This window comes from Rhinolophus hipposideros (assembly GCF_964194185.1).
Source record: "Rhinolophus hipposideros genome assembly, chromosome: 17".
Taxonomy (NCBI): domain Eukaryota; kingdom Metazoa; phylum Chordata; class Mammalia; order Chiroptera; family Rhinolophidae; genus Rhinolophus; species Rhinolophus hipposideros.
Window position 1 is genome coordinate 19948371 of NC_138063.1, and position 449766 is coordinate 20398136.

The 449766-nt window shown below is 42.1% G+C and overlaps 4 protein-coding genes across 11 annotated transcripts; all 4 read left to right on the plus strand.

The window, feature by feature from the left end:
• The first annotated feature begins 4467 nt into the window (after nucleotides 1-4467).
• Nucleotides 4468-8556, plus strand: RPL17 (ribosomal protein L17). 5 transcript variants are annotated; one of them, XM_081079093.1, is made up of 7 exons: nucleotides 4468-4536; nucleotides 5349-5401; nucleotides 5492-5532; nucleotides 6225-6359; nucleotides 6611-6709; nucleotides 7341-7532; nucleotides 8338-8556. In XM_081079093.1, the coding sequence occupies exons 2-7, from the start codon at nucleotides 5362-5364 to the stop codon at nucleotides 8383-8385; spliced, it is 555 nt and encodes a 184-aa protein (XP_080935219.1). In that variant the 5' UTR covers nucleotides 4468-4536; nucleotides 5349-5361; the 3' UTR covers nucleotides 8386-8556. The 5 variants fall into 5 exon arrangements, with proteins under 5 accessions (XP_080935219.1, XP_080935220.1, XP_080935217.1 ...); XM_081079094.1 differs by having other exon boundaries at nucleotides 4534-4837; XM_081079091.1 differs by lacking the exon at nucleotides 5492-5532 and having other exon boundaries at nucleotides 4534-4837; nucleotides 5349-5437.
• Nucleotides 8557-9413: 857 nt separating this feature from the next.
• Nucleotides 9414-14847, plus strand: LOC308510118 (UPF0729 protein C18orf32 homolog). Its single transcript, XM_081079096.1, has 3 exons — nucleotides 9414-9530; nucleotides 12915-13109; nucleotides 13917-14847. Exons 2-3 carry the CDS (start codon nucleotides 12948-12950, stop codon nucleotides 13980-13982), a joined length of 228 nt encoding a protein of 75 aa, XP_080935222.1. The 5' UTR covers nucleotides 9414-9530; nucleotides 12915-12947; the 3' UTR covers nucleotides 13983-14847.
• Nucleotides 14848-26978: 12131 nt separating this feature from the next.
• DYM (dymeclin) lies at nucleotides 26979-302874 on the plus strand. 3 transcript variants are annotated; one of them, XM_081078950.1, is made up of 18 exons: nucleotides 26994-27226; nucleotides 42377-42568; nucleotides 64709-64761; nucleotides 74925-75018; nucleotides 76008-76138; nucleotides 85969-86041; nucleotides 100704-100829; nucleotides 102189-102331; nucleotides 134922-135104; nucleotides 138338-138516; nucleotides 140339-140464; nucleotides 144013-144126; nucleotides 145214-145308; nucleotides 180603-180767; nucleotides 215070-215172; nucleotides 239555-239737; nucleotides 249937-250050; nucleotides 300413-302874. In XM_081078950.1, exons 2-18 carry the CDS (start codon nucleotides 42429-42431, stop codon nucleotides 300560-300562), a joined length of 2172 nt encoding a protein of 723 aa, XP_080935076.1. In that variant the 5' UTR covers nucleotides 26994-27226; nucleotides 42377-42428; the 3' UTR covers nucleotides 300563-302874. The 3 variants fall into 3 exon arrangements, with proteins under 3 accessions (XP_080935077.1, XP_080935076.1, XP_080935078.1); XM_081078951.1 differs by lacking the exon at nucleotides 180603-180767 and having other exon boundaries at nucleotides 26979-27226; XM_081078952.1 differs by lacking the exon at nucleotides 180603-180767 and having other exon boundaries at nucleotides 26994-27263.
• A 76939-nt stretch (nucleotides 302875-379813) lies between these two features.
• On the plus strand, nucleotides 379814-408835 carry SMAD7 (SMAD family member 7). Of its 2 annotated transcripts, none has more exons than XM_081078723.1 (4): nucleotides 379814-380565; nucleotides 381930-381983; nucleotides 387628-387699; nucleotides 406801-408835. In XM_081078723.1, the coding sequence occupies exons 1-4, from the start codon at nucleotides 379950-379952 to the stop codon at nucleotides 407337-407339; spliced, it is 1281 nt and encodes a 426-aa protein (XP_080934849.1). In that variant the 5' UTR covers nucleotides 379814-379949; the 3' UTR covers nucleotides 407340-408835. The 2 variants fall into 2 exon arrangements, with proteins under 2 accessions (XP_080934849.1, XP_080934850.1); XM_081078724.1 differs by having other exon boundaries at nucleotides 379939-380565; nucleotides 387625-387699.
• Nucleotides 408836-449766: the final 40931 nt, after the last annotated feature.

Genomic DNA, 449766 nt, shown 5'->3' on the forward strand with positions numbered 1-449766 from the left:
TTTGTATAAAACAATGTCCTGTGCTAAGAGGGGGTGCTACCACTACTGCTGGAAACGTACCAAAAATATCAATAACTTTGCAACAGAATTTAGATGTGATGAGATGCTATGAAAGTTTTTTTTTTTAAAAAAAAGGAATTCATGATATACTATGCCCTTAGGAAATCCTTCTCTGACACACAGATTTTTTTACTGAAGTGCTTCCATAACACTTTCTGAGTGCTTTATAAATCATTTAATCCTTATAACAACCTACATGGTAGGTTCTATTATCATCATCCTCATTTTACAAACAAGGAAAGATAGAGATAAGGAAACTGAGACACAGATACCTTAAATAACTTTCTCCAAGTCAGATGGCTAGTGAATGGCAGTCTTTGAAAAGGAGAGAAGAGATGGGATCTGAAACTAGGAAGTATGGCTCCAGTATCTATGCTCTTAAGCACTATGCTATGAAATACTAGATATAATGCTGAAAAAAATAAGTAGAAGGCTATGATGGTTGTGTATTTAGGTGTATTAGGAGCCCTCTTATTCTAGGTTCGTTGCTCTGAGAAATGAGTCTTGCATTATACAATGACTTCAGGAATTTACCTGTTGCAAAAAATTGTACTGCCTCCTATTGGCAGTTTCTCTTTCTAGAGGTTCGACTCATTTCCATTCCCACCACCAGTGCCACATTCTCTCCTGATTTTATTATTATCCACTCCCTAGTTTGACCCTACAACCTTCAGTCTCTGATTCTGGGTCCCACATGAGTAGGGTACATGCTCACTGAGAGGTTCAGTTAATTGCTTATCTCCAAAAGCCCTCTTCTGGTTTAAGAGAATGCGAACCGTAAGGACACCTACCTCACAGGGTCTTTAAGATCCTCAAAGTTTTCTCAATGAGAGAACCCATGTGAAATGTTTAAAACTGTGCCTGGCTCATAGTAAGTGCTACTTAACATCAAGTGTGTTTCTTCCTGTCACCTTCTTATCACCGTATCTACCAAACTACCTGCATCCCCTCCAATCTCCAGGTCCTCTCCTATTATCATGGATGACGTGCCCCAGCCTTGCTCTAAGGACAACCCCCTCACGTATGCCCTGGACCCATCTCCTCTTTCCTTTTCAAGGACTCACCTTTTATAATTATACCTTCTTTCTTGCAGAGTCAATTTCTCTCGCAACTGGAGGACTCACAGCTATGCAAATATTCTCTAGTATGTCCCATCTTTTAAAATCTTCCCTTACTCACATATGATAAAGATGGCATTTTAAATCTATAGGGAAAAAACAGATGATTGAACAAATTGTTGAGATATTTCGGTAGCCATGAGAAAAAATATAAAGTTGGATCCGTATCTCAGGCTTTAAAACAGATGGGTAGCATCTTGAAATGTGAAAAATAATACCATAAAGTACCCCCAAAAATGGGAGATTTAAAAAAAATTATTGTAGTGGAGAAACCGTTTCTAACACAAAATATAAAAGAAAAAAGAGTGAGAAATTTAAAAACATAGGAACAAAACATTTTTTGAGAAAGCAAAAAGTACCCTGCTGTGACTCAAAAGGCCTTGTTCTGTTCAGAACACTGGTGCCCTCTAAGGTTGACAGGAAATATCTTCTGGCCCAACTCCAAACTACTATTCCTCAAAAACACTTCCCCAACTGCTTATGAATGAAATTCTTCCTACAGCAATTCATGCTTCTCCTTTCAATCCAATACCGAATCCCTCTGGGAGGTGTCATCTATAAAGCTGGTTTTCCTTTGTTACATGAAGAGGCAGGAAAAGACTGTGCTACAAGACTCAATAAGGAGATGCTGGCAGCATAGTCAGGTAAGAGATGTCCAGAAAGGGTTCACCAGGTTACAAAGCTAACAACTTTTACAGCTTACAATCACGAAATCCTGTGACTTTTGTTAAAATCTCTTCAATGCATCCACCATTCTCAATTCTCTTTTCAAACAAAACAAACAAACAAACAAAGAAAAACGGAACTAAATCAGATCAGTTCAAGCCGCCACCATCTTTTGCCAGCCTCTGGTCTTGCCCCTGTGTCATCCCAAATGTCTCCCTGCAGAGTGATCCTTTTAAAAGTGAATCTGGTCAAGTCACCCTACCCATCCCGTAAGGGTTTAAATGCGTTCAAAAGTTCCTCATTGACTTTCATATCAACTTAACTAGTAATCAGCAGACAAATAGGATCCTTCAAGATCAGGTTCACCTCTCCCCTTTATCTCTCACCAATCACATCCCAAGGTAATCCAAACAACTTTCCCCCTAGAAACAACGATCATTTCCCCCTTATTGCTGTGGCCAGCTAACTCCTGGTCATTCATGGTGCAGGTGCTATGTCATCTACTCAGGGAAGGCTTTCCCACTCCAAGTGCTATTAGTAAGGTCCTCAATGCTCATCTTACTTTAGCAGTTTTACACTGTGTTCTAATTGTTCACTTCCTAGTTCCCTATTCTTCCATCCCTACCCTCAAGACTTGAGGTTAGGGATCTTCTCGTAGGGATCTTCTCATAGCTCAGCATCTAGTAGCACAATGGCAGGCGTATAGTAAGTGTTCAATAAATATTTGTTAAATGGATGAATGAATAAATAAATTGATTGTTAGGGATTATACCTATTTGTAGTTCTCCATTGTTTTAATAATTAAGATTTCTGCACAAGAAATGTAATACAATTTAAAATTTACGAACAACAGATTGAAGGAAATAGAAAGATATATAAATATATCTATACATATCTCAAATCCAAGTCGAAGAGTTTATTTAAATTTTATAGGAAAATCACTGAGGCTCTAAAAGATAAACCATTCCCCTCAAAAGGAAATGATCCTAAAAGACTTGAAGCCTTCTTGTGTAATCCAATACTAGCTGACACCAAATTAAATGTGAGATCATGTCTATCTTTTAAACATAGATTTGATATCACCCTAAAATCAGACAGAATATTCCTGGAGTGTATAGGGGAAGGAGAAAGAAAGGATAAGGAATGAGGAAGGAACAAGCCAGGTCACAGAGGGCTCTTAAGTCATCCCCAGGAATTTGAAACAGGAACCACAAAAAAAAAAAAAAGGAAAGAAAGGGAGCCTGAAAAATAACATGATCATTTTGGCAGCTGTTTTAGAAAAATGATTCTGTCAGGAATATGGAGAATATATTAGAGTGGGGAAAAAATAAAGGCAAAAAGACCACTTAGAAGGTTCTAGCAGTAATATAGATTTTGTTAAGCACTTGTGTGTACCAAGACAAGAAAAAGAAATTGTCTTCTAGCTTTCTGGTTTAAGAATTTGGGTGTACAGAGAAGCTACAGGGCAATGCACTGGGGCTTGCCTTTGCTTCAGGATGTCACTTCTGAGCTGTGGGACTTTGGTGAAAATTCTTTCATTTCTCTGTGCCTCAACTTCAACATTTATAGAAAGGAAATAATAGGAATATCTCTTTCTACAGTTGTCCTAAGGATTAATTAAGGAAATGCATGCAAAAGCACTGGAACAGTGCCTGGAACTTAGTAAGCTTTGTAAAGCATTGGCTGTTATTATTATTATTATTATTATTATTATTATTATTCAACAGAAAAGAAGAAACTGGGAGTATTCTGTTTAAGAACACTTCAGGTTTCAAATATTTGTGGGGTCCTCCAAGAAAGATGTCCCAGGAGCTGTTTGATACCTGGGGCTAGCTCAGGAGAGAGATGTGGAGTGGAGATATTAATTTTGGAGTTCTCAGCCTGTGGTGGAAGATGTGAAGGATGGCAATTACTGAGGAAAGACCGTGAAATCCATCATTTGGCAATGGGAGTCCAGAAGAGGACCTGGGACTGAAGTCTCCAGAATAGAGGTCAAGGAATCAAGTATGTAGAACGTTGTCCAGAGTCCATTCACTTGGAGTTTGAATCTGCCTAGAGTAAGAGCGCCATGAAATAGAAAACCTAAAGTTACACCACCAATGACTTAAACAATGAAAGGGAAGGAAATGCCCAAGGTTTTTTTTCCACCAGATGAAGATCAAAAAGTGGCCCTGGGAATAAGATTCCACTCCTGAACCAGACCCTAGAGTTAGCACATTCTTTACACAGGTTACAGTACGATTGATTGGGTGAAATTCTCATCCTGAAACTTTTTTGATTACCATAATTATGTCCCATCCTTTGTTTCTTCTTAATTGTCCATTTACAAATCACTTTCAGGGATACGTAATCACATAATCAAACCTAACGAAGGCTGACGAATGAATGTCTTCTCTATATCTAATAATACGTGATCCTGTCCTAGAACTACAGACCTGTTTTTGATTGATTGACGTTTAAAATTCCTAGTAACTGTATTTCTGGATACAAAAAAAAATGGAGAATTTTGAGACAGTCCCTAAGTCGGCAATTCGTTTTCAGTTCTTCTAAAACCTACTCCATACTCCCTTTCATCTCCGCCCAAGTCCCCTCTTCAAATCTCGTTTCTTCGGCTGAAAATCTCGCGAGAGGTCGAGCTCTCCTGAATTCTCCCAGAACCCCCCGCTCTTCCTCTTCCCGAAAGCGGCCTGAGGTGAGTGGTTTTTAGGTATTTCTCTCCGCATGTTGTATCGTTCTGTCATCGTCGCCATCCTGGCCTCGGGGGCGCAAATCTCGAGGCCCCCGAGAGGAGAATTATTGCGGTTACTGATTCCTCGCTGAAGGCAGTGTCCCCCTGTGCGGGGGGACGTGTCGGAGCGCCCCACTTAGCGCGCCGGGGCTGTGCGACCTTTGCGGCCCGAAGAGGGGCGCGATGGGCGGGAATGGGGCCTTCGGGGATGCGGGCAGCCCGTGGTCGGTGCCCTCTCGTCTGAAGATCCAGGGTCTCGCGCGCGGTGAGTGGTGGCGGAATACGCGGAGCGTGTGGCTGCAACGAGGAACAGGTCTGGGGGGACTAAAGTCGGGTCGAGGCTGAGCTTAGTTGAACATGAGTGTTTCCAGTGGGCCGGTGTGGAGGGTTGGTGAGAACCCCGAGGTGCGGGAAGACGGCGTGACGTGTGAAGCTGTGAGGAAGGCGGGTTTCTGAGGAGAGGGCTGTGGCTGAGCTCGGCCGCGCCGGTGAGGGTGGCGGTTTTCGCCTGAAGGAAGCCGGGTATTGACCCGCGCTGTGTGCCCAGGAGTGAGAGGGCTGCTGTCGGCCGTGCTGCGCTCGCGGGGAGCCGCACAGGGGAAGAGCGCTGGACGGAGAGAAGCGTGGCTGCGGCGATGGCGTTTCTCAGGACGCCTTTGGGTTAATCACGAGAACACTGACTCTCTGAGCAGCCGTTGCGACAGCGTTTAGTAGAAGTTTAGACGGCGTAACGTACCGTAAAGACGTATTGACGGGATTGCTCTGCTCCCCTCCAGGTGACCTCTCAAAATGGTTCGCTATTCGCTGGACCCGGAGAACCCCACAAAATGCAAGTGAACAAGAAACACGTATTTCCTGTTTGGGGGTAAGAAACAAGAAGATAACCCGAAATTAACGAAAACGTTCTCTTATTTTTTAGCCTGCAAATCGAGAGGTTCCAATCTACGGGTTCATTTTAAGGTACGTGAATCGTAGTTATGTGCTAACAGTCAATTTGCGTGTTAAACTTTTTTTTTTTTTAACCATTCTGAAAAGGTTGCTACAGCGATGTGCTTTTTTAGGACACCTTTGGATTTACCGTGAAAGTTAGTCGTTTCTGAGCGGCCACGTCCTAAATGTTGACCACTGGTGTATAATGAGTACTTTGATATAGGGTACGTGCAATTGGGTTAAAAGCTACCAGAGAACTACTTAAGAACCTGGTGCACAGTTTTCAGTCATAGGGCACGTAATTGTAATTACAAGATGATGGGATTAAAACGTTACAGGAATGAACATTGTTTCCCTAGTTTTGTTTATTTTTTTAATCGGGGAAACTATTTTTCCAGGACCCATCAGCTCCAAGCCAAGTCGTGGTTTTCAGTCTACAGTGCTAGTGGAGAGCGCAGCTCGTTGGCCCACGTGGGAATTCAGCCTGCGACCTCGGTGTTGGCACTGCGCCCTAACCAACTGAGCCAACCGGCTGCCCGGTTTCTGTAGTTTGAAAGCAGACCTCCTTGGCTCTTAATCATAGATCTTTTCTCACTATTAAACTCACCTTCCAAGAGTGGAAAGGTTTTAGCTATTGCTTGACATGTTGAGAATTTCTTGTTTACTTTAAAATTGTGATCCTTTATCATGGTTAACTCCTAGTTTATGTTATTTATACTTAGAACACTCGTGAAACTGCCCAGGCCATCAAGGGGATGCATATCCGAAAAGCCACCAAGTATTTAAAGGATGTCACGTTACAAAAACAATGTGTGCCATTCCGTCGTTACAATGGTGGAGTTGGGAGATGTGCCCAGGTAAGAATGAATGGTTGCTATTCGAAAAGGCAAATTGTAAGGGAAAGTAATGGGATGGGATAAGAAGAGCTAAGATCTGTCTTTTGTCAGGCTGTTTGGTTGCTGTGATGACAATCTTAGGACACCTTTGGATTAACCATGAAAAAAAACATGTTCTGAGCAACCTTGATGTTGAATAAAAGTCATATTGATTGTAACATTTGATTTGAATTGGGGGAAATGACTAATAACCTGTCTTTGTTTTCTTTCAGGCCAAACAGTGGGGTTGGACGCAGGGTCGTTGGCCCAAAAAGAGTGCAGAATTTTTGCTGCACATGCTTAAAAATGCAGAGAGTAATGCTGAACTTAAGGTACCCAAAACATTAACATCTTTATATATATCCAACTTTTGGATGGTGGTTCAATTAATGGTGCTGTTCAAATTTATCACACAAAGAGTAAAACACTTGCAGTGGAACAGATACTTTAACCAAAATGGTTGCCTTAGTGATGGATAATATTGCCTGCATTCTTGATAGAGAGACGTTAAATTTCACTTCAAAGTGAAAACAATGATTTAGTCAACAAAACACAGATTTGTCCATTTAGTTAGGGCATTATTTATTACCCTTTGGCATTTTGAAATCTGGGCCAGAACCAAAATCTGTAAGAGGTCACTCTTTGACTGTACCCCTTCTAGTTCCTCAGCCATGCTGACAAAGTCTTGTTTATCATCGAGTCTTGGAAATTGGCTCTGCCGCGTCCTGGAACTTCACTCTCTTAATGGTTTTTAACATTCACTTAGCACTGAGTTTTGGTAGTTCCCTTACATTTAAGGAAGGACACTTAGAATAAAGGTGAAAACAGCTGCTTGAATAAATGTGCTATTTAAACGCTTAAGGATTGCCTTTCAAAACTGATTTCATTAAGGCAGGGACTTAGTTCTCCAGTGACAGTGTTAAGGTGGAGATGGCACCTGATTGTGTCCCCCTCCCTTCCCAGGGCTTAGATGTGGATTCGCTGGTCATTGAGCACATCCAGGTGAACAAAGCTCCCAAGATGCGGCGCAGAACTTACCGAGCTCACGGGCGCATTAACCCGTACATGAGCTCCCCCTGCCACATCGAGATGATCCTCACTGAAAAAGAGCAGATTGTTCCGAAACCGGAAGAGGAGGTTGCTCAGAAGAAGAAGGTAAATCATTTCGTCTTTGCTCAGTTTTATTTTTGTATATTAGTTTTGTGGTTGCTGTGATGACTAACTTAGGACACCTTTGGAGTAACCGTGAAAGGAAACTATTCTGAGCAACCTCATTCGCTGACTGATGGTAACTTTGTACTATTCAGTACAGCAGAACTATGATTATCTGCTGATGGCTCCACCTAGATATCCATAGCCACTTCAAATGCAACATGTCCAAAAACCCCTCGATCTAATAAGCCTGTTATCAGGAAATAATTACATTTGGTTCTTTTTAAATTTTTTGAGAAGTAATTGTCATACGCGTATCACTGTATGGCATGATGGTGATTTACATACATTGTGAAATGATTACCACAATGGGTTCTCATAGATAAAATAAGAAAAGGAAAAAAATTTTCTTTATTATTTACTCTGTTAACTTTGTATCATACAGCAGTGTTAGCTATAGTCTTCATGTTTGAATTCAGTTTTTTAAGCCATAAAACGGAGTGATTCTGGACTCCTTCCTTTAAACCGAATGGATTGTCACTTACATTGATACTGTCATTTAAATGTCCTCCATCCTTGCTGCCACTTAATCCTTATCAGCTGGTCTTCCTGCTTTGAGTCTTCAGCTCCTCCCCTGCTTACTGTTTTCCTCCTGTCTGTCCCTCCTCTCCATACCACATCTCTGACAAAAAGACACTTTCCCTTTATGTTGCAGTTTCCAATTCTTTCACTGAGCTATGACCTACTCCTTTAACGTGTAGTGTGGGTTTCTTCAGAAAACTTAACAGTCCTTTTTGTCTTCCCCCAGATCTCCCAGAAGAAACTGAAGAAACAAAAACTTATGGCCCGGGAGTAAATTCAACATCAAATAAATGCTAATAAAAGGAAAAGCAAAATGTTAGTTGTCTTTATTAGTAAATATAATTCAAGTGTCCTCACAAGATGGATCAAACAAGTTTTCTTCTGATTAGAGACATTGTGTGTGTCCTGCGTCATTAATTTTGGTTCATAAACATGCTGTTTTGAATGTCTTGGTGATTTTTGTCTAAGATGGAATTAGAACGTGGGGGAAGTCCGAGATTCTCCAGCCACTTTGAGATTTAACCCATTGTTCACTTTACCAGTTAATGGCTCGTAGTGTTTTCAGTTGTGCGTCCATCACCACAATTTGAGAATCTTCATTATTCCAAAGAGGAACCTTGCCAGAAGTTAGCTGTTACTCCCATCCAGATGTCTAATTTCAGTCTATATATTGGCCTATTCTGCACATTTCATAAATGAAATCACAATATATGGCCTGTTGCTGGCTTTCACTTAGCGTGTTTTCAGGATTCATCCATGTAGTACGTATCTACTTTTTATTGAACAACTTATATGAACATTTGATCTGACGATTTGGGGCTTTTTGAAAGCTAACAGATAGTGCTTCTCTAAACTTTTGTGTATAGGTTTGTGGGGGCATGTCTCATGGATACGCCAAAAGTGGAACTGCTGGGTCATGGAACCGTCTCTAAAGCGGTGTGCCATTTATCCCACTGGCCCTGAGCATTCCAGTTTCTCCATGTCTTCACTGATTATAGGTGTTTTAGTGGGAGGGAAGTGGCACCGCTATTTCATTACTCAGTTGACTTAATTTACCCTGCCTTTGGATTTAAGACCCTTTTAACTGGGAGAGGAGCTTAGCCACACGTGCATTCTAAAGCGGTCTCGGGTTCACGTGCATGGAGTAGTTTTCCCTGTTGGGACGAGCCATTGGCACAGGCATTCTGTCCCGGATCCCTATTTCAAGTTCCCAGCTAAGGAAGCGCCCCACAACGCGTTGCCACCAGGCTTGGGAGGGCGCGGCAGTACCCGCTGAGGCGTCACCGTTACGTACTGTGCGTCGTCAGCGTGACGCAGGCACGTCTTTGTCGGCCCCCTTTGAGGTGTCCATTGGCTCCGCTGTAGCACGTCCCTCCCAGCGGAAGTGCGGACATTTCCATTTGGGCTTGGTGGCCGCGGGTGAGCTCGGGCGTTTGGGCTGGGGGTTCGGGGCGGGAGTGGGCAGTGGCCGCGGCGCTGTCGGCTGCGCGCAGGCCCCGGCCGGGCCTCGCTGACCGAGCCCGGCCCCGCCGTGTCTCCTGCTCTGGGCCCCGCGCGGCCCCGCCTCGCACGGTGTACCCCACTGGTCCTCCTGCCACCTGCCCTCCTGCCACCTGCCTCGCCCTTCCTCTCCTCGCCCTTCTGTCTGCGTCCTCCCACCCTCCTGGCCTCCGTTTCGACCCTCCCTTTGTACCCGTTGGTTGTCTTCTTTGGCCTGAATTGTTGGTGTCTTCGCTTTTCTGTTATCTTCACCGTTCGCCCTTATTCTCTCCTGTTTTTTCAGTCCTTGTCTTTGACCTGCTCTCTTTTGTCTCCAGTAAGATGACACGCCGAGCTGGGTTACTAAAGGGAGGTGGCGTCCGGCACAATTTGTGATAGAGCCTCAACCTTCTCCTCTCTTGTTATATTGGACTAAGTCGAATGAAAGAAAACTCTCCCCACAGTTTAAATCCAGTTTTCTCGCTTTGTTGTCATTTCTGAGCCTTGGCTTGGAAAGAGTTAAGATGACAATTTTATCAATTTATCATAGCCACCTTCTGGACCTTTCTAAGCCACAGTTTCCACGTGTATGAAGTAAAATAACTCACTGAAGAATTATTACGAAGATTAAGATAAAATACAGTAGGTTCATTCTGAAAAGAGCTAAAAAGCCATAATTAGGACAAAAGTGATTAGTAGTATTTGTTCTTGAGAGTTTCTTTAAAACAATGATTACGAACTTAAAACACAACAATTACAAGTAGGTAAAAATGAATCTTTATAATGGAAGGATTGCCAGTCATCAGCTTAGCCTAGTGCTCAGAGCACTGCCATTGTTTTGAAGGTTTAGTTGGTTTTGAAGGTTTAGTGGGAGGAGAATAACATGTGGGGTTTTTTGTTTGTTTTTTTAAATTAAAGTTTATTGTGGTTTCAATTGTTAGTAAAGTTACATAGATTTCAGGTGTACAATTCTGTATTACATCATCTATAAATCCCATTGTGTGTTCACCACCCAGGGTCAGTTCTCCTTCCATCACCATATATTTGATCCCCTTTACCCTCATCACCCACCCCCCACCCCCTTACCCTCTGGTAACCACTAAACTATTGTCTGTGTCTGAGTTTTTGTTTCTCATTTGTCTGTCTTGTTTTTGGTTTATATACCACATATCAGTGAAATCATAGGGTTCTCTGCTTTTTCTGTCTGACTTATTTCGCTTAGCATTATACTCTCAAGATCCATCCATGTTGTCACAAATGGTCCTATTTCAACTTTTCTTACCGCCGAATAGTATTCCATTGTGATCACTGTATTTTTGAAAGGGGCAAAGACCAGAGCCTGGAGCTAGGAAACCAGAACAGGGAATTCTGGTCTTAGTCAACTCCGGTTACTAGTTACCTTTGTGTGAACTTTGGATATGTCACAACTTTTGAATGTTTTTTTGTTGTTTTTACAGTAACAACACATAGCACTTAATCTATGTACTCTTCTGAGCTTTGTGTGCATATTAACTTATCTAATCCACACTACCTCCCTGTGAGACCGGTACTATTACTGTTTTCATTTTACACATGAGAGAATTAAGGCATAGGCTGGTTAAATAATTTGCCAAAGACACCATCTAGAAAATGGTGAAAGCAGGTCCCCAGTGCAGGCAGCTGTGAGTCAGTCTGCTTGCTCACTGTTCTGTGGTACCTGTAAGAGTATGCAAACTTAAGCCAGACCCCTCTTAAGTCTCTTCAGATTCTAAATGTTTATGGCCAAAAATAATGATTCCTTGAAAAATGGTAAAAAAGACTCACCACTCATTTGGTTTATTTTAATCAGAAAATCTGTTCACCAATTTTTTGGAACAAAGTATTTTGGTAAATTGTTATTTTAGTTTGAGTAGGGGACTTTTTTAAAGAACCCAGTTAAGAGTCTTATAAAATAGGTGGTCATTCATTGATGTACATGTAGATTTTTGTTTATAGCTCTTGTAATTCTTTTCAAAGCCATACTAAGATCGAATCGTCTATACCATTGTTCACTTCTATTGTGAATAATTTTAAATTGCCTAATGTAGTCATGATGTGGACTAATTCGCCAGCAAATAGTATTTAATTTACAATAGTTTGAAAATAAGAAATTTTAATACATATCCTGATTTATTAGCCTTATGCACTGTTCTGAAGCATCGTAGTTTTTAAGTTCTAGTCTAAAGGATTAAAAATTATTGTAAATATAAGAAGTCTTTGGTTTAATAGTATATTGTGGAAGTAATATTGGTTCCTTTTCAAGAAAGTGGTGATTTTGAGAAATTCCAAGATGATTTCTAATCAAGGAAATTAAAAGTGTTAATTTTTGGAGATGGACAATTTGCTTATAACAATAATAATACTAAATATTAGTATTATTATTACTCAGTATACCTTAATTGTCATTAAAAAGACAAAGGAGAATTGTTGCCGGGGAAAGACCATCCGGTTTGCATCCTAGAGGTCTTCCAATGTGCTATTTTAGAGAGTTCCATATTACAAGATTTGCCCTTAATATTGTAGGTTTTGCTAATTGATACTGTCAATCCCTGAAGGTAATTAGATTAGGCCCTTATGCTCACACTAAACTGGAGTATAAGTAATAATTACCAAATTCCTTAATGTTTTGTGCCTCCTTTTCTTTATCTGTACGTTGAGATAGCAAGGGTACCCAACCTCACTGGGTTGAGGATTAAATGAGTTACACAGTTGTCCCTCAGTATTCCCAAGGGATTAGTTCCAGGGCACCCCGCCACCACACCCCTCCCGTATCAAAATCCCTGGATGTTCGAGTCCCTTGTATAAAATGGTGCAGGATATGTATATAAGCTAGAGTATACCTGCATCACTTCATTTGCATGGTTCAGCGAAGTGCTTGCTGCGTGGCAAATTCAAGCTTTGCTTTTTGGAACTTTGTGGGACTTTTTCTTTCCCCAGATATTTTCAGTTTGAGGTTTGTTGACTCCATGGATGCAAAACCCAGGGATACAGAGGGCCAACTGTATGTGCAAAGCTTTTAATTGCCTAGCACCCAGCAAGTGTTGGTGTCTTTCCTTTATTATTAAATTTATAGTTGGCGAACAGTGGTTGGAGAGGTCTGGTGGCAGGAACCTTGCTATTATTTTCATGCCTACTACCTATTCCTTTATCTTACAGATAACGTTTTTAATATACTCTGGCTTTTAGCTAGTAGTGTGATGTAAAATTTTCCTTCATTTTGTAGAAATAGTCCATTCAGATATCTTAATTTAGGTAAATTCCTTAAGTCAATAATCTGTGATGAACTAACTTATTTTTTCTTCACAGATATCAACAGTTCAAAAGCTCAAGCCTGGGACAATGGTGTGCATTCCTTGTATCGTTATTCCAATTCTCCTCTGGGTCTACAAAAAGTTTCTGGAGCCATACATATACCCTCTGATTTCTCCCTTTGTTAGTCGTATGTGGCCTAGAAAAGTTACAGAATCCAATGATAAAAACAAAGGCAAACTAGATTTTAAGGTAAGTGCATTAAAACACCGTGAATGAGAGGGGGAGGTGAGAGGGGTGACAGTATAAAATACTTGGCTTTTGGAAAGACGAGTTCTTGGAACCAGAAGCTTCATTAATGTGTCTTAATTTCCTTCTTTTGTAAAACAGGGGGTTTGGGGTGGTTTTTTTTTAATAAGTAATTTAATGTTTGGTTTAAGCCAAGGTTTTAAACTAGGCCTCTAATTAATTGCACTTGCTCCTTGCCTTATGGCCATACCATGTTTCCCCGAAAATAAGTCCTAGCCGGACAATCAGCTCTAATGCGTCTTTTGGAGCAAAAATTAATATAAGACCCTGTCTTATAGTATTATTAAAGTATAGTATTATTAATTATTAACAAGACAGTCTTATTAATAATGCTTATTAATTAATTAAGCTTAATTAATTAATACTTATTAATTAATATTGGGTAACAACCAGTATTTTCTGTCTGATAAGAGTAATAGTAAAGAGCTAAAGGATTCTAGAAGAAATGATACTAAAACAAGCCAGTTTCACTGATTAATAACTTTGGTAGGAGATATAATTGGAAGGGTCATAGAGATTTTCTTTTAACAAAATTATTTTTTTTAATGAGTATTTAAAAGACAACCTCTTATCTTTAGCATTGATGTTTGTTATGTTTAACTTCAATTGTGTTCAACTGCACTGAGCCATCTTGCCCTTGTCTGGAAGCAGAGTTTTTTCATTCTGAAGTTTGTAGTCCGTTTTTAAAGAGAAGATCTCCTAGAATGAGTGTTTTTCAGTTGTAATATCTAAAATGGTTTTTCATTTTAGGATGCAGACATAAATGGATTACCATCAAAAGGACCAACAGAAATCTCTGATAAAAAGAAAGACTAAAAGTGGTTGTCCCAGAGGACCTCATTGTTTTCAAAATGGACCCGATAATCTGAAGCACCTTCTTTGTAATTGTCTCTGACCTTTTTCTCTTAGACCAGAATTCGGGATAGATAGTTGAGATATTTACCTGACACTAATCAGGAAATACATGGTATTTGTATTTAAAATGTATTTAGTTATATTTAATTATCTCATTTCTGAATTCCCTTTTTCATTAGACTAGCTTTCATTTCCATTATTATGGTTTTAATAATACGAATAAATGGAAGGTTTGTGCCAGTGGACACTGTTAGTAAATCAATACCTAAATATCCTCGGGCCTCTCGCTTTTGTTCAGGCTCTTCGAATTTGAGCAGAGAACGTTTTTACTGTGAAACAGTGCAGTGAGACTGTGCAGTGAAACGAAAGAGAGTGTTTGGAGGTGATAATGACTTGAAACGTAAAGTTATAATTACTGCCCAACGCAATGGAGCGGTTTATGTATAGAGTAGTAATTACTGTTTAATGCTCTGAGGAAGATAGCAAAGACAGGGAAACGGGGAATTTCTTTGAAAAATGTAACACCTTTTATATAAATATCTAATGTATATTATAAAATTCTAATCCTTGTTGCATTCCTTCTATTCCTATAAAATAGTAAATATTCAAGTTAGCTTGTGGTTCCTTTTTTGTTTTTTTTAAGTTTAAATATTTTTTAGAAGGGACATTTTTTACCACATCAGAAAACAGAATTATAATAATGTGATGGCATCTGGATAGTTGTGAGAAGATAATTATTTTTCTTTTTTTAAAGAATGGAGTATATCAGTTATTTATTGTTGCATAACAAGACACTCAAAAAATAAAATCTAGTGGTTTTCAACAACAGTGTCATGATTGACAGTTCTTTGCTGGCCTGGGCCTATACATCATCTTTCATCCCTGGGCTGCTTTCCTTCGGGGACCTGTAAATGTTCAGAGCTGATGAGCTATATCTTTATATAGCATTTATTTATTCCCTCTGGAGCAGGGGGAGGCTAAAAGAGACTCCTGCCTTTGAGCCTCCAATGAAGTCCTGGGTCCTGAGCTGTTCAGCTATGTGTCTGGTCAAGTCATTGATTCCCCCCTGGTCTGCATTTGATAGAAATCAGTAGGTTTCAACTTTTCTACCACCTGAGAGAGGTAAGATAAATTCCCTTTAGCAACTAAGTTCAGTCGATTAATTTAGTTTGTTCTTTAAGGTATAAAAACTATCTTATAAAAATAGCAGATGTTCATAGTAAAACAATGCAAAAGCAAGTTAAATCAAAAGTTAATGTTCTTTCACTACTCTTATTCTCTTATTTTAGCTGCAAATATATAACCACTATTAGTTTTTTGTGTAGCCTTCTAGAAACTTGAAAAACTTAAAATTAGTTTTTATTAAATACATCATTTTCTAAATCATAATACTGCAAGGTTTTTGTTATTTTTTAAAGATTTTATTGGGGAAGGGGAACAGGATTTTATTGGGGGACAGTGTGTACTTCCAGGACTTTTTTCCAAGTGAAGTTGTTGTCCTTTCAATCTTAGTTGTGGAGGGTGCCGTTCAGCTTCAAGTTGTTGTCCTTTCAGTCTTAGTTGTGAAGGGCACAGCTCAGTTCCAGGTCAGGTTGCCAGTTGCTAGTTGCAGGGGGCGCAGCCCACCATCCCTTGTGGGAGTCAAACTGACAACCTTGTGGTTGAGAGGATGTATTCCAACCAACTGAGCCATCCGGGAGCTCAGCAGCAGCTCAGCTCAAGGTGCCATGTACAATTTTAGTTGCAGGGGGCGTTGCCCACCATCCCTTGTGGGACTGGAGGAATGGAACTGGCAACCTTGTGGTTGAGAGCCCACTGGCCCATGTGGGAATCGAACCGGCAGCCTTCGGAGTTAGGAGCACGGAGCTCTGACCGCCTGAGCCACCAGGCGGCCCTTGCAAGGTTTTTAATATTCCTATTCTCTTAGTCCCCAACAGGTTTACTCATTTAGCTGTTGCTTTTGTCTTATGTTTTATCTCCATATTTCTAAATTATATATACTGCTATTGTTGGAACTATCAACTTTAGATACTATTTGCCACCACTATTTAGATACTATTTAGGTACTTCCTGCCACGATTGAGATAGAACGGTCTTACACTATATTCCTTCTACTTCTGCCACAAATCCTCCCTATATATTTTTGTAATTTTTGGTTAAGTCCTTAATAGTGTTTATATCATGAGTGCACTAGATGTCTTCCATTTGCCCCTCCAAATCTTTGCTCCCTTCACTCTACTTTGCTGCCCAAGAAAGTTGTGTGAACTATATCAGCAGACTTCCCATGGCCTCTGCGCTCTGTTGGGTTTGGCCACGGGTTATCTGTAGTAGGAGATGGGAAGAAGGAGTAAGTTCATGGTATTTATTCCCTTGGTTCCATCCCTTCAAGTCCTCTTCAGGCCAAGTGTGTTCCTCAGCCAAAAGTCGCTGCACCTCAAGGCGGCCAACTCCATGTGACTCCTTTCAGTTTCCACTAACCTATTCCTCTCCTTACCTTTTGGGCTTAGGGGTGATATAATATCTCTTACTACTGGCTCTGGGTCACTGCTGTATCTCAAGGGTACCATCTGCTTTCTGGGACACTGACAGAATGAGCATGTAAATACTGCCCGCTGCGTAGGTCGTAGTGTGATGTGTTTTCTTTCACACGGAATTATTAATTACCTTGTCCTCCCCATACATGTCCTCTCATGACTAGTTGTTGCTGAGGCCTGGTGCTCAGTGGCAGTTCTTGGGACTTTCCTTAGCCTCTCCTGCATTGGAGTTATTGTTTCCTGAATCCCACACCTTCCTCTTGGTTTGCTCCCTCATTTTTTCTGTAGCACACCGGTTTTCTAATTTAATACTCTTACGAGGTTGAGGATGGATAATTTTGAAAAGATCCCCCAGATCGTTCTGGTTCATTTAAACCCACCTTCCCTGAGAATTGCTGGTGCTCTAGGGCCTTTTCTAACAGTCTCCCAGTCGAGCACTGGTTCCCAATCTTGTATTTTACATGCCAGTGAAAAAATGTTTTTTGAAAGGTTGAGGGGATGATACACAGTTGACAACTTTTTATTTTGAAAAGGAGGAATATATTGAAAAGTTATCATTTATTTCATAAAAGAAGACACCAAAAAAGTGAGAAAACATTAGGATAAAGGATAACACTAGCCCACTTGTTTGAATCAGTTTATGGAAAATGTTTACGAAAAATTCACTGTTTTGTCCATATTTTTCTTTTTGAATTTGATAGTTGATTAGTGAAAACTTGTCATCTACCCCTGGACTGGATTTGGTAGCCACTGTTCTATACCACACAAGTGTTCTCTTGCACCAAATTGTCAATCCTACCATCCGTCACTATATATTTCAGGGTTGCCTTTCTAGGAAGAGTTACTATTTGTTAAACACATGTGCCTGGCATGTGCAACAGTATTTCACACACATGATCTTATCTAATCCTTATAAAACTTTGAAATATAGTCAAAGAAACAGGATCATATAGTTTAAATATGTTACCTGGAGAGTCTAAGACTTCAAAGACATTTAATTTACATTATCTCAAATATTGACTCCCTAGGGAGCAATCATAGCTGCTAGTAAGACAGTGGGAACAATTGGGCAGAAATAGACTAATCCATGTCTGTGGACTTGTTTTAAAGTTTTAATTTTGCTCATCTTGCAGCATGAGTTTCTAACTTACCTAGTTTTCAGTAACTTGGTTTTGCCTTAGTTTTTTTTAAACTCGAGATCTTATTTGTTTATTTATTTACTTATTTTTTTTTATTTTTGCTGTGAAAAGCTTTATTGTTTCAACTAGGTGAACGGCATGGGAGAGGGCTCCAGGGTGGTTAGAGGCTGCCTAGTTGTTTCAGGGAGAGGCTCAGGCAGAAGTCCAACGCCAGGGGCATGCAGAAGGGCCCCTCAAAGGCCTCTGGGCTCCAAAGGCTCCTATAGTTGTGCTTGAGGGCGAGCCTTTACAAGCCAAGCCTGGCCTGGGAGCTGGCCAGCCTGTGGAGGTTAGTCAGGTGGTTGCCCATCTTCTTGATGAGTTTCACCACTTCATTCAGGAAGTGGTTCTCCCGGAAGTCACAGAGATGGGAGTCTGTGCTGGCAGAACCCAGGACATGCAGTTGCAAAAGAGCCTGGTGCAGGTTCTTCTCCATGACCACGGTGGCTTCCATGGCATCCTGAGTTTTACTCCACTCATTTTGGGAAGGCTTCTGCAGGTCCTGGAAGAGGGTGCAGCCGCCACGGTTTTGCCTTAATTTTAACTGCATTTCTTGTCTCTGTGAGACAGGCTCATGTTCTCAGGTAATTATTCAAGGCTCACCTGAAATTTTTTTTTTTTCATTTCTAAGCTGCCTTCCTAAGAAACAGGTGAGTCAGCACTTCCTCAAAATGACCACCACTGATATTTCGATCTATTCAACAGACTGATAGGACTGAAAAGAATTTGTAACCATAATTTTAAGCTTCCAGAACTCTAAAGCTGAATTTCTTGGGTTCACGCATAATCACAAGGAGGAAAAGGAGGGAACTTTCTTGTGGTTTCCTCCCAGGGAGCTATTGGGGGTTCCATCCTCCAAGCCGTATTCATTAAGTGTTCATTAACATGGTTTTGGCTCCTTAAGGAAGAAGCACGGTTCACTTACTCACTGTATGGTCCTTGTCCAAATCCTCTCATGTCCCTAGACTCAATTCCTTATCTCTAAAACAAAGGGATTTAGTTGCCAGTGTCCCTTCCCAGTTGTAATTTTATTTGACTACCTGTTCAGCCAGCCTCTGTTTGAATGTGTGTGGGGACTGGAATCTCACTTTTCTTCCAGGTAAACGATTTCACTACTAGTAAGCTTACTTTTAGTTAACAACCTATTGTGAGGTGCTTTCCAAGTCATTAAATAACTTTCAATACCAACCCTTTCTCAGTGTTGTTTAGAGATTTAAAATAGGGCATAGCTCATAGCAACACATAATGTGAATTGTTAATTATTAGTACTGATATTGATGTCAGAAAGTTCCTTTGTGAAGCTGAACTCTGCCTCCAATAATGTATTATTTTTTTTATTCATTTATTTATTTAGCATCCTATAACTTTAAACCTCTAATCCTAATTTGTTTCCCTGGGACAACACAAAATAAGTCTAGTCAACCCCCCTGAGAACAATAATCAGATTTATCTCAAGTTAATCTAGTTTTTCATACTCAGTGCTGTCAGTCATTTCATATCCGACATGATTTCCGGACCCCTCACCACCCTGAGTGCTCTTCCCGAGTTAATCTAGTTCTGGTTAATCTATTAATCCCACTTCAGAGGAGTGCCCATGAACTGGTAACTGTAACTTGAGTTATTCCCATCTGGATTATGCAGGTGAGCCAACATTTATTGAAAAAGACATGCTATGTGCATTACTTAATTCTCACAGCACCTGTGAGGTATGAGTGAGGTATTACTGTCTCTGTGTTACAGAGAAGAAAACTAGACTCAGAGACGTTAAGTAGTTGTCACAGAATGAATGTTTGTGTTCCCCCAAAATTCATATGGGGTTGGTATTAGGAGGTGGGACCTTTTGGAGATAATTAGGTTTAGATGAGGTCAGAATGGTGGAGTCCCCATGATGGGATTAGTGTCTTTATGAGAGGAGAGAGCTCTCTTTCTTTGCCATGTGAAGATACAATGAAAAGACACCATCAGCAAACCAGGAAGAGTTTAACCAGCTGTAACCAGACAGTAGATATGCCAGCGCTTTGATCTTGGACTTCCCAGCATCCAGAACTGTGAAAAATAAACGTCTGTTGTTTAAGCCACCCAGTCCGTGGTATTCTGTTAGAGCAGATAACTAAGAACTAAGACAGTAGCTTCCCCAAAGTCATTCAGCTCACGATTACAGAGCCAGAATTTAAACACAGGTCTGACTCCAAAAGGCTTCTGTTCTTTCTCAGTGAAGTGGGAAATCTGAGCACTGTTGTTGCAACAAGCTCAAAACAGTAATCTGGGAGTAGTCTTGATACTGCTTGTGGGGTGGCTGGCCTTCTGTTAGGCATAGGTCTTTTTGATCCTTTAAGTTCTAAAAAAGAGTCAGCTTGACTCTAGGTGAAGACTATATTCACACATTAAATATGTATTGAACTTGCAACACAAAAGAGCTGCACTCCCGACCCTGTAAATCAGTAGTTATAAAAAGTGAAACCTGGTAGGTTTTGAAGGACGCCTGGTCTACCTAGTAGGCTCCCCTTCATGCCTATCTCTTCTTTTCCTTTTATTTTTAATGTTCCAATTTTTCATGTGTTTGCAAGTCACCATAAATACTTTTAGGAAGAAGAGTATAAACAAACTAACAAATGAATAATTAGCCCTTCTCTTTCCCTTTTACTACATCATCATGTCTGAACTGAACTTTCTGGAATACAAGCAAGCTCTTTTAGGAGCCTGCCCTACTTACCGAGTTTACAGTCATCGAATATCTTCTAGGATCCTTTTAATTTGAACTGCACCCTACTTTTTATTTTTTTCAGTATCCAGTCTGCAGTGTTTAAAATTTAATTGTACTAATTTTTTAATGTACTTTTTTTGGATATGTTCATTAGGTACAAAATTCATAAGGTACAAGAGTGCATACAGATAAAGAATTCTTCCTCCCACCCTGGTTTTCAGGCACCCAGTTTCCATTGTAGGAAGCAATCAAGGTTATCAGCTTCTTCTTTATAGTTCCAGAGATAGTCTCTGCATGCACAAGCTATCATATGCATAGTTATGTATTTCCTTTGTGAAGAGAAAAGTAATACACAGTATGTACTGTTTGGTTTTCATTTTTCAATTAAAAGTATATCTTTAAAAGAAAAAGTATATCTTGAAGATCAGTGGATATTACGTTGTTTTCTGTCTTCCAATATTACAGAAATACGATAGTTATACCTAATAACAGACCATCAAAATATATGAAGCAAAAATTGCCAGAATTGAAGGGAGAAACAGATATCTACAATAGTCAGAGACTTTAATACCCCACTCTCAGTAATGGTTAGAACAACCAGGCAGAAGATAAATAAGGAAATAGAAGGCTTAAACAATACAATAAACCGACTAACTAACACATACAGAACACTACCCAACAACAGAATACATATTCTTCTCAAGTGAACATGGGACATTCTCTAAGAGAGACCCTATGCTAAGCCATAAATTAACTCCCAATAGATTTGAAAGATATATATAGCATACAAAATTATGTTCTCTGACCACGATGAGAGGAAGTTAGAAATCAGTAACAGAAGAAAAATGAGAAAATTTACAAATTTCTGGAAATTAATACACTCTTAAATAACCATGGATCAAAGAAGAAATCAAAGGGAAATTAGAAAATATCTTGACACAAGTTAAACTAAAAACATAACATACCAAAACTTATGGGACAGTAAAAGCAGTGCTGAGGGGGAATTTATAGCTATAAATGCTTACGTTAAAAAAGAAGGATCTTAAATCAACAACTTTACAACTTAAGGAACTAGAAAAAGAAGAAAAAACCCAAAGCTAGCAGAGGAAGGAAATAGTAAAGATGAGAGATAAAACAGAGGATTAAAAAATCAAACCAAAAGATGGCTTTTAAAAAGATCAACAAAATTAACAATCTTTAGCTAGATTGACTAGGAAAGAAAGTGAAGGCTCAAATTCCTAAAATCAGGAATGAAAGTGGAGACATTACTACTGATGCTACAGAAATAAAAAGAATTATAAGAGTACTACTATGAACAATTGTTCACCAGCAAAATGGATAATCTAGATGAAATAGACACATTCCTAGAAACACAAAACCTACCAAGATCGAATTATGAAGAAATATAAATTCTGAATAGATGTATAATTATTAAAGGGACTGAATTAGTAATCAAAAATCTCCCAACAAAGAAAAGCTTTGGATCATATGGCTTCACTAGCCATATGTCTTTTTGTCACAAAAAGACAAATACTGTGTGATTCTACTTAGATAGCTAGAATAGTTAAATTCAGAAACAGAAAGTAGAATTGTATTGCTAGGAGTTAGGTGGAAGGGAAAATAGGGAGTTACTGTTTAATACGTATAGAATTTTGTCTTTGCAAGATGAAGAGTTCTGAAATTGGATGGTGGTGATGGTTGCACAATGAGATGAATGTACTTAATACCATTGAACTGTACATAGAAAAATGGTTAAGATCGTAAATTTTTTATGTTTGTGTATTTTACCACAATAAAAAAATGTGTTATTTTAAATTACCAAAAATACTGTAGTACATATCTTTGTATGTACATTATTTTACTTGTATGAAATCTCATTTGTAAAATAGATTTCTAGAAGTGTATGCTGCAGCCAAAAGGTATGTGTATTTATAGTTTTGAAAGTATTGTAGAGGGGTGAGGGGTGGACGAAATGGTTGAAGGGAGTAAAAAGGTACAAACTTACAGTTGTAAATAAGTATGGAGATGTAATATACAGCACATAACTATAGTTAATAATACTGTATTGCATATTTGAAAGTTGCTAAGAGAGTACATCTTAGAAGTTCTCATCACAAAGAAAAAATCTGTAATTATGCATGGTGACGATGTTAACTAGACTTACTCTAGTGATCATTTTGCAACGTGTACAAATATCGAATCATTATACTATATACCTGAAATGAATATAATGTTATATGTCAGTTATACCTCAATTAAAAAAAATTGCAAAACTGTTAGTGTGCCGATGTACATGTCCACCAGTAATGTGCCTATTTCCTATTTCCTCCGCACATTTGCCAACAGTGTGTTAATCAAATTTTTTAATGTTTGCCAATCTGATTTGAGAAGATGGTATTACAATGTACCTTTCGTTTAAATTTCTCTTATTATAAGTGAGTTTTGGTGAGGTTTGAGAGCCATTAGTATTTCCTTTTCGATGAACTGTTCTTTGGACAGTGATATTCTAAACCCAAATGCAGACATATTGATTTCTCTTTTCAATTTCATGCAGCTCTTTTTGGTTCACCTTGGTAGTTAATTGGAAGAATTTTGAATCTTGATTTTCCCATCCAGTAAATTGGCTCTCATTATATTTTTGCCAGTCTGTGGATCTGGTCTCTAGCCACAATGCTTGGCCTTCCAACTGGGATTTCCTGAATTCCAGAGACAGACACCAGTAGATTATTTTTGACCCAAGTGTCTTAAAGTTCAATTCTGATCTAGAATCTCTCTTCCCACCATCAACTCTCTTTTACCAAAAAAGCAACTTCATAATTAAATCAGCACAAAACAACCATAAAAGTCATTCTCCTTGAAATTTGCTATTATATGTTGTTTATATTAGAATGTAAATTCTTGAAGGTCTGAGTAACTACCTAGTTGTATAAACTTCAGTAACCTAAAAAATCCCCCAAACTGTTTTGTGTTATGTTTCCACATGGGTAAAATGGAGACAGTAATACTTAATTACAACATTAGGAGAATTAGGTCAAATTACATATATATTTTGATATAGTACATATATACATGTGTATATGTTTTGTTACTAAGACATTGGTGAAAATTCTGGTCCTGTTAGTCCCAGGTGATTAACTTTCACTATTTATTTATCGGAAAATGGGGCCACATATCAGGCTGTTCTTGTCCTTCATGGCAATTTAACCCGATTTTTAATTGTATTGTATAGTGCCTGTCTCCTCCACTAGACCTTAAGCTCCTTGAAGTCAGGCCCAGATCTGAAGCACAGAGCACTCAGAATTGCTAAGTAAATATTCATTGAACGAATGAATGAACGAGCCAAATGAATGTCCTCAATCAGAAGCACCAGTCCTCATTTTAAGTACCTCTCTGGAAAGTCACTGAATAATGAGGAAGATGAAGAAGGTCACATAGGACTGCAATTCGAGACACCGTAATGTTTCCAATGACTCGCTTGACATTTCACTGCCTGATTGACTTTCCTGTGTAATTCAACGTTATTGCTGGATATACTTGATTTTCACAATAGTCTCATCAAAATGAGCTGGGAAGGTTATAAATCAGCTGCTGCTGCAAAAAAAAAAAAAAAAATTGCATGCCTTCCAAAGTGAAGTATACTTTTTGGTGCATTTTCTGTTTCACAGTTACTTTCTACGTAAGTAACATGACTATTTGTACAGTCCCAGATTGGCAACTGTGTTGGGAAGACAGGAAGGCATCCGGAAGTTTTCTTTTGAATTAAATTTTTAATTTTTGAATGTATTTGTTTTCTATTGCTCTACAGCAAATTGCCATAAATTTAGTGGTTAAAACAGCACAAATGTATTATTCTATAGTTCTGTAGGTGAAAAGTCTGACAAAGTCTCATTGAGCTAAAATCAGGGTATCTGGCAAGACTGTGTTCCCTCTGGAGGCTCTAGGGCAGGGGTGTCCAAACTGCGGCCCGCGGGCCAACTGCAGCCCGCAATCCATTTTTAATTGGCCCGCAGCAAATTCCAAAAATATATTTAGTTTACTTAAATAAACCAGGTGAGGCAATACGTACTTCACCTCGAGTGAGTGGCCCGGCTGTTTGTGTATTTTACCGCATATGGCCCTTGGTGAAAAACATTGAAAAAAGTTTGAACACCCTGCTCTAGGATATAATCTGTTTCCTTGCCTTTTCCAGCTTCTAGAGGCCACCGTTCACATTCCCAGTCTCTTGCCATCTTCACAGCCAGCAATGTCTGATCCTCACATTGCATCCCTTCATCTTCCAGAGCCATATTTATGACTCTTTTCTTTCACCTCATTTTTCATTTTTGTGATTACATTGGTTCCCTCTGCTAATCCAGGATAATCTCCCTATTTTTAAGTCATCTAATTCCATCTGCAGCTTTAATTCCCCTTTGGCACCTGACCTAACATATTCATAGATTTTGGGGATTAGGATGTGGACATCTTCAGGGGAGCATTATTCTGCCTACCACATGGAATAATTTTAGATTTCCAGAAAAGTTGCAAGGTGCAGAGTTCCCATATATCCTTTGTCCAGTTTCCCTTAATGTTAATATCTTACATAACCATAGCACATTTATCAAAACTAGGAAATTAACATTGGTACAATAGCCATAAACTCCAGGCTTCACTTGAATTTCATCAGTTTTCCCACTATTGTCTTTTTTGTTCCAGGATCCAATCCAGGATATCTTGTTACATTTAGTGGGAGGGTTTTCATTGCTTTCTTGTTAGTGTTTTTGCTCTAAATAGACACTGAAGTAGCAAGTCAGTCAAAGTTATCATGATACTTATGCAGGCAGTATTGAAAGTTGGTGATGAAGGATAATACTTCACACATTACATATATGATAGTTTTTGAAGGACTGCTACTCCAGTGCATGCTTTATATATTGTGAAAACCATTCCTAATCTTACTCTCTGATTTAATGATGTTTGCCAAGCAACATTATGACATTTGTCTAGAAACACTGGTGAGACCTTTTTTATTTCAAGTTATCCAAAAAATACAATAGAGAGGGGATGTTAAATTTTATTAACAGGATTGCCTCAAAGTAGAATAAATGGCTTCTTGGTCTATAAAGCCAGTTCTGAAGAGATGCTCACAATTTTTGCTAGGACATTTGGGGTAGGTAGACTGTAGTTTTTGGTACAAGCAAAATTATAAACTATTAGTTTGGTTTTGGTATCTGCCTTTCTTTTTGCTATAATTTTAAAACAAAATTCTACATGTAATTCATATTCATTGCAGAATAATTAGAGAACTCATAGGAAAAAACTAAATTGAATCATACATTCCCCAAAGTTAATATAATAATTGTTAATGTTCTTTTAAACTTCGCGCCCCCCTTGGGCATATAAATATAGGTATTGTAACTATAATTCATTTACAAAAATTGGATAATACTATACATACTGTTTCCACTCAGTATATCATGAACTTGTATTCATAGCATTCTTTTTTTATTAGTTTCAGGCGTACAAAACAACATAGTAATTAGATATTTATATACCTCACAAAATAACCCCAATAAGTCTATTAGCCATCTGACATTGTACATAGTTATTACAATATTATTGATTATATACCCTATGCTTTACATCCCTGAGACTTTTTAAAATATTGTTGACTCTCAATCTTATTTCATATTAGTTTCAGGTGCATAGCATTCTTTACAACAGCTGTAGAGCAGGGACATACCGCTTTTTAGCTAGGCTATTATCTGGTGTTTTAGTATGTTTTCCTGTAATACTTCCGTAAACTCAGGGAACTTATTGGCAATATATGCTAGAAAAGTATATAAGATGTGTGTAGTACTTTTCAGAGTACATTGGAATATACTGACTGTATAATGGAAATAACAGTGATATCTCAATGTTATTTGGATAAATATATAAGATAGGGCGTAGCACATAGAAAACAGCCCATAATGTGAATTGTTAATCCTTATTACTGATACATTATTACTGTTAATAGTGCTGTATGGGAAGTATCATCATCGTCTTGTATATATTTTAGATGAGGAAACTAACTGGGAGAAGTGTTATAATAGCTCAAGGACATCAACCTGGTAACCTCAGCTCATTTGAGGTATTTTTGGCACTGCTCTTTCCTGCGGGACCTGTCCTTTCTGATAATATTGCAGACAGTGTTATATCTGTTAACCGCCTCCATCAAAAATTATTTTCTGAAAATTAACCCTTGATATAACGGATTGAACAAAGATTAAAAATTAAAAATAAAAATAAAATAAATTCCTATTCCCCAATTCTTCAGAGTCCTGCAAGGAATTGCTTGATTTCTGGGTGATTATTCGGTTGGAATGAACAGGGGCATTAATAAAGATAAGCGTCCAGAATAACTTGTAGGATAAGCAAAAATTCCAGCACAGGGTAGGAGAGGGCTTAACTGCTTCTGGATTTTGCAACGTGGCTTTGCAGTTGCTCTGGAGGCGCTCGGAGGATAGAGAAACGCCTAAAGCCTCAAGGACTACATTTCCCAGAAGCCCGCGCGGTGCGTGTCACGTGACCGCCGGCTGGCGCGCGCCGGGTCGTCTGGTTCCCAGCTGCGTTCTCTGCCTCTTCCCTCTCCTTTCCCCGCCTCCCGGCCTCCGCATCGACGCGGCCGGGGCGGGAGACGAGCCGGAGCCGCAGCCGAGCCGGAGCCGCAGAGACACGGAAACATGGAGGCCTGAGCCGGCGTGCGCCATCCCGGCTGCAGCAGCGATCACGGCTCGTCCTGTTCGCCCTCTGCCGCCCGCTCGTCTGTCGGTGAGTTGGACGCGGATCTCCCGGGCGGCTGAGACAGGTGGGCTGCGAGGTCCGCCGGACCCCCGCTCCTTGTCAGAGCCGGTTAGGGGACACCCTCCCTTCCCCTGCGCCGAGCAGCGCCGGCAGCTGGGGTAGCGCCACCGAGGAGGCGGAGAAGCGTCCCTTCCTGCCGTTGGGGGACGGAACCACCCTGGAGGGGCTGCGCCTGAGCCGCCAGAGCTGCCCCGACCGTCCCCCGCCCGCAGGGCTCAGTGGCCCTTGGGGCCGAGGGGCGAGGGGGTGTGTTGTCACCAGAGAGAGAGGGACCTCTGTCCGAGTCTGGTGTTGGGAGTTGGGACACCGAGCCGCAAGTCGGAGGCTTGGGGGGACCAGGCGATGTTGGTCTTGCAAATGGGTGTGTGATGGGCAGGGGGAGCAATAGTGGGTGTTTTTTTTTTTTTTCACATGTACATTTTTTATTGTGATGTAATTCACATACCATAAAATTCACCTTTACAAGTACAATTAAAGTACAACTCTGGTTGTTAGCATGTTCACAGTGTTGTGAAACTATCTAATGTCACATTTTTATCATTCCAAAAGAAACCCGTGTCCTATACGGTAGCAGTCACTACTCTTTCTCCCCTTCCCCTACCCCTGGCAGTTAGCAATTGCGTTTTACCTGGAGGGTGGCAATTTAGCCCAGGTGTTTTTGAACTGGGGGGGCAGTAGTCAGGATTGAGGGTAATGGGGTAATACAGCTGATAGGATGAACATACTGGAAAAGGGTAGAAAAGTGATGACGGTATGAATGTCATAGGGCCAGCAAAGGGCGACATAGGATAGACTGACGAGGGGGTCAGTTGGCCTGGGACCCTTGAAAGGGGAGAATGGAGGTGGGAGGGAGAGGTGTGTAAGAGGTGCTTTGCTGAAAGATAGGAAACCTGGGGGGTGGAGGTGGTCCAGAGTGTAACCTCACAGAGGCACCGGGCGGTTCTGCTGATGAGTTGAGGGCTCAAGAGAGTAACTGCAGGCGGTCGGGAAGAGGATTTTAGGAATAAGTGAATGTTTGCTGCTGAGCATGAAATTTATGACTATATAGATTTCTAGAATGATTATTCTCCTTTGTAGTTTTTATCTTACGTAATCCTCTCGGCAACTCAAAGATAGAAAGGGCAAGTATAAATATTTCTATTCTGCAGATGAAAAACCAGTCTTTTAGTGGTTAGGTGACGTGCTGAAACTCACGAGGTTAGTAAATAGGGCAGAATGAGGTGGGGATTAAAGAAGAAGAATTGGTGAAACTATCGGTTGATGGTGGATTAATTGGCAGGGAATTGAGGTGGGGCAATGTTACAGGAAGGAGATTCAACTATTAAATATATTAAGAGTCTGTATTGTTATAATAGACAGGTCAAACGCTTTGTTTTTGTACCCTTTAAGTATAGAAAAGTTCAAACAGTGGAATAACGTACCATTACTCAGCTCCAACAATTAGTAACTCAGGCTAATTGATAATTTAGCTGTATCTATGCCTCTATCCATTCGTATCCCTACTCCCAGTTATTTTAAAGCAGATCGTAGGCATAACATTTCATTTGTAAATATTTGAGTATACTGTATATCTGTAGAAGATTGAGTCACTCTCTTTTTTTTCTTGTTTTATAAACTGCTTACAGAAAGAAAAATTTGATTTTATTTCTTTTTTTTAAATTAAATTTATTGGGGTGACAACTGTTAGTAAATTTACATAGATTTCAGGTGTACAATTCTGTATTACATCGTCTATAAATACCATTGTGTGTTCACCACCCAGTCAGTTCTCCTTCCATCACCATATATTTGAGAGTCACTCTCTTTTTAATAGATCCACAATACCATTATCACACCTAAAAATTAATAGGAAGGTCTTAATATCATCAATATCTAGGACTTATTTTTAAAAATGTGGTATACATTTGATACAAGGGGAATAAGCAATACAAACACTTTGATGTTTGACTGAAAAATATAGTATAATTGTTTCCTGGTTTTTCCAGTCGATCCTGCTCTCCTGTTTTCTTGGTTAATACAGTTCATCCTTCTACAAAAGACTGAAGAATTAATACTTTGGCTAACTTCTTCCCCCCCTCCTCCACTGCGAGCCAGTTTCTCAGTCTAGTTGTGTAGGACACAGCTCCTTGGCCCATGCTGGTGTTATGAGCCTTGCTCCCTCTCCCTGCTGATGCAGCCGGTAACTTTGGGGTTTCCAAGAGCACAGTGCTCTAACCATCTGAGCCATCAGGCTGGCCCTGGCTGGTTTTCTTTCTTTCTTTTTTTTTAAGGTTTTATTGGGGAAGGGGAACAGGACTTTATTGGGGAACAGTGTGTACTTCTAGGACTTTTTTCCAAGTGAAGTTGTTGTCCTTTCAATCTTAGTTGTGGAGGGTGCCGTTCAGCTTCAAGTTGTTGTCCTTTCAGTCTTAGTTGTGGATGGCGCAGTTCAGCTCCAGGTCCAGTTGCCATTGCCAGTTGCAAGGGGCGCCGCCCACTTTCCCTTGCGGGAGTCAACCTGCAACCTTGTGGTTGAGAGTACACGCTCCTACCAACTGAGCCATCTGGGAGCTCAGCGGCAGCTCAGCTTAAGTTCAATCTTAGTTGCAGGGGGCGCTCCCCACCATCCCTTGTGGGACTCGAGTAATGGAACTGGCAACCTTGTGATTGAGAGCCTATTGGTCCATGTGGGAATCAAACCTGCAGCCTTCGGAGTTAGAAGCTTGGAGCTCTAACCACCTGAGCCACCGGGCCCCCCCTGGCTTCCTTTTTAATGGATCGAGTTTTGTGAGGGTAGAGAGTAATAGAAGTTAAAGATACCACCACATGCACAAATGACTATTATGTCTCATAATGCTCTAAATGTTTGGGCATTTTGATTATACTTCTCTCCTCTAGATAATTTCACATACGTGTATTGTTAGTTGTTCAATGTGTGTATGTTTTCTATGACTACTGTAACAGTTATTGCAAATTTAATGGTTTAAAACAACACAGATTTATTATTTTCAAATTCTGTATGTTAGAAGTCTGAAATGGGTCTCACTGGGCTAAAATCATTGTGTCAGCAAGGTTGTGTTCCTTTTTGGAGGTTTCTAGGGAAGAACCTGTTCTTTTGCCTCTTCTAGCTTCTAGAGACTGTCACATTTCTTGGCTTGTGTACCCCTTCCTCCATCTTCAAAGCCAGCAGCTTTGCATCTCTGACCATTCTTCTGTAGTTAGGCTCTGACCACAGCTGGGAAAGGTTCTCCACTTTTAAGGACCTGAGTGGTCTTCCTGATTAATTCAGGATAATTTCCCCCATCCTAAGGTCCTTAATTTAATTGCACCTGCAAAGTTTCTTTTACCATGTAAGGCAACAGAATCCCAGGTTCCATGGATTAGGATATAGACATCTTTAGGGGCTCTTATTCTGCCAACCATAGTGCGTTTTGGGATATTTTGCTGATACCATGTTTCCCCGAAAATAAGACCTAGCCGGACCATCAGCTCTAATGTGTCTTTTGGAACAAAAATTAATATACGACTCGGCATTACATTATATTGTATTATTGTATTGTATTATTGTAGTGTTGTGTTGTATTATTTTATATTATATTATATTTATTATATTTATTATATTATATTATACCAGGTCTTATAGTAAAACAAGACCAGGTCGTATATTAATTTTTGCTCCAAAAGACGTTCTAGAGCTGATGGTCCGGCTAGGTCTTATTTTCGGGGAAACACGTTATTCTCCTCCATCTTGCTGCTATATTACCTATTAAGAAAAGAGGTGATTTCCTTTGCTGCTACAAATGCAGTGTGTCATCTTTCACTTTGTACGTAAATGGAAATGGTTAGTACTAGAGATAATTGTTCCATTTTCCCTTTTAGTGACTATAAACATATGGGAAATACCAGTGACACTTGTAGTGTAGGCTTTGGTAAAATGAGACTTTTAAAAGTGATTAAGTATAAAAGCAATGTAACAGCATGTGATTTTTTGTGTGTTTTGGTCTCTTTTTCACGTTCATGTTTTTACAATATTGTATAGTTGTTATCAGAATGTATATAAGCTCAACTGCTACTTGAAGTACAGGACATTCTGAGGCCGTGATGGTTCCTGTGCTCAGAGTGAGAGAGCAGGGGCTTTCTGTCCCAGTGGGGAACAGAGGCGTCCCCAATTCAAGAGGAAGACTCTTAACTTTCAGGAAGATGAGCTATTGTAGTACTTGGGCTTGAAGCCCCTTCTAGAGTTTTCCTTCTATGATCCAGGTGGGCATGGTAGACTGCTATGAGCCTGAAAATCACAGGGGCAAGATGGCTTTTTCTGCTCTTCTTTTCCTAGGACCAGGAGAAGACTGAATCTTAGAGGTGGGAGGGATTTCCAGATGTCCTTTAGTTTGATAGTCTGCTTCCTTAGGGGACTCTACTTTCCAACTTAGCTCTCGAGGTGTTGATTGTCTCAGGGTGTGAAGGTCCTGACTCTCTGATGGTGGTGTGTTTTAGTATCACTTACCAGTACGTGTAGTGGGAATTGTTCAGCTTAAAGGCAGGAGCAGATATTTATTTTTTTCTCTAATAAGGTTTTTAGCTGAGCTTAATGTTCTAAACTGCTTCTTATAAACTGCTTGTAAACAGTTTGTAAGTTATCCTCATGTTACTTATTTTTAGACCAAAAATCCTGAACTAGAAGGGTTGAGAAGACCTTTACAAATAGGTTTTATTTACGAAAAGATTTTGTTTTATTTTTCATTTCTTTGAGGAAGTTTGTTTAGCAGTTTTTAATGTCTTCTCTAATTCTTATCACATTATTTAGAAATGTACACAGCAGGCGGGTGGGATGTGTGTGTGGGCAGAATGGGTGGAGGTGGTCAAAAGGTACAAACCCCCAGTTATAAAACAAACAAGTCCTGGGAATGTGATGTCCAGCATGGCTACCATAGTTAGCAATACTGTATTGCGTATTTGAAAGCTGCTAAGGGTAGATCTTAAAAGTTCTCATCACAAGAAAAAAATGTTAACTGTGTGTTGATGGATGTTAACTAGACTTACTTATTTTGGTGATCATTTCACACTGTACACATACAGTGAAATATGTTGTCCACCTGAAACTAATACATGTCAACTATATCTCAATTAAAAAATGCAGACACCAGAAGTGGCTGTAACTCTCCAATAAGGACATTGGAAGAATTAAAAATAATCTTTTGTGTGTCATACAACTGATGATAATTTTTTAGATTGAGTCAGTCAGTGAATCTTGACAATTCTTCCTTCAGAATATCTCTTGCAACCCTCTACCTTTCTCTCAGAATACTTTCAAAGCCTCCTGTGTCAGTTAGGATAAGGTTTGCCTGTGAGTAACAGAGACCTAAAAAATTATTGCGTAAACATGTTTGGTTCTCATGTGAAAGAAGACTAGAGTTAGACTGTTCGGGGTGGGCTGGTGGCTCCATTGTCATTAGGGACCCAGCCGCTTTCCAGGTCCTTGCTCTGTCATCCCAGCTTGTCGCCCTTGATTTCTGGGTCCAGGATGGCTGCTGGCATTCCAGCTAACATCCAAGCAGCAGGATGGAGGAGTGGACAAAGAAGTGCCTGTACCCTCTTCAGGAAGTTCAGTATTAACCAGAACTTAGTCATATGACCTTATTGGCTGCAGGAGAGATCGGGAGACGGATCTTTTAGCTGGACAGGAATGTGCTCAGTCCAAATTGGAGTTATTACTGTAAGAGCTGGAGAACTGGAGATTGGGGTAGGCAATTGATGTTTCTACCATACTTCATAATTAGTTTCTGTCTGTGGACTCCAGACTAACCTACGCACTTTCCCAAAACTCTAGGTTTGAACCCTAGTTTTGTCACTTAGGTGCTTTGGTATGTTACACAACCTTTTTGAGCTTTAGTTTTCTCATCTCTGAAGTAGAGCTAATATTTACTTTTATATGCTTGTTAGAATGAAATGAAAATACTTTTTATGTATCTGGCAACATATACTCTTTAAATACTAGGTGTTTTTCCTTCTCCCTCAGGTTTCTGGACTTGGTTATCTGAATGGGTGGTGCAAAAGGAGGAACTGGAGATGGGTTGCGGGAGGATATAAAGTTCGTACTGGGCCTGTTGACACCCAAGGGATGATGTATGGCGGGCCATCAGATAAAAGGTCTGGCACTCAAAACAGTTCTGGCATGAACATGGATATTTTGAAATCATCAGTGTTCACTATTTACAAGACTTGGGTATGTACGCGACCTTACAGTTACAATGGACAAAGGAGAAAACGTGCCTTTAATAAGTCTCCACATAACACATGAAGCAGGAGCTTGCTTTCCTTTCTAGCCTTCTTTGCTTCCAATGGGATTCCCTCCCAGCCCTGTTGAACTTCTTTCAGTTTCTTGGATGGGCTCTGCCTGTTTTTGTCTTAACCCTAAGTCTTCACCTATGCTATTCTCTCTGCTTTGAAAATATTCTGAGCCCCACACCCAACCAGGCCAATCCTTGTTGCCCTTTAGGTCTTAGTTTTTTTTTTCTTTTCTTTTTTTAAAGGAAATCTCTCTCTTTCTCTTTTTTATTTTTTATTTAAGTGTGTTTTTCCAGGACCCATCAGCTCCAAGTCGAGTAGTTGTTTCAGTGTAGTTGTGGAGGGCGCAGCTCACAGTGGCCCACGTGGGGATCGAACCGGCAACCTTATTGTTAAGAGCACCGCGCTCTAACCAACTGAGCTAACCGGCCACCGCAGGTCTTAGCTTTTATGCCATGACCTCTGGGAAGCTTTCACTGAGTCTTGAATGGTTGCCCTATTATAATTTCATGTTGACTTATCTGTATCTCTTACTTGACTATAAATAAATTCCATCCTTGTAGTTTTAACCTGGGCACATAATGGGCACTCAGGAAATACTGACAGACTCCTTGCACTTACATAACCATAATGTGATATGTCTTCAGTATTGTTAGTTTGTTTTTCATCCCTGCACTTCTTTAGTATTTGCACATCGAGTTGTTTATATGAATCAATGGCTATGAAATAGTAAAACACAGACTGTCTCTCGAATTTATTTAAAATTCGGAAATGCTTCTAGTAATACTTGCATATTGAGATAATGCTAGCAGACATATTGTAAAAAAAATCAGCAGTACCCATCCATTTTAGTCTGGTCCTCAGAGGCAACTGCTTTTAACGGTTTATAATTATGTCTAAATGGCTATTTTGTGATTTATTATTTTAGATAATGCCTGTTGACTCCTCGTTATGGTAGATGAGGTCCTCTTCCTCCTCCTTCCCCTCCCCCTCTCCCAGCCTTTCCAGTGCAGATGTAGATGAAATCTTGGTTAATTTAGTGTTCAGCCTTTCCACTATTATGACTACATACGAGTAAATATTGCTCATTGCTGGGCTGAGTAGTTTACCTTGTTTCCCTGCCCCCCACTCCTATTTCTTCTTATTTTTTCATGAACACATTACTAATTTTTACCAAATACTTTGAAAGACCTGTGGGGATTGGGGCCCAGGAAACTGATGCAAGATGTTACTGTGGCTACTGCCGTTGCTGTGAGCAGTGAATTGTCTTTGTCCCCAGAGGGTTCATGTTTTAGCGTGCACATAAGGTAAATCCTCATGGTTCCCGACTTGACAGGGTAACACCCCTCTGTGTTCTTTTTAAAGAATTAAATCTTTTTTTTTTTAGTTTTTATAAATTTTGTAGGGGAACATTGTGTTTCTCCAGGGCTCATCAGCTCCAAGTCATTGTCCTTCAATCCAGTTGTGGAGGGCGCAGCTCACTGGCCCATGTGGGAATCGAACTGGCAACCCTGTTGTTCAGAGCTCGTGTTCTAACCAACTGAGTCATCTGGCTGCCCTGACACCCCTCTGCTTTTTCGTTTGTGCTTTCTTTTTGGGACTCCTGTTTGGACTGTGTAAATGGGTCTTCAAATTTTCCGTTTCCTGTTTCCCATCTATTTGTCGTTTTGTTCTTTACTATGGGATTTCCTTGACCTTCTTTGTATTGAAAATTTTATCCTATTTTTAACTTCAAGTGCTCTTTCTTGTTCTTTGATTATTTCCTTTTTTATGACATCTTGTTCTTAGTTCGTGGAAGCAAGGTGGCATAGTGGTTGAAGAGCATGGTTTCTGTACCCAGCTCCTAGATCTGAAACCTGGTGTGGCACTTCCTAGCTCTATAACCTCGGGCAAGTTACTTAACCTTTCTTTGCCTCAGTTTATTCTTCTAGGCCAAGAGTCAGCAGACATTTTGTGTAAAGGGCCAGATTGTAAATATTTTAGGTTTGTGGGCCCACTGGCAAAATGAAAGTTGTTATGTTGGAACTTACATAATGAGAGAAAAAATTTGCACAAGATTTTTATTGATGAAATTCAAAATAAAATGCTAATTGTTGGTAATAAAGGTTTGCTGATGAGAAGAATGAAATCCTTTTTTTGACTGGGGGGATAACATTTTACTTAATTGGGATTTAAAGTTAGCGTTCCCTATTATCTAGATTGATTACACATGTTCATATTTAATGCTGATTTGTAGTGAGCTTTTGTGTATTTCATCTTTGAAAATATCTTCTTACACAGATAGGTACTAAATACTGATGTCAGTCCATGAACATGAGGTTTTAGTAGAACATATTTATTGCTTGGAAGGCATCTTTAGAATTGTGTTAGATTTTTTTCCTTGATATTTACTTTTTAACAAATCATTCCATTGCAGAATAATCACTTTCAATTGAAGGGTAGGTGGATGCTCCTTGTTGCACAGTTAAATGGTTGTGGTGTGTTTTTTTAAAAAAGATTTTTTTTTTTTAATTGGGGAAGGAGAATAGGACTTTATTGGGGAACTGTGTGTACTTCCAGGACCATTTCCAAGCCAAGTTGTTGTCCCTTCAATCCTGGTGGTAGAGGGCGCAGCTCAGCTCCAGGTCCAGTTGCCATTGCTAGTTGCAGGGGGCGCAGCCCACCATCCCTTGTGGGAGTCGAGGGATTGAACCAGCAACCTTGTGGTTGAGAGCCCACAGGCCCATGTGGGAATCAAACCGGCCCCCTTTGGCATTAGGAGCACGGAGCTCTAACCGCCTGAGCCACTGGGCCAGTGCAGTTAAATGGTTTTTGAAATGTGCAAAGTCCTTTTGTACTTGCATTGAGGTCTCAAAAATGTTGCTGGAACTGTATTTTGATTTTGGAAAACATACCTACTGCATGCTTGTGTGGGACTAGAGATCTTGCATGTTAGTTTTGACAACATAGGAAGTGTATAAAGCAGCTTGATGTTACTTGTGATTCAAACAATATCAGTTGTCCTCAGAATGACAAAGAAAACCTCAGTATAGTTTTGCATGTAAGTACCATTGCTTTCTAATTTTAGGTTGAATTCATTGAGAAATTCTACTATAAATATGCAGCAAAAGCAAATTTCCAAAGCCGTGCAGTGTTCAATAATGTTGTTGAGGGGGATTATTCTTGTTCAGAAAAACATGAGTCTCAACTCTGAGCTAAAAATTTCAATAAAACTATACCACTGTTAAGCCATTATATTGTTGTATAGTAGGACATATCAGGATATTCAGCTTCTATTTCTAAGAAAAGTTTCATGGAACTGATGACGATTAAGTTCATGAGAACAAATGAAGTTAACCATTGTAACTGGTTCAAGAACACAGCTTTAAATATTTTATGCAAAGCACCTGCTAATTAATAATACACTGAACAGTGAATAGGCTTTAAACACCTTGCATTTTTACGAGGTTTGTACATTTGCCCAGCTAAGATTTTTTTGCTCCTCACCATCAGTTGTTATATACATCCTAGCAGATTCCACTTCAGATTGTACTGAATTGGTAGTTTCTCAACTTTTTGGGGAAACACGTATGCCTGTAATTGTTCCATACAGACTGTTCTTCAAACAACTATTTTCACCAACAGATAAGTATTAAAGATGTTTATTTTCTCTGAACACATTTCTTTTGCTGCTGTAATGAAACACAATTTAACTAATGATGGCAAATGACTTCCCTTATTGGTTAACAAATGAGCCATTGGGGAACTTACTTTGATTACAGCTTCGTTTTCATTTTTTATTTTGGGAAGACATTCTGCTGTGATGAAATGCCTTGTTTTAAGTTTTCTGTTTTTCCTGATCGTTACACTCATGAATTGGGAGTGAGTGTAGTGAGGTAGGGCATGTCAGACTATTGTGATTAGTTGGCAATGCCTTCCTATATTGTATATTTCTGGCACAGCTGTGATGCTATTACATAATAAACATAATGCTTTGACATCTTATTAGATTAAAAATAATCTGCACTTCGTTGTGACTTAAAAGTGTGTTATTAGCATTTACTTTCTTGTTTTCTTGTTTTGACATGATTTATCTCTACCAGTAATAAAAATATTGTGTCACAGTGTGGCAATACACATAACACTTGAAATTCTTTCATTGTCACATATGTCTTTGAGATTTGTAGTGTGTTGAATAGCAGTATAAATGGATGAGAACACCACATATGGTCTCAGTTTCAACTACTCCACTCTGCTGTTGTATCATGAAAACAGTTATAGGCAATATGTAAACAAATGAGTGTGGCTTTGTCCTAATAAAACTTTACTTATAGACACTGAAATATTAATTTCATACGAGTATAATTTCCATGTGACACAAAATATTCTATGTTTTTTTCCAACCATTTAAAAAAATGAAAAATGAATCTTCAGGCAGCAGGCTGGATTTGGCCTTTGGACCATAATTTGTTAACCCATGATCTCGGCAGTGAGAATAATAAAAGTACTACCTCATAGGTTATGGTGAGGATTAAATGAGTCATTACTGTATGTGTAAAGCACTTAGAATAGTGCCTGAGGACATAGTAGGTGCTTCATAAATGTTTACACTTATTGTTTTTATTATCCCCCTGAGGATATTAATTTCAGTTTTTAATTTTTTTCTTCTCTAAGATGCATTTGTTTTCTGATTCCTTTCTTTGGTTTCTTTATTTCATGTTGGAGGTTATCCAAACACATCTAACTGTTTTTGGTTGTCTATTCTTACTTAAAATTGAGACTCTCAAAATTGATTAGAAGCTCTCTGTGTTGAGTGGATTTTGTTGAGTGGTGGGCATTGCTGTAGGTGGCTAGCCAGCTTTTAAAATGGGGGTAATCCCAAATATCTGTATTTTTCCCCTGGGTCCCCCTTCAGTTCCTCTTGAGATGACTCCTCCAGTCTTCTGCTTTGGAGACTGGGAAACCCACCTCCAATGTGTAACTGGAGGAAGCACATTTTAACTTCATTCTCCTGTTTTCATCTTCCGCCTTATTACGCTTCCCGGCCTTGGCTTCAGAGATCAGTCTGTCCAGTCAGATTTCTAGGGAGCACACACATGATTTCCCACTTGGGGGTGGGCGGAGGGAGACCCACAAATGTTAGGTCTACACCTTGCCCCGTCTTCCATGGTGTTTCCTCCAGCTTTATTGCCTTCCCAGGGTTCCATGGGGTGGATTGACTTGCTTCTTGTTAGTGTCCCCTTTGGCAGGAGGTCAATTTGGGGTGTCCTCAGCTCTGCCAGTTTAGTTAATACCCCTCTGTCACCTTTCTATCTTCCACCCCTTTGATTTTATATATGTGGGCCTATATCTTTTTATTTTCATTAGTCTCATTTCACTGGAGTGGAATACCCAACTGTACTTAATATAGCACTTGGAACATAGTAACCTTTTAGAGAATGTTCCATTACTTGGACTAATGGCACCTCTGGTGTTTAACATGGCCTTTGGCTAGTGACCATTGCCCAGTATTTCTCTGCTCTCCTGTTTCAGCTCTGAGGTTTCACATTAAAGTCTCTTGATTACAAATTGTGTGTGTGTGTGTGTGTGTGTGTGTGTGTGTGTGTTGTCAGGAAGCAGGCGATTTAGGAATATAGCTTATGATTTATGGGTTCTCACCGAAGTTGGGACAGAGTGCACTAGGGTATCGTTTGCATATTTTGAGGGTGTTAGGACAGAATTTGGTTATCATGGATTTTCAGATTCCCCTAATATTTACTTTCCATCTAAGGCACATTAAATCAGGAGACAGTGAATTAGTACACATAAAAGAGAAGATTTAATTTTGTTAAATCAACTGTTTCACAAAATACGAAATATTGGGCATATCATTTCATGTTCACAGTATTATTTTCATCCATGATGGTAAAATTGACTTGGGGAAATAACTAATCTGAAAAGTTAAATAGCAGTGTAAGAGTCAGAGAGCAAAAAAGGCATTATTGGAAGGGTAATGCGTGCTCTAAGACTACAGACAGAAAAGAGAGATCACTCTATGCTTAGTGAATCTGCTGTGGAGCAGATGTGGGAGAAGGCGGCCAGCCAGAATGGCAGGAGCAGAGGTGTGGATGAGCAGTCAGATGTTGAGAAGATAGCTTGCTTCTACTTCCTTAGGGTACTTATTTGAAAATTGAGGTTCACAGACTAATGAAAATCACTGACTACTTTTTAGAAAATGCAGATGTCTGGGCTCTATCCTCACAGTCTGAATTTTGGGGGCCCAGGCGTTTGCGTTTTTAACCACTTGCCGCTCAGGCGTTTTTTAATGTATACTTAAGTTTGAGAACTACTGGTTTGGAGGTTAGTTGGAAAGTGACCTTTCAGACTGTGGAGGGTCTTGAATGTCAGTATTCTGTTTTTTAGGTAATGAAGAATCATTGAATGTTTTTGAGCTGGTGAGTGAAATGATGGAAGTGGTAAATCTACTAAGATTAAAAATAAACTGTATTTGACCTTTCATTTAGCTAAGCATACGCTGCGCCGAGTCCTTTACAGAATGCTTTGCATGGATCTTCTTGCTTCATCCTCAGAAAACCTTGAGTTGTAAGTTTTCCCTGTTATGCAGTGGGGTTTTGCAAGTGGTAAAATAGAGATTCCGACTGACTCTATAGACTTAGCAGGGTCTGTCTGATTAGGCTAGAACCTTTGGTCTTAATTGCAATGATGGGCTGAATTTCCTGTTTTCTTTTTAAGGACTAATCCAGTAGCGGAGTGTGCAAAGTGAGTCAAAGTGGAGAGATTGGAAGCAAAGAAACCCATACTGTTGCACTAAGTCATATTAGATAGAAGCCTGGGCTAGCAGGGAGACAGCCGGAATATAAAGGAAAACTTAGATTTAAAAGATGTTATGTCGAATTGCGGATGTTGTAGAAGAACCCAAAGGACTTGTTGATGTCATTGGAGAGTCTCCCTAGCAGAATGGTAAAGACCAGCGACTCTGGAATTAAATTGCCTAGGTTCAGACTGGTGTTTGTCACTTACTATCTCTGGGATCTTAGAAAAAAAGTTCCTTCACCTGTCTGCCATAGTTTCCTCATCTGTAAAATGAGTATATTGTGACCGCCTCTTAGAGTTGTTAATGTGGATTAAATGAATCAGTTATTGTAAATCACTTAGACCAGTTTCTGGCATACAAATCATGTAAGTAAATTGACTAAGTAAAAGTACCATTGCATATACCATTCCCTCCGCCTCAGGTGCTCCTATATACGAGTATTTCCATAGCTTCCTGTATATAAATAGTTCCTTTGTGATAGGTACTTACCATATTAGTGTTAAATAGGCTTTGAGTTCATTAATGGCAGGGGCGTGGTCTTACTCGTGTTTTGCATTTTCAGTACCCAACATAACACCTAGCATTTATAGTGAGTGTGTAATAGGTATTTATGGAATGCATGGTTGATTATGTGATCGAGATAACTTGAGCCAAGTATGTTGATAACACTGATAGAAAATAGTGACTTTTGGAGGGGTTGCTTATTTGGGGGGACAAATGTAAAACCTCTTTTAAAATTTATGATGATAGCAAGACATCAAATTGAAAAGTCCATTAAGTAAAGATTGGTGCTTCGGTTTTTACTGAGAAGTCAGGACAAAATATTAGTTCTGGAGTCACTCAGAGCACAAAACCCTTCATGAAGGACAACAGGTAAAAAGAAAACATCCATTTAGTTAACAAAATTTTTTTACTTTAAATTGTTACTGAAGAATAATCTACCTCAGGAGAGATGTCATATATATTATAGAAAAATAACTGTATTGAGGTAGTTTTTCCATAATGGGAGCTTTAGGGGAGTAGTGGGAAGTTGAGAGGGAAAACTCGTTTTGGGAGGGAGGATGAAATCAGTTTTATACATGTTAAGATCGAGTTCTTGATTACGTTGCATTACAGATAGGTCTTTTGAAAGGTTTACTGCTGAAAGCATCAGCGATAGCATACGTCTCATTTCTAGTACAGGCTTATGGGAGGCGCATTGTTATCCACAAAATTACTGCTTAATTAATACAATCATCACACAATATATATGTATATATACATAATAAAATAGATATTATCCTTGAGTTAAAGTCTTAAATACTTTAGGGATATAGCTAGAACTGGCATTCTGGTCTGAGCTTGGGACTAGGAGAGATTTGAAAGTAATACCATGGAATTCACTAGTGAAACTAGGGGATAGGCTCAGATATTGACAAAAGAGAGAAAGAAGAGCTGAAAGCCAAGGAAGTCTTCTGAGGCACAGTGAGAGGGAAAAGTAATAGGACTCTTAGGAAGTGAGGTGATTAGATAGTGGGTTCTGCAAGTTCCATTTTATTCTAGTTTTCATTGGTAAGAGTCTTGGGAGTTCCCTATCAGTTGGGTCCAGATCGTGTGTGTTTGGAATGCTTGATATGACTCATTGCAGAAGAGATGCCTTGGGCCTCAGTTTTCTACTCGGCTTTCTCTGAGCATGGGGAGCAGGTAGAACTTTCTGGCCAGAGTACCTCAGTGGCTAGTTTTCACTTGGCTGAACTTGTTCCTCCTGGGCATGTGAGCTGCCTTGGGCACTGCATTCAGTCTCTTCTCAGCAGATAGTACCCTGTTGTTGCTGCCAGCGGAGTGAGAGATGCCCATTCTAAGATCTACAAGTATAGGTTCGGAGTTTTGTGTTTGTGTTGGCTAAGACAGAGGTTAGCCCCATTTTTCTCCTTGTAACTTTGTATCTGATGTCTAATATATTTAAAAATAGAAGTGTGATGTCCTTTAGTAAGTTTACAGTTTTTTACATTTAGGTCAAGGGTAGGAAAAGTATGATGGCTATTTTGAACAAGTTTGAAATTTCTTTTCATTCTTTATAGGTTGTCGTGTGGAAATGAAGGTTTAAGGACAAGTATTCTACCAGGTTAGAAGATGGGATCAAACAGCAGCAGAATCAGTGATCTCCCTAAAAATGAATACTTAAAAAAGTTATCAGGTACAGAATCTGTCTCCGAGAATGACCCATTCTGGAATCAGCTTCTCTCGTTTTCTTTTCCTGCACCAACCAGCAGGTAAGAGGTCACTTGGAAAATCATATATAGAAGATCATGTAAACTTGTGTGGTATGCTCATTTTAAAAAAAGGTATTTTTTAATGTTGCATCCATCCATCTTTCCACCCATCCGTCTACCTGTCTGTTTATCATACATGTACCAGTAGAATATCCAAAAGGTATGAAAAGTAGGAAATAAGTTTTTCTCTGCCCCCCCGCCCCCCAGCCACCTCCGTTCCCCAAAGGTGAGTCCTGGTAGCAGTTTCTTTTGATCCTTTTAGAGATAGTACAAGGTTACTGAAGCATATATATCTCATATAGTTCTGCAAAATTATTGAAACATAAGTGGTAACAAAATACTCATACCTTGCTTTTTCTTTTTTGCTTGCTAGCTTCTGCTTTTTTTCACAGTTAACAAAAATATATCTTGTATATATAAGCATATACACGGTTGCCTTATTTTAAATGGCTGCAGAGTACACATAGAATATATTTAATCAGTTTTCTATTGGTAGACATTTATATTGTTTCCAGTCTTTTGTTATAATAGATAATGTTGCATCCATCACTTCTCATGCATACAAGTATATCTCTAAGTTAGAAAGCTGAATTGCTGGGTCAAAGTGTATATGCATTTGTAATTTTGGTAGATATTGCCAAATTGTGCTCCACAAAAGTTGTATTTAATTTATGCTCCTACCGGCAATGTATGAGAAGGTATCCCACACCTTTGTCAATTTAATGCATTTTTAGACTCTGACTTTTACCTATTTGATAGGTAAAAACGAACATCTCACTTTTAATTCTTTATTATGAAAACTGACAGACATTTAATAAGGAAGAGTGACTAGAATATTGAGTTCCTGTATATACTCAATATCTAGATTGTACAAATTTTTATTTACTTATTTTTAGCAGCTTTACTGTGATAGGCAGAATAGTGCCCCCTTGAAGAAGATGTGTCCTAGTCCCTGGAATCTGAATATGTTACATTGTAGCATGTATCAATACTTCATGCCTTTTCATTTCTGGGTGATAGTCCATTGTATGACTATACCAACCTACCCCGTCACTGTTTTTTTCCCCATGTTGTTAATATTTTGAACAAACTGGATCAGTTTTTCTGTAGAATATTTCACCTTCCAGATTTACCTAATTTTTTCTTATAGCTTGTAATTTGTTTTTGTTTTTTTATTTCTTGTACTTTCTGTAAACTGGCAGTCAGACTTAAAGGCTTGATAAAATTTAGGTTAAACACTTTTGGCAAGGTTATTTCATAAGTGATGCTATGTACTTTGTATTAAATTAGGATACAGAAAATGTGTGGTTTTGTATCAGTTATCCTAAAATTGATCAGAGGTTTGAGTGTGTTTTAACATCCATTGATGATTTTAGTCTGAATCACCTGTTTCATAAGAGATTACAAAATGATGATATTTCTAATTTGGTCATTTCTGCATTTATTATCTAGAACTCTTATGTAAAGAAGAGCTTTTCTCCATCAAAACTATTATAAAATATAGTTTTTGCTATATGATATTATTAAGTTAGGGTAAACATGTAATTCTTTACCAATTTTCAGTAAAAAAATAATATAATGGTGACAAATAAGTCTGTACTTCCCGTCTTTCCCTGACCTCAGGGTTGAAAGGGCCGTCTCTCTGTCCTATGAGGATGAATTAAAAACAAAACCAAAAATCTCGCTCTCTTTACTTCTCTCTCTCTCTCTTTCTCTCTGTGTACACACACACACACACACACACACACACACACACACACACACACATTGTGGTCATTATGGTTTCAATTTGCCTTTCTGTAATGATGAAGATTATGATTATTTTTATTATGTGTTTAAGAATTAAAGATTATTGGCTTTTCCTTTTTGTGACTTGTCTGTTCATACATTTTGGCAATAAATTTTAATTTCTAACTTTTGGATACAGTTAGATTGGGCCTTAGAAGTTTAACTTAGTTTGCAATATATATAATAGGATGGATGAGTTGTATATTATGTGAAGTGGCAACTTATTACTGCTTCTGGTATTTTTAGAAAATTAAAGGTGTCTGTGGATTGGTAGGAGAGGTGAAACTGGAAATGAGGTATAACATCAACAAATTTTGGGACCTTTTCCCTAATCCATGAGGAATTGTCATTGAGTACCACTGCTCATGTTGTAGTAATAAGACTTAGAGAAAAAAAAACGCATATAAAAGGAACATCATTTATTAGCCAAATAAATTTTCTTTTCACTTATATAAACTGTCATACAATCTATAGTGCTCTTGTGGAAGACATTAACAAAAACTTAACTAAATGGAGAGATGTACCATGTTTAAGGATTAAGAAGACTATCATAAAAATGTCAATTCTTCCCAAATTTACCAAAGACTGAAGGCAATTCCAATTAAAATCCCAACAGCTATTTTGCAGTGTTGGGTAAGGGGATCATGATAAGCTAATTCTAAAATTTTAATGGAAAAGAAAAGAAAACTAATATATTAATAGCTAATGTACTTTTGAAGAAAGGGTGTGTGTGTGTGTGTGTACTTGATTTATGCAGATCTGCCACTTCAGAACATTAGAGGAAGGATGAACTACTTAGGAAATAATGATGGGAATAATTTGTTAGCCATTTTTGTCTATTCCCTTCTAAGGTTGTCATACTTGTGCTGGTACCTTGCAGTTTGAATTGTTATGGCTTTATAGTTTGTTTTGTTAATTACCTTTCTTTGTCAAGTATCTGTTGCTGTTCTCGTTTTTTGATGTTATTCTTTTTCTTAATTCACCCTAAATTATAGAGAAAAGCATAAAGGAATCTTAGTATAAAAAACTATAAAGTGAATAAACTGCACCTTGTAGGTCTGTGCGGAGAATATTCATAGAGGTTTCACTTGTGGCGTTGCATATGCTTTCGGCACCTTTGTCACTTTGTTTGAGACTACCCTGCCCCTCAGTGCTGGTATTTGATGTGTGACCTGTAGAACCTTGCCACTGAACAGGGTTTGAGGTAGCAGAGGTAAGGATTGGGAGAGGTAGGGATGACAGAGGTAGGGATGGGATTACCTAGTTCGTGAATTATTCTGGACTAAAATGAATCTCTGTAGGGAAGACCCTAATCCAAAGTTTTCTGAGATTGCTCACTCCTGGAATTCCTTGGATCCATATGTGTTGTCTTCAAGTATAGCCCGTTTTTGCAGCCAAAAATTGATGTCTGCCAATTTTTTTAGAAACACTAAGGCCTGTAGGACTAATCTAATCCTTTCTTACTGTAAACTATTTTTGGCACCAGAGTAATCAGATTTTATTAGAGCTTTTAGGCATGCTTGCAAAATCTTATTTAGATTCTTCAATAGTTTTTAACTTTTCACTCTATTAAAATTGTTTGTGAAGCAAAGGTCTGAAATAAAATCAAGATTAATTCAAGAGCGGAGTTTAAGTAATATGCTGTTTATTTTCCTTAATAAAATATTTTAAAACTACTTACATTTTTCTTTTACATGTTTCTAAATCATAGCAGCAAAAACAAAAAAACACAACTGTGCTTAGTATTTTTTGGTTCCCAGGAACCCGAGTATCCCCTTATGAGGACATGATACGTGTAGACACATTCATAACATGTGTCATGCTCGTCCCTGAGAATCGCTGGCCCAGACGACTTCTCCGTATTTATAAACTGTTGTTTATTCCTTTGTTCCTCAGAATACAATGATAATGATAGATAATGTCTCTTGCCCTCAAAGGGCTTATGATCTCTCTGGAAACCAGTAAGCCTGTAGTGAAGTGGGATAAAGGCTGTTGAAGAAGAAGTACAGGGAAGCATGAACACAGCAGGATCACCCATCTCATTGTCCAAGTTAGAATGGAACAGGTCTCCTGGAAGAAGTGGCACACATTTATGTCATTTATGTTTTGAAAGGTAATCCATTCCCATGGTTCATATCTCAGAAGGTACCAAACAGACATTTAATGAAAGGTCTCCTTCCCACCCCTATGCCCCAGTCACTGCAGTACTCCTTTCAGGAGGCAGCCAAAGAGAAGTGACCTCTAAACTGATTTCTGAGCCGGAGGAAAGAGGGCTTGGGAATAAGAGAGGACTGGTGCAGGTAGGGGAACACCGTAAGGAAAGCCCAGTGGTGAGGAAGAACATGTCAAGTGTGAGAAACTGAAGAAGGGTGAAGGTTTGGAGGATTGGAGGGTTCAAAGGAGTTTTCACTTTGTCCTAATGTCAAATCAGTGAAAGATTTTCATCAGAAAGGATGTAACCAGGTTTTAATATTCTTTTTTAGATTTTTATTGGGGAAGGGGAACAGGACTTTATTGGGGAACAGTGTGTACTTCCAGGACTTTTTCCAAGTCAAGTTGTCTTTTCAATTTTAGTTGTGGAGGGTGCAGCTCAGCTCCAGGTCTAGTTGCCATTGTTAGTTTCAGGAGGCGCAGCCCACCATCCCTTGCAGGAGTTGAACTGGCAACCTTGTGCTAGAAAGCCCGCGCTCCAACCAACCTAGCCATCTGGCCACCTGGGAGCTGAGCGGCAGCTCATTGACTTCATTCTAGTTGCAGAGGGCGCAGCTCACTGGCCCATATGGAAATCGAACTGGCAGCCCCATTGCCCAGAGCTCGCGCTCTAACCAACTGAGCCACCTGTCCGCCCAGGTTTTAATATTCTAATTGCATCATATTGTGGTAGTCATTGTTCTTTAGCAGAAATTATTACTTCTTGACTACACAGTTTTTTGTTTTGTTTTGTTTTTAAAAATAATTCAGTTACTAGCACTTCTATTTTTGTTTAATTTGTAGACAAAGACTTACAGACAGGTGCAAAAAAAAAAATCCTCTTTTGCAACCCAGAACTCATCGTTCAGTATGAGTTTTGATACATATAAGAAAGAGCATGATAAAAAAAATAATTCAGTCATAAGATCAGATATACATATTCCAGACCAGTAAAAAGTTAGAGGGTACAGGGATACCCTCTAAATGTGGGATGGTCAGGATTACAGGATTCTGGAAAGTATTTTGGAGGGCTTGGAATGTGAACAGAATCCTGAAGGAGGTGGGTGATTTAGAAGGGGAGCGAGCAAGAGAGAATTCAGACACCTTTGAAAAGAGCATGGACAAAGCATGAAGGCAGGACACAGGTCTGTGTGTGGGTGGGGGCCAGCGTGGCTACTGGGCTGCCTAACGCAAAGCGTTCATCTCGGGGCCTGTTCTGCAGGCTGGAGCCCTCCCTAGTGTTGGCAGGTGATAGGAAGAGATGGAGGAGCCATGGTGTCTGTGAAAGGAATTTAAAAAATGATAATTCTATTTACTTTTTGTCTGAAAAACAATATATCTCTATTCAAAATGCAAAGGATTCGAAGGTTATAAAAGTGGCAAGTTTCCTTCATCTTCCCCTATGCCCAGTTCTCTTCCCCAGAGACAACCGATGTTATCCGTTTTCTTAGATGTCCTTTTAAGGGATGTTTCATGCTGTTTTAGTCCATTTGGGCTGCTTGAACAAAACACCACCGACTGGGTAGCTTATAAACAACAGGAATTGATTGCTCACATTTCTGGAGGCGGGAGGCCTGAAATCATGGCACCAGCATGTTTGTGTGACGGCCCGCTTCTGGTACGTAGCCGGCAGTCTCTGTGTTCTCACAGGATGGACGGGTAAACAAGCTTTCTGGGGTCTTTCTAATAAAAGGTCCTGATCCCATTCATGAGGGTGCCACCCTCATGAACTAATCACCCCCAAAGGCCCACCTACTTATACAATATAGCATCACATTTGGGGGTTAGGATTTCACTATATGAATTTGGGGGGGGGGCAGTTACGAGCATTTGAACAATAGAACACGCATATACAAGAAAATATTCAGGGGGTTAGCTCAGTTGGTTAGAGCCTTGTGCTAATAACACCAAGGTTGCCAGTTTCATCCCCGCATGGGCCACTGTGAGATGTGCCCTCCTTAAAAAAAGACAATACCCAATTGGAACAACAAAAAGAAGAAAATAACCTTTAAAAAACAAACAAACAAATGTTCACATACATCCCCCAAATTTTAGAGAAATAATAACGTACATATTCTGCACTTTGTGCTTTTTTTTCATTGATTAAATCTTGGAGAGCCTTCTATATATTAGCTTCCTCATTCTTTTTGATGGGGTATTCCATATTATGGCTGAATATACCAAAATTAATATAGCAGTGGACTTTTAGCATTTGGAATGCTTTCAGTGTGTCACATGTTGTTATTACATATGTTGTTACATATGTTGTTATTACGTATGTTGCGGCAGTGAATAACCTTATACATATGGGTAGAAGTGATTCTTCTGCTGTGAATGAAGTATAATCAAATGGCTTCCGTTAATTCTTCCAGTTTATGTTGGAAGGACATGAGAAACAAATGTTATAGGTTGGGAGCAGTTTTTAGGGAGCACTGAAAGTGCTTACCAACAAAACTTCATGGCATGTCATAGTAAACTGGTAAGGCTGCTCAGGTTTAGTGGCCCGGAGTCTCTGTAGGGCGTAGGGGTTCTGACTGCAGAGGGCTGAAAGGGGAAATCAAAATCTGTCTACCTGTTGCCCATTTTTACCACACCTGTTAGAAAGCTGAGGGACTGTAGGTTCTTATTGAGTGGATTTGGTGAAAGTATTGTTTTAGAGAGGTTTCTATTTAGGTAGGGTGAATGATAGATTGGCAGGGACAGGAAAGAAGAGAAACTAGGCCAGGAAAAACCAGAAGGTGGGCAGCTGCAGTCATGTAACCACTGTGTAATGAAGGTCTGAAGTTCTACGCCTGTATAGGAAACGGGAAGTTCTATATCCTTATAAAACTCATGTGTCCAGCTAACAGCGCATCATTAGAATAATATATTTAAGAAGTTCTTTTAAGTTGATATTTGATTTGAGCATTAATACTTACTGAGCTTAGAGATGTGGATTTGAGAGCGGTGCTGAGCAATATAGTGACAGCTTATATACTTACTAAGTGAGAATCATTTTACTGAAAGGTGCAGTGATTGGGGTGAAAAGTTAAGAATGGAGGCAGTGAGGCATGGTAGGAGAAGCATAGATCGTGAGCCGGACCAACTTTGTCTTGCATCTCAGCTCCACCACTTCCTAGCTTTGTGAACTTAGGCAAGTGACTTGTCTCATGGAACCTGTAGGTGCTTCTCTAAAATGGAAAGCACAATGCCCACCATTGAGATTTGTGGGAAAGATAAAACACCAGAAGGCATGTAAAGTGCCTGACTTTCCTCTTCTTTCAAGCAGTAAATGCCATTCATTTAAAAAAGAGCAAGGGCTCTGTCTTGAGAGTTAGTCTAAAATATTTGAGGGATGAAAATAAGCAGCAGATATATAACCAATTTTCTGATGACTGCTATATCCTATTGACTAAAAATCCTATGACTCTTTTGAATTAATTGTTCAGCTGTTTTAAAAATTAGGCCCGACACTGAGTATAGTAATATTTGTGCTGACACAATGTCCTTTTTATGAAGGCTGCTTTTTAGAAACCTTACTGCCTTGTGAAAATTGTATTACGTATAGTGAGCACTAGATGGCGCTCAAATAAGGCAAGAAGGCAGCTTTTGGCACAGTCCCACGGTCGCTTCAATTCATCTTTCTGAGTACCAGAGTAATTAATGCATGTTCATTTTTAGTACCTTAAATAAGAAAAGCTCAAGGCAGAAAGAAAGATAAAAATAACAATCAGAAGTAACCACTTTCAACATTTTGGTATATATCCTTTCAGTCCTCATTTAAAAATGTTTGCATCGTATCCTACACATCGTTTAACTCACATTTCCCGTATTTTCCTACAGCCTAATTTTAAATGGTTGTAGAATAGTATCTTATGGCTGTCCATAATTTATTTAACTAACAGGACATTTTGGTTATTTCTTATTTTTCATGATTATATATAAAACTCTGACGAACTTCCTTGTAGCCAAATGTTTGTGCATATCCCTAATTATATAGGTGGAGTGAGTTCTTAGTAGTTGACTTACTGGTAAAATAATCTTTAAAAAAAAAAGTCACAAGTCTTTCATTGTAGAAAAGCTAGAAAATACAGAAACAAAAGGGAAAATAGTCACATATTCTCATCACATAGCGATAATTACTGTTGATATTTTGGTATATATTCTTCGATACGTTTTTTTTCTAATGCACATACCTATAGGTCAACATGTATTTATATCTGTCTCCCCCCCACAAGTATGGGATTGTACTGTATTACTGTTATCTAACTTTAAAAATTAATGATTTTATATGATGTATTTTCCTTTCAGTAAATGTGAATTTCAAAAGTTTATTTATCAAAAAATAGTATTGAATGCCTCCCATTTCCCAGACACTATTTTTAAGGGCTGGGAATCTTGCAGTGAACATGAGGGATGAGGTTCCAGCCCTCACAAAGCTTATATTTTGGTGGAGGAGTTGGGCAATAAACAAGTAAAAAAATAAACATTTAAAGTCATTTCAGGAAATGCCAAATGCAATGAAGAAAATAAAAGCAGAGCAAGGTCAAGCAGAGTGGCAGGATGGGAGCAAATATAAGCTGCAGATTTCTTTAGATAGAAGCTCTCTGGGGAAGAAGCATTTAAGCCGAAACGTTAGTGAAATCAAGGAGTGAGCCATGTAGGTTCTGGGGAAAGAGCATTCCAGGTAGAGGGAAGAGCAGGTATAAAGGGCCTGAAGCAGGAATAAGTCCTGCATGTTAGAGGAGTCTCAGAAGTCCAGTGTGGAAGAACAGTGAGCAAGGAAATACATTACATCGGACTTTTGGCCATTTTAAGATTTCTTATGCCTCACGGTATGCCAGAGATGAGCATGTTTTTTGTGTGTTTTTTTTAAAAATCGGAACACCTGTTTTGTTTTTTTACTTTTTTATTGGGGAATATTGGGGGACAGTGTGTTTTTCCAGGGCCCATCAGCTCCAAGTCATTGTCCTTCAATCTAGTTGTGGAGGGCACAGCTCACTGAGCCATGTGGGAATCTAACCGGCGACCTTGTTGTTTGTTCAGAGCTCGTGCTCTAACCAACTGAGCCATCCAGCCACCCGAGATGAGCATGTTTTAATGTTGGTATTTGGGAATTGAGTCTAGACTGCCATAATTTACTAACTTTTATAATATGTAGAGATTTTACTCACATAGTTTGCTTTACTGTGGTCGAATTTACGTAACAAATTTTACCATTTTAAGTGTTTGATTCAGTGGCATGAAGTACACTCTCAATGTTGTACAGTCATCACCACTGTACATCACCACCATTTCTAGAACTTTTCATCATTTCAAACAGAAACTTTGTACCCATTAAATAATAACTCCCATTTTCCCTTCCCCCAGCTCTCGGTAACAACCTCTAATCTACTTTCTGTCTCTATGAATTTGTCTATTGTAGGCACCTCATAGAAGTGGAATCATATAATATTTGTCATTTTGTGTTTGGCTAATTTCACTTAACATAATGTCCTCATGGCTCATCCATGTAGTAGTAGCATGTGAGAATTTCCGTCCTTTTTAGGCTGAATAATATCCATTATAGGTATGTACCACTTCACTGTTTTTTAAGCTTCAGTTTGTTGCACTATCTAAAAAATTCTTTTAAATGTCCTCCATTCCTCTTCAGGATTGTTAGGTTCCAGTTACCAGTGTGATTTTTCTTTTAGGGATCTGTCTTATATTATAAAAAATATATATGTGTACATTCAGCTAAGAGGCTTGGTTAATGTAAACATCATTGTTAATTTAGCAATTATTTATTGAGCACTTACTGTGTGCCCAGTGTTGGGCTCATTGCCTGAGGTGCATTCCCTCATTTAGTTCTCATCTGCAGTCTATGAGGTAGGTACCGTTATTATTTCTGTACGAGAGAAAACAGACCTAGGGAGGTTGTCCAAGGTCACACAGTTAGTAACTGGTGTGGACCAGATTTAAAACAGGTTTAGGTAGCTCCAGAGATGAATTCTGTTGGCCATCATGCTACACAATCTCCATTTGGGAGCAGAATCACAGATTGAGCTTCAAATAATGGTTGCAGCTGTAACATCAAATTATATGATAATCTCTGAGAAAAGAATCACCAGATTATATATTCACATTTTCAAGTACTTTCAAGGCAATAGGTCATAACGGGTACTTTATGTTTGAGTGCCATTATTTATAATGTAAATTAATAATTCTTTACAATGAATACATGCAAGCTGATGTATTTTACCCTTGCTTTGAGTGGTTTATGTCTGCTCTCTGTTTAAGGGGAGCTGCCTGAATGATCCTTTCTCAGAGTTTCTTGATCTGTTTCCTCAGCTGAGAAACAGGAAAAGAGACTTTTATTGAATTAGGTCACAAGTTTTGCACTGACAGAAACAATTAAGTGATTGTAAAATTATTTTTTTTCTTTGAATTTTTGATGCCTGACTCTACTTCTGTATTTTTATTCTCTTTGGCACACTGTATGTGCACTTTTATTAAAACTTTTCAAGTTGAAACCATCTGCTCTGTTATTGAGGTGGGCCTGGGATAACTACGAAACCATCTTCTAAAGCCTTTCATCATGGGTTTACTTGAACAGTGACCAAAATAGTGTATTAGGCCATTTTACTAAGGGAATAAGTGATTGAGACTTTTTTTTGGCTTCTTATTTTCTCAAATTGACGGACCAAAAGAAGTTCAGTTTTTACACCTTGAGTCAAAGCTTTTATTTCCTGTTCTTTCATTTATGCCTTTCTATGCAAAATCATTTTAGAAGACACTTGAGTTTGCCCAGGGTTGATCTCTCCCCTAAACCAGAAGTTTACGTGGGGGGAAATGTAACTAGCTTTGTTTAAAACATTAAAACAAAGGGGTAAGTTTTACTCCAAGTGCATCCTTCTTTTCTTTTCTCACCTTGTTGACTGGAATCTGAATTTGTAAGTCATTTTTTCTGTTACTTTCTTGAGAAAATAAATACAGTATATCTTGCATGGTAGTTGCTGAAATTTTGACACTTTAATAGTTACAGTTCCTTTCATTTTGGCAGTTGAATGACAGCATATGGGATTGTCTGTGAATCGCATGACTATAAATACCTTTATGGTTCGGCTTGGTGCATTAAAAATTGCTATAATAAATTTATATGCAGTTTTTATCCTTTGACTTTTTCCTATGAATAGGCCCTTTTAAAACATTAACATTCTCACAGTTTAACCACTGAATGGGCTGATTCTAGTTCGTTTTTTTGAATGATTTCTGTAATTCTCTCTTTGCTAAGGTAAGGAGAAAAAAGTCTTCAGAAATGCTTCCACACTTTTCTGAATGGTTACTTGTTGATTTACCGAGGTTGTGTTTTAAACTGACAAACATTATGTAATTTGTCAGAGTATGTATATTGTGGGCTGAAAATGACATTATTAATATAAAATGTCAATTTTTAAATCATTTTATGGCAGAATTTTCAGGGAAAGGGACTTAGCATTTTCAGTGTTTATTTTATGAACTTCATAATTATAGTTACTTTGATTGTTCAGCAAATGTATGGTAAAAAAAATCTATGTATAATTTTCCCAACAGCTTTCTGCCCATCTGCTTTTCATTAATAGATTAGAACTATGAGTTTATCATCTTTCATTATTGAGATTCACATGTTAGATTGGTTTGCTTACAAGTAGAATAAAACCAGTCTAAATTACTGAAAGCTGTGAATTAGGGAATATATAATTTAAAAATTTAGCTTCCTGATCAAACTATAGTTTATGATTTCATACCAGTTACAAAAAAGTCATCTATTGTCCTACCATCTTTGTTATTAGACTTAATATGTTTCTGTTTTCTTCCAGTTATCATTCACATGAATTTTACATGGTTCTTTTTGGTGGGGGCGGGGGACAAAATTGCAAATCTTTATTGAGAGCATTTTAACGGTCATATTTCCAACACAAGAACAGCCTGTGTGGTTTCATCTCGTCTTCGTTTAAACCTGTGGTTGCTCTTCCCCTGCTTCCAGCATTTTAATGGGCTCTAGATTTGATAGTCTCTTCCCCTTGACGTCAGGACCATTTTCACACTCACACCTGGTCTTCGGATAAGCCCATTCCTGTTGAGTAGCTTCCAGGGCAGGCCCTTGGACCAGGTGCTCCTTCTTCAGCTTCTCTCTTGATCAGGAGTAATACCCTGACTCTTAGTTGGTGGCTTCTCTTGTTGACTTTGCTCATCACTGGGCTACCACAGACCCAACCGGCTTGGAAGACTTTGATCATCCCATCTTTTTCTAGGTTTGAATGTTGACCTTGGTTGCTCACTCGTATTTCCCAACTTAAAGTCCTCGGATGTCTGATCAGAGCACCTACCAGTTAGTTGAGTCTCGGCCAACCAGAAGCAATTTTACATGATTTTAATCATAACATAGATGTAAGCTTTATAATGGATAATACATATATGACACAACTTCTTTTAGGTGTTTATAGATGTTCCAAGTATTAGGTTGGTGCAAAAGTAATTGAGGTTTAAAAGGTTAAAAATAATTGCAAAACTGGCGATTACTTCTGCACCAACCTAATAGTGGTAGTGTGATATTACGTGTGTTTGCTTTAATAAAAAGTAGCTAAATTAAAATTATTCATATTGAAAGAATATCAACTGAAAGTTAGATATTCTTAGCTTCTCTTTCTATCACCTATACAGTAAGGATACTCTTGTTTCCTCAATCTTTCAGGGATTTTAAAAGAAATCAAATGAAATAATCAAGGTGAGAGAACTTTTGAGTAGTATATACCTAGGTCTATACAAATTGCAAGTTATATCTAATCAGCAAGTTTATTTGCAGATCAGCAGTTAACATGCTAAAGTTTTTAAACACATTTCTTTTGTAGAAGGCTAAACAGTACTTTCCCAGATCTCCTCCCTTTTTGAAATACTTGCTTAAAATGTAACATGAAAGTCAGTTTCAACTTAATTTTAGCCACACAACCCCAAATTCTAATTTAGTAGAGTTCAAATTAATGACATTCTGCTAAAAGTATACTTAGTTGCAATTTTTAGTTTTTAAAAATAAACTATTTTTCTCTGTAGTGTAAACAATTTTTAAAAATTTGATCTTATGTGGAACCCAAATACTTCTGTATTTGAGAACATGATAAGACTTCTTAGGTTGCAGTGTTGTTCTACAACCAATTGGTAAGCTTCTTTTCTAAGATTATGTATTATTTGATATCTTCTTTCGTTTTTTAATCCCTGAGGGCCACAACATGACCTGGCAGTGTCCCTTGGCACCTTGTTAACAATCCGAAGTGTGGACAGATGCAGAATGACACAGATAGGTTGGTAGAAAAGAAAAGAGAGAGTCGAAAAAGAAAAAAAATGTTGGCCGGTAGAAACTGCTATCGGCCATACTCCTCCTTGTGCTGTATAGTATGGGCTCCGTCACATAGGAGCCAATAAAGGCATCAATTAAGTTATGAGCCTAAGGGTGCTGCTTCCACTCCCTCAAGTGGGGAATGTTTTACTTGTAGCCTATGTGACCTGTTATACCAGCAATATACAAAATATTGTCCATCACTCTTACATATTTTTATGTGTGACAGTTATCAGATAGGTATTTAGTTTCTGAGATGACCCATTTTATATATTTACTTTGGTTTTGGAAACTTGCATTCTTCAACTACAAGCTTCATATGAAATTCACTTTCTTTGCCTACCAACAAGTATTCTTTCTTGTTTATTTGTCAGTTTTGGAAAACCGCTTGCCACCTAACAGTGTTCCTGTGTTGGTGGATGAAGGGATACACACACAGTGTGACACGCAGCTCCAGTCTTTATTTTTTCCTTCACAAACTAATGGCAAGGTCTCCATGAGGCTGTGGTGGAGAGCAGATACACCATCAAGGCCAGGGTTGTTTCTCTTCTCTTCTGTCACCTCATGAATTGTGGCTGATGACATTTGGAGGCATTTGCTGCATAAGTAGCTGATACAGTCAATCATCTGTTTTTATAATGAAAAAATACCCACAATTTTTCACTTCATATTTGCTATATTTTTTTCTTTTTCTATCACAGCTGAACCTTGCTGTGTCTCGTTCACTATAACATTGTTGAAGTTAAGGCCAGAGTTGTTTGTCACAGCAGAGGATTGTAACAGACTTGAAATTCAAAGAAGTTGTAAACTCTCTGTACAATAGTTCTTGATATGCCCGCCTCCTCTATGTTATATAATGTAAAAATCTGACTGCTTGATACAGTGAAAGAATTTAGGTGGTGTTGAATAGAATTTGTTTTAAATTTGCAGTGGTATAATAATTTGCCAGTTGGATGTCATATCTTTTATGAATTTGTATAGGCCATTTTAGAGGAAAAAGAAAATTTGTATTTGTCCTAAAGGTTCTTATGTATGCTTAATGTCAACACATGCTTATCTGAGTATAAAGATCATTGGATTTGGTGGAAAAAGACGTGTGCTTATAATTTTGCAAAGTTAGGAATATGTGTGGTATCATAGGCCACAGTTATCTATTTTTGGTAGAAATGGTAGTTGATGAAATCTTTCTCGAATGTAATTTGCAATAGTCATCAGAACAGACGTGTTCGTTTACCTAGCAGTTCTCTTTCTAGAGGTTATGTTAGGGAGATTATTGGACAAGTTCGGAAATACATGTAGAAAGATAATGTGTGAAGACGTCCGTTGCAGTGTTTATGATAGCCAAAAATTGCTAACAGCCTAAATGTCCACCAGTAAGGAGACTGGATAAATAGACAACAATGGTGCCTCTGAACGCTAGAACAATGTACAGTCATTAAAAACAATCCTATGTTCATAGACACGGATAAAGGTCCATAGCATACTAAGTGGTTAAAGCCTGTTGCAAAACCATTCATAGAACATAATCTTGTTCAAGCAAAATTGTGTATACGTGTGTAATTTAAAACTGTGTATATTTGTATAACTCTTGCATAGCTTCATTTTTATGATTTCAATGTTTAAGCTTGTTATTTTGAAATAATTATAGTCGCAGGAGGTTGCAGAAACATGTTCAGGGAGGTCACTTGCATCTTCACTCAGTGTCCCCAGTGGTCACATCTTGCATAACTACAGTTTGGTATCAAAACCAGGAAGTTGACATTGGTGCAATCCACAAAGGTTATTGGTTTTCAGCAATTAGCTATGCACACACTCATTTGTGTGTGTATGTGTGCACTGTACCATTTTGTCACGTGTGTAGACACACGTAACCACCAGTCAAGATACTCAACTCTTTCATCCAGCAGGGCTCCCTGGTGCTTTCTCTTTATAGAGACACCCGCCCTTCCCCCTTCCCCATCTCTAACCCCTGGCAGCTGTAATCAGTTCTCCATCTCTATAATTTTGTTATTTCAAGAAAGTTGTTACGTAAGTGGAATAATACAGCACGGAACATTCTGAGATTGGCTCTTTTCTCTCAGCATAGTGTCCCTGAGATCCATTCAAGTTGTCATGTGTATCAGTTCATTCCTTTTTTTTTTTTTTTTTTGAGCCCACTGGCCCATGTGGGAATCGAACCGGCAGCCTTCGGAGTTAGGAGCATGGAGCTCTAACCGCCTGCGCCACCGGGCTGGCCCAGTTCATTCCTTTTTATTGCTGAGTAGTGTTCTGTGTTACATGTGCCTTAGTTTGTCTAAACAGTGACCCATTGAAAGACATTTGGATTGTTTCTAGTTTTAGGCGATAATGAATAAAGCTGCTATGAACATTGGTGTACAGGTTTTTGTAGGAACCTAAGTTTTCATTTCTTTGAGATAAATGCTCAAGAGTGCAGTTGCTGGGTTGTATGGTAAGTGCATGTGTAGTCGTATATGAAACTGCCGAACTCTTTTCCAGAGTGGCTATATCATTTTACATTCCCACCAGTAATGTATGTGGGATCCAATTTCTCTGCACCCTTGCCAGCATTTGATGTTGTCACTCTTTTTTTATTTTAGCAGTTATGATAGGTGTGTAGTGTTACCTCATGGTGCTTTTAGCATGTTTCATTTTTACAATAATATAATATACAAACCATTTCCTTTTAAAAAAGAAAAATTACCTCGATTTAAGTTTCTGTTCTGCCACTTATTAAAAGTTACTGAGAATTTTTGTTAGGTGAATAAGGAATTTTGATATCGTTTGTAATCCACTAGGGTTATACTTTACTGTAGTAAAACATTCATGTAAATAAAATCAAAGCAGATTACCTATAGTTGTTTGATACAGCTGTTTGAGACTATTTCAACGTGCAAAAGTACGCCAAAAATTACTAACTTTTGTTTTATATTTGCCCTCTGTTCCATGAGAGGGAAGATTGGTAAATTACTTGTAAGATATATCAAGGAATAAATATAAACAATTTTGACAGTTTAATACTTGTGGTTTTGCTTTATTGTTGTTGGGGGAGAGAACTCATATTTATTGAGCTATATGCTGGGCACTTTCCATACATTGCTGTGTAGTCCTTACAGCTATCCTAGGAGATGGTGGCATCCTTATCTCCATTTTACAGATGAGGAAACGGACTCTCAAGTAATTTGTCTAGGTCATGTCGATAGGAAATGAGAAAGCTGGAATTTAAATATGTGGCTTCAAAATCTGTACTCTTTCCTTTATACCAGGGGTGTGTGTTGTTTTCAGTGTAGGCCGGGCTACATGATTGGAAATCCACGCGGCCAGTGTGCGTGAGTTTGTTAATTGATGGTAGTGGTCAGGTTGAGAGAGAGGTGGTACGCTGGTGCGTAAGTATTGAAAGTGGTCTGACCAGCCTGTGTGACTCTGGTGGATGCAGAGATATTTTTTTTTTAATTTTTTTTTTAAAGGTTTTATTGGGGAATATTGAGGAACAGTGTGTTTCTCCAGGGCCCATCAGCTCAAAGTCGTTGTCCTTCAATCTAGTTGTGGAGGGCACAGCTCACTGGCCCATGTGGGAATCCAACCGGCAACCCAGTTCTTCAGAGCTCATGCTCTAACCAACTGAGCCATCCGGCGCCCCCACAGAGATAGTCTTTTTATTTGCATTCCTTCCAGGTGTTCCAATTTGGTATCTAACTTTAGTGGAAATAAACTAGAATTTTTAAGATTATGTACTTGTCTGTGTTCTGCTTTAGTTAGTGGTTTATCCAAGTTTGCTGGCCCAACACTTGGCAGCAGTGGTTAATTATAGTGGTTGTGATACTTGGCTAGGCGTTATCATATGCACCATAGAGGCATTCTTCTTATTATTAACATCTTTTTTTTGCCCTAACAATCTCAAGATGGTTGTAGCCAGGGTCAGACATTTAACCATTGTATCCCTGCGGCACCTTGCTGCTGCTGCAAGAGTATGTTAGTGTGTGTTTTTGATTCTGTGCTTATTGGCTTCCCATTGCATGTACGATAAAATTCAAACTCCGGTCTGTCAAGCTTTTGCTCTATTTTACCTGTTGCCCAGTTGCTTAACTTTGTCACGATGTATGTTGGTGCAGTCAGCAGAGGTGCCATGGATTACGTTGATTGTTTGAGATATAACTGAGAAATAATTCAGCTGTATTATTGGTATTTATTGGGGAATTTTGTCACTTAAGCTTTCATAGAAGCATGTGGAGAGAGTGAGGTTGAGGTTGATGACAGACAGATCTCTTCTGAGGGAGACTCTCTTCATGAAATCAGCGTAAGGAAGGGAACAGACTAAGAGATGACAGTGATAATGTTTAAAAACTTCCCTCTAGTTGTGAAAATTGTAATAATCACTTCCTCGCTGAATTATCTTTACGGAAGAAGCCTAGTGAAGGTTCTTCAAACTGTGGAAAATCCCCAGACTGGTTTCACATTTTCCTGTGATATATGTGTGTGTTTTTCTTGGGCATTGGGCAGAGCGCTCCAAGTCCCATCGGTCTCATTGTTCATTGGGCTGTCACCAGCAAAACTGAAGCTCCTGTTCTGTGACTCCATCTGTTTATGTTGCTGCTGGAATAATGCAGTGGCCAAGCCCTGAGCAGGAAGAGCCTGATAGGCTGGCACCATACGCGCATTTGCTTCAGACAGAGCCATTGGCCCAGTATGGTTGTTGGTGTAGATTTAGCTCATTTAGCAAAAGTTTGATTAAGAGATTACTAGTTTTAAGTATTTATCCTTATTGTTATTGACATTTTTCAAATTGTCCTGGACTAGTGGAGTTTATGTATGCATACAGTAAGTTTGAAGTACTCTGTGTGGTACTAATTTATTTAATCTGTATTGGTCTATCTGACTGCTGCCTTTTTGCCCCCTTTTTCCATGCTCCCAGTGCCCCAAATCTGTCTTCAGAAACACCATTGGGTTTCTAATTGTAATTATCTTGGAAACATTGGCAGATTCTGCAGCCCCATTTTAGTTTTATTTACTGCAAATGATGATTTGTTAGTTGCCTGCTGCCAGAACATCTGAGCTCATTTGTTTAAATAAAGCAGTGCTGTGCAGAGATGCCTATAACACGCAGCAACAGTTACCAACCATCCCAGTTGCTTGCCACCTCATTTTAGCTCTAAATCAAGCAAATGGGAAAGAAGATTATTCTTAAAATGTTCCAAGAAGTTTAGAAAATTGAAGGATGGAGGGATGGGAGGAAAGGAATTCTATTATAAGTGTGTTGCTTTTGGCAAGGGTGTGCCTGGCTGATTTTCTTTGTAGAAATAAGTAACGCTTCAGAGTGCAGAAATTGCAGGGACATTGAAACAAACAGAGATCTGTGAATCCTTTATTTGATAGGGAATTAACAAGCGTTTTTCTTCTGGCTGAAAAACTGGACCGGGCATGGTGGGGGATACATGAGTGGATGAGATGTTTACCCTGTTCTCACAGGGTTTATCATTTGGACACTCCAGATGATTCTGACTCGAAGTGGTGATTGTTGAGGAGGCAGTGGCCTTGGTGCTTGCTGTCTCAGATCATGGCCGTGTGTACAGGACATGGAGTGGTGGGCTGAATCACAGAATGGCGGGTGCTGGCTGGCTCACCACAAGAGGGAGCTTTCCAAGAGAGGTGGGATAATTCCCAAGGTTTTCTTTGTCATTAAATGACAAAGAAATCAGACTGCTTCAAAAAGATATATTATTTTTCATTTGGAAACAAATAAATGTCTTTAAAATATTTTAATAAAAATTTAAACTTGAGGGCAGATCTCACCTTACCCGCTGGAGAGAGTGAAGGATTTCTTGAGTGATGGGGAAATAATTAATTTTTCCTCTGGTAATGAAGTGTCTGACAAAGGCATTCATTCATTCAGTGCCTTTTTATTAAGTGCCTGCATTGTACCAGTCTGGGAATGCTGTGATGAACAAGGAACCCACAATCTGGGAGCGGGGCACAGACAAATTGGGCAGTCTTGCTACCATGTGCTCAGTTTTATGATTGGGTGCTTTTGAGGCAGAATAGGCTTCTCACCTAAAGTTAGGTGATCAAAGAAGGTTTCTTGAAAGAAGTGATGTCCAATCCAATTTCACTGATACATGTTAGGATTAATCCTTTTTTTAGACTAATATTGTATTACCAAATCAGAACCCTCCTTTGGTTTTTGTTTTGGGGACACTCAATATTTTTCTGTTGAGAACAAGTTGAGAAACTGAACTCTGCTTATCAGCCATCTAGTATATTTCTCTCGACTGGTAGTTAGCTCTTCTCCAGTGTTGATTAACCTCCACTTCCCAGAACGGGCCAGGCTTTCTGTGACTGCCATGCCTTTGCATATGCTACTTCTTGTGTCTGGAAAGCCCTCCTCTTTTGTCTGCCTGACTGATTTCTCTTACTCCTTCAGAACAGAAAGTTGCTTCCTCCAGGATGCCTTCCTTGACTTCCTAGGTTGGTTGTATCTCCTGTGAGCTCACGCACAGGTCTGGGCTTAATCTTCATACCTCCCCTGCGCTGAATAGTCCGTTTGCTGCTTCGTTCCTCCCTGTGGCTTGGAGACAGAGACAGCATCTTTCAAAGAGCCCAGCATGACCTGGGCACCCAGGAGATATTTGTTGAATGAACAAATTCAGAAGCTTTTGAAGGTTATAGCCACATGTCTATAATTGAAGCTCTTGGTTCCAGCCAGTTTTAAGAGAGTGTTATTGACTGAAGAAAGTAGAAGCACCAGTGAAACAGATTTTATGCATGTGGTCTAGTTATTAACCTCATAAAGCTCTTTACAGTCTTTTGCATTTTATACCTCTTTACTTTTTTTTGCCTGAGTAACCAATAAACTGAGTAATTCACAGTTCTCACTTCTTGCCAACTACTAATGTGTATTATTAAATCTGACCAGAGTGATTTATTAATTAGAACTCTTTTGGTTATTAACAAAAATCAATTTGATTTAACATATGCCAGAAAGGGGGGCTTATGTGATGAAGAGACAGGGGTGTCTCATAGAATCCAGGCTCAGAACACAGCTAGGCTTCAGGAAGAACTGGTCCCAAGGTTTGAAAGGCCAACAGGAATCCTGAGAGTGCCTTCTGCTCATCGCTGCTTTTCTCTGCAAAGCCCTTTTATTCATCTTTCTTACTAAGCAGCTTTCTCTGCTGCTCAGTGGGTGGAGGATGGCTTCCCATGACCCTCAGCTTTGTAGCCAAGTTCCAGCCATCGGAAAACGTGTCTTGCCACCTCAATTTCAAATTCCCCAAGACTCTGGTGTGGCTTACATTAGATGTCTCGCCCCAATCCAGTCAGCCATGGCCATGGAGAGAGAGGGGCTATGCTGAGCAAGCCTGTTTGCCTCTGCTCACCCCTGAGGTGGAGATAGGAAGATAGAAGAAAGGGATTGGAGGACGGAGAGAGCTGTTGCAACGCGGGCAGACACTCTAAAAATACAACATCTTGTACGGTGCTAATGTCTTATTTCTAGGTTATTTTGGCTAAAAATATTTTAATCTTAGACGAAGCTTAAAAATTTAACTTTGAAAAGATATTGATCTTTTTTAATACAAATATAATTTGAGATTCTTAAGGTAATGGTATATCCACTGAAGTAATTAGTGGGTCTTAGCTTCTTATACATGATACTGTCTTCAGTTGCTGGGAGACAGGTTCTAGAGCAGCTCTAATAGAAATACGGGTAGAAGGTGAGACATACATATAATTGAAAGTTTTATAGTGGCCACATTACAAATGTAAAATGAAACGGGAGAAATTAATTTTAATAATATATTTCATTTAACCCAGCATATCCCAAATATTATAACTTCATGAACATAAGGATTAATAATGCAGTATTTTCCATTCCTTTTAAGTCTTTGAAACCTGGTGTGTATTTTATATTCCAGCACACCTCAGTTTGGACTGGCCACGGTTCACACTACACGTGGCCAGTGGTTACGTGCTGGGCAGCGCAGTTCTAGAGATAGCTGAAGCAATCAGTGTGCTTCCACAGTTTCTCTACGATTGTCTTGTCAGAAGCCTTACTGCTTATGGATCTTCTGTTTTTAAAAGTGTGCTTCATCAATAACAGCTGTGAACTCTAGAAGGTAGGGATTTTTGAAGTAACCATGGAAGAGTTGCCATGTGGAGGATTTGCTGTGCCATATGTATTGGCAGAAAAGAACACGTAATTTTTAACCTAGTCACCAGACTCTGGAGCTGGTTCTTGTTCTTCCTATACCTATGATTCCTGGACTATTACATAAACTCCTTGGAAGTCTCAGTTTGCTTATCTATATTTCTTCCTTCCTTTCCTTCCTTTCACTCCCATTAGGATGGATGGGTGGTAGGGACAGAGGGAGGGGAGGAGAGGAAAGGAAGGGAAGGCAGGCAACTCTTCTATGGCCTTTAAAAATCCCTGTCTCCTAAAAATACTGGCACGTTTCTAAATAACTGTAACCCCGGTATCAGTACTGCCCTTACAAACAGGCGGGAGGGGCCCCTGCCTTTTATCTGTACTTTGGAGCGCCTTTATTGAATATTTCTAAGTTCCCCCAACCCAACCTTCCTCCCTGCCCCAATCAATGCCTGAAAGGCATGGTGCCCTGAGCTCTTTTGTTTTAGGAATCTCATACTGAGAATTATAGTGAATTTTTTAATTACATTGAAAATAGAAGCTTCATTTTATTTTCCTGATTTTATTGTTCACCACTGTATATCATATTTTCCTTCTGAATTATTTTAGCCTTCTTTATTTTTAATATTCCTTTAAATGGTGAGTACGTACATATTTAGTGTGGTAATTATTAATTATCTTTCTTCTATCTCTACAGTACTGAGTTGAAGCTCTTGGAGGAGGCAACTATTTCAGTTTGCAGGTCTTTAGGTAAGCGGGAAAAGTGGATGTGTGTGTGTGTATGTATGTACCATATGCATATGTATATGTGTGTCGGCATTTATTTGAAAATTTCTGTTATAAATTTTCATAGTGTAATATTAATTGCAGTAATGGAGTAATGTATTCTTGATGATGATGATGATGATGATGATGATATTATTATTATTTCTCTTCATGGTGTTCATTGATGCCACTAGAATGTACCATTCAGTCTTTAGCAATAAGACGCATGTGGTTAATTTGCAGTAGTGGTAATAGACTGCGAAACCATAGACCCTCTTGTAGCTTATTCTTTTTGTGAATCTTGAAATGTGGAGAAAAAAACAAACTAGACTAACTATTGAGTTAGTTTTGTAGTTGCATAGACAATTCATATAAAATATAGGCTAATTCGTCCTGTGATTTGCCAGCTGTACCAACTGTATTTCTGTTGTTGGCATGTTAACCAGAGTTATTATCCCTCGATAATAGGAAAATGTCCTAGGAAGCTTCTTGAATTAGTAATAACTTGATGTTTTGGTAAAGTGTACAGGCTGTGGAATCATTTTATAATCTTCATTTCAGCTCTGCTACTTATTAGCTGAGCCTTAATTTCCTCACCTAAATTTCAGTTTTCTCGTGAAGAAAAAAATCAGGTAACGTATGAAATATCCAGTATAATGCCTAGCATCTTATCATTATTCACCATTTATATCAATAAATGTCACTTTTTTGGGGTCTTATTTCTCACATGTTTTACTTTCAAGTAGGTAGCAATTGGAAAGGAATGTGTATGCTTTTAAAAATGTAGATAATTATACTTACATTGCATTGTTGCTTTGAAAGTTAGAGACAATGTGTCTGTAAAATGCCGAATGTATAGGAGCTTCATATATGATCATGACATTCTGTTTTGAAATCAAGCTATATGGATAAGCACCACATAAGCTCTATGGCTAACTCCCATATGAGTTACTTTGTCATAGACTTTGAAGAAATAGTTTTGCTTTTAAAAACAAATTAAGTTGGTAACGATCGAAGTGTTATTGTAGTAGTTGCCTTGAATTTTGGAGTTACAACCATAGATTGGAGGATTTTGTGCTGAATAGAACTGGCTTTCAAAAACTTACGGGGCAGTTTGATGCTGAAAATTAAAGAATTTTATGTAACAGTGTTATCAATGCAGTTATGATGATGGCTTTTAAGGTGATCTTGGATTTTTATAAAATAACATTTTAAATTGGAAGTAATATTTACTCTATATAATGTGGAAAGCATACTAAAATATGGAAAACACAGTAATTGCTCATAATTTCACAATCCTCACAGAGCCATTGTTAATATTTTTGTGTATTGACTTCTATTATTTATTTTTTGGATATACATTTTCATAGTGTCTACATACACATACACAATTATTTTAATTTGTGTTTTCTACTTGGCATATACTTGTGTCATTACATATTTAAAAATACTTTGGGGAACAGTAAGAAAAAAAGATGCCAAAAATTCCAACAGTACAGTGGTATAGTTAAAATAAAAATCTTCTATATTTAAAACAGGAAATCACTGCTAATCGTTTGTGATAAGATTTTTTTCAGAGTATTCTATGTGTATAGATTATATGCACAGTTTTATATAAATGATATTATTTTGTTGTTTTTATTCAGCTGTATTCAGGAACTTATTTTCATGTCAATAATATATAAACGTATATTAGCTTTTAAGGGCTATATGGATATACAATAATTTTCTTCATTTTATTGTCTGAAAATGTTTTTATTTTTTGTTTACTTTTGGAGGATACATTTGCTGGGTGTAGAATTCTAGGTTGGAATTAATTTCCTTCCCGTACTTTAAAGATATCATTCTGTCATTTTTTCTGGCTTCTCTCATTTTTGTTGAGATAAAAGCCATCAATCTTAAATTTTTTCCTTTAAAAATAATGGAATTTTTTTCTTTAGATGCTTTTAAGTTTTTCTTTTTGTCCTTTGGTTATTAGCATTGTAGAATGATATGCTGAGGAGTCATTTTCTTTGTGTCTTTTTGCTGTTTGAGGTTTGTAGAGCTTCTGAAATCTGTGGGTTGGTGTCTTTCATCAGTTTTGTAAAATTCTCAGCCATTATTGGTTTATACATTGTTTGTATCCTATTCAGTCTCTCCTCTCCTCTGGGACCTCTGTTATACGTCTGTTAACATTTTCATTGTGTCCCAAATGCCCGTGAGTCTGTGTGTGTGTGTGTGTGTGTGTGTGTATTTTACATTATTTTTTTCTCTCTGACCTTTATGAGTATGTTTTACTTAACCTGTCTTTAGTTTACTATTCTTTTTATTGTTGTATGTCATCTTCTATTAAACCCATCTATTGAGATTTTTAAAATAAAACTTTAATTTTAGAATAGCTTTAGATTTACAGGAAAGTGGAGAAGCTATATCAAGAGAGTTCCCATGTAACTCTCATAAGTTTCTCCTATTATTAATGTCTTACATTAATATGGTACCTTTGTCACAACTAAAAAATCAACGTGTATACATTACTATAACTAAACTTGACACTTTACTTAGATTTCACTAGTTTTGTCCTAATATTTTTTCTTTTTCCAGAATCTCATCCAGGATACCACATTACAGTTAGTCCCATGTCTCCTTAGCCTCCTCTGGTCTGCACCGGTTTCTCAGATTTTCCTTATTTTTCATGATTTTTAGAGTTTTGAGGAGTGCTGGTAGGGTATTTTTCAGAATGTTCTTTGATTTGAGTTTGTTTGATGTTTTTCTTATGGTTACACGGGGGTTGTGGGTCTGTAAGAAGACCACAGAGGTTCTTAATGCATCATATCAGGGGTACATGTTATTAACATGAGCTATCACTGATGATGTTGACCTTGATTACTTGGCTAGAGTTGTGTTTGTCAAGTTTCTCCACTGTAAAGTTGCCTACCACCCTTCCCTTTGCCTTCATATTTGAAGGAGAGTTTTTTCTGGATACAGAATTCTTGGTTGACATTTGTTTTTCTTTTATTCCTTTGTATCATTCCATTGCCCTCCTTTCTTTCAAATGGGAAGTCTGCTATTTAATTGTATTGTTTCTCCCCTGTAAATGATGAGTGGTTGTTTTTTCTTGCTGCTTACAAGATTTTCTCTTTACCTTAAAAATGTTTTTAAATTCATTTTTTATTCTACTTGGAGTTTGTTGATATTCTCAGATGCATACATTAAAGTTTTTCATCAATTTTGGGCAGTTTGTGGTCATTATTTTTGTTGGGCTTTGTATATTCATTTTTATTAATTTTTTCCCCTGAATGCACACACAAAGTTTTCTGTATCAGAGACAGATTTCTTATTAAATATCTCAAAATTAGTAAGTGCATTGGTCCCTCTTTGTCTTAGGTCTTACCTGCCAGGACAGCGCTGTGAGAGCCAGATTAGTTGTTTTACGTGAGTAGGTAGGGGTAGAATGTTTTTTCCTGTTTATAAAAGGGAAGGAGTTAGCAGTTCCCCTCTTCTATTTACTCCAGCCCTTTGGAATGTAAATAAAATCTCTTCAGGTGCCAGATACCCTCCCTCCCTCCTTGTGTTGGCTTTTAGACCTAACGGTGTCTCCAAGTTCTGGGTCCTCATTCCTCCTTGAAATATAGATACTTAGAAGATAAATAATGCTCTGATCTCTCCTGCATCTTTGGAGTCAGCTTAGGTGCTTATCTTGTGATGTAACTGTGAGACTTTCGGTGAGATAAGAGAAGTTTTATTAAACATGCGGCTACAGTTCTAATCCTTATGGTATGTGAAATGTTTCTAGAAGTGAAAGCAGACATTCTCTCACTTTATAGCATATATGTTTCCCTGACCCAGGAGGTGAGGCCTTTTTTACAAGAACACTGAGAAATATAGGGAGGATTTGTTTTCCACAACTTTTTCAGGTAGTTTTTCTTCCTCTTTCTCTCCGGTCCTTCTGGGTCTCCACTTACTACCCTGTTTCCCCAAAAATAAGACCTAGCCGGACCATCAGCTCTAATGCATCTTTTGGAGCAAAAATGAATATAAGACCCGGTTTTATTTTACTATAGTGTAAGACCGGGTCTTGTGGTGTGGGGTGGGGTGGGGTGCGGTGAGGTGAGGTGAGGTGAGGTGAGGTGAGGTGAGGTGATACCGGGTCTTATATTAATTTTTGCTCCAAAAGACACATTAGAGCTGATGGTCCGGCGAGGTCTTATTTTCTGGGAAACAATGGTATTACTGGATTTTCCTGAGTCCTGGGGTATAGTCATTATTTATGAGATATGATTCTTACTTCTCAGGTGTTGCTCTTCAGGGATGTCGATGGCCAGTCCTAGGCAGTAACCAAATCCCTCTAATTTGGTGGGAGTTAATTTCAACAGTAAATTCTGCCTCCCCAGCACCAGGTTGCTGCTGACATGTTTGTATTGTTTTAGCTCTCCACTGCTGTTTCCATTGGGTTCCTTGGATTCTTTTTCCATGTGCATGAGTCAGTCAAGAATGACAGATAACTTGTCTGTACCTAAACTTCATTACTCCTCATTTCTCTCAAAACTCTGTAGGAGTTGGTCTTTTCTGACATCTAGTATTAACCTGAGAAGTCTGAGACCTTAATTTCCGTTTCCTTCTTTGTTCACAAGACTCTTCCCTTTAGTGATTATGATTAAATGTTTCTCATTATACTTTTTTCTTTATGATTTTGCTGGTGATTTGATGAGGTCTTTTTATTGGTTTAGTAAGGTTGTTTTCAATTCGGAAGTTTTCTTTAGTTATGGCTTTGATTTAGTTGTAATTATGTCTTTGATTTACTTGTTTTAATTTCTTTTTCCCCAACTTAGCATCACCTGTACCACTGAGGTTGGATCTCTCTGTTCTTTGCCTTCTTTATCTTTTTCTTCTTTTCTTTCTTTGTAGCTCCTCCTTTATAGCTTTGATTCATTGTGTTATACATTACAGTTCTCTTTCAAGATTCTAGTGCACCTTTTAGTTGTTACTGCATTTTTAGTTTCTTTTTAATCATTACTAGTTTATCCAGCATGCCAGAGTGCTCTCTTTTCATTATGCTTGCTTTTCCCAGGGGCTTTCTTTTTTCTCTAAAAACTAAGTTGTTGATTTTCCTATTTTCCACTGATGATGCTTGTGTACTAAAATTCTTTTGACAGTTTTGATTCAGCTTTTCTACCGAGGTTTCAGCATAACCTTTTCCTTATTTTGTTGTTAAGCCAGCAAATATTGAGCCACTGCAGGCTGTATTCTGTAAGCTGGAGGTGTAACTACAAAAAAGACTGACCCAGGTCCCTGACCTCATGGATCTTTCTCAGTGGGGGAGCCATAAATAAATGCATGTATTTTATGTAACAATGACTCTTCAGAAAAATAAAGCAGGGAAAGGGCCTAGAGAGCACCCATGAAGGCAGGCACATTGTTTGTTACCAGAGAGGGTGTGTTTATTAGCCGTGTTCCTGTGTGGCTTCTGTAGGTGCTGGTTGAATCTGCTGTTATTTTACCTTGAAGGCATGCTGGTGCTATTTTTTAACCTCATTTCTAGAACCCAAGAAGGTTTTTATTTTGTGCAGGTATGCGTGGTTTAATGGGACCTTCTATTACTCCTACTCCTTGGTTTTAGAGTGTGAGGGAATTATAAAATCCTCAGATCAAGCATTTGAATCAACATTTTGTCCTACCTCTACCCTCCAGCCTACGTCATTCTGTGTTTGGCTTTGTTACTTCTTCTTGCCAAGCGTCTGAATCTGTATAGGAAGTTATCTATATAGTAGGAGGATTAACATAAGTTTTCTGGTTGGGTCGACCATAAGAGAGAGAGGCTTTTTCCTCAAAGACAGTTTCAGGCAGTTAGGTTTGCTAATGACCCACAGATTACCAAATAAATTTTTAGTTCAGTTCTATGAAATGTGTGGTTTGTGGAAGTGTTTCCTGTTTTTTGGGCTAACTGTGTCCTCATTCAGCATTTTTTGTGACTTTGTATGCTTTCATGGGTACTTTATTTTTAAATCTTTTTTAAAAAAATTCTTTATTTTTGAAAATGTTACACTCACCCAAAGGCAAATAGAATAATATAATGAACTCCTATATGCTCATCTCTCAGTTTCAATCATTTTTAACTCATGGCCAATCTTGTTTCATCTGTATCTCTCACCCATTTATTGCACTGTATGACATATATACAGAAAACTGCACAAATAAAAAGTATATTCCAAACAAACAAAAAGCATATCCTCATATAATTAAATTGACATACACTTCAGACATCATATCATTTCTTCCATAAATATTTTAGTATGTCTCTCATAAGGATTTTTTTAAAGGAAAATATTCCATTATTATATTAAAAAACAATTTTTAACATTAAAAAATATCTACCCAAGTGTTCAAATTTCTAATTGTGTCAGCTTGCTTGAATCTGGAACCAGATGAGGTGCTTGCATTATTATTGGCTGATAATAGCTTTACGATTCTTCTCATAGCTAGGTTCCTCCTGCATTTGTCTCTGTGTCCTTTGTCCCCCCTCTCAGTTTATTATTACAGTTAAAGAAAGTGGGTAGTAGCGTTTTCCGCAATGTAAATTTTGTTGATTGCATCCCCGTAGATCATTAACATGTCTCTGCCTTCTGTGTTTCCTCTATATATTGGTTATTGGATTGTTGGGCTCTTGGGTATTTTAGTGAGATGTTGGGAAAGGTTGTTTCAGGGACTGGGAGCAAGTCCAACCTCTCACCCCAGATGGAAATCCTCTTTATGATACCCTTGTGTGAGTGCTACGCAGACTTTGCTAGAACTCCTATGAAAATGGCAGAATTCCATTCTTTACACAAAAGCCACTTTAGTTAGCAGATTGCCACAAGTCCAAGCTCTCGAGTCAAATGAGTTATTTTTCCTTTACTTAAGTACTATTATCTTAATTTTACAGATGAGGAAAAGGAGGCGTGGAAATGCTAAGTAAATTGCCAGGTGTCACATAGCTAGTTAGTGGAGGAGCTGGGATTTGAACCTAGTCAGATTCTATAGTCTACGTATTTCCATGTGCTTTTCTGCCTCTTGTTAGCTATCCCCCATTCCTACCCTGGCTTCTGAAGCTCATTCAACTTCAGTACAGCGTTTGATTTTTACCATTTAAGTTTGATTCTGTTCAGTTCCATTGAGGGATGTTAAAATATTGAGCCTACCGTTGTGTATTATTGAAACATCTTTGAGCATATTTACTTTTATTAATTTATTGCTCCATCTGCATCTTGTCCATAAGAACATTGTGGAAACTTAACTGTCTTAGAATGTTAGCTCCATTAAGACAGTGAGTATCTCCTTGTACCCGAAACAGTGCTGGGTACACATAAGTAGCTCGGTAAATATGTGCTGAATGAATGGATGGATGAAAAAGGTACACAGAGCTTTAATAACATCAATCTAATAGTCTGGTTGTTCTTTTCAACAGCAGGTTTTTGTTTTGTTTTTTAAAAACAATTTTTAAGTTCAAACAATTACTTATAAAGTCATTCATTCATAAAGGGGACATTGAATGAACCAACATAAGATTGTGTAGTTGAGATTCTGAATTGTGGTTGTACTCTTATCCACCTCAGCGCTTTGTTTTAATATTTTGTTTGGTTTACAATAGCTAGATAACATTAATTCACTCAGAGATGTACTCGCAAATATTAACTGTTTTTTTTTTTAAAGTTTACCCTTTTTAATAAAAATCTTTTAAAAAGTAAAAAATATATATTTAAAGATTATACATGAAAAAAAAAAGTTTATCCTGAAATCTCAGGATATTCTTTCATTAAATTAAATCCAAAACTTGAAAGTAAGAAATGTTTTTCAAAGTGAAACTGTAACAATATCTATGTCTAACCACATATCTAGTCTTGATCATGGAAGCTGGACCAGACGTGCCCTAATGCACAGCACATGTTACACCTTGCTACTTAGAGTGGGAGTTCTCCCAGCAGCAGTGGCCATCACCTGGGACACTGTTAGTGCTGCTGAGTCTCAGGCCACATTTCCCACGTGTGGAAGCAGAATTTAAACTTCAATAAGAATTCCTTGGGATTTACACGCACATTACACTTTGAGAAGCATTGTCAGCTTCAGTAGGTGTAGGGTGGATGTGGGATTCTGCACTTCAAACAAGCTCCCAGGGAACACTGTTGCCCCTAGTCCATAATCCGAATTTGGAATAGCAAGGTGCTACAACTTTGTCCCAGTGAGAAACTTAATGCCGTTACTTGCATTGACCCTCAAACGGAGTTAACTTGGCAGTTATTGAACACAAAGCAGGAATGCTGTGATGGTTGTACTTATTCCTATGTACATTTTTTAAAAGAATATATGTGCAGGCCTCGATTAAAGAAAAACAAATTTTGGAAAACTCCATCTTTCCCTGTCTTGGACACATTTTCAAGAAGTTCAGTTATATGCACAGAGATGCAAAAGCAGAATTCTCAGATCTGCATATAAATGAATTCTGCTGGGCAGCACAAGCCAATGTGTTTTGAGTATTTGCATTTCCGGTTTTCAGAATAGTTTAAAATGTATTTCAAAAATGAAACAGATATCCAGAACTCTAGAATCTCACAGTTTGAAAACCACTGGTAAAGTGAAAAGACTGGGCACTAAGGTATGACTTAACCTTTCGGGGCTTCTTTTTCTCCAACAGTAAAATGAAAGGTTCTGACTAAATGGTCTCTCCCTTAAGATGAATTCTTGACTTCTGTGCTTCTATGATGTATTAGTCAGGGTTCTCTGGAGAAACAGAACCAATGGAATGGATGGATATATATATAAAAAATGAGATTTATTGGAAGAAATTGGCTCACATGCTTATAAAGACTGAGCAGCCCTACGATCTGTCTTCTGCACGCTGGAGGATGCAGGAAAGTTAATGGTGTAAAGTCCAGGCCAAGTCCAAAGGACTTGGGAAACCAGGAGAGCCAGTGTTGCAAGTCCCAGTCCACCGCAGGAGAAGATCTGTGTTTCAGCTCAATAGGCAGAGAGAAAGAATTCAACCCTCTTCTGACTTTTTGTTCTGTTGGGGCCTTCGGTGGGTTGGATGATGTCCACCCACTTTGGGCACTCCAGTCTGCTTTGCTCAGTCCACTATTTCAAATGCAGAAACACACTCACAGACACACGCAGAAATAATGTTTAACCAGATAGCTGGGCATCCTGAGGCCTAGTCAGGTTGACACACAAAATTAACTGTCACCCATGTCTTGCTGTGCAGCCTGATAGACCGTTATAGTTTCCTTAAGTCCAATTTCTTGATTATAGGGGTTGGGATAGCATAGGTTAGAGCCAAGGATTTGAGATAGTAGATAAGGATGTGTCCTTGAGCAAGTAACAGCCTATAGGTGAGGATCTGTAAAATGGTGCTGATGCCATACGTGGTTTTGAGGATGAAATCAGGTAATGCGTGTAAAGCACTTAGGGTATGGTGTTCAATATATGTTAGCTGTTGTTTCTTTTCCAGATGAGAAAACTGAGGTTGGAGAAGTAAGTAATTTGTCTACAGTTCAATATTCCGTTATTATAGACTTGGATCTAGAAACCAGATCTTCTGATTCCCATTACAGTCTTCTCTCAGTTCTTTAGGCTGGCTTCGCTGAATGAAATGCCAGTTGTTTAAACTTGAAAAAGGTTTTTAGCAAATTATTTATAATTTTGTCTGATCAAATGGCTCCCCACTGGCCACATTGCTTTCTTTATGTGTCTTTTGCTTTCTTTATGTCTTTTATTTTTCATCAGAATAATTTGTGATTGAACAGTTTTACTTTACAGTTTATTATATTCTATGTACTGGGGATATTGGTGATCAATTCTTGAAATTTTTTTAACATCTGCTTTTCTAAAGAGAAGGATATGTGTGTGTGTAAATTGTGTGTGTATGCTGACTGTTACATCTTTACAATTTTGGATGAGAGGGCTATTTTCCTCCCATTGTTTCTATCATTTGTTTTGTAAATCATTTTTTTGTTGTTCAGAAAGAATTATGACCAAGCCACAGTTTCTCTCCTTGCTTTTCCTCCTCAGATGTGAGATTGACAATAAGGTTGATCCATGAGCAACTTCAGTTTGACATTTGGTTTTATAAACATTATGATATGCTCACTTTGATTTCAATTCTTAATTTTAACTTTTTAAAACCCTTTTTTCTCTTGCAGTTGAAAACAATCCTCGAACAGGAAACCTTGGTGCATTAATTAAGGTCTTCCTTTCTAGAACCAAAGAACTAAAACTTTCAGCAGAATGTCAGAAGTAAGCCGGCTGATTAAATCATGTTTCTTTATATTTAATAATAAGAGTTTTTCCATCTATTGATAGAAATAGATTATGGTCTTTTGAAAGCTATAAAAGAATTATTCTCATTATTAAGGGAAAAAAATAAACAAAAAGTTTTAATTTGCTGTTCAAGTCATTGGGGTGAGGTTATAAATTCTGGAATCTTTGATTTCAGCATTTTAGACAATCTTTAGAAATGTATTATTTAAGAAGATTAATAGGGATGTAATTATTACTAAAAAGTTAATAATTTCCCCCATTATCACTGCTGGTCATCCCTAATTTGAATAATGACTTAGTTTGTGTATTATTTCATTTCACATCTGTTTCCTTTATTTCTTTCGTATTAGATTAAAGAAGGTCCAGATTAGATGTTATAGTTTTATATTAGTTGCAATGGAAAGTTAACCTTTTATGCATTCAAGCTTTTTTAAAAACCATTTTTGGATGGCGATCTCTTAAAAGATTGTTGCTTTGGTTTCAAAATTATACTGAATTCAATGAAAATTTTTCTTGTGACTTCATGGTTATTAATACAAATAACAAGTGTTGTTTGTACTGTGCTGCTGGTGAGGCTCCATTTAAAATTTTGGTTGTGTATTTGCATATGTTTATGTTACTATATATATATTTTTATTTTTTAGCTTTCTTTTCTTGGACATGCCTGTGTGTGGCCAACTATAAACTTAAGAGCAAAGAGCAGTCATGCCTAAAGGAAAATATTGTTATTTAGTCGACTCACTATGTCAAGTACACAGGATGAAATACGAAGTAAACTGTAATAGATAATACTGGCCCAGTGTTATAAATCATGAGCCATTAAAGGATATGGACATTGTTCTAATATTACAAACAGAATGGGTAAAGTAGTTGAGAAATCATGAAGAAATCATGGACTAGAAATAAACTGATTATGCTCACGATTATATATTGATTCTTGTGTGATTTTGGTCTTTCCTTTCTAGCCACATCTTCATTTGGCAGACTCACAATGCTTTGTTTATTATTTGCTGTTTGCTGAAAGTGTTCATTTGTGAGATGTCAGAGGAGGAATTACAACTTCATTTTACTTATGAAGAAAAATCTGGCAGTTACAGTAAGTATTGCCTTTAAAGATGTTTTGGGGATGGAATGTGTAACATAAGCATAAAATTTGAGGAATAAAAGTATAATTTTGAAAATTCCATTTTCCTCTCATAATAATTTTCATTTTTAAATGGCCTGACACTGTCACTCTTTCTTCTCCTGTTTAATTTAAATGAGCCAAGACTTATTTTTTTTCTCTTTTTTAAAGTAAAGGAGCCAGAAAGATTGAGGCTTTTATTTATTGACTTCCATACGTATGGAAAATACAAATAAAATCACAGGTATCCCTTTCAGGAAACAGATGTCAATTTAAATACCATTAATAGGGGCAATACATTATTAAGGGGGACAACCAGTAAGAATCACAGATTCTATAAGTGTTAAAGGTTACTTTTACAGGATATAACAGCCTCTGAGTCTAGGTGTCTTTGGGACTACTTGATCAGAAATAACATTTTCAAGGACAGTTTTATGATGCTGAAATGTGTCATCTTTTTCTGAAAATACAGGAAAAGGTTACCATTTTCTCTCCATACAGCTGAGACTTTTTTTTCCCAGTAGTTAGGAGGGCATGTAGTTTTCACTATCAACTGCCCATGCTTTATTTCTTAGCATTAAAACTTACAACCTGAAAAGTAAAAGGGGAAAATGGGACTATTAACAAACGAAATATGGGGAATGCAGTGCTTTGCATCTCCCCTTCGCACTACCCCTCTCCCTCTGAGGGCAAAGGCAGTGTTGCTCCAGAGTTTTTCCTGTGTTCATTTTTCAAAACTTACCTCTGCCCTCATTAGGCTTCCTTGCCTACCTAGAGCTTTATGCATTGATTTTGAGTTTTAAGACATGGATATGTTTAATTTCCTACTTTGATCATTATTTATTTATGTATTTATATATTTATATACAGTATATAAATAAAATTAAATAATATAAAATTCTGTGTTTATATACAGCTGTTTAAATAGTTGGAGCTTTTAATTGCATTGTGTGTTGCATGTGTTAGTTTTGTTAATGCTAGGCGTTGTTTCTGTGGGACCAACAGTGCCAAAAAAATAGTTCTGCTTAAGGAGTTGCAAATGTTTCCAGGAAGTTCTAGAAGTAAAAATGGAGTTCATGTTTATCTCCATAGGGCCTGAAAGGATAGTCCAACCTTCATCTGCAAACCCAGCACTTTGTTCTGCATTATGTCACAAAATTATGCATGTATTACACTTTATTTAATACAGTATTTATTTTAATATAAAAGTATTTTTCATTGCTTGCCGTTGAGTAAATTGATGCACTTGAGAGATACACTGTGTTTGTTTTGGGGCCGAAGGTCCTCCAGAGTACCCTCTCTACCCGGACTCCCCCTCATATCCGAGCTTGAGAAACATGGTTTTGTTGGACATCCTCGGTAGCCTATGTAGAGGCAGTGTCAAAATGAGACTTCCAACCACAGCCACACGATCAGGCTGGTTGTCTCACTGACAGTCATATGTGACATCTGATGATGGGTGATTCTGCCTGTGTACTGAGAAGACTATCTTTTTTTTTTTTTTTTTTTTTTGTACAGAGTTAGCAGGTTAGGATTTTATACACGTTCTTTTAATTTTGTTCTTTTCTTTTTATAATTGAGCCTTCTGTTGATCCACCAGCTCAAGTCAGTGAATATCTTTTTAAGATTAAAGTTAAAGACTTGCTGTTTTTGACATATGTAATCATTTTCATCTTAGGCTTATAAGTTGTTAGTTTGAGGTTTCTGCTTTTTATCACATAGTGTAAGTTATATTTTCTACCAATGTCTTTTTTACTGTTTATAAACGTAGTAAAGTTACGTGATTGTACAGATGCTGTTGGGTGGGAAAAAGTGGAACCTTACTATGCAGTAGCTGAAAACATCCATTTATCAGCTAGTATTAATATATGAATCTCTGAATTAGGTGTGTGAAGGACTGTTTAGGGCTAGATAATACACAGGAGTACAGGTTGCTTGAAGGCTGAATCTACAGAAGTAGAGAATCACCTGCAAACAATTGAGCAAAGTCAGCTGAGACATGTTAGGATTGTTGGATTCTTACAGCATACTGAAGTTTTCCAATTCATTGTAATATTACTGCAATGAAATGGGTACTGCTGACATATTCAGGGGAGCCCTTTTATGAGGGTAACACAACTCTCAGTAAGCTCTCAATTTGCAATCGAACTTTGTGAGGAATTCATATTTGAACATTTTCCCAAAGGCTATGTATATGATGTGGTAATAGATTGTTTGCGAGAGAGAATTTGTATCATCATGCAGATAACTCTTTCCACTGTTCATTCCATGCCTTTGAGAATAGTCAGTGGGGACAAAGCCAGCCCTAGGCAAAGCTGTGAAGTACTGCAAAATTGTTTCTGTTTTCCTTTTGCCCTCAATGGGAGTTTTCCTTTCCTGTCTTGGTATTTTGCCCCGGTCTTGCCCAGGTAATAACTGATATTTATTTTACATTTTGTATCTCATAAATCCAATATTTTAAGTCCTTAGGGGGTCTAAATCTGTTGTTAGTTTCTGCAAACACTTATGGTGGCTTGGCTTGTTTCCTCATGTATTTGATGAGGTTGATTTTCATCTTAATCTGAGGCCCCAAATAAGGGATACAGAGACTGCATCATTGAGGCCACTTCAGCCTCTTTCAGCGGTTCTTGACTTAATGTGGCATCTCAGATTCAGCTTCCTTTTCTTGCTAATGGCTGAAGGCGTAGTCTCCCAGTATTGCCTTTGTATTAGCATTCATCCTTAGGGTCCCCCTCCCCTTAGTTTGCTTATTGCTCAGTGTTTTACTCTGGAGGCAAACCACAGTTTGTTCGCTTGAGGTTGTTCTTTTTGGTTATGGTGCTGGGGTCCTTGGTGATTTCCTTTACTTTCTGGAAGCTCATCAGTGCACTAAAAAGTGTATTTTAGCCAAGCACTAGTTGTTTTGTACAGGAGGGCCCTTTAAAGTAACTACTCCACTATACTGGTAGTAGAAGGAAATTATAGTTTCTTTTATATATATATTTTTTAATTTTTTAATGAGGGGAGAAGCCTGTGGAGATTGAGACTGAAGATAGAAGCAAAAAAAGCAGGGGAGGTGGGGGGAAGCTGAAAGGAAGGTCCAGAGAGAAGGCGCTTGGATCGAGAACACAGTGAGAGAGTCTAGATTTGCTTTGCAAGAGCGCACCCCCTACATCCCCGAGCTGGTAGCTGTGTGGGTGTTGAGGGCCAGGAAGGCGCGGGCAGGGCACCTGCCAGGAGCTGGGGAGAGCAATGGATATGGGCCTGAGGAGCGTGGTAGCCAGTCAGCACAGCTTTGTGGAGAGGAGAAGAGAGACACGGGACTTGTCAAGTCCAGGTAAAAGGCTGGTTTAACTATTAATACATTTCTTTGGTATGAAATAGTTCAGTATAAATTTATTTCAGAAAATTGTTATTTTGTAAGACTTGCTCTCAGGCATAGTGGATTCAGCATACTTGTTTATCTTTGCTTTTTCCTAAAACCCAATAAAATATCAGTAAGGGACTTACAAAAAGTCATGAATTTATTATTAGGTTAAAGAGGGCCAAAAAGGGATGCAATCTTAACAACAGTTTGCAAGTACAATGTTAATAACATTTTGCAAGTTGGAAAACTGAGTAGTAATAAACCTAGCTGATCACTGAAAGCTGGAAGGTGCATGCTTTCAGGGTTGGAGAACTTCAGAAAAAAGTCAGTTTTTGTCACAGAATCCTGGAAAGGCTTAGGAGTTGGAAATGCCAGGTGTGTCAGAAGGCAAACAACCAAGAGGATTGGTGGAAAGAAGCAGTTAGACCCCAGATCTTCTTCTCTGCTGTGCAGTTAGGAGACCAGCCCCTCTCCAGTTTAATTCTAAAATCTGTTCTCTGTGAAGGGCTTCTGGGGAGCTCCCAGCACAGTGGAAGGGTGGCATACTGAGAAACGGCGTTAAGAGAAAAGCACCACAAGTGGAAGAGATAGCTTGGCTTCTAGAATCTTAGCACCAGGGTTTTACCCACCCCACTCCCTTTCCTGCCAGAAGATTAGTGGATACTCTTCTGTACAAAATGGATAAAAACAGGGAAGAGACTTAGAGATACTGACATTTGGGTGACCCTCAATGAAATAGCTTGGAACTCTCCCGCAGGAACCACCGTTTGACACGCTGTACCTATGTGTGCAGAGCTTCCGTCAGCGTTTGCCTCCCTCTGGCAGGGAGATGGAGAGCCAAGGATCCCAAACGGCTGAAAATACTTTTATTATGTGAAAGATGAAAACAGAAGAAAAAAATTACATGAGATAGGCAATTTGTGGAAATTAAACAAAATCCATAATCGCACCTCTCCAGCACAACCAATATTCTTTCCATTCCCCTCTGGCTTAAAACCTTTTTGAAACTCGCTGGAATTACCTTCAAGAACTGTGGTGTATTCATTTTCTAGAGGCAATGGAGGTAAATCTCTCTCCTTTGAAGCTAGCTTGGATTTTTCAGATTCGCTCCCATGACTGCAGGGCTTCACTGCTCTCTCTTCTCTGCTTGAGCTAGTTGCTAGGGCCAGGACAGGCTGTAGCTGAAAGAGGTAAACCTGAAATTGTGTGGTGGGGGTGGGGGTGGGGGTGGGGGTTTGTGTGTGAGTGGTTTCTGCTTTGTTTACTGTTGTCTTAATATAAAACTTATGAGATTAACTTCATTATATAGATAAGTAACGCAAAAAAGTAAACATAGCTGAAAAACGTGTCTCAGAGAAAAAAGAACGCATGGATTTATTCCTTTAAAATATTTAACGTGTAAGACTTGTAATCTGTCTTTGCAGAAAAATAAATGCTTCTAGGAGCTCCTAAATTGTTCTTTCAGCATATAATAATAGGTGATCTCTCTCTTCTCTCCTTTTATGTTATCTGTGGAACAAAATCAATTAAACTTTACTAATAGGCACATTTTATTAATGAAGGCTGGTAGAATGTATTATCCTTGAGGATAATTAGAAACATTTCCGTTCGACCACAGTTATAGCAGACAACCAGAATTATTGCAGATTTTATTGGAATGGTGTGGGACACAGGCTTATAAATATTGTAATGCATTAAAATGTAGATCAATATTATTTTTAGAAGAGAGGGGGTCCATTTGCTTTAATTTATGATGAATGTACAGAGGCAGATTTGATTTTGCAAATTAGAAGTTTAAATATGATTTTTAGTATTTTGGAATAGTAATTCCAATAGTAGCTTCACAATTAAAATGGACAATAACAGACTCTACCATGGTTTTCTGAATATGTTTATAGTAAACGTAAACTAGCTATATGTCTTCCATTTAAAGAAGTCAGGTTTGCTCTAAATTTTTCAGGCACACTATTGACCAGTTTTTGGAGTACAGCTCTGTTATTTCTTGATTGAGTTTTTAGTACTGTTATTGGGCAACATTGAGAAGCTAACAGCTTAACTTTGAATGCAAAGAAAACAACAAAGATTAGCTCTTTGTGTTTTAGCATTCCTTTCAATATTAATAACTACACGTAACCTCATTAAAATCAACCATGTTTTTCCCCTTCCTCGTGAGTGTTTTTTAAAATCTTTTTTCCCTTTTCCCCCTCCCACTGTGATGGAAGATATTTGATTATGACAGCATTTTACTATTCCCTGGTCCTCTCCTTAAGGCCAAAATAACAGCATGGTATCTTAGCATATGGTACTGAATGGGCGCTGAACAGAAAGAACTAACAGGAACCACAGCTTACTTTTAGGCATAGATTATTAGAGCTGGAAGGGACAGTAAATGTCATCTTGTCTTTCTTTGCTTCTTCCTCTGGTGATGCTCAAGGGGCCCAGAGAAGTGGGGTTAGGGTTTTAAAAAGTGGGCGAACCCCAGGGATAAGGGTGGGATTTCAGTGACCTTGTTCTGCATAATACCTATATTAATAGTTTATATTTATTCATTGTTTGAGATTACTTCTAAATTGAATATTTAAGTCAAGGACTTCCAGCATGTGTTAGTGAATGTATAATATATCACCTTGACGTGTGAACTAATATGTGGTATATCAGATTTCTTCCCTAATATGGCTCATAGAACTCACTTCTGAGGGGTTTGTATTTAGGATCTTGAGAAAAACATATGTTGGTCGACTGGATTTTTTCCATCTTTGTATAGAAACAGATCTTCAAAAATAATTTTTCAGGTCTTTTCCCCCCCTTACTTTGAGAGTCTGGCTTTGGGTTCCCATCTGGGCTCTGCCCCCTACTGTAAGTAAACTAACTTTTCTGAGCCATTTTTCATTTGTAAAATGATGATGCTAATCATCCCTATTTAAGAGTTATTGTCAAGATTAACATGAAGTAAACAATGAAATAAATAGTTAGTACAGTGCCTCTCCAAGGGTAGAGAGTTCTCAATAAATATTAGCTATTAATGTTATGTCCAGAAGCTGCGTTTAAAATACCAAAATAGTTGACTGGAGCTATAGAGGCAATTTAAAACTCTTCAGGAGATAAAATTCTGGATTGTAAACTCCCCAATACAGTAAACACACCAAATCTCCGCAAAGTCCTTTGCTCAAAGAACCTCAATTTACTTTGTCATTGACCTGAAAATTTCAAGGACTTTTAAGATCATCTTTCTTGTGAGAAATGCATGAGTGTTACTATAATTTTTGGCAGGTGAGTTTATATGTACTTATTTTTCTTGGAACTAAGGAAGATATTTGGCCACATCTGAAAGTTGAGTGATATAAATACTGCTTGGAAAATAATGCAATGTGAGTGACTTGCTTAATGTCAAACCTGGTAAGCAGTCAAATCCTGTCACTCTTCACTTGATATGCAATTATTTGCTTCTAGATTAGCCCAGAAACAAGAATATAATATTCTGTGGGAGTTTTTCTTTCTTTTTTTTTTTTTTTAGTAAGTGGAAGTTGTCAGTGATTTTAACTAGAAATTGTTTATTGTTATGTCTTTTGTGTTGCTAGAGCTTTGAACTTGATATGTTACATTTTACTTGCATGAAATATATTTATCATCATTTTCATTATTATGTTAGATTGATAACAAAGCTGTGAATATACTCCTTAATTGACCTAACTGTAAACTTGGCTGAGGTCATGATTTGGATGGCATTTAGGAGCGAATAGAGAATCCTTGTCGCCATTTTAAGATTTGAAAATTAGATGTGTTTACACCCCTGGAAGAAAAAAAAAAAAACAATCAGGCACCACCTGTGGGTCCTGAGTGCTTGTTCCTTCACCTTCTGTAATTAAAACACTGTGCTAGCTGCTTAGCTGAACAGGGGTGTGTTTTTAAATTGGCCAACTCATTTGGTCTGAAATGTTTTTTAGGGAATCAGTGAATGATTTTATTATTTTATTTTATTTTTTATTACTATTATTTTTATTTTTTCAGTGAGTGATTATAAATGTTCTTACCGGGGTCTGGGTCACTACATTCTGTAGGATGAGCCAAGGCTCTAGTGAATATATATTATGTGCCAACAAATCAGATTGTTGGAATGGGTGTTAACTCACGTAGGTTATGTTGGACAGCTTGGGCGATGAGAGGGGTTTTAGATCTACTTCTATGGTGCAACCTCAGAGACAAATGTGACTTATTTCCGTATTTTACTTTCTTTACTAGTTGAGCTAAGCCTCTCTCTTTTAGAGTGAGATTTAATGTGCTTGTTGAACTTGATTCTTGTTGTGTATTCTTTTAGCACTGATTGGTGTATTCATCAGGATTTAATATTCTCTTCAAGCTTGGCACTCACCTCTCAGAGAGTTACTATGCCGGTGCTATTTATGGCAAGGAAGGAAGGAATTGCTTCATAATTTCTGACTACCAGGTGCTAACGATGGTCTAAAACAAATTGCTAAACTTTTTCTGAGGCTCCAAGTGCTTTGATACTTTGAAAATAACCATTAGATTTGTACTGAGACACTTGGGTTCAGTTCAGCAGACATGTATTGGGAGTGCATCGGGTGTCAAGCGCTTTGTCAGTCATCATCCTGGGGAAATACAGAGTCCAATAGGGGCCTCCTTACATACAGAGAGAAATTATGATACACCGTAACCAATACATGCAGTAAAGGACATATGCCCAAGGCATACATGCGGTCTGCATGATTATTTTTAGTCATGGTGAGGCAAGAGAGTTGGGTTTTCCGGAGGAGGTGAAGACTGAGGACGGTTAAGATCGATAAAGATTGGCTTTTTAAGAAATTAGGTTTTTATCATCAGATGGTGTTCCAGCAGAGAGAATGTTTCTAGGAAGCATAAAATGGCACGTATCAGGTAGCTTGGTTCTGCTCGGATGTAAATTACGAAGGGAGTGATGGTGAGAGATGAAGGTAGAAAGGGATGCAGGGCCTGTATCTTGAAGGGTCTGGCATACTGTCCTTTGGAGCTTGGAGCTTTTTTCTGATACGTAGTAATTGAAAAGATCTAAGCCAGGAGAGTGAAAGGATGGAATTTAGTTTGGTCTCCCTGACAGCAATCTGGGGTTGGGATTGGAGAGGAGTAAAATTGGAGGTAGGAATACTAGTGGGAAGGTTTAAGGAAGTTCAGGAATAAGTTTTAATTTAGTAAACTCATTTAACTGAACTGAGGTGATAAAATATAATGAACAAAGGCATGACTAGGAATGCAGAAAAGAGGAAGTAAGAGAGAGATGACTGTGTAATTGAGAGAACGTTGGGATTGATTGGTTATAGAAAAGACGAATAACAGAGTAGTAGCCTGTGGTTAGGGTTTGGGTTAACTGGTGCAATCACCAAAAAGGAGACTAAAGAAAACGTAAGTGGATTTGAAGCGTTGGGAAAGATGAGTTCAGTTTTGAACATGTTGAGTTTGAGTACTGGTGATGTATGTAGGTGGAGATGGGCAGCAGGCAATCGGATCTACAGATAGGAAGTTCAGTGGAGAGGCCAGGGAAAACTGGAGATGTAGGAATCACTGGCATATAAGGGATGATTGATAAAGGAGAACATAAGGAGTGAGGAGAAGAGAAGAAAGCCGATGGTGGAACTCTGGGGAAGATGATAGTTTGAAAGGTATTCTGAGGAAGTGGGTACTGGGAATGAATAGAAAGAAAAGTAGGTTAGACGTAAAGTGTCATAGGAACTGAAGGAAGAAAGAATTTCATGAAGGAGTAGGTGTCAGTGTTCAAAGCCAGAAGTCACAGAAGATACTGATGGGCTTTGGAAATTCGAAGGGCGCTTAGAGCAGTTTGGGACAGAGGAGCATTTCCGTGGGGATGGTGATCTACAGCCTACCTTGGCCACTTACATCCTCTGTGACTTGGGAAATCCGTTTTACCTTTGGCTTTTTGTCTGTAAAAGAGGTGTTGGGCCTCTGACTCGGTTTCCGTCTGTGGTCTGTGGAGCCCTCACAGGTTCAGAAAGGGTTCTTGGAGGCCTATCAAGAAGGTCAATGACAAGGTCAGGTATTTATAGGGGGGGAGGGAAGATGGAACTCTACTTCTAATTCAGACAAAGTGGCTAGAACAGCTTGATTTTTTAATGTATTTTACATATTTGACTTTAGTATAAGATTTCATTTGAAAAAAACATAGTACAGTATAAAAAATTTGAAAACGACTGGCCTACAGGAGTTACAAGACACCTTTAAGCCGTAAAAGCTATATATTTAAGACTGGTGCCCAGAATTCCTCTACTAGGTGAAGGTCAGAATAGATGCTAACTTGCTCACGATTTGTATTTTATTCACAGGTCAACATTAATGTCTAAGTTTATGTAATAATTACTGTTTTTATTTTCATGAGGAATGAAAACTGAACTTCCAAACAGCTCCATTCTATTTTATTCTTTGTTAACAAACTTTTTATGTGTCTTACCAGGTTGTGACTCCGAAGATCTTTTGGAAGAATTAGTCTGCTGTTTGATGCAGTTAATCACCGATATTCCACTCTTGTAAGTTCTGGCTATACCAGGGTTTGTTTTATCTTTGTACATTGAAGATGGTCCTTGATCATGTTGAAGAGTTCGTGGTTCCTGGTGTAGCACTTTTATGTATGCCTTTGAAAGATTGTGCATTCATGGAGTTCTTTTATCTCTCTTGCCTAATAATATTTCAATTCTGACTGTTCATCATCAAAACAAGAACTTGAAGTTGTTGTTAGGGGGAAAATAACCAAACTCTTTAGCAATATTAAGCATGTGGTAGGCACAGAATTAGATTAATCTCTGTAATGAGAGATCTTATAGAGCTCTGTAAACAAGGATTTAAGAGAAAAGTAATTTGAATCTAATTCGTAGGTGGTAGACACTGCTAGTTGTAGACACTGCTAGTTGTTCACCCATTATTTTTACCCCCTTCTTCCTTACCTCCTGATTTTATCTCTGGCAATTTTTGGAGAGGTCAGATTTTCATTTCCACCTTTGAAGCTAGATGTGGTTGGTGAGATGGAGGGGGAAGTTCTCTAATGAAATTTCTGAGTAAAACTCTTTAAGGGGACCTCACTTGGCTAGGCGGCCTATCTTTTTGTTCCTGACAGCCCTCTTTCTGGCTGTCTAGAATGAGGACAAAGTCTTTTGAGCTGTGTGGCCATCTTGGCACCATGAGCCAAGAGACTCAGAAAATTCTGCTTTGATGCCATTGAGCTGCTCAACTCCCCTCTCTCCTCCCCACGTCGTCCCCTGGACTTCTCGTGTGAGAAAAAGAGACCCTTACTTGTTTATGCTACTGTAACTGGATTTCTGTCACTGCAACTAAATGCAATTCCGGCATGATGCAAAATGTCTGTAACTTTTAAAGCAGTTGCTCTCAACCTTTTTTTTTTCCTTTAAATTTTCTCTCTGAGGGCTCCCTTTAAGCATTTTTTTCTTAATTGCCTCTCCCCCCTAATGAAATCTGAATACCCCGATACACTGAATACGTTTATGTACTGTAGCCCTGGAGGGCCACAAATCAGTATAATATCTATGAAGTTTTTCACCTCAAAGAACCAGTTTTCACCCTCTTGGGAGTGATGTCATCCCTGTTAAGAATGCATATTTTAAAGGAATTATTTTTTTTAAGTAAAGAAGTAGATTTTTATCATCATAGAATCTCAGTCTACATAGGGGTATTGTTGGCAATGTACTATTTGCCTGTGGTTGAAAAGGAAAGACAGGAATTTGTGAGAAAATGGGCTCTTGGCCTCTGTTGTGTGTAAGTGCAGCATCCACAATTATAATACAGATTTAGAAATGAGAACCACAAAACCCTGTTGTGATTTGGACTAGTGACGTACAGCCTGGGAGGTACTGAGGCAACTGAGGAGTCACTAATAGAGAAGGACACAGGGGACAGTGTCCTGTGCAAGTGGGACTCCTCTGACAGGCACAGCTTTTAGCATGCCTGACATCCTTTCTCACCTTCCTTCTCAACAGATCTCCGATATAGTTTGGAGGGTGGGGGGCAGTATGTGCCCAGCTTAGTTTTCAGGGAACTTGAGAACTGAATGTGCCTGAAATGTGGCCCTGTGGCATAGCTTGGGCCAATTACATGTAAACAGAAGTACATGTGTACCTTCAGCTTTTTGCTCTTTGTCCTTCTCCTCTTCCTTCCTGGAATGTGGAGGCAACACGTAGGCCATCTTAAAACCATGATGATGAGTGCCGCATGCAGGTAGTGCCCCAGGAGCATGGGCTATTGATGGCATTGTGGGGCTGTGACAGCAACCCTAGATTGCTTATCTTTGGATTTCTTCTTACTTGAAAAAAATTTTAACCCTTATTTTGGTTAAGCCGCTGTGGCTAGATTTCTGTTACATAGGGTCAGATGCGGCAGGGGAACACATACGTTGTTTGCTAGTTATTTGTCGTAGTATGTACGATGCTTCATGTGTTTCTGATTTAACTTTAAAAATAGCATCACTTCCATTGCATTATGTCCTTACAAATACCAGCAATTCAGTATATTTCCTAAATGAGTACTTCCCCCCACTTTGTTGATAAAATGTCTTAGTGAATTTAAGGGAGATTGAAATTATAAATCCCTTTAGCTAGTATATAAGCCATGAGTACAATGACTAGACCAGCCACTAAACACTCTTGGGGAGCAAGCAGACAGTGTTGTAATATATCAGACATTTCAGTGTTTTAATGTGTTTATACTTTTTAAATGAACTGAAAATGCACAGACAACCAGATGTCTTGTATTATGTACACTCAGCTTTACCCAGCTGCTGAAACAATTTCTTATGATTTAATATACTTGGAAGCCCATCCTGCAAGAAGGTTTGTCTTGGTAACCGTTTCCATGTGAAACCAAACTACTCTTTCAATGTTTCATCTACTGTAACTGTAGTGCAGAGTTATGGATCAGCTTATAATGTAAGGAGGGATATTGACATATGGAAGCCGGGATGCCCTCACACCTGGGCTCCATCAGTCTCGCTGTAAACGTTCACGTGGACATTGGCATGCCAGTGCTGCATTAGCAGGAGAACAGCAAGAGGAATCTAATTTTAATGGCCACCGAAGGTAATTCCAAACTAGCTTAAACATTTCTTAAGAGACTGTGAAATCATTCTGTTAATATTGAAAGCAAGTGATTACCAAGAACACACAGATATTTAGAGATCTCTAAACAAAGTTTTAAATGATACTTTATGATTAAGAGAACAGGATCTCTGAAGTAGTTTAGATAAACTTCCAGAATTTTTAGGAATTATTTGTAATGAAAATTGACTGTTAAGTAGTTAGTGGATAGATACGGCTTCTCAGTTTGGATTTCTTGATAAAAATATTAGTTCTCTGAGGTGTTAATTTTCAGTCAGGTTAAAAATGCACATCTTCCAGGAATCCTTCCTTAACTGCATACCTCTCAGCATTCATATATTTAAAATAAAGATTAAGTCATGGGTGGGCTGATGACTTGACATTTTTCAGTGTAGATTGGGTTGATCCAACTAGAACTGAAATGTCATCCAAAAGTAAAGCCTTGTCTTTAATTAATATACCTTCTCCTTGATCTCAAGGAAATGAGAGGAAAAGGAATAATGTAAGATAAAGGTATGTTCCTTAAAGCACTAATACAGAGGGTAATGGAAAGAACATGGCTGGCAGGCCAGAGTTGAAAGTATAATACTGAGAATTGGTGAGTGTCTTGGTTCCTTCTTACAGTGTTACTGACCGGGTTGAGTTGAAACTCAACCCCGTGTTGGAGTTTAAGTGGGGTCCTAGCGTCAGAAGCCGTCATGTTGTATGGGCCCCAGATTTATGTTTTGAGGGCTGCTTGTGATGCTTTTTTATTAAGAAATTATTCTGAGGGCTTGAACTGGATTTCGTTCCTTTTTCAGTCTTTTTATCTGTTTTTGTTGCTGTAGTTTTGTCAAAGCTATCACTGTTAGCTGTACATGGTGACGCCACTGTCAAGAACAGGCCCTGCCTCCTTTCTCTAGAGCCCCCATTCTGGGAGGGTCCCTGTGAGGTCTGCTCGGGATTGGCCTTTCTGCTGGCCCCAGGCTGGACAGCCTCTTCCTCGGAGGTCCATTTATGTGTTCTTCTCCGTTATCAACCTGTGAGGTCACTGAAGACGGGCTGCTGAATTCTCAGCCCGGCCCTGATTTGCAGATTTTTACATTATAATTTCAGAAACCTTATCTCGTTTTTTCATAAGTTACGGTACATACTGGTAAAGATGAGCTATTCATAATTAGTTGTCTTCACTGCCTTTTTCAGGACGTGTGTGCTATCTGTATTGTGGGACTTTGCCTGCTTCTCAAGTAGGGGGGTATCTGATGTTGTCTGCTGACCTCGTCCACACCACTCATTCTGCTTCAGCCATGCTGGTGCCCATGCTCATTGGAAAGCTGCCAATCCACTCCTGCCTCCAAGGCCTTGCCCTTTCTTCTTCTTCTCCCTTGACTATCTGCCCCTCGGATATCTACATGGCTCATATCTTGACCTACTTTATGCTTCCTTTTGCTCAAGGGTCTGCTTCTTAGAAACAGCTGCTCTGACTACCCTAATGTAACACTCCTCTTATTCTCTGTTCTTTTATCGTGCTTTGTATTTTTTGTCTGAATACTTATCTCTGCTTTTCATATTATCTGTTATTTCTTTCACTTGTATTTCTCAAATAAAATTAGAATGAGAGCTCCATGAAAACAGAGATTCTTCTTCTTGTGCCAGCATTTGTTTTGCTCATTGCTGTATCCCTATTACTCAGATTAGCCTGGCACGAGGTAGCCTCTCAGAACAATTTTGATGAATCGATAACTCAGTAGGCTTAAAGCATTTTGTTTGTTTGTTTCCCAGCATCTAGTCTATGTGGAAACTAAGCATTGTGCTAAGGCATATTCCATTACAAGTGTAGTGGCCCACAGCCCTTTGCAGTTGGTGCGTTATATCATAAAACCTCAGTGTCGTAATACACATTGGTAGTAGAAAGGGGCTACTAGAAGCTGAAACACTTGAGAAATAACATCTGACAATATTTAAGGAAATGGTAGATTAATTAGTTGTAAATACTGACTAGTCTGGGATCATTTAGTTTGGGGACAATTGGCTTATATCTCAGTAGTTCCCTCCCCACCCCCCAGATTATCCCTTCACAGTATAATGATTTCTTTTTCATTGAGTTCATCCTCAAAAACATATATTGTGAATATACTATCTGTCTGTACTGCACTAGGCCCTGGGCAAAGAAAGGAGTGACTTTTCAGGAGCTTAGGGATGGACAGATACATAGAAAGGTAGCCTAGTAAGAGGAACAGGAGATGAATGCTACAGTCGTTTCGAGCTGTAGTGACTAGCAGTGTCTAGGTCACTGCAGAGGCAGAAAGGAGCTGGTTAGGCTTCTCTTGGGTGTGAATAATGTGTTTGGAGCAGAGGGTTTGTGGGAGATTAGGGGTAGAGCAGCTATTCTTATGTTTGATGGAGTAAAGACTTGAATGTTAGCAGGACTAAACATTTGGTTATGTTAGGGTTCTCTGTTTATTAGGATATAAAAGAACAATGTATTTTTTAGAGCGATTTCTCTAAAATCCATTTTAGAAGTATGTGGGGAGGGATGAAACTGATTATGACTCTTTATAAAATTCACTTTGTCCATAGGATTTTTGAAATGTAATAAAACGATATCAAATGCATATTGATTCAACCCTTAGATTAATGGTATTGGCTTAGATGTTATGATGTGGAAAATTTGAGTATTGAAAATTTTTGGTGCTAACAGCGAGTAGGTGGTTCAAGAACCTGAAGAACCATAAACAGTTTCCTTATGAAGTCTACAAGTTGTTGGAATAGAGTGAAGGAACTGGAGAGACCCATGGTTGGCATGAAGGGCCTAACTGGGGAAAATGCCAAATCCAGGCTCAGCAGGCTAGGTGGCTAAAGTAAGTCAGCATTTAAGTTTTAGGTGCTGTAAGGTAAACACCTAATATAGCTTTCTGGTGGAATTAGGTATTTATGACATTACAAGCACTGAATTAAAGATAATAGTGTTTTCATATACCAATACTATTGTATATTAAGTTCACAATAGCTTTTCAGCTTGAAAATGGGTTTCTGGTGGCTCAGGGGAAAAAATCCCAGTTAAAAAAATTTTAATGTGTAAACCCTAACCTGGTTTATTGAGGAAATCCAAGCAAAATATACCCAATACCACAAATAATGTTTATTTTACAAGACATGTGTTCAGATTGTTCATAAATGCTTAACTGGCTATTGCCAAGAAGTAGAGGATATATTCTGTAGTGCAAAGAAACACCACTGATTCTGACCCAGAGGAGAGAGTTTGAATCCTAGCTCTACCACTAACCAGCAATGGCCCTCCAGGCTTCCTTTCTGTCCTTGTAAAATGGGGGTTAATAGATCAGGGATCGTCACTTGAAAAATGCATTTGAAGACATTGAGAGTTCAGTTATTTAATATTTTAGATATGGAAATCAAAGTGTATGACTTTGGAGACCAACTCACATAGCTTTATTGAAGCAACAGCTAGACAAGTTGATAGTGTAATACTCCATGTCCTTAATTGCAGTAGAGGGGCCAGCCGCTGAGAGGGAGCAGCTCATCCTGGAATGAGGTCTGTCTAGTGCTCTCACTGCTGCTTTGTTGCTGGGGATTTTGTTGAGGACCAAAGTAGCGTACTTGAAAATACTTTGTGATTATAAAAGTATGTTGTCTTCCACATATTAAATGCTCAAGAATAACGTTGGATTTATTTGCCTCTGAGTTAATTTTGATCTTTTAAACTTCTCAAGAAAAAGTGGTAGCACTTGGTCATTAACAAGTATAGTGGTTGTAGGATACAGGATGTCTGAGATTCAAAAGCACAAGGCCGAATAATCTATGCGGGAACTGAAGCCAGTTTCTGTTGCATCAAGCTGCTTGGAGGAGTTTCTCTGGCTGTTTGGGAGGACCCGTCCTCGCCTGGCATTAGGTGTGAAAGATTAGCAGCAGCAAAAGCAGAGTCCCGAATCTTGGCTGTTATCTTGCATGCATACGCACATTTCCTGACAAGTTACGGGCTATTTATTTAGAGTCATATAATCATTGAATTTTTAGAACTAAAATAAAGCCTTTTAAAAACGTATTCTAGCCCTTTCATTTTATATATGATGTCACTGAAGTAGAGAGAAGGGAAATGACTTTCCTAAGGTCAGTTTTCAGGATTCTTAGGTAGCTCAGCTCCCCAAAACGATGACTCTCCTCCTTCAAATAATTTTTTACTTTTAAAAAATCAAGATTGGTACAGAATGCTTTTGTTAATTTATTTTGCTGTTATTAATACACATATAACAAAATATGAATGCGGTGGTTTGCTATTAATAACTGCACATTTTAATTCTAGGAACAAACACTTAGTTTTTTACTTTTTATTTTTTTGTGCCACCTATATAAATTAATTCTTTGCAAAGTAATTTCTTTTCAGGCATAATCCAGATTACATTACACTTAGATATTTAATACTAGTCATCGATGCTGATGCAATTATTTAAATTATTAATATATGTATGCACATGGTTTGAGAAAAAAATCTCTTTTATTCCCTTCCTCCCCAGAGACAATCATTTTTAACTCTTAGCTATTCTGGTGGCTTATATAAACCTTTACCTGTGTTCTACCTTTATATTTCTAAAAAATAAAACATTATATTTTTAAATTAGTAGGCTTTATTTTTCAGAGCAGTTTTGGGTTCACCGCAAAATTGAGCAGAAACGACAGAGATTTCCCATATACCTTTGCCCCCACACGTGCACTGCCTCCCGCAGTACAAACATCCTACACCAGAGTGTAGGATGTACCATTAATGAACCTCCACTGACATGTCATTATCCCCCAAAGTCATCGTGTACTTTAGGGCTCACTCTTGGTGGTGTACATTCTCTGGGTGTGACAAATGTACCATTATAGTATCGTAAGAGTGGTTTCACTGCACTAAAATCCCCTGCACGCTGCTTGTTTATCCCTCCCGTCGGCTCCTAACTGATCCTTTCACTGCCTCCATAGTTTTGCCTTTTCCAGTATGTCATTCAGTTGCAATCATATAGCATGTAGCCTTTTCAGATTGGCTTCCTTTATTTAGTAATAAATATACATTCATTTAAGATTCCTCCATGCTCATGGCTTAGTAGCTCATTTATTTATTTTTAATGTGGATTCACATATATATATATATATATATATATATGTACATATATATATATATATATATATATATATCCGGTCATGCGCCACATAATGATGTTTCTGTCAACCGGCCGACCACATATACAGGGGTGCTCCCATAAGATTATAATGGAACTGAAAACTTCCTATCTCTTAGTGACAGCTTAGCCATCCTATCACGGTTACTCACATTTGTGGTGATGCTGGTGTAAAAATCCTACTGCGCTGCCAGTCAGAAAGTGTAGCACATACAATTATAGTAGGCTATACCATCTGGGTTTGTGTAAGTATATTCTGTGGTGTTTGTACATCATAACAAGGCATTTCTCAGAGCCTGTCACCGTTGTTAAGTGTTGCATGACTGTATTTTTTTTAATTAAGCAGAGAGTCCAAAATGTAATAGTTCATTTCTTTTTAGCACCAAGTAATATTCCATTGTCTGGATGAACTGCATACACATAAATTCACTTTATGCACATATACAGTTATACCCTTCATATAAATCTTAGAGTTGAAATTAAGTGTGTACATTTTAAAATTTGATAAAAATGTGATAACTGGTTTAACAAGGTGCCTCCTACAGAGATTATACTAATTTTTGTCCCACCATAACCATTTTACAGAGCCTTGCCAATATCGTAGAAGATATTTTTGTAAGTTAAAAGTGGAAATTATATTGTGATTTTTACATGCATTTTCTCTTTACAAGTGAAGCTGAACATCTCCTGACATTTAAAAGCTGTTGTTAACTTTTGATGAAGGTTTAGCAATCATTTTTAATTCCTGAAAGCTTTTTTTCACTCATTGCTCCTTGTATGAACGCAACATTTTAAGTTGGTATAATTACATAACTGTTTTGATATATTTTCTTTTTTATTATGTATCCATCTTATCAATCCATGTTAACTTTTGATTTTTTAGGATATTTTTAAAAGCTCTTTTTGGTTGTTGAACTTTATTTCAAGAAGATATGTCGCTATTTTTTATACATTTGATGACTTGTTGCATATATAATATTAGTTCTTTGAGAAACCATGAAAACATGGAATGGATATTTGACTTTATTTCATCTACCCCCTTAATTTTTACAAATGATGAAAATGACAGGTAAGATACCTGATAAAGGTAACAAGTGACAATTCTGAAGCTAGAATCCATATTTTTTGACTCCTAACTCCAGGCACTTTCTGTTACACTGTTAAGGCATCATAAATGAGGGTATTAGTACCATGTCTTAACTTCTATTTTTTCAACTTTTAAAACTAGCCGTCACTACTAGTGAGAGTATCTGTAATACACTGTACTTTACCACTTTTTAGTCTCTCCTTGTATTTTACTTTAAGACTCTCCATGTTGGCATGACATTGATATTTTTAAATCTTGCTCTTAATCCTTTGAACTTGTCAGAGTTGTTTTTGTTAAACTTATGTTCCATTTACAGTACCGTTGAGTTTCTTATCCAATAGTAAGTCAGAGGAGGATGTTTTTTCCCTCTGTATTCAGTGACTTTACACTTAGCCAACACTAACACCCATTTCATGAAGGCTTTTGTCTTTATCCAAATGTTCCACTCTGCCTTAGCAGAGCAGTGCAAGGTCATGGCGCCTGTCTTTTTTTTCTTCAGATGAAATTAATAACTTGCTCCAACAGTAGTTTGTTCTAGGACATTTCCAGCCAGATGGTGGAAAGTTCTTTGGATAATATGGCAGCCAAAGCAACACTTTGGCTTTTTAAATTTGACTTTGTTTTGGTGATTGTGTAATGAAAATCTTCTGAAGATTATACAAGAACATTAAAACAAGAAAGATCTATTGGCTTAAAACATTTTTCATCTTTTAAAAACCACCACACTCAGCATGGTAGAATTTTGGTTTCTTTCAAGTATTGGTCTGCCTGGCTCTTTTCCCTGATTATTTGGCACTTAACATAGCCCAATTAATATATTTTAAATTTTGTTTTCATAGGAATCTAACATTGCCTTGAATTCATGTTTGTTTTTTTTTTAGCATCATAGAAAGTTCGAGGAAGAGTGACATTAGAGATCATCTAGCCCAATTTACTTATTTACAAATAAGAAAACCGGGACCCAGAGATAGTTATTTGTTGAAGATAACAGAGTGAGTTTAATAGGCAACTTAGAACAGGTCCTGGGTTTTCTAATTTTAGCTCGATGACACCTACAGCATGCCACAGTGTGACTCAGTTTTTTGTTTTTTGGTTTTTTTTCTTAAATGTTTTTATTGGGAAAGGGGAACAGTGTGTCGATCTTAGTTGTGGAGGGTGCCATTCAGCTTCAAGTTGTCCTTTCAGTCTTAGTTGTGGAGGGCGCAGCTCAGCTCCAGGGCCAGTTACCCGTTGCTAATTGCAGGGGGCACAGCCCACCACCCTTGAGGGAGTTGAATTGGCAACTTTGTGGTTGAGAGGATGCTCTCCAACCAGCTGAGCCATCCGGGAGCTCAGCAGCAGCTCAGCTCAAGGTGTTGTGTTCAATCTTTAGTTGCAGGGGGCGCTGCCCACCATCTCTTGCGGGACTCGAGGATTGAACTGGCAACCTTGTGGTTGAGAGAGTCAGTTTTTTGTTTGCTCTTATTTCAATGTCATTAGATTTTAGTTAATAAAAGTTTAATTTTAGGACAATCTTCTATTTTTAGTTCTTGATTAACTTAATTTTTAAATAGATGATGCATTTATATTGTTCAAAAATCCAAACACATAAAAGTGTACATGAAGTATATGTGGTCAAAATGAGATTAGATATTATCCTCACACCATCTCTCGTAATATTTTTTTCCCAAGGAATTTTGCAGTAGAGACAACCAGTTTGAAGCAAATAATTCTCCCACTTATTTTTTTAATGCCCTCCCCATTTACAAAATTTAAATTAAAAATAATAGTCACCTGGAATCTCATCTCCCAGTGTTGCGGTTTTTATTTTTTGCACATCAGCATCTGCATGTACATTCATTCATGTGGTACATACTACTCTGCTGTCTTTCCTCAATATTAAATCATAAAGTACATATTTCAATAGTGTTTCAAAAGCAGATGGGATAACTCATTTTATTAGGCCAGCAGAACTCTGATGCTAAAGGCTAACAATGGCATTACATAAAAACAAAATTACAGACTGGTATCTCATGAATAGAGGAGGAAAATCTTTTTTAAAAAATTAGCAAATTGCATCCAGCAATATATGAAAAGGATATTATATCATAACCAAGTGGGGCTTATCTCAGGAATGCAATATTGTTAACATTTGAAAATCAATATGATATGCACCTTATGTGGCAATATAATATGCCACATTATATTGCAATATAATATGCAATATAATATGTCCCCCCACCCCCCCCAAAAAAGAGGGAGAAACCATGTGATTGTCTCAATAAACGTCGAAAAAGCATTTGATCAAATTCAACATTCATTCATGAAAAAAAACTCGCAAACTAGGAATAGAAGGAAATTAGTAGATGTCGTTAAAGTTAAGGGCCTTTTGATGGGGAGATTGTCCTTTATTTTCCTAGTGGGCCCAATCTAATCATATGAGTCCTTAAAGGTAGAAAAGGAAACCAGAAGGGTGGATCAGAGAGATGCCACTGGAGGAGTCATTCAAAGCTGTTACGGGCTTTCAAGATGGAGGAAGGAATCCATGAGTCCCCACCTCTAGAATCTGGGAAAGTATCCTCAGCTTACAGCCAGCAAGAAAATGGGGGCCTGGGTTTTACAGTCAGGAGGAGCTAAATCCTGCCAACAACCCAAACCAGCAGGCAATGGATTCTCCCCTAGAGCCTCCAGAATGCGAAGCAGCTTGCTGACACCTTGATTTTAACCCCTTGAGACCTGTACTGCAACTGCAGAACTGTATGATAACAAATTTGTGCTGTTTGAAGCTGCTAAGTTTGTGGCGATTTGCTAATAGCAGCAATATAAAAACTAATGAAATGTATCCAGCTTCTCAAAGCAAATAACCTTAGCAAATTAAATTAGTTAAATATAGAATTTTAGATGATTTATTCCAATTAATGTTTGATAAATACCCTATACTGTATGTTGAGTACTACTAGGTACTTTCCCATAAACGGCCATTTTAATGTTTAATGCCTGGGTTTTTATATACGTGTGTTCAAATACAAAATGTTACGTGTACATGCATTTTTAATATATACTAATAGAATTGTGTTACAGAACTCTCAGTTTTTTTTACTTTTTCCTCTCATAACTGTCGTTAAGAGTTACCTGGGATGCTGACTGAGCATGTGGTGTGTTGCTGTCAAAGCGGTTCCACTGTCGGCCTCCACCACATTTTACTTCTCAGTTCCTCAGAGACGGACACCTGGACTGCCTCCAACTTTGTCACCACAAATAACGAATGGTCTTCATATTATTTAGTATCTATTACTGCATAATAAATTCCCCTAAGACTTGGCTGTTTAAAACAACCTTGTTTTTAGGATCAGGAATCCGGGGACAGTGTAGGTTGGTGCCTCTGACTCAGGTGTCTCACGAGGTTGTAGTTAAGCTTATGGCTGGGGCTCTGGTCTCAGATGAAGCCTCAACGAGAGAGGACCTGCTTCCCAGATTTCTCCTTGGGCTGTCGGTGGGATTCAGTGCCTGCAGGGCTGTGGGACTGAGGGCCTCAGTTACTCAGTGGCTGCTGACTGGAGGAGACTTCCCTTAGCCCTTTGCCTGGTGGACTTCTCCATGTGTCAGCCCGCAGTGAGGCAGCTGGCTTCCCTCAGTTAAAGCAAATAGAGGAGCGAGAGCATGCCTAACACAAGTCATAATCTTTTTGAAAGCTAATCTCCTCTCAGAAGTGGTATCTTATCACTTTTACTGTATTCTCTTGCTTTGTTAGAAGCAAGTCACTAGAGCCAGCCTACTACACTCACGGGGAGGCAATTACACAAGGGCATGAATATCAGGAAGCAAGGATTATTGGGGGTCATTTAGAGGGTGTCTTCCACAGTCCTCAGACATATTTCTGTGAATTTTTCTTTGGCATATGTACATATACTGGGTCAGAGGTTGTCCCCTGTAATGACTGCACTGGTTGATGTTCCCAACAGCAGTACATGAAGGTTTATATATCATCATATGCCTGCCACTGCTTTACATGTAGGGCATAAAGGGATATTACATTGTTTTAAACTGTTTGTATCTTTTGCTCTTTTGCTCTAGTGGAGTTCTTAGCTTTTTCTTGGCCATTTGCAGGAGTTGCTTGTAATATTCTAGATGTTAGTTTCTTGTTTTTCTTCCAGTCTATCATCTGCCTGTTAACTTTGTTAGGGTTTCATTTGTTGAGCAACAGTCCTTCATTCTGAGGTAATTAAGTGCTTTTTTTTTTGGCTTTAGAGTTTGTGCTGTTACGCTTTTAAGAAGTTCTTTCTTGTGCTTATGTTACAAATATCTCATTGTACATTTTCTTCTATTAACTTTAGTTTTACCATTCATATCTAAGTATTTAATTTGTCTGTAGTAGGTCTTTGATATGTTTTAAGATAGGGATCCATCATTTCTTTTTAATGAAATGAGCCGGTTTTTCTTAGAATCATCTTCTGTACAATCTGTGTTTTCTCCATTGATTTGTGGATCCAGCTTTACTATATGTTGTTTTCATATATACACAGGTCTGAGATACACATTCATTTCTCAACTGAGTTCCATTGGTCTGTTTATTTTTGTGTGTGTGCAAATATCATGCTGTTTTTATTACTATAGCTGTGTAGCATGGTACGATATCTGGTAAGGAAAGCCCCTACCTTCACTCTTCATTTTTCAGTTTCACTTAGCTATATATTTATTATTTCATAAAAATATTAGAGTCAGTCTATGAGGTTTCTGAAAAAAATTCAGTGAGAATTTTAGTTATGATTGCGTTGACTTTAGGATTAATTTGAGTAGAAGTTAGATCATCCATTTAGAATTTAGGTCGTTCCATTCGTGTTATCCTCTGCGTCCTTTGTTAGGTCAATTGCATGGGCATTTTGTGGTGTTTTGTATACTTTGTTTTTAAAATATGTTTCTATCAGCAATAACTCTTTAAAATATCTGGGAGAATTTAAGCTTGCCCAGTCCTAGAATCAAGTCATCTTCAATTTGTTTAATCGGCTTCATTTAAGTAGGTGGTAAGTATTTTTCTTTGGGTTTTTCATGAATATTTCAGTTCCGTAAAAATATTTTGATATTCTTTTGGAACTATTACTCTTTTTACTGTGTTGTTGAGTTGCCCACTTTTCCTGCTCTAACATGTTAACTATTCCCCGTGATAATTGTGTTTAAACTTTTGCAATAACTGAAGATTTCTTGTTGCATTTATTTCTGTTTGTGCCTCTTGCTCAGCTGAAGTTTTATTTCCTTTTTCTTTGATCTAAGATTTGTTTCTAAAAAGGGATAATGATGTTGGGAGAGTAAGAGTCATGCTTCATAATAGAAATATGCTTAATAAAACAGGAATAATTTGTTTACTATTCATACTGTGCCGAACATGCTGCATTGGCCTCGAGAATGTGGGCACTAGAGATGAAAGATCAAGGGTATGCCATTGTTCTCATTGTAAAGTGATTGTCAACTTGAAAAGGCATTGTTTTCTTACCTGCACTGTGATTTCTCTTCAGTTATACAATCTGAATATTTGTTTCTGTGTTATAACTAAATAAGAATGAACAGAAGGGCTTTAGAGTGGAACTTCAAAGCAGAGCACTGCTGGGAACTGTTTCCATTATACCCTAATAGGCTTGTAGGAGATGGGAACTGGAAAAGAGGAAAGTAGTGGGATACCTGACCCAAGTATAAGAGCCAACGATTGGGAAAGTTTTCTTAATTTTTATGTTAAACATATTAGTATTTTTTAAATAATCTCAAACATGTTGAATATTTAGATTTGAGTTTTTAAATGTATAGTTTGTTCAGAAAGGAACAATACCTTAATCTTCCAAACTGATCATTATTGTTTTCTTTCCTGTTTCTCCAGAGATATTACATATGAAATATCAGTAGAAGCTATATCAACAATGGTTGTCTTCCTTTCCTGCCAACTCTTCCACAAGGAAGTTTTGCGACAGAGCATTAGTCACAAGTATTTGATGCGAGGTCGATGGTATGTTTTCATTTTGAATTTGTCTAGTTTTTATTGTACAAATCTGCATTTCTGGTCTTGTCCTGTTACCTTAGTATTGTTCCATGTCACCAACCAGACATTCCTCTGGTTGTTCTATCAGCACTTAAAACCCAACATATGAAAAACCAAATTCTGTTTTTGCCCAAACTATTTATCCTTCCTGCCCTGTTCGTTCCCCAACTCCATTACCTTCTCTAGCGGTTTCTTTGTAGAACGGAAACTTTGAAGTCATCTTTTGTCTTCCTTCTTTCTTATTCTCTTTGTATAAGCAGTCATCCAATAATATTTGTTCGTTGAAATTATTTTTTTATACCTTCCCCTTCTCCCCAGTCCCACTTAAACTACTGTAATCTGTGCCCTGTTACCATGTGTTTGGATTACTTCAACAGTCTCTTTACTGACTGTTCCCACTCTCATTTAGTCAACAAATCTTTATTGTGTGCTAACCATGTGGCAGGCATGTGTTAGGATGCGTCTATGCTCCTGAGCAGAAGCTTACACTGTCCTGTGGGTGGGGATGGGAATAGGTAAATATTAAACACACACACACACACACACACACCCATAACTTCTAGTGACACAGTCTTCACAGAATTTTAGAATGTAAAACAAAGACAAAGTAGCTTTGATGAAAGTTTTCGAGGAGTTGGGAGCTTTGTCTTTGTCACATGCTTCTTACTACCTTGGTTATCTCCATGGCACCTTCACTTATAATAAGGAAAGGACCTGAGCTTTGGTTCAAGAGTCTATTAAAAAAGTTTTCTCTATGTTGCAGGACCTGATCTATCTATCATCAATTTGTAGACATATGTTTCTTTTCACCTATTTTCTCTCCCTTTTTTCATCCCGTTATTTAAAAGCAAAAAGTATTAACATTAAAAAAAAAAATCAATGTACATACAGATGTATTTTTTTGTATGCATGCATATGTTGAATAATGTCATACTTAAAAAGTATAATTTTTACATTATTGCTTTGTAGTTCTTGATTTTCTCTACTTATTCTGTGTTACTGCCTCCTTTCAAGTGCCAGGTACTGTATTATACACTGAATTGACAATATCTCACTTGTTACACAGATTACACATAAGATAACTGAAGTTCAAGAGGTGAAGTGATTGGACCAATACCTTATTTCATAGTAAGGAGGAAAATCAGAATTAAGCCTCAAGTCTGAGCTCAAACCCCATGGTCTTCACTACGACATAATGCTCCATTTCTTTTAATTGTGCTAATCCCTTTATATTAGTAGGTTATATAGATTATATGTGTCATTATACAAAATCAGGTGACTTCCATAAGCATGAGTTTGATTTTCTTCTTTTTCCTTTTTGTGTAGTCTTCCATACACCAGCAAACTGGTGAAAACCTTGTTATATAACTTTATCAGACAAGAAAAGCCACCTCCTCCAGGAACGCATGTTTTCTCTCAGCAGTCGGAAGGGGGAGGACTGCTGTATGGACTTGCATCAGGAGTAGCAAGTAAGCCTTACCGGACATAAGAAATTCTGTTCCCTTGGCTGTCAGTGCTAACATCGCGTCTGTACAGCTGGCTAACTGTGAAATACTCAAAGTAACTTAAAATATTAATTTTTGCATTTGGTGTAGCGATTTCTGCAGTGAAATAAATATATGCAGGTCATGAATAGATGGTTGACCTAAAATACACCATTTTCAAGAAGAATGATTATAAATAAATATGCATGAGTTCTAGCTGTACAATATGAATACAGTTAAGCTCTAGGAAACTTTTTACTGTTGTGTTTCATGAGGACATCATTCTGTTTTATTGGTTAGGATTTTATGTGACTAATTGGGTATAGTTTTTTTATTATACTCAGTGTTTCATTTGTTAATGACAAATTAGTATATTTTGAAGCGTTTTGTTATAAATTCAGAAGTGGCACAAAGGTGAGTTTTATTAGATGGGAAGCAAATTTTGTTAGGTGACCCAATCCTTTCCCACTGTACGGTAAATAAAGCCTCATTTCTGCTTCACAGTGTACAGACCTAAAGACAGGACCTGGTCCCGAGTGGTTGGAACTGAACTTGTGCTTTATTCCAAAGGAGAAGCACAAACTAGACTGACACTCGGATAGCTGTAAGGTCTGCACGGGTGCCCTTGCTAAACCAGCAGTGCAGTCTACGGTCTACTTAATTACCTGGGGCAGAGTTCAGCTGTTTGAAGGAGTTTGAAATGGAGTTGAGTGCGACAGCTGAGTTGTGGCTATAACATCCTCTCCACACTCAGGGAGGAACGTTAGCTGAATACGAAAATGTAGCACTGTGTGATAACTTATGAATGAGCCTTGGCAACCTCTCTGTTGACTTTAGGAATTGATCTGTGAACCAGGCTTTCTAAATTTGCCTTCATTTGATTTCTTCTAATATTCTGAGTTGAATTACGTTTGTGATCACTCATGGCTTGGTCTCTGGTGCTGAGCAGGCCACCCAATACCAGACCCGCAGAGGTCCGTTCTCCGAGTTACTTTGCTCATTACCCTCATGTTTCAGATGTGGAGGCTGTACTCAGCTTGCTCATTCATGGCCTCTGAAGGCAGCACAAGAATGACTTCTTGTGTCCCGTGGGAAGCTTCATTAATCCGGTAGTGTTTTCTTTTCTTGATCATTAAACTGACATCGGTATTTAAAAGCTGAGCATTTTGTAACACTTCAGTGTGGTTAGAGATTTCTGGGAGGAAACAAGTTCATTAACTGCTTTCTTCCACACAATGGCAAAACCCTGCAGTATTTTTCTTTTTTAAGAAAACATAGATTTGTGTTTGTTTTTTTGTGCAGTATGTGTCATCAGAATGAAGTCCAGAATGTCATGTGCTGTCATCACATAAGTACCCGGTGCTAAAAACTTAACATCTGAATTTTAGATCCTCTCCCACCTAGTTAGCAGTATGTTGGAAGGGAGTCCCTTCATTTTGCTACTGCCCAGGTTCCTTGTCTTCTGAATGAGAAGGTTGGGATAGATGATCTCTGAGGTTATTTCCATATAACTTTCAATGATTCTCTTTTGCCCCACCATTTAAAAATTTAATATTCTGTTAGAGGCATTAAAATAGACTTAATGATTTTTTTAGTGTGCCAGTCAAAAGACATTTTATACAGCTTTCTTCCTCAATCTTTACAAAATTATTCATGTAAAAGTATGTCACGATGGAATAATTAGTCATTATTTCACATTATGTGACTCAAAGGATTATAGAAACAACAAAAAGGACATTTTCCTGAAAAGTGCCGCTATGTATTGTGGGCTAAATAAAATGTAAAGTTGATCCCAGTATGTAATTTTGAATTAAGCCACATTCCAGGAAAATCAATTGACAAAGAAAATTTGACTTTAGTTGTGTAATCACCTTTGATGATCTTTTGGTTGGTAGTTAAGGAATTTTCTTACTTTAATATTGGGTTGAGAAAATGTGATTTGGAAGTTCCTCACTGAAAAGAAATCATGTTTCAAAGCTAGATACAAATTATAAACTCTTTTGCCTTATATTCATTTTCCTTGGGATTGAATTATTCCTGGACATAGAAAGTGTTTCCTTGCATAGTGTTATGTGTATTGTAATGTTTTGCTGAAATTATTTTCTTTGAAACAGCATGCCTTATTTTGGAAAGTTTTATAGTTTTGAATAGTGACGTTTAGTTGACACTGGCAGGGGAAGAGGAGAATCCTGTGCAAGAACTGGGTCCACATGGCTGGGCCCTCACAGAAGTTAGGCAAGGCCTTCTCCAGTTTATTCTCAATTTTTCAGGTTATTTCTAGTTGTTCCGTTAATTGTTTCCCAGACTCCAGCAAAAACTCTGTTTCATCTTGCATGCCTTACACTCTTTTTCATGCCTTTGCTTGGGTTATCTCTTTAAGCTAGAGTCCTACTTCCTCCCCTCCCTGACTTTGATTTCTGCACATCCATCCATTAAGGTCCATTTCAAATTCCACCTTCTCCGCAAAGACTTATTTCCTCTCTCCTAGCAAGATGTGGTCTTTTCCTTTGGTCCTTCCTCCGCCGTGTGTTATGGTTGCTGTGCAGAAGCATCAGGCCCCCTGTGTTGGCTCTACGTACAAGACAAGGAGAGCCAGCATGTCTGTACACTTCTGAGTTTACAGAGCAACTTTTTGTGTATCGCGCTGTATTCTCATAGCAGCCTTGTGAAATAGTTGCTTTTCCTGTTTTTTTTTTAAACTGCAATTACTTTTTTTTAAAAAAAAGATTTTATTGGGGAAGGGGAACAGGACTTTTTATTGGAGAACACTGTGTACTTCCAGGACTTTCTTCCAAGTCAAGTTGTCCTTTCAGTCTTAGTTGCGGAGGGCGCAGCTCAGCTCCAGGTCCAGTTGCCTTTGCTAGTTGTAGGGGGCGGAGCCCACCATCCCTTGCGGGAGTCGAGGAATCGAACTGGCAACCTTGTGGTTGAGAGCCCACTGGCCCATGTGGGAATCGAACTGGCAGCCTTCGGAGTTAGGAGCACAGAGCTCCAACCGCCTGAGCCACCGTGCTGGCCCAGATGCTTTTACTTTTTAATGGATAGATGCAGAGATGTTCCTAGTTACTAAATTACCTGTCTAAGATCAAGTAGGTGATGTCGGTTTGCACTTGAGCTTAGTTCCTTTGACTTGTGAACTTTGCTGTCATGTCTTGCACTATCGCCACCTGACTCCTAAGTGTGTAAACTGCTTCTTGACTTCTGTTAGGGTGTTCACTGCGGTATCAAGCCAGGTACCTTACATCTGTGGACTGTCAATAAATACTTGCTATATGTAATTAAATACCAAAAGCTAATACTTCTCTGCACTCAAGGTAGATGTGAACGCATTTCTAAAAACATGGCTATCATTTATTGAATGCCTTCTGTTTGCCAGACATTTTAGTAGCTACTTTATATACATGATTTTTATCTATTCTTTATTTTTCTTTTCTAACATTTTATTATGGAAAATTACAAAGATGTACAAAAGTAAAGAGGATGTAGAATGAACTCCTTTCTACCCTCAACCCATCTTCGGGAATGATCAACATTTTGCTAATTCTTTTCCCATTTGTCTCCCTCCTCCTCTTTTTAAAAAACTTTATTTGGAAATAAAGGTCACACATACAGAAAAGTTCCATAAATAAAAATACGTATTACAAAAATGTCTATATACCTCTATCTAGATGATTTGTAAATATTTTATCCCACTTGTTTTATATTTGTATTCCCTCCTTTCCTCTCTCTTTATCATTCTTCATGCACACACACAGTTTTTTTTAACCATTTGAGGGTAAGTTACATACATCATGGCCCTTCACCCCTAAATACTTGAATGTGTACTTCCTAAAAGAGATTATCTCGTACACAACCACAGTACACTTATCAACTTGAGTACAGTTAATATTCAGCTACCCTTACAAACAAATGAGGGGGGCATTCGTTTCTACCGCACTAAAAATAACGAAATGGAGATTTCCCTCTGTATTTTAGAACCTCCTTTATTAAGTATAGAACCATTTGTGATGCACATACATTGAGTTTTTCGTGAGGTTTTCTCTAACCTACTCTCATCAGCGTATCCGTCTTAGACTAAAAGCTCCGTGATGCAGCACGCAGTCTTCTTCCTTCTGTTTGTTATTGGTCCTCCAGGACACAGTGAGTGCGTGGACGAAATGTGATCAGAATGTAATAAATAGCTGGAGGAATTATTAATGCTGTTTCATTACTACAGATAAGTTTTTTGCGGTTAATGAGAGTAATGAAAATCAACTTGTATGAATTTTGTTCTTTTTTTAAAAAGCGTTTTATGTGTGTCAAATGTGATTTACTTCTTTCAGAGGAAGTGGTAAGAATGAATCATACATTTATATATTACTTTATCTGGTAATAGCTATAGTACATGCCAACAGGCCTCTATTCGTAATTTCATAGTATAAGAACAAAATGGTTTCCTTCCTCTCTCTAGTTTTTTAGTGTAGAAATTCCTGTAATATGCTGGCAAAATGGAAAAGAATCAATTGATATATCACTTTACTGTTTAGAAAAGAATGCCACCATTTTAATTATCTTTTTTTTTAATGAATCATAGAATTCCAGGATTAGGAGAGGTGATGGTAAAGGTCTTCCAGTGGCTCCCAAATTAGCAGAACCCCCTAGCGTACTTTTAAAAAATGCATGTGCATATGCTTACACCTTTAGACATGAGATGGGGCCTGGTCTTATACATTTTCAGTAAGCATTCTTGCTTGATTGGCATAAAGCTGGTCCATTTCAGCAAGGCTTATGTGGTGGTATGGGTCCCTTTCCTGGCTTGTGTCTGTTCTGTGAACCCTTCATGGCAGACAGTTGAGCCAATACTATTAACTGCTGAGGAATACATTGTTTGGAGGCAGCTCTAACGGGTTTAACTGACCACTTCCTCATGTATTATTTTAGTTTCTCTTCTTATTGCTTTCTGTGTTGTGCTCTGTTGTTGGTGAGGTCCAGTGTATCTGCCCATGACTACAATACACCAGCATGAAATAGAGTAGAACCTGAACCCCACTGATTCTGGACATTGTACTTTTTTATTAATCTAGTCTAAATGCCCATTAAGTCATTTGACAGATAATATTCAGTTATTAGTGAATTTATTGTTAATTTTGTCATCTAAATCTTTTCCATAGTTTTTGCGTCCTGTCTTTCCCCTAAGGTTTTATGTGTACAGGCACAGACCTTTCGTTGTACCTCCGGTATAGTTTTGTACAAGTGGTGTGGTCCCTAACGCCAGCCAGAGAAGGAGATTTGCTCCCCTTTTCAGCTCTAGACCATCATTAAAAACCACTTTTGGGCTTCCTGCTTTATCCAGGGGTATGTCCTTGGCACCACATTCAGAGAGGTTGGACACATTTCTAATTCCTGTGTGGAAAGCAGGCGTTTCTGTGGGTGGCATATATAAAATAACAATGAAAATTAATATAACTGGGGATTTTGTGACGATCCTATGTAGAATAAGATTTTATTTCCTGAAATCCCCATGAGAATTTGCTATGGGGGCAGTAGCCTGGTTTTCCCAGGCAGTAGACTTTAGAGTTAATGAGGATTCCTGTGGTTTCTCCTGATTTGTAGGACTCACCCGCAGGGATCTCTGTGAAACTGGCGCTAGTGGTCCCCCAGGGGCAGGAGATGCTGGCCAGGCCTCTGTGAGTTCATACCAGGCCCTGCCCTCCTCTTCTGGTATCTCCATTCTTTGGATTACACCACAGGAATTTCTCAGCTGTCTTTTCTCTTCCCGCATTCCTGGAAGTTCTTGGGGATAAGGATGGATTTCCAAAGCTCGGAGTGTATGGAGAATTTGGGATGGAGTCCCAACCCAGTGTGATCTTAGACAGGTTCTTCAACTCTGAATCTCGTTATCCTACTTCATAAAGCTGATAAACATAAGACTTTTTGTGCCAGGTTTTTGTGAAGAACAAATGAGATACTATGTATAAAATCACTTCTTAAACTATATAGCATCTATCCTCATGTAAATACCTGTACTGAAGCTCCACTACTTTTTGTTAATTAAAATCAAAATAGAAGAAAATAAAGTAAGTAGATGAAGTTAGTGATTAGAAAGACGCTTACAAATTTATTCCAGACAATTAAAAAAATTAAGACAATATTTTATCCTTTTGGTCTGCCCAGTCTTTAAAATTTATGTAAAAAATGTTTTTGAAACGCTGACTAAATTGACTGTAACAGCCATGTTTTTGCTCTTTCTTTAACTGGCTTTCCATTTTATGTGGTGCAAAATTTGGCCAATGGAAGTCAGGAAAATTTGATTGTTAAATAGATATTGCCCACAAGAGATTTCTCCTTGCCTCCTAAATGAACTTGCCTTGACAACAATCACTAAGGTACCATTTCTTATTCACTAATTTATCTGAAAGATTATATTTTCTATTTGATAGTTTGTTTATAAAATTAGCCAAAGATTTTAATTAAGTCTTGCTGCTGACCCAGTTATAATGTTTATAATTATATTTCAAAATGTTCCACTAATCCAAATATCAGCAGTCTTGGTAGTCTTAAATATCCATACTTAATTCTTCAAGATCTAAGCACATCACCCTTCCCTGTTAGAGATGTTCTATGAAGTAAATGACTGAAGACCCTTACCTCTGTGATTTGTTATGTGATGGAGCACGGAACATGGTGGTAAAAGATAGTCATCTCAGACTGCTATAATGTATTTGGTTGTAGACTGGGTGGCTTGAACAATAGACTTATTTCTCACAGTTTCGGAGGCTGGGAAGTTTAACGTCAAGTGCTCGCAGATTGGGTTCTTGGTAAGGGCTCTATTCCTGGCTTGTGAAGGGTCACACTGTGTCTTCACATGGCAGGGAGAGGAAGCTCTGGTGTCTCTCTTCTTATAAGTGCTCCTCCATGATGGCCTCATCTAAAGCTAATCACCTCCCGAAGACCCCATCTCCTAGTACCATCACGTTAGGTTTAGGGCTTCACTATATGAATTTGGTGGCGGACACAGTCAGTCCATAATAGGTATTAAGTAGATCTGGGGTTCCCCTCACTGAAGTTCTCAGTTTGGGAGGCCACTGGTCTCTTTTGTATGTTGATAGCTAAGGCACCTTTTAGCTCCAGTCTTTCTTGATTTTAAACTACAACCGTGCTTAGAGGTGGTGGCGAGGGTTGTGGCCAAAGTAGATCTCTCAGACCATTACAGCCTCACTAATAGGTTGGTTTGTTTGTTTTTTTAAGGTCGTTTCAGAATGTATAAGGAATCCCTCCAAAAACAATTCTGTGATTGAAACAGGTTATTTTCTTTTCTGATTTTGGAGTCTCCCACTTACATTGTCCTTTAGAGGGACTGGCTCTAGATTTTGGAAGTGGTACAAGTATCAGGTTCTGGCTGTTGGTAATACGTAGAACTAGAATTGAATGCCAGTCTTGCCATTTGCTAAGTAGGTGTTCTTGGGGCTATTTAGATTCTTCATGGTAAAATGAGGATAATACTTCCCTTTGTAGGAATTCTGAGGTGATCAAGTGAGCAAGAGTATAGGAAAGAGCCTGGTGCATAGTAGGTACACAATCAGAGGTCACTATGCGGAACAGGGGTTACATAGTAATATTTAAAAGATAGCCTTTGTTTAAAAAACTGGGAAAAAAGCCAGTGACCTTATAATGATTTATAAGTTTACTCGGGTTTTCAATATAAATAAATTACGAAAATATCCGCTATTTAGTAGACTTTTAATAAAAACTTCCGATAGTCACTAAAAGAATTACATTGAATTATGTGAGAAGGAAAGATAAGCTATAGCATTTATTCAGTGTTTCTTTTGATGCTATCCTTGCTTCTTTCACCTTGTCTTTTAATACATTTTCAAGTTTTTGAATTGCCTCTAATGCCTAAAGAAAGGGTAAAACAAGAAGGGTTGACCTTGACATTTCTTGCGTGTTTTTTCATTGTAAGACAAAACTGTAATGTGATTGTAACTGGGTACTTAATGTTTTAAAGAGCCAAGTCTAATTAAATGTGTTCTGCCAAACTGCTCTCCATCACAAGTGCTGAGGTTTTACACAATAACTTCTGATATATGGCTTTTCCATTTGAATGAGCCATCAAAAATGTTTTTTTTCCTTTGCTTGCAGTGATGGGTGTCCCAGCCAAATTATAAGGCCAAAGTAGTGATTGTTTGTTTAGGCAAATGCTGGAATAGAGAATTTAATAAAGTAGAATTTGAAGATTAAAACTCATATTTCTCCCTATTGCTGTTATTGAAAAAGTTATTGAATTCATTATGATAAGTATGATATGCAGTAGTTGTAATTTATACTACATGACTTTTTTTTCTTTTTTTTTTTTTTTGTCTTCAATTTTGGCTTTTTCTGGGCTGACTCACTGAGAGAAAGAAAAACCAGTAAGAGCAAAAGTATGTGGCCTTCAGAAACAGGCATAGTTGTGAAAACATTTCTTAATAAAGAATTTGAATTTTCAAAAAAATAAAGCGCGTTTATAAGCAATAATTGTATTGTTAAGTTTTACTTGGAATGATTCAGTGGAGTTTATACAGCAAGTGAAAGAGTGACGTTTTTTCCTTTATTTTCAGGACTGACGTCATTTTGTGGTTAATGAAACATAGTTAATTTCAGTTTACTGTTACCTCATAGTGGGTCCTTGCAGGGAAACATAGAATATTTAAATTCGTATCTACAGCACAAAATGACTGTATTTATTTGTAGAGTAGTAATGTGAAGCACTCTGAAAAAAGTATCATTTCAGATTTTAGACTTATAAAAAGGTGTTCATTAAATGATATTCATTAGAAATAACATAGTGTCAAAATACAATATTGACTTATCTTTTATCCTTGTAATTTGCTGACAGCCACTCCTAAACCGTTTTCCAGAAATGGCTTTGAAAGTCAGTATGTCTGCCCTGTGCTCTCATTTCATTCTTAACGAATTGGAAGGGAAGATTGAGGCCTCTTTCATGCCACAAATAGTTGGGGAACAAATTCATTCATATTCACCAGAAAGAATATAGAGTAAAGCGATCAGTATCAGATGCAATCCTAGGCATAAGTTTCTTTTTTTTTTTTTCATATTTTATTTATTTATTTATTTATTTATTTTTTATTTATTAGTTTCAGGTGTACAAGACAAGGTAATACTTAGACGTTCATCATTTATATCCCTCACACTGTGAACCCCCCTCCCCCCATCCACTATCCCTCCGACCTCACACTGAACCATCACATTATATATATAAAATTATAGTTGGCATTCATTAATGTTTAGCTTCTGGTGTACAATGCCATGATCAGGTGTCCACAGTATCCCTGAGGTGGTCTCCCAAATAGGACGCATGTCCATCGGATACCCAACAAAATCTTTACAACATTATTGAATACCTTCCCCAAATTAATTTTCAAAAAAACCCTGAGGCCAGCTTGTGGTTACCAGCTCCTTCCAAATCCCTTCACCTTTCCCCTTATCCCCAACCTCCCCCCCCCCACACCCATCTAACAACTCTCGGTTTTTTCTTTGTGTCCCCAAAACTGTTTTTGATTAGTTCATTCACATAGTCTTTTCTTTAGATTCCATATATAAGTGAGATCATATGGTACTTGTCTTTCTCTTTCTGACTTATTTCACTTAACATAATGTTCTCTAGATCCATCCATGTTGCTGCAAATGATAAGATTTCTTTCTTCTTTATGGCTGCGTAATACTCCATTGTATAAATGTACCACAGCTTCTTAATCCAGTCATCTACCGATGAGCATTTCGGTTGTTTCCATATCTTGGCTATTGTGTAAAGTGCTGCAATAAACATAGGAGTGCATACAGATTTTTGAATTGGAGTTTTGGATTTCTCTGGATAGATGCCTAGGCATAAGTTTCTAAGGCATGCTGTAAGTGGTGTGTATTTGGCACCAATGATTTAATCAGTTTGAGACTTCTGTAGCATAATTTAATGTGGAGTTTTAAAATAGTAAAGCTATTTTAAAAATAATGTTAAAATTATGGAATTCTAATTTTTTGAGAATGTAAATCTTATGTGAAAAATGAAGCAATTAAAATGGATTTGCTTTAAAACTATTAAATTCTATCATAATCAAGTGATGTAGCTTATTAAGCAGCTGTTTTAATTTACATTAATTTCAGCACGGATGTTTGGAGTACATTCAGAGGTTGAATTTATTCACGGTAACTTGCTGACAGAATTTGTGAATGGTAGTAAAAACCCTCATAACTTATTGTTGGTGTAATTTTGAGACCACCTTTTCCATGAATAAATAATATTTTGAAGTCTAGTGTTATGAGTTATTTGAAGACTGCTCTTTTAAAATGTTGCTGCAAATTACTTTGAAATGCATTATCAAATAAATTACATTGATGGGTGAATATAGTGATGAATAGATGGATGGGGGTGTTATCACAAATACAGCAAAACGTTAATGTAAAATCTAGGAGGTAAGCATATGGGTATTATATGATTCTTTTATTTTTTTCTGCATTTGACAGTTTTTATCATAAAATGTTGAAAAAAAATAGAACCACTATGAGGATGAGTTAGTGTTGTAAATTTCAGTTTATTCATTAAAAAGCTATATCATAGCTTCTAATCTGGGTAAGATTCTGAAGAATGTGGGGTCTGACCAGACCTGGATTCAAATCTTTAATTACAAGCTAGTTAACTCTATAACCTTGTGAAAATTTTGTAACCTCTCCAAGCCTTTCCCTGTTTGCAAAAATGCAATATGGTTCCTTGTAGGATTATGGTAAACGTCTCTTCATTTTTCTCCTCTTGTACTTGTTATAATCTGTGAGCCAGACCGTGGTCCTTGAAGGCCCATTGAATCCAATTGGATGAATGGTGGAGAGAGAGGGAGGTACCATTCATTGTGGTGTCTGGCAGCCTCCAGGATCACTTCTGCAAAGCCTTAGGGGTCCCTTACTTGACAGAGAATAGGCAATAGAAAGGGAGGGAGAGAAGCAGCTAGCCATTCTCACCAGCAGGCCAGTGGGTTGGAAAAGAATATAACTTTTGACATCAGATAGGCCTGAGCTGGAAACCGGGCCCTGCCTTCTACTAGCTGTTTCACTTTGATTAATTTTCTTAACTTTGCGGAACATACTAATCACTTGAAATGCCCACCCAAAGCACTTTCCACTTTTGTAAATCCAATGTAGTGGATCTCTTTCTTTTAAGTGTTTTGATATTATTTACAGATTTAGATTCTCTGATGGCTTGGTGTTGTATGCCACTCGAGCGGTTCTGTTAGCAGTGATGGTCATACTCAGACACTGAGCCGTTTCTGTTGTCCCTGTGATACCTGGAAACTCCAGTCCATGGCCTTCGGGTGGGGCTCGTTTTATCCCGTGGGTTCAGGTGACACCAATGATTTATTTTTCAGGGCGATTTCTGTTGCCTGTGTTCCTTAACTTTTCTCCATTATCACCATCCTAAGGAGCCTTTTTAGACCATTTCTTCCTAATTGCCACTGCCACTCCTAAAGAAAAAGTTAAAACCACAAATATACTTATATCTGTTTATGTGCTGTATATATCTGTGCTTTATACATAAAAAGAGTTAGTTTTATGTAATCCCTCCCAAATCAAGTTTCCAAATTTTGTCCCCATGAGGGGATAATGCCACCTTTGAGAATGTGTAATGCAAGCAAAAATCTGCAACCTTCCAGGTAGGTGGAGCCAACCTCCTCCAACTACGCTTTTTTACTGCTGGGGCGCACTTTCTACTCTTTCACATTGTATCTGTCTGCTGGGGCCACAACTGAGAGATACTTAAATGATAGCAAATTGATTCTGCATTTCCTTTATGCCCTTCTCTGGCTCTCCAGTCACAACACTGACTGATGCTAATGACAATATAGTTTTTCTTTTTCCTTCTTTCTTTCTTTCTTTCTTTCTTTCTTTCTTTCTTTCTTTCTTTCTTTCTTTCTTTCTTTCTTTCTTTCTTTCTTTCTTTCTTTCTTTCTTTCTTTCTTTCTTTTTCTCTCTCTCTCTCTCTCTCTCTCTCTCTCTCTCTCTCTCTCTCTCTCTCTCTCTCTCTCTTTCTTTCTTTCTAGAAGGGTGCAGTTCACAGTGGCCCATGTGGGGATTGAACCAGCAGCCTTGGTGTTATTAGTTATTAACACCACGCTCTAACTAACTGAGCTAACCGGTCACCCCAAGTTTTTCTTTTTAATCCTGTCTTAGTCATGTAACCTTAGGCTGTATTATCCATGCCATTAATATTGCTTCATAAGTACAGTTTTAATGGTGTACCTTATAGACTCACCCTAGTTAATCAATCAATTAAAATGATTAGTCATTTTGCTGGTTTTCAAAATTCTGCTATTCCAGATAACACTAGTGAATAGCTTTATATACATTTCATTTCAAGAGAGCCTGCTGCCTCTGCTACAGCGGGAGCCTTACTACCTTACTTACTATTGGAACCATGGTTGCATCTGTTAGAGACCCCACCAGAAGCAGAAAGGAAAATGGCTTCTCCATTCTTTTCCTCTTCCAGTCTCCTGCCAGTGCCTCCCATTGTCTGCCCCATCCCGAAGCCAGCAGGCAAAGAAGTTTGGAAAATAGAGTTTGCAGGCTTCTAGCCCTCTATGCTATAGATCATAGATGGGAAGGGGGTGGAAATGAGAGCAAACAGACATTAAATGGCTAGAACTGCGATCCTTGTTTTACAGAAGTTATATAATTCTCATACAGTCACACATCTAGTAGGTGGTAAGACTGAATTTTAAAATCATGTGTGACTTCAAAGCAATGATGTTTTCATGATACCATCTACCTTTTTGTATCCTTTAGTATGTAAGGTATATATGTATGTGAGTGTGTGTTTATAAAATCTTAAAACATGGGCCGGCCTGGTGGGCTCAGGTGGTTGGAGCGCTGCGCTCTTAACACCTAGATCGCTGGTTTCATTCCCACATGGGCCAGTGTGCTGCGCCCTCTACAGCTAAGACTGTGAACAGTGGCTCTCCCTGGAGCTGGGCTGCCGTGAGCAGCCGGAGACTGGTGTGGGCTGCCGTGGGCTGCCATGAGCGGTGGCTGACAGCCATCGTGAGGCAGCCGGTCTCTGGTGAGAGCTGCCATGAGCTGCTGTGAACGGCCGATTGACTGGTGACCGAGGGCCTCAGCTGGGGGAGCGCAAGGCTCCTAATCCCAGCATGGGCCAGGGAGCTGTGCCCTACACAACTAGACTGAGACACAATGGCATGAACCGGAGTGGGGGGAGGGAGGCGGAAAAAGGGGAGAAAAAAAATCTTAAAACGTTATTGTACAAAGAGTATTAGAAGTTATGAAAATTTAAAAAATATAATTAGCTATAATTCTACCACTGTAACAAATCAACTGTTTCCATTTTTTCTCATTTTTTATCAGTGTACATATATTAGGTTGATGCAAAAGTAATTGCAGTTTAAAAGGTTAAAAATAATTGGAAAAACCGCAATTACTATTGCACCAACCTAATACATATAGCAAATTAAATATTAAAATAGACATTAAAAATGTGCAAATGACATCAAGTTTTATCTTGTCATTAGGGTACATTACAAAAATAAAATAGCATATTATTATGTACGTGAAAAGTTTGAGTCCTAATAAAGAAAGGTACAGTTTAAATCCAAGCTGTTACTTTTATTAATTTCAGTTCCTGAATTGGTCAAATCAGGAGAGCAGGCAAATTCCTGCTGTAAAACAGCTAAAATTATGTATCTCCTTCTTTTTGCTGTATGATTAATAGCACATGTTTGAGGTATCCTGTTGCTAGTATTCAAAGGGAGGGTGTTATGGTAAGACTACCAGTACTTGTGCCAGTTTTCATGTTGTTCATAAAGCTCACGGGTTTATCTGGGCACAGTTATTTTTCCTGAGCTAAGCCCAAAAGACAGGGTATGTAAGGTAAACTAGCTGTCCCATCATCTCAAGTAGAAGGGACATATTTTGGGGGCATCGCTATAGGATTTATTCAAATGTGGTATGACAGTGACTACCAGTTTGTCACCTCCCCCATTTTAGCTGACTACATGGATGCTAAGAATAGATCACATTTCCTAGTCCCCTTTGCAACCAGGTATGGTCTGTATTTTGGCCAAGGGAATGTAAGCAGAGATGGTATGGGCAAACTTGAAAGTAGAGTTCTTGAAGGGAATGCTGACATGAATGAAAATATGACTGGAGCTGACTTAGCCACATTGGTCCATGAGTAAAGTTAGGAATGCAGACAGTCCACAGTGGCACAACAAGACAAAAGGGGCCTGGCTCTTGAATATCATGGAGCAACGTGCAAGCTCTGCTGCACCAACTTTTGGACTTATGTTGAAGCCATTATTACACAGGTCTATTAGTTGTCACTCCCCCTAATCCTAACTTACACTTGGGTGATAATGCATAGTGGATGCAGACACGGCAGTAATATAATAAAATAGCTTTCTAGGCTGGGCTATTTGTAGGGTGATCATAGAACCCCTTAGCAAACAGGAAATGGTGGGATGAGACAGAACCTCGCACTTCTCTGTGTAACAGTTTTGTCCTCAATCCCCCAGTATTTTTGTTATGCTCTTCACAAAATGAAACATTTAAGTTCAGAGTAAAAGACACCAAGAAACAGTGAATTACACAATCTTTTTCATTGTTGTTAAACAGACTGGAATTCTGCTTATTATAGTAATTCACACATTGTTGAGAAAGCTATTAGAGCCATTAATAGTGCTTTTTAAGCCTAGACATACTAACTAAGGCAAATGAATACATAATCTTAAGGATCCAGAAGTTTCTCAGAAGCCACTTGGCACATGCTCATGTTTCATATTTTGTCTTATAAATTAATGCACATTTTAAGTTCTTTGGTCATCGTATCCATGTTTGTTTTATTACTATGAAGATGGAATTATATGCCAGTTCAATGACTTAATTAACTTCCTTGAAATCCGTGTAAAATTAATGGTCCGAGAAAAGCTACCATGTTTGTTTTCTGACCTTGCTTATTCCCAGCACATGATGGACTATCTCCCAGAGTTCATGAATCCCAGTTGGAGAAGTAGCATATGTGTGACTTAAACCTAATGGAGTTCCCTACCCAACTGTATTTTTCTTTCTGTCCTCTCTGAGTGATGTGATATGTTGCAAAAAGCCTGAAACCTGGATTTAAGCCTTTTAGCTTTGTTACCTTGGGGGTGAGGGTTGGGGTGGAGGTGGAAGTGGGGTTGGTGATGGGGTGATGGGGTGGTGGTGGTGGTGGTGGTGGTGGTGGTGGTGGTGGTGGTGGTGGAGGAGGAGATCATTAAATCTCTACTTTTTGGTAGCTTTTGTGATCTAAAGTTTTATTTTGTTTTGTTGTGTCTCTTCTTTTTATTTCTGAAATCCCTCTCAAACATATATTGGACCTTTTCATTCTGTTCTTCATATCTCTTAATCTCTCTTAGAATTAATTCCATTTCTGTCTCTCTGCATTCTGGGTAATTTCTTCAGATTTATCTTTCAGTTCACTAATTCTCTTTCCAGCTGTATCTGATCTACTCTGAAATCTTTTCATTGAAGTTTAAGTTGTAATGTCTAATGTTTGTAATGTCTAATGAGCTCAATTTGTAATGTCTAATGTGCTCAAGTTTGTAATGTCTAATGTCTAAAGTTGTAATGTCTAATGTTTAAGTTGTAACATAGGTGCAATAAAGTACAAAATCTTAAATGTACAACTTCATGCAGATTTGAGTGGTGAAGTGAGGTGAGACCTTAGAATTGATTGTTGGATTTGTTAAGATGGAAGTTATTGGTTACTTTGTCAAGAATTATTTAGGTAGAGTGATGTTTAGGAAGCTAACTGGAATGGGTTGCGGGGAGAATGGGAATCGGAGTACAGGCAGAAAAATAAGGCGGTAACTGGAACGGGACATGGATTCTAGGGAGGTTTTATTTTTATTTTATTTTTTTGTTTTTGGCTAGGAAATGGCACAACATGTTTGTACACTGTGATAAGAGTGATTCAATTCTGCAAATATTATTAAATGCCTGCATTTCATAGAGCTTACATTCTATCACAGAGAGAGAGAATGACATTCCCAAAGACAAGAGAAAGAATATTTCACTCTTTTATAAAAGGAGGGAAGGTAGAGTATATGTACATGTTGATGCAGATGGGTTTATAGATTTGAAGGTGGAAAAACAATATAGTTCTCTGATCGACTCTATGAGAGTCACCTGAGCATGAAGATTGGGCATTGGTGTTCGAAGTTTAGAGAGAGAGCTGTAGGGGAGGTATTCCCTTGGAGATTAGAAAAATGTTGAGATGGTGGGCAGAGCTGAGGGCCCACTTGAAATCTATGGTGATGAACTTAGAGAGCAGTTGGAATGGCTACATGTTCTTCAGCTATGTATACGTATAGCTGCTTTGAGACATGGAGTAGGTGGAGAGTTGGATATGGTGAAGAATGGGATTTTGCTAGGCAAATACGACGGGGGGTGGGTGCAAAGAGGAGTGAGGGAGTCGGGAAGGAGTATGCAAGGGAGTAGAGTGGTCCTGATGCTCATGCACGGAATCCTACCTGGGTTAGGAGAAAAGTGAGGACACGGGGGTGGTGATGGACACTGAAAAAATCGTAGAAAGAACCTATCAGGTAAAATGTTTGAGGGGAACTAGAGGAAATGACCTGGAGAGCGGGGAGGTGGTAGCCAGAGAGTGGAATGTATGAATTCAAAATTGTAGTGGTAGTGCTATTATTAGTAAAGAGGGTGTGTTGGGGTAGGCTAGCAGAAGGGAACAAGCAGAACAAGCCTCAGAAGCCATATTGTGGGTGGCTTGACTGTATGTTAAAAAGTTTAAAATGAGGACTGGAGTAGTGTGGAGGGAAAGACAGTGAGTCAGGTGCTCAAATTACTTGAAAAAGAGCAGGAATGCCAGTGATGTCTGTAAATTACTGCAGCAAGAAAGGTAGTATAGTCTGATGGGGTGTTTTACGGTAACTAGGATGTCAGAGGAGAAATGGTTTAGAAGCTGTAATGGAGAGTTATGTCTGTAGTTCATAGATTGTAGAGAGAGAACAAGCAAGCCACCACGTGAAAAGCCTTCTGAGAAAGAACTGTCCTTAGGGGACTACCCAGGTGTCTGTTAGATCAGGAGCATGCAAAGAGGTTGAGTCTGAAAATATAGAGGATATTTTTCTGATGAACCATGTGAGTTCTGGAGGGTGTAGCAGAAGGGTTGGGATGGGGAGACCAGGCCAGGGTATGGGACGTACTGAACCTTGCGATGTTGAGCCCAGGTATGATGCAGCTTTAGGTCTCTTTGCTGATCCATGTAAACACTAGTATAAGGCATAATAACAATTAGTTCTGATGAGCTTTTAGGGGCAGGTAGGTAATCAGATCTAATTACAGCCTTTGATAGTTGTCTTGGTGAGGCCTCGGAAGGAGGTGTCTTATCGGAAGGATTCAGAGCTCTGCGAATCCTCCTTCTCCCTTATGCCCTGCTGGTTGGTTGTGTCCTGGCAGGAGAAGGGCATCTTACTGGTATTGTGGTCTCTTATCAGTTATGCATGAGTATTCCGGAAGGTTAACCAGAGAACCCACAACCGTCTTAACTGATCATTTGGAAGCTAATTTAACAGAAATGTATAACTTAAAAAGCTTGAAATATATCAGTTGAAAACCATGACCAACTCAAAATGGGTAATGCCTTAATAGTGGAACATTCTTCTCCCAAATACAGGAATTCCATACATCTGTGGGGCATGTGTCTGTGTGCACAGAGAACTTTACAGCACCAACAAGCATTGCATAGCAGCCAAACTGTATGTCAGGAGACTTGGTTAGTTTCTCCTGTAAAATCTAGTAATTGTTTTCACTAGATTTATGAAAACCAAATATAATATCCCATTACTGACTTAGTAAGTTAATAGATCAGTATTAATATACATAAAACCAAAAATGAAGGTTATATCATTGTATGTCATCATTTGTAAGAACATCAGAAAGGATTTGATTTCTTGGCCTTTTGTGGTCCTTCACAATTAGGCAGTGGGGCATACCTTCAAGAAGCACTGGCATCAGGCCTCTCTCAGCCTGCCCTCACACCTGACCAGCTTTGTCTGGTACCATTCCGTGCACTGAAGTGTCTTCCTCCTGTACCTGCAGACCTGTCACTCCCTTTACACCCCAGGTCACAGGCAGCCTTCTTGGGAAACTCTCCTGGAATGCTCTAGCAGAGCTAGTCCTCTTTTTCCTCACAGGACTCTCAGACTCACAGTACATAGTATGAGAATGACATTCCTGCCTCTCTCCTCTCAAGATTATGGGCACCTTAAATGTAGTGACAACAATTTATTCATTGAAGAATCCGTACATGCCTGCCAAAGACAATTTAGTAAATGTTTATTCACCTTAAGAGGGGCAGAAGGCCTAGGAGAGATAATTCCTTAGGGGGAAATCAAGAAATGCAGATACAGTACAAGATGAACAGAGGGTAGAAGAAAACAATCCAAGCGAAAACAAAAACATACATAGGGTTCTGTGGATGCAGATAAAGAGTGGGAGAGAAGTCTGGCAAGATAATTTGGGGCCAGACTCATTGTCGACCATAGAACGCTAGTCCTTGTAGCAAATAGAATTTAGGCCTGTTATATCCCGAATGCTGAAGATCTGATCTATGGTTAACTTTTACACTTGTAATTCAGACCAGGGGGTCCCCTTTATTGTTTTGGAGCCAGAAAGGCAGTGGGTGTGAGTATCTGCTTTAGACTTAGAACATCATGGATACAGAGCTGCTTAGCTCTGTTACGTGAGTAAGGAACTGCGTTAGCCTCTTTGAGTTGTAATTTATCTGAAAAATGGGGTGAATGATAATAATGCTTGGTAAGATGTAAATGTGGTAATTTGTGTAGATCATAATTAAATGGCAGGAGCTTCTTTTTCTTCCCTTTCACTTTCCTTCTCTTCTGTCACCCCTCCCCACAACATTCCCTTGAGTATGGTGGTCTTTAAACTTTATTGATCGTACATGCCATCAATATGAGCTTTTAAAGCAGACCCTCGATTTAAGTGAATTGACTTACAAATTATATAATGCATTGTTATACTAATATATTATGTACATTATGAGACCTCTACAATTTGACATTTTACAAAGGGTAAGATAAATAAAAACTTTAAAGTATTTAAAATTATATTTATTAACAATAAGAAATGGTTAAATCAAAGGAAATCTTTTTGAGAAGAAAAATTGTTAATAATCATCTGGATGAGTTTAAATGTCTTGCTAATCACCATGGCGTCATAGTGTCATTATTTAATGTCTCAAGGAACAGCACATATTTAGAGCCATGTTCATTGTCGATAATAGTGGACATATCTTGGTAATGGATGGAAGGCAGTTTTCTTCAGAGATCTGATTAATATTGGCTTTCCTTTTAGCTTATAAAGTGTCTAACAGAGAGCCCACACAGGTAGTAGAAGGGTGGCCTCTGCTGTTTTTTGTGTTGTTTGCTCGTACTTGAATCTTTAATATATGTTTTTTCTGTCTGATTTCCTTGCCAGGAAGTTTAAAAACAGTTTATGGTTCCATTATTTTTAAAATAGATTTTTATGAGTCAGTTTAGTTAAACCTAGATAACATAATTAAGCACAGTAAACCACAACATCATGTTGAAAGAGAAGGAGTTGCTCTCATTGTGGGCATGACCCCCACTCTTGTTAGGATACTTGGTTACTGGCATGACACATGACTTCCTGACAGATGGGCTGAGTGTGGGTACCAGTGCCAGTCTGGATAATACATGTGGCTAAAGCTTAGTGTCTTCATATTTTTTAGATGAAACAGAGTTCTAATGTTTTCTTTCCTTTCCCACTTTGGAAACTAGTGGTGTTAGTGTGTGTTTATTAACTGCTTATTGAATGCTTTGGGAATAATTTTTTCAATTTCATGAGTACTTTTAGACCATTCCAATGTAAAGTGTTCATTCTTATTTGCATATCCCACATTTACTACCTGTAACTTTTGTTTGCTGATGATTTATGTCTTGGGAACCTTATAGATTTGTTAATATGGAAGTTTTTAAAAAATATTTATGCGTGTCCTCTCCTTTCAGATTCTAGTTTCCTAGTGCCTCCCAAGCTTCCATCTTCTTCTTTGGTGACAGATGACACTGTAAAGTCTGGGACACCATCCTCCATCACTTAAGGTTTCTTCTTGGTATTATCAGTAACTCTGAAATGGTCAGACTTTGGGGAAGAAACTCTTTCCATCTTTCCTTGAATGTCACTTTCAACCAGTGAGTAGTAGTTAGTTATTCACCGATTCTTTTATCTGAGGCCATCTAGTATGGAACCAGTTTTAATTCCCAGAAAAGCAACAGTTGGAGACCTTTGTGGAAAAAATGACTTAGTGAAGGTAGTAATAAATCTATACTATACACTTTATTACATCTGCAGTCATTTCGTTTATATTTATTTCTTCACAAGTGGAACGTGAATGCTAATATAGGCAGTTAGTCTAAGATTTTGCTATGTAGAAACTTATTTGTAGATTCCAAATGGATTGCTTTTCATCCCTGGTATTGTTATAGGTAATAAGTTTATTCTTCAATAAGTTTGGGTGTAACAGTGAAAACTCTAGACATAGTAAAGCCCTGTAATTTCATGGGGGTGACATACTACATTGTTGGATTTCCTCAGCTGAAGAAGGAGTGAATGGTTATATCTGGTTAAAGCTTGTTGAAAGGTACTTATGTTTCTCTTCCATCATTAATACACATACCTAATCTTTGTTTTTTTACCTCAACCTAGTAGATGGAAGGATGGCATGGTGCTGAGGAATTAAAGACCATGTATGGGGAAATGTGGGGACAGGGCTTTTTTGGTTTGAGGACAGGGACTCCTGTGGGGGTATATACACTTAGAGCTGTGATGTGAGGATTTATCTTCAAGTGGGGCCGGATTTCTCCAACGTAACCACATCCATGCAACCACCATGATTTTGTCTTATGTGAGTGCAGCTTGAATTCCAATATACTTACTTCACTTTTCCAGTATTTTAAGTGTATTTGTTCAGTCATTAACACTAAGTGGTGAAGTCCTTGAAAATTGTGAGATTGAATTGCTAGTTATGTGTGTTTTTTAATACATGTAACTATTGAAGCTTTTAAAAAGTTCAGTGCATAACCATTCCTCACATCATCAGGGAGCAGTGCATCAGATTTTGGGGAAACACTAGAAGCTGACATTGGGGCAGATGGAATGAAGTTACCTGGAACCAGATACGGATGGGCCTGTTCAGAGGAAGGGCTGTCTGTCCTCTTAACTCCCAATGCCCCTTTCTTATTTTATGGATCACAGTTAATTTGCCTAATGTTTTTGCATGTGCTTATGAGATAGGATTATCTCTGAAGACGCTAGATTTCTTACTCATTTTGTTTTTTCCTTTCTGCTTTACAGTTTAATATAGTTCCTGGCTCATCTTAGGTTCTCATAAATGTTTATTTTAGGGACGTGTGAGTCTAGAGTTTTACTGAGACAGATGAATTTTATTGTTTTCTTTTTGAAAACAGGTATCATCTTCATAAATACCTAATTATTTCAGTAGATTTAAAAGAAATTTTCCCTAACAGTTGTTTTCTTTTCTTAAAGGAATAAAAATTTTAAAAAGTTCCATATGACTTATATTATGCCAGATTATAAATCAGAGATTCTGACAGATTTCAAACTACAAAGGTGGATAAAATGTCTTACTGTGCAATTAATTTTTAAAACATTTTTCTCTGTTCTTTTATGGAGTATTTTTCTTTTTTTTTTTTTTTGAGATGGTCAAAGCATTCCTTTTGGGACACAGGATGGGGGCAATAATATCATGTTGTTCTGTGTTAGTAAAATTGAATTTGACTAAAAACTTTCAGGAACTAGCAGTCACCAGAAGAGTGCTTTAAATGTAAACACATGTAAAACAGTGAAATTATTAGTGACTGTTTCCCCCTTTCCTAGCACTGTAGTGTGATTGGACATAATTCAAGATTGTGTATGTTGCTGTTTTACAGTTATTTTAAAATAACAAAAGTAATTACTAGAGATCATGTTTTCTTAACACGTAAGTTGATTACATAGAAAAAGAGGTACTTGAGGACTCTGCCCTTTAATAAAGATATAACATGAAATATGATTTTTCTTTCATCAAACGAACATTTTAATATATTTTTTTTAAGAAATATTGTCCTAAGGATATCCTGTGAACTTTTTTCAATTTATGTTTTCTTTTGTACTACATGCTCATTTTAGTAATCAAAGCGTTCTATAATGAGCAAAACAAATCACTTTTAGTTCCGGTAATCAAAGATAACTACTTTGAGCATTGTGGTATATACCTGTCATCATCATCTAAATTAAAGGGATGCATACTGTTTTTTCTATTTCTTAATGGTAAACATTTTTATTTAAGTGTAACATACAAAAGAGTGCACAATTAGTATATAGCTCAATTTATTGTCATCAAGTGAATGAACACATGTACTTACCAATCAGGTCAGGTAATTCCAGTACCCCCGAAACGTTTCTCACGCATTCTCCCATTCCCTCTTCTAATCACTGTCCCCTACCAATGGCAGAGGAAACCACTATCCCAACTTCTAGTACTACAGATTAGCTTTGAACTTTATATAAATGGAATCATATGCTATGTGTTCTTTTGTGTCTTCCTTCTCTTGCTTATTTGTGAAATTCAGCCAAGTTTTTACACGAAGCATAGTTCATTTTTATATATTATTTATATATATAATACATATTTATATATAATATATATTTATATATATTATATAATATATATTTATTATATATAATTATATATTAATTATAATATATTATATATTATATTATTATATATTTTTTATTTTATATATATTATAAATATATATATTTTATATATTATATATAATATATAATATTATATTATTATATATATTATATTATATATATAATATATAATATATATATATTATTTTATATATATTATATATTATTCCATTTTAAGACTACCCCACATTTTATTTATCCTTTATATTGTAATGTGTATTCGATTTATTTCCAACTTTCGGCTTTTAAAATAATGCTGCTATGTACATTCTTTTACATGTCTATACACATGTATAAGTTTTTTGTTGGGTATAAAAATGAGTGGATTTGCTCGATATTAGTTGTGCATTATTCAACTGTAGTAGTTATAATTAAACTATTTTCCAAAGTATTTGCCCCAATTTACACTCTCACTAGAGTATATGAGAGTTCCAGTTGCTCCACATCCATGCCAATACTATTTTGGAGAGGGAAAGGATAGAGTTGAGATTATTGAGATATAATTTGTATACAGTAAAATTTCCCTGTTGTATACACATTTCTATTAGTTTTAACAAGTACATACTGTCACATAATAACCACCATAATGAAGATATTGAACACTTCGATCACCCCAGAAGACCCCTTGTGTCTCTTTGTAATCAAACCCTGACAGCCAGCCCCTCCAATGTAGTTTATACAGTGCAGATATCTACCACTTAACATCGGTAATCCATTCATGAAAATTAGACATTCTGCTAAAAATGCTAATCTGGAACCTATTTACCATTGTTTTAAGTTTTAACAATTACAATATATACAATAACCCAAAATATTCAGCTAGTTTCCTAAAGTACACTAAAGGCCTATATTTAAGTAGCAAAACAGTGTGTTTTATATAAAATGCTTAAATGGTGGTTTCTTGATCAAATAATGATTGTGAACAAACAGTTGCTTTGTAAATAGTAGCATATTCTTTTCCATTCTAGTCAGTTTTTTCCTCACCTATTTTGCACCCTTTGCCAGAATTTTCTTTAACACCTTTTCAGCTTTTGCCTCCAGTGTATAACATTTAACAAAACAAAGGCTCAACGTGAAAGATCTGTGGAAACCTGTTTAGTCTGCGTGCCCATTGCCGGAGATGACTCACACTGGCGCTTATGCTGTGATGCTCTCTTAGTACCAAGAACATCTGAGACATGCGTCTCCTTTTTTTACACTCAGTTCAGTTCTCAAAATGTCAACAATTCTGCCATACCAATTATATTTGTAATGAAACTTGATCCCCCCACACATTGTTTTATTTAAAATGTTTTGAGTTTTAGAGATATACATATAAAAGATTATTTTATAAAAATCAGTTTAAAAGCATTAAACTGAGTGATATATTCTAGGAAGTTTGGATATTAAAAACTAGATGACATTCTGAGAAAATGTTAACCTTGTTGATATTCTGGGTGATATGCCTGGATTTTCTAACCATGGGCTTAGTTTTCAATTCTGTTGAATACATCACAATTAACCAATTCTTTCTTATTGGCATTTAACTGTATACATTTTTGCTGAGTCTTAAGATGAGCAGCCTTTTAATTTGTCTTCATATTCATTCCGTAGAATAAATTGTAAAACTGGACTTGCTGGGCCAAGAAATCTGCATATTTTTAATACTTGTGATACACATTGCCAGATTTTCCTTTATAAAGATTGTGCCCATTTACAATCCTACCACTAGTGTCTGAAAGTACACATCTCCTAGTAACCTCATCAGCAGTAAAGTATTATAATTTTAAATAATAGGATTACAGCCAATTTTTGACACCTATATTTAGAACTTTAAAAATAATATACATTTCCTTTAAATAGCAAATGTAAAACTATATTTATAGACTTTTAAAATATCAAATATGAAATCTGTGTTATTACATATTTTGGAAAGTGAAGTAAAAAAATAAAGTGAAATAAGTAAATAAAGGAACAAATTAATTTTGTAAGTTGGAGCCTTCCAAAGAATATAAAACATGAAAAAGATATATAGCTCTTTTCCATCAAGAAGTCCACAGGAACACTTGTGCGTATGTAGCATACTTTAGTCAAAGTCAGACAGTGGTAGGTGCAGTAATAGAGATGTAACCAAAGTTCTGTGAGAGCAGAGAAGAGAGAATAGTTATTTTTTGCTTCAGGTATTAGAATGAACGGATGTGATTTGGACCTTGAAGGATTTTCCAAGCAAACAGGAAAGTAAAGAGAAATGGAAGAAATTTTTAGAAAGGAAGGAAGTGCAATTGCATGTTTGGTTGACTTTGTAAACTTATAAAAAAGTCCATAAACCAATGGTCAGTTCTATTCATTGATTTCTAAACTTTTTTTTCTTCAAGGATCATCATGACATTTAGGTAACATTCTTTTCTCTCCCACAAACTTATTGCAATTTATTTATTTTTTCTCTCTGCTTCATGGCCTCTGTTTCGCCTTAAACTGTAAACTCCATTGATACAGCATCACTTTCTATGTGATGCTGTGACTAATCCAGTTTCTTGCATTTTGCCCAGTTTGTAGCAGGCCTTAATAAATGATGACTTGAATGAATAAAATGCACAGGTAGTCAGTATATATTTGGTTACAGTAATTTTTCTGTGCAGCTGGAATATAGGTTAGCTGAGACCCTTTGAAAGAAATCGACTTCAAAGAAGCTATAATCATTAGACCATTATTTTCTCCATGCAGATGTTCCTAACTGATGATGGAATCATTCTGTATTTTGACTGTATCAATGTCAGTATCCTGGTTGTGATATTGTACTGTGGTTTTGTAAGATATTACCTTTAAATAAAACTGGATAAAGGGTACATGGGATCTCTCTCTAATTTTTACAAGAGCATATTTATGCTAAAACGTTCTTAAAAATTATGATGGGCAACGAATTTTTTAAATTTCTGATTTGTTACAAAAAGTCTCTAACCAAGTGATGTTCTGAAACTTTAAGTACGCAATTGTATTATTTAGGATATTGGTTTGGCTTTAGAGATCTGGTACCAGTGGCTTAAACAAATGGCTTCAAGAAGGTTTGCATCTCTCTCAAGTGACTGTAAGTTGGTCCAGGCAGGTTTGCTTCATGAGGTCATCCAGGGGCCAGAGTTCCTCCTATCTTGTTTTGCCAGTCTCCTGGGTAGTGTCCTCATGCACAAAGTCAAATGCCTCTGTGCCACGTTGCTGGGATTCTGCAAGGGTGAGGATATGAAGAGAAAACAGCTTTCTTTTAAGGATATAACTGAAAACTTGCATATACTACTCTCAGTGATATCCCGTTTGCTAGATTTTAGTCACTTGGCCGTAGCTTGCTGTGAGGAAGATTGGGAAATGCTGCCCTGTCCAGCTTTAAATCCCTGGACATTTTATTTAAAAAGGAAGAAAAGGAACAAGGTGTTGGAGTCAGGTAGCTAGCGGACTCTGCCACAAAATTTACCCTGGAATGCATGTTCAGTACCTTTATTGGTGACCCTGTCTTCCCTTATTACTTCACTACACTTGTATAGGAAAAGCATGAGTATTTTAAATAATATGTGTGTTGGATCGTTATGGCAATTAAAATTGGTTTGTAGTTGTTTGAATGCTCATCTACCCTGTCTGCTATTAACTTCCTCAAAAGCAAGGTATGATTTTTTTCTACTTTGTATTTTTGGTACCTGGCATAGGGCCTAACCCTAATAGGCACTCATTACATGTTTATTGACTGATTCTCCTTTTATCTGTGTTGATTGAAATGTCTGTAGTAGAATTTTCATCCGTGCTTCTAATAGCTGACCTGCCTTCTCCTTACTTCTTTCATGATATCTGGTTTGTGACAATATTACAGGTTCAAGTATATGAATATGACCCTTTTCCAGATTATTATAACTATGGATGACTGTTGTATAGTATTTTTTTGTATAGTTCTGATTGAACAATTAGTGTTTTGTAACATATTTGTTAGACATAAGAATTCAATTATGGTTTGGCAAGTAGCACGTTTATTAATGTGAAAAAATAATTTTGTTGTCTTAATAAAATAATGTTTATTATTTTGTAATGTTGGAGTTCAACATTTTTTAAAATGAGAGTTCTTTTTTTCCACCATGATGATTATTTTTATTGATGTTTTAGTTTGTCACACTTTGTATCTTCCTCACATTTTTATTGTTAAGGATGAATACTGTTGAATCACTACTTTGAAAAAAATTGAATCATCAACACCACATTTGTTGTTTTAGTTAATTTCAGTACTTTTTAGTTAGCTGAATTTTATTTTAAGAGTTTATTTGGAGGACCTGAGGGATACAATTAAAAAACTTTGGAGACGATCCTTAATTTGGTTTTTAGAACAGAAGGAAATATACTGTAACTTTCCCTTATTTTTCTGGAAGAGAGAAGGTTTTTTTGCCCACAGGAAAATGCAATTCCACTAAGATTCTTGGGTCATAGATCATAGGCTTGGATCAGCAAAAAGAAATGAACTTTTGGAAGAATTCTGGTCCAGTATCATGGGCCAGTTTAAACTACAATGTAGGCAATGGCAGGCTGCCTCCTTTCTCCCTATAAGGAAAGGCATTATAGCAGTCATATTTACCAGAGAAAGGAAGGAGGGCTGTGTTTGTGGGTGGAGTAGGGTGATAGCTTCTCGATAAAATGTTGATTTATCTGACATTGTAAGCAGCTTCTCAGCCCTCTTGGAAAAACTTGAAGGGGAAAAAAAAGGAGAGTGAAGTGTGTGAAAAGAGAATCAGAATTTTGTTTGTGAAATTTGTCCAGTGGTAGTCAATTCTTATTTCTCCTAGGAGTGAACATGCACCGCTGTGAAGAGAAGCCAAAAAACCCTCAAACACTTATATTTTACCTTGGAGAGCATTTTGTGATTATTTTTGTTGCAGATTGAACTTTCTAATTGTATTTTTCTTTGCTTGCCATCCTGGAACATATAGTGGTGCATATAGGGGTAGACAGTTATGGAGCATATTCTGAGTGGAAGGAAGCGACTGAAAAATTTTTTTAAAGGTTAAGATAAACAAAATATCAAACCAAAGTAAAGAATACTTTGCTATTGAGTATACTTTCTTATACAATTTATTATTATTTTTTTAATTTAAGGAGGGCACAGCTCACAATGGCCTATGCGGGGATCGAACTGGTGTCATTAACACCATGCTCTAACCAACTGAGCTAACCGACCACCCTTCTTATATAATTTTTGATTTCCTTATTAAATGCCTCAAGTTTCTCAACTATATTTTGAACATTATTTTGAATAAATTTAAATTTGTGATGTGTAATGATCAGTTATTAGTTGATAGTGTTTATACAAATATCCAGATTTTTCTAATGAAAAGGATGGAGCACAGTACTTAACAGAAACTTTTCTGTCTTCCCTCAATCATCTTAAAATTCTTCCTACATTATTAATAATAGTTTAAAAAATACTTGCTGTTGATTTGTTTGGCTGGGCCCCAGTTTGCTTGTATCTACACTGAAGGTTTATACCAGGTAGGCCAGGCACTTTGAGGTTCCCTATGTTCTCTCAGGACCTCTGAAACTTGGGCGGGTAGGCTGTTTACCCCCTGCCCTTCCAAATAACAGCTTCTGAAGACTTAGTCGTGAAATCATTCTAGTGAGTCACAGAAAAAGTTTGAGATTTTCAGGACCACAATTATGTAAGAAAGGATATATTGATAGGATATCTATGAGGTAGTTTCACACCATGTGTTCTATAAAAAAATGCAAAATATTAGAAATGCACAAGTGTTCACACTGAGTTTGCAATATAAAGAAGAAATAAAAATTATCTGCCTGCGTTAGTTGGAAAACTCAAATCTATCAGTTTTTTATTATTATTTTTTATTGAGGAATATTGGAGAACAGTGTGTTTCTCCAGAGCCCATCAGCTCCAAGTAGTTGTCCTTCAATCTAATTGTGGAGGGTGCAGCTCACTGGCCCATGTGAGAATCAAACTGGCAACCATGTTGTTCAGAGCTCGCGCTCTAACCAACAGAGCCATCCGGCCGCCCCAAATCTATCAGTTTTGCTTAACTTGCTATCCATGTTAAATTCATTTACAAAAGCATTTCTTAACAAAGTTGCTCTTATAAAAATGGCATCTGCCCATTGTAATAAGTAATATTAAAATATCATGCCCATTGCCACCATACTAGATCTGATCAGCATTAATATGTTGGTGACTACCCCTCCAAAAATTGTCACGAGGTGCTTTTTAAAAATAAAAACCATAAGGGTGTATCTCTAGCTCCAGTGTGTTCATCACATTTTCTAGGGTTGGTGACCAGGAATTTTTCTTTTTTCCCTTACTTCTTTCCTTATTATTTCTGAATTGCTTAAATTATACTTGAATATATCTGTGTTATAAATGAATCAAACAAGTAAACACTAAACAAAATACGAAACACCTTCAAATCATCTTCACTCCTCCTCTCTTCTTTATGATCAGAGGTAACCACTGTCAACAGTACACCCCACCAGGCACCTGTAGGTGCATTTCCATTCATAGATACATTGATTTACAATTTTTTAAGAAAGGGGGCTTTTGTGTGTGTGCGTGTTGTATGATTTACCTTTCACTTAATGTTATGCTGATGAGTTTTTTCCATACTTTACATAACCTAGACTGATTGAATCTCTATTGTTTAGTTGTTTTAATTTTGTTATTTGGCATTTATTTTTAAAGAAATACATGAAACGAATATATTATTGCAGAAAAGTTAACTATACAAATAAGGCAAGTCCTTGAATTCCATGCCAGAGGTAATTTCTGTTACCAGTATGATGCACACTTTGTCCTTCCTGTTTATAAAACACACCCACGTACGCAAATATACATATATTTGGCGAGTGATTTTTAAATTATTAACCTCAATTTTTCAGCAACCTTTTTTTTTTCTTTTGTAAGATTTTATTGGGGAAGGGGAACAGGACTTTATTGGGGAACTGTGTGTACTTCCAGGATTTTTTCCAAGTCAAGTTGTTGTCCTTTCAACCATAGTTGTGGAGAGCGCAGTTAAGCTCCAGGTCCAGTTTCCCTTGTTAGTTGAAGGGGGCACAGCCCACCATCCCTTGCGGGAGTCGATCTGGCAACCTTGTGGTTGAGAGAACCCACTGGCCCATGTGGGAATTGAACCAGCAGCCTTTGGCGTTAGGAGCATGGAGCTCCAACCGCCTGAGCCACCGGGCCGGCCCTCAGCAATTTTATTTATTTTTTTTAACTTAACTGCATACCATAGAGATATTTCCTTGTGAATCCATAGATATCTACCTCTGTATATTGTATTCCATAGTATGAATTAACCAGTTCATTAACCATTCGCTCTTGGTGAACATCTACATTGTTTTTATTATCTGAAAATTACAAGCAAATTACGGAAGTATTCCTGTTCATGAATCTTTGTGTACCTGTTCAGATGGTCTCTAGCACAAGAAAAAAAAATTGGTGGATTGACAGAGATGTACACTTTTAATTTAATGAGAACTGGCAAACGTCTTCCAAAATTTCAGTACCATTTCGATCCCTCACTGTTGGTAATTTTCTGAACCTTTAACCACACTGGGTGTTGTAAATCTTTTAAAAACTTATATTCTCATGGATCATCTCATTGTATAAATTAATTAACTTTCTCTTTTCATTGCTTTGGAACTTTTATTGCCTATTTTTGTTTTGAACTGTTAGCTTTCTTTCTCCTGCTGATTTGCAGGAGGTCTTTTTAAAAAAATAAATATTCTTTTTTGTTTTATATGTTGCATATGTTTTCTCCATCTCTGTTATTTGTCTTGTTTGTGATCCAGTGAATTACATAAATATTTACTTTTTAAGTAGTCAAATTACTATTTTTTATATCTTCTTGAATTTTGAGACAGAGGCTTTCTCAAGTCAAGGTTTATACATGTACTTCGATAATTCAGTACTGGGGAAATGATTAAATTCTATTGTCCCAAAGACATTTATAGAATTTTATCTTTTTCTTAGTGATTTGGAAACTACCTGTATCAGAAGGTTAATTCTCAAACACGTTTCTGAATGCATATCTGTTCCATTGAGCTATTTTAAATGAATAGAGCTTTATAAAAGTTTTGCTATTTAACTAGGAGCATTCCTTTCCAGATTAGTCCTTCCCAAAAATTTTTCTTACGTATTTTCACATCCAGCAATGTTTTACTTACACTGTATTATGAAGTATTACATAAATTCCTCTATTTTGATAGTGATTATACTAAATTTTAGATTAATTTAGGGTCAGTTTTGTAGTAGTCAGTCTTTTTGTCCAGAAATATGTTGTACCTCTATATTAATTCAGATCTCATATGACCTTGTCTGCCTAAAAGTCTTACACATTTCTTTTGTATTTATTCTTAAATATTTTACTGTATTTGTTGCTATTGTGATTGGACTTTCTAATTATTTATTGCTCATATATAGGCAGGCTTTTGTTTTCATATGTTGATTTTTAATACACTTTAATGCAGCATATCTAAAATATTATAATTTCAACATGTAATCAATATTAACACTTAGTGACAGATTTGTACTTTTTTTTTGTATTCAATCTTTGGGATTCAGTGTGTTATTTTATACTTATGGCACAATACAATTTGGACTACATATCTCCATTTCGAGTGCCCAAAAACCGGAGTAGCTACTCGATTGGATAGTGCACAAACAGATTGCTTGCAAATATTGAAATGATTTTCTTATTTATTTTATTGGTTCTTTTTTTCTTGCCTTAATGCCTTTTGCTTGGAGCACCAGCAATACAATGCTGATGTGGGTAATCTTAATGGAAATTCTCCCAATGTTTGACTACTGTGGATTTCTGATTAGATAGACTTTAGAAACCAAGAGGTTTGTTTCCGGTTCTAGTTTGTAAGAATTCTTTTTCTTTAAATTAAGATAGGTTTTACATTTAATCGAAAACAATTGGCCTCTATTGAGATTGCCGTATTTTCTTTTCCTCCATCCTTTTTAAATGAAGAGAAATAAATTAATAAATTATTTAATGGTGAACCATTCTTGCATTTCAGAGGCAAACCCTTCTTGATCATGATGCATTTATTCTTTTAAAATTTTCTCTTGGATCTCATCTTCTTTTCCCTGATTTGACCATCTCTATTCATTTCTCTGTTTTGTTTTAAATGCAGTCTTTATGCAGTTTCTATATCAAGGAGGTTTTTCTGGCTTTGTCAATTGAGTTTTGTAGATATGATTCATGTCTGTACTTTGGAACTGCTTATATAATATGAGAATTATCCATACTTTGAAGGTTTGGTAGACATACTCGTAAAAAAAAATCTGGAGTTGGTTTGTTTTTAGAGTTAGCTCTTTTACTCTTTGTTGCACTCTTCTAAGATTATTTGTCCATTCATACTTTTTTGTCTTTCAGGCCAATTTGGTATTTTTTGTTTTCCTAGATATTTTAACATTTTGCTTTGGTTTTCAAATTCTTATGAATATGCATATGTTTGAGATATAAAGAAAATATAGAAAGATATATTAGAAGCTTAATAGTGGTTGTCTATAGAAAGTGGGAATGGAATTATGGGAATAGGGAATAATATCGTCTTTTAAAATTTTATATCCTTGGGTAATATGACAATTTCCAAATAATAGACTTGTTTTACTTTCCTAATCAAAAAAGAGAGTGTTATTTCAAACTTTTAAATATGAAAAAGTGTAGAATATTATATATCATCTTACTAGTCCCAACACAACTTAACTGTATGTTTTCTTCTCAAGCTGGCCTCTGGACTGTCTTCACACTGGGCGGTGTGGGCAGCAAAGCAGCTGCCGCTCCAGCACTTGCTTCCCCTCTGGCCAACCAAAGTCTCCTGCTTCTGCTGGTGCTTGCCAACCTGACAGATGCTGCAGACGCACCAAACCCCTACCGACAGGCCATTATGTCCTTTAAGAACACACAAGGTTTGTGGTGTTTTTTTCTCTGAATATTCTTTCTAATGAGGAAAGAGTGCATTGTTTACCCCATGCTGTTTATTGTCTTCTAGTTGTGAAGATGACTGTCGATTTGTATATTTTCATATTGGTTACAGATGAGAATAACGAAGGTTTTTCTGTCTATATTCTTAGGAAGGTCAAATAAATCTTAGATGACAGCTATGGTTCCTTATATCCATTTAAATTTACATTTATTTCAGAGATAACCAAGCCAGCATGTGTTTAATTTGATCCTCCTGTCCTACCTGTTAGGGATAAAAATTAACCTGGAAAACGCCAAATGATAGGTTGTTTGAAATTTTTCATTTAAAGTCTATATTCCAGTTGGAGTTTTATTAAACTAAAAATTAGAACAGAATTCAGCAAACATTTTCTTCAAAGGGGCAGGTGGCTTGGCGGGGCCATGTGGTCTCTGTCACCACCTTTTAACTCTGCTGTTGTAGCACAAAAGCAGGCATAGATAATACATAAGCGAGTGAGCCTGGATGGTTCCGGTAAAACTTTATTTCCAGAGCAGGCAAGGGGGCTGCCTCTGGGCCATAACTTGTCAAACCCTGAAGTAGAACATGAGCAGATAGTTCCATGTTGCAACAGTAATCTTTTATTTAAAAATTATACTCTAGGGGCGGCCAGATGGCTCAGTTGGTTAGAGCACAAGCTCTTAATAGCAAGGTTGCTGGTTCGATTCCCACATGGGCCAGTGAGAAGGAACAGCTTGAGCTTAGAGCTGGGCCACTGGTGGGCAGCCAGTTAGCTCCGTGGTTAGGTGCTCATAACACCAAGGTTCCCAGTTCAAGTCCCGTATGAGCCAGTGAGCTGCACCCTCCACAACTAGATTGAAAACGACTTGACATCCTGAAAAAACACACTGTTTCCCAATATTCCTCAATTTTTAAAAAAATTATACTCTAAAGCAAGAATAATATGGTAGCTAGATTGTCAAGACATATCCAATACTAATATAATTAAGATGAGTAAGAAGAGCTGTTCTAATATATGTTCCTTACAGACAGTAGATGAGTGTTCCAGTTAATTGTGGCTTTGTCAATTCTGGCATTATTATTTGCAAGGGAATAGGGAGTCTCTAATAATTTGATAGCTAAAAAATGAAAACTAATGTATCTAATAGTATATTTCTATTCCCATTACTATAGTCACTTTAGTGATAGTGTGGCTTAATGGTTAAGAAAGCATGTTTTGGAATCAAGCAGACCTGACTTCATGCCACACTTCTGTCACTTCAGTGCTGTGAGGCTTTTCATAACTTTCTTAATCTCAATAAGCCTCAATGACTTTGTTGGTAAAATGGAGATAATGTCTCTAAGAGTACTTGTATAAGTACCAAGCAAGGTAAGGTTTTTAGACGATTAGCTCAGCTTTTTGCAACGTAGCAGGTGTTCATTACATGGTATCTGCTATTGTTACGTTTGCTGTTCTAGCCAAATGTTACTATTTGGGGTTGAACCTCCCTGCAATTATCATCTTTTGGGAGACTGTGTGGTATAGCCATTCAGAACATTGGCTGTAGTTATGCTGAGCTAGGTTCGTGTCCCAGTTTTTATTCTGTAAATACTAGTTTATTTGTGAAGCAGGGATTATGATCTCTGCCTCACAAGGTCCTTACAAGAATTAAATGAGCATCCATCATGGTGTACCGACTCACTGAATTATTAGCTAGTAATGTATAGATGTTGTGAATCCACAAACACCCCACACATTCCATTTGCAGTCAGGTATAATACAGGTTGGCGAACGTGTTACTTTGCTTCCATTGTAAAGAGGTAGTGTGCCCCAATCTTCCTCCATCCAGTCTTCTGTAGTTTCTAATATTTGCATACTCAGCATATGCAGCACTTCTGTTTGCCATCCCTTGCAAAAATATGAAGTCAGCCACACAAAACAATTATTTTGTAAGTGTCAAAGATACAGAGTTAGGGTTGAAAAATAACCACTATTCGAAATGTGGCAGGAAAAGTTGAGGGCATTTTGTAGTAAAGTTGACGACATTTTTTTAGATGCACTCTTCTCACAGACGTAAAGGTTAGAAAGAAAAATCTGAGAGGCATAGGCCTGTGCCATTAAAGATTGTGTTAGCACACATTTCTTTTCCATTAAGAGCACAGCATTTGGCAATGTTAAAGCAGTGTTTTTAAAGTTTACTGTGTTTTGGGGGGATTTTTTTGCTAGTGGTTCTGTCTTTTAAAAAAATTCTTGGTGCTTACTTATCAAAACTCATTAAAATATCACCTGTTCATGCTATTATGTTCCACTGATGAGGTTATAATTTTCTCTAGAGTCAATTGACCCATTTTTACTTCAGTTTTGACTTTCCAACCTTGCTTGCTTCAGTTTCTAAGTAAATCCAGTAAACTGTAAGAAAGAGGCTATGTCAGTTTGGGCTAGCAAGAATTTTCTAGCCAAATTATATACTGTATCCTATCTATTTTCTTCGTAGATGGATTATTGACATTGGTGAATACTTCATCTAGGATTATTCATTCAAAAACATTAACTTCATGATAGATTGTTCTTTTTAACCCTCTCTTATAAGAGAATTTTCTGTTTTACGTAGAAACTTTTATATTCTTTGTCTGTCGATATTTTTATTTAGGACTTGGTGGTCATCTTATTTTGGTAACAAAACTCAAAGTCATGGTTAAATTGTTATATTAGAGGGCCTTTTGTCTAGCCCCATAGCTCTGTTTATTTAAGCTCATGTTTTTATAGCTAATTTTATTCAGCTATATTAATGTAAAAATCATAATGAAGTCAAATCACGTGACTTAGTTAATTTTTTAAAAAATATTTAACAATTTTTTAATAAAAATTTACTCTGGTAAGTGTTACTTGCACACATATTTATAATCATTGGAAAGCTGTGGTTTAGATAGTATCGAGAAATAAATTGTTCCAGTTTTTTCCTCTTTTTTTTGGTGAGAACATTTCAGTTCTACTCTCAGCAAACGTAAGTTGTATAATACAGTGTTACTAACTACAGTCACCATGTTTTATATTAACTCTTTTGTAAGTGAAACTTAACCTATAAATTGAAATTTTTGAATCTGAAATGTAGTGACTTATACAGAATTGATGGGAATTGAATTATATATGTTAGCAGGGCTTTTATTTTGTTTATATAAGGCACTGTCCAGAAAATACTGATGTAATATTTTAAAATTTTTGTGTTTTCTGTAATCCAGATAACAGTCCTTTCCCCTCGTCAATTCCACATGCTTTCCAGATTAATTTTAACAGTTTGTACACGGCTCTGTGTGAACAGCAGACATCTGATCAAGCAACTCTCCTCTTGTATACGTTGCTCCATCAAAACAGTAATATTAGAACATACATGCTGGCTCGCACAGATATGGAAAGTCTTGTAAGTATTGTACTAAACATTTCATGCCTTTTCTGTACTTTATAATATTTGAAAGAATAATTATTTTCCGCAGAGGGTATACTTAAAGGTGATGTTTGAGAGATTGATGGGGAGATGTCACCAGACGCAGGCAAAGGTAGGCATTTTACAGTGTAGGAACCAGAGTACATAGAGATGGCGTCACAGAATGAGAGAATACAGCAGCATGACAAGCTTCCCTGTCCTTTAAGTCTTTAACAGCCACCCACTGCCCATGATACAGCCTAATCAAGTTCTCTAAGGTGTACCCTCTGCCATTCTCAAGAAGATATTTATAACCTCTTGGTTCCTCTCAGCTGCTAACCGCCTGCCCACCAGGTCCATGCAACTAGTCACAATTACAGCATGTTCCTGATGAGAATGACTAAAAGAATAGGTGTTTTTTTCAGCTCAGTTTTTGAGGCGTCCCGTCCCTCTGACAGGCTTAGATTTTAGGGCTGCCTGAACTCAGTTCCTGGAGTGTTATAAGTAATTTTAAGGTACCATTGCCAGACATCACTTAAATGTACACGATTCTTCACTATGTGATTAAATGGGTTCCCAATTTTTGCTTATAGATTAAAAACTCCTATGGCAACTTCATTACAACTAATGTGTAAACATCAGTGCTTTTATTATATATTTGAAATACATAATATATAGATAACTATCGGCTATTAATAAAATTGTAAATATCCCTGAAGTAGCCAGGTGCTTGCTGTCTGCAAAAGAAATGTCCCCTTGGCACCATTTTTTTACAGGTTGATAGCAGGATTCACGAGGTATTTGGTAGCCATTTTTTCAGTGTTAAACATACTGTGTAAAATACTGAGTATTATAATACAGGATATGAGAATTCACTTGAAGAGCATATTCCATGTCAAATTGATAGAAAGGACCAAAAAATGTGATGAAAGAATTTTGCTTCCTTACCAGCTATATTTGGAAAACATTGGCTTAAATAGCAAAATTGAGTGTAACAATGTACAACTTATGTAAGTAAAAACTTGTAAAGAGAAGGCTTGTTTAATGATGGGTGAGTATAAGCACAGAGACAATTCTGAGAATGATGTGTCCTAAGGGAAATGATAGCAATAAGCAGGAAGCCTGTGACATCACCTGTTCTTCCATGGTAAAATGCTGGTATAGAGATGATGCAGGAAACAGTTGTCTATATATGATGATATACACCAGTGAAAAGTGAAAAGTTTTTGTTTTTATGTGGGAGGGTGGATGGGGGGGGGTTGTTTGTTTTAAAATTTTCTTGCATAGATTACTTTAATGTCTCATTTCTCTCTCTGACCTTTTGTCCTTCTTCTCTCTATAATAAATATTTGTTGAAGCTATGATTAGAAAATATGGGTAGGAAATTTGCTATGCTGATCTGATTTTGTTATTAACAGTTCTTTTATTCTATAATTTTTGCTATTAAGAAGGTAACATTTGACACATCACAGTGTTTCTAAGAATACTTGGTTGTGTGTAAGTACGCGTCAGGCTGGAGGCAGACCTGCCTCTCTATTCAGTGTCAAGTGTTGACCAGGAGCCGAAATGGTCCCTGCAAACCCAACCTTTAGGTAGCAGCAGACTTTGACAGAGGGTGATGATTTCCTCTACTGGTAGCCTAGCTATACATGTGGAAAACGCTTTCAGTCCGAGGCTGGTTTGTGTGTTGTTTTTCTCTAAAGAGGAAAAAGTAACTATGAAGTTAAAGCAAAAGGTAGATAATAAAAGTATAAAAGATTAAGACATTGGTCTTACAATAAAGTAATAGAAGTAGTAAATTAAAATTTATATTCCCTAGGTTTTACCAATTCTAGAGATTCTGTATCATGTTGAAGAAAGAAATTCACACCATGTGTATATGGCCCTTATAATTTTGTTGATCCTTACAGAAGATGATGGCTTCAATAGATCCATTCACGAAGTGGTAAGTTCCTATTACTTCGATTAAAGTTATACGGTTACAGAACAGACATGTCCCTCACTAAGATTTACTGTGGCCTTAGCATTTCTTCCTTCTTTTCCTTCTGGTAGTTGTTTGCACAAGAACCTAAATTCGAAATGGTGTCTTCAGATTTATGAAGTGGTGATTTTTTTCCTGAATGACTATTAACTACTATTAAGAACTCTCTCAGAATGGTTTCTTTAGTATTTGAGGCACATGTTTTTGCTGCCACTGGGTTCATTTTTCTTCTCCATTTCATTTCCACTTTTTAGTTGAGGCAGAAATTGTCCAACAGGTTTGCTCCTTGTATACAGAATGAGTGAAAGAATAGGGAACAAAGGGAAGAAGACAAATCAATTGTTTTATATTTTAAAAAAGAGTGTAACACTTTAAATTTTAGTTCTGTTGGTAAGTTCCATTACCAAACTGATTTTATCTTCCTGTTTGGTATTTTCTTTGTGTCCAAGTAATATATGTACATAGTTTAAAACTTATGTATAAGTACTAGGTTTTGGGTTTTTTTTTTACAATATTCTATTAGTTTCAGGTGAACAACATAATGATTAGACGTTTATATACCTTAACGAAGTGGTCACCACATTAAGTTTAGAACTCATCTGGCACCATACATAATTATAATATTATTGACTATATTCCCTATGCTTTACTTTACATCCCCATGACCATTTTTTATAACTGGCAGTTTGTACAGAAGCACTAGGTTTTAATGAAAAATAGCAGACCCTGTGTCTACTCTATTCCTAATTCCAGCTTTCAACTCTGTCAATGGTACAAATGCTTATATTGTTATTTCTTGATTTTTCAGATTTAGATATTCTAAATGGAAATGGAAGATGAATCATTAGCTCTCCTTCCTGCATATCTTGTGTTCTCCCTGAATTTCCAGCCCCCTTTCCAGCACATAGACTCTTTCCAACTTTCATCTTTTTTATCGCTTTTTGCTTAATTCAGCTTTTACATTATTATGATTATGTTAGCTGTTATTCTATGTTCAGATGGAGTGCATGATAATTGCATTTCCTTTCTTGTACACGTTGTCATCTTTCCATAGCACATCTTTGCTGTTTTTTATTCATGTACGAACCACTAATGCAACTCCTAATACTTCAGCAGAACCAAGAATCCCCTCTAAATCCATTAAAACAGATGGCAAATTTCTCCGTTCCGCTTTCTTCTTTGACTCCTGTTTTAGTCCACATTGGAGACTTTCCTCAAATATCTGGTGATCCTTGCTTATCTGTGTATATTTAGGAGGAAGGCACTAAAAAGTTGATTGGAAGTCTGTGTGTGGGTAGAACTTGTTTGCTATAACTTGCATTATATAGTCTTTCTCTGAGCGTCCTACTCTCTGTAGACCTTTTCTTTGGGCTGATGATTTTCTCAGAGTCCCCAGTCTCCTCGCTGTGAGGCCTAGTGGAAGATGGGGCTAGTGGTTTCACTCATAATTAGGTACAAACATTTTCTTTCCTCCATCAGTAGGGCTTTCGTGTCATCTTTTCTCTGATGTTCCATGACAACTTTTTTTTTGCTTCTTACATAGTGTGATCATCACTTCCACTAAAATTTAAGGAATCTTGACACTGTAGAAAGAGGACAAAACATACAGATTTCTTGATACTTATATTTAGTAAAGTACCACCAAAGAGAAAATATTTGTACTGCTTTAGTCAGTTTTTAAAATAGCCCCTATCTCTCTTTTGATAAGGAGTGAAAAATCAATATGATTTTTTAAAAGTGTAAAATAGAACTTTCACAAATTTTGAAGGTACAACTTATGATTTTTACATACGTATATACCTGTGTCATTCCCACCCAGGTCAGGTTATGGAGCATTTCTAGTCTAACAGAAGAGTCCTGATGCCCTTTCCTGGTCAGTACCCTACGTCAACCAGAGTTAACTACTACTCTTACTTTCCTTCCAATAGATTAGCTTTTGCCTCTCCTTGAATTACATTGTGTTCTCTTTTATATTGGCTTCTTTCAGTCAACATAGTATTGTTGAAATATACCCATGTTATTACATCATTAGTTCTTTATGTGTTATTCCATTGTTTATGTATATACAGGTAATACTATTTGTAAATCAGTATGTCACTAACAAGCATGAAATTTAAAATATCCATAACCATAATACCATTATTAATCCAACAAAATCAACAGAAATTTGATTTTGTTGATTACTAATACTCAATTCATTTTCTCCAGTTATCTTTAAAATGTCTTTTTTAACTTGGTTGGTTTGACTCAGTTTCCAAAGTTCACTTATTGCAGTTCGTTCTTAAGACTCCTTTTAATCTGTAACAGTTTCTCCCTTTCCCACTTTTGGCACCATTTATTTGTTGTAGAAACTGGGTTATTTGTTTAGTGGAATTTCCTACGTTTGTCTTTGGCTGATTATACCACCGTGTTATTTAACATGTACTTTCATCCTGTATTTCGTTTGTGTTAGTATTTAGAACAGAGGCTTGATTACATGTAGCACATAGATCTTTTAGATGAGTAAATTCCTCTACTTGCTTCCCAGCTTTTTTATAAATGAAAGTCTAGATTCGTTTGTTTTGAAAGGAGGTGGGACCTCCCTTTCAAGACACCCACCCCCTCAGCAGTTGAGAGTGATGGAGTTCTGTGCTCTGCATGGAGCCTGTCTTTGTGGAGAAGGCAGGCATCAGCCCAGAAGGCTTTTCATTTTCATGCATGGATATAGAAGAACGAGGCACCTTGACTCCCTGGGTAATGGAGAAAGGAAGTGGGAGTGACCTAAATGGCCTAAATGGTAGAGAACCTGAGGGGAGTTCTAGTCCGAGCCTTTTGGCTTTTCTGAACTTGACCCCCTTCATTGTGGCAGCCCGGAGCTGGCTGCGGCACTGCCCAATTTCTCTCTCTCTCTCTCATCCCTCTCATACCCGTCTCATACCCATGTTACAAATCTGTGGAACTGTGACAATTTAAGTTAGAAAATAGTTCTTGCTCCCCGAGCCCCACAGGTGAGCCCCAGAGCTGCCTGCTCGACTGAGTAGCCAGGCAGACAGGCAGACAGGCGGGCCTCTTCTTGAAGATCTTTACTTTGTGTTTTTTTCTGCTCCTGAACACAAGCGCGGAGGTTTTCTGTGTTTGTTGGGGCAGCTCTCCTTTTCAAGAGATTGCTTTGTTTTCTTATTGTTACTTTCAAACTGCTGAAGGCTGATTGTTTTTTCTGGTTTTTCTGTCAGTCTTGTCTTATCTGCCATACCTCTTTCAGATGTGTCTCCTTTTTGTCTACTAATGATATCCTCCTCTGTTGTCCAGACGCTTTTTTTTTTTTCAGTTTCTTTCTTTCATATTTAAGAAGGAAGGACAAGTAAACACATCAGTCACAGTTGGGCTATCTTGAACTGAAAGTCTCATAATTCACCTTTCTATGCTGTTTAACTTACCTTCGGAGCGGAGCCATGGCTAGACATTATAGACACGGACAGTCCTTTTTTCCCTAAATCATTCATATTTACTTAAACTTTTCTTCCCTGTTACAGATATTAAAAAATATTACTTGGTATTCAGAACGGGTTTTAACTGAAATTTCACTGGGGAGTCTCCTGATATTGGTCGTAATAAGAACCATTCAATATAACATGACACGGACAAGAGTAAGTATTCCATAGCTATTTTTCTATCTTTATGCATCTAGTACAGTTAAGACTATAGTTTAAAGCAATGTCATTATTTAGAGTGTAACTTCTCATGGAATATAGCAGAAAAGTACAGATCAGCATGTAGACGTTGCATTACATGATCCTGAGGTAGTTTACATAGTGTCTGTTTCTTAACATTTCATAGATTTGTGATTAAAGATATTTTACATGGGGGTGGTGAACACACAATGGGATTTATTGATGATGTAATACGGAATTGTACACCTGAAATTATGTAATTTCATTAACAATTGTCACCCCAATAAATAAATTAAAAAAAAAAAGATATTTTACATGGAATAGAAAACAAGCAGTGGAGCAGATTTAGATAAGATGTAAGTCTTTGCTAGACCAATAAAACTGATTTACCTTTTAAAAGCAGCAACCACAAACTAAGAAGATATGAACACAAGAAAATATGAATTTAGTTGTGAAAGAAAAGAAGAAAGAGAATATTTTAAAGAGTAAAAGGGAAATTTTGACTGGATTATATTTGTAGTACCAGGGAGCAAATTTCGGTATAGAGAACCAGTATAGAGAATTCATAGCTCAGAGAAATGGTCCAGTTTACTGAGCTGTTTTCAGTTATTCCCCTCTGTGGGGCAAACATACATACATGTCCACAGTCTTTTATCTGAAACTCTCAGAGCCAGATGTGTTTTAGAATGGAGAATGTTTTGATTTTAGAAAGACAATTACAGTGCAGATGCGTACACTGTACGTAACCGTTAGGTTCTGGAGCAGCACACTGTAATTAAACATTAATATTGCTGCAGTGAAATAGTTCAGTCCTCACCAGGGTAGAGCTAATGAAGACCATAAATAGCATCATCCTCTTTTGTGCCAGATGTTGCTTCCAAATGAGTGGTGAAAAAATCTTTGAACTTTCAGTGCTTTATCGATTTTGGAATTAGAGAAAAGGGATCACGGGCCCGAACTTTCAAAAATCAATGATAATTGAGTTTACATTTGCTTCTAATTAACCTTGCTTAACATGTAGAGAAAACTTGATGAATGTTTTCAACTTGCTCTTTTCTGGCAGGACAAGTACCTTCACACAAATTGTTTGGCAGCTTTGGCAAATATGTCGGCACAGTTTCGTTCTCTCCATCAGTATGCTGCCCAGAGGATCATCAGGTAAATATGAGCTTCCCACGGGAGCCTCAGTTTTGCCTTCTGGCTGACTATTGAAAAGGACACTGTGGTGGTCCCTTTTTAAATGTGATCTGCAAGGAACAGCCAATTTTCCTACTTAATTTTTATCACCTTCTTGTTGGGTTGAAAGCACCTTGTTCTCCTTTTTTTCTAACCTAACTTTTCTATCAAAGTTAATTGTATTTACTTTCAATCTTTTCATAAATCTAGTTTTAAGCTTTGCATGTTAGCTTTTTACAGAGGAGCAGGGATAATTTTCAGTAATGCAAACTAAATCCTAATACATTTGCTGAGTGTTTTATAGAGCATCACGCTACCCTTTTGAGGAGTTATCTGTTTTAGAGAATTCTTTCTATAGCAGTTTACCATATTAGTTTCCTATTGTTGCCACTAATTAATGACTTAAAACAACAGAAATTTATTATACAATTCTGTAGGTTAGCCATTCTACACGGGTCTCACTAGGCTAAAATCAAGATGTCAGCAGGGTTGCATTCCTTTCTGGAGTCTCTAGAGGAGAATCTATCTGTTTCCTTGACTTCCAGTTGCTAGGAGTTGCCTGCATTCCTTGGCTCCTGGCTTCTTCCTCCATTTTCAAAATCAGCAACAGTAGGTTGTTGAATCTCCCTCACGTCTCATCACTCTGACCTCCTCTTCTGGTTCTCTCTTCCATTTTGAGAATCCTTGTGATTGCCCTGGCCATACCCAAATGGTCCAGCATAATCTCTTGGTACTAAACTGAAGGATCGAGGTCCTTAAGTGAATCAAAACTGAAAGTCCCTTTGCCGTGTAAGGTAACATAGTCACAGGTTCAGAGGATTGGGACGTGGACATTTTAAGGGGAGAAGCCATTTTTCTGCCTGCCACAATATCACCAGAAACCCCTCTGTCTTCCTCACCCTTTGCCAAAGACATGATCTTTAAGGGTAAGAAAGCTAATTAACTAATGATGAATGAATATCTTTTGCCGGGATTTTTAACTTATGTAGGCACTTTGGGATATTCAGGTAGGATGCTCAGTTTTGTACCTGGTGGCTTTCAGTAGGACATTTGTTACGTAAGTTAGCGAAGTCAGTGTTTCCTTTAATTCTTGCTTTTTGGGCAATGTGGTTTTGACTTTTAGTTTTTGTGTTGTAGTCATTGGTGGTGATCACAACTCCATATTACTTTAAACTCTAATCTTACTTTCTGCTCATTAGTTAGAGATGTTTATTGACCAGGGCTTATTTTTTGCAATCACTCAGAAGTAACTTATCTTCGTTTATTCATGCTCAGAATGTAGCAGAGGATAGTTTGTGCTAAATTAAACTAAAATAATCCAATAAAATGTACTAGGACCAGACCTCTGGTCTTAATACATTATATTGGAGTATTTTGGCAGTTTGTATTTGAGAGATTATCCAGTTGACTGACTCTGGACTAACACTAACTTCATAATTTAAAGTAAACATAGTGTCTCCTCATATCCCAGATTCTTCCAGGTGTCCTGAAGAGCCTTTAGTTTCTAAAAATTAGAAACTTGGTCACCATGCATTTCTAGATGTAAGAGTTAGAAAAAAAATGCAAATAAAGTACTGTGCCAAGCTTTCTATTATGTGATGACTAAAATAGAAAATAATCATATTTGGAGAAAAAAGAAACATAATTTAGAGTTGCGATTAGGGGATATTTAGATCAGGCTTATCATCAGTAAAGAGTAGTGCTTTTCTTAATTTTAATGGAGTTTTATTTTGCATTATGTGAGGAACTCTGTTAAGCAGGGAATGTCAAAATTAGTTATAAAAATTCCTGCCCTCAGTAGCCAAGATATGACAAGGACCAACATATATCATATGCAGCAGAATGCAGTAAATGTTGGAAAAAAAGGAAAGCTCCAATGGTGAGGATGAGTTGTTGGTTCAGAGAATAGTGAGATCACATCTCATTGAGAAATTAGGCAAGGTGAGTAGAGAGAGAGCACTGGAGACTGGCCTGATAGCGGAAAGCATCAACCAAAACAAAACAAGGGGGGCTGTGGTGAGAGAACATGGTTTATATTTAGAAAACAACCAGCCTCACTCAGTTGGCATGTTGTGGACTTGCGTGTACAGAGATTACAGGAGACAAACCTTAAAGAATCTGGTGGGGCCTTCTTGTGGAGGGGCTTCATTATCAGAGCCACAGTTTAGGATAATGAAAACAATAGAGAGGAAAGATGATTTGATATTCAATAATAACAAAAAAAGAAAATGTGAATGAGTGAGTCGTAAATGGATTTTAAAGGAAACAATTTCATGTAAATCTCGAGAGTCATCAATTTCAGCAGATGATATTAGTGTGCTCTGTTTGTCATACTGAGGGGCGTGCAGTTCTAACAAGTTCCCAAATGAGGTGAGACTTTCTGGTCCAGGGCCCATAGTGGAACAGCCAGTATGTCATCCAGGAGGGAGCTTGTTAGAAATGCACACTGTCGGCCCCGCTTCAGACCCACTGGATCAGAATCTTCATTTTAACGAGATCCCCAAATGGTTTGTACACACATTAAAGTTTGGAAAGCGTTTTGAATTTGGGCCTAGAACACAAGATTTATTCCCTTAGAAAACACTTGTCTCGAATTAGAAATGGGGCCCAGCTTTTTTGTATTTTGAGGAAACTCATTTTCTGCTAAATGTTTGTGTTTAGGATATAGAATGGTAAAGTACGGTAAGGAATGTGTAACAAACACAGAAGATTTGTTATAGCAGTGCAACTCAGGAGTCACCAGATGCTCTAGTAACTCCTTCAAGTGAGAAGTAATCAGCTTTCACATACACATTTTCTAAATCCACTTTTCGGGAAGAGACTGCACAGTTTTGTATCCATCAGTTGCAAAACTTTGAAGAGCCAATATGTCATGTGATCTCCAGCAAAATGCAAAACAGAGTAACATGTTTCATTGCTGTGTAAGTAGGATGTGAATAAAGCTTTTGAAAACCTTCTTAGCTGGACATAAATGTAAGGAATGATTTCATAGGGTGTCTAAGCTACTTCATATCTAGTGACAATGTATCTTCCATGGGCTCTTGGTATTCTAGTATTTTAGAAAAGTCACAAACGTGATCTGGGTTTTGCTCAACTATAAAAACTTTGAATAGTCTAGAAGAATGGATATGTGAAATTATCGGGGATTATAGGGTCATTAATTGAATTAAAAATATTTATTAAAAGTACATTCCGTGCAAGAGACTGTGCAGGTTGCAGAGAGATCATTACTTCCTGCCCTTAAGACTCCCCCTCTTGCCTCTTGTGTCATCCCCCGCTCTAGCTCCTTCCTCTGGCTCCTCCTTCACCTTGGGCTTAATAGATACTTTCTGCAGTAGTTCATCCTAGAGTGTTTTCTTCTTCTCTGCTCATCTTCCCTAGGAGTTGACATGTATGCCTGTGACGTCCCCTACTACGCACTTGTATATGGGAAACCATCCAAATCTACACTGATGATCCTGATCTTTCTCTTTTGTCCAGAGACAGGCAGTACGGTGTAGTGGCTAAGATCACAGACGCCGAGTTTGCAATGCCAGCTCCCAGACTTACTCGCTGTGCATCCTCAGGGAAGTTACTTAACTTCTCTATGTACCCCATCCGTGAGGTAGGGCGACAGTAGTTGCTGTCTTATCTCCATGGGTAAGGTGAATATTAAGTGAGTTAATACTTGTAAAGAGCCTGGCACATACTGTGTACTGTACAAGCATTGACTAGCTGAACCCTAACTCCTAACCTCACTGCCTGGGTATCCTACGCTTACCTCAAACTTCTTTTTAAGACTGTACTCGTTTTTAAACCTATTCTTCCTTTTGTATTCCCCGTACTAGGTAATGCTTCTCCCGACAGCCACCTAAATTGCCAAGCCAGAAACCTACAAGTAATTCTTACCATTTCTCCCGTTCCCTCAAATGCTGTATCCAATTGAGCACAGGAATTCTGTCTAACGCACCATTGTGACTTGCATTCAGACCCTCTTTTCTGTCTCTGCTATGGCTGTGTTGGGGCCCATATTCACGATGGTCACCAAAACTGTATCACTGGTCTGCCTGGCCTTTCTGCCTCCCCGTTTGCCCCTCCGCTGCCAACCTGTACATTGCTGCATCCTTTTGAAAAGCACACGCATATCCGATCGTATTGCTCCCTATGCTTAAAATCATTAAACCGCTTCCCTTTGCTAGCAGGTTAAAATTCAACCTCCTTGGAGCAGTGGCTCTCCACTGTGGGTGATTCCCCAGGGGACATTTAGGAATGTCTAGAGGAAGGGATTTTGGTTTTTTGTTGTTGCTGCCGCAAGGGAGGAGGTTGCTACTGATACCTAGTGTTAGAGGCCAGGGATATTGCTAAGTGGCCTGTAATGCACAGGACGACAAAGAATTATCCAGCCCAACATGCCAGGCGTGCGAAGGCTGAGGGACTCTGCCCACAGGGACATGCTCTGGGTGGGCCCGGCCCTCCCTGTGCGCTTAGTCGTCCATTCCTCCTGGGCACATACCTGCTGCTCACAGCTCCACTCCCGTCTGGGTAAGTGGCCTAGAGCTAGAGGAAAGTCGAGACTTCCTGGTATCACCTCTTTCCATGGGGCTTTTCCCATAGCTTCCCACCATTCTATCCCGTTCTGTCTTGAATGTGCAGTGGTCGGGCCCCTGCTCCCCCCTGCCCCCCCCCCCACAGCTAGCTCCTAGGCCTTTTTACTTTAGGCCCAACTGCTCTAGCACAGTTGTATCGTATTTCCGTATTCACTTTAAAAAGAGAAACAACCCAACTGGCCCTGTTCATCTCTTTGTAGCAGCCCCTGGGTCTCTGTCAATTCTGGCCCAGGGCTGGTTCCTAGGGCAGGAGCAGGGAGGAAAGGCCAGGAAAGGAGAAAGTCACCTGCTAGACAATATGGCTGTGGCGGCCTGGTTTCTCTCAGGTGGGTGTGGGACAGAGAGAACTTCAGAGTCTTGACCTTGTGACACACTGGCCTGGCCTGAAGTTGCAAGTCTTGTTGTTTAAGCAAAGTAGTAATTACTGGAGATAAAAGACTTGTCTTATATTTCTTTGCATTCCTTTACAGAGAGTAGCTCCCAGTAGGCACACAGTAGACTTTTAATAAATACCCACTGACTTATTCTTAGAAGATTGACTGGCATCTGGGATTTTAAGCTTAGTTCTGGAACCCACCATTCTGAGACTTCACAGAAGTTGATTAGTCTCTGGCCACATTTTGCAGATACCTGCTGCTTCTCTGAGCTTGTGAAGTTGATAATAATGAAGACATTGTTGAAAACATTCTGGTTTTTCAAACTTCTTGAGAATAAAATTTTTTAGACTAATATCTTTTAGAAGGGCCCATGGAATCAAAGAAAGAAAGACAGTTTGTTTTTAATAATACTTTCCAGTAGTATTAGCCTACCACCTCAGGCTGCCTCACTTCTGTCCGCTGAAATAAGTTTCATGGATTTAGTTTTTTCCTGAACCAAATAATGTACTGAACTGAAAACGTACAAGAGAATAGTAAGAAGCAAAAATAGCCTGTTTGTTGTTGGGATAAGTTTATGTTACACAACCTGAAATATTCAAATATATAATATAGTAACATACCTGGTTATTTCTCTTGGCTATGATATTTGAGAAATACTTTCTTATGTTAAAAATATGGTTCATTTAATGATAAATTCATACCTATCACCTTTTTTGTTACATTTAAAACTGGTAAAAGTCTGGAGGTTTATACATTAGAGAGCTGGTGTTACACAGCTGTAATTGGCTATCCCAAGCTTGTCCATGTTAAGAGCCCATATTCATTCCACTGCACTGTCATAGCAAGACTGGCAGAACATTGTTTACGAGAGTAATTCATCTGCCATGGGTCCATGGATCCTAACTCCTGAGGATTTCTGAAACAGATGGTTCTCTGCAATCTAGGATAGCCAAATCCTTTTTGATTGTCCCCCACCCCTCATTTCAACTTCCTTCCAATACAGCCAAGTACCTAAAGTTATAGTAGCAAAGTCTAAAAGGTCTTTTTTCGCCTCTCATACTGGCTAGTTGACAAACGTATGGATGTGTTCAGGAATTGCAGTACATAGTGTATGGACAGTTTCCTGGAAAATGAACACAGAAAGGAGGACAAACTGTATCTTTTAGCCTGAAACTATTTGTCTTACATCTAATGCTGGACGTTAGTTTTATGAGGGTTTTTGTGTGTGTGTTTTTTTAATTCAATGAATACTTACTGAATACTTAATTCAATGAATACTTCCTATATGCCTACCACTGTGAAGTCCTCTTTGAGATTTTTTTACATTTGAATTTGGGACTGATGTAATTCATTGTATCTAGAAATTGTAGTCATGTTGCTTTTACTTTTTTAAACTTTAATTTAATTTGAACCTTATATTATTATCTAATATTGTAGTCAGGAAATTGTTTCTTTAGGAAAGGGATTATCTGATATTAAGAGTTATAATAAATAAATAGTTTAGTTCTGTTTCCAAAATCTTGGTAAGTTATTTAATTTCTGTTTTCCATCTCTAAAGTGATTTATGATACTTGCTTCATGTGAGTGTTGCAAGAGTAAATACTCATAATGGCTTATAAAGTCTTTTGTAGCTATATTTTCTCTATTATAGTGTTATAACATTTTTGAAATAATTGTAATCTGAAAATAAGTCTGGATAACATCCCTATCAAAAAAAAATTTTCTCTATTACTATTCCTACGTAGATTCTGATTCCTTGCCAAAGGATCATCAGTTTGCCTATATTTCCCAAACATTTCTCTAAATGAAGACAGGTCATTGAATATAAATCAAGTGTTTTTAATAATCACATGTTTTATTTTAGATTGGTAGGAGGTGTGAGCAATGGTTTTGCAGTGTCAGTACTTTTAAACTGGCTTTGCAGTGTAAGTACTTCTATTAAACTTGCATGATTTATTTTTTAAAAGAGAATTAACTTGTTCTTGTTGAATGCCTAGGCAGTAAAGAAGTTCCAGTCTCCCTTTGGTCTTTGCTGATCCTTGTTTGATCTAGGCATAGCAGGAGCCAAGAAAGGAAGGAGGAATGTTTTGCCTTAAAAATCTGGCTTCCTGCACTTCCTACAGCCAGTGGTACTTTGAAGGTAGCTAAAACTTTCAGAAAAAAAAAAAATCTGACATGGCTTGCTTTTTAGTTTAGACCTTTCTTAAGAAATTACATTGAGAAAATTTAGACAGCTCCCAGTCGAACATTTATGTTTCCAATAGACTATTTCTAACTCTACAGAGATAGCTGTGCATTATGAAGCCCCCATTGCTGTGGACTGCTGTGAAGGATCTGAGGTGTTGCTCTACTTCAAGCTAACTTAGTTTGCCACAGTTTTGTGGATCCTGGTAGAGACTCAAGATTTCTGGGTCGGAGACAAAGGACAGTTTATTCCTCACAGCAGTAGTAAGGGCCAGAGTATCATCGTTTTCTTGTGTGGTTCCCCATTCCCGTGCGGCAACGTGATGAGGGCCAATTGATCTGCATATGCAGTGGGTTGTATTATAGGAGAGGAACCCTGAGCTTAGGAAAGAAACCCCAATCATGTATCATGGGCTTTAAGCAAACCAGCCGAACCTTTGTTTTGCATTGCGACATCTTTAATCTATTTGATAGCAAACTGCTCTCTGCTCTAGAGGGACACACTACCTCTGCCTTCCCCATCTGTTCACTCTGCAAACATCCATGAAAATACAGTGTAGAGCACAAAACTGTAAATGCCTCTGCTTCCAAGCAACACGAGAGACCCCTGGGGAATTGTGTTTACCTAGTTATGCGTTTCTCTTGCCACTTGGAAAAACCTGTCACTGTGTCATTAAGGTAGCTAGTTGATACTGCTCTTGGCTTTATATCTCACTTGCTAATGCATTGGATTTATATATCTTGGAAGAAGTAGAGGATTGAATGGCCTCACTAGTCTCTGCTTTGTCCATGTGTCACAATGAATCTCCTGCTCAGGTGTCAGTGTCATTAACACAGCCCTGAAAGCCTTTCTTCTGAGTGGCTTTGACAGAACCAGAATATTTTTGTCTTAAACACAAATGAAAATTATAGGTTTGAAAGGACCTTTAAAGAACATCTAAGACAAGTCTGCACATTTTACATGTGGAAATACTGAAACCCAGAGTTGTTATGTGACCAGTCCAAGTGAATACTATTGCGGAAGCAGACATAGAAATTGAGTCTCCCAGCTCCTTGCATGGTGTTCTTTGCAGAACCAAAGAGAGAAAAGGGGTGCACTCATGCCTTGCCCCTTTCACATAATTGTGACGCCTGATATGTTATAAAATGGTAAGGCCAGAGAAGGGAAATGCTGTGACTTAGTAAAGGAGCTTCCTCCCTGATGAATTGTACATGCTTCCTGGTCTTTGTAAAAAGCACCTTTACCAAGACAAAGAAACAAGGCTTGTCACCGGAGAACTGGGAGTAAACAGAAAAGTAAAGAGATTTTAAATGATTACGTGTCCAATGTAAAGCCATGCAGAATCAGATGTACCAGGGATGGGGACAAACAAGGGAAGAGAGGACGCTTCCTGAGGAAAGAGAAAAGGGGAATGGGGAAGAGGTAGCTGCTGAAAAGCTAGGTAAATAATACTCCCCTATCATGAATATTAATGAATGTTCTGAACATTTAACATTTATTTTTATATGCCTCAGTTTCCTCCTTTACAAAATGAGAATAGCCTCTTAGGTTTGCTGTGAGGCATAAATGACTTATTGTTTCTAAAGCACTTAGATAGAATACAGTCTTTAGAGTAGCAATCACCTAGTAATGATCAAAGGACAGAAGTCTTTGTTAGAGGACAGACAACACCATGTTTTATTCATGGTGGCTTAGTAGGTATTTGAAGGAATGATGAAATTCTGAATCTCTAATGGGATTAAAATAGTTAAAATCTGGCTATAGGTGAGGAGGAAATAGCATGCCATGCAGACTGCATTTTTTTTTTTTTTTTTTGCACAGCTCGTATCTGTCATATGCAACCTATTGGACCCTATATAGTGTTATTCGTGTTATCTGATGATATGGGTATTATTTCCATTCTATAGCAAAGAAACTAAATCTCACAGAAGTAATTTATCTAAGGTCATCTTGCCGGACAGTGACAATGCTGGGATTTAAACCTTCATCTGTCCTTCATGCATAGCACTGCTCTACCTTCCATTGTCAAGTGCTTCTTGTAAGGTTTTAAACTAAAAGCATGCAAATAATTTGTGTACAAGACATTTTCATTCTGCACCGTGGCTTGGGTGAGTTGTTTCCAACGTTTCCAAGCATGTGAGAGAGTCAAGTCCTATGAAGAATGAGATGCGTAAAGATTTTCAGTTCTCCCAAGGACGGCACGTCATCCTTACCTTTCTGAACGCTGAGATTCACTGATGACAAAATGTACCCCTTCATAGGAGCCCCTGAGGGGCCTTCTGGGTTTGAGACCCACGGGATGAGAAAAACTATAGAAACCTGAGGTGACATTCCTGTTAGTGCTGTTTTTCCACCTAAAATGCACCTGTTTTCTGACCTTCCTTAGATATGATGATCATATTGAAGCATGAGAACACTGATATTATGAATAAACTTTCATGAACCCATTAGTCTTGGATTCAGAAATGTACACAACTCTGTCATTATTTCCTACCTGATGTGGATGTAAGAATGGTACCTTAGTACATAAGATAAAGACCTTTACATCATTCCAAATGTCCCATTTAGATTTACCCAGTCTTAAGTAAATCACTGGGATTCTAAATAGACCTGAGAAACGCCAGTAACTGGAGTTTCTTCACAGAGTATTTTATAACGTGATTGTGATTTAAAAACAAAAAACAAAAAAACAAGGGTAGGTATTTAGGGGTCATTTCGTCATTTATGAAGTATTTTCTGTGTTTGCCATGTGTCAAACATTGGCAGCCATTGGAGAGTCACATGATGTTCTCATGCCCTGCCTTCAGAGAGCTTTTAATCTGGCAGTCAGTGGACTGATACCCATTGAACACCGTTTGTAGTGCACTGAAAAGAGTATGACAAGGGAGAATGCAGACAGCTTACCTGAGTGTCACTGAAGCCTTCACCAGTGAGATGATACATGCGTTGTATCTTAAAATATGAGCAGTTGCCCTGCTCATTAGGGATGATAAGGAAAGCAGCTCTTTTCTCTATCGGTCTGGCTCTCAGTCCTTCCCTAAACTTTCTTAAGAAAGCTTAAGTAAGATTTCAGTTGTATAGAATTCCCTTTCAACTACTTGCAGAAAAACTCACAAAACTTACTTCATCTAACTTGATTCTCACAGGAAGGTGATAAAAAAAAAATTCATTAAAATAAAAACTAGTACAGAAGCTATGTGGCACGCTGACCTTAGTCCAATTTTAATTTGTTACTCAGAAAACTGTTCAGTTTATATTATAGTTGTCAGCTGATTGGAATACTCAAATTACTTTAAAATTCAGTTTGACTAAAGAGGCACTTTAGATTAGTAGTTTTCAATTGGAGAGGGATTGGAAGGGGTGAAGAAAGCGTGTGGTATGTGTTGTGGGAAAGCTACTACAGAAAGCGACTTCCTGAACCTATGAATTTGTACATTGTTAAATTAACGAGTCAGTTGATAAACTTTTACATATCATTTAGAAGCTTTTCGAATGAGTGATCATTTTTTTTCTTTTTAATTTGTAAAACTTAAAACATATTTAAAGAGAATACTATAATGCACCGCTAGGTTCCCATCATGTAACTTCAACAAATGTATCAATTCATGACCAACTTGACTTCATTTATATCTTCACCTTTTCCTCCCTACTGTGGATTATTTTAAAGCAATTTCTGAATTCATTTCATCTATCAAAATTGCATTATGTAAATGGATAAGTTTTTATGAGCATCTGTTATGACTTGGTCCCTCCACAAGTTGTAGAGAGATAATAAAATCGGTGTTACTACAATCATCCAGTGTGGGCATTAGCCATACTTTGGGTTCTTAGTCGTTCAGAATCCAGTTCAGTTTAGAACTTACTCTGTGTCACACACAATGTTAGTCTTTGTTATAAGGAGGCTGTCTTATTTAATTGTGATTATAGCCTTATATGAGATACATAGGTTTTCTTTTCTTACATGAGGAAACTGAGGCACAGAGAGACTACGAAACTTTTTCAGGGTCAGATTGCTCATAGTATCAAGGAGCTGAGATTGGAATCGAGTTGTGACATTAGCCTAGAAGTGTTCTTCTCTTTATGGCAGACCTGACATGGATACTAAATAGTGAAAAAGATAAACCATCTGTGGTTGACATCTTCAACCACTTTAACCTCGGAATTCTCGGTTATGAATGAGTGGAATGTCCACTGTATGGAGTTTCCCCAGCCCTCTCTCTTGGATCACACCAATGCAGAGTTTCTGTAAACGTGGTCCACAGACCACGGAGTTTCCATGGGGCTTAAGCTGTTTTTACAAGAAGACATCATATGCCATTTTCACTGTGCTGACGGTGTCATAAAAGCCAAGTTGGGGTAAAACTGCTGGTTGTATAAATCAAGGCAGTAGCACCAAACTGTACTAGCAGTCACTGTATTTTGACAACTGTACACGTGCAGTGAAAAAAAACTTTTATTTAGAAAGTTCTTGATGAAACAATAAAAATGACTTCATTTTAATAAATCTTGACCTTCAATAAGTGTCCTTAATATTTTGTGTGGTAAACCTGGAAGTTCACATAAAACACAATGTGTATTAAACTACAGTGATTGTCTTGAAAAAAAGCATGTGTACAATTGAGTTGTGAGCTGCACTTTTTTCGATGGGTACCATTTTTAGATGAAGGAATGAGTGACAACCTGTGGTAATTTAGACTTGGCAGACATTTTCCTGAAAATAAAGTGAGCCTGTCACCTCAAAGAAAACAACTGCTGGTGTTGGTTGTCAGTGATAAAATTGGAACTTAAAGCAAAAATTAGAATTTAAAAAAAAAACCTTGTATTGGCACCATGACTTCTATAGCTTCCCAATAATTACTGACTTTTGTGATGAGATAGATGAAGATTTTAATGTGTGGCATTTTTTGGAAAGTTTATGATGAAATGTGTCAGTATTTGGAAGCTCTGTATAACTCAGTAAACCAATTGCTTTCAAATGACCAAAGCATGAAGTTACAATATTCGGCATGAGTGAAAAGATTCATTGAAAGTACAAATTAGACTAATGGGTCTTAATGCAACAGACTCAGAAAGTTTTTTATTACGGTTTCTGATTCCACATTTTAACTTATCTTTAAGAAACTACCACTTGAGTTTTATCATAATATCAAGAATACCATACAGGGCATTCAAATGCTCTTACCTTTTCCAAGTACATATATTATGAGGCTGCATTTTCTTTAGATCCTTCTAAAACAAGATTGACTTAAGAAGCAGGAATGAGGATCTGTTTTCTGTAAGCCAGAGAGTAAAAAGATTTGTAGAAATAGAAAATAATGCTACTCTTCAGACATTCTTTTTGTTTTGTTTTGGAAAGGAGTTGTTTTTCATTAAATGTTATTTATGTAATGTTCACATGTAATGTGCTCATTATTACATTTAAGTGAATTAAGTATTTTAGATTTTTCTCAGTTTTATTTCTATTGTAGTTAATAGGTATCATACACATATTAAAAAGTTCTTTGGGGTCCCCAGTAATTTTTTTAAGATTCTAAAAGGGCTCTACGATAAGTTTAAGAACTACTGTTCTAAGAGAGAGTGAATGTGAGTATGTCTGTATTACAGAGTTCACTGTACATACTTTCAAATATCTACTATTTCTGAATTACTTATACCCTCACTTCCTTCCATCAATATAATCAATAGTTAGCTATGTTTGTATTATTCATGCTTCCATTTAATAAATATTTATTGAGAACATAGTAATCAGGCGTTGGAAGAGAAAGGGGATATACAGAATATGTAAATCATATTTATTCCCTGTAAGAGTTCGTGGTCCTTATCTTTAAAAGTTGTAAGATGAGAATGTTATGGACTAAATTATCTTACAAGTTTATTGCTCATCTTGCCTGGGTGTGACTATAAAACAAATTTGTTCTGGTTGTCTATTGCTGCGTAACAAACCACCCCAAAACTGAGTGGCTTAAAACAACAATTTACAATTATCTCTCACAGTGCTGTGGGTTGATAGCTTGGCTGAGCGATACTCACATGAGGTCTTTCACAAGCTTTCAGTCAGACAGCAGCTGGGTTGGATGTCCAGTCTGACCCAGTCTCATGGCTGGCAGTTGATACCAGCTGTCAGCTGGGAGGTCTGTTGACATGATGACTGGAACGCCTCATTTTTTTCCGGGTGACCTGCCCATGAGGCTTGATCTTGTCACAAGTCCCCAAGAGGGATGCTCCCAAGAGGGAACATCCAAGTGAGACAGAAACCGTAAGGCTTTTTATGACCTAGCTCAGCTCTCCTAGAAGATCGCTTTCACCACATTTCACTGGGTAAAAGCAGGTCACAGGACCAGCCCAGATTCAAGAGGAAAGGAACACAAAAAGACATCAATGCTGTGAGGCTTTGTTCATTTGTGACCATCTTTGGATGCTACCTGCCACAAGATGGTCAAAAGACTATTGAAATAAGTGTCATAAATTATTACCCATTGTAGTGGGAAGATGAACAACTGTTTTCATTCTAAAATTCTAGGCTTAAGATAAATATCTAGATTTCCACTCAAAATAGAAAATTCAGCTGAATTCATTCAAATGCTCTTTTTGCATTTTTCTTTCCTTTGTTTAATTTACATGTGACATCAAAGTTCACTCCCCTGACTTCTGCCTGTATTCAGTTTCTTTCGTTCAGAAGGAAATGCCCACTTTCCAGTAATGGTGTCTTTACTTACAGTAGATGGGCAGAGTCCTGTCCTGTGCATGCTCGTGTTGCTGGTCACTCACTGGTTGATGTTGGCCTTGTCTTTGGGCTGAGAAAATGTCTGTTATCCTGTAGCAGCGTGACTGGCCAACTGGTCACTGATAGTGACAGCCCCAGAAGTTCTGTACAAGAGCGGTTGAGGGGCAGCATTAAATGTGAAAGGTGGAGCTCGGAGATTGTTTGGAAGTGGCATTTACACAGCAGCCGCACTGTCTGGAACTTGATTATGTGTTTGCTGTGGCTTAGAGATCAGGCTGGAGGAAATTTGATGGGGGGGGGGGGGCTGCTTTAGCTTAAGCTCCCCTTGATGGTGCTGTTGCGCTGTAAACTTCCAAAGAAAACATCTTTTTTGTGCCTTTTTAAAGCATTTTATTGGACACCTAAGGTGGAACCGGCTCTGTGCTAGGCTGAGTGGAGCTAATAAGACACAGTTGTTATCCTTAGAGTCTAATCCTGGCGATTCACTTTCCTGACATTTTCTCAAAAGAGAAAAAATAATACCTAATTGCATTCAAGCCAGGCCCATAGCGGCTTGTGACACTTTGATGGTAGTAACCAATTTGGCCAAAGATGATGTATTCACAAACTTCAGAATTTTTAAAGTTACAGAAAAGGGTATCAAATAGCCCTTAAATATATTTTAAAATGCTTACTTCCACTCCAATAAAAATGAAATTTAAAACTTCACTGAGATGCCATTCTTCACCTATCAGATTAGAAAAATCTTTTTGTGGTTATATTTGGTTATGTGGAAACAGACACTCTCAAACTTTGCTTGTGGGAGTGTAAATTGGTACAACTGTGAAGAACAATGTGGTACTATCTACCCAAATTCCAAATACAATAGTCATGCCTGCATTTGTGCAAAATGACAATGTACAAGTTTATTTTGGCAGTATTTTTTTATAATAACAAATAGTTGTTAGAAACAACTCAAGTACCCATCAATAGAGACTTATTTAAGTAAAGATGGTACACTGAAACAATGGACAGTGTGCAGCTGTGGAAGAAGTAAGGGCACCAACAGAAGGCTCTGCAAGATATTTATGTGTAAAAGAAAGGCACGGAGTAATATGTGTAGTACGTGATTACGGTATGGGTTTAAATGATATATATTTGCATTTGTCCTTGTTTACCTGCAAAAACTCTGGGAAGATACACAAGAAAGTGATAAAAGTGGTTATTGGGTAAAAGGGAAGCAAGAACTTCTACTGTTATGTTTCTCTTCGCATGTTTCTCTTCGCATGTAAGCACCAAAGAGACAGGGATCTTTGTGTTGTTAATGGATGTATCCCAAGTATCTATAACAATGCCTAGCATATAAATATTTGTAGAATAAATGGTTATGCAAAAATAATTCAGTTAAAATGCAAAAGCAATACAGATTCATTAGAGAAAATATAGACAAACTTAAAGACAACTACAGTGCCCACTTTCAAGTAATCCTTAGACTAATGCCTTGGTATGTAACAGTCCCGATAATTTTCTATTCATATATATGTATATGTTTTCATAAAAACACGCTATAGCGTATAGAGAGTTTGTAAGTATTTTCTGTTTGTGGGTATGTGTGTATCACCTGTGTTCAGAGATACATTTCTGTAACATGATGACTCCAAAATATCATTGAATTTATCCAATAAAATTGATAATGCCTTGTATTTGGACATGTAAGTTGTTAGCACATATGCACATATATACATATATAGCTCTGGAAAGAAAATGCTGTGCATGTGTGAAAGACGGAGTATGATGGTGGTTAGCAGTGCACACTGGAGACCCCACCTCTGCCTCTCGTTAGCTGTGTCATCTTGGGCAAGTTACTAAACTTTCCATGTGTACAATTCCTCACCTATAAAATGTGGGTAATAATACAATAGTTTCTATTTTGTAGGGTTATTGTGAGTAATAAATTAGTAATACTATGAGAACCATTTAGATCAGTGTTTAGCACACTTAAATGTTAGCTAACCCCTTCTCTCCAAATATGGAGCATGGGGAAAATGTCAGACTTGATTCTGACTGACTATTACTATTATTTACAAGCCTCAGAACCCTTCACAAGCATTTGTTTGTAGTCGTCCTTTAGGTTCTGTCCCCTAAAGTGATCCCTGGGGTCACACAGTCAGGAGACCCTTATGGGTAATTTGCTGGGTAAAACTTGGCGTGAGGGTATCCAGAATGAGCAGCTGCAGGGGAATTCCTCTCCTCAAAGAGGCAATGAAGTGCCACTGATCCCAGCTCAGGTGTGTCTTGTGGCTCGTTAAGTAGCAGGGAAAGTTCTTCAGTTTTTCTGGGAAGAACTGCTTCTGAATGGGTCACTGACTCCTTGGTTCACCTCGCTAAATGATATTAACAAAGAGAAGACCAGTGTGAACGAAGCTGTCTCTACGCCGTGTCCCTGCCGTGTTCTTCCGCATCTCACAGGCACCCTGGTCCCTACTTAGTTGCCTTGTGGGGCAGTCAGTTCACCTTTTCCCGTTGACTTAGATTATTTTTTAAAGGCTTTATTTTCATTTCTTATTCATTGCTAATTAGCTCTTAGAATTCATTCTTGCCTATTTCTGAGTCTTCCTATTTATGAAACTATTCTCTCCACATACGGGTTTTCTTAAAGTGGGGTCTACGAGATCAAACTGAAGCAGTTCTAAAATACACATGACTGAGAATGGCTGTTTATATATATATTTTTACAACGGATATTTCATAGACGACCCTTCACATAAAGGGAGAACTGGAAGTACTTTCCGATAGGTTTTAAAAGGTTTTAATTATAAGGTTATCCAAAGATGATAGCTGAAATGTGAATAAAACTTTCCAGAACAACAAAAGAAAGTAACTAAGTTATCAAGTATTTTACACAAATTTGGTATTCCATGTATATCTAGAAATCAAATGTCTCGTGTTAAAATGAAGTTTGGGTTAGCTTAAGTTTTGTTTGTGGAAGTCTTCAATTCCTTATGAAGGAAAAAGGACAGTGTGAAGATTTTCTGGTATTTTCTATTGCAATTACAAAATGGAGTATTTTGTGATAATTGAAAGATTTTGAACATTTTCCCAAGCCATAAATATATTTTTTCTTTCACAGTGATATATAGTACTTACCTGAAATTGAGCTTTTCTTTTTTATGAAACTATTTGCACCTATTTTGCTGATAGATATTGACCTTATTGTATTCTGTAAGTAATCATTAACCCGGACCAGTCTGTACACTGGGAGCGATGTAATCTTACACCATTTGTTTTAGGCTTCTTAAAATCATTTCCTAAGTTATAAAGTTTGAGGCAATACATAATCTCTGTTGCAACTGAAAAATGAAAATAAACCTTATTAAAGGCTGTTAACTATTACCATTACACATCTATAAAAAGTATTTATAGCTTGAAATAGTATTTCACTTTACCCACTGTTACTCTTTAGTTGACCCTGAATTTTACTGATACACTTGAAGGATTTCATCAAGTGTATCAGTAAAATTCAGGGTCAACTGTGAATAATTGAAAAACTGAAAATCCTAATAGTTTACAGACGAAAGAATTTTATTTTTCTCCAGGTAAAAGTCCATAGCATGCCTTCAAGGACTGATGCGGAGCCTCTGCTCCAGGAAGTCTGTATTAGTTTCCTTTAGCTGCTGTAACAAATTACCACAGACTTAACTGCCTAAAACAACACAAATACATCATTTCACAGTTCTGTAGGTCAGAAATCCAGCGAGGCTCAGCTGGTTTCTTTGCTCCAGGTTTCACAAGGCCAAAATCAAGTTGTTGACCTGCTGGGCTCTTAGCAAGACTGGAAGGATCTGCTTTCAAGCTCCACGTTGGTGACAGAATCCAGCTCCTTGTGATGGTAGAACTGAGGTCCTTGTTGACTGGCACTCAGCTGGGGGCTGCGCTCCTAGAAGCCTCTCTTTGGTTCTTGCACAAACGGCTCCTACATCTCAAAGCCCAGTGGCACATCAAATGCTTCTCAAGCTTGGAATCTCTCTGATTTATCCTTCTGACACATCTCTCTGACTCTAGACAGCCAAAGTCCTCTGCTTTTAAGGGCTCATGATTAGACTGTGCGTATCTGGATAGTTCTTACTCTTTTAAGATCTGTGGTCTTAATTACATCTGCAAATCTCCTTTTGACTTTAACATATTCACAGGTTCCAGGGATTAGGGCCTGGGGCATCTTTGGATAAACTCCTTTTGGTTTATCCTCCACCATCCCTAGGGTCTAATATTCCTTAGTATGGACCCAGTCAGCCTCTGAGTTCAAGCGACAGGATTGAGGAGGAGACAAAGAATAAAAGGTGAGACGAGGCACCAGGTGACTCTTAAGGAGGGTTCCCAGAAGCTGCCACAAGATACTTAAATCTAGTGAACCAGGACTTAGTCACAGGACCACATTTAGCAGTAGTGGAAGCTGAGAAATGTCGTTTTTGGTGTGTTGTTGTTTTTTTTTTTTAATTAAGTAACATTCTTTTTTTTTTTTTTTTTTACAGGGTTTGATTGGGGAACAGTGTGTACTTCCAGGACTTTTTTTCCCCAAGTCAAGTTGTTGTCCTTTCAATCTTAGTTGTGGAGGGTGCCGTTCAGCTTCAAGTTGTTGTCCTTTCAGTCTTAGTTGTGGAGGGCACAGCTCAGCAACAGGTCCAGTTGCCGTTTCTAGTTGCAGGGGGCGCAGCCCACCATCCTTTGTGGGAGTCCGAACTGGCAAGAGAAATGTCGTTTTTATTCACTGCAGCCACGTGTCCCACTAAAACATGTGTTAGTATAGAAATAGATCACTGGGGGACAACCAACAGCCCCTGCCCCACCAAATGCATCTTTTAATCATTGGAAAGTAAGAAACTAGAGAGGGTTACATTAGCACAACTTCCAGTTATGCTATGTGGTGGTGGAACAACAGTGGTTTCCTGGGCAAGTTAAAGGCCCTTAGGGGCAAATTGAAGAGAAATCCTTAAATAAGCAGAGGAACTTGACACCAGAGCACAAAGTTTCTATATCTAGGAAAGCATCTAGCCTTGATTTATTTTCCTATTCTTGTGTGCCTGGCACAGTGCTTTTACTGACGAGGTTCTAGTAACTATTTTTGGACTAAATTAAAATGTTACTAATGTGGCTGGAGTGAGATAAGCTATTTCATGAAGCTGTAGTGGATTTAAAAAAAAATTCAACTGTTCTGTGAAAAGTGCACTCTTGGATATTGCATTGAGTCCCAACTGAAAACCCTCATGCTGTATAACCAGGAAATCCATTTTTGCATTATATGGGTCCTTAATTCCTACAACATCTAAGTATTTCATCTACTTTTTAAAAAATGTGAAAGTTGCTATTTATGAATAAGAAGTTCAGTTTCAATCCAGTAGAATTTCTATGTGGCCTACTGTAATAATAAGACAGAAAGTGATATGTTGTACAGAGTGCTATTGGAAGATAGAGGGAAGTGTGGGAGAAGGGGTGGGGGAGGAGAGTAATTCTAACCTAGGATAAAAATGGAAGCCTTTAGGGGCTGACCCGGTGGCTCAGGCGGTTGGAGCTCCATGCTCCTAACTCCGAAGGCTGCCGGTTCGATTCCCACATGGGCCAGTGGGCTTTCAACCACAAGGTTGCCGGATCAACTCCTGGAGTCCCGCAAGGGATGGTGGGCCGTGCCCCCTGCAACTAAGATTGAACACGGCACCTTGAGCTGAGCTGCCGCTGAGCTCCCAGATGGCTCAGTTGGTTGGAGTGCGTCCTCTCAACCACAAGGTTGCCGGTTCGATTCCTCAAGTCCCACAAGGGATGGTGGGCTGTGCTCCCTGCAACTAGCAATGGCAACTGGACCTGGAGCTGAACGGCACCCTCCACAACTAAGATTGAAAGGACAAAAACTTGACTTGGAAAAAAAGTCCTGGAAGGACACACTGTTCCCCAATAAAGTCCTGTTCCCCTTCCCCAATACAGTCTTTAAAAAAATATATATATATATATATATTGCCTGTTAGTATAGAAGCATTACGCTTTTATATCAATGAGTTTACTTCTGAAGTTTTCTGATCTGCGACCTCATTCCTTTTCCTGTTAGCAAAAGTAAAATCAGATACAGACACTATCAGATTTTAGGAATCAGGTTGATGTGGTCCTCTTCAAGACTATTTAGTACTACACTCTGTATTTAGACTTTGACTAAGGTTCTTTTGGTAATTTTTCACTCTGAATGAGCTCGTGCAGCGTGAGGCATTTTAATGGCTGTTGATGTCATTAGAGTTGGATGTACACTGCCAGTAACTCAGAGGAACCAGATACAAACAAATTCACCCCACCCAAAGTGGCATGCTGATGATAATAACAACAAAAAAAGAGGTATGGTAGCTATTCCATCCACGTATATTTTAGTGTTTCACATAGACCAGTGTAACTATGACCTGCATTTCACCTTGACCTGGGCGAGGACTAAGGTAACTTAAGCTGTTTAACAGTGGCCGTGGACCTTTGGAGGCATCATAAAAGAGATTGATGGAACTTGAAATCAAGGCCCTCCCAAATCGAAGCCTCTACGACTCCAATATTTTGTTTTGTTCTCCTGTGGATCTCTCATTTTTCTTGGTGGTGGCAGCTTTGCTCTACTGGTATCTGTTTTGCATGTTGTACTTTCACATCAGATTTCATATTAAATACATGCATACTCATACATACATACCTACACGAATAAATAACTCAGGTGAAAATTAGAGAACATTTCTATAAATGATGAAATAGCGAGGTTGATCTTAAGGTTTCTTGAACTTCTCAAAAGGCAGTATATTATTCTAAGTGTTATATCTAGAAGATGTCATACATCAGAATAATAACATTCTTTTAACATCAGTAGCAAAGTCAATTTTTAAAAATAAATGAATAACACGTTCATTTGGTTATTTAAACTGCATTTCCGTATATAGTAGTGCCTCCTTATATGCAGTCAACCACGGTCTGAAAATATTAAATGGAAAATTTCAGAAATAAACAATTCATAGGTTTTTAAATTGCTCACCGTTCTGAGTAGCATGATGAAATCTCGAACCATCCCGCTCCGTCCCACCTGGGACATGAGTCATCCCTTTGCCCATCGTACCCGTGCCATGTACACTACCTGCCTGTTAGTCACCTAATAGCTGTATTATCGGAAGGTCAATAGAAGCCTAACACTACCTCACAGTGCCCATGTCATTCATGTCACTTCCTCTCATCATGTACGTATTGTATCATTTCACATCATCACAAGAAGAACGGTGAGGACAGTACAATAAGATATTTTGAGAGAGAGACCACATTCATATAACTTTTGTTACAGTATATTGTTATAATTGTTCTCTTTTATTATTGTTTTTTTTTTAATTTATTTATTGGGGTGACAATTGTTAATGAAATTACATAATTTCAGGTGTACAGTTCTGTATTACATCAACTATAAATCCCATTGTGTGTTCACCACCCAGAGTCAGTTCTCCTTCCATCACCATATATTTGATCCCCTTTACCCTCATCTCCCACCCCCCCACCCCCCTTACCCTCTGGTAACCACTAAACTATTGTCTGTGTCTGAGTTTTTGTTTCTCATTTGTTTGTCTTGTTTTTGGTTTATATACCACATATCAGTGAAATCATAGGGTTCTCTGCTTTTTCTGTCTGACTTATTTCACTTAGCATTATACTCTCAAGATCCATCCGTATTGTCACAAATGTTCCTATATCATCTTTCCTTAACGCCGAATAGTATTCCATTGTGTATATGTACCACAACTTCTTTATCCATTCGTCTATCGAAGGACATTTTGGTTGTTTCCATGTCTTGGCCACTGTAAACAAAGCTGCAATGAACATTGGAGCACACGTGTCTCTATAGAGAAATGCTTTCAGATTTTTTGAGTAGATACCCAGGAGAGGGATTGCTGGGTCATATGGTAATTCTATTCGTAATTTTTTGAGGAACCTCCACACTGCCTTCCATAGCGGCTGCACCAGTCTGCATTCCCACCAACAGTGGATGAGGGTTCCTTTTTCTCCACAGCCTCTCCAACACTTGTTACTATTTGTCTTGTTGATGATAGCCATTCTGACTGGGGTGAGGTGATATCTCATTGTGGTTTTTATTTGCATTTCTCTGATGATTAGTGATGTTGAGCATTTTTTCATATGTCTATTTGCCATTTGTAAGTCCTCTATGGAGAAATGTCTCTTCAGGTCCTCTGTCCATTTTTCAATTGGGAGTTCTCTTTTATTATTGTTGATCTCTTATTGTGCCAAATTTATAAATTAAACTTGATCATAAATATGTACGTGTAGGAAAACACATAGTATATATAGGGTTTAGTACTATCTGCAATTTCAGGCATCCACTGGGGGTTTTGGAACGTATCCCCCACAGATGAGGGGGAACTACAGTATTTGTAACATAGAAACATTCTCTCTTGCTTTTTATTTCTACATATAGGTTATTGAGTTTTTCTAGTCGGTTCTGTTATTCTGTTCTCTGTCTTCTACAGAATTTTATCTGTTAACAGATAGGATGTAGATTCTTATAAGGCACATGTCTCAGGCTACCAAACCAAGTATAATGAGTGTTTTGAATTAAATATTTAGTGTTTCATTGACTATTTCCTCTGACTTCCATTAAGACCTCTAGAAATAATTCTTCACTAATAAGCCTTTGGTTTGTTTTGGGCCAATACACAGATTGATGTGGAATGAGCTATTGCTGTAGTACTTAGGGTGTGGTAAGCTTATCTTGGTAACTTGTCTAACTTCAGTGTAGTTCATTTTGGGTGAGATGTTAAGTTTTTGACATTGCAGGAAATACTTGGTTTTGTTTCCATATATCTGGTAGTAGTACTGTTTTGAGAATTGTAAGACATTTTTTGATGATGGCATGGAATAAGTAACTTTAAGAGCGTGCAGAGATTTTGAAGGGCTTACTATTACAGGTTTTTACGAAGATAGGTGGTTTGTGCTTGAACAGAATGTATGTGTAGAACTGAGATTGGAATCTATAATCTCATTTTCTTCTTCCTTTAATACAGTTGGTTTATTTGACTAGTATAAGTTAATGTGTCACCATTGCGTTAAAACATAGGTGATTGCCATTTAACATTTTTTAGGACTGTTAACATTTTTGTTTTATTATATACAGAAAATTTCCCCTTTTAGTGTGTAGTTCTTTGAAAAGTTTCATTGCCCTAACGATTCCCGTCATACCCTTACAACCCTCTGAGCCCCATTCTGTTTCTATAGTTTTTTTCTTTTCCAGATTGTCATGTAGCTGAAATCATACAATGGGGAGTCTTTTGAGTCTAGAGATTTATTTATGTTGTTGTGTGCATAGTTCCTTTTTATTTCAAAGTAGAATTATATTGTATATATAACCACAATTTATCCATTTACCAGTTGAAGGACATTGGAATTGTTTTCATTTGGGGGCAATTATGCATGAAACTGCTACAAATATTTGTATTGAAAAGTTTGTGGAGTATAAGTTTTCATTTCTCTTGGGTAAATGCTTAGGAATAGTGTTTTTGGGTCATATGGTAAGTGTATGTTTAACTTTATAAGAAAAGGTCAATCTCTTCCAAAGTAACTGGACCATTTTGTGTTCCTACTAGCAATGTATGAGCATTCCAGTTACTCCGCACCGTCACCAACAATTAGTATTATCTTTTTATAAAAGCCATTCTAATAAATATGTAATGGTATCTCATTATGCTTTTAATTTGCATTTCCCGAATGACTCATAGTGTTGAGCACCCTTTCATGTGTTTTTTTTGCCATCCATATAACCTCTTTGGTGAAATGTCTTTTACCTTCTGTCCTTTTTATATTGGGTTGTTTGGGTTTTTTATTTTTGAATTTTGAGAGTTCTTTATATTTTGGAGACAAGTCCTTTTACAGGTGTATATTTTGCAAAGCCAGTCAGTAGCTTGTATTTGAAAGAATAGCATCTTTCAAAGAGCAAAAATTTTTTTATTTTGATGAAGTCCAATTTACCAATTTTTTTCTTTTATGAATTATATTTTTGATAGCTACTTAAGAACTCTTTGCCTAAACCAAGGCCACAAAAATGTTCTCCTGTGTTTTCTCCTGTAACTTCCTGTAGTTTCAGGTTTTACCTGTAGGTGTATAATTCATTTTGAGTGAATTTTTGTGTGTAGTACAAAGTATGAATCAATGTTCATGTTTTGCACATGGGTATGTAATTATTCCAGCAACATTTGTCAAAAAGATGATCCTTTCTCCATTCAATTTGACAATTGCATCCACACTGGTGGTTGATTTTTTTTTTAAAGAATTTATGGAGATGAGGCTTTCATCACTAACGCCCTTATTTACCACCTGTTAGAATTAATAATGGGTAAAAGAGAAAATTAATCAAAAGAGAACAATAAAATTGGCAAACATTTGAACTCCTTACCCCCTTCTCTCAGTGACTGGCCTAATTGTCATATGTCGTTCGGACAGGGAGGGGCATTGTGAAACACTGTCCCCTCTGGTTGTACTCTGAGCTTCAGCCTTTTAACTTGAAGAAGATACGAGCATCTTTGTCTCTTCCCCATTCATTTCTCCTCCAGATTACTGCTCTGATGGTGGTCTGTCTTGAGATGATTACCATCTGAAACACAGAAGCCACAACTGCAAATTATTAAAGCCACATTTTTACCTTTATAAATCGATTTAATGTTGAAATGATAGATTATAAACATCAAAGCTTTTTCTAAGTGAAAAATTATGCTGCAAACAGCCAGAATCATTTGGATTTAAAATAAGTCAGCACCTATACACAGTTGAAGTGTGAAGGAAAAATTGCTCTCCTTTCTGGAGGATAAAAATTTGTGCAGCAGATTTTGATTATACCACATGTACAGTAAGTCCTCACTTAACATTGTGGGTAGGTTCTGTGACTTGAAGCAAAAACGATGTGTTACGAAACCAATGTTACCAGAGGCTAATTGTTATAAACAAGAGTTAAGTTTCTAGGGCATCTCATCAACATCATAACAAAATAACATTGAATGAAAGGAAGTTATTCAAGGACAGAAAAGATACTCATTATTCAAAGACCTGCTGTATAAGTCTTAAGTCTTGACGATTTAGAAGATTAGGGCCCTTTGTTCCTTCATTTAAGTTATATCACAAGTTCTTGGAAATTACTGAAGTACTCTAAGAAGTCATTAGGAATACTTAAATGCATGGTTTGAATGTGAAGGAACGTTTTTTATTCTGATTCTGCTTTGTGCAAATGAGAACCACCAAGTCAGAGATTCTATTTTTAATTATTCTCTCTGTTCATCTTTCAGGTCTCAGCCTGTCACTTCCTCTGAGACCTTTTTTTCCTGTCTCCTCATTTAAGTTTGGGTCTCCCCCTCTCCACCGCAGTTCACCCCACCCATTCCCATGTATTCATGACATTTTAATATTATGATGTACTGTAATTAATTGACCCATTTCTTCTCTTCCTCTTCTCTTTCCACTAGACCAGACAGTTTGGTGGGGGTTGCTGAGTAGGGACACAGATAATAGGCAAGTAAGTATACAGATGAACTAGGCGATTTGACGTAAATGGAGATAAACAAGTATGAGGTGATAGTGACACGGAAGCGTCTTTAAATTGGCTGGTCAGGGAAGTCTTTTTAGAAGAGGTTCTAGGTATCTTACAGGCAATTTGTTCCAAATGATAGAGTGATTGTTTCTTTTGTGATATAAATCAGAATGGATTTATTAACTGTAAGCATCCCTTTAATTCTCTTGCATGCCTGTGTGCTTTCTAGATTGGGAAGAAAAAGAGAGCAGGTAGAGCCAGCTGCTTGAAAGTTGTAGGCAGGAATGTGTTAAGAGAATAATGCATTTGTCAACATTTTGGTGGCAGGAAAATAGTTGAGAACAGATAGATGATAGGTTTTCTTCCTGCTTCGAGTCCTCCATTTTAAGTGATGATGAACTTGGAGTGAACAGAAACACCTCAACTGCCAACTAAGTGTGTCCCCATCATCTAGTCCATTTGCCTCAGCCCCAAGGAACGTCCACTGAGCCCACAGAGAAGAGGTCGTAATGATTGTACCATGTCATATTCACGTCATTTCCAGTTGAATGGACACATCTTTCCCACTTTATTAATATGTTAGGGCTGCTGTGATAAAGCACCACAAACTGGGAGCTTAAACCAACAGAAATCTATCGTCTGACAGTTCTGGAGGCTAGAAGTCCAAAATGAAGATGTCGGCAAGGCCATGCTTCCTCCGAAATTTGTTGAGGAGAATCCTTCCTTTCCTCTTTTAGCTTCTGGTGTTTGCTGGCAATCCTTGGCTTATAAGTGCATCACTCTCATCTCTGCTTCTCTCATCACATGACCATCTTCTTCCTGTGTGTTTCTGTCTCTGTGTCTCTTTTCTTCTTGTAAGGACACCAGTCGTGTTGGATTGAGTACCCACCCTACTCCAGTATAACCTCATCTTAACTAAATGTGTCCATACAACCCCATTTTCAAATAAGATGACATCCTAAAATACTGGATAACCCATAATTCCTACTTAATATTTTTCTCCTGATACTTAATTCTCTGTACTCCACAGAATTCTCTTCTGTTCTTATTCTTATACTTCTAATTGTCATAGATTTCTTATTTTGTCAATTAGTAAATATATGGAATTGTGATATGTCTTAGGTTGTTTTCTTATAATTAATTTTTACTGTTTATTTCTTAAATCTTCAACTAGATTATAAACTGCTTGATGGATAACCATTGGTTAATTTTTTTCACAGATTACATACCAAATAGAGATGGGAAGAGTCAAAGAATTAATAACTGTTTATTCAGATGCTAGGTAAATAAGCACCTATGTCCTTTCCATCATGATACAGGCCTTCCTTGTACCCTGTTTTCTTCTTTTGTGAATGGTCACAAGCAAAGCACTTTGTCTTTCTCTCCACAGTAAGCTCACCCCCTCCCCTTTCTTCCTTGATGTCTTTCATCCCACCTTGCTCATTTCCTATATCCAAGTTACATCGTTTGTCTTAAACAGTATATTTAGCCTTTCATAAGGCACCTAGTTCTAGAGGTTGGTCAACTGTTGCTAATTTTGATCTAAAATAATGTAAAGTAATTCATAAAATGAATAAAGTGATAGCTAGTAAGGTCTTCAGAACCGTTTCAGGAAGGCCATCTTTGAGGTTAATCATGTTCCAGTTCTCTATTCCATGGAAAGAAAAGAGCAAGTTTTTGTTTGGTGGGAAGATACAGCTGATTAGAAGCATAGAATCTTTTGTGCTTCTGCAAAATGGACAAATCATAGGATTCTTTTAAGATTTTTTTGAAAAAATAGCAGTTAAGACCTTAGAGAGAAATTATTGTGTATGTTCCTGTTGCCAGTGATTTATAGCCTTTTGCTCCTAAGGAAGGAAGTAATTTTATGTTTATGGTTATGACTCTGAATCCCAGCCCAGCCTAAAGTGTGATTGTCAGTGTAGTGTAAAATGCATAGAAACTCTCATAAACAAGATAACTTGTGAATCACTAAATATGGGACATTAATTTTTGTCAGTTTTCCTCTAGTGAATCAATAAATATTTTGCTTTTTTAATGTCAGGCATTGTGCTAGGTGCTAGAGAAACAGAAATAAAAATTCAGGATCTGCATTTTGAGGTTATGGTTGAGAGGGGAAATAGACATAAAGATAGTTACAAATACATTTTGTTCAGTTGTATGTTGGCAGTGATCACAAGGCACAATAGGAACCGAAAAGGGAAAGCACCAGATGAGCCTGAAGCGATGGGGAAAGCCTCAGAGAAGAATCACAGTTAAAGAATGGAGGAGAAGTTTGCCAGAAGGACAAGGAGGTGGAATGAGCATCTCCAGAGAGTTGGCAGCAGGTGCAAAGACCCAGAGGCAAAAGAATGCATGGCCTGTCTTTTCCCCCAGGAAACTGTGTGCTGGTATATCTCTCAGTTTAATACTTCAGTTAGGCTGATGAGAGCGTTGAGCTGGGAGCCCAAGATCAGGCTTTTCATCTCCACCCACCTACACCAATGAGCTTCAATTTCAGGATGACCACATTATTGTAACAGACAGCACCCGTAATCCTTGCCCGCCAGCTCACAGATGTGGGTTTAGTGTGTGTCACCACACCCATGTGGGTGAAAGAGTGAGGGAGTGCGGATGTTTCAGCGCATATCCATGACCACAACTGAGAAATAACTCCAAGATGGTCTTCTGATGATGAGTGATTAGCATAATTTCTATAAATGAACACTTGTTCTTATTGTTAATGACCTTGATAGATTTTCAACTCTTATGATTGTATATAGCATTTTATCATGTGTGTATTTTTCCAGCTCTGCTATAGAAAAGATATGAGAAATATTTCATCAGTCTCAGCAAAATTGGCCTTTTTTCCAGATAATCTTCACTTCACTGATGTAATACTTGTGGCATGTATGTTGACGAGGCAAGACTTAAAACTCAGATTTTTCAGTAGAATTTTACAATGGCTATAAATCTTTCTGTGCCTTTTTGTTAAGAGAGAGTTTATAATATATAATGACTTGAGAAGTGAGCAAGTTTTGGATGGTCATAAAATGTACCAGTCACGGGATTTTATACCTGTATATTTTGTGAACCCAGTTTTTCTGTTACATTCTTAGTGTTATGCCCCAGATTATTCAGTGCAGACAGATGTGTGTGAACTGAGGAACACTTTTGAATCTAGTATGTAGTCATCACTAACGTTTCCCCAAAGACTGAATTTTTAAAACAAGTCTTAATTTCTCCAGATAATGTGGAAAAGTAAAATTGAAAAATTTCGGGCTGAGTTCTGTGTCGGTGATAGTGATTTCTGTAACAAGCATGTGCTTTTGGTCCTTTTTTCCTTCCATCAACTGTACCTCTACTGGAACCAATTTGGCATCTATGGGAGTCATCATTTTAATGTCAGTCCACCACCTCCCTTGGCACAAGGAGGAACATAATGACATATTGAAAGGCTTCTTTTAAAGTATAAATTGTAAGCAAATCAATCAAGAAATTATTTTCAAGTAAATTGTCTTTCACTATGAAATTTCCATCAGTATTCTGTTCTTCCTGAGTTCATGAAAAGAAAGTGTTAGAAAGGAACTTGGAATAAATGTCTGTGGATTTTTAAACCTTGCTTATTAGACCCCAACTAGAGTAGACAGCATCATGCTATTAACATACTGAAATGCAGCTTCATGCCATATAGCATAACTGTGCATTGCTGGGAACTGAGCCAGGTCCACACGGCTGCCGGGCCTTATTGGGCGTTTGCAGAGCAAGTATCTGTAATGGAGAGGCACGACAACATTCCTTTTAAATAGTTGCTTTGTCCAAAGTCAAAAGGCATTTTTTTTATACATATGCTATGTAGAAAAGAATGCTGGTGATAAATTGATTTATTTATCCACACCTATAATATATAGATTATAACATCTTTAAAACAAGGGACATTGATATACTTAATGAGTATCATGTAAATTTCCATCTGCTTAGTCTAACATTTTAAGATATCTGGTACATATAACCCTTACTGTTTACAAAACTTAGAAAAAATACATTTTCAAGTGCCTTGTCTCCTTTGGCAGTATTTGAAAATCAGTGCCTTTAAATACTTTGTTTTCTATAAAGTAGAGAATGAGATTCAAAGTAAACTGATCAAGTCTTCAAGGACAAGTTGTTCTCAAAAACATTCTTGGAAATAAAGTTTGTCCCTAAAGGAAAATGTTATTAATCCTATAGATATTACCAAATTTATACCTGATTATAACAAATATTTCAAAATCAGGAAGCAAGTAATTTGACAAAAAGGTTGTGAAATTGCTATCTAAAATATTTGGCTTTTTGGTTTCTATTAATGTTTACATTTTAAGTCTTTATTGATGTACTTACATTTTAAAATAAATAGCTAACTTAGGATGAAAGTGCTTACTGGAAGATTTTTAAAGCAAGAGGATTTGATTAAATTTCAAATATCAATGATAGTATAAATTCTATTTGATTAAAATGTTTTATGTTATAAATCTAGCGAATTTTCTTATTTTTAATTGATTTAGCAACTGAGATAAAACAAATCACAGAAAATAAGTTTATAGTGTTATGTTATATGGATAAAGAGGTCCTTTATTATTGTTATTATTACAGTCTATTACTTTTTAGATCTGGCAGTGGTATATTATGTAATTTCATCCCTTCCGAACGAATACTAGATTGTTCCTTTCCATGTATTTTCCAGTGCTTGGGCCAGTCTGTTAATCCTTTAGACTAGAGATTCCCAGGATCTTCATTGCTGGCAATAGATTTAGCTCCAGGAAAAATGGCTTCTGCTGCCAAGGAGTTAAATGATTCAAGGGTTGTGCTTCCACCACTGTTGTGTAGTTTCCTGACATTCATCCCAGATTTTCTTGTGCTTATTTTCTTGGATAGCCTTAGATATCCACATTGTATTGGAAGTTTTATACTGTGTAAAATTGTGTGTGTGTGTGTGTGTGTGTGTGTGTGTGTAACTATTTTATGAATTTTTTGGTGTGCAAAAATCTCCCCTGGAAACTTTATGATGTTTAATGCATATAAATGAGCTAATCATTGGAATTAAAGATAAGAAGTCTCATATCTGGGTTGTGTTTTAATGAATGGTATTTTTTGATGTGTCTAACAGGACTGTTGGTCGCTATGACTTCTGTATTGCTAAATCCAATGGACATTTCTGTCTTACTTGCCCTCTTAATTGTTTTTGACACTGTTAGCTACTCTTTCCTCAAAACAATCTCTTCTTGGTTTCTTTCTTTGTTTTTTTGTGGATTTTTTTTTTTTTTTGCCACTTGTCAAAATTCTGTGAAGGTTTATCTTCCACTATCTAGATTTTATGAAACTACTAAATGTTGTCTTTGCTCAAGGTCACTCGTAGACCCCTTCTCACTCTGCTCCTTCTGCTGGTGATCTCAGTCACTCCCACCTATATAGAGATGACTCTCAAACATACATCTGTAGGCTAGACCTATCCTCGGACCTCGGAGACCTTTTTGTCCAATCGGGTACTTGAGTGAACAAACCTATCTTTTGGGTTTCTCAGAGCCATGTCAAACTCAACACGTCCACCATGGAAATCTTGCCCTTTCCCAGCCCTCCCCGATCCTCTTTCCTGTTCCTTGCCTCAGTGAATGATGTCACCTTTGATGCAAGACAGAAACCTGGGAATTGATTCATATGTCTATTCTTCTTCTAGTACCATTCACTTTTATTGTTATAACTTTATGTATTTTAATAACATAAGGTTACACTCCTGATTACTCTTCTTTTTCAAAGTCTTCTGGCTCTTTACCTATTTCTTCTTCCGCACAGGAGCTCAACACTTGTACTTCATGAATCTGGGCCATAGGAATAATAACATGAATGGGCTTCAGGGACCCTGTGAGGATCTTGACATTATATATAAAATTTGTGTGTATATGACTTGGTACGTTTTTCTATAAGGAGAGCCATATTTTTTATTTGGTGTTCAAAATGGACACTTAAATAAAGGTAATTTAGAACCACTATAAGAGAGTTACATTGTCAAAATCAAATATTCCTATTGGGATTTTGAAGCTATGGAGGTTAATGGCATCCTTTATTTACTTTGTCTTCATCCAGAAACATGCTGGTGTCTCTTCATTTATTCAAGACTTCTTTTATGCCCAATAGTAATTTTCTGCATATAGGTTCTAAACATTATTAATTTAATTTCTTGGTATTTTGTATTTGCTAGTGAATCTGGTAACAAGCTTTTTCAAGAAAAAGAAAAGAAAAATGGAGATTGGAAAGGGATACACAGAATATTCTAGATAATCCATAAAGTTTAACCTGCTCCTCGTAATCTCATGGGTTGTTTCTGTTTTTTTTGAAAGTTTGTTAAACACATAAATAATTAAGAAAATAAATTAGTAAAATGTTGCCTTGAAAATGTTGTGATTTTTATCATCACAGTACTGTAAGCTACATTATTAGGAAGCCTGACGGGTCTTTTTAAGCCTCACTCTTTGCTTGTGCCTTTGGGGGTCTTCTACAGACTTAAATTTTGTTCTAGGACAGGACATTTTCATACTTGACTGTGGTGAAGCATAACCATATCAAGTAACATTTCAGAACTAGACATTGCATGATCTTGGACATTTTCATCTAAGAAGGCACTAAAGAGGTTTTATTTTTTTTATGAAAGTGCAACTCTTAAATAACAGTGACTGTTTTTTATGGGATAGCTCCAGACCACATTTGCTTACTTCCCACGCTGTAGTTTTTCTGATGTCCTAAGCTTTAAGTATAGAGGTCAGAATGACATTTTAGGGCTGTGGATTTGAATCCCATAATCTTAAAATGGATGCCGTTCAGTATATCAAAAAGACTAGTTCTGTTTTCTTTATTTTTTAGATTAAAATTAAAGGAGTTTTATGGATGTTTTAATGTTGTATTTATTTTCTTAAAATGTTTTACCTTGAAATTATAGACTTGCAAAAATAATGTAAAGATTTCTCATTTTATCTTTAACTCAGATTCCTGAAGTGTTAAAATTTTACCATATTTGCTATATCATTATATCTGTTTTGGTTTTTTTTTAATATTTGAGAATAAGTTTATAGGCGTGATGTACCTTTACCACCAAGAACTTCAGTGTGTATTTCTTGAAAACAAGGACATTTATCACAATCAGAAAATTAATTTTCTTTCTAGAAAAAAAAAATGCCTTTTTAACCGCCTAGTCTGAGATCGAATCCCAGAATCATGCATTGCATTTAGTTGTCCTCTTTTGTCTCCTTTAATCCATAGTTCCTCAGTCTTTCTTTCAAAATTTGAATAACAATTTTTTTGTAAAATGCCCCTCAATTTGGATTGGTTTGATGATTCCTCAGGATCAGATGTAAGCTCTTCTGTGATCATATCAGCAGACACATGTTGTCTATTTTACTAAAGATGAAATCACCTATGGTCATTTGTTTAAGGTGGTGGTCATTCACATGCTTAAGAACAGTTCTTATGTTTTCTTTTCTTTTTTTGAATGATTTAATAAACTGGCGAATTAAAGATGCCACAAAGAATGTTAGCTGCTCACTTTTTTGTTGTAATTTTATTTTTTTTTTTGTAACTTTATTGGGGAACAGTGTGTTTCTCCAGGGCCCATCAGCTCCAAGTCATTGTCCTTCAATCTAGTTGTGGAGGGCGCAGCTCAGCTCCAAGTCCACTTGCTGTTTTCAATCTTTAGTTGCAGGGGTCGCAGCCCACAATCCCATGTGGGAATTGAACCTGCAACTTTGTTGTTAAGAGCTCATGCTCTAACCAACTGAGCCATCCAGCCACCCCTCCGGAAGCTCAGCAGCAACTTGTTATCTTCAGTCTAGTTGTGGAGGGCGCAGCTCACTGGCCCATGTGGAAATTGAGCTCACTGGCCCATGTGGAAATTGAACGGGCCACCCTGTTGTTCAGAGCTCGCACTCTAACCAACTAAGCCATCTGGTTGCCCAGTTTTTGTTTTCTTAAGTTTTTGCTTTCCTTTGGTGGATTGAATCCTAAAAAAGGACTCAAAAAAATGTTCCTTTATAGAGTTAGGAAGCCTCCGGACCTGAGCATGACGGAATTGTTAGTAGATTTCACTGGGTGGAATTCTTCCATTACTCATTGACAGGATAGTCAACATGTCACTTATTTATTCTGCAATTTGTATCATTTGTTATAAGGAGATTGTGATCCCTGTTTTTAATTACCGCCATGGAATATTGGGAAAGAAAAATAAATAGGTCATAAATGTAAAAGTGTTTTTAAAAATTCCTCCTTTCTATATTTATGGCTGAAAAACATATCAAAAAGTCAGTGGTTAGTGTTTCTATATGGGCTCATGACTGACACATGTTTCTAGGAGATCTGTCCCTAAACTGTTCCTATTCACTGCTTCTATTAATAACTTTCTTAGAAGAAATCATGAAAAGTATTCTCAGTTTTGTAGACGACAAAGTCAGAGAGTCCATATTCAAAATTATCTTGACATAGTAGAATGATGCCAAGTTCTACAAGATGACATTTCCTTATTTAAGTTCCAAAGAACTAGTGCAAAATACAGGATTGGGAAGTTCTGTAATGTATTGTACTTGGTCAACAGCTTGATATGAGCAACTGCTAAAAACCTAATGTGAGCCTATGCCTAATACCAGAAATCAGGGAGTTATTCTTGATACCTTCCTCCACTCACACCATCCCCCATTCCAGTCAATAAGCAGGTCCTATTGGTTTTACCTCCCAAATACACAGAGGGTACCCCCCAAAATGTATACACATATTAAGAAAGGGAAAAAAACTGTATTAAAATTGTAATACGCAATATATACTGGTAACAAAAGATGAATATAAGTCACTTATACACAGTTTTTTGGCACCCTTGGTATTTTGAATCTGCTGTCCCCCTGCTCTAAGCCATCAGCAATACTTCTCTAAACTATTACAGTAGCTTTTTACTGTCTTCCTTTTCCCCTCTTGTCCCGGTCTAGTTTTATCTTTCAGCTTTTGCCCATCTCCAGTTTTATCTTTGTATTCCATTGTGTGGATGGACCACAGTTTACTTATCCTTTTTATACACCTGCTGAAGGACATCTTGGTTGCTTGTAGGTATTGTGAGTTATGAAAAAAGCTGCCATAAACATTCGTGTGCAGGTTTTTCTGTCAACATAAATTTTCAACTCATTTGGGAAAATAGCAAGAAGCATGATTGCTGGGTTGTATGGTAAGAGTATGTTTAGTTTTGTGAGAAAACCAAAACTCTTCCAAAGTGGCCATGTCGTTTTGCGTTCCCACCAGCAATGAATGAGAGTTTCTATGGCTCCTGCATTGGTGTTCTAGAGTTCGGCCATTCGAACAGGTGTGTGGCGGTATCTCGTTGTTGTTTTAATTTGCATTTCCTTCATAACATATGATGGGGAGCAGCTTTTCATATGCTCCTTTGCCATCTGTATATCTTCTTTGATGACGTGTCTGTTTAGATCTTTTGCCCATTTTTAAATGAGGTGGTCCATTTTCTTTTTTTTCTTTTTTATATTCTTTTTTTAAAATTTATTTTAAGTGTGTTTTTCCAGGACCCATCAGCTCCAAGTCAGTAGTTGTCTCAATCTAGTTGTGGAGGGCGCAGCTCACAGTGGCCCATGTGGGGATCTAACCGGCAAACATGTTGTAAAGAGCACCGCGCTCTAACCCACTGAGCTAACCGGCCGCCCCTTTATTCTCTTTTTAGCAGTTGTGTGTTTTTTTTTCTTGGGCACCATCTAGCGAAAATACACAGAAAGCTTTGAGGACATTGAGAATGATTTATTTTTTCAAAGGAAAACTCCTCTCTTTCTCTTTTTCTCCTTTTACCTTTGTCTTTCAGTTATACCTGCCGCCACTTGCGGAGATATGTTAATGTGTTGGACAAACTGTATTTCCCCCACTCTCACTGTTCTACGCTTCAGCATTGCTTCTCGAGCCTCAGTGACAATGGAGAGGAACTCTTGTCTTTAACTTGCTCTCACATTCTCAGATCCTATGCTTCCAGGTTATTAACCTCTGCTGTCCATTTACTGCATGCTGCATGCTGTATAAGACTGATAACTGCATGTTTTAATGGGACACGTGTCAATTAAATTATTAAAGAGGAAATTTGTATTTGAAATGATAGTAAATAATTCTTTAAAATAATGGCTGGGATTTGTTTCCTTACAAATGTCTTCTTAAGTATTTTATGGTATGTTTCATGGGCGAGAGAAAAGCTTTCAACCACATAGTTGTCATGTAAACCTGAGAGAACTTTCCTGTACTTTGTTCTATTTGCAAATCTTTTGGTTTAACTTACAATAGTTGGGAGTGTTCGGATTTAAATATGAAATAGACTCTACAGTTACTGTTAATTACGTATAAATTTTGAGTTCTCTTTCTTGCCCTGCAAACACACTTGAGACCTGGCTGTGGGATTTGACCCATGTTTTAATAGAGGCACATTCAGCTGGGCAGGTTTGATTTTGTAAGAGGGTAGAAATTATCCCTTAGGGTTTTGTATTTCTCACTCATTTTATTTACATAAACAGTGGTTATAAAATCAGCAAGTTGCAGTGTGTCATGGATGAATGTAGATTAAACATAATGATGGTGGGAATAGTAAGAAAGGGAGAAGCCATCAATCTCAAGAATCAGAATAAATTAACACCTGCTGTTTCGTGTGCATCATTTCCCCAGATAGAGGGGGGCAGTATGACTTCACTGCTTTGGATGTTGCAGTTGACATTTTTGACACACATTTTCTGTAAGTCGGAGGTAACTTGTACCAGCACTATCCTGTTAGCTAGTAAGATATTTGAAGACAGTGTCTTCACTGCCGAAAGATTTAGAGGAAGAAGGAAAAAACTCCATGACCAACTTCTAGAAAAGAGCAAACATTCAGAATTAAAATAGGTCTTTTCATGTGAAGAAACATACAAAAGTTTCGCTACTACATAGTACATCTAAGTGAAAATACCTTATTAGAAATAGAAGAACGTGTGGCATCTATGGTGACAGAGCCTTTTCTTGGTAGCAGAAAAATTTTACAGACGCTCATAATGATGTTAGTCAGACTCTTATTGAGTCAGTACAGACACTTCTAAGAAATACAAAAATCAGGAAGAGAAAAGGAGCTGAACATAATAAACTCTTATGTATATAATATTGAAAATTTTATCAAACTAAAGCCAGTGACTTTCAACGGACTTATGTAAAGTGAGTGAATATCAGGTAAGTGAGTACGCCTAGAAATTGGAGACAGAACTTTTCTGGTTGCAAGGAATGGAGAGAGCTGCTGCTACTCACTGAACCTCTTAAATGGGCAGCATAATTGATCTTGCCCTTGATTAGTAGTGTTTGAGTCAGGGTTCTCCAGAGCAACAGAACCAATGGGGTGTGTGTGTGTGTGTGTGTGTGTGTGTGTGTGTGTGTGTGTGTGTGTGTGTAGGGAGGAAGGGAGAAAGGTTGAGATTTATTTTAGGAAATTGGCTTTGGTGATTATAGGAGCTGGCGAGTCTGAAATTTGTAGGGCAGGTAGGAAACTCAGGTAATCTTTGATGTTGTGGTCTTAAGTTGTAAATTCATAGGGCGGGCCAGCAGGCTGGAAACTCATGATTATTCTGTTATAGTCTTGAAACAGAATTCCTTCTTCCTCAAGAAATCTGTCTTTGCTCTTAAGGCCTTCACCCACATTACAGAGGATGATCTGTTGTCCTTAAAGTCAACTAGATTATAAATGTTCATCATATTCACAAATACCTTCATAGCAACATCTGGACAAACATATAGCTGGTCACAGTAGCCTACTGTGTTTCCCCGAAAATAAGAAACCAGACCATCAGCTCTAATGTGTCTTTTGGTGCAAAAATTAATATAAGACCCAGGCTTATTTTACTATAATATAAAACCCAGTCTTATATAATATAATATAATATCTAATCTAATGTAAGGTCTAATATAATATGAGACCGGGTCTTATATTAATTTTTGCTCCAAAAGATGCATTAGAGCTGATTGTCCGGTTAGGTCTTATTTTTGGGGAAACAGGGTAACCAGGTTGGTACATAAAGGTACCATCACACTAAGCTGCTTCTGTTCTTCCTTTGTATCTTCGTGTGTGTCGTATCTATGAGCGTCCTGCGGGGTAGACACTGTGTCTATTGCCCATTATACCTCTTCTGCCGCCTCATGCCTGGCGCCTTGCTACCCTTCATTAACATCCGTTGCAGCGAGTTTTACCATTCGGCCACTTGTGACAGAGGCCACTGTCTACTTTCATCTGGAGTCACACCACTCAGCTCACAGGAGCAGACAGAAGAGAGAAATACACAATCAACTAGGAAGATAAAAGGAAGTGGAGGGGGAAGATGAAGACACCATGTGGCAAAAGCAACATGTGATTCCTGAGCCGCCTTCACCTAATTACTAGCAGAGTTAAATCTACACCGGTGTAGCATTTCTCTTGTATTCTCCATTTCCTCTTTCAGTACCTTTCTGGACCCTCTCCACCCTTATCCATTTCAGTTCCTTTCTCACCCCCAGGAGATTGTTCAGTAATCTCTGCTAAGATTCAAGATATTAACCCTCTGAAGGGTATATTTCAATGCAAAGCCCTTCTCAGGACTGAAAAGCCTTTAGGACACATATGTAAGAAAATGTCAGTCCCAGGAAGGTGGGAAGGAGGCAATTCTGACGCCAGGTAAACTTTATAGTATTTCTCACGTGCTATCTGTCCCCTTGCAAGCCTCTTCCCTCTTTGCCAGTCTCCTGCCTTCTCTCAGCTCATTCCAGGGCTGTTGCACCAGATGTGCTGTCTCTTGGCCTTAACATTCTGCAGGCCCTGCCCTTTTTTCCTCAACAGCCAAGAAGAAATCCAGTGATTAGGAACATAGGCTCTGGAGTTAAGGCCTCTCCTCCACCCCTACTAGCTTTACATCCCAGCTCCCACCATTTGCAATCTGGGACAGTCTACAGAACTTTTCCATTTGGGACAGATCTCAGAATGTGGGCATAAAGGGCGATATCCCCTTTGTGCCATGTTCATCTGCAAGTGACTAACATCCTGCATATACGATGACACATGGTCAAGGTTAATCTAGTTCCTACAGTTGAAAGATTTTTCTTTCATCTTTCAACAGAGCTGTGTTACACAGAAGGGCAAACTAAGCCAAAGTCACAGACTCACTTCACAATCTCAGATAGCATTGGTTATGCAGAATATTTAAAATGTAATTCAGTTCCCAGAGAGAAGTATAAGAAAGAACTTTATCTTAGTCTCACATGAATTACTGCCATAGATAAAAATTTCAGTCATTCTACTTTAAACTGCTTCCCAATGTAAGAATTCTTTTTACAGTATCCCTGAGAGAGAGCTTCGGGGGTGCTTCCCACCTCAGGAGGCAGTAGACTTCCTGCTGTTTCATTGTTAGAAAGATTGTCATATATGAAGTCCTCCTGCCAATAACTTTCATATATTGGTCTGGCTCGAGAAACACACCAATGTATAAACTTTGCTGCCTATGAGAGCACTTCAGGTTTTTTAAAACATGTCATGTGACTCCCCCTGGTCTTTTTTCTTTAGCTGAAATAGCCTGGTTACTTGAACCATTCCTGAACCAGATGACTTTTAGATTATTCAGTCTTTTTTTTTTTTTTTTTTTTTTTTTTATTCCTAGATGGTCTATACTTGTCAGCACCCATCATAAAATTTGGTATCCAGAACTGGATATAATTGTATTTTATAATTTTGTCCTTTATAAATTAAAACTATAAATTATAAATTACAGTTGTAAATTATACTCTATTGATTGCACACTTTGGTTAATGTAAAATTTGCGGATCTTTTTCACATGAATACATATCTCCATACACTTGTACCTTTAATTATTTGAACCTAATTGCAGGGCTTTACATTTATTTGTACTCAAATGTCATACATTGATTTTGTTCCATATTTCTTTGCGTCACACTTGACGAAGCTATAAGCCTTGCAGACCTGGTAGCTTCTACTGTTTACCCTCATTGAGATCAACTCTCAGGTTACTAACCTGATAGCTGATGTCTGCAGAAATCAAATTTAGAATTTTGAGTGAGATTTAAGAATTTTAATTTATTGCTAGTAACTGCATGAAGTCACATGCTTTGACTGCCTACATCTTTACGTCCAATTCTAAGTGTTGCTTCCTTAGGTTTCAGGGTGGAGTAGTGTATAAATTTTATGAGAATCTATGGAAAGAAAATAACCTCTATTTTTAAGTGATTCTGTATTTAATTTACATATATACCGATGTCAGAAACATAGTTGCTAATACTGTTGGCTTAATATTGTCCTTACTGGGCCTAAGACAGAAGAAATCAAGGAAAAGCTTAGTGTTGAGATGATTCTCTTTTAGTGGTATCATTTATTTGGAGTTACTATTAACTCAGGGCTTTACTTTGTTGTTAATGATGCTAGAAAGCTGAGAAAGAACAGTGTTTTCTTTTCTGACACGTAGTGATTTGAATACACTGTGTTCTTATAAAATTAAGTGTGCTAGTTCTGAAGTCCTTGGCTAGTTAATATTTTGCCAAGGCAAGCGGCTCTTGACCTGTGTGGGGAGGTGGGCATCGTGGGACTCTTCTAGAATCTATTGAAAATTACATACCTTCTCTCCAAAAAAACGACAGTAGAAAATTTTGCCTCTAAATTCAGAGTTTACATTTATCTGATTTCGTATGTAATATCCTAATATTACACTGCTGCTGTACAAGAGACCCAGATCCTGAGCTGGTCTGACAGCTCTGCCCTGTAGAATTTTAGAATTTTTAAGACCAGAGCCATCTTTTGTGCTCCGCCACCCCCAGTGTCTTGCACTCACCCAAAAAGTCTGAAAGGCTCACCACAAGTTCTGCATTCCAGCCAGTGGGAAGGTGGTAAGGGACAGGGGTGGGAGGTACACCCCCGTTTCAATGGCATCACACATCCCTTTGGCCAAACCTTAGTCACAGGACTCTCCCATCTGCTTGGGAGGCTGGAAATAGTGTCCTCAGCTGAGTGGTCATGCAGTCCGCTAAAAATTCTCTTCCTGAGTAAGAAGGGAGACCGTCATGGGGACAACTAAGAGTCTCTGTCACACTCCTAGGGAGTTCCTTCCTAGGTAGTGAAATGAACAAATGATTACTCAGTGACTACTGTGGGATTAGTCTTATGCCAGGCAACAGGAGGGGTTCATAGTGAAGACAAACCACTCATTGCCTTATACTGTTAGTTAAATATAAAATCAATAATTTGTAAAAAGAGATCTCTTCTGACAGCGGTATCTGAAGTAGCCTCAGACAAGTAGGATTTACACAGGAACAGAAAAGTTAGGTAATGTTTTATTAGGAAAGCGGGTATGGAAACCTCAAGTGCAGAAGTTCACAGTAGGAGAGCGCATCATGTGTTCTGGGGACATTTAATAGGGAAGTTTGGCAGGAGCAGATTTGTATTTGGGATGAATCATTCTTGCCGCTAGTTACATTGTCTAGGGCCATACTCCTGAGAGCCTTGAATGCCACATGAAGACATTTTGTATGTTTGGTTTTGTCTTGTTTTGTTTGTTTGTTTGTTTGTGTATAGATTTCAGTAGGCATTGGGTTTTACTTAGTGTTTGTGGACATGAGTAATACAATCAAAGCTTGCGTCATCTGATGATTGTAGTGCGTTTAAAAGAATTTGACAGGGAAGATTCTGGATGTAGGTGATTGTAGCAGTGGAGATGAGAAAAGAAGGAATTGATGGAAGTGATTTTTGGAGAACTATATCGAGGGAACATAAACATTAAGACGGTTTAGGATGAACTGTTAGAAACTAATAATTACTTTCGTGCATGTAGTTCTAGTTAATTCAATGGGTTTTGCAAGTATTTAGTATGTGTCGTCTGGGTGGCTTATGTTTTATGCTGTAAGAGGGTTCTTATTAACTATGCTCAATATTAAGAGCCTAAGGAATCCATTTGGTAAAAGGTTGATTTTTCTTTTTTAAGAATAAAGACTTAAAACTGTCCAACCATTGTACAATTTATCTTAATATACTAAAAATATGGTGTAATACTCAATGCTCGATTATTTTCCAGTCTGAACTTGTATATGTAAGATAAAGAATGCTGAAAAAGAGTGGATTTCTAGAGATATGTCTACGAAAAGTCATTAAAATGTTAATATCTGGGAATTTATCCCAAGGAAAGAATTATATTTAGAAACAAAATAAGGGAATGTCAAGTAAACTATATCTTGTTAACTCAGTGGAATATCATGCAGTCATTTAAAATATTATAAGGAAAAATAAGTAAAAATATAGAAAACATTTGATATGTTACGTGAAAAAGAATATAAAATTATATAGTGTTATTAAAACAGCTGTATAAAATTATATCCATATGGAGAACTAAGTCATGTATAAAAATAGTTCTGGAACATTAGTAAAATATACATGGAGCTTAAAAAGTTTACTTTTTAGCCATTTAAAAAATTGTACAAATTAAAATTATGTTTCTCCTCTCCCTTTTTTCTGCCCTTCCTCCATTTCCCCAGTTAAATAGGTGTTTTTGGCTTTTCTTTTTTCCCCCCACTGACATCATGTAATGTCATTTTATTAATTGGCAAATAACTGAAATGGTTTATGGAAGTAAATAGGAGAACCTTGATCTGTGATCACAGATCTCTCCCATAACCTTAGAATTTTTATAAATTCTTTTTTCCTTTTTTTTTTTTTTTTTAACTGAATAGGCTTACAATTCTAAGTGAGCACAACAGTAAGTCATTTCTCTATCTAAACAGTAGCACTTTCAAATTTAGGAGTGTTTTTACCTATTTGGTATGTCTTTTATCCTGTGGTTTAACAAATCACACCGCGTCCTATTTTATTACTTTGAAAGAATTCCAACTTCAGTCTGAACTAAGACAATGTTCTAATGAGTTTCCTCAAAAGAGTTTTTAAAAATTGCTAGAATGGTCTTGGTATAGTATATGCCACTCACTAAATCTGTATTGAATAAGTATTTGAAGCCGTAGTAATAATTTTTCATATGATACTGTCTTAATGATTCTGTTGTGGCTGTATGCTTTATTGATTTCTGTGCCACTTCTGTGGCATGAAATGAAATGTATTATCCCACTTAAACCATTACGGTTTCCTTTTGAATTACGTATTCACTACTCGATCCTGTCATCAAGTTTATTCCATTTTCTATAATGTGTTCAGTCTTGAGATTGACTACTTTAGTATTCACTGCCCTTTAACTCAAAATAGGCCGGGTACATTCAGATCAGAAAAGTTGGGAAGAAGAAACAATAGGCAGTTACACTTTTTTAAAAAAGCACTCTTCTAACAGTATGTTTTCTGGTTTGGGGACTTGGGGTATTCTTTTTTCTTCTCAAGGATTAGAAGAATGAGTCGTTGCTGTGTGTTCTGTAAAAGAGAGGAAGGCAAAGCTTGACAAACATAGCCACCATCTTTGCTTGAGCTGAGGTAGACGACTTTGCTGCACCCCCTTCTCCTGGCGTCTGTGACAGCGTACTCCTGGCTTTTTTCATTCCCCCTGACCTCCACAGCACCCCACCGCCACTAGTTTTACTATTTCTTTTGTTTTAAATATTAGAATTACTTAAGGCTTAGTCCTCAGACCCTCTTCTCTTCACTTACGCTCTTCCCTTAGGTGTTTTCATCTCTTTCTATGACTTTATATATCACCCATGTGCTAATACTCCCCAAATTGATAACTCCAGCTGAAATTCTGAGCTCCATCCCCATACTGTCAGCTGCTGTCAGTTGCCTTCATGTTAACACCACTCACACCTTTCACGTGCCCCATCTCCCAGGTGAACTCTTAACCTTCCTCCATAAACCTTTTCTTTTAGTCTCCTCCATCCCAGTAAATGGTGTGTCCACCCATCAAGTTGCTTAGGCCCATCACATGAGAATCATCAGCATTTTCTTTCCTCTGCATCCATCCTTAGTCTATCCATTTGAGTTCTGTATCCAAAATGTAAATGGAATCTGTCCTCTTTTCTCTGTCCCCAGTGCCAGCCTCTCTTGCTCAAATCATCCTTACCTTACACGTAGACTGTGAAAACTTCCTATCTGGTTTCTGCTCCGGTCTCATCACTCCCACTCCCACTCCTAATTCCTCACCTAGCAAACATCTCCAATTTATGGTCATCAGCTTATGTTTCTTCCTGGCTCAGAATCCTTCTGAGGGACAGGATTCCTGGCTCCCCCTCTGCCCTCGGAATGCTACACGCTCTAGCACACCAGTTGTCTTTTCTTTTCCGGGATCTGCTCACCTCTTTTCCATCTGAGGGTTTTTTTCATGTTCTTTCCTGTATAGATTGTTCTTTTCCCTACTCTGTATTTCTTACACTTGTTACTTCTTCAGACAGGTTTTCCCTTATCCCCAAATCCATCGTTATACTTAATATTATGTTTTGTCTCTCACATACATTATTTCCTTTTCTGTGTCTCTTACAGTAGACTGGAAGCTCCACAAGGGCAGAAAATTTGTGCTTTTTAAATCCACTAATCCCTACTGCCTGATACAATATTTAGATACACAATAGGTGTTTCATAGTTGCTGAGAATGATTTTAGCTTATTATGGTTAACTCTTTGCAGGCTTGCTCAGTCTAATAATAATTACATCTTCAGAGTTACTTCACCAGATGCTGTAAGATAGCAATCCTATTAAAATGCTGCTATATCTTCAAAATAGCATTCAAGAGAGCATCATTAGATAGTGAGGTATTCTGGTTGTAGTTGTCTGGTTATAGTTTCCATAGATACGTAGTCAGATTACCTAGCAAAGGAAGGCTCTTAATTCTTCTTGATTATGTGGAATTGCATGGCTTTTATCCCTCAGTTAAATAGTTTAACAAATTTTCCACTTTTTGGATTTATATGGTAAACCATGCCGATCAAAGCAATATCAACATGCTTTGAAAGATGCCTCATATAATGCAAATATATATATATATATATATATATATATATATATATATATATTCCCTTTTGGTGGCTCTAGCTAAGCAGAAGAATCTCAAAGAGAAAAGTAAAATTATTTTACATTAAATTTTGCCTCTTAAAATTTAAACACAATATTGGAAAATAATTTCAAAATAGCTTATTTCTAACAAGCTTTACCAACCCTACCCCCGAAAAAGTTTTCCTTTGGCTTAAATAAATTATGGAGGCTAGTGGCTGAAATAGTAGTAACAGAATGAAGTTTCAAAAATATACATAAGAATTAAAGTATATCATTGTATGTATTAAAAAGTCTACTTAAGTTCCTTTTTAGTTCAGAATTACGTAGTGGAAAAGCATATACATTTACTACACATAATTGGAAATGTTTAGGAAAATATTTTTAGTGTGTTACTTATAAAAAATATTGATAAGATTTATTGAAGATGAACAGTAACATTAAAACTCCACTCAAAATAAATGTTGCATTAGCCTGCTGGTGATCTGCACTGAAATGTCACCAAGTTACATTGTGTGTTTTATTGTCTAAAGGGAGGAAATTTATATTAAATCAATGATTAAAATATGTACAACAAAGGATACTTATTAACTGTGTAAATTTTTAATCTCTAAGAAGAATATCATGAGAATTTTGGCACATGGAAACAAATGAGAAATGTTAGAATCTTAGGAAACTACAATATACAATTTATATGTGATCCAAAAAATGGTAATAGATCTTTTTTCCACCAAATGCTCAAGTATAGATTTCATTGGTAAAGGAGACACTCACGTCTTAGTTGATGTACCTGTGGGTGTATAGGTGTAACCAGAATTCCTGAAGATGACCACCTAAATAACAAAATTAAAATTCCTCATGCCATTTAGACTACGGATGGAGAATTTGGAATGGATACAAAATTCTCCAAATTGGATGCTGTTCCCCTGGGGCTGCCATTTGCAGGGAGTTTCATGTACATATTCAGACATGCAGACTTGCATAACTGCTTATTATATATAGAAATATTCTTGATTACTAAATGTCTAACAGACTTAAACTTACAGGATTTCCCATATATGGAAGAAAAGTGATTCCACCCACTCCCCATGTCTTGGCACGTCATAATGCCAGCCTTTACATTTATTTGATTTCCAGAATTCAAATCACAGTGATGTAAATCAGAAGTTAATGTTTCATCTACTGACACAAAGTAACTAAATCATCATGCTCAGGATGAGAAAGGTAAATCCTTTTCAGTTTGGCCAGAGTGGGAATGGCATTTACTCGAATCCTATCCCTCTAAGTTAAATGGACAACAAAATGATTTATTTCTGTCTTACAAAGGATGAAGAGGAGAATATAGAGAAGTTAAATGATTTGGCAAAGATCACGCAAGCGGGAAGTAAAATCCAAATTTCTGGAGTCCCTGCTCTGATCAAAGTTTCATCTTACTGAATGTCACAGCATTCTAAAGTGAGATAAATGCACCTCCCCACACATGTGCTAAAGGAATTACTCTCAACAGATAGCTGCTTCTTTTTTTAAAAAAAATAATTTCATGTTTGAGATTTTAAAATTTCAGTTCAGTCTTGTTAACATTTGAAATATCCATCCTATATAGATTTAAGCTGGAGTGGGGGTTAAAGAATTTACTAATTTTCTTAGGCATTTTTCCATGTGCATTCTTACATTGATCTTAAACTGGAGTCAGATGTGTTCCAAGAGGTCGCTTGTTTTACACAACAGTTCTATGAACTATCTGTCTACAACAGGCAGTTCATTAAAAATTAATTTTAAAATGAACTTTAGATGTACTGTATAGATTTTCTAAAGACTGTGTATTAGAGAGAGTGTATATACAAAATATTTTCTTTGTCCAGTAGTGGTGACAACAAATATTTATTGAGTTCCTACTCAGTAATGGACATTCTTCTAATTATTAACTACTTTTATTTTAATCCTCAAGCAGGTCTGTGCAGTAGTTAATATTGCCATCCCCATTTTATAGATTAGGGAACTGGCACAGAGTGATTTAATACCTTGCTAGAAGATAGTAAAGCCAGGATGGAAACCCAATATTCCAGGTATAAAAGCCACACTTCTAGCCTTATACTGCCTCCAAGAAGCCTTTTAATAATAGCATGATTTTATTGAGTAACTTTGCCCTTGAAATAATTTCAACCCATCTTAGAGCCCACTGCAAATCTGATATTATTTGATGATCATACATTTTAAACTATTTGTGTTTAAATTCTTGAACTTCTGCACTCTATTCACTTATAGTTACCCTTGGAGGTAGTTTATAAAACTGGCTAAAAAGAAGTGTACACTGTAGAAACAGAAGAAACTCAAAACTATTTCTTGGTCTTCTAAATTCTACATGTACCATTTAGTCTGGTTTCTACTGGAAACACACAGCATCTCCTGTTTTTCAAAGGCACTAATCCTTATAAAAGTTTCATAATGTTGTATCCCAAATGTCTAAGTTTGGTATTAATTTTTGATATAGGTTATATCAAAGTAGTGGATACAAACTGTTCTTAAAAGATGTTTAACCAGATTTCACAAAGTAAGCACTTATAGGCAGATTTTGAAAGTAACTGAAAGGATAAGTTTTATATTTACTTAATCACTGGGAAAAGAAAAATAAAAGCGATTAGCAACTGAATGTAATTTCGAGTAGTGACTAAGTCTTACAGCTTCCTTGTCTTTCCTCTGTGTAGTGAACAATTATATCATTCTTCTAACTTTAAATGAATAAGCAGAAGCTTTCCTGGGGATTTAGAAGTATGGTTACTATTAATACATGTACTTTTTTATACAGGTAACATTTGTATAGACTTAAAGATGTTTGTGATTTTTATTTTTGGTGTATCTCATAGTGGTACTAGTAATTCCTTTTTCTGGCTGCATTTATTTTCAAGTAGCACATACTGTAAGCCAAGTCCCTATTATTCAGGATGGTACAAGAATTTAATCTATGGTCTCTAAATCGTAGCGCGCAGTAGTTGTGGCAGTTTAGGAATCTGGGGAGAGAGAGCAACTGATGTCTTGTTAAAGTGGGTCCATCTTTTAGGATTCATGTGATATCTTTTAGTCTGAACCTTCCTAAATCACATTTAAAGATAGTGATAGAACTGTGTACAGTGATATTTCAGTATCTTTTCTGTAAAATATTAGAAAGTTAAAAACAAAGTTAACAAATGATCTAAACCCAATGAATAAATAGCTGCAGGTAAATTTATTTGTACGTTTCAGTAAAAAAAGTGCAGTTGGGTTCATAGTTTAGCTGATTGTGCAGTCGCCTCTGGATTCTTCTTCCCATCCTTACAAGGTCAGGTTAGAGAACGTCATTGTGGATTAAATACTGGTTTGTGAAACACAATTGGCAATTATCTGTTCTATGGGCTTTTTCATACTTGCTGTTTTCTGTAGCAGGCAAGATACTGAAGTGATGTGTTGTGATAATCTAGTTTAAAGGAAAGAAAAGAGCCTTGATTTTCATTAGATTTAAAATCTTCTCAAGAATCACTGTCCCTTGATTTTTGTGCCTAGCACTAAGCAGCAAATGCAAGAGGTATCCAGGTAACGAAATTTTGCATAACTCTTGGTGCAACTGTGGCAAGAGTTTGTGATATTTCCTGTTACCATGGTCTAGAGAAATTTTAGTTTACACTCACTGTCTGGTTCTCCAATCCCTCCTTTCCTCTCCTGAATATAATAATGAGAATAGTAACCTGTTTGTACATCTGTATACATTAGTAACCTATAGTCCCACTGAAAGATGATCCATGAGCTTGAGGAGAATCATCGTATAAATGAAGAGGCATTGATTACAGACTTGCAAATGTAACTCACTTATGCAGCCTTTCTTTAGGTGAGACCAAGTGAATTTGGCTTTAATTTGCAGTGCCTTTTACAGTCAAATGGTGGTTGTTTTGTTCTGCTGTAGTGGAATGCTACCTCAACCAGCACACTGACCTCGTAACTAACTATGCTCTGTTGTATCTGTGTTCTGAGATTTGAATTTGTTGGCACATGACTTAAATCACTGCTTTTTATCTATTGGGGGATGTACGTACTTATTTAAGTCAGTGTTCTTTAACTTCATGAATTAAAATTCGTTTACAACATGTGGAAATTTGACATGCCTCCCCATAACCAAAACCGTAGAGCTCGCTTTCCCAATATCTTCTTTTTAGCATAAAGAAGCTATGTGTATTACTATGTTATTCCTAATAACATGTGCATTGCCTGATTTTGTGCATTTAGAGAAGCTGATTTTCCCTTTTACATAATCAAATGACATTTCTTCTGATGACCTATACTTGTATAAATACAGCAGTTATTTCCTTGCCTATTAATATTTGTTATTCAAATACTTTTCTGAGTTTAGTTTTAATTTTATTATCCTGAGATGTTATCTCTTAAAAATTCTTTTTGATGTCCTATTTGAATTTTAAATCATTGTTTGCTTTAAACAAACCATGATGTTCAAAAACTGCAGTGTTTTCTAGAACTAATTTTCTTCCCTGTTGAATGTATAATTCCACTGGAAAACCTAAGATACTGATGAGATTTTATCATGCATTAGTTCATTGGACGAGTTCACTACATTACAAGTTGGCCTGAAAGAGGTGGCTCTTCATGTGCCATTTTGTTTTTCTAACGTGTCTCTGTAGCAGATGTCACTGTCCTTGTTGTCACTGTGGACAAACAGGCAGGTGTTCAGAACGGGCCAAGTTGTAGGTGCCAGAAGCAGAGTAAAATCAGTGTTCCAATTCACCCGGTTTTCCCATGAGACTTGGAGTAATTTGTTTTTTAGATTGTGTATTCCCAATGAACATAGTCTTCCTTTTGACAATCAGATATCTACATCTGACTGTTTGTTGTCCCTGTATCCTCTAAAAGCAGTGATTGGATTTATGAGTTGTAGATCCCTCTAGATTCTGCGTTCCCTTTGGTTATAGACGTATCGAAAAGCCCCGCTTTTTACATTGTAAGGTTTGTCGGGATTCACATTCTCTTTGACGTGATGAATATGATGAACCTCACAGTAGTGTAATAACAAAAACATTTCAAATTTGAGCCTCAAAGAGGTTAGTCTGACGGATTCAGTCCATAAATGGGACAGGTGGGCGGATGGGTGATCTCAGGTAGGCTTCACTGACTAAAGTGACTTTCCAAAAGTGATTTGAGGACAGATATTTGGTAGGATTAGTAGGCTGTTCCAAGCGTAGGGGGTGGCATGAAAGAAGATATAGGCAAGAGTAGGCGAGAAAGACAAAGGATTCATTTAGGAGAAAAGAATGGGGAATGGGACAGGGTGTGGGAGGAGATGAGCTCAGACATACGAATTGGAAAAGAGTTGTGGAGCCATTTGGAGACAGGAAAAAAGTTGTTCCTTAAATGCTGAGAGCCAGCATTCTGATGAGAAGAGGTGTGGTGAACTTACACTCCTAAAAGAAGAACGATAGCAGTTTAGTGTGTTTCATTGTTTCATAAGAAAGACAGTGAGTGGGCAGAGCAAAAATAAAGGGATTATTAAGTAGGTGACTGTATAATGTATTATTCAAACCAGGACCCTTTAAGAGAGTGTAAGGGAACCCTATTTAATAGCTCCACTGGGACAAAATGTATAAATTGGGACATATTCTGGGCATATGGTTATCCCATTATTATCAAATAACTATTAGGAGCTCGTTAGCAAATCACAGAGATAGGAAATATTAAAATCGAAAATGATACATCATAATATTTCTTAAAAAAGTAAACTGTAAATAGTTAAGTGTCAGATTCTGGCCAGGACTAATGGGATCCATCACTGCGATTGATTGACACACGTTGGTGTTTTCATGGCAGTGTGGCGTGGTGCTTAAGTGTTAAGTCAGGCTGCCTTGGCCTGAGTGCCTCTTTGCCACTGAGAAGCTGGTGATCTTTAGCAAGTAAGATGGAGATAATAGGGAAACCTACCTCTCCAGGTTGAGGTAGGTTTAAATGAGATAATGTAATGCAAAGCACTTAGCACGATACTAATATCACCAAGTACCCAGATTCTGCTACTATTATTTTTCCCACAATTAACTACAACTACTACTATTTATGTATTGGTGGTTAGCATGTTTTCAATTTAAGTTAATTTAAAATAATACTTTAATCTTCTGATGTTCCTGGTAGCTTTCTCCCTTTTATTTGTAGTGATAATTCTGTAATTAAGGAAGTAAGTTTGGCAAATTATTTTCCATTCCAGCTTTAATATAATCCAGTTCTATCTGTTTATGCCAGTTCTCACTTTTCAGAAGTAGACAGGTTTTCAGTCATATTGTTGAATTGTTGAATACAGTAATTCTCATTTTGCATTCAAGTAAGTCTTTAAAAATGTTTCCAGCAGCATCTTGTTTTTCAATTTCTGTCCTGCACAGTGGGATGGCTGAAGAGTAATCATTTAATTTTCTGTTTTAAGAAAGAAAAATGAAACTTGCTTTTGCTCTGGCAGTGGGCATCGGGGTGTTGACAAATAAAAATAATGACGGGATTTAGATATTTCAAGCTTTAAATAATTATTCAAAGAGATTCCTAAGATTGTTACTGATTATTCAACTTGAACATGACCTTTGGTCCACTTTTATTTATTATTCCTTTTTCCTAGAACAGCCTTCCATAGGTATCTGCACAGCTCACACCCTCACTTTCTTTAAGTGTCACCTCCTCAGTGAAGCCTTCTCTGAAACCTACCCCATCCAGAATCAGAGCCCGTCTCTCGTACTCTTCATTTTTTCTTTACCGTTATGTTTATGAATAACAGTAATTTTAGAAGCACTGTGATAGTTCTCCATACTTCTATGGTAATATACTGCTGGAGTAACTATAAACTTTAAACTTACGACGGAACACAAATTTGTGTTTCTCTAATACCTTGTAAGCCAGTCCTTAGGGAACCGAGCTTTCTTTTAGAATTGATTTACTTGTGAGAGGGGTTATGGAATGTCTAATGTCCTTGATATGGCGTAAGTAAGTGGTGGTGGCAGTGGCTGAGGACGAAAGAGCAGCACCGTTTCAAGTACAGTCCTCTGAAGAAAAGGCAGAAATCATTTTTTTTCAACAGAGAGTTTCTACTGCTGGTTTTGGAGACCCAAGCACTCTAACCTGCCCTCTAGCTGGGAAAGAAGAAATGCCCCGTCTTAACCACATGCCTATGTGTGTCAACGAAGGCTGCCGTAACAAAATGCCACAGACTGGGGTACTTAAACAACAGAAATGTATTTCTCACAGTTCTGAAGGCTGGAAGTTAAGGTAAAGATGCCAGCAGAGTTGATGTCTAGCGAGGGCTCTCACTTTGGGTTGCAGACAGCTGCCTTCTCTTTGTGCGCTATTGTGATCTTTTCTCCATGCGCATACAAAGAATAGAGCTTTTTGGTGTCTCTTCTTATAAGGACACTAATCCTATTGGATGAGAGCCTCTCCCATGTGACCTCATTTAGCCTTAACTCTTTATTCCATACGCAGCCACACTGGAGGGTAAGGGCTTCGGCATATGGATTTTGGAGGGATACATACATTCTGTCCATTACACACTGTGTCCCAAATTATTTCCATTTGTGAATTTAGTTAAGTTAAACAAACCTTTTTGAAGAACCTTTTAAACATACGGGCACAATACTAGGCACCAAGGAGGCCAAAGTGAACGAGTCCAGGCTCAAGAACTTAACGTTAATATTTTAGTGAGGGAGATACACATAGGTATAACTAACTAGGAAGTGTGGTCAGTGTTTTCTCTAATTTTGAAGGGTGAGTAGAAATTTGCGAGGCAGATTTATATAGGAAAGGGAAGGAGAGGCCAGGAGGTTAGCATGAACAAAGGCATGGTGTGTTCAGGAAATGATGAGCAGCTCAAGGTGGGTGACCTGTGGGATGAAGTGGGAGTGGTGGACTTGAACTACAGATTCAGACTGCTTTATGGTCTGTCTTCCCTGATGGTGCTTCAGCATTATCTCAAAAAGTAGGGAGTATCTAGTATTGTTGATTGCATAATGAAGAATAGTAAGTTTTAGAAGACTAGGAATGATTGGCATTTATAATCTACAAGAGACTGATTTTGCAAATAAAATACCATGGTACAAAGCACATAATTAGTGGGGTTATTTTAAGGGAATAAAATTCACACACACATTGAAGTAAATGCATGGTTAGTGTCGTATTTGAGAAATCAGGTTGAAATTTAAAACACTGTGATTATTAGAGGTGGGAAAAAAAATTGTACAAACACAACTTTAAGTAAGGAAATATTAAAAAATTTGGTTTTCTCCATTGTTCCTTAAGTTACTATACAAAATTACTAAAACTCTGGATTTTTTTCATGTAAATGTTTTAGAAAATTACTATTTGCTTTCAACCAAGATGAAATAATAGAGACTGGATTTATCCTTCCACTTGAAACAACAACAAAAACTCGCAAAAAAATAATAATCACACTCACACACACACATACACACAATGATTTTCAAGACACTGGACATCAGGCAACAAACGATACTAATCCCTGAGAGATGGGAAACAGGACAAAGGAGGTAAGCCCTCTGACTATCACAGCTTACTATTTTAAGAGAATTTTCAGACCACTGCTCAGAATTATAGCTAATAAGCCAACAAATGGGATCATAAAAATTCTCAATTGATGCAAAAGAAGGCAGGATAAAAAAAGGAAAGGGAGGAAAATAGATGGGACAAATAGAAAACTAACATCAAAATGATAGACATAAATTTAACTTTATCAATAACACTGGTCAAGGGAGAGATAGAGTAACTTTCAAACACAGACTATTACCAGGAATAAAGTTATTTCATAATGATAAAGGAATCAATTCGTCAATAAGACTATTAGAATCCTACAGGTATGTGCCAAATAAATAACAGAATTTCAAGATACATGAAGCAAAAAACTAAAAAAATTGCAAGAAGAAGTATACATCCCCAATTATAGTTGGAGATTTAGATACCTGTCTTCATAATTGATAGAACAAGTAGACAGGAAATGAGTGTGAATATTGACGACTGAGACAACACTATCAAGCAACTTGACCAAATTGATATTTATAGAACACTCCAATTAATAACAGCCAAATACAGTCTCTTGTCATTTGCACATGGGAACATTTATCAGGAAAGATTATATGCCATCAAACAAGTCTCAACAAGTTTAAAAGGATTCCAGTTATGGAAAGCATGTCTTCTAACCACAAAGGAATTATAATAGAAATCAATAATAGAAAACTCTCTGAAAAATCCCCAAATATTTGGAAATTAATTAACATTCTTCTGAATAAACCATGGATCAAAGAAGAAATCAAAGGGAATTTTAAAAGTAATTTTAGACTAAATGAAAAATACAACAGATCAAAAGATGTGAGATCCCACTAAAGCAGTATTAAGAGGGAAATTTATAGCCTGAAATGCCTATATTGGAAAAGAAGAAAGGTCTCAAATCAATGACCTCAGCGTCTACCTTAAAAGCTAGAAAAAGAAGAGCAAATTAAATCAAAATAAAGAGACTAAAGACAATAATACAGAGCAGAAGTGAATGATACAGAAAACAGAAAAGCAGTAGAGAATATCAATAAAACCAAGTTCATTCCTTGAGATAAATAAAATCAGTACACCCCTAGCCAATATTGTATGTTGAGTAATTTTTTACTGTATCCTGGACATATGAATGTTATATTGTGTAGGCTCTGGATTCTATTATAAACCAACTGGTCTGTCTCTGAAAGGATGGGGAATAACATTCTCTTCACTGGGGAATCAGGGATTAAATTGAAATACATTTACCTAAAAATCAAAGATTTGAAAATGGAATATAGATATAGTACCGAGCATCTCAAAACCATGGTGTGCCGGGGAAGCACAGTTTTTCCTTTGCGTTTCTCTCATAAAATCATCTTAACCACCACTTTTGACTTTTACAGCCAGAGCACATCTCTTTCTTTTAGAACATCCGTCAGACCCCAACACCTTGACTCCAGATGCTTTGCTCAGTTTCATGACATGTGGCATTTCCAGTGATTCCCCCAAATAGAAACTACATATTGGCAGCCGGTGGTCTGGACTCAGCTCAGACAGGCGCTGAGTATTGTTTGCACAGTGTTGTTAAAAAGTTGGAATTTGTTGCTAACATATAACACTTTAAGAGTTGGGATAGCTGGTAACCCAGAGCCCTCGTTCCTACATGCCAATAATCAATTGCAACTGACCGGGGACTTTTTCTTAGGCTTCCATTAAGGGTTTTTACGTTAATTCGCTCATGTAATCATCACAGCAGCTCCTATTCAGCCACTGTTAGCATCATCATCACCACATCTAAGAAAACAGTCACAGAGAAGAGAAGCGCCCCAGTTCACACAGGTAGTAAGTGGAGGACTGGTGTTTAAACACAAGTGTGTCTGAATTACCCGAAATTCCTTTCTTCATCACATCAAAAACAAAGTTATTTTTATCTGTCACTTCAATAAATATTATATGATGCTAGCTGTTGAGCCCAGGGTAACAAGTTCATTGTTTTTTTTAAATTACGCAAGATTAAAATTGACATTCATTTGTCAATTTTCCCCAAATTCCTTAAAGCTGGATTTAACCTAGGCTACTTTCTCATGTCTAAAATGTTGGCATTTGTTCTTTGTACTGTCCAGATAGATTACTGACAAGTAATTGAGAAATATGTTCATTTTAACACTATTTTCCTATTTAAATGCTTTAACATAATTTCCCTCCATGAAAAGAACTAATCACTACCGGAGAACAAGGCTAAGCACCACTGTCTTTAGTTTTTTGTTTTCAGAAGGAACACAGAATTTAGACTTCAGTTTGAATAAAAATTGTCCATGATTTAGATAACAATTTTTATCTTTCATCAAGAAACAAATGTCTCTTCCTCACAAAGGTAGACTTGTGTACTCTAGCTAATAAATATTTACTTTTTGTCTGACCAGATTAGATTCTTTAATCCCAGACTGTTTGTATCTACGTAAATAGTATTGTTATTAGACCAGAGCTAGTGTTTTCAGTTTTCCATACATGGACTACTTGACAAATAATTAAATACATCTATTATGCAAAAGCCAGTTGCAATTAAATACTAATGTATGCTATGGGTTCGTGAACATTTATGGTATCGGTCATCTTACTCCACTAAAAGCAGGGGACATATTAACCCTCCACACTTTAGCTTAACTTATAAAAGAAATTAAACAAGTTCATGTTTTTAATAAGGTATCTTTGGCCCAAAGCTTTCTTTTTTGAAGGAGGTGGGAGTGATGGCCCTGGTAGTAAGAGCATACTTTACTGTTACTGTCTCTGTTGACAGAAGAATGAACAAAGTAGCAAAGCAGTTAGATACAGAGTAAATAGTGGAAACTTTGCTGCCAAACTGAAAGGTACTGGCACATGATATATGGGATCTTAAAGATGTAATCTAGCTCCCCACTTTGAGTGTTAAGGGAAAAAAAAACAAGAGAAGAAAAATATATTTTGACCAAAGTCACATAGGGTGCTAAGAGCCAGAACAGTCCTGGTCTTTCTGGGCAAGTTCCTTTCCTTCAGCTTCCTTCTGTGTAAAATATGGGTGGTGATCCCTTCTTTATAGATTATCCTTGACAATAATTTCTGCAAAGGCCCAGCTCCATACTTGGGATGAAATAGGCACACAGTAGATGATTCTGTCACCCTCCTCTTCATCATCATCAACAAAATGACTATAGTTTTTACTGACATGAAGACATACTGTGTGGTAACCATATATTCCAAGGCAAATATTGTGGCATGTAATTTGTAAACATGGTAGAAGCATTTCAGGAGTAACTTAAGTATTCAGTGGGTCAAGAAACTTAATAGTAGGTTACTTTAATTGAGCACTGTCCAAGAAAATTAGAATCATTGATACTCTTTGAGCCCAATATGTCTGCACTGAGTATTGGTCAAATGCCCTCATCAGTTGTAACTGCAATTCAGTGAAAAATCTGTGTGTGGCCCAAAGAAGCCAAGCTTCTGATTTTAGGTAACTTTAGGTAGCAAAGTATAGTTCAATAATAGTCTCGTACATGAAAACATTGAGGTCTTTATGGATGGGAAGGCGCACTGGATCGGGAGTCAAAAGAGCAGGGTTGCTGTGGCTCTCAGCACCCTGTGTCACCTTGGTCAAGTTACATTTTTCTTGTCTTGTTTTTCCCCAGAACTCCAAGTGGGGAGCTGGATTACATCTTTAGGATCCCATATATATATATGTATGTATACATATATATGTATGTATGTATGTATGTATATATGTATGTATACATATATATGTATGTATATATATTACATAAGACCCAGTCTTATATTATACTAATATTAGTATATTAGTACTAATATATATATTATATATATGTATATAATATATATATAAAATGTACCAGTGCCTTCCAGTGTGTCTTCATGGGATTGCCTTATGCAAAACAATCTCCCAAGAATGGGGTTAACTATAGCCATAGAGCCAGCAGAGGGAGCACATAGCAAGAATTTATGCCTAGATCTTAGGAAATTTGGGGAGCTTTATGTGGTTAAAACAGTAACCACAGTTCTTAAAACAGGAGGTCGTTTCTTATCAAGTGATGCCCAACTTGATTTGAGCTATAATTTTGTCTTGAAATGACATTTTTATAACTACCGATAGAATTTCACCTCTGTAATTATATATTGGTAGTTATAATAAAGAACTGTGTTCTAAAAAGACATTTAATAGTGGTTATTCATAATGGTTATTCATCAGGATCACTATGTTTTACATTCTGTACTGTTAAAGATATTTCAATTAAAAACATTGTAATTTTATCATATCAGAAATATTCTGGTTGATAGTGTAATAATAATTGCTGGTGGAACTTAACTCAGAACTAAGAGGGACAGTGGCTTCAAATATTGTGGGCTTTTTAAGTCCCATTTAAGTGATACCTCATTTATCTAGCATCCTTGGGAATTATGGAGTCCCACATATTTTCCAGATAACAAAAATGTGTTTTATGAAAGCACTATCTTTAAAATGGTTTGAAAGCATTTTGGCTAAGAGATCTTCCTATTGCAGAATTTCTTGAGTTCATAAGTACAAGACCTTGCACACATTTGAGTCTTTTTCTGGATATTGTGAACATGGACCATTGTACTAGCGTAATGGAATGCTGAATTTGGTGTCAAAACTACTTTGATATCAAAACTACTATTCTTTTCCTTCTCCTTCTCCTCCTTCTCCTCCTCCTCCTTCTCCTTCTCTTTCTCCTTCTTCTTCGTTTTGATTAGACTACTCCTAAATGTTCCCCATCTCCACATATTCCCATCTTGGTTTCCCCTTCTTCATTGATTTTATCATTTAGAAGTTATAGCCGAGGATGGTAGTAACTTAGCTCTTTGAGAATTGTGTTAAATCAGATCACTAAGGCTGTGAGTTGAGTTCATAACTTTCCATTGGGCATTGATAACCATTTCATGCATAGAAATCTTTCTCTCTTTGCTTGTAATTAGGGTTTATGTTTTTAGAGTTGGGAAAGGGAGATGCACCTACATTTGAGGATGAATCACGGTAGTGGTAGATTTCCTATAAAGTTACTATAAATACATATTTAGTAGTTTCTTGGTTTTTCTAAAAGGTATTTCTAACTTTAATTCTAAGTAAAATTTATCTACCAATAACTAGTCACATATTTTAAGAATTTGATCAGGATGGTTTTTAAAAAAAAAAAAAAGAAAAAGAAAGTGGGGATGGGGAGTAACTAACTCATTGTCTATGCACAGGAGGCATTGCAGAGGATTTGAAAGGAGAAAAGGAATGAACTCTGTGCCCTTGAAATTGTGTTCAGAGAAGAAATAGGATAAATATGAAAGCAAAAGATAAAGGAAGATATATGTTAAAAATGTGTAGAGCAAGTACAAATTTGTAGCTAAGTACAAAAAGGTTGAAAGGATATTGAAATAAAAGGATAGAGTTTTTACAAATCTAAAGATTTTTTCATAGTAAGGAAGCTGGTAGAAGTTGACAAAAGGCATGTACTTGTAAAGACCTATAATTCCATTTAAGAGTTTCTGTTCCTGTAGCTCTCCCAAAGACTAATTATATTTGCCAAATTAAGATTAAGGGCCAAGCAAAAAGAAACCCCAAAACTCTAGTTGGGAATCCCCAAATTAAGGGACCAACACCTTGAAAATGTCTTCCTGATAAATTGTGTTATAAAAGTAGGTGTTCTGCAGCATTTCTAAATGCAGTTATTAGCGGTATGTTTCCTGTGATTATCTTTATAAAATTTGGCATATAGTAAACATACTTTATTTGGTAGGTTTCCCCTGACTTGTGACAGTAACTTCTAAACTGTCCGTCCTGGCCCCTCGTGTGTTTACTGTGAGATAATCTTCCTTTCCAAATGAATTTTCTCATTAAATGTTATTTGAATCCTAATTGTTGCCATGAATTAGTGAAACTGTGCTAAGAAATTTTTTTAAGTAGATAGGTTTGTTGTATGCTTAGGGTGACAGAGAAAAACGACCTAAATTCTTTCAAGTCATAAAATCTGTTCCTGTTCTTTACAGAATATATTTTCTAATAGAGAAGAGAAAATACCATAACACTTCTAAGTTTTTTATCTTTAGAATTGCATGCTAATTACAAAATACTGTAGATATTTCATTGTACTTAAGTTTATATAAAGATATACATTCTTTTTTTTTAAATTTTTTTTTATTAAAGATTTTATCGGGGGAAGGGGAACAGGACTTTATTGGGGAACAGTGTGTACTTCCAGGCCTTTTTTCCACGTCAAGTTGTTGTCCTTTCAGTCTTAGTTGTGGAGGGCGCAGCTCAGCTCCACAACTTCCAGGTCCAGTTGCTGTTTTCTAGTTGTGGGGGGCTCAGCCCACCATCCCTTGGGGGAATCGAACCGGCAACCTTGTGGTTGAGAGGACGCGCTCCAACCAACTGAGCCATCTGGGAGCTCAGCGGCAGCTCAGCTCAAGGTGCTGTGTTCAATCTTAGTTGCAGGGGGTGGAGCCCACCATCCCTTGCGGGACTGGAGTTGAACCAGCAACCTTGTCATTGAGAGCCCACTGGTCCATGTGGGAATCGAACCGGCAGCCTTCGGAGTTAGGAACATGGAGCTCTAACCGCCTGAGCCACTGGGCCGGACCTTTTTTCAAATTTTTTATTGGGGAACAGTGTGTTTCTCCAGGGCTTATCAGGTCCAAGTCATTGTCCTTCAATCTAGTTGTGGAGGGCGCAGCTCACTGGTCCATGTGGGAATCGAACCAACAAACCCTGTTGTTCAGAGCTTGCGCTCTAACCAAGCCATCTGGCTGCTCCAAGGATATACATTTTTAAGCATGTTATCCATGAAGGAGGTTTAAAAGCAAGTCAAAATTAGGGATAAAGCTTTTCTGTTGAAATAAATCAAATTATCAAGTTTTTAATTTACTTAAGTCATTCTTATTAAATAGCACTTTGGACCAAATTTAGTCAAAATTAGAAAAATATGCTTAAGAAAATGATCCTTTTATATTAGGATGTATATTACATCCTAATATATATCCTAATGTAAAAGGATTATTTTTAGTTCTTCACTGAATTACTTTAAAGTTAAAAACACACAAGAAATTTGCATGAATGCCTTTGTGAAAAATAAAAGTAATTGTCTTTAAGCTTAATAATAGATTCTCTCATCCCACTTACTTGTATTTTTGGTACTAGAACTACTAAATCATATATTGACAGATCATGTATTTTATCCATTGTTTAAAAAATATTTCCACTCATAATAATTCATGTGACATTTTTTAAGTTAGTCATCTTTTCATTTTCCTCCCATGTCTTCCTTATTTAGTTGCATTAACCAGGAGACATTCAATTCATAAGTTGCAACATTTTTTTTTTAAGAAACATTGTTTAGTTGAATACATTGCCATGTTGCATGACTAGTTTTTTTTTGGTTCTACATGTAACTTTGGTTATGCAGTCATACAGTGAAGCTCATACTGGGCATTGTAACCATAATTTCAAGTTCTTGCTAAGGTAACTTGTGTTATGGCAATAAGAGTGGATTCTCCAGTTACAATTCAAGGTGTGCGTTTTTGGTGGGAACCTTGCTTACTATAATAGATTTTATGAATGCATGTCTTTATATCTTTGCCTTTTACTTAAGAGTTTTTGAAGAAGATGAGTTACTGGGTTTTCTTTAGAGTGTTGAAAAGATGGAGCAGTGATTCCAATCCGTTGATTCCAGTGGATCATGTGGCATGCAGCGAGCGGGCTGATGGATGCATCTTTCTGTGCATGGTGCTCTGTATTGCTGGTCTACCAACTATTTGCATTTTAACAAGCCTTCCTCACGAGTGGTGATCAAGTTTCTTATGCTGCACTCTACCTTCAGTGGCACACAGTCAATGCAGTTTTAGCACCTGCCTGGGATGGAAGTGAATTTTAAGTTAGTTATTATATAACTAAAATAATGTTTATGGTTATTAAGTCAATTAAATGCAAATGAATGGGCAGTTTGCTCTGCTCTAACCTTGCTTCTTTTTATAAATGTCAGTGTTCTTAGCAAAGATAATTATGTAGTTAGCCATCACCTTCGTTTTAATTTTAGGTCCTTAAAAATAAGATTTTTTTTTTCTTTTTTAACTAAAAACAAACTAAGACCTCTTGTTTCCAGTTTTGTAAGGCAGGAATACTGATGTCTTCACAGTTTATTTTACTGGAGTAAGAAAGGTGGAAGAGAAAAAGAAGAAAGACAAATATTAGTAGCAAGCGTATTTTAGACCTGGTTGTAGGCAGAACACTTAAAAAAAAATCTACAATCAAGTCTTTAACTTAGCATATGAAAGAAAAAGTCTCATGTTTACAATACATAGATGTACTATATACATATATGTATATAACAAATAGGTATGTAGAAATTTAAGAACATAAAGCAGCATATTTAACACAAATGTTATGTAATTTGATAGTGAGGGAAAACCTGGGAAGTTACTGTTTCTATTATATTCTACGAGTATAAAGGGACCCATTTCGTAAGATGAAATAGTTCTGTTCTTCATAGACTTTGATGGGTATTGTATTAACAGGTTTTTATCCTCAGACCTTTCCCACATTTGATCGGGCCATCCAGTATTTGTCCCTTTTCCCCTCAGCTTTTCCCCTCACCTCTGATTGGCTCTGATGGCCTCGATAAAGGCTCCTTGAATCTCGTCCTAGGCAGCCAGTGGTCTGCCCACTTTCTCTGAATAGGTAGAAGGATTTTTTTCATGAGAAGAAGAAAAGTGGAATAAAGAATAAAAACATTCTATGTGAAAAGACCGATATTTCAAAAGAATTAGCCATCATCTTAAAGTCTGGCAGCTGTACACGTCCACATGCACACACTCCGAGGAGCCTCTTCCCGCATTCTCCCAACCAGTTACACAGTAATTTTAGGTTAGGTTAGGAGTGAATGTTTATGTTTTTATAACCAGATATTCACTGATGGTCCATATAGTGCTATATAAGAAATTGGAAAGACACCCTACCACCCCGGTCTGGGAGAAATTATAAAAATATACCTAATAAAGGACTTGTGTCTAGAGTATATAAAGAACTCTGACAATTCAAGAAGAGAAATAACCAATTTCTTTTAATGGGTAAACGATTTGAGTAGACACTTCACCAAAGAAAAACGTGAGCACAAGAAAATTCATTAGGAGAATGAAATTAAAACCACAGTGAAATCTGCTTCACACGCGCTTAGAATGGCTAAAGTTAAAAAGACTGAAACACCAAGTGCTAGCAAGAATGGAGAACAGACAGTTTGGCAGTTTCTTACAGAATCGGCCGTCCCACTCCTCGGTAGTTATTCAAGAGAAATGAAAACATATGTTCACATAAAAACTTGTCCGAGAATGTTTATAGCAGCTTTATTCATAATAGCTCAAAACTGGAAACAACCCAATTGTCCGTCAACTGATAGGTAAACAAATACAGGCACGTTCATACAAAGGAAAATTACTCGGCAATAAAAAAGAATGATACACAAAACAACATGGATGAATTTGAAAAACGTCATGCTAAGTGATAAAAGCCAGACACAAAAGAATACATATGGTAACATTCCATTTCCATGAAATTCAAGAAAAGGCAAAACCATAGTGACAGAAAACAGGTCAGTGGTTGCCTGGAGTAAGTTTGGGGGAATGGGTATATTGGAAGAGGGGATTGACTACAAAGAGCACGAGGGGACTTTTGGGGGTAATGGAACTGTTCTGAATCATGATTTTATGTTTATAAACTCATCAAAGGGTATACTTAAAATTGATAAATTTTATTATATATAGATTATTCCTCAATAAAGCTGATTTAAAATAAGGTAAATAGCCATGTAAGACTGTATTTAAAGGCCAGCTGAGTAGTGGAGAAGTTAGTGTAGTTCGAAGGCAGAGAGAGCACAGGTTAGAGAAATCTTTCCCAGAGGGGTTAGGGCGTCAGCAGCGTGGAGTCCTGCCTTGAAGGAGAGGCAGAATTTAGATGGATAGAGAGGGAAAAGGAAGGGGGTTCCTGCAAGTAGAAAGAATCAGTGTCCACAGAGGAGAGAGCTTGAAGTGTGAAGCTTGGACATTTGGTCTCTAGATGTAGCTCTGCCTTTATTACCTTTAATAATATTTTGTATTTCTTTGCATTTTAATAGTTCTTTGAGATTTATAAAGAAGCTGCTGCTGTTACTGTTTTCTTCAAGGCACAGGTCTTTATTTTCCGGGCCTTCTCCCTATTCTTCGGCTCTTATATTCCTGGCCTGTTCAATCACATTCTCGGCCAGCCACTAACTTTTCCAAGTTAGAAACCTTAGAGTCATTGGCAGTTGCCTTTTTCACTCTCTTTGTTGTCTCCTTTGCATTCTAAATCGCTCACATTTGCTCTTAGCAAGGCCGCCTCATCTCTCACTTTTAGCAATGTAATAGTTATCTACAGGGTCTTTCTGTTTCTACTCTTGTTCTCTTGCCAACTCCTGTCCATTCTTCCCTCTAGAGGCAGAGGAATCTTTCTAAAACAAATATAATTGTTATGAACTTGTACCTCACTGCTCAGGTCTGGTTTTCAAACTTTGCTTCTAGGAGCCCTGGGGTTCTGTGGCAACAGGGACCCCATGACCACCAGGAGAAGAGAGAGTACTGGGGAGAGATTGGGGACATAGATGAACAAGTAATAATCAGTCTCCCTTCGTGCCCCTCCCTTGCCCCACAGCCCCCACCTGAACACCAAACACAGCGGCTTGGCCTTTGTCTCTTTTTCTTACTATAGCCCTCCTCTCATAAAATACCTCTGATTTTCAGGATGAAGTCCAAGGTCTGGGTGAAACAGAACATGCACTTTACGAACTGTCCCCAGGACTACCCAGCCTTAGCATGGGAGCTCACTGTGTACTTAACACGTTATGAATGTGTGTGCTCTGCTGTTTCCTGGACCAGCAGTGCTCGGATTGTTGCGCCTTCCCTCATGTGCTTTCCTCTCCCAGCTCACCTTTACCGTTGCCTCGTTTGCTTGGCTGACTCCTGATTGTTCCTTCAGATTCAGCTCAGGCATCATCTCCAGGGATGATTTCCTCCCCTACCTTCAGGTGCAGTTGCGCAGTCCTCATCTGTGTCCCCGTAGCACTCCACGCTCACCTCCACCACCATGCTGATGCTGGAACCTTCTATGTAGATTTTTACCCTCCCTGACCTGGCCACACCCTCCAGGAGGACAGGACAAAGACTCTGTTGCTTTTGTTTGTCACTTTCCTAGGAAACTTGTACAGTGCCTGCACCTAGTAGATTCTTAGTAAATGTTTGACTTAACTATGTGACAAGATGAAATGCAAACCTCTTCACAAGGTTTTTTTTGTTTTGTTTCATTTAACGGGCCCCAGCCTATCATGCTAGCTTCATCTCTTGCCAGCTCTCACCCCTATGGACTTGCACTATTCTGGCCTTGTAAGCTATGGGTACCTCCCTGAAGTCCCTCTGTGCCTTTGTATACATTGTTTCTTTTCTGAATTGCTCTCCCTCCCCCTTTACTTTCCCCTAACCTTCAAGACCACAGTCAAGATAGATTTTCTTCGTGAAATATACCTAACCTTCCTCTGCGTTCCCACAGCGTGCTCTTCAGGCCCATGGCGTTCTCTGGTTTCAGTATTGTAGTTCTTCCTTATCCCGTTAGACTTGAGCTCCTTGCAGGCAAGGAACCATGTCTCTTTCATCATTTTGTAAGATGTTCCATTAGCTTCTCACCCTGTATAGAATAAAGGCCAGAATTTTTGATGTGCCATGAGCAGCCCTTCAGTCTGTCTTCAGACTGGCTTCATTCTGGTCTCATTCTGGTCTCTGCCACCAACTGTGCACCCTAAACTGTAGCCCTTTTCAGCAGCTTGTGGTTTTCCGAGCATATATTGCAGGTTGGACTGACCACACATATTCTATTTACACGCTGCTTTCTTTTCGGAAATGCTAGCTGTTGGCAGGCACTCTGTTTTCTTCAGGAGAGTGTATTCTTTATATCCAATTTTAAAATGTATATAATATTTCAGGTATACACCAAAAAAATAGAGAGTAGTATGGCAGTCCTCTGTCTGTGTACCCAGCATTAACAAAACAACATTTTATAGATACACATAGTATATATGAAATCCCATTGAATCCCTTATTCCTCCCTGATCCCATTTCTTTCCCTTCTTTCTCAGCGAATAATGGCTATCCTTAATGTAGTGTTTATCATTTCCATATTTTTTTTATTTCCTATGTTTTATCTGTAAAAGATACGTAAATTTTTTTGCATTTTTAAAACGCTATATAATACCACCTTGTTCACGTTCTTCTACAAGGGTTCTTGCTTATAGAACAATATTGTTTTTGAGATTTATCCATATTGTTACATGTGGTTTTTAGATGACTTTAAATTGCTCGTAGTATTTCATTGTATGAATACCCTACAATTTATTTACCCATTCAATTCTTGATCAGTGTTTTGGTTTGTTTTCAGTGTTTCATTACTAAGCCAATTTGTAATGAGCATTCTTGTATAAAAAGAAAAATCTACTTTTTTTCTAATTAAAAAAGTATTCCGGCAGCTATATGCTGAGTGATGAATATTAAGCACATTTGAAAGTCAGTTTCACTTATTTTTAAAATCAGAATTATCCCTCTAGTGCAAACATCATGTATTGCTTACGCTAGCATTAAGCTAGGGCTAACACTATGAATGCAAAGCTTTAAGCAAAAGTTACTTTTCCCAGCAATTTGCAAGTCATGTCTCATATAAATTTAGGTCATTTTGCCTTAAAAATGCTCAATGAAAGCCAAAATTAGAATGTTTTTTTAAAAAATTGAAAGCTCTAACTATAAGAGCTGAGGGGAAAGCCTATTAAATTGTAGAAGAATAACAACTTGAAGTGTGAGTTCTCTGTTTCTCATTCATGATAAAAAACTGGAAGTGACCTCAAATCATCTGTTCTTACACCAACTTTCCTAAAAACAGCTGGGAGCAGTATCCACAGCTACTTGAGGTGGACCATTTCAACATTTTATGCCCTTAATAGTCAGATTTTCCGTTATGCTCAACTGAAAGAGCTTATGTTTGAATTGAAGCTCACTTCCTTGTTTTGTGTCTCCTGCTAACAAGGAAAGTGGATTGTTAGTATTCTCTTCTAAAATAAATAGTCTTTCTTCTCCAAAGGAAACATTTCAAATCCTTTTTGCTTTGATGCTGTAGGACTCATTTAATAATTTTCTTCTATTGATGATGAAAGTTAGCATAGATTACCTCTTCTGCCCTTCTCTGAAAGCACACTCTTAGGACACTGACAAAGAGAGAATTCCAGGTGTGTTGAACCCATGAAATAGCCCCTGATCTCTGGTATTTTGTAAACCCAACAAAGTGTGCTGTGTTGCTTCACTTGCCCCCTTTCACTCTTACTAACATCAAGAACTCACTTCTTCCAGGTATATTTATTGCTCTCTCTTTCTGTTTGGGCATCTGATTTATGCCTTTGAGTCTTGTCATGCCCTATGCTACATTCAACGACCAAAGTTCTTTGTCTCAGAAAACTTCTGAAATTCCATTTATTCCAGAAAATGTACTGCAACCAATTAGAATAATCTTACTAATTGCCCTCTTTATGCATTTCCTTATGAATATGCATTATACACTATCCAAGTATATTTTTACCTTTTTATCAACTGCAAAATAATTTGTACATTTAAAAATATGTACCCCTAATACCGTTCAGTATTATGTTCAGCAATTTTTTACTCAACAGTTTTACTTCAAGGTGTTTATGCTATAGACAGTCTCATCTCAGGTAGGCTAAAAATTATGTATAAGAGTGTTCATTGCAGTGCTGCTTATAATATAAAATACTGGAAACATTACAATGATTGATTAATAATGGACTTGTTAAATAAATTATGGTATATCCATGTGCTTCAGTATCAAGTAACTGGTACACAATAAAATGTTTGCTCAACGAATCAAGGAATATATTGTTAAGTAGGAAAAGTGCAAAGTACAGAACAGTTCATATTTTGTGGAATGAAAAAAATGGATGTATATGGACAGTATTCATTTATGTCTGGATGCTTAAAGCATTTCTGGAAGTATATGCAGTAAACTGCTACTATTGGTCATGGGAATGGGCGTGAGTAAAAAGTACAGTGTTTACTTTTAACCTTAAAAAGGGAAAACAAAACTAAACTAACCTCAAATGGAGAAGACTCAGAAAAATAAAACGATTTAAAAACAATGTACATAACCTTAGAGACTGAATCTTATTTCCTACTTCTTTATATTGAATTTTTATTCCACTTTTCTCACTTTCTCTTATTTGCCTCTGTACTTTTGCCTTCTGTTTAGAAATGCCTTTTCTCTTCTCTTGTCCGAATCTTTTTTCTTCTTCAAGACTCTGTATAAGATCTAACCCCTGCATAAGATCTAACTTTGCAGGACCATTTCATTTCCAAGAAATCTCTCTCTTAGACATATGCTTATTACCTAAACAGTATTAATACTGTTTTACACTTACTCATTCGGTAATTATTTCACTTAATTATTATCTTCCTACTGTATTTCAATATAGGTTTAGAGAATTTTCTTGCCTCTGTTAATATTTGCTTTGTACAACATGCAGCATTACCAGTAAGTGTTTAAGGAATATTTATCTTTGACAATTTAAAACTTAATCTAGAAAGAATACTTAGTAGCCTTGTCTTCAGTGGATATCCCATTTAAATCATCTGAAATAATTAGGGATTTTCCTAAATAGATATTCAAATTAATATTCTATTTAGAAGGGTATCACTAAGAACTACTAGAGTAATAGGGGAATCGGGGGAGGGGGTCCACAGTGTGAGGGATATAAATGATGAACGTCTAAGTATTACCTTGTCTTGTGCACCTGAAACTAATAAAAAAAAAAAGAACTACTAGAGTAATGTCTTTGGCATTGAAATAGTACTTCAAATTATACCTCAGATTTATATGGAAATGCATATAGAATCAGAATTGTCTTTATTTTATTAGATACAATAGATTTAATATTAGAATCATATAATTATGTATATTTGAAGTTTTATTAGACACACATGCATTAGGGTTGTTATGTCTTATTGGTGAATTGGCCCTTTCATCATTACAAAATCTCTCTCTTTATCTCTAATAATAATATTCTTGTCCTGAAGCCTACTCTGTCTAATATTAATAGAACCATTCCAGCTTTCTTATGATTAGTGTTATATATCTTTTTTTGCAGCATTTTAGTGTTGACTTATCTGTGTCTTTAAATTTGCAAATGTGACTCTTGTAAACAGCATGTGATTGAGTTTTGCTTTTTTATCCAGTCTGACAATCTCTGCCATTGAAGCAGTTTTTAGCCCATTTACATTTAATGTAAATTAATTTTATCCTTTGAAAATTGCTCATTTAAGTCTGTTAGGATGCATCTTTACTCTGAATTAGAATAGACCTACTCCTACTAAAGTGTGGCCTTTCTGAGAATTCAGCTGAATGCCCTTGAGTTTTATCCATTCTTTCTGGTTGGAACTCCACCATACCTCAGCCTTTTGTGACCTTCAAAATCTCTGTTCAGTTTCCAGCTTCTGGGTAGCTGTTTAACTGCCACCTTATGGGGTCTTTCTTTGCACAATACAGCTTAGTATTTAGCCAAACACTCAAGAAGACCCTTGGGCAATTTTCTTGACCTCCCTCTTGCATTTCTCTCATGTCTAATAATCTGCCCTGCAAATTCCAGCTACCATAGGAGCCCCAAACTCATATCTTTGTCTTCTCAAATCAGCACAGTATTGCTGTGTACTGTTTGGGTCCCACCATTCTGAACCACAATCTGGAATGTTCCTCTAGGCAGAAACTCATCATATGGGGCCCATGTAGAACTCTCTTCTTTTAGGGATTAGAATCCTGAACTTTCAGTTGTTGTATAACATCTAAAAACAGTTGTTTCATATATTTTGTTCAGTTTCTTAGTTGTTTATAGTAGGAGAGTTATTCAGTATCAGTTAATTCATCATGGTCAGAGGCAGAAATCTTATGTAATTTAAAGTTATTCTTTTTGAGACAAGAATGTAAAGCTATAATATTAAATCAGAGACTGTATTACACTAGAGAAGTAATCTAATCCAACACACTTATTTGAAAGTTGTGAAAATTGAGCTACAAACTCATGTGACTCATAGATTACACTATGAGTTACTCAGAAAGTCAGTCTATAATCCAGGTTTTTTAAATCTCTAATTTTATATAAAACCTGGTTTTTATAATCCAGGTTTTCTAAATCTCTAATTTTTTCTACTATAGTAACCTGAAAATTTCTCCTATGTTTGAAATATAATTTTACCTTGTCAAACTTTTTTAGCTCTTTAGAACCTTTACAATTTAAACAGTCTCCTCACCTCATTTGTTGTTATATCAATAGTGTTGTTGATCCTGCTATTAACACAGACGTGATAAAAGAGTCACTACAAGTATATTCTAGAATCATGGACAAGTGTATTTTATTGGTATTTTGCCTCCTCCCCCCCCCACTCCACCCACTTCCAATTCAAGCCGTTGTTCTCAGTTTAGTTGTGTAGGACACAGCTCCCTGACTCATGTGGGAATCCGACCGGTGACCTCTACGTTAGGAGCACAGTGCTCTAACCATCTGAGCCACCCGGCCGCCCTACAAGTGTATTTTAGAATAATTGAACTGTATCATTCCACATAAAACCTAGAGGAGGAGACATTTAGTTTTTTAATATAATTAGGGTTTTTATTTGTTTGTTTGTTTTTTACAGTTTGTTTTCCTTGCTGTCTAAAAAACACAACAAAGTTCTGGAACAAGCCACACAGTCCTTGAGAGGTTCGCTGAGTTCCAATGATGTTCCTCTACCAGATTACGTAAGTAGTTACTTTACTTTGTTAATAAAAAATTTTTCCTTGAATTGCTAAATTAATAAATAACAATACCCCTCTCTTCTCAAGATCTGCTTTTGACCCTGGTGCCCTAGAAATAAAGGAATGATGGCTCAAGTCAAATACAGGACTGATGGCTTAAGTCAAGGGAAAAAATTTAATGATTATTAACAAATGGGTGAAGAAAGGCAACCCTAAACCACTGATTGTTCATAATTAGGACTCTTATTACCCTAGTCAAGAAACCTTCTAAAACTAATTACAAAAAAATAAGAGGAGGAATTTTATAGGAAGTCTGCAAAGGTTTCTCACAGAACTCCAGAGAAGGAAATAAACCTAGATTTCATAGAGAACAAGAACCTGATGTTGAAATCAGCCATTGGATTCAAGAATATCCTCTTTCTGATGCCATTTCGTTTCTGTTCTCTGCTGCTTTTTCCGTGTTACTGTTCTGCTTCCCATAGGTAGGCCCGGTTTCTCCATTTGTTGACTGAAATAGCGACACCAGCCCTTGCCCTTCCTACCTCCCAAGGTATAACATGTCCTTGTGAGTGTCACCCCTTTACCTGACTGATGAGAGTCTTGAAGCCCTAATTCTCACTTCCTGGGAAAAAGGCTAATTGGCTCTGCTCAAGTCGGTTTGCTGCTCTAGTCTTGTCAACCATGGTCAGCAGAGAACAGCAGTAACATGTTACCTTTGTTCCATCCACGTGAAAGATGAAGAACTTATTAACACCTGACCTCAGGATGACAATGGAATAGAATAGGAGCAGCACACGGATGAGTAATAGGAAGGAGAGCGCATTGCGAGTTCCTGTAGGGCAGTGCCACCGTCGGTGACTTTTCTTATATTTTGGAACATGGCTTAGATGAGGATGCTAAAAATTATCTTGTCGTAAGTCACAGAAGTAGTTCCTCAGGCTCTAATAAGGGCCTCCCTAAAACTCCAGACAACTACTTAGTGGGTTGATATGTAGGGACTTTGTGAGAGAATTTTCAGATTGAGTTTGAAGTGGTGATGCGTCCCAGAAGCTAAAGAGTTGTGCTTGTTTCCTGTGGTTCGTGTCATTTCTAAATGGTTGTGCTGATGTGAGTCTGTGGGAGCAGCACCCAGTCCAGATAGCAGTTGCTGATAAACAGAGATAGCTATGTGCAGCCACAACGTGACTGGTGCGATTTTTCTTCTCTTTTATTTATTTATTTGGGGTGTATATGTGTGACATGACCTGTCATCCCATTAAGGTATGAAGTTTATACTTCTCTCACCAGAAAAAAACAAAAACAAAAAAAAAGTTTCTTTTAAGATTTTCCTGCTAGTTGAATATTCTCAACTTTTTAAAAAAATTAGCATAATACCTCACTTCTCTCCTTGCCGTGACTTGTTATAAGAAAAATATTTTTTCCTATTGCTCCTTGGGAACCCCAGTGAGGGTCAGAGTGGCAGTGGGGATTGTGTTTATTAAGAATTTGAATTTGGTTCATCTGTAAATGTTTTGTTATTTTTATACAACTGTCATTTGATTTATGTAGTATTCCTGTGTTGTTATTCCACAAAAATGTGTTGAATGTATATAGTCTTGAGGTTACCCTAGCAGCATTCTTCTTTAATCAGAGACCAGAAAATTGATATTCCTTTGAGAAAATAGGTCATATTTAATAGTATTTGCAAATTATGGAGGTAACGATGAGGTAATGAAAGGATGGTTGGACTCATTAATGGACATATGAATTCTCCTATTGAACTTTACAGTGTTTAGAGTCACTGACTGTTTTCTTCTAGCATGAAATTTCCACTAAGTAAAAAGGAATTTCTTCAAGCAACTGCTTCCTAGAAATACTGAGAAAATTCCATTTGGAATCTGTCATTGACAGTCATTATTTTAACATTTGTGTGTATGAGACTTGAAAAATCACAACATTTTTGAAATGGGTTTATGAACTTGACTTTTGCTGCCTTTCCTCAGAGTTCATTGAAGAGGGCGGGTAGCACTGATTGTGTAGTAATGCTGGTAACCGAATCACTCCTCCTGCCACTGAGCTGCAGGTAGTTAAAGAAAACAGCAGCCTTCAAAGTAAGCGCTGCAGTGTGTTTTGTTTTTGTGATAACACAAGTGTTTTATTTACTATTCCCATTGCTCAAAACACGATGTATAAGTGATTTACACCTTTGAAACCATGTTCTCATTGTCATTCTCTTTTAAATCGGTCATTTACTGGGAGAATAAAATATGTTCCTCCCTTTGTCTTCCCCCCAAAATTTTACTTAAGTATCTTTGCCAACAAACACAGAAAATTCTGTGTCCTGGACTAAGGCTTCAAACCACTTGTTTGTAAAAGGTGGAAAGGGAAAATGAAAAGGTCTTAAGGCAGCAGTGGATTCCCTGAGGGATACTTTCTACAGCAGGACTGGATAAACTGTATTAGCAAAGATTTGGAATAAGTGCTTAAAAATAAGGATATGTTTTTCTTCTCACTGTAGTACATAGAGTTCTTTCAGTCTACCTAGAGGTTTCTGAGTTTATTAAGAAAATGTTTATTCTCATTATACTGTATAATTCACAAGTCCATTGAGTAACAGCATAGAAAGCAAATAGCAAGTTACAAAAACATTGGTATTATTACTTTAGTACAACCATGTTGGTCTGAACATCTCGGGGGAAACCTGAAGCCTTCAACCAAGTTTTAGATAATGAGGAAATGCCCGGACTGCTTAAGGGGAAATAAACAAAAATTGCACTCAAGTCCTCTGTGGGGAGGAAGAAGACCTTCTACAGAGAGTAATAGCTAGTTCTGCAGGCTCTATAGGGGCAGTAAAGGTATTTACGAAAGCAAGTGAAGTTCAATTGACTTGACTGAGCTTTAATGTCCTAATATCAGGTTTCATAAAATGTAATTCAGTGACTAAAGGGACAAGGGAGGATTGTTAAAGAAGAATCTTTCAACAATTTTTTTAACTTGAGATGACCTCTCAACTTTGGTCATCTATAACAGAACCTTAATATAGAAAATGAAAGGAAAATAATAAGTTGTTGCTTTTTAAACTATAACCATATTTTTTGTTTGTTTTGTGTACTATGCTAGGCACTTTTATATATATGTGTATATATATATTTTTCCTCCTCTTCTGTCTCCCCTCCCAAACCCCCACTCCGGTTCAAGCCATTGTTTCTCAGTCTAGTTGTGTAGGACACAGCTCCCTGGCCCATGCTGGGATTATGAGCCTTGCGCTCCCCCCAGCTGAGGCAGTCGGTCGCCAGTTGTCAGTCGGCCGCTCACAGCAGCTCTCACTGGCTTCTGGCCGCTCACAATGACTGCAGGCCGCTCACACAGGCTCCTGGCCATTCACGCTGGTTGCCAGCCACTCATGGTAGCACATGGCAGCCCACAGCAGCACATGGCAGCCCACGGCAGCACACAGCAGCCTGTGGCAGCTCACGCTGAGCTCACGGCAGCCCAGCTCCAGTGAGAGCTGTTGTTCACAATCTTAGCTGTATAGGGCGCAGCTCACTGTCCCATATGGGAATCGAACCAGCAACCTCGGCATTAGGAGCATTAGGAGTACGGCACTCCCACCACCTGAGCCACCGGGCCAGCCCTATAACCATGGTTTTTGATTCTGAATATTATCACAATGTCATATAAGCTTTGTTTTCCTAATTTATAAAATCAGCAACTATTTTGAGATGAAAAGAATCTAACTTTTATTCTGGGTGGAACCATACGGAACCCAATTATATTGCCCTTTGATCATCAAAGGACTTTTGAACCTTTTGGTAAGACACACTCTCCCATCTCAATTCAAACAGTCAATGCAATGGCACAAACCAAAAAAAGTAAGGAGCCAGAATCAGAAAAACCCATTTCCTTTCCTGATTACACAGCTAAGAAACATTTTCCAACATGCTTGCCTCCTGATAGGGGGCTTCTGACTAGCTCTCACTGGTGGAATGTAGGAGGAAGTGATGTCACCACTGCACCATTTTCCATACTTTTCTTCCCTCCTCATCTGCTAGGTAGGTGAAGGAAATCCAGTGGGAGATTCTGAGATCTCACAGAGGATGGCAGTGCCCAGACCCCCAAATCATCTCATGGGTGGCTAACTGAGTTACCCTGCTGGACACTGATGCAAGTCAGCAACAAAGCTTCAGTACATTAAAAAAATATGGGCAAACGGTCTGAATAGACGTTTCTCCAAAGAAGACATACAAGTGACCAACAAGCACATGAAAAGAGGCTCCACATCATTAGCCATAAGGGAAATACAAATCAAAACCACAGCGAAGTTCACATCCGCTGGGATGACTATAATAGAAAAGGCAGATAATCATGTGTGTAGTGAGGGTGTGGAGAAATCAGAATCCTCGTGTAACTGCTAGTGAGAACGTAAAATTATGCAGTTGCTCTGGAGAACAATTTGCAGTTTTTCAAAGGGCTCAACAAAGAATAACCATATGACCCAGCATATGGTTATAAATACCCCTAAAGAATTGAAAACATATATCCACACAAAAATGTAATGTTCATAGCACCACTACTCATAATAGCCAAAAAACAGCAACCACCCAAATGTCCATCAACTGGTCAGTGGATTTAAAGAAATGTGGTATATCCACACAATGGAATATTATTTAACAGTAAAAAGGCATGAAGTACTGACGCGTGCTTCTATATGGATAAACCTTGAGAACATGAAATGTCGTAGATGGATCAGGGTAGGAAGTGACTGCTAATGAGTACAGGGTTTCTATTGGGGATGATGAAAATGTTTTAAAATTAGATTGTGGAGATGGTTGTACAACTCTGTTAATGTACTAAAAACCATTGAAGTGTACATTTTAATTAGGTGAGGTCTATGATGTGTGAATTTTATCTCAACGAAGCCATTTTTTAAAAAAGTAGTACTTGAAGCACTAGGAAAAAAGCTATTTGTTGAGTGTAATAGCAGGTAGATATCATCAGCTTGGCTGGCATTATGGCATGAGGGTGAATGTAGGAAAATAAATCTTACACTTTGAAAAAGTTAATATTTTCAAGAATGGAAAATACGTTTCTTAAGCAATGACTTGACTTTTGAACCTGCTAAGTCAATTAGATAAGTAGTTACACAAAGGTATGCATATTTTTCAACCTGGTGTAAGAGCAAAAAACGGAGAACAAGCAAAATATCCATCAAGAGGGGACAGATTAAATGAAGTATAAAGTTCATCCATTGCAATATTCTGCAGCCATTTTTTTTTTAAAAAGTGAATTCGATCTATATGGGTTTATATGAAAAGATATTCATAACACTTAAGTCAGTTTAAGAACCCACACTTTCTATTAGACAGGTTATATGTACATTATGTTTGAAAATATGCATTCAATTTTTCTGGAATAATGCACAAGAAACTTAAGTAGTGGTTACCTGTGGGGAGTCAGACTGAAGGGAAAAGAAAGTAGAACTTTATACTTTTTACATTATATTCTTCTTCATAGGTATAGATCTTAAAATCTTTGTCAAGTATACACACAACTTACTTTCCCCTCCCTTTCTCTTTTCTTCCTTTGTTTATTATTTTCAGATAATTTTAGACTTGGAGTTTTAAATAATTTCCATATATCTTTCACCCACCTTTCACTTTTACAAATGTCTTACATAACCATAGAACATTTATCAAAACTAAGAAATTAACCTTGGTACAATACTCTTAACTAAAATACAAATCTCATTTAAATATTACTAGTTTTGACACTAGTGCCCTTATTCTTTTCTAGGACCCAATCCAGGATCTGACATTGCATTTTTTTTTTAATTAATTTATTTATTTATTAGTTTCAGGTGTACAAAACAAGGTAATACTTAGACGTTCATCATTTATATCCCTCATACTGTGAACCCCCCTCCCCCCATCCACTATCCCTCCGACCTCACACTGAACCATCACATTATATATATAAAATTATAGTTGGCATTCATTAATGTTTAGCTTCTGATGTACAATGCCATGATCAGGTATCCACAGTATCCCTGAGGTGGTCTCCCAAATAGGACGCATGACATTGCATTTTTGTTGTCACGTTTCCTTACTCTTTCCTTGACTTTCATGACCTTGAGACTTTAGAAGAGTACTGGTACTGGTCAGTTACTTTGTCAAGTGTCCCTCCACTTGGGCTCGTGTGGGATTTTCTCATGGTTAGATTGACATAATACATTGTTGGAAAGGATACTACAGAGGTGAAACGCCCTTCTCAGTGCATCGTGTCAGACAATACTTGATGTTGGTAGGTATTGCTGATGATGTTTACCTATATTTGCCTTGATCACTTCACTAGGATCATGTCTACCAAGACTCTACACTGTAAACTTGCCAACTTTCCTCTTGTAATTACTGTATATCGTGGGCAGATACTTTGAGATTATTTCAGTATCCTGTTTCTGCTGTAACTTTTCCCACAAATCTTAGCACCCATTGATCGATCTTGCCTGGAACATATTTTATGGGTTTATTAGTGATTTTCTATTTGTCTTATTTCTTCTGCACTTATTAATAGAATTTTTTGCGAGGAAGAACTGTCACCTCTCCCTAATGTATTTACTTATGCAGTTATTATTTATATCAGTATGGACTCCTGGATGCTAATTTTATTCCTTGTTTTATAATCCAGGACTGTTACTTTGTTGCTCAGGTTGTTCCATCTTTGGCCATTGGGACCTCTTTCAGGGTGTATCCTCTACCCTTTGAATATGCTCCTTCTTTTCCCTCCTCTTTCCATCTCTCCCCCACCTTTTTTTTTTTTTTTAAGACCCTGAAGATGCTCCAGTTTATCTTGTTATTTCCCCTGCTCCAGCCCTAGAGTCAACCAGTTCTCCAAGAAGGACCATGAAAGGTCAATCAAGATCTTTATAGTTACTTTCATAATATAGAAACTAGTGTTTAAAAACAGCTGAATCTGGTTTTATAAGGTTGATGAACATCCCTAAAGAACACAACTGCTTTGAGCTTAAATATATCCCAACCCCCCGCCCCCTCCATTGACTGGGTCCCAGGAAGCTTCTTCTTCAATACAATTGATTATAAAATTCAAATAAATGAACCCTCTAGCAAGTGAGCAAGCTCCCCACCCACGCTGCCACTTTTTTTTCCTCATTAAAAACCCGGACTGACTTAACATCAGACCAGTTTTCTTGGTTGTATTATAACTTGGCTTTAGATGCACTTCTGAATGAGGAGTTCCAGAAAGGTTCTAAGAATGCCTATAAGGACCATATTTATTTTGAGGGCTCCCCTCTTGTTAAAACAATAATAATAATTCCTTCATTCTTAAAAAGCATACCTCCGTTGAGGGAAAGGATATTGCCCTTTCTTCATTCCTGGAGAGGAAGTTTGTCTTGTCCTTTCTTATGGAGTATGGTAGAATATTCTTTTAAAGAATTTTTTTAAATTATCATTAAAATACTTAAATAACTTTTATGTTCCTTCCACTGGCTTATAAAAGGAAATAGGATGTGTTTGCATTGAAATCTGGCAATGATTAATTAACATTGTGAGTGAAGTTTAAAGAACACAGAAAAAATAACCCATGCATATTAAATTCAGTAGCAATGTGTGATAAATTTGTAAAAAACAGTGATCACAGTTTCCTTTTTCTCCCCTTCCCATTGTAGTGAAAAAATTCTTTACCTGCTGCTGTGCAGAGCTAATAAAACACCTTTTCCTGAGATTTTTTCAAATTTTCTTTGTTATTTAAGAAATGATTAATTTTCTGTTTGCTCAAATTTTGATTGTTTCTCCCTCTATCCCTTTCTGCCTCAGTTTGTAGTTCCTAATAGGAAGAAAAGAAGTCTACTATTTGGAATTTTCTTTGATATATCCTTGATTTGCATGGCAAATAGAAAGCAGCTGTCTATTTAAGCATCTAATTCTTGAAACCATAGTCCCCTCAAGCGTCATCTGGAAATAATGTAGCTTGTAAAACAAAGCTAAGAAGAAAAGGCAATGTTTGTTTTATGTGGGATGAATGATTTCTGTTGGGGTCCTTTAATTCAGCTATTATGAGGGTTATTAAAAAGCAGTATTACAAAAGAGGTTTAAATGAAAAGAATTTTTTTGAGCTGGTATCTTATTATTACAGTTGATTATACTCAAAGCTGCAAATGTTTTTAAAATCGCACTTTATTTTAGTTTCTCCAGATAAGACCCCCAAAAATGAGTAATCTTACTGATTGTATGAATGGAAATGCAACTCTTAAGTTGATTTAATTTCTAAAAACAAATTGTATTTGAGAACTCAGCTTTGCCTGTTTTTCAGGAAATTTCATGGATTTCTGGAATATTGTCAAGAATCTTTACAAGAATATTAGGGGATCACCTTATACATGCAAAAATGAACGTGAAAGCTTCAGAGTTTATCTAGTTAGGTATTATTAGAAGATTCAATTAACACTAGATAAGGTTAAACCCAGATTGTTATTTTATTTATAAATTATTTGAGTTTCTCAGATGCGAATTTTGGAGATCTTAGTCATGAGAAGTGGTATACTTTGGTAAGTAGAAAGGCAAGTTAATTTGTATTTTGACAGTTGTTAGAGGCAATTCTATGATTGGGTGTATTGGTTTTCTTGATTTGTTAATACAACAAAGCAGTTATTTTTGGATACTTAACATATAAGAACTAAATTTCATTCCTTTATGTACTAAGAAATGAAATTAATTAGTACGTTTGTTTAATATTCAATAGGGCAGGCATGTTTGATTATTTTCACGCATTTGAGATACTTGTAATCTCTCACTTGTTATTTTCTGTGACCTCAAATTTGTATTTTGACTGAGGTCATGAGGAGAGTATTGTGTTGCTCTGAAATATACCTTTTTCCTTTAGGGTACAGTGCTAGTTGATCAACTTAGTGATTGAATTAATGATATATCCATTTTGGGGTCATGTTCAAAGCCTAAAAAGTACTGAGCCTTTAATAACCAGGTATTAACTTTCTTACGAAGTTGTTTCCTACTGGTCAGTGAATTCAAATTAGAGTCAGAGTAACTTTTGTTTCATTATTAGTAGTGCTTTAACTCATTAACCAACTCCAGGTCCTAAGTTTCCCATACCCATTTTGAATGTTCCATATAATTACTAATGTTCTTCTGGTTAACAGTAATACCACTTACAAAAGAGTAACGCGTGGATAAACATGCTTCCATATGGTTCTTGAAATGCCTTATTCTTTCATCCAACAAGTATTGAGCAACTAATATTTTTTCAGGCACTTTCTGTGCCCTCAGACATCATTGAAGATAAAAATGTCTGCCCTCATGAAGCCCACATTCTAATGAAGAGAGATGTATAATGATTACATGCGTGGGTCAATGAATGAAATGGTAGATGGTCCCATGGGAAAATAAAGCAGGATAAAGAAAACGCACAACAATGTGAATATTCTTAACTATACTGAGCTGGTAGAAAAATGGTTAAGATGTAAATGTTGTGTGTCTTTTACAACTCTTTTTTTTAAAGAGTACGAGCACTGGAATCCGAAAGAACTAGATTTAACCTTCACATGACCTTGACCTTATTAACCCCTCTGATCTGTAGTTTTCTCATTTATTCAATAAAAACAATAATGCCTAGCTCATGGGATTGTTGTGAGAATTAAATGAAAGAATGCATAGAAAGTACTTAGTGCAATATTTGGCATTTAACAAGTACTATGTAAATATTATTGTTTCTACCACCTGAATGATGGGAAAATATGTCCTTTATTCTCCCATCACTAAAAACTAAAGCTTATTATTGAGGAAGGCTATTTAAAATTCTCTTTTCAGTGCACTGTAGCAGAATAGAATAAGTGTACACTGCAAGTTAGACTTAATTCAGTTTTAGCACTTAGTAGGTATGTTACCTAAATAGTTAGCAACCTTAGACAAGTTATTGTGGCTCTCTGAGTTTCAGTTATCTCATCTATAAAATGAGGATCCTATTATCTGCTCTGTAGAGTTGGATTGAATATTAGTGATTATACATATAACATTCTTGGCATAATGCCATGATCATAGGTTTTCAATAAATGATGGATATCATAAAATGGTTGTATTCATTGAAATATATTTATCATTGTTCAGGAATGGAAGGTAAAAGGAGCTTTTCCATATGTCCTTCCTAGGCAAAATTTATCCGAACATAAGAATACTCTATTTCTGACTGAATTACGACTTTAGAACATACTATTAAATTGTATCTTTTTCTCAACTTTTGAAATTTGAGCATGTATCTTTTCTTTGTTTCGCTGGATTTTGTTTATCAACAGAGACTTATCACCTTTCTATTTAAAGAATGATGGAGTGCTCTGTTGTTGGTGATTGTGGCAAATTAAAGGTAACTAGCATAGTGAGGCCCAGTGTTAACCTGCTCTTTTTCAAGTAACATGTAAATCCTATGCCAGAAAGGACTTGTGAGATACCAGATGCAAAGAAAGTACTCTTTTTTTTTTCCCACTAGAGATTTAAGTACAAAAAATGAGGTCTGCATCTAACACAAATGCTCTAGAACTGATTCCAAGAACATAATGGAAGTGACTACTTAATCTTTTTTAATTTCAATTTCCGTATCTGAATGTAAGCACAACAGCCCTATTTTTAATTAGCTATTAATAGTTTTTAAATAGGATTAACTACAGTAAATACAAAAGTGAAGTAGCATAAATTCAAGAAGGTCATCATCCATTCAAAATATATGATTTTATTCATGTAATGTTTTGCTCTAGAAATTGAACATACAGTGATGAATGAACAGACACGGACCCTGCCCCTCCTCAGGGAGCTAGTGGAGGAAAAGAACAATCATTTAGCAAGCAAATAAATACAAAATTATAAATAGGCCAGGGAAAATAACTGTGACATAATGCAAGAGAATTGTGAGAATCCTAATTTAGCTTTGGGTGTGTCAGGGTGATGGGGTATTTGCTCTGTGAGAAAGTGATATTTAGCTGAGACCTGATGAATGACTAAGAGTCAACCAGAGAAAGAGTCAGGGTAGAGTGTTTTAAATAGCATGTGCAAAGGCCCTGAGGCAGGACAGATCTCTGTTTATTCAGCAAACTGTAAGCAGGTTAAAATGTCTTGGAGAGTAGCATTAAATGAGATTGGAGGTTTAGGTCAATGTCAGGTTTAGGCTATGCCAGGCCTGATAGACTATTCTTTGTAAGGATTTGGGATGTTATCCATATAGTTCAACATAAAGTCAATGAAGGGTTTTGAACAATGGGTGTACCTTTGAAAAAGTATTATGGAGAAGTGATTTAAAGAGGTAAGAGTTGAGATTGAGAGGCCAGCTAAACGAAGGTGGTCAGAGATGACAGTGGCTCGAAACTGAGAGATGTCTAGACTGGAAATGGAAACGTAGGTGTCATTAACCTGAACAGGATTTGAGAGTCATGGCAATTGATGAGAAACAGTGAAAGAGAATGTGGCATGAGAAGGATAGAGGGATTGGTCCAGAGCTGAGAGGCCTCCAACTTTCAGAAATTGGATAGAAGGGGAAATGCTTTTGACAGGAGGAATGGGGGAAACCCCAAGTGCATGGTTTCAGATGGACATGTCTTACAGAAGAAGAAATGGTGAACCGACTACAGACTGAAGATTGAGGACGAAATGAGTATTAAAACATATCCACTAGATTTGGAAAAACAGAGGTGGTATCTGGGCATGCAGAAATGGGAATTAATTTGAATAGTATAAGCTGACAGGTAGCTAGATTAGTCATGAGAAGATTCTTTTAGGAATTAGATTTTTTAATTGAAGTCTAGGAAAGAAAGAGTATAAAATTAATTATTTTCAATATCCTAGTGAGCCATTCTTACCTTTCAATATGTCTTTACCCCTGTTCCTGTTTCTTAGCATACCCAAGTTTATGAAGTTCTTGTGTAGACTAATGAGTTAAGCTCGTTTAAAATGCAAGTTTTATATCAGTACCAGTAATAGTAAACCTCATAATATCTAAATATCCTGATTAATTTTCTTTTAATCTATGTCTATCATATTTGAAATTAAGTTATGCTTGTAAACCAAGTGAAAAGTATTAAAGTCAAAGTGTACTCGCACAACTCAGGTTGTAGGAAGCTCCAAATGGCCTCATCGTAGCACTGGGATTATTTCCATGAGATTGCAGGATATACTTAAGTATCTCTTATATTATCTAATAAGCTTTGCAGTTACCATCCCATCCATGGTTCAGAGGAAATACTTCTTGAAAGCATGTGTAATGTGTTTTTGCATATTTGCCATTTTTACTCTCAAAAAATATACAGGAAGAGATTTTGAGAACTGAGTGCAAATGGGTGAAATGAGTTCTGTGTAACAAAGGATGACAGTGCGTGTGTGTGAGTGTGTGTGTGTGTGTGTGTGTGTGTGTGTGTGTGTATTTGGCTTTTGTAAAAGCTTTAGATTGTTTTTTCTTTTCAATCTTTCATCCTACTGTCCTTACTATTATACTACTTATGTAAGCCTTCTGTCCATTGAGTTCAAAGCACTTACAATCATCAAGTCATTTATTTCTTGGATTTATTGAATGAGTACCCATTGTTCAAAAGCCTGTGGGCGTAAGTACAAAGTTATAAAAGCACACAAATTAAATGTAATAGCACAGGAGAAAGAGAAAGCCAGCAGGATCACTGCTGTGCCTATTGGGAACGCCAGACTCTTATAAAGAAAGAAAAGAAGAGAAAACAAAAGAGAAAAAGAAAAGGAATAAAACAACCACCTAGGATTCGTCAGATTCGGAAAGTTACAAAATAAATTTGTCAAAGGGAATGACCATGGGGTACTGTTAAGAGAGGCCTAATTGAATGTAGAAGGTGCTCTGGAAAATGCTCCAAGTCTCATGGTCTCAGATTTTCCTCTAGTAACAAAGCATGAGAAATTACTGCTCTTTTCTGAATTTTTGCAGATACAAGTGTGTTTGGTTAACTGCCATTGTTTCAGAGCAGTGTCATAAAATTTGAATCATGATCTTATTCTCAGGTTCCCAGTTAAATCTCGCTTTCATTTCTTTCAGCACTTTAGAAGTGTATCTATTTCTTTTTAGTTGTCTCCTTCATATGGAGATTTTAAAAAATGGGTGTTTTCACAATTTAGTAAATCAGAAAAACTTAAGTGATTCTAAAATTAATTTAGAAGAGGAAAAGCTTCAGTTTTCAAGGGTAAAGAAGTCAATAGGTGATTGAAAATTATAAAATTAAGAAATACCAGCACATGTACTATTTCAGAATAAGAAGACAGATGTAGGAGGAAATAGATAAAATGGTTCAAAATATTTGGCTCTGGGGAGTGGGAGTTGGGGAAAGGAAAGAATGGGTCCAGGAGACTGCTCTCTTTTTGTTGAATCCTGTAGTATTCTTGACTTTCAAAGGATACTCATTTGTTACTTTGATAAAATTACCATTGAAATAAAAGTTTAGGGAAAAGAAAAATAAGAACAGGAAGACAGACCGTCACATACAATTAATATTTAGGATCATTTTCAAAAGTGAATTTAATATATTATCCTCTAAGTCTTATCCTGTAAAGTAAGGGTCTCGTCAGCACCCTCACTCTATAAAGCGTAGTCTGATTTTTGAGAGATTGGCTAAAACTGCTAATAAATTATGCATTCCACAATTAGGCATTTTCTCCTACTTCTGATATTCTTCCATATTTAATTGGAAATCTAATGACACTGACTGAAACTCTTGAAAGCATCGTAATGTGAAGTCTTAAATGGGACACTTCCTGTGCTGCTTTTATTCAGGTCTCTGTCTAAATTTCATTTATTTATCATCCTTGTTCTCCCCCAACCCCACCCCCCTTTTTTTTTTTTTGCCCTCATAGCATTTCCCACAGTTTACAGTTCTCTCCCACTGGACTCTGAACTTAACATAGGCAGGGATTACATCCCTCCGTCACTGCTTTAATCCAGTGCCTTTTCATAACACTAGTCATTCCGTATTTGTTAAATGAATGACAAATTTCATCTGGGATATTGTGTTAGCTAATTGGTAGCTATTGGGAGGATTGATGAAATGGCATCAATTAGCCTGGTAACCTAAAGGAGTTAATAAAACTTCCCCAGCTGCTTGGAGTACATTGAACCAGACCTACCATGGCCAGTAAATTACAGGGGAGCGCAGAACACTGGGCAGGTGTTCAGTATTTTTGCTCTTACCAAAGCTCTTAGGAGGTGTAAGAAGTATTCACATAGCAACTGTTTTCGAGATCTTTTGTAAGAGGCGGTTTGGAACTGGATTTTTGTGTGCATAGTTAATGCAGTTTTAATTTCTCCCTCTGTGTCTTTGTCTTTCAGTTTTTGTATTCTTTTTGCTCAACATGTCTGATTCCTCATTCGATTTACTCAAATTTTAATTGACATAAAGTCGAAGTCATTAAGGTTATAATCATTCTTTCATTTGTCTTGTTGGCATACCAAAGAGTTAGAGTTAGCAGTGACTGTTGAATAATAACCAGTAAATTGGTTCAAATAATGTCACAACATATTTCCTAAATATAAATCAAACACAAGGGGAAAAACTGCTGTAAATTTTTTTTGGAGAGGCATTTTTATTCAGAAAGCAACTAGAGCTGGCCCTCCATATCCACAGAGTTCTGCATCCACAGATACAAAATTTGGAAAAAAAAAGTTACGTTGTTGTTGACGTGTGCTGTGTAGTTAGGCCTACGAGGTTGGTTGTGTCTGTTCTGAACGTGCACAGACTTTTTTTCTTGTCATTATTCCCTAAACAATACAGTATAACAACTATTTACATAGCGTATACGTTGTATTACGTATTGTAAGTAATCTAGAAATGATTTAAAGTATCTGGGAGTATGTGTGTAGGTTATATGCAAATACTACACCATTTTATAGAACGGACTTGAGGACCCACAGATTTCTGTATCCTGGGTGGTGAGGCGGTCCTGGAAACAATCCCTCGGATGACTGTAAATTGCTAAAATTGATTTTATTCTGCCATTCTGTTGTTGTTGTTCTTTGGGTGTTTGGGAGTTCTTGTTCACCTTACTCCCAGTGTGATTGTTTGGTAAAACCAAGAGATTTTCAGGAAAGTTTTAACTGGTCATTGGCTTTATTGACGAAATGAGGGAAATATTTATTTGTAATTACTGCTGTGCACATTTACTAGTGGGTCCTTGCCAATATCAAGTGAATAGCATCCATTACAAAAGACCTTCTGTTGCACCTCATGTCTGTGATTTACACGTGGTGCTGCATGTACCCTCTGCCCCACGTGAACTGGTAGGTCTAAGAACGTCTCTGACTTTAGACCTTACAGATACCATGGTTTTTCCTTAACTAAAGTAAAAACAAAACTGCCTGTCTCTTATTTGCAAACTTACTGGACAGCTGACCAAAGGCAATTATTGTTAAATTGCCACTTAATGGTCTACATATTGTAGAAAAAGCTGCATCTTCATTATAGTACTTCCTTGTACTGTCACTATGCTTTCATGAGAAGTGCCACCAACTCAATTTTAGCTTTGTTGGCATTGACTACTACTTGAAAGTTTTCTTGTTACACTGTACACATTACTCTAAAACCTCTTTGCATTCCATATCTTTCTTATAACAGAATCTTTTCTTAGTCCCAAATTGATGCAAGTAGACTAAAGAAGTGCAATGGAAGAAGGGAAAAGTGGGAATCATATTCCTTCTTGCCAACTAGATTTTGCCTCAAGAGATTCCCTTAACAGCCTTTTTCTATATTTCTATATTAATATCAACTTTTTCAGTGCCTTTAAAAGAAGGATTTTGTTCATGCTGCATTAGGGTTTTACCCACCCTATTTTTATTTTATCGTTTACATATTGATAGTTGTTTCTACCAACATTTGTCCAGGAAAAATATCCAGAAAGTAAAACTAAAAGTATCTCTCTCTTCCAAAGAAATCGGCACCATATAGCAAAATTGACAGGCAGCCCCAACTCATGACTTAATTGATTGCTAGTCTATGACCTAGAGGGAACCATTTTAAGTCGGACCCTTATAACTGTCACACTTTACGTTCCGTTTCTCAAAACTAATTTCATATTATAGAAACACAAAAATAGATTATAGTGAATGAAAAAGTATTTTATAACCTGTATCACAAACAACAACACAGTAAAAATTGGGTTACATACATGTTTTTGGGTGTGTTTGAGGCTTTTGAAAATATAAGTCCAATGACATTTGGACTGAAGACACCTTGTTTTAGTAACTCTCCCTGTAGTAAGCATTCTTCATTACTGTATGGACCTTAAAATGCTTTTAAAATTAATTTCAGCCACAAGAAATAAATTGCAAATTTAATATAGGATTGCCTCCCAAAGTTTTGGAATCGTAATTGCTGGGCTATAGTCAATTTCCATGGCAACTTCTTCAAGTGACCCATTCCTCTCATTGTAACAGCAGACTGAGTCACCCTCATTGCCAGTGACCTTGACTGGGTCAAGAGCATTGGCAGTGGTTTGGACAAAATGTAGGCATTGGTCCCAGTCATTAGGCAACCGTGAATATAACTTTTGGTCATGACTGGGAATATGGTTATAATGCAGTGGGCTTTGAATCAAGCTGTCTTCAGTTAGGGGTTACCTATATTTCAGCATTAGACTTGGAATATTTTTGAACATAATATTTCCTAAGGGGATTAGCTGTGTTAGTATAACAATAGTATTTAGGTTCTTTAAAAAAAAATCTCAGATTCACAGTTAGCTCAGTGCATTTCATTGTAATTCACACAAATGTTCTGAAATTCAAATTTCAACACCATGGAAGCACTTTTCTTTAAATAGACATGAAAGTTCAAATCGGAAAACATGACAGTTGTTTGACTCAGTGCCTGATAGAGTTAATATACCTCCCAAGTACATCTGTATCTAATAATGAATGAAACTTTCATTCATTATTACTATTGCCTTTACTAGTAAGAGCAGTGATTTCTTAAGCAGCTACTGCATGTTAGGCATCTGGGGTAGGTGTTTTACATACTCATTATTTCGTTTCCACTCTACTGTAACAGTTTTGCTGATAAAGAAATCAAGGTTTAGAATTTTGCCCCAGGTCACAAAGAAGGTAAATGGTAGAACAGGATTCAAAGGGCCGCACGGTTGACCAACAAGCCTGTGGCACAGAATTTCTATTCTGTCCTCGGGCCAATTTTCCATAACGCCAGAGCGTCTTTAATATATAGAGTAATTGCCCTGATTTGAATCCATGAAGAGTTTTTGGTATCTAGATTGAGGTTCAGCATCCCTCAGTGATATTTGCAATATTATTTCCAAGTAAAAATAACAAGTTTTTGTTCCCTTTTCTCAATGTTAAATTCCTTACATATCTTGAAAAAAGTGTTTTTGAGATATATCTGCCTTACGAATTTAGACAGGATTTTATAACGCCAAGGTGAAAGACGTGGCAAGAACTGCATCTTATTTTATATCTTCAGTATCTGTTCTCACTGCTTAAGACAATGAATGCTGCACGTCCTGAGTTACTGTTAGCGGGTGAAGACCGGTGGAAAAGAGCTTTTGAGTGAATGCAAACTGCATTGTGTCTGCGACTCCACCTTTCCAGACTGACACATTAGACCACACTTTGCCTTTAAGAATTCATTGAAATTTTAGCTGATGTTTTTTTCACCCACCTCTTCCTCCGGTGCTCTGCCAAAAGCAAGTGAGTGCTTCTGTTCCCTTTTTTACAGGGACTCGTCCCTCTGGGGACTTCATTTCACTTGATTGCCTTGCAAAATCATCATCATCATTCTCTGATGGCCTTAAGAAGACTTATGGCTTATTAAATTATCTGGCTTTTTCTCATTCTTAGGGCGGGAGATGCAGTCTTTGTAGCTTTCCACATCCTAAGCAGAAACCAGTGTCTCCCTGCATCGCCCCAGAGAGCGCTTTTATTTTACATTTGCTGGAACTGAGGCCCTGAGAGAGACTGGTCCAGTCCCTGGCAAAAATGAGACTAGAACCCAATCTAGGGCTTCTTTCTCCTGACTTTAAGCTACTTCTCTTTTTCCTCTTTTCTTTTGTTTTTTAAACTTCGTCTTCATATGTGCTCCCTTGTATGTGATTCTTCACTGCACTTCTTAGCACCACTGACACTTCTTCCCAAGAAAAGAATGAAAAAAGAGCACCAAATATTGTAGGTCTCTGAAGTTCACGTGAAATCCATGATATACAAGTGTAGAGATTATTTCCTTTCCGTGCAGTAACAATATGAAAGATAATTAACAAACGCTGATTCTTCCATCCTAATCACATTTTTGGTTACTCTAATTTATTTTCTAAATTCAGTATTTTCTATATTCTTTATGGAAGGTGAGACTTAAGAATAGGAAGAGATTTTTTTAAATCTCATAAGCACTTGTCTTTGCAAATAAAAAACTGCAACTTGGGTTAAGTGACTTACCAAAGGTCACACAGCTAGTTATTGGCAGAGCTGGGACTATAACTGGGACTCTTGTATTTCAAATTGTGGTGACAGGAGACAATCAGTAGCCCGTCAAAGCCATTAAAAGGAAAAAGGTACTTCTTTCTAGAGAATTGTTTTACTCAGATAATACTTTTATACGATATGGAAGGGTATTTCTTTTTTTTAACAAAACCAATGTATTTTAAAGAAGAATGGAAATGAATACTAATTCTTAAGGCAAAACATTAAATTTTAAAAAACAAAACAAAAACTCCAAGCTCACGTGTAGGCCTACTCTCTTCTGCCAATAGGAGGGCCTGAGGCAGCGGGGGAAGCACTCTTCTGCACCCCACTTTCTGCCCAGTGTGAGTAGCCTGCTAAGGTAATATGATTGTTGGAGGCTGCAACTTAGTTGGATTTCAATGAGAACATTCCTTTTTTGTGAGTTCCCTGGCTATTTTCCAGGTATGGAAAAACATGTAAAGTTATCCACTGACCCCTAGCAGCCACCATTATCTCGCCTTCCTGCAACCAGTAAGCATGTTTTAAATAACAGACTTCCCAGGGTTCTACTTTAGGCTTGTGGGCCACATTCAAACCCTGTCCAAGGAATGAAGAAAAAGACCACTTCGTTTTACATTCCCACATAAGACCCGTGGTGCCACAACGCTACCTCCTGCTCTCGCCCCCCCCCACCTCCCCTTGCATTATTAAGGTTACACATTGTCTCATCTGGTCACAGGATTTATTCTTCAGCTGTGATTTTGCATGTAATATAAAGCTAGTTCTTGCTATCAGAAGCTCGATATTTTGGGACAAATCCAGTTCTAGCTAGAAATAACATGGTCACAAAGCTTTTCAGTATGTGTGCCAGTGAATTAACAACATGAAGATAACAAGGGTCTATCACCAAGTGATTGGCTTTGAAGGCCATTTGCGCATTAACTTTAAAAAGAGGCTTGCCTGTTTATTTCCTCCCCCTTCTTCCCCACTTTGGCAAAGTCCCATTAATTTTGTTGAAGGTTTTATTTTCTGCTGAAAATGCAGGAAATTTAGACAACTCTCTTGGAATGCCCCCAAAACTAATACAAACAAGATACATATGCTTCTCTTAAGGAAACTAAAAATAAATGATTTGAAACTATTTAACTATAAATTCCCTCTTAAAAGGGAAAAGGAAGTTTATATAATGAGGCAACCATGAATGCTGTTGACAGGGTAAGATGCTCCCACAACTGCCAACTTGTCCCTTTGACGTGAAATCACTGCTTAGCACTGAACTTGCTCAGTGTTCACTACTAACATGTACGAAAACCATCAGAAACATCAGAAAACAGGACCGTTTTCTCAGGGTCCCTGTTTTTACATTTGAGATTTTCTGCAATAAAGTAAGTATGCTTTTTTTTTTCTTTTTTTTTTTTTTGAGAGACTCAAGTCTGTTTGATCTGGGGTCCATTCCTGGAATGGAAGTTGTATGTACTAAAAATAAAATACCATGAATGAAAAGGCACAATATTCGCCATGTATTTTGCTGTTTTACCAATGAGCCATCAGATTTTATTTCTGACAAAGCTAATTTTGACACGGTACAGAGGAAACATGGTTAGTTTTTAAAAGCATGTCTTTTTATAAAACCTTATAGTATTCCATGAATGTAAGTCAATTTTTCTATGCCCTGTTCTCTAAAAGACCAGTTTTGTAAATTAGCAGGAGAATTTGAGGCTTATATTTAAGACTAAGAAATGTGATTTCTAAGTTCTTTGTTTGTAGTTGTAGTAATTGCATTAATTTACTAACTTTGGAAGACATTTATGTTTTTGTTCTTTTTTTGTAATGTCTAAAATTAAAATGATTTATCTCCTTTAAGATATTTTAATGTATTCATTTTTGTTTTAAGAAACAGTCACATGGTACTAACCATGTGTTTATTACACATTGTTTTAAGGACTTTACAAATACTACTTCATTTAATCTTCGTGAAAAAAAGTCAAATAGCAAACTTATTTAAATACCATTTGAAATTCTGACACTCAAAAAGTGATTAAATAACCGTTTAGATCCATTGAAATACTGAGATTTGGACGACTTGGTAATTTTAAAGAAACTCGAATCAAATTCACGCTAGTTTTTCATCATTTTTACAAGTGGTGATTATTACCCAATAATGCTTTTTAAAATTGAAACCTAAAGGATTTCATTTGTGTATTGCTAGGCATAGTAGGTACCTGCACCAGAATCTAGTCACGGTAGCAACTCGAAGGCTCAGGTAATTTGTAAATTATAATTATTGGGATAGTTTGCCTTGGAAATTAGAATTAGCCAAAAATTTGATACTTTATATCTCATAAATCAGAATATCCTGGTACATAATTTACCCCTCTGGCCCATGATTATTTCATGGCCTGTGTGGTGCCTTGAATCTGCAATATATCTTCCAACACAAATGGAAGCATCCACAAGAGCATGGTTTCTAGGAAACAACTTCAGCAGTAGGAATGCTGGCTGTTCTTTAAAGGGATGATTAAAGTAGTGGTTAGCAGAAAACTGCTGCCACGAGAAAATGGAAATGAATTAGTTGCTGGGATTATAAGTACACATTTATGTACTTATGTACTTATTATGTATCTTAATGGCGGCAACTAAATATACAGAATTACATCTATGATGCAGACAGTCCAAATGGTGGGCATCTAAGAGAATCTGGATAGGGGAAAGCCTTAAACCAGATTATACTGAAGGACAGTTGACGTTGCTGTTGGGTTGAGGAGAAGGTGATAGCTGTGACAAGGGCACAGAACAAAGACCAGTGAGGAGGTGACCTAAGTTGACGGACTTCCCTGCTAAGCTGTAACCGCGTTCTGTCACTACACGGGAATGAACTAGAGACCTCTCCAAAGGATTCTGTGTTCAAGGATAAGGTGGTCGACCACTTGAAATGAGTGTTATAGAGGGATTCTAGCATTAAAGGGGGGTGTCAGGAGTGTCTTGCGTAACTTCTGAGTGTGTTTTATGGTTTTATAATTCTTTGATCAAATTCTAAGCTTTCTAACTGGATAGATAACTGAATTGCTCAGTATTAAGCTAAAGGATTGCTGAATTGGATAAAATAATGTATGTAGAAATTATTGGTATAGTTTTGGGGACATAAAAAAAACACGTAGATACCTGAATTCAAGGAAACCTCATTTTATTTCTCAAGAAATAAACCCTTTGAAAGTACTTGTGGGAATAACTGTGACTGACACCCAGCAGGTGTAAGCTGGTGGGGCTGCTCCGTTGTGTACAATCCACACCCAGTAGGACTAGCAGTAAATATTTTGACCTACTAGTTGTTAAATGTGTTGAATTTCACCCCTGGATGTAACCAGGAAGAAAACTGGCCTTGCCTCATAAACTGGGTAGTTGAGCTAGGGTTGGGAGGAGGTCTTTATATTGAAATTTTAATAACCTAAATTTTTTACATTGTTACATGTGAAATGGATATTGACAGAAAATTATAATCCACTACTTTTTAATTTAAGCTTATTTTTAATTTCTAAGTTATGTTTAGTTTCTCATTTTTGTTTTCTTAATAGTTTTACAACATTAAAGTACATGTTTTCTAGTATGACAGTCCAACAAAATATGATGTCGTATAAAAATGTCGTTGCCGTAACTTCTCACGTTATATTTTCAGTTGATTTGAGTAATGTGAGAAACTTGATGTTCTTGTCATTTAATTTACAAATCTGCAGTAAAAATAATCTGTAAAAGATAGCATTAGAACTAGAACTTAACTTGTCACAGAAGCAATATAAGAGAAATAAAATACCCAGTAACTCCTTGAAATATAAGAGGGTTCGTATAACTCCTAAAGAGCCTTCAGTCAAATTGATTGATGCAAAGTGAAAACTAATGTGGGATATGCTTATTGATGTAAAGATTCCAGTTTATACTTTACCTGACTTGGGAATAAAATAAATGGTCAATCGTTTAGTTTGGGTTTAAATGAACAGGCGCCTATTTGGGGATTGGATCTATTACCCTGTTTGTTTCAGCAAATTACTCATTAAAACATTGAAATAAATTATCGATGTGTTTGAAAGCAGAAATTATAAGTTTTCAACAGGTAATTCATTTTTGAAATTTAAGTTTAATATATTAGGACTTAACATAAAGGAGTATATGAAATATTTGTGAACATAAAATTCTGCAGAAAGCTAATTTTTCACTTGTAGTCATACTACCGGTATCTCACTGTGTTGCTCTTAAATGTCCTTAAGAAAGAATTCTGAAACTTGAAGTCTCTTCCTTTTCCTCTACTAATTCAAGTACCAAAATGAGATTGGAAATATAATTGAGAGAACTCTGGTCAAGATTATGTCGTCAGTTCCCAATTTGAAGGCTAATCTCTTCCCTTTGCTCTAAAAACATAAAAATACTAGATGAACTATATAATAAGAGAACATTTAAAGCACATAGCCACGCCCCAAAATGAGATAGATCTTTCTCAGAGCAGAAAAAGAAATGCAAGCAGAGAACATTGTCTATAGCAGTGAGCCTGCAGAGCTTCAGGTCTGGAAGGAGGCAGGAGTGGCTGTGAGCTCAGCTACTGCAGGGGATGGCAAAAGGTGCCCAGGTGAGAGGCAACACACTAGTACCAGGTTCCCTGCTAGAAAATGGGAGCTGGAATAGATCTTGTATTGAAAAGAACCTGACTTAAAGGCATTAGTAATGGCTGTTAAGTTCTATGTCTGAGGAGGTGGGAGTTCACAGAACCAACCTCACAGTGGGATTTTGAGCCAAATTGATAACTGTCTTGGTGACAGACCCTGCCCTTACTATTAATATCTGCAGTGTCATTGCAGGGCAGGTGCCCTCAGATACCAGTTTTGATACCTAGTTTCAGACTGGAAAATTTCAGGCTCTAGGAAGCCACTGCGTGACCCGTAGATTTGGGGCGATTCTTCCACATTAAATGAGCCTGCATAACCAAAATTCCAAAACACATGCTGAAATGTAACTTAATACTAAGAAAGACAGCCAAAATGGTCATGATTATAATTAAGGTAAATTTATCCGAACAGAATTGAAAATTAATGGAATAATTTTGAAAATTCTCTTAAGTATTTTTAGTATCCTCAAAGATAAATGAAGGAATAATTACAAAGAAGAATAAATAGTTATGAAATAAAAACGGAGAAATGAAACAAGAATATGACTGTGACAGAGAACTAGTTAATTAGAAAATTTAAAATGAAAAATAGTCATTAAAATTAAAAACTCAATAAAACAAAATAAATTCTTGGCACTATCAAAGAGGATTACATTGAGAACCCCATCAGATAATGTTATAATTTTTGCTTCAACCAGTGAACATAATTTAGAAAACTCAAGAGGAGAAGGAAGGTAGGTTGTATTTACATATATTTTTGCTCTTTCTTCCAAGAGATCTGTAAATGGCTTTCTTTGAATTTTGCTGTTTTATAACTATTTCATGTTCAGATTCCAAACACTGTTGTTGACTCTGAGGAAAGAGAAAGGAAACAGTAGGCTCTTGCTCTGTAAATGTAAAGATCGAAATGACAGTGCAGAAAAATGAGGACATATTCTGAATTAGGCACTTTTCTTGGAATTGGTAAGACCACTTTATATTATGAAAGTCTAATGATTTAGGGCGACACAGTGATGAGAGCACAAATAAGTATATATTAAATGAGAGGCGAGACAAGCTCCAAATTTCCTTCTGGATTGATGCGTCTATAATGTATTATGTGAAATTCCTGAAGTTCAAAAATGTTTCACTCAAATCCTTTAGTAACTGATGAACCTAATTCCAAAGGATCTTGATGAGTTCTTTTGCATGATCTTTCCAGGGCTGTTACAATTTTAAAGTAGTTTGCTCTCATTCTAATTAACTCTGTGTCAAGGAGAAAAACACTGACTCTGTGCGGGGATTTTCTTTCTCCATCAGGCACAAGACCTAAACGTCATCGAAGAAGTGATTCGGATGATGTTAGAGATCATCAATTCCTGCCTGACAAATTCTCTTCACCACAATCCAAACTTGGTGTATGCACTGCTTTACAAACGCGATCTCTTTGAACAATTTCAAACGCATCCTTCATTTCAGGATATAATGCAAAATATTGATCTGGTAAGTGTAAATGGAGATGTCTGTTATGGTTCTTTTTTAAACATTAAAGCAGAGAAAGTTTAACAAACCTTGATAAAAACTAGAATAGTTAAAGTGTCTTCAACATCTGCCATTATTATGCTATAACAATTGTCGCATTCTATATGTGTGTATGTGTTACATACGTAAACATAGTCGGATATAGACACACACACATATTTAATAGAATTGAGATCATACTTTATACAGTTCTATATTCTGTTAAATACTTAACATTTTGATCACTAGCATTTTTCTTTAATATCATCAATTCTTTGAAAATCTCACATTTTAATATCTATATTATGGATGTCCTAAAATAGATTTAACCATTATATCAGATAAGAAAACCAAGATGCTGAGAGAAGGTTTCCCAGGTGATTTTAATACAAATCCAAGTCTAAGAATCATTGTCTTAGAAAATGATTGCGTATTTGCATATGGCTTTATCATTGTGGGTTATTTGCATATACACAGTCTCATTTGATCCTTAAACCATCCCTTTGAGGGGAGGCAAAGCAGGACTTGAGAGGAAAAAACGGTCAGCTCAAGGTCACATAGCTAGTAAGTCATTCAGTCCTTGAATCCAAGTCTGCTCATTATTAACTCCATGCTTTCAATACTTACTTGAATGAACCTAAGTAAGATTTCAAATGAGCAGGTTTTCCAACAACTTTTTGTTGAATACTGCCATCCAAAATAATGCTGGGTACACTGGAACTTCATTCAAAAACATTTTAAACTTTTTTTACATAGTTTGAAAAAAGTGCCATGATAAAGATAATAAATAACATCTCTACTATTTCCCTCTTCAGCACTTTACCTTCACTCTCCTAAATTCCACTGAAATTTTGGCTTAAGCAAGCCTTTACTATTTCTTCTTTCATGAGGTTAACCTTGAAAAGTATTGGTAGAGGAGACTATGAATCTACTGTTATTTTTAGCTGACAGGAAGTTGAGAGTAGATATTTTTCATTAAGACATTCAGCAATGTTGAATATCTGAGACAGGAGTGGCTAACCTTGGAACACTTTTAACTTCTGCAGGAGTTAGACATGTTTTTTTTCAAGGGGCCAAATTTCTATTAGCCATTGGTACCTATCCCTCCCATCTAAATCACAAGATAACACAATCTGGCTGAATTAAGCAGCAGGACAAAATACCATACCAAACGAGAGAACATGTGAAAGAGACTTCATGGCACAGAGGCAATGAACAATAATAGTTGTGTAATGTGGTAATGGCAAGAACTCTTTTTATCTCTGGACAGTGTAAAATTCATGTTAGATTTCATATATTTCCAGACCCAACCATCATTACTGAACTCCAAACTAGTGCATTCAAGTTGCCAATATGACAGCTCCACAAATGTTGAACAAGGTTAAATCAGAATTCTTTCTTTTCTCCAAAAAAGTCAAGCACAAAATGAATCAACATTTTCTTCTACACTCTTCCTTATCTCAATAAAGGACATCAATATCTACCTACTTGCTTAAGCCAAAATAAAGAAGAAGAAAGAGGAATAGAGTGCTAGCTGAAAAAAGGGTGGGAAATTGCAAATCTAAAGAGCACAGTTACAGAAGGCCTTTCTGAGAATGTGCATTTGAGCTAAGACTTGAAGGAGGCAGAGAGTGAGCCAGGCAGATATCTGGGGTCAGTGTTCTAGGCAAAGAGAACATAGGGGCAGAATGGGAGCATGTCTGTATCTCCCTCTGAAGCAAAAGGTAGGAATGCTTCCTGACCATTAGAAAAGATTTGAGTCCGTAAGTTCAGAGTTCTGCTCCTATAATATAACCCATTACATGTGCAAAGGTCATCTTGTCCTCTTCAAATCAGCCTTGTGCAAATTGCGACTTGGGGAAACAGTGCAAAAATACTAATGCTCTGGTTTACTGCTGTTGCTGTGACTAACAAACCATCCTTCATCGCTGACCCAGAAATCCCCATCTTCTAGGATCCATGAACCTGTGACTGAACTAACTTGTCAACTTGGAAGTGGGGTGAAATTTCAGGCTTCACAATGCTTGACAGTGTGAAATGGTGTGATATTTGAAGTTAGTCTGATAAATTAAAGATATATATTATAAACTGTAGGCCGACGACACAAAAAAAGAAATAGAGATACTAGATAAAATAGACCCATAAATTATACTCAATCCAGAGGCAGGCAGGAAACACCAAATAAATAGTAATTAACAAATAGAAAACAACAAGCAATGTGGTAGATTTAAATCCAACCGTGAAAAACTACAGAAAAACCATCATTGAGAATCACCTGAAGTCTAGCGGGACAGAGTCCTACAACCAAGGACATACAGAAAAACCACCTTGAGAATGGTGGGACGGGCAGAGATGCAGAAACAGCTCTTCCCACACCCATGTGTGGCATTTCAAAATCGGGAGGGATAGCTCAGCTGTGAAAGCCCCCACCCTTAGCCCCACACCAGGCTCCCCAGCCAAGAGTTGCAGTGCCAAAAAGAAAAGTCCCCACAATTTCTGGCTGTGAAAGCCAACGGAGATAGTGGCTGAGTGGGACAGAGGACTGCTGGAGTCCCAGGCTTTCTTCTCAAAGGGCCCATACAGACTTACTTGCTGACCATCTCACTCGCTCTGAGCTCCAGGGCTGGGGTAGCAGCTTGAAAGGTGCCAGGGACATATAGGGAGGAATTAAGTTGTCTGTCTTCAGAGCGAGTGCTGGAGGGTAAGCTTTCTCCCAGATGGAACTGCTGACAGAATTCACTATTTCTCTACCAGCATGCAGACACAGGTGGGTGCCATATCTGAATCTCCATCAACCTGGCTACCATCGTTCACTTTGCCCTGGTGATTCCCTGAGACCTTCCCCCACCCAACTTGTGGACCTACCCAAGCTGCTTCCAGTGGCTTTTCCATACAAATGGACTGTCTTGGCTTATGCTGCAGACTTTTCTAAGTCCAGGGAGACTGCACCAGTGGGCCCCACAGGACATCTACTACATAAGGCCAGTTTACGAAGACCAGGTGGCAGAACAGCCCTACCTAATACATAGAAACAAACGCGGGAGACAGCCAAAATAAGGACAAAGAGACATGTCCCAAATAAAAGAACAAAACAAAGCTTCAGAAAAAGAACTAAACAAAATGGAGACAAGCAGTTTGCTAGACACAGAGTTCAAAACACTGGTTGTAAGAATGGTCAATGATCTCAGTGAAAACTTCAAGAAAGAGATTGCACATAAAAATGGAGATAGAAAACATAAAAAAAGAACCAGTCAGAAATGAAGAATACAATAATTGAACTAAAGAATATAGTAGAAGGAATCAGTAGTAGTTTAGATGAAGCAGAGAGTTTAATCAGAGATTTAGAAGTTAAGGTAGCGGAGAACACCCAGTCAGAACAACAACAACAACAAAAAGAATCCAAAATAATGAGAACAGTTTAAGGCACCTCTGTGACAACATCAAGCATCATTGGGGTACCAGAAGGAGAAGAGGAGAGCAAGGAATTGAAAACCTATTTGAAGAAATAATGATGGAAAACTTCCATGACCTGGTGAAGGAAATAGACACACAAGCCCAGGAAGCGCAGAGGATCCCAAACAAGGTGAACCCAAAGAGGCCCACACCAAGACACATCATAACTAAAATGCCAAAGGTTAAAAACAAAGAGAGAATCTTAAAAGCAGCAAGATATTTCATGAAAATGCAAATGAAAAAAGAAAAGCTGGGGTAGCAATACTTACACCAGACAAAATAGACTTTAAAACAAAGGCTATAACAAGAGGCAAAGAAGGACCAAGTAATCCCACTTCTACATGTTTATCTGAAGAAACTCAAAATACTACTTCAAAGGGATATGTGCATCCATATGTTCAATGCAGCATTATTTACATAAGCCAAGATATGGAGGCAACCTGGGTGTCCATCAAAGGATGAATGGATAAAAAAGAGGTGGTACATAGTTACGATGAAATATTATTCAGCCCTAAAAAATAGAATGAAATCTTGTCATCTGCAACAATATGGATGGACCAAAAAGATATTGTGCCAAGTAGAGGAAGTCAAATGCTATATGATTTCACTTATATATGGAATCTAAAAAATAAAATAAACACACAAACAAAACAGAAACAAACTCATAGCTACAGAGAACATTTTGAGGGTTGCCTGATGGAAGGGGCTTGGGGGAATAAAAATGGGGAAGGGATTAAGAAGTACAAATTGGTAATTACAAGATGGTCATGGGGATGTAGCATAAGAAATATAGTCAATAATATTGTAATAACTATGTATGGTGTCAGGTGGGTACAAGATTTATCAGGGTGATCAGTTCATAAGTTACCTAAATGTCTAATCATTATGTTGTACACCTGAAACTAATATAGTGCATGAAAAAAATTTCAATAAAATTTAAAAAATAAATATATTCAACCATGTCAATAATTACATTAAATGCCTCAATGAAAAGAGAGATTTTCAGATTGGATAAAAAGTAAGCTTTAACTATGAACTGTCTATAAGCAGCTCACTTTAAATATAAAGACATAGATAAATTAAAAGTAAAAGGATGAAAGAAGTTTTACCATGCAAGCAGTAATTAAAAGAAAGCTGGAGTGATTATATTAACAGTAAAGTAGACTTCAAAACAAGGAGTATTACTAGAGATAAAGAGGACCACCGTGTAGTGATAAAGGGGTCAGTTCACCAAGACTTAACAACCCCAAACGTGGATGAACTCAACAAAAGCTGGTGAAATCCATCAAGAATTAGGTGACCACGTAACCAACTTGCGCAAGATAAGGGCCTGCACATCTGTCCTTTAACAAGCACATCCAAGGAGACTGTAGTGATGAGAGCTAAGCCTTAGGCTAGCTACCCATAGCCACAGGGGTGACTGCCCTGCTCCCCAAAGTAGTGCATGCATGTTGGGGTTACCTTACCCTTGTCTATGAGTTGTACCAAAACATCTACTAAAGTTCTTTCTTTGTATCATTCCTTCAAATAAAGTAATCTGGTACCACCACTCTCCCCCCCAAAAAATAAAGTTAAACCCAAAGCAAAAGAAATTAGGAAATAATAAAGATAAGAGCAAAAATAATTAAAATTGAAAAAGTAATAGAGAAAATCAGTGATACCAAAAGCTGGTTGTTTGGGAGTGGGGGACTATAAAAGTGATAAATGTGTAGCCATACTAACCAAGAAGAAAAAAAAAGAAGACAAAAATTAGCAATATTATGAATGATGGAGCATTGAAAGAATAACAATAAGTGAATATAATGAATATGTCTCCGGCAATAAATTTGACGGTTTAAATGAAATAAACAAATTCCTTGAAAGGCAAAACTTTCAAAGCTTATTTATAAAGAAATAGATAATTTAAATAGTTCTATATCTTTAATAGATATTGAATTAGTACTTAAAATTTTTCCAACAAAGAAAACTCCAGGCTTACATGGCTTCACCCTTGAATTCTGCCAGACTTTTAAGAAAGAAATGATACTACTTTAATACATACTTCTCCAGATAATAGAAGAGGACATACTTTCCAATTCATTTTATGAAGACATTATTACCCTAAGGCGAGTACTAGACAAAGACATTACAAAAAAGGAAAATTACAAATCAGCGTAGCTTGTGGACAGAGGCATAAAAATCCTCAACAAAATATTAGCAAATCAAATTTAGTAATATTCGAATTATCAGTTAGCACATATTCCAGGAATTCAGTCGGGTTGAACGTTTTAAAACTAATTAATGTAATTCACCACATCGACAGACTAATGAGAAACCTCATTATCATCTCAGTGCATACAGAAAAAGCATTTGTCAAAATTCTTTTTTTTTCAGGATAAAAAAATCTATGCAAACTATGAAAATTTCTTCAATCTGATACTAAGCTTAATTTTTTTGAAAATAAAACTAATATAAATTTTTTGAAAGAGAGTTACATAGTAAATTCATCAAGTCAAAATAGGAGAGCTATTAGTTGAGCTTCAGTAATGTGTTAAACTAGCGGTGATCCTATTGGCTTTAACCTGCAGGCTTTCCTGGAATTTGCTTTCAGTGGATTTCACTCGCTAGTCCTGTCTGGTTTGGGTGAGATGACCTTTGCCACCAAACTCAGGACTTACACATTTTTCACCTACGAAAGGCATAAAATCAGGAAATAGAGGGGCCGGCCCCGGTGGCTCAGGCAGTTAGAGCTCCGTGCTCCTAACTCCAAAGGCTGCTGGTTCGATTCCCACATGGGCCAGTGGGCTCTCAACCACAAGGTTGCCAGTTCAATTCCTTGAGTCCCGCAAGGAATGGTGGGCTCTGGCCCCTGCAACTAAGATTGAACACGGCACCTTGAGCTGAGTTGCCTCCCGGATGGTTCAGTTGGTTGGAGCGCGTCCTCTCAACCACAAGGTTGCCGACTGAAAAGGACAACAACTTGAAGCTGAATGGCACCCTCCACAATTAAGATTGAAAGGACAACAACTTGACTTGGAAAAAAAGCCTGGAAGTACACACTGTTCCCCAATAAAGTCCTGTTCCCCTTTCCCAATAAAATCTTTAAAAAAAAGAAAGGAAGTAGAGACATATAAGTACAAAGAAATGTTATCGATTAGATACTGGTAATAGTAGCATTGCATGGGTTTCATCCTTAACCGCCTACTTTCACATGTATTATAATTGTTTCCCATGTTAGCTAGGGCAACTTTTTCATTTAAAGATACTAAGATACGCCTGATAGTAATGCTATAGTACCTGACATTTTGTGAGCATCTACTGTGTGCCAGGCATTGTTCTTTCCTCCGTGCACTTCGCAGGTATTCACTTACTCAGTTCTAAACACAACCCCTGAGGCAGGTGTTGTAGTTTTCCTCACTTAAAGATCAGGAAACTGAGGCATAGAGAAATTAAATAACCTGCCTAAGTTTATAAGGAGAGCTGGAATTTCAACCCAAGCATCTGGCACCTGGTAAGTGCTCTTAGACTACTGCATGATGCTATGTGTGGAAGAAGTTGAATGCCTTACAAGTCACATTGCCAGTAAGTATCAGAGGCAGGACCCAAACCAGGCCTTCTGACTTTGAGCAGTTTGTTCATGGTCTATGGTACCGTCATGTCCAGTCTATTTTATTATACATGTTTGATCTGTGTATTGTCCCCCAATTACATTGCATCTTTCTTGAAGACGAGAATATCTATTTCCTTTGTAAATCCTCTGGATGTTTCTTCCACTGAATAGTTTGTCCAGTACTTGTATTGATTAAAGCAAAAACTTGAGTAAAAACCAGAAATCGATATAAGGAAATACATAGATAGGTATTTTACCTTTTAAAACATGGATCCATTGTCTTTCAAAAAAACACAGCTTAGCTCTCTATTTTTATTTCTTGGGAGACTGGCAAGCAACATTTAGCAAGCAAAAATGTTTGCCTGTCTAATATACCTTTTTTTTTCACCGTCATGTACCCCAGAAAAGCTTCTCATTTTTTTAAATCTGTGGTGTAGTGATCCATTCACTGGTTTCTTCATAGGTGGTTAAATGTGATTTTATGTGATAATAATATGTGACAAAAAAGAAAATGGCAGAGCTGGCATCTGTCCTCCTAGAACAAAAGTGCTACATTAGAAGGTAAAAACAGAGATGAACCAGTGTCCCATGCCAGAGCAAAGTGGCCCTGAACCATTGCCTCGCCTCTGCCTGTAGGCTGCAGGCACTGAAATGGGTTGCACAGTGGAAAAAAAAAAAAAAAAAAACAGAGATGAACCAGTCTACTCTCACAAGAAATGAATCCATAAAAATTATCAAGAAGGCTGTTTGCATTATGGATTAATATGAACACAGTGCATCTCTCTATGAGCGATTCTGTGTTTGCTGACGATAATGTGAATGAAACCTTTGTGATTAGCAAGACGTGTGATAGCTAATTATCCAGATTTTTTTGTTTTCTATGTAAAAACGTTTATTTGTACTAATGTTTAGATGCAGGAATGGGGGTAGGGGTGGGGAGAGAGAGAGAAAGGGAGAAAGAAAGCTCTAAAGTGACAGCAGATTATTTATTTTTATTTTTATTAAATTTGTTGGGGTGACAATTGTTAGTAAATTTACATAGATTTCAGGTGTACAATTCTGTATTACATCATCTATAAATCCCATTGTGTGTTCACCACCCAGAGTCAGTTCTCCTTCCATCACCATATATTTGAGACAGCAGATTATTTTTAAGGATAATATTTAATCCTTAAAATCTAGTTTATTTTGTCTTTATCTTATTTTAAATTTTATGTACATTTTATAGCATGTAAGCCATTAATACTACAGTATACTGCATAATTTATAAATAAACAGGACATATATTGGAAGTACCTCCTCACTTTTTTGCTTGTAGGCGTGTACAGTCTAGTTCCTGGCTGAGGGTCAAAATCATCTGGAGAGACTGACGTAGAAGGTGTCTAGCCAGGCCTGGAGATCAGTATTTTCACAAAGCTTCCCAGCTACTTTTGATGATCAGCCACCTTTGAGAGCTATTCCTTGTCTATATTATTTACCAGAAATCATCCAGTCATGAATTGTCTGCATTTAGCAAATATTAGAAAGGGAAAAAGACATTCTATAAGGCTCAAGCATCTATAAGATTTATCTACTTTTCAATTGATATTTTTCACTTCTTGGGATGTTTTTAACAAACATGTTCCTACCCTTTAAATATTTTTTGATCAAAGAAGAGAGTTTTCTACATAACTATTAGGCTGAAGCATATGAAATTGCCACTAATTAACCATTTTTTACCTACAAAAATGGCACTTCATACGGTTAACCAAACTTTTTTCTCAGAAAACAATGTTTAGGACCTATAAAGATATTTATACAAGAGGAAGGCATTTAGTTTGCATCTTTTATGTTGTATTTTTTAAAATAAGATTTTAATATAACGATTACAATATGTTTTCTAATTTATGTTGTCTGTCTTCCAAGACTTAATCACTATATTATAAAAAGCAATTTGAATACATGCTGTGTCTAAACGCTGAATAAAATTTTATCCCAGAAGTCCCCAAAAGAGCTTTAAATCTGACTTGGGAAAAACAAGACCCATAGGCATATGCTGAGAAACCAACCTGCCTTGGACAAAAGAAGCAACTTGCAAAGGGGCTGGTTCCAGCAGATTGCCTGAGATAAAGAAATTATTTATCCAGACTCAACTGCCGTGTAACCAGTCATTGGCTGCCTTTGTTTTCACTCATTGCCACAAGCTCATTAGGGCCCTGGCTCCACCTGGGTCTTTACTTTCCAGAATAAATGGATTTTAGTGGCATTTATGTCATAATGTGCACTTTCCACTACAATGGTTAGGAAAGAAATTATAGTACTCTTGGACAACTGATATTGAGGAGAATAATCTTGAATGAATAATTATAAAAATGTTTGCAAACAATTTTAGTAACTTAATATAAAAACATGTAAATGGAAATATTCCACTTTTTTAAAAAGTATAAGTAAGATTTTATATTTTTGCATGTTTGATTATAAACACTTAAGTGTTATTCTCTTGAATAAAAAGGGATCTACAGTTGTCTTGATTTATTAACACTGTGATTTTAAAATGATTTGCTAAAATGTGATGACATTCTTTTAGTGTTTTGTGACAAATATTAAGGGACAATATTGTTTCCAGAATACTACCGTGTTAGCATCTTGCTGCATAGGTCAGACTGTGCAGTGACATTGGACAAAGTAATTATAGCTTGCTGTTGATGGTTCCTGGTGACCAGGGATAAGAGTGTTGTGGAAAAATTAAATTAATAAATAATGTCCAAAACATCATTTTAGCCATTAGATTCAAATTCTTATTAAGCTTTCTTTTTTTTGAGAGTTAGTATTAAGCTTTAGCTTTCTTTTCCCACCTTCTGATGGGTACTGTTCTCTAAGTGAAATATAGATGCCCGTTGAGGCAGCACAAAAGAGAGCAGAATTCAGGAGACTGTTTAGTTCACAGAATGGATAATCATCCCAGGCTATTCAGGGGGTGGCTCTGATTCAGGCTTCAAACGCTTTGTAGAGAGGGCCACATTGTAGAAGAGAATTAAAAGCCAGGTCAGTGAGTCTAAGAAGTGGAATTATGATAGTTTGACTACCATGTGAGAAAGGCGTCTACTGAAAATATGTCTCGTACATCGACTTGTTTAAAAAATGACGCTTTATATTCCAGGTGATCAACTTCTTTAACTCGCGGTTGCTGCAAGCTGGAGCTGAGCTGTCAGTGGAACGGGTCCTGGAAATCATCAAGCAGGGAGTTGTTGCGCTGCCCAAAGACAGGCTGAAGGTAAGACTGGAAAACGAAACATACTGTTGGATCACTTGGTATAAATATTAGTGTCTGAGCAGGCTCGATTCAGAATCATACTACTTACCTAGTACTTGTGCTAGAAAAGGCTCTTTAAATATTCCCTGTTCTACTGTATTCTGATACACAGAAATGTGATGAAGAGGGATTCTCACAGTGTTCTCAAAAGTAAACAGAAAAAAGAACTAATATCTTCATATCCCTGCATATCCTGTGAATAACCACTACCTATAACTATAAGTGATTTATGTAAAGAAGCAACTTATTTTGTTAACCCAGTGAAGTCAGTTCATCTTCGTAAGTGTCATCAAGGGTTGATGGGAAGGTGGAGGTGGTGCTGATGACAACTAGAACAGTGGCCTACTCTTATGCAGTGTTTACGCAGTGCTGTGTGGGGTTCTTTCACATACTAACTCATTTGGCCCCACAGCAGCCCTTTAAGGTAAGTAGTGTTATCATCCTAACTTTTCAGATGAGGAAACTGATGCACAGAGAAGGTAAGTAACTCACCCCACACCAGACAGTGATAGAACTGGGAGATACTATCCAGGCAGTCTGGCTCCAAAGGCATGCTCGTAACCAGCGCACTGTTTTTGGATGCTTGGGTTTATCTATGGAAGGAGAAGCGTTTTGTGAAAGAGGCAGGGGAAATATTGTACTTTAAGAAGGCAGTTACATTTGTGTCTTAGACGTGTTCCTAAAGTGATCTTATGATGCAAAAGTCCTACTCCAAGACTAGTTGTCCCCTAAGAAAAAATGTAAAGGTCATGGTTTGGGGGGGATGTGTGAAACAACATTGTCGCATATTTTTACTTTAATACTCCATTTTAATTTTTTCCTACTTTACCTTCTAAATGTTTTAAAGTGCTTGGTCCTAAACTAACAGCACAGAGCGTCATAGTGGATGTTTGGCCTTCTTCGTAATGTTTTATCACAATTAACTTCTGTTCCCAAGTTACTGTTGGGGGGGAGGGGCTGTGTTTTTCAGCACTATCACTAGAACCACAGCTTAATGAACGTTTGAGAGGTATTGTTGTAGGACATGAAAATATTTTCAGTTATAATAACAGAGTTTATAAAACAACAGCACATTAGTCATAACCACTTAGAGAAGTTCCACCATATGTAAACAGCAGGTGGTTCACGCAGTGCTTCTCTCTGTTGGCTGAAATGGCACCACCACGTGGCAATAGCATCGAAACTGATTACAGTTCACTGGACACTCCAGCTTTGACTTTATTCTTGACAATTGTTTAAATGTAAGGAATTGATATTATTTCCATTCTTACATTAAGCATGTTTTGGGGTGGTCTCTATTTTGCACTATTTCAAATTTGCTTGAACCTATGCCAGGTGAACCAGTACAAAAATCCATCAAGATTCAGGTGGCTGCTCACCAGAAGTGATGGATCTTGGCGTCTAAGCTACGCCAAGAAAGAAGTAGAACTATCAGCAGCTTAGCTATAAAAAAAGAATTGTGCAGAGGAATCAGGGGAAGGGGAATTTTAATGAGATCAGAAAACCAGCATAGTGGAAGGAATGGAGATTGTGGTGAGAGAGCGGTATGTTTAGACTGGAGAAGTCAGAAGTGGAGCAGACCTCGGTGATAACATGGTCTGGATTGGGCCGTGAGTGGGACACTGAAGTGCTGTGGCTGTGAATGCATGGCGGTGTGATTAAGCCAGGTGATCAACTGGAAGCCAAGGATGGGTCATGCACACAGACATCATAGTCACTCAGGTTGATAAGCCATGAGGTGCAGAGAAAGACTGAGCCAAATGCTGCAGTAAATGGGAGAGTGGCCTAGAAGGCAGCACAGCAGCTACACAGACAGGAAGCAACTGGTACCACCTTCCTATAAGCAGAGCTTTTGCTTAAGGGTAGAGGATAAGAGGAATAACAGCCAAGAAACAAAGAATAAAGCAATCTCTATTTCCAAAGGCTTCTGGGGAATTAGAGGCCTGAGGGGAGAGCCAGATCTCAATGAAAGAAATAAGGAGCGAAGATTCAGTGCAGGAACAGAGAACGTAGGGATATTTAATAGCTCTGAAATAAGGGTTCAAAAAGGCATTGTGGGATACGGCAGTGAGGGAAGAACAGGATGTTGGACCAGGGGAGAGAAAGCATGAAGCCATATGGGGACAAAAGTATGGAGAAGATGGCTGGTGGTGGGGCTTATGTTTGAGCAATGGCCAGTGATGAGGACATATGACATGTTAAGTTTAAGTTTGCCACAGGGTTCCATCAGCAGGAAATCTTTATCAACTATTCGCTCTGTGACAGCCATTGTTCCAGGTACTTGGGCTCATCAGTGGTCAAAGATCCCTCCCCTCACAGGACTCCCTGCCCTCACAGGAGCAACTGACATTGAACAATGAGCGTAATAGAAATAACAGTGATCGAGTACTAAAAAGTAGGAAGTGCTCTGGAAAATAAAAGAGTAGGTTGAGGGGTTTGGGAGTATCGGTGAGGGTGTGGTGGGAGAAAGTTGTAGAATTACAAAGAATGGTCTGTGCAACATTTAGCAAAGATGAAAAGGAGTTCAGCATAGTGATTCAGAGGAGAGTTCCTAGCAGTAAGAACAGTGACTGAAAAGGTCCAAAGCTAGGAGGATGCCGGGCATGTTAAATAACAAGGAGACCAAAGTAGCTAGAGCTGTGGGAACAACAGGGAGAGGAGTAGGAGGTGAACAAGGATGATTTGGGGGCGAAGGGTACAGTGAAATGGGGAACCTGTGCGTCTATTTTAATAGGACCATTCTGGCTGTGGTGTGGAGACTAGACTGACGGGGGGAGGCAATGAAAGCAGAGACCGATTAGAAGAGTATTGCTTTCCTTGGACCATGGTGGAGAGGTGGAAGTACCCATAGCATTCATCCAAGAAATTGTCTGGTGAGCAGAGGAGAGCATCTAGGCCTCTTCGGAGGCTGCAGAGGTCTGCATTGATTACAAAAGCTCGGGGATATGCTGGCCAGAACTTACCTTCTGACGGACTGGTGAGAGAACCGGTCTGCAAGTATTAGAAGAGTTGTTTATGGAAGTGGGCCTAGACTTGGTCTGTGTGGGCTCAAGGACAACTGTCAGCTGCTGGTTGTCGGCGTCTCAGGGTTGGAAGCCTGGCTCCACTGCACTGAATGCCATGTGGCTCAACAGTGCTTGTGGGTCAGTGTGTTAGGTACTACTGTAGAGAGGCTGTCTATACTAAACAATTCAGAATAAACTTCCAGATGCCGCACCGTACGACAATCTGGAAACCTTTCAGAGAATCAGCAAAGTCATGAAAGAACACAGGGAGTGATTAGAGAAACGCACACTCTTGTTATTAACCTTAAGAAGACAAGATCCGAGCAGCAGAGACTGGTCTTCAAGTACTGGACGAATTGTTTATGAAAGCATATTTGGACATGTTCTTTGTGGTCTGAGGAACAGGACCAATGGGGAGAAGCTACATACAGGGTCCTGCATTTCAGTCCCATGTAAGGAAGAACTTTCTAATAACAGAAGGAATTATTTAGAAATGGAATAGGCAACTTTTGGGAAGTGATGCATTCATTCTCACCGGATAGAGATGTTAGGGGGAACAGGCTAACGGTCACTTGGCAGGGATGCAGATACGTTCCATCTTGGATGCAGCTCTTATCTAGCAGTACTAGCTCAGTAGAGCAGTGAATGGAGGATTCCAAGGCCGAGTTCAGGTGCAGCAGGAATAGTGCTGAGATTATCAGTGCCTGCCATTGGCAACAAGAGCAAAAAGTAAGGAACACATGTGTGAGATTGTTTGCCATTCCAATTGTAAAGACTCAAACACTGGTTGGGAAATCCAACTATGTGACTTTTTAAGAACCTTCCCATTCCTAAGAGTCTAATGCTGTCTACGCATATACAAAATTATTGTGCTCCACGAAGTAGAAAACTTCATAAACTTTTGATAACAGTTTTTCTTCTCAGAAGATGTAAGAAACAATAAGGAAAACATATTAATCTGTGTTTTTTTAATGAAAAAGTTCACTTATGACAGAGAGCTCACCTTTCAGTTCATAATAGCAGATGGCCATAGTCAGATCTGTGTGCCAGAAGAGACAAATTGCTGAAAGTGGGATATGGCTCATAACAAGAAAAAAATATGGTTCAGGAGGGGTGAAAACTAAAAAACAAAAAAATAGTCTCGACCAATCATTGATTGTCCTGTGCAAACAAATCCGAGAACTGCCTTTGTCCTGGAATACCTGTTCTCAACTCTCCACCATCCTCACTCCCTTCTAGTCTCTTCTGCATCACAGAGAAGCCCAAATGCATTTCCCAGAATCCTCCTCCTTGTGTAGTTCTGAGTTAAAGCCTGCCAAAGAAAGGCACTTGCATGAATTTTGGAAGGTTGAAGAGAAGAAGCCATTTTTCTCCAGAGGCAGAGCCTGCCCTCCACCTAGCTTGGTGCTGCAGACGATGGCAGAGGTCATGGAGGGCTTCCCAGATATACTGAGGTTTGCAGCTACTTGCAGGGAGCTGTTGAGAACCATCCACTCCAGAGCTGAGACTGTTCTGTTGCACCTTCCCTGATATGCCAACCTTACCCTTTCCTATAGTTGCATAAGGCTTTATTTTCCATATGAAATCCTTTTTTCCCCCCTTCTTCCGCCTTCCCCATCACCCTCCCCCCCCCACGCCGGTTCAAGCCATTGTTTCTCCGTCTAATTGTGCACAGCAGCAGCCCAGGTCTAGGGAGAGCCGTTGCTCACAGTCTTAGCTGTAGAGGGCGCAGCTCACTGGCCCATGTGGGAATCGAACCAGCAACCTCAGCGTTAGGAGCACAGCTCTCCAACCACCTGAGCCACCGGGCCAGCCCCTCCTCCCCCCGCCCCCGTATGAAATCCTTTTCCATATGAAATCCTTCTGTTTTCGCTGCCAAACCTGTCAGGGAAATTAAACCCCTGGTTTCAAACAAAGGAATTTAATTCAGGGAATTACCATGGACAGCTAATGCTTTCTCACTCTGCTGTCATACCCAGATACTTTTTTTTTAATGTCTGTCCCTCCCCTGTAATAAACCTTAGCTCCTTTCTTTTGGCTTATCTCTCATTAATTATATCTTTAGTTCATTTTTTTCTGCTTATTTTAATCCCAGACTTTATTTTCTAATCCTTTGGTGAACGCTTTTGGCACTAGGGCCCATCCATGCGCCATAGCAGGTACTGAAAGTTAATTTTGTAGGTTCACTATAATACTTACCCTAAAGCAAAATGAAGGACAGTGTACAGGCTATATGTTTGAATGTTAATATGTTGTGCATTTATTATGCTGTGTTCAGGAAGAAAGTGTCCTCTGTATTTGAGATAGTAACATATAAATGAAAATATAACTCTTTGTTTTTTTTTCAGGATTATGGCTAAATAAAGAGAGAGATTAATTGATCTGTGGGAGCTCCCAGACCAGTTAACTCTTATTTAGAGCAAGATCCTATTGAGGCCAAGGTCATGCATGAATCCCTTAAGTGGGCCGGTTAATTTTGTTCCCAAACATAACAAGGAGTTGTACTCCTGACTCCTGCTTACCATGTCACTGTATGGTTGCAAGAGGGACAGATGATAGAGGAGGGATGATTCAGTTTAAAAAAAAAAAAGAAAGAAAGAAAGCCGCCCCCAGAACTAGAAAAGAAACTAAAATTATATTTATTCCCAGATGATGAGTCATCCTCAGTTGGTTTAAATGATAGCACGTTATTACCACTGATGTTACTAGGAAAAAAAGGCTGTTTATCTTTATAATCAAGGCTTATCTCAATTATTTTAATCATCTTTTTGGATTGAGTGTTTATAATAAAACGAATCACTTAAAACCTCTAGAGTTTAATTCACAGAATTCTGCGGTATTTAAAGTTGATTGAAAATTCAAGCTGTGTGTTGAATAATATTTGTACGCTAGCACATGACAGCACGTTATAGTCTTTTGGGTGGTTCACTAATATATACTGATAAAATAATTGTCGGGTGTGTAATAATAGCTTTGTATGCGACATTGATCTAAAAGGGGTGGTTTCAAATTGGAAATACTGTTTTAGTAAGCTCTTTATGAAAGTGTGGAATAGTGTATACTTACTGATTTGTTCTTTCTTAAAGTATAAATTACACGTTAAGAAAATTCAGAGGTTTTTCCAGGCACCTTTTGGGTTGTTAAAAGGGGCACAGTGTCCCTTACGCATGAGAAATGAACCAGCTAATGTCAACTGAAGAAGATAAGCCAAAAGTTTTTGAAGTTTCCCTGGCCTTATAGAACTAAAGCCAAATTTGTAGACTTATTCTTCCAATTTTGGGCAAGTCAACATTAAGATCTAGAAGCCCATAGCATTAGTAATTGACTTTCAACCAAATAAAATATTTTTCAATCAAATGTTATTTGACATAGCCTTCTAAAATATTTGTGTAATATCCTGTGTGGGAATATATGCTCTTTGGATAAATCTGTCTATATAGTTAAACAACTTGGCTGTTCAGAGTAAATAGTATTAATGTCATTCTAAACATCCTCCTCTTACTGGTATTCTGTAAAGTCTGGGAAAGGCAATACCAGGTAATTAGTTTTTTCAGACCATCCTGCATAAACAGAGACTTAACGAACAGGCCCTGAAATCCTAAGTTGCTTATTTCTCCTTTTGGGTTTGGAAGGAAATAAATAAAGTTAGTGTATCCTCCAGGAGCCGAGTTAGAAGACACAGCTCAAAGTTCTCCTGTCTGCATCCACAGGGCATGCTCCTAGCTCCCATTTCGCTTACTTGGAACTTGTAATCAGAATTCCAAGTAACTTGGATCAGAATTCATCAGGTCTGGGTCTCATACCACTACCACGCCACCTCACACTTGATTACATCAAATTTCCAGGTTCTCTCTTTTCTTCGGTTGAGTGAATTATTTATAATATAAGGATTAAGAATTTTGCCATATCTAGTATTTAAAAATTAGGTCATGCTTTCCAGAGGGGAATTAACCAGAAGATCACTTCTCTTTTAGTGTAAATTGGAAACTGCGGAATAATACAAGTTACTGACATTAACCGAACTTTTCATTTCATTCACTTAAGACACTTGATAAATCGTGGGAATTAAAAGGGGATAATGAGTTTAACCCTAAATGATTTTTAAAACCTTTATTTTATATGCACATTTTAGAATACTTTTGCTATTGTTAGTTACATAAAGAGAAAAATAGAAAGAAAGTTAACTGAAATTTCAAGAAATTTTTTCATAGCTTCTTAATAATGACTTGCTTTTAAAAAAGTTCCCCCTTTCTCCTCCTGGGAGCCTCTCCCTGTCCCTGCCCCAAATGTCTTTCATTTCTCTATCAGTTCTCTGTCTCCAGAGCAGATGCCTGAGTGCCACTGTGCTGTGCCCACCTGCTGTGGAATGGCCCCACCACAAAGTCCTCCTGGGAACCGTCACTCAATATGCCCACGGTCCTTACACATCTGCCCTCCTCTTGTATGTCTACCTGTGGAAACATGTTTAGCCAGCATCCTCTCTCTAACTCAAAAATACCGAAATTAGACCCCGAGTTCTATGAGTTCTAATGATTTCCCAAATGTCTCCTTTCCCTTCACATAACCACTGTCCCATTTTGCGCCTCCTCATCTATAACCATAGCTTCCTCACTGGAGTCCCTACTTCCATATTCTTTTTTCTCCCATAGCTTTCTTAGCCCACCAGCCAGAGGTATCTTTGCTGTACACCTTCTCTGATCCCACACACAAGGCGCTTCCTAGCCTGGTTCTTTTTCCTCTGTACGGAGCCTGGGCTCCACACTGCTGGACTATATTCTTTAGACACCTGTGCCTTACTACATGCTGCTCCTACCTTCCTCCCTTCCTTCCAGCTTCTCACAGCTTCATGTCTTGTCGGTCAGATGAACTGCTTGCACTTCAAGTCACATCACAGGCTTTTCCCTTTCTACGAAGCCCACCCTGATTCACATGGGCAGACTTGACTGGTTCTTTCTCCATATCCCCATGCTGCCTTGTATGTCTCCATTATAGCAAAAAGCGTCCCCCAGCCCCTTGCTCAGAGCCTGGAAACAAACTTACTCAGTTCATATTCATTGTGTGAATTAACTTCTCCACTCAGCCTCTTGATTCCTTATGTCTCTCCTTCCTCTCAGCACAGCACAATGTTGATTTCTCCTTTGTTCTTTCAACTGTCCTTCTCCATGGCACGCTGTACCAAGGACCCGAGTCCAGGCTCAGGTGGAGAATGGAAGGATTGGGGCTGTGCTCTCTCTCACCAATAAGCTCCTAGCCAATTGGTTTCCTTGTCTTTTGCCCTGTCTCTACCACCCATGTATATACCTCTGTCCCCAAATTTGCATCTCAGAATTTACTCATTCACCTGTTCCTTTACTTAATTTCCATCACCATCATAACCATCATCGTATATTATATATATATATATACATATATATGTCTTACATATAACATCCAAATAATACATTTTAATTTTGAAAAGTGGTCTGACTCTATTCCATCCACAGCTAGTCCACTTTGAACCCAACATTGCTAGGGCATCGTTGGGGAAACACAGGTGTCTAAGACTCGAACCCTGCCCTCAAAAGACGAATCACCTTTCAGGAGAGAAAAGGTGCACATTTGCAGAGATCGCTAACAAGCAGGGCAGTTTATACTGCACGTCAGCAGCGTAGAAGTTAAGTTTTGGAGGAGGTCAGAGGAAGGAAGGAGACATCATTAGGGAGATTTTAAGGAGAAACCTGAGCTTGATCTTCCCTATCTTGAAGGGGTGATAAGGTTTCCATAGTCTGGGATGAAAAGAGAAATCCAGGCAGAGGAAATTTATGAGTGAGTGGGAAAGGTGACCCAAGACAAGTTCAGCTTAGTGTCCAACGGAAACAATAGAACTCTTGTAATTCCCGCCACCAAATTAATGTGGTTTGGGTTCTTTAATAATACACTAAAGTCATTAGACTAGTGCTTTTCAAACTTTTTTGATCACCACCCACAGTAAAAACCATACATTTTACATACATTTATATATAACTGAAGCAAACATTTCATAAAACATAAAAGTTTCATTTACCCTTAGTAAATGTGATAGACTCTGATATTTCCTAGTCTATTTCTTTTCTTTTTCATTTGCCAGTCAGACCTATTAAATTGATGTAGTAGTCCTCTGTTTAATGTAGCAACTCAGTTTTTTAAAATAATGAAGTGGATCATTGATTTTAAAGTGTGGTCCTTGTACAAACAGCATGAGCATCCCATACGAACTTGTTAGAAATGCAAATTCTCAGGCCCCAGCCCAGACCTCCTGAATTAGAAACTGTGGGACGGGACCGGGGGTCTGTGCTTTAACACACCCCAGCACCTGGATGATTTCTGATGTCGGCCCAAGTTTAAGAAGCACGTCAATGGCTAATTCCCCCAGACATACCACTCTCTCACCCTTAGGGCCTTTGCACGGCTTCTCCTTTCATCCAGGGCTCTCCCCCAGTCCCTTCACACCTCACTCCTGCACTTCCTTCAAGTAAGTCTTCACTCACATGAGCAGATGAAGCCTATCTCTCAGCGACCTCCTGCTTTAAATTTCAGCGTTCCCGGTCCCCCTCGTTCGACTGTATTTTTCCCCCACGGCATTTATCACCTGGCATAGTGTGTAATTATTATTATTCCCCCAGGTAATGTAAGCTCCCGGAGGGCCGGGATCTTCACATTTTCGTCACTGATGTATCTGAAAGTCTATCTGGCATGTACTAGGCACGTTAATACCGTATTTGCTGAATGGAAGGGAGGCAGGCAGAAAAGGATGGTCTTTGGACCACTGAATGATGGTCCCCCATGCTGCTTCAAGTAAACCTTCTTTGGAGAACAGTTCTCTACAGACTCTTGCAAGGTCAACTTTTATGCCAAAATACTACAGAGGAACTAAGTTAAGAATGGAAGTCCTGGTTACTTTGTTGGAATAGTTAACATTTTTTTAGCCTACAGTATTATTCCATACTATGCATTCTTAGAGCTACAAACCCCCCCCCCATCTGAAGACCTCACCTTTAGTACTTCTTATCAGTAAGTTCATTAATATGTAAATTGGTCTCACTAAATTTTTAATAGTTTTTCAGGAGCTTTCTTCTTGGCTGTCACCTACAGTGATTTCATTGTAATTCAAGCAGAGTTAAATATTCTGATTTGTGGTATTTAAAATAAAGTTCCTCAAATGATCTCATTGTGATTCTATTTCTGAATCTTTCTCAGAAGGTGAAGAATGCGGTGGAACTACTGGGCTTTTATGAAGGTCCAGTGATGAGCCACTGTGTGCTTGTTTTCTGATTGATTTCTCTCTGTTTCCCTCAATATGTGTAGAGCATGCATCTACATCCAGACAAACACTGATAGGAGCCTGAGCCTGTCACGTTCTTGTTGGGAAAGTTGAGGCGCTCTCATGCCTGGCCTGGTCCCACCAGCCCAACACTTTAGCCTCTTCAGATTATCTGCTGCTATCTTGTAACTACTGTAATTATACAAATGGCCTTTTTTTTCTGTATTTTTTTTACTTTTTCTTTGTATTTTTAATTTATCATTTTAGACTTACACATTTTTTCCTAATGTCTTCTCTCTCCTTTTTAGAATATTGTTACCTTAGTCCCTTTTTCCTTTTAGGTAGCAACCTGGAAACACTAAGCATGAAAGGGACTGCTCTGTGCTGGGCTTCTATCCTAAAAAAGGGGAGACTAACAACATTTCTGCCATTTCTCCCAAACATAAAATGGTCTCTGTACACGTCTGAGAGTGGCTCTCCCTCCTCTTCTCACCCTCCTTGAGTTCCTTGTCCAGTAAAGACCAAGATCAAGTCTTACTCATAATGTAATATCATAATGTTGTTATTAAACTCCCTTCTGTGTTGACCTTATGTAAGAACAAATCGGGTCACACTGATTTTCCTTTCATCAAGGTGAGGATTCCAAGAAAATGAATGCAGTCGTCTGGAGCACTGCTTTCCGTTGCAGGTTTCTGGATCCCACCTCAGATTCTGAGTCAGTGGTTTAGGGTTGAACTCGGGAATTTGTCTTTTCAAACAGTTCTCTAAGTGACCCTGATGGTGTACCAAATTCAGGAACCACTGTTGCGTGGTCCAGTTTTCTCCCAGTTCCCTGCCCTTGTAAAAACTAAAGAGATGGGCTTCCGGTCAAGATGGCAGAGTAGTATTGTATGTCAACGATAATTGAAAAAAATGAAAAATTATTTAAAAAGAAAACTAAGGAGATGATAGGATTGAAGTGGTTTTAGCTTTTCTGCCAAAGACAGACAACTTTTCACTTCATGAACCTTAAAATAGAAGATTTCTTTAAAATAGATTTCTTTTCAATGTAACCCAAATATATCACAATTATTTTATACATTAGACAAACAGTAGCGAAAAGTTAAAGTCTCTGATCTTTTAGAATGTTACCTCTGCTCCTCAGTCTGGCTTAGGTATCCCTCTTTTAACTCATTATCATCCAGTTACATTTACTGAACACTTGCTCCGTGCCAGGTATTTTCATACAGGTATTCTCATTTAGTCTTCCCAACAACTGATGAGTTATTAGTATAATTTACTATTCATAAGTGAGGAAACAGGCTAAAGAAAATTTAAATGATTTGTCCGAGATTATTTATTTCAGTCCATCTTACCTTTCATAAATTTCAGCTATTCCTTCTTTCAAATCTTAAATTTTTGTCTCCTGTAAATTCACAAACCTATTTGCCTATTAGATCAATTTGTTTAACCTAAAGCATTCATAATAGACCTAATTAAGTTCTTGGTTTTTTCACAGTATCTGTATGCAGTGTTGGAAAGTAATCTTTGAAATGTTCGAACACTTATATCCATTGCTAGTTTATGGAGTGCTCAAATACTGTTAGGCTTTTCTCATGATAATGAAATTGCACCACAAAGGCAGTGCCTTCATGTCGTATTTATTTTTAGGATAGCCATTCTTAACAAATTGTCTAACCTATGGTATTTGTTATAATATCTTACATTATTTTTGTTTAATTAAACATATGGTAGATTTGTAAGCACCTTATAGGATTCTTTTTTTCTTCCTTGCAGTGGATAAGAAGTAAATTAAGCCTAGTTTTTACTTTGTGATCCTAGAGTATAAAAATTTAGTCTTTATCATTACATCTTGAATATAGTCATGAAAACTAAAACACTTAATTGAAAAGTTATAAAAACCTCATTTTTGTTGTTGTTGTTACAAAAGAATTTTTGCCCTGTTCTCCAAACCATGGTTTCCAATAACCAAGGGAATGGAGAGTTGCAAGGTCAGGTCTGGAAAATGTTGATACTTTTCCCTTGAAAAGAAAACATTAATCTGTGTGATTTTATCTTTAAATCTCTGCTATTAGTTTTGATAGAAGTATTTTCTTTGGCGTAGTCAGAAATGGTGATTCACTAACTAAAATTTCCTAAATAGAGAATCTACTGTGGTGGTTAAAAAATAGAACCAGTGGCCATTTTTCATCTGTCCCAATCTTGACTCTTCTATTAAGCTGACTCTGTGAAAGTTACTGAGATAGTTTCATTGCTTCTATAGTTACTGTTCAAGTCATTTACTACAATCCTTATAAAGTATTTTGTAATGAAATATGTGCCAAAAAATAATAGCTCCCAGATAGTTCCAGAATTATTTGTCTTTAATGGTGATAAGTAAAGAATGAGTTATTTCTGATAAAAAGAATGACTAAAAAATTAAAATAATTTGCTCTGTGAGTTCTGCTTATTTTATTAGTATTCTTAAGTCAGCTTTTCTACATAGAATTTTTTCTTAAGTGAAAGAATAAGAAAACTAAATTATCATGTTTGGTTCCTGTTTTTGAAAGGATATTCTTAATTGAGCATACATCCCAAAAGTTTCTGAAAATGTTTAAGGTGATATTAGATATTTTAAAGAAACCAAAGTCCCATGTCTTAAACATTAATAGGGTTTCCTACACATAGCAAAATTCGTCATTTCAGGGAACAAAACTGCTTTCTTTATGACGGCTTTCATTTCTGGGGCGAGTTGGAAGGGGCAGTGATTGGCACATAAATAATCACATCAAGGATGCTGGTAAGATCTGGCCATATCAGTTCAGGTTTCTTTTGTACTGCATTTGTTGGCTTTAGAGGACTGGAGGCCCTGAAAGCCCAGCATAGTTCTCTATGAAGAATGGGAATACTGTTTATGCTTAATACTGAGTCTGAGATAATTAATTAGCTAATGTAACAGCTTTTGTTTTGCTGGCAATACAGCACATCCAGGTTTTTTACAGGATTCTTGCCTGGGAGCTGGGGGCAGTAGAAAATACCTTGGACTCTGCACACTAGTTGGTAGGAGCCTAATTCATTTTGAAAATTTAGAAATAATGCTATGGTCTTTAATCCAAGCACAGCTTAAAATATGAATTTGGATCAATATTTCGGGGGCCTTCTTAATCTCTGACTAATATAGTGCCAGCTGCTAGATTGGGCAGATTATTACCAGTATGACCCTCTTAAGAAAACCTAATACACAAAAACCCCAACCTTAAGAAATGGTGGATTATAGGATAATTATTTGTATCCAGAAAGGATCTTTGCCATCAAAAATATTTTTCACATGCTCTTTCAAATAGAAATGACTCTGTTACATTTAAATTAGAAAAGCTTTTTTTTTAATGAGTTTTTTCTATTTTTGGTTTTGTTTTTTAGTTTTTTATTTGTTGTTTGTTTAACTTTATTGGGGAACAATGTGTTTCTCCAGGGACCCCCAGCTCCAAGTCATTGTCCTTCAATCTAGTTGTGGAGGGCGCAGCTCAGCTCCAAGTCCAGTCGCCGTTTTCAATCTTTAGTTGCAGCGCGCGCAGCCCACCACCCATGTGGGAATTGAACCAGCAACCTTGTTGAGAGCTTGCACTCTAACCAACTGAGCCATCCGGCCGCCCCTCCGGCAGCTCAGCGGCAGCTCGTTGTCTTCAATCTAGTTGTGGAGGGCGCAGCTCACTGGCCCATGTGGGAATCGAATCGCAACCCGGTTGGTCAGAGTTAACGCTCTAACAAATTGAGCCATCCGGCGCCCCAGGGAGGTTTTGTTAAAGCACTTTAAGTCAACTTTTCTTTGGCATCAGCTCAAGTGTTTGGTATCAAATTATATTGTTGCTCACTAGTCTTATAGTGAGATTGGAAAGAACATGCTTAATATCCATATTCTGGAGTATATTGATAGTAGCTTGCTCACAGTCATGCCTCATGTCTAGAATGTAGTCAAGTTTCCAACTACTAATAAAGACCCCGTTTGTTTTTACTTTTTAAATTGTAAGTGATGTATATATAGATGACTACGTAAACCCTGGATGTACGCTTTAGAGAATAATTACAAAGTGACTATCCATGTAATTGCCATCCAGACCAAGAAATGGAATATTGCCAATAGCCCAGAAGTCCCAGAATTCAACACGGCCCTGACTTTAGAGGTGACAGTCCTAGTCTCCATAGCTGTACCATCTGTGCATGTATTCCCAAACAATATGGTCTCCCATATTTCATTTTTATAAATGAAATCATGCAGTTTATTTTCCTTTTTACCTTTCTTCTTTTGCTCAACATTGGTAATAAGAGATGTTTATGTTGTTACATGAAGTTTGTTCCTTTCCACTGATGTATTGGTATTACAAGTCTATGGTTTATCCTTTCTGCCATTGGTAGACGTTCATGTTATTTCCGATTTTAAGCTACTGAAAAAAGAAAAGTTCCTGTGCTATCTTATATATAAATATGTACGTATAGATTTTAATCTAATTTTAAGTTCCTGGCTGTATTTTCTATTTATATCCCCCCATAGCATCTAGCATAATACACAACCTTGCACAGAATAGCCATTATATTAAATATTATCAAATGAGTTAGCACCACGTGGTTGAAAATTAGCTTGAGAACACCTGCTTCCGGGTATCATGGACTAAGACCCAACCAGATGATACCCCTTGCAGAAACAACTATAAAACCTGGACAAATAATTCCAGACTCAACTGTATCTAAGGTACTGGAGAGTGAGTAGAAGCAAACAGACTCTGGCAGGGAGTTCATGCTCATTTAGAGGAGGGAACTAGGAAGCTATATAAGTAAGTTTCCATAAGTAAATGTCCATGTCTTTTAGCCTGGAGGTAAGCACAGTCCCTGTAGTTTACTGCATGATGATGAGGGGCTCACATGGAAACTCTTAGTTTTTCTGGCCTGGGGGAATCCTAGAAGTGAAGCTGGGAAAGCATAAAAGCTGAACAGAGTGGAGGAATCCCAGAAGGGAAAGAGCCAGAGGGGGAATCCCAAAACTGTGTCTTTCTGCTTCTCTGAGTGATCCCTGAACCATATGTGGGAAACAAACTCAGAGCAGCTCAGGCAAAGACCAACAGTCTGAACTAAGACCAGATTTGCCACCCGGTAGATAAAGAGTGAACAGATGCTGGAAGGCTCTGATGGAGAGTGTACTTTCACTGGGAGGATAGGAAACAGTAACTACCTCCTTTCTCTGAGAATTTTAGCCTGGGTCTAATTGCAGTCCATGGCACACACAGCAGAAATGAGGCACATTGGAAAAGTTGTGGCTTGGAGAACCAGAAAAAAGAAGCTGAGAACCCATGAACTCTGAAAATAGTGGAGGAATCTCAAGAGAGAAAGAGAGAAGCGAATCCCTAAACTCTGTCTACACACACCTCTGACTAAACCTTGACCCACACATCTGTAGACCAGGCTTTCATCAGCCCAGCTAAAGACAAAAGATCTGAACAGAGACCAGAGCTGCTACACAAAATACAGAGTCTGCAGTTCAAGCCCAGACAAGAATCTCCACAACTTAATATTATTCAGGATGCAATCCAAAATTTCCCGACATCCAAAGCACCAAGAAAATGGAACACGTTCTCTACATAAAAGAAAATCAATTGAGTTCAACCCCAAGATGAACCAGATGTTGAAACTAACAGACAAGAATCTTAAAGCCATTGCTTTAACTTTCCTCAATGTTTTCATTGCATGAAACATGTTTTCAATGCATAGAAATCTTAGCACAGAAACGAGACGTCTCAGCCGAGAAATAGAAACAATAAAAAAAAAAAAAAGGAAAAAAGACAGATAGGAGATGCGAACACCAAGCACAATAAACACAGAATCCCGCATCACGTCAAGCACACGGTTGTCAAAAGTGTTGAAAGCCAGTGGTAAAGACCAAGAGAACAATGGCGTAGTACATGCAGGAGGACAACAATCCAATCAACGTATCACTTCTTATCAAAAACTGTAGAATCTCGAAGAGAGGGAAACAACATCTTTAAAGTGAAAAACAAAGCAGAACAACCAATCGGCAACTCAGAATGCTGTATCCAATGAAAAGATCATTCAAGAATGAAAATGAAATGAGACATTATCAAGTAAAAGAAAACTAAAAGAACTTGTTGCCAGCACACTTGCATTATAAAACATGCTAAGGAAGTTCTTTGGGCTGAATGCAAATGATACCAGATGTAAACTCCAGTTTTCAGAAAAGACTGAGCGTTGACCAGAAACGGTAAATATCGGGGTGAATGACATAAAGGATATGAGAGGATGGATAATATTGTCCTGTGTGATCATCTGCATTTTACATGAATTAGTAAAATATTATGTGTAAGTTGACTGAAAAGTTAAAGATGTATATAATAATCTCTATTATATGGCTACTTTAAAAATCATTCAAAAATGAATAGCTAAAAAGCCAACAGAAAAATTAAAATAGAAATCTAAAAAATATTCAACTAATCTCCCCGCTCTAGGCAGGAAAGGAGGAACAAAACAGAAGATTCGAATAGAAAACAAGACCCAAACTAACAATGTCAATAATTAAATTAAATGTTAATGCAGTAAACACTCATTAAAAGGCAGGGATTGTCAACATGGATAAAATAAGACCCAACTATATACTGTCTGCAAAGGATGTGCTTTACATATAAAAACATACATAAGTTGAAAGCAACCTGATGGAAGGAAACAGAGGTTCCATGCAAACAGTAAGCATAAGAGGGTTAAAGTGGCCAAATTGGTATCAGACAATACAGATCTCACAGCAAACCTAAGATGAAGGGGGACATACTTCATAATGATCAAAAGGACAACTCAGCAGGAAGACATAATAACCGTAAATGTGTACACACCAATAACAGAGCTTCAAAATCATGAAACAAAACATTGGCAGAACTAAAGGGAGAAATAGACAACTTCACTGGCATTGTTGGAGATTTTAACCTCCCTCTCTCAGCATTTGGTAGACTAACTAGACAAAAAAGAATCAGCAAAGACATAAGAGATCTGAAAAATACTTGATTGATATTCATAGAACATTTCACGTAAAAATGGCAGCATTCACATTCTTTTTGAATGCACATGGCACATTTATCAAAGTCAACCGTCTCCTGAGCCATTAGAACAAGTCTTAGTAATTTTAAAAACAGTAGAATCATTAAAGTTAAAATAGATTATTATAAATCAATAAAATGCTAGAAAAAGCAAAATTGTGCCTGAAATGAAAGCAGGTCAGTGACTGCCTTGGGCTGTGGGGACAGGGCAGGGAATCAAGGGCCGAGGGGAAAGGCTGGCTTCACAGGGTGAGGGCACTAGTCTATATCTTGATTGTATACAAATAGCAAAATTTATCAACTTGAACACTAAAATTTGCGAATTTTATTGTATGATAATCTCAAGAAGGAAAAAAAAGAAGGAAACAGTTAGTTTGGTCATTTTCATCTAACAAATGCCAGAGTTCAATTCAAAAATATAATCAGAGACCAGAAAAACATTGCCAAAAGGAAAAAGGAAAAAAAGAAATTTTGTGAAGCACCCCTGTTATGCAGGGTACTACTTGAGAAAGAGTTAATTTATGGTTAGATCACTGAAAGAGTTAATTTATGGTTAGATCACTGAAAGAGTTCAGATTTTGGAAAAAGGAGATCTAATAACTAAGCTCCTACAGGGGGACTCAAGCATGCTTTCTCCATGTCCCTTCTCACACAGCTCAGAACTAGTCCTTCTGACGGAGTAAAAACTATGATTTCCACCCTCAGAAACCGAGCTTCTTTAGATAGAATGAGGAGAAGATGTTGCATCTAAGCATATTATCTGTCCTATAACAAGTTATTAGGACTGGTAGCAATGGTGTGTTGTGTGTTCTGTGACGTCCATAGCCTGTAGGTGGCTCTTCCAGTAGAATTCTGGGAGTAACTGAAGTCATGCTTACGCAGTATCCCCAAAGGTTGTTTTACAGTAGAATGAGCAACCCACTCCTTCCGTGTCTTCAGCATGTGAACATTCTGCACTTTATATTATTACTACACTTTTATGATAATGCTTCATATAAAAAGTAAAATGGCTCCAGAAAAATCCTTTTGTGTGGCCGATGGTCTCAAAACCTAGACAGTACAGTGCTTGCTGTTACTTTGGAGTTGTGAATTACTTGAATAATTACAGCAGTATGCTTTACCAAAGCATATTTCATTAGTTTTCTTCTGGCATAATCTCTGTAGCGTGGCGAGTAAACCATAAATGGGAAATAATTTGTAGTGTCATCTAGAACTAGAAAGGCATGGCAGTTTTTTGGGTTTTTTTTTAATTAATGTGTCTTCCAGACTCAAAAACATTATAATACTTTTCATCTAATTACGACTATGTTCATATTTATATTTATACATACACGTGTGTGTATTCGCTCATCCACGTGTAGACACACACACATACACAGAGAAAGATTATTCCAAAATGAAAATATTTACTTACTTTGAGTAGTAAGATTAAGGGTGGGTTGGGTTTGTCTGTTTGCTTGTTTGCTTTGCTTTCATAAAATGCACTTTCATGTTGTTCTGCTTCTACAGTAACAGGGTGCTCCTGCTAACACAGTTCTGACATTGCTCTTTCAAAATGGAGGGTAAACAGGACCACAGCCTCAACGTTGGAAAACGTGTTAGCAAACTTTTAAGTGTATGGGTTTTAAAGTCTTCCCATGTTATATCAGATCCTTACTGTAAGCTAGCCAGAATGTTTCCCAGCAGAAAATAATAATTATGTCTTCCACTGGAAAGAGCACTTCATAAAACTCTTTTTTTTTTCTATAAAACAGAGTAAACATTCTTTTGATCCCTCTGCTTCCCCACCTCAAAACTTAAACTACCATTCCTTGTTTCCAAGACTCACAGTAGTAAATGTTTTGAATTCTCAATGTTGGAAAAATTCTGACATTTTATAGCATTACCCACCACCCCCGTCATCAAAATGGGGATGAAATTTCACATGTACAGTTTAGCTCATCGTACCCATTGCCAGTTTCCCAAGCAAGGATCCAGAAATGTGTGTTTTCCTCGTGACCCTTCTTGAGTCCCTGTTTATCCACCTTTCACTAAATCTCTCTGTACATACATTTCCTCATCTAGATAGTGGTCATATTTGCTCATTTTAATTAAACATTTCTGAGTGACTCTGATCCTTGGATGAAAGTCTGAAGAGAGGGGTAAGGAATGATGGGAGTGGGAGAGTACCCGGAATTCAGGCCTGGTCTGCCCCCGGCCAATGCAGCAGAACCGCCCTTTTCAGGAGACACACGCTCAGCTCTCGGCGGGGAAAGTATGGTGACTCATGTTGATTGAAAAGAAACTTGAAGGGAGGAAAAGCATTCTGAAAGGGGGAATTTCCCTGGTTCTCCTCATAATAAGTACCTCAGATCCCTAATTTGTCCAGACCCTCAGGTCATGGGTCTTCATTCTTTGTCTGACGAGAAAAATCGGGTTGTCCTTCACCAAGGAGGCAGAAGTTGAAGCTAGGTCCCTGACCTGGATTTTTAGCTGATGAGCATGTGAGAGAAATCCTGTCCTGTCTGCCTTCCCCCAAGCTCTTATCAGAGCTCATGAGCCCAGTCACGTCAGGCCTTTCGCACAGCAGTCTCCACATTATCACTCTCTAAATCTTCCACTCCCTCCCTGACTCCCACCCCCAGCTAGCTTCTGAATTTGAGACGGTCTGAAGCAGCCACATTCAGAAGAAAACAGAAAAGCTTTTCGGTTCCCTTGAAACTTACTGTATGAAAAACTCATGTGCTTTGCAGAATATTTACAAGAAACAGTTCTGGAGATTAATTAAAGGCCTCAGATGTGCTTTTGGCCATTAAACGCAATAGTCACTTGTAGCTCTGTTCTACAAAGCACTGAGGATTATCCTTTAAATAACTCTGTTTTCATGTTATGAACCACACTAATTGTCCTACCACAGGTAATGAGCCCCATTTTTAAATTAAATCTTTCCCTTTTCCAGTTTCGCTTATTTTCTGAATTTAAAAGTACCGTGCAGTTTTTATATATGTAGATAATTAAAATGTGAAGTGTTTCATAAACACAATATTTAGAAATTTCCATTTTTTTCCTCTTGATTTATAAGCTGCGAAGACCAGAGCCTTGGTGTTCAAGTGGCGATCTTTCTGAATTCACGTCAGAGTCACAACTCAGGGGGCTTCCAAACCTAGGAAACTCCCTTCCCCTTCAGTCTTTCCTTTCCGTTATCAAATTGTTCGACCTGAATAAAGCCAACTCAGTCCTGACTCCCAACGAGTGAATGCACAGGCTTCTCTCCCTGGCCTGGGCCTGGAGGCAGCCTAACTCGGTGTCACCAAGAATCTGAAATTGAAATCAGAGAAAGAATGTGTCTTGTGGTCCCAAAACCATGCAAGAAGAGAAAAAAATGGATTAATGGTTAAAGAAGAGGCTAAAAGGCTCATTGGCTTTCCCTCTCTTCTTATTTCATGCGTTCTTCTTGGTGGATGCAAGAAACACTCTTCCTGTCTAAACCTCCAGTATTTCCTCATCCCGGCTACGTCTGTGACGTGTGCCTGCAAGGGTGAGGCTAATGAGCTCCAGGTTTCCCACTGCCAGCCCGAACTGCAAGCCTCCGGAAAGCTCATGAGGCTCAGATTTTGTTTTCTTTATTTCTTATAATTAAGGGCCTGAAGCCATTATTTAGGACTTTTCCCCCTTCTCCCGCCTTGAAGTGTTCATTTGACTATTTTATGTAGGGTAATTGTGTGTGCTTTCTAAGCAAGCCCAAATTAGATATTTTAAATGTCAGGTTAGCCTTGGACAAAAAATTTACTTGAATTCAGCAAACATATTTTAAAGTATATGCTCTGACTAATTCTGAATTAATGTGAAAAATGTTCTTTAAGATTTTTTTAATTTTAAGCATAAATACAGTATATATGATCATATTTATATGAGGTTGCCTTTTAGTTTACTTAAACATGCAGATATTTGTTTCATCTCAAGCTTAAAATGTAAATGATCTTGTGATTAATTACACTATTTACATTCCAGGTAAACTTGTTTTAATAGTTTGAGGTACTTTCTATCCTTCATAACTCCCCATAGATTGATTTTCTACATCTTACTCTTTCTTATTCGAGTATTTGTTTGTTTTTAGAGTTTGCATTTCCCCAACTCTCAATCTAAACTGAATGCTGAGGATATTTTGGTTTTGGTTGGACGAGGAGGATTTAGTTTAAATGATGAAGACCATTAAATCTGCTGCTCTAAAATAATTTCAATAGGCATGTGTTTCCAGCCCTCCAGGTTAAAAAAGTGCACTAAATGGAAAGGATGCACAATAGCAGTGTCATTCCTTAAAGGGACGCCACATGTTTGTGAAGCCCTCTCACTCGTGCTTCAGTGAGCTGTAAGTGGAGTCTGGCAGCTGCCCTGTTTGCATGGGGCTGGCTGGCTCAGCAGTGATAAGCAGTAGACAGGCTGACTCCTTCAAGGAGTCTTTCAGTCAAGTCTGAGCTCTCACCAGTTCTGAAACTCTCTGGCTGACTTTCCCCTGCGGACCATTCATTTATCAGGAAGTGAAATTGGTTGCAGGGTTTCTCACGTTGCCAGGCCTCACTGATGAAATCTGGTTTCTTCCCCAAGTTCAGGAGGAGCATTAACTGTTCGTTGTTGTCCAGCACTCCATGTCTTGGTCGTGGGAACCCCCATCAGTACTAGGGTTTGGGGAACCCCATGAGGAAGGGAAGCAGGGGGGTGTGGGGAGCAGACCTTGGGGTGGGTCTGGGGGCTCCTTCCATAGATATAAAAAGATGACCCTTGGGATGGGATTTTTTCCCCCCCAGGTTGATATCTTCATCTTTCAAACTAAAGTGTCAGTTTCACAGGACTGATTTTTCCATCTTTAAAAATGAAAGCCTTTAAACATGACATGAATCACCTTATTGGCAGCATAACCTTGTAACTTAAACCAGAGATCATTGTTTAAATTTTGTGGAACTAGAAGGAACAACAATAAGGAGAAGCATGTAGGATGGCATAGAAAATGTTTGGGTAAGTGAAGGTTAAATTATTACAAAGTATGTAATCTAGTTCATATGTTTAAGGAGCGGAACTAGGCTAAATTATCTAAAATATTCTGACGTACCGAATCATTTCGTTTTGTAAAACAAAATCTGACTAGCAGGGCATTCGGCTGTAGGCCCGTCTGTTCACTGCAGTCTACAGCTACGACCTCCTATGTTTGGAATTAGCAGGCCCAGAGGTAATACACAACGTGCATGTGGCAGTTATTATGGCCATGGAAGTGGCTGCTGGCTAATTGATAGCAGTAGCAGCTAGAAACAGCCTTATTTAATTTTCAATAGTCCCTGTGACAAGATGCTATAAATGAGGCCCTTTGTAGTCTTACCATTATTGTCCTTTCTCTCTGTGTCGTTAAATGTGTGCTATTAAATGTATACACTTGATAATATTTAGGAGTGAATTCTTTACACTCTTATTTTCCCCCCTCTTTGGAGCTACTTTTCGTTCAGCTCTTAGCCCTGATTCTTTTCGGCCCCCAAGTTGGTAAAGCATTCCATCGGTGAGAAGTTTACTTTGACTGTCCTGGCTCCTGTTTGCTAAAAATATGCTTAAAGTCATGAAGCCAACCTTAGCCTGTGCTGGCTGGTGGCTTTGCTCATAATCTGAACCCCAGAGACACACACTGGCTCCATAAAGGGTAAATGAATGAATCATTCTCTCTATTCATCACTCAGATGAGCTTTTGTGAACTTGAATTGCATTTTGAGCATTGTGTCCATGGTTTCAATTGTATCCCAGAATGTTGCAGAGCCTGGAGTGGGTGGTTACTTTTAGTCAAGAGTGATCTTAGTTTTCTCCATTCAGGTCTAATGTGTTTGTAGCGAAAGACTACATTTTGGGGAATGAAAGCAGAGACTCTTTCTTTAAAAATGTGCATTAGAGGAATTTCACCAAGGAAAATATGCAAATCGCCTACCTGGTTATTTTCCTGGTTTCTAACAACTTCGGCCCTTAAATAAATAGCAGTCTTATCAAATTCATTCAGCATTCTTCCTGTTGATACAGAGATGAGAAATAATAGCAGGTAGGCACTATGAGAGGTTTGCTTTCCTATCTGGCCATCTGTATCCCAGCCCTAAGCTACAGGGTCTGAAAATGAAAAACCAGTGAGGATTTTAAGTCCTTTGTACGCATTCCCCATGTTCCCTCGTCTAGCCTCTCGTTGTTAACAGTCCCTATGGAAGAAAAACCACCAAATCCAGTATCGAGGGCTTTTCAGACCAGGATATAATGGTGGACAAGGAACCATGCGGGCTCGTGACCATTACATCTATTTATGGGACCCCACAGTCCGTAGACCTCTGAGCCCTTGAGTAAATCTCTCCACCGCCCAGTGGCTGACGTTCCTCTGTTTACGAAGCTCCGGTTCGCAGGAGGGATCTTCTTGCCTCTCAGTTCATTTGTTCAGCTAGTGAGGATGGCGCAGCTCCCACCTACACAGCACCCTGCTGCTGGTTGCCCCTTAGAGAGCCCACCTTCTAGGCGGGCACAGTTTCTGCCATAGCATTCAAAGAAACAGCTTCTCTGCTGTCTTCCTCTTCCGACCAGGAGTCTTAAGTAAATGAGGGAACACAAGTGGCAGAGGAAGGAGATGGCTCACATCCTGGAGGACCTTGAGATACCTTGGTTTCTCTGAGTGTGGAAATGAGACGTGGCCATGGACAGAATACAGATCCTGAAACCAGTGCCCCAAAGCACGTAAATGGAGAGGCAAGCAGGATACAGGGGGGCTAAGAGTGAACCGTCTCGGCGAGCCGTGTGGTCGTGGGCACATTACTTACCCTCACTGCGCATCAGTTTCTCACCGCAGGATAGGTCTACCTCATAACTTTCCTTATGTCCTGGGGTCGCTGGGGAAATTTAAGAGACAGTGATTGCAAAGGTCCCAGCACAAAGTAAGCTCTCAGTAATTGTTGGCCAATGTTATTTTTCCACTTACCTATCAACCTCACTTTTCTAGATCAAAACCAAGAACTAAGACTAAGAACTAAGCTCTAAACAGGCAAAATCAGTGACGCAAAGTCCTTTTCACACCCTTCGTTACTAGGCGAGAGCTGAGCCCCTGCTTATAGCCTGCTGCTCCTTGCTTGATACACGATCTTAACAGCTTTGCTGACTAGTTCCCAAGTCTGTAGCAGATCGGAAACCACAACTTGAAAGAACCTCTTACTACAAGTAAGTGCATTGACAGCAGTGAAAGTTAAAGGCCACTTGTCTTCATGTAACAAAGGAAGGAGCAGAGAACATGTGTGAATCTTACTTTCTGGTGTTTTCTAAGAACTTCTACATTCTATTCATGAAATGACATTAGAAGAAGTTGCAGGTGTGTAGAGGTCATGACCTTGACATTGAGCTGTTCTTCCTGTCCTTGAGAAGCGTAAGGCCTTGTCTTTCAGAACAGCTAGCGAATGACCTAAGCTTAAAAAAAGCTCGAGTCACTGGTCTGAACTCAAAACAGATAAATTTCTGAATTATTTTAGTTAACTGGATGGTTTAATGTTTTAGTTTGGAAGGAATCATAGCAACATTCTATTAAATAGTACCTTAAGATATGATTTGATTTATAATAATGTATAATTTATTCCCCATTTCTTGTGATCACATCAGTACCTCTGTCAGAAATAAGTTACTCATTTAATTCACACATCACACCATCTAGAAAGTCCCATGTTGTAAATTGAGACTGAGCCAGGTTATCTAACTCTGGAATTCAGTTGTTTCCATAACCAACTTATTGTATAATACTACTCTTTTGTTTTTGCCATGTTTCCTCAGCATACATGCTATTCTCAATATACAAAAGCTGAAAACTTGATATTACAGATTTTTCCCTGATTTCAGTATTCTTGAAAGAAACTTTATGTATTTTGAAAAAGACCTGTCAGTTCCATGCAGATACATTCACATTTACCATTAGAGTTGACCCTGACTCTATCTCACAAGTATACCACTTTCCAATTAAATAATAAAGATGGTTTGGAACGTAAATCACTTCTGGAGAGGAAATCCGAGAGGCCACTCCCTTGTTTTAAATTTCCACTCTTATCCTCGGCATATGAGAGCTGTGATATGTAAGTTCTAACAAAAGCAGCCGAGAGCCGGGGCTTCCAGCTCAGTCCTTGGGTTGTTTTGATTTGTCCTATACGTCTCACCTCCAGCAGCCCAGGCTAACAACTGTGTTAAAGTGATTTAAAACACAATATTCTGTAGAGTTCCCTTCATTTCTCAGGAACAGTATCAACGTGTGCCCTTTTCCTATTGTAAACCTTAGGGTTTGTGGGAAATTTGGTTGTTGTTTAAAGAAAGATGCAGAAGGAGCTGGGCATGAGCTTCTCTTACTCTTGAGGACCAAACACTCCCTTCTGTCAGCATCAGTTGTTGGAATGGAGAGAGAGGGATTTTAGAAACACTGTTTCATCCCTTTTATTTTATGAATAGAGAAAATGAAGGGAATTAACTTGTTGCCCAAGGTCACAAGGCTGGCAGGGGCAGATGCCTGCCCGATCCAGCTTGCCTGGCTCCATTTGTATTATGTGACACTTCTCTGTGTTCAAGGGGGTGCTGTAAATCCTAATATGGGGCTCGATCACCCATGCAAGCAGCCTCAGAAAAGTGAGAAGGTCCAGCTATGACTAGTGATTGACCCTTTGCTGTTCGTTGTACGGAAAGATAATGCTGTCGTTCCCTGCTTGCTGTTGATGAGGTGTCTGTGTTCATTCACGTGCTCTTTCCCTGACCTGCCCTCTTTTCGACCAGCAGAGTGTCTTTACTGCAGGGCCCCTTTTGGAGTCTTGTGTGGCCTGTGGCAGCAACATCACAGATCTGTACAGGCTTTGGAGGAGTCACACTGTCAGGCCAGGCGTCAGGGGCTCCGTGTCCTACTGCCATCAGTATTCTTAGAACTATTTTGAAGTTGCATTTAAATGCTCATCTGTGAATAAATATAATATTTTCAACTGATGACAGACTTTAATTTTTTTATTATGTTGAGATATATATATATATACATATATATATATATATATCTCATTTGGCTGCAAGTTTACTCTTATTTTTTAAATTTTATTCGGGAATATTAGGGAACAATGTGTTTCTCCAGGGCCCATCGGCTCCAAGTCATTGTCCTTCAGTCTAGTTGTGGAGGGCGCAGCTCAGCTCCAAGTCCGGTCGCCGTTTTCAATCTTAGTTGCAGGGGGCGCAGCCCGCCATCCCATGTGGGAATTGAATCAGCAATCTTGTTGTTGAGAGCTCGCGCTCTAACCATCTAAGCCATCCAGCTGCCCGTCCAGCAGCTCAGCAGCAGCTCGTTGTCTTCAATCTGGTTGCGGAGGGCGCAGCTCACTAGCCCATGTGGGAATCAAACCGGCAACCCTGTTGTTCAGAGCCACACTCTAACCAACTGAGCCACCCGGCTGCCCAAGTTTACTCTTTAACTGGCCATTTGAGAGAGACATTCTGCCCCTGTGCAACTGACTGTGGCATGGATCATTGTTTCAGGATAACCCTCATCCTTGTTCTCTAAATATGGCAGGCACCATTGCGTGACTTGCTCTGTGTTTCCCTCAAGGCCCAGCCAAGATCACAGCTCCTCCCCAAGATTTTCTCACATCACCTTACCCCTTCCTCAGCTTCCACAGCACTCATTATCTACACCAATTATTTGCTGCTTCGCACACACTGCCTCTGTTAAGACTTACCGTCTGATCTATATGCCCTTTTTCCAATTCACTTGTAACACCTTATGTAAAGGACCTGTCATCTGCCTTTTTCTATCTCCACCACTCATCCTGGGACCCAGAATGCAATAGGCACGCACAGCGTGTTTCTTCATTGTGATGTGGTGGGGAGAGATGAGCCTAACCATAATCCAGGGAGCCGTGTTGGCCAGGACGCAAGTATGATGGCCATCAAGTAGACTTCAGCAGTTTCCAGTGAGGCTCCGACAGAGGGGCAGGACCAGGGATAAGAAAAGCAATAGACAAGATGCTATGTGGTTACTGAAGACCTTTAAAAAAAAGAAAGAAATCTAAATTGTACAAACAGAAGAGAAGTTTGGCCTATCTACCAAAATTGAACAAATGCACACTCTGTCCCACTCCAAGGTGTAACCTAACGTGAGTACGTGCCCTTGCGTGCAAGGAAACACAGCCAAGAATGTTCACAGCAGTCAAACCCTGGCCACAACCCAGTGTCCACCAGCAGTAGATTAATAAATTGTAGTATATTCAGGTAATAGAGTACTGGATAGCAGCGGAAATGAGTGAACCACAGCACAATGCTAAATGAAAGACTCCAGATACAAAAGGGTGTATACTGCGTAATTCCACTGCTATGGGGTTCAAGGAAAGGCGGAACTCAGCTACAGTGTTCAGGAATGCAACGATAGGTGGTACGAGGATAAGAAAGAGCAAGGAAGTGATTCCCGTCAGATTCTGGGTAGTGGTAGCCAGTGGACGTGTTCTTTGGCAGACCCGAGCAGTGGTAAGGTGAGTACTTGCGTTATGCAACTGAATTGTCATATATTTCTATTTGGAAACTTTTCTGTATATGTGTTATATTTCACAATAGAAAAGCCTTTAAAAATGAGGGATTCCATGAAGACTACTTTATTTAAAAAATAAATAAAGTGTGTAAGTGATAGAAGCGTTAAGGGGATTTCATTGAGAGAAAAAATGCTTTTATCAATATGTAAGATTTTTCTCCCTGTTTCTATTTGCATATAAAAATCAAACCATTGTACCCATTTTTCCTCTCCTAAAATATCTATGGCCACCCACTCCCACAAAAAAGGGCTAGAAGAATACATGTAAAAATGTTTAACGGTTGTTATATTTGGATTGTGGAACTAATAATTTTTTTTAAATCTCTGTTTTAAATTTTTTCTTCAGTGAATAGTATATTTTATTTTACTATGAGGCATTTTTTAGAAATTTTTTATATTTTAATGAAAATTATGTAGTGTTCCACCAATTATGAGTGCTGCTATTTAAAAAACAATGTGTTGGTAAGGATGTGGAGAAATCAGAACCCTTGTGCACTGTTGGTAGAAATGTAAAGTGGTACCACCACTACGGAAAATAGAACTATAGTGTGATCCAGCAATTCCACTTCTGCTTTCAAAAGTAACTTTAAGTATATATCTTAAATAGTTGAGGACTTTCAGAAGTAAGAATGTAGCTAATTTAAATCCTACATGTAAGTAAAAAAGTTTGAGAAAATAATTTGTTTCCAGTTTAGAAACTCACAGGGATTGGGTGTCTGTGTTGTTAAGAGTCACTATTTAGTTATGACTACAGAGTAACACTAGGTATATAATAAGCAACCCAGGAGTTGAATTGCAAACAGCATTTGAAAGTAAAGAGAGAAACTACAATTTTGAACATTGGAAAAATTAAAACTAGATTTATTTCAATTGCAGATTTAGAAGTCTAAAAAGGAAAAACGTATATTTGGAACATGGTGTCCTGGGAGATTTATTAATAGAACTTGATACACTCTTGCTGGAGCTCTCAAATACATGTTAGCCTCTCTACATATAAGTACAAAGGCTAAAAATTCCCTTGCATCAGCCTAGTTGAGTTTTGCATTATTTTTAATTCAAGTAGGATTTAATTAGATAGATCATAGCTGAAAATTCAAAGTAGCCCTCAAAAAGTGAATGTGAAATTTCTGTTAACAGTTCCTTTAGGAAATAGGAAATCATAGAGCTTGCTCTTAGAGAGATTCACAAAAATTAGTCTATTTTCAGAATTATGTATTTGGTATAAATTTTTGCATGTTTATCTTCAAAGACATTCTCTTTATAAGTGATAGGTGACTTGGGGGAATAGAATTTAAAAGAGTAGTTTAAAATAATTGAAATCTCTCAAGTTAATTTTTATTGACCAGTGAATGAGTTCATGGAACATCCCATTTTGAAATCAGAGAATTTATGTTTCCAAGCTGTAATCTGCCTAAAAAGGCTGTTTTCTAGGCGTTGCAGTTGTGATTTTTTAAAATTTTATAATGTGTATGGTTTTATGATAAAGTTCTATATAGGCTTATAATTTATAAACTGTCAGTTTATGAGGAGTGAAAAAAAAAAAAACCTAATTCTTTGGGGAATGACCAGTTAAATATTTTCCTTCTAAAGATGAAGTTACTACTATGCTTTTTACATCCATCCACTCTTATTTTTCTTCAATGTCTAAAATGCTTCCTCCCTACCAAAACTCACCCCTTTCTCTTAGGATTTAGAAATTATCACCTCTTTCCCCACCACTTTGATAGTCCAGCTATCAGAACACTTCACACTTCGATTTATCTCGGTGTCGTACAAGCCCTGACTGTCTCCTGAGTCTGGACTGTCTGTCCTAAGCCGCCCTCAGCCTGGCTCTGTGATACAGTGTCTTTCATTTACATATGTCTTTAGTTCTCTCGGTGTATCCATTGACTCACAAGCTACAACTTCAATACAACGTATTCCCTAAGTTATTTATAGGACGAGGGAAGTTCTGTAGGTACATATGAAGAACACGTTGCTTCACTTGTGTGGATAATTCAGAATCTTGCATTTCCGTCATCCTTCTAATGTGAGTTTTCCTTGTAGAGGCCTGTGTAAGGTGTGGGAAATCGTGCAGAGTATATAGTAATCCAAGTGGGAAGGTTCCTTGGAAGTTTGTTGTGTGTTTTTCTTAACCTAGTGAATATATGTGCTTGTTCTCTTGTCCTAAAAATAAATGTGCTTTAGTGAAAGTTCCAGTTAGTAGGGTTCTAGTTAAATCTGGAGTTTGCCATACTGGTAAGGGGAGATAAAGACGAATAAAGCCTGATGATGGCAGACTATTCCAGATACAGAAAGCTCCTACTTGGGAAGTTTTTTGCCTTCTACCTTTAGGTAAAGTCAGGTTACCTAAATGGCTTTCCAAGTTTACTATAATCTCTTCCTTTCAATCACCCACTCCACCCCCATCCCTGATTTCCAGACAGGAAAAGAAAATCTGATAGAAGAATCCGGGAATGAAATTTGTATGCACATTTCTGAAGGGGAGTAAGTTTTCTAAACTCCCTATAGAGGATAACACACCTAGCCACCCACCCCACTCACCCACACAAACACACACCCCACACCCCCACATACACAGGAATCGGTTTTTCTAAGTTTGGAATCCTTAACCCTTGTGTGTCCCAAGCACCCCTGTTTCCTTTCCGTGTAATTCAAGGGTGGAGTGGCAAACAGCATGAGCAGCCACGTGTGCTCTGTACATGGAAGCAAGGTAGGTCCTGTGAAGCACCTTGAGTTCAGTTTATTTTCATTGTCATCCCTGGAATCTTAAGGGCTTACTGTTTTTCCCCAAATATATGGGAAGCAGTTTTCTGGCTTCACATTATGGCAGCAGGACTGCCCATCAGTCACGGTGCATTTGCAGGCCTTGGAGATCCCAGAGTCAAGGCCTGGGGACTGAGCGGGGCATTCGTCAACAAGTCCTGAACTTGAACTAGATAAGGGTGCACTTCCTAGACTCTGATCGCAAGTCAATCATTGACGGCCGGTCTGCTTTTGTTCCTAAGTCATTGTTATTGCTCTCGAATAGAGTTACAGGCTGATGGACAAAGATTGAAATGGACAAAAACTAAGTAAAACATCTCCCTTCAGAAATAGGTTAGGACTTTCTCCCAGGCTCTATTTCCCCCCTTTCCTAACTTTTGAAGATAGAGGCAGAAGAATCAGAATTTTGATAATTCTTCCAGACAGCTTGCTTAATCGGGGCTGTGAGGCTATCAGGACTGGGGGCTTGTGTCAGCAGTTACTGCTGAGCTGAACATAAAGACATTGTGAAGTCAGCTGCACAGAGACCCTTTCCCAGAGGCAAACGGGCTGGAAGAAACCATATCTCAAAGATAAAGACTCATTAGAATGGAGCCAGACTGAGGATGGGAACAGAATTTTATTTGTCTGCTCCTTTGTTTCTAGTGAAAAACAAACGTAGTAAAGGTCATTGGACTCAAAACATGTGACCATCAAACAGAAGAAACTCTTGGGTTTATTTCTGGACCTGTCACTTGGGAGCCCTGGTTTCCCTTTCTGGGGAGAGGCAGCTATGAAGAGCTGCCATGTCTCGTCCCTTCCTCTTCACCCAGTGGCACTGCCATCTCTCCTCTGTTTATCTTCTCCTCTGTTCCCACTGTCATCTCTTGATTCCAGCCCTTCTCCCCTGTCACCTGGACCCCTGCACTAGTCTCCCAACTCCTTCTCTCCTAGGGCCTGCTCGCCCTTCCCCCACTCCAATTGGATCGCATTGCTTCCCAAGTAATTCTCCAAAACCACATTCAGGTCCTGCTCACTGCTCTGCTCACATACACTTAGTGGCTCCCCTTTGCACCGACTGAAGTCCAGAGTCAGGCTCGGGAGGTCTCCATAAGCCTGCCTTTCAAGCTTTGTTTCACATCACTCCTCCTCTTACCCCCCATTTTCCAAACCACCTGAACACTGGCTGGTCCTTGGGCACCCTTGTGATTTTCTGCCTCCATGCCTTTTCTTCTGTTTTCCCTCTGCCCCAAATGCCCCTTGTCCCACCTTCACATGCCTGAATCCTACCCAGTGTTTACCGACCACCCAATTGCCACCTCCTCCTTGAAGCCTTTCTTGATGCCCCCATTTAAAGTAATTTCTCCCTTCCCTGGACTCCTATAAATTACACTTATTGTTATACCTTGCGTGACACTTATCACTTCTACCTTATTTTTTTTGTGAATTTTTTATCTCCATGCCTAAACCTAAACACCTTGGTACAGAGTCTCTGCCTGTCCTTTTTGGTTTCTCCTATGGCACTGGTTTTCACTGGGAAACCATCAAGGAATTTTGTAAGCCACGGAGTACCCTGATCAGATCCCCTCACTAGCCAGGAGGTCCTCAGAGAGGTTAGTACATGGAAGAGTTTGAACCTTTTTCTTGCTTGGCCAGGCTTCTGAGTAATTCCCTCTGCCTGGAGTGCTTGCCCACCTCTCCTGCCTCCTTCAGGACCACCCAGACCTACCATCTCGTCAGCCTCTCCTGGCTGCTCTCGTCCACAGAGTCTGTGTGTCTCCTAAGTCACCAGAACCCTTGGCAACATAATACTTTCCTCACTCAGCGAAGCCTTCCCTGGACCTGTAGATGGCACACTGAGAGACCCTGCCCTCAACACACTTATGTGCAGTAGCAAGTGAAAACCGTATACAAGCCCACATCCAGTGCAGGCACCTTATGGGAAATGTACAGACCAGTGCCAGTCGGGTGGGGGGGGGAGGGGGGACAGGAAGCAAGCACAAGAGAGGCCCATGAAAGACTTTCTGGAGGAAGAAAAGCATTTGAGCCAGCTCTGTAGGAAATCATAGCTGTAGAGAGTAGTCTCGGGAAAAGCACGGAGGTGGGAATTGCCTGGAGTGTGCTCGGGAGTCCGTTTTGGCAGAGTCTGATGGTTTGTGGAAAGGAGAGGAAGGCATGTGAAGCGAGGCGGCCACAGGGATCCGTTTGTGCTCGTCCTAGAATCCATCTAAATCAGAACCTGCAATTAGTACATGGCGTCTTCTAACAATAGGTTACATTGAAGAATTGCTATTTAGTGATGCTTTTTTTTTTTTTCCATCTCAGCTCTCCAAATAATTGTTAAGATTACTTAAGGGCAGGGACCATAGTTCATAATTTTTGTTAAATCATTTTATTATATAAAGGGTCACTCTGTAACTTAAATTTATTCTCATATTGGGTTATCTGAAAAGTAGAGCAAAAGGTTCTTACCTGTTTGATAATATTGTAGGTTAATATTTAGGGATAAAATTGTGGAATGTTCAGGACTGGCACCAAAATAATTCAGAGGGGGGAAGTTTGAGGTACGTAGATGAAAAGAGAATGACCATGAGTTGATGAGTCGTAGCTGATTGGTAGGCATACTGTTCTTTCCACTTTTGTGTATGTGGGCAGTTTTCCCTGATAAAGTGTTGATGGGGAAAATGTTGGGCCTTTGGTGGTACTGAGCTAGCCTTCAGCTGGGGCCCCGAGCCTGTTGCCCTCATGCTGCAGCCCACAGAGCAGCCAGCCTGTGCCTGATATGGCATCGCCTCAGCCCTGACCACCAGCACAGCCAGGACACAGCCTGAGTCAGCCATTTGGTTGGGGCCTTGGATATTCACAGCAAATGCTGCAGACCCATCAGCCAGAGGGCAAAGGAGACCATTGTTTGTCCCCACCATTGTGTGAAAGGACCATATTTGTTAAAGCATCAGTGATTATAATTAAAATGTAAATATTAATACAAAGGAAGGAAGCATGCATGGGTGAACAGGTCGCCTTGCAAGCGGGATTTAATCAGAAGTCTTATCGTAACACATCTTTCTTTCTTCGTCAGAAGGTATGTTGTATATTCACTAGGATCTCCGGAGACACCATGGAAGATGTATCAGCAGCGTAAATTACTCTTGGCATAAGCACAACACTCTCTTCCTCGATCTGCTTCTTTTGAAAGTAAAGCAGTATTTTGGGGCTCAGATGTTATCCCTTTCCTGCTGAGCTTACAGTGGTTCTCTTTAGGGGAAGTTTATAGTTTTCACCTTATTTTCTTATTTATCCCAAATTTTGACTTAAAAAAAAATAACACATATGTTCTACATTCTTTTTTCTAAATAAATCCCAAGTGTGAAAATGTTTTATTATTTGTTTTCTATATCCAAATCTTAAAATATAATACGTTGATTATTTAAATTTAGAATTTCCCTTAGAAATATCTTTTTAAGTGTTTTGTGCATATATATTTAAGGTAAATTCCATTTTATTTCATTTTCATGCTTGCAGTGTTTAACAAATTGAGTTATCCACAGTTGGTACCTGAAAGTAAATCAAAAGATAAGCAATGTATCTTTCTTTATTGAAATATGTAAATTTGGAATAATTAGAGCATGTGTTGTAAAACATAAGACTCTTTCCTCTTAACCCACTGTCATGTTTTGGAAATGACTATAGATCTTCAAATGTTTCGCCTGCAGATGTTTTACTTGCCTCCTAGGGCATTGATTTGAAAAGCAATAATAATAGTAGCAACCAGAATAGGGAAAAGAGGAGTCCCTCTATTTCCCCGCTTTCCTCTGGCTGTGACCTTTTCACAGGGCCCTCTGTGGCTCTGCTGTGACAGGCAGGGCGAGGGGCTCACTGGATTGGTCAACAGCCTGCCGGGCCCTCACTGTGCCCCCAGCCCCTCGTGAGTCACCGAAACCCCGCAGCCAGTCTTCAGCATCCATTCTCTGCCACAGAGCAGAGAATGCAGGCCTCGTCGACAGTAATGGTTTACAGGTGAGGTAACTCGGTGTCAGAGCGGTGACGTTACTGGGCGGAGTTTTTTTAGTGTCAGAGCCAGGTCGAAAATTCAGATGTCCTGAAATTTCCCTCCATTTTCCCTCCATTATACCATTCATGCCTCGATGGGAGAAATATGTGTTAGTCTTAAAAGTTTATGGTTCCTCGTCATAGTGTTTATTTCATGTTCACGTAATTGGTAAGTATGACCATTGCCCTGGGGAGCATTAAGTACCAACTGCTTGCCTTCGACAACTTCCAGTCTGTCTAAGCTGGGGCATGAAAAGGGGCAGAAGTCAGAACGCTCTGCCTGGCCCGGCCTTGGCGTTCAGACCGAATGACATAGAACGTGGTGGCTCCCCTCTCCCTCAGTTGCCATTTGCAGGTGTACCAGCTCTGCCCATATCTGCAGCAGACAGAGCTACTGCCACGGAGAAAACAAACAACTATGACTCCCAGCTTCCTTGCCTTGCTGTTTCCGACTATCCCTGAGCTGCCCAGTAATAAGCCATGTCAGGGAGCCCCGGGGCTCCAGGAGCAGCCCTCTGAATCCAGAGCGTGGAGATTCACTCCCCGTGGTGTCCTGGCTTGTGGGTTAGGAGCCCTGCTTTGCCAACTCTGAACATACATCCTTTCAACCTGCCTGCAATGTTGTTCCTTATTTATAAAGTTGTCAAATGGTCCCTTCGTAAGAAAATTACTTTCAAAAATGAAATCTCACGGATTTATACCAGTGTAGTTAAGTTTCTAACCTGCCCTCGAGCCGTACTATACTTTCATTTTAGACATGATGAGCTAATTTTTAAACTTCGGACACACTAAGGAGTAAAACATAAAAATCTATGGCTTTTTGTACAGGATTCATGAATGGCAAAGAATAGGCTTTTGTAAATAGAAGACTTGGTCTTTGTTTCAGCATAAAAACAATATCCTCACGTTCATCAGCTTTCTGTGCGCGCCTTGCTCAGTGACATGCGACCTGAGATCCAGGTCAGACTTGATTTGTGATCTCATCAATCGCCCCTTATTTGTCACCCCCTCTCTATGTTGGTTTTGGAAAGCAGAAAATTTGAAGTACATTTTCTTTTCTGCCATAATATTGTCAATAAAAATGCTCTAGTGGGATGTTTAGTTGCAATGCTGGAATAAAGAAGGACCCTGAGACTGTTTTGTGTCTCTCTGAATTATCTTAAAGGTTCTGCCTCTTTCAGGAAAGTGGGAACAGAGGATATAAGCAGAAGAAACGGAAATGTGACTGGAATGACTTGGAAAAAAATCTGAAGTCCCCGTCAGCCTTCTCCCTCCCTTCCCATTACTCACTTTCCTAAACCGGCTCACGTTGCTGCCCAGGCTGGGCTTCCATCTTCATTGCCCCCCACGGCAGGGACAACACTGGCACCATCCCTGGCTGGCACTGGGAGCCATTGTCACGTAGTACCCAGCCTCTGATTGCTGGCCCATTCATGCCGTGTCAGCCCTCCTAGGGTGTTTCTTGGAACCCTAAAGAGAAACATTTTTTCACCCAGCCTTTTCAGCCTTTTCAGTCTTCAGCTTGTCATGATCTTTACCTTCCCATTCTCACTGCAGGGAGACATTTTCTCCAAGAAAGGGAATTAAAATTATTTACCCAAAGTGCTTGAATAATTTGCCTGTTTAGCTACTCTGCACTTTGGGGAAGCCGTGAAGCTTGGCACTGAGCTGTTAGGAAGATGGGTCACGAGCAGGATCTTGCATAATCCTTTCAGAATTGAAAACCAAAGAGAATGTTACCTCTATGCATTGGAAAGAGCTCTTGACACTTTGTGCTCCGAATCTGTCTCTCATTAATGTTGCCATCTTTGAAGACAGACAGCAGTCACGTGATAGTCATTAGTTTTTTATCAAATTATTACACACTACTAGAACTGGGAAGCTCCTAGCAAAATTTGGACCTCCTGGATTGTCTTGAAGCACCATTTTTCACCATCCCTCCTTTCCCATATTTTTTCCTGCTGATCACCTTCACTTTCTTTTCAGGCTCCCTGCAGGTTGACCCCAGCCTCTGTCTGTGTCTTAGGGCCAGCTTAGCCAAAAGCCGCAAGTACTGATTTCTTGTTAGATCTCTGGTACCGTTTAGCCTTGAGGCCTTAACTAAGTCATTGTTTCTGTAGGCCTCAGTTTCTCCATGTGCCAAATGAGGGGACTGCCTTAGACAGGTGTCTACATGTTTCCAACTCCAGTGTGCTGGCGTGCCTTTGCAATTCTGCGATCTCCTGGGAACCTTTACTCCCACATATGGCTTCTCCAAAATTGAAATTTTATCATCTCTGGTCATTCTTTCCATTCTGCCTTCCTGAATCTTAGAATATTTGGTGCCCGAGAATTTGCATTCCTAACAAGCTCCTGCACAGGTGATAACAGACGCTTCTGGTGTGTGGGTCTCATTTGTCTGACATGACTTGTAGATGGGGAGAAGGGAGTGGGTAGATTGTTGGGGGGAAATGTCACATACACACACACCACCATCATCTCTACCACCCAGTCATTTTAGTCAACTTGATTTACTACCTCTCTTACCTCCTTCACCCCCTAAGGCCTGAAGAATGTAGAAAAAATAAAAGTTCAAACTCTGACCCCCTTTTGCCTTTAGAACCCCAGCCCCCCACACCTGCCGTGTCCTTTTGCCGGCTTTGTGGCCTCCTCCCACCCTTCACTCCTGCCTCACTTGCCCTCGTCCTTCTCTACCTGCTCACCGCCTCCGTGAACGCTGTCCCCAATGTGACGGAGTTCCTGACGTCTTCCTGCTGGAAACTCTCAGTAGTTCAGTCTCTTCTTGGTGTTTAACAATGGGACGCAATTTAAATGTTTAGTTGGTGCGTGTATATTTTGTCTCCTCACTAGATTTTCGGCTCCTTAAGAGCAGGAACTTGGCTTTCTACTTGCCATACTCCACAGTGTTTTCCACATAATGGACAGGTTAGTCGATTAAGATGGGGTGAGAACAGAGGAGGAAGAAGTCTGGTAAGTGTGCACTATATTGTATGAAGCCATGGTGTCCTTGAGACGATGCAGTACCTAAAGGAAATAACGGGCTTCCGTTCTCTCGTGTACTCGTGGGTGTTTTGAAATTTTTAAATCTGAAATTTTCAAAATGAAAACTTTTGAAAGTTTGAGCCTCAAGCACTTTTTTGAACTATAAAATAAAATGTATCCCATATTCCCTAGCTGAGATATTTTATACAGGTCTTCTGGTTAGTGCTCCTGTGATTATAACATAGCAGGTATAAATTCTAAATTATATACATCTGGGATGGTCCAAATTAGAGGGAGGGATATTCTACCATTCAATTATTTTAGCTTTATAGTTTAGTATGTAGTAGGGTAGGTTTCCCTTCATTATTTTTCTTTTTCGGTCCTGGTTTTCAGATCACATAACTCTGCTAATGCTGGTGTTTTTCTCTCCCCACCCCCCTTCAGTGACCTCCACAAGCACCGCTGTGTGCTGTCTTTGCTTCTTCCTGTTCATGTTTTCCCTGAGAAATATTAGACAAACTGCTTTGATTAGTTCTTTTTGATGCATTCATTGCTTATCTTCTGTCTCCTGTTTTTAACCAATTGAATGTTTCACAATTGATATTTATTTTACAAATCGAAAGAACACACACGCTAAGATAGTATCTTCCAATGTGATACATAACACCAAATCAAGTGTTTGAATTTTTTAATAATATATTTATTGACTTCAAGGAGATAGAAACACAACTAATTAATCAATAGCATTTTTTTTGTTTGTTTTGTTTTGTTGAAAAGTGTCAACTGCTTTCCCAAAGAAAACAGGCTTGTGTTTGAAGGAGTTTGGAGCTGAGGCAATGTGTATGTTCGCTATAGTAGAACAATTTCTTGAAAAAGCAATCTTATTCACTAGTCATTTAATATGAATCCAGGTAACTTGGTGTACTTTATGACTGGTAAGGATTTCTGTGGTTTTATATGTACATTTGTATCTTTTTAACAGGGTAGGAGCGAATGTGTGGGGGTGGGAGTGTTCATTCCCTTCTAGGGCTGACATTCTATGATTTCTTAGAATTAAGGCTCAGGAAAGTTTTGTGGGTTTTTCTAGCTGACCTAGCGCTGTGTTGTTGAAGTGGGGGGTACCATCCACTAGGATTCTCTACCTCACATTTCTGTGATTTTGGAGCTTCACTGCCATGACCATCCCTGAGTGGAATTCAAAGTAGACTCATGTCATGCTCTACTCCTCAGCACATAGTATTATTAGAAATCATCTAGAGCATTCTGCTTCTGTTCCCTTTCCTCTGTGTGTCCTGATTCCTTTTGTTAGTCCTAATGATTGTGAAGAAGTAAACAAGTCTCATTGTGTGCTTTTGATTCGTTGACAACACATGTTGGAATAAGCACGGGACCAGGACTGTTACATGTGACAGGAAGTCACAGGTCTGGCTCACCCACTCGTGGGTCGTGCTTGGGTCACTGGGAAATACAACCATAGGAAGAACTAAGACTGAACTTCAAGTTATAAAATGCTTGCTCTTAGGATCTTGGATTTAAGTAGGATTTTCTCCAAGGAGATTAAAAAAAAATGTCACTGGCTTAGCAAGCACAGGCTTTTCCATAACACTTGGAATAGGTTGTTCTTTCCATGAAGCAGAGGAAAAATCCTCCTATGTAAGAGCTGCGTGGCAATGTTGATTACAGAGCTAAGCGATAGCTTCTTGCTAAGGAACAATTAAGGCATGACTTTAAGAGTGGGTGATGCCCCTTGAAGGCTTGCAAAACTGTCACGTTTCCTTATAACTTAAACCTAAAACTGTTCAAAGAAGATAACTCTTAAGAAACTAAAGGCAACTTTTTATCTCCATATTTGCCCTAGTTGGAATTCTCTTTCTCTCTGTGGCAAAGGCTGTGTCCTCGCCTGATATAATCACCTGAACTCACCTTCAGTTAGTGGCATACCCGCCGGGGCCACGGCATTCCAGTGAAGCCTGCCCTCGTCCCCACATCCTATGCCTGTCATCATCCACACGTAACTCCCAGGATGGACATTTCAGACGCAGCAAAGATTCTTGTTTTTCCAGAATCTGTCTAAGACATGAGTCAGACTGTTTCTCCACATCTATGGCTTCTACTCTCCTAGTTCACATAATACTCTGAAAAAGATGTTAGTGTAAAGAAAGATTATCACAGATACAGTAACAGCTTAACTGTTACATTTTAAGACCATATACTCACCCCTTTTTAAACCATACTGCCATCTTGACAAGAGTAAAAACTAGTGGACTCGTTAAAAACGGAGCTTGTCTCAGTTTCCACATTGTGCAGCCATCTAGTCCGTGACTGCCTAGAACTTGTACCGTTAATGAGTTCACTTCATTTCCCATAATTAGGTACATATTGAGGTATAACACATGGCAGTGACCACCTCTATCAGTATTATCCATTCTGAGCCAGATTGTCCTGGGTAAGTGAGAATGTGACAGCTGTGGGATAGTGGCAAACATGGAAAGCAGGCTATTTGAGAAGTAAATTAATCTATTGATTTGGAAGTATTGTTCCCCAAATCCCAATTTGTCAGCTCATTTGCCTCTCACAGTGACATGGGCTTAATTTGGCTCATTTTGTCCCAAGTAAATTTGGGCAATCGTTCCACTAACTCCCCTGGTATGTAGGACTTGTTGCCCAAACCCTTTCTGTTTCCCCCCTAACTCTGGGTTTTGCAACAACAACAATTTTTACCCCTTTGTGCATTTATTCCTTCATTCATTCACAGCAAATATCTCTTAAGCCCCTAGCAATATTCTAAACATTGATACATCAGTAGGAAAAAACAAATTCCTGCCCTCATGCAGTTTATATTCTACTTAGAATTTTATTTCATAGTAATGCCTTTATTTTCTGGGATCTCACTCTCTTGTATATCTGGGTCCTGTCCAGAATGATGAGCCCCACTGCAGAAAGACAAGCAATTCCAATAATTTTTGGCTACCCCTCTGGGCCCACTTTCAGCAAAAGAAGTTCTGCCAATAAATTCTCTGCCAGTAAATCTAAGGTGGAATCCAGTGTTGTCCTCCAAACCTCCCAGTTGGAATTGATTTGCCTCTAAAAACAGGTGCTTTAACTCAATAATGCACTTCAGTCTTGAGGAGTTCACACATTTGGCAACTTCAGCTGCCACCTTGAAGCTAATGACTTTTAAATTATTAATGACCCACACTGTAGTCTCTCAACTCTAGATTCACCAAATGAACAGACTTTATCCTGGCCCTCGAGGCTCACCTCCCTGTCTGCACCCTCTGTCTTTCCAACATCATGCCCTGCTGCCAGCCTCCCAGCCTGTGTGCCGGCCCCACGCTGCTTGCCAGGCCCGGAAGTATTTTGAATTCGCTGTTTGCTCACAAGGGTCTCTCCACACGCAGTGCCAGCTCTCTCCCTGCCATCAGCCCTGTTGCTACGGGTCAGAACCCATCTGTCAAGGCCTTTCTCAAACTTTCCCCTGCAGAAGGACAGTCTGTCCTTAGTTCCTTCTCCTCCCTGCTGCCCCAGCAGCCCCCAGAAAAGAGAGCGAAATTTCAAACTGAAGACAGCCTCCTTCCCATGATTCCCCTTAAGCTGGATCTGTGAGAGAAGGGTCTAACCAGAACCTTAGCTCAGGCTTCAAACTCAAGTAGGCCTCAGATTCTGGCTCTTGACATGATGGTAACTCTGTGGACAGCTTATCCCAAGTGTGGGCTCAGCCTTATATTGTATCTGTCTATATTTCCTAAGAGCTTTTTGCCACCAGTCACAGAAGCTGTTAGTGTCACTGGTAGACACTCAGGTGGCAAAATAGTATCGTGAGTGAGAGGTGGCTGGTCCCCTGGCCTGAACTTTCAGGATAGGTGTCTGCTCACTTTGTAACTTTCTTCCTGGGTCATAACTTCCCAGGGAGCTCCCCACAGGCACCCCTGCCTGGCCAGCCTAGTGCTCTAAGATAGGCAATGTTTTGTGACTCATCTTAGCTGCCCTCATCGTGGGCTTTTTCATTTTAGCCTTGTGTTTCTTAATTTGTATCTTTTAATAAGTGGCCCTTTATAATTTTCTGTAGTTTGAATTTAGTTTTCCATTAATTTTGAAATTAATCCACATAAAATAGAACTATTCCACATTTGGTGTTACAATTATTCATAGACCAGTGGTTACCTTTTTTGTTATTGTTGGTGGTGGTGGTGGTGGTTAAATAATAATATTTGATGCATTTGTAACTCATTCCATTACACACAGAAGAGCCTGCAGTTCAGGCTTGTTCAGACCATAAATTAGCTGAATTGATACATGGATGTTTCTAGATTTGTCAGTTCATTAATTTCTCCTAGAGTTTGCTGTCCAAGCCCAGGTAGGAATCTTCTGACCTCTTCGTTAGCCAGATCTACCTGGGAGAGAGCCCTTCCATCTTGTGTCGTGCTGCCCACTGTAACTGTACCCCCATTGGAGGAACAGCAGTTTTTCCTCTCGCCTCTGCAGCTCGAGCACAATACCTCGTATATAGTTGGTGCTCACCAGTGTTTAGTTTGAGGATCCATCACTGAAGGACCCAGTGTTACACGGCATGTATATGAGGGAAGGAATGGCAGGGAAACTGGATAATCAGCCCTAGATAAAATTAAAAAACAAAAAAATGTGTGTAAATGCTTACCTTGCTATCTTATGGCAGGATCTTGAAACCAGTTTGCTTTTCATCTGCACAGAACCTAACCTGCACCATCTGCATGCGGTGACGGCTGCCTCGCTGCCGACCATCGCCCGTCACTGGTCTATTCTGAGGCTTAATGTGGTCTTTTAAAGAATTTTTTTTTAATGTGTTATGTAGATACTTGATTTTAAATTGCACTAAACTTTTTGGAGCCATGCCAGCTGCTTGCTAGGATTTCTGATGCTATCTATATATAATCTTTAGGTGGAAGGGGGAAAACGCCATTGACTTTTGTGGTAATAAAATTATTGCAGTTGAGCCCTACATCTGTTCACTGAACTTCCTGTGGGTTTTCACCAGATCACATGACTGACAGCAGAGACAGTCTTTAAAGCTTTTGGTCTGCTTGTTATACCCGAGTCGCAACCACCAAATCAGACCTTTGCTTTGTCTCTGGGCTGGGCGTCCGGATGTCCCACTGTGGTGGGTTGATTCACTGGAGCTGATAAAAACATTCCAGCCAAACTTGAGAGTCTAGCATTACCTCTGGCTCCAAAAATCAAAACAACAGGATTGTTGTAAGTAGCTTTGGATTCAGACCAAGCTCCAAGCCTGAGAGATGGGTTTTCTCTCCTTGTTGAGCCGTCACAGGACAACTGTCTTGGAAAGAGAGAGGCGAAAGCCTGGGCCTGAATTGACCAGTACCCTTCCCTCTGCTAGCCCATTTCAGATGAATTTTTGCCATACCTATCAAATCAAAGAAGCCCCCATTCCCTCCTGAGTCCCCTCTTCCTCTTTCCCAGAGCTTTAGGGGTCCTTAAACACATCCACTGGCTGGAGCCCAAAGCGAGGCTAAGAATTGGAGAGAAGATGGGCAAAGAGGAGGACAGAAGTCAGAGCTGGGAAGGCCTCAGAATGCCCAAGCGGCCTGAGCCCTGGACAGCCAAAGGGACTTTGTTGGCTGAGTCAGAAGTGAAGACACTCTCAAGTGAGGAAGTTGGACTTCCCTCAGCCATCACAGGATGGCATTATTGTTCTCCACAGGCTTGAAAAGGAACATAGAGGAAACAGCGGCTTTTTCTAGGTTGTTGCTCTGACATTCAGACTATGACATTTCTTGGACTGAATCCTGACAAAATGTGTCCTCAGTGTCATTAGTGCTAAATAAAACCTTTTGTCTTTCTTTTCCTTAGGTCTCAGACTTCTATGGCATATTAGAGGAGCACGTATTTTTAAGAACGGCTATTTAAATCTCAAGCTATGTTGGCTCCCTCTCTAGATTTGGTAGATTTGGGAGGGGGGTCAAATTAAATGCACTTGGGCACAGCTAGTTATGCAGAGGCTGCATTCACACTCAGTCAGCTTGACTGAATAGTGTTTTCAAAACTCTTTTATGATTTATGCCTTTTATTCATTTCACCCTTTTAAAATGTTCCCAGTACTCTTAAAAACAACTCACTGCAGGAAAAAGGAAGCTCTTTACCTTGTGCTTTCAAATTAACTTTGTATAGCCAAGTCCTAGACAATATGCTCTTGTTTTTGTTGCTGTTTATGCTTTCTCCCCCTTTCTGAACCTTTTTGAAAAAGGTTCCAGGCAAATAACCCAAGAAATACTATCTCGCAGCTCCCTTGCTCCTTGAAGAGAAAGGATCTGGTACCATACGGAGCTTCAGGGCGTGTGTGTGCGCTACCTGCAACGTTCAGGTTTTGTCAGTAGCGAGTCCCCCCTTACTCTTTGGTTCCCTGTGTCCAGGGGTGCACACTCTGGAGATAGCAACTTAGGCGCCCAGTCTGGGGAAAGGGGCAGGCCTTCAGTAGCCAGCACGGGCAGGGGCCACACCCAGAACCTCAGCCCACTTAGCTGCCAGCTCTCGGGCCAGTGGGTAGGTCAGCCCCAACCTCGTGTATGTCTGGGTTTTAAGCAATTGGGAGTCTTGGGCTTTAAAACCATCTGTTGTCAACCCACAGGACAGCTCAGGAACCTTCAGATATTTACCCTGTCCTCTGAGACTGTCACTAGGTGAAGCCTAGCTAAGTACAAACCAGCAAGTGCTTAACTTCAGGGTTGCAGCTGAACCCAGGCCCAGCCCATTCAATGCTTTCTCTCCAGGTCGACCCAGGAGAATCTGGGAGGCATGGCAGAGAATGCACATGCATAGACCTTACTGGGGTCTGCTCATAAAACCACACCCAGTCACAATCGGAAGGAGCTCAGAGTCCTTCATTGTATACAGGGTGAGAAAACCGAGTCCTGGAGAAATGCTGTGACCTGCCCCAGAACTGCCCAGCTTGCCAGTAGCTGAGCCAGGACAGAACCCAGGCCTCCTGCCTCCCAGCCTGGGGCCCCCTAAACTCCTGAGCTGGAACAGGGGTCACTTCTCAGTGAGGAAACTCAAGCTCTGACTTAGTGGTCGGGGGACACTTAGGAAATGTTTGAAGCTTGTTATCATTCCTGGAGAGACATGGAAACCATAGTGTCCATATTGGATACAGACATTTTAAGACATTAAAGACACACAGCCAGGTACCTATTGAGACGGGGGAGGCCACAGTGAGGTGTGAGATTGTTCCACCTCTGGCCCCACCACTCACCAGCTCTGCCCTCCTTGGCATGGTATTTACCCTTCTGAGCCTTGGGCTTCTTATCCATACAGGAGAGTTAAGAATGCCAAGGTCACAGGTTATTGTGATCCAAAGTCACGCACTCATTCATTGAACTCTTCATTCAAGAGACATCTCTTAAGTGTCAGTCGTCTGCCAGATGCTCGTAACATTCCTGCCTTCTCAGAGCCTATATTCTAGTGGGGGAAACATGGCACATAAGCAGACAAAAGAGATAAGCACTGATTATTATGAAGGGAACAAACCAATGAGCTGAGAGAGGCCACCTTTGTCTGTTTGTACGGTGGGTCATGGGTGAAGTGGGAAGTACCTGGCCCTTGGACGCTCAGGATATGTCACTGTCCCTGAGCTCCCCACTGGGTTGCCTCTGAGCTCCCCACACAAGGCTCAGTGTCCTCAGCCCTGGACGGCCCCGGTGAGCTCGGGGTAGAGGCCACCCCCCTGGCTCCGTCCTGGATATTGTTGAATGTGCCACATCCTCATACAGGAAGGCTGTGAACACCTAGGTCATGTTCCTAATGTCAGATATGTCTTAGAAGTGACCCTCCTGTCCTCGTCACCAGAGCCATAAACCCTCCTGAGGGCCACCCCCCTTCCAGTTGAGTCAAGAGCACCGACATCACAGAGTAACTGTGCAGAGCTGAGGTCATGCACTGACTTAACTCATCATCCAACAAATAATACTGTGAGACAGAGAAAGAAGGCAGCTCTTCAGAACCTACCTCTCTCGGCGACATAACTTTGTTCTTTCAAAATGTTTCTGAAGATGAGTCTCGCTTTAAGCCTTTGTCTGCATTTGGTCCTGGGTTTAGCGTGGGGAGGCCCAGGTCCTTTGTGTTTCTGTTATTACAAGCCAGAAAACAAGGTTGCCAAGTGAGAAGTGTCCATTTCGGTGGCATGAGAGAAATGGGCTCAGGACCAAGCCAGTCATGATATTTCTAGTCTTTAGAAATGATTGCTAAAAATTATAAAATAAGAGCATAACTTATGGCACGGCGTCCCTCCTCGGGGGAAAAAAAGCATAACTTACATTTGTTTATCATTTTAATGTCAATAATAATAGCCAACATTTATGGAGCTATGGAGCCCTCACTCTGTTCGGCGCTGTAGAAAGCACTTGTACACAGCTTATCTCATGTGTTTGTCACCACCCTATGAAATAGGACAGGTCAATTCAAAATCTCAGAGTAAACTTTAACTTCTAAGAGCCTGAATCTGAGTGTGGATACAACACTTGTCCCAAGTCGCCTGGGTGATAAGGACGGACTTTAGCTCTTAACTGCTGGGATTGTGTGTGTCTTAGTCACGGCTGTATTTTTGGTACAGTGCCTACTACACAGTAGGCCCTCAGTAAACATTTGCTGAATGAATGAGAAAAGAGGGGGCTAAAACTCAGGTTTATCTACCTGCCTTTCGGGTGCTTTTTCTAGCCACTTGAAAGATTAAATGAGTATCCGTAAAGCGTTTACAGGTGTCAGCCACACAATTGGTAATCGATCAGCCACATCAGCTATACTCTCAGAATGGATTAATACATTTTTATGGGAAATTTCTACAGAAATCATCATTGATCGGTGTGAAGAAAAACTTCCTGATAAAATGCACGTCTGCTTTTGACAGATAAAGTTTATACTGTTTTGTACTATTTTTATGTATGGCCACAGACTGTATACGTGATGTTCTTGCTGCTCTGAGTGTCACCCTACGTTGAGATTTTCTTTACTGTATTTATTCACTCCAGAGTGAGATGGATTATTGTTTTGACATAAACTTGAGCCAAAATGAAGACGAGGCATTTTCAGCTCTGTTTTTATCAGGTCGTGGGAAGGACAGTCAAAGGACGTGCCAGGTGCTTTTCTTGGTGGCTTTTTCCTAGATCTGCCTGCGCATGATCGAAGGGCTGTCTTTGACTCATTCTTCTTTCTAACTGAATAGTCATCAGAATTTCCCTCAAACCATGAGGGCAGATAAACTTAGTGCCAGCCCATTGAGCAGCTCTTGCCTAAGTTTCTTTAATTTGGTTGGAAGGGATTCTTACAGAAGCAGCTTGTCATTTCAGTTTAGTTCCCATCCGCCTTCCTTAGAGATACAGAAAGCAGCCTCATGTAAATCGCCTCACATCCTTTCCTAAAGCCTTCATAGGAAAACCCCAAAATATGTCCCGAGATTTCACATCTTTTAGTCATTTTTATTTCTAACTAGAGTACATCTTATTGGCTACATTACCACATAGAAATGTCGGATGTTACTATTCCAGCTGAAAGAGGCAGTGTGGGGGCTCCAACCTTTCAAACCTTCACCCTTACTGTCCTCTCCAGCCCCCACACTTTTCTCCAAGTCATTGTGAAAGGTTCTCTGAAGTTTGAGGCCATTCTAAGAACTGGGGCTTTTATCGTCGTGAGGGGATACATTTCTTCAAACACAGTCCCCATCCTTTCTTGGTTTGGTAATTTTTTTCAGGACCAGTAGTGTGGCGGGTTCTGTGCTATACGGTGAAAGGGCATAGAATTAACCCACGGAGCCGGTGGGGCCTGGGAGAATCGAATTCAAGGACAAAGCACTGGGGTGGCTGTGAGTGGGGTGTCGCTTTGCAAACTGACTTTCCCATCCAGTCAGACCTGGGCATTAATCTGGACTCCATCCTACAGGCTGTGTGGGCCTCATAGAGCATGAGGAAAGATGTAGGGAGAGGGGATCCTGGAGTTTGGGCCTCTTGTAAGACCCATTTGTGTATATTCTGTATTTACACAACACCCTGGGTAGGAGCCAAGGAACAGAGTTGGTTTTCATTAAAGCTATGCAGGTGGAGACGGTGGCGTGTGTGGGATGGTGAAGTGATATCTATGACCCGAGTGCACTCCTTTTCAGGAATTTCTGTACACATTTTCAAGATTTAACTCAAAACTCATCTTGCCACGAAGCACTTCCTGCTTAACTCTGCCCCTCATCCCTGTGGAACTCAGAGCGTCCAGCACTTGGATGTTTAGTCCTAATCACTGTAAATGTGATTGTAAAAGTCCTATCACTGTGTGTGTGTGTGTCTGTGTGGGTAGCTCCCCTACCCACCCTTTCCTTTTAATCCCTTTTCAATTCACCCAACTAGTCTAGTGTCACCCTAGTTCAAGCCTGTTTGCCTCTCACCGGGACCCGTCCCCGCCCCTGCCAGGTGCCCCCCAGTTCTCCACACTGATGAGAGTGGTCCCTGCACAGAGCACTGTGTCAGGCCCCCTTCTCAGACCCCTCAGGCATCCACGGCTGTAGCATGGGGGCCAGGCCCCTTCACGTGGCTCCCGTGTCTGGGCCCTCTCACCAGTGCTCCCCTGCCGCTGCCCCTCCTGTGCCCTCCAGCACCGTGCGCCTCCTGCCTCACACACAGGCCTTCCCCCCGCGCTGTTCCGTCAGGAGAAGCAGCCTCCCGCTCCATCTGGCCGCTTCCTTCATCACCCTCGGCCTCTGTTGCCTCTCGTCCTCCTGTTTCTCATTTCTCTGCTGTCCCTGTTGTGTTGCTGTCTCTCTCTCGCCACGAGAACGCACCTTCTGTGAGGGCAGGCCCTGTGTGGCTGCTGCACCCTGAATCCTGGGTCCTGGCACACACGGAGCCTGCCTGGCACAGAGGAGCAGAAGCTCAACCAATATAATGAAGGACTGGATGACTCACATAAGAAGGATTGAAGAAGATAATATCCGTAAAGCGTTTACTACTGTGCCTGGGGCATTGTTGGTCCTCAGTACATGGTTGATTATTTCATTGATATATTCATTTACTAAATTATTTATTAAGTGCCTGGCCAGTATCTGTGGACATACAGCAGCAAACAAAACGGGTAAAACTCTCTGCCCTCATGGACCATGCGTGCTATGTATGTTTGCCCTTTTTCTCTCTCTTAGTCTTCTCCCTTAACCTTCTGCTGTACCCCTTCTCTTAGGACACCTTTACCCTCTTCTCCCTGTCCCACTTGGGACAAGAGTCATCAAACTGCAGCCACTCCTGCCAGAGTCACCTTGGCAAGGGAAGAGGCCCGAGAGCATTTAGTAGATTCCAGCAGCCTCACAGGCTACTGACAGGAGAATCGCCTCCTCTGCTGGACTAAATAGATCAGGAGTAAAATCAGAAAAGCAAAAGCCCAGGGCCGGCCCGGTGGCTCAGGTGGTTGGAGCTCTGTGCTCCTAACGCCAAAGACTGCCAGTTCGATTCCCACATGGGCCAGTGCCAGATGGCTCAGTTAATTTAAGTTCGGGCTCTCAAGCACAAGACTGTCAGTTCGACTCCCGCAAGGGATGGTGGGCTCTGCCCCCTGCAACTAAGATTGAACATGGCACCTTGAGCTGAGCTGCCGCTGAGCTCCCAGATGGCTCAGTTGGTTAGAGCGCGTCCTCTCAACCACAGGGTTGCCTGTTCAACTCCCACAAGGGATGGTGGGCTGTGCCCCCTGCAACTAGCAATGGCAACTGGACCTGGAACTGAGCTGCGCCCTCCACAACTAAGATTGAAAGGACAACAACTTGACTTGGAAAAGTACTAAAAGTACACACTGTTCCCTAATAAAGTCCTGTTCCCCTTCCCAAGTAAAAATCTTAAAAGAAAAACAACCAACAATTGTCACCCCAATAAACTTAAAAAAAAAAAAAAAAAGCAAAAGCCCAATGTCTGGAGAAGCGCTCCACTGAAAGTGCCGCTCAGGACCTCAGAAATGCAGGTGTTCTCGCTTGCAGCGGGCAGGCCAGGTCAGCTGGCAGCCTTTGTAGAGCCGGACCTCAGCTTTTCCTGCACCTCAGTGAGGAATGGCCTCAGCCTCCCTGCAAAGCCGAAGCCACCACCACCGGCCTCCGAGGAGGAGGTGGCGAGGCTGAGCTGTGCAGAGCAGCTGCCACCCAGATGACCAGCGTTCCGCCATGGACACGAAACTGCCTCCGCAGGTCAAGGCTTAGGCACTGTGAGGGCAGGTCCTCCTCTCCCAGGTGACTCAACCCTGAAAGCAAAGTCTCAAGAAGCAGCAGCCCTCCTCATACAGTAGATGGTTTTGCTTGAACGCTGTCTGCTCCCCACTGCGGGCCCATCTCCCAATCTGATGTTCTCATCCCACTCTTGTCTGCTCGGGTCCCTGCTGCCCTCTGCAAACTGACATTCGCTGAGGTACTAAAGGGGCTATTTGCCCTTCCTGCAGGAAATTGACATGTTTTCAGGGGTCACATGAAAGCCGGATCGTGTAAAGCTCCGGAGCTCTCAGGCCTTGTGGACAACTGGGGAAGCTGGGCTTCCTGCATGCCAGACCACCACTTACAAAGTACTACTGCTTTTGCTTTTCCATAAAACTGTGAGATTATAAAATCATCTTATTTTCATTGCAGAAATTTCCAGAATTGAAATTCAAATACGTGGAAGAGGAGCAGCCCGAGGAGTTTTTTATCCCCTACGTCTGGTCTCTGGTCTACAACTCAGCCGTAGGCCTGTACTGGAACGCACAGGACATCCAGCTGTTCACGATGGATTCCGACTGAGGGCGGGCGCCGTCTCCCACCCTGACTCCCCTCCAGCCACAGCCCTCCTAGTTATTTTCTTCTGGAGAACAGAAGTAGACAGATTGCCTGGTGTGTTGTCTATTGAAGAGGATCACACAGGCGTGTTTCCTTTGCATTTGGAGAAGTGATGCCCCTCAGCAATAGATCACTCAGCTTAGATTGCAGTGCAAAAAGTAGGGGGGATACCCAATAATAAATATAAATCCTGCTATTCCACATGCAATTTTATTTATTTCTAAACCAAAATCTAGAGCTTTTCCAGGAACCTGATGCCTTAGGCATATAACACTTTACCAATATATACTTTTTTCTTTTGCATGTTTAGGAGTTTTGGTTTTTCGTGTGTGTGTGTGTGTGAGAGAGAGTGTGTATGTGTTCCTTTCAACATTAAGAAATATCAATCTGAAAAGATGACAGGATAGGAATTAATAAGGAAATGAAGTTGTGTGTCTGGCATGGCTGCCGTTCAGAGGGCCTGGGATTTAATACACACTGTGCACAGGCAGTTGGCTGTGAGCTGTTGGGTCTTCTGCAACTTTCCCTCCAAGAAAGAAATGGCTCCTTCTCATGAAGCCCAGATTAGTTTTTCTGTGGATTTGGCCTCTGAGCTGTAGCTGAATTAAATTGGAGTCTCGTACAAATTAGGTTAATCTACTCTGAATTAATTATTGAGAAAAGAAAAGCTTCATTTCAAAAGCAATCTTTTTTCTTCCACCAGACTAATAGGAGAAAAAGGAGACCAATTTGATTAATACAGTATTCCACATGAGATGAAAAACATGTTTTTTTCTTCATTTCTGACTTTGAACTCTTACGGGCCTAAACTATTCGTGTTTGGTCCCTGAGCTGGAGGAAGGGACTTCTGTGAGGGAAACATCAGAAAGCACTTGGCAGAGCAGTGGTACTGGGGGGTCTGAGCAGGACAGTCCTGTCAAGTCCTGCTCCGCATCCACACTCACCCCCTCACAGTCTAGAGAGGAGCTTCGTTTCAGTCGCAAACACACAAAAAGGGTTTGCTTTTCTGCATAGAAGCACACAACCCCCCATGAGACTAAGCACCCTGCTTCAGCCTGCTGCCATCTAATCTAGGACAAGGTTCAAGGACCAGCTTCTCTCCTGTCCCTGTGTCCCTTCCCCCCCACACCGCCGCTGGAGGCCTGAGTCATGTTGCCCCGCCTCTGTCTTCTGAGGGGCTGGGAGGAGCCATCTTCCGTCACACCAAGCTCTGGAAAAGGGTGAAAACACTGCCAGAGTCAGTCAATGCATAAATGTGTGGTTTCCACCTGTGAAAAGCCTGGGCTGCGCCATCCTTCAGCAGGTTTTTGAGGTCTGCCAGGCGGTTTCATTATCCTCTTCGGGACCAGTGCTGAAACCAGAACTCCCTGAGGCTGGCCAATGCAGGGCCATCGCTGGCGGTGGCCCCGGGAGGCCCGTGCAGCGTCCCTGCTGCCTCCTTGGGCCTCATTCTATTCAGGCCTCTTCACTGTCCCCACGTGCGTGTGTCTGGGACTCTTCTGTTTCACTTCACATCACCTGGACAGGGCCTCAGACCAGCACAGGAGGCATGTTAATGGCTTCTGCTTAGCCTAGCTCGAGGGGAGAGACCGTTTAAAGATGTAAGGACCAGTCCACGCAGTCAGGGGGACGTGATTGGATTATCATCTCGGGTAGCAATTATTTTTATTTCTTATGTGGGGAAATGCTATACAGCTTTAATTTGTTTCTGTAGCTTTTTTATTTGCTTCCTTTAAACCAAAATACAACATTTTCAAAGGGTCACATGGAGCTACTGAGCCTCTGGTAGGACCACAGAACTGTCCCTGGGCACTGCCATGGGACGGCAGGACCATCAGTTCTTGTGACAGGAGGAAATATGGTCTCCCAAAACTCAATCATAGAGGGCAGACAAGCAAGGAAGCATTGATTGAGGAAATCCCAGTCTTGCCCAGACCACCTGGCTCACCCAGGTGCCCCCAAAACCCCATTCTCCAGCAGTCCCCTCTCCCTCCCTACTCCCTGCTTTTAATTAACCACACTGCAGAAGTGCTCACTGGCCTGGGTGGCCGGATGGCTCAGTTGGTTAGAACTTGTGCCCTGAACAACAGTGTTGCCTGTTCAATCCCCACATGGGATGGTGGGCTGTGCCCCCTGCAACTAAATATTGAAAACAGAGGCTGGACTTGGAGCTGAGCTGCGCCCTCCATAACTAGATTGAAGGACAACGACTTGGAGCTGATGAGCCCTGGAGAAACACACTGCTCCCCAATGTTCCCCAATAAAAAATGTTTTAGAAAAAGTACTCACTGGCCTAAAAGCTCAGCTGTGTTTGTAGCCTCGGAAGCAGCGTGTGTATACATGCTCCCAGACACCACTGCGTCACCACCTCAGCTCAACAAATCCGCCAGGAGTTGCTTATTTTTGTGAAAGATTTATTACATGACAAATTTAAATGATATGCTTGAATTACGCTTGCATTAATTTGCTTAGAATTTTTTTTGTTTTCCACAAAGTAAAAATGTGTAGAATGAGGCAATACAGGACCATCATTTGTTGGAAAGGAAATTAACATCTGATTTTACCCAAGATACAAAGCTGTTATTGCAGTGTGTCAACTCATCAACAAAGGGTTCTGCCACAATATTTATTTTTAAAAGAATGTGCCCCTTTCAATAGCACCTTCCCTGTCAAGAGTTCAAGGCAGTGTGCAGAAAAGCTTCAAAATTCCCAGTCACCCATTGAAGCCGGTGTCATAGGAGCTGCCAACAACAGCCTTGCAATGCTGGCATCATAAGACGGCCACCATTCAACGCTGCAGACAGCAGCGAGGTTATGGAACAGCTCAAGGACAAAGAGAAAGGAAAGAAAAGAAGGTCCCGGAAGGTGAAGCATAGAAAGTACACTGCACACAAAGTCCTCTCCTTAGGAAAGAACTCACCAGAGCTGGAGAAGTGGAAGGTAGACAGGAAAGAACACAGGACCAGCATCAATCAGAACACTCAGCAACTTCCTCAAGCTTGCTTGGGTACGCCCAAACAAGATGTTTACTGAAGGAATGCTTTTAGGCCCTAAATTTCTTAATACACTCTTTAGGCAACATGGTGTCCTTCAGGTTCCGGGGAGCCAGGGGTTTGCCTTTGGCATTACAGCTCTCTGCATAACTGCGTCATTCCGTGTTCCTTTCTAGAGCCATAAATTAAAGTTGTGGTACTTGCTGATCCTTTATAGGGTTGAGTTTGCAAGGTCAACCCTTTGGGTCTCAATTTCCTCCTAGGCAGTACGCCTGCAGTTTCAGTAGCTGCCTTTTGATATTAGGGACCTATCCTTGGCCTTTCTGATGCCAAATTCAGGGCGTCATTGTCCTAAATCGCCTCCAGGAGTCAAGGAGGTCAGGGTTTCTATTTTCTGAAGAAGAGCCAAACTTCCCCTGAATATGAAAAGCTGGGGGATGGATTCTAGCTACAATCCACAGCAAATAATTCATTTTTATTTTTTAGGAACTCAAAGCATAAAATTTAATTTCAGGGTACATCCCTTTGGGGTCCCCCATCCAAAACAAGAGATTCATCAGGAACCCCCACTGCCTTGAGGTCAGGTCACATACGGTAACGCCTGCTCTCCTGACTTCTTCACAAGGCTATCAAAGTGCCAGCTCCTGAGCCCCCAGAGTTCCAAAAGTCCCCCAGAGAAAAAGCAGTCCCGTCCGAATGACCAGGTGATAGATACTTCATGCTGTTGGCTTCGGGATGACTTCAAAATTCTTTAATATTTTGCCGAGATTCCCAAGTTGTCCTTAGCTGCAGGGTTGCTTTGGATCACCGCGCCGTCCAGTGCTATCATAGACTATCCTTCATGGGTTCTGTGGCCCCGCTTCTAAAGCACCTCACCTCAGACCCTGAATGTGCATCGAGGTGAAACTAGAATACTAGAGCCCCAGGTGCCTACCACATTCACATTCTCTCTGGAGGCAGCAAACTGTTACAGACTGAATATTGGTCGCTCCCCAAAATTCATATATTGAGCCCTAATCCCCAGTATGATGGTATTAGAAGGTGGGGCCTTTGCAGGTGATTCGGTTTAGGTGAGGTCATGATAATGAAGCCCCCATTTGAGACTAGTGCCCTTATAAGGAAAGACATGGGAGACATTACTCTTTCTTTCCACCATGTGAAGACATAGCAAGAAGACCACCATTTATAAGCCAGAAAGAGGGCTCTCACCAGGAACCAAATCATCCAGCACTTTGATCTTGGACTTCCCAGCCTCCAGAGCTATGAGAAATAAATGTCTGTTGTTTAAGCCACCAGTCTGTGGTATTTTGTTAATAGCTGCACAGGGCTAAGACAGGAGCATAACCCAAGGCTTCAAATTATTTCTACAATGTTACGATCAAATATCCAGGTATATGAGAAGACCAGATAATATGAATTAAAACCATAAGAGGGAAAGAAAAACACAATAGAAACACGCACAGTGTCTCCAGATAGTCACAGAATTTGGACAGCTATGCTTTCTGTGTTCAAAGGAAAAAAAAAATGTGTGGCCAAGAATTTCAGAGAATCAGAAACTGTAAAAGGGGACCAAGTAGAAATTCTAGAACTAAAACATACTATAACAAGAATTAAGAATAATTCAGTGGATGGATTCAAGAGCAGGTTAGTCAACTGAGAATAAGTAAGATGAAAAGTCAGAGGGAAAATCACAAGTGGAAAAGATAGAGAACAGAGGGTAGGAGACATGAAGAATACAGTGAAGATGTCTGACCTAAAAGTAGTTGGAATCTCCAGAGTGAGAGAATGGGATGTTTACCTAATTAAATATTGGCTGAGGACTTTTCCAAAACTCATGAAAGCTATCACGCCATAAATTCAAGAAGCCCCAACAAATCTCTGGTGGGATAAATAAGAGACAATCCACACCTAGAAACATCATAGTCAAACTTTAAGGCCAAAGAAAAAGAAAGTTTTAAAGCTTCCAGAAGGAGTAGGAGAGGGATTACCATTCAAAGAGCAACAATTAAAGTGACCCGCTAACTTCTCAGCAGAAACAATAGAAGACTGAAGTGTCGTGCCTTTAAAGTGCTGAAAGAAAGTGTCAATCCAGACATTCCTAATTGGGGGAAATAGCCCACAAGAATGAAGAAAAAAATAAAGACATTTTTATGCTAATAACTGGAAGAATTCATCAGCCAGCACACACACCCCAAAGGAAAATCAACAGTGTTCTAAAGGCAGAAGGATAGTGATCCCACATGGAAGGATTGAAGAGCAATGAAAATGAGAAATGTACAAGTCGACATAAATACTGACTACACAAAACAATAACTGTGTCTTGGGGAGTTTTAAATATATATTGAAATGTGTGAAAGGAAAGCTATGGGGGAGGCTTAAATGGAGTTTGTGTTCGAAGATGCTTACATCAACCAAGAAAAGGTTTTTTAAAAATTCCATTTAGTATTAGTCAAGGATGCATGTTGTAATAAATATTAGTAAAACAGTGTATAATTTTCTAGCTAATGAGGGAGGATGGAATAATTCACTGGACAGATTTAAGAGCTGCAAAAGAGGATAAGGAAAGCAGAAAAACAGGTGGGCAAATAGACAGCAGGTTGTAAGATAATATGTGATAAATGCATTATTGCATTAAATGTAAATGGACCAATGCTCCAGTGTTGACAAAGATTGTCAGGCTTGCTTTAAAAACAACAACCATACGCTGTTTACAAGAGACACTTTTAAAACATATGAATTTAGAATTTTGAAAAACAAAGGATAGAGAAATATATAACCATCAAACAGTAATCATAGGAAGCTGGTGTAAATATATTAATAATAAAGTAAACTTTGAGACAAAAAAAGCATTATTATACATAAAAGGCATCTTTCAATTATCAGAAAGAAGTAATACTAAATTTTTATCCACTTGATATCTCAAATACATAAAATAAAAATTGATAGAACTAGGGAATTTAGGCAGCTATGCAATCATAGTATTAACACACTTGTTTCAGTAATTGATAGAAAAATAAGCATGAAAAAATCAAGTTATAGAAAATTTAAGCAATACAATTGGCAAACTTGGCCAAACTAAATACATGTAGAACACTACTCAACAGTGTAGTTTTGAAACACAAATGGCACTTGTGCCAAAATTTGTATGCTGAGCTATAAAACAAGTTTCAACAAACTTCAAAAGAATTAATTCAAATGAAATATGTTCTCTGACCACAATGCAATTAAGCTAGAAATCTATTACAAAAAGATAATTTGATGATCTTTATATATTTGGAAGTTAAACATATTTCTAAATAACCTATCTGTCAAAGAAGAACTCATGAAGGAAATTTGAAATATTTTGAACTGAAATATTTTGAAAATCCTACATATAGAAACTTGTGGGTTACAACTAAAGCTATGCTTATAAATTTATATCATTAAATGCATGTTAGAAAAGAAGAGAGGCTGAAAATTATCCAAGAAACCGCCTCAAGTTTTAAAAAAAAAAACAACAGCAAATGAAACCAAAAAATAAAAAATAAAAGTCAAAATATAGAACATAAATAATACGATCCAGGGAATCAAGAAAGTAAAATTTTGGTTCTTTAAAAGGACTAAGAGGATTGATAACCATGTAACAAGACTTGTCAGGATAGGGGGGACAGAGAAAGAGCCTGTATCGGAAAGAAAAATGGGTGAATTACTTCAGATCAGACAGGCATTAAAAGTATTTAAGAAAAAAAAAGTATGTAAGAAGGTATTATGAATACTAGTAAATTTTAAATCTACGTGGAATGATCTTGATTGTAGTGATGGGTATATATATATATACCCATATATATATATGTCAAAACTAACCCGAGTTGTACACTTTACAGATGTGCAGTTTTTGTATGTCAATTATGCCTCAATAAAGTTGTTTTTAAACTTTGGATAAAATGAACAAATTTTATTTTTTTAAAGATAGTTTTCTAAAACTGACATCAGAAGATCTTGAGAACTGGAATCATCTGATATTTATCGCCTAAATTGGATCCATAATGTAAAATCTCCCAAGGAAATCAATAGGCCCAGATCCAGTGAATTCAACCAGACATCTCAGAGGGAGATAATGTCGGTCTTACAGACTCTTCCAGAAAACAGAAAACCTTCAAATTCATTGTATGAGATCAGCATAACCTTAGATGTCAACAATCCAACAAGAAGAGTATAAGCAATTAAAATTGTAGGCCAAACTCATCATTGTAGGTGCAAAAAGTCTAAACAAAATATTAGCAAATAGAAGCCAGCAATGTGTGAAAAGCAATGTGCAAAACTACATCATGATTAAATTGGGTTTGTCATTCAAAACTCAGTCATTCACATTAACAGAATAAAGAAGGAAAAGTCAATTATCTCAATAGATGCAGAAAAATTTATAAAATTCAACAGTAATTGAGTGATATAAACATAAATATTTAGCAAACTAGAAAAATAAGGAAACTTTATTAATCTGATAAAACTTATGTACAAAAAAACACATCATACTTAAAATATCAAAAACTTTCCTCCTATGATTGGGAGCTAGAAAAGGATGTCCGCTATCACCTCTTCTATTCAAAATGGTACTAGCTCGTGGTATGCATGCCAGAGTATTGAGGGGGAAGTATGCTACTGTCTGCATCTACTTTGAAATGCCTGACAAAAAGACAAAAAAACGATGGCTTGATGGATGGGTACAAGGATGGATAGATGTGTCATAAAACAAATATGATAAACTTGGTAAAATCTAGATGGTGGGTATACAGGTGTCCACTGTAAAACTCTTTCAACTTCTCTGTATATTTGGAAAAAATAGTACCTGAGGCCTTAAGCCCAGGGCAATAATGTGTTTTTTTTAAAAAGATTGGATTGGATGGGAAGAAAATAAATTGTCATTTGCAGATGATAATGATTAAGTATGTAGATCATCTAAAAGAATCTACCAGTAAGCTAATAGAATTAGCAAGGTTTCTGGGTATCAAGTCATATACAAAAAGCACTTATATTTCTATATGCCAGCAACAATTAGAAAGTAAAATTTCAAAAGTGTACTATTTGCAATACATTAAAAAAGAAATCCATCAAGTACCCAGAGATCAATCTAAAAAAATAAAAAGAAATGTGAGTGAAATTAAAAACCTAAGTAAGTGGCGGGTTGTTAGATTCATGGATTGGAAGGCCAGACACAGCAGCTACAATAGTCGTGTGTGAAGGAGGTTTCCACCTCATGGCATCTCCCTTTTCCTATGCAACATCCTCCCACAGTCTTGTTCACCTGAAAAGAGCACCATGCACCCTCCTCATAGGAGATGAGCGCAAAGCACCATCTTCTTACCGTACACAGCCTCATGTCTGGTTTGGGCCTGCCTTCCTAAGCCCCAGAGCCAACATTTGATCTAATTATGTTTCCCCTGCCTGATGAGGGACACCTGCTTTTCACACACAGTGGATGGATTCTCACCGTCTGCCCCCCAAACAACCAACTGTCTCCTCTAGGTCAGTAGCACGTTCTAGTGATGTTATTTGCAATAATTCGTGTAGTCTACTCAAGGTAATTTAGACAGAAGAGTATTTATGTTTGCACAATAGGTAGCTACCAGAATTTGGGGTGGGCCAGGGAGCTAAGCTTGGATGCTACACAACCAGGAGAAATACCCCATTGCTCCCCAGGACTGAGAGGCAGCTTAGCTGCTGCACTGCCCAGCACTCAGCGTCCATCCACGCAGCTAGAAACCAGCCACTCAACTGCCCACAGCTGCCCCAGAGGACCCAAGTGCTATCATCTTGCCCTAATGTCCATGCACGTGCCACCCCCTCATGCACACTCCCACCTTCCAAGTCTCAGCTAGGGGGCTCTGCTTGGGGAAATCCAGGTGTATGCAGAACCCTAGCTGCAAGGGAGCCTGGAAGGTGAAGACTTTAGCTTTCTACCCTCTGCGTCAGGAAAGCCTGCTCCATAGAGGTAGGAGCGTGTGCTGCATGAGCCAAACTGGCATCTGCCGCCTTTCTTCATGCTATCATTTGAGTCTTAAGTGAGATAATACTTAAAACATGGAGAAGGTAAATTCTCTGAGGACAGGGATTTCTGTCTGATTTTCACATGTCTGCATCCCACGCCTACAACAGTGCCCGACCTCAAGAAATATTTGTTGAAAAATGCCAGCATTTAGCACAGTTTCTAGAACATGGCAAGCACTCAGTAAGTTATAACTAGTATTATTGCACATGATAGGAAGTCCCAGAGAGGCTAGTACAGCAAACTGACACCACTTTGAGGACTGAGGCTCTGCCCTTCTGTAGCTTTGACACCCTCTGGCTGGCACCCTTCATAGTCACAAGAGGGCTGCAATAGTTCCTGCTGTTGCAATAAGGCATGCCCTCATCTCGGGCACAGCGTGGGAGTGGGGCTTCTCTCCCAGAAGCCCCTCACATTTGCATGCTCAGGCCTGCTTCCCACACCCATTCCTAAACCATCATTGGCAAGGAGAGGGATCTGGAGCCTGGCCGGGTCAATGTGGAGAGAGTAAATACCAGAATATAGGAGTATATCAGGCTCTTTTAGGAAGAAGGAAGTGGGAGGCAGGGGTAGAGAACCACCAGTGTCAGCTATGATTAGGTGTAGGGGGAAGGCCAGGTCTTTCATGAGAATCCCCATTGGAGCTCTCCTGAGTCCCACTGCTCGGCCCCTACAGTCGGATGAGGCTGCTCGGGAGCCAGAGGAGTTGCCAGGACGAGGGCCAGGCCGGCCTGTGGAAGGCCAGGAGCTGGGGAGGGTGGATGTATCCATCGACAGCATCCACAGCCGCTTCTCAGCCCTCCCCAGCCCCTCCGAGGCTCCCACACAAACTACATGGACTAATGGCAGCTTCTCCATCTCCCGGAGTCCGCTTAATAGGAAACAGGGTTTGGTGGGAAACAATTTATGAGAACCCGAGCCCTCAAACTAGAAACATCTGTCCTCGCCCCCAACCCAGCCCAGCCTGGCTCTAAGGGGCCCACCTGGCCCAGCCTGGGGAACTCAAGAACCTTCTGGGGGAGCCTCCAACCTGGGAGGGGTCTTCAAGCTCCCAGCTTGGACCCCAGAGCTTCCTGGGCTCCCAGCCTCAGTGTGCTGACTTCAGCACAACTCCCACCCCAGGCCATGGGGGATTTAGGGTTCATGGTCTCAAGGGAGCCTAGGGCTATATTTTATCACTACCCAACCGCCCCCCCGGCCCTGCCCCCCCTCAAGGGTCAGGCCTGCGCAGGGAGATGGCCCATGGGAGGGCTCTACCTTGAATCCCCCTGCCTCGGCTCACACTCTGCCCAGGTTCCCCTTCCCCTCCCGGTCTCCCCGCCAGTTCCTATCCCGCGTTGAGGCCAGGTCAGAAGTTGTCTTCGCCCAGCGCAGGCCGGTGAAAGAACGCCTGTGCCCCATGCTCATGGAGGCCCTGTCAGGGCCCGTGCTCCACTAGACTGGCAGCTCTCGGGCAGCAGCACAGGAGCAGCCATACGCTGCAGATTACGCCGGCATCTGTAATGCCCCCTGTGAACATCAGGGGCAGAAGTGACCAACTGCATCTGGGACCAAGGGGGCAGGACAGGGGTCTAGGGTCATGGCTTCCAAAAGGCACAAGGTGATACCCACTCACGCAGCTCCCGTAGTGGTCACTACTTCTGGGGCAATATCAGTATGGTCCCCCCCCACTCCAGAACCTGACTTTGGAGCAGCTGGCCTGGCTACCTGATGGGCATCTGTAGGGACAGAGCCAGGAGAGCAGTTTCCAGGCTCTCAGCCTCACGTGGAAAGGTGCTGGCTCGGGTAGTAGATGGCCGTCAGCTGTGACTAGTTGGCCGTCAGAAGTTACCTGTTAGCCATTAGCCACTGATATAACTGCCATGGCTGAGTTTGCAAGCGCAGGTTGCAGCTAGCAAGTGAGGTGGGTTGGCCGAGAAGTGGACGGCAGGTTGCGCATCGTGTGGCTCCTACTTCCTGTGTCTCCCACCCAGCCGCCAGCAAGAATATAGTGGTGTGACTCCCCTACCTATGGCTCCGTGGGTGTTCCTTTTTGGCTTTACCATGTCCTGCGTTCTTATGTGGGGAGCAGGACCAGAGACCCCGCCTGACACGCTACATGACAGCATTTGTGTGGCCTGAGCCTGTCACCAGACTTCTCTAAGCCTCGGTTCCCCAGTCTGTAAATGGGATGACAAGCCTGAGGGGACCATGGCTGGGGAACACCAGAGATGACAGAGGGAAGTGTCCGGGCAGTGGGGGCTTAAGGGATGGTAGGGGGCTTAGTGATGGCATCTGCCATCGGCAGGCTGCCAGCAATGTTTGTGCTGACCTGAATTCACCTGGATGACAACCTCATAGAGGGAATTCCCCCAAGTGTGTGTTGAAGAGATGGGAGGGAATACCTAAGCCCCCAAAGCTCTGCCCAGAGCCTGGCAAGGGAGGCCTTGTGGGGTGTTGTCTATCTCAGGGGTGAAGATAGAGGGAGCAGGAACTCTGCATATGGCCAGGGCAGAGCATGTGTCTGAGGACCCAGTTTAAATCCAGCCTCTTCCAGGAAGCCACCCTGGACTACCCCAAGCCGAGTCCTCCATTCCTGGGCTGCCATAGCTCAACCACAGCCCTGCCACCCCACGAGGCTTTCCCCTGCCACGTGGCATCTTCCTCCTAGCCTCAGCGTGGGCCAAGCCCCCCTCTGGGCCTCCATGGCCTTCAATCCCTCCTCAGAGCAGCCTGAGGATGTCCCCATTCTACAGATGGGAGACTGAGACACAGAGAAGGAGCAGAACCCTCATTCCTGACTGCTTCTGTGTCCATTTCCTGCCCCTCTGTTGCCCGATGGAGTGTGGAGAGAACTGGCCTCTGAGGAGCAGACAGCACTGGGGAGGGAGTTGCTGGCAGGAGGCTGTTGGGCGAGGGGCTTTAGGGGACAGAGCGCTGGAGGACACTGAAGGATCTGCTCTCTATTGGGAAAGGTGTTAGTTGGCCAAGGCCCACCAACCAGCAGGGCTCCACAGTGTGTGGGGGTGGGGTGCCCTTGGCAGGAGAGTCCTATGCAGGGACCTGAGTACCCTCAGTACCCACCAGGCCCACACCAGTGTCAGCCCCACCCTGGATGGGTGCTGGCAGAGCAGGAGGTGTCCAGGCAGGTGGAAACACCTTAGACCAGCCCACATCCAGCCTCCCCATTGATCCACAGTCCAGGAAACCAGATGTGGGCTGAGGCGGCCATTCCAAAATGTTCACATCTTCAAAGCAGGGCTATTTTCCATGTCCTTCGGGCAATTTTGAAACAAGTTTGTAAAACTGGAATTTTAATAGATGACATATTGGCATGCGTGTGTGCATGTGTGTGCACATACCTGTCTGGCCACCTTTGGTGGCTGTTGCTGCTACAGCATTTTGGGAGATGGGTGGGGTGGGGGTGTTTTCTAAAGGACATGCAGGTCACATCCAGGCTCACTGTGTGTCTAGAGAGCTGAGCCTTCAGGGATTGGGGGGAGGGGACTCCCCATACAGGGTGGGGGTGGGAAACACAGCCTGATGTGACGTCACCCCCACACCCCCCCCCAACACTCATGCCCCCCTTCTCCTGTCTCAGCTTGGAACCTGGATGTCTTTGTCAACTCGGGCTGTCGTAACACTACAGACTGGGGGCCTGAAACCGGACAGTTCTTTCTCCGGTTCTAGAGGCTGGAAGTCCAAGGTTAAGGTGTCAGCGGGGATGGTTTCTCCTGAGGTCTCTCTCCTGGGGTTATGGGTGGCGACCTCCTTTCTCCTGGTGTCCTCACAGGGTCTTTTCTCTGTGTGTATCTGTGTCCTAATCTCCTTTTTATAAGGACACCAATCATACTGAATTAGGGCCCACCCTAGTGACCTCATTTTACCTTAGTTACCTCCTTAAAGACCTCTCTCCAAATAGTTACCTTCTGACGTGCGGGGTGGGGGGGGATCAGGACTTCAATACAATCCAGCCCATAACACCAGAGGTCATCTATGAGTTTGCCCCACTGCGCGCCAACCTCCAACGCCTTCGCTTTTAACGCCATTTCCTTGCTTCCCTCTTGTGCTGGGTGCTCCTGGCAGTGCACACACACACACACACACACACACACACACTCACACTGACCGCGCCCACTGACCGCGCCCCCTGACCGAGCACCCTGACCACGCCCACTGACCGCGCCCCCTGACCGCGCCCCCTGACCACGCCCACTGACATGCACCCTGACCCCGCCCACTGACATGCACCCTGACCATGCCCCTGACCACGCCCACTGACCGCGCCCCCTGACCGAGCACCCTGACCACGCCCGCTGACATGCACCCTGACCACGCCCACTGACATGCACCCTGACCACGCCCACTGACCGCGCCCCCTGACCGAGCACCCTGACCACGCCCACTGACCGCGCCCCCTGACCGAGCACCCTGACCACGCCCACCGACCCCCCCCCCCCCACACACACACACCCAGCACACAGCCTGCCGTCCTCTGGCTCTGGCCAGGAAAGCTGGACCCCTCTCCCTGGAACTGTCCTCAAATACAGCTCCTGCCACACAGGCCTTGCGGCTTTTCCAGGCTCCCGAGGTCACTCCCCACACTGAGACCCCAGACAGGTCTGTCCTTCTAGGTCCTCTGACAGCCACCTCCCCCCCAGCCTCCCGCCTGAAAGGGGTCCATGGCCCATCCTGTCTAAAGAGGCGCCCAGCGCACCCGCCCCTAGTTACTCACTGGCCTTGTTTCTCCCACACCGTTACTCCATCCTGTATGTATTTTGCTCATTAATTTGTCGACAGTGGGCTGTCTGCCCATCCACTGGGCACCCTGTGAGGGTAGCACCAGACCCCAGGGACATGCTCAGGGACATTTCCAGCCCCAGCACAGAATGGCCAACACCCACTGTGCATGCCCTCAGGCAGAATCAGAGCCCATGAGGACAGGGGAAAGAGAATTACTGGGAACAGTAGGCCCAGTCATCTGGGTTTTACACTTTGGGGGTGAACTGATTTGCAGACGGTAAGCAAAAAGGCCAGTCTGGGTGGTGCCGGCTGGCTGAGCAGGCTGATGGGGGCACCAAAGGGAAAACTGGGGTTACTTTCAGATTCTCCTGAAAGCTGTGAGTGGTCACTGCAGAGCATGCCCATAGCTCACGGCTCAGTCAGGTCCCTAGTATCCCTCACAGCTGTGTCCCCAGAGGCTGGCTCCATGTCTGGGGCCACATACACATACTCAGATGGGTGCAGCTTGGGGGAGACCACTCATCACGGCCACCGGAAGTCAGGAAGTGTGGCAGGACCAGAGGGGAGAGGCTGTGGGTACTCAGGAGTTTGGTCTGCACAAGAGACATGGATTTGGGGTTCAGTGTGCCAGGAGCTAAGCATAAAACTAAGGCAGACATTCTGGAGGACACCCAAACATTTAAGGGGTGACTGCCAGAGGGGACCTCCCTGAGGGGAACTGAGGCACAGGCAGGAAAGGAGAAGGCAGAAGCCAGGAGGGAGGAAGGAAGGGGGTCAGAGATATTTTCAAGAAGGCCAGAGTGGTGGCCGAGATGTGAAGCCACCCAAAGATGCTGAGGCACCTTGGTGAGCCGGATTTCCGTGAAGGAGTGGGAGCAGAAAGCAGATGGCCGCTCTTTCGTTTGTCTGTTACTGCATAACAACCCGAAAACTTAGCAGCTTAAAACAACCGTTTCATTAGGTTCACAGTTTCGTGGGTCAGAGTTGTGGACAGGGCACAGAGGGGACGGCTCGTTCCTGCTCCATGACATCTCAGTTGTAAGACTCCACAGCGAGGGGCCACTTCACAGCTGCGGGCTGACATGACTTGGAGGAGTCCTCATTTGCGTTGGTGGCCTGTGCTGGCAGTGGGCCAGGGCCTCGGCCTCGGCTGGGGCTGACCAGCATACCTACACGTGGCCTTTGCCTTGTGGCCTGGGCTTCCTCTCAGCGGGGTGGCCTCAGGTAGTTGGACTTAGAAGTGATGGCTCAGGGCTCCAACCTGGCACCCAAGCTAAGAAAGCCGAAGTGCATCCCCTTTTCAGACCTCAGAAGTCACACTCCTGGCTGGATATAAGAGACCTCACCTCCTCCCGGGCAGAGTGTCAAGGTCCCATGGTGGAGGAGCATATGGGATTAGAGATACTCTTGCCAGCGCCACGGAAAATGCAGTCTTCCCAGCAGAGAGCGGAGCCAGGAGTGGAGGGGAGGAAGTGGGGGCTGTGTAGCAGGGAAGTTTTTCAGATGAAAGAGACTTGGGCATGTTTTTAAGCAGAGAAGGAACAGGGGAGAGAGATTACAGGGGGGTGGCTGGCGTGCGGCTTTTCGGGGCTCAGAAGCCTCCAGGTGCAAGGTCTCATTTCAGCCATGCCTCAGAGTCCAAATGGGGACACCCTGAGGGAGGTCCCAGACAACACAACAAAGCAGCTGCACTCAGCCCAAGGCCCGGGCTGAAAGGAGGGCACTGGCCCCAGGCCTGGCCCCATGGGGTCCAAGTTAGGGTTGGGATGATCATTTTGTCTTTTGGGAACAGGTCCCAAAGAGGGCTTTCAGAAGGAAGGCAGTTCAGCTCTTCCATTCTAAACCCATTCCCCCAATTAACAGAGCTCCGTGCTATACTCACACGTTTGTTTTGCTGCTGCCATGTTTAAATAGGGCAGAGGAAATGTGTATACATCAAGATATTGATATAAAAGTACTCTCAAGATGGGTGAAGTGTGTGTGTGTGTGTGTGTGTGTGAGAGAGAGAGAGAGAGAGAGAGAGAGAGAGAGAGAGAGAGAGAGAGAGAGACATCAAAATCTGTGGGGGGCTGGACTGTAGCAGTGCCCAACCATGCAGCCATACTTGGCTGCCGTGAATGTTGCCAACCCATCTGTGAGGGAATGCCCTGAGGCCCAGGTCCTGCCCCCAACCCCTAGCCCTGCCTGCCTGAGCTGCTCCTTGGCTCCCCATCCTGCAGGCTGAGCCAGGTAGGAGCTTGTGACTTCCAACTTCCTGGTCCCCCATATTGCCAGAACTCCCCTCTGGGCCCTTCACAGCTTCCTCCCTTGTCTCCCTGGTGAGGTTGCCCTCTAGGCCAAGCAAAAAAGGCAGCGCCCTCTGGTCCTGGCGTGCACCTCCCAAAGACACAGCAGGGGCGGCAGGTGGCTGGGCCCTGTGACCTTAGCTCTGAGACTTTCTGCCAAAAAGGCCCGCCCCTCCCACCTGAGTCATGGAATTCTCCAGAGGTGGGCAGGGCTGCAGCCTGGAGCCAGGAGAGGTGAGGTCACAGGTCTGTCCACCAGGGTCCTGCCCCTCCCTGGGGCGTGGCAGCTGAACCCAACGGAGAGGTCACTGGCCTTCACCTAGAGACTCTAGGAAGGCGCTCTATTGATGCTGGATCCGCTTCAAGTCCCCCTCCACCTTTCTCCACCCCCTCCACCCATTCCTGCACTGGATGGAGAAGCCAGGGGCCTGGGGGACCCCATGACAGGATAGGGAGGAAATAGTGAGGGCCTTTCGGGCTAGAGGGACTATGTGCGTGAGAGTGGGAAATGACAAGGGCTGTCCTCCCAGGGGAGCGGGGATGTCCTAGGGGAATGCTGGGGTGGGGGTGAACGGAAGTCAGGGTCTGACTGGCCATGGGATAGCAGTGGACTCTGTGTAGGTGACCGATCCAGCCTTCAAGGGTTCTGACCTGGGTGACTTGGCGAAGGTCAGGGGGTAGCCGATTGTCATGGTGAAGGGAGAGCTGCATTGCCAGGCACGGGCAACCACAGGGCCTCACCAGAGGACGGAGAGCAGTGAAGGGACGGGCGCCCAGCTTCTCAGCACTGTGTGCCTCACTGTGTCTTGTGTCATCTCACCTGTCCTTCCACCCACGCTGTGACAGACAGGCCAGCCGTAGCTTACAGAGGGGAAGCTGGGCTTCAAGAGGTAACTCTGGGGGACTGCAGGGGCTCCATCCAGCGCCCCCACTGCCGATCAGGGCTTTTCCCTTCACCAGCCATGTGCCCCTTCTTTCAGAAGTGGGGACTTGGCCACGGTGATGGGACCAGAAAAAGGAGCAGCCTTCAGTGAGTGCCAGCTGAGAGTGGAGGGGGCTGGGTGGTCATGGTGGGGGGGGCGGGGCGAGCAGAGATGATGAAGAGACTGTGTTCAGACCTGTAGTTTGTGGTGGGGTTACACATCCGTGGACATGTGTAAAAACCACTAGAACCCACTTCTAGAATGGAGAAAGGCCAGGACTGGGGCTTCCAAAGCCATCTCCCCAGCGGCAAGGACCACCTGAGCCCTCAGACAATCAGGGGATTTGAAGAGCTGAGCTGCCCAGACCAGCGAATGGAGGAAGAGAGTGTGATTGGGGGTGGGGGGGGGAGACCTGTGCGTTGTCACACGTCACAGCAAGTCACCCCCAGCGAGCCTGGATTTGGAGCTGGGGCGACCTGTGGGAATGGATGAGGGAGGAGGAGGCACAGGGCTGTGGGGAGAGCTTTGCACCCTCCTCCCCAGGCCCCCAGATTCAAAGGTTCTTCCCTCCAGCAAAGCTGCTGGGCCTGGGGGCTGTGGGGGCTGCAGAGGGGGGGTAGGGAGGGAGGATTTAAAGCTCCGCCCCTCCCTCCTGTCTGACTGCCCCCTCATGGGTGGGGCACCATTGTGCTGGTCACTCCCTGGGAACCAGCTCTTTCACCCTCAGCAGTTACAGGAAGGGGGTGCTGGTTGAGGCACAGGGGATGGTTGGTTTGGGGGATACTTGGGGCTGCTGTTTTAACTCAGTCCAGAGCTCACAGGCCTATGCCACACACACACACAGCCTCACCTGCATCATGCCCTGGGACCAGGGGGCACCCCAGGGTGGGGGGTACCCTGGCGGGGTGTCCCCGAGTAAAGGTTGTACTTCACAGCCACGGCCGGTGGCTCAGAAAGGGAAAACCTTGTCCAAGGTCACCCAGCCTGTCAGGGCCAACCAGGGCCAGGCGGGAGACACCCCACCCCCACCAGGACTCCCCGCTCACTTCCCCTGCTGTTCCCCAGGCCTCTGCTCCCCTCCTGGCCAGTCTGGGCCCTCCTCAGGTGTGTGCTGAAGCCATCTGTGGTACTGGGTGCTCCTGGGAAGGTCCCTTCCTGAGCACCCCACGCCAGGCTCTGGCTTCCCCAACTTGCACCCTGAGCAACAGCTCCTTGGTGGGCAGGGTTTCCCTCCCAATTAACCCTGCACCCCCAGTGGCCTGAGCCTGTAACCTGCAGAGTGAGGATGAGGTGAGTCATCATGTGGTAGGGCCACCAAAGGGATGCCAGCTCCCACTGTACAAGACCCCAGACGCAAAAGTCACCACTAGCCTACAGCCATGCCAGCTGGGCCCTGGGGATTCTGGCGCTTGCGGAGGGTACTTTTGGAGCCTTGAAACACAGCAAGCTCTGTGGTGAGGGAACAGTTTCCTGCTCTGTCATTTACCAGGCCTGTGGCCTTGAGCAAGGGTGAGCCCTCTCCAGATCTCACTCTCTCATCTGTGACATGGGTTTAATGAAAGTGCCCACCTCCGAAGGTTGTTGTGACGGTTCAATGTGATGTTGCATGAAGAGGGCAGAGGAGGCTCAGTAGACAAAAACAATGGCTCCGAGGCCCAGGCCACAGGGGCCAGGCCAGCAGCCTGCAGACCCCCGTTGCTTGACTGGGGAGGCTGCGCTCAGATGGAATGAGGATGAACCAGGTTACAGCCCCAGAGAGGGAGAGGTCTCGTTGCCAGAGAGCTGGCCCAGCCAGCAGGTTCTCCGGGACCCCTGAGCTATTGATCTGTACGTGGTCTGAGGCGTGGGACTGCCTGGGATGCCCAGGGGCCAGGGAGAGGCCCGCGCTGCTAAGGAGACTCAAGGATTGCTCTGCAAAGATTTCAACTGCACAGCCACCCAGAGCTGGGTGGATGGCGGCCCTAGAAATAAAGGGGGAACAGAGCAGAGCTTTTAGCGGGGGGTGGAGAGCAGCAGCTCAGGCCTCCTCAGCCAGTCAAGGCCTACTGTGCAGGCAGCAGGAGTTCAGGGGTGCAGAAGGCTCTCCCCTCCTTCAAAGTCCCAGGCCCAAGGCCTCTTAGGTTTCAACTCAGCTGCTGCTCCAGGCCCTGCACACAGCCCACCTGCTCCCATTGCCTCTTGGCCCTCAGGCTCCCCCAAGGTGAGAATAAAGCCTCTGCCTTGGTTTCCCCAGTAGTGCCTGGCAAGGTGGCTGCTGCTGTGCATGGAGTGTAGCCACTGGCATGTGTCTGAAATGGGGAAACGGAGGTTCCTCTGAGGAGCGGACAGGCCTAACGGGGCCTTTTTGTTCTAACTGCCCTGATTTCCATGAGTTTGGTGAAGAGGGAGGAGGGAGGCACCTGTATCCCAAAACCCTCTGGCTTTCGGTGAGCTTTCTCTCCTGGGCCTCTGTTTCCTCCTCCCGTGAGTGGGCACCTGCCCACCTGGTACGCCCAAGGCCTTCCCATGAGCACTGAGGTCATGGCTGGGAAGCCATGGGTCTCCTCCAGGAAGACTCACTATAAACACCTCCTCACCCTCATTATCTTCATTAGGGCCTGGGGGCCCAGGCGGGAGCCCAGGCGAGACAGAGCTGAGCTGGCAGGCCATGTGAGTTGCCCCAGAAAAATGGAGCCTCTCCCAGGGACCAGAGAAGCAGAGGATGGGGTCCCAGCTATGGAGAGGGCTCCGCTAGCCCCCTGCTGGTTATCAGGCCTCTTTCCCCTCCTTCTGCCCCTCCAGCCCCTCTCACTCATCCTTCATCCCCCCAAATACATACATGCCTCTGCCTATATGTCCAGGAGAAAGAACATTTTTTCCTTTAATTCAAGTTTATTGCGGTGACAATTGTTAGTAAAACGACATAGGTTTCACGTGTACAATTCTGTAATATATCATCTATGTATCGCATTGTGTGTTCACCACCCAGAGTCTTTTCTCCTCCCATCACCATATATTTGGGAAAGAACGTTTACTGAGCACGTACTATGTGCCAGATCTGACAGTGCTGCACATGGATGCTGTGGGGCCAGGAGTCGCCCTAAAGATGGGAAGGGGGTCTCCCTGTTGAAGGTGACTCCTGAGGAAGAACCAGGAGAAAGGGGAGGGGAGGTGGGAAGGGAAGAAGTGGTGGGTGCCTTACAAGAGGAAAGCTAGAGGTGGGCTGGAGAAAGAAGTTGGCTGAGACACCCGTAGGCCGGGGATGGGCCTGGAGGCCAGCTCTCCTTCTGAGGGCAGAGCTGGCCTCTGTGCACGAGTGTGTCCCACGGCACTGCAAGATCAGTGTGTGTGTGGTTGCGGGGGTGGGGGAATTTTCTTGTCCCCTGCTGCTCCCTGTCTGGGCAGGGGCAGAGCCCATTAGTGCTCTCTGAGCTGAGCCGCCCACCCTACCCCCAGATCCGCCCCTGCCAGGCTGTCTTCCCTCCTCTGTCCAGAGTAACCCCAAAGCATTCTGGGTAGCCAAGGGCAGTGTGTGACCGCTGTTCCTCTCTCACGTCTGCTGTTCCCTAACCAAGTACTCCCAAGTCTGCCTATAGGGGTTATGCCCACTCACGAGCCAGGAGGGAGCGGGCCCTGTCCCAGCTCTGAGAGCCTGAGGGCTGTGATGTTTTCTGTTTTGGCAGCGGGCAGAGCCTTCCCATCATGAGACTTGAGTGGGAATCTGAGGACCCAGACAGCTCCCCTCTCAGGGAAAGAGGCAAAAGGTGGGGAGAGTAGCACTGAGTTCCCAGTGTAGGGAGCAAATAAGCCTGAGCAGAGGGTGGCCCTCTTGCCGTTTCTTAAATATCAGTATTATGATATCTTAAAATGCCTCATGACAAAAACACTCAACAAACTAGGAATAGAGGGGAACTTCCTCAACCCGATAAAGTACACTGAGATCTTACTGGTGAAAGGCTGAATCCTTTCCCCCTGTAATCAGGAGTAAGATAGGAGTGTCTGCTGCCACTACCTCTATTCAACATTGTGCTGGAGGTTCTAGCCAGGAGGATTAGGCAAGAAAAGAAATAAAAGGCATCCAGAGTGGAAAGGAAGAAATAAAACCACCTCTGTCTGCGGATGACATGATCTGGTCTATAGAAAATTCTAAAGAATCCATAAAAAATAAAAACTACTAGGACTAGTAAACAAGTTTAGCATGTGTCCAGGATACAAAATCAATATGTAAAAATCAACTTTATTTCTACACACTAGCAATGTGTGAAACCAAAATGAAATTTAAAAACAAAGTCCATTTACAATAGCATCAAAAAGAGTAAAATACTTAGGAATAAATTAAAAAGAAGAAATGAAGGTTGTGTAGTCTGAAAACTGCAAAATATTGCTGAAAGAAACCTTAAAAGATTGAAATAAGTGTGGAGACATCCCATGTTCATGGATTAGAAGACAATATTGTTAAGCTGACAATACTCCCTAAATTGATCTAGAGAATCAATGTAATCCCCATTTCTTAAGCCTCTGAAATGTCTATTTCTGTGAAGCAGGGATGGGACCTTCTACGTATGTGAATGGTGGTGGTGGTGAGGGGTCTCCCCTCAGCACCATTCACAGCTAACCCCAGAAGGCTGCCCACTTTAGGGCAGTAAGTTAGTTGTAGAAGGAAATCTCCAACTCTGGAGCCAGATAGGCCTGGAATGAATCCCAATGCTGTGTGACTTTGTCATGTTATTTAACCTCTCTGAGCCTCTTTTTCTCAAGCTGGGAGTTAATACCACCTATCTTAGAGTGTATCAAAAAACAAAGGAAAAACAGTCATGCACCACATAACAGCATTTCAGTCAATGACAGACTGATATACAATGGTGGACCCATAAGATTATTACAGAGCTGAAAAATTCCTATTGCCTAGTGACATCATAGCTGTCATAACGTCATAGCTCAACACATTACTTGTGTTGTGGTGATGCTGGTGTAAACAAACCTACTGAGCTGCCTGTTGTATAAAAGTATAGCTCGTACAACTGTGTACAGTGTATTACACTTGCTAACAAGTGGCTATGTTACTGGTTTGTGTATTTACTATACTATACTTTGTATCATTATTTTAGAGTGTAGGCTTTCTGCTTATAAAAGAACTTTCTGTAGAATAGTAACTGTGTTCCATTGGCAGCAGCGTCTACATCTCATGTTTACCTCATCTCTTGATTGCGTCATTTTCTCTTGTGCTTGGTTGAATCTTGTGTTTTATACAGTAACGTGCTGTGCAGGCTGGTAGCCTAGGAGCAGCAGGCTATCCCCACATGGCCTAGGTGTGCAGTGGGCTAGACCATCTAGGTTTGTGTAAGCCACTCTACAATGTTCACAGAGCGACAAAATCACCCAACGACACATTTCTCAGAATGTATCCCCATCGTTACACAGCCCACGACTCCAAGTGTTTGTAAAGCACCTCCCATGTGTCCCAGCACACAGGAAGTGCTCAGTCAAGATTAGTCTCCTACATGTGCCTTCCCTCCTCTCTCCATGCTCCTGGGCAGATGGGAACACCTGCCTTGGGATAAGCCCAGGCCTCATGAAGGCTTGGGACCCGGAAGGATGTGTACTCATGGACGTTGCCCAGTGACCTCCTGTGGCAGAGCTGGGACCCACTGGGGCCTCGCAGCGCCCTCAGGATCCTTGGTCACTGATTTAAGGGCAAGACCCGCCTCCATATATCCCCACTGTACTGAGAATGTATAACCTCCTTTGATCCTTATAATAACTCTGTGAGGTACATAGTATCTTTAGTCACAAATTTAGTCACAAAGGTGGTCTTTTCTTTAATCATAATTTTACAGACGAGAAAACTGAAGCATTAAGAAATACCTTGCTCATGGTGACACAGACACAAAATGACTGAGCGGGGAATTGAATCCAGACTGTCTGGCTCTGGAGCCCTGAGCTACTTCCTTACACTGTCCCTCGAGGTGAAGAGGATAAAGGCACCCGGCTTTAAAATGGCCACAATGGTCACGAACTGAGTAATGAGACCCTCAGAGTCTTGGCTTGTGCTAGGGCTCAGAAGGCATTAAAGGTTCATAGAAGGTTCTAGGCCCTCCAGGGTAAATTAGATTCTGGGGCTTCCAAGCTTGCATTTCACCGGGGCCCACCCCTCTCCCCAGGCGTAGGTTCCAGGCAGGGTACAGGGCAACTGCACCTCTTACAGAGCTTTCCTGTCTATGCCTTATCAAAGTATGCCTGAGGGCCAGTGGAGCCATATCCCACCGGAACTCCGTCTCCATGACATCCACACCCATGGGGGCTGTGTGACCCACAGGCAAAAGCATGGAAGGATTCCCAGCTCCTTCACTTACCATCTCTGGGCCCTTGGGCAGAATTCCTTCACCTCTATGAGTCTCAATCTGCTCATCTATAAAACAGAGCTATAATCTGCTTGTCCTGGTTGATGCAAGAATGACAGCATGTGGAGAGAGCTCGCACGAAGTAGTTGCCCAATAAATGGCAGAGATTTTTATTAGCCTTTTAGAATGTAGGAATGCAGTGTGAGGGGGAAATGCCAGAGGAACAGGTCACTGGACAGACGGTGTCATAAAAGCCGAGGCACCTGGATTGGGTCGTGATGGAGCAGTAAGGAGGGGAAAGGATATCAAGTGTTTGGGAACAGCAGTAGCCAAGGCAAGAAGGTGGGAAGGTTCGAGAATAAAAGCCAACTTTTGTGTCCGGCTTACTAAAACGCCAGAAACCGGGCCAAACGCTTTCCGGGATCTAACACATCCAGTCCTCCCAATAACTCACTTTATAGAGAAGACACTGAAGCTAAAAGTGTTTAATAACCTGCCCGAGGTAGTGCAGTGGTGAGAGGCGGAGAAGGAATCCCCACCTGGATGATTAGCCTGGAGGCCAAGGTGGCTCTCCCATGGGGTGAAATGTGGGCCTGGGAGGAGAGGGTGGGGTGGGGGTGCAAGCAGGGGCCTGGAGCTGGAGCCCAGTAGACCATCCTTGAAAAAACAAAGTATTTGACCTTGCCCGGCAAGCCTGACCCAGGGAATAAAAGAGACACAAATAGGCAAAGCCAAACCCCAGTGGGACAAGTGCAAAGGAAAGCAAGAATGTGATTACTGTGATGTCAGGACAGTGGTTGCCTTTGGTGGGACCAGAAGAAGGCTGTGACTAACAGGGGGCCCCAGAGGGAGGGTGACTTCTGGGATCCTGGAATATTTTCATGGTCTGGATGCTGACTGCAGGCCTTACCTTAGTCATTCTTCATTCAGCTGTACATTTGTCTTGAATGCACTTTTATCTGTGCTTGTTTCATGGGAAGACAGGTTTTTAAAAAAACACAAACAAAACCCCACAACAATAGGACCAGGGTAAGGGAGCCCAATCACAGATAAGCGTGAGACTTTTAGGTTTAGATGATATGGAGGCTTTTTTGGCACTGCTGGGGAAAGAGACTCAAGAAGGGAGAGAGACTGGTCAACTCTGTACAGTAGACTCCAGGCCAGGGGAGGGTTCCAAGTGGCTGGCACGTCTCACGTGGTTCACTTCTATGACGGCTGTGATTTTTGTACATAGCATAGAGTACTTTTATAATGGGGAAACCCCCAAATGCTTAACAAATACAGGGCAGCTGTAGTGTCACTACCGAGCGGGACGAGGAGGCTGCCTCCACTGACCCATTTTCCAGAGGCACCTTCCAAAGGCCTGGGAGATAAGACTGGCGTCTCCTCTGGACTTGTGCTGTGGCCAGTCGGGTCGGTCCACTGGGGCCAGAGTCCCACTCCTTCCGGAAACGTCCATTCACATATCTCCCCCATCTGGGCGCCTTGCAGGCAGTGCTGCCCTGCGCTCCCTGTCCCAGCAGGATGGTGTGTGGGGGTGCAGAGCAAGACCTGTCCCAAGGCTCCGCTCCCTTTCCGTCCTGGGCCGATGGCCAGCCAGGCAGTGTGTCTGCAGCCCTTGGGGCAGCTCCTAAGGGCAGCCAGGCCTGGGGTCCCTGTGCTTCTGCCTGACGAAATGCGTCTCTCAAAGTAAGCTGCTCTGGGCTGCACTCTTGTGCCAAGAAGGTCTGAGTCACCAGCGTTTTTACCCTGAAGGGTGGTACTTAAGAGGCACGAGACACCCAGAAAGCAGAAAAGAATCCTCTGGCTACTCAGAAACTGAAAGAGGGGGGAAAATACCTCATAAACAAAGTTTAAAGACAAATGACATGAGAGGAGAAAATATGTACTTGCATTGTATATAAAATACAAAGGATTTTGATCCTGAAACTGCACATTAAAAAAAAAAAAAAAAGATAACCCAATAGAAATATAGGCAAAAGATAGAGAATAGAAATTCCCAAATGAAAATAAAATGGTCCATAAACATACGAAAAGATGCTTAATCTTTCCAGTAATCAGAGGAAATACAAACTGACACCAATGAGATATTATTTTTCCTCTACCATTTTGGAAAACATAAAACGATTGATAATGTGCAGTGCTGGGAGGGATGTGAGAAAACAGTGAGCATGCAGTGTCAGTTTGAAAACAATTGGTGCCGCTTTCGGGGGGTTAATTTAGCAACGTCTCTCCAATGCGTAACAAGACCTAACTTTCAACCCAGCAATTTCTCATCTGGGAAAACATTGCATAAAAGTACATGCACAAGCTCATATGGATGGTTTTGGAAAGATGTTAATGCGGCTTTGACTCAATTAGCAAAAAATTAGAGACAATCTGAATGCCTATCAATAACAGGTTGGTTGCTCCAATAAGTTCTGGTACCTCAAACTGAGAATCTGATTCGTTACAAAGGAATTTCCATGAGATTCTGCTTGCTGTGTGAAAAAGCAAATCTTGGAGGAATATGTAGAAGGCGAGCCCAAATTTGTGGAAACAAAACAAACCAAAGCTGAACAATAATAAAGAATAAAAACACTACGAGTGAGAGAGTTAGAACAGTGAGCTTCAGGGAGTGGAGTTCAAAGAAGGAGGTGGCTGGGATGAGGTAGACATTCATTTCTTATTTAGATAATTTTATGTTGTTTTAATATTTTTCAGTAGATATGTATTATTTAATATTCTAAAAATTAAAAAAGATACCTTGAGAGAGCAGTCCAAAGCTGTCAGCTGTAGGTAATTGTGTTGGTGTCTGGGAGAAAGGGTAGGAAGCTAAGGTGAGGTGATGGATGTGGGCAGTCTTTCCATCCCCTTTGAGCCCCTTCTGGCCCCTTCTGCAGGACAGTGGTATAGCTGCGCCCCTCAGAAGCCCCACAGGCTCGGGGCATGGTCCTCAGTGGCGAAGCAGGCCGCCTGCCCTCCTTTGCAGGACTTGTCCAGCTTGCATCTTTCTGAAATGCAACAACCACTGGCCTCCGCTTTCTGCCCCAGAGCCGTCAGGATGAAGCACCTGAGCCACCTGGCTCTCCAGCCCTTCTCCTCTAGCCCTCTTTCCCGACCCGGTCGAAGCCTCTTGCTGAAACCCACTGCTGGGGCAGGTCTCGGCCTCTGGGTTCCCCTTCCCAGAACGGTGGCCAGTCCATCCTCTCCGCCAGGCGAACCCCACTCACGCTGAAGGTGCCCAGGTGCCTTCTGCCTTTGGCTCTGCCTGTCAGTGCCCCAGCCTGCCGTGTTGTCATGGCCTTGGAAGGCTGGAATCAGGCCTTATTTACAAGGAAAGAGAATGCATGTGTGGTGGGGAGGGATGGCATTACTTCTTAGGGGTTACAGGTCCCTCTGCCATCTCAACCAGCGCCCCACAGCCAACCAGTTGATGGTGGGGGTGGTTCTTCCTCCATAGGCGGAGAGACCAGCTGAGGGTGATTCAGGTAGGCCAGGGAGACGGAGAGCTGTTGTCCTCTGCTTTCTTTATGGCGGTCAGCCTTCCGTGGGAACCACTGGACCCTGGACTGTCCAACATGCTGCCCCTCAGAGAAGCCGGCAGCTCCTCACATGGCCCTTCAATCCGCCAGGCCCCCCACCCTCACCTGTACGGCGCCAGTGAGAGGGGGCATCTCACTCATCCTCCAGGACAGTGAATGCTGACCTCCCCGCAGGGCCACCCCTCACAGACCAGTGTGTCGCCTCACTCCTCCGCTCCAGTGGTTCCCAATTTTCTTAAAATGTATTGACATTTATTTTAATCGCAAAAATACTTGTCTTGAAGTTCACACGATGGGGAATTATATAAAGTAAAAGCGGAAAACCCCTCACTCTTCCTCCCACTTTCCATCGAACAGCGTAGAGTGAACTCTTCCCGATTTTTTGCCTGGAAGGAATGTACAGAGAAGCATTCTTTACACACGTCCCCACTGTAACCAAAATGCTTCCCATTTCCCACTGCCTCCAAAGCCAGCTTCTCGGCCTTGGCTTTGGGATTCTGCCTGATCTGTCTTGCCTGGCACCTCTCAGCTTCTTCCTTTCTTCCTTCCACAACTGCCTACTGAGCATCTGGGCCGGACAGGTGGTGGGAGGGTGGAGAACCCGACAGACAGACTCCAATCCGCAGGAAGCCTGAATTCTAATGGGGGGACCCCAAGTAAATGAAGGAAACACTCTTGGACGTCACTAAGGATTTCCCTCTCCCTCTAGTCAGCCCCTGCCTGTCTCTGACCTTGCGCACCCTCCCGTCCTTTAAGCCCAGCTCTCCCTAGTGATCCCAGCGCCCCCACACCTCTATCCTCTCCCAAACATCTTCACTACTTACTAAGTCATCTTCTGCGTTTTATTTTTCACTGCGCAGTCACATTGGCCTATGAGTGTGTCAAGTACCTATAGGCAACCCCAACAACATTACACAGGGTAAGGCCCACCAGCTAAATGCCATTTAACTATTGCAACCCTACCAAGTTCATTATGGCCCTTTAACATCTGAAGAAACTGAGGCACAGACAGGTCAAATGCCTGGCTCAAGGTCACACGGGGATTGGAGCCTGGGTCTGCCTGAGCCCTAAGCCCCGGATGGTTTTGCAAAACCCTACCACAGAAACGGGGATCAGTTTCCACAGCAACGCTGACATTCATCCTGGGTTTTCCAAGGCAGCCCGGGTTTCAGACCTTCTGAGCCCGGTATCAGCGAAATAGTGTGGTTCACAAAAAAGATGGGATGTGGATTTTGTGGGTGCCCCCGCACTTTGCCAATCTCAGGAAGAGGAGAAAGAGGATCTGTGAGCAGAAGAAATAGCAGGTTGAGAAGAGGGAGGGGGAGGCAGAGGGCTGCATGGAAGGGCTGGCCTTTGGGCTCTGCCTGCACTGCCGAGCCACCAGGCGTGTTCTGACACGTTGTGCTCAGGGGAGGGTGTAATTATTTTCAGTAAGGGTTTCCTAACGTATCATTAATGGATCACTTCCCGCCCGCTGCAGAAGGCGGTTGCTTAGAGACTAGGTGAAGGGGCACATTCTCTAAAGGGCTGCATGAAAATCTAGAGAAAGCTGGATGGTGGCCCAACTGCCACACCGCCCACCCCGCTCCCCAACCCTCTCCTCTCTACCAGTAGACTCCGAGGAGCCAGACATTGCCTTGTTTGAGCTCTTATCCACACATGGATGGGTCCCCAGTCAGTGGGGTCCTGGGTCACCTTTTACCGTTTTGGGGTTTTTTTTTTTGATATGTGCCTTTCAAAACACCAGTACTTCTTTTTTTTATAGTGAAGTTGATATGCATTCACTGATAAAGTTTTTTGGGTATTTTATATTAAATTTGTGGGGTAACATGGTTGATAGCATTATATGTTTCAGGTACACAACTTGATAATACGACGTCTGTATATTCCATTGCGTGTTCACCATCCAAAGTCTAGTCTCTTTATCACCATATATTTGACCCCCCTGACTCTCTTTGTCTTCCCCCATCCCCCTTGCCTTCTGGTAACCACCATACTGTTGTCTGTGTCTATGAGTTTGTTTGGTTGGTTTGTTTGTTTGTTGCTTTTTGTTTTATATCCCACATGTGAGTGCAATCATGTGGTTCTCGACTTTTTCTGCCTTATTTCACTTAGCATATTCTTAAGATTTGTACATGATTTTGTAAATGGCAATGCTTCGTCTTTTTATGTCTGAGTAGTATTCCATTGTATATATGTACCACATCATCTTTATCCAATCATCCATGGAAAAACGCTCTGTTGTTTCCATGTCTTGGCCACAATGAATAATGCCGCAGTGAATATAGGGGTACATGTATCTTTACGAATAAGTGTTTTCAAATTTTTCCAGTAGATACCCAGAAGAGGGATTGCTGTATCACATGGTATTTCTATTCTTAATTTTTGGAGGAGCCTCCATAAAAGCCTCCATGTTTTCCGTAATGGCTGTACCAGTTTACATTTCCAGCAGCAGCGTAAGAGGGTTCCTTTTTCTCTACAACCTCTCCAATGCTTATTATTACTTCTCTTGTTGATGATAGCTATTCTAATAGGTGTGAGGTGGTATCTCACTGTGGTTTTGATTTGCATTTCCCTAATAGCTAGTGAAATTGAGCATCTTTTCATATATCTGTTAGCTGTTTGTATGTCTTCTTGAGAGAAGTGTCTGTTCAGGTCCTCTGCCCTTTTTTTTTTTTTTTTTTTTTTAATATTTGGCTCTTCTCTGAATACAGGTGCCGTGTTGTTGTTTTTTTAATGCACTGATTTTTTTAAAATTGGGGAATATTAAGGAACAGTGTGTTTTTCCAGGACCCATCAGCTCCATGTCAAGTCATTGTTTTCAATCTAGTTGTGGGGGGCGCAGCTCACTGGCCCATGTGGAAATTAAACCGGCGACCTTGGTGTTATGAGCCCTGTGCTCCAACCAACTGACCCAAGGGGCCGCCCCTTCTGCCCATTTGTTATTCAGATTGCATTTTTGTTGTTGAGTTGTACGAGTCACTTGCATATTTTGGGTATTAGCCCCTTATCAGAGGTATTGTTTGCAAATATCTTCTCCCATTTGGTTGGTTGCAAATATCTTCTCCCATTTGGTTGGTTACCTCCTTGTACCGTATTTTTCTCGGATGCAGTAGGTTAATCCACGCTGAAGTATCATGAGGCTGTCTGTCACCTTTTGCTGAGGGGCTGTAGTGGCCTTTGGGGGGGGGGACGAATAGAGCGTGTTTGGGAGTAGTTGCCTCATATCAGGGAAAGAAGAGAGGCTTCAAAATTAGAAGGACACCCAACACCAACCTCTCTAACTGGGCAACTTTTGGCAAAACGTTCAAGCTCTCTGAATCCAGTTATCCAGATATCCATCCATAAAATGGAAGTCGTGCAGCATACCTTGCACGGATTTTGAGAGAGTTAGACCTAATGTTTGAAAAAAGGTCAGAACAAAATACATGCTCAAAAAATGATAGTATTTGCTCTTGAAGTTATGTGAATTTTCATTCACTCATTCAACAAACACATCCTGAGCCAGGCACCTTTGTTGGCACTCAGGATGCATTAGTGAACACGAGAGGTGAATCTCCTTCAAAAGAAGACTGGTGGAATAAGGTGTAGTTCTTGCAAACTCGGGAATAACATTTCACCGTTGAAAAGCATAAGGAGACCCTTGTATCTGCCATGGAGAGCCCTGTAAGATACAGTATTGACTAGGAAAGAAAATCATAGAACAGACTAAAGAAACGCCAACAAAATAGATACCAGTGAGCAGGGATGTGGGTCACAGAGATGCCCACAAATACGAGGAAAGGATGCTTGCCACCGGCCCTGGAAAAAGGAAGAGAGGGTTCAGTACGGCTGAATCTTTTATAGCTCACATTTATCATATATTATGTGAGTGATTTTTAAATAGACCAAAGAAATGTTTATATTGAAGTGATTAGTTAAATAAAAGGAGTGTCATTATTCCCACTTAGTAGATGAGGAAAACTGAGGCCTGTGGCTGCTGAAGGAGTAATGACCAAGGTAAGGCTGGGCCCAGAACTCCAGGCCTCCTTCCCAGAGTGCCTTTGCTGAGTACAGCTGGGAGAGGCACCTTAGGAAGTTGCCTGGGGCTTTGGCTCATCTGAGCATTGAATTCAACCACTGCGGGAACAGTTAAGGAGCTGAGTGTTGACTGCGTCCTCTATCACCTGCAGCACCTGGCTCAGCCTTTAGCACTTGGCAGGACAGAGAAATCACTTCCACACTACAGAAGAGGAAACTGAGGCTCAGAGGGGTACGTGATTTGCCTAAGTCTCAGGATTTCAGTCTGGTGCTCATACCTTCACATTTCCACTCAGGAGTAAAGGGTGACCTCCAAATCACTAAGATTGAAGCTGACCCAATGGATCAGGCCCAGATGACCTCAGGATAATGTGAGACAAAGGTGCAAAGAAGAAAGGAGCCCAGGAGAGCCCAGGTGGGACCTGAGGGCAGCTTCAATCTGCCAGGGTGACTTCAGGCAGGTTGAGGAATTATGGGATGGGGACAGGTGAATGAATGAAAGAAGGTCCCCAGTAGGCAGAGGCCTGTGGAGGGACCGAGAGGTGTCCAGGTGGCTGTATTACCCCAGCCCTGGCAGTGAAGCCCTGAGTGCGCCTGGGGGCAGAGGGACCACCCTGAAAGCCCTCCCCTCCCCACCTGCATTAGCCAGAGCTCTCAGAGGAACGGCTGACTGTGTAAGTCCAAAGGCCTGAGAATCAGGGTTCCAGGGCTGAAGGCCTGAGAACCAGGAGCACCAATGTCTGAGGGCAGCAGATGATGGCCCAGCTCAAGCAAAGAGAGCAAACTCACCCTCCCTCCACTTTTTGTTCTGCTGGGATGCTCAGTGGTTTGGATGACGCCCATCCACATCAGTGAGGGTGATCTTTACTTGGTCTACTGATTCAAGTGCTCACCTCTGCCAGAAACACCCTCTCAGACACACTCAGAAATAATGTTTTACCAGCTCTCTGGGTATCCCTTAGCCAAGTCAAGTTGACACATACAATTAATCAGCCCACCCCAACGCTGAGTGGTGGGCCTGGTTCCCCAGGGCCCTACCCCCCACCCTACCCCACCCCTGTTGCTGCCAGTGGAATTGCATGGGTTAAATACAACCAAAACCCCCCCAGCACTTTTCTCCTCCCAGGACCCAAGATCTAGACCCTTCTTTCCTGAAGGATGGCCCCTTCCTGGGGGGCTTGCTCTTCTGGGTAATAAGGAGTCCGTGTGATTCCATGTGAGTCATGGGGGGGCAATCTGAGAGTAGGACCCTAACAAACAACTCATTTTCTAAAATAGTTACTACAAATTTATTATCGTAGACCTGTTGCTAGAATTAATTGGTAGGTGTAATGTTGATTTGATTTTTATCTCAATTTTGAGGTCTCAATTTATTATAGAAAATGCAATTAATTGATTCTTTAGTGCTCTTTACTTATTTGGCCAGTTCCATACTGTACCTAAACACTGAGCAATGATCTGCACATTGAGGAAACTATCAACAGAGTGGGAGGGCAACATACTAAATGGGAGAAAATAATTGCAAATCATATATCAAATAAAGGGCTAATATATAAAGAACTCCTACAACTTAACAGCAAAAAACCAAATAACCCAATATTAAAAATGGGGAAAGGACCTGAATAGACATTTCTCCATAGAAAATATATGAATGGTCAACAAGCATATAAAAAGATGCTCAATCATTAGAAAAAGTACGTCAAAAACCACAGTGAGATATCACCTCACACCTATTAGGATGGCTACAGTGAAGGAAGGAAGGAAGGAAGGAAGGAAGGAAGGAAGGAAGGAAGGAAGGAAGGAAGGAAGGAAGGAAGGAAAGAAGGAAGGAAGGAAGGAAGGAAGGAAGGAATATTGGTAAAGATGTCAAGAAATTAGATCCTTTGTGGCACTGATGGTGGGAATGTAAAATGGTGCAGCCACTACAGAAAACAATAGTTTTTTAGTGCCTCAAAAAACTAAAACTAGAATTGCTATCTGATCCAGCAATCCCACTTCTGGTTATATATGCAAAAGAATTGAAAGCAGGATCTTGAGAGATTTGCACACACGTGTTCATTGAAGCATTATTTACAATAGCCAAGAGGTGGAAATTACCCAAACGTCCATTGACAGATGAATCAACAAAGAAAATATGATATGCACGTAGAAGGGAATATTATTCAACCTTTAAAAAAGGAAATCATGTCACACACTACAACATGGATAAACCTTAAGGACATTATGCTGAGTGAAACAAGCTCTGACAAAAGGACAAATACTATATGATTCCACTTATATGAAGTGTTTAGAATAGTCAAAATCATGGAAACAGAAAGTAGACCGGCGTCTGCAGGGGTTGGGGGAGAGGAAATGGGGAGTTGTTGCTGGATAGGTATAGTTTTAGTCATGCAAGATGAAAACGTTCTGGCGATCTGACACAAAACAATGAGAACATAGCTAACACGTTTGTACTGTGCACTTAAAAATGGCTAAGAGGGTAAATTTTACATTATGTGGGTTTTTTTCACCACAATAAAAAATAAAAAACTGACCAATGAACAAATTCTAAAATCTGTAGTGAACAGCTTATGATTGCTTGTTTAAGTGCTCGTTTTTTACCAATATGCACACTGCCTTGATTATAGTTTCAAAGCCCTACATACCTCCATTCTCATCACCCATCACCCTGTGAAGGACCCACTTTTTCCCACCCCAGTCGTGGTCCAGCACCTTTCAAAAGGTCCTACTTCTTACCCAGCACCCTGGATGGCCAAGTACCCAAGGGAGTCTGGCCCTGGGCAGGACACATAGTAGGCCAGCAGCTAAGGCCTGGTGCCTGACTGAGGAGCTGGGAGCCTGAGGAAGTGGGCTCCGGCAGAACAGGCAGCACTGCTCAAGTCAGGAGAAAGCCCTGGGATGTTAGAACAAAAGGGGTGCCCGGGGCCCCGGACGCACTTGCCAAAAGGGAAAAGCCCAGCAGCCAGTCGGGGCGGCGACACTTTCACATTAGAATCTCACCGTTGCACCAGATCCATATTTTTTAAAAACTCCCAGTGCAGGGACGAAGGTTGAGAACCGCTGCTCCAGAGAAGGGACTGATGGGCATCCCCATGGGCCCAAGGCCTGGGTCTGTCCTCATTGGGAGCTCCAGCCTGCTCCCCAGCCCTCACCACGGGGCTGGAGAGTCCAGCTTTCACCCGTACCTGACCTTGGTCAAGAACTGGCAGGCAGGCACCAAGGGTCCCGCCTGGAATTCCAAGGCTGTTACACGTTCCCCCTCACCCCACCCAAGACCCAGGGGTGTTACATCATGTTCAGGGCCCTGAGTCACTGCCAGTGTCTCTGGCGATGACCACAGAGAGGCAAATGCCTGGCAGGAGGGAGGAGGCCATGGGCCCAGCCAGGATCCCACATCCCCTCTCTCACAGCAGCCCCATAAACAGGACCAAGCTATTTTAGGGGAATAAGATCAAATGCGGGTATCAGTTCCCCCAGCTACTTTTGACTCAGTGCTTCGGGTTATTTCTGTGAGGGCCCAGGCTGGTGACACCCCGCGTCACCAAGCACTCTGGGTCTGAAATTAAATGTGCGTCTGCCTGGAAGAAGGAGTGTGAATTCCTATAGGATAGACGGTTGCCTGGCAACTGCAGTGTCAAGGCCAAAACACAGGCCAGGACAGGATGGGCTCAGGAGAAGCTCAGGTTTGCAAAGCGCCAACTCAAGCCCATGACGATCTCAAGGGTCTTCAATACACTGGACCCTGATATTTGACCAGGACAAGAGTAGGTCTTAACCACACACACACACACACACACACACACGCGCGCGCGCACGGAAGGATGATACACTGTGGAGCTAAGAAGCTCTAGCCTCATAGCCTGGGCCTGTGCCAGGACCCTGCACCTAATTTTGATTTGTAATTCTGTGTTAGTTTTCTTAAGGAGATGGCTTCACAAACTGTGTAAGTCTTAGGGCCCCCCAAAACCTGGAGCAACCACTGACCCCTTACCATAACAAAAGAAAAAAATTTACTTACATGTGACCAGATCAAATGCATTGACAATAAACACCACCAGGGAAAATTCCATTCAACAAAGCCTTGGTCGAACAACCAGTTAAAATCAGTTTTATGCGTGTAGTTGGGAACAGGGAGCCCCCTAGCTCGGCCATTTTTAAAATGGGGAAACTGAGGCTCTGAGAGGTAAGAGATTCGCTCCAACCCCTCAGCTACAGCAGAGCTTCCTGTTTGCCAGCAGGTGCCCCTTTTCTGCTTCCACCGCCAGCCCCTGGAGCTGGTAATGAGGAACGGACCCGGGATTATTTTGAAGAACATGCCTGAGAGGTGAAACACAGAACACAAAATGGCATTTTTATTATTCTTGTGATGTCATCACTTTGAGAAGCTTATCTGTACACACATCTCCCCACCCCAACAACAAAGTCAGCTTCAAAAAAGACAGCCCTGTAGCAAACTGTTTGTTTCATTAGTTGCTTAGCAAGGAGAGGCATCTGCTCTCCAGATTCTAAAACCGTAGGTGTCGTGGGCAGTGAAGGCTCCCAGGTCTCATTGGCCGGGGCCAGGCTGCAGTGTCCGGGGGCTGGGGGCAGGGTGGTGCCCAGAAGGAGGAGGCTGAAGCCAAGACCAGCTGGGGAGGCAGAGGAAGGCTCAAAGACTCCTCTTCCCCAACCCTGGCCCAACCCCAGCGGTTTCTAGAATCTTCTATCCCAGCCTCGTCGCCCTTGCCCACAAGGCCACTTCCTGGAATGTCATCCCCTCCATCATGCCGATTCACTCATCCTCCAGAAAATGAGACCTAGAAAGTATCTTAGAGGTCCTCTAGCCGAGGGGCTTTTCCGATGAAATCTCAAGGCTCTGCTGCGCTGAGAGTCTGTTGGCTTCTCAGACGCCCTTTGGTTTTTCTGGGCCACCAGTCTTTTCTCCTTAAAAATCACTGCCCTGGGCCATGTTCCTTTGGGGATTGGCCAGACCAGTGGTTTTCCAAGTGTGGTCCCTACACCAGCAGCAGCATCGCCTAGGAACTTTCTACACAAGCAAGTTCTCAGGTTCCACCCCAGACACCTACTAAATCTGGAACTCTGGGGTTGGGGCCCAACAATCTGTGTTGTAACAAGCCCCCTTGGGTAATTTTGATGCACCTAAAATTTGGGAACCCCTACGCTAGACTGTCAACTCCATGGCAGCAGCAATCTATCCGCTTTTTTTCCCGGACACTCAGTAAATGTTTGTTGAATGACTATGCTAATTGAAGCTAGAATGTAACAGCTGGAAATGGTGTAGTGGATCGCTGTTAATATTTCCATTTTAGCAGGCCCTTAAGGAAAGTGGGTGATGAAGGGACTGCAAACGACATGGAGGGACAAGAGCAAAGCCTTCTCTGGTTGGGGTGGTCGGTGGGCTGCATATAGAGCATGCGTGGTGAGCCCTGCCTGCTATATCTGAGGACAGTTAGCTTTAGCAGTGAGGGGAGGTCCTCTATTTTCATGCTGTCTTTATTCATCCAACCTCTTTTATGAAAATGATCCTTTTGGTTTTCGGGGAAGCAGGGCCACTGAGAGAGCAGGAAGTCAAGGCAGGATCATCAGAAACTGGAGACTAGCCTGGAACTCAGAGGACACCATGTCAGTTTTGGGAACAGAGCAGCTGATGGCAGATGTGTCACGTACTCCTCAGCTGATCCATAGTCGAGCTCTGGGCTGGCATGGCTGTTTGCCCTGTGCTCTGTCTTTCCGGTCTGCTCACCAGCTTCGAGGCAAAGTTATGGTGGATTCAGAAGGGGAGGCCAGGCCGGCAGGGTCTGATGGCTTCTCCCACCAGTCTGGACCCAGCAGAAAGGAGGTTTCCAGGAAGGACTCTTGGTCAACAATAGACATCTCTTGGGCTCCTGAGCTGTGCTGTGTTCAGGCAACAAGCATGCATTGTCCCCACCTCCTCCATGCTGGTCCCTGCCCTCCATACTTGCTTGCTCTGTGTACCAGGTGATGTGGGGACACAGCAAGGGCTTGAAGCGCGGGCCCCATCTCCTTCAGAAAGGCAGTCTGACTGCCAAGGGCAAATTCAGCCGCAAAGCTGTCTGAGCAATATTTAGTGAAAAGGCGATGAAGGCTCTGAGGGCCAGCCCAGTGCAGAGGGGTCAGCACAAGGACTGCTGGGGTGGGAACATCGGGAAGGGATGGGGAATGGGGTGTGGAGATAGGATGTGCCCCTGAGAGGGCAGGTCTTGGAGGGTGGTGCTGAGAAGGGCTCATGGAAATGGGGGGCTATTGGTCAGGTCACTGTTGGGGCGGCATGACAATTGTCCCTACTGCCTGCATGCTTTCAAACTCATTAAGATTAATTAGAGAGCGCACAACACAAATACCATTCCTCCCCAAATCCCCCAAACTGCCAACTATCTCTGAGCCCAACTACTGGCCAAAGTTTCACAAATGGTATTCAACACAACTCTCTGGATTTGTCATAGCAAGATTTTCCCTCAATGTTCTGTAAGGTCATTGTGTGTGGAGGGTGGAGGTGGAAGGGGAGTGACAGGCATAGAGAAAAGAGAGGAAAGTGCCTTGGGAATATTTCTACATAAATAACTTACTATTTTAGTTTCACTACGGGACTAAAAGCCAAATATCAATTAAATTTTTTAGGAGAAAAAAATAGCTGTATTAATCTCTTCTTTATCTCTTTGTTGGCATGTCTGCCCTTTGTTGTTTGTGAGGTTTTGTGTGGGTGTAAATATTTCTGTGTGTCCGTGAAAAGTGTTTTATAACGTGTGTGTGTGGAACACACACTATACACACATACATATTCACCTCCAGATGACACAGGGGCCTTTCAAAAATTATAAAACTGCTTCATTAATCCAACCTCAGAAATGACTGGACTTAACATTTTTATGGCATGGGATGGTGAGGCATGTCCCCTCCACAGGCCATCTCCCATGAGGACAGAAAAGAACATCATATTTTATTTTGTGACCAACAGGTCATTCGTCTATATCTGCTCTTTAAAGCCACTGAGGACATTTTGCCAATCACTAGGAGAAACTAAATAAACAGAGCCAAACAGTGTCAGCTCTCTGCGGCTGAGTAATTATGAGGAATTCCTCTTTAAATAGAAGTTTAAGTAAATATAGAAAGATCACTTTACAGAAGGCAGCTCTCAAAGAGATTGGGGGGAGGGGTTGCAAATGTGAGACCCCTTCTGGGTCAAGGAGATGGTGAAGATGAAGTTCTGGAGAAACCAGAACCAGGAGACTCGTCTTCCACTGTCTACTCTTCTCTAGCTGGAGAGCCAGTGAGCAAAATGCAGCATGGCTTCCATCTTTATGTTGGTGGCTTTCCATTTCAGATGCTTCATTCATAAAAATGGCTCCTGCTCTGAACCTGGGACCAAAACGCTGGCCCAGAAGATTCGCTCTCTCTGTGGACCAGCTCCCCTTGGGCTGCCTGTCCGTCCTTCTTGGTCACTGCTAAGCCCTGGGGGAAACATGGGGGTGAGCATAACAGGTTGACCTTGGGAGCTCAGCAAAACACACCAAAAGAAGTCACTGGTAATGTTGAATAATTAATCAGCAATACTATTTGGTGATAGGTAAATGATGGATGAGTCAACGGAAACAGTCTCTGCTGGCCTGGGGAGGCAGAGGGACCTGGACACTGATGCCAGTTTAGATAAGAGGGAGGTGGAGAAGGTATTCTAGGGGGAGGACAATACCAGGTGAGAGCAAAGGTGCAGAGGCTGGAAAAAGTCAGATGAAGGTAGAGGGCAAGACTAGAGCTGCGTGGCTGGGACCAAAGGAGCTCGTTGGGAGCAGTGGGAATAATGCCAGAGAGGCAGGGCAAGCTCTGGAGCACTCGGAGTGCCAGACTCCATCCTGACACAGGACAGAGGGACTCTGAGCCCTAGCCACGCTCCCTTGCCCACTAGGGAAGCAACTTTAAGGCGTCTCTGCTGGCAGCTGTTGGGAGCTGGCTTCCACTTTGGCTCCTCATGCTGTTGGAGCCCCGAGGCTGGCTGAATCTGGTGGGTGACATGAAATAGTGAAGAGCATTCCCTCACCCAGCAAATGGTTCTGAGCCCCCGCGAGGCACCCTGCTAGTTACTGGGGAGGCACAGACAAATTGGCCCCAGGGTTAAAAAGCCCTCCTGCTGGGAGCTGGGAGTGACCTGGGACGGCAATGGCAATGCCGGGTAGAGTCCCCCAGTCCTTAAACTCAGGAGCTTATGAGGACACTGAGGGATTTGTTGAAAATGGCAAGGCCTCCGTTCTGATCAAGCAGATCCAATGGGCACCACTCGTGTAAATGCAGACTCTCAACCCCATCACCTCATCACCCTCTGGGCCCTCACCGAAGAGCTAGGATGACCCCCGGGAAGCCCGGGCCATTCCCGGCGGTGCCGGAGGTGCTCCCCGGCCCTGTCCATCTCCAGACCTGGACCTCTGCATTCTCAACCAGCATCTTATTATTTATATTCTAAACAATTTTTAGAATTTGAAACATACAACAAAGTTAAAAGCATTTTACAGGGAATACCTGTTTCCCCACCACCTGGACTCTCCATCAACAGATTGCTGTATTGGCTTTATCATTCATCTACAATCCTTTTCACCATCTCTTCGACTTCTCAGGACATGCTCCAAAGGAAACTGCAGACATCAGTTCACTTCCCCCTAAATACTTCAACATGCTCATCATTCACTAGAGCTCAATATTTGTTTAAAGTGTGTTTTCTTTTGATATAAAATATATATACAACAAAGTGCACAAATCTTAAGTGTACACTTGCTGAGTTTGGACAAATGAATACACCATGTAACCCAAACCCCAGCAAGTTGCAGAACACAAGCTGAAAGCTCCTTCGGTGGCCTCTGCTTCTTACTTGAGAAGCCTCCTTACCGAGTTCTCACCTGTAACACCTGGGCTATGCTCACAAGGCACGCTCTACCAGCTGTATCCCTCAGAAGTGCCCAGCGATACGCCCCGACTGGTGTAGGCTACCCGCCATAAGGTTATGTGTGATGACCTTTCACCTTTCATGTGAACACCGTGGTCCCCTGTCAGGGCTCTGCATTTCCCATGGGTCATGGCAATAGGAAGAGTCACCACCTTGAAAGCCAGAGCAGAGGTGCTCCACACTGTGAAATACCAAGACCGTCTGAGTCACCCCTGCATACGGACCAAGAGATCCTGGAAGGCTTCTGAGGGGAAGTGGCACTCGAGTAAGATTTTGAGGAATGAATAGGAGTTCACTGCATAAAGGTGGGGAGGCCATTCCAGAGCAGGTGGGCTGTCTCCGAGGTGTCAACCTCAGTGTACTGGAGAACTCTAAGGAGACAGAATGGCTGGAATGTGGGTGGAAGGGTGGGGGGAAGAAGTTGGGAGGAGAAGATAAGGGCAGACAGGCTGGAATGAAGGAAGGGCCAACTGCCTGAGAGAGGACTTGTCCTAAGAGTAGTGGGGAGCCCTGTGGAGGTGTTATACATGGAAGGGTGCATATCCAGACTTCTAGGTTTCAAACTTCCCAATGGTTGCATGTGGAGGAAGGTTTGAAGGGGCATGAGAGAGGAAGCAGGAAGTGTGGTTAAGAGATTACTATAGGGTCTGGGTGAGAATTGGTGGCCTGGACCAGGCTGGTGAAGGGAGGTGGAGAAAAGCCGATGGATGGGAGGTGAAATGAAGTGAGAGCTTAGCTGGGAGGTGGGGCAGGAAGGAGTCCGCGACAAGTTGGAAGCAATTTGCTGCATGAAGCGGTGTTTTCTGAGACAGGGGAACAAGTGGAGGGGCAGCTGGGGTGCCAATGAGTTGGCTGTGGCTGTGGGACACCCACGGAGAGGTTCAGTGAGCAGCTGGAGGTGGGGGTCTGGAACTCAGAAGAGAGGTTCAGGTTGGAGATATGAGTCAGAGTACAGGTAGCATCTGAAGGTTTGGAACAAGTCACTCCTAGGAGAGTTGGAGTGAGGACAGGGCCCAGGGGTCCCTGCATTCGGGCAAATGGCAGGTGTGACAAAGTGTCCATCAAAAGGAGAATCAGGAGAGGGGGCGTTCTAGAAGCCAAGGCAGGAGCCAGAGGAGGGGAGGGGCCATGGCATCAACATCACCGAGAGGTCCCCGAAGGGAAAGCCTGAGAAATGGCCACTGAATGACGATGACAAGGTGAAGCTAGAGGTCACCGCCACGCAGGGTCTGTGGAGATGTGGACGCCCCAGGCTGTCCTGGCCTGTAGAACTGGTCCTGCCCAGCAGCAGCCACCCATCTTCTTCCTGCCAGGGAGGTGGTTGTCTGGATAGTGGCAGGTGGGGGGACAGTTCGGCTAGTGCTGGAGGGGGAAACAGAAGAGGGACCGACCCATGTCACCACCCTCCCTCACGTGTCTGAGTTGAACTTGAGGCTGAGGGGCAGGTGTGTGATAAGCCTTTACTCCCACCTGAGCAAAAGATGCTACTTCACTTACCTGGCTGGGCAGCCAGGTAAGGTGGCTGCCCCTCACCTGCAGGGGAGACCAGGTGTGTCAACAGCCACGTCAGGTGAGCAATGTGTCCTCTGGCAGGAACTGGGGGAGGGGGAGGTGTGTTGGAGAGGTGCCCTCCACCTGGAGACAGCTGAGGTTCTAAGGCAGTGGTGCTCAACCAATGAAATCAGTCTCTTCAGTGGGTCCTGGGCACCAGTGTTGTCAAAACTCTCCAGGTGATTCAACCCCACAAGGGGTGGAAAATCACCACGGGGAAGAGCAGAAGCCAGGGGTGGGGCTCTGTACATGTTTTAAGTCGGTGATTGAAACAGAACCCCAAAAAGAGATTGGACTTGGAGAGGCCGAATGGCTGAACTACAAGGTCAGCCTCTTCCTAATGTGGTTCTTTTGTCTCCCGCTAACTCTCAAAGGCTGGGGTGTTGGCCACTCCAGGAAGGCTGCTCCGTCCCGTCCCTAGCCCCAAGTCTTGACCCAGCAAAATCCACTCAGACCCCTGCCTCCCCTTTGACATTGGGGAGGCCTCCAGGCACCCCAGCACTTCTAGAAAACCACCCTGGTTAGGCTCCCGTACTGGCCGAGGTCACTGCCGATGGCCGGGCAACAAATCAACTCTGAAGCCCCTTTCTAGCATCAAGAAGGTGGAGGACTTTCCCAAGGTTTCTTGGCCTACATCTGTCCTTGGATGAAATCAGAGCATAGAGCGGGCAGTGCCCTGGGGTCACCACCAGTTCTGGAGGCCAGCAGGCATGGCAGGTGAGGGTTCAGGAGAAAGTGGGGGAGGGTCACCTGCTCTCCTGGTGGCCCTGCTTCCTGGAGAACTTCTGGGAAGTCAGGAGAAGCATTTATCTGCTGGCAATCAGGAGACGGCAGGCAGGACCAGGAGCCATCTAGCCTCGGGGCAGGGAGGCCCTCGCACCCCTCCCAGAGGAACTCCCTCTGGAATGACGACCCTCCTGTGACCTGTAACCTCTTCCTGGCCTCTTGCCTAACAGGTCCTGCAGAGACAGGCTAATCTAATCTCCCTAAGTAGGAAATGAGAACTCCACAGAGAGGCTAGGTGGCATTCCCAAGGTCACATGGCATTCCCAAGGTCACGTAGCACAAGGTCATTCTGGAGTCCAGGGCTCCTGATGCATGCTCCCAGGGCTTTAAATGCACTACACAAATCATTTCACCGTCGAACACATACTGAGCATCAATTCTGTGCCCTGCCCCCTCTTCTAAGCTCATTGAGGGGAGGGGTGTGTGTGTGTGTGTGTGTGTGTGTGTGTGTCCCAGGAGGCAGCAGCTGGGTGGTGAGGCCCCTCTTGTGCACACACACACACTAAAATGACCTCGAGGCCGGCCTGTGGGTGGCATCTGAGGGCACGCTGCAGTACAGCCCGCCTGGGCTCACAGAGGGGTGGAGGTGGGCTGGGGGAACCCTTGCAAATTCAGTGGTGTCTCTGCTCAGGCTACACTTGGTGGGAGGCAGGGAGGTCTGCATGAGCAGTGAGGCAGCCAGAGGGCATGTGAGGGGTTAAGAGGGGTACCAGACACAGATATAGATGGGCAGGGAGATGGCCAGTCCTGAGGCCGGGCCCTGCCATGCCAGAGCAAGGGCAGCTGTTGGGATATGAGGTAAGGGGAGCAGGGACAGGGATAAGGGCCCAGGACAAGCGGGGCCTCTCAGGCTATGCCCAGACCTGGCTTCCCTGCCCCCTTCTCCCCCTGCCGCTTATCTTGTGAGCACCCAGGCATCTCCTCCTCTCAGGACTGTCTTTAGGATTCTGATGATGGAGCGTAATCGGGATCTGGAAGTGGGGAGCGGAGCAGAAGGCTACGCAGAGTGGCACCAAAGCTGTGGGACTCAGGTCCTCTGACTGGAGGCTCCTCCCCTGCCCTGGCCTGGCCCCTCACTGGGGTCGTTGAGCTCTCAGCCCTCCCGGGCCAGCTGTGCCGCCCACTGACACTGGAGCTAAGAATTGGAGGCAAAGGCCTTTGGGAAGTAGAAACCACTAATCTTATCCACTGGGCTCTGAGGAATTTGGCAGGACAGGAGGAAGGGGCTCCAGGGACTGGGCTGGCTGGCCCAGCCTATCTCCCCCACCCTGGAGCCGGGTGCATTCATTATTAATAGCCCCACAATAAACCCCAGAGATAAGCCGGCTCCTCCTCCCACAACACAGACCCTTCGAGTTTGGAACAAGAAACCAGATGAACAAACGGCCAGACCCAACATGGCTGGGTTTTGTCCCTATAAGAAATCTATGGCTTGTGTCCAAAGAGGTCTCCCATTCCTTGGTTGACCTAACATGTCAGGTGAGTCTGTTCTCCAGATACAATCCTCAACCAACCTCGGTGCTTCCTCTAGAGGTGCTGTCCCACTCCTGCCAACCGAAAGCTACCCGGGTCTAGCTCCAGTCCCGCCGCTCTGAGGTTCCCTGGGCCCCACAGTCTGGATCTTCGGGCCAAAGCAGGGGCAGAGGCATTCTCTGAGTGGTGGTCGGTCTCTCCTCCTATCCCCAGTTGGCAAGAGCTTTAGCAGAACAGCAGCGAGGCCACTCCCGTCTGGGGCTCCAAAGCACAATTTTCTCGGAGCTATTTTATTTGTTTGCTGTTGTTTGCTGAGTGAATAAATGAATGACTCAGAGAAGTTAGCCCACCTGCTTGCTAGATAGGGCCTTCAGAGTAATCACAACACAGCCAAGTTAGTGAAAGCAGAGCAAATGGCTGGGGGCACGGCAAGGACTGGAGTGCCACCTGCCCTGGCACCTCAGTGCCTCTACCCCGGCCTGGCATCCTGAGCCGCCAGCAGGCGGGCAGTGGTTTCTAGATGGGAGTCCATCCCCTCTCATAGCCCCTGAATATCCCCTCTGGACGCTAAGATGTAGGCCAGGCCAGAGCCTCAGGGCACAGCCAGGGAGCCTGTTTTGGGCATCAGTTCATGGGCCCCTAAAACCCTTAGTAGCATACTTCCCAGGAACACCAGATGTCCAGCTGGGGAGCTCGGATCTGCCTGATTCTGATCTTGGTCCTGCCAGACAAGGGCCTGTGACCTTGGGAAGTCCGCCCACCCGCCCAGAGAACCTCAGGATCCTCCCTTAGCTGTCACCTCTGGGAGGCTGCATTCAGTAGCAGTGAGACGCCCCCAGGGCCGGCCGGGGGCCCACTGCAAGCTCTGAGCTGTAGGGGAAGGTCTGGAAGTGACCCTGCTGCCTGTCTCACAGGGCCTGGATGCTGGGTGGGCCACAGGGCCGCAGGGCCATCAGGCCTTCCTGGGGGCCCTTCTCCTGGAGCTCGGTTGGGTCAGCAGGAGCTCCTGAGACCAATGCCAACCACAGGTCTGGAGGAGTCATGCTGGGCTTTTCAGAAAAATATGACTCTCTTCCTCAGTACAAGCAAATTTTGGAAAACTTTTAAACAAAGAAACCACGTGGGGAGAGTGGAAAAGGGAGAAAGAAGGGGAGGGCAGAAGAGGGCAACTTTTTTTTTCTGAGAACACTTATTTCTCTCTGAGTAGCCAAGCAAGACCTAATCCCAGCAGTTTTGGGGCCAGATTCAATAAAATCTCTGTCTGCAGAGGCCTGAGCAAAGCCACAGAAAATAAATACTTCGTGGCTTGTCCGGTCTCCTGCCGCCTGGAGCCCAGAGGGCCGTTCTATTGACTCGCGGCCCAGTGGGATATGGACCGAGTGTGGAATTCTCTCCCCAGCCAATCAACTTCCTCTCTTCAGTTAGGACCATTTAAAAATCATAAGTAGAGTTTCCGGTGTGGAGGGGTAAAAACAGAGGAGAGCACATTTGGTTGAAGGAAGAAAAAAAGATCTGCAGAAAGGCCAATTTATTTTCAATCAGAGCCAGAAGCTGTTGGACTGTCTTGTTTGTATAAAATAATATTTGGGGTTAGGGCCTTCCCTTAGCTCTCACACTTCCACCTCATGTCTCCTTAAATAAATTCTCGTCTCTGCAGGAGGAAAACCCAGTTCTCAGAATGTGGCTTTTGTCAGGTCTTCCCAGTGCCATGGGGCACAAGGCTTCCTACCCCATGGGCTCTGCTTTTGTGGCTGAAGGGATAAGCAGACATCTACGGGCCATTGTAGGTCGTGACTGGGAGACACAAGGGCCAAAACAGCATTGGGAAATCAAGGTAGAAAAATGCTCAGGGCCCCAAACCATGAAGAGTTGAACAGAGCCTCACTGGTCAAAATGGAACAAATTTTCATAAATAGGGGAAGTATAGAGCTTGATGCTGTGGGGTGGGGGACTTTTCCAGCGACCCAGGAGGAAAGGAAGGGTAAGGCACCGCCCGACAGGTGGGTGGATGGTTTAAACAGAAGTGGGAGGACAGCAGGAAAGCACCACTAAATCCCACCAGGGCCTGGGGACCAAAAATCCTCAACTTTTGTACAGGGTTACAGGTCAAAGCCTTTACACAGCCATCTTGGGGTGTGAAAAGTTCTTACTAACCCCAGGAGCAGGCTGCAAGACTGTGACCTCTTTCTACTTCCTCCAGGGTCTAGACTCTCCCTCACGCTGGGTGCCTGGTTGGCTCCAAGAGGGTGGAGGTGGGGGTGGGGGTGCATTTATGCTCTTCCCCTCTCCCATGCTAGGTCCAGGGAGAAAACAATGGTTTGTTCTTACCTTCCAAGGAAGGGACAAAGCAGAACCTCTGGGCCTGGGCTCTGTCTCTGAAAGCCTGAGCCTGGGGAGCCGAGTCCCCCTCTTCCAGCCTCTGCCACCTCAAAGGGCCTGGAGGGGCTGCCAAAGGACCACAGATCTGGCCTGTAAATATGTTGCCCAGACATGGCATTCTACTCTCGGAGTGACTCTATTAAGTTAAACACTGTTCTTCCCAAGTTCTTATTTGAAAATGGAAATCCTCTTGGGAGGGCTGATTCTGAGAATGTGTGCCTCTAACTGAATTCCTCCGGAACTGGAGGCTGGGCATGCCCTGGCCCGACCCGCAGAGGGTTTGGGTTAGTTTTTCCCCTTTCTGGTAGAGCCAACTGCTCCCCAAAGCTCTCCCCCATGGCCTCGAAGTCAGGATTTGGTGGCTCATGTGTGGGAAAGAAAATCTCAAAGCCTGTGGTTTTGAGGAAGGAGAAAAGGATGAGTGGAGGTGCTGAAGACAGTCTTAGGTCCAGTGGCCACTTTCAAACACAGGGGAGTTGTGGGTAGTTTACTCATTGAGGCAGGGGCTACTTAATCTCTAACTGCATTGATCACCGAGTGGTGACATGTCAACTAGTCCAGACTCCAAGAATCTGAAATACCCCCCAAAGGACCAGGATTTAAATTAAAAAAGACTTCTGAGCAGCCAGAATAGATGTCAAGACCAGTGCACCAAAACACAAGCTCTCTACTTATTAGTGAGACCTTCGTCAAAACCTTTGAACTCCTACTTTATGTATAATTGTAACTGCCTGCCTGAGCTGATATCCAAACAAACGCGTGGATGAGGAAAAGGTGAAGGGGAGGGGGACTGTTAAAAGAAAACAATGACCCAGACTTTGCTGTCTGTTTGCAATAGGAAGAGGTTCTCACCGTCACAGCATTCTGAGGTCATGGTCCAAGGAAATAACAGAATTCACCTCAGGGGCCATAGGTCACCGAGAAAGCGGTCAATTCTGCTTGGGGATGTATGTGATAGATGTAAAAAAAAGATTTATATTAAAAATTGAACACAGCTTTGAACAATGAACATAGCTCTGACTTTTAAAGGAATGAACACTTATTGCAGCATCAGATTTCCCCTCCAGCTGAGCTGGGAGTAGAGATTCTACAGCCCAAAGCTCTGATTCCAGCAAGCTCTTCACTCCCCTGAAGCACTGTTGGAGGCAAGAAAAGTGAGCCCTGCGCTGGAGTCTGCCTCCGTGAGCAGCCCAGGCCAGTGCCCATCAGCACGCAGGCCCCGGGTCCCTTGAGCTACTGGTCTATCTAAATGTGGCTGGTGCAACTGAGGAAGTTTTCAATTAATAAGCTGTCATTTTCATTTAAATGGCCTCAGGTGGCTATTGTTTCTACACAGGGACGCTTGAGGGGCTCCACAGGGTCCCCTTAGGCTGCAGGGAGAAGCTGCTCACTGTCCTATCAAGCTGGGCTTCGTCATACCTGCAACAGTTATTAAGCATCTACAGATGCAGAAAACGATTATCTTGTGAAATACTTGGGTGAGTTATCATTCCCGCCCTTGTTCTCTAGTTTTCCTTCCTTTCATAAGCAAATCCTGATAACCTACTAAGTGCGGGGTGCTGCATAGCAATCGTTCTCAAACTACAGGGAGCAACGGAATCACAAAGAGACTTGTTAAAAATGCTGAACTCCCCTCTCCAGACCCATTAGATCCACAGAAGCAGAATCTCCGGGGTTGGGTCCTGTCTGTGGCTCCCCGCCAAGAATACGAAACCAGTGGCGGGGTGCTTTTCCACCAAAGAGTTTATGATTTCGAAGGTGTGATTTAAAAAAAAAAACAAAAAAAAAACAGGCCTGTAAATAGTGAGCTCTTTTTACGAACAGCTCTTTTCCCAAACTGCAAATACCCCAGAGAGCACTAATACATAGGCCTTTTTACTTCTTAAGGGAATTTGTTGGGCAGATGTTTTTCCTACTACCACAGAGGAGAATAGCTGCAGGAGAAGATTGGGCCCCAAGTCCTGCCTTGACAGAGGCCTTGTCCTCTCCCAATCTCTCCTCTCTGTAAAACTGAATAATCCTCCTTAGCTTCCAGGCCACTGGAGATCAGCACCAGTTTCACAGAGGAGTGAGAACCTTCGGAGGGGTGGAGGTAGGGGATGGGGGAGGCAGGGCTAGGAGGGGTCCTGACCTGCAAGAGGGGGTGAGGAAAGGGAGTCCGTCCAAACAAAGGCCATGCTGACTTTTTTCTTCATTGTGGGAAATTTTCAGCGTGGAAAACATGTTCTAATTGTATTCCAGTTCAACTGAAATGCATAGATTTATAGATTTACTAACAACTCAAACTGGTTCACTGGGTAGTTTTTGGGTAATCCCCCCAAAATTGGATTTAAGTAATGAGTCAGTTAAAAAAAAAAAAAGTCTGAGTTCAGGGCTGACCATTTCAGGTGGAAGGCTTTGATTCATCAGTTCAGTTCAACTCCCTGTTGTTCAAATCAACTCAATACCCATTTATTTAGCACCTAGTTTGTTCCAGGAAGGGGTGTGGTACAGTCTCAAGGAAATTCTGCTCAGCGGGAGAAGGAGACAACCACCCAATCTTCCTCCCCAAGAGCAAAATGCCCAGGAACCCTAACAGGACACAAGTTCTTGGTGAGGGTGGTCACAGGGAGGTGATAGATGGGTTTGGGCCCTGATCAGTGAGGAGTGGGTGATGAGAAAGGGAAACAGGAAGGGCCTAGAAGCTGTGGAGTATACATAGTCACAGAAAAAAGGGAAGGGGATGCTTTGGTCTGCGGGAGGCCCTGGACTTGGAGAGCTGCCTGGAAGACACCGTGCTGGCCCTCTGAGTGTGGGAACTCCATCATTACAATAAACCCCCTGAGCAGAAAGAATAGCGTTGTGTTTATTCCCGCATTTACTTGTTTTGTGTGTGTGTTTATTCCTGTATTTATTTGTTTTAATAGCTTTATTGAGATATAATTCACAGGCCGTACAAGTCATTCACTCAGTGTACTATAATCTAATGGTTTTTAGAATATTCACAGATATGTGCAACCATCACCACTGTCAATTTTAGAACATTTTTATCACCTGAAAAAGAAACTCCATATCCTTTAGTTATCACCCTCCTATCTACCCCCCACCATCACTCATGACCCCCACTTCCACCCAGCCCTAAGAAACCACGACTTTCTGTCTGTGTAGATTTCCCTACTCTGGACCTTTCAAATCAATGGAAGAAACCATGCAATACGTGGCTGTTTGCATCCGGCCTTTCTCACTTAGTATGTTTTCAAGGCCCTTCCATGTTCTAGCATATATCAGTACGTGACTTCTTTTTATAGTGACGTACTGCTATATGCCAAATAATATTCCATCGTATGGATAGAAGACCTTTTGCTTATCCATTGTCGGTTGATGGACATTTGGGTTTTTCTACCCTTTGGCTATTGCAAATCGTGCTGCTGTGGACATTCCTATACAAGTTTCCACACAAGGCCTTCCTATTACGACGCCCATGTCACCTGTGAGGACATATGTTTTCATTTCCCTTGGATATATACTTCGGAGTGGAATTGCTGGGTCATAGGGTGCCTCTGTTTGAGGAACAGCCAGACTGTTTTGCCTTTATATATTTATTTGAGAAGGAAATGAATGAGAAGATGGCAGTAATAACGGAAATCTGCTTGAAGCCAAGGTGAGCCCATGTTCAGGGAAAGGAGAGGTTAGGAAAACAATCAGATCAGCACAAGGGGCATGGCCATCTTCCCAGCGACAGTGCCAACTGGGAGGAAATGGATGTATGGGCAGCACCTGTGGCCACTCACCTAGAGACCCACAGCACCTCCTTGTCACTCACCGGCCCCTTCACAAACCAAGGCCCAGGCTGGCTGTAAGTGTCCGAGGAGTACAGCACACAGGTCTGTACCCCAGCCTGGCATCCCTCCCTTCAGAGAGAATAAGGTCAGGCAGGATGAAGAGACATGTTCAAGGTTATGTTCATCTTGGCACATTAGATGATCTCCTACTGGGTACCAGGGACTGCTAAGCATGTATACAAGGTCTGACAGTTAAGTTTGCAAACTCATCCTAGAAAAAGTGCTCCATACCTCATTGCTGAATATCACTATGGTCACCTTCGAAGTACTCTCTTTGGGAAGCTGTGCACCAACGCCAGCGCCTAGTCCACCTTTGAAAGCAATTTTGTAACTTTTTCTAGAATGGCCATCAGAGCTGTCGTCTTATTACGCTTGACATTCTGAATGTCATCAAAATGTCTTTCTCTCAATATTTCCTTTATCTTCGGGTAAAGAAAGAAGTCATTGGGGGCCAGATCAGGTGAGTAGGGAGGGTGTTCCTATACAGTTGTTTGTTTCCTGGCTAAAAACTCCCTCACAGACAGTGCCGTGTGAGCTGGTGCATTGTCGTGATGGAAGAGCCATGAATGGTTGGTGAAAAGTTCAGGTCGTCTAACTTTTTCACGCAGCCTTTTCAGCACTTCCAAATAGTACACTTGGTTAACTGTCTGTCCAGTTGGTACAAATTCATAACGAATAATCCCTCTGATATCAAAAAAAGGTTAGCGACATCCTTGCAACAAGTTCGCGAACTTAATTGTCAGACCTCATATATTCTGTAGACATAGGGCTCACCGCGGGCCACACACTGTTCCAAACCCTTTCCTGATCAAGATGTTTTAAATCCTTGCAGCAACTCAGTGAGGGGATTCCTGTCATGACTCCCATATTTTGAATGAGGACACTGAGTCAGGGGTGAGCTAGCTTCTCAAGGTTGAATCATTCACATTGATGAGGCTGGGATTCGAAGGCAGCCTGTCTGGCTCCAGCACGACCTCATTACACCATCTCAACTATTCTTTCACAAGGACAAGGTTGACATTCTCATTTCATAGACAAGGACACTGAAGCTGAGTTGGATACACTTTCCCAAGGCTGGGGACTGAAGCCCAATCTCCAGCCTATGCCAAGGCTTCCCTTTACAATGATGGGGGCAGAGCTCAGTATGCATTGAGTCACAGAGGTTGGAGGTACAGGCATGTAGCTTCATTTAGTGCCACCTCCTCCGGGAAGCTGTCCCTGACTGCTTCCCAAGTCAGGGTAACAGATCCCCCCTCTGGGCTCCTGCAGCTCCCAGGGTGCTCCTACCATGGCCCTGCTCACTGGGTGTGACCACTGGCATGTAGGTGGCACCAGCCCACTGACTATGAACTTGACCTCGTCCCATGTGCCTCTCCAGCACTGAGCCTGGGGCCTGGCCCAAGCAGGTGCCCGACAGGGATGTGAGGTGAACAGTGACAGTGAGGTCCAGGACATAAGTGACAGAGGGCTCAGGAAGGAAAGAGCTGAGCTGTGCCTTTAGTCAGGTCCTAGAGGGGAGGCACCCAGAGCAGTGGAGGGAGAGCCCCACATGGGACAAGGCCTTCCAGTAGGAAGGCTGGGGGTGTCCTCAGGGACCTGAGGTCTAACGGTCCAGAGATGTCTGGAGGTGGGGGGACTGTTCTGCTGTGGGGGGCAGGCCAGAGCCAGGCCAGGCAAGTACAGACCTTATGTAGGACTCAACCTGAGCACTGCACCTGAGTTTCTTGGGGTGTGTGAGGGTGCGCATTCAGGGGCGTGCTCGTGTGTGTGCATGTACAGGGGTGCACGTCTGTATATATGTGGGGGGGTGCATGTGTGGGGCTGCACATGTGTGGGGTACGGGTGTGTGTATGATGTGTGTGAATTTGTGCTGCAATTTCAGTATCTCCCCAGCTCACTGGCCTCTGACAATGAGGGGGTGGGAAACAGAAGTGTGAGGGTCTCGTGCCCCAGAACCAGAAACACGGGGTGTCTTTCAGAGGAGGTCACAGCGGCTTTCACCCTCCCGCCTGGGAACAGAGCTGATGCAGGTCTCACAATGTGCCGATAAGAGGCTGTCGGACGCTGGTGGGCAGGACACGAGCTGGACTTCTGCTCAGGCAAGGCCTTTCTTCCTTGGTTTTCTCTGTAGTTTGTGCCAGGAAAGGTCTGGACAGACAGAGAGGAGGAAGCTGGGAAATGTTCCCAAGGGGGTTTAGGGGTCTGGTCACGCAAGACTGTGGCTCGAAGGAAGGAACGCAGGAGGACAGATTGGGATCACATAAAGAAGGTTTTGGAAACCAGAAATGCCTAATAGTGGAAGGGGCCACCTCATGTGGGAGCAAGCCCCACCACGCGACAAGTTCCAGCAGAGGCTGTGGCCCACCCTCACAGTGGTATCAGAGGAATCTCTCCTTTGTGCTGCAACCATGAATTAGAAAATGCCCCATCAGGTGGTGGCTGGTTGGCTCAGTTGGTTAGTGCATGGTGCTGGTAGCACCAGGGTTGCCGGTTCGATCCCCGCATGGGCCACTGTGAGCTGTGCCCTCCTTAAAAAAAAAAATGGGGGCCGGCCCAGTGGCTCAGGAGGTTGGAGCTCCGTCCTCCTAACTCCGAAGGCTACCGGTTCGATTCCCACATGGGCCAGTGGGCTCTCAACCACAAGGTTGCTGGTTCAATTCCTCGAGTCCCTCAAGGGATGATGGGCAGCGCCCCCTACAACTAGCAATGGCAACGGCAACTGAACCTGGAGCTGAGCTGCGCCCTCCACAACTAAGACTGAAAGGACAACTTGAAGCTGAACAGCACCCTCCACAACTAAGATTGAAAGGACAACAACTTGACTTGGAAAAAAAAAAAAGTTCTGGAAGTACACACTGTTCCCCAATAAAGTCCTGTTCCCCTTCCCCAATAAAATCTTTTTTTAAAAAAATGCCCCACAGATCCGAGCCCTTCCACTCTGAGGTTCTGCAGGGAAAGCAGGGCCTCCTGGGAAACGTCCCTTCCAGGAAATGCATTTGCCCTCGATCCCTGGAAATTACCTACTCCTTTTGTCCTTAACTGACACTCCAAACACTGGGGACTATCAGGAAGTGGAGGAGAATTTGGAGCCCATCCTCCCATTTTACAGATCTGGAAACCAAGGAACTTGCTCCAGGTCACAGTGGTAGCTCACATTTCAGGGCACTTCCCAGCATCTCAGTATACCTGAGGGCACTATCTCCATTTCTCAAGAGACTGAGAGGTTAGTTTGCCCCAGGTCACACCCTAGAGGGGAGGGCAGCATTCTAACAGGGACCCCTCTGTCTCCAAAGTCCATGCTGGTGACTCAGCACCTCAGACCTCCATGTCCTACACATACTGATAAAATCAGGTAAGTCTACTGAGAAATGTAGACAATCTCTTTGAGTGATGGCTCCCAGGATAAGCCCAGTGAGGCTGGCAAGTCATTTTATCTCTGAGTTTGTTTCCTTCATTGTATAATGGGGATAATAAATACATTAATATTAGGGGCTTGTATGATTTCAATAAATAACATCTGTAATTTCTCTTTGGAGCCCTGAACAAATAAATAACTTCTTCCTCAATGCCTTTCCCTCCCCAAAGAGAAATGGGTATAATATTTTTATAAGTAATTTCTCTCAATGCATTCTCAAATGTAAAGACTGATGCAAAAAGCTGATTAACCATATGCCTTTGAGAAAGCTTCCAGACTTCTGACACTAATGGCCTCAATTTATTGAGGTATAATTTTAGAGTTTGGTAAGTTTTGACAACTTTATACACCCATATAACCACTTCAATCAGGATATGGGACACTTCTGTCTTTCCAAAGAGTTCCTTTGTCCCCATCCTGTCACCTCCCCCAACTCCACCCCAGACAACCAATGATGGGCTTTTGGTGGATTGTGGATTAGAATGGGCTTTTCTACAGTTGTTGCAAGGGAGTCATACAGTATGTATTCTTTTGTGTCTGGCTTAGATTCATGCACTGTTGCTTGTGTCAGTAATATGGTCCTTTTATTCTTTACACAAGGATCTAATAAGTGAGCCCATGGCTCCAACGTGGCTCCACCGACAGCCTGGGCCGAAGAACTGGTCAGCCTCCTGCTCCGCAGTTATCTCCAGGGTTCACCACGTGGGGCTTGGCCCTAGTTGGCGCTCAAGTTTGTAGCAAGTAAATTGATTAAACACGCAATTTTGTGAAAAGCGTAAAATGCTAGCTAGACCGAGGCGGTGAGTCATTTCACTGCTTTTCAAGCCACCCCACCAGAGTGGAGGGAAAGGGGTAAAAAACTTCAGTATGATGAAGTGGAAAGGACGGTTGGAAGTAAAGAGCTTAAGCCGATTTGGGAATAGTCCCTGTGTTCAATTATCCACATGGCTCGGCTTTCCCCTCCCCGACCCCACCAGGGATAATTAAAAGCTCGACGCCTCCAGTTCCTTCCCTGGGGAGGCCGCGGTGCTCCCGGAGTGAATGGGCTCTAAGGAATGAATAACGACACAGTGGCCTCATTGTTTGGCGTCCGGGGAAACTGAGGCCACAGGGCGGGAGGGAGGCCGCGGGGTGACTGGAGGTTGGGTCACCGCGTGAGTCAGCGGCGCAGACAGGCACGACTGCTGTCATTAAGGTTTACAGGGCCGCCGCCGCCACCGCGGCTGTGTGGCCCGGCCCCGCCCGGTCCGGCCCCGTCGCGGGCACGCCTCCCGCGCCTACCTCGGACCACCACGCCTCTCCGCCCGGCGAAGGCGCCCCCACTTCCTCCCCGAGCGCCCAGGGCGCAGCTGCGGAGCCCGGCCTCCCGCGGGGGCTGGCGGAGGGGCTCGAGGAGGTCTCGGCCCCGCCCCGCCCCGCCCCGCCCCGCCCCCTTCGCCTGCCGCTCGGCTACCCCGCGCCGCCAGCGCACAGCGCGGGGCTTCGGGCCCAGCCAGGCGACTGGAACCTGAGCCCCGGGGTGGCCCCCGCCCCCGCCCCGGCCCCTACCTGCGCCACCCGCGCGGCGCCCCGGGAGGCGGCGCGGGCCCTCGGAGCGCGGCGCCGGGCAGACTGCGCACGGCCAGGCCTGGTCTCCGCCCGGCGCCGCGGTTGCGCGCGCGCTCCCGCCGACCCCGCTTGGCGCCGGCCGCGTGCACCCCGGGCCCACTCCCCCACCCCCTCACCGCCCCCCAACCCTGTTCCCGGCCGCGCGCACCCCGGGCCCCAATTCCCCTCCCCCTCCCCGCCCCCCAATCCCGTTCCTGGCCGCGCGCACCCTGGGCCCCACTCCACCACCTCTTTACTGTCCCCAAAGCCTGTACCCGGGCGCGTGCACCCCGGGCCCACTCCCCCACCCCCTCACCGCCCCCCAACCCTGTTCCCGGCCGCGCGCACCCCGGGCCCCAATTCCCCTCCCCCTCCCCGCCCCCCAATCCCGTTCCTGGCCGCGCGCACCCTGGGCCCCACTCCACCACCTCTTTACTGTCCCCAAAGCCTGTACCCGGGCGCGCGCACCCCGGGCCCACTCCCCCACCCCCTCACCGCCCCCCAACCCTGTTCCCGGCCGCGCGCACCCCGGGCCCACTCCCCCACCCCCTCACCGCCCCCCAACCCTGTTCCCGGCCGCGCGCACCCCGGGCCCACTCCCCCACCCCCTCACCGCCCCCCAACCCTGTTCCCGGCCGCGCGCACCCCGGGCCCCAATTCCCCTCCCCCTCAGCGCCCCCCAATCCCGTTCCTGGCCGCGTGCACCCCGGGCCCCACTCCACCACCTCTTTACTGTCCCCAAAGCCTGTACCCGGGCGCGCGCACCCCGGGCCCACTCCCCCAGCCCGGTTCCCGTGCGCGCGCAGAGCTAGGCCTCCCTGCCCCCCTGACCTCGCGTCGCCGCCGCCACCCGGCTGAGTCACGGGCGGTGCACACCAGGCTGCTGGGCACGGATTTCTCGGGCCTCGGACCCCTGCAGCCTAGAAGAGGGGTGGAGACCCCGCTTCCCCACCCCTTCCCGAGGATGGTCCGGACCTATTTTGGAAGAGCCACAAGCACTCCTATTCCCCCAAACCGACGTATTTCGGATTGCTCCCACTGCCTGCACCACCACCAGCCACCCACCCACCCCCGCCCTCCGGGCCTTCGCCTCCGAACCCCGCTCCGAATAATATTCCCTCTCTTTTGTCCCCTCCCCCCTACTCTTCTCCTAACCCAGCCTCCGGGCCAGCCCGTGGCGACGACGGGTCCCCAATAGCACCGTCCCTCAGCCCCTCCCCCCCATGCCTGGCCTCCTGGTCACCTAGCGATAGTTGGGGGGGAAGGGAAGGATGCAGTTACTGAGGGGACCCGGGCTTAAGGTCACCCGGAAGGGAGGGCCGGGAGGAACCAGCGCCCTGCCTAACCTGAGGGGGTGGTATGGGGTGTGGACTGCTGGACTTTGTGTGGACCTGAATAAGTCCTTAAATTTTAAAAATAGTCTCGCTGTATAGAGAAGAACACTGGAACCTTTAAGTTCTCATCCCCTCGCCTGAGTCCAGAGTGAAACTCCAAACATTAAGAAACTGTTGCTTTATTTTGACTCGTTTACATAAATTTTCCACTTTGTGGGGGGAGGGAGGTGGTGGGCTTGTGGAATCCCTAAAATAACTTTTAATGGAGCGAAGCCTTCCATTATGGCAAGCGCCTAGACGCGAGAGGCGTCTGGAGGCCTACGTTCCCCTCACAGCCCTGCCACCAACTGGCTGAGCTACTGGGGTACCTCGCTGTCCCTCCTGGCCAGTGTTAGGAAAGTGGACGCGTTGTGTAATAAGGTCGACACCCCCCCACCCGGAAAGGAGAGACTGGATGAGCTGTCTATACGAATAAGAGATACCAGACTGGATTTACCTTCCTTAGAATGCTCAAAGTGGAGATGAGATTAAAAATAGAAAAAGGTGAAAGCAGTTTGCTTTTCTGAATGGTATGCTCAGTGCCTAACTCCAGTCACATTTATCACTCAGTCAAGGTCAAGGTAATTTTCAGTCTGCAGTTCCATTAATTATCTATTACCCTATTGCCCTGGGGAGACCTCCACTGAGAACTTCCATTTCCCAGGTCGCTTCAGAACCCTTGGATCTTTGTACAATCCTCCCCCAAGGGACATGCTGGGAGGGGCACCAAGAGCCTGAGAGGAGGGACTTTTGATACAGGGGGAGAAGAATGAAGGTGGACAGGTGATGTCAACTTGATGTGTCACATTTCAGGGAGCCATAAAAGGTTTATGGTCCTGTCCCAGGGAGGCCCTGCCCACCTGTCTCCGCCCTTCCACCATGTCTCTGAGAAGATGAGTAAAGGGGACAACCGGGGTAGTACAGCCAGGAAACCTGACTACCTGGTTGTGTGTGCTGGTAACCTGTCTGGCTCCTTTCCCCCTGCTCTCTGCTCTGCAGGGGTGGGGGGTTGGGGTGAGAGTGGGACAGAGCCCACAATAATTATGTGTTAAGCAAAGCATGTGTCAGTTTCCCCTTGCATGGCCCACCAGCAGCAAACCCAGGTAGTAGCACTTCTGTGATGGGCCAGATGTGGCAGTGGAAGAGAAGCAAAGGGTTTAATTTAAAATGATGAAATGGTGGGAAGAATGAAAGAGAAGGCGATTAGTGCTCAACTTTGAAAGAAGGCAGTGAACAATTACTTTAAAAGGTTTTAATTGGTCCTGTTCTGAAGAACTCACTCCTACTGTGCTAAAACCCCAGGCCAGCTCAGACCTGCAGTTCTGGATTGCCCAAGTGCCTCCCTGTTTGTTCCCTTTGAACACTAACTCTGAGAGCTTATGCTTCTATTGCCTTCTCCGTGGTGCCTTCTCTTTTCGTGTGCGTGCGTGTGTGTGTGTGTGTGTGTGTGTGTGTGTGGCTAGCTGGCTACTTATCTATCTTTATATAGCAGTTTTCCAGGCTGGTAGGTTGGAGGCCTGGGGGGAGGTGGACCTCTCTAATTTATTCTCCCAGCTCTGCAGCCTGACTCACTTGGGGCGGGTCTACATTACAGTCTAAGTAAAATGAGTGAAGAAATTGGCTTCCAGTAAACTGACAACCATTTGGGAGAAGGGACGACAGGCATGCAGGTGAGCATAGAGCTATTTGAACCATAGCAACAAACTAAAATCGGGGAGACCCCCCAAAACACCAAACTAGATTTAAAGTTATTTGCAAATGGCTGGTTTGTGCCAGATAAAAAGGCTGGGCCATTTCCCACCACGAGGACTGCTTGCATCTTGGGAAAAGATGGGTCCAAACCAGACAGTCTGCTCTTTGAACAAATGGCTGATTCTAAAAGTGGGGTAAGAACTATTCAAGATGAGTCTAGAGCATCTTGTAGTGCCAAAAAGTAAGGAAGTGCTCCAAGATCAAAAGGCTGTAGGCATGTCAAAGCGACACAGGAGCCAACCCGAAAGAGCTCCTGATAGCCAAGGCTGGAACAGTTTGAGCAAGAAAAATAAATAATGTCTGTGGGGACGGAGTCCCAGAGAGCAGTTTCCAGGCTCTCGGCCTCATGTGGAAAGGTGCTGGCTCAGTTATTAGATGGCCATCAGCTGTAATCAGATGGCCATCCGCTGTGGCTAGTTGGCCGTCAGCGGTTACCAGTGAGCCATTGGCCACTAATATAACTGCTGTGGCTACGCTAGGGGGTTGGTCGGTTGGTTGGTTGGCAGAGAAGCGCGGGTGGCAGGTTGCAGATTGCGCTGATCCTACTTCTTGTGTCTCGCCCGGCCACCAGCCAGACTGGGGTGCAAGAAGACCCCTGATTGGAGTACTGGTGGATGTTTGCTTTTGTGTCTCAACTAGCCGCCAGCGAGACTATAGTGGTATGACTCCCCTATCTATGGCTCCATGGGTGTTCCTTTTTGGCCTCACCATGTCCTGTGTTTTGGTGCCGGGAGCGGGACCAGAGGTCCTGCATGACAATGTAATACTGGATTTTAATCCAAAGAATACAGTAAATATCCGTGAATGAATCCATCCTGATGCAAAGAAATGATTGATTAAATAAATAAATGAGGGAGAAGAGTAAAATCTCCCATTTGGGTAATTCCAAATAACTTCTGTAAATATTCTTTCCTTAAGGAAGAGGAGCTTAATTCCCTTTCCTTGTGAGTGTGGGCTGCACTTAGTGACTTGCTTCCAGAGGGCACATTATGAAGAGTGGTAGGACAGAGTACCTTTGCAGTGGAGAAACCTGAGCCAGGTGATCAAGGTCAGCATCATCAGTGGTAAGTCCTGTTAACAGCATGTGCCCCTGATGTGATATGGTGAGACCAGCACTGCACCTCTGTGGTCTACCTCCCAAAAAATTCATAACCCCAGTCTAACCATGAGCAAAATATCAGGCAAACAATTGAGGGACATTCTACAAAATGCCCGACCAGTACTCCTCAAAACTGTCAAGCTCATCAAAAATAAGGAAAATCTGAGAACTGTCACAGGCCGGAGGAGCCTAAAGAGACATGAGGATTAAATGTAAGATGCCATCCTGAATGGATTCTGGAAGAGAAAAAGGACGTGAGGGAAAAGCTAGTGGCATTGGCATAAGTTATGAAGTTTAATTAATAGCAATATGCCAATGCAGTTTCTGAGTGGGGCCACATGGTACTGTAGTAATGTAAGATGTTAGCAATAGGGGACATTATATGGGGACTGTCCATACTATCTTTGCATCTTTTCTGTAAATCTAAAACTATTCTAAAAGAAAAAGGGTTTTGTGTGTTTGTGTGTGTGTGTGTGTGTGTGTTTAAGCTCGTCTGGCTTGGGTCTTAGAATCCAGGCTTTAGGTGTTCTAAGGAGAAGGGGAACGGGGTAACAACGGAGCCCCAGGGACCCCAAAAGAGACTGCCAAGACAGTTGGCGTGCTGATCAGATACAATAAGGTAATTTGGTTTTTAAATTACTTTATAGACCGTAAAGAGTGATTTTAAAGCAGCTTGCAGGTTCCCAAACCCAAAACATGTCAATTCCTTTACATGTAAACTTAAATTTTTAGTTGCTTAAAAAGAAAGTGCATTTGAAAATGGGGTGCTCCCATCTCTATAAAGTTCAAAACCAGGCAAAAGTAATCCCAGGTGTGAGAGTCAGAAAACTGATTTCTCATGTGGAGGGATGGCTGGGAGGGAAGTAGGGAGCCAGGCCTTAGGTATTAGTGATGTTTTAGTTGTTGACCAGGGAGCTGGTTATCTGCGTGTGTTGAGTTTGTCAAAATTCATCATGATGTATGCTTTTGACCCATGCACGTTATGTGAGTTATATGTCAAGAAGTTTATAAATCATGAAATAAGTTTATTTCAAGCATTAAACTTTAGAGCTGGAAGAGACCAACATCCCTCTACCCCACCCTCACCCTCCACCCTCACCCCCAGGCAAAATCTAGAAAGGTCCAATAATTTGCCCAAGGGAACAAAGCAGAAACAGTGGGCCATCCCAGAAACCTGGTGACTAAAGCTTTCCTGCTGGACCTCTCAATGGAGCAGAAAGAACCCTTTAACCAGATGACAGGTCTGGGCACAGGCACATCTGTGGGGAGGGAACCACGAGAAAGGGCAGCACCAGTACCATCCTGAGTGACCTGACACCAAACTTGATTCACCTGTGCCTCAGTAGGCCCACTGTTAGAGAATTCCAACTTCTCTGTGCTGTCTGTGGATCAGCCAAAAACATCACCCTGTCGTTGAGTGAAGCTCTCCTGGTCAGTCAGATTCCTCAGATTCCACTGTGTACCCTGGAAGTTTCGTGTCAGAAAAATGCGGGCGTTGTGCAAATGCTGGGGACTGTAGCTCTATAACAGGGTGACAGAGGAGAGAACCGACCAGACCAGAGCTGGGAAGACGGAGCCTGCCCAGACTCTCACTCTGACCTCAGAGGGTCACTCAGAGGACAGAGGTGTGGTCCAGCGAAGAGGACACTGAATCCTACAGGGCTAAAGGGACTTGCCCAAAGTCACCCAGCTAATGGGCTCCCTAAAGATTCTGAGTTCAGTCTGCTTCTAACCATGAGTTTTGTTTCCTTAAATAAAGTAAAATTTTTTTGTAATTTTTCATTTAAGAAAAGTGAAAAGCATAATAACCAGAATTAACTTGTCGTTCTAGCATTGGAAAATGCAATCATTTGAAAGTTTTACATTGCTAAACACCTATTGTGACATTACATTTTTGTATATGTATTTTTTTAATATTTAATTTTTGTGGCTAAGTTAAGCAGGAGAATGGAAACTCTTGGTTTGCCATTGGTGGTAATTAAATGGGTCACCTGAGACTCCTCCAGAGGTCTGAGATGGGTGGAGTTGAGACGTCCTGAGAGAGGAGGAATGGGAGACATGGCTGAATTGCCCTACCCCCAGGAAATCCCTTGGAGGTGATTGGAGGGGTTTCTTTCTTGAAGACTTATGCCAGCAAACATCAAACTCACAAACCAGTGCTTTGAGAGCTGGTTCAGCTTCAAAGTTGTCTTCTTCGTTGGGGGTGTGGGGGGGTTTGTTTGAGCATTGTAGATTCATCTGCAGTTGTAAGGATTACTACAGAAATCCTGTAGACTCCTCACCCAATTTCCTTCTATGATAACATCTTGCAGTAAGTTTGTCTTTGTATGTGATCTGATGAACTTTAAATAGCTCAGTGGATGATCATGGAGCTAAATCCTCTTCTTTCAGTGATAAGAAAATTCAGGCCAGATGACTTTCCTGGGCTGGGAATGCCAGGGTCTGGACCTTCTTCCTCTGGGCCTCAGCGTCTTTATCTACATGAGGTTTAATTTTCTGTTCCCCCACATGCCTGGCATTAGGTTGGTTTGGCAGATCGAGGTGGCACCCTTGTAGTTGTTTTTTCCCCACTGGTAAAGCAACAGAGGTTGTGCATTGTGGGTCGCCTGGGAGCTCTGCTTTATGTTGCCCCACTGAGGGCAGTTCTGTGCATGCGTGATTGTCAAAGGCAGGCAAAAGGGAGCACAGAGATTGTACGCTGGCTCTTCCACTTGCATTTCATTGTCAAGTCACATGGCTACACCTAGCTTGAAGGGAGCAAGAGAGTATGATTCTGTCTTTTGCCTGTAAATAGAACCAGAAATATTTGTTGAGCTGCACTAATTACTGCCCCAATAACCCTCAGTCTATCAGGAGAGACAGGACCTTTTGAGTTGGTCACTGACAAGCTTCTTTCTTTGCATGATTAGAATGCTTATTTTCTGATTCCACCTTTTCTGTTATGCTGCCTTCTTTAGCAGTCTCCCAGAGAAGGTGGGCATCTACAGTAGGTCCTACAGTAGTCAGTGGGTCCTGCAGCCTTCTCACCCGGGGGAGGGAAGGGGTTTGGGGAGGCATGCTTGCACCCCCAAGGCAATGAGCTCTGGAACCTCCTCTTGGAAGAACTGATGTAATCTGAGGCTACATTAATGAAAGGGAGATGATAATTCTGGCATATAATGGTATTAATTGGACTACTTTGTTCATGCACGCATTCATTCATTCATTCATTCATTCATTCAACACTCAAATCCTAGGACATTCCAGATCTAAAACACTGATCTTGGTACCAATTTTCAACAGGAATGTTGACCAATTGAAGGTCCTCAGAGCAGGGTAACCATGATGGCAATGAATCTGGAGTTCTGTCCTGGGACAATAACCTGATAGAACAGGGCATGTTTAATTTGTAGGAGAGGAGATGGTAAGTAAGCGTCTTCAAGAAGGGCTGGTGGGTGGAAAGATTATAAATTACATTTGTTAGGTGGTTGCTGAAGGCAGCAGTTGAATCAAGGGGTGGAAGTTATAAGCAGGCAAACTTCAGTTCAGTTTGGGGTCAGCCCTTTAACTAGAAAGTTCACCAAGAGAAGAAGAGATTTCCTTGAAAGCACGGAATTCCCAGTCCCTGGAAGACTTCAAACAGTCTAGATACCCACTTCATTGATCATTTCTAAAGCTCTTCCCAATTCTGAGTCCATAATTCCTGAGGAAAGAAACTTTCCAGCATTTTAGATCCTTATTTTAGATCCTAATTTTAGATCCTTATTTCAGGATCTAAAATTTCATCTTAAACTACAAATAAAGTCATCCACCTCTTAGCATAAGAGTTGTTTTGCTTTTCATACATGGGTCATGATAATATATTGATGGTTATTTTGCAGCTAACACTTAGCGAGCATTTATTATCTGTCAAGTACTTTTCTAAGTCCTTTACATATATTAATAAACTTACTAATTCTCAGGACAATCCTATGACGAAGGTGCCATTATTAGCCCCCTCCCCATTTTACAGATGTGAATACTGAGGCACATTACTAATAAGGGGCAGAGTCAAGATTTAAATCCAGGTAGTCTGGCTCCAGAGTTTGTGCTTCTAACCACTGCCTCTCATGACACTTTTTTTCATAGCTGAGGAAATGGTACCCAGTGGGATTTAGTGATGTGTCCATGGTCACAGGGCTAGTTGAATGGTGGCACCTAGATCTGGATGGAACCCAATCTTCCAGCTACCCCAATGTGCTCAGTGTGGAAGGCTTTTATCACCTATGACCCACGTATCGATTAGGGTCCCGGGCAATTTATTGCATTAAATGAGACACCTCTGCCTTGAAGACTAAAGCAAATTGAGATCTCCCAGCAAATTGAGGACAAAACTGTGATACTCCAAGTGTTTTTCTAACATAGTGAGCTGCTTGCCATTTCCCAGGATTTGAAATACTTCCCCCACTTTCTCTCCATCTATATAAATCGTACCAAACATCCAAGACCCACTTATTGGCCATCAAACTTCCTGAGTCCTAACCTCTGACAGTGCCTAGTTTCTACACATGCTTTTTCCAGGACATGCCCTTTCAGTTAACCTGTAAGAGCAAGTTAATGGTAGTTTAGGCCAGCAAAGATGTGGGGATTTTATGTAGGCTAAATTTATCAATCTTTTAAGTTTGGACTTAGAAAAACTTTCTCTGTGGAATTGTAAAATAATTTTCTCTTGTATTCTTCTAATATTATTATGGCTTTACTTTTTATGTTTAAATCTTGGATCCACCTAGAATTTCCTTTGTTGAATGAAGTAGGTAACCAGTGTTCTTTTTTTCCATGTCCCAAATGAGTTGTCCCAGTGCTATTTATTTTGGATATATTTTCTTTCAGATGATTTGAAGTACCATCTTTATATAAAACTAAATTCCACATATATTTGAAATCATTCAGAGTATGTTCTCTGACCACTGTGAAATTAAGAGGCAAAAAGAGAGCTAGAAAATACCCCAAATGTTTGGGAATTTGGTAACAGACTTCTAAAGTAACCTATGGGTCAAGTGGAAAGTAGAAAATATTTTTAACTGAATGATAATGAAACTATAAAATATCAAAACTTGTGGGCTGCAGCTAAAGTTATAAAGAAAGAAATATATAGTTTGATGCATATATTATAAAAGAAGAAAGGCTGAAAATCAATGATCTAAGTATCTATTTCAATTAGGGGGGAAAGCATATTAAGTCCAAAGAAAGAAGGAAGACAATAAAGAGTGGAAATTAGCAAAATAGAAAACAGACATATAATATGGAAAATTTTCAAAGCTATAAGTTGGTTCTTTGAAAAAACCATATGTATTTAAACCAATTTCTGGCCTCTCCATTCTGTTCTCTCTATGCGTATGTCAGTAAAAAAAATATTAATTCCTAAAGCTTTATAGTGTCTTTTAGTATTTGGTTGGACTAGTCTTTGTCCATCACTCTTTTTCAAATTTTACCTAACATTTGCCTTTCATTTAAACTTAAGACTTAGTCTATCAGCTTGGCTAGTTTTCATGTACAATCTCTTGCTTAAATCCTATTGGCATTTCTATTAAGATCAAGTGAAATTATATGTTAATTAGAGAAGGATTGACATCTTTGTAACACCGTGTCTTTCTATCAAGAACAAGGTATGTCTTTTCAATTATTCAAATCTTCTTTAGTGTTCAAAAATTTTCTTCGTGTTGATCACACATGTTTTTGGAATGCGTTCGCTAAATATTTTATCTTTTTGGTTGCCATTGAAAATGGGAGCTTTTCTTCAACTACCTCTTATAGTTTCAGTCAGTCAACTTCTACTACCTCTATTTAACATGTAATGAAGATTGTGTTTTGGACATTTTAGCTCAACCCATATGACTCATACTTGTCAATCACGTCCTCTTCAAACATGAAATACACATCCGACCTTAAGTCTTTTCTTCATAATTCTGACATATAATTTTTAGGCAACTGCTGTGTTTGTCCCAAATATTTCAATAAAACTGTTGCAGATGCCCCAAAGCAGTATAAAGCATTTTGGACCACATTTACCTAATCACAAATATTTATCACAAGTGTCCACATTGTGCCCTGGGTACTTTGCAGACAGGCAATGTACATTACAGATCTGATCATCCTCAGGAAACCTTATTGGAAGCATATGCTATGGACCACGGTCTGTGCATGAAACGAGATGAGCATACCCAGATCCAGCAGAGATCCAGAGATGTTTCCGCAAGCTCTACAGTCTTTTTCATATTGATTTATCATATTTCTGATATAAAAGTAATGAACACATACTCCTCATAGAACTTTAGGAAACATATGAAGAACATAAAAATGCAGTTATAATTCCTACCACCCAGAGATAACCACTGCTTTGTTTCCTATGATCTTCTTTCTTTGCACATTTACCAGTATGCGTATTCCAAACGCACATTGGTAAAAATTGAGATTTCTCTGGGTAGAGGGTTTTGAATCCTGGTTCTCAGGAATATTTGGCCATGTCATTATATATTCTTCAAAAGCAAGCTTTTTAATGGTGACATGGTGTTTCGTGACACAGTTATTCTATAATCTATTTATTTACCCATTCTACTATTATTTTGTCCTTGGATTGTCAGTCAACACCCTTGTACAATCATCTTTCTCCTGTTCTCTGATTTTAATACATTCCTGGGTGGATTATTGGGTCAGATGTTGGGAACATTTTAAAATACTGTGATTAAATGTATACAACATAAAATTTACCATTTTAACCATTTTTAAGTGTATTTGTTTCATGGCGTTAAATACATGCACATTGCTGTACAACCATCACCACCATCCATCTCTAGAAGTTTTCATCTTCCAAAACTGAAACTCTGTACCCATTAAACACTAACTCTCCATTCCCTACTCATCTGGCCCCTGGTAACCTCTATTCTACTTTCTGTCTCTAGGAATTTGACTACTTTCGTCACCTCATATAAGTGGAATCTTATAATATTTGTCCTTTTCTGACTGGCTTATTATTCTACTTAACATGATGTCGTCAAGCTTCATCCATGCTGTAGCCGGTGTCAGAATGACCTTCCTTTATAAGGCTGAATAATATTCCATTGTGTGTATCTACCACATTTTGTTTATCTATGGGAACATTTTTAAGGCTCTCGATCAAATTGTCTAGTGCTGTCCAGACAGATCACACCAATTTACACGCCCACCAGGACTGTATGAAATTAAAATTCTGAAGTTTACGCATCTAACTTTGTATTATAGTAACTCATGGTCGGATTTATTCATGTTGCATCTGTATAGAGTTTTCTGCTCCTGCCGATATGCAGGATCAAGTTACTGCAAAGGGACTCCCAAAGGACTCCCTTCCTCCCTCTGAATGTGTGTGTGTGTAATACACATATACGTACATAGAAGTGAAGATGAGCATATTTAGTATTATCAAAGGGTAAAGTTGCTCGTCCTGTTTGGATCCGAGCCGTAGAATCTAAACTCATGCCATAACTGGCGTTTGTCTGATTTTGACCTTCCAGGATTCCATTCTTTTAAACCTGATTCAATTTTTGTACCTACCAGGAAAGGCACAGAAGATTTTATTTGGGAGGAAACATCTGGAATTCATATAGCCTATTAAACTTTTCAAAGGGCGTCACTTACATGATCTCACCTGGTTTCTACAACATCCGCAGCCCCAGGCGGCAAGCAGGGTGATATTGTCAATCACATTTGTGTAGACACAGGTTCAGAGAAGTTACGCTACCTGCTAGAAGTTGCACAGCCATTTTGGGATTCCAGGACTGAAGCTCCTATCTCCTGACCCTTGTAGACTGCCTCTGTCCTCTCACTAACTCCCACCTCAATCTTGCTGTTCCTAGAGTGTGCTGTTCCTTTACTTGATATGTCAGCATTCTTGGGTTGTCCAGGAATGTACTTTCTTGGAGAGGAAAGGGAATAGATATTTTAGCCACACACAACGCACTGTGCTTGCCAGGCACCTAATAGGGACACACAATAAATATTAAAGAATGCAGCCACATTGGCCGATGTGCTGGCCAGATCCTTTAAAGCGTCAAGAATATTCCATGAGAGATTGAGTGTTGGGCTGGAAGGTTGTGTCCAAGCAGAGAGGACAGTGAAATCCTGAAGGAATGGAGCCATTCTCTTGAAAGATTTAAGTACCCTTGGAGCTCCTATCAATCACCCAGAGAGGAGAAAGGGGAACACACATTTTTTGAGTCCCTGCTGGGACCTGGGTCTTCCTAGCTGGGCTGGGATTTACTCTGTCCGTCCTCTATTTCTAGACCTCTCACGCCAATGGAGGATATTGGGAGACAGCTGGCTAGGGTGAAGGGCATGTGTGATTCGTGGGGTGTGGAGGGAGGTGGGCGGGAAATGGAATGGGTGTGCCCACTCCTTTGGCATCCTGAGGGATTTACTCCTCATGGAGTAGGTGCCCGTTAAGTGTCTCTGCTGTGACAGAGAACCAGCAGACATCTATTTGGATTCTGGGGAGGAAGGATCCAAAGCCCTTCCTGCTGACAGGAAGGCATTATTGAAGCCTCTCCCCAGCTCAGGGCCCAAGTGGCTCCCAGAGACAGAGCTGGTGCCCCCTGGAGCCCAGGGCCATGGGAGAGACAAAAACCCGGGTAGGAGGAGGGTAGGAGGGGAGACGGGAGCTCTGATCCCACCCAAGGGCCGTGACCACCCTCTCTTTGCATCAGGTGCGAAGAGCCCATGTGGAAGGTGGTCAGAACCCAGCCAACAGGTGAGGCCCCGAGGGCTTTCACAAGCCCGCTTATACCTGCCTTTCTAGGCCTCTTCTGGCATGCTTCTTTGTTGTATTTTGTTTTTTGTTTTAAGATTTTAAACAAAATGATCAGTTTTCAACAAATGACCAATTCTGGATTATTTTAGTGTTAGAGAGTTCCTTCACCATCTTCATTATCACATTGTTCGTCATGTGATCCCCTTCATTCAGGAAGAAACCGAGGAATGGACTTGAGCTATCTGTAGAGGGAGCCAAAAAAATGTACACACTTTTTAAGAAAGGAAAACTGTATTAAAATTACACTGATGGTAAACACTTTCAGCCCCTCTTGTAATTGCAGAAGTCAAACGTAACTCGTATTCATCTTTTTTTTTCATATTCATCTTTTGTTATCGGTATATATGAGCATTACAATTTTAATACAGTTTTTTCCTTTCTTAAAATGTGTATAGATTTTTTTTTTGGCACCCTCTGTATTTGTATCTATAGCCACGAAATACTAGTATATTTTCTATACGACTACATCCAGAAGTGAGGCCACAAATGAAGGGCTTATTGGCCCACTAGCCTGTGTAAGCAAACACTCCTAGGGTTTGGATACCAAAGAATTATTCTATGCTGGGTTCAGAAATGCCTGATTGGAGTTTCTTCCTACACCATAATTCTGTAGTTCCATCTCTACGGCTCTGTCACGTACATCATCTCGTGTAACGTCCTGTTGGTTAGTATGATTATCTGCCTTTGTCCATGGGGAAATCCAGGTCCTGGTGACAAAGCTAACGGTGCCTGAACACAACACTTTTGGCTCCACTGCTGAGGCGCTTCCCCTGATATAGGTGCCCCCCTTATCTTGGGTTTGCCAGCACATTCCACTTAACAAACGTGAACACTGGGAGGCACTGCAAGATCCATCCGCTCAAGTTCTCTTTTCCTCAATTCCGATCCCTCAGCCCATGCTGTTCCTCTAACATTCCAGTGCCCATGTCTCGGGCCCAGGCCCTGGCTGTTTCCCTTTCCTAGAAGCGTCCTACCCGATCATTTCTTCTTCCCGGACAGGCCTTCCCTGATCCCAGATCTAACTCAGCCATTCTTAGCGCTGCACGCCAATCCGAGTCTCTCATTCTACTTCATGTTTTCCAGAGCTCTTGTAACTGTGCGCAATTATATTTTTTTATGTATTTGTTTACTTAGTTGTTTTCAGTGTCCCCCTTGAATGCAAACTCCCTAAAGGAGAGACTATGTGCCTAGATCAATGCTTATCACATAGTTGGGATGCAGGAGAACTGAGGAATGGTCCCTGCTTGCCTGGGCCACAGTGTGTGTAGTCAGGGTGACAGGACTCTGGGGATTGTGAAAGGTGATCCTGTGAATAGATCATGAGTGCTGTTTGAGTCCCAGAAAGGAGGTCCGTGACCCATCATTCATTCATTCATTCATTCACTCACAAAACACCTACTCTGTGCAGAACAGCCAGGGTCAGCCAGCCAAGGGAGAGCTGGACTGTTTTGTTTTGTTTTGTTTTGTGTTCTGTTTCTTTTTACCTGTATATTTGCTATGTTGTCTTTTAGATATTTAGGACAACTGAGCATTCCTGGGTGTAGAGATGTGTGAATGGAAGGATAGATGAGTTCTGGACCTGAAGGTGCTACTATCCAGCTGGGTGACCTCAGAGAGTTTTCTCTCCATCTTCAAGGAGCCCCGCATGAGAGAATGCGTGTGAAAATCCTTATACAGGAAAGGGACAGAAAGGGGAGGGCTCTGAATCAGAAGTAATTAGGAGAGTTTTAACCAAGTCCCCTCAACGTTTGGGCACTTTATTCCTCAGTAAGGTATTTAGGTCTCTCTCTGTTTGAGTCTATCCTTAGGCTTCAAGCAGTGCTTTGTCATCTTTAGGGTTTTCAACTGAGGAACCCACAATTCAATTACCAGCATTTAATTTTGCTGAATAAGTCTGTAAAGAAATACCATCTATTATCATCATTTCATAAAAATTAAGGCACATTCATTCCCTGAACAAGAGAGGACATCATCTCAGAATAAAGGATTTATTTCTTTGTTTCAGTTGGTCAAAGTCATGTATTCAGTTGGTATTGGTTGTGTGTTTACTCCGTGCTAGTCACAGTGCTTGATGGACTGTGACACTTACTCCCTGCCCTCATGGAGTTTACAGGTGGGGGTTGGGGGACAGACATGAATCAAGGAATTGCAATTAAATGTAAAATCTAAAGTTATAAATGCTACGAAAAGGAGATGCCTGGGGCTCGGAAGGTGCATAATGGTGGGGGTGGGGTGAGCTGATCTAAAGGATTGGGAGCCCAGAGGAGCGGCTGTGGGACAGAAGGAGTAAGGTGAAATGTCAGGGGTGGAAGGAAGGGGCTGAGGTGATGACATCAACAAGGGTAGGGAGCAGGTGCCAAGCCAGTCAGGGCTTTGTAGGCCAAGGAAGGGAATTTGTCTTTGTTCAAAGGGCGGTAGCAAGACTTTTGGGTGGTGACGCAGTCAGACCAGAACTGAGACCAAGCTCAGCAGAGGGGACTGACTGGTGGAGTGAGGCAAGAGCAGAAGTGAGGAAAGCGCTGTGTGCGTCGGTCACCAAAGAAAGGCTGGTGGCTTGCGGTGGGTGCAGCTAGGTGGGTGGACCTGGAGAAACGCAGATGGGCTGAGAGGTATCTCACAGGTAAAACTGACAGGATGTGAGGGCTGGTTTGAATACGAGATGGGGAAGAAAGAGGTTGCTGTCCAGGATGAGCCTTCATTTCTGACTCCCAAATGTTCCGAGTTTGGAGCTCTGCAGAAGAAGCAGAGCTGGGAGGAAGATAACTTGTTTGGGTCATAATGAGCCTAAGGTACGTTTGAGAGGTCCAAGAGGAGGTGTTAAATAGGCAGGTGGATATGTGGGACTAGAGTTCAAAGCTGAGGTGAGACTTTTAACTTGACCCCTTTTCTGCATCTCTGGCTGTAATGCCCCCCCCCCACACACACATACACACATACCCAGAGAGGAGTCGGGGTTGGGAGGCCTTACCTTTCTCTTCATGCCTTTTTGGACCATTATGCACGTTTCATCTATGCAAAAATCAATAAAATGGCAAAAGAAAACTAAAAATACTGAATAACTAAGCATTTGAAAAAATGCAAGACATGATGCAAATTTGACCATGGATGACAGGGTCCAGGATTTGGACTGGAAATGAGTCATCTTTGGTCTATGTAACCTTTAAAAATCCCTTCTAGTAGTTTTCCTTATCTTCTCTTATTGGTCTACCAGACTCAAGCAACGATAAATAGCATCATATTCCACTGCCCTTGAAAACCTTCAAAATACATGTTTCGGAGGTGGAGGGACCCAGACTGAACTCAGCAGGGCAGCAATCGGCCGCTGGGTTTCTCCTTCCCCGTGGGTCTCTCCTTCTCATTTCCTCCTCACTTGTCATAATTACCAACAGAGGTATTTAATTCTAGGACATAGGAAAATATTTATGACTCGTAGTAATGCCAGAAAAGGACTAGAAGAATTTTCTATTGTGTCTCACTTATCCCCATCTCGGTGTAAGAGAAAGATTTCCTGGGCTTACTTGTTTTTTACACTCTGATGCTGGTCTTACTTCCTTGATACTGGTTCTAGGAAAATGCACACAAAGTCCCAGACGCTAGAAAAAATGGCTTCCTTCTTCATCACCCTATCGCCTGGACACTTATCACCTCTAAAAATTCATTTCCTAGGCTGGGAAGGTGAGTCAAAATTATCTTATTGGGGGCTCCTCCCTCAGAATCCATGATAATCGTGCCCATTAGCATGTGTATACCCCTTAGTTTACACAGGGCTGGTGCTCACGGAGTGGTGCCGCCTCGTCCCGCAACCCCTGGTGAGGGCTTTGTTTTCTGAGACTCACCTCGGGTCTGGCACACACAAGATGTTGTTAATTCAGTGTTTGTTGCCTGAGGAAGGCAGACAGACTACGGAAACAGGCTTTCCTAAGGCCTCACAGCGAGGAAGGGCAGAAAAGTATATTTAATCCTAAAACTGGGCGGAAGGTTTCTTCCCCTCTGCCAGGTTCTCACCTGTAGAAATGCTTTGACCATCAGTCACAGGCTGGGCTGCCTCGGTGCGTCCCAGAACGTGCCAGGGGCGGGGTGTGTGGTCACCTCTGACTCTTTTTCTCTCCTCCAGTTGAAACATCTGACTCCTGCAGACTGCAGACTCCTCCAGTTCTGATTCACCACTGTACTAGATGTTTTGTCACTCAGATCCTAACCGGCACTTCCTAGGCAGAACTGAGCACCAGTTATTCTCTGATGACTTTTGGCAGGGGAATGGGAAAGATAAAAAATAGGGTAAAAAAATCAGAAAACACCTAAAGTTAAGTCAGTAGTCCACCATGACCAAGAGCTTGGAATCTGTTGAGTGTGGTGGGATTTGAAGGAAGACTCCCTACAGCAGGGACAGTAAGGAATAACACCAGGGCCCGTCAGGGGACCTCTGATGTAGGCTCAACATTTTATTTCTTTTGCTGTCTTTAAAATAATATTTTTAATGCCCGTGGGAATCACCCAAATGGTGTGTGTGTCTGTCTATACTGCAATGGCAAATAATATTTTTTTTGTTATTGGCATTTGAGAGCATTGCCTAAGTACCCCCCATCCCTGAGCCTTCATAGGCCAATTTCACTGCTGAAGGCACTGCCTTCCGCTTGTGTTCAAACTGGCACCGTTTCCTGACACGAACCAGTTTGACACAAGTGAAGCTTGACTGTTGATTTGAGGAATGGAGATCATGGAGATTTCCCGGGTTATTTGAGAAGCTTTTCTGTAACTATAGATGAGAGAGTGTTGTTCCTGCAATTTCTTTCTACAAAGAAAACTTCATTCTGAGGGAGAAGATCTCCCAGAACACCCGTTGTAGGGGCCTCACCTCCATCACTGACTTCCTGAGGCTTAGGTGTGTTTATAGATGTATATTTAAATAACAAGCATGGCTTGGGTTTTGAAGAGAGCATGAAGTTAACAGACAATTACATTTTTTTCCTTTCTTTCATCCATTCGACCATGAGCCCCTCTGCCTGGTTAGTCAACTCAGCTAATTTAATCCCAAATATTTCTTCCTTTGGGTTATGTTTTGAGACCCCTCCTCCCAGACAGACGAAATCCCTTTCTTTTCTGTTCTGCTAAGCAAGTGCCTCCATTCTTGCCACCAGGGTAGCACTGATGACTTTTGTAAGGGTTAAGGTTGTTTTCATATTTTTAGGCCTGTCTAAGATTATGCACTTCTTGAGGGCAGAGGCCATTTAATACCACTTTTGTATTCCCCAGAGGTCTTGCCTGGTCTGGCACCACATCTTGAATCGGGGCTGGCTAAATGGATTGAGAATCATGTGAACACATTTCTGTTCCGAAAAGCAAAGCTCTCATTTTCTTAGATCAGGCAGGCCCCTTCCTGTGGCTCTGTGGTCCCGACATCAGTATTTATGAGGCTGCCCCTCCCGGGTTAGGACTTGCACCTGATTGCTATCTAGAATGACTTTAGATTAGAACTGGCGTGTTTCCTCACTGACTCTTGCCAGGGTCATGACGAGGCAGCCTCCACCCTTGCTGTCTGGGATGACACACTGGCCTCTCTTGTCATCAGCCTTCCTGTAGTAACTGCCCCACAGAGAGAGAAGCTGTCTACAGCCTCACTTCCATGTGGGGACCTCGCCAACCCCATCCTTTGGTACAAGACATCGGAAGAGTGAATTTCAAGCAATGAGAAAAACAGGCAGAGATTTTAAAAAATAATCTTTCAAACTATATATTGTGGAATAAGTAGTACATTCACATGGTACAAAACTCAAAAGGTACAAAAAGTCACATACAGAGAAGTTTCCCTCCCAGCTCTGTGCTGTAGCTAGCCAGTGCTCCTCCCAAGAAGAAGCCACATCTAACGTGACTGTATACTTGAATGTCTCTGTTGTCCTTGAGCTTCACTTTTTCTGGATGTTTCTCATGTCTCCTCCATAAACAACATTCATTTCATCCTGCCCCTTCCTCCCAGAGTCCCCAGGACCTAGCTGAGCGTCACGGACAGCCACCTGGCAAATGTTATGGATCAGTTGACAGCAAGTCTGTAACACAAGAATATTTGATGAGTCAGGGTTTATATCATCTCTGTTTGATTGTGAATTAGATGCATTTTTCATTCACTTATGTTCCTGTTCTTCTAAGATAAGCAAAGAGGCGCTGATTGTCACATCGGCCTTACTCATGCCCATCTTTCTTTCATGAATCGTCGCTTCTATTTGTATGGCTGCCAGTTCAGGATGGCTTAGGGCTCATTCACACATTTTTCAGGGGATGGTTGTGCAAGAAATGTTGATATTTTCCAACACTATTTTGGCCTCTTCAGTTGTTTCTGCAAGGAAAACTCCTTATCCCTGCCTCACCCCTGCCCTGGGCCCTACCAATACACACCTATATGCACTTAGGGGCTCTCTCTGCCCTTCTCGTCCAGGAACCACTGAAATCGAGAAAAGCACTGAAAGGAAAAATCCTGTCTTCCCTGGACAGGAGTGATTTTTCTTTTCTTTTTTTGCTTTTGCTTAGGGTTGCTTGTAAGTGTGGAGAGTTTTGTAAATTCTCTTGTTCGCTTTCCTCTTTCTCTCTCAAGTCAGTCTCCCCTGGCCGTTGTGTAGGGTTCACCTGCTTCTCCTCTACCTCCTGTGCACTCTGGGGCCCTGACTGCTCAAGACCCGGGGCTTGGAGCAATTTCCCTCTGGCTTCCTTTCTCCTCTAGATGCTTAGCCAGCGGTCAGTCAAGTGGCAGCCCCTGCAGTCCTTCAGGGGCTGTGATCACTGCCAAGGGCCAGTGATTAAGTAGCCAGGTCTTGAGCTGACTCCATCCTGGTTTGTCATAACTCTGCTGCAAGTTATTTTGGTCTCCATGACTTGTGGCTGCACCATGATTACGGTTTGATATCTATCACCAAAGTGACTAAAAGATGAAAATAGAAGCCACAACAGGAAATAAACAACTGCAAATGAGATATTTTATTCCATATTCCCTGCCAGCAAATGATTAGAATCAAACTCATTCACAATAGTTTGGTGAACTTCTAAACTTTTTCTTTTTTCTCTAAAGGATCAGAATATTTTGAAATGGGGTGCTTGTCAGTCTCATTTGGACCTGTGGAAAGGAAAGGAACTCCCTTTCTAGGCACACCAGCCAGCCAGGAGTTCCTCTACGGCCCAGCTTCTTTCTTGGAAAGGAATAAGAATGTGACCGGGTGGGGCCGGCTCTCAGAAAGGCTTGGGATATTAACTGATTCAGGGAATGCCAGGGAGCTAATAAAGCAGCACCAACCATTGTAGCTACTTGCCCAGCATCCTACCCATCATCTACTTAGGGCAGTAAAATGGAGGAGGAAAGCTGTGTAGAGAGGGCAAGATAGGGGTGACGCCTGAATTAAAACACCCACAATTACACTGCATGGGAACATATCTCTGCAAGTATATGCATGTTCCACCCAGACAAACTGTGACGTCAGATTCAACTCCTGAAACACCCATTAAACCTACCTGCCCTGTGTATGCTCTGGCCTCATCACAGGGTGTCAGCACCATTGGCCAGATTTCCAAGTCTTTAGGTTCTCCATTCAGCCTAGAAGCCTTACTTCAAATTATGACATTTGCTTTCTCTGTTTAAGTCCTTCCTGTCACTTTGCAGCCTGGCCTAGCCTCTCTTAAAAAGCAAAGATCTTCCCTCCACAACTAGATTGAAGGACAACGACTTGGAGCTGATGGGCCCTGGAGAAACACATTGTCCCCCAATATAATTTTTTTTTTTTAAAGGGAAGATCTTCTAGTGAGGCTCAGAGCACAGAGAGGGAATGGGACCCTGAGAGGGCAGGAAACTTGTCCAGAAAGCTTTTTAAACCCTGCCAAGTGCTCTCCTAATGTGAGGTTCACCACTCATGCAAGCTACTTGACCAGTGAGTGGCAGCGCCCTAGACAGGATTCAGATTTTCTGACTTCTAGTCTGGTATTCTTTCTAAGCTTTTCTAAGATTATACATTTTCCAGACACCTCAACAATCCCATTTCTGTGTCTTCCATCTTTCCCTGCCTATGCTGATGGGATCACCCACATTCAAATCTCAATCTCCCCGTCTTCCATTTCCTCTTGGGCTTTCTGGGCGGCTCTCTTTGCAGGTTGCCTCTTTAGAAAGTTACACATACACACACACACACACACACACACGAAGTTTCAATGCCCTTTGCAATAAACATTTTTATTTGTCACAAAATTATGATTTTATACAATTGCAGCCTATATGGCCTTACAAAATCACGTTGAAAGAGCCAGCTTCTTCCCTGTCCTACAACACGTCTGCACTGCTTGGCATCTTCTAGGTTAATGAGCTTCAGGACCCCCTTGCCTGGAGATGGTCATGTAACCATTGTTCCTGATTTTCTCTCATTTATTTCTCCAAAGGTGCTTTTGGTGGGCTTGAGGTGAGCGGTCTAAATACCCCTTTAAGTTCCATTCAACTCTGTTGATTCCTAAATATTTATTGAGCATCGATTGCATGTCAGACACCTTTAAGTTGCTGGAAGAGACGGGGCTGAGCTATAAAGCTAAGATTCATCTCTGTTTTTTCCTTTTAAGAACGCATAATTCAGCTAGTTAAATAAAAATAGTGCATTTCACCTTTTCTAAAGATTCATTAAATTCCTCCAATGAGTTTCATCGTCCTCCCGAACTCAAAATTCTAAATGACTTTTTAAAAAAATCTTATTTCACTGAGTAAGATGTGAGGTTAGATCACCATGCCAACTCGTGTCCTCGTCAATACTGATGCCTATACGTTTAAATTTACATTTCTCGGCACCATCTGCTTTCACTAAGTAAACGCTTCTTCTGGTCCTTTGCCTTACCAATGCTTCACCCATTTCCATGCAGTTATCTGCCAGCGGGTCCATGCTTCTCTCAAACCTGGGGTCAGGGGATAAACTCTCTGACCTAAGCACCTGGAAAGACTCGGGGCCGACCTGGGCGCGGAAACAGGCCCGGTATGCACATGCATATGCTAGGCAGGTTTACTCCAAAGGTAACCTTCCCGGGCCGAGAGGCGGGGTGGCTGAGGTCTTCCGGGCTCCAGAGGAAACCTGCCGGCGGCGGGCGGGCGACCCCCGCCCCCTCCCGCCAGGATGCTGCCCCTTGCAGCTCGTCAGCCGGCCAAATGCATTCCAGAGCTGTGCACAAGACACACTTCTCCAGGCAGTCCTAGAAACCCGAGCCCGGAGCGGGAGAGGGCGGGAGGGAGCGCGCGGCCGCCGCTGAGGTCACATTCGCGCCGCCTTCCAGCCCTCAGCAGCCCGGCTGTTCCCTCCAGTGCACACCTCCCAGGGCCTCCGTCCAGTCCGGTGTAAATGTCTTTCTAATCGAGACGGCGCTGTCCTTCCCGTTCCCTCCCGCGCGGCCAAGGGATCGGCCGCCAAGGCCTTTAAAACAAAACGAATGAATGGAAGCGCTAGGGTGAGCGCGCGGGACAGCCACCGCGAAGCTCCACCAGCTGGGTCTAAATCGGGCCACCGACCGGCTTGTTCCGCCCCAGAACTCGCCGGCGATGCCCGCTGGGTGCTCTCGGGGCTTCCCATTTCCCCTCTGATCCGGCCAGGTCTCAGTCGATTCTGGGAGCTTTTTTGCTCCCCACCTTTATTCGCCCCCCCACCTATGGTCCCCCCTCCCTGCAGACTTGGGAGGGGGTGGCGAGGGCAGGGGTGGGGGGAGAAATAGCTTTTAGAAACCCGATCTGTTGTTTGCGAAACACAATCGCTTTTTTTTTTTAAAGCGACAGGGTGTCTAGACGGCCACGTGACGAGGCCGGAGCCGGGCGCGCCACTGCGCAGTGGAACCAGCAGAGCAGAGGGCCCGCGGGGGGGGGGGGGGGGAGGGAGGAGGAGGCGGCGGCGGCTGGGGGCGGGGGAGGGAAGGGAGGAAGGGGGAGGGAAGGGGGCGGGGGCGGGAGGCCTTGCGGGAGGCGACGAGCCCGGGGCACACTCGCTCGCTCTCTCGGCGCACGGAGGAGCCGTCTTCGAGCCGCGCCAGCCGAGCCAGCCGGGCGCCGTGCTCGGTCCGCTCGCCGAGCGGGAGAGAGCTGCGGGAGACAGAGCCAGCCTGCCGGCGCCGAGCTGCCGAGAGCTCGGCCCCGGAGCCCCTGAGTGCTGCGCGGCGAGCCCCCGGAGGCGGCCGAAGGACCCGAGCGCCAGGAGAGGGCGGACGGGGGACAAGGAAGCTCCCGGGCGCGACGAGGAGCGTCTCGGAGGCGGAGGCGGCGTGAGGACACCAGGGCCTCCTGCCGCCGCAGCGGGGTCGGGGCGAGTAGCCCATACGGGGAGCCCCGGCAGCCAGCCGCGGCCAGGGGAGGGGGCGCCGGCGGCCCCCGCACTAGCTAGCAGCTTGCGCCCAAGAGGGCGAGAGCGCGCGACCCGCTCGGGGCCCGCTGCCGCCGCGCCGCCCTCCCCCGCGCTGTCAGCCCTGCCGGGCGCAGCCGTCGCAGCATCTTCTGTCCCTGCGCCCCCGCCAGCCGCGAGGAAGTCCCCGCCGAGGACCGGAGCCCTAGGGAGCGCAGGAGGAAAGACCAGAGACTCTCCTGAAACACCCAGATGCGGAGACTTGAAGCAGCCTAGCCAAAGCTTTCTGTGGATTAAAAAAAATATACGATTTTCTTTTTTGGGGGGGGCAGAAGAAAAGGAGAGGAAGATCAGCGGGGATCTGCAAGGAATAAAGGGGGATGTAACTCGTGGATACGTTTTTTCTACCCTTCAAACGTCTTGTTCTACTTTGTAAACATTTTTTTATAAACCCCAGCTTCAACCGGACGGCCCCAGACCTCCAGGGTGTGAGGAGGTGGTGGTTTTCATTTTGGGGCTTTGCATATTTGGTTCTTAAATTTTGAGATAGCCTCCTTATTTCGCCAGACATCTCATGCGGGTTGAAGTCCACTCGGCCCCCTCCCCCGAGTCTTCTTGTGCACGGAATTCGAGATCTGGTTACTAAGGATATAGAGGAAAAAAATCGCGTGCCTCCCTTTTTTTTTTTAATTGCTTGCTTCTCCCCACCCCCAAATTAAGTTGCTTAGCAAGGGGGGGAAAGAGGGTTTTTCCTCCTTCCAGCCCAGCCGAACGCCTTTCGTTTTTGCCCCCGCGGATCTTCCATGTAGGAAGCTGAGGCTGGCGAGCCCGACACTCGGAAGCCGCTGCGGGGGGGCCTCTTTTTTGGGAGGCGCCGGCCCGGGCAGGCTCCGTCGCCCCCAGGGAAGCGGCAGCCGCGTTCCTCCGGGGTGCGCCGGGGCCCGAGAGCCGCGCACGGCGCGGGCGGCGCGGGGTGGGGCAGCCGGAGCGCAGGCCCCTGAGCTCCGGCGGGCGCCTCCGGGCCCCCGTGCGCGCCCCGGCCTCCGGGAGACTGGCGCATGCCACGGAGCGCCCCTCGGGCCGCCGCCGCTCCTGCCCGGGCCCCTGCTGCTGCTGTTGTCGCCTGCGCCTGCTGCCCCAACTCGGCGCCCGACTTCTTCATGGTGTGCGGAGGTCATGTTCGCTCCTTAGCCGGCAAACGACTTTTCTCCTCGCCTCCTCGCCCCGCATGTTCAGGACCAAACGATCTGCGCTCGTCCGGCGTCTCTGGAGGAGCCGTGCGCCCGGCGGCGAGGACGAGGAGGAGGGCGCGGGGGGAGGCGGAGGAGGAGGCGGCGAGCTGCGGGGAGAAGGGGCGACAGACGGCCGGGCGCATGGGGTCGGTGGCGGCGGCGCAGGCAGGGCTGGCTGCTGCCTGGGCAAAGCGGTCCGAGGTGCCAAAGGTCACCACCATCCCCATCCCCCAGCCGCGGGCACCGGCGCGGCCGGGGGCGCCGAGGCAGATCTGAAGGCGCTCACGCACTCGGTGCTCAAGAAACTGAAGGAACGGCAGCTGGAGCTGCTGCTCCAGGCCGTGGAGTCCCGCGGCGGTACGCGCACCGCGTGCCTCTTGCTGCCCGGCCGCCTGGACTGCAGACTGGGCCTGGGGGCGCCCGCCGGCTCGCAGCCCGCCCAGCCGCCCGCGTCCTACTCGCTCCCCCTCCTGCTGTGCAAAGTGTTCAGGTGGCCGGATCTCAGGCATTCCTCGGAAGTCAAGAGGCTGTGTTGCTGTGAATCTTACGGGAAGATCAACCCCGAGCTGGTGTGCTGCAACCCCCATCACCTTAGCCGACTCTGCGAACTAGGTAAGAAGTTGTTCTGCGCCCACCCTCCCCCCCCCCCCCCGGCACTCCAAGTGGGGGAAGAAAAGCCCCGTGGTGTGTTTGTGCAGCCACCTCTTCGGAGGGGAGTGTACGGTCTTTCCTGGGAGGAGACTTGAGGACTGAAGTAGAGAAGGAACACGGGGAAACTGGAAGGGCATTCCCTGGGGGTTCCCTTCCATTTTTTTCTCTTCTGTTGCCCGGAGGGGGGCTATAGCAATGTTCATGCACGTTCTGCAGACACGCGGTTAAAAATTAGACGCCCTCATTTCCGGATCAGCGAGGGGGTGCATAGAGAAGTAGGGGTCACGCCTCCCCCGAACCCGGAAAGGCGTTGAGGTGTGTGGCCGAGTTGGAGTCGGTCCAAGCCCGCCAAGGAAGGCTGGGAGAAGCAAGTTGTAAAGGCTGGGAAGTCTCTGCTCCTTTAGTAAATAAGGAGAGTCACGTAGGGCACAAGTGGCCCGGATACTGCCCTGGCTGCGCAGCTTTGGGGATTTGGGTTAGGTTAGGATGGGAGGATGGACGGGGTATCTAGTCTGAACTCTGTAAAGCACAAGGAGTCGGGAAGTTGGATGCCCCCTACTTTTCCTTTCCTCTGCACTGGAAAGCACAGAACTGACCTTAGGGCGGTCTGCCTGCAGCGCCTCCGGGACGGTGCTGCCCCTTACTGCGCCGGGGCCTGGACTGAGACCCCAGCCTCCTTCTCTGTATCTATCCAGCCTCTTCCATGGCTTCTCTTTTCTCTACGTCTGTGTGCGGTGCGGGTGTGTGTGTGTGTGTGTGTGCGCGCGCGCGCGCGTGCACCCGGGATGCCCAGAGATCCTCCCAAGTTACCAGCGCATTTTGGGGCGCGTCTCCCGGGTGGGCTGGGAAAGCGGAGCGCTGCATTCCCCGCGCGGGTGCAGACCCGAGCGGCAGGAGCCGAGATGAATCGCGCCCCTCGGGGGCGGGCCGCGGCGGCGGGGCGGGGGGGAGGCGGAGGGCGGTGGATGCCGAGTCCCAAGTTCGGGGACGGGGCGGGGGGGGGGCTCTGTCGACCCCGGCTTTGGGAACCGTGAAGTGCGCGGCCTGGCTGAGTCGCGGCCGAGCGGGTAGTTTCCTGCCGGGCAGACTGAGCGCGGCGGCGGCGGCCGCAGACGTGGAGGAGCGCAGCGCCGAGGCTGGCGCCAGGCGGCCTCTTTTGTTTATCTGACAGCTAAATATCAAGGCAATCGCCGCCTCGCGGCCCTGCCTCCAACCCCCACAGCTAAGACAAACAGTTGGGCTAAAAGAATGCCTCTGTTATCATAAGTTTCTATCTCTCTTTCTCATGGCTCGGCCTTTATTTTTTCTTACTTTTTTAATTCCAGAGTCTCCCCCTCCTCCTTACTCCAGATACCCGATGGATTTTCTCAAACCAACTGGTGAGTAGATATTTTTAAAAATATCCATCTTCTCTTAAGTTAGAAACGGAGCCTCTAGAACGCGGATTTTTTTTTTTTTTTTTTTGTCCCAAGCAGCGGCTTCTTGGGGAGGCGCTGGGTTTGTGCGGAGGTGATTATAGGTTTCCTCTGTTAGAAGTTTGGTAGATTTTTCTGTTCTTGTGGCTGGAGATTATATTGTATACGTTTCCCCCCCCCCTCAAAAACGTTATCTAGATATATTTTACAATTTGTTCCTTTTTCATATATTTGCACGCCAAGACCGAAGTTGGCTCAGCTTTACCACGTGGAATTTGACCCACACAGAAGTGTCTGGGGAACCAAATAAGATAGGTTGATGGGAAAATTCGGAGACTTTGTGAGTGCCAGAGGAGTCAGTGGGAAGAGTGGATAATTCGATGGAAGGGAAGGCAGTTTTTAAAGGTGCAGAGAAGACTGGCTTGGAGTAAGAGGATAGAAAATTTAAGAAGTAAAGGCAATACCTCTGCCCTGGTCCCCTGCAAGTCAGCACTCCTCCTGGGTTTTCTCAGAATTCTTGGTAGGTGCTATGAAAGTTTTTAGCATAGCTCTGCCTGCCTGTTGCTTTGTCACCGGATGGCACAGAGCCAGGGCAAAAGCTCATTTGAGACTGGCACCAATCCTCTTGCGGTTGTCTGCATTCAACTGGCTGGCAGAGCAGGGGCTCGCCCTATGGAGCTGGTGGGGGTGGGGGGATCAGCAAAACTGGTGGGTAACAACAGGGATGGATGGCTCCTGTGTCCTGGAGCCCCTTCTTACAGTGGGAGATTCATTAGCTAAAAGTAGGGATTGCAACTTTGATACTGTGTGCCTTGTATGCTGGTGCCTGAAAAATGCAATGTTTGTGACTTTCTTTTGCCAAGCTTCTGGGAGAAGTGAAGGGTTGGGCCTCCTTTCGCTCTTGGAATTCTACAGGTCCTTCTGCCTCATGAGCTTTGGCTGTTGGGCTTTCCCCCCCACTAATTAAAAGTTCTGCTGGGGTGTTGTCATAAATTAAATACTTTAATGAACGGTGTAACTGAAGCCCACACCCCCCCCCCCACCAGCCCTCCAGGGACACCAGGCTCCCTCAAGTTGGGAAGGCGTTGCTGCTTGCCTGATGCCTGATGCCGGTCTAATAAGTGGCCTGCAAAGCATGTGATATTTTGCTTTCGATTTACAAAACACCAGATAAATGGTCATTAATGAGGAGATAACCAGCTCTCTGTATTTGTAACAAATGTTAACTGAAACTACCAAGCTCTGTTTTCTCAAAGAGTAACTTGACTAGGTTTTTGACTTTAAGATTCAAGAATTCTTTCAAGAGCTTAGTTCTCCAAGGGGCCATCTCTGCCCTGTTTTTGTTTTTCTTTCCATAGTCTTCAAATTTGGAGGTTTTCCTTAAAAGAGAAAGATAAGAGACTATTCACCTGGGGGATGGGGGAGCAAGACGAGCATAGGGGTAAATGTTCCCAGAAACCTCCTAAAATCATAGAAGGGGAAGGCTTACATTCTCTTGGATTTCCTGCAAAGATGCTGGGATAAATATCTGTTCACGGGATTTAAGCAGTCATTCTGCCAGGCCAGGACCTCATTTTCAGTGAGTGAAGTGATATATTTATTCATTAGCAAGTGTTGACATTAGGTAGCAAAATGTGTGTAAACAGAGAAGCCACAAAGACAGGAATGTGCCATTTCCAAGGGGGAGAGAAGTTCTCTAGATGAGCCAATAGGAAGTGATTAACCTGCCAATCGGAAACTCAAACTGCTGGTTACTCACCCAAACCCTTTGTTTAAAACAAAGCAAAAAAAAAAAAAAGGAAAAAAAGGAATGAAAAAAGGCCAAGATGTTCAAGGACTTCAGGGTGGTGATGGGGAAGGCCCCAGGGGAGGGGAGGAACTGAACTGTCCTGACACGTGGAAGGTCTGAGACTCCAGAGCCCTCCTCACCCCCCAAGTCGGGGGCTGGCCCCCTGTGGCTAGGGGCTCTGTCTGAGGTCAGATACACAGATGGGATACTGCCCCAAGTTTTTCTCCTCGCCTTATGTGTGGAAGGAGAGTATTTGGCTGGAGAATTTAGACCAGCCACTGACATTCTTAAGTTTCTAAACCCTAGGTTGAATTTTTGGTCTTGGGTTACTAGGTGAGAACTAGGCATAAGGTTTTACAATGTTAAAATCGACTGTTAAAATCTTAACCAGTTACACATCCAAGGGACTCCTTTCTGTGAAGTGTCCAGCTTGGGAAGAGTCCATGGGGAAGGGGGCAGGGCCCTGCAGCCTTTGGAGGGAGTCAAGGGTTAAAAGCCAAACCGGGAGCTCCATTTTGCTATAGTTTAAACCATTCCACTGCAAAGCCTGTGTGAGGGCCTCACCTTTGTAGACCTGGGTGCTTGGTAGTTCCAAGCCAGCAGGCTCTTCTGGGAAGGAACATGAGATATGGCTGAGCCTAGGAGCAGGGACGCTGTGCCTGCCTTGTGGCAAGCTGAAGTCAGGGAGACCCCCTCCCTACCCCCATAGCACAGGGAATAAGAGCATGCTATTTGAAATTAGATCTCACTTTATGGAGTGGAGGAGGGTGGGGGGGATTGTTCTGTTGGCCCTGCTCCTTTTGTCCTCTGTATCCCAAGGTCTGAAAGGGTTGAAGAATGGCTGGGGAGGGGGTTATTGCTGGGTGCACTGTACTGCTTAAGCTGGGGACCCAGTTGGCCAGTGCATTTGGCAGATGGAGCCTCCAAAACCTAGTTGAGAAGTCTGGGCGTCTAGCCTGCTTTTACTTCCTCACTCAGGCTACTCTTCACTTTTTCAGGCCTCTTTATAAATCCAGGTGATCAAAGAGTTAGATTAGGTGATTCATTCATTCATTCATTCATTCATTCTGCATGCCTAAAAATGTGATAATTCCAATGCAGTGGCTTGTCCTTCTGTGACCAGGGTTGTGGATTAGGGCTGCGTCACTTGGGGTATACTGCTGGTGGCAGTGGTGGCGTTGGCTCCTCTGTCCCAGACAGTATTTGAAAGGAAGCTCTGAACTAAGTTGACAAGACTACCCTGGCTCTCTGAGAACCACTCTCGTGGTCAGGGAAGTGGGATCCCAGCTCCCTCACCTTGTACCCTCTCAACAGCTCGTTCCTTGGCTGCTCCCCAGGCCTGTTTTGTAGGACTGTGTTGCTGCTGAGAGAGGGGAATGAGTCTCCCACAGCACCCAGCACTTACTGGGTGCTTGGTCATGTTTAGCGGTGGACAGGAGCCAGGAATGGCCTCAAGCTTCTGAGTGTGTCAGACTGGGCTCTGAGGAGTGGGCAACACAGGCAGAAGCCGAGACCCTGACTTGAGAGATCTGTCTTGGCTGAGCTTTGCTGTGGGTGAGGGATGGGGGTGTGGCCTCTTTGACCTTTCTTTTCAAGCCCTGCAGTCACTTGAGGCCAGTCAGGATGCTGAAGACTGGCTCAGCCCAACTCGCTGCAGGGAAGAGAGCGAGGACGCTGATGGCCTGGGGAGGGAGAGCCGTGGGACAGGCACTTGGGTATGGCCCAGCTCACTGGGTGGCCCCTTGGGCTAGTCAATGACGCCTCAGTTTACCTTGGTGCCAGTCGAACAGGTATACTTTGCTACTTCACAAGGGTGGTAGGGAGGCCTAATTAATGTTTGTAAATCCCTCCTGAGATCAAAGGCGCTACAGAAGGGCAGAGCACCATTTCATAAAAACGCTTGTGGTTGCCAGTGCTGAGCTGCCTTACCTTTGATCTGAGACAGGCCGACACCCTGAATGTGGTCCCAGCTCTGCCCTGAGATGCCGGGCCCTTCCTTTGAAACACACCTTGCCCTGGGATTCAGCCAGCCAAAGCTGGGTGGGGGGGAGTGGCCATGGATACGTCATCTTTAATGTGGGGGTGTCCTCCCTTTGGGAGTAGGTAGCAGCCTATCTCTAGAACATGGTAAAGGCCATCAAAGTAGTTTAGAAAGTGCAGGGTACACACCATTTAACAAGCAACTCCATTTCCTGTCTCCACTATTGTTTTCCATTTGATTAAGTATATCCTGTAAAACTGTATATTCCTGTTAGGAATTATACTTTATGCTGATAAAATGAGATCATACATACAGTCTTTTCTTTCTTCTCTGCCTGTTACCACTCCTCTGTTTCCCCCTCCCCTGTTTATAAGAGTTCTTGAAAAGTTGTGCTTCCAGCCTAAGAGAACGACTTCCAGAGAGGGATTAGAGAGAGAGTTGCGGGGACAGGCAGTAGAAACCCAGAGGTGGTTTGGGACTATGTGTAGACCAGGCCCAGCCCCCCCCCCCAATCTCCCTTTATCAGGGAATGGAGACAGCTGTTGGGCTACTAAAGGGTTCCCATGGGCTACCGCTTCTGGGATGCTCTTTTCCTTGGCTTCTTTTGGCCAAGTGGTTCCAGTGGGCAATTGGAACCCCAGGGACACACCCCAGGGACATCCTGCTAAGTGGCTTGGGTTGGGGAACTGAAATTTGCAGCATCCACCCCGGCACGTTTGTTGCAGAGCGGGGAAGCTCCTTGCCTGAGGCAGCCTTTCTCTATGGATTTCCGTAGGTTTGGCATTGGCCAGATGCACAATAAGCTCACAGGGTCTTGTGTATTTTTGTTTCCTGGGACTAATGAGTTGTGGTTCGGGGGCATTAGTTTTTGTGTTAATTGCTTGGAGGGCGGTTGTCCACAGTCTATTTCTCCGATTTGTCATTTGCCTCATCAACATTTAGGTCGCTATGCTGAGTACCTGTGGGTGACAGAGACAGTGAAGAGAAGTTTATAGTATAGTTAGGACAGACAGGATCTGAAGGTGCAAGATCAGGGAAAGACAGCAGAAGGAAACTCCCAAGTGCTGGGTGCCAGAAAGATTTTATAGGAACTGAGGGCAGGGAGCCTTGCAGGTCTAAGGTTGCCCGGGAAGGTTTCCAGAGATACGGAGAGTTTGGACTAGGCCTGGAAGCAGGTAGAACATTTCCCCTGCAGCTGGGAGCCTTGCCCAGAATTTTCTCTGTCTTGATGTGGTAGTGGCTCTACACAGGTGTGTAGATGAGCATAATGCATTGAATTGTACTTAAGATATGTGTGCTTTCCTATACTTACTTATACCTCAATTACAAAGGAAAAAGAAGTCTCTTTAGCTCAACACTTGTCCTGAGAAAGTCCTGAAAAACTGGGAAGTCTGTCTTTTAAAAGGTGATGGTCATGAGAGTGTCAGAGGCTACTGGATCCAAGCAGCGAGGCTCTGCTCTTAGGGGTTTTGGCGGGGGTGGGCATGGCGGGGAGACAACAGCCAGGGTGGAGAGTCAGAACCTGGGCCTCCTTTGGCCTTGGGAACTACCTGGTTTCCTCAATGGGGGACTCGCAATAAAAGAGAAATTCCAGCCAGTCTGTGATCGACCCTGACTTGACTAATGATTAACTGGCTGCCCAGACGAGTGACAAGGTGCTGTGGTCTGGTGATGAGCAGCAAGGCCTGCACAGCCCATTCATAATCAGTCTGGTGGCTGGGAGGCAGCCGTTTGGAATGTGTGGTTTCTCTTTAATGGTGTTTAGAAGGTGCTTAAAAATTAATCTTGGTGTTTTTATGTATTTATTTCTTTCTCTCCCCTTTTCAAATCCACAGCAGACTGTCCAGATGCTGTGCCTTCCTCCGCTGAAACAGGGGGAACGAATTATCTGGCCCCTGGGGGGCTTTCAGGTAAGATACTTGCTCAGATTTTCCTGGTAATTTCAAGATCTCTTGAAATTACTGGGTACTGGAGGAATGGGGGCGGCCTTCTGTCACCCCAGCTGGTCTGGAATTAATTCTCACCTTTCTGTGCCTTAAACTGCATGCATCCTTGGAGACTCTGAGCCCCTTCAGCTGGTCCTTCTGAAGTCTCTTACGTATCAGGACACCGCCTCACAGATGCGGAAATGGGCTCCACCTTGGGACTGGGGCTGTGCTCTGTTTCGTGGTGGTTGTTAAGCAGCTCCTGACATAAGTGATTTCCATTCGGCGTCATTAATTCATAGGTTTCAGCTCTTTTTTTTCTTTTTCCTTTTGCTCTTTGTTCATTGGGTGCCTTGAAGGGGATGGATACTCTTTTCAGGAACTTGGTGAAGATAGCTCCTAAGTGTGGGATGGACGTGCAGAGTCGATGTCCTTGATGCTTTTCCAAGTCATAATTGCCACCCAGCTTAGTGCAGGATGCAGTCGTGCACCTCTGGGGACGAGACTGACACGGGGTCCTGCAGACAGTAGGCACTAATACCTCTACCCAGGTTTTCCTTAGTGCTGGAGGTTATGGGATTGGATGAGGGGCATTCGGTACCTCTAGCATCATTGTCCCTACGGGACTCAGAAGAGAATGACCAACTTGGGGAAACTCATTAGCGATGTAAGTGGGAGGCATTTCCATTTTTTTCAAAAGACATCCTGTTTCTACCTGTTTTTCCCACCCAAGTATGTATGCATCACTGGATTTTCTAAGAAGTATTTAAAGCAAGAGGAAAGTAACGGGAGGGGCAGGGGTAGGGGGCGGGAAGAAATTCCAGCAGAGATCTGGGCATTTGTCGTTTCTTGCTTTTGAGACATTGGTGTAGGAGTATGGCAGCTCAGATGGAAGCTGTAAGTGTCTTTGGGGGACCGTTGTGCACCGTCTTCTGGGGGGTGACTAATTGGTCCAGCGTCACTCAGGCTCGGTTCATCCCAGCCAGTTCCCTCCCAGGCTCTCCTCTTCAGGAACTGAGCTTGCTGAGACTGTCTTTAGGGAGACCTTGTTTGTTTTTATTTCTGTGCAGTATATACTCTGAGTGTTATCTGAGACAGAGGGTATTGTTTACTCAAAGCTCCTAATGAGAACTGGGCAGGAAAAAGAGGGACCCACAGAGGGGAGGGGGCTTGGAGCGCGAGGATGGGAGTGGACCAGAGCGTTGGAGGATGGAGGATCTGGAGCCGCCTGTGAACTGCCTCTTTTCTGCTTTCGAAGGCTGAGAGAGTTCCTGAAAGAAAGAAGGCCAAGGAGAGGAAAGGGTCTGGGCAAAATAACACACTCAGGATGTTGTTAGACGGTTTTATTTTTTAAATCCCGAGTGTGCAGGGAGGCGCCCCAGCCCCTCTGAACCACATGAAATAAGCAAGGGAAGTGGTAGGTTTTGAAAGGGGGCTGTTCGGAAGGTTTGTCTTATTGATAACATCTTGTCTGTCTCCTCTGCTGGAGGAAATGACGATATCAGGCAGAGCCACTGGACCGATATCCGGCTAGCTAAACACTGTGCCCCAGTCAACAGTGTGCCCCATGCAGCCCCTTCTGAGATGGGTGGGCTTTATGTTCCAAAAGCTTTTTTTCCAGTCCTAGAAAGAAACCGGGGTGGGGGGGGTAAAATAATTATTAACTCTTCCCCCACACCCCCCAAGGTAATTGCAACCATTTAGATTAATGAGGAACTACTAGGAAAGAGTGCTTGCCTCTGAAGGGATCCCGCGGTTTAACAAAACTGCAAAAAAGAAAAAAGGAGGGGGCCTCCACATCCACATGAAAGAGCATTTGTTTTGAATTTTAGCTCTTGATTTACTAATTCCCAAGGCTTCAAAGTTTGAGCTCTTTCTTCTTTCAGTTCGGAGTTGGAGCAGTTTATTAATAATGTACCATGGGGGGAAATTGAAGAGACTGTGTTTTGGGTTGGTGCCAGTGGTTTGGGGGTATCTGGAGGGGAGGTGATGGGCATGGAGAAAACCCAGGGTTACACCCTTTGCAGCAAGAATGCCCCCCAAAAGATGATTGTAGTGGCCGAGGTCCAGGGCAGAGGGTTTTGTAAATTGGAGAAAGCCCAAACCTCCTCCTTTCCAAGAAGTTGATCTTTCCATGGGGGGTGGCCTGAGTATGTCGGCCTTGTAGAGGATGAGGCCATTGGGGGCTGCGTGGCTGAATAGGGCAGAGCTGGGTAGGGGAAGGGGCTGGCAGAGGCTGGAGGAGGGCAGCAGCCTGCTTTGGGGAAGGGGAGCAAGTGCACATCAATGTGGGGAGTGGTGAAAGCGCCCACAAGGATTTGCCCCGTTCTCCCCCCTGAAATAACCTCTCTGAGTGTCTCTTTCACAGGCCTGTGTGCTGTTTGCCTTCCTGTCCTGCCCTGGCTGAGCGCGGGCTTAATGAATGGGGCTCAGTTTAGGGTGGGAGGCAGGTCGGCAGCGGGAGCCAGGGCTTGATTCTCTTGGCACAGGAAGAAGGGAAAGAAAAAACAGCCGAATGTGAAAATGTGGGGCCTCAGCGGTGGGGGTGGGGGTGTGCTCAAAGGCATGCCCCCTCCTGAAATGCCGGGGTGACTCCAAGGCTGGCCCTTCCTTTTCCTGCGAGGAAGGGGAGTAGGCGGTAGGAGCTCTGGGAGCTGGCCCGCTGGCTGCAGGTTGGAATTCCAGCCTTGCAACGTGGGGCTGGCCGGTGACAGGCCCAGGCCTTCGGGACTCTCAGTGAACATACCCCACCCCTGCAAGTTTCCTCAGTCTGGGAAAATGGCACATTTTTAGAAGGCTGTGACTTGGTTCCAGGAGATTGTACTTTCATTTCTGACAGCCGGCTCTCTGAGACAGATGGATTGCTTGGTGCATGGTTATGTGTGTGTGTGTGTGTGTGTGTGTGTGTGTTGTGTGCGTGCGTGCACTGCTGTTGCAGACGTACAGATAGACAGTCCCATGCACAGACAGAATCAGCCAGCAGATACCCCCAGGCAGGCTCTGGGATATAGGCCTGGGCCCCTGTCACGTGGGGTTGGTGGACAGCAGGGCAGCTTCTCCATGAGGATGTGCACTTTGGGGGCAGGGGAGTGTTTGCAGATTGGTTTTGAGTTGTAACTGTCAGCCTGAGTTAAGCTCTCTGGGTTATGATGCCTTTTGAAAGGATAGGATTCCAGAAGGGCCCTTGCTGCTGGATTGTGTCCTGGTCTAGGAAGATCCACCTTGGGGAGGTTCGATAAAGATGGGAAGCTTCTAGGTGCAGCTTGGTGGTGGAAATAGAAAGGATTTGCTCCCAGAGCTTTCACGGTATCACTGGTAATTAAAAGCATGTGTTAGGAGCTGTCATCTTTGCAGCTTCCATCTGGGGTTTCAGGGGAGGGAGGTGTCTTTCATTTAGCTTCCTGGTTTGGAGGGGTTGAAAGAAAGAGCATCTATTTGCAAGTTCTAGGTTAGTCACCCATCCTTCAGTGTCCTCCTTTTACGTATTAATGCTTGGAGCTGGATGGGCCTCAGCCATATGGGAGTGGAGACCAGCAACCACTTGTAGTTATTTAAACTTCAAAAGAGGTGTCACCGCGGATTTTAAGGAGGGGGGTGGGAAGCAATGGAGACATAAGTACTGATGTGTTTGGGGGGCGGGCAGGGGGTTGAGGGAACACCATCTCTTGGCTGTGTAAGTCATGCTTTTTGGAGAGACCTGTCCCACCAACCCAGAGGAAGCCAACTCCTCTGCCAAAGTCTTGAAGATCCATGTAGAGTTTAGTCTGGGTGACAGGAGTGCACGTAGGTCAGCAGCCACTCCAGGAACAATTCTCTCCCCCTCTTCCTTCCTGCCATGTATGGTAGCCTCAGAGGCAAGTCTTCAAAAATACCCATATAACCTGAAAATGCAGTCCTACCTCCATCCACAGTCACCTTGGGCTCAAACCAAGTAGTTTAGGAAAGATTGCTCCATCCTGTGTTTTAGGAAACTGATTTCCAATGCATGTGAACAATTATTTATTGTTTGGCTTAGAATGGTGATGGCAAACTGGGAACCTGGGCCTGGGTGCCTGTTGCTGAGTCTTTGGTGTCTCCTTCCCCTGCCTGGGAACAAGCAGCTCTCTAATGCCATCGGTGGGGGGTTGGATTGAGCTCACCCAAGTGACTGAGAGCATGGGCTTTGAGGGATGAGTCGGACGGACCAGGACGTGTGACTCTTACCTACCTACCTACTCCCCTAGGCCTCTGAGAAGTGACAGTCCAGATCTCTAGGGACCCAATCCAGATCTCCCTAAATGCTAGCATAATGGCCCGCTTACCCGGTGCACACCCACTCCGGTGAAGACCTGGACAGCAACTCAGGCTGTTGGTTGTCTCATCTGCAATGCTCAAGGTCATCCACTTACCTCTGGAGAAGGGCTCACTGATAAAACCCCTTTTGTTCTGGAAAGAATGAGGTAGCCACACTGGTTGAATGCAGAGTGACAGCATTCAAAGTCTGAGGCACATTGGGGCAGTTCTTCCACCCCCACTAGATGGGCTGCTGCCTCATGCCTCCTGTCACTGAGGCAGAACAGGGTGGCCAGCGAAGCGGGGGTAGGGGGCCAGGTGAAGGCTAGGTGTGGTGCGTGTCTAGCTTCTGTCTACAGTCTAGCACACTCACCCCTCCCCAACCTTGGGCCTTTTCTTAGCAGAGCCTGGCTATAGCTGGGATGGACTTCAAGACCTATGGGACTCCATGATAAACTCAGAATCAGGGGGCTAGTGAAAAGGGAGGAAATGCCAAAGGATTCAAGATCAAGTTTGGCTTCCTTTCCGTCTTTATTGTTGTTACCATGCCATAATATTGCTTCTCCTGTGCTGTAATTGCCAGGCTGCTATTTGTTCATTTCAGTCTAGGCTTAGAAGCTGGAACAGCACCTTTAAAGCAGGTGTCTTAACCTAGTGTAACAAAAAAGGCACAGGGTGATGGTCCCAGACTGGCCAGCACATTAGAATTCTTGGGATCTTCTGAATCACAGTCTGTTGGTGGGGTCCTGGTATCAGTAGTTTTGAAGCAGCCCAAGTGATTGCAATGTGCAGACAAATTGGGGAACCCCTGGTGTAGAGGGTAAAGAAAGGTGTCTGTGTTCCCATGGGGAGTTTCTTGGGTGGCTTCTTTTTGTGGCCATGCAGGTTTTCTGTGATTCTATACAGTGTTCCCACCCTTCACCCCTTATCCATGGTTTCAGTTATCCACAATAAATCACAGATCGAAAAATATTAAATGGAAAATGTCAGAAATAAACAATTCATCGTTTTTAAATTGTTCACCCTTCTGAGCAGCATGATGAAATCTCGCACCATCCTGCTCCTTCCTGCCCAGAACATCAGTCAGCCCTCTGTCTAGCATATCCACGCTGTGTACGTTCCCTAGTAGCCCGCTCTGGGATCCGATCAATGGTATGGCAGTGCTTGGGTTCAAGTCACCCTTCTTTTACTTAACAATAGCCTCAAAACATAGGAGTAGTGATGGTGGCAATTCGAATATGCCATAAAGAAGCCATAAAGCGCTTCCTTTCAATGAAAAGGCGAAAATTCTCAACTTAGAAGGTATTTTATCTCACATCATCACAAGAAGAACGTGAGTTCAGTACAAGATAATTTTGAGAGAGAGAGAGACCACACCCACGTAACTTTTATTATAGTATATTGTTATAATTGTTCGTCTCTCGCTGTGCCTAATTATAAATTGTTTTGTCAAAGGTATATATGTATAGAAAGAAACGTACTGTATATAGGGTTTGTACTATGCGTGGCTTCAAGCCTCCACTGGGAGTCTTGGAATGGATCGCCCGTGGGTAAGGGGATGACTACTATTTATGCTTCCGTAGTGAAGAATTTCAGTATCTTGCTCATTGAGCCTCTTCTCAAATAAGATTTTTGCTTGATCGGAGGAATGTGACAAGGTGCATTAACTCCGCACCTTTCTCCACTTGGTTTTGCCATTGTGAATGACATTGTAAAAGGGACCCACGGGACAGGGTTTCCTTTTAGGCTGGTAAAAATATTCTGGAACTAGAGAGTGGTGATGGTTGCACCGCTGTGTAAATGCATGCACTCAATGTCACTCACGGTAAATTTTACGTTATGCGTATTTTTCCTACAGTTTTAAAAAGTAGTGACTTGTGGTGGCTTTGGAATACATGCAGATATTTGGATAATCAATAAAGAACAGGGACTCTAGAGAATAAAAACGAAGAGACTTCTGTTACCTGCCTGGGATCCACTGTTGATAGACACTTGTTTCCAAAGCATGTCTGAGGTTCTCCTGGGGTGTTAGGGCACAGTGGTGAGCCGGCTTTCTGACTCGGTTTACCTGAGGAAGCAGGCGCATCTCAAGGTTGATTTTTCGACCTTCCCTTTTCGAGGCAGGTTGCAGACATGAGAGGCAGGAAAGTTTCCCTGTGGTTTGTTTTCTGAGTCTGACCTTTCCGCCGGGGAAGTGCGTGCACTTGTGTCCTACCCGCTCAGCGCTCAGTGCAGGGGATGTCTCCCAAAGCCTGGGGTTCTCCCGACCTCCCCCTGGGTCACGTGGACTCCTCTGCTGGCCCTGCTGCGGGAGCTTCTGGTCAGTGTGACACCCTCCCTGAAGTTCTAGGGCTGCAGAGGAGGCAGGCGACTCGCTGGGGAGCCCTCCGTGTGTGGGATCCCTCCCCGTGTGGGAGCCCTCCCCGTGTGGGAGCCTTGTGAAAGGATACTGTACTGCGCAGCCACTGGGAGGTCACCCCTGGCCCTACCATCTTTCTCGCTCAGTATTGAATGGTTAGCCTAGAGTCTGGCCACATGCCTACTGTCACAGAGAGGCTTCCTCTCTGGGCTATTTTCAGCGGGAAGATATTATTAACTGCTGAGGCACAGTTCTGAATTTAGTGGCTAACACACCAAGAAAGCAACATTCACCTGGTTGTGGCAACTCGACCAAAACATGTTGGCTCATGAGGGGGGCTCGGCTGCCCATGGCCCCCTCCAAGGCTCCCAGTCTCCTTGGGAAGCTGCGCCTTACTCAGCCCAGTTCCTGGGGAAGCTATGACTGTAGATTCCGTATCTGCCATAAAGAGAAAGGATTTTTATTAAGTCAACTCTTTAAAGATGTAGAAAATGATAGTACTTATAGTCTAAGAAAGAAAGGAAGATTTTGTGATAGAGATGGGGCCACTGGATGGAAAAAGGAACTTTATTCTATAGAGTTTAGGACAGTTGTTTAAAACAGGGTGATAACTTTCACCTTGTAAGTGAACAGGAAATATTGGGACAAGACAGGAAATTGCATCATTCCTTTTATGAGAAGAACTCCAGAAAAAAGCTGTTCGTGAAAGGTAGCGGCTGAGAGGAGACCAGCCCTGTTTTGGTTCCCCCCCGCCCCCCACCTTCTTCCCTTCCACTCCCACGAGAACTTTTAGGCCATTTTCTTTAAGAAAGAGGCTGTTTGAGAACTTTATGTTATTTCTATTATTTAAAAAAATATTTTACCAGAAGGGTCACCTTCAGTTGAAATGTTAACTGCAGCCTTATTTCCCGGTTTACTAAAGAATCTTTCATGACTTTTTTCAGCTTCCTTCCCCAAATGGTGGGGCCAAGCAGCTCTTGGCTGGAAACGAATTTTGGTTTGGCTGCACAGTCCTCCACACTGAGCCCCACCCAGTGTCATTAGCTTAGTTTTAACTTGCAAAAAAAAAAAAAAAAAAAAAAAACAACTAAAAAAACTTACATTTTTTTGGTAGGGGGTAGGTTGGAATGTACTCATGCCTTCAGTCTTTTCACCCCAACGTTATCTTCCCCTAGTCGAGATACCTGGCATTTGGCAGGTTGGAATTCAAGGCTCCCTTTATTTTCAATCCACTGAGGTTCCCCTCCACCCCCCGCAAGTTCCCTTAACTTCTGAAACTATCTGTTTCTAGGGCTAGTGAGGAGTGGAAAGGAAACTGGTGTCAGCTCCGCTGGTACAGCTGTGCCCAGTAGCTGTGTTGTGCCCTGAGGGAAGGGGATAATGTGGCCCAGCACCCAGAGGCTTCCCCCAGAAAGAGGGCTTGCCACAGCCCCACAGTTGTGTGGAGAAGGTGATATTGACCTGAGTGTGAAAACATAGCTTCCACTTACTCATCCCTGGGTGTCTAAGTCCCCTCTTTGACGTTGTCATTATTCTAATCACATGGGACAATGCCCCTACCTGTGGTGCCAAGGAGCCATCTTTAGGACAGAGACCAGAAAGAAAGCCATGTGTGTGGCTTGCTTGCTCCCCACTCACCCCTGTGCCCCCTCCCACCCCCAGCTTTTTTCCTTAGTGTGCTGTGTTTTGTTTTCATAACACTACAAGAGCCCTGGGGTGTGTAAAAGCATTGTTGAACAGTCAGTGAGGGTAACTTGTCCAAACAGAGTAGGACGCCAAGGCAGAAGGCTGTGGGCAGGTGGTGTGCCCACAGAGGTTGCCGGGCCGGCGCCTGTCTTGGAAACACCTCTCGGGAGCCGCCGCAGCTGTCTGGGAAGTCGCTGAGGACAGGGGCTTCTCTCTTGCCGCCTCCACGGGGAGCCCTGGACAGGTCCTGGGCCTTTGTGGCTGACCCTGCCTGGAAGGCACGCTGCCCTCCCAGGTGAGTTCACACATGCCTCCCTCTGCCAGGTATAAAGCTGGAGGGACCAATTGCTTTGGAAGAAGCCAGTGTGTCCCTGTGATTTATTTACTGAGCACCTACTATGTGCCAGGAGACTGCAGTCTTTGGTTGTGTGGTTGGTAGTGAGTTGAGCTAAAACAAAGCTTGTGGATACACTGAGGTCTGTCTCCTCCAGTTCTGGTTCCAGGTGCCCCCACCCCAGCATCCCCCCCTCCATGAGATAGTAGTAGTTAGGTTATAATAAAAAACCCTGGTCCCTGCCTGGGGGCAAGTAGAGGTGATCAGCCAAGCCCTGGTTCTTCCATGGGACCGCAGCCAGGGAGGTGAGGGGACATCTGGAATGATAATATTTCGTATCTTGACAGCTACAGGAAAGGTGGGATATCTTCAAAGCCCAGGAGTTTGACTTTCTCTTATACCTCCGGTGGGCTGGACTCTCATGAAGACCACTGGGGATGTACCAATGCTTTTTAATTTAAAAATCTGATGGTCAGGCGTATGTCTGAGGTCCCAGCCCAGGTGAGGCCCTGGCCCCCCTGCAGTTGGATTTGCACGAAGTCATCAAACACGCAATTACCAAGGTGTTTCATTTTCATGCTCATCCTGCCTCTGTCCATTCCCTGGAGGCCAACTGAGGGCTCCGTTCACAGAGTTCACTAATTTAATTAATCTTGTGGAGCCTCACTGGCCTCTTCTGCCTGAGAGCGCTGGTTTGGCCTGGGGTTTGATCCAGGGCAGAACTGACCTCAACTCCAATTTCATCTTGCAAAGTTGGGGGTTTCTTTCAGACAGCAGACAACTCAGATTCACCAGGCCAGGGACTGTTGGTGGCCCTCGTGTTTGTTCATTTCTGTATTGCCTTTTTACTTTTTAATTTGGGATGGTCGCTCAATAGGAATAAAAACAGTACGTACGACATCCACGTATTACTCTGCTGTCAGTAAACTCTCCCCATCTACCTTTCCCGCCTTCCACTGCTCCCAGTTACCTAGTGAAGTTGGAAGTGTCTCCTTCCCCAGTAGGCTCAGTGAACTTCTGAGGCTAGGAAGGGTCATGAAGAACTGCTCAGCTCGCAGAGCCCTTGGGGACTTTGCCAGCCCCAGGCAGCCTCTTAGCCAGCACGGCCCCTCCCCCTCATTAATCAGTAACCCAGAGGGAAAAGCAAAAGTTGAGTTCTTCCTGTGACTTGGGTGCACAGTACAGTTTTTAAAACTTGAGGGGCCCTACCTCCAGCTCAGTGGGATCACAGTTAAAATTCTGCTGGGTGATATTTCCTGGGAAAGAGGCCGGGAGTGGGGGGGCCTGCAAAGACTCAAAAGCCTCCCCACCATCTCAGTGATGGCTATGAGCCGGAAGGCCCCAGTCCCAGGAAGGCGCTTGGAAAGAATTACAATCGGAAGGAAAGTGCCCTCCAGGTTTCTATCCCCAAGGGCTGGCCTGCTTTCCTGGGCTGAGGGTGGGGGCCTCAGCCACCAGCTGACTGCAGGGCTGGCTTGAGCCTTTTTTGTGTCCTGGGCCTCAGTTTTCTCATCTGCAAAATAAATGGTTGGACCTGGTGTCCAAGTCCCTTTCCTTTCTGACATCCTGTGACCTTTGGTTCTTGGATTTGTGGGCATTTAGAAATTAGCCCCCCGGTTTCTGAGGTAGTGGGGTAGCTAATGGCCTCTTCCGTTTGAGAATAAAGAGATTGTAATTCTTCCTGTTTCTTGGCTTACAAACTCTTCCAAGAATGAGTGAAAGGTGAGGAATCATTCTCCAGAAAAAAACGCATTTGAGTACCAGTATTTGCATACATTTCTGGAGACCTTTAGCCTTATGGTGGAATCCCCGCTACTCAGGAAGGTAGGTTTAAAGGAGTGGAGTTTGAGGGAGAGGCAGGGCTTTTTTCTCTTTTCTTTTCTCTTTTTTATGGCCCCCATGGTAAAATATACATAGCATTTACCATCCTAATCATTTTTAAGTTTACAATTCAATGGCATGAAGTACATCACATTGTTTTGCAACCATGACTTACCACTTCCCATCTCCAGAACCTTTTCACCGTCCAGAACTGAAACTGTCCCCACTGAACACTAGCTCCCCAGTCGCCTGTCCCCCAGCCCATGGGGGCCACCGTTGTACTTTGTGTCTACGAATTTGACTCTTCCAATTTCCTTATATAAGTAGAATCACACAATATTTGACCTTTTGTATCTGGATTATTTCACTTAGTGTAATGTCTTCAACGTTTATCCATGTTGTAGCATGTGTCAGCTGCCTTTCTTTTCGGATGTGTGTGTATATACATGTTGTTTATCCATTCTCCTGTTGATGGACACTTGAGTTGCTTCCACCTTTTGGCTGTTGTGAATAATGCTGCTATGAACATGTATAAATAATCTCTTCAAGACTCTTCTGGATATATACCCAGAAGTGGGATTGCTGGGTCATGTGGTAATTCTAGCTTCAGTGTTTTGAGACATTGCCATATGGCAGTGCCATCTTGACTTGTCTGTCTGCATAGAGTGATCACATGGTCCTGGGGAGTCCCACAGCCCATCATACTCCTGCATGTGCAACTGGGTGGGCTTGAGGGTGAGCCCTGGGATAGGGGGAGTGAGAGAAGAGAAGGGGTGGGGTGACTAAGTCTGTCCATGTGTGTGGGGGAGGGGTGGCCTGGCTCTCTACAGTAATACAAGCCAGATTGGAGCCCACGTTTATGTGAGGCCCGGAGTCCTCTGAAATGTGGGGCACACGGCACCTGGCACAGAGCAGCCAGCTATTTGTGTTGTTGGATTCCAGGGGCCTGGTGATGGCAATCCAGGGTGGGGGACTTGCGTCTTTTCATTCCCCTGGCCTCTCCACTGGAGGGTCGGGGTGGGAGGGCCTGAGAGAGGGGGGCCTTCAGCCCAGGAGGTCTTGGGTACTCTGGGGGTGAAAGGGCTGGGATGGTTGAGCAGTGAGTGTGTCAAAGCCGGGGAGATTAGATTACGGAGGCAGACAGAAGTAATGATTAACTTTTCCAGTCTGCACACTGTCTCCAGTCTGTCGTACTGTTGTTTTTCCCTGTAAGTACAGTGCGGCCTGGCCTGGCCAGGCCCTGGTGTTGGGTTGTAAAGAAAGGGGAGGAATGAGGGCTGGGAGTGAGCAGGGGCGGGGAGCCAGGGAGCCGGCCAGAGAAGGAGGCTTTTCCATCAGATCCTGCGTTGGAATTTATTGGCCGGAATGCAGTAAATGTTCAAAATGCCATCCCATCCAACAGTTTTCATAATTGTTATGGAACAAGGGGAGCTGGGGGAGGGGAGGGATGAAAAGGACTTTTGTTTCTCACTGTATTTTTCCACATCTTCAGACGGTTATCCTACCCTCTAGAAAAACTAGTGTTGAGTTGGAGCTGTGTGGGGGATGGAGTGGGGGCAGGGCAGGGCTTGCTTCTGGGTCCTGGGATACCTTTTAGGGAGCTGGAGGTCAGTGTGCATGGGCTTTGTTAAAATGAGGCAGCTCTCTGCAGAGCCCCCAGACCTGCAGAACTAGGCAAAACTGTCCTGTACCTCTGGGGCTTATGTCCTTTGGGAAATTGGCTTATTATGCATCCATTTTTAATAAGATTCTTACTGAGCTTTACATGTAGCCAACATACTTGCCAAGTGGTCAATAAAAAGCAGAAAATGAGGGACCTTTTGGTGGTTTAAGAAAAGGTTCCTTTGTTGGATCCGTGTCCGGGAGTGTGCATGCATCTCCAGTTGGGAATCCACATGTGGAATGTGGGAGATCCTTGGACTCCCTCCAGGTGGGAGCTGGATGGCTGGGTTTAGAGATTTGACTCGGGCATCTTCCTGTTGCCTGATGGTCCCATCTCTCGTGATTCCCTAGGAGTAGCCAGGGTCATACCCACTGGGCAGACTGGTGAGCAGGTAGTGCCACTCAGGTCTGGGGAGGGTTCTGTGTGTGCAGGTGTGTGGACCCCTTTCTGAAGAGAGCTGCTGAGTTATTTGGGGGGTCATGATGGGAACTTTGTGGTGCACCATGGAGTGGAAAAGTCTTGACATTAAAACTTGAAGTTTTAATGAGGCTGGATTCACACTACACAGCAGCCAGAGAGGCCCATTTACTGTAAATATCATGAATGGAGTTGGCTGGACTGGAGTCCCCACCCTTCCTCTGAGGCCTCTCGGAGCCGGGCAGAGCTGGCCTCCTCCAAAGGCAGGCGGCCGGGTACATGGTATAATTTGCATGGCTGACGGCTGGGGCACAGGAAGCCGCGTCAGCCGGGCTGGCGAGACAGATGGGAGCTTTTGATTTGTGTGGCTTCTCTCCCCTGCCCCGCTCTACCCTCAATTATATTCTCTGATGGCAAAATACTACTCTTAGGAGGGACCCCTGGACTGAGGGCCTCAGACTTGGACGTTTAAGGGGCTTTGGGAGGTGGAGGTGGGGCCTGTCTGGGGAACAGAGAAGTACATTTTCGCTGGAGTAACAGATTACTCATCCCAATTTGTCTGTAAGGCATAGTCATGCATCAGTCTTCTGGACTAGGAGGATACGGGCCAAATCTGTAAGCTAGGGAGAGTTTGCAGGAGTAGGGTGGTAATGGGTGAGAAACTTCTGGGTGCCATGCCTGCGCGCACATTGGAGTGATTATGAGAAAGGAAGACCCCTCGCCTGGGGTCTCACCTTTACCCCAGGGCCATGAATGACAAGACAGAAAGAACACAAGTTTATTATAACTCTTTGGTTTAGAGAGAGACCCCTGCAGCAAAATCTGACCCAAATCTCCTTGCCCTTTTGATTTTGTTTCATTTCATTGTTGTAAATTAAATGCAAAAATATTCCTTCTTCCCCAAAGTGATTGTCTTTCTCTCCAGAAGGTAGTAAGAATAAATGGAACCAGTATTGTTTCGTACTTACCGATCAGGCACATTTGGGACTGAGAATGTAGGCAGAGACCGTCAGAGTAAGCAGCGGGCCCACGGGGTTGTTTTGCCCCAGACTCAAGAACTAGTGAAACAGACCCAGAGAGCGTGCCTGCATAAGCCCCTTGGCCAACAGAGCAGCTTGCTGGGAAAGAAGTCTCTTCTTAGTGCAAGGAAGCTGGGCCCCAAGCTAAGCCCTAGAGTAGGCATAGCATTTCCAAAGTGTGTTCTGAGGGACTCCTGTTTTTTTCCCCTCTAACATTTGCAGAGGAACCCTTGGGGACTGGTGGCTTTAGAGGTCTGAGGTGGCTGCCCACCCACAGGTCACACCCAGTAGTATTCTGGCCTTGACACCCAAGCTCTGCCCTTTGGCAAGTGATGTGTGTCTCATTTCCCCTTTTTAGCTTAAGGATGGTAATAGTATGAACCTCATAGGGTTGTTGGGTGTCCCTTCCAACAGAGCCTGTACATAGTAAATGCTTATTAGGTGTAGGTATGGCTCAGAACTGTTCCCCCACGGGGCGGGGGGAGGTAAGCCAAGGGGAAGAGTGGTGTTTTCCGAGCAGTTGGTGGAGAACCCAAGAGAAGATACACTTCTCTGAGATGAGACCCTTGGATGTAGCTTCAAGCTGGGCCCTGGTCCCTGGCTGCTTTTGTATCAAATTGTCTTAATGGCCCTGTGAGGCTGGCACTGGGAGCTTATGTCACCGCCATGGTTCCACAGGGGTAGATTTCAACTGGGGCGGTGGTGGGGGAGATGGTATACTACAGCCAGGGAGTTCTGAGGGGTAGGATTTGGAGAATTCAGTTGGCTCCAGGGACCTGAGGAAGTACCCTGGTCTTTGAAGGAGATGCTATGGCTCTCCCTGCCCACACCCCAGAGACAGCCATCCCAATGGGGGCAGTCTCGTCACAGGGCCCTGAAAAAAGATCTAACTTTCTCAATGCTGCCTTCTACCTGTCAGAATGCATCCTCTGATCCACTTGGTGAAGGAGTTTGGCGCAATATGAAGGGCTGGGTATGAGCGTATTCTGGGTAACTGAGAGTTAACCTGAAATGTTTTGAGTTTGTTTTGACCCCAGGGGTAACTTGCTCTAATCCCTAGAGTTGTCTGCTGCTTTAGGAATCTGAGGGAGCCCTGGCACGATCTTTCGTGTCCTGATGAGCTTGAAATATGGCAGATTAGAGCTGACCCCAGAACCCAAACTGAACCCAGACACCTCAGCAACTTTTTATGTATTTGCTTTAGTTTTTAGTCATCTGCCTCTTGAAAACAAGAGACCAGTAAGAGTCCTTGATAATTGTGAGTATTTGGGATGAGAATAGATTGGATGGATTGGCACCAGGTCCCCTTTTATCTCAGCCCTTGTCCCTGAAGTAGGCTAGCTGCTCTCAGAACAGCCCGTTTCCTGACCAGGGTGGGGAGCAGGGCTGACAGGAGCTCTTAACCTTTGAGATGTCTAATGTAGGGGAAGGACGGGATGAGGCAACCCTTGGTGGCGCCGGAGTCCTGACGAAGGAGGACCCTGGACCTGCCGCGGGCGAGGCGTGGTGATGTTTATGTTCCAGGGTTGCCAGGTTTAACTTCTAGGTCTACTTTTGTGCCCTTCATTTGCCCTCATCACCCTGCATGAGGTTGCTATTTCTGCCCAGGCTCCCATTTCCCAGGCTTCTCCATTCTCAGGCTTCTGCTCTGCTGGACCCCTGGGGAGGGGGCTTTTAGGCCCGTGCCATGGTTGGATTTTGGCAGAATAATACTAACACCCTTTAGGATCCAAGTGCCTCACAGAGAGGAGAGCAGTTGAGACCTCTCCTTGCCCACGTTTTACTCTAGCACCTTGTGCCCTGGCAGTTGGGTGCATTTAATGCACTGGGTGCCAGCTACTGTGGCTCTGTCTGTACTGGCTTTGTTTCTCAGATGTGTCCCTGTTCTGAAAGGCCAGAATCTTGGGGACCCTCCTTCCCATCAGCATCACCTGTGTGCGGGCACAGCCAGGCTCAGATGGCCTCACTCTCATGCCATGCCTGTGTGCTCAGAATCCCAATGGGTGTTTTGGGATCAGCGTGGCCTCTCTGGCCTCATGGTTGACATCATAAGCCAGAGTCCAGAAGTGGTGCCACCGAGGCACTTGAACTTAGTCTTTCCTCTCTCCATTTTTCTTCATCTTCTTACCCTTTTGAATAGGAAAATTCCTCTCTTACCTACAATCTGGCCTTGAGGTCTTGTCACCCCATGCCATGCCGTACAGTTGAGACCCGGGGCGTGAGATTCATTCATGAGCCTCTGACCTTCTAGAAGGCTCTGGTCTGTTCATTCATGGCCAGTGTAATTAAATAACTCTTTGTAAAAAGAGGCAGGGAGCTCCTTGTTAAGTGGTCTTCCCTAATGCAAGTGCAAACACAAGGCGAAATCCTTCCCCTTCTCAACACCCACCTCCCCCTTGCTTTTAAAGAGTAGATTTTATGCTTTAAGGGAAATGGGGAACGGGAGGGGGAAAACAACCTTACAGGAATTTTAGGCCAATTCAGCATTTTTCTGGGGTTGCTCCAAAAATTCCCTAAACCATAATAAAAAGAAAAAATTGTGAGCAGGCATCTGATTAGTTAGCTCTTTACAACACAGCTTTTTTTTTTGATGCTTTAAAACGCGCAAATATAGTTTTAAAACAAGCCCCTGTACAGTGTTCTGAGAAGGGAGAGAAGTTGTTGAAAATACCGGAAAAGGTTATAAAGCTGAGGGAAATTAACAAGGGGCTGCGAGTTTTGCCTTTGGAGTTTAAGAATCAGCAACCATGATAAGAAGCCAGGTTGGGCCTCTGAGACTATCCCTTAGTCCTGGTAACCGGCTAACCAGGGAGACTTCCGTGTGAGATCCTCCCAGGTTCTCACCACAAGGCCTGGGGAGCCCCCAGGAGCTAAGCACAGACCTTTGTGGGGAGACGCTTGTGGGCTGTGGGCTCAGTTCAGGGAACTGGGTTTCTCTGAAGATGATGCTGAGCGCTTCCCAGAAATGAGCCCAAGTGGTGGGGAATTTGGGGCAAAGGAGGGGAATCTCTGAACTGGCAACGTGGGAAGCTGTACTGGGCCCCAGAAGTGGCATGTTTTAAAGGGGGGGGCCGCCGTTTCATTGTTTGATCATTTTTCTGAAAAGCCACTTTTTGTGCTCAGAGATAGTCCAGGAGCAATGAGGAAAAGGGCTATGGGGCGCTGGGAAGCTCCAGGGTATCATGGGGGCTACCTGGAGGTGAGGGGAGGAGCCGGCAGGGGTCATGCTGCATGAGATGAGGGCACCTAGTGAGTTTTCAGGAGCCTTGTTCACACACAGGGACACCCACACACTGCCGTTTATCTGGGCTGGGCCATTAACCTCAACAGAAAAAGGCTTTTTCCAGGGATGTCTGGCAGCAAATTGCTGGGTGGACTGGCGGGCTGCACAGATGAAAGAGAAACCCGCCAAAACGTTTCCCCCTCTCTCCCTCTCCCCCTCTCCCCCCTCAGGGCGCTGGGCCGACCTCAGGCCCCAGCCCCCCCCTGTCCAGCTTCCTCTGTCCCCAGAGGCTCCTTGGGCAGACACAGCCCCCACCCTTGCCGGTGGGCCTGGCATGGGGGCAACTCGATCCCAGGCCCCGCACCACCTCCTCCTCCTCCCTGCTAGCGGGTGCCAGGTTTCAGGGCGGCCGGGCTCCATGAAACAAAGTATTGTGAGGCTCTGCTGAGGGTCTCCGGAGCCTCCCTCCCAGCAACAACCTGAGTCTTCCTTTCCAGGCCAGGTTTGTTGTCCTGAATCGGGATAATAAGGGAGAGCTTCTTACATTTCAAAACACCCTCCCCCATGGGCGGGGGCCACCCTGTGCCTTCCAGAAGAGGGCCTTCTCCAACACACTTGCACGCCAGAGCGGTCTTATTTACGTTCCTGTCCTGGGCCTTTGGTGTAGCCTCGGAGCTGGACTCCCTTGGCAAGAAAGTTCAAAGATTGCCAGCACTCACAAGTTTATTAGCAGTTGATGGATACTTTGCAGAAACAAGTTAATGCCTGATGAGTCACCTTCTGCTTGGAGCCCTTGTCCCTCTCTTGTTTTTCCTTATGTTCCAGTGTGTGCGCACGCAAACACACACACTCACGTTTGCTCACACTCACAGACACACACCGTCTCTCACACGTTGTGCTCTATAGATGCATGTGTTTGGCGGGGCTGACAGACTTGTTTTCTGGGGTTGATTTTTAGTGGGGTGGGGATTGAGAGAAAGGACTAAGTCCTCAGCTCCCCATTTTTATGTAGCTTTCTGGGCAGACATTTGAGGCCAGGTGGGGTGTCTGTAGGAGATAGCTGCTCAGGGTGTGTGCTTGTGGCTGCCTCAATGGGTCACAGTGCAATTTATACACTTATTCATGGGACACCTCCCTGCAAGACTGGCTGCTGCTTAGAAAAAAAAAGTTCATGGAGCTGACTGGTTCCCAGGTCCTAACATGCCTGTAAACATTAGAGTTGTGTGCTGAGCTGCACTGGGTTATCCGGCCTGCTGGGGCAGCGGCAGACATGGGGCCCCTGGTCCTTCTCCACCCCCAGTCGCCACACTGTATAACCCATCATCATCTGCTCTTCAAGCCCAGTTGTTCCAAAACTCAAAAAGGGCAAACACACCAAAGACATCTCACAGCCCAACCCCCCATCTTCATGTCCCAAACCCCCCAGAAAGTGAGAGGCTAGGGCTGCAGGGAGGGCAGGAGAAGGCCTCTGCCTCCGGGCTCTCCCCCCTGCCTTTCCCCATTTTTGTTAACAAATACAAGACTTCCGGTCTCCGCCCTGCCACCACAAACCACAGCGTTCCTGCAGCGTGGCCGGGCTGGAGAGATTTATGATTCCCAGTCTGAGGCCTGCCTCGCTGGCTCCAGCTTAAGGAGGAGTTGGTATGCCAGCCGCAGGGGCTCCCTTTCCTTCCATATATCCTCCTTTTAAAGATCTCCGTGCGCCTGTTTAGGAAAATCACCTTACCAGAATCACGGCAGTCTCCCAGGCTGCCTGTGGGAAGAACCAGGACTAGGAAAGCTGGGGTGGGGCCTCTGGGGGAGGGAGGGAGGAGGGGGCAGGCCAGGAATCCAGATGCTGCTGGGGAGGGAGAAGAGATGGGGTGCGGGTAGAGAGGGGCACTTTAAGGATGGCCGTACCCATCAGGACCAGCCAAGTTACAGGGGGTCCCCTGGCTTCTGAGCTCTGCCGGGATTGGGCTTCCTTTGGCCAGTTGGGCATATATATACTGGTATCCTAATCCTAAGTCCCTGACAGGATGGGGGGGCTGGCGGGAAGAGGCACCCCAGCCAGCCAATGCTTAAAGGCTGGGCTCTTCCATCAGTGGGTCAAGATTTCCAGGCCCTTGTAGGAGGACTGTTGAGCCTGCAGCATACGCAGCACCACCATGACCTCCCCCTTCGGTTTTGTACTGAGAGACAAGCTGGTTCGGAGGGGGCGTGTGTGTCCACGTGTTCTTGATTCCAGGAGGAAGATGAAAAGCTCATCCCCATCTCCACCCAACCAACCGTGTCGGCCATTTTGTTTTGTAGATTCCCAACTTCTTCTGGAGCCTGGGGATCGGTCACACTGGTGCGTGGTGGCATACTGGGAGGAGAAGACGAGAGTGGGGAGGCTCTACTGTGTCCAGGAGCCCTCCCTGGATATCTTCTATGATCTACCTCAGGGGAACGGCTTTTGCCTCGGACAGCTCAATTCGGACAACAAGAGTCAGCTGGTGCAGAAAGTGCGGAGCAAAATCGGCTGCGGCATCCAGCTGACGCGGGAAATGGATGGCGTGTGGGTGTACAACCGCAGCAGTTACCCCATTTTCATCAAGTCAGCCACACTGGACAACCCGGACTCCAGGACGCTGTTGGTACACAAAGTGTTCCCCGGTTTCTCCATCAAGGCCTTTGACTACGAGAAAGCGTACAGCCTGCAGCGGCCAAATGACCACGAGTTCACGCAGCAGCCCTGGACGGGCTTCACCGTGCAGATCAGCTTTGTGAAGGGCTGGGGCCAGTGCTACACGCGCCAGTTCATCAGCAGCTGCCCGTGCTGGCTGGAGGTCATCTTCAACAGCCGGTAGCCGCACGGGGACAGGACAGAGCATGAGCCGAGCGAGCCCAGGCCAAACTACTTTGCTGCTAATGTTTTCCTCCTGAGTGCTTGCTTTTCATGCAAACTCTTTGGTCATTGTTCTTCCCACCCCCCCCACTCCCTTCTTGTCCTTCGAGTTTATGTTCTGTTTTGTTGCGTTCTTGGAGAAATAGCTTATGAAAAGAATTGTGGGCGTGTGAGGGGGTGGTATAGTTGTCAAGACACCCCCTGATGAAAAGGGGAAGCAAACATCAATACCACCAAATAACAGTATGATGGGGAGCAGGCCCTAACTTGGGGTTCATAGTTTCACTTGTCAGGGCATGTGTATGCGTGAGAGAGAGAGAGAGAGAGAGAGAGAGAGAGAGAGAGAGTGTGTGTGTGTGTGTGTGTACATGAACAACAGATGGGGGGGACAGCGTGCTCTGTGGGTTTCCTACGGCTGTCTCCGGCTGAGAAGTTTTCGCTCCCCAGCTGTGTCTGTCTTGCTCTTTGGACATACTCAGTGGGGCAGAGGCAGTACCTGGGCAAGTGGGCTACAGGTGTCCCAGCAGCTGCCAGAAGCAAGGCTCTGCCCCCAGCCTGGGGAAGCCCCGCCCCTCCTCTGCCCATCTAGGACTGGGCCTGTCCTTAGGCTTCTGAGAAACAACCCTGCAAGAGGCTGAACGAGAAACAGTTGTTTTCAAGCTTGTCTTACTCCCCTCCATTGTCAAGTCTTTCTTTTTTTGGCCATCTGCTCCTGGATGTCTCCGAGATGGGCTTCCAGAGGGCTGCCATGGCAGCCCATCACAGTATTGTTCACCCACTGTCCTCTCAGGCCCCTCAGCCTCTCCCCTGCCCTGCTTACATCAGGTTTTTCCCGGACTCAAAAAACCAGCTCAGCACTTCCCTCCCCTCTGCAGCCTCTGTGTTGAGTTCTGTTAGACCAGCGAGGGGAGCAGACCCCCTTTCCCACCAAGAAGGATTCGGTCCATCATAACCCAAGGTACCATCCTGGGCTGACACCTAACTCTTCTTTCGTTTCTTCTACAACTCATACACTCGTATGATATGTTGACACTGCTCTTAGCTCAATGAGCATGTTTAGACTTTAACATAAGCTATTTTTCTAACTACAAAGGTTTAAATGAACAAGAGAAGCATTCTCATTGGAAATTTAGCATTGTAGTGCTTTGAGAAAGGACTCCTGAAAAAAAAAAACCTGAGATTTATTAAAGAAAAAAATGTATTTTATGTTATATATAAATATATTATTACTTGTAAATATAAAGACGTTTTATAAGCATCATTATTTATGTATTGTGCAATGTGTATAAACAAGAAAAATAAAGAAAAGATGCACTTTGCTTTAATATAAATGCAAATAACAAATGCCAAATTAAAAAAGATAAACACAAGATTGGTGTTTTTTTCTATGGGTGTTATCACCTGGCTGAATGTTTTTCTAAAGGAGTTTATGTTCCATTAAACAATTTTTAAAATGTATACTTGCTTCCACGTTGTCCTCCAGCTCCTTCTTCTGGTGGGATGGGAGAGGGCTGGGGCATCTCAGGAACCGGGACAACTGGGGTCTACCTGGCCTGGTCGGGGATAAAAGGGAGGGGACCATGAAAGGGACCTTCAGAGCACACTGCCCTTCCAGTATCTGTTCTCGCTGCTCGAAAGACATAGTGGCTATACACACCCTCTGGTTAGGCTGTGACCCTTGGGTATAGCTGGCCAGGGGTCTTGAATTTGTAATGCGGTCAACCTCAGCGAGCCCTGAGATATAAAAGTGGGTGATTTTTCAAAGCTTGAAGAGTTGAGAACGGGATTTCATTTCAGGTAATTAGTAGGGAGGTTGCATTGGGAGACAGGGTAGGGAGGTGTGGTTACAAGAACCTGGGTCTGTATGTTCTTGCTCATTCCGCAGTTGGCATCAAATCCTGAGACCGCTGTGTCTTCCCCAGAGGAGTGTCACTGCCACACTAGATTCTAAGACAGTTGCCCTGAGGGCTGAAGCTCTGGAGGGAAGGCTCGCCAGGCACTCCATTGAGGTGAAACGAGAGGACAGTCCAGGTTTTACTCGACCGTCTTCTCTCACCCACTTGAAATCTTAACTGCCAGTTAACAAGTCCCCTCACCCAGCCCAGCCCCAATGGCACTTGCTGGTAAAGTGCCTCTTTAGTACTTGCTCCTGGGATTTCCATGATTGATCTGAGCCATGTTTTAGATTCAAGGACTCATGGGCCCAAATTGGGTACCAAACGAGCTGTGTAGGTGTCAGTGTCGGGGTCTTGAACCTTAGATCTAGGAAGGAGGTCTCTTTGAAGTGGGGGTTAACATTGGGGTATCACAAACCTGTACAATTTCAAAAAACCTTTTTTGGAGGGGCAAAGTAAGAGCCAATTTTTCATTTAGCCAAATCGTGACATAAGGCACTACAGCAGACTGGCACCACTGTTTCATTTAAGAGATTTCTCATACAATTGTTTTGAGAAATATTAATGCATGTTGATGTATGCTCCAGAGCACTAGTGCAAAATGGTCATCTAGGCCCACTTGTTCACATAAGGCGATGGGGAGCTCACTATCTCTCAAAACATTTTGCTTTTTCTCAGTCGAACTGAAACCTACTTCCATTTATTCTAGTTCTGCAACCCAGAATAAGTGTAAAACCCCATCTCTGGAAAACACCCAAGGAGGGTTCTAATTAACACCAGTGTGGGGGGAAGGAGGGGGAGTGGGGGTAGGAGGTGTTAACATTAGGGGGCTGTCAAAGTCATTTTAGTTTGCTCTAACTTGCATCAGCATGCCAGGAAGCTCTTTAGTAATAGCTACCATTTATTGAATGCTTCACTAGGTGCCAGGCATGATGCTAAGTGTTTAAGGGAATCATTAGGACCCTCTACAAAAATGAGAGGTATGAAGAGTTGGTCATGGTCACTCAGGAAGAAGTACTTTGGGAGACCAGGGTCTGACTCAGGATTGAGTGATTCTGACTCCTTGGTCCGTGCCCTGTAAAGATGTTTATTCGATGGAATCCGGTGTGGTGGAATCAATATCTGGGGAAGGTGGGCCACTAGGCTGCCACCTGGCCCAGCTGTTTGGGTAGGCAGGAGCTGTGGCAGCACCTTTATGCCCTCCTGTTATCCGTACTTGATATTCAGCCCCAAGAGGCCAGAATTGGGGTGAGGGCGTGAGGGGTAGCTGGCTCTGGGTGGGCAGGAAAGGAGGAACGCTTAGGGGAAGCCAGGTGTTTGCTGGTAGCCAACACTCCTCACCTGCCCAGAGAGGCCGTCACCCACAGGCATCCCCTGTGCACCTCCCCTGTGCCCAGACTGTGCTGCAGGGGTACCCTGCCCTCCATGGGGCTGGAGGACAAGCTACCCACCCCCGAGCTAGTTTCCAGCAGCACAGGCAGAATGTGTGCTCCTGGGACCCAGGGAGGAACTCATGGAGGGCGGGACCTTCAGCCCAGGTGGACTTTGGATTAGTGAAGGGAGAGCAGAAGTTCCATTGGAGCGAAGTTTTCCTGCTGCCTCATTCTCCTCCTTCTTCTCTCAGTTCACCCCTCAAATTTGGGGGTATCTTAACAAGGTTCTGCCCTCTTCCTGGGCAGTGACTCATTGTGGTTGTTTCATCTCCTCTCACCTGGAGTTGTCTCAGCTGCCCCAACCAGAAACTTGGATTCTCCCATCTCCTTTGCCCCATCCCCCCATCATGAAATAAAATTCCAAATCCTGTCCACCCGGCCTCACTTAATCCATGATTATATAATGTACGTATTTCTCACTTAATGTTCCCTTTCTCCATCTCCACTAGGATGATGTAGTTCAGGGACTTCTAGCCTCTCCTTGACCTTCATCTACTCAAAGTGACCCTCAGCCCGCACCTCTACTGACTTCACACTTTAACTGTCCCCTCTCTACTCTCCCCCTGCCCCACACAGACTCAGGGTCCCCGGCACCGTGTGGCTTGCAGTTCCCCCAACACACCTTGCTCAGGTGCTTCCATCAAGTGCTTTCTGGCTCCTTCTTCAGTTGGCTGTCTCCTTATCCTTCAGGACGCAACTCAGTCCACACCTCTTCCAGGAAGCCTCCTCCTTTTAAAAAAAAGTCTTCCCTAAGGAAACATTGGTGGTGTAGGAGTCTGTCTTGTCTACCAAACCCTAAGCTTTTGGCACTCTGGGGTTTCAGCTGCAGCCCCCAGTTAGGATCCACTGCCCTAGCAATTTTTGGTGCAGGGCTCAGACAGAGCTTGTTCCATGAATGAGGGAGGGAGAGGTAGAATTGTGGGCTTAGCTTGGACTAGGAATAATAATAATAATAGTAATGACCATCATTGACTGTGTCCTGACTAGGTGTTAGGCAGTTTTCTAAGCCTTTTGCTTTGGGATGGTCTCATGTAATCCTTCAACCACCCTAAAAGTAAATACCATTATCATCAGCCCCATTCTATAGAAGAAGAAACTGAGGTTCCTAGAGTTGCCCGAGGTCTCCTAGCTGGTAAGTAGTAGCATCAGATTTCATCACTTCTATTATCTAATCTCTATGGGCAGGCCTGGGTCAAGGGTTGATTCTGTTGGGCATATGTTTTCTCTTAAACAATTCTAGGTTGGAAGGACCAAACGGGTCTGATTGCCAAGCAATAGAAACAACTCCCGATGTGTGTGCTCATTTGTAGGCACCCAGGGCCTCCCAGGTGTTACGTTACCTGTGGCCCCCCTGCAGCATGAAGCAGTCACACCTTGGCTGACTCAGGAAGAGCCAGAACCTCCAATCGGTGAGGGATTTGCCAAGGATACCCACACACAGCCTGCGGGAGAGGTTGGAATTGCACCCAAGCCCACAGCAAATGCAGACTTCCGGGTGGGTCAGTTACACTCTCCACATCCAGCTGACAGGGGAGCTTTTTGTCAGGCTGTGTGTTGTCAGTGCTACAGTGTGAGCGCCGCTGGTGACTGACGAGTGTTGGGCAGGTGGGATCGGGGATCTGACAGGGCATCGGATGTAAGACACTGTCCTGGGCTTTGGAGTGGCATAGACCGGGGTTTCGGTGCTGTACTCACTTGGGTGAGTCACTTAACCTCTCTGAACCTCAATTTCTGAAACATAAAATGGGCGTTACACCTGCCTCATGGAGCCACGAAGTGGATTAGTGAGAAAAATATGTCTGAAGAGTTGGTCGTGTGATAATTAGGTGGAACTGCGTGGGATTGCTAATATCTGACCATTTTGACCTACAAAGATGGCAATTTCATAGGTGTTCAATTCAAGGCAGTGGTGATGAGGGATCCCCAACCTTCTCTTTTCCCTAGAGCCACAGTCAGGAGCTGACCATGCCCTGGGTGTGTTGTTAAGAAGTGGGCTGAGAGAATATAGTCAACTAAGCCAATTGGCATTGGGGGTGGTCAATATTCCTGCTCAGGACACCAGCAAACTACTGAGCCCAGGCCAGAGCAGGAAGTGGAGGCTGGCAGCAGTCAGGGCAGGAGCACTGGGGTGCCCTGGCTCAGGGGGAGGGAGCTGGGCCCCTGGGCGGTGCCCGCTGAGCAGGGAGCAGCCTGTGCAGTCCCGGGTTTCCTGGCGCTCACGCAGGAGGCCTGAGTTGCCAGCTCAGCAGTTTTCTCCAACCAGAAGCGCCCCCCTCTCTTTCTGAAAGTAATGATTTTCTAAAAATGGATTCCCTCCCCTCCCCCAGCTGCAATTAATCTACCGAACACAAAGTGGCGGCTGGAGGAGGCCGCTGGTGAGTTCAGACCAGTGTAAGCCTTTGATTAATTCAGGGACGACTTACTGGCTTTGGGGCTTGGGGTGCTGGGGGGTGACGGCGGCGGATGGCCTGGGTTCGGGCCAGGCTGGGCTCACAGCAGGGTCTGTTTGGTGCGCTTCAGAGCCACAGAGACTAGGAGAGCTAGGAGGGAGCCTCTTCCTGGGGAGCCTGTATGATGAGCCTTCCTTGGGATTGACAGTCGCAGGATCTCAGACCCCAGCTCCCAGGTCATCCCGTACACATGTATGCCCCGGGCCAGGCAGAGCCGATAAATAACCCTGGGCTTATTTATCTCCCCAGAGCTGCCATTTTAGTACGCGCTGTGGGGGAGAAAGAATATGATTGGTCTATCCTAAGCCCATGTATGTTACTAGTAGAATGCAGACTTGACGTGAATTTTCGAGGAAAACAAACATTTGAAGGATGTGTCCTTGCTCCAGGTGTTGCTTTCAGCGTAGTCCCAAGCTAAAGTGGGCACGCTGGTAGAAAAGTATGAGATGGAATCTATGCCTTGGACTTACAGGAAGGACACAGAGGTCATGGGGGTGGAAATAGAATGTCTCTCTTAGAGCTGCATTGAACCCAACAGAAAATATGACTAATTTGTAGATAACAATATTACATTAGTTCTCAACAGTGCAGCAGGTCTTTCACACACATCCTAAAGAGTCTGGATGGGAGCTCTGATTGTCCCCATTTCAGAAGAAGAAACTGAGGGTCAAAGAGATCAATGACTTGAGTCACCCAGCCAAGAAGTGGCAAAGCCATTCTGGCAGTTCTTAAGTCTACCCCTCGGCTCTTGTTCCCAAAGCATGGCCTCATCTGCTCTGTCCAATGCCCCTTTCAAACTCTTTTTCCTCCACTCAGCTTTCCAGATCCTGGCAGTAATGAATGGCCTGTAGCAGAGACATTTCAGTCTCAGAGGGAAGCCCAGTGCGCCCAGCGTTTCCCAGCTGCCCTTGCAGTTTGTTTGGGGCCATATGTGACTAATTCTGGCCAATGGGCTGTGAGTAGAGGTACTACATGGCCCTTCTGGGATAAAGCATTGAAGAACTGGTGACTGGTCATCCAGCCCTCTCTCTCTCCCTCTGCCATAGGGACCTGGAAGATATGTTTTTGAGATGATGGAGGCGTAAGGTGAAAACCGCCTGGATTCTCTGAATCACTGCCCCAGAAAGTCGACTCTAGGGCCCTCAGCTGCCTTTGTGTGAATGAACACCTTTTATGTGTTACCTGACTGAGATTTGGTGGTTTGCCTCTCCAGCAGAATTCATGGCCTGTTCCACACACACTCAGGTGCTTGACACAATCTGTCTTGCTTTTTCTTCTTTTATGGGGATTGGTCTTGTACCTCCAGCATGACTAGACCAGCTCTCATACTTGAATCTTTCAGAGCACAAAGCCCAGCTTTGGGCTCATAGCAGGTACCTCGTAAATACCTGCTATAATCGACATGAACCAAAGTGCCACCGTCAGTGGTGCCGCTTGAGGGATTGCTGGCGTGCTCTGCAAGGGCACAGTCTCCCTATTCTCTCACCTCCTACAAGCCACTTGCTGCTCTTCTCCAGTGTCCTCCTCAAACCACCCATCTCCCTAGGAGGAAACTACAGCTCCAGTCCAGGCCTGGGTCAACTTAGGCCCAGCCAGGCCAGTGTCCTCTAGACTTCCTCACTCAGCCAACAAGAGAGAAAATTCCAGAACAGAACGCTGGCTCAACTGAACACATCAATTTGAATCGTCAGATGGCATTCCCAGTACCTCATTCCTCTAATCCTGTGGTATTTTTCTTCATAGCTTTGTTTGACGATATATGAATTGTATTAGATACACGTTTCACATTTTCTTCTATGTCTGTTTGTTGGTTTGGCTATTGTCTGACTCCCTCGGCAGAGAAAAAGCCCTGCGACAGCAGGCACTTTGCTTTGGTTGCTGCCATTCCCCCAGTGTCTAGGACACACCCCAACACACAGTAGACACTTGACAAATATCCCTTGGATGAATCAACGTCGAATGACAACTTTGTGATTGATATATGCATTCAAGTTCCAAGTGAATTCAGTTTTCCTAAGAAAAGTACGTTTGTATTTTCTTTGTCATGTTCCTGAAAAGAAAGAGTGCATTATATTTTCCCCCGAAAAAAGGTGAATGCAAACCTGTATCTCTTAGGGCTGGTGGTAACAGAGAAAGCTGCCATCACGATCATCATAATAAAATAGTCTGCGTTTCCTGAAGGCTAAGTGTGTGCCAGGGTCCCTCTGAAAGGCATTTGGTGTTGTCTCTAAGGTAAAGGTCGCCATTGCCCCCATTTTACAGGTGAGGAAGAGGAGGCCCAGAAAGGGTGGCAGAGCAGGAGCCAGGTCTGCCTACTTCTGAAGCCCTTGCTTTGAGTCCTGAGCCCCCATGGGAGACTGCAGCTTCAAAAGAGCAATTTTCCGGGATTCTTTCCCCAAGGTTAAAATACAGCTTGAGGCCCAGGTCCCACTGAGGCAAGGGTGTCTCTGCCGGGAGGCTGGCTCGGTGGCCAGGCTGTTCTCTCCCATCAGGATCTGGCATCTTTGCTGCGTGTGGGCTGTGTGTCATCAGCACCAGATCTTCAGCCAGGGAAATGACAGTGCCTGGGAGACCTGTCCCAGAGGCCCTGCCCTGGGTGGTTCCAGAACAGGGGAGAACGCTGGGAGTCACAAGAAAGGCAGGGTCAGTCTTCCAGCCGTAGGTAATGGAATGGTGTGAGGCAGTAAATGGGATGTGAGGGATGGAGAATTTTATTTTATTCATACAGTTTGGTGGGGTTTTTTGAAATTAAAATAATACTGGAAAACACAAAATCAAAAGTAAAAATTACTTCATCTCATCATTTAAAATAATGACTTCCAAGGCCACTCCCCAGAGGTGACCTCTTGGAGGTTTTGATATACCCCCTTTCGGAACTTGGCCTTGCTTCTAAATAAGCAGATACATAATTTTCACGAGTGGAGTCATGCTATACATATTGGCCTACAACTTGCTTAAGATACAAGATACTTAAGATACAACATAGAAATTTCTATAGATCATTCATTTTTATGTTGTCTAGTATGGGAGCTGAATTTAAAAGATGCTAGTATTCATTTGAAAGATATACCTCTTGATACCAAATGAGTGAAGGTGTGGAGCAACTAGAACTCTCTGATGAGGATGGTGGGGGTTATAAATGGGTTTACATTTTTGGAAAACTGTTTGGCAGTATCTACTAAAGCTAAAGATAATCATACCTGTGTCAGACATGCATACATACGTTCACCAAAAGACACGTCCAGGAATATTCATAGCAGCACTATTCAAATAGTCCCAAACTGGAACACAACTCAAATGTCCATCAAAAATAGAACTGAGTTTTTTAAAAATGCAGTTTATTAACACAGTGGACGTCATAAGAATGGAGGAACTACAACTATACACAACAGAGCAAATCTCACAACATAACCCTCAGCTGAAGAAGCCAGACACAAAGACACACACTGTATGATTCCATTTGTATGACGTTCCTTTTGTATGTTCAATGTCAGGCAAAATGTGTCTAGGGTGTTAGATGTCAGGAAGGGGGCATAAGAGGAACTTCTGGGGCTGATGATGTTTCTTAATCGGCGGGCTATTTGCATGGGCTGTTGAGTTTGTGAAATTCATCGAGCTATACACTTTTGGTTTGTGCATTTTTCCATATATGTGCTATACTTCAGTTAGAGTCTATTCTAAAAGGGGGAATCAATGGCGTGCAATCCCTTCCAAAAGATCAGTCTTGTTTCCCCTAGGTTTGCCCCTCTCTCTCTCTCTCCCAGGACCCAAGGAATATACACAGCAGCTCATGTATACCATGCTTTCGTTTACCATGTGGGGCAGAGAGGCAAGGAGAGTTGGACATTCTGGTTTTGGAATCCGTGGGGACTGGTGGCCAGCTTTGGGTGAGGACTCAGGCTGTATGGACCCTTAGGCTTACTCGGGTGGTCACGGAGCAGCAGGAGGAGAAGAAAGAGTGGGGAGAGGATGAGGAAGAACAGGAGCAGGAGGAAAAGGAAACCCTTTTTGCTGTTCTCATGACTGTTGAGGGGACCCACAAAGAGTCTGTGGATGGGCAGTACATGAGTGGTGGAATTGCTGGGGTCCTAGGTACTATTATAACAACAATAACGATGACGGCTACTAGTATTACTAATAGTAGCTAATATTTCTTGAGCACTTATAAAGTGCTTCTTCCTTTTTCTTCTCCCCTCACTCCTCTCCTTCTGAGCATGCCTGTGGACTGCATAGCCAAAGGAAATCTAAGGATCCGCTGACAACCTCAGCAGCTGCTCTGTTGTCTTGAGCAATTCCGCTCTGGCTCTAACTTGCAGAGTCCACTCAGCAGAACTAACGCCCTGCAGATAACTAGACCCTCCCCAGTCAGAAGGCTGTGTAGGGGCCATCTGTTGTTACCAGAGCTTGCCCCTCCAGGATTCACTCCTCACCCTACACGGTTGCCCACTCAGGCCTCAACTTGCACGGACCCTCTGCAGAGGAATGTCCAGCCTGATGCTCTCAGTGACTTTTGGTGCCCATCCCATACATGTGCCCTGAACGTGGAATCCAGTGCCTCAAACCCAGCTGCCCAAAAGCATGCCCTGTGCTAAGAATTTTACTTACATAATACAATTACATGCTGAACCCCAAAGCCCTTTTGTGCATATGTTTACTTTTGATAGCCTGGGCAGGCATTAGCATAAACAGGGACTTGTAGGTGAGAAATGCAATCAAGAGGGCGTCTTTTAGTGTTCATTTGCTTGTATGTCATCTGGGCTCTCTACTCGGCTTGGGGATTCTCCTAAGTCTGTTGAGAGCCTAAAGAACAAGGTAGCAGCTTCCCTAGGGGCCAAGTGTAGGCCTGTGACCTGGGATCAGCCAATCACATGCCCCCGCTCTGGTCTTGGCCTCAGGACCTGGGGACGGAGAGGGATGCAGGAGAATTCTCCTGGGTGGGGAGTAGCCACATCCCGGTTCTGGGTAACAGCAGGGTCTCCAGTCCAGTGTCCAGTGCTGATGTCAGTGGGGGAGAGAAGAGTCATCCGGCGCTCTGTAGGGGCCAGTGGGTTCTCAAGAGGCCAGCTGTGTGGTGTGGTTTTGGCAGCCACCCTGCTCCAGAGAAGTTCCCTGCCCGCTGTTGAGTCTGTGACTGACCCAGGATCCTGTCAGGACTCTTCTTTTGTGCTTAACTCAGCCAGAATAATTTTCTGTGGTTTGCAGCTATGAAGCCTGAGAATGGCTGGAGGCTGGGAAGGGCACAGGGCATGGTTGGCTGTAAAGCCATCCCACTGGGACAGGAGGGCTGGGAGTCTCTGTGTCTCCCGATGGTGATGATGACCCACCCAGATGGTCACTCGGGTCCTAAGCAGGCGGAGGCCACTCAGCAGGGGTAGAGCTGTAACCTTACAGAAGCCTGTCTATTGAGCACCCACTAGGAGACAAGGCCTTGCGAATACTCCAAGAGGACCCAGCCTTGAAATAGAAATGTTCTAGGCACTGTCCCCGCATCGTGACAGCATGAAGTCTGAACACCAGGGCCACCTTTTGGAGCAGCAGCGGGCTGGGCCTGATGGGTCGTTAGGAGGATGGGTTCTTACCTTGCTGCTATTAAGTCACTGTATGGCTTGCAAAGTCATTCCTTTTCTCTGGGCCTCAGGGTTCCCACCTGGAACTGGGGGTACAGATAAATGAGGAGGCCTCTCCTAGTACTAATACTTCCAGTATGAGCACCCAGAGCCTCTGGACCTCGTCTCACCACCTGCCCCTCGCCCTGAACTCCCATGAACTCCCTGACAGCAGGTCCCTGCTCTACACATAGTAGGTGTTCAGACAGCACCGAGAATCGCTGGCTCTGTTAGGGGGGTGTAGGGAGGTGGCTGGGTCCCTGGGCCATGCTTGAGGATCTTTTTCTGGGGACTCAAGCTCTGCCTGTCCTTGGTCACTACATAGGAGGAGGGGGAGAAGAGGAGGCGACTGCAGACCTAGCAGTGGCCATGAGGCATGCAACAGGCCCTTTCTGGGAAGCTGCCCCCAGAACCTAGCCCCATGCAGGCTGAGCTGAGGAGGCCCCGTCTCCAGCCCGTTTCCCTTGAACTGGAGCCAGGCAGTCCTCACGCATTACTCACTGGCGGGGCGGCCCTGGCCCAGGGCCAAGGCAAACAGGCCTCCAGCCTGCCTGGGGGCTGGTCTGCCCGGGCTTGGGAGGGGAGGGAGGCGCCCACGCCTGGCCCCTGCTGCGTCGCCCTGCCAGCCCAGCCCCAGCCTGGCCGAGGGGTCAGGTTTTGGCCCGTTCATGCAGCCTTGATGGAGGATTGTTCAGTGCGGATGGGTCTCAGAACGTGATGGGCCTAAAGATTCGGGTGGAGGCTGGAGGGCGAAGGTAGGTAGGTGAGGAAGATGAGACCAGGTACTAGTGCAAGCCTAGTCTAGAGCCCACCTCTCCACCCACCCATTCATCAATCCATCTATCTAGACTACAAATATTTATTGAGTACCCACTATGAGCCAAGACCTGTATGAGATATTTTCACTGACTCATGCACATAGACCTGGCTTATAGTAAGTAGAGTCAATAAATATTTGTTTAAATAAATAGAGAAGTGGCAATCAGAAGAGATTTGTCCCTACCCTCAAGGAGCTTACCTTCTTGTAGAACAAAAATGTAAAATTACAAGTGCTATGAAGGAAACACCAGGGTGCCAGGAGAAATAAGGTAGAGGTAAAGACAATGGGTTTTTAGACTGCTGTGTGATCCTGGGCAAGTAACTTGATGTCTCCATGCCTCAGTTTCTGTACCTGTAAAATGGGAATCATGATAGTACCTACTGTATAGAGTTGTCCATGAATTTTTTAAAATTATCAAAATCAGAAAGTTTTTAATATTGACACAATTTTCTAATACACAGCCTATATTTAGTTTCAGTTGTCTCAATAATGTCTTTTTTTAAACAGCCTTATTGAGATATAGTTCATATACCATAAAATTCATCCATTTAAAGTGTCCAACTCATTGGTTTTTATAGTACAATCACAGATATGTGCAACCATCACCACTGTCAATTTTAGAACATTTTTATCACCCTAAAAAGAAATCCTGTATACTTTAGCTTACTTACTCCCCCAACTCCCTCCCCCCGACACCAGCCCCAGGGAACCAGTAATCTGTTTTCTGTCTCTATAGATTTCCTGTTTCTAAAATATTTTATATAAATGGAATCACATAATATAGTCTTTTGTGTCTGGCTTCTTTCACGTAACATAATGTTTTCAAGGTTCATCCATGTTAATATATCAACACTTCTTTTTTTAAAAACAAACCTTTTTTTAGAGCAATTTTAGGTTCACAGCAAAATTGAATGAAAAGTACAGAGTTCCCACATACCCTTTCCCCTCAACCACAGCTTCCCACACCATCCCACACGTCCCAGGGTGGTACAGCGTGACACCAGGCTGTTTTAATCAATGAACCAACATTGACACATCATTACCAACCAAAGTCCACAATTTACATTAGCGTTCACTCATTTTGGCTACAAAATGTTTCATCATATGGATATGCCACATTTTGTTTATCCATCCCCCAGCTGATGGGCATTTGGGTTATTTTCACCTTTTGCCATTTATGAATAATGCTGCTACAAACATTCATGTACAAATTTCTGTATGACCATATGTTTTCCTTTCTCTTGGGTATATACCTAGGAGTGGAATTGCTGGGTCATATGGCAATTCTATGTTTAATATTTTGAAGAGTTGCCAAGCTATCTTCCAACGTGTCTGCACCATTTATACTCCCACCGGCAATGTATGAGGGTTCTAATTTTTCCATATTCTTGCCAAGAAGTGCAATTATCTGACTTTTTGAGCCTAGACATACTGGTGGGTATGAAGTGGTATCTCATTGTGGTTTTGATCTGCATTTTTCTGATGACTAATGATGCATCTTTACATATGTCATTTGCAAATCTTCCTTGGAGACATGTCTATTCATCTCCTTTGCCCATTTTTCAGTTGGGTCATTTGTCCTTTTATTATTGAATTGTTAGAGTTCTTTATATATGATGGATGCAAGTCCCTCATCAGATATACAATTTGCAAATATTTTCTCTGATTCTGTGGGCGGTCTTTTCACTTTCTTTTTTTTTTTTTTTCTCTTTTCACTTTCTTGATGATGGCCTTTCATGCACAAAAGTTTAAAATTCTGTTGAAGTTCAATGTATCTATTTTTTGTTGTTGTTGTTGATGCTTTTTGTGTCATATCTAGGAATCCTTTGTCAAATCCAAGGCCATGAAGTCTTATCCCTATGTCTCTTCTAAGAGTCTTATAGTTTTACGTCTTACATTTAGGTCTTTGATCCATTTTGAATTAATTTTTATATATGGTATGAGGTCAGAGTCCATCTTCATTCTTTTGGATGTGGAAATCTAGTTGTCCCAGTACCATCTGTTGAAAAAACTATTCTTTCCCCATTGGATGACCTTGGCAACCTTGTTGAAAATCAATTGACTATAAATGTGTGAGTTTATTTCTAGATTCTCAATTCTACTCCATTGGCCTATGTCTATGTTTGTGCCAGTACCACAACAGTTTGATTATCGTTGTTTTGTAGTAAGTTTTGAAATGGGGAAGTGTGAGTCCTCCTACTTTGTTCTTCTTTTTTAGGATTATTTTGGCTATTGTGGATCTCTTGCAATTCCATCTGAATTTTAGAATCAGCTTGCCCATTTCTACAAAGATGTCATCTAGATGTCACTAGATGTCATCAAAGATGTCTTCGATAGGAATTGCACTGACTCTGGAGATCAGTTTGGGGAGTATTGCCATCTTAACATTGTTAGGTCTCTTGATCCATGAGCATGGGATATCTCCCCAGTTATCTAGAGCTTCTTTAGTTTCTTTCAAAGTGTTATAGTTTTCAGAATATAAGGGTTGTACTTCTTTTTAAAACCTATTTCTAAATATTTTATTTTTTTGATGCTATTGTAAATGGAATTATCTTCATAATTTCATGTTTGGATTGCACACTGATTTTCAAACACATGCTTGATACACTCAGCACTGTTGAGAGGTGCTGGGGGTATAGCCATGAGCATGTTATGAGCATGAATGAGATAATATATAAAAGCATAGCAAGGTACTTTTTATTATTGCTTTTCCTGTCTCTCCCTTTTTCTTTAAGGGTAACATAAGGTGGCCTCTTGCAGAGGTGGGAGGGAGCTGTTTAACTTCAGGAAGAGAAGACTGGTGAGTTGGTGATGTATCTCAAAACAGCTGCAGGACCTGACCATTTATAGCAGAAGCAGACCTCCCCACTCTGGATGACTGACTGTGAGGCCAGAGTAAGACTCCAGGGTGTCCGAGGGAGAGGCTCCTGGGAAATGGGTATCCTTAGGAGGTCTAGGAGGGGGCAAGCAGAGGCCTGTATGCCTGAAAGAGGTTGCTGCAGAAAGCAGCCTTCTCCTACCCTGTGCTGAGATTTCCCCTCCATGGGTTTTCATCTTTCATCTTGTGGCTTCTCTTCATTTTCACATCCCCTTGAGTATCTCTTCTTGTTTTGGCCCGTGTCTACTTTTGCCACTTTTCTCTCCCTCTCCCACCATGCCCCTGTAGCAGGCAAGGGATGGGCAGCAGGGAACTCTTGGATTGTGCAAGGCCATGCTCTTCAGATTGGGTTGGGTGAAAGACTGGTGCCTCACTCCCTGCTACCTCCCTCCCTGCTATCTCCCCCCAAAAGCAATGGGCTAGTAAGTGGGGAGATTTCTCACTGTACCAGCTGGCTTTTTCCGTATCTGGTTCTAGCCTGGGTCCCTCATCCTGGCCAACTATCTCACAAGTGGGAGAGTGGCTGGGAAGCCTGGCCAAGCAGGGGCCTGAGACGGCCAGTGCCAGCCAGTCCTGGCATCTCCCTCCCTCTACACAGGGCCTCTTCCTCCTGCCTGCTGTCTGAAAGGGACCTGCAGGTTCCTCATTTCAACTGCCACTTCCTCCCCGACGGCGCCTGGAGGCACCTGACTGCCTCTCGCCTCACATCTGTCCACCAGGCATTTTCGTCTATACCAGAATCTCTGTACCTACCCCTTCATGTCCAAACCACAGAAGGCTGAGTAAGGACCAAGAGCGAGTTCAGAGCCCTGGGCCTGGTGAGGTGGGGACACAGGAGGAGGTATGGCACCTTTCTGCCCTCTATACAGTCCATCCACAGGACATGGGCAGGCACCACGCATGGGGCTGTGACCCCGTTCAGAGAAGGGAGGTCAGCGTGGGCTGCAGGGCTGGGGCAGGCTTGAGGCAGGACGTTCCAGGTTCTCAGGGATGGCCCATGTAGCTCAATACTCAGGACCCTCAGCTGGGCCCCGATGGGAGCATTCCCCCCTCTGACTGACAAGTGACTTCCGCGCTGTGTGGAGGCAGACAGAGCTGCCCACAGGGAAGGGGACCAAATAAGTCCAACAACATGGACTCTGGCCCAGGCTACCTGGGTTGAAAACACCTGCTGACCTGCTGTGTGACCTTGGGAAAGTCATTTCACTTCCCTGGGCCTCGGGTTTCTCGGTGGTAAACTAGACAGTCATCATTGACAAAACCTTAGACTCTGAGGCTTAGAGTACGGTTTCTCAGCCGCGACACGGTTGAGGTTTGGAGCTGATGATCCTTTGCTGGGAGGCACTGTCCTGTGTCACGACAATCCCTCTACCCGGTAGCCCTCAGTAGTATCCCCCACCCCCGGCTGTGACAACCAAACACATCTCCAGACATGGCCAAGTGTCCCCAGGGGGCAAAATCAACCCTGATTGAGAACTAGTGACCTAAAGGGTTAAATAGGACTTAAATGCCTTAATACAGAGCGTGCCAAACAAATGTACACACACTTTAAGAAAGGAAATAACTGTATTAAAATTGTAGCACTCAATATACAGCGATAACAAAAGATGGATACAAGTCATGTGTCTACTTGTTTTTGGCACCCCCGGTATACGCAAGGCGCTTAGAACGGAGCTTGGCCCAGAGGAAGCATGCAAGAATTCTTATTTGCTATTAGTATTACAAGCAGGCAACAGAGGCAAAAACAAAACATAAGACAAAAAACAGAAGTCAAAGACAGACGCACATGTCTCATACGTGGCTAGAGAATAAGGCCTGGAATGAAGAGGGGGAAAGACCGTATTTAAAAAAACAAATTCCATCATTGGCTTGACCACATCTTCCCATTGGGTCTCTTAACCAGAATGTGTACCTGGAGGCCTGATGGGTGCTTTGGGGTGTGCTGGGGCCCCCAATGACACAGGGAGAAGGAGAGAGACCAGCCTGGCTTCTGGGGCCTAATTTTACTCAGAGAAAAGCTCATATACTTTAAATTTCTCCTCATGGGTGCAGAGGACACTGATCTAGGAAGGCAGGGCCAGCCGGCCAGGCATTTGTTCACTCAGCCACTCACTCATTCGTTCACTGGAAATGCTCACTGAGTGCCTTTCGTGCCAGATACGGTGCTTGCTGCACCCGAAGGAGGCAGGAGAAAGTTGAGCAGTGCTCTGAAAGTTGTCCAAGCTTCAGAAAGACAGAGAGGAGGCAGAAGGATGGCAATGACCGGGGCGGGGCAATGGCGGTGGTCGCGGTTGGGACCCGTCAGGCAAAGGTCCTGAGACGATGAATTCCTGGGAAGTATGGTGTGGGGCAGAGTGGGGTCTGCTTGTTAAGGGCCTTGAGCAGGAGGTTAGGAGACAAAGTAGTGCTTTATTCTGGAGTCCTTGAAGGGCTTGAGCAGAGGCCTGGGAAAAGAAGGGGCTTGGTTATGCCCCGGTCCTGCAGGCCTCCCCTGGCAGGAGCTCTGGGGTGGGCCCCTCAGGCAGGGCTTCGGCTTCTACTCCCGCCTGCCAACTCCAGGGGAGGGCCCCGAACAGAGGCTCCATGGGGCTGCTCAGGTCGGGCTCCGGCCTGACTCATTGCCTTGCTTCTGAGAGATGCTCCACCTCAGTCTCTCCAGCTGAGAAATGGGACTGTACACCTGCCTCCCAGGCCCCTCCCTCCACTTGGCCAGTTGAATATTGCTTCCAATTGCTTTGAAGTCCACGGGCACTCAGACAGCTCAGCAGGAGGAACAGCAAGATGGGCCCTCTGCTAGTGGAGCAAGCACCAGGCCTGACCTTCAGGTGAGCAAGGTAACGAGGAGCCCCAGGGAAGAGCCCCCATCGGGAGGGGGCAGGGCCAGGAGCTCGAGGCCAAGCCTGTGTGAGCACATCCTCTTCCCCTCCATTTCAGCCCTTTGCCTCCTCCGGTGCTCTTTGCTCTTGCCTGGGGCACCAGGCCACAGCTGCCTGGGCAGGACCACACCTTCAGGGTTGTTAAAGCACCTGGGCCAGGTGTGGCCTTGGGGAATGAGCTCAGCAAGTCACTGTCCTGTGAGGAGCCAGGTTCAGGGGCACAAGCGTGGCTGGTCTGCAATGAAGTTCGGGTACAGAGCCAGACACGAAGAGCTTGGCCCAGCTCTTGGGAACCCAGTCTACAGACTCACACCATCATCCCCGCAGGTGCAGTATCCCTTTTCCTCCAAAGGGAATTTGGAAAATGTAAACCAGGCTTGTGAACTCTGCCTGCCTCTTGGCTGGGGGCCATTGAGCGGGTGAGGGTCTGAAGGAAGCCTGCATGTGGCCAGAGCAGAGGGCCTGGATTCCATCCCATCCAGAGAACACCTGAAGCTCTATCAGCCACCGCTATGTCCCCTGAGCAGGTTCCCTTCCCTCTTGAGCCTGTTTCTACTGGGGCCAGTGGGAGTCATGAGACTTGCCCTCCTTCCCTTCAGGGTGGTTATGAGGATCAAATGAGATCATGGAGATAAAACAGAATATAAAAGAAGAAAGCTCAGAACACACATAAATGGTTGTTATTGTCACTGTTGTTATTATTAGCTCCTCGCCAACCCCATTCGGAACACAGCCATCTGGGCAGGTTCTCAGCCCTCCCTGGGTGCCCCAGGGGGTGCAACTCTGGCCTGGGCCCTGCCAGGGCCCCTGCTGCACCCCAAAGCTCTCTTCAGGGGCACCTTGGAGGTCCAGAGCTTCCTTTGTCCATCCCAGTCTCCCAGCACAACTTCCCTGGGGGTGGAGGAGGGAGGGGAGAGGAGACTCAACTTCTCTGTGAGGGGTGGGTCCCTCTGGGCATTGCTAATGTTACACGGGAACACACTCCCCAATATACGTACATGCTCACACATCACGCACACAAACCAGCACGCATAAACACTCACCCCAGATCTTGACTGGCATAGGCACCACTTTTACACACACATACACACACACAGACACACACACGCACACACACACCTCCTTCCATCCAGAGGTCAGTGAGTCCGGCAGGGGTATTATTACCTGGGTAGCTTGTTAGCACCGTCTTTAGGAAAGTCTCAGCTCGGCAGAAAACATCAAACAGCGGCCAGCAGCCTCAGATAGCAGAGGCGACAGGCCCTTTGGGGCCCTTTCCAGTGCAGACCTGCCTCCTCGTTTGCAAAAATGACTTATTATTAATCTGCGATTGAAACTGTAATTATGCCATCACCGTGTCAACAAGCTGGAACATGGTGAGGGCTGGCAGCACCGTCTGGAAATGTGCTCCTACCCTCCACCGTGACCATGTGGCACCGTCCCCGTCCCTGGATGGGGCCCCGCACACACCTGCCAAACTCCAGGCCCAGGCCCACCACCTCACAAGGCTCCAGCATGGTGTGTGTGTGTGTCTGTGTGTGTGTCACTTACAAGATTCTGGCGAGCTGAGGTGTGCTCCTGAGGTGACAGCAGTCCTGAGAGAGCCCCAGGGAGCTCCAGGGCCGCCGTCTGTGGGTCCAGAAGGGGGACTGGAACGGCAGAGTGTGCCTTAGGGAGTGAGGGCTGACAGGCGGATCCCAGGCGGGGCCTTTCTGAGCATGCCTGCCTGGTGGGCCTGTCCTCAGCGCACTTCTTAGGCACAGTGCCAGGCCCTTCCAGCCCTGTCCCTGCCCCTGCTGGGCCCTGAGGCCCACACCTAAGCTGTGTTTACCTCCTAATGACCAGCTTTCATTGACTACCTGCTACACACCAGGCAAGTCTGGTGCAAAACACTTGATGTTCAACATCTCATTGAATGTTCTGAAATCATTTAAACCCAAAGTGCTGTAAATGTAAGTATTAACTTCATCGATAAGGAAAACGTAGTGCAGTGGAGTTAGGTGGCCATCATGTCCTGCAGACCTGGGGGTTTAAATGTAAAGCCAGGTGATCTGACTGTCCCCTCCCCTGCCCACTCCTCCAGTACAGCCCACACCCTACGCATGAGCTCCGGGAGGGGAGGCAGAGACCTGCTGTGTTCCTCTGCTGGCAGCCCAGGGTCCAGTGGTGCTCAGGAAATCACTCACAAATTAAGGAATGAGGTGAAGGTCAAAAGTTCAGGATTGATTGTTCAGGACTCACCTGAGAGGCATGACATTTCCAGAATCTGTGGAGACCTGCGGGCTCAGGTCTTGGTCCTCCCTGGGGGCACTCTACCTGCATGCACAGGAGTTGAGCCTTCTGGGTCTGGGAGGGGTCCTTTTTGATCACATGGGCCCCAGTGTGGGCAACTAAAGAAATGGTAGCTCCAGCTTGCCCAGAGAGGAAGGCCTGTGTGTGTGTATGTTGGTGTGACTGCACCCACAAAGCTGTGGGTATGATTTCAAGAGACAGCAGAGATGGAAGGCCAAGGAGCTAGTTGGCAGCCAAGTTGAGATAAGACCCCAGAGCTCCCAACTTACGCCCAGGGATTTTCTATGTGTTGGCCTGGGAGGATCATAGACCCTGTGGCCACATGTAGCCACCTCTCACTACCCTCCATGGTCCTAGGGAGGAACCAAGGGTAAAAAGGACTATATTTGAGACAAAGGGCAGGAAGTACAGAGGAAAGAGGAAGGGCTTTGTAGTGAGATGGAACTTGGGTTCAAATCCTGACTCTACCACATTCTAACTGAGTGCTCTTAAATAGGGTAAATTTTCTGAGCCTCAGTTTCTTCATCTGTTAAATGGGGCTAGTTAGGCCTGCCTCACAGGGTTCTGGTGGGATAAACTGAAATAACATAATATGAAATGCTGAAATGAATCCTACCCTCACAGTGTCCTCTGTGAGGGTACGTGCACTGCCACTGTGGCTATTTGAGGTGACATTCCATGCAGACTCAGCACTTCTGCAGCACAAGCCAGATGTTTAACTGTAAGGTGGTTCTAAGCCTAGAAACCTAGTATTTGGGCACTGTGATACCCGCTCCCTCAGAAGGCCACTGTTCCCCACTCCATGCCCTACCAATATCTCAGTCACCTGCGTGTCCTGCCCCCACCCCAGGTCCCTGGTGTTTCATTACTTTGACTTAAAACTTAATGCAGTCCCTTCTATTAGGGCCTAGGCAGTGTGCGAAAACTGTTTAGATGTAAATGTCCCCATGCATTCATTTACTCATTCATTCATGCATTCATTCATTCAACCAGCAGTGAGGCAGACACTGGGGAAACTGACATAAACTGCATATCTGGGAGCAGGAGTTGATAGAAGGTTGGAGAAGGGGAGGCTCACAGCTACGGGAAAGGAAGTGGCTGCAAAATGGGGCCCAGAGGGAGGGAAGGGCTGCGCTGAAAGCAACCTTAAGTGGGCTTGCTTGAGTCTCTGTTAACACTGCTGAACAAAGCCGTCTTTTGGGGCTCTCTCTCTCTCTCTTTCTTTTTTACAACAGGGAGAACCATGGAGGGTCTAGGAGTGAAACCATGGTGGCTATTTGAGGCACACATTCCCCGGGTGGCGTGGAGGGGGATAGGCATGTCCTTGGTGGTCTGGGAAACAGGCAGCGGCGGCTACATTTGCCGGGAAGGTCAGTGCGAGCAGCGCTTAGGGCGGCAGCGCACCTAGGACCCAAGGCAGGAGGGCGTCGAGCCAGGCTGAGTGCGGGTACGCGGCCCGCAGGTGGGTGGGGGCGCGACGGGGAGACGGAGGGCGAGAGCCAGGAGGCCGCGGAGAGGAATGGGCCAGCTCCGCGCGCGGCCCGAGGGCGCCTGGGGGTCAGCTGGCGGGGACCCTCCCTGGGAAGCGCAGCCCCAGCGCTTGGGGAGGGAGCAGGGTGGGGAGGGGGGCGGGTGGCTAGCCGTTCTCAGGTCGGGCAAGCTGCGGGACGGCTTTCCTCCCACTGCTTCCGCGTCCCTCCCGCTGCAGCGACGCCACCTCTGGTGCACCGGGGACCTTAGGATTGGCTGGGGGCTTGCAATGCCTGTACCGCCAGAGCCTCCGAGAGCTGGCTCACCCGCCGCCTCCTACAGGAAGCCCTCCTCACCTCTACCAGGACTCCGGAACCAAGCGCCCAGCTTCTGTTTACTGGGACAGGGACCTCATAGACATGACCCGGGTGCCCAGAGAAGGGAGGTGACTTGCTTAAGGTCACACAGCCAGGGAGAGGCAGAGAGGAGACTTAATTTTCTCCGGTGCAGGCCACCCTCAGAAACAGATTTATGTTTCCATAGAGGTGTCCTGGAGGCCGCAGAGTTCTTGGGGGATCAACCCATTCATGTCTGCTTAGTGGCACTGGTCGGGGGCCCAGGTTGGGGAAGAGTGAGGGGCCCACAAGAGCAGGATCCCTGGTGTTCGTGGGAGCGGCACAGAGGCCCTCCTCGAGGCCAGGGCTTGGGGTGTGTGTGTGTGTACCTGATTTGCCTGACAACACAGCAAACCCTACGCACATCCGTTCAATGTCCCTGAAGCCACTCTGGTGCTCCTCTGTGTTCCTGGCCCTGGATTTCGTGCCAGGCAGGATTGCAGGAATGACAGCTTCCCACCCACCCTGCTGCCCTGGGCTGAGCTCAGAGCCGGGCTCCCAGCTGGGGCCGGACAGGCTGCGGGCAGGACAAAGCATTTCTGACTGCAGGGTCAGATGCTGTCTCCACAGGCGCCTCATCTCTGCCAAGCTCACCGTGCTCCTATGGCGAGGTGCCTCCAGTGCTTTTTAGGTGAGGAAACAGACCCAGAGAGGACAAGTCACCATACAAGGGTGCAGCGATGAAGCGGGAGCCTCCCTCTCTGTGAAGGGCACCTCCCAGCAGGCAGTGCGGCGGCAGAAGGGCACTTGGTGTCGATCTGCTTGTAACTCTGTGACTTTGCACAAAACCCCTCAGACTCCTCATCTGTGCTATGAGAACACTTGTATTGTCCCTATCTTCCTACAGGAGTGTTACGGGCCTTCTGTGCTGTCCCTGCAGCCCAGGCCTGCTGCTTCTCGGGGTGGGGGGGAGAGGAGAGAGATGAGGGAGGACCCTCCTGGGCCCCTCCTGCTTCAGGAGCACTGTGCATGGTCCCCTGGCCCTATTCCTACAGGGAGGAAGGCAGGGGTGGGGGTTCTCAGCTTCTCTGGTCCCAGCCCCTCCTTCCCCTTCAGGTGGGGCAGACATTTTAGAGAGATGGGGCCTGTCTTCCCCAGATTCTGTGCCCTTGGGGTGAGCAGGTTGAGTCCCTGAGGCTGGCGTCCCATGCCTGGTAGTGCTGCTTGCTGGGTGGGGTGCCCAGGCCTCAGATAGCCATCCAGTTCTGCTCACCTGCTCGACATTAATGTGCGTGCAAAGAGCAGCCTGGAACACTTACGCAAGCTCAGGAGGCAGAGCAGACAGGCGATAAGCTTAATTAATAGAATCAGGACACATAAATGGTCTCTCCCCGCCCCCACCACAGTCAGCTGAGCCAAGGGCTGGCTTGGCATTCTGGGGGATTGCTCATCAATCCAGGGACTTCTGTGTGCTCAGCCTGTGCTGACGGAGGCTGAGGGCAAGACCTCTCAGGAGCTCAATGCTGAGCAGGGATGAGGCATTTAAACTATTTAGGTGTCTTTCTGGGTCGTGGGATTCTAAGAGGCAATGGGATTTCAAGGAGGAGGGAGAGGGCTGTGTGGTGGAGTACCAGGAAGGCTTCCCAGAAAAGGTGGCTGCCAGTCTCAGGGATGCTCTGTGAGTGGCTAGGATGGATAGAAAGGAAGGAGGAGAGGAAATGGGAGAGAATGATATAGAGGTCTGTGTGTCTGTTACCAGCATGACAGGACCCTGGGTGGCTGGTTTCTTTCCCTAGTTGAGAACCCGTGTCAGCCTCAGGGGTAAGGGGTACTCAGTGCTAATGTACCAGGCCCTGGTTAGTTGCTCTACCAGTAGTAACAGACTCCTCACTGCTTTCCTGAGGTGGGTGTTTTATAGCTAAGAAAATACCCGTGTAGAGAGGCTGATCCATGCGCCTGAGTAAGGAGGCATGTTGGGTTGGTTTGGGGACCCTGACTCTGGTCCCTAGACGACAGGAGCAGGACTGACGCAGGGCCCTAGGGGCTGCACACTGGACTCATCCCTGTGTGGCCTGCAGGCTGCCCAGGCTGGCAGGGAACTGAGGCAGGACCATCGCTGGGAGGCACATGACTCCCAGAGGCAGGCATTGGCTCTAGGAATCCTGACGGCCTTGGTGATTTCCTTAGACTCCACAGTGGTCTAGGTTGCTTCCACCCAAACTTTCCTTCCTGCGTTTCACTTGAGGCCTCAAGCACCCTGATCAAAGGCCTCTCCCACACTTTCCCACCATCTTCCCCATTTTCTTTTATGCACCATCCCGTGGGGGAGGGCACATCCCAGGGCCCTGAGTCACACAGCTAGGAAGGTAGGGGCCTGGTCCTCTGGGTTTCTCTCCAATCACTCTGAGACAAGCCTGGCCACCCTCTTAGCAGCAGTGTCTTCTACCCGTTTTACAGATGAGGCCTAGGGAGGTGCAGTCGGTTGTCCTCAAACAGTTGCACAACTAGTGGGACCTTGTGGAAGTACCCTCTCCGCCTATCTTTTCTCCCTCACCTCCCCCTGCCCTCAGCTCTCATTGAGGAAAGGAGAAAGTGGTGGCAAGTGAGGAGGGCTAGGAGGCATCTTCCCAGGCTCATCCTGACAGCCTGGGGGTTGCCATGGAACCCCTGGCCCCGCCTCAGCCTTTCTGACCAAGCCCTGGCTGCTTCTCCTTATAAAAGCTAAATTTACTCTTTTAACAAGTCCAGCACTGCATTAAAATACAATGGAATGCTTGGAAAGGGGGGGATGTCTTCCAGGTCCTGTGAGTCAGGACAGCCGTGTGCAGTCTGCTTGGGGCCAGCAGAGCCTCCAGGAGAGAGAGAGGGAAGGCCCCACACACCCTGTCTCCTCCTCCTGGGAGGTGGGAGGCCCCAGCCCTGGTTCCATGCCCTGGGGCTAATCTCCCAAGTCTGATGCAGGACTCAAGTCCTTCCTTGCTCCTCGTGACCCTAAGGATTTGCAGCTCCACTCCATGGAGCAGGTGTTCATCCAGCTGCCTGGCATGTGCCAAGAGATTGAGCCCCAAAGAAGCCAACAGCGATGGCTCAGGCTCCCCACTTCCCATTGGCAGCCAGACCTCACGAACCCCATCTCTGCCTTGGACCCTGAACTCAGATTGGACTTCTGAGGCACTCACTGGGGCTAATTCCTTCTAATTCCCACACATTCGTCTTTTTCTCCATCCTGAAAGGAGTCCGGCTCTCCAGGACTATCCACTGCCACCCGGAATGTCTCTTCTTGGCATCCCTGATTTCACAAAGCCTCACCCCTCCTTGGTTTCTGCAATTCGAGACGTGTGATCACAGACACACCTGTAGTCTTTACCTCAACCTTATGGCTATGTCCCTGGCTCCCTGAGGGCTTCCACAAAGCCCTCCCCTTGGAGGCTGCTTTTCTCCCTTCCGCGTCTACCTCAGAACCAGCAGGTAGGCAGGCACCATTTTTTGCCCACCTGTCACTTCCAACCATCTCTCCTCCCTCCTCCTTCTGAAACCTCAGCTCTTTTTGACACTCACCCTCCTGGGTCACACACTCTCTCTGTCACCGCCTGGCTGTTACCTGCTGACTTCCTGGTCCCGGTGACTCCCTTTCATTCCTTGGGATGCTGGCTTTGTCACCAGCATCTTGGGACTTTCCATGTAGGTGACTATTATCCAAGTCTCAGTTCCTTGTGTGTCACATCCTCCCCACACAGGGTCACAGCCCGACTCTTGTCACCACCAGAAACTGCCCCACCTCGGACACCTGATCTCAAGGCTTGCTGTCTTTCTGACTACCCCTTCCACTCTCCAGGTCTCTCACTACACACTGACTCTCATTTTTTGACCACCATTTTTAGCTTCTCGCTCCCTCTCTTGAGTCTATTTGGAGATTCCTTAGCCAAACCCAACTATGTCCCCAAGAGTGAACTTTGCCAGAGAAAATCCTAGAGCTGGGCTCATCTCCAAGGGAACTCATCGCTGCCTGGACAACCTGTGGTGCTTTTGGGGAAACTTGCTGTTCCTCAAGATTTCATACTTCCCTGAAACCTCCCACCTCCTGCCCCTTCTCAGTTGATGACTTTGCCTCATACTTCACTAAGGAAAGGGAAGCAGAACTTCCGTCTCACCTCCACAACCTCCTCAAAAGCCCCTACAGTTTCTGTCTTTCCACCATCCTAGTGGAAACCTTTCACCCCTCCACCTGGGCCCTTCGTGGCACATGTCACATTATGTGAATGGCTTCGTTGATTTGTTACCTATTTGGTCATTACCACTAGGAAGGTACCATCTGAGGGCCTCACACAAAGTAGGCACTCAATACATATCAATGCCCACATAAATATGTATTAGGGAGAGTTACGGTGATTAAATAACATTTTCAAGTTATACAATTAATATGGAATTCACTCAGCACAGAAAGCTGGAGGCAGTAGAGAAGCAAAAAGAAGAAAAAGCAAAAGTTAAGCATAATTCTCACTCATTAATACATACTGTCAACATTGTAGCATTTATGCCTTCAAATGTTTCTACACCTATATTTTTTCTTCACAAAATCGCCCTTGAATAGACATAGATTATGACAACAGTTGGTTATGAACATTTTTCCCACATCTTTAAATATTCTTCTAAGTATTTTAATAACCGCACAGTATTCCGTTGTATGGATGATCTCAATTTACTTAACCACTTCCCTGGTGTTGAACATTCATATTATTTCCGTATTTTTATTTTTCCCTATTTAGTCAGTATCCTTATACATGAATATACATATACATTATTTTCCTTATGGTTGAATTCCTAAGTAGACTTGTGGGTCAAAGGGTATGCATATTTTAAGGCTTTTGATGTATATTATTAAATCACAAGAGACAATTTGCTTTGGAAACCAAATAAGCACAAACACAATCTGTTACTTTGCCAAGCATAACAAACCCTTTTCTGAAGTTCTGGAAGGCTCACCCCCCATGTCTTCAGAGGATGGCCAGCACCATCTTTCCCTTCAGCGTTTTGCTTAAATGTCACCTTATCAGAGAGTGATAAGGTGGGTGCCTTTCCCATACAAAATCGCATGTTTCTACATCCCTCTTGCCGATGTATTCCTCAACGGCACACCTCTGGCAGGTTTGACGTTTGCTTGTGTGTCTCTTCCCATATCCACGAGAGTAGGAAAGAGCTATCTGTTTAGTTCATCCTGTACCCCCAGTACCTTCACGATGCCCGGTACGGAGTCATGCTCAATAAACGTTTTGTGAATGAATGAGGGTGGACACGTATCGTTTCAAACTAATAGTGATGATAATATTCAGGGCTCCTTAGGAACTGTTGTAAGCGGTAGAGGCAATTTATAGCCATGAGATAAGAAAACAGGTAAATAAAGTGACTTCTAAGTATAGTGGTATGAAGAGGGACACAATTAAGCAGGACCCTCCAGGCAGGGCCCTCTGAGATACTGGAGTGGAGACCTGAAAAATGAGCAGGAGTAAGACGTGAGCAGAGCATGGACAAGCACTTTCAGGCACATGGAACAGCATGTAAAAAGGCCTTGAAATGAGAATGAGGTTGGCAGGTTATAGAACCGAAAGAAGGCTGGTGACTGACCAGAGTGGTTGGCAGGGTGAGAGTCCCAAGAGGGGGCTGGGCATGTCATCCAGGTTCGGTGAGTCAAGGAACACAAGGAAGAGTCCCCTACTCAAGTCCCCTCTCCTAAAGGGCCTGCCTGGGCCCGAAGTCCCACCATTTCAGAGTCATTCCTATGAGTTAAGCATGGCCCTCTCTCTTCACTGCTCCTTCTGAAAGCAGATTCCCATTAAGGACTTACTACGTGTAAATGAATATATCAGATGCTTCTCTTAGATGAGGGGGGAAACTGAAGGTTGTGTTTTTTGTTTGTTTGTTTTTTTCCCCGCAATGGGGTAGGGACGTAAAATCGAGACACTTCTATGGAGTGACAACTCCTGTGCTGGAGAGAGGTCCAGGGGAAGACAGTTCCTGATGATCTAAACAGAGCCATTTGTCCTTTTATCACTTATTAGGTGCTTGCTGGATACCATACATATACACTATTTCCTTTAATCCTCATGATAACACTACACCATTTCTGCAAATGACAAAACAGCCTCAGGGAGGTTATGTGATTTGGGCTGAGGTCTAAAGGTTAATAAGCGACAGAGTCCTCATTCAGGCAGCAGGTGCCAAAGCCCATTCTCTCTCCCAATCTGATCCATCATGGAGTCACATCAAATTCATATTTAATGCAGCTTCTTATCTTTTATGCAATTAAATACTATAAGTAAATTTTATTAGGTTGGTGCAAAAGTAATTGTGGTTTAAAAGGTTAAAAATAATTGCAAAAATTGTAATTACTTTTGCGCCAACCTAATACTGTCCATTACCACATGTATTACACACACACACACACACACACACACACACACACACAAACACTACATTATAGAGTGTTGTACATACAAACCATGTATGCTGTGCTTTATGGGGTTACATTTAGAGATTTTTTTTTAAATGTGATTTTCTTTTTATGCCCTGGTTTTATTTTCTACCAGATTTTCTCACTGTGCTTCAGTGCTCCATATTTTATATTGCCCTATTTTCCAGTTTACTAATTTCTATTAGCTACATCTGATCTGCTATTAAACCCATTTGTTGCCTTATTAATTATGATTATTGTATTTTTCATTTCTAGAATTTCCATTGATAACTTATAAAAGGTTCCAGTTCTCTGCTTAAATTCTTTATCTCATCTACTTTTTGAAGATATTAGTCGCAATTATTTCAAAGTCTGTTATTTTAAATGCCAATGTCTGTGTCCCCTGTGGGTCTGTTCCTATTATCTGTTATTACCCCCCCCCCCACCTTGGTTTCATTCACATGGTCTTGTCTTTTAGTATGCCTGGTGAACTTTATTGACTGCTAGACGTTGTGTGTGGAAAAATTGTAGAGATAATCTGAGGCTCTGGATATTCCAGAGAGGAATTATTCTTGCTTCTGGAAGGGAGGTGGAGAACAGGCAGCTCACCTTAATCTACTTGCTGTTTTCAATCTTTAGTTGCAGGGGGCACAGCCCACCATCCCATGTGAAAATTGAACCAGCAACCTTGTTGTTAAGAGCTTGTGCTCTAACAAACTGAGCCATCCAGCCGCCCCAAAGCTGACCTATTTCTAATTTGCTCTTCAAGGGTTGTGGGGACAGAACCAGAATAGCAGTTTCCAGGCTCTCGACCTCATGTGGAAAGGTGCTGGCTCGGGTAGTAGATGGCCATTAGCTGTAACCTGTTAGCACTAATATAACTGCCCTGGCTACGCTGGCAAGGGGGTTTTGTTGGTTGGTGGACAGAGAAGTGCGGTTTGAGGCTAGCAAGGGGAGTTGGTTGGCAGAGAAGCAGACGGCAGATTGCGGATAGTGTGGATCCTGCTTCCTGTGTCTCCAATCCAACCGCCAGCGAGAATATAGTGGTATAACTCCCCTATCTATGGCTCCGTGGATGTTCCTTTCTGGCTTCGCCATATCCTGCGTTCCTGTGCGGGAAGCAGGAGCTGAGTCCCTGCGTGACAAGGGTTCCAACTAAAAGCCTTTTGTTTTGAAAAAGTAAGGGCCTTCCCTTCCTTGGAGATGCTTGGAAACCCCCCACCCCCTTTATCCCCTAACCTCCCTGAGATAACAAAAACTCAGTCCCCATTTTTTGCTTATATCTTCAACTTCAGTTTCTGCTTGGGGGAAAATAACACCAATGTCATGCGGGGTGTCATGGGGGGATGTCAGCTCCAGCTCCCTGCATAAGAACGCAGGATACAGAGAGGCCAAAAAGGAACACCCACAGAGCCATAGATAGGGGAGTCACACCACTATATTCTTGCTGGCAGCTGGGTTGGAGACACAGGAAGCAGGAGCCACACGATCCACAGCGGCCGTCTGTTTCTCTGCCAACCAACCCCACTAGCTAACTGTAAACCACCCTTGCTGGCTTAGCCATGGCAGTTATATCAGTGGCTAATGGCTGACCAGTAACAGCTGATGGCCACCCAACCACAGTGGATGGCCATCTACTACCCAAGGCAGCAGAGGTCGAGAGCCTGGAAACTGCTCTCTGGGCTTCTGTCCACACAACCAAATAGTGAGCTCATCTCTCTGGATTTCTCTTCTCCAGGATCATGGCCTCTTCAATGCCTTCAAACAAATTTTAAAAGTATATTTTATCCTTTTTTTTTTTTTTTTCAATTCTTGGTGGGAAAGTTGGAGTGAGACAAATTAGTCCACAGTAGTCAGAAATAAATATCTGCGTGGACTGTAGAGCCCACCCCTGCAAAAATGCAATTCGAGTCCCCTGCTTCCTCTTGACCTTCCAAGGGGCTGGCCTGGGCCCTGCATGGAGTCTCCTCCTCCTCCTTCACCTGCTTGTGCCCCAGGTGGAGCTTGACTGCTGCCTAATCATGTTCACGACTGGAGGCTGCCTCTAGGCTGGCCAGGTGAGGGCTGCCCAGGTGAGGGCCGGCCAGGATGGCGGCGGTTTGGTTTCTGCAAAGTTCTGACACTACGGGGAGGCCAGGCCTGCCTCTCTGTTGACCGGCTCCACCCACAAGTTTCACCTTCTATCGATTGAGCCTTACTGTGCCAGGCTCAGTGTTCAGTGTTTGGCACAGGTTGTCTCATTTCTTCCTCTTAGAAACACCAGCAGATAACTAGTTACCTTCATTTTACAGATGAAGAAACTGCAGCTCCAGAGGATTACTCGAATCCTTGCCCACTTCATGAAAGTACATATTTATGTCTGTGTTTACTTGTTAATTTTCTTGTGCTCTGCAGACTAGAAGCACTGTGAGGGAGGGGCACACGTCTGTTTTGTTCCTCGCCATATGCCCATGCTTGGCACAGAGTGGGTAGGTGATGACAAAGCTTGAGTGAATACACCAACTCTCAGGTCCCAAAGTTGTTTACGGTAGAGGCCAGGACTCTAGGTTCTGATCCCTTGCCTGCCATTCTTAACACCCACATCACAGTCAGGTAGGGAACGTATTCACCTATCCCGGGGTTATCCAGTACCTTCTATGTGTTGAGATGCTAGTCGAGTTCCCTGCATTCTAAAACCATTTTGGGAGCTTCGATGTCAGGTGCTTCAGAACCCTTAACCAGGGTCCAGGAACCCATATGGAACTGAGGGATAGACTTGAAACGCTTCTGGAATTAGAGTAGAAATCTAAAACCAAGTGTGTGATTGTTTTTCTAGAAAAAGGTATTCTATGGTATTCCTCAGATTCTGAGAGAAGCATGGGGCCCTGAAAAAGTAAAAAAAATCTTGGGCATGGAGGTTGGTGCCTTGTCCGTCCCCCAACATTGTCACCCCTTACTAGGGAGGGGTATTCTGAAGCCACCCACAGATTTTTGGGGGGTGGCTAGAGAAGTGGCCGGAATATGAAGCTGAGATGGGTGGACGGAGCAGTGCCCAGAGCAGGCCAGTGGGCCTCCTCAAAACCCCCCAAGGTTGGGGGGAGGTCACTTGCCAAAGGACTGTGAATAATGGAGGTCTCTTGTCTGGCAGGAAAGCTGTCCCACCGGCTGAGCGGCATATTTGCGCAGCTCCTGGTTCTGAGGTACCCGCCCTATGAGGCTGGTGGAGGAGGTGGGTGTGTGGGAATTCCCAGGCCCCAAACACCACTTTGAAGTCTGCGGGACAAGAAGGAGGAGGAGACCCTGAATCCCTGATGGAGAGGGGACAGGATGGAGTCACAGGCACCTACCCCAGCTCAGGTGGGCCGGGCTGTCCCCCTAACCTGGGGTCTGGAGGGCCTTCTTGCTTGGATGGAACACACGAGGAGCAGAAGCATTTGGACCTTTTGGGGGTGACTCAGGAGAGGTGTTTTGGAGTAGGCGGATATGGAGCAAGGCTTTGAGAAGGAGAACTTTGGGCGCATGACCATGCAGCAGCTGCAGGCTTTGGCCAGGACGACAGGGAGCTGCCCACTCACCGGCCCCTCTGCAATGATTACCAAGAATAAACAGTAAAAACCGAAACAATAAATACTGAGAGGGGGGCAATAATAACTATGGCTTTACCTTCAGCTGGCCCGCTGCAGCAGGGCGAGGACCGGGTGGTAAATAACAAGCAAAGACTAATTCACACTCCGAGATCTAATGGATGCAGCCAGGAGCTTGACCCACCTCTGCCCCAGGAGGGGTATATGTGTGGGGAGCTCTGCTGGGACAGCTGTTCTGGTGCTGGAGAAGGGAAAACCCTCAGCCAGGAGACGGGAGCCTGGGCTCCAGCCCCAGCTCTGCTAGGAGTGTGCTGTGCTGCCTGGTGCTGCCAGCCTCCCATCTCTGGGCTCCTTTTCCTTCAGCTATGAAACAGCAGGCTCCAATATTCTCTGACTAAATCAACTTTGCCCCACCCAGTTAACAAGATTCTTGGGCTTCCTGGACCCTTTTAGGAAGGGGTTGGTCACCATCTCCAGCCTCCCAGGAGGGCTCAGGCATGGGGAGGGAGTGGGGGGAATGAGGGTCTGCCAAGGCCCTTGCCCAGCCAGTGACAGGAAGGCAATGGCTCACGGCATAGGGAGCGATTTTACTGGAAAGATGAAAGGAAATTGCATGTTTAATAATTCACCGGCCGGTTTGGAGGGAGGCAGGTTGGCGGGGCTGAGGAGCCGCCCGGCGATCCCAGCATCTGTTCCTGGAAATCCGCTGGCTCCAGAGCCTGCCCGAGAGACCCGGGGGCCCTCCATCTCCTCCTGGCCAAGGGACAGCGGGAGCCGACGGAGTCTAGACCAGGGTGAGAGGTTAAAACACAGCCATCCCAGGAACCCGCTAAATTGATATCCCCAGCAAAAAGGGAGCCGAAATAATCGATACGTCAGCAGCCCAGGAAAGCCGCCAAGCTAGGGCCCTAGCGTGTCGCGTCACTGCAGGAAAGGAGAGCTGGAGCTCTGCAAACTGTGTGGGGCTCCAAGGAGAAGACTGGGGTCTCTGCCTGCTCCTGCTCAGGCAGGGAAGGGCGAGCTCGGCAGGGAAGGGGCTTGGCAGGACAGATGCTGGCAGCCTGTCCATCTGGTGGAGTGGAGCGCAAGGGACACACTGCCCGGTGTCCTTAGCCAGTCGTCGCTTTGCCTTTCCTCCTGTTCCCTCTCCAGCGGGAATGCCTTCCCCTGATTCACATGAGAGTGGCAGGACCCACCTTCTGCTTCCCTTCCTGGACAATCTGGGAGCCAGACAAGGAAAGACGTGGATTGAAGCTGGATAAACTAGCCCAGGACACAGGTGGAAGTTGCCAAAGACAAAAGTAGCGTAAGAGTTGTTGATTCTGGAGTCCAAAGATGCTAGTCTGACTCCTGGCCCAGCCCTGTAGGTGAGCCCCTCCCCGGGTAGCAGTCCATCTCAGAATAAGCTGATAACCCTGGTGGCAAGACTATCTGCTCCTGGAAAGAGCTTTACACCTGGGGGTTGCCATTAGTATTAGGCCTTTGCCCCAAGGCCTGTAGAATCTTAGTTAACTAATCTGAAATTTAAAAGCTTTTCTGGGTGAGTCAGCTTGGGTAGTAACTAGATTGGGGAAGGGGTGCCTCCTAAGGGAGATCTAATCAGGGGGCTGGGAGTATGGGGGGGCCCAGGTGGGGCTCAGGTAGAGAAGCTGTTCATCTCTCTCGTTCCCTCCCTTCTTTTTCTCACTAATAAGCAAAGACAACTCAAGATCATAGAGAGGACACTTTAAAAACAAATATACTCATCCTTCTTTTACAGATGGGGAAACTGAGGGCCAAAGAAGGAATGCCTCCCCTGGCAGCTTGCTAGTGAGTGCGGAGCTGGGACTAAAAGTCAGATCTGTTGACTCCCAGTGTGGTGCCCTTTCCATGATCCCGGGGGCCTCTGGTTCCCCTTCCCCACAGCTCTTATGATGGCAGGCCCCATGTGGCCTGGAGGCACGGTGCTCAAACCAGTGGTCATGAGATTCATCCCGACTCACTGTCTGCTCTTGGCCCACCCCAGCCTTCACCTCCCTGGAAAACTAGTGTAAGACCCACCCCATCAGCCTCACAGGCCATCGAGAGAATCCCATGAAGTGACACAACTTTAATTGTTGGTTGGCAAAAACCTTACTTGGTGGAGCCATCATTTTGGAAGTCATCAGGGGACAGAAAGTCAGGAAAAATGGTTTCCGAGTGGGGGAAACGGTTGTTTGAAACATCCATTCACGCGGTTAAGTTCATCCTCTTCGCTTACAATCATGCCCCTCGAGCCCTCACGCAGGGCCTGTTGGCTCTTACTTGACAAATAGTTCTGACAAGTTTGGTGGTCTAGTTTCTCAGGCCACAGCAGGCCTACTGATAGTAGTTTGAAGAGCTTTATGATCAGAGAGGGGGCAGAAAACCTGTAAAACGCACATGCAGTAATTATAAAGCAAAGCGGACTGGATCTACCTTGATAATCCCCGAGGGTAACCCAGAATTACAGTCCCGTCTACTAATTAGTATTGTCGAAATGAGCTTGAGTCATCAGGAAAGGGTGAAACACACAGTGCCCTCTGTTTGAGAACTCAGGGATGTATATGATCCCCTGTAGAAAGATTTCTACCAAACAAAAAATTTTTTTAAAGGTTTTTCTGTTAAAAGAACTAAGGTACAGCGGCAGAAAGTGAATGTATGCATAACAACACCTCTATTCTGGACAGTGATGGGTGCCTGGGATGGGGAGAGGTGGCTGGCCTTGCCTGAAAATCAGAACCCAGATTTTAAACCCTGGTTTAGTCCCCCTCCCCCACTGAGACACCTTCCACCTGCATAATTAGCTGGTTTTCTTCCTGTTTCTCATCGTTTTGCTCCCCTTTAATGCATTCTGCATACCGAAGGAAGATTAATCTTCCTTAATTTCATCGTTCTTCTGATAAAGAGCCTCCAGTGACTCCCATTTTCCCCTTCAGAGAACTCCACCTTTATTCAGTGGTGACTCAGCCTGGCCGCCCCTCCTGCACTTAGACTAACAGACCTGGACTCCAATTCTCCTGCACTTCAGAGGTGTCTCCAGGGGTTTCTGCTACCTGCCCACCCAACCCCCTGCCTTGCAGGGTCCAGTCAGCCCATCCTTCCCACAGCATGGCTGCCCTCCTGGCTGTGCATAACTTTCACCATCATCTGCCTTCACCCCAGTGGCACTTGCTTACGTAAGGTGAGCCCACCTTGAGGCCGACCTCATGTAGGAGTCAGCCCCCTCTGATATTACACCAGGAAACTAGGTCCCCAGGCCACTGCCTCACTGGGCTCTCCTTCCCCATGGATGAATGACATGCAGCTCTGTGTGGTCACCTAACACACCCACAGAAGGTGGTCCCTTCTGCACATGCCAGCCTCCACTTCCTGGTTCGCCACTGGCCACTGTGTCCTCATCTGTAGCACAGACCCGGCACATAGTAGGTGCACAGGGAAGGAGTGTCACAGTGGCCTGAACACCTACTGGTTCTAAGTGCTTGTCAGGATTGCCAATATTCAGTGCAGGTGAGGCTGGAGGGGTGAGGTCTTTCTTCTTCTGTGTCTCCTAGGGCAGGCCCCAGCTCTGCGTCCTGTACCCAGCAGGCTCTGTGGGTCAGCTGATGGATGCTTGAGGGAGGTTACGTGTGGAGGCTGCATCAGCTCACCTGTCCGTGCCTCAGTGGGGGTGGCAAGTCCAATACCCAAAGCCTCAACTTCAGAAGCACTCAGACGTTCAGCCCAAGCCCAGCTCAACCCCAGTCCTGGCGGGTCCCAGGGGGAGAGCCGACATGCTCAGTGCACACCCATTACCTGAAAAAAGAGCCATACACTGCCAGTGAGATGGGAGAGCCTGGTGGTTAGAAGGGAAGGGAACGGCCATCTGTGGAGGACACGGGGGACATGCACTATTTTATCCAAATCTTCCGACAAGATGGGAAGGTAAGTATTAGTATCTCCATTTCCGTGGAAGACACTGAGACTCAGAGACACTGAATGACTTGCCAGCCTCACTGGGCTTATCCTGGGAGCCATCACTCAAAGAGATTGTCTACATTTCTCAGTAGACTTACCTGATTTTATCAGTATGTGTAGGACATGGAGGTCTGAGGTGCTGAGTCACCAGCATGGACTTTGGAGACAGAGGGGACCCTGTTAGAATGCTGCCCTCCCCTCTAGGGTGTGACCTGGGGCAAACTAACCTCTCAGTCTCTTGAGAAATGGAGATAGTGCCCTCAGGTATACTGAGATGCTGGGAAGTGCCCTGAAATGTGAGCTACCACTGTGACCTGGAGCAAGTTCCTTGGTTTCCTCATCTGTAAAATGGGAGGATGGACTCCAAATTCCCCTCCACTTCCTGATAGCCCGGAGTGTTTGGAGTGTCAGTTAGGGACAAAAGGAGTAGGTAATTTCCAGGGCTCGAGGCAAATGCATTTCCTGGAAGGGAGGTGTCCCAGGAGGCCCTGCTTTCCCTGCAGAACCTCAGAGTGGAAGGGGTCTGTGGGGCATTTTCTAATCCATGGCTGCACCACAAAGGAGAGATTCCTTTGACACCACTGTGAGGCTGGGCCACAGCCTCTGCTGGAACTTGTCGCGTGGTGGTGGGGGTCGTCTTGCCTCATGTGCACCCTCAGCCACCCCCTGCCACACCAACTGCCGGTCCCCATATTCTCCTTGGATCAGGGGGTCCGCAGTCCATTCTTGGTGTCTCGCCACACACCCCGGCACCCGTTCCTTCTTCCCCGTGATGGTATGGCAGACCTTGAGAACAGATGTGTATACCTGAGCGTCCTCAGGTAGAACGTTCAGGGTTCCTGCAGCTTCTCTTTGCTGACTGAGTGCTAGCTCCCTCCTGGCCAGCTCATGGGCCTTGGTCTTGGTGCCGGATAAAAGTGATTTCCCGAAGGGGAATGCAATATTCCTGGTGCAGTTAGGCCAGGGAAAATAGAACCAGCTGTCTCCTCTAGATCTTATACCATCGTGAGCAGTGTTTTGGGGGGAGCATTGCCTTCCTAACGAGTGTCAGTTGAGGAGCCCTGCTCACATCAGGCGCCTAGCGCCACAGACGTAGACGTTCTTCCTGGACTCCTCCAGCTCAGCCCTGTCACAAGGTGAGGGCCAGAAACCCGAAAAGGGAAGCTTCTCTGGCCACCTGTGGCTCAGTCCTGAGCCTCACTGGGAGACAGGAAGACACAGCCTTGCAGTTTCAACTCTGAGGTTTCAGTTTCCAGAATTATTCCCCTCCTACCGTCTGACTAGGCAGTGGAGGTGGGTGATTGCGGCTCATGAAAGGAAGCCTGTTGCCCAGTGACTGAGTCCGAATTACAGAGACTGCACAGCACTCTGGGGTGGGAGCCGATTCTTGCCTTGGTGGTCCCCTGCGGCCACTTGTCATCCTGCTGGGTAGGGGTGCCCCTTCCTCAGACAAATCAGGCCTCTCCAAGGGCAGTACCTCCTACTCCATGGTCAGAGACCCCTGAGTCTGTCCCTTCGAGCCACAGTCTTGCGTGACCAGACCCCTAAACCCCCTTGGGAACATTTCCCAGCTTCCTCCTCTCTGTCTGTCCAGACCTTTCCTGGCACAAACTACAGAGAAAACCGAGGAAGAAAGGCCTTGCCTGAGCAGATGCCTGAGCAGAAGTCCAGCTCGTGTCCTGCCCACCAGCGTCTGACAGCCTCTTCCCGGCACATTGTGACCTGCATCAGCTCTGTTCCCAGGCGGGAGGGTGAAAGCCGCTGTGACCTCCTCTGAAAGACACCCCGTGTTTCTGGTTCTGGGGCACGAGACCCTCACACTTCTGTTTCCCACCCCCTCATTGTCAGAGGCCAGTGAGCTGGGGAGATACTGAAATTGCAGCACAAATTCACACACGTCATACACACACCCGTACCCCACACATGTGCAGCCCCACACATGCACCCCCCCACATATATACAGACGTGCACCCCTGTACATGCACACACACGAGCACGCCCCTGAATGCGCACCCTCACACACCCCAAGAAACTCAGGTGCAGTGCTCAGGTTGAGTCCTACATAAGGCCCATCCAACTGAGGGGGGCCCTGGTAGCTCACAGGTCCTGGGCAGGGCTGGGGGCCCCTGGGGGAGGAAGGCACCTTCCTCTCATTTGCACAAAGGCCTGGTCTGTACTTGCCTGGCCTGGCTCTGGCCTGCCCCCCACAGCAGAACAGTCCCCCCACCTCCAGACATCTCTGGACCGTTAGACCTCAGGTCCCTGAGTTCACCCCCAGCCTTCCTACTGGAAGGCCTTGTCCCATGTGGGGCTCTCCCTCCACTGCTCTGGGTGCCTCCCCTCTAGGACCTGACTAAAGGCACAGCTCAGCTCTTTCCTTCCTGAGCCCCTCTGTCACTTATGTCCTGGACCTCACTGTCACTGTTCACCTCACATCCCTGTCGGGCACCTGCTTGGGCCAGGCCCCAGGCTCAGTGCTGGAGAGGCAGATGGGACGAGGTCAAGTTCATAGTCAGTGGGCTGATGCCACCTACATGCCAGTGGTCACACCCAGTGAGCAGGGCCATGGTAGGAGCACCCTGGGAGCTGCAGGAGCCCAGAGGGGGGATCTGTTACCCTGACTTGGGAAGCAGTCAGGGACAGCTTCCCGGAGGAGGTGGCACTAAGTGAAGATGCATGTCTTATGTCTCCAACCCCTGTCCATGGTCCAGAGACTGGCCGTGGGTCCCCTGCCAGCCAGCCACGATCGTCCAAACCCCAGCCAGTCTTCACAACCCGTAAACAAGAGCATGAGCCTCTGTGCTGTAGGTCCCTGAGATTTCAAGCCTGTTAGTTACAGAGTTACGTGGCAGTAGTTAATGACAGGCCCCGAGAACCCTTTCCTCTCCTGGTGATGTGCTTTACAAGTTACTGCCTCCTCCTCAGTCCAGCGTTTCTCTTTTCTTTCTTTCTTTCTTTTTTTTTTTCTTTTTAAGATTTTATTGGGGAAGGGGAACAGGACTTTATTGGGAAACGGTAGTGTGTTTTTCCCAGGACTCATCAGCTCCATCCAAGTCAAGTTGTTGTCTTTTCAATCTTAGTTGTGGAGGGCGCAGCCCCGCTCCAGTCACTGTTGTTAGCTGCAGGGGGTGCAGCCCACCACCCCTTGCAGGAGTCGAACCGGCATCCTTGTGGTTGAGAGCCCGCTCTCCCACCAGCTGAGCCATCTGGCCACCCGGGAGCTCAGCGGAAGCTCATTGTCTTCATTCTAGTTGCGGAGGGCGCAGCTTGTTGGTCCACGTGGGAATCGAACTCGAAGCGGCAGCCCTGTTGCCCGGAGCTCACACTCTAACCAGCTGAGCCTCCCGTCCACTGCCCCCCCACCCCCAGCATTTCTTTTTACTCAGAGCCGAGCCCATGGCAAACGGCCACGGTCAAGGGGGAAAGGTACTGATTATGTCCTGGGCCGTGGGCCTCTCCCCCATCCATCTGTGTGCCCGTGAGGGTCATGTCCTGTCTGTCCTTCTGGATTACTGGGGAGCCAAGAGCCCTGACCCGAGACCCTGCTTGTCCCTGGGAGCCCCTGGGCTGACTAGAGTTGGGGGACAAAAAGGGCAGGGGGACTCGGGCACAAGGTGGCCACGGGTACTGGAAGCCAGGCGTTGGGATCCTCAGCCTGGTCCCCATACACACCCAGGAGGACTAAGAAAGCAGCAATTCAAGGCCTGGCCTTTGTGCCCACGGTCACATGACATGGGTTTATTACCTGTTTCCTCTATCTATAAAATGGAGTAAAAATACCTGTCACCTGGCAGGGCTGTTGTGAGGATCGAAGAAGATAGCTTATTTGAAAACTATAGAGTGCCATTCAAGACGAAGGTACGATTCTCTAAGCCTCAGTTTCCCCAGATGTAAAATGGGTGTAAGAATTTTACTTCCTTCCTTCCCAGGCCTCTGGTGAGACTAACCAGATAATGTGTGTTAAAGGGCTGTGGAAAGGAGGCGGTGCTGTGTGACAGCTTGGGCTCTCTGGGCTGGAGTGTCCTTGGCCAGGCAAACACAGCTGCTCACCTCACTCTGGGCTGTCTGGCCGGAAGCCAGTCTGGGGCAGAAGCAACCATGACATCTGCTTCCAGAGTGGGCCAGCTGCTTCCTTGGAAGACAGCAGCATGAACTGTCCCTTCGACCAGCCCCAACCATGGTTCTCTGCCCTGGGTCCTCAGGTGGGTAGCAGGGAAAAGCAGAATTTCTTCCTTACTCAGGTACAGTGTCCATGCAAGGCCGACGTACCCATTAGGCATAGCACCCAGAATACACAGTGCTTTCAGGGGCCCACAAAATGTATTCATCTCTTTTTAAAATCAGAATCGAGAAATGAACTTCTGTTTTGAGAAAACGTTTTAATAAGTAATATTAATATAGTTGTCTTTATAGCAATGTAGTCGTGTAATACAATTTTTCTATTGTTTTAAGGAGAAAGGGCCCACAAGGTAAGGCATACATGCCAAGGGCCCATGAAAGTCGTAAGACTGCCCTGAGTTCATGGTGTAGCTTCCGGCCCAAACTCAAAGAAACTTACTGCAGCCCCTTCCCATAGCATATGCTATGCGGGCCAGCTTGGTTCCAGCGGGGAAGGCTGATCCCAATACTGCGCATTGAGGAGTGGAACACGGCAATGTGTTTCTAGACATTCATTCTGCATTACTGTAGCAGCTCTTCGTGGCTTTGCCCCTGGAGTGGTAGGTGGCAGCTTCAACTATCTTTCCGCCCATACCCCACCGAGAGAACAGCACACGTGTACCCATCAGTAAGAAGAAGGCTCCCTAAGGCCAGAATTCTGATGGTGGTGTGCTCTTGCAGAATGTCGTTTGCAAAAGTTCCTAGGCAATTCGGATATTTGACCCTACCCTTGATATGCCCCCCTAGGAGGCTCTGCCTCACCTTCTACCCTCCTTGAGAACCACTGGCCTGGAGGAAATCCAACAGAACAGTTTGCATATAAGACCAAGAATCCTTTTCTATAACAGTACCAAATTTCACATCATCGCTGCTTCTCCTCACTCCACTGACATCCCTCAGTTTGAGATATTTCATCATATTCCTACTGTCCACTGACAGAGGGAAGACCATGCATGCAGTTTGCCCATGGCGGTCCCAGCGGGCTGCTGGCTGCTCCTTCCGTCCCGTTGGCATGACTGGCCGGCTGCCTGTGGCCATGCTCAGCTGCAGTCAGAGGGGAGAGGCTGAGGACATGCTTGCTTTCTGGGCTAGGGGAAGGGGCACTCGTCTCTCTGGCCCCTGACTCTTCTACTGATTGGCCTTTGGCTCTGGGTCAGTCATGTCACCTCCCTGTGCCTATTTTCTCATCCATAAAATGGAAATCAAAAATACTCATCTGCCTCCATTGAACCTACTGAGACAGCGTATGGAAGGCCGTGAAGTCACTGGGGAAATGTGGGAATGAGATATTAACATTCAGGCAGATGCACGTTTTTCCCTTTCCCCCTCTCAATCCCCTTTTTCTGCTGTATTTCCCTTAGGACTTAGAGGCCCTTATAAGTCGTTCCATGTTTTCTGGCTTATTCATCCCAAATACTCTTCTCCTCCCTCCTCTAGACCCCAGTACTAAATCTAACCCACCCTCAGAAGGGCTGACAACTCCTATCAGCAGAGCTGGTGGTGAAAGGCAGGACTGAAACCTTTATTTTTTGGATGATGTATTTCATCGTTTTCAATTTAGGACCTTCTGGAACCAGAACTCAGCCACCTAGAAATATCTCCCCTCTTTTAGTGAATACTGTTTGGTAGGATTTCCCCCTTCCCCATCCTCTCTCTTACCTTCAAACACCTTTCTTTTTGACCGCTCTCATTTGTTCCTCCTCCTTTACGTTTTTATTAAAAAAAAAAAAAACCTTTGTCTTGACAAATCTCTCAAATGTTTAATTGAAATGTTCTCTCCCTCTACCCACCTTGCACTCTGACTGGCTGTGCTGTCATGAGGCTCAGCAATGGGCAGTGACCAACCTCAACACGCCGTCACTAGGCTCCTGGGCTGCATGTGCTGCCCCCTTGGCCAGCCCAGGGAAGTATGAAGAGGGTGGGTGCTCTGGTCAAAACCCTGAGGACATGTAAGCCTGGCAAATTCTAGCCAGAAAGAACCCCCAAGGGGGATTTGTTACCAGGAGGCAATGTCCCCAATGTCTTACCATGGGGAGGGATTTTGCAACACAAGGGACATGTCATCACAGGAAAATAAATCACTGGTTCCCTATGGGGTGATGAAAGACTGATTTGACCCATCGGGACTGGTCATCACTTGCTGCTGACTTTTAGAAGCTGCTAGGCTCCAGTCTCAGTCTTCTTAAAAATGAGTCATTGCCAAATGCATGGTGA

Coding starts and splice junctions, on each gene's coding strand:
- LOC308510118 (XM_081079096.1), top strand. CDS start 12,948: ATGGTGTGCATTCCTTGTATCGTTATTCCAATTCTCCTCTGGGTCTAC. Junction 13,110..13,916: donor AAGGCAAACTAGATTTTAAG/GTAAGTGCATTA, acceptor TTTTCATTTTAG/GATGCAGACATAAATGGATT.
- DYM (XM_081078950.1), top strand. CDS start 42,429: ATGGGATCAAACAGCAGCAGAATCAGTGATCTCCCTAAAAATGAATAC. Junction 86,042..100,703: donor ATCACCGATATTCCACTCTT/GTAAGTTCTGGC, acceptor CTGTTTCTCCAG/AGATATTACATATGAAATAT. Junction 250,051..300,412: donor TGCCCAAAGACAGGCTGAAG/GTAAGACTGGAA, acceptor TTTTCATTGCAG/AAATTTCCAGAATTGAAATT.
- SMAD7 (XM_081078724.1), top strand. CDS start 379,950: ATGTTCAGGACCAAACGATCTGCGCTCGTCCGGCGTCTCTGGAGGAGC. Junction 381,984..387,624: donor GGATTTTCTCAAACCAACTG/GTGAGTAGATAT, acceptor TCAAATCCACAG/CAGACTGTCCAGATGCTGTG. Junction 387,700..406,800: donor GGCCCCTGGGGGGCTTTCAG/GTAAGATACTTG, acceptor TTTGTTTTGTAG/ATTCCCAACTTCTTCTGGAG.
- RPL17 (XM_081079091.1), top strand. CDS start 4,756: ATGGGCGGGAATGGGGCCTTCGGGGATGCGGGCAGCCCGTGGTCGGTG. Junction 5,438..6,224: donor CACGTATTTCCTGTTTGGGG/GTAAGAAACAAG, acceptor ATTTATACTTAG/AACACTCGTGAAACTGCCCA. Junction 7,533..8,337: donor AGGTTGCTCAGAAGAAGAAG/GTAAATCATTTC, acceptor GTCTTCCCCCAG/ATCTCCCAGAAGAAACTGAA.